At 37.9% G+C, this 490,711-nt stretch overlaps 1 protein-coding gene across 1 annotated transcript; it reads right to left on the bottom strand.

Annotated features, from left to right (window-relative positions):
• Window positions 1-60,293: 60,293 nt before the first annotated feature.
• Window positions 60,294-488,281, bottom strand: OstDelta (oligosaccharide transferase delta subunit). Its single transcript, XM_067152997.2, has 14 exons — window positions 488,126-488,281; window positions 486,461-486,672; window positions 425,217-425,348; window positions 381,810-381,964; window positions 361,807-361,946; window positions 293,849-294,021; window positions 277,476-277,678; window positions 231,977-232,186; window positions 165,149-165,353; window positions 150,379-150,573; window positions 117,067-117,162; window positions 110,622-110,697; window positions 63,633-63,799; window positions 60,294-60,580 (listed from the first exon to the last, which is right to left on the bottom strand). The coding sequence occupies exons 1-13, from the start codon at window positions 488,133-488,135 to the stop codon at window positions 63,657-63,659; spliced, it is 1,950 nt and encodes a 649-aa protein (XP_067009098.1). The 5' UTR covers window positions 488,136-488,281; the 3' UTR covers window positions 60,294-60,580; window positions 63,633-63,656.
• Between the last annotated feature and the right edge of the window lie 2,430 nt (window positions 488,282-490,711).

Below are 490,711 nucleotides of genomic sequence, written 5' to 3'. Positions count from 1 at the left end.
TTTAGCATTTTTTCAACTTATATTATGTAAATTATTTCAAACTCCCCTCATTTTTCACCGAAGATGAGTTAAACGAGCCGAAACATATTTGAATTTGTTACTCCGTCTAATGACGGAATATTGATTGTATTGAATTAGGAGGATACTCTCATTTTTCACCTTTGTAAAGTGAACACCGTGAATACGGAATGATTCTAATATCTTGTAATGTAAAGCAGATTATTAAAAAATACATGAGAGAAAGCATAATACAAAGGGATAATAACTCTGAATAAGTTACTAAAATGGGTTTTGCATTATTTCTTTTTGCAAATAAGTAGTTTCATTAACCCAACCGCTTCATGTTTAATAATACCAATATAATGGTCCATTATTGAACATTATAAATTTTCCAGCTAACTCATTCTTGGTTGCCTGCATTTTTCCCTCGTGTGCTAAGTTGGACTCATCAGTTGGTATATAGCATAACCACCAAGACGCAAGGCTAGTGCATACCGTGTCTCATTACCAAAAGTTGATGCTGCCTGACCATCAGATGATATAGATGTTGATTCCCATAGGGAACATGTCCTGAATGAGTAAATTTATAAATTCATAATATAAATATAATATAAAATACATTATTGTCAAGCACTAAACATTAAATTAACAAGAGAAGAAATTTTTTCTATAATACAATATTATACAATTTACGCTAACAATGTTTTCTATTAAACACACAGCTCATCCGTAATAAATTTATATTGTTTACAAAATTCTACTTGTAATATCTCCTGTACTACTTACAAATATAGTCAACTGATATACAGTATGTGGAATTACTTCAAATGATTCTATACAACTGGTATAAGATTAATATTTACATTGCATTTATTTACTTTTTTTTCTTTCTTTACCCATTCTGGAACCTAAGTAGTATAACGACCTGCTGCGTCTTAACCAGAGTCCCTTTTGCCACCACTTTTCAGAGTTCCTGAAGGGCCTTCACAGCTACCATGCCCGCCTCTGTAGCGTAACGGTTAGAGTGATTAGCTGCCGTCCTCGGGGGCCCGGGTTCTATTCCCGGTACTGCCAGAAATTTAAGAATGGCTGGAGGGCTGGTATGTGATTGAAATAGTACATGCAGCTCACCTCCAATGGGGGTGTGCCTGAAAAGAGCTGCATCGCCTCGGGATGAGGACACGAGTTTACTTTACAGCTACCATAGCGGTCCCAGGGCCCTCGAAGTCCCCACTGTACTTCACCCCTGCAGGCAGTCCCCTACTTTGGCTGTCCAAACTCCTTAGACCAGGGGATGGAATTAATTTATTCATACACACTTTTTTTTGCAATAACCTGCACTGGTCGAATGCCCTCTAACACTTCATTTATTTTCTCTGTTGCTGTTTATTCTCTTCTTGAATATCTGTACAGATTTTGGAAAAGGATCAAACACTACCCCTGGTAAACTGTTCCACTCCTTCACACCCTTCCCAATGAATGAATATTTACCCCAATCACTTCTGCTAAAATTCCTTCTAATTTTATATTTGTGGTCAGTCCTGCCTATATAATTATTTTCCAAATGAAGCCTCTCATGGATATCTCCCCATGCTTCTTCTCTTGTATAGGCTCTATATAATCCTATAAGTCTAGTTTTCTCCCTCCTCTTACTTAAAGTTTCCCACCCAAGTTCCTTTAATATTTCTGATACACTACTATTTCTCCTGAAATCCCCTGTTACAAATCTTGCTGCTTTCCTCTGCACACTATCTATTTCCTTTATTAGGTATTCTTGGTGAGGATCCCAAACACTATTTGCATATTCCAATAATGGACGAACCATACTCAAGTAACCTTTTTCTTTTAATTCTTTGTTGCATCCTTTAAGTAGCCTCATTATGACATGTAATTATCTGTATGCTTTCCTGACAATGTCATCAAAATGACCCTTCCAGTGCAAATTACTTTCAAATCTTACACCTAAGTATTTGCACTTGCCATCTTTTGGGATGACTACCTCATCCAAATTATATTCGAATTCAGTTTTAAAGCTCCTGTTTGTAAAAGTTGTAACAGTTGATTTGCCTGCATTAACCTTCATATTATTTTCTTCAACCCATTGTTGGATACTTTCAAGGTCCCTTTGTAATTCTGAACAATCCTCAATGTTGTTTATTTCCCTTTAAACAATTGTCATCTGCATACAATCTTATTTTTGATGTTGTATTGTTCCCTAAATCATTTGCGTATATTAAGAGAAGTAACGGACTGATTATACTACCCTGTGCAATTCCCTTCCAAACTTTCTCTTCCTGAGATACATTATTTCCTACTTTGACTTTCTGAACCCTTGAGTTTAGAAATGTTTTTATCCAATGTGTGACCCTTACGTCCAATCCTATTCCCTCCAATTTCCTTAATAATATTCCATGTTCCACTCTATCAAAGGCTTTGGAAATATCTATGGCTATGCAATCTAACTGACCTCCTGAATCCAATTGATCTGATATGTCCTGCTGAAATCCCACCAGTTGTGCCTCACAAGAAAATTTCTTTCTAAATCCATACTGGCTCCTCATGAACCAATTTTTATCATCACATATCCCTCTGATGTACTTTGATATTATACTCTCCAGTATTTTATAAATTGGTATTATTATAGATTCCTTCCATTCCTTTGGTATTACACTATTATTTATGACATAGTCAAAGAGAAATTTTAAATAAGGCACTATGTACCACCATATTGTCTTTAATACTTCCCCAGTAATGTGATCACTTCCTGCTGCTTTTCCTTGCTGAAGCAGTTGGATTTCTCTGAAAATGTGAATGAGAAGCTTCTTGTTTCCCTCTGTGTCTTTCCCTCTCTATCTTCTGTTTCGGTTTCCAACTCCTGACAGTCATCTACTGAATCTCTGAATTCCCTACTAAATAAGTTTGCTTTCTCAGTATCTGTTAAATAGTTTTCACCCCCTTCTCCCACCATTGTAGGAATTTGGATTCCTTTTCCTTTTTGATTCCTGATATATGAATACAGCTTTCTCCATTTCCTTTTGTGGTCATTACCCTCTTGAAGTATGCCATTCATATAATTCTCTTTTGCTTCCTTTTTCACTCTATTAAGTTTCCTCATTAGCTGTTTTCTAGTTTCTCTACTCTCCCTACCCTCTTTGATTTTCCTGTTTATTATTCTACATTTTCTTTTTAATTTTCTTATTTCCCTTGTATAATAAACAGGGTCTGAGGTCATTTTACCCTTCTTAACAGGTACAAATCTCTTCTCTCCTTCCCAAATGATTCCTTTAAATTTAGCCCAAAGTGTATCCACGTTACTCCCTTCACTTATCCAACAACTGAATTGTGATTTAAGGTAAGTCCCAAATTCATCAACTTTAGTTTTTCTGTACAATTTCTTGTCTTGTGTATCCCTCTTATTATGCCTTTTTGGTACGAGTCCTACATCCATTATTACAGCCTTATGGTCTCCTATTCCTTCAATTACCTCAGTTTTATCAACAATTTCCCATGGTTTAACCAAGAATACATCTAGTAAGTTATTGAGATGAGTCGGTTCTTGTACTACTTGCGTAAATCCTCCCTCCCAAATTAACTTATTTGCCAGTTTCTGTTCATGGGCTTCACTTGCAGCTCCATTCCATTCAACTTCAGGCAAATTTAAATCTCCCCCAATTATTACCATCGGCAGCCCTGAAAATGGTTTTCCGTGGTTTCCCATTTTCACACCAGGCAAATGCTGGGGCTGTACCTTTAATTAAGCCCACGGCCGCTTCCTTCCCACTCCTGGCCCTTCCCTGTCCCATCGTCGCCATAAGACCTATCTGTGTCGGTGCGACGTAAAGCAACTAGCAAAAAAAAATTATTACCATTATTGTTTCTATGAGTATAATCTATTATTTTCTCAAATATTTCCATGTCTCTTTCCTCTCTTCCAGGCCTGTATGTTCCTATAATTCCCACCTCCTTCATATTATCACAAACTATTTTTGTCCCTAAAATTTCATCCCTTTCATCGGTAAACCATTCATGTGAACAGTAAGTTTCCTTCACCAGAATAAACACCCCCCCCTTCCTTTTTATCTCCTCGGTCTCTACGATAGACTGTGTACCGCTCTGGAAATACTTCTCTATTACCCACCCCTTCTCTCAACCACGATTCCACTCCTATCACCACATCAGTCTCATAAGATTCCATCAATGTACCAAATTGTAATTGTTTATTTACTACACTTTGACAGTTTACCAAGAGCAATCTCAGACCCCCTTCCTCCCTAAAACTTGACTGTTGCAATTGGGTAACTTGAAATTCCTTACTTTCCTGAGTTTCATTTTCTAGTTGACTGAGCCAGCTTGAAGTACAGCTGGCTCTTTCTACTAGTTTTCCTGGTCAGTATTATAACTCAAGGGAGTTGCCTGTTTTACAGTACATATCTTAAGATTAATAAAATCTAGAACAATATTTGCTATCTTTCGTTTACCTGAATTGTTTAGATGGAGGCCATGTTTTGTATAACAGTATCTCTCAAAACTGCTGCATTCAATAAACTGAGTATTCCGAAAATGTTTACAAATTTTAACAATATCTGTATTGACCTTGTCCACTTTAATGTTCACACACGAGTCTCTACTCAGAGATCATGCCTGTGGGGCACGTTCACTACAAAGACGTTAGTGTGGTTCAGCTTCCCTAGTGTATGTTTAAGTTGTGATCTTACATTCTTGGCGTCGTCGTGAGCTATGTCGTTCGTTCCACCGATGATAAGCACCGCATTGCCGCTCCCGAAGTTCCTAGTTGCTTCTTCTACGTTTTCCAGGACACTGCTGATAGAAGCTCCTGGATATATTTCTCCGGTTGCTGCTATATTCTCGTCGTTAATCACTCCCGCAATTCCCCTTCCTTGGCTATCACCAAACACAGTTACCTTTGCTGATTTAGGCCTAACTGGGTCTTGAATCTGAAATCTAGGCCTAAATTTTAACCTCGGCACCACAACGGCAGCGGATCGCGCGATCACTTTCTTCCAGAATTAAATTATTTAGGGCAGAAAACCTATTTCTGATGTTTATTTCCGGAAATTCAGTTGTAGATTTCTTCTTAGCCGGCCATCCACGAACTACTTGACACCACGCGCTCGAGTTTGTTACTGGTACCGGTATATCACTGGAAGAATGGTCAGTCCCAAATTCTAGCGATCGCAGTCTTTATTTTAATTCTTGATTTTCAACTTTAAGAGTCTCATTGTCCTTTTGTAGAATGTTTATAATGTCTAATGCCCTTTTATATTCCTCATCGATTGTTTTCGGTACTTCATCGTCATCGCCAACTACAATGTTCCGAACACACTGCTTACAAATCCAGTCAACATTTTCATTCGTTTTTACGTCTCTACGGCAATTTCGGCACCTATAATGCCACCATCGATCACAAGAATTACACAAGATTCCATTTTTCACTAATCTTCGACTTTTTCCGCACTTTTCTTCACATTTTACGGTTAATTTACTCGGAGGATAAAACGCTATGTCGTCATTATCGGGCGCCATTTTGAAAAAATGGAAGAGCAACCCAAACTTACATGTAGAGTTTAATCAAATAGCTTAATATGATAATAGTGGAAACTCTCCTCACATAGCACGCAGAGCAGCGGCGACAGCACGTAGTGCTGCTATCTACCGGCTCGCAGGGAACACTAACATAACGCGCTATTCAAACACTACACATTTCGACTTCCAACCCAGCAAAATACAGATTTTAAGACGTTTGCGTCGTTCTTGTAACATAATACAGGGAAGGAAAAAGGCTGATGTTGATCTGAATGAACCAGTGATAAGAATAAAACAAATGTATTATCAAATTAAACATTAGATCGTCACGTTATGACTAGGGCCTACAGTCGCCAAGAGCAAATCACACATGTAATATCTTTTTCAACTTGGTATTTTTACAGGCAATATTTTTCACTGTTGAGTCATTGGTTCTATTCACATATGCCTTTATAAGGACTTTGAAGTACTTGTCAGTCAGTAATTTTGCACAGCTGTTACATATGCCTACACTACATTCATTCAATGACAAAAACCTGTCAGTCAATTTTCTTCTAATTCCATCTGTGCTTTCTAACAGAAACTTACAAAAACTATCTTCAAATGTTCTTGATATTTTAGCACCTAACTTTCCCCCACAAATATTCGGAAACATCATTTTAGAATTGTCATACTGTTTCATTTCTATGTGCAAGTTTCCCATGCTATAATCATTATCATAAGATGACAATGCATCCCTACACTCAGCATGGGGAAATTTGCTACATGCCCAGCCCATGACATAATGGTCTGCATTTTCCTGTATTACATCATGGTCATAATCAGTTACCTGATCACTTAACTCACACTGTTGAGTGACGTTAGCATCAAAATTGCACTTCATCACATCATTATGAGTCAGTAGAAAGTCTGCAACATCAGATTCACAATTGCTGTCATCAGAAGCACAGAGCAATTGATTTATCATAACACTCCTTATCGCACTGCAAAATTTTGTTGCAACTGGGGTTACATTGTTACCTCCTCTTGCTCTGATAATGGAAAAAATGTTTTCAATGCAGTCCTGTGTGAGTCTCCTTGTTAGCAAATAATGAAAACCATAATCACTATATAATTCAGACCACAATAGCTTCAGTGCAGAAATATTGTCTATCCAACCCTCAATACAGAGAGGGTTGCCTTTGCGGTTATTTAAAACATTGAGTTGTTTAAGACAATCGCAAATTTCATCCAGCTTTTTCATATGCCCTGAGTCATTGCTTAAGGGTCTTCTGTACTCTTTAGGGCTACTGAGACTTGAAGAATTAAAAATATCATACAAAGTATCACACATTTCTATAAACTCTGCAGTGTTTGCAGCACTTGATTGCAAAGAATTGAACGACACATGAACTAGCATTCCAGAAGCTACAGAATGGCTGTGGACCCTGGTGGCTAAACATACCCTCATATTTGAAAAGGGGGGAAGTGTGATACATTTCTTTGTTAACTTTGGGGCTAACCTTGGAATCATTTTTGAGTCCTTGTTGTAAAATTCTCTTATGTGAGACCAACTACATATTTTACCACTAGAAATAAAGTCATACTTTTTCAGATTGTTTCTCACTGACTTGATTAAGTGAGGTGGATCATGAAAAAAAATAAATTTTCTCATCATTTACCTCAATGAATGGCTTCTCTGCAGTAACACCTAACAGTTTCCTCACATTCATATTATTACTCCCTTGATCACACACAACTGCTTTAGGGACTAACCCTATTGCCTGAAGTTGACTGACAATAAATAGCACCAGCTCTTTGATGTAGTGTCCTGCCATAGCATTGTTTGTTAGGAAGTACCCAATTATTTGTTTGTAATTGAGGTACAAATCTTTAATCATGAATACCATAGCCTGGTTACATTGTTGGCGCATGGGAGCAGTGATCGGCTGTACAGGAGTATCAACATCAAAATCTTCATAGCCCTCCAGCGGATCGTTCTGAGGATCATATGACAGTGATGACTTGATGGAAATGTCATCAAATACCAGTGAAATAACCCTCTCCTCCCTTCTCATTTTCTTAGTTTTTATTTCCAGCAAGCTTAGAACCATTTTATTTACTCCAGGTTCCACTTGAGCATTTTGTAACCAGCTTCTTAATGACCTGGTACTTGGCAAAGAAAAATGCTTTTTCATGAACTTGTATGACTTTGGTGAACAATAATGCAAAGTTAAGGCAAAACTTTTGTCAGTACTTGAATATCTTCGACCCTGAGCTTTACGGTTCCCTTGATTTAGTTGAAAATTTATAAAGTTCTGAGCAACACTGTTATCCACAACACTTTTCACACAGTTACACTTTGATTTTTCTGCAACACACACAATTTTCTTCTCAAACTTTTATTCACTGATCTGTACTTGGATAGCAACTTCTGAGAATTCCTATATTTCAACATTAAGTTTGAACAGCATTTACTCAGTCTCTCTTCTGGGGGCACTTTATCATCTTCCTGGACTGCACTTTCTGTTGGTACCGGTAACTCATCTGAAATTTCTGGGGTAGATTCATGCTCTCGTTTCCTTTTCTTCGGGCTACTCCTCAAGTTTGTCTGTTTGACATTGTGGCATAACAGTGATGACACTGCACCTGGCCAGATTCTGTAACAAACATAAAGATTTAATAATTAGGCATTCACTAGTGATACAAGTTATAATGATGGAAAAATGCAATGTTTGTACTTCAAGAAAGTCCATACGCAAAACTAGAAGAAAATATAATATTATATACCTACCCTTGGCTTAAGAGATTTTTGTTTCTGAAATCCTTTTCTGTGAAGTGGTCCGAGCACACTACATAGCTTTTATTTAAATGTTCTGGTCCTTTGGTCCTCAGAATTTCATCTAAATCTGCTCTTCTGCTCTTCACAACCCACTGAGTACACCTAAAAATCGATTAAATGCATAGGTTTAAACATAACAATACTTTAAAGAAAGTATGTTCTCATAAATAGAAAAACACAGACACGTAAAAACATTAACAGGTAGGCCTATACTCTCAGCACTTTGTTGTTAGGAAATCTGTAAAATGACTTGCGATCACTTTGTCTTCTGTAATTAAAACACGCATACATAGCACAAATAAATCCTCTTCCTGCCATTTCCAAAATCGTGATACATAACAAGCACAAAACTATCTGAAATACGAATAAGACACTTCTGGCATACACAGCTGACAGCAGTAGCAAGAGTAGTTAGCCTCTCAAACCGCTAGATGGCACGCAGAAGCGGTGTCGCCAGTTTCTCGCAGGAGTTTCCACTATTATCATATTAAGCTATTTGGTTTAATTGTACTCAACAGCGATGATGTCAGAACGAAGATTTTGTGTGGTAAATCTCGAAACCAAAATTGTCTTCACCTTCCGTCCATACGACGAACGTATCATTCACATACGCCACCAGATCGTCGGATTACAAGGTGCCGACGACAAAGCTTCCTCTTCGAAGTTTTCCATGAAGAATTTAGCCACAACAGAAGAGAGAGAACTTCCCATGGCCACACCATCCGTCTGTTCATAATATTTCCCATTCCATAGAAAGTAGGAGGAGGTCATGCAGTGATAGAAAAGCCTAGTGATCTCTTCAGTAAAAATATCACTAATGAGAGACATAACAGCATCAGCAGGTACTCTCGTAAACAGACACACCACGTCGAGACTCACCAAGATATCACCTGGCTGAAGTGATATAGTTTTTAACTTCTCAATGAATCCTTAATATAGGAAGGGGTGTTACCCAGGAGTGGTTGAAGATTTCTGCACCGCGTCTGCTGCGAGTCCTCAGCCAAATAGAAAACTACAAAAATATGGTAAGTCAAGTAGATTATTACAGGATGCTGAACAAATTTGGACAGGTGAAGAAATATGGAGAGGATTGGATCTGCAAGGATTTCAAGAAATTTTCCAAGATTGTGTTTAAATCATTACTGCCAATAACATTTTCACAGCTTCGTGTTTTGCGATTCTGTAAAGTATATAAATCCATTGACCGTAGGAATACATATTCATACTCGGCCATATCGAAATGGAACTTAAAACGAGTACCTACCAACCTTCAGAATTGCTCCTACTATCCCCAGTGTTAAGTGTATGTCATGAGAAGTGGCAAGTCTTAAGAAGATTATTGAAGTTTATAGCCCTTAGTGACAGTGAGTGAATTTTCTGTGACGAAGCACTCAGAATTGTCCATTCTGAGAGTCAAGAGGAACCGATATTTGACGGAGATGAAGTGAAACCATTCCTTTAAGACTATATTAAAGAAGGTTAAATTTTACTAACACTGAGAATGATGATCATAGGTGATACAAGTAGACTTATTCTATGTTTGCTCAGTAGGACATTGAGTAAAAGTGTAAAACAGCTAACGAACTGATAATAACAAGGTGGAAAACAATAAAATAAGGGTTTTATACCGTAGTGAAAGTTCATGTGTAAGAACACAGAATGGTTATTTTCCATGTCGGAATGTATTGTAGCGTGCATTATATCTGTTGTATTGCATCTCTCATTGTATATGTAATGACCTGACTGGTTTTTGGAAATAAACGCATTCTTCGGGTGCCATTTAGGCCTGTTTTTGATTGATTGTGAAGTAAAGGAACTTGGTGCCTTAAATACTTTATTGCATTTGATATATTTTTGCAATTCCTGCAAGTATTCTCGCTGCCATTTCTGCCACAACCACTGCCGAATTTTCTGCAAATGCTGCCAACGTGACAAGTGGTTATCGGGGTCTCTCAACAAATCCCTTTGTGCAGGTTGCACGGTCGAGTCACTTAGAAGAAAATGTGCTGGTGTTAGGACTTCTAAATCATTTTGATCATTTGACAAGGGAGTAAGGGGACGTGAATTTAACCCGTAGCTTACACAGTGAAATAAATTTACACAACTTGTACCGATGGGTCCCAGGGACCCGAGGGCAAATTTATATTTTTCTTTTCTCGCAAAGCATAACTTTCCAGATACTTTCTACAATTTCAGGAGTTATAACACTCAACCTGGAATGAAAATATAGATTTTTCATTTCCTTCTCTTTTCACTTTTTTATTTAATCAATTTTTACTTTATATATTCATTTTGAAAACCATGCCCATAAAAAATCACTTCCTGGAGTCATTTGTTGATTGAAATTCATATTATTTACAAACTTTTGTCACAAAATAATGCAAGTTTTAGATCGTCTTTGAAATAACCCAGTAAATCTCACAAACGTTTTCTTCATACTAGAAATTATTACGTTATGCTTGAAGTGTTCTCACAACAGTGCTGATGTACAGACAACCAATGAGAAAAGCAAAACAAATAAACATGAAAGTAGTGACATTGGAATATCAAATAACAAAACCAGTTTGAAAATACCTTCACATTTCAGCGCACTTTGAACAAATCACAGTTCCACAAGACCCACAGATTGGAGTTTCGCACTTGCCACATGCCACAACTATTGGAATCATGTTCACTGAATTCAAACACTCTCTCACAGTCCGAAATGTCACTTATATCCTCCTCTAATAAAACACGAACTTCATCGTTAGTTAGTGCCATTATATGCCCCAAAACACAAGCAAGAATTTAAGACACACATTTACGGAATGTCCCGTAACTTACACAGATGGGTCCCAGGGACCCGAAAACTTTAATTGCGCACACAAGGAAACTGTAAACATGTCAGCAGCTATCAAGATCAGACAGAGGACTGAGAGGGAGAAAAGTACAGAGATGCTAAGCACAGTGCGGCCTACGTATGAAAATTTATTCACGCAAGAAAATAGTCTTTGGTCCCAGGGACCCAACCATGTAAGTTACGGGTTAATACAGCATCTATATCGCAAAGAATAGTGTAGGTTTCTTCCAGAGTTAGCACGTGTCCCTGTGTTTCAGGCATCAAATGTCTTCATCATCTTTATTGCTGCTTCCCACAAGACCGGGGAATGAAACTCTACTGTATCTGCTGCTGAGCGAGTGAGGAGGTAATTCTCATTGACCCCTTTTCCAAAAAAGGACTGGATATCTTGTAGTGCGTTGACTGCTCCAATGAATTTCTTCCCATTATCAGAGAAAAGCTGCTTGCACAAACCTCTTCTCGCTGTAAAGCGTAGCAATGCAGCTAAGAAAGCTTCGCTCGTTAGCTCCGTCACCAACTGCCTTGGTACTGAAGCATGTCACGGAATTCAGACGCGTATTGTAGTGTGCCTGGAGACTTGCCAAGTTGCCTTTTCATCAAGGCTAAATTTGATAATTATTTCGACTCATGGAAATTGATCTTGGAGTGTCTTAAGTCTTGAGATAATAGTTACGCTGTCCGCCACTGTAGCGCCGGCTTTCGGTAGGCATGCTGTGGAGTCTGTGCTGCCACCTAGGAGCAACCACGGAACTAGACTCACTTTTACTCCTTGCACGCACGATAATAGGCGACTGGTTTTGTTTTGAAAAGTGAAGACACGACGGAGCTGCTTCTGTGTTTACTGTTGGATTTTGACCGGTTTTAAGTGAAGAATGAAGAAAGGATGTGGGTTGTAATTGACCCTGGGTGATCACATTGCCAAGGGGCGATGTCCTTGTCGCCGTTCTATTTCCTTTAATTATTTTTTTTTCTCTACGACCTTAGTACAATCTGTAAGTAAGCATCCACTTTTGTTACCAGGAAATCTAACGATGTGAGAAGGGAACCAGATAAACCCAAGTTAAATTCGTTTGCCTTAATGAAGTACTTAAAAGGATAATATTCTACTGTCTAAAACATATTCGTGCACAAGAAAAGTATTCTGCCGTTACCAATGAAAGACTGTGATCTAGATCTTTTTAATTGTAAATTAATTATCAATTATTTGGGGCTTTGTGTAACTGGTTGTAATGTTGTTCAACGTGTTAATTCCTTATAATCTGAAAATCCCCATCAGGGAAGTCATTATGAGTTGGAAATTGTTTCTTGTCACCATTCGGCTGCGTGTTTTTTTTTCCTTTCTGGGTGGGTAGCCATTTTGTGGTCCTTCGTCACGTGACCCCGTTGCCATGACAGCAGTGTTTACATGAGTGTGGGCGTTGCCCCTGTTATTTTGACATTTGCCGTCTCTGCTCTTTGTTACGTGCAGACAGCTGACGGGCGTTTTACGGAGAGATTGTTGAATTCGGCTCTTGGGATGAGACGTGATTCTGTAATGCGTCTATTATTTCTCCGTATGCTTGGCTGTCGTGATTTACTAAAATTTTAATGCGGATAATTTTGGTCCTTGACGACTTGTTTTAACTGTGGATCACTTAAATATTTTATCTGTTTACTCCTTCCTAATGTTTTTGGTGGAATTTATTTATTGTGGATTTCACATGTTACTGCTCGGGTTCTGCAGTTGAAGTGGTTATTAAGGAACATTTTTCACTCTGAAAAATTTTGTTGTGTGAAAACCTGGTTTGGAAAAAGTGATCAATTAAGTACCCCTTTCTTGGGTTCATTTCTTTGGGTTGTTTCCTATTCCCAGTTTACCCTCTCTGAAGATTTCTTGAAAGTACTGGTTTGTGAGCTCAGATTATTTTCATTTTAATTGGTTTCCATGTTTTTAATTTTAAAGAACCAGAAGGTCGTATAATTAATTTAATTCCTTTCAATTTTACTCCATGGAATTTGAAATTAATCTTTAATTACGATTTATTAATTTAATTTCCCTTTATTTTCCTCTCTTAATTTGAGGTTAAGCTTTAATTACCATCTTTTAATTTTATCCCTTTTATTTGCCTGACTGAAATTGAAATTTAATTACTATTATTTAACCTTCTCTCAATAAAGTTGTTGTAATCCGAAAATGAATTATGATTTTAGTCAGTAAGCATTATTTCTCTTTCTATCCACTTGACCTCTGTTTAGCCTAGCTGTTTCCACGCTTGCTACGATCTTCCTTTGGGAAAATTAGTACTGATTTATTTAATTTGTTTCCCTGGATCGTGCAACTACTGTTGTGAAATACCTAGCTTGTAAGTTCGCGACAAGCATGTAAATACATCTTCGTAACTCTTGTAAATATGAATGCGGCCTCTTCTGTGGCTTTCTCTTACAGATATTGGACCTGCATAGTCCACTCCTGTGGTAACAAAGGGTCGAACAACTAACCTGACCCTTTCTTTTGGTAAATCTGTCATGCGTACCTCCAGAACTGTAGAAAGGTAACAAAAACACTTCAGACACCTCTGACAACATTTTTCGCTTCTGTTCTGCCGCTGATAGGCCAATATCGTTGTCGAGTTACATGTAGCAGTTGCTCTGGGGAACAATGCTTTAGACGACGATGTTCATTTTCCACGATCACTCGGTGATGTGATGATTTGCCGGTAGAAGCACAGGATGTCTCTGTTCTGATGTTAGCTCCGGAAAACGAAGCCTGCCTCCAGCCTTCCAACTCTTCTTTGGGAGGTCTTGATTATTAATTTAGCAATGTAGTACTTGAGGGAATGCTTCTAATTGTGTCCATCTGACTACCTGTTTCTCTGTTTTACAAGTTTCTTGTATTTCTAGTGAACCTTTTTTTCTTTCTGGCGATTTGAGTTTGCAATTATAAATGCATCTTTGACAATATGCTACGGTACGGCATAATTTCGGAAATGACGAGAATTTATTCAGTAGAATGCTGGTTGATGTTGCTGTCAACGTAACTGGTGTGACCTTCAGCTCGGGTTGTTCTGTTTCGAATTCTCCTGAATGCTCTGATTGTTGACGTGTGCGAAGCCAAGAAGGTCCACTCCACCAAAGCATTTTATCTTCGAGTTCTGCTGAAGTCATTCCTCTTGAGAGATCAGCTGGATTTTCAGTCGGAACGTGCTTCCAGGAGGTTACATCAGTGGCTTCTTGAATCTTTGCAATCCTGCAATCCTGTTTGCCACAAATGTCTTCAGCAGCCTTGGCTCAGTGTTGATCCATCCCAAAACAATTGTACTGTCAGTCCATAATATGATCTGACCAATTTTTTCATTCAAAGCATTCACTGCTGTTTTGACAAGTTGTGCAAGAACGGGGGCTCCCTCCATTTCGAGTCTTGGCAACGAAATGGTTTTTAAAGGAGCTACTTTCGTCTTCGCACAAAGTAAATTGGAAATTTAGAGACCACTTTGCGTTTGAAATATTGCATAAGGCTCCAACAGCCTTCTCTGAAGTATCAACTCAAAACAACTCAAAAGAGCCTGAGCAATTTCCAGGATTTATGTTTCTCATAATTCTGATGATGTTCAGTCTTTCTAATGACTCATTCAAAATCTGAACGTGCTCTGGGGACAATGGCTGATCCCATTCAAATCCATCTACCAATAAGTGTTGCATCAGCAACTTCCCTTTGATCAGTACTGGACCCACAAGTCCTAGTGGATCAAAAACATGTTCAATTTTGGAGGTGACTTCTCTTTTGGATCTTGGTGACTGCTTTGTCAGCTCAACTCTAAAGTGAAGGCAATCTTGTGCTGAGTCCCAAAGGAGTGCATGAGTCTTACTAGCTTCACATTTGTCTAAAACCAGTGTTACCGAGGAAACGTTTTTAGCCTTTTCTATTTATGTTTTAGGCCCGGCAATTGCTGCGGAAATCAGTGTCGCATCGTGCCTATGTTTCAACTAGTTTTCTACTACTATTTCTAAGTTATTGGAGGTTGTACACCTAACTTATTATATCTAACTTGCTTAAAACACTCATTCTTATTTTAATATGGGAACTGTCTATTGTGTTTCGGTTATTCAGTGCGTGCCAGCGCTGAAAATGTATCTGTCTTGTGCTGCCTTCTGCGCAGGCGAGGGCAACTTTAGCCGTGCCTATATTCCTGGCCAATCAGAGCTAGCGAGGATTGTTACATAACGGACCTCTCCGTCTGACCTGAAGTAGCCGTGAGTCTGTTGGGAGCTATAATGGCGAGTGGAAGCATGTTTCATTGTGACTCTAGGCTAGCCCTCAGTGTAACCATGGATTATGGCTAATTGAGATTGTGCGAGGATGTTGTTCATCCTCAAGAAATCTTTGGTTTCCATTTGACATATTCCGTTTCCTTCTGGTGGATTAAGTACGACTGTGGCAGATACATTTTTGTGAGTATGTAACAACGCTTGATTCCAACATGGAAGCGTCATTGGAACTGTAAGTTATCTTTTCCTGCATCAAAGTTTTCATCATTAAAAGCTCTGTGACTTCATGAAAACCTATCTCTCGGAACGTTTTCTGGACTTTAAGTGGTCCTTTGGAAATCATCTGATTCTTGAAATTAATGTAAAAAAAACATTTTGGTCTGTTTGTAATTCTCCTACAGAAGCATGGGTTTCTCATTTGTCATTTTCAGAACGTTTACTCCTAATTTCGGTTAATTGTTATTATTTAATGTTTAAAGTAAAGTTTTCGTGAGTAACGAGGTGATACTGTCATGTGACTGATGAAAAGTATCAATGATTTATGTAATGCCTAAAAGAGTTCCCAGAAGCGTTTACTTCTAGTTTTCTGTCCCTTATGGATTCTATTTATTTGGTGGTATCCTTCCTTTTAATTTTATCTTATTTACTGGAGATTCGTTATTCCTGATTCTCTTTTGTTCTTTCTTTATTCTGATTATTGCTGGGATTAGTGCTTGCTTGTAAATTTGCCTGCACCGGTAACCATGGTGATATTTATTAATTGAAGATGGTTGATGTTTGAAGAATTTGATGTTGTGGCATATCATTTTTCCCTGGCATGAATTCCGTATCCTCCGCTATAATTCACGTGCACTTTCATTTTTTCAAATGTTTTAAAACAATTTCTCTTAATCTTTGATTATTTTTTGTCCTCCTTTGGAGGTTGTTTTCTTTAGCCTATTTCTGGCTCATGATTGAATTCTTAATTTTTTTTGATGCTTGTGAAAGCTCATGGCATGAAACTTCACCTTACTCAAGTGTATAAAAACTCTGAAGTATGACTGCCAATTTTTTGTGGAAATTAGTTGAGATTGAGGGTCAGTAATTGTACTGAATTAAATGACAGCCATCTATAACATATTTGAGTTACCTTTTAATTTATTTCCTTCCAAGTAAGTTTTATTAAAACTTGATAATGTTGCAGCTCATTGAGCCTTCCCAGTAGTTGTTAAACCAGTTCTAGTACCTTTTGAAACTCAGCATCTGGTTTGTCTTTCTTTCAACTAATATTAACTGGTTAGCACTGTACCAGTTTATAAGCAGTCTTGAGTTTGGGGTGTCTGCTTAATCTCTTCACTAATGATTCTAGCCTGTTTAGTGCGTGTTTTTTTACTCTCTGAGGATGACATCCGGCTTGATAGGGATCATTACGATTAATCTACCTGTTGTATCTCTCAAAACGGTGTCCGTGAACTGTCTTTCACATATTCTTTCTTCTTGTGTGCAATGTTGAATCTCTGGAATTGCTTCTTGTTTCCAGAATTTTTCCATCTGATCTGATAATTGTTGATTGCTAATTTTCATGCATGTTGTTATTGATTTTTCTTCCTTCTCAAGAACTTCATCGCCTATAATCCAGCCTAATTGGGTGTTTTGCAGAGCTGGTTGTCCTTCAGCTTCATTCTTGGGTGCACCTATGACTATTATCCAATAAAGTCCTGCACCAATTAATCTTAATTTTGAGGGCACAATGGGAGTGAGATGCGTCGTTGCAGTCCATCTAGCAACAATAATATAAGAACTCGGCAAGTTTGAGTTCCCTAGCCTCTTTTACTCCAACTCCAAGCACGTAACCTACAAGAGCCGGGCCGAGTGGCTCAGGCGGTTAAGGCGCTGGCCTTCTAACCCCAACTTGGCAGGTTCGATCCTGGCTCAGTCCGGTGGTATTTGAAGGTGCTCAAATACGACAGCCTCGTGTCAGTAGATTTACTGGCATGTAAAAGAACTCCTGCAGGACTAAATTCCGGCACCTCGGCGTCTCCGAAGACCGTAAAAGCAGTTAGCGGGACGTAAAACAAATAACATTATTATTATTAACCTACAAGAGGAGCCCTTGTTAAACTGAGCAACCCAGTGGAAGGTTGGGTATCTAACCCCAGTGGGAAACTGGGTCAGTGAGCAGATCAGTCTGGGAGGATCACCACTATATCATTCCTTAAAGTGTGGTTATTACTATGGCATGTATGGCATCCTGTACTGCTTGTAGCCATAGGAGCGCAGAGATAGTAGACAACTAGAAAGACGCTCCTGGAGGATACCATCTTAATCTCCTAATGTCGAATAAGGTACAACTCCAACTACACCTGATTATGTTCATGAGGTGTAACAACCTCAGAAGTTTTTGGCTCTCCAGTCGTCGTAGACTCTATGCCACTGGGCCAGCGTCCTGAAACTGTTAAGGGCCGTGTGACTGTTGATGTGCACCAGCATTCCCACGTAAACAGATTTCACGCACAGGCGTCATTTGGAAAGCAACACCATCTGCTCAATATCAAAGTCCTGCGGCGATCGGCAAGTTGCGACGGGGGCAGGATAGTGTAATCTGGGAGCTCCTAGTGATGAGTCGGCACGTGTGTGGTCGGAATAATAACAATAAGTTAATTTATTAATTTGACCACCTAATCAATACAATAAGTCTTGTCTTTGTTGATTTACATTGGCATATTAACTAAAATGGTACATGTTTTGCCTTGTATATAGGCATCATCAGCCATTGCCTTAACCTTGAAATAAACTCAGGTACCTGATTTACATATACATGAAATAAAACAAATTTTTAGAAAGCCTTGGAGAGACTTAAACCAAAATTAACATATGGTAAAAGACTTGTAATAATGTTGGTTTTAAAGATATTATAATGAGTGAGGAAATATACAATTGGTGAAAGTATTTGTAATATTGACATAATTAAAATGAACGAAGCTACAGTCTGTTATGAATAAGTGATAAGATTGCTATAAAATTATGTTGGCCAACCAGCGGTTACAACGAAAATGACGATCAAAATCGTATTTAATCAAAAAATTATGTTGAATAAAATAATGTTGAAGGATGGTCAAGTGACCTGTAATTATTTGATTACATGAGATAAGAGTCGAAAGTCAGTGGCATATGGTGAAGTGGTTCACTTTGATCAAAATATACGAAGTTGTAGTTGAAGGTTGAAGAACGATGTTTAAATTGGACCTCTATGGACCATCTCAATTTGATGCAATGCTAAAATGTTAAGAATGTGGTTTGATTGACATTCTAGTCGAAACGGCAGTGTGACAGTTGAATCTGTAAAAGGAAACCAGAAACGTGGTGTTAATTGTGTGAAAAAATCGTAATAAAATGTTAAGTGGAAATCGTGTAGGCGTACACTTAACATTTGACGATGGTGAGGGTAATTTGTTACCTTATAAACTAAACGTTATTGACGATTGTCGACTTCTTACTACGAGTGTTATAGCTGTAGGCTTGAGTTGGAGTGGGATCTGATTGCGAAGGCGTGTCTATGGGCTTGTTTGTAGTACTTGGAGGGTAGCTAATATTGGTGGGAGAGAAAGAAGGAAGTGTATCGCTACGCGAATTGTAACGGTGAGATGCCGTTGGAGGGAGCGATATTACAGTGGGCATGGCTATGGGTCTGTTGGTTGCATTTGAATTAGTGGTACTGGCGGTGAGGGAAAGGAGGGGAGTGTATTAGTTGTAGAGGAGGTAGAAGGGCTTATTAATTTGAGGTTGAAAACTTTAAGGGTATATTGTGTGGGGAATTGATTCTTGTAATAGACATAAAATCTGTTCATACAAGGGGCTTTTTTAATCAATAATGTCGTTTAAGTTCTTATCTTTGTTAAAATGCCGGTCAAGGAAAATGAATACATTTTCGTACTCTGTCATAAGTTTACTTTTTTTACTCTTTTGAGGATATGGAGGTGTTGTACTAATGTAATGAATTTGTCCTGTGTCCTTCATGTGGTTGGCCATTGCGGAAAATTTATTATGTCTTTGTTCATTATAATGCTCTGCGTATCTGGTGGAGAAGCTGCGGCCAGTTTGGCCAACGTATGAAAAATTACATGTAGAGCATTTTAATCTGTATATCCCTGATCCAGAGTAACTATTGTCTGTAATAATAATAATGTTATTTGTTTTACGTCCCACTAACTACTCTTTTACGGTTTTCAACTATTGTCTGTGATGTTAATACAGTTATGATTAAAGAATAAATTATGATTAGTGTTCTTTGTTGTATAGGCTATTTTTACATCGTGCTTCATTAATGAATTGGTTATCGGATAAATACTATGCTTAGTGAACGTGAATTTAGTGTATTTTGGTTTGACGGGTTTCAATGGGGTTAAATTTGTAGCTAGTTTTAATTTGGTATTGTTGATGATTTTATCAATTATATCTGTATTAAATCTGTTCAATTGAGCTATTTCCTTAATGAATTGTAGTTCTTTCTTTAAATTACTAGAGGACAGAGGGATTTTTAATGCCCTATATATTAGGCTGTGATAAGTGGCTTTCTATGTGAGTTGGGATGTATAGAATCATTCTTTATGGTTGTTGGAGAAAAGGTGGGTTATCTGTATATTTGGAAGTCGAACTTGTTTGATACTCGTGTGATTTTGATGTCTAAGAAATTTAAAGAGCTATTGATTTCATCATCTTTAGTGAATTTAATGTTAATATCCAAATTGTCAAGGAAAAAATAATATGTTATCACTGTTATTGATTTGTTTATCTATGATTGCTATGGTATCATCGACATAATGATGCCAAAGACAGAGACCGTTGATGTTATTCAAGATTATGTAAGTATATATCAGCTAATATTCCAGATAACAGGTCTCCCATCGCTAAACCTTCCTGTTTGTAAATTTTCTTATTGAAGGTGAAGTAATTGTTGTTTAAAATGCAACTAAGTAATTTTAACCATTCATCTATTTCGATTTTACTTAATTTGCTATGTTTCGACAGATTGTTCCTTATGATGTTAATAGTATGATTAATAGGGATATTTGTATACATGTTGGTGAAAAAGAGCATAAAACGTGGTTTTGTTGTAGACTGAATTTATTTAGGAAACTGCAAAGTTAGATCAAGTTTTTCATGGAGATGGAGTTGTTGAAGTTGAATTTTTTTTTTTAGAAATTTGTGTAGGAATTGAGAAGTTTTTATGTAGGACTATTCATACTATTAATTATAGGTCGAATGGGGATTTCCTTTTTATGAATTTTGGGTGATGATCTTACTGTAGGTAATTTTGGGTTCGTTATGGTTAATTTCTGATAATATTGATCATTTAAAATGAAAGTAGGATTTTTAAGAAGGTTATTTAAGTTTCGCTGTATTTTGTTTGTTGGATCTTTATTAATTGTGGTATATTTATTTATTCATTTATTTATTGATGTCTTTATTTGTGGCGAAGTTAGGGCTCTTGGCCCTCTCTTACACTTAACCACATTATGCGACTTAATACTGAATCCAAACTTAATATTCAAACTTAACACAGTGTATATAATATAATAGTAATATAACTTAATATAGTTTAATACTAAAAGATTACATCCTAAGTCTAAAATTGGAAAAATAAATTCAATATTAACTACTCTAGGTGGAAATAATAAAATATAACAGTAATTTATGTAAACATTTGGGAACTATTTACTCCAGACATTCACTCACACATTCACACATAACTACATGATATAGCCTACGTATTCAAGAGGAAATCTTTAGACTGTCTTTTGAAGATAATTAATGAGGAACAATTTCTAATTTCAGGGGGTAAAGCATTCCATATTCTAGCGCCCGACACAAGGAAAGAATTACTGAAGGCAGATGTATGATGTGGAGGTATTGCAATTGTTGACCCAGATCGCGTGTCACGGTCATGAAAGGAGGATAGAAAACGGAAATTACTGGAGAGATATTCAGGTATATTTTCAGTCAAGAGTCGATAGATAAGGGTTGATACATGGTGATTCCTCTGCTGCTCTACTTTTAACCAAGAAAGTTGTGCATAAAAAGGGGATACATGCAGGGCAAAATTCAATGGAAAAATAAATCTAATGCAGGAGTTTAAAGCTCTCTGCAATTTCCTATTTTGTTCACTGGTAGCATCCAGCAACACAACATCACAATAGTTAAAATTTAGAAGTATCAGTGTTTGAACCAGTTTTATTTTTAAGTTGAGAGGTAATACGGTCTGGTGAATCTTAAGGGGATGAAGTGATGAGTGAACTTTCCTGCATACGTTAGTGACATGCTCATCCCAGTTTACAGTTTCATTTATAGTGACTCCAAGGCTTTTTACTGATTTACAGAATGGGATAGCAACGCCATTTAGTTGAATGACTGGAATTTGTAGACTGTGTAGATGGGCAAGCAGTTTTCTCTGCCCTAGTACGATAGCTTGTGTTTTCGTTTGGTTGATGGAGAGAGAATTCTCAGCTGCATAACAGCTGATCTGCTCTAAGTTTCGGTTCATATTTTCAATAGCTGCATTTGTGTCATTCACTTTTGTGTGACAGTAAATTTGAATGTCATCGGCATAGAGATGGTAGTTGCAGTTTTTCAACTTAGAAGAGATGTCATTCAAATATAAAATAAACAACAGGAGCCCGAGTATAGAACCTTGTGGCACACCATTAACTTTGTACTTCCACTCCGTTCTCTTATCGTTCATGACAACACACTGTCGTCGGTTATGGAGGCACGAAGCGAACAATTTGAGAGCAGCGTGGCTAAGATGGAAGGAATGCAATTTCGCTATTAATATGTCCGTACTGATAGTGTCAAAAGCACTGCTGAAGTCTAGGAGAATGAGCACGGTCATTTTGCGTTCGTCCATTGCTTTTCTTACGTCATCCGTAACTTTTAGAAGAGCAGTAGATGTATTATGTCCTTTTTTAAAATCCAGATTGCAGGTGATCAAGTAACGAATGATGCATCAAATATTGGAGCAGTTGTTCATGCATGAGTTTTTCTAAGACTTTCGAAAGTGAAGAAAGTATACAGACAGGTCGATAGTCAGATGAAGAATTTGCTAGAGTTTTTTTGTTACTGGGAAAATTAAGGCATCCTTCCAAACAGTTGGGAAGTAGCCTTCCGAAAGACATATGTGGGTTAAAATTGGCAGTACTACATCTATCAAGGTAACGACGAAGGATATTGGGATGTCGTCCACTCCGATTGCTTGTGATTTGATTGATGTTAGTTTTCTTCTTACATCGTTTTCATTTACTTTACGAAATTTGAACAAAGACCGTTGTGGTGATGGAGTAGATTGAAGACAATTTATTGTTTGTATAATATGAGGGTGGGTATTAACTATTTCTCTAGTAAAGCCGGCATTTAATTCATCTGGATTTGTCATGCATATTGGAGTTTGTAGTTTACCTCCCAATACCTACGGATCTGAGCTGTTTCCAGGTACTTTTTGTGTTCAAGTTACTGGCTAATTGTTGGAAGTACGCATATTTTTGGTTTCTGATTATTTGTTTAACTTTATTTCTAAGCACACGGTACTTTTCAAAATCTTCAGTTGATAATGTCTGCTTGTAACATCTGTGTAGTGCATCTCGTTCAGCCATTGCGGACTTAATGTCATTTGATAACCATGGAGCAGCTTGCGAGTCACCCTAGCAGTACGTTTAGGTACGTGTTTGTTATACAATCCCAACAATAATGTGTTATACCTCTTTACTTTTTCGTCATTGTCAGTCAAGTGCAGTATTTCGTCCCACGGGCGGAGGTTAGCATCTTGTATCAATTGTTGAGGATTTAAATTTTTCATGTCTCTATAGGTTATCCACTTCGGCTTTGTTTTGGGAACTTTCGAAGAATAAGCTAAATATATGAGATCGTTGTATGATATACCAGGAACAGAAGTTTGTCCGTGTTTTAGTATTTTCTGAGGATTGTTTGTGATAAGTAAATCTATTAGAGTGTGTGTGGATCCGTTAGCCGTGTGCACGTGGTGAGTGGGGTTAAGTGGCAACACTGACATGTTACAAGAGGTAAATATGTTCCGTAAACGATTTGCTTCAACGGAGTCTATTAACAGGTTTGTGTTAAAGTCGCCAAATATGAGTACATGTTCGTAGATAGGTAGGAGTCTTAGTAAATTTTCTTCGAAGTCTGTGAAGTTTCCTGCTTTTGGTGGTTTGTAAACAACTCCAATCAGTACTTTAGTCTTATCAACAGATAGCTCTACAAACATATATTCAGTTAAGGTATCAGTAGATAATGTCGAAGTTTGTATAATATTCCCCGTTAAATTGTTTTTGTAGTATAGAGCTACTCCTCCTCCACGGCGCTTCGGTCTATTGTGAAAAACTGCATTAAATCCTTCTATATTTACCGAGTTCAGAGGGACCGAGTCCTTCATCCAACTCTCACTAATTGCTACAACATTTACCATGCTTCCTTCAAAAATAGCTTTCAGCTCAGTGTGATGGGCAATTATAGACTGAGCATTGACATGGGCACACAATAATGAGCGGGGAAAGGACGAGAATTCTCTCGCCAGGTGACTGCGGGCGGGGTGAGAGGGGGTCAGGGAAAGAGAAGGGTGGGAGGGTTCAGTATCAAGGTGAAGGTTGTTTACCCTGCCCAGGGAGAAAGCTACGTTATTACCTGTGTTAGCCATAATCAAAAATAAACAGAGGGCAACTTACCATGGTTTCCTCTTGCCTACGTAAGCCACTTGAATCATTTAAACATTCACTCACACTAAACTTATAATAAAACCACTTATAATTAAAACGTAAATCCATGAGTCATGTACTCTAATCACCTAGCCCTGAAATAACAGCATTTAGTTCCGCTGTAGTGGTCACAGTGAATTTGTTTTTTTTTTTGCCCAGAACTACTATTCTTCCTTCCTGGGTCCAACGTTACGCACTCCGAGCTGGTCCCGGGCTCGATTTAACAGATCTTTTCTAGAAGCAGTCAATGACTCTGTAACCAATAGTTTGGTGCCTTTGAAGAGCTTCTTAGCGCGCCAGACACGATCGCGAACATGAAACCGGACGAATTTGACTATAATCGGCCTGTTTCCCGAGGTCACGACTTCCACAGCTGATCTGCGTAGAGGTCCCAATCTATGACAGCGATCGATGTCATCCATCGATAATTCCACTTGTAGGTAAGACTTTACTGTCTCTATCACTTTGGCATAGACATTCTCAGCCGGTTCTTCTTTCACCCCGTATGAGTAGACAGTTCCGTCTACTGTATTGTTCGGCTTCGTCAGCCCTGGCTTCGTGCTGGTCAAGACGCTGTTGAACAACTAGTAACTCCTCCTTTACACAAGAAATTTCCGCCGAGATGTACTGGCGAAAGTCTTTGAACTCGGAACAGAGGGAAGACAGATTTTCATCAGCGCGGTCGTTAGTGTTGGCAGCCCTGATGGCACTGGCTGATGTCAACTGTTCTCGTCCATCCGTTTAACAAACTTTGTTCCAAAGTCCGACACACGCTTATTTACACTTTCTACGGACATGTTTTACTAGAACTAGACGTCAGTTGTCTGGTGTAATTACTGACACACACTCACCGGACCTGTCTGCTAATTATCTTGCTAATTCAGGCTGGTAACACAGAGCTCTCCTACACAACACACATAGCACGCGCCATTGAAAAAAACGCTTTTAATTTTATCTATGTAATCTTGTTTGTTCACTGTTACTATGGTGTTACCTTTATCTGCTTTTGTTATTACTACGTTGCTATTATGGATTTTGGATTTCAAGTTTAGAATTTGTTTTGAGACGTTGTAGTTGTTGTTGGATGTTATTTCAGTAATCAATGTTGGGAGTTTCTTGTTTACTTCATAACGTACGTCATTTTGTTTGTCAATCGGAATTTGTTTATCGATATTAGTTTCGGTTTCAGCAATGTTAGTGATTATGTCCTCTGCGTTTTTGTGATTAGCCCAATTATGTTTAATACCCTTATCCAATATATTCATCTCTTGGTTAGAGAAGGCTGTATTAGATAGGTTAATTTTAGTGGAAATGTTAGTCAAATGGGAAGGGGTCACTTTGTTGGTTGTGTTTTGGCCAGATGTTTTGTATTTGTTTTCTTGTAAACAAATGAATTCATGGTTTAGGGTTTTCTGTTTCCTGTCTAATATGTAAGATAGTTTAAGGTCAGTGTACCTTAAAACTGAACTCCATTCAAGTGGAGAAATTTTTTTAGAGATAGTCAAATGTGTCCTAAATAATTGTAAATTCAATAGAGATTTCTTCTTGTATAATAACTTGATTTCATTTTTTAACCATATGCTGTTTACTTTCCTTTGAGTGACATTAGATTTTGAATGGGGATGATCTTTTCTTTGTAAAGATTTGAGAAACTTAGGTACCAACTCTGATTTCAAGCAATCTTTAAGAAACTTAATATCTCTAGAAATCTTGCTTATTTTAATTCTCAGGTTCAAATACTTGTTAGGTTTTGTCATTGCCTGGTTGGCATTAATATTACATGTGATAAATATCATTTTTGATCTGTATTGATGATATTTGATTGGAATAATAACAATAAGTTAATTTATTAATTTGACCACCTAATCAATACAATAAGTCTTGTCTTTGTTGATTTACATTGACATGTTAACTAAAATGGTACATGTTTCGCCTTGTATATAGGCATCATCAGCCATTGCCGTAACCTTGTGTGATCGCCGTTTTGCTCAAGGACAGACTGTAGAGCAACTCGTGTGCTACACCCGTGACTGAGCAGTCCTATTTAGTATCCCCCCTGCTCACCCTGAATGGGGAGGGGACTATAAAAGGTGCCCTAAACATAGGTAGTCTTAACTTCTCACCTGACTGGATTACCGCATTCAGTGGGTACATCAATTTAGAATATTCGTACTCAGATAGACACTGATGTAGATAACCGGTCAGAATGACATACAGCAATAATAAGTCGTGAGTTGAAGAAATACAACATAGATATCGCTGCCCTTAGTGAAACTAGGCATGCTGGAGAAGAATAACTTAAGGAGCATGGCGGTGGCTGTACATTTTTCTGGAAAGGAAAAGATGAACGCAAATTAAGAATTCATGTAGTAGGTTTTGCAATAAAGAATGAGCTTATTCACAATCTTGATGAGTTCCCACTTGGAATTAATGAAAGACTCATGACACTCCGTCTGGAACTCAAGAACAACCAAAAAACTACGGTAATTAGTGCACATGCCCCAACACTGAAGTCAGAAGATGATCAAAAAGAAGCGCTCTGTAACCAACTTGATGAACTCCTGTCGAATGTACCCAAGTCAGATAAGCTTATTCTGCTGGGAGACATTAATGCCCGGGTTGCCAGAGAATCATCACTTTGGCCTGCAGCTTTTATAGCAGCTGGCAAAGAAGCAGTTGGTGTTAATAAGCGGAAACATCAATACTGGTTTGATGAGAACGACAAAGAAATACGTGACCTAATTGATGAAAAGCGGAAAGCCTACAACGCTTGGAAAAATGATCCAAATTCATTTCCCAAGAAACATAGATATCAACAACTCAAAACGGAAGTGCAGAAGAGATGCAGGATGATCAAGAATAAATGGTGGATAGACAAATCAATGGAAATGGAGAATTTAATCGCCTCCAACAACACTAGTGCCTTCTTCAGTGCTACCAAAGCTATTTATGGTCCCTCCGCCAGAGGTCTTATTTGTCTAAGATCCAAATACGGTACTGAAGTTCTTAAAGACCCTGACTTCATAGCTTTCCGCCGTTGGAAAGAACATTTTCAAGACCTCCTGAACAGAAACTCGCATGTCGAGGAAGATGTGTTTGCTGATATTCCACAACAGTCAATTCAAGATCACTTAGGTGAAGTCCCTTCTATTCAAGAAATTGAGAAGGCCATTCAACAGCTGAAGAATAAACAGGCACCCGGACAAGATGGAATTCCAGCCGAGCTCTTCAAGGATGGTGGGTCCTTTGCTAATTCAGCATACACATATGTTGATTGTGAAAATATGGAACACAGGAACAATCCCTGCTGATCTACGGGATGCTTCCATCATCACTATCTTCAAGAAGGGGCACAAGACTCTGTGCAACAATTATAGAGGAATATCATTACTCTCTGTTGCAAGAAGAATTCAATATCGTCTACTGCCATTGACTGAAATGTATCTACCAGAAACTCAGTGTGGTTTGAGGCTTTTATAGATCTGATCAAGGTGTTTGATTCTGTTAATCGAGCTCTATGGAGAATTCTAGCTCTGATTGGATGTCCAAACAAATACATAGAGATACTCAGACTGCTGCACGACCGCATGTTTGGTACTGTTCTTTCTAATACAAAACCAGGAGACCCTTTCCGTATTTCTACTGGAGTCAAGCAAGGTTGTGTAATTGCTCCAACATTGTTCTCACTATCTGTTGGAGCTATACTACACCTTGTTGATGATAAACTTCCATCAGGTAAAAAACTTCTGTATAGAACCGATGGAAATCTGTTTAATATTAACAGACTGCGAGCTAAGACCAAGGTGTCCTCAGTGTCAGTTATAGAGCTTCAGTACGCAGATGACAATGTTATCTTAGCCAACACAGGGGAAGATCTGCAATCAATCCTCAATGCTTTTAATCAAGCATATGGAAGTATCGGACTGGAAATTAATATTAATAAGACTAAGATCCTTTACCAGCCGGCACCAAATTTTAATAAGAGAACTCCGGCTATTACAATCAATAGCCAGTCTGCAGAACATAAATAATTTTCCTTACCTTGGAAGCCATCTCTCGACATGTGCAAACATTGATGCAGAAATCCAATATTGTTTAAGATGCGCTAGTGCGGCTTTCGGTCGTCTCCTAAGAAGAGTGTTTGACAATCATGATATCAGTGTGAGAACCAAACTGTGCGTTTACAGTGCTGTTGTAATTCCTACTCTAATCTATGGTTGTGAGACCTGGGCAACCTACAGGTGAAACCTAAAATGCCTGGAAAAATACCATCAAGAATGCTTGCGGAGAATACTGAAAGTTAAATGGCAAGATCGTCGAACGAACATTAGCATCCTCGAGGAAGCCAACACTACAAGCATGGAGGCAAAGATAGTCAGGCATCAGCTATGCTGGGCTGGTCATTTTGTCTGCATGCCAGATACACGCCTCCCAAAGAAAATCTTGTACTCCCAACTAAAGAATGGCCAGCGTAACCATGGAGGGCAGCTTAAACGATATAAGGATGTTCTAAAGTATAATCTTAAAAGATGTCATATTGATATGGTTAACTGGGAAACTACAGCCGAGGATAGGCCAAAATGGCGTAGCATTGTATACAATGGAGTTGAACATCTAGAAAAAGATAGAAGATTAGAAGCTGAGAGGAGGAACCGCAGGAAAGAACGAGCGAAATGCGAGGGATGGTATTCTTGCACAACAATCTACTGCAACTACTAGTGTGTGCTGTCACTGCAATAAAACCTGTGCATCCAGAATCGGACTGTTCAGCCATCTGAGACGACACAATTAATACTTCCAAATGACATTTTTATTTATATACTATATATTCGTTGACGAATAAATGCCAATTAACATATCTATGTCTCCAGGCTTGTTGAATGTGGGGTCTGCCAAGTGAATGTCCTTCGGAATAATAATCTTGTCTTTCTTGATCTCCAACTGTGGCAATCGTCCTGTTATAGTTGGCATAACTAGAAATTCTGCTTCCACCTCAAATCCATCATTCCTTGAAGCGAGGTGTACTCTCGTAATCATTTTTGTTTTCTCTTTGGAACAATCTACTCCAATGATCTGTGTGTTTTTCTTGACATTCGGTAAACCAAGCTTCTTATACAGACCTTTTATTAGATTCGTCTGAGATCTTGGATCCAATAACGCTCGGCATGTCATTCTTCTTCCGTCAGCATCTTTCACATCAATTAAAGCTGTTGAGAAAAGTATTTGCGATGTTATTCCTTTTGCCAAGATCACATTGACTGAAGCAGATGAATGCTGAGATTTGACACAGTGGTTTATGGGCACTTGATTTTCTTTAACATTTTGTTTCTGTTTGTCATCTCCCTTAGCATGTAAAAGAGTACGCAAGTATGAAGAATGTATAAGTGTGTTGTGTAGAAGTCCACATTTCTTGCATTTTGATCCTCTGCAATTCTTTACAATATGTCCTGGTTTCAAACAGTTATGACACTGTCCTTTTTCTCGGAGCAGTTTACAAGACCAAACAAACAACTGGGTGCACAACACTGCAGCCCGGGTCTTCGATTGCTAGCACTGCCACAAAAGAGACAAGAGGCAATCCCAGCGCGAAATCGCGCCAATTACTTAGGGAAGGCCTCGATAAAAATACAAGCACAGGACTGCGAAGCGATGGGATCTGGGCACTATCAATAGGTCAAGGACCGTAACAGAGGGTGGAAAAAAAGTCAAAGGATAGAACAACACAACTACAATAACAATTCACCATCACACCCTAAGGGTCAAATTTTAATATAAATTAAGAAGAGAAAAAAATAGGGGTGGGTGAACTGACAATTAAAGTTGAATTAAAAATTGACAATAAATTAAATACCTTTCCACCAAGTAGTTCTCCAATAAACTACTAGACTGTATGACCATTAACATAAATATCCACCTAATTACATTATAGATAATTTGAATGACAACGTTGACTACCAAACCAGAGAATATTTTCCAGCACAAAAAGACCACATCATTAAAAATAACCAAGCTCGAAGCCGAATGTCACTTACAGGTAAATAGTTTCAACATTAAAAACTTCATATCTGGTCCGTATTGAAAGGAGATAACATACAATAAAGGGAAATTTGATTGATCCACCTTTTTTCAATACATAATATGTTGTCAATATAATCACAACATTTTTTATTCAGTACCGGTTTCAATGCCTATGGACACCATCATCAGATGAAACAGGTTGCATGAACAAAGATATACAAGTATGTAGTACGTATAATAGACACTTAGTAATAAGTGACATTAATAGGATGAAGTAAAAATAATGCTTAAAACAATGTAAACAAGTTATGTGCTTGTTGGTCAAAGTATAGAATGAAAGGGAAGATATTAACAAATGTTTAAAGACTTGATCACTTTGGGATGGTTAAAATGTCTCAAGCGTAGCACTGATAAACACTAGGTGAAAATAAAACACGGACATCCAAAAACTGACATAGGATGCAGTCCTTCCACAGAGTATTGACAATAAAGTAACATAAGTAGGTTTGATGGTGGCTTGTAACATCAACTCATAAAAAGAAGCCGTCATTTACGAGGTACTCGAAGAAGTGGATCATATTGGAGGCAAAGAGAAAGTGATAATATGGCCAGAAAGTTCTCGATCCAATTCGGAACCTCAAGTATGAAAAGAAAGTTAAGAGTTAAAACGAGATATTGGAAATAGGGCAAAACACTATCAAGTTAAGTAGGAGACTCACCTCAAACGGCCTGATGTACTCGTGGAGAGTGACAAGGAGCAAGTGCTAGAGTTTGCTAGAAGCATAGAACATCGTTGGGGGGGGGGTGATGGAGTTGGCGGAGTCAGGTGTGCGTGGTGGGGAAGGATAACGTGTGACGTATAATCTGAAAAACAAGCTATTTTAGGGAGTTTAACACTGTTGAGAACTGAAATAAGAGAATCAAATAAAATTCTGGGCTTTTCGGAAATGTCGTTCAAGTTGAGATTAGGATTGAAGTATTGGTCTAGATGTATGTAACAGGCTTCCGTGATACCTAGTAAGGGGACCATTGCTCAACGTGTCTAATATTGTTAAATCTTGATCTAATCCATTATATTTGTGTTTATAATCTTGCATGTACTGACCAACTAGGGAAAACCTATTGTATTTAATTGCATTGAGATGTTCAGCAAATCTAATCTTCAAGCTCCTGTCAGTTTGTCCTATATATGAACTGTTACAGTCTCTGCCCTGAAACCTGTAAACTCCTGACTTAGTAAAAGGGTCTGATTTGTTGCCAAGGTTGGAATTGTGGAGAATATCCATATTTCTGTTGTTGGTGCGGAAAGCAATATTGATGTTATATTTCTTGAATAGGTTGGTAACGCTGTAGATATTTTGATTGAATGTAAAAGTTGAAAATAACTTAGGCCAGGGATTATCTTCTATTTAGATTTAGAGCGATATCTGAATTTGTTGATAATACGTTCTATGAAACTTTTATTATAACCATTAAACCTGGCTATCACACGTATAGTATTAAGTTCTTCATTTAGGTCTGCTTTCGACATTGGAATTTTGAATGCATGATCAACTAAACTATTGTAAATAGCACATTTGTGGGAATGGACATGCATGGAATCTTGTTTTATTGTTGAGGCTGTATGGGTAGGTTTTCTGTATATTTTATAAGAGAATGAAGAAGGGAGTCTGGTGTTCGTTATATCTAAAAAGTTGATGGAAGCGTTAGTTTCTGAATCCAGCATGAATTTGATATCAGGGTCTATGTTCTTGAGGTTTGAGAGGGTATTCAGTGCGTCGACAGAAAGCTCATCGATGATGTCAAACGTGTCATCTACTTATCTGACCCAGAACTTAATATTGCTAAATTTGATCATTGCTTTCAATGGCATTGTGTTCCAGAAAGTCTAAGCATATTTCTGCTAAGATGCCAGAGGCCGGTGATCCCATAGTCAAACCGTTTTGCTTACAAATAACCTTGTCAAATGTAAAATAATTGTTATCTAGTAATAATTTTAAAACAGAAATAAAATCAGAGATTTCAAGTTTACTCAATTGAGGAATATAATTAAGATTATTCTCAATGATGGAAAAAAGTTTGCTCGTTTTTATGCTTGGGTACATGTTAATGATATCCAAAGAATGCAGTGTGTGGTGCGGTTGCAAGTTAAATTTGTCTAGTTTCTTAATAAGCTCTGCAGTATTTTTTTTTTTTTTTGCTAGGGCCTTTACGTCGCACCGACACAGATAGGTCTTATGGCGACGACTGCAGTATTTTAATGGATTTTTGAGCAGCAAAAGTAAAATATTTGTTAAAGAAACTGTTGAATAAACTGAGCAAGTTTGTATAAAGGGCTTGGCCTGTAGTTTATTATAGGGTGTGTGGGAACCCCTGCCTTGTGGATCTTCGGTAGTGCTTTCGCAGTTGGTAAGCTAGGGTTCAAGTTGATTAGCTTCGAATTTTCGTTTTCAATTAGAAGAAATGATGCATTGTTGAGTGTTTGTTTCCTCTGAATTATCAGCGTGTGATGTTTGTTTACAACCGAAAAAGAAATATCTTTTTAAAAAATTGTTTTTTAGTTTACTCTGATCTTTCCACAATAACGGTGGCATTTCCTTTAACCGCCTTAGTGACAATTATTTGATACTCTTTCATTTTCTTCTTAATTTCAATGATGTTGGTCCTTTCCGGAAAATCTGCGTAAGTTCTATTGGATTCGGGAGATGTGAAAATTTTATAAAAATGTCTTTTAGCGTCTAATCTTAATTCATCTTGTAAATCTTTCGGCATTTTGTTTATGGCGACTTCGGTTTCAATAACTAGTTTTGAAGCGATGTTAGGCGTACTTACGTTCCGGCAATTATGCTTTGGGCCTTTAGAAAGTATTGTACTTACTTTCTTATTAATCACCGTGTTCGATAAATTAACGAGTGGGGGATGAAACTGAGAAATAAGATTCTCGTAAGTACTATCATTGGTAGTCTTTTTCGGGAAGTTGTTAAGCGATTTCGATTTGTTCAAAAGCACTTCAAACTTATTCTCCAAGTTTGTTTGTTTGCGAGATAAACATTAAAAAGCCTAATGTAAACCTGATCTTGGAAAATATTCCATTGGTCGTTTGTAAGTTTATGCGTGACCTCGAGATGAGTCTCATACAAACGGGTGTTTAAAAAAGCATTTTCCAAGATCAGATTTACAATAGGCTTTTTAATGTTTTATCTCGTAAACAAACTTGGAGAATACGTTTGAAGTGCTTTTGAACAAATCGAAATCGCTTAACAACTTCCCAAAAAGGCTACCAATGATAGTACTTACGAGAATCTTATTTCTCAGTTTCATCCCCCACCCGTCAATTTATCGAACACGGTGATTAATTTCGAAAGAAAGTACAATACGTTCTAAAGGCCCAACACATAATTGGCCGAACGTAAGTACGCCTAACATCGCTTCAAAACTAGTTATTGAAACCGAAGTCGCCATCAACAAAATGCCGAAATATTTACAAGATGAATTATGATTAGACGGTAAAACACATTTTTATAAAATGTTCACATCTCCCGAATCCAATAGAACTTATGCAGATTTTCCGGAAAGGACCACCACCATTGAACTTAAGAAGAAAATGAAAGAGTATCAAATAATTGTCACTAAGGCGGATAAAAAAATGCCACCGTTATTATGGAAAGATCTGAGTATATTGAAAAAACAAAAAAACTTTTTAAAGATAGTTCTTTTTCGGTTGTCAACAAAGATCCCACGCCGATAATTCAAAGGAAACTTAAACAAACACTCTAGAATGCATCATTTATTCTAACTGAAAAAGAAAAGTCGAAGCAAATCAACATGAACCCTAGCTTACCAACTGCGAAAGCACTACCGAAGATCCACAAGGCCGGTGTTCCAATACGCCCTATAATAAACTATGGGCCAAACACTTTATACAAACTTGCTCAGTTAATTCATCAGTTTCTTAAAAACGATTTTACTTTTGCTGCTCAAAAATCCATTAAAAATACTGCAGACCTTATTAAGAAACTAGATAAATTTAACTTGCAACCGCACTACACACTGCCGGATAATACTGGATTATAATTATTTTACATTTGACAAGGTTATTTATAAGCAAAAGCGTTTGGCTATCGGATCACCGGCCTCTGGCGTCATAGCAGAAATATGCTTAGACTTTCTGGAACACAATGCCATTGAATGCAATGCTCAAGTTTAGCAATATTAAGTTCTGGGCCATATTTGTAGATGACACGTTTGACATCATCGATGAGCGTTCTGTCGATGCACTGAATACCCTCTCAAACCTCAACAACATAGACCCTAATATCAAATTCACGCTGGATTCAGAAACTAACGATTCCATCAACTTTTTACATATAACGAACACCAGACTCCCTTCTTCATTCTATTATAAAATAGAAAACCTACCCATACAGCCTCAACAACAAAACAAGATTCCATGCATGCCTATTCCCACAAATGTGCTACTTACAATAGCTTAGTTGACCGCGCGTTCAAAATTCCAATGTCGAAAGCAGACCTAAATGAAAAACTTAATACTATACATATGATAGCCAGGTTTAATGGTTATAATAAAAGTTTCATAGAACGTATTATCAACAAATTCAGATACCACTCTAAATCTAACTTAATAAAAGATAATCCCAAGCCTAAGTTATTCTCATCTTTTACATTCAATCAAAATATCTACAGCGTTACCAACCTATTCAAGAAATATAACATCAATATTGCTTTCCGCACCAACAACAGAAATATGGATATTCTCAACAAATCCAACCTTGGCAACAAATCAGACCCTTTTACTAAGTCAGGAGTTTACAGGTTTCAGGGCAGCGACTGTAACAGTTCATATATAGGACAAACTGACAGGAGCTTCAAATTTATATATGCTGAACATCTCAATGCAATTAAATATATGTTGGGTATTCAGCACGAAGGCTGGTTTGATCCTCTACAGCTCCACCAACAGCTGTCATAGATAACCTAGGTGTCACTAGAGAGGTATACTAGGGAAATGAGGAGTGAGGTAGTTTCCCGTTGCTTTCCTCACCGAGCCAGGTGTTGCTATTACACTGACTGACAGAGCAAATGCAACACCAAGAAGGAGTGGTCAGAACTTTATGCCAATTGCAGGGTAGACTGACGTCACTGAGGTATGCTCATGATGTGAAATGCGCCGCTGTGCTGCGCACGTAGCGAACGATAAATGGGACACGGCGTTGGCGAATGGCCCACTTCGTACCGTGATTTCTCAGCCGACAGTCATCGTAGAACGTGTTGTCGTGTGCCACAGGACACGTGTATAGCTAAGAATGCCAGGCCGCCGTCAACGGAGGCATTTCCAGCAGACAGACGACTTTACGAGGGGTATGGTGATCAGGCTGAGAAGGGCAGGTTGGTCGCTTCGTCAAATCGCAGCCGATACCCATAGGGATGTGTCCACGGTGCAGCGCCTGTGGCGAAGATGGTTAGCGCAGGGACATGTGGCACGTGCGAGGGGTCCAGGCGCAGCCCGAGTGACGTCAGCACGCGAGGATCGGCGCATCCGCCGCCAAGCGGTGGCAGCCCCGCACGCCACGTCAACCGCCATTCTTCAGCATGTGCAAGACACCCTGGCTGTTCCAGTATCGACCAGAACAATTTCCCGTCGATTGGTTGAAGGAGGCCTGCACTCCCGGCGTCCGCTCAGAAGACTACCATTGACTCCACAGCATAGACGTGCACGCCTGCCATGGTGCCGGGCTAGAGCGACTTGGATGAGGGAATGGCGGAACGTCGTGTTCTCCGATGAGTCACGCTTCTGTTCTGTCAGTGATAGTCACCGCAGACGAGTGTGGCGTCGGCGTGAAGAAAGGTCAAATCCGGCAGTAACTGTGGAGCGTCCTACCGCTAGACAACGCGGCATCATGATTTGGGGCGCTATTGCGTATGATTCCACGTCACCTCTAGTGCGTATTCAAGGCACGTTAAATGCCCACCGCTACGTGCAGCATGTGCTGCGGCCGGTGGCAATCCCGTACCTTCACGGGCTGCCCAATGCTCTGTTTCAGCAGGATAATGCCCGCCCACACACTGCTCGCATCTCCCAACAGGCTCTACGAGGTATACAGATGCTTCCGTGGCCAGCGTACTCTCCGGATCTCTCACCAATCGAACACGTGTGGGATCTCATTGGACGCCGTTTGCAAACTATGCCCCAGCCTCGTACGGACGACCAACTGTGGCAAATGGTTGACAGAGAATGGAGAACCATCCCTCAGGACACCACCCGCACTCTTATTCACTCTGTACCTCGACGTGTTTCTGCGTGCATCGCCGCTCGCGGTGGTCCTACATCCTACTGAGTCGATGCCGTGCGCATTGTGTAACCTGCATATCGGTTTGAAATAAACATCAATTATTCGTCCGTGCCGTCTCTGTTTTTTCTCCAACTTTCATCCCTTTCGAACCACTCCTTCTTGGTGTTGCATTTGCTCTGTCAGTCAGTGTACATATCAGTCTGCCAAGCCCACTGAAATGCATGCACCAACAGACCCTATGAGCGATATTTTCACACCATTCATAACAGGGACTGGTTGCATAAGGAACGGTATTACTAGAATCACTCATACCTCGGTCACTTTCTTATTGCCAAAGCCATGGATGAGACTGAGACAGACAGGTCAATGAAAGTAACAAATTTATTCTAGCGCATACCAGAAGACATAGTGTACGGTAAACACTACATCCTGCCAGCAAAGGCATCCTAATCTCAACCTGAACGGTATTTCCGAAAAGCCCAGAATTTTTAGTTGATTCTCTTATTTCAATTCTCAAGTGTTAAACTCCCTAAAAATAGCTTGTTTCTCCAGATAATACGTCACACGTTATCCTTTCCTACCACGCCCACTCCATCCCCCCCCCCCCCCCCCCACCATAACGATGTTCTATGCTTCTAGCAAACTCTAGCACTTGTTCGTTGTCTCTCTCCAGCATACATCAGGCCGTTTGAGGTGAGTCTCCTACTTAACTTTATAGTGTTTTGCCCTATTTCCAATATCTCATTTTAACTCTTAACTTTCTTTTCATAATTGAGGTTCCGAATTGGATCGAGAACTTTCTGACCATATTATCACTTTCTCTTTGTCTGCAATATGATCCACTTCTTTGAATACCTCATAAATGACGGCTTCTTTTTATGAGTTGATGTTACAAGCTACCATCAAACCTACTTATGTTACTTTATTGTCAATACTCTGTGGAAGGACTGCATCCTATGTCAGTTTTTTCGATGTCCGTGTTTTATTTTCACCTAGTGTTTATCAGTGCTACGCTTGAGACATTTTAACCATCCCAAAGTGATCAAGTCTTTAAACATTTGTTAATATCTTCCCTTTCATTTTATACTTTGACCAACAAGCACGTAACTTGTTTACGTTGTTTTAAGCATTGTATTTTTAGTTCATCCTATTAATGTCACTTATTACCAAGAGTCTATTATACGTACTACATACTTGTATATCTTTGTTCATACAACCTGTTTCAGCTGGTGATGGTGCCCATAGACACCGAAACTGGTCTTGAATAAAAAAATGTTGTGATTATATTAACATATTATGTATTGAAAAAGGTGGATCAATCAAATTTTCCTTTATTGTATGTTCCAGGTAAAATGTAGTGAAAATATTTCGCGTCGTTCCGACATTTTGGATAGCTCAGTACGGGATCTTCAAAGTAGTGATGCACTCTGACATCCATAGATGAGAGGTAATTCATGCAGGATTTGACTTACCAAGGTGATGACGATTCCTAAGGCTGGTTTCACACCAAACACGTCCAGTCATGTCTAGTCCGTCATTAGGAAAATCCAACACGGAAATCTCCCTTTGTTTTAGGCTACCACAGCTATATTTCATTCACACAGACCACGTCGTTGTCAAGTCAAGGTTAAATCAGTCCCATCAAGTGGAAAGGGAACTAAATCGGGCTTGATTCTGATGCGTCAGTCCAGTCCCATTGCTTTAACATGAGTCACATTCTGAGCAGTGTAGTTATTTAGCGTTTTTTCCTTCTTTTGTTTTGTGCATGAATCTGGAAAAAGGGATTCCGAAAAAAGAATTGAACTAGTGAGAGAACGAGAGGAGCTTTACAATGTGACACACCCAAATCACCGCAACAGGGATATGATAGCTGCCCAACTGAAAACTTCTGGTAAATAAAAAAATAATTTTAATAATACCCTTTATTTCAAACATTATTTTTAAAAATACCTTTCATAATTCACGTCAGTGTTTTTAAACTGGAAAAATAAAATGTAGATTAAACAAACGGACACAATTTAGCAACCAATACAATCATTTTGCCAAGGCACAGATCCTGCTGGCGAAATGAAATAGTTTGTCAATGATTCCCTGATTTTCATGGCTTCACGAGTACCCTTCGATCGGAAGTTGCAGGGATAGCGGGAAGCTCGTTCACTTCTGTCATATCTTCAAGAAATCGATTTTCGAACACATTATCCCCTTCATTTTGTCCAATATAGTTATGTAAAACACAAGCACTTCGAATCGATGCCTCTGTCAATTCTACATCAGTTGCAGTTGGTTTCTTTTTTGCCAATATGCCGAAAGCACATTCAACAGTGCGACGTGCAACGGAAAGCCTGTAGTTAAATATGCGTTTAGAAAAATCCAGTTGTCTTCTCGCGTACGGTCTCATTAAATTGGAGCGAAGTGGGGAGGCTTCATCACCAACTAAATAAAATCGGATTGTCACATTTGTTCCAGGTATGTCTTGAGGTCTAGGGATATGTAGTTTGTTGCGTACAAATGCCTTTCCCACAGACGACTCATTGAAAATGCTGCTGTCATTATTTCGGTCATAACCTCCGACATCTATCATTACAAAGTTGCTCTTTGTGTCAGTGATGGCCATTAAAACAAGTGAGTGAAAATGTTTGTAATTGAGAACCTGCTCGTGGAGGACGTTGAATGGCACAATGTTTCCCATGCAGTTAGGAATCTGACACATTTCACTGAATGATTCTGCAACCCTGAGCCAGTCCTGAGACGTTGGTACAGCCATACGTATCGGTTGAAGAATGTTACATATTGCTTCATTCAGATCCGAAACGATGCCATGAACAGTACTCACCCCCGCACCAAAGGTGTAGCTGAGGGATGTAAAACTTTTCCCAGTTGCCAAATATCTGAAGATAACAAATATAAAGCCTTTAAAATATTAAAAAACAACTAAAACGATAACTGAAATTAATACAATACGTAATATAATAAAATAACTAAATAATCGAAAAATATTTTTAGTTTTATTACCTGATGTTTATTTTTATTGATATTGTTCCAGATGTGAAAGCGAAAAACAAATGGCAAAACCTAAGAAGCAGTTTCATGAGGGAGCGACGTAAGCTAAAGACGGCAATTTCAGGGTCTGAGGCAGACGGGGCACAAGTCAGTTGGCCATTCTTCTCTGTGATGTCATTTTTGGATGAAAGCTTTCGAATGAGGAAAACCAAAGGAAACGTTCCAGACGAAAGTGAAAGCGAAGAGAGCGATGATTGGAACTGTCCATGAAATTCGCAAGTAGCAAGCAATAACTGTGTGACTCCTACAGATATCCATGCCAGTGTGTGATACCTCAGTTGACCCACAGCTACAAGTCAGACCAGGAAATTCAATGTCCACTGCTGAAACTACCGCGTCAAGGTGAAAGAAACGGAAGCATACTGCTTCTGAAGATGAGATAGACAGGCGATGTTTAGAACAATTAGAAAAATTATCGTCGGCTGCTGGGGACAATAACGACCCAGATCTATTATTTTTCAAAAGTTTGCTGCCACAAATCAAACAGTTAAACTTAAATGAAAACTTGAGTTTTAAAGTCGAGGTCGCTCAACTTCAAACTCCAGCCAATTGTCCATCTTTCACCTTAATGCGAATCATTCCAATCTTTGAGCTTACACAGATACCGGCAATTTGTAAGATCAACACATAGAGCAATATTGTCCTTTCCTCAACGCTATTTTGAACCACCACCACCTCCTGAGTAATAAAACACTTATTTTTGAACTCAGCAATTAGTAATTATTTTCTTTTTCTTTTATACAATACAATTTTCCTAAATGTCTGTTCGTTGTAATTATGTTAATATCATTGTAATTATAATACGTATGTTAAAATAAAATCATTTGTATTGAAATTAATTTGTGTGGTGTAATAAATACTAATTTGCATTAAAAGTAGTATTTGTGTCAACTTACCTTAAAAATATTGCTAGCTGAAGCTCTGGTTGTATGACCTTTTGGTACTTAGTGTTTTGCTTTTCAACTTCCTTCCGAATCAGGTCATTAATCTTCACAAAACTTTCATATCTCACTTCGGAAAAAATTATAAAATTTGAACGGATCATTCACCAAGTCGTGAAACAAATGAGAGAAAGCACCATAGATATCCCTCCTGAAATTAATTGAATGAACCCACAATCGCGATCTTGTTTTTTTTCTTCGGCGAACTATCCGGCGCAAAACTATAAATTTAACCAGCTCACCTTCAGTTTCCAAGGCAGAAGGAAAACTGAATTCTATACACACCTTGTCCTTTCTTCTGGGGATGTGACTGGACTTGACGTCCTTGTTTTGAAACCACAGAAATTAACTAGACTGGCTTGGCCTTGACGGACCTAGACGTGACTGGATTGACTTGTAAAGACTTGGTGTGAAACCAGCCTAAGGTAAATCCTTCAATAACTTGCAGCTAAAATTAGTAGTAATGCCTTGGGAACAGGCATTCACAGCAGAAGCAGTAACGGTCATACATAAAATAAATTATAACTCATTTTGGTCCCAATCGTAGAAACTACCACCCACTCAACAAGTTTTAAAAACTAAGAAGCACTAAATTATCATGCTAGGGTGGTTCGAAGATACATACGACCCCCTTTGAGGGTATCGTAACAGGAGCTATCTCTACCGGCATCTTGCTTGTCGGAGCATCACATCACAACAACTCGGTTCAGGCGGCAGGCGCAAGAGTCGAGCGGCGAAGCTCACCAATACTCACTTCGTAGACATTAATGTATCACTAACATTCAATAATGAAGTGATTGGCTGCCATTATATTATAATTTAGTCCAGTCAGGTCTTTAAATAGATAACAGTCAACTATTTACGGCCAATTGCTGTGTTGTATTACATGGCGCAAAGTTAAATGATGGTTTCTTTTCTTCTTTTAAATTCCACATGTATTAAGTTCAGGTGTAGCGGTAATTCCACATAGTCCCAATAAATTGTACCGCTACAAACTGATCGCTTAATTAATTCTTCACCTGTAAAAATGGGGTGACTTCCGCCACACAGATTACAGCTTGCCTGAGTCGTCGTCCTTCGATTTGCCTTCGTGTTCAATGCTTTGGTTTTGTTGTGATTTAACAACATATATGATTGGGAACGTTCAGTTGAAAATTTCTAGAAATCATCCAATGTTGGCATCTTCTCTGGAGTGTTCTTTTACTCTTTCCTGCCAGTCTGTTTGCTCAATGAAATCCAGCTGCTTCTTTGCTAGATAAATAGCCAATGTATCCGAATATTGTACCGGTTGCTTCATTGCTTTTAATGAAGCCATGTGAGTTGGAATATGAAATTGTAATTACCTGAGTGATTCAGACTTGTTCTCTTTAAAAACTGTAGGAAACTTGAAAAGTTAATCTAGATGTGTCTCGATTATCATCATTTGATTATCATATGTATCTACAAGCAAGTTCCAACAAAGACTTTAATATTACTTATCTAGACTCACAGAGCGCGCTGATGCTATGCGAAACATTGAACACTTCCGCGCATCGCCATGTTGCGGGCGCTTCAGCTTCGAATGCATGACTAGCACGTGGTAATGTTACAGACCCTTGCATGTTTTCTATCTGAATTATGCCTGTTAGTGGATCTGTTTTAGTATTATATGTGACGGAGTGATACTATATTGTCAAAAATTTTCAAGGAATGTGGGAGCTGATACATTACAGTAGTTTCGGCTATATTAGGCCTAAAGTTAAGCCTTACCTGTGGAATGGAAAGATATTCACGAGGGTAAATTTGTGTGCAGCCTTCATCTGTACAGGTTGCTATCGGAAGGGATCTGGTATTTCTTTTCACATGTGAGTAGAAATTTAACTGTTATAAAATAACTTTCATTTACCATAGGGCCAAATTGAGAACTAAACAGGTTATAGAGTGGTTGATTCAGAGAACGCAAGGACATGAAATTTAGAATATTTAGGCTGCTTCTTTTTTTCAATTCAACGGAAATAATTGTTTAGAACTAAACAGTTGTTCTGAAAAAGACTACATATTTTTCACACAAACTGTGTTGCGGTATTACAAATTTGATAATCCTGGGCCTAGAATCCGTAAAATATGATTGATACAACTTGGTAAAACCTTTTAATATAAGGGTAAGGTATTGCTTCAAATTATCAATCTGAAAAATGGTTTATTAGTATCGTATGTCTTCATTTCTCCATTTCTTTCCATTTGCTTTATTATAAAAGAATACAATTGTTAATACGCTATTCCAGAAAAATCTGACAATATGTCTAAATAAAGCTCGTTACAATCTTGTCAATCCTACTCTGCAGTAGAAAACGCTAATCAAAATAACTGTTCACTATGATATTAATATTTTTGTTTGCAAGTGCTTTACTTTCAGTTACATCTATTTTCTCTCTGGTGTAAATCATGGTGCTCACATTAGAGACAAAGTAGAACGCACTTTCAATTTGTATGTGTTAATGTTAATTCAGAATGAGTTTGTAAAAGCAGTGATATTACGAGGAGGGTTTTACATCTTAAATGATACCATTCTTACTTAAGCCTAACCGGGCGAGTTGGCCGTGCAGTTAGGACCGCGCAGCTGTGAGCTTGCATCCGGGATATAGTGGGTTCGAATCCCACTGTCGGCAGCCCTGAAGATGGTTTCCCATTTTCACACCAGGCAAATGCTGGGACTGACTTTAATTAAGGCCACGGGCTCTTCCTTCCCATTCCTAGGCCTTTCCTATCCCATCGTCGCGATAAGACCTATTTGTGTCGGTGCGACGTAAAGCAAATTCGTAAAAATAAAACATAAGCCTAAACCACGCAGAGAAACTCAAACTAACCCTAGACATTAATTTCATTTTAAGAAATACACAATAGAATACTAGCACTAGTGTAACAAATGTCAGACAGCATTTAACTAAATCCAAATCACAGAATAATGATAACTTAACTTCTGCTCATCCAATTACATTATTTTACATCCAAACCAAACCAAACCCCATGGCGCAACAGACCCGAAAGGCCATGGCCTACCAAGCGACCGCTGCTCAGCCTGAAGGCCTGCAGATTACGAGGTGTCATGTGGTCAGGACGGCGAATCCTCTCGGCCATTATCTCACCGTCAGATAGCTCCGCAATTTTAATCACGTAGGCTGAGCGGACCTCGAACCAGCACTCAGATCCAGGTACAAATCTCTGATCTGGCCGGGGATTGAACCCGGGGCCTCCGGGTAAGAGCCGGCATTTCATATTCAGAAAATGATATAACATGTATCTGATTGTTTTAGAAAGATTTCTGCGGTCATGTACTTTTTAAACGTGTTCAGAGAATTGAGTAAGATTTGCTGTAGGCCTAATGACTTATCAGAGAGGAATCATAAGCTATGCCTTTCATAGAAAGATTGTATTTCACAGGTTTCCTTTTTTGTTGATATTGAAGATTATTGCTATCGGTACAGGAGTTTGTAAATATTTAATTTATGTGTTCTCCAGTCTGCTGAGAGACAGGCAATTTTTATCTCACGATATGTAATCATACTTAAGTTGTAGACTGCGTTTTGAACGTGTCTTCGTATTTTCAAAAAATCTAAATTGTAGATTCTAGGTTTCTCTAGAGACAGATTGTCACGTGATTCTCGTCCTTTGAGTCTGGCATTCTCGCCATAGGTACAATGTTCAAACACATCGGTTACAAACATGACCCTTATATTAAAGTGAGCGACATGATCATTTTCGAGGTACCGCTAGTGTATTTTTGTAGTAGTGTATTTTTCAGTCCAAAGGATTTGTATAGATTGTTCAGTTTTTATACAGAAATATATTTTAATATTACCAGAGTCTTCATATTATGTATATTTATTGCGTGTGTACACGGTAGTCAGTGTAGGCTGTCATTAATTTTGTAGGGCGGGTGTTTTCATGTGTGCGAAATTTAAGTTAAGGCACGAATTCCATACGATCTCCGCGTCAAGCTGAGGAGCTCCCGCAACATGCCGGTACGTGCATGGACATGTCTTCCCCTGTCACACGCTTCTGCGCAGCCAGCGGTGTGGGGCCTTGAGTACCAAGCACTTGTATAGTTTTCTTCTGAAATGGTAAAACCTTGAATGACTTTGCGTGCCTCGCCCTGCAGAAGACCAATCAGATACTGATATTTTTGAATATGTGTTAGTTGAGTATCATTGACTCAAAACTGTGTTTAAAAAGCAACCATTTTGTGAATTCGCCGTTGAATTCCGGTAATTTAATTTCTGTGTTCTTCTGTTATGATTTTGTGGAACTTCCTGTTGAAGAAAGGCGTTGTTTACTGCCGTGTTCATTTGAGCTAGCAAATTATTTTGAACAACCTCTGCTTCATCTATTATCGTTTGCAGTTGTGTAACTGCGCTGCAATAAATACATTCAAATAGCTCTCGCTCTTCCTCACATTCCTCTTGAAAATGTAGTGCAGCTATTTCATCAGTGATCTCTGTTTCCTCTATTTTAATTTGTACTTCTTCAAAAGAATTCCAAAGCTCTTCACATTTTTAAATTCTAACCTTTGCCTCTGATTTTGGCATGTCAGCTATAATCGACTTCATTATTCTTGTCAAGACCGACTCCAATCCTCAGATCGTAATATAAAAAAACATGGCGGCCGAAGTAGCCGGATTGCTGGTATTGGCTACAAGATAATATCACGTACATATTACATAAACGGCGGTAAATTAAAATGATAAATGTAACATCATAGGGAAAATCACTTTTACATGCATGAAAACTCTTCGCCAACGAGAATCACATATATTCTACTAGAAAAGAGACCAACAAGCTGATTATTTAGAAATTTCAATTCGTCAAATACCGCGCTTTTTCTTAGATTTCACTTCGCTGGATAGATGAAAATACATGATAAAACTGTTAAAATGATCCTTCTAAAATAATTTCAAATGTTTCAAATTAAATTTCTTTCTTTCTTAATATTCTTACCCTCCAGAGTTGGTTTTCCGTCGGAGTCAGCAAGGGATCCCACCTCTAACGCTTCAAGGGCAGTGTCCTGGAGCGTGAGACATTGAGTCGTGGTATACAACTGGGGTGGATGACCAGTACCTCGCACAGGCGGCTTCATCTGCTATGCTGAACAGAGGCCGTGGTGAGGGATGGGAAGATTGGAAGGGATAGATAAGGAAGGGAAAGTGGCCGCGGCCTTAAGTTAGGTATCAGCCCGGCATTTGCCTGGAGGGGAAGTGGGAAACCACAGAAAACCACTTCCAGGATGGCTGAGGGGGGAATCGGACCCACCTCTGCTCAGTTGACCTCCCGAGGCTGAGTGGACCCCTTTCCAGCTCTCGTACAACTTTTCAAATTTCGTGGCAGAGCCGGGAATCGAACCCGGGCCTCCGGGGGTGGCAGCTAATCGCACTAACCACTACACCAAAGAGGCCGACAAAATTCCTCGATTTATTCGCTCTCATGAGAACTGTGAAACACAATTTGTTGCCTTAGTTTTGAAGTGGTGGACAATTTCTTAAATTCAGCACCCAATGAATAGGAAGTACACCCAAAATAATAATGTTATTGGATTTATGTCCCACTAACTACATTTGTTACGCTTTTCGGAGACGTCGAAGTGCCGAAACTTAGTCCTGCCGTAGTTCTTTTACATGCCAGTAAATCTATCAACACGAGGCTGACGTATTTGAGCACCTTGAAATTCCACCGGACTGAGCCAGGATCGAATCTGCCTTAACCGTCTGATAATGTTAACATAATACTGTCATATGCCATAACAGCATTTCACACAATGATAGTAACCTTAGTAATGAAACATTCACACACTGAAGATGCAATAGGTTTTTACCCATTAAAGAACATTAGTGCAAACACTTTATTGACTAAACATTGATATTTAACCACATGCACGAGCTTCAGTTTGGCGCAACCTGCTTGATAACAGATAACCACAACATGAATCGGAAGGGGGTTGGCAGTGTAAAACCATACGTTACAAACCCAGCTAATCCCTTTAAGTCGCTATTCCTTCTGTGTAACAGTATACAGATTGCTCCAACTGTCACACTTATAAGTTTTGTTATACTTCAAGATCCAGCCAAACATTTCCGCAGGTAAAGCACAGATTATTGTAAAATAAACTTGCATCTAAATTACTCGACACTTTGAAGCACATAGACACTGACGGAATAACACAATATCAATTATATTTTATCTAAATTAAATTTTTCGAGGAACACAAATAGTTTGGAAGTAGAGAAATGGCTTCCCTCACCTCAGACTTATTCTCAAAATGATGTATGCACGCTACAGTTTTGTCATGGACTTCAAAATAATCACGATGTATATTCCTAAACCATTTCTATCTTAATGTTCTATTCCGTAGGAAAATTAAGAATAGTTGTATGAGAGGCATTGCCATAGTTAGACTAAAACCTGGTCCACCTAGTGCACTCATTTTCTGGGTAAAAACACAATCAAAACAAGCATATTCTTACATTGCTACGTATAATTACAGATCGTATGTGTCCACTGATTCATATAAATACACTCGCACACTTATATTCTCCAAAGAAACTAACATTTATCGTCAACTTTCATAAAATTACACAGACTACATACCATAACAACAAACCAAAACCGTACTTTATTATGGCATGGAACTTTACATCCCTATACGGAATTTTAAGAATCCCAAATTCCCAAAGTGGTTTAATCATAAACTGAAGTCCCTGATTATTGAAAAGAAGAAAGCACACAAGAGATACAAAATATCAGGTCTCAATAGTGATTATCAGCATTTCTCGAAATTAAGAAATGAATGCGAGTCTGAATCTAAATCTTGCTATACAATGTATGTCTCCAACTGTGAATGAAGTATTACCGTACTTCCAATCCACAGAAATTCTGGCAATATCTAAGTTCTAAAAGGTCATGTAATAATATTCCTTCAACAATGCATCTTAATGAAGCAGGGGAAAATATTGTCAGTCTTTTTGCTAACCACTTTTCATCTGTTTATTCTTCTTATCAGAATAGTAGTAGTATGTCATATGATTGTCCTTTCTCTGTCAATCTATCAATTATAAACATTAGTAAGGCAAAAATTTACAACAAACTGATGTTTATGGAATTAAAGAAAACTGTCAGACCTGATGGTGTTTCAACATACCTGCTCAAGTATTGCTCATTTATTTTATGTGAAGCACTCTTATCTGTTCAACTTATCATTAAAGCAAGGCGTTTTTCCAGTGGAATGGAAGAAAGGATTTGTTAGTCCAGTTTTCAAAAATGGTGATAAAACTGACATAAAATTATAATTTCTTCTCATATTTCCAAAATTTTTGCCTCAATATTTCTTAACAAAATCACACCTCCCTTTAGAAACATCATAATTGATGAGCAACATGGATTCTTTTCAGAACGGTCAACCTGTAGCAATCTTCTTTTATTCTATCCTCTTGGATGCAATAGAGAACCACTCCCAAGTGGACTGCATTTGTACAGACTTCTCAAAAGCTTTTGACACTGTCGACCACGCTATCTTGCTGCAAAAACTAACAGGCTATGGAATTAATGGGCCTCTCCTCTCATGGTTTGAATCGTATCTTAAAAATCGCCTGCAGATTGTTAAAATAAGGAATCATTTTTCTGCACCTATTATTGTTACCAGTGGAGTTCCTCAACGGTCTCACCTTGCGCCCTTACTTTTTACTCTCTACATAAATTACATTAAAAATATACTTAAGAATTCTGAATTGCTTTTGTTTGCTGACGATGCAAAAAAAAATGTATGCAAATTTATTGTCCACTTGATTGTTTAAAACTTCAAGAAGATTTACATCATCTGGAAAAGTACTGCATTCAAAATGGGTTGAAGCTTAAACATGAGAAATGTAAAATAATATTTTTTTAAAACAAGAAGAAAATATCATTTCATTACAAATTTAGTAATAACATTCTAACTCCTGTTTCACAAGTTAATGACCTTGGTGTTTTATTCAGTTATAGCCTATCATTTAATGAACATATTGAAAATATTTGTAAGAAAGCATTTCAAAGATTGGGTTGCATTACTAGATATTCTAGAGAATTTTCAAACTTAGGTACCTATCGATTGCTATATGTGTCTATGGTACGCCCTATACTAGAATACTGTACACCTGTTTGGAACCCTTCTCATCAGACCGCTATCCATAGATTAGATTCAGTACAACATAAATTTCTTCGTTTATATTCATTTAGAGCAGGATTCTCATATGATAATGTTGATTATACATCCTTACAACAGTCCTTAAATATGCATAGCCTGTCACAACACCATGAATTATTGGATACACTCTTCATTTTCAAATTGCTTCATTCCTTGGTGAATTGTCCACAACTCCTTGAAAAAATTAACGTACATGTACCAGACAGACGCACAAGGTTCAAGAATACATTGTCTACAAATTGGCATAGAACTAACTACGCATTCAATGGGCCAATTGAACGAATGTCAAGATCTCTAAACTGGATATTGATATATTTAACTGCTCATTGTCAAAATTGAGAAATCACTTACATAATCTCCGAATTTGACTATTACTTTCCTGTGATTACTTGTAATATAACCTGTGTATATATCTGTACATATTTTTCTACTTATACTCCCTTGAACTTTCCTTTTAGTGTGCTTTGTTTTGTTTATTCTTCTCTACTGTTATGTAAAATGGTATTACTGTTAAAAAAGTATTAATTAATTAATTAATTGATTAATTAAACCCAGATTTCCTACAATTCCGGCTACTCGATTCGCCATCTTTGAACAATCGAGAGTAGCATCAAGGTCTGAGGATTGGAGTCGGTCTTGTTCTTGTTAACGTGCCTTTTACTCGAACACGCGATTGTTTCGATTTCGTTAGTTGTAACATACTGGAAGTAAGATTATGCTGTGAAAGTTCGAAGGGATTGCGTGAAGGTTATAAGTTCAAAGGAATCGTGTTGCTGAATTGAGGTTATATGACAAAGGAAACTGGATCTTTTATATCTCTGACAACGGGAGGATCAATGGACTTCAGTTATTATTATGTTGATCAGTGCATGTTTATGTTACAAAAACATACGCTAAAGGAAAGAGGCTAGAATCTAAGAGTAGGCATAGCAAGGATGGTGTATATGTCAAAGAGACTCACGGTCTCACGGAGATTCTTGCATTGAACAGTGAGAAGAATGTAAATCTTGAAATCTTGTCTTTATTTCTTTGTAATGTATGTTATCTCGAATCGTACTTGCTTGATTACTGATCACTGCCTGCTCGATCTGCATCCGATGGCTGCTTATACTGCCTGCTCATTCCATATTCAAACGTGTAACACGACTTACAAACGATCTGCCGCTAGATGGCAGCACCAACTGTGCCCAGTTATCGCGTGAATAAAACTATATAAGCATACAAGCGAAATTTAAAATCTGAAAGTAAAAGAAAAATTAAAGAACTTTACGTATAAAGTGCTGCTCTAGAGTGTTATAGCTTCAAGACTTTTCGAGAAAGAGGTTTCGACGAACAAGAAAACCTTGCAACTTTGTCTGTATGGTACTTCCCTATATTACTAAGTAGAGGTTTCACGAATTTGGCATCCACAGCTTCCGACACAAGTTCCTGGTGCTTATTGTTACTAAAACACTTTAAAATGTTACACTGGCACAAAGAAGGTAGAATATAATTTTTTATAGTCTGGAGCAGACTTGCAGATTTCTTGCAATACGGTAGAGCCGCCTCAACAAATTTCTGTAGCCCTATAATTAGGCCAATAAATTGTTGCTGGAGATAGCGGCCTCCTCTATCCGACTGTATGATTAAGTTCATCAATGGGGAAGCATTAACTGAGGTGGAAACGCTATTCAAGCACGTGCTGCATTCTGTTTTTTCTTCGATTACACGCACTAAATAACCACACACTAATGCCTGGGAAGCAGTTTCCAAAGTGACACACACTGACTCAGGGGGCTCACGAATATCTTCCAGTAAATCAAGTACATACTCAGGGAGCAACACTGGTTCTGTTTCGTCAAGTCCAGGAGAGAATACTGAGGCAGAAAATTTTGAATTTTCCTTGTGGATAATGGATTTCTGAATTCTCTTTATGGAATTCTGAGCAGCCCGGGAGTCAGTCATGTCATTGCACCCTCCTCCCATTCTTATAGCACTAAACATGGCTTCAACTGGGTCTCCTAAAAAGGCCCGTGTCAGCACATAAAAAATCCATTCTGTAGAAGAAGAACAATGCACGAAGAAGTAGATAAAGCAGTAAAAAGAATAGCTTGATGTATTTCTTTGGTAAGTCCCTTTAGATTGAGAGCTTTGGACTCTTCTCGTATCTCTTCAAGATATTGACAGAAATAGTCTTTCAGCCACTGGAGACGCTCGTCTGCTGGAGAAAAGAACATCATTTTCTCCTGATTATTTTGCCTCAAGTGATGTGTTTTACCGCTGATGTCATGAAGAATTTATACACAGATTTCGTAAATCGTATGGTAGGTCCAGCCTCCGAAAAATCGACTCTTGCCGTCAGGCGCGATGAGTTTTCCATTAGGAACTGCAAAGCTGCTGTGACTGGCGGTGAGAACACTTGCACAGCATAGAGTACATTCATCTTTTCAAAAGAACTTGGTTCGACGTGCTTCCTCGTTAAATTCCGGACCGGTTTCACAACGAGATCCTTCTGAAGACGATAAAGCTCCTTTAAGAAAGATAAGTGATAATGCCGTCTTTATCTGCCATATCATGTTCAAGAAACTGAGATCTGATGTTTTTAATAATATGACAATAATCGAAAGACAAATATAGTTGTCTCATGGCGTTGCATGGATGAACTACACACGACTTTAATTCTCTGTCACCAAATTTCTTAAACATTGAAGTATTTTTTCTATGATTGTCAGTCACCAGACGAATAACATAGAAACCACATTCTTCAACAGCTTTCAAAACCTGCTGAACCAGGAGGAAAAGCTCAAGTCCCTGTAATGCCTTCACCATGAAGTAGGCGGCCGGAATCGTAAATTTCTTCGTCAACTCATGAATCACAAAGCACAACCATTTGTTGGCGAGTTGAGGGTTTGTTCCAATTTCTTCATTATAGACTCCCTCTGCTTCGACCAGTCCATGGAATCTGTCCTCTTCTTTATTATATAGCAGCCGCTCTTTAATTGCCATTTCGTCGCAAATAAGGGAGCAAACTTTCCCCAGATCATTCAAATTAGCTGCTTCTGCTTGCAGTCTTTCCTTTATTAGTGGCGAAATACCAGCTCCACACTTCACCGTCCCTAGATACCTGCCTAATGTACTACGTGAAGGCGACAGTATTAAATTTGATCTCCGCCCATAGTCGTAACCTTTCGGAGAAGCAATCCGCCAACAAATGCAATGCCGTATAGTTTCTTCAGACCACACTGGGCGCAGTTTCTGGAAGTTATTCACTTGATCTTGAACAACACCCTCACCTGCAGCTTTCTTTATAATGTTCAGTGGTTTGAGTTGCGTATTATAACCTTCTAGCTGTTTACTTGATCGGTGCAATTTTTCTTCCAGATCTACTATTTTCTTCTTCATTCTGAATAGCGCAACACGAAGCCTTTTATTTGTTCTCTTTAGACTTTCCATGCTGCTGTCATCCAATGTATCAACTTGACAACCAACGTCACACGGTTCGTTGTTACTAGTATTTAGGCCTACCTCTGTACCCGTAAACGAAGAGTCGACTGGAAAAAGAAAGAGAGAGAACCTGACATTAGTTTAGCTATAACTGTAAAACCGAAACAAGTAAATAGGGCCTACCTGCGTAATGAATAATAATAATAATAATAATAATAATAATAATAATAATATAAGAAGATAAAGAACAGTATATTGACACGATTTTATACTACTAACAAACGACTCGTAATGGAATATATGACAGCATATTATTCTGTTTTGTACCTTCATATTAACAGTACAATTGTCCCAAGAAATTATATTACTTAGTATGTAATACTTCAAACCCTATATAACATTTACCATTTCCTGCAATGATGTTTGAAGAGCTCTTGTTAGACGTCTCTGTGCTTGAATCCCTTGTCTTCCTCTTCGCTGAAATTAGCGGTTGTTTATAAGCTGGATAATCAGGGAAAAGGCTGGGTACAGATCCTGTTTTCTAATTTTCGCGTTTTGCTGGTCACTTTGAAATCATCATTTACGAAATGTAGACTGCAAACCACGGAATAGTCAGAAAGAATCCATTTAATTCCCTTGCTGTTTCCTTCCCTGGATATAATACTTAACCACTTTCGACACAATTCCGTACTTGAAGGTATTATGAAATACCACGGCATTCTGGTTTCCCTTTTTTGATTTGCAGAAAGGCACGCAGCAGTATACCATTTTCACTGAAAACAAGTACTGTAGTACCCTATTTCCCGCTATTTCATTCCGACAGGTCTGGAATCGGTTGGTGCTGCCACCTGCTGTTGTAATGTTGTAATGAGCAGGCAGTATTAGCAGCCATCGGATACAGATCGAGCAGGCAGTGTTACTGATTTATGCTGCACTCCACTGAAGTTGTTGGCCTCAGTGATCTGATTTTCATTATGAACGAGAATCTGTGAATAATTCCATGAATTTGAGATGTGTGTTATTTTTACTCCACTGCTTAGCCTCAATTGCGCCGCATTGTTTTCACTTCTGCATTTCACATTTCATGATCTTGCTTGTATTGAATATCTCAGATTATTGAGAGCCGTGCTATAGGGTCCCAATGTTTTTGATTGATTTTGAATTAAAGGCACTTTGGTGCCTACAATACTTAATTGCATTTGATATGTCTTCCTTATGCGATATTACAACTTGATGATTAATATGACTGTCACATGCGTAACAATTTTTAACAATACAAAATCATCCGACCAATCAGAAATAGGCTTGGAAAGTGCCAACTTCTATTAATGAAATAAATTTATAAAAATTAAAAGTCTCTTCATAACAACGCCCTAAACCTAAATCAGACATCCCTATAACTGTTTCCTACTCTTATGCACCCCAGTACCTACTATATGAAGTTAAAATAAAGTACAATTAAAATATAATAAAAGCAGAATTTAAGTTTTGCATTCTTCTTGTAAAACTATTAAAAAATCATTTAGATGGGGTTTGCAAAAAAGCTCCTCAATTTGTCTTATTCCATATAATGCAGAATTAAACAAGGAAAATATTGGTATAACTCATTTTGAAATAGGTCTCTTGGTTCAGCTGTCATTAACGTCTAAACTCGAGTGTCCATAATAATAAATCCGATAGTAGTAGTGTTTTTTAATTGGAATACATCTACATAGAATAATTGTGGGGTAGTTATTTTATCAGTTGGTTTCCTGCTTGCATTATTGATGTGAAATCATTCTGTAGTATAGATTCCTCTGATGTACATACCTCTATACATAGAATCCACTATTTTATTTCTGCTGATATTTCCATACTATTTCACATTTATTTGAAGAGATAAAGGAATGACAGAGAGGCAGGTGTACGGACAGTGGGTGTCTGTTGGAACTAAAGAAAATGAGGGAAGAGATAGCGAGTTTGATTAGACTTGTAATGGAGGACAGGAATTAAGATATGTCTCCCTCGATCAATGTACAAGATATGATAGGTAGGCAAGAGGGAGGGGAAGGGAGACAAATGGGCTAATTAAGGGAAAGAAATAGGAGAGCTACGGGTTTTCCTCAGGCAGTGGGCCCACGTGAGGAATCGGTACAATTCCCTGCAGCTAGATCAGCAGATGAAGGGGCAGGGCAAGAAGAAAGGGAATGATAGGAAGAGGTAGGTGGAACGGGGTAGTGAGAGGGAGAGAAGGGAGAAGGAAGTAGGTCCTGCAGGCATCAGGAAAGTTAAGGGAGATGAGGAATGGATGGGATCAAAAGAAATGGGTGGGATTAAAGCTCTGGTCATGGGTGACTCAATTGTTAGACATGATGTGGAGGAAAAGGAGCCAGGAATTAAGTTAAGGTAGATGTTGAGGAAAATAGAAGGGAAGGAGGAGGATAGGGACAAGGTTATAATTTTCCATATTAGTATCAACATAAGGCAAGCGGGATTAGGCACTAACATAGTCGGGGATGTTTGGGATCTGGTTACAGCAGCATGGAAGAAATTTAAGGAAGCAGAGATTATTGGTGGGATATTGTGAAGGAGGGATACTGAATGGAGGGTGATTTGGGAATTAAATAAGACTGTTGTGTGTTGTTTTGAGTCATCAGTCCATAGACTGGTTTGATACAGTTCTCCATCCCAACCTATCCTGTGCTAACCTTTTCATTTCTTCATAACTACTACATCCTGTATCTGCTCTAATCTGCTTGTCATATTCAACCTTGGTCTACCCCTACCATTCTTACGACCTACACTTCCCTCAAAAACCAACTTCACAACTCCTGGTTGTCTCAAGATGTGTCTTATCATTCTCTCTCTTTTTCTGGTCAAATTTAGGCAAATCGATCTCCTCTCACCAATTTGATTCAGTATCTCTTCATTCGTGATTTGATTTATCCATCTCACCTTCAGCATTCTTATGTAACAACACATTTCAAAAGCTTCTATTCTCTTTCTTTCTGAGCTAGTTATCGTCCGTGTTTTAGCTTCCATACAATGCCACGCTCCAGACGAGTCTTCAAAAACATCTTTCTAATTCCTATATCAATGTTCACAGAAGGCCTTTCAGAATTTAAAAAGAATGGTATTTCTGTATAGGTTGTGTCCACAGTAACAAGGAAATGCCCTTTTTAATTTTCCGTAATTTCTTTCTGTAGGTACGTAGTACGTACGAGCATCACGAGAAAAGGGCTGAAAATAACTTATTGATAATCGGTATGTAGTCGGTGAATAAGTCGCTACAATCTAGGCTATAAATAATTTTATTCACGTTGAGTGAAATGGTAGTTTAGGGGTAGGCCTAAATTGTAATTCTCAAATATTTATGTTATTACTGCTCCTATCGATAAACACTACTAAATAAAGGTATATAGTATTAAATTTCCGATCGTATATGTTTTTTTCATTTTTACCATATCGGCCATGGAATGCCATCTGAAGTTGAAGAAATTTAAGAAAGGAAGGAATGCAAGGAGATGGGATCTAGACAAGTTGAAAGAGAAGAGTGTGAGGGACTGTTTCAAGGAATATGTTGCACAGGGGCTAAAGGAAACACAGTAGCGATAGAATGGAGTCATGAAAAATGAGGTCTCTAGGGCTACTGAAGAAATGACAGGAAGAAAGGAAAGATCACCTTAGGAATCATGGATAACTCAGGAGATACTAGACATGATTGAAGAGGGCAAAAAGGAATACGGGCAATTAAAGAATGAAGTAGACAGAAAGTGCAGGACAGCTAAGGAAGAATGGCGGAAGAAGTGCAAGGATGTTGGAGGCTGTATGGTCCTAGGAAAGGTAGATGCTGCATGCTGGAAAATCAAGGAAATCTGTGGAAAAAGGAGAACTAGGTGTCTGAATTTTAAGAATTCAGATGGAAAACAACTTCTAAGGAAAGAAGACAAAGCAGAAAGATGGGATGAACATATTCAACAGTTGTATCAGGGTAAAGACGTAGATGATATGGTTCTGGAAAAAGAAGAGGCTGTTGATGCCGCTGAAATGGGGGACTCAATTTTGAGGTCAGTATTTGACCGAGCTTTGAGAGACCTGCATAGGAACAAGGCACCTGGAATTGATGACATTCCCTCTGAATTACTGACTGCCTTAGGAGAAATCAGCATGGCGAGGTTATTCCATTTAGTATGTAAGGTGTATGAGACTGGAGAAGTGTCATCTGATTTTGGGCAGAATGTTGTTATACCTAATCCCTAGAAAGCTGGTGCTGACAAGTGTGAAAACTACTGCAACATTAGTTTAGTATCTTACGCCTGCAAAATTTTAACCCATATTATTTACAGAAGAATGGAAAGACAAGTAGAAACTGAGTTGGGAGAAGATCCATTTGGGTTCAGAAGAAATATAGGAACACGTAAAGCAATCCTGACTTAACCCCCGATCTTAGAGGATCGAATTAAGCAGGGCAAGCCCACATACATGATGGTTTTTTTTTTTTTAAGTTTATTTATTGTCGCTTTAACTTAGAAAGTCATATCGCAACATTCATAATTATACGTAAATTAATACAATTAAAAAATAACATTAGTACATATTGATCAGATAGTGGTTACATGCCTTTGAATAGATTTGTTTGTCTAAAGAACTTAATGATGTTTTTACACTGAGTATCTTTGTTCAAGATGTCACATACACTATTATTCTGGTTTAAGTTACACAATTGTCCTTGTTGATCATATAGATGGCATTCTAGTAAAACGTGGTCAACAGTTTTTCCTTTTTGAGGAGTGTCTCATATTGGTGGAGGTTTCTTAGAGAAGATACGTGCAAGAATCATTTGCTATGGCCTATACGTATTCTAGTAATGAGCACTTGTTCTCGATGCTGGAGGAATGAAACATCAAATTTATCTGTAGATCCACACCTGATATCATGGAGTCTTGTGGGTTGTTTCCGTGTCCAGTCAGTTAACCATTGTTTTCGGATCTTTGTAGCAAGAAAAGGAGCAACATCTGTCCTCCTCCAACACTGCGTCCCAGTCCAGGTTTCTTTCTATAATGCTGCGTTGGATGGTATCCTTCCATCTCAATCGTGGTCGTCCAGGCCTCTCCTTCCTTGGATTTGCATTTCCATCATCTTTTTTTGCCATTCTTTCGTCGCTCATTCGCTTTATGTGCCCAAACCATCTTAGTCGGCTCTTCTCTATTCTATCATTCATTTTTTCCACTCCAATTTCTTCCCGGATTTTCTCATTCCTTATTTTGTCCCTTCTACTCTTCTGTATCATACTCCTCAAGAACTTCATTTCGGCTGCCTGTATTCGACTCTCATCCTTCTTTGTCATTGTCAAAGTTTCTGCTTCATAAGTTGTTATGGTTACGTAATACATCTTGTACATAGTATCCTTTGCTTCTGTTGGCACATCTTTGTCCCATAACATGTTTCTTACACTATGATAGAAACAACTTCCAGCTTGAATCCTTTTACTAATCTCAGCATCCAGTCGAGCATTCTCCATTAATTCACTCCCCAGGTATTTGAACATTTCCACTACTTCGAGGGGCTTGTCTGCAAGTCTAATCTGACCTTTCCCTTCTTTCTCCCCTCTAGTCATAACAAGAGTTTTACTCTTTTCTACACTTATTTTCAATCCACATTCTTCGATCTTCCCATTCACCACATTCAACTGTTCTTGAACCTTCCTGTTGTCTTCTCCCCAAATGACAATATCATTTGCATATAACATCATGTTCATTTCTCTTCCTCCCTATGCTGTTTTTGCTGTTCTCATGATGTCATCCATTACTATTGTAAACAGGATTGGTGATAGAACACTTCCCCTGTCTCAGCCCACTAGTTATTTTGAACCAACTTGTCCTGCCAACTTGTGTTTGCACGCAACTACAACATTCCTTATACAATGCCATGATCATTTTTATTAATTCCTGTCCAATTCCTTTTTGCACCAGACTGTCCCAAACTTTCGTCCTGGGGACATTGTCATATGCCTTTTCAATGTCAATGAATGTCATCACCATATCATTCTCGTACTCCCAATGCTTTTCCATTAGTTCTCATAATGAAAGTGGGCTCTATTGTTGACCTTCCACTTCTGAAACCAAACTGATTTCCCTGTATCTGATTCTCAACCCTCAACCTTATTCTACTTTCCAGTATCCTTTCCATTATCTTAGCAACATGGGATATTAGAGTAATTCCACTGTAGTTCTTCAAAACTTTATCATCTTTCTTAAAAATTGGGGTGATTATTCCTTTTTGCCAATCCTCAGGGACCTCCTTATTCTCCCAGACATTCCTGAGAACCCGATATGTCCACTGCAGGCCTACAGCTCCAGCTGCCTTTATCATCTCCACTGAAATTTAATGAAAATACAATTATCAACAAATAATAGACGTCATTGTTGCCATTCACAATGCACCGTATACTCAATGACCTTTCGTTTTGACTACACTAAATTTATACCTAAGCGTCACGACACCCAATGAGTTTCCTTCCATGCCAACCACATTCACCGTGCTTATGGAGCATATTCATGAACCCGGGACTTTAACCAGACAACTTCCAATATGACTACGCCTATAGAAACTCATTTTACATTCTTGAAAAAACGGTGGAATATTTTTCCCAGCCCCAGATGGTTATGAACTGAGGTTAGACCACTCTGCATATTACTATATAGTGTTAATGCTGCAATCGTCAACCAACGGCTGAAACAACGAGACGCACTTGGGACCAGATATTTTGCTGCTCTCTTGTAAATATGTATTATAAGCTTGTAATTTCCCAACTGTTCAATGGAATATTGTAAAATTACTGTATAGTTACCCTGCCAAACTGTGATCGTTCAACCAACGGCAGTAATTAGTGTTATGAACATTGACGCCAGACACTTTATACCCTTTCTCCCCAAACTGCTTCCATGTAAATATATGTATAAACTTTATGATTTCCTGTAATTTTCCAATAGAGTAGCGTCAATTATTCTTTGGACCACCACTGATGGACACTGCGAAAATACCCTGTGATTTTACGCATTGGTGCCGACTACTGAGTCTATAAACATATATTGTTTATCTGTATCGTCACTGAACTTTTTTTTTTTTTTTCTACTGTAGTATGTTAAGTTTGTATCTTAGTATTTACAATTTAATTACTAATCAGGTACCTGATTCATGCCTTGAGGTGGTACTATGACTGATGATGCCCTAAGGGTGAAACATGTCTCAAATGGAAATAATAATAAATTACTAAATGTTTAAAAATTTATAATGTATTGAATAGGTGATACAATAAACCCTTTAGCATCCTGCATATAGTATCTTCAATATGGATTAAAAATTATATTCATCACTTGCAATACCTGTAGGCCTACGACACGCTGATCGCCGCGCAATGCGGAGACAACGCTCTCGAAATCTCTCAAAATTTCTCACGAGAAATAGTGCCTGCGCTAGTCTCGAGAAATCTCGAGATCTAGTCTCAGACTGCCCATCGCTACACAGACCCATCATTTTAAGGAGAAATCTAGTAAAAGTATGCTAACAAGTTACTATTCCACACAATTTAGGTAGCCGCAGTTCATTACTACCGCATACTTCTAATACTGATAAAAGTAGCCTTGTACTAATTCAAGATGGTTTGAAAGCTAATGGTAAGAAATCTAATAGTGTTAGATTTGGACTGAACATCTCATCACTCATGGATATCTCAAAATTTTTCCTTCAATTAAGTCTCTTCTGTTAACCTAAGAAAGGAAATTGTGTATCAGGAAATATATATGCAAATCTCTGAATGCACTTGTTACTCTTAAATAATTTCTTTACTGGCTACAGAAATTTATTATATAACACAAAGCCCCTTTCATTAAAACCCAAACCGGACCAAAATATGCTAGTCATTCTACTCCCTGCAAACCACGAGCCTTATCTGTGATGATGAACACTGGGAAGTTATATTGCACCGCAAGATTTGTGAACAAGAAATTCAGACTATCCGTGACTTAGGAGCCACAATAGTCATGATGGAAGAAGGTGAGCAGAATTGGGATAAATCTAGAGACCAAATCTGGCTTTGAGATAAACAATAGCTTACAATGCTGTAATGTGGTGGTTGGGAATTCATACAGAGCGTACAAGAATGAAGTATGAAAAAGCTTTATTACTAATGTCTTCAGGTCCTTGAATAGCACCCAATATGAATAACCCCCATACATTCAACAAACTCCATCTTTAACACCAAAAGACAAAACTTACATACAAAACAACAAATAATTAAAAGAATCCTGAGTGTGAAACAAAAATGAATATCACAACATGAATAACACACAATACACTTTTTTCTCACACTGACAGATCACAATCTTTTAACTTAAAGTTTCAAACACACACTTTTCCACAACTTCAATTTTCCAAATGGACTTCTTTCCTGAAAAACAGAAAACAGATAATTTAGAAATATCTAATACAGAGCAGAGTAATAATTACTTGAACTTTAACACATAAAAAATTATAATACTTTCAACACAAAAATTAGGGGAGCAGGTTTCTAATGCTGTGTAGAATCTTGACATATGGATTTGTGAAAAGAAACACATGTTGGCGAAGGAACTTCATGCTTTATTTAATTAACGACAAAACCATCGCCACTGCACTTAACCATACATCATAATTCGCAACACAACAAATGAATTACCACAATCACAATGTAAAGTTCTTGCTGAACACTCTGCATACCCGAGCGACAGTTGTCTATTACCGTGTTGCACATCCCCTACCTTCAATCACAGCTGCACACCTGCGTGCCATGCTGTGTATGTCTGTGGAACGGGGTTCCAATCCTCAACAAGTATTTCACTTTGTTTGTGGAGCATTTCTCTGCTGTCTCTGCAATGCATCCCATAAAAGCTCCAGTGGATTTAGGTCAGGGCTCCTTGCAGACCACTCCATCACAGAGATGTGCAATCACTGGAGATGATCTCTGGTGTTTTGTGCAGTATGGGCTGTCGCATTGTCATGCATAAGCAAGAAATCAGGCCCTACACCAAGAGCAGCAGGAGCAATAGGGTCGTTCACAATATCTCTGATGTACACCACAGCATTCACAAGGCCAGGTACTACCACATAATCCGTACGATTATCAATCATGATCCCTCCCTGCACCCTGACCTATCCACCACCATGTCTGTCCCCTTCCTGCATAATTCCTAAAACGAATCGCTGACCTCGTTGTCTCCACACGCGTTGACGGCCATCCAGTCCATTTAAGGTAAACCCGGACTCATCTGTAAACATTACCTGACGCCAGTGTCTCAGCAGCCAGTGACAATGTTCTCAGGCAAATGCAAGACGAGCCCTGCAGTGTTCCCTAGTGAGTGGGGGTTACACGAGCAGGTTTCCTAGAGCGTATGTTATCCTCTTTTAATCGATTGTGTATGGTCTAAACACACTAAACACACAGCTGAGCACCAGAGGAATTCTCTGGCACTACTGGTGGCCCATCTTAGTGCTGATAACCATAGGAATCTGTCTTGTTGAGCAGTAATTTTCTGTTTGCAGTCTTTTCCTCGGCGTCTAACATATCCTCTTGTCTCAGCATAACGATGCCAGAGTCTGTGCACAACAGATGGAGACACTGTGAGGTCGATAGCTACATACCAAATTGTTTTCCCTTCTTGACGTAGGGCAAGAGCTCGGGACACTTCCGCTTTGCTTATATGCCTCATGCTGAACGTCTCATATTCGAATAATGCATATCAATGTCCCCAGTAAAGTGGCAAAAGTGCTTCATGTACTGCTGACTACTTTGTATTGAGACCCGATCGGACTGGAAGCATGTTTATGTTAAATAGAGTAACCTCTATGCAATTAAACCACCGTGACTGTGTTACTATAGTGTGTGGCAATTCGTGTCAACTTGTACGTGTTTCATGCTCCACAACAAACTTTTACAGCACGTCAAACATTTGTTCATTAAGAGATAAGAATTTCATATTGTACCATATTGAAGTGAGTTAAAAGAAGGTATATAAAGGTTCTACCTTTTAATACTATTAAAATAAAAAATGTAACTTTACATTCCTATTTAATTTAAATTGGTACTGGCTTTGACCTGTATTCACAGTCATCATCAGCCAATTACCAATAAGTATAAAACAATGCATAGAAGAATAAAATGCGAAGTTTAAAAAATTCTGCTTGGTTTCTGCTAGTGAAGCACTAAAATCTTCAAGGAGCACTGTGCATTGAAATAGAGCCAAAAAACACAAATAAGATGCAATTTATGGAGTACTATAACACATAAGGGAGCACTGTGCATGGATTTTCAAAGTTATGTAGAAGTCTAAAGTCAAATACGTATTTTTATTTGTAGTTTATGAGGCACTGTATAATTTTTAGTATCAGTAATGCGTGTCTATGAAGAAGTCATAGATCAAATACGTTATTAAGACATGTATCTTCGAGAGCACTGTGTGTGAAGAAGAATCAAATACACACTTAAATGTAGTACGGAATAAGTACTTGAAGAGTTCAGGTGCAGTTATGAAGCACTGTATAATTTTAGAGATTAGCACTGCATATCAACAGATCCAAAAATAATGAAAAAGTCGTAGATCAAATACGTATTTAAAAGTACAGAGTAAGTTTTTGAAGAGTTCAGATGAAGTTTATAAGGCACTGTATAAATTTATAAATTATCACTGCGTGCAAATAGATCCAAAAACTATGTAAAAGTCGTAGATCAAATGTGAACTCGAAGTACGGAGCAAGTTCTTGAAGAGTAGATCGGCACTGCGCTTCCAAAAGTTACGTAAGTTACAGTGACTCAAAAACTACAACTAAAAATACGTATTTGACTTTAGACTTCTACTGTATATACCTTTGAAATCTCAAAACACAGTGCTCCCTTATGTGTTATAGTGCTTCATAAACTGCATCTGACAGCATCATCTAAACTTCACTTTTACCTGTCCATCTTATTTTTGTTTTTTGGCCATATTTCAACACACAGTGCTCCTTAAAGATTTTAGTGCTTCACTAGCAGAAACCAAACAGAATTATTTAAACTTCACATTTTATTTTTCTATTAATTTATTTTAACTTAGTATTGAAAGGTTGAACCATTATATTATACCTTATTTTAACTTAGTAATAAACATCTGTTCCCCTAATTTTTGAGCCGAGTGTATTATCTATGAAGATCCTGCAGAAGAATTTATGCACACTGAATTACTGGTGCAGGTTAGACCTTTCAATGTTTATATGGGATTATAGGTTCAATGGACTTCACTGGAGGTTTACGACCCTCTATCAATGTACATCCTAGTGAAAATTCTTTGAAGGATCAAAACTCTCCTATTTTACCTATGATCAGTCGCCTAAGTACTTCTTTAAACAAAATGAACACCATCAGCCCTTCCTTTCATGACAAATTTATTTCTTATCCTCTGAAGTTAACAAGTTTTTTAATAGTTACTTACACTCTGATAAAGCCCACTCTTTTTCTATCGATTTCTTCTTTCACTGGCTATTTTTGCTAACATTTTGTTACCGCATAAGAACGTAACAATGCCAATACCCAAAAGGTATTTAATAGTTTGGAACATGTTCAGCTGAAGCCAGAATATTCCAAACAGTGCAAAAATACCTGAAACAAATAAGTCAATCTATTAAAATTTTGAAGTAGAGTAGTGAGTTATGACAAGGGTAAATTTATCAAAATATTTGTTGCTGCGAAATGGAACAAACAAATGACAGGTCAGCGCTAGAAGGGGAAACAGGTACATACAGTTCATTACAACAACAATCTCCACGCCTTCACATAGATGAGCTCTCTACTTATCAGTCCCAATCTCCTACCTCAGCCCCTGACAAACATATTTCTACTTCCCAGCTTTGTCAGAAGTGCAGACTTGACAGATCAAGACTGAAGACCTGGCAGGCTAGCGAAAACAGCGGCTTTCAAACCTATTTAGGGTCCACCGAATTTCTTTACTGCTGAAAGAAGCTTAATACTAGTAAACATTCATCCGAGTGACTTGGACGCATAGCTGGGAGCTTGTATCCGAGAGATAAAGGGTTCGAACTCCACTGTCGGCAGCCCAGAAGATGGTTTTCCATGGTTTCCCATTTTCACACAGGGCAAATGCTGGGGCTGTACTTTAAGGCCACGGCCGCTTCCTTCCCACTCCTAAGCCTTTCCTATCCCATCGTCACCATAAGACATATCTATCAGTGCGACGTAAAGCAAATAGCAACAGGAGTAAATATTCAGCAGTTACCAATACTCTGAAGTAAAATGTTCATTTTTTTTAATGCATTCAATTTTCTTATATCTATATTTACAAAATAACAAACCGTTGGTGCACTTCATATTTGCAGAGGTGCCAACCTTTGAAGTGGGTTATCACCTATCAGTAATCCCCCTTTTAACCCCCCTCTGTAAAAACGTTTACGAGTCAAATCCAGCTACTTTTCAGTGTAGGTTTTCTTGAAACATACTTCCCCCTGAGGTGACATTTTCATCTTCAGAACCACAAGCGATTCCAGTGTAGATGTACTTAATGTAGGCCTGAATTCTCTCTGATTTTTCCTAACAACAATGAAAACTCTTTCTGTGGGCGAGTTACTGTGAGGTACACTTAGTACTGCAAATACATTACTTAAGGTTTTATACTTAATTTGTCCACTTTCATTTTTAAGCTCTGCAATGTTGCTCCAATTCACATCAATGTTAGGTCCATGTACAATATATTCAGGGAAAGTATCACACTGGTAAACTGCAAATTCCGCTTCAAGTTTGTCACATTCACTTTCCTTGACCAAACTTAGGAATCTCTGAACAAAATATTAAAGAAAATGAAATGAAATGTCAGGCTCGGCTCGCCAGCTGCAGGTCTTTTTATTTTACGCCTGTAGGTGACCTGTGCATCTTGATGAGGATGAAATGATGATGAAGACAACACATACACCCAGCCCCCGTGCCAGGAAAATTAACCAATGATTGTTAAAATTCCCGACCCTGCCGGAAATCGAACCCGGGACCCCTGTGGCCAAAGACCAGCACGCTAACCATTTAGCCATGGAGCCGGACAATATTCAAGAGATGAATAGGAAACCTTCATTCTGAGAGAGGTGTCTACAACTTCGGCACGATGAAGAAATTTATCATCAAGGGAAAATTTCCTGATAATGTAACTGCAAGCTGCCAGAATTACAGAATTATAAAACATCTCTTCATCACAGTCATCATCTTTGAAGTATGCCCTGGCTTTTGCTCCAATTACCAAGTCCTCACTGGTTTGCTGGTATTTCCTCCACTTGAATTCAACACTCAAACAGGAGGTAAATTCAGAATTTTCGGGCTGTGATCAAACACTACTTGGCCCTCAGAGCCTGTCACAGTTACTTGAAACTCTGGTGAAGAAAAGTAATCTGTCTGCCACGAAAAAAGTGATAAAACAGCTTTTGTACTCACTGTATTTTTTCCTTCGTTTAGAAGGAGGCTCTGTTTCTCTCTCACATACAATATTTTTGGCACTCTCTCTATCACTTTCACCTTCAAAATCGCTTAACAATTCATTAAAATGATCATCTCCATCATCACTTTCCGCTGTGGTTAATAACTGAAAGATTCTGTGATCCGAAATCGCAACTAGATTGTTGTTCCGCCATATTTGGTTACATCACAGATGAACTCCACAGACGTCTACAAAAAGCTCTAAGTTACTTCCCGAAGCTATAATCTCCGATCAATTTATTCTACATAATGCCCAACAGATGGCAGAACATGTCAGAGATCAAATTGGCACACGAAAGTGAACCGGGAAACTCAAAAAATTAAAATTCTAGCGCACCGTCTATAGATGGGCGTGGCAGTGGTGGACAGGCCGCGTCAGCCCGTCTATAGGCAGGCGCAGCACTCATCGGGTTAAAGACAAGAAGTGTACTCTGAAGAACGTAGCAAAACAGTTTTGTGTGTGGGTCTTGCATGAAAGATTTTACAGTTTCAATCTGCTTGGTGCTCTCATTTTTATGGTGGGTCTCACAACCAAACATGTCCGACTCGTTGGCTGAATGGTCAGCGTACTGGCCTTCGGTTCAGAAGGTTCCGGGTTCGATTCCCGGCCGGGTCGGGGATTTTAACCTTCATTGGTTAATTTCAATGGCTCGGGGGCTGGGTGTTTGTGCTGTCCCCAACATCCCTGCAACTCACACACCACACATAACACTATCCTCCACCACAATAACACACAGTTACCTACACATGGCAGATGCCACCCACCCATGTCGGAGGGTCTGCCCTACAAGGGCTGCACTTGGCTAGAAATAGCCACACGAAATTAAAAAAAACTACAAAACATCAGTGTCAAAGCTTCCCACTACTCAAGAATTCTATTTATAGACTGAAGAAACGAGAGCCAACGGGTACTGTACCAGAAAATGTCTATGGCCTGGAACATAGTTTTGATTACATGAATATTACACGATTACATGAATACAGCTCGAACGTATGTGTAGAGTGCACGAAGTAACGGTACGACACGAAGCAGCGAGCGAGATACGTCACCAACTGCAAGTATGCGGATGACGCAACTATCACGTGAACTTCACTCGACACTAGAATATACTAGAAGTATTTTACCAACTTCTAATTCCTCTGAGATATTGAAAAATGACATATCGTGTAGATCATTATCTGAATGTCAACATGCTATAATTTCATGAAAATCGGTCCAGGAATTTGAGTTATTCAGCTAGAAAGAAACTGCATTTTTCACGAAGAGAAACTTCTGACCTCGACAATCCACATAAAATGACAGGGTCCAGCAAGGCATATTCAGTTACAACTTGCAACTCACAGCTGACAGACTATCATGCTGGTCTCCACCTATGGGTCTGCAAGAGTCGAACCCAGTATCTTGTCTTCGATAAATCTTCGTTATACTTGTAAAAATTGTATAGTATTTTGGAACTTAGAAATTTTTCAGTGCTTCGAGACGAACTTAAACATTCTACGATGCCATTTCAGAACTTATAATAATTCTGCGATTCAGAAACTTAGTATTTTTTGTGCTAGAAAGTGAACAACTTCACTTAACTTAGTCTTGTACTAACACTCAAATGTGATTTACTTTGAACTGTTATAGTGAATAACTGACCAAACATTAAGGCTATTTTGTGAAACTTTAGCTGAATACTAACTTTATTTAGTGGAAATAATCCATAATATCTCTTTAATTCATGTGCAACAAATAGTTAGGAAAACTTGAGCTAAACCAGACTTGTGTCGCGAGTGAACTACATTTTACAGTTCGTAGCATAATAGTCATTTGATCTCGTATTCAATTAGAATCCAACATTTGTTATACATTGAACAAACTTTGAATTACGTGTGTAAATAGTATAAATTGTGTTTTGAACTGTGCTTCCAATTAGTCAAGCAATAATTACTTTCTGCTAGTGACTTAACATTTTAAAACTGCACTTACGAGGGAACACGTGCATGTGATACACACGGATTTGGTTGAAATTTGGTAGAAATATTCGTGGGAGGCAGTATCAAATCAAAATCTCTTTATTTGCAAATGAGGTGTCTACCTCAGTGGCAAATGGTACACTAAAATATATTATTGTCAAGCACTAAATATTAAATTAACAAGAGAAGAAAATTTTCCTATAATACAATATTATACAATTTACGCTAACAATTTTTTCTAATAAACACACAGCTCAGCCTTAATAAATTTATATTGTTTACAAAATTCTACTTATAATATCTCCTGTACTACTTACAAATATAGTCAACTGATATACAGTATGTGGAATTACTTCAAATGATACTATACAACTGGTATAAGATTAATATTTACATTGTATTTATATACTTTTTTTTCTTTTTTTTTTCTTTCTTTACCCATTCTGGAACCTAAGTAGCATAACGACCTGCTGCGTCTTAACCAGAGTCCCTTTTGCCACCATTTTTCAGAGTTCCTGAAGGGCCTTCACAGCTACCGTAGCAGTCCCAGGGCCCTCGAAGTCCCCACTGTACTTCACCCCTACAGGCAATCCCCTACTTTGGCTGTCCAAACTCCTTAGACCACGGGATGGAATTAATTTATTCACACATTTTTAAATTTACAATAACCTGCACTGGTCGAATGCCCTCTAACACTTCATTTATTTTCTCTGTTGCTGTTTATTCTCTTCTTGAATATCTGTACAGATTTTGGAAAAGGATCAAACACTACCCCTGGTAAACTGTTCCACTCCTTCACACCCTTCCCAATGAATGAAAATTTACCCCAGTCGCTTCTGCTAAAGTTCCTTCTAATTTTATATATGTGGTCTGTCCTGCCGATACAATTATTTCCCAACTGAAGCCTCGCACGGATATCTCCCCATGCTTTTTCTCTTGTATAGGCTCTATATAATCCTATAAGTCTAGTTTTCTCCCTTCTCTTACTTAAAGTTTCCCACCCAAGTTCCTTTAACATTTCTGATACACTACTCTTTCTCCTGAAATCCCCTGTTACAAATCTTGCTGCTTTCCTCTGCACACTATCTATTTCTTTTATTAGGTACTCTTGGTGAGGATCCCAAACACTGTTCGCATATTCCAATAATGGACGAACCATACTTAAGTAACTTTTTGTTTTAATTCTTTATTGCATCCTTTAAGTAGCCTCATTATGACATGTAAAGATCTGTATGCTTTCCCAACAATGTCATCAACATGACCCTTCCAGTGCAAATTACTTTCAAATCTCACACCTAAGTATTTGCACTTGCCATCTTTTGGGATAACTACCTCATCCAAAGTATATTCGAATTCAGTTTTAAAGCTCCTGTTTGTAAAAGTTGTAACAGTTGATTTGCCTCCATTAACCTTCATATTATTTTCTTCAACCCATTCTTGGATACTCTCAAGGTCCCTTTGTAATTTTGAACAATCGTCAATGTTATTTATTTCCCTATAAACAATTATGTCATCTGCATATAATCTTATTTTTGATGTTATATTGTTCCCTAAATCATTTGCGTATATTAAGAAAAGTAACGGACCGATTATACTACCCTGTGCAATTCCTGGGATACATTATTTCCTACTTTGACTTCTGAACCCTTGAATTTAGAAATGTTTTTATCCAACGTGTAACCCTTACGTCCAATCCTATTCCCTCCAATTTCTTTAATAGTATTTCATGTTCCACTCTATCAAAGGCTTTGGAAATATCTATGGCTATGCAATCTAACTGGCCTCCAGAATCCAATTGATCGGATATGTCTTGCTGAAATCCCACCAGTTGTGCTTCACAAGAAAATTTCTTTCTAAATCCATACTGGCTCCTCATGAACCAATTTTTATCATCACATATCCCTCTGATGTACTTTGATATTAAACTCTCCAGTATTTTATAAACTATACTGGTCAGGCTGATTGGTCTGTAGTTCTCTGGTTTCCTTTTACCACCCTTTCCTTTATAAATTGGTATTAATTTAGATTCCTTCCATTCCTTTGGTATTACACTATTATTTATGACAAAGTCAAAGAGAAATTTTAAATAAGGCACTATGTACCACCATATTGTCTTTAATACCTCCCCAGTAATGTGATCACTTCCTGCTGCTTTTCCTTGCTGAAGCAGTTGGATTTCTCTGAAAATGTGAATGAGAAGCTTCTTGTTTCCCTCTGTGTCTCTCCCTCTCTATCTTCTGTTTCGGTTTCCAACCCCTGACAATCGTCTACTGAATCTCTGAATTCCCTACTAAATAGGTTTGCTTTCTCAGTATCTGTTAAATAGTTTTCACCCCCTTCTCCCGCCACTGTAGGAATTTGGATTCCTTTTCCTTTTTGATTCCTGATATATGAATACAGCTTTTTCCATTTCCCTTTGTGGTTATTACCCTGGAAGTATGCCATTCATATAATTCTCTTTTGCTTCCTTTTTCACTCTATTCAGTTTCCTAATTAGCTGTTTTCTAGTTTCTCTACCCTCCCTACCCTCTTTGATTTTCCTGTTTACTATTCTACATTTTCTTTTTAATTTTCTTATTTCCCTTGTATAATAAACAGGGTCTGAGGGCATTTTACCCTTCTTAACAGGTACAAATCTCTTCTCTCCTTCCCAAATGATTCCTTTAAATTTAGCCCAAAGTGTATCCACATTACTCCCTTCACTTATCCAACAACTGAATTGTGATTTAAGGTAAGTCCCAAATTCATCAACTTTAGTTTTTCTGTACAATTTCTTGTCTTGTATAACCCTCTTATTAAGCCTTTTTGGTATGAGTCCTACATCCATTATTACAGCCTTATGGTCTCCTATTCCTTCAATTACCTCAGTTTTATCAACAATTTCCCATGGTTTAACCAAGAATACATCTAGTAAGTTATTGAGACGAGTTGGTTCTTGTACTACTTGTGTAAATCCTCCCTCCCAAATTAACTTATTTGCCAGTTTCTGTTCATGGGCTTTACTTGCAGCTCCATTCCATTCAACTTCACGCAAATTTGGATCTCCCCCAATTATTACCATATCGTTATTATTGTTTTTATGAGTATAATCTATTATTTTCTCAAATGTTTCCATGCCTCTTTCCTCTCTTCCAGGCCTGTATGTTCCTATAATTCCCACCTCCTTCATATTATCACAAACTAAATTTATCCCTAATATTTCATCCCTTTCATCGGTAAGCCATTCATGTGAACAATAAGTTTCCTTCACCAGAATAAACACCCCCCCCCCCTCCCTTTTTATCTCCTCGGTCTCTACGATAGACTGTGTACCGCTCCGGAAATACTTCTCTATTACCCACCCCTTCTCTCAACCACGATTCCACTCCTCTCACCACATCAGTCTCATAAGATTCCATCAATGTACCAAATTTTAATTGTTTATTTACTACACTTTGACAGTTTACCAAGAGCAACCTCAGACCCCCTTCCTCCCTAAAACTTGACTGTTGCAATTGGGTAACTTGAAATTCCTTACTTTCCTGAGTTTCATTTTCTAGTTGACTGAGCCAGCTTGAAGTACAGCTGGCTCTTTCTACTAGTTTTCCTGGTCAGTATTATAACTCAAGGGAGTTGCCTGTTTTACAGTACATATCTTAAGATTAATAAAATCTAGAACAATATTTGCTATCTTTTGTTTACCTGAATTGTTTAGATGGAGGCCATGTTTTGTATAACAGTATCTCTCAAAACTGCTGCATTCAATAAACTGAGTATTCCGAAAATGTTTACAAATTTTAACAATATCTGTATTGACCTTGTCCACTTTAATGTTCACACACGAGTCTCTACTCAGAGATCATGCCTGTGGGGCACGTTCACTACAAAGACGTTAGTGTGGGTCAGCTTCCCTAGTGTATGTTTAAGTTGTGATCTTACATTCTTGGCGTCGTCGTGAGCTATGTCGTTCGTACCAACGATGATAAGCACTGCATTGCCGCTCCCGAAGTTCCTAGTTGCTTCTTCTACGTTTTCCAGGACACTGCTGATAGAAGCTCCTGGATATATTTCTCCGGTTGCTGCTATATTCTCGTCGTTTATCACTCCCGCAATTCCCCTTCCTTGGCTATCACCAAACACAGCTACCTTTGCTGATTTAGGCCTAACTGGGTCTTGAATCTGAAATCTAGGCCTAAATTTTAAACTCGGCACGACAACGGCAGCGGATCGCGATGATTTGGTTTCACGCGCGCGATCACTTTCTTCCAGAATTAAATTATTATGGCAGAAAACCTATTTCTGATGTTTATTTCCGGAAATTCAGTTGTAGATTTCTTCTTAGCCGGCCATCCATGAACTACTTGACACCACACGCTCGAGTTTGTTACTGGTACCGGTATATTACTTGAAGAACGGTCAGTCCCAAATTCTAGCGATCGCAGTCTTTATTTTAATTCTTGATTTTCAACTCTAAGAGCCTCATTGTCCCTTTGTAGAATGTTTATAATTTCTAATGCACTTTTGTATTCCTCATCAATTGTTTTCGGTGCTTCTTCATCAACGCCGTCGCCAACTACAACATTCCGAACACACTGCTCACAAATCCAGTCAACATTTTCATTCGTTTTTACGTCTCTAGGGCAATTTCCGCACTTATAATGCCACCATCGATCACATGAATCACAAACATTCCATTTTTCACTAATCTTCGACATTTCCCGCACTTTTCGTCACATTTTACGGTTAATTTACTCGGAGGATAACACTACCTCGTCATTTCTAGTTATGGATATGCAAAGTGTTTTGTTTCCAAGAAGACATTTTCGAGTTTATCAGTGTTGTAAATAAGAACTGAAAATCGTTAAAATGTAGTTTTTTTAAAGGATAAATATTTGTCAAGTAAGTCTGAGTACTAATCTCTGCTTTTTTAAAAGTCTGTTTCATTCTTTCCCACAGAATAAAATAAAGAAATAATGATCTGAGAAGTTTGTCTTTTCACGTGATGTTCTTTGTTCTAATTTTACATTAAGAGTGCGGTTTATTTATCATATTGTCTTTATTTCTCAGCTTGTAATATTTTCGTAACTTTCCACAAGCGCTCTGTGTAGGCATCAGTTAGTGCTGCTTTCAGACATACAATACGAGAACCAGTTGTTCATGGTATATATCTCGTTTGAAAGACGATGTCTCGACCTTTTATCTGAAATATATATCGAGTTAGTTTGTTTCATCATAAATGTTATTCCCCTCATTCACTTTCGTCCTGTTGCTTTCGGTCTCACTGCAGCTTCATCAGTCCGTGTGACGCGCCGCACTCAGTCGTCGTTTGACTGACAGTAACGTGTTTCAAATATTGTATAATTCAGATGAAAGTTTAGTCGGAAATTGTACTGACAATATTAGCAGCAGTGATCATGAAATGGATGATCTGGCTGTGGTTGATGCAGTGGTAAATGATGAGAGTGACGATGAGGAGGAACCAGTACTTGGAAATTTCGTGTAGGAGACTATAGATCATGATAGAGGGCAAAGGGAAGTTTTCAACAGTGAATTCTGATTCCTGAATTCTCTAATAATACTCAGACAAGTCACAGACACAAACATTGAGCAGTTGTCTTATCGGGTTCGGCTGGCGGAAAGTTTGTTTACAGAATACGCTTGCTTGGGCGGGGAACGAAATATTCAAGGGCGGCGTACACGAGATAATACAGTTCCAAGGTTGCAGGAAAGACATTTTATTGGGAAATTAGCACCCAAGAGTTAGAAATCCAAACCTCAGAGACGTATCGTGTGTTCAAAACACTCTTATACTTGTAGTAACGCTTTAAGTGAATCAATGTACTGTATTTCAGTCGTGCGTAGTTGAAATCTCATCCGGCCGCGGGGTAGGAAGCTCTTTAAATGGCTCCGACACTGAGGGGTTGAATAAAAAACATCTGTACACACAATAGTCAATGATCTGCATTTAGAGCTGTTACCTAGTCATTTCTTATATGATTTCAAAGAACTTTGAAATTGTATTCAGGGTAAGTACAAAACAAGTAATACTACAGTAAAAAACTCACGTAGTTGTTAATAATAATAATAAAGATGATAATAATTGTCATAACTCAAACTTTAAACACTAACTTATCATTTTCTACAGTTCTCCAAAAGTCACAGCTCTATTATATATACAGACACACTTACTGTCCACATATGATTGAAGTCTTGTGCAACGAAGTGACATATGAACTGAGAGAATACTGAGCCTTTCTTCCCAATATAAAACAGGTACCTTTGAGTGGTCATGAGCACGACTCATAGTCCTAGGGCAGGCTAGAGTCGAGTTTAATTGTCAAATGTCAACTAAATACTAATAATACTACTAAAATTCATTAAACTAATAAATAGTATAACCTAATAGCCTACCTACTTACTAGCTACTTTAGAATTATGTTTTGACTACCTTTTTAACACTGCAAATAAATCCATCTATTATTTAAACCTCTCTGTAAGAAGAGGACAGTGAATGCAAGTGGGTATTATTTTCAAATGAGCTGAGCTCGAGAGTACAATATAGCATTTCAGCGTACCATGGCTCTGTATGTATTGCTTCAGAGGAAGTTCGGCTCTCCCCCAATGACCAGTATAAAAACATTCTAGTGTTATTTAATGTCCAGTGTGCTGATAAGGAGCCGTCTATATCTTGTGTCCTACTGAGCCGTGCTTGCGCAAGATTCTTTCGGTGTGCCATAATTCACTGTCTCCCTGCAACAAAAGCTCGGCTCCCCGCCAACGTCCAGTGTCCCGCTAGCAACCCCTGAGTGTGCCACTCAGCACTGTCTGCTGGGGGTAAGCTGAATCGATACACTGCCTCGAATCATGCATTCAGTAGCCAACACTACTCTGTACCTACTCCTAAGAACTGAACACCCTTTATTAAGTCTCATGCTCCTTTTCTTGGTATATTACTGACATGTTTCAAAATTTTGTGACCCCCTGCGCCACAAACAGCATGATACATTTTCAAAGCGTTTTACCTTTTAGAACTCTAATCAAAAAGATCTCTGCGTTGACTGGTAATTCGGCTGCTGCTTTTTGTGCACAGATATGTATGAGATGACATGAAGAACCCAGGACATCAACAGAAGAATGCCTGCCCTTCACAACAAATTTGCCAACACCTTTATTTACCTCCATCACTGTCAGATGAAAAACAAATGCAATTTTCCCATGGAATGGCTAAAGAGACACTTCACTATTAATAACTGAGAAATTTCCCTCACCTGTATTGTCGGTACCCTCTAACAACGACAATAGAAGAGTTGATATTTGGCCTATCTCAGCATTAAAGAAAGAGACAACTATAGGATAAAGTTTAACTGTATATGAATCCGTACGACCATCAGTAGTCAAAGAAAAAGGCGTTATTTGCAAAAGTACACTTATTTCCTTTTTTGCCTCAGATACTGCATTTTCCAGGGTATCTGTGGAACGCAGAGAGGTGAAAGAAAGTGCGGGCTTGAATGGGTCTAACTACAATATCAAGAATTAAATTAAAACTTTAACAAAGGTTATATTTCTTTCAATATAAAAAAAACTTAACAAATTTCCACTAGGTGAAATCACAATGAAAAATCAGGTACAATGCCAATCTTTTCTTTTTCTAGGGGCTTTACGTCGCACCGACACAGATAGGTCTTATGGCGATGATGGGATAGGAAAGGCCTAGGAGTTGGAAGGAATCGGCCGTGGCCTTAATTAAGGTACAGCCCCAGCATTTGCCTGGTGTGAAAATGGCAAACCACGGAAAACCATCTTCAGGGCTGCCGATAGTGGGATTCGAACCTACTATCTCCCGGATGCAAGCTCACAGCCGCACGCCTCTACGCGCACGGCCAACTCGCCCGGTAATGCCAATCTTGAAACGAGACTTGGAAAAATCCAAATTTCAGAATTTTAACAATTTTGGGCTTCAAGCCTCTAGTTTTAGAGTTTCTGAGCTACCAGCTCAAGTTTACAATTCAAAATGAGGAATAATTTAGTCAAGGGCAGAAATACCCTAATTCAAGAGCACTTGCTCCCTAAATCACAATATCAAGCCTTCCAGAGCCACCTTTCAAAATTACAAAACTTTGAAAAGAGCTAACAGGCTCCCAGTTTCTTCCAGCCTACTCAAGGCAACATTACATCAAAATCTTACAATCTCTAGCCTCTCAAGGCACGACTTACAAAGTGAAATAGTTTAACACAGGGGTATCTAGTACCCAACCTACAGGGCCTTTGCAAGAAAAAAAACTGGTTAAATAAATGGCCTGAACACAAACTGAATGGAGGCGTACACTGCGCTCCCAGATAATAAAATATTAATAATCTACAGGGCTCTAGGCGATAAAACTGGGGCTAGTCCCAAACTACTGAGATGGCTCGCATGGAAATAACTTGCAGAAAAGAAAGGTTGCAAAATCGTAGTCACCTCAAACCAAGATGAAGGGGAGCTCGAGAGGGTAACTCACTCTCTATCCCCGATGTACAGTTAAAGACTTTATGAAATTTTACATCAGCCGAAAGAAGATTTACATTATAGAAAAGTTTGTTACATAGTTAAAAATTCAGGCCTTCCCCTCGGATAAATTCGCGGAGACAGTAAAAAAGATAGAATTTACGTGGCCATTACCTTAATACACACACTCAGAAAGACGACAATCAATAGACAAGGAAACTCGAAAAGCCACAACTTATATACCCTCAGGGAAGGTCAGAGAGAATTCAGGACTAATCTGGACACACCCTCTCAATTTTTATTGGCAAATTCAAAGTAAACAAGAAATGCGGATTTGTTGAAAATTAATTACAAAAATTCATGATTGGCCAGATTCGAAACTGGCGGAAAGAAAAAGAAGTGTTGCTAACCCAAAAATAAATGAACATAGATTCAGTGATGAAAATCTAGAAATACGAAACTTCTTTAAGTTATAAGTTCATCTACCTTGCACCAGAGTGCATGACCATAGTTTTTGGTAGTGTCATCTATAGAAAAATGTCTAAACTTCTTGATGTATAGTGAAACAAAACAAGGAGAAATTCAATCAGTTTAGGAAACTTCACAATAACACAGTTACTTAATATTTCAGTAGTGACATCTTCCAATTAAAGTTCCAACTTCATGTCGTATCTGTTTCACCTTTTGTTCGATAGAAGAGTTCATTAGGGCACTTAGTTTGAATGAGCGGGGTTAAGGTGTACCTCCCGGTACAGACCTCCCCGCCAAATGTCCTTCCTTGGGGTGAGACAGAAGATTTTTCAGAAAACATTTCCAGTTGAAAATTTTTTTTTTCCGAAAGTAGAGTTGTAGAAAAATTAGTAAATCCAGAATTAAAGTGTCCTTGTGTTTATGGAAGTTAAATACATGCTGACATGATTGACGGCAAGACCTGCCGCTGCTGCCGATATTCAAGGACACTTCCTCTAAAGCATTACTTTGTCAATTTTATATTTTTCATCTAAACTGTGTTATGTGGCTGAAGATGTTGATAATATACGAAACATGTACCACTTTTGACCAATAAAAATTGCCTTAGGCAATCATTGTATCGACTAGGTGGAAAATAAATAAATACTTCATTGTGAACTACGAGTTGTAGTCGTGGTGATGGATGCCACAGATCAGATATATACGTGCAGTCCCCAGATGTGTCGGCGGTAGGGTTACCACACTTCAGCCTTTGCCGGGAAGATGGACTCAGGCACACCGTCGAGATGGAGACATCACTGGAGCGAAGTGGGCCCTTTCTCCACTCTGGTATCTCTCGCTAGATGTTGCAGTATGGCGGCTGACAGCTGAGAGGGTAATGAAACAGTAAGATCTAGGTGACAGAGAAGTGTTGTTGGAGCCTTGTGAGTACGATCTTTATTGGCGAGGCAGAGGGGCGGGCAGCGTAGAAAGTGAGTGTGTGTTAAAAGTGCGGGGATGCAGGAGACGGGGGCGTGGTAATGGCCACCAGGAAAATGACCACAGGAAAATTCAGAGGGGATGATCGTACATATCAAGTAAAATACCAAACAGTGCAGAATGCCTTACATCAATTGTTACTCTAATTTTAAAGAACATAACCTTCGACTCCTGCCAAATTTAGTGGCGAAAGTAAACAGAAATGCAATTACACAGGTTTCACCTAGGAGCGATGAACTCTAAAGATCCTCTCTGTGACTGGATTACTGACCAATAATGTAACTGGTGTCAAAAAATCTAAAATGACGCGCGGCACATGGAATCTAGGGGCAAGCTTGCCCGCAGGAACAAAATTCCTAACCACGACTTGATGTCCAACTTAAATTGGTGAGCCTCCATCCACGATCATATCTTTCCCCAACCTTTTCATGTGAAATCCTTAGGTAGTTTTAGCCTTCTTCCATAGATCTCTAATATTATCGGGATCTACTGTCTCTGGTAATACATCATTACGTGACCAAAGGTTAGAGAGCGGCGTGTTAGGAACAAATTTAAACATAAGAGAAGCTGGAGTAAACTTATGGGACTCATGAACCACCGAATTTAAAGCGAAGGCCAACCAATGCAGGGAAGTATCCCACCTGGAGTGATCTTCATGATGAAATGCGATTAGGGCAGATCTAAGATAACGATGGACCCGCTCAGCCAGAGATGGTTGAGGATAAGCCGAAGTAGTTACATGTGATATAGGCAGATCAAAACAGAATTTACGGAATAGGTTGGATGTGAATGCTTTAGAATTATCATAAACTATATATTGATAGGGGCCAAAAGAAGCAAATATGGTATTTAAACTAGAAATAGTGGACTGAGCGGTTGCCAGCTTAGTCAGAAATAACCAGGAAAATCTAGTGAAACAATCTACACACACTAGAATGAATTTATTGGCGTTCCCCATCACTGGGGGGAAGGGTCCGACGTAGTCTATATATAGGCACTCCATGGGGAGTGACGCTTGATGAGATGATATTAAACCTAGCTTAGTGGACAAGGTGGGCTTACTAAGCAAGCAAGATTTACAAGCTTTTACCGATTCACGAATTTTGCCGTCCATATCTTTCCAAATGAACATCTCTCGGATCTTTTCCCGAGTTGCCTAAATGCCACCCTAATGGGGTTTCATGATAGTACTTGAAGATCATAGGCACAAGAACAGCTGGAACCACTACTTTCACTTTTTGATCATGCCTCGATGGGCAACACAAAACCCCGTTTCTCAATACATAAGGGACGACATGTTCCCCAGAAGAAAGGGTTTCCATAATGGGAGCCAGCACCGGATATTCACGTTGGTATTTTTCAATATCCCGAAACAACATGGGGGCATCAGTTAGAATGGCATTAACGCCCGAAGGTATGGGCGTGGGAAGAGAAGAACTATCTTCCCGTTCGGTGGTCTCCACATCATGAGAAAACATGCGGTTTAGTCCATCCGCAACAACATTTTCAGACCCTCTGATATGCCTCACATCAAATTGGAAGGCAGAAATCCTGATGGCCCAGCGGGCTATATGACCAGTACGATGCGGCCTAGTCAAAACCCACCCTAAGGCTTGGTTATCAGTTTCTAGGTCGAACTTGACATGTTCCAGATAGAGTCAGAACTTCTCTACTGCAAATAAAACTGCCAAACCCTCAAGTTCATAGATGGAATATTTGGCCTCTTGACCCGATAAAGTTCTAGAAGCATAGGGGATGGGTCACGTTCCGAGTTCTGTTTCCTGCAGAAGGACGGCAGCAACCGCCGATGATGAGGCGTCGGTTTGGACAATGAATTTCTTTGAGAAATCAGGCATAGCTAAGACAGGGACGTTACAGAGAGCTAATTTCAGATCTTCCTATGCAGTAAGTTCAAGGGTGCGCTCTGTTAGCGAAGTTACGAATAAATTTCCTGAAGAAATTCACCATGCCTATAAAACTGTGGCAATACCTTTGATATCCTTAGGAGGTTTGAAATCACAGATGGCCTGTGTTCTAGAATGATCAATGGAAACACCATCGGGCAACACAATATGCCCTAAGAATGACATGGAAGGCTCAGCAAACGCTACCCTGGATAACTTCACAGTCAACCCAGCCTTACGAAGGCGACCGAGTACGTCCTTTAGATGATTTAGACGGCCTTCAAAGGTCTCAGAAAATAAAACATCATCAAGATAGTGATAGAGGTATTCAAATTTGAAGTCCGAGAAGACCCTACCTAGCAGTCTAGCAGCTGCCCCCATGGGGAGCACGAAAGGCACACGGTTGTACTCATACAAGTTCCAATCCGTGGCAAAAGCGGTTAGATGTTTCGAGTCTTCCGCTAGAGGGATCTGGCCTCATTAAGGTCTACGATGGTAAAAAACTTGGCTTTCCGAAACCATGAAAAACAAGAATGAAGGTCAGGAAGAGGCACAGAATGTAACACTACCTTGCATTTTAAAGCCCTATAATCAATCACAGGCCTGAAGCCATCTTGGGGTTTTGGCACCAGAAAAATGGGTGATGAATACACTGACTTAGCAGGTCGAATAATACCATCTTTTAACATTTGATCGATGATCTCCTTAAGAGCCTTCATTTTAGGAGGAGACAGCCTATAAGGCAGAAATCTAACTGGAATCGAATCCGTAACCTCAATCTTGTATTCGATAAGGTCACTAATGCCAGGAGTATCAGAAAATACATCAGGAAATGACTGACACAATTTATGAATACTTTCAGCCTGCTCCTCAGGTAGATGTCTAAGGTCTAACAACATCTCAAACTGGGTAGGCGAAACAGGTGAACATGACACAGAGTTACATTTTACCAAAAGGAATTTTACAATTATTAGCAAATTTGAAGGTGAACGACTTGCTCTGAATGTCGAGCACCAGACCAGTAAAAGACATGAAGTCAGCCCCCAATATTACACGGCAAGACAAGTGTTTAGCCACAAATAATTTTATTTTCCAGGTGAATTTAGAAATACGAATTTTAGAAAGGATGAAACCTAAAATTTCTAATGGATAAGAGTAAGCTGAAACGCATTTGACAGAAGACGAAATAGGGTCAGGAAGCTTTGGAATACCATTCAGCCGAAATCATAGAACACATTCTCCTTGAGTAATAGAGCAGCGACAGGTTCACTATTCACTTCAATTTTAAGAAAAGGTACAAGTGCGGGGGTCTCCGCCGCAATTCTGAGGCATTCTTTAGGGCCTTCAAATGATAAATTAGAAGAATCTTTACCCTTACCGGAGCTTTCGCTGGGTCTGATAGGGGCTGAGCCTTGGGAAGATGAACATGCTGACTCAGCCGATGACACTAGTCACTTTGTATTATTAGAGTTCGCCGACACTGCACCAGAAGTTGAGCAGGAGCGGGTGCTATTGGCATTAGGGCAAGTCTTGGCTAGGTGAGTAAACGAGCCACATTTGAAACAACCTCATGATGACCCTGCTCCATTATTTGTCCCACATGATTTTACCAATGGGCACTTGTTACGCAGCTGTTCCGTTGACCCACAAGCATAGCACTTGCTAGCACTTGCGGGTGGTGAAAGTTCGGCGAGGTGGGGGCCGAAAAACTATTAGAAGATGGAGTGGGTCCCTTTGCAACTCTTAAGGTGACATGTTACTCCTTCTGCTGACACCGCCATAGCCTCGGCAAACGTTTGGGGACGAGACACAAAACATAAGTAAGATCTATAAGGTGGAGAGATACGTTCAACAATAGTTTGCACTATTTGGTCTTCAGAAAAATGCAGAGCGAAGACTCGGGTATAAAATTTGATATCTTGGATGAAGTCTGCAAGATTTCCATCCAGACGTTGTACCCTAAAATAGAACTTCTGTATTAAAAATGACTTTGCTCTAGCCAGAATGAAATCTGCCAAAAGGTGGGCGTGGAAGTATTCCATGGATGATCGATCAGCAATGGATTTAACTATTTTGTCCGAGAGGACGCCTACTGAATATGGATACATGATTTGAAGAATTTGGGAATGAGAGAGAGAGAACACTAGAGCGTGATCTTGAAATTCAACAAGGAACCTGACAAATGAAATGACATCATTAATGGAATTTACTGAAAATTTAGAAATTGCCCTAAGCAACATAGCCAATGGATGGGGCAAACTACTAAAACAGGGTGACAAAATTGGTGACGGCCAAGAGTGTTGAGAGGCTTGAAACACAGCATTGTTCAAAAAGAAAGGTGGAAATTGTTTTGGATGACCAGACTCAGTTTCCAATGGGGCTGGTGTTTGTTGAGTTGCCCCAGATTTTCTACTTCCTACCATCTTGGAGGAATCCTCCTCACTCGCTATGTTTATCACAGGGGCTTGATTGGTTTTGGAAGCAGGTTACCCAGTCAACAATTGATTAACTCTATTTGACATTTCTGATAGATGGTCAACTAAATCACTAGCCACCTTAGCATGAACATCTTTCAGCTTTAGAGACAATAGCGCCCTAGCCCTATGATAAAAATGGAACAGACTAAGCCTGTACCCTTTCAAGTTGGTTAGCAGACGGGTCGCGTACCTAAAAAAAACTAACTACAGATGCTAGTTTGGTGGTATTGTCAGTGATAGTGGATAAAGTCTCATCAATTTCCTTCTCCCCCAAAACTGGGATACAAATTGGCAATTCTAATGACGAAGTTTGGCAGTATCTGCCGCAACCGTGCCTCCAGATTGAACATTTCTAACGAGTAACTCACAGATCAATTCCTCCTTACGCAAGTACCCAGGAGCGAGGATTACGCGAGGGCCAGACATGATAGAAAACTTATAAATTTAGAAAAATTTCCAGCAACCGAGAAAATTCTTAGAGTTTGGCACGGATTATATTTAGCCGTCAAAAGGGGCTTAATTTAGACCCATTCAACCATGCTCTGCTACCACTTGTTCCAGGGTATCTGTGGAATGCAGAGAGGTGAAAGAAGGTGCGGGCTTGAATGGGTCTAACTACAATACCAAGAATTGAATTAAAATTTTAACAAAGGTTATATTTCTTTCAATATAAAAAGAAAGGAAAAAAACTTAACAAATTTCCACTAGGTGGAATCACAATGAAAAATCAGGTACAATGCCCATCTTGAAGCGAGACTTGGAAAAATCCAAGATTCAGAAGTTTAACAATTTTGGGCTTCAAGCCTCTAGTTCTAGAGTTTCTGAGCTACCAGCTCAAGTTTACAATTCAAAATGAGGAATAATTTAGTCAAGGGCAGAAATCCCCTAATTCAAGAGCACTTGCTCCCTAAATTACAACATCAAGCCTTCCAGAGCCACCTTTCACTATTACAAAACTTTGAAAAGAGCTAACAGGCTCTCAGTTTCTTCCAGCCTACTCAAGGCAACATTACATCAAAGTCTTACAATCTCTAGCCTCTCAAGGCACGACTTACAGATTGAAATAGTTTTACACAGCGGTATCTAGAACCCAACCTACAGGGCCTTTGTGGAGAAAAAAAAAAGTTAAATAAACGGCCCGAACACAAACAAATGGAGGCGTACACTGCGCTCCCAGATAATGAAATATTAAAAACCTACAGGGCTCTCGGCCGATGAAACTGGGGCTAGTCCCAAACTACTGAGGTGGCTCGCAAGGAAACAACTTACAGGAAAGAAAGGTTGTGAAATCGTAGTCACCTCAAACGAACATGAAGGGGAGCTCGAGAGGGTAACTCACTCTCTATCCCTGATGTACAGTTAAAGACTTTATGAAATTTTACATTAGTCAAAAAAAAAAAAAAAAAAGATTTACATTTTAGAAAAGTTTGTTATACAGTTAAAAATTTGGACCTTGCCCTCAGATAAATTCGCGGAGACAGTAAAAAAGACAGAATTTACGTGGCCATTACCTTATTACACACATTCAGAAAGACGATGATCAACAGACAAGGAAACTCGAAAAGCCTCAACTTATATACCCTCAGGGAAGGTTCGAGAGAATTTAGGACTAATCTGGACACTGATGGTTATGAATTTCATGTTTTTGGTCCGTATTGAACTGAGAATAATATATAAGTAATAATAATAATAACGTAAATGTTTCCACCTTTCAATACTACAATATATTCACAAAATTACAAAATTATACGGTACTAGTTTCGACCCATCTAGGGGGTCATCATCAGCCGTATTGGAGCAAAGATCATTTGTGGCAAAATCCTAAGACAATATTATTTTAAAGAATAACAAGTGAAATGAGATGTTATGGTAATAGTTAATAATACAAGGAATATACATACTAAGAGGTTTTTAACAAAGAATAAAGTATAAATGGGGTGTTGTAAAAATTATAATCATGGAAATCAGTAAGTTCTTGTATTGAAATGAAATATGGCTTAGGAAGAGGGCTTAAGGTGGGGCTGAAGGGTGCGGGAGAAAGTGTAATTGTCTTGGAAAAGTACCTTTGATTAAATTTAGGATTGAGTTTAGGTTGGCTGCATTATTGTTTCTGAGGAAAGTGATAAATAGATCGAAGAGTATGTTGGGTTTCTCTGAGATTTCATTGAGATTGTGACTGGCATTAAAGTATTGGTCTAGGTGTATGTAGTAATTTTCCATTATGTTCAATAAAGGGCCCTTGAACTCCGCCATTGTCCGGTCCCAAGTCCGGAATGAGAAAGGAGGAGGGTTTGCTGGTCTGGCACCCAGCTGTAAAATTGCCAACGCCGAGTGTTGGGCGGCGGGAAATAACCTGACTCCCTAAGGGGGCCAACGGCTTCGGGCGAATGAGCCCCTTTGGGTGGGGTGATGGTCCCCACAGTGGAGGAAATGCCACTGGAATCCATTATGCAGCGTCTGTTCTCCAGGTTAGGGGCGGCTGCACAAGGCGTCTGTACTCCAGAGGAGCGGCCTCATTATCACCTCACTGGATCACATCCAGAGTTGTAATTCGGGACCTAGTCCCACACAGGTGACACCTTGACAGTCAACCATGGAAGGTCTTTTAAGGAATACTCCACCGGCTGAACCAAGAGTTCAGAGAAGGCAGCATTCGGATACGGTGGGCTGCCACCTGAAAGATACCGTGAAGTCGGAGGCACGGAAATACCCCAGTACTACATACACGAATGAGACAAAATCAAGAATCAAACCAAAGCAGATAACATACTTCTCTACACACAACATAAACTCACTCATGCAAACCGGTAAACTAAAAGTGATCACCGACATAATGGACCAACACAAAATTCTTATCATGGGATTACAGGAAATTAGAAACACTGACCAGGATGCCTTGGAATCTCAAGGGTACAGACTTTATAAAGGTATACCCGGGAAGAGAGTGATGAAGAATGTCCCACAATTTGGAACAGGATTTTTGGTCAGCCTTAAAATAATAAACTCAGTTCAAGAATTCAGATCACAGTCTCCACGACTCTCAACGCTCACCTTAAAGGCATCTAATAAAATCTATACTATAATAAATGCCCATGCTCCCACTAATGATAAAAACAACTCCTCAAAAGACCAGGAGGAAACAGGAGAATTTTGGGACCTATTGGACCAGACCATAGATAACATCCCCAAACACCATATAAAATTATTAATAGGCGACTTCAACGCTCAACTAGGCAGAGAAAGAAAATACCGTGACATCATCGGAAAATGGCCAGCACACAAGAAAACAAATAAAAATGGAGAGAGACTAGTTGACCTGTGTAGAAACCATAATTTAATCTCAAAATCTACATGTTTTAAGAGGAAACCTCAAAAACTCAAAACATGGAAACACCCTGACTACACTAAAGGAGAATGGCAACTGGACCACGTCTGCATGGACAAATACCACCACAAAGAGATCTATAACGTCAAAGTCCTCCGAGGAATAGACACAGGTTCAGATCATTACGTAGTTAAAATTAAAATTAAACTCACTCCCCAGAGGAGACAACAAAAGCAAGCCCTTAAAACTAAAAGAAAAATAGATCCTACCCAGCTAATCAACAACAAAAATTACCAGAAAGCAACTGAAAAAATAAAAATCACAGACAAACTTGAAGACTTAGTACACAACCTTAAACAAATTGCAGAAGACCTAGCTCCAATTAAACCACGTAAAAAACACCAATGGTGGAACAGTGAATGTGATGAAACAGTGGAGAAAAGACATCAGGCATGGCTATTACATCAGTCCCAAAAGACAGAAATATCCTATCAAAAGCTAGTAAAACAGAGAAAAGAAACTACCCAAGTCTTAAGAAGAATAAAAAGACAACATCATAAGGACACCCTGCAGTTAATTGAAGAACAGTTCAGTAAAACTAAATCAAGGGACTACTACAAAACCTTCAGAAAGCAGCTCCAAAAATATGAACCCCCGACCCTACTGATGAAGGATGAAGATGGTAAGCTGGCCCATAACAATAAAGACAATGCAGAAATTCTGGCTAAACATTTCAACAAGCTTTTAAATTGTGAGGAACCTACAGAACTCCTTCATTTGGACACCAACACCCCGATAAAAACATCACCAGAAAACATCAATCCCCCCACAATAAAGGAAGTCTACCAGGCTCTGAATAAATTAAAAAACTACAAAGCGCCAGGAGAAGATCAGACCTTTGCGGAAATCTGGAAATATGCAGGAAACTCAGCAAAAGTTGCCCTCCATCAACAACTTGTCTCTATCTGGATTAAAGAAGAACTACCAGAACACTGGACAACAGCCCTCATTCATCCTCTGCACAAAAAAGGGGACAAAACCGACCCTAATAACTACAGGGGAATCTCTCTCCTAGATATAACATACAAAATATTTTCAATAATCATCCTTAATAGGATAAGTTTACAACTTGAGAAAGAACTAGGAGAATATCAAGGAGGTTTCAGACCCTGGAGGAGCTGTCCTGATCAGATCATGAGTCTTAAGTTGATAATGGACTATAACAGGAGAAGAAACAGAGATATGGTGATAACATTTGTAGATTTCAAGAAAGCTTATGATTGCATCCATAGAGAATCTCTGTTTAAAATTTTAAGACACCTTGGACTACACCCCAAATTAATAAACATGATAAAATTGACTCTCACCAATACCAAGTCAAAAGTGAAGTTTAGGGGTGAAACATCAGAGACATTTGAAATTAAAACTGGACTACGGCAGGGAGATGGGCTCTCACCACTATTATTTAACTGTGCTCTAGAAATGGTAATGAGGGAATGGTTTAGAAAATGTCCCCCCAAAATAAAGATTGGCCGAAAAATCAAAACAAATTGCCTGGGTTTTGCTGACGATTTAGCATTACTAGCAGTGGACATAAAAGAAGCAAAAACCCAGATATCAGAACTTCAAAACATTGCAAATAAAATTGGCCTCAAAATATCATTTGAAAAAACAGAAATTATGCCCCAAAAACCAACACAGCTAAAAGAAGTCACCATAAATGGTAATAAAATCAAAATAGTAACTCAGTTTAAATATCTTGGAGAAGTAATAACACATAACTTAAATGAAAAAATCTCAATCCAAGTAAGAACAAATAGATTAGCTAAAGCACAAAAATTAACATGGGATATCTACAAAAAGAAATGTCTATCAATAAATACAAAAATAAAACACTACAACACAGTTATAAAACCGGAAGCTACATATGCAGCAGAAACACTCTTTTACCTGAATAAACAATCAAAGACTGACAGACTTCAGAAAATTGAAAGGAGGATTGGAAGAACCTGTATCAACAAAAAATATCAGAAAGATGGACAGTGGCGGTTAATACCTAACAAAGTCGTGTACAAAGAGCTAGAACCCATTACAGATACTATGCGTAAGAGGAGACTGGGATTCTTTGGACATATCATGAGGATGCAGGACTCGAGACTTCTGAAACAACTAGTACAACACAATCTCGTCTCAAAAAATACCACAACAGGATGTAAATGGATCAGAGAAGTAAGAGAGCATCTGAACGAAATAGGCCTTACAACAGAAGACACCAAAAATAAGATAAAATTGAATACAAAACTCAAGAATACAAACCTCCGCTTTACCCTTACACAAAACAAACCAACAACACGCACATTTTCAACTGAGGAAAGGGCACGAAGATCGGAGCGTCTGAAGAAGTACTGGGAGGACCGCAAAGCCCGAACAATCCCTTCAAAGAGACCTGAACGACGGACTGACTAAAGTGATCCTATGTGGTCATAAAAGAAGAAGAAGAAGAAGAAGAAAGGGCCCTTGTTTGCTAATACGAGGATGTCCATGTCTTGTTCAATATTGGTGAAATTATGGTTATAATCTTGCATGTGTTGGCCGATGGCTGAAAACTTGTTGTATTTTATTGCGTTAGTGTGCTCGTGGTATCTGATAATGAAGTTTCTCCCGGTTTGCCCGATGTAGGTTTTTTTACAGGTGGTACATTTGATCCTATAAACTCCTGATTTTAAAAAACTGCTGGTCTTGTTGATGTGTGAAGTATTGTATAATACATTCATGTTCTTATTGTTGGTTTTGAAGGCTATTTTAACGCCTTGTTTCTTAAAGATGTTGGTTAACTTGTAGATATCATTGTTGAACGTGAAGGTGGAAAATGTTAGAGGTTTGGTTATTTCTTTTTTGAGGGTAGTTTTTGGGCGATGTTTGTGTTTATTGATTATCCTTTCTATAAAATGATTGCTGAAGCCGTTGAATTTTGCGATTCCGCGAATTGTGTTGAGTTCGTTTTTTAGATCTTTATTGGACATAGGTATGCTGAAGGCTCGGTGAACTAGGCTGTTGTATGTGGCTCGTTTGTGGGACTGGGGGTGCACTGAATCTTGGCGAATGGTGGAGGCTGTTTGAGTGGGTTTTCTGAAAATTTTATAACTGAAAGAATCTGAGTTTCTAGTGATGGTTAAATCTAGAAAGTTGATTTTTTGATTTGATTCGGATTCTAGTGTGAATTTGATATGAGGATCAATATTGTTGAGTCTTAAGAGGGTGGTGGGTGCGTTAATTGATTTCTCATTCATGATTACAAAGACATTGTCGACATATCTGGCCCAAAAGAGAATGTTTTCGAATTCGTTGTCAATTTTGGTGTATTCGAGGAAGTCCAGGTATATTTCTGCTAAGATACCTGAGGCCGGTGACCCCATTGCCAAACCATTTTGTTGATATATGACATTGTCAAAAGTGAAGAAGTTATTGTCGATGATAAGTTTTAATATTGTGATAAAGTCTTGTATCTCTAGTTTGCTTAAGTGGCTGTTTTTGTTTAAATTGTTTATAATTATCGGAATTAATTTTGATACTTGTATGCTTGGGTACATGTTTACAATATCGAAAGAGTGGATGGAGTGATCCGGTTGCAAATTGAACTTGTTTAGGTTTTCTACTAGCTCAGATGTGTTTTTAATAGACTTTTTGGATAAGAATTGATAATTTTTCTTAAGAAACATTGGATGAATTGTGATATTCTGTATAAGGGGCTCGGTCTATAGTTGATAATTGGCCGGATGGGAATTCTGGTTTTGTGAATTTTGGGAAGAGCTTTAGCAGTGGGGAGTCCTGGGTTCATATGTATGAGTTTGGATTTTTCCTGTTCGGTAAATAAAAATGAAGTGTTTTTAAGAGTTTGTTTAAGTAGTTTTTGAATTTTTTGGGTGGGGTCTTTTTTGATTATGGAAAATGAGCTGTCTGTGAAAAAGTTTTTTGTTTTTTCAATATATACTTTTTTATCCATGATAACTGTTGCATTGCCTTTGTCAGCTTTGGTTACGATGAGTTCGTTGTCTTTAATTGTCTTCTTGAGGGCGTATATGCGCTTTTGTTCAGCAATTTTTTCTTTATTATTGAGGTTATTTGCGGGGTTGGTTAAATTGTGGAGGATATCAGTCAGTTTCCTTTTAACATCGGTTCTAACCTCATTTTGCGTGTCTTCCGGCATTTTGCTGATGGCTAGCTCTGATTCTGTGATCATAGTAGCGGCTATGTTGAGGCTGTTCAAGTTTGGCCAGTTGTGTTTCGGTCCTTTGGATAAAGTTAAGTGTTCACTTTCACTTAAGGGCGTATTAGATTTACAACAGCTGGATGAAACTGCGTACGATCGAACGTGTTACTATTGGAGTTTCTAGTTTGTTGGTTATGTAGTTGGCAGCTTTTTAGCCTGTTGAGTTTATTCTCCAAATTTGACTGTTTTTTGGCTAGTTCGTAGAATAATTTGTTCTCTACACGGTACATAAAAGTATTATGTATTATGTATAAAAATATTTGACCATATGAAATAGTGGATCATACTGTATTGTATTGAACAGGTGGACTTATGATATTGTAATAATACTTGAGACATACGTCAACTTCAATACGGAACCAAAATGAGAATAGTTACTTGTAACATGTTTTTGCAGCCATAAATTTCGCTCATCTGACAACTGGTAAACAGACCCAAGTGAAGACTCTCACTCACACTCTAGTCCATTCATCTACACTTCGTGGTGCCCTCTTAATTATATAATTCCACTGTAATTACCACATGTCTATTCATTCCAGATAGTGCAATATTCAGCACATTATTCTACTTATAACTCAAATACAACTGGCACATTTATTCAAATCCACACTGGTGCTCTTACTGGCACATAGAATTATCAGATTACAACTTAGGCCTTCATATGTCATGCTATTACGGGCCTTATCTCTTGACTCTTGGCCTATCCAACATATTCCTCATTTCCTAAGGGCTTCTAAGTTCATGACCAGCTCAATTTAGTACGCTATTCTGAGTGCATTAAAGAAATATCGAATATCTTATGCTTTTCCTCATCTCACAATAAACACTACAGTCTACCATGCTTCATGCATCTAGCTAGTCCCTAAACATCTTGACCTGCCTATAACTATTCCAGACTGTATGTCTTGGATAGATGACAGTACCAAATAAAATGAGAAATAACAGCATACAAACATTAACTATCCTACAACCATTGAGTCCTGGGCATAAATTCTATATACATGGGCCTTCGGACCTGTTCTATTTACATACAGGTGAAAGGCCTGCGTTCCTTTATTACGATCCTTCCAATATGCTATCTGCTGCATGCTAAGAAATAGAGTGGTCTGACCTGTCTTGTGATAGCATCTGAATAGTTCTCCTGCGGACATGCTAATTTAAGCATCATGTTAACGTTGTAGGCACGCAACAGCAATCGTGGTTTGGTGACTGGTGACATCCTGGTCTGCTGCGACGTTCAACTGCAACTTGTTCAGGTGAGTGGATTGCCGCCTCCTCGATGTGGTCGGCATGTTGACTGGAAGTTGCTGGTGGTCCACGCTCGTAACTCGATGCCGTGAAGGAGGTTCTGTTGGTCCCCTCGAAATTTCTGCCTCAGCATGATGGATGTGCACCGTCTGGTATACACGTGATGTAAGAGAAAAGTTACTAGGACAATGTAGTTTCTAACTGCCATGCTCGTAGACAAACATAATCTTCCCTTCGCTGAGTCGCCGTGCGACAGACACCTTCCTGACAGCGATACACACAGAGAATGACGCTCGCGCACTTGCCGGCTGTATATATTAACAATCGTGAACCCACGCTAAAGAGCTCGTCGTGTGTGGGCCCTTGTAAGCGTGCCTGCGGAGATGAAAATTCTCCCAGGGTACTTAGCATAATTATTAATTTCTTCATTATGATTACAACCAGTATCATGTAGCATATCAAAATTTGCAGAAAAATATGCTCATTCTGATTCTTGTATTCAAATTTCTGTATTCATCTTGTGGGCGGAGATATCGAATAACTTTCTTCCCCTCCAAGTTAGGCGTCTTCGCAGTTTCTCACGCAGTTGCTCGCGTCCCACGCTGTAAGGTCAAATGGTTCGCTGGGGATAATAAATTTTAATGATCATCCTTGAACTTCAGCTCGCTTCTGACACTCAGTTCTCTTGAAAAGCATGCAATGTTAGATACTATTGCACCATAAATTGTCATCTAATGTCCTTTCTTTGTGGTCTCATATGATTACCCTAATTAGCAGTATATCAATGTTCTTCGACCATGAACTGAATGGTTCAGTATATCTATATAGCTGGCCGTGATTTCATAATGCTTTCAGGAAAGAAATGGAAGCGACGGCCAAATATGTTTAGTTGCTAACTTACAAACATTGAAATGAGGAGGGTTGACCAGTAATGCTCTAAGGGATTGAACATTTTTTTACTTCTTTCCCTTTTTCATAGAAATTAATTTTTATCGCAACAATGTTGTGTCTCCGTTATAATTTCCCCTTTGACCGTAATGCCGTAATTGCAAAGTGAAATCCGTAATCATTACCGACAATCCGTAATAGTTGGCACTTCTGTATTAGCCTCTCTCAATGCTAGTGCCAGCAGCAGCAGCAGCAACAGGAACATTTTACCAGAGCTTGAGAGATCTAGTGTGGAATGTAGTTACCCAGACAATGCAAACATATTTTGTCCCAGTTTTCACAAATGGAGGAGAAACACAGGTTACAACTATCAGAGGGGTACACAATTGGAATTGAGGAAAAGTTTAACCTATTCAATTCAGAATATGTTGCAAAAGATGTTTACAACATGTTATATTAGTTTAAGTACCGGTTTCGACGCATGGTAGCGTCATCTTCCGCTTGAAATTACAAGATGGGCAGGACACATACCATATTACTGCGTGCAATACACATGCAATGCAAAGTACAAATGGTTACAATTTTAAATTTAGGACTAAATATACAATAGATAAAATATGATGACTTTTTTTTTCTTTTTTGCTATTTGCTTTGCGTTGCACCGACACAGATATGTCTTGTGGCGACGAGGGGATAGGAAATGACGAGGAAGTGGAAGGAAGCAGCCGTGGCCTTAATTAAGGTACAGCCCCGGCATTTGCCTGGTGTGAAAACGGGAAACCAAGGAAAACCATCTTCAGGGCTGCCGACAGTGGGGCTCAAGTCGAAAATATGATGGGAGTGATGTAACGAATTACAGGCATTATAGTCTAGTGTGGTACATTGATTAAAGTTAGTGAATTAGAGTAAAAATCCTGATGTATATGACAATGAAATTAATTTTAATATTAACTTCTGTTAATATCAATGGCGATATAAATCAAAGTCCAGTATAGTGTATGATTGACAAGGCCATCTGATATTTGTGTTTAGCCGGTACACCTTAAGTTATATGTAGGTGAATGAGAGTATGATGAAGAAATAAAATTAATGTCCACACTTCTGTTAACACATAGTTGTTCCGGCGCGCACTACTCCATTCTTTCCTGTGGACCGGCAACAGAAGCACACCTAGCATGAGAAGTAGGATGAAATATAAATACCTGTAAATAGTTCTAGGACTCTGTTTTCATCCTTATTTGTCCATCCATCAACCTCACTGTCACTACTATCACTGGCATCTTCACTCGCATTATCACCACCATCACCAGACTCGTCTGAACTGAATGACGCACTTCCACGCGTATATTTTGATGTTGACGGACACACATCTTCACAATCACTAAAACTTACTCTTTCGCAACCACTAGGGACATCAGATAAAGTATCAGCATGCAATTCTCCAAATATTTCATCATCGTTCAAGCTGTCTTTGCTACGGCGTGCCATGCTGTCACCTGGCAATATACTCGATCACGCGGTACTGAGTGTTACGAATCCACACTTCCTGTGCCGAAAGCAATGTCAAGGAAAGAGTATATCTATCTAAATTCCGATCAACAAAGACTTTAGTTTGTAAACAACACAAAATATTTCAATTAATAAATGGCGGAGAGGATAAAAACACACAAGAATGTAGCAATGTGATAAAACGTTAATTTACATAGCCGGTCGCCCGCGCAACAATACGAAACTACGTTAATTAACGTAGCCCGTCATTAATGTGTTATATCAGTGGAGATATGTCAAGGTCCAGTATAATGTGTGGTTGAATGAGGTTGAATTTGAATTAAAGTTGTCTCAGCTCAATATAGATAGTGAAGCCTAAAAAAAAACTAAGTAAAGCGGATTACTTGAAATTGGGATAAAGCAAATTCGTGGCCGCATATAACGAAGTATGGGACTCACTTTGTTCAGCGTACTTGTTGTGCGTTGTGAGAAGAGGTGTGGACTAAGTGTGAATGGATGTGAGTTGGGTGTGTGATAGAGGGGAGGTGGGAGGGGCGAGTGTAGGGGAAGGGGTGAAAGGGCAGACTTTAAGGCGGGTCAGGGGGATGGAGTGGTGGTGGTGTGCGGCGTAGGAGAGTGTCGTGCAGAGCGTAAAAGATCGATTTCTTATTTATGGATTTAATGAGTCTAAGCATTTTGATTAAGAAGTCGAAAAGAATGTTCGGTTTTTCTGATATTTCGTTGAGGTTCAGACTGGGATTGAAAAATTGGTCTAAATGAATAAAACAGTTTTCTGTAACGCGAGTAAAGGGCCTTTGTTTGTGTTCTTAAGAATTTCTAGGTCTTGTTCTATGGTACTAAAATTGTGTTTCGAGTCATGAATTTCCTTATAATTTTCTGATCACCTTAACACTTGAAAACCCAAATCAAAGTAAATAAAATTTGCTTTAAGAATGAAATAAGATTCCTGTACAATAAAAAATCTTTCTTGAACAACAAACTATATGAGGGACACCTTGAGACAGCGTATCTACTCTCTAAAGCTCAATGGGACATATTCCACATAAAAGTCGCAGGCAAACTATTTAACGTACTAGCTTAAAAACAATCAACACATGAGAGGAAGCTCAAAAACAACGCAAGTTTCAACAGATCAACCACAGAAACTCAGTAACCAAGATTTTATTTATTTCGTATGGCGTTTAGAGGGTACAGAGAAACTATATATATGCACACTTAAAACTATATACACTTAAAGTAGATAAAAACAACAATCGGACAAAGAATCAATCGATGGTAATTAACTTATAATTTAATGTCCAGAGAATTTAGCCAATTCACTGCCTCTTCACTTGCCGCATTAAGTTCATGGTATCCTCCCAGGAAGCTCCGAAGTGGACACATCATTACAACATGGTGGACTGTCTGAGCCACGTCACCACAATCGCAATGAGGGCTGGAAATTTTTCCCCACTTGTGGAGCCAGAAGTTGTATCTTCCAAGACCGGTCTGCACCCTGTTCAACGAAGCCCAGATACTTCTTGGCAAGTTGAATCCAGCAAGTTTCTTACAAGGGTCAGATATGAATCCTAGCTGGTCAGGGTTTGAAGCAGCCCACTCTTCCCTCCAGGCATTATTCATGTTGTACTGTGATTCAACCAGTCTTGGCAAGAGTGTATTTGCAGAACATTTTAACCATACCTTCTTCAGAGCAGTTAGCCTTCGAAGGTGAGGAGGATGGATGTTAGTTAATACTGGCAGCCATTTAAGTGGTGTGGATTTGAGTGTGCCAGACACTGTTCTCATGATATCATTCAGCTGGACATCAACTTTTCCTGTGTGTGTGTGCTGTTGATCCATACAGGGTTACAACATTCTACAACAGGTATACTAGGGCAAGAGCTGTTGTTCGGAGGACATTGGCATTTGCTCCCCAACTAGTGCCACTGAGTTTGTGAAGGATGTTGTTACGTGTTATAACCTTTGCTGCTGTTCTGCAGAGGTGTTCTTTATACGTCAAAGAGCGATCCAGCACAATACCCAAGTATTTTGGATGAGCACAGTATTTTAACTGTTGGCCTCTGAATTGAACTTGTGGAATGTAATGGGCTCTCCTATTGTCTAGATGGAAGGTACTAATCTCTGTTTTGTTTACATTCTTTAATAGAACAATTTCATTCTCCAATACTTAACTTCACCAAAACAAAACTATCAGGCAAGGAGAATGATATCCTTGAAAAAGGTCCGAAAAACAATTGGCCAAACATAAACAAAGTTAACATCGCTACCACACTAGTCATAGAATCAGAAACAACCATTAAAAAAATGCCTTCAGACTTACAAGACGAGGTCAGATTGGACGTCAAAAGGATACTAAACAAAATCCAGAATCTAAAAAAAAAAACACCTACTAACAGCAACATATACAAAGAAGCTTTCGTTGAACGAGAACATATCACTAAATTCAAGAAGAAAATTAAAGAGCATGACATTACTACAAAAGCCGACAAGGGCAATATGACCGTCGTCATGGATAAAACCTATTTTATCGAAAACTTTTTTTCAATAACGGCTCTTTCTCGGCAGTTAAAAAAGATCCGACCCAGCAAATACAACACCTTTTAAAACAAACTTTAAAAAGCGCATCATTCTTTTTTACAGATGTCCGACTCGTTGGCTAAATGGTCAGCGTACTGGACTTCGGTTCAGAGGGTCCCGGGTTCGATTCCCGGCCAGGTCGGGGATTTTAACCTTCATTGGTTAATTCCAATGGCCCGGGGGCTGGGTGTTTGTACTGTCCCCAACATCTCTGCAACTCACACACCACACACAACACTATCCTCCACTACATTAACACGCAGTTACCTAGACTTGGCAGATGCCGCCCACCCTCATCGGAGGGTCTGCCTTACAAGGGCTGCACTCGGCTAGAAATAGCCACACAAAGTTATTATTATTTTTTACAGATCAAGAAAAACACGATTACTTAATATGAATCCCGGTCTACATACCGCCAAAGCTTTCCCCCAAATCCATAAGACCGACGTCCCCTTACGCCCCATCATTAACTATAGACCTAGCCCATTATACAAATTGGCCCAATTCATTCAGAAATTCTTTAGTAAAAATTATGTATTCCAGTGAAATAAATCTGTAAGAAACACTATCAAATTAATTGAAAAATTGGACAAATTTAAAATACAACATTTTCACACCATTTATTCGATATCAAAAATACGTATCCCAGTATTAACACCAAAAAACCCTCTCCCATTATTCATAATAACCTAAATGCACATAGTGGGCTAAGTAAACTTGAGATCCAAGATTTCATGCAGGTCCTGAAATTAGTAGTTAACAACAACCATTTTACGTTTGACAAATGCATATATCAACAACGTATCCCAGTATTAACACCAAAAAACCCTCTCCCATTATTCATATCTAGAATAACCAGGGTGCCGTCGACATATCTGGATCAAAATAATATGTTTGAGAAGATTTTATTATTATTGATTCACCTTCAACGAAAACATACACAGTGTAACCAACATCTTTAAGAAACATAATATCAAAATTTCATATAGAACCAACAATAGAAATATGGAAATAGTGCACAATTCCAGGTCAATAAACAAATCCGACATTTACACAAAGTCAGGCATCTATCATTTCAAATGCAATAATTGTTCTTCCTCATACATCGGACAGACCGGGAGAAGTTTTAACGTTAGATACCTTGAACACATCAATGCCATCAACTATAATAGGTTTTTGGCAATAGGCCAACACATCCATGACTCAAAACACAATTTTAGTACCATAGAACAAGACCTAGAAATACTTAAGAACAAAAACAAAGACCCTTTGCTCGACGTTACAGAAAACTGTTTTATTCATTTAGACCAACATTTCAATCCCAATCTAAACCTCAACGAAATATCAGAAAAACCGAACATTCTTTTCGACTTCTTAATCGAAGTGTTTAGAGGCATTGAATCCACGAATAAGAAATCGATCTTTTGTGCTCTGCACAACACTCCCCTACGCCGCACACCACCACCACTCACTCCCCCTGACCCGCCTTCACCTCCCCTCCTCCACTTCCCCGCTCTCTGGCCCCTCCCACCACCCCTCTTATCACACACCCAACTCACTCGCTTCCATTCACGCTTAGTCCACACCTCTTCTCACAACACACAACAAATACGCTGAACAAGGTGGGTCCCATACTTCGTCATATGCGGCCACGAATTTGCTTTATCCCAATTTCAAGCAATCCACTTTACTAACTTAGTTTTTCTTTCCTTTTAGGCTTCACTATCTATATTGAGCTGAGACAACTTTAATTTAAATTCAACCTCATTTCAACCACCCAACTTAAGGTGTACCGGCTAAAAACAAATATCAGATGGCCTTGTCAACCACACATTATACTGGACCTTGACTTATATCGCCACTGATATTAACAGAAGTGTAGACAGTAATTATATTTCATTATCATATACATCAGGATTTTTATTCTAATTCATCAACTTTTATTACACATCAATGTACCACACTAGACTATAATGCCTGTAATGCGTTACATCACTCCATCATATTTTATCTATTGTTTTATTTCGTCCTAAATATAAAATTGTAACCATTTGTACTTTGCATTGCATGTATATTGTACGCAGTAATATGGTTTGTATCCTGCCCATCTTGTAACTTCAAGCTGAAGATGACGCTACTCTGTGTCGAAACCAGTACTTTAAACTAATAAATAACATGTTGTAAACCTCTTATATGACATATTTTGAATTTAATAGGTTGATCATTTTCTCAATTCCAATAGGGAACATGCATAATTTTCAAAAATACTTTTTTTGAAAAGTACAGTACACCAATGAAATAGTATGTAAACGTATTATATTGTGGTAAGTTGCTTTGTTTTCTACCATTAAAAACATATTTAAAAGTCCTTTTCACAAGGCGAGTAAAACGTCCTCTGACGTAAGCGGCCCGCTGTGACATCACGATCCAGTACCGTATACTGCTCTACCAGCCATCGTGCATCAGCTGTTACTAAAAGCCAACTGTTTATTATTCATGATCGCAAATAACTTCAAAATGAAATAAGTGTTCAAAACAGCACAGTCAGACAATCTACCACATGTAGATGTCATCATTCTTGAAAAATAGTGACTTTTGTGGCCGCAGAAATTTGTGGATCAAAAGCAAATTGGTAAGCGGCATCTTTTATATACGTGCAATGTACTGTAACTCATGGTATTAGGATAACAACGAACCTGGATAGAAATCATACCACTTTCAACATTTCCTTCTAGACTGATTCCCATATTGGAGAATAACATTAGGTACATTTTCGGGTTTTCAGCATTAGTAAAGTAACAAATCGGATTTCAGCACTAACATAAACATATAGGTAACATTATAGTAGTGGTGTAGTGGTTGAAGATATTAGCTGCTACCCCCCGGAGGTTCTGCCATGAAAGTTGAAAACATATAGTACAAGGGCTGAAATGGGGTCTGGGGTTTACTCAGGTCAACTGAGTAGAAGGGTTTCGATTTCCACCTCGGATATCCTCGAAGTGGTTTTTCTGTAGTTTCACACTTCTCCACCAGGCACCTAACTTAAGGCCACGGCCGTTTCCTTCACTCTTCCTTGCCTATCCCCTCCGATCTTCCCATCCTCCCACAAGGCCCCTGTTGAACATAGAAGGTGAGGCCGCCTGGGCGAGGTATTGGCCCTCCTCACCAGTTGTATCACCATACCCAAAGTCTCATGCTCCAGGACACTGCCCTTGAAGCGGTAGAGGTGGAATCCCTCGCTGAGTCCAAGGGTAAAAACCAACACTGGAGGGTAAACTGGTTAAGAAAGAAAGATCATAGTACTATAGGTCTTATATATATATATTGTACCCGTAAAAAGTGTTCATATTTTTAAGGCGCTTGATATTAAATTAACGAGCATGGATCTTATCCTAGGGAGTGGCTTTATCATTGGAGTTGGTACAGAGAGGGGTATAGTTATCAATTTTAGAGATTCTTTTGATAAATCGAGTTTATTGATCGTCAAAAGCAAGTTCATATCACCTTCGTACAGCAGCATGGAAGTGTCGTGGCTGGTTGATACCTCCGAGTCCTGGGATGGCGCTGGACATCGCCTGGGCAGGGACCACACCTGCTCGGATGAGGAGTTCTGGAATGTCTCGAGGTTCCGGAATGTCTCGAAGATTTGCACACGTTCCAGGGTTTGATGTGAGACGTAATTAACACTTGAATTTTCTGCAAGGCACTCCACACATTCATGGCACTATCTGAACAGATATGATCTTTTAGTGATTGTTACTGCACTCTGGATATTAAATCAAAACGTTCTGGAATAATCACTCTAAGAACAAGATGATTTTGACTTTGTACAGGTAGAAATGCAAGTTTATAACACAAGCTTACTGTAAGTCAGAATGTTCTAGAGGATTACTGTCACTACAGTTCTAAATGCATAGTTCTGAAGATTAAAAACACATTGGAAATGAACTGAATAAATAGCACTCGGAAACTGTCTTGTTCCGTCAATAGGCGAAGTGAATAGCCATTAAAGAAAATGATATTTGAAAAAAAAAAGTCTGACTTCATAAATTATGGATTCACTCAAACTACTGGAAAGTTCTAGGCTTTCTGGGAACGCGACATGCGTATTCCGAATTGTCACAGTCTTTAATGAGGATAAGAATCAAAACACAAGTCCCCGTGCAGCACTTGGTAAATATTGCATATTTCACAATTAAACGTAATACTGAACATCCCCTAAGTTCCACAGTTTTTACAAGACGTAAGTTCAATGAGGCACTTGGGAAAAGTCATATCGCTCACACGAAAGTTTATGTCGGTAGGGCACAAGTTCATCCTACACGCTCGGAAAATTTCAATGTTCCAGAAACTGATTCACAAAATACAAGTTTGAATAAGTTCGAAATGTAAGTTCATTGTGGTACACAACACTCGTGAAAATTCAAAGTCCTTTCAATCGTCGTCGGATAACTAAGTCCCTATGTGGCACTTAAAAAAAATAACAAAGTTCCAATGTGTAGAAATACAAAGTTCCGATGTGTCAAAATATTAAAGTCCCAACACGACACTCGAAGAAAATAAAGTTCCGATGACGATGTTCCAGTATGTCACCTTAAGAAAATAATAAAGTCTTACCGCGACACTTGGCGAAAACAACTAAGTTCCAATGAGACACTTCAGAAAAATAACAAAATTCCAATGTGTCAATATGACAAAGTTCCAACACGATGCTCGCAGAAAACAACAAAGTCCCAATCAGGCACTTCAAGAATATGATAAAGTCCCGACACAACACTTAGAGAAAATACCGAAGTTCCAATACTTGGATTTCGAAGACTGTCAACAAGAAGTTCGACACACACAATACTCCTCCTGTCACCCGTGTCACAGAGACAGCGGAGTGACAGATACTGAATTCGTAGGTCGGGTGGTCCTCCTTTTATACACGTTCGCGTGGAAGTGTCTAGAACCCGGGTATTATCTACCCTTATAACTCCTATGATACTCGGCGGATTTTCTTGAAATCTTGACAGATGACGTCCATTGTAAAGGTTTTTAAGATGGCAGTGTCAAAATAGCGATAAAGTAGCACAAAATGTACTTTTGAGGGTAAGCTGGAACATTACCATATATGGTAGCGGATAGCTGGCTTACGGCGGCCACGTCACTCGCTAGGTACGTCACTGCGTTCAGCGGGCTGCCTACCTTCCAGCTCACGCGAAGTTCAACAAACATACTTCGGACTTCTCTCGTAGCGGCGTTCCCGGTACAAAATATATATATATATTGTACCAGGAAAAGTTTTTGGGTAAAGGGCATGAGTAGGACCTCAGGGAGTGGAACTTGGTTTTGGAGCTGATACAGAGTAGGATAGACTCGCAGAGCGAATAATAGATGGTTAAAAATCTTTTTTTCAAAACAATTTATTAATTCTTCACCCTGCGATATGATTATTGGACTTAAATCTGGCATTGAAATTAAAAGTTTGAACGTAATCTTCCTGAATTCTGTTCATGAAAATGGAGTAAATATCACTGATTCCAAAGTCTTTCATATGTGAGAATATGAGGTATTGAATTTCCACCTAAAGTCTTTCTAAACCTAAGCACACACTTGTAATTGTAAGTTGATATGAGAAATTAAATTTCTGTTAAAAGTTTTCAGTTCTCAGTTTGTAAACCTTGATATATAGCACACTTGAAAAGCCTAAAGTCTTTCTGTGAGATATAAAAATGAAATTTGAAATTAAATTAATCACTTCTGAGAAATTATGAGAACTTTGAAATATTTGTTCACACGCGGCACTGAAGTTTCCACTGTTCAAAATTAATGAAAAATTTTTAGTCAGTTTGTTACTACTCACTTACGGAAAGAAATGTTGCTACAAAATGTCGAAGGATGGACATCTGGAATGTTCCGTGGAGAATCAGGATCGGCGATGTTCCTTTAGCACACCATGTTGACGTTCCCGATAAGGTGATGACGGCTGGAACTGGATCATGTAGAATTGCAGCTTGTTAGGGTGATTTTTCGCACACGAAAAATTCACTTAGTGCGAGTAGTTATCACTGACACTGTCATTTACTGTTGAACACTATTTATGGCGTATGAAGAATCACAGTCCTTCCTGTATGAAATACTATTTAAAGTCGTTACTGACACGTTCATAATTACACAGTTCACACTTGAAAAGGCAAATCAAAGTTTATAATCACAGTCTTTGAACGTCATATTACCTCAGAAAAAGTTCTTAATTTTCAGTCGTATACTGATGCGGCGTGAATAAAGAAATACAGTTCAATACTCGAAAAGAAATGAGTTCTGGTGATTCTACACATTAGTTTCTGTAGAAGTTCAATATCATTTGAAGTAACCTAAGTCTACACGTAATGACATATTCTGTGAACGTTAAATATTTGATATTTGCACTTCAATAAGTTCACTCGTATTACATTCTTAAATGTCTTTAGGATTAGACTGTAGTCGCGACGCGATGTACTAAATACAGTGCGACGTCCTTTATAATTCTGTCACCGATATAACTTCGCGTTCCGGAAATGCGACGGCAAGTACTTTCACCGTGACTGCGCGAACATACTGTACGCGGGTCGGTCTCTCCTCTGTCTCACTCACACACAGCTGTATACTCGTCCTTGTACTGGGCTGCTTGCTGGCTGGCCTTGACATATATAGATACCAGCGCTGGGAGGGGTAGCATCTCTTGGCCATGTGACCGTGAGTGCGTAATTTCGTTGAGACTTTAAATTATTATAACTCAACAACCATGGGATGAATTAATTCGAAATTCACAGGGATTAACTTTTATGACGTCCGCTATAATTCAGCGTTTGTCCCGTTGAAATTGGTTAAGGCGTTGAAAAGCTGACAAAAGAAAATTCTTTTCGAGAAATATCTCTAGGGGAGGTGAGCTTCGAGCGACAGGTGACGTCACTTGACTCTGCCTAGTGCACTCGTGGGGTCTGGCACATACTGGAACATTCTTTACATAGATGTTCGTACGTCGGTCGGATCTTTTATGCTGGAATAACGTTTCTTTCGATTGATATGGACCAGGACCTAGGCTTTCCTGGTACAATATGGTTGGGGCAGCTGGCCTACCCACTTCCGAGGCCCATGAAAGAGAAACATTATATATCTTGGTGGAAGAAAAAAGTTAAACATGATAAAGATAAATACGACTATACAAGCGTACAATTTCCTCTCCGCCGGGCTGAGTAGTTCAGACGGTTGAGGCGCTGGCCTTCTGACCCCAACTTGGCAGGTTTGATCCTGGTTCAGTCCGGTGCTAGTTGAAGGTGCTCAAATACGTCAGCCTCATGTTGGTAGATTTACTGGCATGTAAAAGAACTCCTGCGGGGCTAAATTCCTGCACCTCGGCGTCTCCAAAACCGTAGAAGTATTTAGTGGGGCGTTATGCTAATAACATTTATTACATTTGGCTTTTAACAATCTGAGCATATCAAGCAAGATAAGTGTCTTGATGACATTTTAGTCGTTCAATGTAGGAATGTGTTTGGGTGCTGTGATTTCTACCCTTTGTTTTATTGACTTGGCTTGTACAACCTAAAACTTATGCTAAGTTTGAATAATATTTTAAACACCAACATCAGTTATTTTTAGTATCAGTAATGTTTTTTCACCTGAGTGCAATTAAGTTTATTTCATTAATATTATGACAATTATTATAATTGAGCATAGTTAACTTATAAGACTGAGACCACTCCAACCAACAAGCATTGGTTTTGTGTAGAGATATACATTTGTTAAATTCACGTTGTTTTCTTTCACGCCTAATTTTTGTTATATTATAGAGTATTTAGCTATAGCCTAAATTTGTTTAGAAATGTAAGCTCTTCAATAAAGACATAAATAACTGTTGCATGCCAAGATAAACTGGTATAATTAGAGCTGTCAATATGGTTCATAACCCCTTTGCTTTATTACCTTGACATGGATCACCCAAAACTTAGGTTTGGAGAATACTTTAATAATGAGCATTAATTAATGGACTGTTTATTACTTTCATATTCCAAGATGTAATTGAAGTATTTAATTAAAGCATCATACAGTACAATTTGAAGTTTTACCACTAGAACAGCTGACATGGAAAAGTGATTGAAAATTCAAGCAAATGCAACTTACGTTAAAATGATCTTCAAAGAAATATCCGATATATTACCAGCATTTCTCCGGCTCACCAAAATCCATTTCTCCCTAGCATGTTCCCTATTGTGAATGTCAGTTCAATACAGAAAAATGAAGTTTTTAACTTATAATAATACCAGAGAGGTAAACAAAATAACGAAAATGCAAAGAGGTGTTGACATATCAAACCGAAGCATGGGTTACAACAATACAGAGAATTGAGATGTTTCTGTTAAGCATGTTATAATAAAAAAGGAAAGACGATATATAGAACACAGAGATAGGAAATGAAGAAATTACAGGACTGAATAGAAAGAGAAAGTGAAGAAAGGAGCTGAGTATTGAGGGAGGATAACTAACAATGTCCATACAACTGTGTGCAAGTAATTAAAGTATATATAAGAATATATATAACTTTTCATAAAACTTGCACCATTTCTTGCTTTATCCCAAGCGTATAACTGTTCATGTTATCAAGGAACACGACAGCAAATAATTGGGAAGGAATTATTAGATGTATGACCCTAAAGAAAGAAACTGATGTTAAAAAAATAATGTAATTAATATTACAAACTCTGGTTTCACAAACAATATTTCCACTCACAGGTTAAGAAAACAAACACTTTTTGTGTCCCCAGTACAGATTTGTGCGGGCTAATGTCAAGAACTACTATAGAGTATTCATTGAGGAAGGCTAAGTTGTATGACATAGTAATTTATGATAAAAGATAGTCTAATAGGAGCGATTTAAGAGAAAACCTCTTTCGTGGCTTACGCTACTTAAACCATCGAAATATCTGTTCAAGAATTATTAGGCATTGAAAGCTCTACCTATCTGTGAAAGACAGCCCTAGAGAAAACATAATTTGAGACTAATCATGTAGGGAATATCCATATGCAGTTAAAATCCTCTGTCCGGCTGGGAATCAAACATGGAGCCACCTGAAAAGCCAAGCAGATCGACATTCACCTCAATCTTATCCTGTACAGCGGGATGGCCATGGGGAGAAAGGAGCGAGCTGGCTACGTACAAGCACATACATCAGGAGGAAAACAATGTGGCCCACAAGGATATTTGACAAATTCAAAACTGCTCCTGTGCAATTATAATTTCATGTCATTCATAATTTACTTAGGTATAGCAGTTCAACTTCCGATAGTGTTAGCATGACCACCCCTGCTGACATGAAAGGCCTTCTACTGTTCTTCGAGTGATTGTTCCTTCAGTTTTCCTGTTCATTTTGATAGCCTAATCAACCACATGATTATGCACCTTATAAAAACAACCTCGACACCAACTGTTACTGTTGCCAATTAACTCATTACCAGTATGAGTGATGCTTGGTGTTATAACTTGTGAATATCTCAGTTATAGCTTGTACAGTAAAAATGTAGTGTCATAAAAGAGTGGAAATTGCATTTCCAACAATCTTTGTTATGGATAATATACTGTACTTGTGTAGGTATTTGGAAGTAAATGAAAAATGTAATAATTCTGAATATTTCTATTATTTGTTCTACAGTAAAAATGTAATAAAAACATTATATACATACATCTTCATTATAGATGTTATAACTTTCAGAGTTCAGTCTGGAAAGCCTTCGAATTTACTAACTGCCATCACAATCCTCTATTTGTAACTAGTTCTGTGGCCTCATTTAGTTCCTTTCTCTGATCATTGGAAACTGAGTCTAACCAGGTCTCCATTATTCTCCTCCATTCGCCTCACTTGACCCGACCACCGAAGCTTCATCTATCGAGTTCACTCCTAAGTTGGCCTTTATCTCCTCATTCCGAGTAGCCTCCTGTTTGTAACAGAATCATTGCCCAGGTGTGGTGTACAAGGCCCCTCCAACCACTGTTCTCTCATAACCTTCTCCCAATCTTGTCCTCTCTCTCAGGTCTGCCTACTGGTCTTTCTTTTCCTTCTCTTTGATATTCATTTCTTGGAGTCCTACGTGCATTCATCCTTCTTACTTGGCGAAACCACTTCAGTCTTTCCTTCTGGATACTTTATAATAGGGAGTCTCCTATCCCCACCTCCTTTGTTCCTGATTTTGTCCTTTGAGGTGCATAGGAACTTCATTTCTGCAGCTTGGAGTTTTGAGTTGTCTTGTGTAAATGTGGTCGTTTCCAAGCTATACGTGATGATGCGTGTGTAGTATTATTTATAATGTCATCTTAACTTTCCATGGTACTTGTTCATCCTACAGCAGTTGTCTTACTTGGTGGTAATTTGATTGTCCCCTAATATTTTGCAAGGTGGTACTACCCAAGTACAGTCCTGCAAGTCCTGCTGCTCCTTCCTTTTTAGTGCTCTTATTACAGCAACCATCATGGTGATAAACAGGAGTCCTTCAATTATTCTTAAGAAACTGTACATTAGATTGTTTCAGCAGAATCACCCATTCAGTTGGAGCAAATGAATCTTAACATAACCAATTGTCATCGGATTTTTTCAAAAGCATGCACTATTTGATTGCCTGATTCATTCCAAGAAAATCATTCGAATGGAGTTTCAAATGAATAACTGAATGGAAAGGAAGGAATAATCCAATAATTTAATAAAATTAAATAATCAAATAAGGGATTATCCCATTACTGCTGAAACTTCTCCTAACGCAACTTCAATGTGGAACAGAGCATCCTGTAACACATTTACTGCCATATACGGTGCCCGAGCGGTGGTCGGGCTTGGTTTCTTAACTAAAAACCAATCCTTGCTGGAAATACGTCCAAGTCCCTTCCCGTAAACGTGAATGACTACATTACAGTACAGTACCACATACCACTGCTAAATGGGAGAACTGACCTTCGCTGGATAGAATACGAATGCTTGTTTTGAAGAGTAGCGAGAATGTATTCCGCGCGCTTTGCTTTCCCGCCCATTGGTACAATGGCGTCACGTTGTGTTGACTCGCTCAGCGATAGTGCTATAGAAACCCTAATAAACTGTAATTCAGGATCCAAACTGGATGACAGTGATGATGATGATGATGATGATGATGATGATGGATCCGTCAGTTATTCAGGTAAAGATACATACACAATTATAACGACAATATCAAAATATAAACAGAAATCCACCAGTGGCATATATTCTGTTCATCAGCTAGCTTGTAACTGAATTCCGACTTACGGTTTTGATATATTTTGGTATACTGTACTTGTTATATTTTAGGTAATGAAGATAATGATTATGAGGTTCGCGATTTCACTGAGCAGTTCGTCAGGCCATTTTGCCCTCCGAGGCGATAGTCTGCACCTGCTTACAACTGGACGGAGGAAGATAGAAAACAATCTCTTCCCGATTTTCAAGGACGTAGTGGTGTGAACGCTGATATAAATAGGGAGAGTTCTGTGTTAGATTGCTTTTCTGTGTTTTTCAGTGCAGACTTAATAAAATCTATAAACACTGAAACTAACAGATATGTTGCTGTGAGTACTGCAGAAATGCGGCGAGTTGGAACATTGAAATACCAATATAAATGGTCCGTTATTGGACATTATAAATTTTCCAGCTAACTCATTCTTGGTTGCCAGCGTTTCGCCCTCGTGTGCTAGGGTGGGCTCATCAGTTGGTACCTAGCACACCTACCAATACGCTGGCTAGTGCATACCGTGGAGGCCACTGCGTAGGCTAACTAGAGCCACCGGCAGTGCCAATGCACTAAGAGACTTTGTCTCATTATCAAAAATTGATGCCTGCTTGGCCATCAGATGATATAGATGTTGATTTTCCGGAAAATTTATAATGTCCAATAACGGACCATTTATATTGGTATTATAAATTTACTCACTCAGGACAAATATTTCAGATTCCCTATGGGAATCAACATCTATATCATCTGATGGCCAAGCAGGCATCAATTTTTGATAATGAGACAAAGTCCCTTAGTCCACTGGCACTGCCGGTGGCTCTAGTTAGCCTACGCAGTGGCCTCCACGGTATGCACTAGCCAGCGTATTGGTAGGTGTGCTAGGTACCAACTGATGAGCCCACCCTAGCACACGAGGGCGAAACGCTGGCAACCAAGAATGAGTTAGCTGGAAAATTTATAATGTCCAATAACGGACCATTTATATTGGTATTATAAATTTACTCATTCAGGACAAATATTTCAGATTCCCTATGGGAATCAACATCTATATCATTGGAACATTGAAGCCGAGTTCTACCTGGAGTAAGTGGATCACAGTGAAATTATTTGAACTGTAATATTTTTTTGGCAAAGTGCTTCATATGTGTATTGTGAAAATGCCAAAACTAAGTGATTACTGGAGTAATCATCCTGTAATTCAAACCACTTTCTCTAGGAAGTTACTGAGCAGGGATCGATTCTTTCAAATTCTAAATATGCTGCACACAAACAATAATGACACTTTTATACCCACAAAATACGCCCATTTTATGATATTTTATGAGCTATGGAAGGAAAAACCCTTGCGGTGGGTACCGTAATGAAAAATGGAATGGGACTTCCAAAAGACCTCATGAATTTCCCACTGAAGGAAGGAGAATTTTCATTCCGTAGAAGTGATCACTTGTTTTGCTTGAAGTGGAGGGATACGCGTCATGTGTACATTTTATCAACAGCACAGTGTAAATAGGAAGTATGCTACAAGTGTTATTTTTAATATCCACCTACTGAATAACGTGTAGCACAGTGTTTCGGCCTCGACAGTCAAGGTAAAATCTAGATTTGGTACAACGGAAAAGGTGAAGCCAGACGTTGTCTTAGATTACAATGAAAACAAACCTGGCGTGGACCACAATGACCAGCTACTAGCTTACTATCCATTTGGTAGAAAAACTCTGAAGTGGTGGAAGAAAGTATTTTTTAATCTCTTCACCGAGGCAGTGGTCAATTCCTTCATTCTGTACAAGAAATCGAGAGATAACAATAAGATTTGTCATCCGAATCACTACATGAAAGCTCTTTCAGCTGCATTTCCGGAGAAAAAAAGAGGAATTTCAGAAAGATCTGCCGTTGCCACCATCTTCTATCAACCATCACGCAGCTCGCCATTTTCCAACGAAAATACCATCAATTTTGTTAATTGGGAGTGTGAAAAAGGATTATATTGACAAATATTTTTTTTCTCCTATAAGCACAGTAGTAATGTACTAATGTAAAAAATGTTCAAGTAGCCTAAATATGAAACAATTATTACAAACATGAACTGAAATTTAAAAAGAAAAAAGTTTAAAAACGTCATAAATATTTTGGCCCCCTTTTATATTGCGGTGCAAAAAATTAAAAATTAAATGAGATCAGTGCTGAGATAAGACAATTATAGTTACAAATTCAACAAGAACAATTCATTTATCTCAACAAGTGTTGAAATTATAAAGTCTCAAAGTATGGCTAAAATGCTCAGTATACAGCACAAATATGCCAGTGTTCAATGTGTTAACAGCAAATTGACAACAATCGCCATCAGCAATCGTTTGAGTGTTTTTTCTCTCTTGATGCTGCCTATAATGTGCCAAAGGCTGAAGATATCTAGCTCACTGAGGAGGAAGCAGTTCCACTCTGATGCTGCTTGAATTAGTTGGAATTTTGTGAGTAGGCACATGGTCACACAATATTATGCCACTGCTGAAATCTTTGATTTGACAGTGCTGGTCATCCATCCTATTCTCAACAAGGACCAATAGCTCAACATTTTTGAAAAACTGATGGTTTACTGCTCTTTTATCACTTCCGTCAGCATTGGTACAAAGTACAACAGTTATTCCATATCAATGAAAAATGGTGTGCAATGTTCTGTTCTCACATTCATTCATACTTAAAGTCATTCTTTTATTCATCGTAGAAACTTGCACTCACAAAGACAGGTCAAGGTCTTTATCCTTAAATTTCTTTCCTTGAAAACAGTCCAGTCCAGTGTGGTAAGCAGTTAACTCGGGTCGAACCTATATTGGAGTTAACTTCAGTGACATTCTGCAGAAAAAGGAGTAAAGAAATCACGTGCACATTCGAGCAAGAACTCAGGGATACAAAATGGCCCAAATAGCCCTGAGTTATTTCTATTAATTGATAGAATGATCCCTAACCTGAACAAGAAACAAGTAAATTATACTTTTTTTACAAACTATTGAGACTTTTTCTTTTGCTATAGTAAATATTTTAGAGACCTAGTTTTCTTTACATAGGGTTGAGGCTATTTTGGTGTAAGTTTAGTAAATAAGAAAACAAAAATGTTCTCAAACATTTTTCTACAGCTCGCAGTCAGTGATAACAGCTTTCGAGTTTGTTTGTGAGAGAGACCATCGCTTTCCTGCCTGGTCGACTTGCGTCCAAACTCGAGTTACTCAACATTCAACTGGTTACATCATTCATTAGTAGCGGACACAGAAAGAAGAAGTTTTCAGGTTTTTGTCGATATGAATAGTTGGCGATAAGTAGTGTAAAGCACTTCCGTACCTGTGCCACCTATGGCGCTGGGCAGTAGTGGGGTTACTATACTATACTATTTTCATAACTAATCTATCTTCATTCCTACTCGTCAACAATAACTGAGGGTGGCAGGTGGTTGACCTGTATAGACAAGAATTATCACTCCTGAAAACATAGATTTTGAGCTGTGACTCAATAGGTGAGAGGAATTTTAGTAAACTTTGTCCTGTCCTTCAAACAAATGAACTTCTGGCCAACATTCTGATTTTTAAGTTCCATGAGAGGCATATCACTAACATTATCAATGACAAACTGGATGCCACTTACCTCCCAAACCTAAATGGAATCCAACAGCAGGCAGTGAAAATGGAAAGTTGGAAATGTTAACTCCCAGCTTGGCCCACTACAAGAGAAAGCATAGAACATCTTCAGTACTTGATCTCTGTGACCTGTTTGGTTTTGATGAAATTGCACAACTTGAATAATGTAATATAGCAGAGGACCAAACAAGTGTTAAATTAAATCATATACAATATAGAGTTAGAACAAACACACAGAAAACAGGAACTTAATATTACAAGCATGTTATAAATCACAAATAGCACTACCTACCCTGGTCAAACTCTCAGAGCTTTGTGGTCATCAAATTTGGAATGCTTCAAAATGCTGAATGCAGTTTTCAGTGAAACATTGCAACCATAATTTACGGCCAACAAGCCCAAAAAAGACAGACAGACAGACAGACAGACAGACAGACAGACAGACAGACAGACAGACAGAGGTAAACAGTCAAGCTTTTAAGTTACAACAAACTCAAAAATTTCAGGGATTGTTGAAAAAAGAAACAGCTATTAACAAGGTGTATTTACAGGGCAAAACTAAAGAAATAAAGCCAAATTGCCCAGAAAGAGTAAGCTATAGTTGGCATTCAAGAAATGAACAGAAACTAACAAAGAACTGATGTATGGGAAACTGCATGTTGTTATAATGGAAGGATAGTGTGAATTTAAGGGATGTTGAGGACAGTAGGAAGACCCAATATCCAAGCCAAGGGAATTAACCTTTTAAGGTTAAAATTTTCGACCAAGCCAGGAATTGAGCTCTGGGCCCTCAGAACTAAAGAGCACTATGCTAACCATTCAGGCAAGGGGTCAGAGGTGGTGAACTTGGATTGCAAACGCTCCGTAAAGTTGATTACTGTGATGAGACCCATCTTTTAGAACCTCCTGATGAAGGGAGAAATTGAAAGTGCAAAATCAAGTGGCGAGGGAAATGTTCAATGTAACAAGGTTCAAGATTACAGTACATATAACATAATACTCACAGGCCGCACTGATGCTATCAGGAATATGAACACATTTGCGTATCGCCAGTGTTGAATGCATGGTTAGCATGTCAGTGGATCTGTTGTTGTATTGCATGTGATGGAGTGATAATATATTGCCTAATGTTTTCAGTGAATAAGTGAGAGCTTTTGCAGTAGTTAAACTGATGGGAAATATTAAAGGAGAGTTCAGTTAGGCCTTACGTGTGGAGTGGAAAATTATTCAAGGATGGTGAACCCTTGTGCAGCTTATAATTGTACAAATTGCTGTCAGAAAGGATCTGGTATGTCTTCTCATAAGTGAGTGGAAATTGAACTGTTATGCAATTATTTTAATTTACCACAATCATGAATTGAGCAGACTATAGGGTATGTGCAGGCATGCAATTTTGAATATGTAGGCTTCTTATTCTTGGCCTTTTTTCAATTTATTGAGGGATAATTCTTAAGAAATAAACGGCTATTCTGAAAGAAAAAAATTGCACATTTTTCTTACCGGTACCCATAACTGGAAAAACATGGGCCTAGAATCCAGAAGATGTGGTTGATAAAACCTGTCTACTTTCGGGACAATGTATTGCTTCAAATTATTAAATATTACCTGAAAATTTCATTATAAGTACCTTAGTCGAATTCTCCTTTTTCACATCTGTTTTATAGTAAAAGAATGGTTAAATATGCTATTTTTACTAGGCCCAAGTCTATAAAATACGTGATCTTTTTTAAGGTTATCAACTTCATGTACTGATTTATGTTGTATTTCTGTTTTCGGGGACTGTTCTCTTAACTTAAAACTTGTTAGTGGAGATCGTTCAACCCCATACTGCAGCTCTGTCTCCAAACTACAGGAAATGCACTGGACTACACTTCATCCTCCTTACAGCCCAGACTTATCGCCCTGTGATTTTCATTTGTTTGAACCGCTTACAGAAGCTCTAGGAGACCAAAGATTTGAAGATGACAAAAGTATGGAAGACTTTTCTCTTATGAATTAAATATGTACCTTATGTTTCCAAAGAACTTCTTGTTTTGTTTAGTAGAATTACACAATTTATTACCGTACCAAGGGTTTCTTCGGTCTGTGGATCTCCGGCTAATTATCTGTTTCACTGGAGGTAAGTTTCTTGCTTTTAATTTGTTTATATTTTCTGAGTTTTAATGTTTACGTGTCTATGTTTTACTAGTACCAGCTGATAGCCAGTAATGCTGGTATAAGTGGCATGTTCATCGAAACCAAACATTGTTGACTTTACTGTCCTTTGTTTCACATTCACAAGCTCAGCTGGCAGTCATCTTTTATTCTTTCTAATGGTGCCGACGTAAGATAAACTCTTCTTCTACAAATCAAGTTCAAGTCTGTGGACCAATTATCCGCCGTAATAGTACTGATATGCAACGGCCCATCTGGCTGTATCCCTGAGTTAATTTCCAAATTATGACAATAGAAAGTTTTTGCATTCACTAGGGCGTATATTTTGATCCTGTATATGGCTGGTACTGATGTGATATACATACTGCTTAAACCAGCATCTTCCATGAAAGGCTTCAAGCTTTTCATCTATTGTTAAGAACACCCCAAGGGAATAGTTCTTCTTACAGTCAACAAATGATTGAAATACTTCCTCTCTTGTAACCCTGTCATCAAAACGAGAGCAACGAAGCAAAATTTTAAAACGCCTCAAATTCATAACAAGATAGAATTTTTCCACTCCATCGCCATCCGTGTCCACAAGTCCTCCAGCATTATTTTGCTGGCATGTAAAGTACCAGCCAAATATAAAAGCCTTACGAATGCCTTTATTTCAGTAATATCAGTCACTTTTAAATCTCTTTTCCTTTAAAAATGCCCTTTTATATGTTCTATATACCGATTTGTATATGAAACGACATTATGTAACATTTCGTCAGTTATAAACAATTTCCAACACTCACCTTCACCTTTTACATGACATGCATCAACAATAACTCCTGACAGTTTGGTGAGCAAATTATGTTAGGGTGTTTTCTTCCTAGGATTACATTCAGGGTGCTTACCCCATTCTTCCCTGCAAAATACAGGATGTCCCTGAGAAGAGGTTCATCTTCCTCTCCACTTTCCTCAGTATCGCAGTTGTCTTCTCTGCTCTCAGCCAGAAGATCTTCAGCGTCAGTATCACTGTCCTCTTCATTCTTCGTCAAAATTATCATCAGTCCAATAATTTCAAGTCACTACGATTGTTTAAATTTAAAAAAATGACAGTTACCAACCACACTTAAAAACATGGAAGGTTCAGGTCATGTCGCATGCGGTAAGCGCCAACATTCAGTATTCCAACACTAACAATATCAACAATGACAACTTCTCAACTGTACTGTAAGACACTGGCAGCTATTAAGATACTGTGAGTGCAGATTCACCAGACACATGCGCTGTGAAGTACGGCGAAAAAACTAGCGCTGGCGCCTTCTGGATAAGGCGCGACCAACAGAGGGTTAATGAATAATTTGTTCTGCAGTATCATTCTTGTGAGAACTGATTATTGATGAGAGTGCATTATTAACATCTAGTATAGTTGGTTTCCTGGTTCATTTACAATCTTTAGCCTCCAATAATAAACTTTTCTGATTACTGAGGGATTTTGCATACAATACGATACTAAAACAACGGGTAAAGTAAGCGATATGACCTCTCAAATGATTACAGAGGTAAGATCTCTGATTGGGATCAGTATGTATTCAAATCGGGAGATTTCTCAAAGACTGGGTACATCTGAATCTCCATGAGGTGTCTAAAGAAGAAAATTAACTTTGGTGAACAATTATTCCCTCAAAGGAAGAACAGGTGTGGTAGAAGACCAATACAAGGTCCAAGAACTCCTTAAAGATCATATGCTATGAGAACCAGTTTGTTTCTACTAAAGAAATTAAAATGAAACTGGAACACAGCGACATCATTGCAAACTTTCACACATGAACTTCAAGGCTTGCAGGTCTGCTCCTATGTCAAAATGTCTTGCATGGGCAAAGGAGCACAAGCATTGAGATTTGGACTTCTGGAAATCATTGAGTATCATTAAAATGTACAGTAGTGATAAATGTACTTTCTAAGTTCAAGGCCATTCCTAAACCAAATCTTAATGGCTTTTCCATTTTGTATCATGCTTGCTTTAGTGACATATCCACATTAAAAATTTTGGCAAATAAATCTCACAATTAAATTAGAATCTAGCGGGTTCCACCTTTTCAATACAAAATACAATGTTGTTGGATGGTATTTACAACATTATTTATCACAGAACATGTTTCGGTGAATTTTTGACACCATCATCAGCTGCTCAGAAAGTGCGAAAAAACTTGGCAATCTAAACATTAAACAACATATTGTCATACGTAACTCCTTAATATACATATATACAAACAATAGAATATTGCACTAGTTAAATCCTAAAACATCTAAAGTAAATTATGCTATATTAAAACTCTAATATGTAACAAGAGAATTCTTAAATATTCATAAATATAAAATTTCTCGTCTGTTTGATGAGTTGTCTTCACATGCCTTAATGTTTGTGATTTTGAATTAGATAGTACGATAGTACAAAATCACAGACATTAAGGAGTGTGAAGACAACTCATCAAACAGACAAGAAATTTTATATTTATGACTTAGAAGAATTCTCTTGTTACATATTAGAGTTTTAATATAGCATAATTTACTGTAGATGTTTTAGGATTTAAGCAGTGCAATATTCTATTGTTTGTATATAAGTATATTAAGGAGTTACGTATGACAATATGTTGTTTAATGTTTAGATTGCCAAGTTCTTTCGCACTTTCTGAGCAGCTGATGGTGTCAAAAATTGAACACCGAAACATGTTCTGTAATAAATAATGTTGTAAATACCATCCAACAACATTGTATTTTGTATTGAAAAGGTGGAACCCGCTAGATTCTAATTTAATTGTGATCTCAGTTCAATACGGACCAGAAGATGAAGTTCCTTACGTTTAAAAATAAATTTAGTTTGTACGAAGGCACCCTGGTAAAAAGTGACACCCCGATTGTGTTGTGCAGACTGTGGAACATCCCTCCAAACTTATGGTTTGGTTCGTCATCAGTGGGAAAGGCACTGGACGTCTCCATGTGGTTGAGTGAACAATGCCATAAGTTAGTTCTCCTTGATATGCTAAAGGATGTGATGTCGAATTGTGAAGCCGAAAGTAATGAGATCTGCACATTTACTGTTAGACGTCGATTACCACACAATGATGGTGGGCTATTCAATTAGTGTTATCACTGACAATCTTAGGCAAGAGGATAAGTTCTGTGAGAAAATGTCCTATTACTTCACGTAACTAAATGATCCACAATTTCCCTTTCAAGTGATCTTTTATTGAATGCGGAAGTGGTGAACATCGCCAACATCAGTGATCCATCATTTTCCGAAATGAAGTCTTTTGCAGATATATTGCCTAGCATTCAAGCCGACACTCAATAGGAAATGGATGTAACCTCTATTTATGTAGAAAAAAGAACTGATGTGCAGTTATTTTCCACCGCTCGACACTTTGTGCGCTCTTTCAGCTGCAATTTACATTAAACAGAGCTTAGTCAGTGAGATTACGTACTGATGCTCGGTAATACGACCATGATCTGACGGAAGTTCTGATTAGTTGTGGCAGTGGTTTGAGTTACATGATTACATGTGGTAGCATATTACTGAACAGGCTATTGAGATTCGAAACTTGAATTCAGGTAATGAATGACATGTCACTTCAGGTTGTGCTGTACTGTTAATGAATATATTTGTACATAATTTAATTTTATAGAAATGATGTGATTGACATGCTATTGTTCCCATCAGTTTGTACCAGGAATCATTCTATCTACTTTCATGTTTGTTACTTTCAGCTATCCTCAGTGCCTTTCATACAGCAAAAGTAGACTGAAAACAGACCAATGTAAAACTAGTTTAGTCTGAGAAAGAACTGCGCACCCACTGCAGTGGTTTGGCTGTACCTTGATTCAATTTCGATCCCAGCTCACTCTGGTGCGACCTGAAGAGGCTCAAATACGTCAGCCTTGTGTCGGTAGATCTATGGGCACGCAAAAACACTCATACGGGACAAAATTCCGGCACCCCTCAATGTCTCCAAAAACCGTAAGAGTAGTTAGTGGGGCGTAACACAAATTAACATTAGCATTTTCAATTTCACTCTTTTGAAGCTCCACTGTCATTAAGACCTTGACCTCATCATCTTTCAGCACACTATGAACACCCCTACGACTACTCAACCAAGAACTCATTTTCACTGCAGCGTGATTCTCAATACCCTTTATTCGAAAATCTCTCAATACGGCCAACATGTTTCCCTTGTACTATTAATGAGAATAGCTGCAAGAAGCTTCATAACTCTTAGTTTTGCTTTCCTAGTACCAGAATATTAAAGAAATGAATGAAAACTTACCAAAGCCAGCAGCAACAGAAGAGGTACAGCCACCAAGCCAGTAAAAAGGTTAGAAACAAACACTGGTGGGCGACGTTCAGGCTCGCGGAACAGGTGCTGCAAATAACATGTGGAATAAGATTTTCAAACAAGATGTAGAGTCCATTTCATGCAGCCTTCATTTATGGCAGTCTGGAGAAACAATTCATGACATTTTGTTTACAACTTTCATAGCCTGCCGTATTTACAAGGAAAATACACAAGCTATATCTGTGGCTTGGTTCTAAAAGGGCCAATATCAAAAAACCTGTTTTTGAGCTATGAGCATTTGAAGTTTTGCTTATAGTTTTCCAATTATTCTTTTCAACAACTAATTTTAAATAACTTTATCATTTCTTTGTGGAATTCACCTTATTAAACGCTAATCTTTTCTATCATATTCTTTAAAAATTGCCAGGTCTCTAAACTTTATTGGTAATCTAACATTATTGGCGAGGGCTTATTTAATTAAACGTTAACTGTTCGTTTAGTACTTAACAGAGACACTGGCCCTTTTAACATGTTGCAAGCCAGGATAAAATGTGTTTGTATCAGTTAATATCTCAATTTGGATTAAAAAAATGACATTGGCCCTTTTAGAACCAAGCCACAGATATATGAGCATAAATCACAACAAAAAATAAACTTCTCTATGGATAACATAAGTAAAGATAAATAACATTATATTGTTAATATTCACAGTTCAATAAATTATAGGATGATTATTAGATGTAATTTTGCCTGATGCAGGAATATTGATTACCTTTAATCATGGTAAAGAACTGATATATTGTAACGGGTCGGTGCTTTGCCCTCAGACGGTGGTTGAACTGTCGGGGTAGTGTATTGTGGAAGTTCCCCGCGTTTGAAAGAAGCTAGGGAGTCTTTAAAAGAGCGAGCCGCGGGGAAAGCGCTCTCAGTCGTTCTCATTCGTTTTTCGTCCTCAGTCTATTCTGGTAGGCAGTTGTGGTAGCTTGTGACTGACGCGCCAGTTATTTGCTTTGTACTTTCAAGAGTGACACTTTGTTCAAGTTAGATGTGAGAACAATTTATCGCTAACTATGAGACATTATTTTGAGACTATAATTAATATGCACAACCCCTGTGCGAGTGAATTTATTCAGATTCAGGAGTGAACAGTCCGAATTAGGGTGGCAGTTACCTCTGCCCAGTGTGTAAATGAACGGCTTCGCCAAAGTGCGGGCTTGGCACGGAAACTATTAACAGTTAGAGACGGTATAAGTATTCAATATTATAAAGCCCGCAGACTTTAATTTGCATTTGTGCGGTGTACAAACTATAACATGTAACATGTAAAGTACAAACTATAATCGGTTCGCGTATCGTGGTCGCGGCTGTAGCGAGTGGGTTCCGTGATTTACCGCTCGTGTGTTGCTATGCCTGCGATCCGATCCCTGAACTAACGGTGTGTAAACAGGTCCATTTCATATACCGGCTGCTACCTATAAACAGCCATTCTTTTAGGCATATGTACAAGTACTCGTGTACTTCGAGCAGAGAAGAAATCCTAACATTACCATTATAGGAGCACCACATTTCAAAGACAGTGATGGCAACTACCAGGACCAGCAGTGTGTCTTCTAACATCATACAGTGTGTTGTAATGATGGCCTAAGACGTCGAGCAGAGATCGGCAAAGTTAAGTGCAACATATCTAAATTATAAGCATGTCCTTAGAGAGAAGAATTAGCCTAGTTCGATCCTTTTGTAAATACTAGATGAATGTTGAATATCAACCATTTGGAGCTGAGCTGTGCTATTAGTTTAAAGTAAAGTTGTGTTGATTTCAGGTGCATATGCATGCTGGAGCCCTTGGTTTGTGTTTACTTACTAGATGGGGAAGAGGGAAATTATTAAGTTCTAGTTAGGAGTGTGTTTCTCTTATATTAATTTGTGTCATGTTATGAGACGAGAGATAGATTCCTTAATTGCAGAGGCTATGCGCTATTAAGATCGTTCGGGAATATATTTCAGTATAGTGTAGTTATTGTTTTTATGCACGAGGCACGCTTTTCAGGTTTGTTTCATGGCAGATGAGGACTTTACGTGTGACATTGTTTAGTGAGTATCTTTTATTCATGCAAAGAAGGCAAGTGAAACGGGAAATATTGAGCAAGAGAGCTATAAAGAGGAAGGCAGGAATTGCATAAGAGATATGTATTTGATACACAAGGGTGTTAAGACAGAGCTGAGATGCCTGAGAAAATTTGGTAACAGGGAAATTATATATTGTAGCTGCATATGCAAAGAAGGTTCAAACTCCTGTACCGCGAGGGAAGAAGGCCGGAGGTGCTTTATGTTTAACTTCTTCGTGCACAAATTATTTTAAAGTAACATAAAAATTATTTTTTCAGTTTTTTGGTTACCTTTGACCTTTTGGAACACAAAAATATTAATTTTGAATTTTCCGATGCCTAACTTCTGTAAATACAGATGTGGCGTCATGATACTTCCATGCAATAAGAGGTTATGTATAAAAGAAGACTCTTACATAGGAAACACGTATGTTATTCCAAATAAGACAGTTAAACAATCATGATAATATGTACCTATAGTACATAAAGAAAAATTAAATTTTCCATTTCACTTCTTCTTCTTCTTCTTCTGCTGCTGCTGAAAATTCATGTTTTCGAGTTCCAAAATTATCATTCTTCAGATGCTGCTAATTTCAGTGATACCTGGTGAGTTGGCCGTGCGGTTAGGGACGCACAGCTGTGAGTGTGCATCCGGGAGATAGTTGGTTCGAACCCCACTGTTGGCAGGCCTGAAGACGGTTTTCTGTGGTTTCCCATTTTCATATCACTTCACGCAATATGTGACTGATTCATGTGACATCACAGGTCTATCATCCGTTTCATTTGTATCTATGCTGCTAGCTTCAACACTTTCACTATTGTTACACTGATATTCTTCTATAATGTGCTCCAACTCATCAATAGAAACCAGAATGTGCTCCAACTCATCAATAGAAACCAGAATGTGCTCCAACTCATCAACAGAAACCAGTTCATCACCTGAAAGGCTACATTCATCAGCTTCATATTCTAAGATCTTCGCTCCTCAATTTCCTATGGAGAAAACATTTTAAAGTCAAAGGCACCTAAAATAAACAAATAAAATGTGTTTAGTCACACAACATTAAAAATTAGGTGGGAACTTCTGTTTACCATTGATTGATGCTTGTTGTTTAAAGGGGCCCAACATCGAGGTCATCGGCCCCTTCTGTTTACCATAATTGCATGAAGGTGTCATACGGCACCACATACATTTATAGACATACACTACTTTAGTGTATTACATAAATCACTTATTATTTCTGCTGCCTTTAATTCTCCATATGAATCGTCTAGATTCAAAACCCTCTATGGCAACTTTTTTCAATATTGCATTTATTGCATATCCTGGTTTGTTTTTCTCATGAGATTATGAATTGAGTACCCTTAAGAGCAATATCCACTATTTTTCACTAGTTTTACACATTTAAAAATTGGAGTGAGGTTCAAAACCCACTATTATTATATGCAATTAGGTTCAAAAGCCGCTACAGATAGTTAGCCAATGAGCGAGCATAAAAGTAGTTACAAAGTTTGTGACGGAAGCGATTAGAGCCAATAATGGGCATCTTGTTCATCTACAATGCTGGTTGTGTGTTGATGACAAGATTAAACTGAAGGATTTTAAAGCGAGTTTGTGAGTTTTTTATGTATATAATGTCAGACCACAATCAGTATGCTTCTAAAGTGGTTCCTCATGAATCAAGGAAACAAATTAGGCAGCCAGAAACATGGAAGCAGAACATAAAGAAGAGAGAAAGGTATTCTGCCAAGGGTCTTCCCGAACCGCCAACATGAGGACACAGTTTGACAAAGCTCAAGTGCACTCAGGTAAGAATGCATGACATGAAGAAATTTCACACAGGTAATTTAATATAATGGAATCCATCTATAATATAATACAATATAATATAATATAATAAAAATGTTGTAATATAATTTATGTGCAACAGTTTTGCATGTATTGAGAAGGTGGGTTCACTGATCTCTATACATGGATCGCTGATAGCAGCTCTCCGCTGCAGGAGAAAGTACGCCAAGTTGAGCGCGCGGTTCGCCATGTTGGTGTACCCACTCTAGAGCTCTCCTTATGGCGAAGCAATGAAAATATAATCAATTTTAAATCACAATTAATGGCGCATTTAATAACTAAAAATATACGGACATGTTCACTCAAAGCATAAGGACATTGGGAACACTGACACGTCATTCCGAGGTCAGTAAATCTCCGGGGTAGCAATAAAAACTAGTGTATAATAACGGTCAACAAATATTAACTTAGGTGCTGAATACATGCAGTTGCGATTGGTAACACAATACGAGTGAAAAACGGTTTGTGGAAACATTGCTGTAAATTGTATACATGTATGCTACGAAATTATGCGTTCCTAAGGTGAGGTATGACTGAATGTTTCGTACCTTGAACCGAAAATTCGGTTTTTTTATTCATAAAAAATAGCCCAATTCTTCCTCTTTCAGAAAATGTTTTTATTTTAGTCATTCCGGCTTGTTTGAAGCTTAAAGCCATTTAATATGAGCCCGCAGGACATTTAAAAGCGCAGAACCACACCTTCTCCTGTAATGGCATAATGATAGTTTACTGTGTGTTTTTAGCTGGATTTTCAAGTATTTTGCTGCGTATATGCCGTAGAAGTACACCAGAGCATGCTGACAGTCACTTGTTCACTACGTAATTAATACAATTACGTTAGGTTAGGAAATACTTTAATTTTGAACTGATGGAGAGAATTTTGTAACTCTCCCAGATAGTACTCAATTTATATCTGCCACACATGTATACTTTGATAGTTTATATTATGTGTTTTTATTTACATTTAGGACTTTGTATTTGTGTTAATAGTAGTAGTACAGGCATGGCTCTCTTGTTTGTTTATATTTTACTAACATGCAGAAGTAACATGTGGTTTCAATTCAGCGAGTGATTTTTCATTGATGTGTTTCATCTTAATTCTTTTGTAAATGTGTGATTTATAGCGTAGAGTTCATAGTGCGTCGTTTTAGTGTATAGAAAAGTCGTAATTATAGTGTTTAGGTTAGGCTTATACCAGGTGCACTGATCTCTATACAGATCAGTGATCAGTAGTGATAGCCTATGTCGTGGAAAATCAAAAGGGCCCTAGGTGTACCTATAGGCCAGTGAAGAAACGTCCTTAAAAAAAAAAAAAGGGCCGATGACCTTCGATGTTAGGCCCCTTAAAACAACAAGCATCATCATCATCATCACCTTAAAAAAGTAAGGCTGCCAAATTAGCATTTGCTAAAACAAATTGTCAGAAACCTGGACCAGACATTAGTTCAGTTAGGCCTAATGAAGGTGTGATCAGCATTTCTAGTAGCTCACTACATGCAAATATGTCTGCATCTGAGAGGAAGATAAATTTATTTTCTGTTCCTGCCAGTGCAGAACTAAGTGTTGGGCCTGTAACTTATACCTTGGTCCATAAGGATGTTTTTCAAGAACTTGTGAAGGAACTAGTGTGTGGTGAGTGCAAGAACAAATCTATTTTTATAGAATTTAGGGAAACTCATGGGTTTTCATCTAAAATAGCAGTTAAATGCAGGACTTGTGGTTATGTTTGTGCTAACAAATAAAATTTAACCGAGAATCAGAGATGAGAATTCTCAAAGACATGGCTTTCATGTAAACAGTGCAATGGTTGAGACATTTCATAGTTTAGGTAAAGGTCAGTGTAGGCTGAATACATTTTCAATTGATTTGGGGATGAACTGTTTAGGTCGAAGGCATTTTGCGAAGCACCTAAAAATCCTGATAGAGGATGGAAAATTTATGAGAAATCAAGTCCTCTGTACGGCTGCACAAGTAGTTCACAATGCCTATGGAGCTGATTGTAAACAGATCATTGATATAGGTGTTTCATATGGTGCAACATGGCAAAAGCATGGCCATACATCACATTATGGTGTAGGAGTTTTCATTGATATTCTGACCGGTCTTGTGTTAGACTACCATGTTCTATCAAAGTATTGCCATCAGTGCGTTATTACTGAAAGGGACCTGGGAAGAAACAGTGTAGAATTTGATATATGGTGGGAGGGTCATAAGAGCTCAGGTGAGTGCCAGAAAAATTATGATGGATCCTCTAATGTAATGGAAAAAGACACCGGAGAGGTCCTATGGAAGAGATCCATTGAGAATTGTTTCCATTACACATCACTGTTGTCACATGGGGATGCCAAGACCTATGCCCATTTCAATGAGAACGTAGTGTATGGTCCAGAACAAATGACTGAGAAAGAGGAATGCATAAGTCATATATATCTAAGTACCTTGGTACTGCTCCTCGCAACACTGTAAAGGAATGGATGGCAAAGGGTGCAACACTGGGTGGGCAAAAAGAGGGCAATTTGAAAGAGAACACTGTAACTAAATTAACCCATTATTATAGGTAGAGCTTATGCCATAGTTAATAATATCCCAGATGTAGGGAAAATGAAGAGGGAAATTTTGCAACTCTTAGACACTGTATGTCAACTGACCGCAAACCTCACCATTTGACTTGTCCTAAAGGTGTCGACTCCTGCTGTTTCTACAACAAGCAGAAGGAAAACTGATAGCTACAGTATAACGAGTTGTAAGCTTAGTCCTTCTGTAGTAGAGAAGATAGCACCTGTGTATTTACGACTGGCCTCAAATCAGATATCACTGAAGCAAATTTACACATTTATATAACCTGCAGCTTAATTTTCCACAGTAAAAATTACACAACAATACATGTACATAATTATGAAACATAGAAATGTTACCTGTAAATATTCAGAACTTGTCAAGATACCACATAACCTGTAGCTTAATTTACCACAATGAAAATTACACCAGTAATAAGGAAATTTCATGTCTATAAAACACAACAGTCTTATTTGCAATATTTATCAAGATGGATAATTCAGTTCATTATTGGTGCCTGTGTATCACTAACCTGCTGAGGTCTTTCCTTATCAAAAGATCTAATTTTTGCATAAGATTCACTAATAATCTTAATCAACCTGAAGACATGGTTACTTTCTGCTGAAGTACTCAGCATGTGATTTCTGAGCTGTGCAAATGAATCGCTCCCTACTTCAGAAAGAACACATGAAACTAAAGTTAACACTGATCTACTATTTGCCTTTGCAAGAGGCTGTGAACCATTGGTTGAGAGAAACTTCCTAAAGTGCTTTTCTGTTGTCAAGCATACTCTGATAGTGTCAAGAGATGGCACGATCAAATGTCCCCTAGATTTAATTGTCAAAAGTTTGAGACACTTGTCCACAGCAGCATCAGTAACTAAAGCTGATGTACATTCATCACAATGCACTCTTTTCTTCACCATCTTCACTACATATCCACTGATATATGCCACAGTATTTTCTAAATATTCACTAATGGTAACCTTAGGGATTGGGGCCCTGTCGTAACTGTCAACAGTGCAGCCCATATCAATGTCATTAAGTCCGAAACACAAAACATCTGTGACATCAATGTCAGATGAGAAGGTGTTAATGTAGTCCCTTGTTGTTGTAAGTATTCTAGTGTCATCTTGAGCATTCACATTACCTCCTTCTTCACAGACCTGATAGGGAAGCAACAGCTTCTTATAAGCTGAAATGAACTGGAGCACATTGGGATTGTTATTCCACCCACCCCTTGCCCTAATTCCACACAACAGAAGCTCAAGATGATCCTGTGATAGTTTGTAGGTCAGCAAATATCTTACTTGACTTGTTGGAAGAGCAACAAACACATCAAATATCTTCATCACACTCATTACAGACACACAAAATCCAACAAATGGAACCTTCAGTGGGGTAGTATGCAAAGGTTTCCCAGAGGGGTCTGTTAATATGATAGAGCTTTCAATAAAAATGGCTCCCAGTCATCTTTGTTACTGACAGTCAGGGGAGGATTTCTGGAATTCAACAAATCAAACAGTTTGTTAATTAATTTAATGAACTCTACTGTGGCATGAACATTCTCGAATTGAGGTAACTTCAGTACATCACAACAGAATATGAGTGCATCTGCTACACTGTCACTTAAAGTTTGAGCGGCAAGATTGACTTTCATTTTTTGCTGGTAGAACCTTACATGAGCTAACTTTAATTTATTCCCTGCCCGAAGACCTTCTTGTGCTTGTAGTTCGTGCAGGGCAGTGATGTATCTCCACTCAGTCAATTCCCCATGCTCAGTTTTGTACACTGCCAGTTTTGCCCAAGTGCTCCTCATCAATAGTGCCAATGCTCTATGAGTGACTTTGGCTCCAAGTAGCCTACGCAGTGGCCACCGGCAGTGTCAATGCACTATGAGTGACTTTGGCTCCAAGTAGCCTACACAGTGGCCTGCACTAGCCAGCATCTTGGTAGGTGTGCTAGGTACCAACTGATGAGACCAACCTAGCACACGAGGGCGAAACGCTGAGTTAGCGGGAAAATTTATAATGTCCAATAATGGACCCTTTATATTGGTAATCAATCTTTTATACAATATTAAATAGAAGGAAGGATCCACCTTTCAATACTCCGTTTTTAAGGTGAACCAAATAAGTTGCAACATGTTCATTTGGGACCGGTTTCAACACATTTGAAGTGTCATCATCAGCCAGTTAGCAAAGCAGTGCAAAAATTAAGTCATGAAGATCTGAAAACAACTAACACAATGATCACAGACAAAAAATTAACACTATTTCGTGCCGAAACAAATCCAGTTGAAGTTCATAAGCAAGTCTATTACAATCCTGTTATGGCGCATTCACGTCTGAAGACGTATGAAGGTGTTGTATTTGAGATCGTTAACGAGTTAAAGTACTTGAAGGATAACTCGTTATGAAATTGAACTTGTGATATGCAGTTATGTATAGTTGTTGCTAGGCAGTTCTAGTAGGCCGAAGAGTAAAAGGTGACGTAATTAAAGTCTTAGGAAAACAGTGTAGGACTTAATTTCGAAAATTCGAAGCAGATATATACATTTTAAAATAATTTAAATCGTTAAAAAGAATAAAACCAAATAGAAATATATTTAAAAAAATAGGAAGAAATTTTAAACGGAAATTATGATGTGAGGTTCAACTCAAAACAGCTTGCCATGGTGATTGATGAATGAATGGGAGATCATAAATGGAGAAAAGGGTGAGGAAAAATGAGCACTAATTAGAGGGTGGGAAGGAAAGGAAAAAATGGGGGGTATCTATGGGGGATCATGGTGGTGTTGCGGAAGGGGCAAGTAGCATGAGAGGGTATCGTGTAAATTGTGAAAGATTGATCGCTTGCTTGTTGACTTGAGGTTATTTAAAATGGAGATGAGAAAATCGAAAAGGGCATAGGGCTTCTCAGAAATATCATTCAGGTTAAGATTAGGATTGAAAAACTGGTCGAGGTGTATAAAACAGTTTTCAGTGATGTCTAGGAGAGGGCCTTTATTTAGAGTGCTGAGAATTTCAATCAGGCCTTATCTTGGTTGAGTGCAAATGTAAAATAGTTAGGGAGAGTGGTCCGCTGGATACTTCGCTTGTCATCTTATAAATTTACTGTTGTGCATGTGAGAGGCAAGGACAACATCGTGGCTCACTGTCTGTCGCGCATGTTTGATGGCGTGGAAAAATGGAAAAATGATAACGTTGAATGCAGTTCTGGTTCTAATCTTTCAGTCAACGTTCTTCAAAATTACCCCTGGAGCTTTACGAATTAACGTGAATTCCAAAGGCAAGACGATGAGTGTGTTAAGATAATGGACGGGATTTCCAAGAACGACCACAGCTACGAGTCTTTCAAAATTAAGAAGGGTCTCTTGTGCCATAAGTGTCCTCGAAACAAGTCCTCAAAAGTGTTTTATTCCCCGTGCCTTGAGGACTATGATTCTGAATTACTACCATGACTCATATTTGGGAGTGCACATTGGACAGCTAAAGCATTTCATAAAATCGCTCTAAATTACTATTGGCTGAACCTAAAGAAAGATGTCTGTGAGTATGTCAGAACCTGTGACGTTTGTCAAAAGTGCAAGCCCGCTCAAAATAGTCAAGTCAGATTTCATTCTGCCAATGTGGCTAATGCTCCTGGAGAGAAACTACTTATTGATTTTTTTTGACCTCTAGTAAGATCCCGGAACGGGCATATCGGCATACTATCTGTCATTGATGGTTTTTCTAAGTTTGTTTGGCTGTTCCCTGTCTGTAAAATTAACTCTGCCGTCACCACTAAATTGTTATCCAATCAAACGTTTGCCGTTCTTGGACCTCCCAAGACATTACTGTCAGACAATTCCTCTGCCTTCACCTGTACTATTTTTCAGAATATGCGTTTTTCATGGGGTATTAAGCATATCTGTCTTAGCCCTCACCACCATCAACAGTCTCTAATCAAGAGATTCCATAGTAACCTCAAAACATGCTTATCTGCCTTTCACCATAATAACCAGTCCCGTTGGGACTCCTGTTTGTCATTTTTCAGCCTAGGTTTCAACACCGCTGTACATGAATCCAGCCAATTCACGCGAGCCGAACTGTTTCTGGGCAGAATCCCCAACGATCCGCTTATGTTGCAGTGGAATATCAAATTTCTCTCCGCTCCTTCTCGTCGCCTGAGTGTGGAAAAAAAATGGAAAATAGCTTCCGATCATCTGATGAAAGTGAAGAACAAGGTGGCTCTGAGTTATAACAAGTGGAGGAAACCGGTCCCTTTTGGTGTTGGAGACCTTGTTTTAATCAAGAAATTTCCTGTTAGTTCTGCCTACGACCATGTCAGCGGGAAACTGTATGTCGGAAATGGTCTGAGCCGAAAAAGATCGTTAATTTTCTGAGACCTGTGACGGTCGGAGCTGGAAGAGGTCGCTAGGCATGAATTTCAAAGCCGATGAATCCTTGTTAAAACCATATTACCCAAGGAAACCATAACATACATTTTACTTCATTTTTACTAAGTTATCATATTGTTTTCTGCAACTACCATGTGAACCTGGATAATGTCTTAGCGAGAAAACGATATACTCAGACCCCTTTCTGTTTCAGGAATAGAAAACTGTTCTCTTCTTTAAGAAATCAAATGAATAACATAGATTAATAACGACAAACGGAAAACCAGGAATCGAGTCATAATATATAGGAGAAAATGAAGATCGTATTCGACATGCACATGTTTATACGCTTTACTGGACTGCGACACACTTCAGGTCTTAAAAGACTCTGTTCTTCATCGTTTCCTTGTGCTGACCTTAGTGATAGGACACTCACAACTACACGTGTTTCTGAAGGAAAACGTACATTCTCAAATATGTACCCATCTTTGAATTGTACTCATGTATTACCTTAGCATTAACCCTAGAACTGCTGCAGGTTTACCTGTCAAGTGCTGCAGCAAATTCCCATAAAGCACACACTAAAAGAATTTGGTACCTGTAAGCAGACTGTAATCATAAAATATAATTTATCATACATCAATAGAAAGCTGAAAGACTGTTCTATATTATTTTGATAGAGGTGAATCATTCAGTCACCAGTTTGAAATAATGATAAAAAATATTTTATAAAAAAAATTATAAAAAAATATATTGACTTTTCTGCTCTAGAAAACCATATTGCCAAGTTAAATGTATATCAGAGACATCATAAATGAAAAGTTCACAGTTTTTTGTTACTATTTCAAAAACCAGCTTTAAATTTTTCCTATTAATTACTAAAATAGAAAATTATTTTTAAAATATGACATTTCTCGATTTTGCACATACATGAGAAATACACCTTCTGCCTTTTCCTTATGTCAGTTTCTTTCTGCCTGTATTATGATCAAAGTGTTTGTAACACCCTACACAAATTACAACATTACAACTCAAACATCCACAATTAGATCTTCTTACTTTTTTGCTATCTCCATTATTGCACACCACACACTTTCGCTGACGTTTATTTCCTAACTTTTCAATTGTATGGGAATTCACAGATGAGTTTAGTGGGATATCATCCTTCATTTTCAGCACTACACAGTGATTCTATAAGATGCACCATAAAATCATACTTAGGCATAAGAACATTGTCATCGGTGTTTTTACTGTACAAAACATATGAATTCAACACTGCCATGTCTATCAAGTGAAAAAAAGTTTGTACCAGTTCCTATGACTAGACCGCTCTGAGGACACATGATCAATCTTCTGATCAGATACATCAACTCCCATCATTCCTGTTGTGTATTCACTGACCACTGCTGGCATAGAAATTTCAGCCCCTTCGGATGAACGAGGTTTCACTAAATTATTTATCGCTGGACATGCTGTAGAAATTACTGTCAGGGGTTTCTTCTGTGATTTTTTCTCTCTCCATGCACAAAACAACACAGAGCCACTTCTTTTATACAAAATTTGTCCTGGTTGCAATTTTAAATTCTTTGCCGCACCAGGAAGATTTTTTCTGTTGCTGCGAACTGTACCTGTGAGTGGAGTTTTCTTCTCCCAAAGAGCCAAAGCTAGCTCAATAGATGTGTACCAGTTGTCAACAATTATATGATACCCCTTCCAAAATATATTTCCTAAGGAATTCAGTAAATTCATTACGACATCAAAACTTAAACCTTTTCCACTCGATTTTGGGCCCCCCGATTTGACAGGCGAATATACACCGAACTGCAGAGTGTAATACGAACCAGGCTCACATACCTTGAAGAGTTTTATGCCCCACTGATGATGTTTGTTAGGTAAATATTGTATTAATTTAGACCTATTCTTTGTACCTACTAACGTTTCATCAATACTTAGAACTTTTCCAGGAATGTAGTGTCTTTTGAAACATGCATTGAAATGATCAATTGCAGGCCTAGTTTTGAACAGGGGATCATATCCTGGATCACCTGGTTTCTTGCTACAGCTGTTGTCTGCTAAATGAAAAAATCTATTTATGAGCAAGAACATGTCACGCAGCATTACTTTTCTAAAATACGGCGTGTCCTGACTGGGCTATTGTGTACTCCAATAACGAAAAATATTCTTCTTCTTTAGTAGACCCATATTGAGAACAAGGCCAATAAAACGTTTCAACTGTGCAATATTCACACCACCTTCAGGCCACAAACGAAACCTACTCTTTCGTTGCAGAACACCTAATTTATGTAGATATTGACCAGCATATCTGTTAGTCTCTTCAACGAGAAGTTTCCATAAACCCAGTGTGAGAAACAGATTGAAGTACATAATCGGCGCGGAATTACGGGGAGGCAAGTTCACAGGGCCGGGATGATGAACGACAAATGGTACATTGTTACCTGGAAAATCACTTTCATCGGGTTGTATATCAGCCCAGTTCACACATACGCCTTCACGGCTAACAGTAGGCATGTTTACATTGTCTGTAGGAACATGATCACTATCGCTTGCATTGAGGGGGATTTCAAATCAAATCAAATCAATCAAAATCTCTTTATTTGCAAATGAGGTGTCTACCTCGGTGGCAAATGGTACACAAAAATACATTATTGTCAAGCACTAAATATTAAATTAACAAGAGAAGAAAATTTTCCTATAATACAATATTATACAATTTACGCTAACAATTTTTTCTATTAAACACACAGCTCATCCTTAATAAATTTATATTGTTTACAAAATTCTACTTATAATATCTCCTATACTACTTACAAATATAGTCAACTGATATACAGTATGTGAAATTACTTCAAATGATACTGTACAACGGGTATAAGATTAAGATTTACATTGCATTTATTCACATTTTTTTCTTTCTTTACCCATTTTTTTTTTTTTTTTTTTTTTTTTTTTTTTCTTCCTTTACCCATTCTGGAACCTAAGTAGCATAACGACCTGCTGCGTCTTAACCAGAGCCCCTTTTGCCACCACTTTTCAGAGTTCCTGAAGGGCCTTCACAGCTACCGTAGCAGTCCCAGGGCCCTCGAAGTCCCCACTGTACTTCACCCCTACAGGCAGTCCCCTACTTTGGCTGTCCAACTCCTTAGACCAGGGGATGGAATTAATTTATTCACACACATTTTTTATTTATATTAACCTGCACTGGTCGATTTCCATAACTTGCGGGACATCCTGTTCGCCGGTATCACTGCCACTGCTTTCACCATCTTCATTTTCATACGAATCCACACAATAATCACTGTCATCGTCCGTACTATCACACGAATCGTCAAATATCAAGCGCTCAATTTCTGAGTCGTCCACATAGTTGGCTGCATTTTGCTCAATGCAACCTCAATGTCAACATGAAAGTACTTCCACTTCTGCAGCCAAATAATAGACTGCATATTGTCATTTGTTTGCCAGAGGCTTTCGCTACGAAAGATAAAAGCATCGGGAACCAACATGGCTTGAAATTAGTGCCATGTGTTGGCTAACAGTAGTACTATATTGGAAATCCCAGACCAAACAGCACAGCGTCTTCCTGGAAGACGGTCCGCAGTTCTAGGGTTAAGTTTAGTTGTAGTCGTGTGCGCACATTTAATTTAAGTTTCAGCCTTCAAGAAAAATGAATTCTTCTTGTCTGATCAGCAAGACAGATTTCATTTTCGAGGGGGCACTTAGAATATTTTAACAGCACAATATCATTTTATGATACATTTGCCTTTTATGAAGTCGTCACGTTCCTAGCGAACTCTTGTATCTATTGTGAACTGTGTTGTTACCACTACGTAATCTTTCCTTATTCTGGTAGATGGCATCTCACGTGTTAGCATAGTTCAAAGAGTTTCTTTTCTGCCCCGTCTTGTTGGGTTATCTTTCTGATTGGATGTGTGGGGAGTTTTGACTTGAGAAGATGGAGGGATTGGGTTTCCAAGTTGCCTTTGTAGCATACAAAAGATATTTTAACAGATTCAAGATGCCTTTGTACATATCTCGGCCTTTCCAGAATGTTAATTGCTTATGTAATTGAGGTATTTCTTTTTCTTTAATGTTCTCTTGGTTTTATTATTGCTTCATTCTGTGCTCACCATGTTTGGGTTAGAAAGGCTTCCCTCATTACGTGCGTTTCTAATTTATTTGTGTGTTAACTTTGATTTAACACGCTTCTTTTGGTATTTTCCTTTACCGATTCGCTATGTTTGTTTAGAGAACAGAAGGTGATACGGATTCATGTGTGTGTGAGAGAGAGAGAAAGAGAGATTGTTTGCTGTGTGCCACCCGAGATCTTTTACTCACGTCGCTTCATTAACATTCCGCTTGAACTCATGTTGTATAATTTTATCGCGTGTTCTGTATAATTCATGTCCACTACACAGGCGTGGTATGAATACAAGCTAACAACACGACTGGCCTGTTTCTGTGTGTTTTGGTGTTAGAGACATTGTTTCTTAAGTCATCCCGTGATAGAAGAAAATCACACTAGATTCAATCCATATTTACATATATACATTAACAAACTGTCATCACCAAATCAAAGTTAATCCACGAGTCACTATATTACAACTACACTAGCTCTACAAACAGACCATTCCGTTCTGTCATTGTTATCATAGGTAAATTTTAATTTTAATACTTCTTTAGTATTAGTCACCTCCTCTATTGGCACATTATCCCTATAACCAACAATCTTTACATACCGCTGACTGAATGCTTCTGTCTTTTGAATATCCTCACATACACACTCCCCTTGTTCATTAACGATTCCTGGAATGCCCTTCTTGGAACCTACTTCTGCCTTAACCCTTTCCGGCCCTTAGCGCCCGAAAGCGCCCGACTGTTCATTTAGCCTTCTGGTCCTTAGCGCCCGAAAGCGCCCGGCTGCATTATCTGCATTCGTCTGCGATCTGTGCGATAGTTTTTTATTTTTCTCATCAGTGAAGTGTTTATAAGGCATTTATGAACACGCAGTGCAATCTACAAGTCTTAGGGAATAAAGGAAGAGAGATAATCTGTCTTGACGTTGCCTAGGTAACGGTCTTGAACTTCCGCGAGCGCGGGTCAGCTGTTTCGTCCGTAAACATGGCGGGATTGAATATCGCGTATATTGAAACTGAGCTGAATATGGGCGAAAAAAGTGACGCAGAATCCTTGAGTAGGGGAGCAGATGAATTTTTAATGAGCGAATAATGTATCAACGAAGATAATTTTAGTGATAACAGTGATATGAATGAAAACTAATATCGATAAATCGGACCTGATGGCGATGCCACGGCAATTCAGGTAACACAAATATTACGTTTCGTTGCTCCAAATGATTAAATGGATGATGTTGAACCTGCGCATAATTCGGAAAGAGTATTAGGGGAAAGAGATTGTTTTTACGTATGTTAGGAGGAGAAAACTACCTATTCAGTGACATAGCCTATTGCGCATATAACAATGCAGCCTTCAAACAGTCACATTCCGGTAAGATAAAAACAGAATAAGAAGACCCTTGCCAAGATGAAATAAAATCTTATATGCATGGGCATCATTCCACTTCCAAAATCACGTGATTATTGGTTTTGAGGGATTCAGACAACATGGGAATGTGACAAATGCAGACTGTCTCTGTGTCGAGTATCACGAGGAGTGGGGGAGGGGGGAACATATTATGACTCAATAAACAGAGAAATGGATGTGATGGTATATTTTCTAATGTTATTGAAAATTTGAATTCATTGTGACCAATAGTTTTTACTGTATTTAACTTTTTCTGAAACAATACGGTCTGTTTCAGTTTTTCCTAAATAATAGGCTGAAACCTCGGGATAAGCGGAGTGAAAATGCGGGCGGGAAAGGGTTAAAGTACCTATACATACCCTTCCATTTTTCACTAAAATATGTATGACTAACAATTATTATGCTTGCCATTATGATATCCTTAGCCGACTTCTTTGCTACATTCAATTTCCTAGCAAGTTCCTTCAATTCTCCTTACTTCCACAGCCATTTCTAACTTTCTCCCTTTCCAAACAGGAATTCCTTGTTAGTCTCTTATTCTTTGTTATAATATCGTAGGTCTTTACCACCTATAAAGGTATAAACCTGTTTTCATATTCCTCAAGAATTGCTTTAAACACATCTCAAAGTCAGTTTACATTTTTATTTACCATTTTCCACTGATCATGGTTACTTTTTAAAAATTACCTCATGTCATTTTATCAGCCTAATAGTCCTACTTTTGAAGACATTACTTTCCATAACATTTATTTTTAACTACGACAAAAACAGCTTTGTGATCACTAAAACCATCTATTACTTCAGTTTCTCTATAGAGCTCATCTGGTTTTACCAGCACCACGTCCAGAATATTCTTCCCTCTAGTTGGATCCATCACTTTCTGAATCAGCTGTCCTTCCCATATTAACTTATTTGCCGTTTGTTGTTCATGCTTCCTGTCGTTCGCATTACCTTCCCAATTGACATTTGGTAAATTGAGATCTCCCGCTGCAGTCACATTCCTTTCTATGTCGTTTCCCACATCTCTGATTATCTTATCAAATAATTCTGAATCAGTGTCAGCACTACCTTTTCCCGGTCTGTACACTCCAAAGACATCAAGTTGCCAATTAGCTTTAGAAATGAGTCTTATACCTAGAATTTCATGTTTGTCATCTTTAACTTTTTCATAGCTTACAAATTCTTCTTTCACCAGAACTTACACCAGAATGAATACTCCCCCTCCTACCATTCTTATCCTATCTCTGCGATACACACTCCAGTTCCTTGAGAAAACTTCTGCATTCATTATATCATTTCTCAGCCATGATTTAACTCCTATTACAATATCTGGTAAGTATATCTATTAAATTACTTAATTCTATTCCTTTCTTTACAATACTTCTACAGTTAAACACTAACATTTTTATGTCATCCCTACTGGAGTTCCAGATCCCTGTACCCTGATCACCGCTCCCTAGGTCACCCTTCCCTAAATGTATCTCTCTATAACCATTCTAAATAAATTTCCTAACTTATACGTACCACTGCAGTTTAAGTGGAGGCCATCTGAGTGCAGATCCCTATCTCCTACTCACCCATCATGATCTAGAAATTTCACTCCCAGTTTCCCCACATACCCACTCCATAGTCTCATTTAAATCCCTGATCACCTTCCAGTTAGTATCTCTCCTATACAGTATTCTACTGATAATATCCGATTCCTTAAACTTCACCCGTGCTGCATTTACCAGATCCCACATATCCCCAACCATGTTGGTACTTATACCTGCTTGCCTTACGTTGTTTGTACCAGTGTGAAACACTACCACCTTTTTCTTTCCTTCCTCTTCTACTTTCCTCAATATCTGCCTTAAACTAATTCTTGGATAACACACTACTCTGATTCCCTTTCCTCCACACCTTTCCCCTCATATCTAATAATCGAATCCCCTATATCCCCCCCAACCCTACCCACCTCATATGGTCCCCTTCCTGCTGGTCAGCTTTATCTTTCCTGTCAGCTGCAGAAGCTACTTCCTCCTCCCTTTTCTTCCATAAAGAACTTTTCACTTTTATTTCATAAAAAGACAGGTTTGGAGGTAATACTTCAGGAAGTATTAGTAAAACGACATTAATGATACTTCTCTGTTCATTTAATATTGCAGCTTCTTGTTTGCCAGAAATGTTATATTGTAGGAAACTTTCAGGTAAGTTTCACATCAGTTAAATGTAACATGTCATATTTCAATAAATATACACACACAGTTAAGTTTTAATATGGATTACTTATACCACATGCATAAATTTCTCATTAATACTTAAATTTAAAACGAATAGAAAGCAAAAGCTTATTACTGCACTACAAGGAATTATAGTGCCAAAAGGAAAGATGTAGCGTTATTAACAAAACGCTACCTGTGATGCATATATATATGTGTGAACTATCTACTATCTACGACATTTAATTATATGGTGTCTCTCATCGGAACTGGTAAATTAGCTAATTCCTCTACGGACATTATGTTCACGGGCTAAGTACTGTACTGAGCCGTGGTTTTCCCGTTCATATGGAACTATTATTCTACTCTATGGAAAGACTAAAACCTTGGGTCTGGTAGACTTGGTGATTTTAAAGCATGAGCGCTGTGAACTGTTGGAATATTGGTCATATTTCCTGTCTAAACGTGGCTATTGTGACTTTGCGGAACACTGATTATTGCTTGGTAATACTTCTGCATGATATGATTACATAGTGGAACGATACATGAACGCCTACGCCATCTGTGAGAGTGGCTAGGAACTTATCTTGGTGGTTCAGCGGTCTCCGCCAGAGCGTGTAGCGGAGTTGAGACTGTGTCGCGCCTAGTGACGGTGTGTGAAGGTCGCCTTTTAACTGTTGGACTCGCTCGTGGCTGGAAGCGAAGCCATGTTTAACGGCTGCTCTGTTACTAAAAGTATTCTCATGGATACTGTTGGTATCGGGTGATAAGGGGAGTACACCTCGCCTAACAAGCAAGTTAATATATAGAATTTAGTATTTAATCATATTAGTTTTAGAATGTAAGTCTTTCGTAAATTTTCCTTATTTGTGAAGTGCAGTGGCAGTGGGTTGTAGCACGAAAATGTTACCTGTGCATTTCTGATCACCACAAAGGTTCGCCTTTTGGTCTTATTACTGTATATTTATATATTTATATATATATATATAGTTTGGGTGTAGTTTTCTGTATTTTATAAGTGTATTTATTGTAAGTGAAGTAAGCTACGGCTTGGTGATGGAGTTCATATTTGAAGTGTGTGCTGGGTAACGGCAAGGTGCAGTGTGCTCTAGGTAATGCTCAAAATTTCGTTCCTGCCTTTTCTAAATTTGTGATTCTCGTTGTTTATTCTTGTTTCTGATGTATCTACGTGTGTTTTCGTGTATTATGTGATTCGTGTGCCGTTTCCCTTATAAATTGCATCTTCATTCGGCAGTGTTTATTATGGTGTACACTATCTTCTGTTCTATCTGATATTTTGTTCCTATATTTTTGTTTGTGACTCGGTTCGTGTGATTCGGCCTTCCGTTACTCGTGTTACGACCTAACTACTACCATTGCACTGAACACCACCCATTTCTCTTAAAGGGCATCATTATTATTATCATTATTTTATTATTATTATTAGTTGGATTTCCCATAGATTTTTATTTAATTCATACGTATGACTAGGGAATAGGATTGTATATTTCTTGCATTTCTGCGGGTGGTTTTATTTTTTTATTGCCCTATAATATTAGGATAACTACATTTATTACTACGATGAAATTCTTTAACATGTAAAAATTTGAAGATTTAATTGAGGGTTTTGGGCACCCCTAGTGTGGAGTGATTGTTGCTTGGGGCTTATCTTCTCTTCTCTGTATTGTTGCTTATCTTATCTTATCGCCGTGTGGCAGTTACGCAACTGTCATTATTATTATTGTTTGGTGGGGATTAGCATTGGCGGTCGCATGCCGCTGTCATTAGTATGATGTTTTGTTTTGCGGTATTGAGGCAGAATCGTGTGTTTTTCTATCTTGTAATGTGGGTTCCGGCTCGTTAAATTGTGCTTTTCTGGTCGAGTTGTTACCGATTACCACATCTACTATGTGGAGTGATTTTAATTATTCTATATTAGTGTTTATTTTATTTTAACTATTGTACGACACGTGTTTGGATATTGATCGGGTGTAGTGTAATGTCCCGTTATTTTTTTGCAGTGTTTGTTTACGTTATGTGAGTTTGTGTGGAATTATCCTTCAGCTGGGACATGTCGAAGCCCTCTATTAAATAATTCATTGTAAATTTTATTAATATTTCATGTTTGTTCACGAACACTTATAGTATTTATTTAGTTAGTTGACTGGTGCACCAGAAGTTTATTTTACAAAGAAGACTTATTTTAAAGTATATTAATTTTATTTATATCTAGATTTGTTACCTGTTTTATTTTCGTGGATGCCAGAAGGAATATAACCTTATTTTTTTTTAAATTCATTACGTTAATTTGGGTCTAATGATTTTTCTTTTTTTAAAATAATATGTAAGAATGAATTTTCTTTTAAGTATACATTAATTTAAAATTTAATGTTGGTGTTTTTTGGGCGATGCCTGTCGCAATTCCTAATGATCCCATCCTCTAATCTTATTTTTTTGGGGGGTTTGGTCCTGCACACTTCCATCTTTGGCTTTGTTGATGTTGTTTTCTGTTTATTTTGTATGCGCACGTCCCTATGACGTTTGTCATTTTCTCCTATTTTTTGAGGGCGTTGCAAAGAATATTTGCAAATATTCACTAATCTTTCTTCTCTGCATGCTATTGTTTGAGTGCAGAGTTCATAGGCTGGTTTGATACAGATTTTCATGCTATCCTATTCTGTGCTAATCTTTTCATTTCTACATCTGCTCTAATATGCATGTCATATTTATACTTTGGTCGACTCCTACAGTTCTTACCACACCTACACTTCCCTTAAAAACCAACTGAACAAATCCTGGGTGTCTTCAGATGTGTCCTACCATTCTATCTCCTATTCTTGTCAAATTTAGACAAATCGATCTCCTCTCACCAATTCGATTTGGTTTCTCTTTGTTCATGATTCGACCTAACCATCTCACTTTCACCATTCTTCTGTAACACCACATTCCAAATGCTTTTATTCTAGCCAGTTATTATCCATGTTTCACTTCCATACAATGCCACACTCTAGAGGGAAGTCTTGAAAAACATTTTTGTAATTCCTATATCAGTGTTCAAAGTGAGCAAATTTCTTTTCTTAAGAAAGGCCTTCCTTGCTCCTGCCATCGTTAGTTATTTTACTACCAAAGTAACAATATTCATCTACTTCCTTTGAGAATTCATATCCTGCATTACCTGACTTCATTCGACTGCACTCCATTACTTTTGTTTTGGACTTTTTGTTCTCCTTCCCCAAGACTCTGTCCATTCTTCAGACTCACATAAAATAGCAATATCATCTCAGGGGTTTTATTTCCTCTCCTTGGATTGCAATTCCTCTTTTTGCAACGAGGTTATCATTTCTCTCCATGCTTTTGAAATATGTTTTTATAATACATATACGGTTAGGTTAGGTGATGCTGATTGAAGAAGAAATTCAAATGTTTGCCACAGAAGCCTCTGGAGTGATACCATATTTCTCCGAATCCAAGACGACGTTTCTTTTCACAGAATCTCATGTGAAAAATGAAGGGTCGTCTTGCATTCACGGCCTAACAGTAATGAACCCCACTGACAACTACCGCAGTAACCACGATGCTTCTTTTCACACACACACATCCACCCCCCAACGCGCGCGCACAAAAAAAAAACTCGTTGACAATAGACGACCGCCACTTTATTATACATTGCTAGCTGCGGCAACCGATTGTACAGTGCCTACGTGTAACGTTACTGGATCTCGGGAAATAGTGAAGAAAGAATGGTGCTCTGCCAAAACGTTTCTCAAACCTGCAGAATGGCATCAAAACATGCGAGCCTTAGAATTCCTAAAAAGGCCACGGCTACTCAGTAGCAGAGTTATAAGGTGTCTACTGTACCTAACGCTTAGTAATTTTAAGTTTTGTAGACAGCAGAAATTTTTTCGTGATTGAATGTTGGCATAACTAAAGCCAATGTTCGGCGTCTAAAAATAGTCTAAAATGCGTACTGTATAAGAAAGGCATTCATATGATTTTACAAAGCACTTTTTAAGCCTGATTTAATTTTTTTGACAGAAAAATTGGGATCGCCTTGGATACCAAGAAATAGGGTACAATAATTTTTTGAGAATGAAAACACACATACACTTTCACATAGTATCGGATTTCGAAAAATAACAAATAAGTAAGCTGTAGTGTGGACATCATCCACGAAAACTGAAGTTTTGAACCAATTAATTCCCGTATCATACAGAATTTAATGTGTATGTGGGTTTTCCTGAATTTTACAAAAAATTGGATATAACGACAATCTGCTATAGCGAGTAAATTTTTCGCTGTTACGATTTCTCGCTATAACAGACTTCTACTGTATATTAGAAATACAGGATTTCATGTCTATGCCTAAATTTATTTCTATCTTTTTTTTTTCTTTTTTTTTTTTTTTTGCTAGGGGCTTTACGTCGCACCGACACAGATAGGTCTTATGGCGACGATGGGATAGGAAAGGCCTAGGAGTTGGAAGGAAGCGGCCGTGACCTTAATTAAGGTACAGCCCCAGCATTTGCCTGGTGTGAAAATGGGAAACCACGGAAACCCATCCTCAGGGCTGCCGATAGTGGGACTCGAACCTACCATCTCCCGTATGCAAGCTCAAAGCTGCGCGCCTCTACGCGCACGGCCAACTCACCCGGTATATGCTTAAATTAGTTGTAAGCAACAATTATTTCACTTTCCATAATGTTATTTATCAAGAAGCAGGACTGGGCAATGGGATCGCCGGCCTTGGGTATCTTAGCCGATATTTACTTAGATTTTTTTGAAAACACCAAAATTGATGATAATAATAATAACTTTGACAACATCCTTCTCTGGGCAAGATATGTAGATGACACCATAGTAATTATGGATGAGAGCATCACAGACGCTGCTACCACCCTCATTAATCTAAATAACATTGACGTGCATACAAAACTCACAATTTCATCCGAAACTGAACGGAAAATTAGTTTCTTAGACTTAACTTTTATCATGCACCCAAGCTACTTAAGATGTAAGATTTTCAGAAAACCCACCCAAACAGTCGCTACAATCTGTCCAGATTCTTCACACCCTCAAATTCACAAACAAGCAGCGTACAACAGCATGGTGTACCGAGCCTTCAGTGTTCCAATGTCTAAGACAGACCTCAAAAATGAGTTGAACACCATTCGTAACACAGTGGAACCTCTATTCTCCGTTTTTCGAGGGTCCATGCATGAAAATAAAATGTACAACACGGGAAAATGGAAAATCCGGGAATGAATGAAAACCAACAACAATCTGGCTAAACATCACAAAAATGAAATATTTGTAATTATAATCATACAAAAAACCCTAAACCAAACCAAACTACAGCCCCAATAGGACTTTGCCTGCCAAGCAACCGCTGCTCGGCCCAAAGGCCTGCAGATTAAGAGGTGACACATGGTCAGTGTGACGAACCCTGTCGGCCGATATTCCTGGCTCTCTAGATCGGGGTCGCCATGTCACCATTAGAAGCTCCTCAATTAAAGGTAATCATGTAGGCTGAGTGGACCTGGAACAGCCCTTATATCCAGGTAAAACTGCCTGACCTGATCAGAATTGAACCCAGTTGCTCAGGATGAGAGGCAGGCATGTTAGTCCGTGAAACCACATTAATTACCGGAATGCGAGTTCAAAATCTCGATACCGCTACTTGATATTCAATCTTACAGGGGAATCTTCGTCAGTTTCCCGTGAAAAATACAGACTTTGATTAGCCAAACTCTTCAAAAAATCAAATAACGCCAAGACAAATGACAATCGACCACAAGCAATTTTTAATTCTCTCATCTATAAAAAAAATAAGGCCACGGCCGCTTCCTTCCCATTCCTAGGCCTTTCCTATCCCGTCGTCGCCATAAGACATATCTGTGTCGGTGCGACGTAAAGCAAATAGCAAAAAAAAAGCATCTATAAAATAACTGATCACATACTTGTCACAAATAGTAGTAAAAAATGTCATGCATTCAATATAACAAATAACTTAAGTGATCACTACCTACTGGTATGTGAAATTTCTAGTGAAAAATCAGTTCCAGTAGTACCGATAATCAAAGATAGTGGTAAGCAAATTGTAAATTACAACAAATTAAATCAGTATATCCTACAAAATAAATTTAAATGTGAGGAAATGGATATAAACACTTATTATAATAAATTTATTGAGTATATTAGCACAGGAATTGAAACCAGCTAAATTTCAATAAAAAGAAAGAACCACACAGACATTCCCCTAAAACCTTGGGTTACCCAAGAATTACTAACACTGATTCACATCAAAGACTCACTGTTTTCAAAAACTAAAGTAAAAAAACCCTCTGCAGAAGTAATTGAAGAATACAAAAGAATCAGTAATAAAATAACCAAATTGAAGAGAGAGTTACAAAAAAGGTATTATGAACACAGATTACAGAATTGCAAAAACCAAAAAGAAACATGGTATGTAGTCAATGAAGTGTTAAATAGGAAGCTTGGACCTAAACATGAAATCAGCCACCTGGTGGTAAATGATGTCAGCATTACAAACACAGAGGACATATGCAATAATCTAAATGAACTATACGTTAATGTAGCTGAAAATATAAGAAAAGGTCTTCCTGAAGATGAGCAAGTTCATGGCAGCACAACAGCTGAAAGTCAAACTAATAGTATTTTCATGTCTCCTACTGATGAATGTGAAGTGCTCAAAATTATCACTTCTCCAAAAAAATAAAAATAATTTAACAGAAGATAAAATAACCAATGTCATGTTAAAAACCTGTGTTGAAAGTTTAGTGCCATATATTGTGGAAATTATTAACCGTTCAATTCTCAGTGGAGAAATACCCCAATTACTCAAATGTGCCAGAATTGTACCTATCTTTAAATCAGGAGATAACACAGATCCATCCAATTACAGACCAATTAGTATATTATCTGCAATTGGAAAACTCATAGAAATGGTAGTAAAAATTAGATTGGTAAATTTTCTGTGTAAAACTAATTACTTTTCCAATAATCAATATGGGTTTCTCCCAAATAGAGGAACTGATAATGCTGTATTTGATACAGTAATAGATGTTCAAAAGACCTTAGATGAAAATAAATTAGCAGCAGGGCTACTCATAGATCTTAAAAAAGCATTTGACCTGGTTGACCACAAAATACTTCTGAACAAGTTAAAATTAGCAGGAATTAGGGGTTTAGAACACAAATGGTTCCAAAATTATTTATCAAATCGAACACAATGTGTGATGATTAACGATACTAAAAGTTTTAAGCAGCAGACAAAAACGGGAATACCGCAGGGCTCAGTACTAGATCCTATTCTATTTCTGATTTATATTAATGACATACAATCTCTAACACTAAAGAGGAAATGTAAAGTATTTGCTGATGATATCTTAATAACTTACAAAGGACTATGTGAAACGCAAATTATGGAAGACATAAATTGTGACTTGGACAAGTTATCGGACTGGGCTGTATCTAAGAAAATGATCATAAATGTGACTAAAACAAAATACTTAATCTTTCATAAAACAGCCCATAAGATAACAGCGGCTAACACTGTTATCCTAAAAGACCAAGTAATAGAGCGAGTCAACTCAGCTAAGTATCTTGGTATAATATTAGACTCAACACTTTCCTGGAAAAGCCATATTGATTATGTAATCAGCAAAATTACCCCTTTGATAGGAATAATGCACAGATTAAGATACAGTCATTTTTCTCATCAACAATTGAAGTGTATATATTATGCAATGATCCACCCACATCTAACATACGCAAGCTTCATTTGGGGAAGATGTAGGAAAGATGACATTAATAATTTGGAAATCCTACAAAAAAGAGCCATCAAAATCATGTATGGATTCCCCTTCCTCAAACCGTCACATGAAGTTTTTTCAGAGTCAAATATTCTGCCATTCCATAAACAAATTGCATTTTCATCAGCAGTCTTTATGTATAAGCTAGACAGGAAATTAACCCATTCTACTGTTAACTTCTCCCATTTTAGTGAAATTCATGGATATGAAACTAGAGGATCATTAAGGATATATCCCTCTCACTCTAATTCAGTAAAGTACGGAGTGAAAGGCATAGAATCATCAATGTTTAGGGAATATAATGTGTTGCCTCCTGTTATAAAGAACTCTAAATCGGTTATATGTTTTAAGAAAAAACTGAAGGAATATTACTCTTTTACAGATATCTTAATATAATCCCTATATAACTTGCTTTAATTAATACAATAATATATATATTGTCCATATTTAGTATATTACAGCCATGCAATATCTGAATATACTTCTGAAAAACTATGATCCTAACATTTAAAAAAAAAAAAAAAAATGTACTTGTCACTTTACAGAAAAGCCATTGTATATGAAATGTAATTATTGTGTTGCCTTAAAAAAGTATGTACTGTATTGTCCCTATCACGAGCCAGAGGCTCATGGGACCTTTTGTCACCAATAAATAAATAACCAAAAAAAGCATAATATATACAAAAGCACCCAACATGATGGCAAAATCCCTCCTTTTCTTAATCCTTCATTGTAATTTGGTCTCCGGTATACTGTTCGTAGTCAGTATCTGGGAATCTTGTATCACGTAAATTAGGCCAACATCAACTTTTACAGGTTATGTTGAACTCTAAAACATGGTTTCGAATGTAAGTGTCCATTCTCAAAAGTTCTCGAATGCATTATATTCAATTCTGCAGTCACTAATCCAATCCAACTGGAAAGAGAAAAAATCATCAAAACTTACGGTTATTCGCGACCTTGAGGCCATCTGGAAAGCGTGCTCGCTGCACGTCAGTACGAGCGAGTTGGAAATGATACAAACCACTTTTTTTTTGCTAGTGGCTTTACGTCGCACCGACACAGATAGGTCTTATGGCGACGATGGGATAGGAAAGGCCTAGGAGTTGGAAGGAAGCGGCCGTGGCCTTAATTAAGGTACAGCCCCAGCATTTGCCTGGTGTGAAAATGGGAAACCACGGAAAACCATTTTCAGGGCTGCCGATAGTGGGATTCGAACCTACTATCTCCCGGATGCAAGCTCACAGCCGCGCGCCTCTACGCGCACGGCCAACTCGCCCGGTATACAAACCATTTAAATGTCCCGTTCGCAAATAAAACAACTGTATTTTTTTTTTTGGCATTTTAACATGAAAACGTAAAATTCCCAGGCTTACGTTAGGACCAAAACAGTAATAGGCAATCCCAAGACCTCCCATGGTTTTCATTTTCAATGTAAGGTGCAACATCTGTTCTGGTTTCACTAACAATCGTGTACGATAATATTAAAATACTAAATTTGTGTTAAGAAGGAGCAGTTTCAATTCCTGTTTGAAAGCCCAGTAACTCTGTAGTGCCCTGAGGAAACTGGCGAAAAACTCTTCGGCAGTACGATCGCAAAAAAGTAAATATAAACATCCAACCCTGGACATAATATGGACGTTATATACTGTAAGTGCGAACATTTGACGAAACTTAATCCGTCTTCAGGCAGAGCTGTCGAAATCCGCCATGTCTCCTTACAATTGTTGTAGCCACTCTCTGCTTTACGATTCCCGAGATTCTCTAAACAATTCACCCGAATGCGATACTAAGATGGTTCCTTATGCAAGCTCACCACTGATCGCTTTTCCAGTACAGTACTTGCTCCAATTATTGCAATGACGGGGCGTTAACGCCAAGATCCAAAAGTATGCCATAGCCGTCCTTTCGTGAGATATAGTTTATTACAAAACTATTGATCGAGGATTTAGCATTGGTGAGACTGAAATTTCAGGACGGTTGATCCGGGAAATCGTTTCTTCGAGGAACAGATAATGCAGAATTTTTTCATGATTTAATTACGATGCTCACGGGACCCCGTAATTAAACGCATATTCCGGGAAAACGTAGTTTCTGGGAACGGATAATCGAGGCTTGAAGCATGCTTGTTTAGCATGTTCATAATAATTAACTTTTCCCGTAATTACTAAGAGTTTGTATCAGCTCTTGGTTGACTGACTAAACTATTTCCCTAATTGTATCACAGAGGGCAGCACCCTGCTCTGAACACGGATGGTCCTTCTTTCGGCCAGTCTTTGACTTTATCTCCTTGACTTGATATATTTGTTGTGGTTATGACATGAGGAATACCAAGATGGAGTCATCTCTGATTGGAGTGGCATTTCTCAATTACAGATGGATATTCATTAAGTTTAAACTCTGCCTGTACTCCCATTCGGGTTTTTAATTAATCGGCTTATACTGCAGGTACTGTGAGCTGTGTTTTCACTTTATATTTTCTCGTGACCATTTCTTGTGCCTTAAATCGTAACTGATTGGTATATGCCTTTTTGCTCCGTGATATGAATGGGCGGTGTGCTTGATTGCAGTATTGTGATGATGGTGATGTGGTAACTGGGTCTCTACGAAAATTCTGATTATGTGCACGGTATTGTGGGTATTACATATGTTTGGGATGTGCTTTTGAATGGGTTATTGACCCTATTGTTGCCTGATACTGGTAATGGCTGAATGGTTGTGTGTGTGTGTGTGTGTAGGCATGAGCGGGGAGTGAAAAGATGTCTTATTGGTCAGTTAATTGATATTTCTTTTCCTTAATCCTTCCGTACTTGGTTTTCGCTTCGAGTACGATGTTTATTATCTTGCCCTGGTCTATGATTGACCGTTTCTGCTTACTTACGTGGCCGCCATTATCGTTTATTTTAAATACGGGTGATGCGCACACCTGATTTTTTTTTTGCTAGGGGCTTTACGTTGCACCGACACAGATAGGTCTTATGGCGACGATGGGATAGGAAAGGTCTAGGAGTTGGAAGGAAGCGGCCGTGGCCTTAATTAAGGTACAGCCCCAGCATTTGCCTGGTGTGAAAATGGGAAACCACGGAAAACCATCTTCAGGGCTGCCGATAGTGGGATTCGAACCTACTATCTCCCGGATGCAAGCTCACAGCCGCGCGCCTCTATGCGCACGGCCAACTCGCCCGGTCCTGATTCTCTTTGCCTTACGTATTATTCTTTGGTACAGAGATGTTCCATTCTCGGCCAACCCGATACCTGCATACTTTCCATTATATCTGGTTTCGCTCTACTCCATGATGCTTTGTTATCCTTTATCTTTGGAATAGCTATTGTTGTCATGATGATGGTGGACCCTCGATTAATGCTTGGAAATAAAAATGTAATTTACCTCGTAGAAAGAAACGACCAAACGATAATTCAAAATCGGTTAATTCAAAATCCCGCCTAATTCGAAGAAGCTCTCGTTCCCGGAAACATGAGATACAGTTTTGCATGTTATTTAAATTGTTTAATTCGAATACGGATAATTCGTAATTCGAAGTACAATGTCTGCCCCATTACCGAAATTCAGACTTTTAACTCGAAACTGCCTTTACATCGTAAAACAATAGTATGTTACAGAGTAATTTCTACTCGAAATTTATCCACTCCGCGTCATAATAGAACGCGTGATCCGGAACGAGGAAGGGTAGCTTTCCGCACTTACACTCACTTCGGTGAGGTCTACAGTGCGCTTCACGATTGCTAAATCGAATGAAATCGGAATTTTTTTGTATTCAACCTTCTAAGGAACGCTGTAATATCACGGAACAGGCAGTGTGCAGAAAAACAGAATCCGCAAACACTGGTGGTGCTGACAGTTGACGAAAAAGCGTAGCTCAGATAATAAATTCATAGGCACCGAACAATATTGTCACTGCCGGTGAAACTGTTTTGCTTTATTTTAATGCAAGCCCAAATGGTCTTATGATTTTAAATGGGTCATAGTAGTACGTTGCAATGCACATGGGATGGAAGCGAGAAACTTTATCCCCTTGCCATATGAAAGTTCGATAAACCACAATGTTTTAAGGGCATCGGGCACTTAAAAATGCAAACAGTACAGAAATCTAAAAAATAATGCATTTACACAGGGAGACCGGCATAATTTATCCTCATCTTTGAATTGTGTGATTTTTTTCTTTCGTTGCGTGAGGTTATGTTTGTCAGTGATTTATCCAAGAGTATTATTTGAACATTGTAAATGCACCTTGTTGGATACATTTCGGAAATAGTTTTTTCCATGGCATTTGAAAGGTTTCAACTGTGAATCGAGGTGATTGCATGTATTAATGGGTCTTAGAATACTTTGTGACGTGGCAAGTGTTTACATTTCTGAAGTACGAGAGAAGTACCATGGGGGGGAAATCGTACAAGGATAGAGTCATAGAAAAGTTTGATTTTAAGGGCATTGGGTATTTTCTTTGTAAATACAAGGCATCTAAAATGCATGAAGTGTAGTAATCCAATTAATAAAGCACTTGCACATGGGAGCCAGCATAGATTTCTCGTCTTTGAATCGTGCTTTTTTTTTTCTTTCGTTGCGTGAGGTTATGTTTGCCAGTGAGATATCCAAGTGCATTACTTAAATACTGTAAATGCACCTTCTTGGATACATTTTGGGAATAGTTCTTTTTTCGTGGCATTTGAAGGGTATAAACTGTATTAACTGCATGAGTAACGGGCCATAGAATATTTTGTAACGCGGCAAGAGTCGGTACTTCTAAATTGCGAATTGGCGGTTAATTCGAAATCACGTAATTCGAAGTCCGATTTTTGAGTCCCAACGACTTCGAATTAACGAGGTTTTACTGTAGTATGAATAGGAGTCGGTGAAGTTAGTTGTACTTGTAATATCAACGTACAAACTTTTTAAGTGAAAATGAGCGGAACTCAGAGGAAAGAGATCAAGCGAAAGGCACTAACAATAAAAGACAAAGTGGAGATTATAAGGAAAGTGGAGTCACCTACACTTTCCCGTGTTGCTTTGGCAAAGGAGGTGGGGATGCCGCCGTCTACTTTGAACGGTATTATAGCGAAGAAAGAAGAGATCTCTGCTTCTGCAAATTGTAAGGAAGTTAAATCTGAAAAGTAAGATGAAATAGAACAAGCTCTGCTCATATGGTTTAAACAGCAGTAAAGTTTAAACATACCTTTCAGTGGGACTACTGTGCAGGAGAAAGCCGCATGCAAATTAAGGGTACCTTTTACCGCGTCGAACTGGTGGCTGGACCGCTTTAAAAATTGAGCCGGCATCGTTTACAAAACAATTTGTTGCGAAGCAGAGACTGTAAGTGCGGAGGAAAGGGAAGTGTGGAAGGCCATGGTTCTGCCTGCTAAAATAATCAAACCTTGTAACGTTTTTATATAACTTAATATGTTCCCTTCTCTTATCAAATATCTTTATAATATGGTATGTTCAATTATTTTACTTTATCTCTAAAAATATTGTCATGATAATCAAATTTTTATATTGTGGCTTTCTATGAGCAGCTCTTATATATCAGCCTCTTTCGGTATTGTTCACAAACAAGGAAATCTGTTGGCTGTGTGTTTCACATGTATTTCAAAGTACAGAAGAAGTTTCCTGCTTAAGAAGTTTTTTTTGCAGTCCCTTGAAAAACTTTTTAACAGGCTTTCACTGTATAATTTTACTCCTTTTCATAACTCCGTTGTTGCACGCGCTTGTGTCATCTTTTTATCGTAATGGCTAGGCTATATTCAAGGCCGAATGAGTCCGATATCCTTGAATTTTCAGATGATTTAGACAGTAATAATGACCTCCTTTATGTGGAAAATGACACAGTCACAGCTACTCGCTGTGCATCGGACCGCGAGGACCTGAGATCGATGACCGTTACATGTACAGTGAATAACTTTGTGCCATGCTTCATGAATTAATTGCAGCACACACATCATATTGATATCAAATTATTCAGAATTAAATGTTCTTTCTTTCACGCCTAAGAGCAAGGAAGGAAGACACGATAATGTCTGATTTTTCTGTCATTGAAAACCATAATTTAATTTTTTAAATTTATTTTCAAAACTTCATAATTTTTTTTCGGCTTTACCAATAAAAATACGCCCTAGGTATATTCATTTCTGAAATGCTCATAGTTTCCTATATTAGTGTGATTTATTTTATTTTAATGTGTGTTAAACTGTTTACGTGTTGATTTTTTGTACTTTGGTTTGGAAAAATCACAGAAATTAGTTTAAGTGTCTTCAAGCAAACCCCTGAATATAGGCTGAGTGCCAAAGGGTTAAAATATAATAATGAAAATTGTATTTCATTACGTACAGTGCAAAAATATTTCAGGTAGTATCCCCTCAAAATACACACACTGCAATGAACATAAATAACATTTCCTACAGCGTAAATTGAAACTGACGTGGATTTGTAACTTCTTTCTTTCATTATTTTCTGCCTCCATTTCAAATTCGGGTATTGCCGCAGTGAGCACCTCTGCTCTAGTTCTATGACAGAGTGGAGAGAAGTAGGGAAGTTCCAAATTTCAAGTTTTTAAACAAACATTTACTAAAAGCAACCATTGTCTTCAATCCTCACTTCAAGTTTTCTACGTCCTCCAAGTATGTCTTCCCCTTCCTTTCCTCCCTACTATTTTCCTTTCAATGATATTTACTAGGAAGTCAGTGCAATTTGATGAAATCTGACAATGTACGAATAAGTACAACTTTATTTTCGAGAAATAAACTGCCAACTATGATTACCAGCCTAAAAGACAATCAAAGAACATGTACACATGTATACTTACTTGAATCTCAGGTTTGAGGGTATACAAGTATGGATCCTTCACAGAGCTGGCTGACGGAGCTTGATCTGCAAACTTCAAATTCACTGTAGCTACTTGCCATGAGAATGAATTGGACAGAACAGCATCTCCAACTATCAGTTCCAGGGAATATGGGCCAGACAGATGCCCAAATTCAGCAGCTTTACTTCCAACATCCTGGAGAAAAATATCAATAATTATGGCTATAAGGCAAACAGGTTAATTTAGAACTGAACAATTTAACACAATGGGCCAAGTGTAACAATGTAGTTTTGGCACCTTACTAAAAAAACGAAACGTGGACAACATATCGTAACAAATGCGAGCAGGAAGTATTCCATTCAGTGGGTAGGGCCAGCTGCTCAAGGTTAGTGCTCTTCCACTCTCACTACGCTGGAATGAAAAACTCACGTAACTACTAGACATAGTAAGCAGTGCCTAATATCTGGTGGAGAGTTTGAAGGCCACTGGCAACGCTATTATCAGCTTAAGCACATCAAAATGGGGAGTGATGATTCACATCAGTACTGAGAACATGCGTATAACGTTTCATGACATTACTTGCAACGATGCCGAAGCAGACTGACCCTTAATAAGAGGGCTACATAACAGCCTTTTCCGATGCTAAATAAAGCTATTCTGCAATCCAAGGAATGTGCACAAAATGTGATTTCCTGATGTCAAGGAACAGGATTTAATAAAAAAGGCAAAGGCCGACTAGGCTTAATTCCAGAGGGGGGGAAGGCAAATACACAACCAGCCATACACCAGAAATGGTGAGGAAAGTGAAGGCTGTTTTAACAGCACCTACAATTAGAAAAGTGGCATAAGCACAGAGTTCAAGAGCTGTCATTTCAGAAAGCTGCTTGAGGGCTCTCTGGCAGGGGACAGATGGAAACATGTGGTGACATTAGACGAAGCACATTTGCTTGCTTGCTTGCTTGCTTGAATAAATAAATAAATAAATAAATAAATAAATAAATAAATAAATAAATAAATAAATAAATAAATAAATAAATAAATGAACGAATAGATAAATAAATAAATGAATGAATACGGTCCCAGGAATCAACCTGGGAAGAGTCCTTGTGACTCTGGGCAAATGGTAGTGAAATGTGCCGTTGCCAAACTCTTGTAACAATAATATATTGGGTTCAGCAAGAGAACCCAACTAGCCTCTTTCACTACAACTCCAGCACGTAACCTACACGAGGTGCCCCCTGTTAAGCTGAGCAACCCAGTGGAAGGTTGGGTAACCAATCCCAGCGGGAAGCTGGGTCAGTGAACCGATCAGTGCTGGGGGCTTCAAGGCTTACAACCTTGATAGTTAAACACCATGTTACCTTCGGGTAACCCCTCTAAACTTTTTCGTAACTCTGGAAACATGGAGCAAATGACTAATTGGAAATCTACCCCAGGTGGTAACAAATCCACCCCCACTCACAGTGGGGCATGCAGGCCATCGGATTCTGGGGAACCTGCATCTTCATGTAAGAGGAAGAAACACATCAACTATCTGGCAACAATAAACATTAATTCCCTCCTACAAACGGGAAAACTGAAACATACATTGGACGTCCTAACAAAACACAACATCCTTATAACGGCTTTACAGGAGACAAGATTTACGGACGAAGAACCTTTTGAGTCACAAGGCTTCAGGATATACAAGGGACAGCCAGGTCAGAGAGTGATGAAGAATATGCCTCACCTGGGTACAGGCTTCATAGTCAACAACAAAATGATCAACTCTATTATCTCCTTCTCATCACCAAATGGGAGAACGTCCACTATAGCCTTCAGAAGTCTCAACAAAGCCTACACGATTGTTAGCTTCCATGCACCTACCAATGTTACTAATAAGAGTAATATTGAAAGTGTTGAATACTTTTGGGAAGAACTGGAAGAGACAATCGATAAAATTCCAGAACATCATGTGATCATTTTAATGGGGGACTTTAATGCCCAGATTGGTAAGGAGTGGAGGTTTAAGAACCTAGTCGGAGAATACCCAGCCCACAAGAGAACCAATTGTAATGGTGAGAGGTTGATCAATCTGTGTAAAAATCACAACCTTGTTCTACAGCATTCAGACACCTCCCCCGAAAAGCCAAGACCTGGAGATGTCCCAATCCCTTGCTAGGAGAGTACCAGTTAGATCACATTGCCATCAGTACAAGGAATAGCAAGGAAATAATGAACGTCAAGGTATTGAGAGGTGCCAATATTGATTCAGACCGCTACCTATCTTTGGTCAAAGCAAATTTCATTCCACTCACGAAGTACAGAGGTAACAATTACACCAGGTCCAGAATCCCAAAATTTAATCCAGCCCAGCTGAAAGAGAACAACAACTTTACTAAGGTACTAAGCAATAATCAGAATAAAACAGATTGGCCTAACCTACAGAAGGCACTGATAGATGCAGCAAGAGAAACCATCCTTGCAACCAGAAGGAGTAAACACCCATGGTGGACACCAACATGTGATAACGCAATACAGTGAAACCTCGATTCTCCGTTTTTCGAGGGACCATGAAAATAAAACTTACAACACGGGAAAACGGAAAATCCGGGATTGAATGAAAAAAATCAACAATTTGGCTAAACATCACAAAAATGAAATATGTATAATTATAATCTTACAAAAACTCCTAAACCAAACCAAACCAAACTACAGCCCCAATGGGACTTTGCCTGCCAAGCGACCGCTGCTCAGCCCGAAGGCCCGCAGATTACGAGGGCGCATGGTCAGTGCGACGAATCCTCTCGGCCGATATTCCTGGCTCTGTAGATCGGGGTCGCCATCTCACCATTAGATAGCTCCACAACTAAAGGTAATCACGTAGGCTGAGTGGACCTGGAACCAGACGTATATCCAGATAAAATTGCCTGACCTGGTCGCAATCGAACCCGTGCCCTCTGGATGAGAGGCAGGCATGTTAGACCGCGAAACCGCATTAATTACCGGTACGAGAGTTCAAAATCTCGATACTTTATATTCAATTTTACAGGGGAATCTTCGTCAGTTTCCCGTGAAAACTTCTTTCAGTTCAGCAACTTTGATTAGGCTAGCCAAACTCTTCGAAAAATCTAATAACGCCAAGCCAAACGACAATCGACCACAAGTACCGTAGCTTTTTAATTCTCTCATCTAATAAAATAATGCACATTAGATACAAAAGCTCCCAAAATACCTTAATTTCTTAATCTTTCATTGTAATTTGGTCTCCGGTATGCAGTTCGTAGTCAGTTTCTGGAAATCTCGTACCGCGCAAATTAGGCCTACATCGACTTTTAAAGGTTATGTTGAGCTCGAAAACATGGTTTCGAATGTAAGTATCGATTCTTAAAAGTTCTCGAATGCATTATATTCAGTTCTGCGCGTCACAAATCCAGTCAAATTGGAAAGATAAAAGAAATATCATCAAAACTTTAGAAATTACGGTTATTCGTGACCTTGAGGTAATCTGGAAAGCGCGCCGCTGCACGTGTCAGTACGAGTTGGAAATGATACCAACCATTTAAAATGTAACGTGCGCAAATAAAACGACTGCGGTTTTTGGTATTTTAACACGAAAACGTAGAATTCTCAGTCTACATTAGGACCTAAACAGTAATAGGCAATCCCAAGACCGCCCATGGCTTTCTTTTTTTTTTTAATGTAAGGTGCAGCATCTGTTCTGGTCTCGCTACCATAATCGTGTACGATAATATAAAAAATACAGGATTTGTGTTAAGAAGGAGCAGTTTCGATTCCTGCCTGAAAGCCCAGTTACTCTACAATGCCCTGAGCAAAGTGCCGAAAACCTGTTTGGCAGTGCGATCGAAAAAAATGTAAACATATAAACATCTAACCCTGGACATATTATGGACGTTTTATAAGTGCGAACAGTTGATGAAACTCGTTCCGTCTTCAAACAGAGCTCTCGAAATGCGCCGTGTCTCCTTGCAATTGTTGTGGCCAGTCTCTGCTTTATGATTTTCCGACATTCTCTAAACAATACCACCCGAATGCTATGCTAAGATTGTCCCTTATGCAAGTTCCCCGCCGATCGCTTTTCCAGTAGGTACCGGTACAGTACCGGTACTTGCTTTAATTATCGCAAACACGGGGCGTTAACGCCAAGATCTATAAATACCGGCATGCCATAGCCGTCCTTTCGAGAGACACAGTTTATTAAAAAATGATTGATCGAGGATTTAGCGTTGATGGGACTGGGATTTCTGGACGGTTGATCCGGGAAATCGTTTCTTCGAGGAACGGATAATGCGGGACTTTTACAACGTGATTTAATTACGATGCTCGCGGGACCACGTAATTTGAACGCATATTCCGGGAAAACGTATTTTCCGGGAACGGATAATCGAGGTTCCACTGTAGAGGAGAGAAGACAGGCATGGGTGAAATGGAACTGCAACAAAAACACGGAAAATCATACAGCCTTCCTAATAGTCGGAAAGAACTGTCAAGACCATTAGAAATGCTAAGAGGCAATATAACAACATCATAGATCAGGCAGAGAAAGACTTTCAAAGGAACAACACCAGTAACTTGTACAAAACTCTAAAACCTCAGGCAAACGCTTACTCAGCCCCTACACTCCACCTTCGAGGACCAGACGGAGAACTGAAAATGAACAATGAAGATTGTACTACAGCCCTTGCAAAATATTTTGATGGCCTCCTCAATGCAGAAGAACCACAGGAAAAACTACAATTTCAACCTAAGAATGTTATTAACCCTGACTCCCTTCCTCCTACCACAGAAGAAATCAAACAGATCATATCTGAACTGAAATCTAACAGAGCAGCAGGCAAAGATGGCATCATTGCAGAATTATGGAAACATGCAGATGAAGAGTCAATTGACAGTATCCATAGAATCATAACTGACATCTGGACAACAGAAACACTACCAAGGGATTGGACTTCAGCTATCATCCACCCGCCGCACAAGAAAGGAGACAAGTTAGACCCTAACAACTATAGAGGGGTCTCTCTCCTATCAGTGACATACAAAATCTTCTCCAAAGCATTGCTTAAAAGAGTGGAGGCACAATTAGATTCCTGCATAGGAGAGTACCAAGCTTGATTTAGGAAGTCAAGATCATGCACAGGGCAGATTCTGAACCTCAAAACTATCTTTACCCACAAAAACCTCAGCACCTCACCCTATGTAGCAATTTTCGTTGACTTCCAGAAGGCTTACGACTCGGTAGACAGACAGTCCCTCTTTGGGACGTTGACTGAAATGGGACTGGATAAGAAGACTTTGAATCTTGTGAAGGCTACTCTGACAAACACCATGTCCAAAGTCAAATTCAGAGGGGTATTATCAAAAAGCTTCGAGATCAAAACAGGTGTTAGACAGGGAGATGGTTTGTCCCCTATCCTATTTAACTGTCTGCTGGAGAAGGTCATTCGGGAATGGACGAAAACATTAGCTGACAACTCTGGATTAAAAATCGGCTACAAAAAAGACAAGTTAACAGTTACTTGCTTAGCCTTCGCAGATGACCTCACACTCTTAGCTTCAAGTATGGAAGAAGCTACGTTCCAGCTATCCTCCCTAGAATGCATAGCAGCTAAAGCAGGGCTAAAGATCGCTGTCAATAAAACAGAATTTCTGACAAACATCAGAGAAGCACCCAACTTCATTTCTTTGGGGGACAAAATAATACACAAGGCCAACTCATTCAAATATCTTGGAGAGTGGATAACCCCAAATGTTAATGAGGATCTTGCAATGACGAGTAGATGCACTAAATTAGAAAGAGCTTATCATCTTTGTAAGAACATATACAAGTCTAAATCCCTCTCCTTGAATCTTAAACTTAGACACTACAACACCGTAGTAAGACCATCTGTACTGTACGCCTCAGAATGCCTAGACATGACCCGGAAAGGACAACTCAGAAAACTAGAAATGAAAGAGCGAAAGATCCTCAGAAGGATTATGGGTCCCATTAAAGAAGGAGATAGCTACAGAATCAGGCACAACAAGGAACTGTACAGTAAAATAGAGAGCATTACAACAGCTATGAGGAAGAGAAGACTAATCTTCTATGGTCATGTAGTCAGGATGGACAGCCAGAGACTCACTTCAATAATCTTCAACACTGTATCTAGAGGGAAAGCAACAAATGCCAAATGGACGAATTTAGTACGGAAAGACCTACAATACCTAAACATTGATCACATTGACATTTACCGAGATAAATTCAGAGAGTTAGTCAAGACATCTGACTCTCTCCAGTCACTAACAACTAAATCACTGCGTCCAGGAGTAGGAGTGAAATGGACTCAAGAAAGAAAAGATATCCAAAGCGCTAGAATGAAAGAATACTGGGCTAAGAGGAAGAAAAGAGCTCACCAGAGTTAAGAACCACGTAGTCCATCGTAGGCTAAAAGAAGAAGACGAAGAAATAAATGAATGTATAAATAAATAAATAAATAAATAAATAAATAAATAAATAAATAAATAAATAAATAAATAAATAAATAAATAAATAAACAAACAAATGAATAAATAAATATCAAACATTGTACAAAGATTGCCAAGGGATTTCATAATCATCGCCAGATACCGCTACAATGGCAAGTTAACCATTCGTCATGTCGTTAATAATGTGAAGGTGAACTTTATATTTTAACACCTATTTACAATACAGATATCCCAGCAATGTAAGGGAGGGCGAAAAATCAGGTATGGGTACATCAAGATAAAGCATCCAGCCACACCTCTCCTTCGACTCATCTGTTTTTAGAGAGAATGGAGATGGAAACTGGAATCCGTGCAATTCCTTTTACTGACATTCCAGTGAAGGCACCCGATGGGTCACCTGTGGACTTCTGTGCATCTGGACTTCTTAAGAGGGTCTTAGGAAATAGATGTCCATGAATTATCAATGTCCTCTGGAAAGCCTGTCAGGAGTGAAAAAGTCTGTTGCAATGGTAATTACGTTGGGGTATAGCTAGAACTGAGCATGATCGTTGATGGAGACACAGCTTTTCATAAGCTAATTACCGTTCAAATATCATCCCCAGAGATCCCAAATGAACTTCTGTACTGATGGATGCTTCTAAGCATAAAATGTACTGGTTATGAGCACAAATCGAGAGCTCTTCTTTCAAGGTATTGATAACACAGCCACATTCCTACATAATCTGTGGCCGAATCTTCACTGAAGTACATTGAGCAAGAAAGTACATGTATGGGGGCAGGAAGAGAATGTGTTCAAGAGGCAGGCTTATGTATGTCGTATCTAATTTCTAATTCAAGTCCAAGAAATTTAGACAAATCAGGTTCTAAAATTGAGGACCAGAAGAACATCACAACTCTAATGCTTCAGGCAATAAACATAAAACTGAGCCAATTTCAAATAGGTATCAAGAGTGTTCTGTAATACAGTGGACTCAGTTTACTTCAAACTCCAAGCGGAATCAGAAAAAATTTTGAATTATCCAAAATTCAAGTTAAGAATGCCTATTTTAACAAAAATGTGGTATAGCAATGTATAAATACATAAATTAATTGTAATGAGTAATTATTATAAGTATTATACATTATACCGTACCTTAACAGCTGCCATGTTGTCCTGTACTGTACACTGTATGAACACTAGTAAAATGCACATGTTCACATGTTTGAGTTTGTTAAGTTTTACATGATGAACAAAATCTTCAAATTCATTTAAAGTTTGAAATGTGTCACCATAAACATTTGACTGAGCTTCAACAATCCCCTTAAACTTCCTATCATTTTGAAAGCTTCAGACGTGGTTGGTACATCTTCATTATCAGATGGCTTGCAATTTTGTAGCACTTCTTGCAGAATCTCATTTCCTGTCAGATCTCCACATATTGCAGGTTCAGTACCAACAGTTAACTCTCACTACTTCTTGCCATTACGTATTTGATCTTCCCAGTTGAAGTTATTTGGGCACAGCTACCCTCGCAAGTCGAGGATAGAAATCTTTTACAGGCGCGATGTTCAAAGGGTTGTATTGTACACAAGTGTTCTACTATGACAGACTGTCTTATAGCATTTTCTGTGGAGGATGAAAGATTAACATTCTTGACGAACCTGATGTGTTCTTTCACCCAGTGCTAACAAGCTTTATCATGCCTATAATGAGCAACCACAACCACATAGTCAGCAAATGAAGGAGTATTGGAAGAACAAGAAGAAAGCAACAACTTTACCGAAGAGTAGATACGAGTCCCGTGATCCTCAGTAGGCCTAAACGACAAAGAAGAAGAATAAAACGCATTACTAACACACCTGTAAATATCCATAAATGCAGTATATTTTTCTGTTATTTATTTTTATTCTTTCCGTCGAGGAACTTTTGGCACTATCAGGGCGATAATATACCTAACCTAAACAATGTGGTCTGTCTCATCTTATGGACAGCTGTTTACTAAAATCCTGATGTGATAAATGTAGAGAACAAGCATGAAATGTACTTAAAAATAAGGGTCTGTGTTTCAACAGCCACAGTTATCAAAAGAATGTTTCCAGTTACTATGTATTACATGAAGTACAACTCGTAACATAAGCTAGCTATCAGCTGATGGTTTAGAATGCCATCTACAGCAGGATAAACAGTATCCTAATAGCGCCTCACACAGCTTGTTAAATGGGCCTACAACGCCATAGAACCATTCTATAACAACAATAATTCAACAGCTTCATCAAACTTCCATAATACTCTTCAATAGTGTAAATTATTTACAATCAACGTTTTATAAATATATTGTCATCGAAGAAGAACACAACAGCTCTCCAACCTTCACGTCAGAAAACCATACCAACGTTGAGAATTTCCACCCATCATCATCTCTACATCTTTCTTTTTACAAATTAGGCCAACTATAAACAGCTGGTGAACTTCTTGTCAACGCAATCTTGCCGAAGAAATCTAAAATAACCTACGAAATGTTGACCAATAAATATCACGGACAAACGCATGCCAACGTCAAGTAACTTTTGTCAAGCAATTGGAATGTTTTTCCTTCATATTTTTTATACTAAGCTGTATATATTGACTTATATCTTTTTACCATATATTTAGCAGTTATTTGACCTACATTTCAAACTTTGACTACGGCTTTAAGCCATCAACTGTCTTTTATAGTCACATGACGCCTTCATTTTTAAATGTACCTCTTATGAATCTACCAGTTTTTATGTACAAATTGTTTGTATTATATATTCTCATTGAACTGATTTCATATGCCTTCCACTATGTATTAGACATCTATTAATGACTATGGCTTTAAGCCGTACAATCTTACAACGTCCTTATTAACAAAGAACTACATATGTGTTTATCTTTTTATTAGATCATAGTTATTTCATTGAACATTTTATATGTACTATCTTTGAATCCACTAGTTTTTAGTATCATTTGAATGTAATGTATATTCTCATAGAACTGATATTTTATGCCTTCCACTATGTATTAGACATCTAATAATGACTACGGCTTCAAGCCACCTTCTTTTACTATATAGTACAATCAAACAAGTCCTATTCAACAAAGAACTACTTATTGTTTTTATCAATATATTAGATTTTTAGTTACTTCATGAACATGTTTATAACTAACGTAAATCTTAACTCTCTTATAATCTTCAAACACATTTTTGAATATCTTTAACCAGATGCCTGGTAAAATAAGGTTTTTGATAATGACTGAAATAATGTGGCGACTGAGAACAGTGAGGTTAGTGAGGCATGATTTTCCTGAAGTGAATCCATGTTGTTATTCAGATAGGTACAGCTGTGTGAAAAAGAGGAGTCGGCAGTGGATTATTCTTTCAAGGACAGAGGATAGTATTGGAACGATAGATATTGAGTGGTATGATATGAGATGATATGTTCGTTGCCAGATTTGAAAATAGGTGTGATATCAGCTTGTTATGCCTTTGCTGGCGAGATGTAGTGTTTACAGGGCACTATGTCTTCTGGTATGGGCTATATAAAATTTGTTACTTTCATTGACCTGTCTCAGTCTCATCCTTAGCTTTGACAATATGAAAGTGACTGAGGTATGAGTGATGCTAGTAATAACATTCCTTACGCAGCCAGTCCCTGTTATGAATGGTGTGAAAATATTGCTCATAGGGTCGGTTGGTGCATGCACTTCAGTGGGCTTGGCAGACTGATATGTAATAGCAACGGCTGGCTCGGTGAGGAAAGCAACGGGAAACTACCTCACTCCTCATTTCCCTAGTACGCCTCTTCAGTGATGCCTAGGCTATTTATGACAGCTGTTGGCGGAGCTACAGAGGATCAAACCAGCCTTCGGGCTGAATACCCAACATACACAACATACTGTACATACAGCAGCTTGTTTCCAGCTGTCGGGGAATGTACCAGTAGCCATACACAGGTTTAAAATGGTAGATAACGGTGCACAGACAGATGCACAAGTATTTTTGAGGAATATAGGGCTAACATCATTGCTCCCGGTGGAACGGTTTGTTGGAAGACTATTGAGAATATTTTGAACTTCATTAGGGGTCGTTGATATGTGTGACAGTGAGCAACTGCAAACACTATTGATCTTTGGTAGTTCTGTGATGAAAGTACTCATTGAATTTTTGAGACCATAATTCAGCTGGGACATCATCACTATGTAGTTTAAGATTCAGTGGTATCTGGGGTGACTTTGTACGTGATGAAATAAGGGTCCAAAATTGTTTAGGGTTGTTTTTAAGGTTTCCAGTTATAGAAGTGATGTGCCGGTTAAAGCCATTCTTAAGATGCGATTTTGACATTTTTCTACAGGTGTTTAAAAGTATTATACGTGTGTGAATTGGAGACTGACTTCCAGAGTGACCACGCACGGGTTTTGTTCATTAGTAGCAATTTAGTTTCGGCACTCAGCCAGGGGGGATATTTGTGTGTTCTGGGTTTGGAGAAAGGTACATGTTTAATAGTGGTAAATATTAAATCCTCAAACAGGGAAACCACATTGTTGATGTCGCGCTCAGCTGATAACCAGCACCAAGGGAGGGATGACAAGTCCTGATTGACAACTAGCCAGTCGACTTTACTCCACAGAGGAAATGCTTGCCTCGCAGCGGGGGGAGTCTTTATGTCGATAAGCAGGTAGACTGAGGGTAGCTTCAATTGAGTAATGGTCAGCGCTAAGAATGTTTCTGCCAACAGATACACTAACACTAGTTACTGTCGAGAAGAGGAGGTCCAATATTGCCAGATTTCTGGTGGGTTTTAAGCAGAACTGATGTACATGAAGATCGTTTATGAAATGAGACAAATTAAATGAGTCCACAGGGTCGGTTTCAGTTCCAGTGGTTTTAGATTGCCAGGATGTGTGTGAAATGAAATCACCGATTAGCACAATATCATTGGACTTATTCACAGCCAAAAGCGTTGAATTAAAGCAATCTTCTAATGCTGTGATATCACCGGACAGTGGGCGGTAGAAGCAGCCAGCTAACAAGTTTTTACTTCTGGAGGTCGTAATTTCGACCCAGGTTATCTCACATTCGGTTTCTATGTTAGGTCTGTGACGGGATTTAAGTTTATTACTTACTGCAATCATAACACCACCCCCACGCTTACCGGTACCTCTGTTTTTACGGAACACTGAAAAGTTAGACGAGAATGGAAGTTCACTGTCCGAGACAAAATCGGTTAACCAAGTTTCAGTGAAACATAAGATATCAAACTCACTAAATTCAGGTTCACTGAGTACATAATCAGTTAATTTGTTTTTCAGACTCTGGGTTATGATAAACATTAAGGCCCGGTTTCATCAACACATGTTAGTACTTAACACGGTGTTAAATCATTTTAACATACGATTTAAGAAAATTTGCGTTTCATCAACAAATGTTAACATTAACAAATGTTAAACTGCGTATTAAAGTTAACATCAGCCATTTCCAATGTTAAATGGCTAACATTAGCATTTAGCAACCTGTTCCAAAATGGCTGATGTGAATCTCGCTTTCGAGGCGGAATTGCTCTATTTAGATCTTTTACAAAACAATCCTGATCGAAGAAGAGTTCAGCGACGTAATGACTTTGAAAATTTGACTGATACGAAATTTCTTCATAGATACAGGTTATCGAAAACAGTCGTTGCTAAGGTTGTTGACGAAATTCAAGTGAGGTTAGAATATCATACGAAGAGAAACTTACCTCTTTCTCCAATGTTGCAGGCACTGATAACATTACGAGTTTTTGCTACTGGTTATTTTCACATAATGGCCGGAGACAATGCTGGAATTTCTAAAGCCACTGTTAATAAAGTTGTTTGTCGAGTGTCTGCAGCAATAGCATCCATGAGAAGGAGGTATATAACATTCCCTTCAGTACAAGAGCATCAGCAAATTATCCGCGACTTCTATGAAATAAGCCGTTTTCCTGGTGTTTGTTCTACGTGCAATAGATTGAACACATGTAAGAATCCAATCACCTGGAGGCAACTGGGCCGAAATGTATCGTAATCGAAAGGGATATTTCTCTGTTAATGTTAATGTTCAGGTGATTAGTGAGCCTAACCTCCAAATCAAGGATATACTTGCTAGGTGGTCTGGTTCTGCACACGACAATACAGTATTTAATAACTCCCATATCCGAGCACAGTTTGAAGTGGGACAATTAACGAAGTGATTTTGTTAAGTGACAGCGGATTCCCGCTAAAAAAAGTATCTGTTTACCCCCATTGAAACCCTCGGACTTTTCCCACGCCTCGTCCTTTTCTTTTATCGTCAAGCCATCTGTGCGCTTGCACTCAATAACTTATATATATTTACTAACTAATTCAATTAACAACTCTTTTTCGAAGGAGGAAAAATTAGAACTACGATTCTGTTTCACTTCACGCGCCATATTTTACAGCTGTGCTCAAACAAAAGCGCACCGGAGCGCGTTGTAAAGCAGCATGTTCGTACCACTGCCTCCTTGATTCACACCAGTTCGCAATATTGGGAGAGTTAACAGTCGATTAGTTAACATTTCACAAGAAAAGTTTGATGAAACGCAAGAAACCTAACAAGATGTTAAATTTCTAACTCCGTATTAACTAACTACTTGTTAGTATATATTTAACATGTGTTGATGAAACCGGGCCTAAGTGGTCCTGGATTTAAATGAACATCGCCAGAAAGAAGAAGTAAGAGAACGAATACAGCACGTGAGGAAGCATGGCAACCTTTCGTACTTTCACTGGAAGAGACAGGGGCATGGCGAAGCACAGGGAGATCAGAGACGGTCGAAGCGGAGAAAATATAACGCCGTTCCGCGAAGCACTTCACTTGCTTCAGGGATGGTTGTAGCACAGTACGACACACTTCTATACACAAGAAAGACTAAGAAAAGAAAGTAATATATCAGAGGTACAAAAACACGACTGTTCCCAGTTGCCGCCATCCAAATACACCAACTGGGAATATCAGAGACCATCTCCAGAAACCATTTGGGAATAGATTCACACTGTTTAGACTCTATAGTCAGGAACAAAATTATTTTTAAAAGGTTCAAAAAGACAGGAACTTGTATGCTCTCAATTGCAGTGCATGGCTCAACGAGAATGAAGCATGGCTGACGCGACTGGCGAGAGATAGCAGTAAAGATGACGTCACTTGGAATGCTGACACGCCCGTAGCAGGGCAGGGAAGTTGGCGGCGTAAGGCGATAATTCAAATGAAAGCAGTGATCGGGTTTACTGTGTGGTAAGCCTACTGTTGAACTGACAGAGACAAATGACTGGCCATTAAGTTCTTTTGTATCAATATTTAATTATATGATAACACGAAATCCTTATCCCTTTTTTCTACGGGGTCGAGTATGAAGTGAGATGAATCTTCGTAGTGAGTTTTTACGGCTGTATACCCTTCCTGACGTCAACCTCACCAGAGGAATTAATGAGGTGTAACGAATGACGTGATATGAGTAACTAAAACGGACTTTAATATGTACCGTAGGCCTAAAAGTCGTGTTCACAATTTGTCTTTTTACGTTTAGAAATACTGCTTTCCGACACAAATAGCCAGTATAACTTAAATACATTCTAAGTTTGTTAATAAATATTATAGAATATTTACCCGTACAAGTTATAGCTCTTTATAGCCTAGAAGTCATGTGTTCACTGCACAAAATTTTGAGGTTATCGCATATTGGTCCCCCTTTACTATTTTTGGCTGTAAAAGTGGGAGAAAAGGATTCTAATACGCGAGTAAATATGGTATAACTGCATTAATTAATTAAGAAGTTTTACTGTATTTAATTTTATACATTCTCAAAACACAGCCGGTAGCCTACCACTTGCACAATATGTTAATCCTATTTCAAACATGAGGATTAATCTCTGCAACAGACTATTTTTGTGCAGTTTAGTTCCTTGTCACAAGTGGGAACCAAGCTCCTCACTTCTATCGACCTCTCTAGTTCTCTTCTGATCCCAATGGTATTAGGTTTGCGACACCTATAGACGTGCCTAGTCAATGTATCGTATTGACTAATCTCTCTATTTGCTGTGATTAAGTCAATACTGGCCATTATGGTCAAGATTCTTAATAATGCCTATGGACTTGTGACCTGGATGCTAATATGATAACGCAAGAAGAGTGATCGAGGAGCTGTCTGATATGAGAATACCACTGATACCCTCATTCTAGTATTTCATACAGTTATATTCATGCTCTTATCAGACACACTGACACTAAGTAAATTCTCCCCTCTCTACTTCACCAAGACAGGAACTCACCATATCAAACTTGTATGTTCTGGAGGAATCTGGCTCTGCAACAAAGATTATTTCTTGCTTAGTTTTTTCATTCTGCAGCTTTACAAATGCCTGGTGGACAGTCATTGGCTTGCCAGTGTTCTTATCCTTGAGAGAAAATTTCATTATCAACTTCTGAAGAGAGTCAGCTTCTATTGTTGTAGCCAGTTTCTTTGGATATGCAACCCTACAAGAAAAAGACATCACTGTATTATCACAATTTGTAAGGAATTAAGAAAAAACCAAAGGAATACAGGAAGCAATAAAATATGATAAATAAATTATGAGCTGTTATGATTTTATTCTGACGAGTTTTAACATTCTTAAAACTTCAATTTTCCAATAACATCAAAGTCTGAGACTCAGCATTTTAATAACTTGAATTTTCCTGCAACTAACTCAATTTCAAGCTAATGAAACAAGTTCCAGTGGTGATGGATAACCTGAGACCTATATTATATTTGAACTTTCACACCCAACTAGGTAACAAATAATTGAGGGGTTCAGAGCTAAAATTTAGAGAAAAACTCAGATAAAGTTAAAATGTAGTTAATACTAGGTATAAAAGTATAAACGATTTTTTTTAAAACCATTACAAAGAAGATTACAGACATAATCTTGGATAACTACGCATTGAATTCACTATTTATAACAAATGTTTTTACAGTTTATTTTCAAATTATGGGATATGGATCACAAATGCATTGTAAATTTTCCCTTTTGAGTTGAACACTTATTTCTTCTATTTCTTTTCAAAATGTCTGTCGTATCTCTTCAACGTCTTCTTCTTTTGAAGAGCCTACACCGTATTTTCCCCACCAGCACTTCAATATTCTTTCTCCTTCACACAAACACAAATTCATCCCTTGTTGAATTATCCTGTTTGTGCAAATAATCTTGCTGGTGGTTTTGTGATCATCTTGTGGCAATATCTGCTGCTGTTCGAAGTTGTCTGTAGTAGGCATGAGTAACAGTGGAATGCAAATAGTAAATGAAACACATTCACCTTTTTGTAAGTAATCAGCCTTTGATTCTTGTAAGGCAGTACTTGGGGGATATTTGCTAGCCTTTCTCTTCTTTATAAAATTTACCTCACTGAATTAGACCATTTCATCTAGAATTTCAAACCTCGCTGTCAATGGCATCTCTTTGATACCTCATCCTATGAATATTTCAACCAGAGTACCTCTCTAACACTGCAGCCAAGATAAAAACAAGGAACAACATATTATACAAGCTCAGTGGAACAGGATGGGGAGCAAACGCGACAGTACTACGAACATCAGCTCTTGCCTTGATCTATCCAGTTGCAGAATACAGCTGCCCTGTGTGGCTTAACAGTGTATATACTTCAAAAGTTGACACACAACTGAATGATACCATGAGGACAATATCAGGCACCATCAAATCGACACCCCTAAAATGGTTACCCGTTTTATCCAACATCCATCCCCCTCACATACGAAGAGAACTGGCTCTAGTAAGAGAATGGCAGAAATGTCGCAGTAACCCTCAACTGCCCTTACATCAGGACTGCATCCCTCAGAAACCGAAGAGATTAAAGTCCAGAAACCCATCATGGAAGTTAAGCGAGAAGCTCCTGGAAACACCTTTTGATGCTGATGCGATCTGGCACGAAGAATGGACCTCTTCAAATCCTGACCACCTGGGTTTAATCCACCATCCTTGTAGAGCTCCTCCTGGTTTCAACTTACGAGAAGGGAATGGACATCTCTAAACAGAATCAGAACAAACCATGGAAGGTGTAAATTCTGGCTTCACAAGTGGGGAAAATCTGAAGACCCATTCTGCGACTGTGATAATGTGCCTCAGACCATCCAGCACGTTGTTATGGACTGCCCAAAAAGAAGATTCAATGGATCCATTAAAGAATTACATAGTGCCTCTATAGAAGCAGTGGACTGGCTGAAAAGTCTGGACATTAAGTTTTGAATGCTGACTTGTAAATCACATACTTATTTAAGAAATATGTATTTATATGTACTTATAATATATCCTTGTTTTGCCATACAAAATAATAACCTCATGACCATTAAGTTTCTTTTCTGTTTGTGGTGTCTTTTCGTTACAAAGACTTCAAATTTTAGTTCTTTGCGACCTGCTGATTTTACAATAATGAACCAATCATTTGGGCCATACATAACCTGTGCCTTGCTAGCAACTTTCTCTATTAGGCCGTAGTAAATGTACGTAATATGACCTAACAGGTTGAAGGTTGGTTTCGATTACATTGCGGTCGTGAAAGTTCAATATTTATTGACTTGGCCCTCAACGGGCGACTTAAACACACTCTACAATGAGATGGCAGTAGTGACAGACATGTAGCTTAGATCCTTTCCAACAGAACAAAGGTGGCCTAGGCCACCATAGCTCAATTGGTAGAGCAACCAACGCGAAATTGGGACGTTGTGCATTCGGATCCCACTGGTGTCCAGTTCTGTACTTTAACATCTCTTCAACACGTACTAAATGTACGTAACATGACCTAATAGGTTGAAAGTTTGTTTCAATCATCATCTCTGTCTCCCTCTTTCTACTCTTTCTGGAATGAAAGAACTATTTCGATAAGGCTGTCTGACAGTCATAGGTGTTTATGCCCCAGTAGAGGAAGGATTAGAAGACAATGATAGTTTCTATAACAAATTACAGAAAGTAATTAATACCAGAGTAGGCAATTGCAAAATTCAGAACAATATAGGAACAAATGGGGAGAAAACTTGCAATAGAAACGGAAGGTTACTTATTATGTTTTCCTCAATGTTAAAAATAATGAACACTATGTTTCCACATAAAGACAATCATAAGTTCACATGGTCAGCTAGGAATTAGCGATCTATCATTGATTATATCATCTGCAACCAAAAGCTAGCAGAATTAATTTTGGATATTAGAGTATATCGAGGTCCTGAAATGGAAACAGACCCTTTCTTAGTAGTTTCACCAGTCTGCATAAAGCCAAGATGGATGACGAAAAATACAACTTGCATGGAATAAAAAATTATTATAAAATTGGTCTTTTAAGAGATCCATGCATGGCTATACCAAAAAGGACATATTAATATACTTTGAGCAAAACCAGTGAGTATCAATGTAGAGGAAGAATGGTAAAATATCAGCTTAGCTTTGAAAAGCAGCTTTTGAAAGTTTAGGAATAAAAAGAAAATGGAAGAGAAAAAAGGAACTGAGAATATGGGATGAAGAGATAAGAATGGTCATATCAGAAAAAAGGGATGCTTATAAGAAATTTCTGTCAACTGGTAAAATAGGAGAATAAAGTACAATTATAAGAGAGCAGTTGCTAAGCGAGAAGTTAGATGAAAACATAGAGAAAGTTGTTAAAATTTTGTATCTACATAAGATTCTTGAAACAATACCACCAAATGGTTGGCTTAATTATTTTCAAACACTCTGGACAAGTTCAAAAAATGAACTGTTAACTTCGCCAATATCTAACAATACATTGGAATCTATAACATTAGAAGAGCTAGACCAAACTCTGAAGAAACTAAGGAATGGTAAAGCACCTCGAGAGATGCAATACATGCTGAACTGTTCAAATATTCAAGTAAAACTTTTGAACAAAGATTCCTCAGCTTTCTAAATCAAATTTGGAATGGAGACAATCCACCAGAAAGTTGGCACAAAGCAATAGGCATCCCTCTTCATAAAAAAAAAAAGTGACATAAAAATCTGTTAAAATTACAGAAGAATTAGCATTGTTAACTCAGATTATAAAATATATGCAAATATCATTAAAGATAAGTTGCAGCAACATTATGAAGATAAATTGGGGATTGAACAACAAGGTTTCCATAAAGGGCGCTCCTGCACTGATGCATATTTCACTATGATGATATTAATAGAAAAACGTACAGAATTCAATTTGGAAACACACATTGCATTTGTGGACTTGATCGAGTAAACAGAAACAAATTGCTTGAAATTTTAAAACAAGACAATGTCTCTCAACAGATTTTTAACAATATCTACATCATCTACAAATCCAATCTCATTTCTGTAAAACTCAACAAGAACCAGACCGAGTAAAAATCAATAAATAGTGGTGTAAGACAAGACTGCGGACTCTCCCCTCTACTTTTTATAACATACCGTATTTACTGACATATTAGACCCCTTTTTTCCCCCCACATTTATAGCCACAAAAAGTGAAGGGGGTCCAATAAGCAATGACCTCAAATTTTGTGCAGTGAACGCATGACTTCTAGGCTTTAATTAAGAGCTAAAAATTGTACATTGTGCACTGTTCTTGAACAAACTTATGAATGTATTTAAGTTGTCTGTCTGTCTGGTTGGATCCTAAAATAGCACCACCAAAGGTTATGCGGTTATAAGGAAACCGCAAAAACCAATGGCAGCACCAAAATGAAGCGTACTAGGCAAGACGCCATTGCTTTCCTCACTGGGTCAGAAAGTGCTATTGCAGCAGGACTGGCCCTATGAGCAACACCTTTCATAACACTCAGATGCACTACTCGTGCTATGAATGCCATTACTCAGCACCACCCATACCCCAGCAGCTTCCATATTGTCACAGCCATGGATGAGACTGGGACTTCAGTGAAAGCTACACTTTACTCTAGCCTGTGCCAAGAGATGGATACAAAAGTACTGTATCCATCAAGAAATGGACGCAGGCAAGTATTTAAGTTATACTGGCTATATTCATTGAAAGGCAGAATTTCAAAATGCAAAAAGTCAATGAATGGTGAACATGACTTTTAGGCCTACATATAAAGTAAATACAATCCTTTTTCGTTACTCACATCAGCACGTCAATCGTTTCATCTCATTAATTCCTCTGATGAGGTCGATGTCAGGAAAAGCATACGATCATAAAAACTTGCTATGAAGATTCGTCTCACTTCATACTCAACCCCGTAGAGAAAAGGGATAAGGGTATCATATCCTATTGCGCAATATTGAAGCAAAATAACTCAATGGGCAGTCATTTGTCTCCGTCAGTTGAGCTGTAAGCCTACTATACAGTAAACCTGATCACTACTTTCATTCTCATTGTCTTGTGCCGCTAACTTCCCTGCTACTGGCGTGTCGTCATTCCAAGTGACGTCATCCTCAATGCCATCTCGTCAGCTATGCACTGCAATTGAGACCGAGAGCATTCGAGGACCCGTCTTTTTGAACCTTTTAAGAATAGTTTCATTCCCGACTATAGAATCCAAACTGTGTGCAGCTATTCCCAAATAGTTTCTGGAGATGGTCTCTGATATTCTCAGCTGGTGTACGTGTGGCAGAAGCCAATCCTTCTGAATAACACTGTTGTTGAAAGCGTGCCAAACCATAAGCTGATTACTAGCGTATGTTGCAAGTTGTATTTCCAAAGATAATACATAGTGACTGGAAGCATTCTTTCGATAACTGCGGCTGTTGAAAGCCACACCCTTATTTTAAAGTATATTTCATGCTTGTTCTCTACATTTATCACATCAGGATTTACCAACACAACTGTAAATGAGATAAGAGAAACCACATTGTTTAGGTTAGGTATGTTATCATCCGGATAGTGCCAAAAGTTCCACGATGGGAAGAATTAAAAAAAAAAAAAAAAAAGACAACAGGAATGTTTGCAGCATTTATGGGTATCTACAGGTGTGGCGGTAATGCATTTCATTATCCTTATGTTTATTATCGTACGTTCATTGTCTCCCATTTTTTATTAACGCATACCCTAATATGTTTTGTTTGGCATCTCCGAAAATCATTGAAAGTGGGGACCAAAAAAAATCAATATTATTATTATTATTTGTTAGGCAGGTTGTCAAGCAAAACAATTGTGATTGGATTGTTTTTATCACATTTTAAGCCTATCTCTCTCCCAAAAAACCCTATATTGGCCTGAGTTACGAGATATCAAATACAGTAGAGACTATACGCGACACTTACGAATTTAGCCTTGTTAAAATGGGAGACAATTCAATGGTGACGCTCCTAGTGACTTGAGCTGAAAATTCACGCTAAATTCAAATATCAATGGAAATGCATATACGATAATGGTTAAATAAATTACGTCTAGAAAGAGAGTATTATTGAGATATTTACTTCGAAGTTGCTAAAGCAATTCTGGATAAATGAATGAAGAATTATTTAAAGACTGAAATTAGACATATAAACTGCTGTGAAATGGATTGATCTTTCATTTACGCATTACTTTTTTTGCTTTAGCATTCCTGCCTGAACTTTTACAGGTAGATTTGTCTTTTTTCTCATTTAGAAAACATTGTATCATCACTTGTCAATAAAAATATCGTCACATTCCTTACACACATGATGCAATGATTTAACATTTAAAAGCTGAACAATTTTCCTCTTAACATGAAGCCTATTAACAGAAAGAAAATCTATAAAATCCCGGCTTTAATCTGAGAAGAGGGATAAAAGAAAGAAAATGTGAAAATGTCGATAGTGATGCTTTGAGAAATATTTACGTACGATTAGAGTAAAAATGTAACATACCCTTGGCTGTATAGTCGAGGATTTTTAAAGTCGCTGGCCTGGAAATGATCTGAACAGATCTTATAATTCTTATATAAGCGTAACGTCCCTTCTTTCTGGTACACATTATCCAAATCACTACTGTGAAATTTCAAAACCCACAGATCACACCTACAACAACACATCTGTATTGAAGGTTAACTGCTGCACTATACAATAAAATATGCGTATTATATTTTAAGCCAGTTAAAATATGGGTCGAGCAGGTCAGAAGATTATGAAGTACTATAAAAAATCTCGTCACTGGAAGAATATATGCGCAAACACAATATTACTTACATTTTCTTGTTACGAGTGAAGTGAAAGAAAGACCGTGCTTTCTTCTCTACTTCATAGTTACTGCAGCCAAACACAGCGCATACCTTTCCCCGCATGTTGAGAGGAGATACCAAGGAATGACACACGCTACTATTTAATTATGTCAACTCACTGAAAACGCATAACTAACACCAAAATCCTCACACACAAATACATGTGCTCTTAAGACAGTATCAGTAGTTCTCAGGTCTACCCGCTAGAGAGAGCTCTAGTAGCTGTCTCTCAATATCTCGCTGAGTGTTGCGTATTGTCTCTACTGTATTTGTATTATCTCCCTCCCAAAAACCCTATATTGGCCCGAGTTACGAGATATTAAACGATCACTTATCTCTCTCCCAAAAAACCCTATATTGGCCCGAGTTAAGAGATATAAAACGATCACTTTATTATTGATCTCACCTGCTTATATTAATAAACCTAGCAACAACCGTGAACATTTCTTAACTAAAGTAAACTTGTTTCATCATCCCGAGGTGGTGCAGCTCTTTTTTCAGACAGGCCCCCAATGGAAGGGAGTTGCACGTACCATTTTTACTGCAAATCAAACTTCCTGCCATTCGTAAATCTCTGGCAATACAGTACCGGGAATCAAACTCAGGTTCCCGAGAACGGCAGCTAATTGTGCTAACTATACACTAGCGGACATTCTTAACTACAAACCACAGACATGTATACATGACTGATGCGAGCTTGCAATGCGCAGGTCAGACACAAACTAAATACCTATTTGTGTGACATCATCAGAGCTGCAGTAGACCTACACTACGGAGGCAGACATTTCTTAACTACGAAACGCAGATGTACCGCATGACTTTGACACGTTTTCCTTGTGCGGGTCATACGGACAAAACTATTCACAAATTTGTGTGATGTCATCAGAGCTGCATAAGGATTGTACCCGCTTCAAAGTGTGATCATTGTTCTTCTCTGACAAATTACATAGGAGGGTCTTGTATGCAAGAATTTTTTTTTTCACTTTTTTCGTCTCGAAAAGCCAAGGGGGGTCTAATACATGAGGTGTCTAATCCACGAGTAAATACGGTATATGAATGCAATAATGGAAACTTGGAAATAAGGGTGTCACAGATCAGTATCAATAAACAGCGCCTTGAACACCTAGACACCATATTATATGCTGATGATATTGCATTGCTGGCTACAACAGAAGATGACATACAAAGATCACTTTTCAATCCAAAAAAATGTTTCCTCAGATTTTAATATGATTATTTGAACAGAAAAGACAAAAATAATGGCCGTCAAGGGAAGAGAACCAATTCCTAGTAAAATATGTTTCGATAATACAACATTCAAAAGAGTAAATGTGTTCAATTATCTCGGGTACAATTTATCATATCGATTAGAATTAATTTATGCTCCCACTTCAAACCATTCAGATGAAGAAGTTGAGTCCTTTTATGGGAGCCTTGAAAAAATCTGTGAAAAAGGAGGAGACTGTCATTTCCAACTGATTATTGGTGATTTTAATGCAAAAGTCAGCACCTATAAACTCGGCAACTCAGTGGTGGGCAACTACGGGGTTGATGACAGGAACGGCCGAGGAGAGAGACTACTCCAATATGCAGAATATACCAACTTGCCAATAATGAACACATTCTTCTTCTTCTTTTTTTTTGCTATTGGCTTTATGTCACACCGACACAGATAGGTCTTATGGTGACGATGGGACAGGAAAGGGCTAGGACTGGGAAGGAAGCAGACGTGGCCTTAATTAAGGTACAGCCCCAGCATTTACCTGGTGTGAAAATGGGAAACCATGGAAAACCATCTTCAGGGCTGCCAACAGTGGGATTCGAACCCACTATCTCCCGAATACTGGATACTGGCCGCACTTAAGTGACTGCAGCTATCGAGTTCGGTGAACACATTCTTCAAAAAGCATCCATGGACATGAAACAAGATAGACTTTATTCTGTCAAATACACCTAATATTGTGTAAGACGTCTCGGTTTTAAACAAATTCGATACTGACATTGATCACTGACTTGTAAGAGCAAGAATTGAAATCAATGTGAGATGAAAGAAAAAACTCTTAAAAAAGGAAGAGAAATGTAATCAATCTCAAAAATTTAGAAGAAAACAATCAAGAATTCCAAAAAGCCATCCAAAGAAAGTTTCAGGTAACAAAGGAAGAAGACCTAGCACAAATGTTAGTTGTATGTGCACAAGAAGTAGGTGGCTTATGTAAGAATAACGACCAACCAAATAAATTCAGTGACAAAACCAAAGACCTGCTACAGAGGAGAAGAGAAATGAAAATTCAAACTGATCGGGACACAATAGAATATTCTAAGCTATGTAAGACCTTAAGAAGAGAAATGAAAGCTTATATACAGAGGTTCAATGAAGAAACCTTAAGAACAAGTGTAGAGAACAAGACAAGTTTAAAGGCAGCTAAACGTAAGCTCACAATTGGTAAAAAAACAGATCATAGCAATTGATGGAGACAATGGTTGAATTACTGATAAGGAGATTTTGAATTTTATTAGAGACCTTTATAGCAGTCTGTATAGTAAAACAAAAGGAAATTTCAATAGGACCTGACCTAAAAAGTGTAACTAAAGTTTGAGATATACTTCCTTCGAAAGTCAGATATGCTATAGACAACATGAAGAAAGGAACTGTTGCCGGTGATGATGATCTTTCTGTTGATATTCTGAAGCTTACAGTGATGAAACAGTAAACCAATTGGCTAAAATCTTCACTTCTTGTTTACACAATGCTTCAATCCCAGCATCATGGAATAAAGCAATGATAGCATTATTGCATAAAAAAGGAAGTATTCACAATATCCAAAACTATCGCCCTATAAGCTTGCTCTCTGTTTTGTACAAACTTTTTATGAAGATCTTGTTACACAGAATCAGTTCTACCCTTGACTCAGCCCAGCCAGTTGAACAAGCAGGACTCCGCAGCAGCTTCAGCACAATGGACCACATTTAGTTTCTGCGCGAAGTGATTAGCGGAGCAAATGAATACTAGATGCCTCTGTGCATAGCCTTTGTTGATTTTGGAAAGGCATTTGATACAATCAGCCATTCGGCTATCTTACAAGCCTTAGATGAGCAGCGAGTTGAAGTGGCTTATATTAGAGTTCTCAATAACATCTACAAGACCTCTTCAGCCTTTGTTAATGTCGGTGGAGCAACTTCAGAATTCCCTATCGGAAAAGATGTTAAACAAGGTGATCCAATCTCTCCAAAGCTATTCTCAGCTGCTTTGGAGATGGCAATGTCGAAGTTAAATTGGGAGGAAAGGGTATAAGGATCAATGGCAGAAGGCTTAACAACTTGAGATTTGCTGATGACATTGTATTACTGGCAAACAACAATGACGAACTCCAGACATTAGTTACTGATCTTGCCATGGAATGTGAGTCAGTCGGCTTGAAGATGAACCTTTCCAGAACAAAAGTCATGTCAAACAAGTGAGTCACAGCAGGAATTGTGAACATCAACAACATGCCGCTAGAGAAGGACAGTGAATATATCTATCTGGGCCAGTTGATGAATATGAAAGGTGATATAAAACCAGAAATTTTTCAACGCAATAAGCTAGGATGGTAGGCATATGGAAGAAACTCCACTGTCTTCAGATCAAATATGCCAGTAAATCTGGTTTATGATCAGTGCATTCTACCTGTACATACTTATGGCTGTGAGCCCTGGACATTGAACGAATTAACGAAAGGGAAACTTAGGACAGCGCAGAGAGGGATGGAAAGGTCAATGCTGGGTTTTACAAGCAAAGATAAGAAGAGACCAGATGACATCAGATCAATCACTAAAGTTAATGACATTCTTGAGAGAATAGCCATCTTAAAATGGTAATGGGCTGGAAATATTGCTCGAAGGGAAGATGACAGATGGACGAAGCTAGTGTTAGAATGGAGTCCAAGAGATCATCAGAGGCCTAGAGCAGACAGATGGGACAAAGACATCAAGAGAATAACTGGTGGTACCTGACCGAGAACTGCTCGAGACCGTTCTACCTGGAGAGTTCTGCTAAAGACTTACCTGAGTTCACGACTTAAAGAGGCCGCATCATGCACTGATAGAACTGGCTGATGATATTGATGATACCAGCAAAAATTAATAAATTCACAAAAACTACAAGAATAATAAACATCATGAAACCATCACTTATTCAGAAACACACTCAATTGCGCCTTTATAATACCCTAGCTAAACCAACACTTTGCTATGGATGTGAGGCATGGACGTTAAGATCTCAAGACTTGCCCAAACTAAAGCACGAGAAATGACAATCATGAGTCGTAAAATAGGGTATGCAAAATGGGACCATAAAAGGAATGAAGAGCTGCTAAAAGAACTGAAAATGCAACCGATAACTGACTATATTTATAGATATCAGGAAAGCTGGAAACGTCATATACAAAGAATGGAACCTGGCAGATTGCCAAATTATTCTTCGATACCAACCCAGGGGAAAAACATCTGTAGGACGTCGGATGAAAAGATGGAGGGAAAATGCAAGACCGTAACGGGACACATGGCCCAATACTTGGAAGGAAGATAATTGAATAGTGTTTCACTGGCATAGGTTGTTTCAGGTTTAATAATAGAGTTGTAGTGTTTGAATTTTGCATTTATCGAGACAGATATATTTTTGAAGGTTGGCCAAGTGATACGTTGTACTTCTTTCAATTTAGTTGTTCTATTTTCTACTGATACTATCACATTTAAGTTCCAAGTAATAATTCCCCAAGATACTTGAATTTATTTACAATCACAATTTGTTTGTTACTACTCAGTGTGATAGTTGGATTTTCAACCTTGAAGGATGGCATTATTTCTGTCTTTTCAAATGGAATTCGAAGTCTGAATCGCCGCTATTTTTTTTTTCGAGTTCTTCAATTCGGTGTTTAGCCTCTTCCACACACTATTTGCGAGAAGCGCAAGGTCATCTGCAAATGCCAGGCAATTGAGTTTGATATTTTTTGCCAATCTTGATGTTTGGCTGGAATTTCTTAGTCCACTCTCGCATGATTTTCTCCAGTGTGCAGTTAAATAGTATTGGTGAGAAACAGTCACCCTATCGAAGTCCAGTCCGGACTTCAAATGATTCAGACAACTCCTCTCTGAATTTAACTTTTGATTTAGTGTTCTTAATGGTAATTCGAGCAGTTGTATCAAGGTAAAGACGTAGATGATTTGGTTCTGGAACAAGAAGAGGCTACTGATGTTGATGAAATGGGAGACCCAATTTTGAGGTCAGAGTTTGACAGAGCTGTGAGAGACCTAAATAGGAACAAGGCACCTGGAATTGATGAAATACCCTCTGAATTACTGACTGCCTTAGGAGAAACCAGCATGTCAAGGTTATTCCATCCAGTGTGTAAGATGTATGAGAGAGAAGAAGTACCATCCGATTTTCGGCAGAATGTTGTTATACCTATACCCAAGAAACCCGGTACTGACAAGTGTGAAAACTACTGCACCATTAGTTTAGTATCTCATGCCTGCAAAATTTTATCACGTATTATTTACAGAAGAATTGGGGGACACGAGAGAAACCTCCCAGTAGGGTGTACTTGCATGTGATATTGTTATACATCCGGGTGTCTCCTGGGCAACGGACTAGGACTCTTCCTAGATGGCTAATTCTCTCACACCAGAAGCAGAACTAATCAATCTTAAAATGTATTTTAAGAAACAGCTCTTTTCAGAGCCATCCATGACAATAATATCCATAAATACTGAAGGCTTGTCAGCTGCCAAAGAGGAACTCATGCAAAAACTATCCCAAGATCAGAAATGTGACATTTTGTGCATTCAGGAAATGCATAGGGATGAACATCAGAAACGTCCAAAGATTTCAGGAATGATTATAGTTGCAGAAAGGCCACATGCGAAATATGGCAGTGCTGTATTTGTAAGCCAGACCTCCAGATCAGCAGTACTCATCATACTGAAGATAACGGCATAGAAATAATCACCATGGAGCTAAGCAACATGACCATTACATCTGTGTACAGGCCTCCAAATGAAAAGTTCTCTTTCTCACCACCTGCAAATTTTGGTAATCAAGCAAAGTCAATAGTAATCGGTGACTTTAACAGCCGTAGTCACGTCTGGGGATATGCTCAAGAAGATGAGAATGGAGAGATCGTCATTTCATGGGCTGAAACTCAGGAGCTTTCCCTTATTCATGACAATAAGCTTCCCTCCTCCTTTAACAGTGGAAGATGGCACCGAGGGTATAACCCAGATCTTCTCTTTGTGAGCAACCGCTTTGTGCAGCAATGTTCTAAAGAAATGGGTTCGCCAATCCCAAGAACACAACACCAGTCACTAGTATGTCACCTCTCTTCATCCATAAGACCACACGAAGTTCGGTTCAGACAGAGATATAACTTTCGAAAGGCTGACTGGAAAAAGTTTTCCAGTATGTTGGGTGAGAGGATAAAAACTCTCTCTTGCCTATACCCCAAAATTATGACAAATTCATTGATATCGTGAAATTCTGTTCATGGGCATCAATTTCCAGAGGCTGCAGGACACGCTACCTTCAAGGTATAACCCGTGAAACAACTGCTCTGCTGCACAATTACTACACGCTTCATGAAGAAGACCCATTTAGTGAGCAAACGATTCAAGCAGCACAAAGTGTTCTTTCCTGTATCTCCCAGGCAAAGAAAGAGACATGGATGAAGTTGATGTCTGAAGTCAATATGGGTAGGAGCAGTCAAGAAGCTTGGAGACTTTTAAAACGCTTGAGCAATGATCCTACGCAAGCTAACACACATGCCAATGTGAGTGCAGATCAAATAGCACACCAACTTTTGCTTAATGGAAAACCAAAACTTTCCATGAAAGTAGGTAAGAATCCAGACGAAAGCGATGAGTTATCTAAGCATTTCACACTAACTGAACTGGAATTAGCTCTCAGTAAGTGTAAGATTGGGAAGTCAGCAGGACTCTATGACCTTCGAATGGAACAAATTAAGAACTTTGGTCCTACTGCGAAGTGCTGGTTGGTAGAACTCATGAACAACTGCGTTCAGTCTTCCATGATACCTAAAATATGGAGGAAGGCTAGGGTCATAGCCATTCTAAAACCAGGCAAAGATAAAAATGACCCTAGGAGCTACAGACCAATCTCTTTATTATGCCATCTTTTTAAGATTCTGGACAGACTAATCCTCAATAGGTTGACTGAAAATCGAGCCACTTCTGATTCCACAGCAAGCTGGTTTCAGGAGAGGGAAAAGCTGCACATCGCAGGTGTTGATATCAGTCAACACATAGAAGATGGTTTTGACAGCCGGAAAATAATAGGAGCTGCATTTATAGATCTCTCGCCAGCATATGATACTGTTAATCACCGAATTCTCCTAGGAAAGGTATGTAGCATGACAAAGGACTTCCATCTGACTTGTGCCATTAGAAACCTACTTCAAAATCGAAGTTTCTTCATTGAGTTCCAGGGGAAAAGAAACAGGTGGAGGATACAGAACGGACTACCTCAGGGAAGCGTGTTGGCACCAATGCTTTTCAATATTTACACAAATGATCAGCCTCTTCCTGCCGGGACGAATAGTTGCATCTATGCTGATGATTGTGTCAACACCTCTCAGGGGATAACTTCAAGGCGATTGAACAAATATTGTCCAAAGCTCTAGACACTCTTGCTGGCTATTACAAGAAGAATCAATTAACACCAAACCCAACTAAGACGCAAACCTGTGTTTTCCATCTAAACATCAGAGAAGCTTCCCGAACTCTGAAGGTCACTTGGCAAGGCATAGCATTACAACACAATCCTACCCTGAAGTACCTCGGAGTCACTCTGGATCGTGCCTTAACCTACAGAAAACATTGTTTGAACATCAAGCAGAAAGTGGCTGCTAGAAACAATATTGTGCGGAAGCTAACTAGAACATCTTGGGGAGCACAACCAGACACAGTGAGGACATCTGCCCTTTCGCTCTGCTATTCCGCAGCTGAATACGCATGCCCGGTGTGGTACAAATCTTGCCATGCCAGAGCAGTTGATGTAGCGCTCAACGAAACCTGCCGCATTATTACTGGATGTTTGAGACCTACACCTTTGGAAAAAGAGTATTGCCTTGCAGAGATAGCACCTCCCGATATCCGCCGTGAAGTGGCAGCCAAGAAAGAAAAGAGAAAGGTTACTAATTAACGAACGTAAGTTTTCGTGGCTCATTGTATTAACATAAAGAAATAAATGAACTGGATTAAAGCCAATATATATATATATTAATAATATAAAGCCAAGCTTTCTGCCAAATTGCATTGGCCTTCATCAGGGCATGTGAAGTTTTGCCTCCAACAGCGAGCAAATAAATTATCTGAAGGAACATGGAAGTCAAGCCCATACCATCCACGGCCTACCCCACTAACTGGACTCAAGGATCGTGGCGCTGTGCTGTGGTGGTTGGGAGGGAAATTACTGATGCACCGCCCTCTGTCGACAGTTTGAGTGCGTCCCGCTGTGCCATGGTGGTGTTATGCATGTATTTCTGCAGTACAGGTCTCCATGTATTTGATAACTTGAAGCCGTCTTCCCTGTTGATGTTATTTGGGCGCAGCTCTATCTGTATGGCTTCCCTCACAAGATGAGCATAGAAGTCTTTTACAGGCGCGATGACCTTCGCCTGGTCAAAGAGGATTTCATGGTCTGTATTGTAGAAATGTTCTGCTATGGCAGACTGGCGGTCATCGCGCCTGTAAAAGATTTCTATGCTTGTCTTGTGAGGGAAGCCATAGAGATAGAGCTGCGCCCAAATAACATCAACAGGGAAGACGGCTTCAAGTTATCAAATACATGGAGACCTGTACTGCAGAAATACATGCATAACACCACCATGGCACAGCGGGACGCACTCAAACTGTCGACAGAGGGCGGTGCACCAGTAATTTCCCTCCCAACCACCACAGCACAGCGCCACGATCCTTGAGTCCAGTTAGTGGGGTAGGCCGTGGATGGTATGGGCTTGACTTCCATGTTCCTTCAGATAATTTCTTTGCTCACTGTCGGAGGCAAAACTTCACATGCCCTGATGAAGGCCAATGCAATTTGGCAGAAAGCTTGGCTTTATTATTAATAAATATATATATATATAGTGGCTTTAATCCAGTTCATTTATTTCTTTATGTTAAAAGAGAAAGGTGTTGACATTGGAAGCCCACCCTTTGTTTGGATATGAGCCACCACACCAGCGGCTTAAGTCTAGGAAAAGCTTCTTGAGAGTAACCGAAACACTTGCAGGAACAGCACAGCAAGCAAGAATTCAAGAATGGCGCATCAGGAGTCAACATACGAGGATCAGTCAATGGATGACCCCAAAAGAGGAACTTCCTCCTGGCCATGTCACAGATTGGGTGAATTGGAGAGCACTGAATAGACTGTGCTCTGGTGTTACGCAGTGCAGGGTAAACCAGAAGATATGGGGTTTCGAAGTGGACAGTACCTTGTGTGTATGTGGAGAAGAGCAGACCACAGCCAATTTGCTGCAATATAGTGCATGCCCATTCAGCTGCACAACAGAAGACCTGGTTAAAGCGAAGCCAAACGCACTTGATGTTGCAAGATTTTGGGCTTACATAGTTTTTTTTGCTAGGGGCTTTACATTACAAGATATTAGAATCATTCCGTATTGACGGTTTTCACTTTACAATGGCGAAAAATGAAAGTATCCTCCTATTCAATACATCATATATTCCGTCATTAGACGGAGTAAACAAGTTCAGACATGTTTCGGCTCGTTTGAGCCATCTTCAGTGAAAAAAAATTAGGGGGGTTGGAATAATTATTTACATAATATGAGTTGAAAAAATGCTAAAAAACATAATGAAAGCGTAAATGAAAAAACAAACAAAAGAGAGCCTAGACGGAAACAAAATAGCACAAATATACAATATTTACATCAATATGCAGAGCAAAACAACTTACTGCGACAAAAATTCAGTGAAACAGGTGTTAATTTGAAATAATAATTGATACTAAAAACTGCGTTAACCTAAGAAACAAGGGAATGAGAAAACAAATGATGCAGATGGAAATGAATAATGGTAGCACATGGTGGGGTTGTGGACCTCATAGTTCACAAATTATTAGTTTATAAAAACGACAAAACAGTTTGAAATCGCTGTCAAAATCCTAGTGGAAACCCATCACATCAAAATGGTCAGGAGGAGAGCGGGAGCAAACATTTTGAGAGAAACCAAGCCTGAATTAACCTGCAGGCGAAAAGCCTGTGATAAGGAGAAAAAACACCTTAAATTTAAGGCTTCAGAAATAGCAGCATTCTTAACATCTTCTCAATCTAGCGGTCCCTCTCTTCATTATTGTTTCAAAATGTTGGCTGGTGTTTTGCCTTATTATAGAGGGGTCGGAAGGGCCGCATATGAAGATGGCTCAAACGAGCCGAAACATGTCTGAACTTGTTTACTCCGTCTAATGACGGAATATATGATGTATTGAATAGGAGGATACTTTCATTTTTCGCCATTGTAAAGTAGGGGCTTTACGTCGCGCCGACACAGATAGGTCTTATGGCGACGATGGGATAGGAAAGGCCTAGGAGTTGGAAGGAAGCGGCCGTGGCCTTAATTAAGGTACAGCCCCAGCATTTGCCTGGTGTGAAAATGGGAAACCACGGAAAACCATTTTCAGGGCTGCCGATAGTGGGATTCGAACCTACTATCTCCCGGATGCAAGCTCACAGCCGCGCGCCTCTACGCGCACGGCCAACTCGCCCGGTCTTACATAGTTTAATGTGGCTCTTCGCCATTGAAGTATTTATATTATGTTTATGTTTTTTCCTTATCTTTAATTTTAAACTTATGTATGCTTCTGAGACGATATAAATAAATACAGAAGAATTGAAAGACAAGTTGAAGCTGAGTTGGGAAAAGATCAATTTGGGTTCAGAAGAAATGTAGGAACGCGTGAAACAATCCTTATTTTTACGTCTGATCTTAGAGGATAAAGATGTTTGTTGTGATTATTGGGATTCTATTATTTGGACTCGGAAAATGGCGATGATATTGTATATATGTAATGTATTTGTTCATTTGTTTTCCCTTTTGTCTCTTATCAGGTATGTGAATTTTGGAATTGTTTAATTTGTTTGATGTTAATATGATTTTAAAATTATTCAATCGTCATGGTAATTCTGGTGCATACGGTACCACACGTGCCACTTCGGCGTGGGAGATTTTCGGTTTCGTAAAGTTGCATCAATTTCGTAATTTCTCAAGGATTCCTAAATGTTCTTGGTCAGCACTAATTTCTGTGCTCCAATTGGAGAAAATAAAAGTGAATGCGATTGGTAGGTGAAGGAAAGATCAGACGCTCATTGGCTGTATAAGATTTCCTAATTTCCGGAGGGAAGCGTTGTCGCTAGAGCTTGGCTCTGCGAAGGCGTCTTTTCTGTTTGACCAGTGAAGGGAACGGTCGCCTCCTAAGGTATGGGTCTTCTTGGCCCCGCCATCTGGTAAGCACTTTATTATTTTTCAGTTTCTAATGTAGTGTTTCGTTTAATTTTCTTTGCCGGAGCGTACCCGTGTTTCCTTTAGCTACCGAATTTAATTAATATGACTTTGCTATTTCGGTAAGTCGCCTCATCTTTGCAAAGAGACAGTTCCCGTTTTGTTGTTCTGGTAAATTAAATTTTATACGCCGTTCTATGTAACCACTAAATGTAATTTCTCCTCGGGACTGTCTCGTTCTTTCTGCTTCATCGTGGAGTATTCCCCTTTAGGTCAGGTACCCTTTCTCAGAAGTGTTTTTGAGGGGGCTACCCGCTGAAGGCGCTCTGCTCCATGATTAGATTTTAAATGCTATTTCCTTAGATGTACGTTTTCACTTTAGTGTAAATTTACCCTGCTCTTTCTTCTTTCTAACTGCTTTGGTTGTTAAAAGTATCGGCACAAACAGTGGAACATCATGTGCAGTGTTCCGGTGGAAATTTACATAACTTATATCTAAACTCATGGTAGACTGTAATAACAGCTGTAATAATTTAAAGTTAAGAACTTCATTTTGGTCCGTATTGAATCTAGATTTACACTATAAATTGAGGATAGTTATGTCCACCTTTTCAATACAAAAACAATGTGACGTCATTAACACAGCACATATTTATTACCTTTAAAACATTGGGACCGGTTTCGGCATTATTTGTATGCCATCATCAGCCATAGGAAACTTAGTGACAAGGCCTAAGTACAGTATTAACATAACTTACAACATACATATATATATAAAAATGAACATATTCTTACAATGACTATTAAAATTTTTGGTGTACACCATAAAACCTTAGATTAAAATTGGTAGCATATTTTATGCAACATATTATGATTTTATACAATTATTTAACTAAAGTTAAAGCTTTTTGTCAGTTTTTCTAAATATTACAAAATGTTAAAAGAGCATCCAGATAACAATTTTCAATCTTTAAAAAACTTTTATAACTACTAGGCGTTAAAGATAATAGTGCATTTGTTTGGTTGATAGTACTAAATTGACATGCATTAAAATGAAATCGCCTACTGTCAGATTGGAAAACAGTGACCTATTTGTACTAGGTATGGGGATAAGTTACATTACAAGTCTGTAGTAATTCTATAACTTGCGTTAATATAGTTTGGTTATTTAATAAGAAGTCGAATAAAATGATAAATTTGGCTGATATTTTAAACGTTAAAACATTAATTGTCCATTGTAGAGGTCCCTTTTTCAGTGAAGATATATAGTGAGCAAAGCAGTTCCTCTTAGAATTGATTGCAGGTTCACTCTATTTTAGGTGGATTTTGGATTGAATAAATAAATTTCTTATTTCGTAATGTAATGTCGTTGAGCAATGTTCGTAATGTAATATTCTGTCATTTATGCTAATGTTCATAAAATATAGATCGACTTGATAGAAGTGGACTGGTGAACCAAAATTTCTTGGACCATAACATTCAAGGTCTTTGAGGTTCTAGAAATATCTCGATCCAAGACGGACCTAAGAAGAAAGATATATATACTATGTATTAGCGTAAGAATAACTAAGTTTAATAGGCATTATTTTCATTTAAGTGGAAACTCACCCTAAGCACTATGTTGTCGAGAATAAAGCTGATAAGGAACTGTCTACCGGAAAGGCAGAAAGCAGACTACGAGTATTAGAAGAGGGGCGGAGCATGTTATGTAGGGGAAGGGGGATCGCGATAATGCGAGGTTATTGGTCGGGAGGGCGTGGATTACGGAGGGGATGGTAGATGAGCATATTGCGCACCATTTTGTGTACTGGTTGATTTATTGGTCTTTTTAGATTGTTGATCACTGAAATGAGCGTATCAAACAATATCGTGGGTTTTTCGGATACCTCATTCAGATTATAATTCGGGTTAAAATACTGATCTAATGATATGAAACATTGTTCCGTTATGTCAAGTAAGGGCCCTTTTTCCATAATTTCTACGACGTCAATATCATGGTTGATGTCATGAAAACTGTGTTTATAGTCATTGATGTGTTGTCCTATAGCTGAAAATCTCCTGTATTTAATGGCGTTGACGTGCTCATTGTACCTAACCTTAAAGGATCTCCCTGTTTGTCCAATGTATGTACTATTACAGCTGTTACAGTGAAATCTGTATACGCCCGATTTATCATATGGGTTTGGTGCGTTGACCAGTTTAGCGTTATGAAATATGTCAAGATTTCTGTTGTTGGTTTTAAAAGAGATGCTGATCTTATTCTTCAAAATGTTTGTGATTCTATAGACATTAGGGTTAAATGTGAATGTTGAGTAGACTTTTGGTCTAATTATTTCTTTTTGTAGGTTTGATTTCAGTCTGTGCTTGAACTTATAAATTATTCGTTCTATGAAACTACGATTATAGCTGTTATGGGCTGCAACTACGTATTGTTTTTAGTTCTCTATTTAAGTCTGATTTTGACATGGGAATGCTAAAAGCCCGGTGTATCATGCTATTATAGGTTGCTCGCTTATGGCTGGGTGGGTGTATGGAGTCCTTATGAATGGTTGTAGCGGTGTGTGTTTTCTATAGATCTTATATTTAAAGGAATGCGGAAGCCGAGTGATTGTTAGATCTAAGAAGTTAAGGGCTCTGTTGTCCTCGGATTCTATTGTAAACTTAATATCTGGATCAATATTATTAAGGTGTGCCAGGGTGGTAGGTGCGTCTGAAATGTGCTGGTCCATAACTATAAACGTATCATCAACAAATCTGGTCCACAAGAGAATGTTATTAAATTTCTTATCATTTTCTATTCTAGTATGTTCAAGGAAGTCAAGATATATATCAGCCAAAATACCAGACGTTGGTGACCCCATGGCCAGCCCATCTTGTTTGTATATCACTTTGTCGAATGTAAAGTAATTGCTATTAACCGACAGTTTAAGGATGGTCATAAAATCTGCTATTTCTAATTGACTGAGTTTGCTGTGAGTACGTAAGTTTTTTGAAATTATTGGTAGTAATTTTTCTGGTTTTATGTTTGCATACATATTGATAATATCAAATGAATGCATCGTATAATGGGGTTGCATTTTAAAGTTTGCATCGAAATTGTTAAGTAAAGTTTAGGATTACATTGACTTCGCTTCTTCACTATTACCAATACCTTCCACTCCCTGGATATGGTTCCCAGCCGCTTCCCTGTTATCCTTTCATAGTTGTCATGTTGGTTATCCTGTTCGTTTTGTTTCTGTGACTTAAAGTGCTTATAATTTAATTTCGTACATGTTGAGATGCCTCGTGTAGAGTACATATTTGGTAAATGCACAACGGTAGCAAATATTTTCTTTTTATTATCTCTGTAACTTGTAACTCCAAGGGGAGGTTGCAATGTTGATTCCCATAGATAACCTGAAATATTTGTTCCGAATGAGTAAATTTATAATATCAATATAGTACCAACTTAGCACACTGGGGCGATACGCTGACAACCAGGAATGAGTTAGCTGGAAAATTTATAATGTCCAATAACAGACCAACTATATTGGTATTATGATCTTAAAGGATCAAATTAAGAAGGACAAGCCCACGTATATGGTGTTTGTAGATCTGCAAAAGGCAGTCGATAATGTTGATTGGACCAAGCTATTTGAGATTTTGAAGGTGATTGGGATCAGATACCAAGAACGAAGAATTATCTACAATCTGTATTAAAATCAGTTCGCAATGATAAAGAGTTGAGGGCTTTGAAAAAGAAGCAGCAATCCAGAAAGGAGTGAGGCAAGGCTGCAGTTTGTCCCCCCTCTTTTTTAATGTTTGCCTAGAACAGGCAGTAAAGGAAATCAAAGAGGAATTTGGAAAGGCAATCACAATCCAAGGAGAGGAAATCAAAACCTTCAGATTTGCTGATGATATTGTTACTTTATCTGAGACTGCAGAAGATCTCAGGAAGTTGCTGAATGGTATAGACAAAGTCTTGGATAAGGAGTACAAGATGAAAATAAGTAAGTCCAAAACAAAAGTAATGGAGTGCAGACGAACGAAGAGAGGTGATGCAGGTAATATTAGATCAGGAAATTTAGTCTTAAAGGAAGTAGATGAATATTGTCACTTGGGTAGTAAAATGACTAACAATGGCAGAAGTAAGGAGGACATAAAATGTAAACTAGCAAAAGCAACCAAGAGCTTTTTTAAGAAAAGAAATTTGCTCGCTTCAAACATTGATATAGGAATTAAAAAAATGTTTCTGAAGACTTTCATCTGGAGTGTGGCATTGTATGGAAGGGAAACATGGATGATAACCAGCTCAGAAAGAAAGAGAAAAGAAGCTTTTGAAATGTGGTGTTACAGAAGAATGCTGAAGGTGAGATGGATAGATCGAATCACAAATGAAGATATACTGAATCGAACTGGTGAGGAGAGATTGAATTGGCTAAATTTGACAAGAAGAAGAGATAGAATGATAGGACACATCTTAAGAAACCCAGGGATTGTTCAGTTGGTTTTGGAAGGAAGTGTAAGTGGTAAGAACGGTAGCGGTAGACCAAGATATGAATATGACAAGCAGATAAGAGCAGATGTGAAATGCAATAGTTATGTAGAAATGGAAAGGTTAGCACAGGATAGGGTAGCATGGAGAGCTGCATCAAACAAGTCTATGGACTGATGACTCAAACAGCAGCAGCAACAACAACAACGGTAATGGCAATTCTAATACAGATGATAAGTTTCTGGTGTAATCCAAAATTCCTTGAGGATTTTAAGTAATGACTCATGATGGATACTGTCACACGCTTTCTTGAAGTCAACAAAAGTGATTAACTTTTTGTTTCTCATTCTTTAATGTTTCATGATCCACTTCAGATCGATGATTTGATCGGGACAACTTCTTCAGGGTCAAAATCCTCCCTGACACTCCAAGTTCTTGGTTGAGTTGTTCCTGAATTCTTCTTAGGATAATTCTAGACGGGATCTTATATGTGATATCAAGTAACGAAATCCCCCGGTAATTATTTGGGTCCAATCTATCACCCTTTTTGTGTATTGGATTAATTACAGCTGTGTTCCATTCTTCAAGCAGTTTTGTGTTTGTAGATGTTTTGAAGTGTGTGTTGGTTTGCATTCTTCCACAGCTCTGCAACCACTTGATTCTCTCCTGCTGCTTTGTAGTTCTTGAGCCAACCAATCGCTTTGATTACTTCACTGAAATCTGGTGGTATAACCTTTTCTAGACATGTTTATTTTTTGGATAAAACTCAAATTCTAAGTATTCTTTTGGTTCCTCAGCATTTAGTAATTCTTTGAAATGATCGGCTAGAATTTCAGCATTCTCTTGATTATTGTGTGCTAGTTTCCCTTGTTTATTTTTCATAATGAGTGTGGGTGGAGTATACTCTGATTGATATTGTCTAAATGTCCTGTAATAGTCCCTTGTCTTATGTTATTTGAATGGCTCGTCTATGACGTTTAGATTTTCTTTTTGATCTCATTCATTTGGCCGCCTGTCTTCTAGCAATGGTTAGTTCTTCGAGATTTTTCGGTTTTCTGTTGTTGGTCATTTAGCCATTCTTTGTACCCTTTCTGTATTGCCATATCATATTCATCATTCCACTAGGTGTGTTTCTACTTCGAATTGGAGCAATTTTTTCGGTAACGTTTTTCAGTTTATCAATAATGGTTTCCAGTTTGGCGCTTAGATTTGTTTTGAATCTCTCTAAATACAGTGCATTATTTATTAAGTGGCTGGGGTCATATTTCCTCCTCCTAGTGGATTTTGGTGGTTTGTATTTCTTTATTGGGGTTAACTTGATTTATACCTTTGAAATATAGTGGTCTGAATCGATGTCCACCCCACGAAGGACTTTGACATTATAGATTTCTTTGTGGTACACCACTGCTACATGGTCTATTTGAAACTCACCCATTTTAACATTAGGGCATTTCCAGGACATTAACTTGAGTGTTTTTCTCTTAAATCTGGTGGTTTCAAGAATAAGCCCACGGTCGATGCAAAGTTCAATTAGTCTTTGACCATTCTTGTTCAATTTATGAGCTGGCCATTTACCTACCACTGTATGATACTTTCCTTCTCGTCCAATTTTCGCGTTGAAATCTCCAAGCAACACAGTTGTCAGGGATATTTGGTATCAGTTGGTCAAGCTCTTCCTAAAATATTTCAGTTTCTTCTTTATTTTTCATGTTTTTGTCATTTGTTGGAGCATGGACAATAATCAATGTATATATTTTGCTCTCTACTTTAATCCCTAAGGTTGCAATTTCGATGAGAAGTCCTCCACTGGATCTAATATGCTGGCAGACCCTTCCCAATTGGGGGACATTCTTCATTACTCTTTTTCCTGGAGGTCCTTTGTAAAGACGATATCCTCCAGATTCAAGCGAGTCCTGATCTGTGTTCTGAAGTTCCCGAAAGGCTGTTATTGAAATCCTGTCTTGATCCATTACATCTGTTAATTGTTTCAACTTTCCAAATTTCATTATCGAGTTTATGTTTAATGTTGCAAAGAAAGAGAATTTCCCTGGTTTACTGAATTTAAGTCTGTATCTGCAGTTTGTCTGTTGGGCATCCAGGCTCACCATGAAGCGGTGTCTTTTTTTGGGCCTACGATGTTGTATGCCCATGCCGGTGAATTCTCACATTAACAGACTCTCCATGTTTCGTTGATTGTCTGATCATCAATTAATGTTCTGACCATGCTCAGGATTTACAATTTCAGATGTGATCTGGAAAGGTGATTAATGAAATATGGTATGATGATGAAGGAAATTATCCGCCACTAGGGACGCACAGTGTCGGAGTATCACCTCTCCGCCTGCTACAACAGCGTAGTAGGTTCGTGTATCTTACCAATTTATCAATGTAACTTTTGTATCTGATATATTGTAGGATTTACTTTAGCTGATGATGTCCCTTAGGGGAAGAAACATGCATTAGATTTAATAAATTATATGTGTATTAAATAAGCAGACTAGTTAAATATTATATTTCAGTTGTTCTTGAATATTTGCTACTTGATTTTATAGTCAATACAGGTTTTTATCTAAAATGAAGCAGATAAAGCTTGTTACGTGTGGAGTATTTCTAATGCTATGGATGGCAGGTAAGACGACGTGTGGGAAAGTGATACTCAAAGTGATAGTGAAAGCTCCGAAGATGGTACTTCTGATCATGAATGAAGTGTTGACTATTGTTCTGCAATTGATGACTTTTTCTGTGCGTTTTCAATAATTTTAAATTTGTGCTCTGCAGCAAATATTGTAAATAAATTTGAGTACTAATAATATTTGACTGAAACTTTCTTTTTAAATCTTGTCCTTTAAAATATAGGATACGGGTCTTATTAAGGGGTGGGTGGTACTTGGGATTATACAGTATATGAGCTGCCAGAAACTCCTGAATCTGATGAGTCTAGAACAAGGCTTAAGATGAGACAGTAGTTTCATGGAGTAAACGCCTGAAAAATCTTTTAAAAACATGATCTATTGGTCTGAAAAATTTAATTCTCCCATCAGGGACATAGACTTTCCATTAGGAATTACTAGTGTCCCCTGAAAATTTGGCCTACAATGAACATTTTGTAGTGTGTGAAAATAAGAAGCTATCACTCCTTTATTATGGGTGATATATTTCAAGTTCAGTCTTATAAAGTCTTGTTCGCATGCATAGAACCGGTTTTTACCAGCAGGGATAGAAGTATTGATTTTTCAATCGACCAGTCAGCTGTACCATGTGAGCAAGGCCAATGAAATGTGCAGTGTGTGTGGAATATTCTGGAGAATGTAATATCCAGAATTGTAACAACCTATCAGGTGTAAGTACGACGTCCAATTACGAGACGATATTGTGACACACCCACCTGGTAAAGGCTTATATACTGGTATTGAACAAAGAAACACTCTCTTATACTCTGGTATTTGGATGCTGTAATATGCTGATTCTACGATATTCTAACTCTGATACCTTCTGACATTATAGTATTCAACGAGAAAAGCAGATTTTTGAGGGCTGAGTTACGTACTGTTCTTTAATAAATTCAACGTGGTTGTGTGTGGAACACAAGACTAAAATTTCGTGTTAGTTTCAGCTTTCACCTCACGAAGACAGAAGAGGACCGCAACATGTTCACTGAATTTCGCCAGGATGTTTCAACTGCCATCTGAAGGAGAAACCTACAAGATTTCAAATCTGGACTTGGCTGTCATCATGATGAATTAAGATGTAGGCATCATCTAACATGGGGAGATAACGACTAGAGCAGATTACCAGCAACATGTGAACGAGAAGTTCCAGAACATCAATGGAGATCCACGCCCATCAGACATTTAAGTACCAATTTATAATGTTATTCTTGTTCATCTTCGTAGAAAGAATACTTATTCATTAGTGGTAGTATTTCTATTAGATTTGTAAATTTGGATGATATTTTCATTCTTCTTTCACATGGGTAATGGTAGAGTTGTTACGTTCAGAGTGTATGAGTTATTGGATTAGTTATTGGATTCTATTAGAGTAGTTAGATCATGTGTGTCTTCTAATATGACTAAATGTCCCAACCAACAGTTTAGTGTACTATTTAAAAATCATTGTCCCAACCGATAAATGATAATAAATTTTGAAAGGATTTTCAAATGTTTAACTCCTGTGGGACAGATTTATGGCATATTTAATATGTTAAATTTCATCTCACGTATTTAGTTGGATTTCACGCGTGTTAGTATCATCTGATCTATCGTCAAACTCAGATTTACGTGGAAATAATATCCTGCATTAATAATAATAATAATAATAATAATAATAATAATAATAATAATAATAATAATAATAATAAAAGGCCAACACATCAGCTAAGCAAGTTTAACCGTGCTCCTGAGTACGGCATAACGATGTAAAAAAAAAAGTTATAGCTCAGGTCAAACAAAAGATTAAGGGTCATTAGTAGGGCTCAGATGTTTAAGACCTAAAAATATCCCAAATAAGCAAGCAAATATGACCTCAAAAGTGACGAAATATGACGTAAAAATTGCAAAATATGACCCGAAAGCGATTAACCTAAATATGTCCATTTTAAAAGAAATTCTAAACTGAAACGGCAATCCCTTTGATTCATATTTATTAACTAAATTCTTTAGTCTTACTTTCATATTAATTTTTTGAATATACATGTTTAGCGGTTATTCACAGTCAATTGTGCTTGATTCACTTATCAAACATTCGTGAATACACACTTATAAAGTACTAATTTCGCTAAGATTATCAGTTCACACAACATTTTAAAAGTCAAAACATGTGGTGGTTTGAAATACAAGAAAACTAGAAATCAATCTGTTTCTTTAAAATATTTTGGAACGTTTAAGCCCAGATTACAATATTACTTAAATGCGTTAAAGTTTAAACTGAACACCAATAAACGAATTAAGTAGATGTCTTTCAATATATTATGGTAGGACAGCAGAGAAAACAGTGCAAACTCACATACCTTTTTCGGTTTTCTCCGCGGGTGGAACCGAAATGTATGACAAGATTAGTCTTCAAAGCATCAGGCGGAAAAGACCTCCAATTTTCACTTAACACATTCTTGTAAGAAGAGGCTCCTTTGTACGTCACAAGACATTACCGGTGCATATTTAAATAATGTTAGACCACTGCTGTCGAGTATGCAGTCATCTTAAACTGTACTGGTACCTTCTCCTCTAAGAACATCATTTATCTTGCACGCACAGCAAAAACCGTGATTTAGACAAAGCAGGTTTTGAAGTTTCCATTTTACACTGTTGCCAGATATTCCATGTAATTGCTGTACTGAAAGTTCAACACTTCTCACAATTTCAATATTTGCAAGAATTTCTAAGCTAGCAGCTTCTAAACGAGTAATTGAACTCGATATAATTCCAAAGTTCTACTTAATATATGCCGGATGTGAAAATGGGAAACCACGAAAAATCATTTTCAGGGCTGCCGACAGTGGGGTTCGAACCTACTATCTCCCGAATACTGGATACTGGCCGCACTTACGCGACTGCAGCTATAGAGCTTGGTAATCCTGATAGAAGAGGCAGAGTATTCCACTTGTATTAACTGCAGACATGATACCGAGAAACAGTTTTGTGAATATTAGTTCGCAATCGGTAAGTTGAAGATGATTTTGCAGAGCTACAGCTGTCGTCAAACCGCCGAAATATGACCGGAATATAATGTTTCTACGAAAATAGCTCAAAATATGACTTTATGACAAAAACAGCCAAAATATGCATTTATATGACCAATAAAAATCACTTAATTGTGACGATAATCGCCTGATTTGCATCAAAATCCAATCAGGCAATTAAATAGAGACAAAGAAAAAAATATGACTTTTCCTAAACATCCGAACCCTAGTCATGAGTTTAAAAGTTACTTGTTCTTATTCTGAAATGTTGATATGTGCTCAATTAAGTAGAATATGGGCCTGGAATATGGCGGAATCCTGACGGATCATATTTGAATTTATTTGGAAAGTATGTGTTCGGTGAACCATGACTTCTGCAAATGTTGGAGCATGTGTTAAATGATGTTTGTAAGATTTAAAGTAATAATAACTTTATTGTAACTCATGAACCACAGGTTCGAGGTGTTAATGTTTGACCTGTATTATGTGCATGTTTGTAGTCGGCAATTCTTCTAAATATTAAACCGCTGATATTCTTTTAACCAACGGTGAGAAATTTGTTATCTTTGAATAAGTGATCGCCCATATTTTATCACATTTCTGTGAGGGTCGTGAACTGATATTTGACCGATACAGTCATCTTAAGATTCCATGAGCAGATGATAATAATCAAGATTTAATATTCAAATTCTAGAATCCGCTTGTAATATATGTAAATAATATTCGTGTGTCTCTTGTGTGAATGTGGAGTGAGTGTTGCAGTGATTTACATTGTTCTTTGATTTATTGAAATGTGGTTCTGACCTGGCCACATGTTCACCATGTGGGGCCCCAGGTTATTGCCAGCGTTGTTTAGGATGATTTAATTTATGTGGATTTAAACCTTCAGTGAATTTTATTTAAAATTTATGTTGACGCAACATTAAGGTACCCGACACAAATGAATAAGTGCATACTATTTCAAAAGTGAGGGCAAAGATTCCCATATTTGTAAAGGTGGTAAATTTCATTTTTTAAGGCATCAGAAAAGAAGAATTAACTAATATTACGCGTTATTCAGTGAAATATTGAAGGAGTTTTATGTAAATAATAAACATGAGAATGTAATTTAATGATAAGTCTGGAATAGACATGCTTTAATTAATATTTTTATAATAAATATTTTTGAAGCATAGTTCAGTGGAACTCACTCTAGATAGAGGTAATATTGTAAATTAAACTTATCCATGAGAAGTACGACTATATTATAGGATTTCTGACAGATTTTTGTAAAGTCAATCATGCCATAGTTAATTAATTAATTTAGAGAATATAAAGTTTTTTGTGAGAGTGTAGATGTTATCACAAAAGCACATGATAATCTAGGATTGCTAGGATGGCAGATGATCGTTTAAGAGCCATGAAAGCTAATTGACATTTATTTTTCTTATAACTTGTAAATATTTTCACCATTATTAAGAGAAGATTCTCCCAACCTAATTTATTTTCTTTATACAAGCCAGATGTAGGCTAATAACAATTTCTTATACTTTTCCGTTAAAAATTCAGCTTCGAAAGGGTTGGAGAACGATGGTGTTAATTCTCAGGCAACTCGCAGAGAAAAATTTTGAGTAAAAAGCCATCAAGATTTGGTTGTAAAAATTTGTTAATTTTCTGTTTCAGTGCTAGTTTATAAATAAATGTCTAACCTTTTGTTTTAAAAGTGTTTTTAGATTGTCGTCAGTCCTTGTATCTTTCCTGCCTTTTAAAAGCAAGCAAAGCCAGACAGCGAACTGTCCACACCAGGGACTTTCGCTCTCCAGCTGAGCCTACCAGGAATAAAGGGGGCAGGTAAAGAAATTTGACTTACCCTACTTGTGGGGTTCAATTGGTTTTCCCATCTTGTATGGCTTATTAGCTTTCCCAGTTGTGGAGTTTGACAGCTTGATTTTGAGCTATTTGCCGAACAAGGACTCGATCTTGTAGTGTCCAGTGTTTGACACGAACAAGGTGTGGCGACAACTTAATTTTTAAAGATTGATTTCATGACATTTGCCTGAATTTTTGTGGCTAACATACTACATATGTTAAGGTTAGAGTAGGGCTGTGTTGTTATTGTCTTGAAACAAAATCTTGAGGAATAGGGAAATTTTATTTGCAGGCGATATTGCGCTTAAATGAATTTAGATAGACAATGATCATTGTATTTAATTAACTCTTCTCCTAAGGTTGCGTATTTTGCCCACACTTTTCTGACGGACATGGATCTCCGTCGATGTTCTGGAACTGCTCGTTCACATGTTGCTGGTAATCTGCTCCAGTCGTTATCTCCCCATGTTAGATGTTCCCTACATCTTAATTCATCATGATGACAGCCAAGTCCAGATTTGAAATCTTGTAGGTTTCTCCTTCAGATGGTAGTTGAAACATCCTGGCGAAATTCAGTGAACATGTTGCGGTCCTCTTCTCTCTTCATGAGGTGAAAGCTGAAACTAACACGAAATTTTAGTCTGTCTTCCACACACAACCACATTGAATTTATTGCTTTTCTCATCGAATACTATAATGTCAGAGGCTATCAGAGTTATGATATCGTAGAATCAGCATATTACAGCATCCAAATATCAGAGTATAAGAGAGCGTTTCTTCGTAAAACACCAGTATATAAGCCTTTACCAGGTGGGTGTGTCACAATATCGTCTCGTAATTGGTCGTTGTTCTTACACCTGATAGGTTGTTACAATTCTAGATATTACATTCTCCACAATATTCCACAAGCGCTGCACATTTCCTTGGCCTTGCTCACATGGTACAGCTGACTGGTCAATTGAAAAATCAATACTTCTCCTCCGGCTGGTAAAAACCTGTTCTATGCATGCGAGCATGACTTTGTAACACAACTTGAAATATATCACCCATAATAAAGGAATGATAGCCTCTTGTTTTCACACACTATAAACTGTTCATTGTAGGCCAAATTTGAAAGGGGCATCATCTCCCTTGGCTGGAAATGATTTAGCTGGTAAATTAAATCATAAGCACACAGAATATAACATAAGAATGTTCCCTGAAAATTTGTATTTCACAGACGTGGAGTCACACTATTCTTCTCTTTACATCAGACAAGATCGCTCTGCACACAGCCTACTAATGTCAGCCTCAAGAGCAGCACCTAATAAACGAAGTTGTCCCAGTAAAGTGGCCTGTAGATTTTGACATTCCATGCATATTTCTGCTGGCATATTCACCTGCGTTGCTACCTGATAGTGGGTTGGATCCTCATTTTCTTCCCTCGACACATCTTCTTCTGTAATGACGTTAATTTGAACAGCTGTAGCCTGTCTTAGAAAATAATAACTCCTCGAATAAGAGGCGTTATGGGTGCCTTCATAAGTCTTACCCAAACTTCGAATTCTATATGCGTTGTTCCCACAGACCGGGCTGGATCTCAACCGTGGGCTCTTCTGAGTGTGGTTTTCCATTCTCCTGCACTAAGGCGAATCCCGGAACAATTCCATCCTCCCCACCTTCTCTAAGCATCTCCGTCACCGTCTAGGAGTTTAGTATTTTACAAAGTGCCTAAAGATATAAAATTTTAAAGGAATGCTTTTTACTCTTTAAGGCCAATCGTATATACTGTATAACTGTATGAGTTTTGCCCTACAAGAAAGATATTATCAAAACCGGGTGTTACAATTAGTTTTATAATAGTTATATCAAGTCGATAACGCAAAGAGCTCTAAATTTTAAAAAATATATATAAGTGTGAAACCGTCTAGGAGGCCTGCCTTCCCCTTCAGGGGAGAAATGAAAATATTCTAGTAGTAGTTACAATTTGCTTCACATCGCACTGGCGATAATGGGATAGGAAAGGGCTAGGGGTGGGAAGGAAGTGATTGTGGCCTGGCGTGAAAATGGGAAACCACGGAAAACAATCTGCCAACAGTGTGGTTCAAACCCGTTATCTCCCGAATGCAAGTACTTCTACTAATTAGCTTCTGATAAATTTTTACCTGCATACACCCCAGCATCAGTGGGTAGGACCTGACACATTCCATCTGATGAGTTTATTGTGTGGCCTCAGATGAAACACTGGTTTTATACAAACATTTGAAAATCCTTACACGTTATCGATTCTGATATACGTGTTTGCAGAAGAAATTATTTCACAATAAATGTCACTAATCCAATCCAGAGTTGTAATTGTACACATTCAGTAAAAGTAAATATATAAGACTATATTCACTACTCATTCAACAACGAATGATTTTTGCTCTATCCCAAGCGTATAACTGCACGTGCTATCGAAGAACAAGGTAGCAAATAATTGGGAATATACTACATTCAGGATGCAAACAATAACAATTAGTACCACCTTCGCCTAAGAGAAAACTAAATCAAGCCATTTTCCTACCATTATCATCCACATATACTTTATTTTTCTTTTATTATGCTACATTGTAAAATCACCTTGCACTGAGAAACTTCAAGTCAATCATGAACTTTTTGATCTCTTCCCTTCTGTCGCACACATCCCTGCTTTCAGTAAAAGCATTTGAAAGTCTTTTAGGGCTGGTTTACACGGGTAGAGTAGCGAGGCGAGTAGAGTGGATAGTAGAGCTACTAGCATCGTGTAAACGACTGGGATAGTAGCAAGTAGAGTAGAGTAGCTAGTACGCAGTAGAGTGGGTTTCCGCTGTGGTAAAGTAACTCTACCACTATCCTACCCCCTCACTGGAACCGAGCTCCGAGAGCTGGCGGAGAAGGCCGAGGACGCTCGATTTTTCAGTTGGCGCGTCATTCGCCTATTTCCATGTGTGTACTGACGATATTCCGCTGAGTAAACTGAGCATTTTTGTGCGTTTATTTGGTGGCAAAATCAAGTGTACGGAAGAAGAAACATGTAAATTTGTAGAACCGACAGTGAAAAAAAAGAATGTTTGTGGAACATAAACAGCATTATTTACAGAAACTAAAATATGAGACGGGCGGCGGAAGAGGACTTGATTACGAAAATGGGTAAGGAGGGTTTTGGTTTTATGGAACTTAAACAGAATTTTTCTTAAATACGATGTACCTACAACCAAGAACTGATGAAAATTCGTAAATCCAAGAAGTCTGGAGGTGGTGCTGCCGACATCTACACTCCCTCTCTTAAGTGGTTTAGTAAAGTATAATTTGCAAGGTAATACTGAAAGCCGTCCGCCTCTGTGGTGTGGTTAGTGTGATTAGCTGCCACCCCCGGAGGCCCGGGTTCAATTCCCGACGCTGCCATGAAATTTGAAAAGTAGTACGAGGGCTGGAACGGGGTCCACTCAGCCTCGGGAGGTCAACTCAGTAAAGGTGGGTTCGATTCCCACCTCAGCCTTCCTGGAAGTGGTTTTCTGTAGTTTCCCGCTTCTCTCCAGGCAAATGCTGAGATGGTACCTAACTTAAGGCCAAGGTCTCTTCCTTCCCTCTTCCTTGTCTATCCCTTCCAATCTTCCCATCCCCCACTAGGGCCCCAGTCAGAATAGCAGGTGACACCGCCTGGGCGAGTTACTGGTCATCCTCACCAGTTGTATCCCCCGATCCAATGTCTCATGCTCCAGGACACTGCCCTTGAGGCGGTAGAGATGGGTCCCTCGCTGTATTCCGAGGGAAAAATCAACCCTGGAGGGTGAGCAGATTAATAAAGAAAGAAGAATATTAAAAGGCACAACGTAACATGATAGCTCAGTGATATTAAGGGGAGGTACACCTTTGGAGGTCAAACAAATGCAGATGTATTGTCCTATAATGGAGAACAGACCTCCCTCTTTTCAATGGAAGAAGGATTTAAAAATACCTAAACCTATAATAGTTTCGAAGATGCAACAACAAATATAAACAAGTGTCAGCTGGATTGTCCCTTTAGATGAAGATTTCTCAAGTTTCAATGTTACACAGCGTGTTCATCATGTGTCTCGACGTGTTTAAGTTAGACAATGATGCAGGACTGTGTACTTTAATCATATTAATAACATACATAGGGATCTTCTACCACGTATCACTTGACAATGCCATCAATTTTAAGCAATAACAGGTAGAATAATTTTCATATTTTGTTTGAAACATCCAAAATAATAATTGTTTACAGTACAATGTCAGGTCTTGAAACTTAATCTCTACACCTGAGCCGTACAAGCAACGAACAAACGAATTATATAAATAGATCAGTAATTGGGGTATTTATGGCAAAGAAGCTACTACAAATTAGGCCTACGCCAGCGTGATTTACAGTGTACTGATGGCTATTATCATTGGCCAAGAACTTCAGTCACCTCAAGCTTAAATCTCGGTGTTATTGCATTTCTCATCACTGTGTTGTGTCTTTGAATTTGCGGTGTTATAGCATCTAACAGTGTGTGAAAGTTATCAGGCTTCGATCTCATACACTTTCTGTATTCTTCTTTATACTCTGTCGCAAGTTCTCTCAGAATTAATGTTGATGCCCCGAGTGTTTCTCTCCTAAGCCAGCCTCTTACCCATTCCCTTCTTTCCTCATTTGCTTCTTCTAATGCTTCACTAACCTCTTGCATTAATACGTTTGCAAATGTCTTTAAACTCTTCGTTACGATGTGCTTGCGTCTTGACATGGTGCTCCTACTCTACTCCCGTATGAACGATACAAGTGTCAACTTTACCAGACAGTGGTAGAGTAACGTGGCTACTCTACTATCTACTCTACTCGCCTTGCTACTCTACCCGTGTAAACCAGCCCTTAAAGCCACTTCACACTACTTCTTCCTTTTTTTTGTTCATACCAGATTTCCTTATTCACGACTTAATTTTAAAATAGAGAAATATGTAAATTAAAAGTCAACCTTAGTCAAAACACAAATGTTAATTAGAAAAAACAATTAGCGATACATGTTTTGGGCCTTCTGCAGTCTTGAAAAGAACGTAAAGTTTGTAGAAAAGGATCATCAAGAAACAGGAATCTCAGAATTTATTTATTTATCCGAGTCCAAAAGCACTAGAATATATTTACAACTCATAGGATATAAACTTCATGGTCTTGATCCGTACCGAATTGTGATCACAATAACAATTATTAAATTAATGTCGTATGATCCACCATTTTCAATACTACAGTATATTATGCAATATTATTGAATTACATTACTACTCTAGGGACTAGTTTCGGCTCTGGCTGGCCATCTTCAGCCTTAATGTAATTCATCTAAATTAGATGTACCGAGGATGTATTCAACAACCAGAGACTATCCACTGACAGTTTATTCAATGTCTGCTCCAGAACAAGGCTTTTTTGTCACTCGGACAAGAAAAGCCGATGGATATGTCAAAAGATGGCCTGCCCCAAGGAAGTGTGTTGGCTCCAATATTATATATAATATCTATACCAACTACATCTGCCCTTGCACTGTATTTCTCTGCTGCGGAGTATGCTGCTCCAATCTGGAGGAATTCTGCTCATAAAACCAAGTTCATGTTGCCATCCACGACACAGGTCGCACTGTTACAGGCTGCTTACGACCAACTCCTGTTAATAAGATCTTTCCACTTATGGAAGTAGCACCTCCAGATGTTAGGAGACAAGCTGCAGCAGAGATTGAGAAGAAGAAGCGAGAAACAGATCCAAGAATTCTATCTCTCTCTTCTTGTCATTTTAACCGATGTTCTTAGAAATTTCATTTCTACTGCTTGGATCTTACTATCTTGTCTCTTATTAGTTACCAGCGTTTCAAGTCTGTATGTTAGAACTGGTATGGAATACTGTTATCCATCCCTTGGCACAGGCCAGAGTAAAGTGTAGCTTTCACCGAAGTCCCTGTCTCATCCATGGCTGTGACAATATGGAAGCTGCTGGGGTATGGGTGGTCCTGAGTAATGACATTCAGAACACGACTAGTGCATCTGAGTGTTATGAAAGGTGTTGCTCATAGGGTCAGTCGTGCTGCAATAGCACTTTCTGACCCAGTGAGGAAAGCAATGGCAAACTACCTCACTCCTCGTCTTGCCTAGTACGCCTCATTTTAGTGCTGCCATTGGTTTTTGCAGTTTCCTTATAACCACATAACCTTTGGTGGTGCTATTTGGGGATCCAACCAGCCTCTGGGCTGATGACCTGACCTAACAGACATAATGTTAATTTTGTTCTCTTCGGTACTTTGTCATCCCATAAAAGCTCTCTGTCTTGATGATAAAGTGTACTTTTACCCCTTTCAGGCCGTGTACGCACAATTGTGCGGGTTCGTATTTTATTTATGTCTGAGCTTATTTGACAATTTCTTGGCGCTAGACCGGACTGCAGTGCTTGTGCGGGGCACGTAGCATGTACTTCAGCTGTTTTTATTTAGTACTTGACCACCAGGGGCCAGAAAGAAGAGTTTAAAAATACAGTTTGTTAGGAATATGGCAGGAAGCAGTAATGCCTAAAGTAAGCATTTATTTATTGCTTTCACATTAATCTAGAAGCTTTACTGAATATCAGAATATAATCATTGAAGTGTGTAGATTGTTTAGCAAACGTAAATTGTGAACTTACAACATCGTACGTAATACCATGAGGTTTTGAATGTTGATGCGCACAAATGTGCGGGCTAGGTTTCCTTACAGCCAATGAATGCAGGAGTGCTGGGTGCTGTCACAAAAAGGACTGTGAAAGAAAAACTCGCACTCTACATGATAAATGTAATGTATAAGATTTTAATTGTTTAAAATCATTCCACACTGTAAAATAGAACATTTGATCATGTACATGGGCATATTCACATGTACTGAGTTGAATTTTTGTAATTTTTTATTGTTTGCAACTAGTGAATGAAGTCCTGACACGCACAATTGTGTGGATTCTATTTTTCAGCCGATAGTTCTTATTTTGTAAAATAAACTGTAAAAACATGCATTTAAGAGCATTTTAGTAAGTTTTTGACGTTTAGACACCTCCAGATTTCCTTCAGGTCTGACGACAAGCTGCTGTTGCCAAAAGGGCAGTAATAGCAAAACTCCTCCTCAATGTGGAAAATGTAACTTTTACTTGTGTTTGAACGAAGATTTAATTGTTTTAAATTATTCCCCAGTGTAAAATAGAACATTTGATCATGTACATATGTATATTCACATGCATTGAGGTAATTTTTCTTTTTTATAAGTAGTGAAGTAAGTCCTGACACGCACAATTGTGCGGGTGCTTTTTTTTCAGATGTTAATTTTTATTTTGTAGAATAAACTAAAAATATATGTATTTAAGAGCATTTTAGTCAGTTTTTGACATACAAACAAAAATTCACACCGCCAGTTTTCTTTCAGGTCTGAAAGGGTTACTTAGAATGTTATTAATTTCAGGGTTGATTTCATTACTTCTATTAATAATGCTACCCAGATATGTAAACTGTTCTACATTCTCTAACCCTTCTCCATTTATGTTCTCTTGGCTTCTCTTTTTCTCTTTTCCACAGTGCATGACTACAGTTTTCTTTTTACTGATTACCATTCCAAACTCCTTCAGATTTTCATTCCAAATGTCCAGTCTCCTTTGCACTTCCTTTTCTCCTTTTCCCCAAATCATCACATCATCTGCAAATACCAAAGCATTCACTTCATCACTACTGATACTCTGTTTTACAAGTTTTATGATTTCATCCATCAATATAATAAACAATGGCGACAGTGCACTTCCTTGCTTGAGACTTTTTTTTTTGTATAAGATGTTTCAGAGTCACCACTCCCCACTTGTACACTGCTTTTACTCTCATGATACATTTTTATCTTGTTAGTTAATGATTTTAGTACATTCCTTTTCAGTAGGCATTCCATACATGTTTTCTCTTAATTGTATCATAAGCTTTTTCCAAATCCAAAAATACTAATATGATTTCCTTGTTCCTTTCCAGATGTTTTTCCATTATCGTTCGCACTGCAAATATCAAGTCTATTGCTGATCTATTTGGTCTAAAGCCATATTGTTGTTCTTATAATTTTATAATTTTGTCCAAAATCTTTAAGAACCGAGTTACAGGCGCGCAACTGTAGTGGGAATATCAATCCTTCTTCTTCTTCTTGAGGCGCCTTCTCCTAGCGGAGGTTGGCGGTCCACATTGCCAGCTCCGTACGTGATGTTGCAGCATGGAAAGCATCTCCTGAAGTGCAGTTGTGCCATCTTCGGACGTCCTTCAGCCATGAATTCCTCCTCCTGCCTACAGACCTGTTCCCCTGTATCTTACCTTCAATGAGTTGTAATAGCTGGTACTTCTTGCCTCTCATAATGTGCCCTAGATATTGGGTTTTCCTTTTTTTTACAGTAAGTAATAGTTCTTTTTGTTTCTTCATGCGATGAAGGACTTCGTCATTTGAAATTTTCAGCACCCAAGGTATTCGGAGTAGGCGGCGATATAGATACATTTCAAAAGCATCAATTCGTTTTTCTAGATTTTGGTCAAAAGTCCAGCTTTCACATCCAAAGAGAAAAATGGAGAACACATAGCACCGAATCATTCGCATTCTCAATTGCAGACTTAGATCCGATCTTGTAAATAGCTGTTTCATGCTAAAAAAATTGTCTCCTGGCCTGTTCTAGATTTCATCTCGCTCTTGGAAATGCATTCCTCATCTAGCACAGTGCCCAAGTATTTGAAGGAGGATACTTGTTCAATCTTATTGCCTTTTTTTTTTTTTTTTTTTTTGACAGGGTTGCTTGGATTTTTCTTTTAGAGAAGACTACAACTTTGGTCTTGGAAGCATTGACAAACAGGCCAAAATCTTCAGCGCTGTACTAATTTGTCTAATTTGCTATGACAACAGTATCATCTGCGTACCTGATGTTGTTAATTGCCTGTCCATTTATAACTATCGCGCAGTTTTCTTCCAGCAACACTTCCTAAATATTGCTTCAGAATAAATGTTGAACAAGAGAAGTGATAGTACATATCCCTGATGAACACCTTTTCTGATTGTAGTCGCTTCTGATGTTCTTCAATCGATTTTGACATCTGTGATTTGATTCCAGTACAGTGCCCTGATAATGCGTAGATCGCTTTGGTCAATACCAGTCGATCTTAATTTCTCTACCATCTTTTCATGTTTCACACAGTTGAAGGCTTTTTTGTAGTCAATGAAACAAGTATATACATCAACATTCATGTCCCTGCACCTCTGTACTAGTACATTTAAGGAGAAGAGTGTTTCAAGTGTGCCAACACCTTTTAGGAAAACCAAACTGGGTCAGATCCATATGAGATTCACATTTCTTGTAAATCTGGGTGTGTACGATACGCAGAAATATTTTTAGTACGTGGGACATCAAACTAATCATACGGTAATCATCACACTGGGAGGAGTTCTGCTTCTTTGGTATTAGCATGAAACTTTATCTCAGCCAGTCAGACGGTATGCTTCCTGATGTATAGATAATGTTGAACAATGATGTTAGTAGACTGAGGCTGATTGAGTCCTGTTCAGCTATAACTTTAACAACTTCAGTGTAAATTCTGCGTGAACCAGTGGCTTTACCATTCTTCTGAAGTTTAATGGCACTCAGTACTTCACTCTGTTATTTCCCGACTGCCTTCATTGATTCTTTCGTCAAGTGGTAGACCTTCGTTTTGGATTATTATATGTTTTATGATCGTATTTATGATTTCTTTGCAGCTTTCTAGTTTTAAAGTACCTGACTGCAGTGTGTTGAGGACCAAGCAGTTTGGTCGGCAAAGAACTGTAAAATGTTAGAAGCGAGAGATTCTCAAAGCAATGGTACTATGTCAATATATGAATTTTTCATCTAAACAGTGTTATGTGGCTGAAGATGTTAATAATATAGGAAACACGTACCACTTTTAACGAATAAGTTGCCTTAAGCAACTAATGCATCGACAAGGTGGAAAATAAAAAATACTTACTTGTGAATCTATTTAAAGATAAAAATTTCATAATGTTCCATATTGAAATGTATCGCAATTAAATTGAAATAATAAATAAGGTAGTTCAACCTATTCAATACAAATAAATACGAAATGTAGTGTTACATTCCTATTTAATTATAAGCGGAAGCGGGTACCGGTTTCGACCCCAATCCGGGTCATCAGCCGAATAAAACGCAAAAAACAATGCATAGGTAAGAAAGAAATTAAAGATCCAAGTCCCCACAAAAACAGCTGAAGAGGCAATAAAAAACAACGGGGATGGGCACTATAAAATTCAGAAGAAGTAGAAGGTAAGTCACTTAAAAGAAGCAAGGCGCAATCTTCTGAACAGCAGCATAGCACACGCATTGTTCAGCATTGTCTCATAATGTTTGCAAGAAGCGGAGAACAGTTAAATGAGCCAGTTTAGATACACTATCAGGTGCGAAGTCACAACACAATCCAACAAATATGAAGATCCAAAATCGTGCAGAAGCCGGAGACGAGAGGCTCAATTGAAGTAAATTGCCAGCTCCCGAAGATCAGCGCGACATATTCAACGTCAGGCACTGTGCTTTCAAACCCCAACGGAACTCGATGAATAGTTTAATGATCCAGTATTTGCTTCGGTCGCGAAAATGTACATAGATATATATAATACAATTAAATATAACTGAAATATGTAACTAGGATCTTGTAGATTTTTTAGAACAGTTGACGTAAAAAACAATTGTGAAGAGAAAAATGGTAAAAAGCACAATACCGGAAACAAATGAAAAACATATATGCACAGTGCGCTATTTCTTGAAGATAAAAATTCAGGTCGTAATTGAAGTCGTCACCGAGCTCGATAGCTTAATTGTGGCCAGTATCCAGTACTCGGGAGATAGTAGGTTCGAACCCCACTATCGGCAGCCCTGAAAATGGTTTTCCGTGGTTCCCATTTTCACACCAGGCAAATGCTGGGGCTGTACCTTAATTAAGGCCACGGCCGCTTCCTTCCTACTCCTAGCCATTTCCTGTCCCATCGTCGCCATAAGACCTACCTGTGTCGGTGCGACGTCAAGCAACTAGCAAAAAAAAAAAAAAAAAAAAAATTGAAGTCGTCAAAGTCAGCGCAAGGCACGAGTTTAAATTTTTAGAGGAGAGGTGAAAAGATAGGATAAGTTAATAAAGGAAGAGGATTAGTAGATAAGATTAAAAGGATTTGAAGTTAAAAGATGATGGGAAAGGATAAGATAGGGAAATAAAGGAGCGGTAGTTTAGTGTGGGTCAGGAGGGTGGGTTATTGGAGGCAGAAAATTTGGGTAGGAACTTTGTAAGGCATAGAAAATTGAATTTGGGTTTAGAAATTTAGAACTTTTGAGAAGAAGAATTAGGAAGTCAAAGAGGATATTGGGTTTTTCAGAAATGATGTTTAAATTGAAATTAGGGAAGTATTGGTCAAGGTGAATAAAACAATTTTCAGTAGTGTTTAGGAGGGGGCCTTTGTTAATGATTTTAAGTATTTTTATACTTTTTCAATATTGGTGAAATTATGCTTGGAGTCTTGTATGTGTGGTCCTATAGCAGAGAATCTGTTGTATTTAATGGCGTTGATATGTTCGGAGTATCTGATGTTGAAGTTGCGGCCAGTTTGTCGGATGAACGAGGAGCGGCAGTTGTTACATTTGAATCTGTACACTCCAGATCTAGAAAAAGCATTAGATTTATTTAGTGATTTAGAGTTGTGTAATATATCAAGATTTCTGTTATTGGTTCTAAAAGAAATTTTCATGTTGGGTTTTTAAGAACATTAGTTATTTTATAAGCATCTTGAGTGAAAGTGAAAGTGGAAAATGCAGTGGGTTTTTGTTTTGTCTTTTGATAACCTAGCTTTAGGACAGTGTTTGAATTTGTTGATGATACAGTTTATGAAAGAATTGTTAAAGCCATTAAATTTAGCGATATTACGGATGGTTACTTAATTGTGAATTACGGATGGTGTTCAATTCGTTATTTAATTTTTATTTTTTTTAAAACCTACTTTCCGAATTGAACTGTATACTAATATACTATATTGCCACCTGCATTTTGGGTCTTCACATTCAAATTTAAACTCATGCCTTGCGCTGACTTTGACTATTTCAATTACGACCTGAATTTTTATCTTCAAGAAATAGCGCACTGTGCATATACGTTTTTCATTTGTTTCCTATCTTCCATTCTCAGTTCAATACGGACAAAAATGAAATTCTTAGATTTAAATGATGTTGAATATGTCGCGCTGATCTTCGGGAGCTGGCAATTTACTTCAATTGGGCTACTCGTCTTCGGCTTCTGTACGATTTTGGATCTTCATATTTGTTGGATTGTGTTGTGACTTCGCGCCTGATAGTGTATGCATTTAACTGTTCTCCACTTCTCGTAAACATTATGAGACATTGCCGAACTTTGCGTGTGCTATGCTGCTGTTCAGAAGATTGCGCCTTGCTTCTTTTAAGTGACTTACCTTCTACTTCTTCTGAATTTTACAGTGCCTATCCCTGTTGTTTTATATTGCCTCTTCAACTGTTTTTGTGGGGACTTGATCTTTAATTTCTTTCTTACCTATGCATTGTTTTTTACATTTTATTCGGCTGATGATGACCTGGATTGGGGTCGAAACCGGTACCGCTTCCGCTTATAATTAAATAGGAATGTAACACTACATTTTGTATTTATTTGTATTTAATAGGTTGAACTACCTTATATATTATTTCAATTTAATTGTCGTTGTGAGTCTGTTGAAGTGCAATACGGACCATGAAATTGATTTTTATGGATTCTAACTAATTGACATTCCCAGTCTACATAATACTAGAGATTTTCTTTTCCCACTCCTGCATTAAAATAGCATTTTAGTTTGGGATATCTTTTGACTACTGGATTACTCTACATTGGTTCTACATGTCCGTCATCGTTTCTATTCTCAGTGGTTTGGATTATGGAATTAGAATTACAAGGGGCTTGTTGTTTATGGCATAGTGCATAGATATTTTATTTCTCCTGCTTTCGTGGTGAGCTTTATCGATGTGAATGTTAACGTCCAAAGATGATTTATATAGCTTAGGACAAATAGGGCATGGTAATTCTGTCAGACTGTGTATCGGTAGTACTGGACATTTATTATCAAATCTATACCCAACGATGAAATGAAATGAAATTTATGACCAAATGTAGCCCCACTAATTGGTTTAGAATGGTCGTAGTTGTATTCAGATCTGATTATAATTTTAGTGCTGGAGTGATAAAACGGTTTATGAACATTAAATGAAGCATTCAAAGAAGAGAAAGACCACAAGGAAGAAGGGAACGCAATAATAACAATATGTTTAATTCTCTACAACTGATATTCTCTGGAAGCCAACAACAGACAATGCATTCCAATATCCTCAAACAAAATGAAGCTCAGCAGAGATTGAACACGTTATCTTAGAATACAAGGACGCATTAGTTAACTGTGCCACCTAATTCATATTATTTAAATAGAACAAAGAGCATAAACCAGGAACCACATACAGGGAGCCATTTACTCCATAAACAAGTAGGAATATTATTAGCTGGACTGGTCCAATGTGTCCATTCTAGAAAGTTCAAGATTTCATCAGTTCAATGAGAAATTCCAACAAGAGGGAATACCGTATTGACTTGCATATAACTCACACTTTAACAAAATATAAGTGTGAACATTTTCAGTGCATGATATATGGCAATGTGTGTGCAAAAGATCGTATTAAAAAAAAAAAAAAAAAAAGGAACGTAAAATTTCCACTAGGCTAATGAAACAAGACAACTGGCATACTTACCCTATTCGTTATCAGTGCCTTCAGTCTCCGAGCTATTCTCGTGAGCATCATTTTGGTCACCATCCCATACTGCATCATCCTGACTTCTGTCCAACGCATTTGTGATGCCCGTCTTCAAGAAAGTTTTCACAATAACGTCTGTCGACACCATAACCCAATCACACACAAGTTCGACTGACGGCTTCTTTATTTTGCCTGCTGGCGTAAGCTCATGCTCCCTTCTTGCCATCCATTTGGCGTACAATTTACGTATGTTGTCCTTGAAGAGGTTGTTGACAGAATCATCTACGGGCTGTAGACAATGTGGACAACTTGCAAAGTGGACAACTTGCAATCCACCAGGAATGACGAGATCAAATTTCATTTCCTGAAGACATTTCTTCATGTCTTCCACCAAGTGTCCGTGGAACCTGTCCCACACTAGCATTGCTGGGCATCGAAGCAGTGCCCCTGGCCATGCTCCCAACACTGTACGGACCCAGTCGTGGACAAGAGCTGTATCCATCCATCCTTTCTCTTGAACCTGTACATGTATGCCTTTGGTAAAATTCGCTTTAGGCACTGTCTTGCTTTTGAAAATAACGTGTGGTGGCAATTTTCTTCCGCCTGTGGTTATTGCTAGCATGGCAGTGCAACGCTGTTTTTCACACCCAGCTGTATGTACAAGCACACTAGATTCTCCCTTCTTGCTGATGGTGGTGCTGCATAGTATGTCAAAGTTTATATATATGGATAAGAAAGAAATTCCACCTTATCAATACTGTTTATTGTAAATGACATAACAGTACCGGTTTCAACCCTATTTGGTCATCATCAGCTGACATATCATGGTTTTACATCTCTTAGGCCTTGGTTTGTGTTACTTGTCTGAAAAGATGTTGTCATCCATTAGCACATCCGGATGTCTAATGGGGGTATGAGTTGGATGTATGTTGTCATTCCATTTGTAAGTTCGTGAAAGTAAAATTGTTTTTGAGGTTTAAATATGATTGTAGAAACTTAACCTAAGCTTAAAAACTAATTGTACATACACATTAAATACATTAAAAACACAAAAAACTCAAATAACAATGTCAAAGTTCATCAAGGTTTGACTTGAACTGCCAATTTGAGATAAGAGGTAATTGTTTTTCTTCCACATTGCTATCACATGGCAATGAAAAGGCATTGAGAGGGCCGAAAACTGGTTTCCTGAACAGGAAGACGAGTTGCTTCATTACGTTACAGAGTTGCAAAATGATGGCTTTAGTATCTCGCACGAGATGCTACATTTCAAAGCACGCAATGTCCATTTTTCCTTTAGAGTTCCTGTTACCTATGGTGATATTAAAGGTGTTATATCATATATTGGTCAAAGACATTAATATTACTTACCTAGACTCACAGAACGCGCTGGTGCTATGCGGAAATTTAATATCTTCGCGCATCACCACGTTGCGGGCACTTCAGTTTTGAATGCATGGTTAACACGTGGTGATATTTACAGTTTCTTGTGTGTTTTTCATGGCGATTCCTATCGGTTAGCGGATCTGTGGTTGTGTTATTTGATAAAGTGATAACTTACAGTATTGGCAACTATTTTTAGTGATAAGTGCGAGCTTACATTGATCATTCAACATTAAAAACTTCATATCTGGTCCGTATTGAAAGGAGATAACATACAATAAAGGGAAATTTGATTGATCCACCTTTTTTCAATACATCATATGTTGTTAATATAATCGCAACATTTTTTTAATTCAGTACCGCTTTCAGTGTCTATGGACACCATCATCAGCTGAACAGGTTGTATGAACCAAGATATACAAGTATGTAGTACATATAATAGACCCTTAGTAATAAGTGACATTAATAGGATGAAGTAAAAACACAATGCATAAAAGAATATAAACAAGTCATGTGTTTGTTGGTCAAAGTATAAAATGAAAGTGAAGATATTAACAAATGTTTAAAGACTTGGATCACTTTGGAATGATTAAAAAGTCTCATGCCTTTGCTGGCAGGACCTAGTGTTTACAGTGCACCATGTCTTCTGGTATAGGCTAGAGCAATTTTGTTACTTTCATAGATCTCTCTGTCTCTGTCTTATCCTTGGCTTTGACAATATGAAAGTGACTGAGGTATGAACGATGCTAGTAATGCCAATCCCTATGCAGCCAGTCCCTGCTATGTATGGTGTGAAAATGTTGCTCATAGGGTCGGTTGGTGTATGCATTTCAGTGGGCTTGGCAGACTGACATTTAATAGCAACTCTGGCTCGGTGAGGAAAGCAATGGGAAATTACCTCACTCCTCATTTCCCTAGTACGCCTCTTCAGTGATGCCTAGGTCATCTATGACAGCTGATGGCAGAGCTGTTCAGGATCCTACCAATGGTATCGCGAATGGACTGAACATACACATACATAAAAAGTCTCAAGCGTAGCACTGCTAAACACTAGGTGAAAATAAAACACGGACATCCAAAACCTGACATGGGATGCAGTCCTTCCACAGACTACTGACAAAGTAACATAAGCAACCGACGCGAAATCGGTTGTGGATTCGGATCCCACTGGTGTTGGGCTGGCCATTTTTGTTCTGTACTTAACATCTTTTCAACACGTACTACATGTACGTAACACGACCTAATACGTTGAAAGTCTGTTTCGATAACATAAGTAGGTTTGATGGTGGCTTGTAACATCAACTCATGAAAAGAAGCCCTTCAATTATAAGGTACACAAAGAAGTGGATCATACTGCAGTCAAAGAGAAAGTGATAATATGGACAGAAAGTTCTTGATCCAATTCAGAACCTGAAGTATGAAAAGAAAGTTAAGAGTTAAAATGATATAGTGGAAATAGGGCAAAACACTATAAAGTTAAGTAGGAGACTCACCTCAAACGGCCTGATGGATGCGTGGAGAGTGGCAAGGAGCTAGTGCTAGAGTTTGCTAGAAGCATAGAACATTGTTAAGGGAGGGAAAGGGTTGGGTCAGGAAGGGGGAGAGGAGGGGTGATGCAGGGGGCGGAGTCAGGTGAGCGTGGTAGGGAAGGATAACATGATAACGTGTAACATATAATCTGAAAAAAACAAGCTATTTTTAGGGAGTTTAACCCGTTAAGTGGGGAGCGAACTCTTCCTCGTTACCCACTATGGTGGGGAGGTGTTTTCATCATTTTTTTAAATACTTGGAATTACGCAACCCGACATGTATCTGTCTAATATTACTTGTATACTGTGGCAATAAGACACATTAATTTCAATACTGCACCGCATATTATTCACGATAAAGAACGATTTCTAAGCAAGACGTTTTTTAGTGCAACAAACGCATAAGTCTCATATTTCCATTTTTTTTCCTCTTATGGGCATTGTAATAGTTACTTTCCAAAACTTGTACATAAGCAGTAAACAATTACGAATCAAACTACCATTGTAGTCCCACAAGCTGTACTATTACTGTACTGTACTGTACTATTATTACACTAGTGAAGAATATACAAATGATCAAAGAAAAATGTACTAACCGAATATGTACTTTCTTCTCTTGTTCTGGATATGAAACTGCCGAGTCATTAATTTCACTCAGAGACTTTCACTATATATCCACACGCAGTGACGGCGACAATGGGGGGGGCCTCAGGGGTAGTGCTCCTCCACATTTTGGGAAAAATAAAATTTTTATTGTATTTTAGCTGCCTAAAAGATCAATAAAAAAAAAAAATCGCTGTTCAAACGTAGGCCCTACCATTTAGTTGCGACTTTCTTTATTCCCCAGTCACCGTCACTGTCTATACGCATGCACGCACACACGAATTTGCACAACTATGAACACTATTCACAATACACGTGCTATAGATGCCTCTCAGTTCACATTTTAGCGGTGTGGTACACTCCAAAGCAAGGAGCCTGGCACAGTGCAACATCGCAGATTTTGCAGCAGTGCTGTCTCTCCTTTCTTTTATTATTTTCATTGCAGACAACACATCTCTTACTTGCAATGGGTTTCGTCTTTGAGGGGGAATTGAAATCCGGGAAGTGCCTTCCCGAGAATCGATCCGAAGTGTCATTTGACAGTGACACCACTGATCTGACTGGCTGGGCTTCAGCGGGGGTTGATTTATCATACTTGTCAAAAAGCTTCTGGATAACGTGCATACGAAATTGTAAGTGAATGAATTTTCCTCCATGTTTTTGATATATAACGAAGGAATTGAACATTGTTATGTCCAGCAAGTGCCTGAAAATCTTTTGGTATAACTTCTTTATTTGCTTTCGGGCTGTACTGTAAGGGACCATACACTGATCAGATAAATTGACCCCACAAATTGAGTCATTGTAATCTATACACATGACAGGCTTTTCTACTGTGCCCCCTTTCCTGTTTTTCACAGTGTGCATTTCGGCATCATGTATGCTACTTAGCATACACACATCCCTCTTGTCTCTCCACTTGAGAGCAATGAGTTTGTTACGATAAGCAAACGCAATTTCCCCCTTTTTTAGTATTTTCCCCATTACATCTTTCGGAGGATTTTTTCTGTTCGGTCTTACGGTGCCTACAGCATCTGTCTGAAGGTCATTGAGCAGGTCAAATAGCTCCGGACTAGTGTAGTAATTATCCGCAGCTATTAGATAGCCCTTATTCAGGAGACCTTCGGCCAGTGTAAATACAACTTTGGAAGGCTTAGTGTACTCAGAAATATCTATTCCACAAACTTCGTTTACCAGATCAGATTCCTTCCCCGTATACCATAGGAGGTTCCACACATACCCAGATTTAGCTTCACATAACTTATAAGATTCTATACCAAAGCGCGACCTTTTCTTCGGTATGTATACCTTCCATCCCAGTCTACCTTTCCACAATAACAGGCTCTCATCGATAGATAGGCGATAGTCTGGAGTATATGCGGTTCTGAATTTTGATAATAGATCGTCTAGAACTGGCTTCACTATATACAATTTGGGATGAACCTGTCTATTATAAGCTTCATTGTCCGCAAAATGCAAAACTTTCAGTAAAAGGAAAAATTGTTTCTCAGACATAATTTCATAAAATACAGGAGTAGCCAACAGTTTATTACGAGAAAAGTAATGGACTAATTTTGGCTTATGAACAATATTACAAGTAATGGTAAATATTATCAGCAGACAGGCCTAGCTATGGGCGACCCTCTTTCTGGCATTCTAGCAGATATTTACATGGACTATATAGAACATACAAAAATTTCACAAATAAAGGGCATTAGTTTGTGGCTAAGGTTTGTTGACGATACTTTCGTGATCATCAATAAGGACATTACTAACAATCATGATATATTAGTCTCACTGAACAAAATAGATCCTAACGTCAAATTCACCAAAGAAGATGAGGTCAACAATTCTTTAATTTTTTTAGATTTAACAATTACACACTTGAATAACACTTTTGAATTTCAAATTTTCAGAAAACCTACTCGTTCACCCATAACTATTAAAGATTCGTCGTTACATCCTAAGACCCAAAAACTAGCTGCCTATCATAGTCTAATATATAGGGCGCTAAAAGTTCCTCTTTCGCCAAAAAGTTTGGAAACAGAACTAAATTAAATAAGACAGCTCGGTACAATGGCTTTAAAGTAAATGTTATCAATCGGTTAACTAATAAGATCAAAATTAAGTTATCGTCCAACCTAGTCCCATAGAAACCAAAGTCAAACAGCTACACCACCCTTACGTATAATAGCCATCATATATCACTAATATTTTTTAAAAACACAGCGTCAACATAGCCTTCAAGACAATAAATAATAATCAGAACATTTTCCTCAACCACAGTAGAGCCAATATTAACAACGTTTACTCAAGGTCAGGTGTTTATAGGTTAAAATGTGCCCAATGTGAGTTCACATATTTTGGACAAACTGGGAGGAGCTTTTACACGAGGTATCTGGAACATTACAATGTTTCCAAGCATAATAAGTATTCAGCCATGAGCCAGCACATGACTGAAACCGGCCATAAGTTCACCTCAATAGACGGAATTCTAGCAAAGTTAATGCACATACTGTACATATTGTAAACTATTGTAAACTATGTAAATAGCATAAGACAATTGTATTTAGTATTTAGTTTACTATAAGTTCCAATGTTATAGTTTTAATTCTTGACCTTAAGTTTAATATAGGCTGAAGATGCCCATAACTAGGGTGAAACATGTCCCTAACTGGTGTGTTTAATTCATGTAGAATTTAACCACTAAAAATATATATTTGTATTGAATAGGTGGACACAATATTTTTAATCTTGAAAGATTTTACTTTCTGAACAATACCCTGCAGTAATAAGATTCCTAGAAAAAAGTTTATTTCATTTTTGTTAGTGGATACCCAGTCTCTCTCACGACTTCTTCTTTTCACTTTTGCCATCAAAGAATTTGAGGTAATTGTTTGCTGAGCATACAGATTCGTTTGTTGTGCAATAAGCTCACAAAGTACGTAATCTATAAAAAATTCGTAAATTTCTTCGGACTGTTTCTTATCTAAAAGTTCACCCTGGATTCCAGCATTGTAATTTGTTGGAAACCTTGCTCACTTACAACCCCGCACATCCCGTTCACCCTGTACAGCAGCAGGATTACCATCATTCGCAGTTCCAGTTTCACTGCTTTCACTGGAACTCTAACTCCGTACCGATTGAACGTGTCTTGGAATCCTACTAGAAAAGCTAGTTCCCGGAATATTTACTAATAACGGAGACTCATCGTCACTTTCCAAACTGAAATCACTACAACTTTCATCTTCGCTATTTTCAAGGAAATCACGAATAGTACAGTCACTTGGAATATCTCTCGTCCTTTTAAACATACTGTAATACACTATAAAATAAAATAAAACTCTAACACATTTCAAAAATACAAAAGGAACAGATTGAAGCTTCTATTTATCGCAAACTTAGTACAGCGCAGGACCAGTCATGTGGCCCACTGATGAACGCAGCAATGCACGGGCTGAATGTGATGCAGCGCTTAAGCGATTTTTGCATTGAACAAAACGAACGAAATAGAAAGGGTATTCCTTGTCGCAATACCGTTCTTACTAAGTAGTTAAAAAAATCGTAGAGATGGCAGCACCTTCCAAAGCATGTGAGGAAAGTTTCAAGGCTCGCGCATAATATTGAAGATAAGAAAAAAATTAAAACAGTCGCGCGTCTGGAGCCACGAGCCTCGCTCTACGGGTTAACACTGTTGAGAACTGAAATAAGAGAATCGAATAAAATTCTGGGCTTTTCAGAAATGTCATTCAAGTTGAGATTAGGATTGAAGTATTGGTCTAGATGTATGTAACAGGCTTCCGTGATATCTAGTAGGGGGCCTTTGCCCAACGTATCTAACATTGTTAAATCTTGATCTAATCCATTAAATTTGCATTTAGAATCTTGTATGTGCTGACCAACTGCGGAAAACCTATTGTATTTAATTGCATTGAGATGTTCGGCATATCTAATCTTGAAGCTCTTGTCAGTTTGTCCTAGATATGAACTGTTACAGTCGCTGCACTGAAACCTGTAAACTCCTGACTTAGTAAAAGGGTCCGATTTTTTCACCAGGTTGGAATTGTGAAGAATATCCATATTTCTGTTGTTGGTGCGGAAAGCAATACTGACGTTATGTTTCATAATAGGTTGGTAACGCTGTAGATATTTTGATTGAATGTAATAGTTGAGAATAACTTAGGCCTGGGTTTATCTTTTATTAAGTTAGATTTAGGGCGATGTCTGAATTTGTTGATAATACGTTCGATAAAACTTATTATAACCATTAAACCTGACTATCACACGTATAGTATTAAGTTCTTCATTTAGGTCTGCTTTCGACATTGGAATTTTGAACGCATGATCAACTAAACTATTGTAAGTAGCACATTTGTGGGAATAGGCATGCATGGAATCTTGTGTTATTGTTGAGGCTGTATGGGTAGGTTTTCTATATATTTTATAAGAGAATGAAGAAGGGAGTCTGGTGTTCATTATATCTAAAAAGTTGATGGAAGCATTAGTTTCTGAATCCAGTGTGAATTTGATATCGGGGTCTATGTTGTTGAGGTTTGAGAGGGTATTCAGTGCATCTTAGCAGAAATATACTTTGACTTTTTGGAACACAATGCCATTGAAAGGAATGATAAGTTTAGCAATATTAAGTTCTGGGCCAGATTTGTAGAGGACACGTTTGTCATCATCGACGAGTGTTCTGTCGTTGCAATGAATACCCTCTCAAACGTCAACAACATAGACCCTCATATCAAATTCACGCTGGATTCAGAAACTAACGCTTCCATCAACTTTTTAGATATAACGAACACCAGACTCCCTTCTTCATTTTCTTATAAAACATACAGAAAACCTACCCATACAGCCTCAACAATAAAACAAGATACCATGCATCCCTACTCCCACAAATGTGCTACTTGCAATAGCTTAGTTGATCGCACGTTCAAAACTCCAATGTCGAAAGCAGACCTAAATGAAGAACTTAATACTATACGTGTGATAGTCAGGTTTAATGGTTGTAATAAAAGTTTTATCGAACGTATTATCAACAAATTCAGACATCGCTCTAAATCTAACTTAATAAAAGATAATCCCAAGCCTCACTTATTCTCAACTTTTACATTCAGTCAAAATATCTACAGCGTTACCAACCTATTCAAGAAACACAATATCAATATTGCTTTCCGCACCAACAACAGAAATGTAGATATTCTCCACAATTCCAACCTGGTCAACAAATCGGACCCTTTTACTAAATCAGGAGTTTACAGGTTTCAGTGCAGCACCTGTAACAGTTCATACGTAGTACAGTCAATAAGTTCTGAGACTTACCGTATGATGGTGCTGTGGTGCACTATAGCGCATAGGTGGCGCCGTGGCAGGGTACTATGTAATTTAGTCTCCCGTCCCTGCAAGAGACAACTGAGTGCATGCAATGGAAGCTGACGTATGGTTGTTGATGTGGCGGTGATTTGAATGCGCCCGTCAGACCTTGACATGTCACAGTTTGAGCAGCGGGCAAATAGCAAGTTCTGTCAGAAATTAGGCAAAACCGCTGCCGAAACATTTGAGATGATGCAGCAGGTTTACGGTGAGGACGTACTGAGTCGGCGTATTGCGTTTAGGTGGCACCGACGTTTTGAGCAAGGACAGGACATTTTGGAAGATCATGTGCGTACTGGTCGGCCACAAACAGTTTGAATGGAACGCAAGATCCAAGAAGTAGCAACGTTGTGCGTGCTAACCGCTCGCGATCGGTAGACAATCTCGCAGCAACAACTGGGGTCAGCCATGGGTACTTGCCACACAATTCTGCCAGATGACCTCAACATATCATATTACACACCACAGTGCGCCACGAATCGTGCGACAAGACCAACGTCATGATCGTTACTTCACCAGGTCGCGCTCAAAGACAGACCCTCTAGACAGCGCAGAATAAACATCTTTTCCAAACAAGAACGAAAGGCAAGATGACCTATTCTGACGACCTCCATTTTTATCAAAGGAGTCTCCAAAGAACTTTTATTTGTGCTTATTGTCAATGTTTTTCTTTTCAGTTCTTTATTTATACAGCTGAAGAGGACCACTAAGTGGTCGAAACATGTCCTGTAAGTTTTAATTTTATTCAATTTTGCCTGAGGCATTAATAAAGTATCGATTAGGTGGTTATTTATACTTACTTCTTTACTTTTCATACTTCAGGTTCCAAATTGGATCGAGAACTTTCTGGCCATATCATCACGTTCTCTTTGCCTGCAATATGATCCACTTCTTCGAGTGCCTCATAAATGATGGCTTTTTTATGAGTTGATGTTGCCACCATGAAACCTACTTATGTTACTTTATTGTCAATACTCTGTGGAAGGACTGCATCCTATGTCAGTTTTTGGATGCCCGTGTTTTATTTTCACCTAGTGTTTAGCAGTGCTACGCTTGAGACTTTTTAACCATTCCAAAGTGATCAAGTCTTTAAACATTTGTTAATATCTTCACTTTCATTTTATACTTTGACCAACAAGCACATAACTTTTTTATATTCTTTTAAGCATTGTATTTTTACTTCATCCTATTAATGTCACTGATTACTAAGGGTCTATTATATGTACTACATACTTGTATATCTTTGTTCCTACAACCTGTTTCAGCTGAAGATGGTGTCCAGAGACACCTAAACCGGTACTGAATAAAAAATGTTGTGATTATATTAACAACATATTACGTATTAAAAAAAGGTGGATCAATCAAATTTCCCTCTATTGTATGCTTACATTGATCGGCGATATTAAAGGAGAGTAGGCCTAAGTTGAGCCGTAAGTGCGGAGTGGGGAACTATTCACGATGGTGACCTCTTGTGCAGCTTTCAATTGCACAAATCGGTTTCAGAAAGGCTCTGGTATTTCTTATCACAAGAGAGTAGAAATTGAAATATTATAAAATTACCATAATTGAGAATGGCTACCGAGTGGTGGATTCAGGGATATATAGGCGTGGCATTGTCAATGTTTAGGCTTTTTCTTCTTGGCGTTTTTCATTTCATTACGGACAATGCTTAAGAACAAAACAGCTATTGGAAAAGGCGCACATTTTGTTCTTACAGACTGTGTACCGTATTAAAATGTCAATAAACACGGGCCTAGAATTTGAAAAACATGAGTGATAAAACTGGGTAAACCCATCTATTTTTTGGTCGAATTATGGCTTCAGTTTATTAACAATTATCAGAAAAATGATTTACTGATACCATTATCCATTTGTTCATATCTCCTTTATAATAAAAGAACTGTTAAATATGCTGTTCCACAGAAGTTTTACTAGGTTGACTCCTACTTTGCACAAGAAAACACTAATCAAACTACCTGTTTAACTGTTATATTCATATTTGATTAATATTCATGCTCCTTTACCTTCTTCCCTATGTGAATCATAATGTTCCTGTAATAGAAAAGTTAGAACACATTTTCAATTTTAATTTGTGCTCAGAAAATCTTTCAGTTTGAGTTTATAAAATCAGTAGGCCTAATATTGGTATTTTAGATGAGAATAGTATGGGAGGGAATTTTGCATCCTAAATGATTTTTTCTCTTAAATTTAACCAAACTGGTAAAAATATATTTAATTCAGACAAACTTAAACTAAGATAGGTATTCTTTTCATTGTTAGAAACATTCAGAATTATGAGGTAGAGTAGCACTAGTGTAATGAGCTATTCCAGGAAGAATATTTTCAAAATGTTAAATAATGTAGGGAAAGATGAATGATTGCTGGCTCCACCACATGCGGTTCTATTTATGAAGCAGAAGAATATTTTGTGATAAATCAATGAGAGAATGTTCTGTCATTGTACCAGGAATGGTTGAGAAAAAAGGAGATAGAATGAAATACATTTCTTTGATTTTGAACACATGGCTATTAATTTTAGACATATTGCTTACAGGTTTCCATTGAATAAGCCTCAACTTCTGTCGAAGTGGCTTGTTGCTGTTAAAAGAGACAAGTTGGCTCCAACTTATTCCCACAGACTAGTTCAATTCACTTCACAGAAGCAAGTTTCTGGCAATCTGAAGAGAACAAAATTCTGAAAGATGATGCAGTGCCAACACTGTTTGACTTTCCAGATCATCTAAAAAAGGTACCTGTAGGCCAAGTAATTTGGATTAGATATTGTATTACTTCATTTTATTTATTTTTTTTTTCAGACTGAAAAGGTTCCCCGTAGGATTTTAAATAGGAAGTTAGATTTTGGAGGGACAAATTAACAGAATAATACGATAGATCCCAGTCCATGTAGCAGTACAGTCAGTGTTGTTACACAGTGCATTCCATCTGAGCATAATTATTTTAGTGCAGAAAGCCCCACAAAACATATAAAGATCTCAGTATATCTCAGTAGATTTTAGATATCAATTTTCCAAACCATACAGAAATCATAACTGGAGGTATACTCATCCTGATATAGTATATCATATCCTGGAAATTATTAAAAAAAAAAATGTTATTCAGATGGCAATTAGTAAAGTAAGTAAAGTTACTTGTGGTGAACACTGGGCACAGATCTTTTTTTTTTTTTTTTTTTTTTTTTTTCCTTTCTCTGATTTCTGCAGTCGTGTACCTTTACAACAATCTGTTCATAGTACTGAATAATACCTGGTGTGATTACTCATCAGATCTGCCTTTTAACTTTCATAGAAACCATTCTATTTCACAGGTTTTCTTTTTGCCAATATTAGAGATTCTTGCTTTTGATACAACTGTTTTGTAAATACCATAAATATTGAAAGAATTGATGGATTATTGATGTTCTCCAGTCTCCTAAGTCACAGGTAAAATATGTTTTCCTCATCATGATCTGTAATTCATACTGAAGTTGTAAACTGTTTTGATTTGAAAATGTCTTGGTATTATAATGGTCACACGTACGACATCATAACTGGTGTAAAACCTTCAATTATTATGTTAAATGTACTTTCATTGTAGTTTATACAATTGTCGTAGGTACGACATCATAAGTTGTGTAAAACATTCAATTATTATGTTTAATATTAATTATAGTTTATTTAAATCTAAATTATCTTTTACTAAATGTTAAATATGACTAGTACATGGTTTCCCTGTAAATATGTCGTATAAATTTGTATAACCTCAAATATGTAGTGTGTATAAGTTTAACCTCAAAATCTATATAGTCAATGGCAGTAGAAAACTCCATAATGTTTGTATGTTAAGACTTATTGTAATATAATTTGGTATATATGAAGGGTTCTGGAAACTTACTGTAAGGTTTTATTATCCAGATACATGTAGAGACATGAGGAATGTTGTAGAGATTTCCACGTGTATTGGTAAACAGTAAACGAAAGTTAGAGTACGCATTCGACTAGCTGGTCGATCGATGTTTCAAGTGTGTTCCATGAGAGTGTTGTAAGAACTCTTCCAGAAATCGATAATTCTAGAGGGTTGATCGAATAGTATATATATCGAGCTGTCAGTCAGTGAGACAGTCACATCAGGACAGTGAGTAAGTGTTGGACTCGGAGTCAGGTTGGAGTCCAAGACAGGCGATGTTATCTCCGAGGTTGAGTCTGTGACTTCAAGAGAGTGTATGTTATAGTGCGCGAGTCAGTGTTGTTGATATCTGTACTTGCAGAATCGACTTCAGGGTACTCCGCTATTAAGAGTCGCAGTGTCACTTGCTAGTATGTATAATTGTGTGTTGTGACTTACCGTGTAAATAAAGTAATTTATACAAGGAAGTGAACGTGTTCTCGTATGATATTTATTTACGTAAAATAAAATCGTATGACAGAACGATAAAATGGCAACCGTGACAGTAAACGACAAGACACTTCAAGACTCGGCAATGAAGATCGAACAAATGACCAGTGCGATGGTATGGAAAGCGCTGGCATCCCGAAGCTTACCGACGGCTGGAAGCAAAGCGGACCTACAGAGGAGGCTGCACTAGGATTTGATAGACAACACGGAGGACCCAGGCAGTTTCGACTTCGCAGTCACCTCATAGGAAGAAACCAACGACCGGGTAAGCGTTATGTTCGCACAACCAACTGCATTGATACAGGCCCAGTCCGAAAAACTCGAGTGAAAAAATCGAGGCCCAGTCTGGAAAATTCGAGGCACAATCCAAAAAACTCCGATGTAAAATTGAGGCCTAGCCTCAAGAAATAAAGGGCCAAATCAAGTCTTTGAGCAACGAAGTACGAGCCTCAGTGGAGTCCGTAGTTCAAGGCCAGGCGGAAAAAGCAAGTGACACAGCTCTGGAGACACGGGTGAAGCCTGCAAGCAGTGACCGCGGCTCCGGCGTCGTGAAGATTGCAACTCCACGGGACGACGGGATCATTGTAGCGATAGTGGAGTCCGTAGTTCAAGGCCCAGTGGAAAAACCGAGTTCCCTGTGTGAAAGCACAACAGCTGCAGAGACACGGGTGAAGCCTGCAAGCACCGATGGTGGCTCTGGTGTCGTGAAGATGGCAACTCCACGGGGCGATGGGATCATTGCAGCGACGACAACCAACAAACGAGGGTGCCACCTGACCAGGACACTAGTTCCGGCACGAAACCATATTCTGGTAGGAACACTGAATTCAGCACCCCAGAAAAAGAGAAGACTCAACAGGGCCAAGTCCACGACGTGGGAGCCTCTCCTGTGCATCACCCCGGTGGACTACGAAGACACGTGGGTCCTGGCAGAACACAAAGGTACAAGCGAGGGGAAAGTCAGTGGAGTGTCGACTGCCACGCGAGGACATGTGGATCATTGCTACCAAAGAACAGGGACACCGTCAGCAAGACTCTGCTAATCCCCCATGGAAAGGTGGTGGCTACCGATCGAACTATCTGGCTGCGAAATGTGTACTGCAACAGCGCCTACAAGAAGACAGTGTGACTGAGTAGTCTAAGTGTAATTAAACAGTGAGGACTAAGAGAGACCAAGACATAGATATAAGGACACGCAATTATAATTTAAGACCTAGATTAAGGAATGTACAGAGTAGATATTGAAGGTTTTAGGGAGGATAATTGTCGTGGGTATGACATAACTGGCGTAAAACCTTCAATTATTATGTTTAATATATTTTAATTATAGTTTATTTAATGCTAAATTATCTTTTATTAAATGTTAAACATGACTAGTACAGGGTTTCCCTGTAAATATGTAGTATAAATTTGTATAATCTCAAATACATATTGTGTACAAGTTTAACCTCAAAATCTATATATAGAGCTTTTTCTTTTTTTTTTTTTTTTGCTAGTTGTTTTACGTCGCACCGAGACAGATAGGTCTTACGGCGACGATGGGATAGGAAAGGGCTAGGAGTGGGAAAGAAGCGGCTGTGGCCTTAATTAAGTTACAGCCCCAGGAAACCATGGAAAACCATTTTCAGGGCTGCCGACAGTGGGGTTCGAACCTACTATCTCCCGAATATAGTCAAAAGCAGTAGAAAATTCCGTAATGTTCATATGTTAGACTTATTAAACTATAATTTGGTATATATGAAGGTTTCTGGAAACTTACTATAAAGTTTTATTATCCAGATACATGTAGACACATTAGGAATGTTGTAGAGATTTCCATGTGTATTGGTAAACAGTAAACGAAAGTTCGAGTTCCCATTCAACTAGCTGGTCGATCGATGTTTCGAGTGTGTTCCATTAGAGTGTTGTACGAACTCTTCCAGAAATTGATAATTCTAGATGGTTGATTGAATATTATATACAGAAGACCCTCGATTATACGTTCCCGGAAGCTACGTTTTCTCGTATTATCAGTTCAAATTACGTGGTCCCGCGAGCATCCTAATTAAATCACGTTGCAAAAATCCTGCGTTATCCGTTCCTCGAAGAAACGATTTCCCGCATCAACCGTTCAGAAATTTCAGTCCCGTCAACGCTAAATCCTCGATCACGCGTTTTTCAAGAGACTGTATCTCAATAAATGATGGCAACGAATACTTGCGGATCTTGGTGTTAACGTCCAGTCATTGCAGTAATTTGAGGAAGCGGAAAAGTGATCGGCGGTGAACTTGCATAAGGGACCATCTTGGCATCGCATTCGGGTGGTATTGTTTAGAGAATCAAAATCACAAAGCAGAGAGTGTCCACAACAATTGGAAGGCGGAACGAGTTTCGTCAAATGTTCGTATTTGCAAAGCGTCTACATTATGTCCAGGGTCAGATGATTTTTTGTTTCCCGAGTGTATCGCCGAGCAGGTTTTCGGCACTTCTCTCAGGGCACTGTATAGTCACTGAGCTTTCAGGCAGGAATCTAAACTTCTCCTACTTAAGTAACACAAATTTAGTATTTTAATATTACCGTATACGATTACGTTATCGAGTTTTAGTATTAAAAACTTCATTTTTTGTCCGTATTGACTCAAGATTTTACAATGCTTAGTAAAGCTAAAGGTTCCACCTATTCAATACGTTATCGTAATGGTCTATTTAGAACATCACATATTTATTTAACTTATCATAAAATACATCTTTGGTACCGGTTTCGGCAATCCACTATGCCATCATCAGCCATTGAGTTTTTTATAGCAAGGAACATTCAAAAATTTAAAAATATGCAATAGCAAGTCCTATTCTTACATGAAAAACATTAAAAATATAGCCAAATAGCATAGGCCCATTGTACTATACAAATTAACATGTCTTTTTTGAAAAATACAATATTATTTAGTGCATCTAAAATTATTTTATATATAATTGGCAAAGTCTATGATTTGGTATACCTTATGTACAGTAGTAACTAGCCAAGTTTTAATATTTTCCATGTAAAATAGGACTTGTTGTTTTAAAAACTGGTTAAATGGCAAAAAGTAGATTCTTTTATCAATTTTACATGATTCTATTGTACATAAGGTATACCAAATCATAGACTTTGCCAATTATATATAAAATAATTTTAGATGCACTAAATAATATTGTATTTTTCAAAAAAGACATGTTAATTTGTATAGTACAATGGGCCTATGCTATTTGGCTATATTTTTAATGTTTTTCATGTAAGAATAGGACTTGCTATTGCATATTTTTAAATTTTTGAATGTTCCTTGCTATAAAAAACTCAATGGCTGATGATGGCATAGTGGATTGCCGAAACCGGTACCAAAGATGTATTTTATGATAAGTTAAATAAATATGTGATGTTCTAAATAGACCATTACGATAACGTATTGAATAGGTGGAACCTTTAGCTTTACTAAGCATTGTAAAATACGTTATCGAGACCAGAACAGATGTTGCACCTTACATACATAAAACCATGGGAGGTTTTGGGATCGCCTATTACAGTTTTGGTCTTAATGTGAGACTGGGAATTTCATGTTCTTGTGTTAAAATGTTAAAACCACAGTCGTTTTATTTGCGCACGTTACATGTAAAAACCTTTGCGTAATTTCGCACTCGTACCGACTTAGACAGCGAGCGTGTTTTCCAGCTGAGCTCAAGGTCGCAAATAACCGTAAATTTGGAAGTTTTGATGATATTTTTTCTCTTTCCAATTTAATCATGATTAGTGACGGACATAATTGAATACAATGCATTTGAAAACTTGAGAATACTTACATTCGAAACAATATTCTTGAGTTCAACATAACCTTTAAAAGTCAATGTCGGCCTAATTTTTGTGGTACAAGATTTCCACAAACTGAGTACGAACAGTATACCGGTGACCAAATTACAATGGATGATTTAAAGAAAATGGGATTTCGCCATCATGTTGGGTGCTTTTGTATCCAATATGCTTTATTTTATTAGATTAGAGAATTAAAAAATACTTGCAGTCGATAGTTTGGTTTGATGTTAGATTTTCCGAACAGTTTGACCAATCAAAGTTGCTGAACTGAAAGAAGTTTTCAGAGGAAACCGGCGAAGTTTCCCCGGTAAAACTCAATGTGAAGTTTCGAGACTTAAGTCGCGTACCGGTAATTAATCTTTGAAGCCGGCCCTGCGGTCGAACTTGCCTGCCTCTCACCCGGAGAACCCAGGTTCGAATCCCGGCCAGGTCAGGCGTTTTTACCTGGATATGAGGGATGGTTCCAGGTTCACTCATTCTACGATTACCTTTAATTGAGGCGCTATTTAATGGTGAGATGGTGACCCCGGTCTAGAGAGCCAGGAATAATGGCCGAGAGGATTCGTCATACCGACCATGCATCACCTCGAAATCTGCAGGCGTTCGGACCGAGCAGCGGTCACTTGGTTGGCGGAAGGCCCATTGGGGCTGTAGTATGGTTTGGTTTAGGGGTGTTTGTAAGATTTCAAGTATACATATTTCTTTTTTGTGATGTTTAGCCAAATTGTTCATGGTTCATTCATTCCCGGATTTTCCGTTTTCCCGTGTTGTACGTTGTTTTTTTTTCGGTGGTCCCTCCAAAAACGGAGAATCGAGGTTCCACTGTATACTGAGCTGTCAGTCAGTGAGACAGTCACGTCAGGACTGCAAGTAAGAGTTGGACTCCACGACAAGTGATGTTGGGCTCGAGGTGGAGTCGGTGAGTTCAAGAGAGTGTATGTTATAGTGCGCAAGTCAGTGTTGTTGATATCTGTATTTGTCAGAATCGACTTCAGGGTACTCCGCTATTAAAGAGTTGCAGTGTTACTTGTTAGTATGTATATATGTGTGTTGCGACTTACCATGTAAATAAAGCAATTCATCCAAGGAAGTGAACGTGTTTTCATGTGATATTTATTTCCGACAAATAAAATCGCAGTGCAGAATGATAAAATGGTGACCGTGACAGGATAGGACAGGACACTTCAAGTCTCGGCAATGAAGATCAAACAAATGACCGTGGCGATGTTACGGAAAGCGCTGGCATCCCGAGGTTTACTGATGGCTGGAAGCAAAGCGGACCAACAGGAGAGGCTGCGCCAGGATTTGACAGGTAAAAAACGAGGAGGACCCAGGCAGTTTTGACTTCAAAGTCACCTTGGAAGAAGAAGCCAACAACCGGGTAAGCATTATTTTCACACAACTAACTGCTTTGATTCAGGCCCTGTCTCAAGAAATAAAGGACCAAATCCAGTCTTTGGGCAACGAAGTACGAGCCTCGGTGGAGTCCAAAGTTCAAGGCCCAGCAGAAAAAGCGAGTGCGCTGTGTGAAAGTAAGACAGCTCCGGAGACATGGGTAAAGCCTGCAAGCAGTGACGGCAGCTCCGGCGTCGTCAAGATGGCAACTCCACGGGACAACGGGATCATTGTAGCGACGACAACCAACAAACGAGGGTGCCACCTGACCAGGACACTAGTTCCGTCATGAAACCATATGCCCATAGGAACATTGAATTAAGCATTCAGCACCCCGGAAAAAGAGGAGACACAACAGGGCCAAGTCCACGACGTGCAAACCTCTTCTGTGCATCACACCGGTGGACTACAAAGATGCGTGGGCCCGGGAGAACACAAACGTATGAGCGAGGGGAAAGTCAGTGGAGTGTCGACTGCCACGCGAGGACCTGCGGATCATTGCTACAGAGAATAGGGACACCGTCACCCAGACCCAGTGGATCCCCCATGGAAAGGTGATGGCCACCGATCGAACTATCTGGCTGCGAAATGTGTACTGCAACAGCAGCAACGAAAAAACAGTGTGATTAGGGTAGTCTAGGTGTAATTAAATAGTGAGGACTAAGAGAGATGAAGAAATAGATATAAGGACACCTAGATGTAATTTAAGACCTAGATTAAGGAATGTACAGGGTAGATATTGAAGGTTTTAGGGGGGCTAATTGTCACAGGTACGACATCGTAACTGGTGTAAAACCTCCAATTATTATGTTTAATATATATTAAATTATAGGTTATTTATTGCTAAATTATCTTTTATTAAATGTTAAACATGACTAGTACATGGTTTAAAGATAAAAATTTCATTGTTCCGTATTGAAATTATTAACATTAAAAATTAAATAATTGAAGTTCAATTATTTAATTTTTAATAGTACATGGTTTCCCTGTAAATATGTAGTATAAATTTGAATAATCTCAAATATGTATTGTGTATAAGTTTAACCTCAAAATCTATATATTCGAAAGCAGTAGAAAATTCCATAATGTTCATATGTTAGACTTATTGTACTATAATATGGTATATATGAAGGGTTCTGGAAACTTACTGTAAGGTTTTATTATCCATATACATGTAGAGACATGAGGAATATTGCAGAGATTTCCATGTGTACTGGTAAACAGTAAATGAAAGTTCGAGTACCAATTCGACTAGCTGGTCGATCAATGTTTCAAGTGTGTTCCCTCAGAGTGTTGTGAGAACCCTTCCAGAAATCGATAATTCAAGATGGTTGATTGAACAGTATATATATCGAGCTGTCAGTCAATGAGACAGACACGTCAGGACTGCGAGTAAGTGTTGAATTCGGAGTCAGGTTAGACTCGAAGACAAGTGATATTGGGCTCCGAGGTGGAGTCTGTGAATTCAAGAGAGTGCATGTTATAGTGCGCGAGTCAGTGTTGTTGATATCTGTACTTGTCAGAGACTTCGAGGTACTCCACTATCAAGTGTTGCAGTGTCATTTGCTACTGTGTATAATTGTGTGTTGTGACACAGTGACAAAGTAATTAATATAAGAAAGTGAATGTGTTCTCGTGTGATATTTATTTCCGACAAAATCACAGTGCAGAATGATAAAATGCCGAGTCTAGGATTTTAACTGCATGTGTCTATTCCAAATATGCAAACAAATCAGTTACAAACATCATCATTACAGTAGGCCTAATGTGAGCTACATATTCTTTCTTGAAGATTATTAATTTAATGCACTGGTATACAATGTTTTTCTGTTTTTGGAGTGTGTTCTCTAAATGTAAGACATGTGTGTATACACGTAGGTATATATTTACTATCAATAGTAGTGTATTTTGAAGCCTTCTTATCCACTTTTCTAAATGTTGTTTTATTATGTCTGCTACTTATAGGCTAGCTATCCAAATGATTTGTGAAGATTTGTTCAATAACAATGCAAATGTGTTCAGTTTGTATGTACAAGTATCATTTTCGTGTTATTACCATCTTGATTCTTATATATTTATTGCGTGTATTCACATTAGTCTGTGTAGGTTGTGCCATTTATTATTAATGAATTAGGACCTGGGAATAGCTAAGTTCCCTGATGCTTGGAATGAAACACCTCGGTACGGATCTTCTGCTTTTGCTTTCTAAAGCGGCACCTTTTTAATATTTTATTTTGGATGTATCTAATGAACATCTTTTCATACTGTGTTATCCTCTATCACAGGAATAAAAATAACCTGTCGACAGGTGTTTTCATTTGTGCGTAATTCAAGTTGATGCATGAATTCCATACTACGGTCTCCTCGGCGAGCTGGGGAGTGCCCGCAACATGGCAATAGGCGCATGGACAGCTCTTCTCCAGTCACGCACTATTGCGCAACCAGCAGTGTAGAGCCTTGCATTTGGTCATAGTGCTTTTATGAGCACAGCAGAGCGAATACGTAGCTGTCAGGAAAAGGTGAAGCACTCTGAATGTCAATAATTGGCTCATGTTTCACAAGTAGCGCGAATCAAACAGGTCAGTCCCCAGCTGGCAAATGAAGCACATTTGAATACATTACATTTTCTTGAGGAGTACTTGGATCGATTTTCAGAATAATCACAGTTCTCAACTTGTAACATTTGTAGATTTAAGGCTAGGTGTAGAAAACAGTGTAGTTCCATTTTAAAAACAAAGCTAACAGCATTACCTCATAGGAATTGACGCCATTCTATCTTGAACGGCCCATATCTTATTTGAGATGCATGAATTCCATACTACGATATCCTCAGCGAGCTGTGGAGTGCCCGCAACATGGCAATAGGTGAATAACCCTCTAAATCCAACTAATCAGACATCTATAAAACATGAGTGAGATAATGTAATATTGTAAGCATTCATAGAGGTTATGTTGTAGAATTACGTTTCACTGCATTATAAGAAGTGTAAATAGCTTATATATGGACAACAACTACAGCTAACAATGTATTAGGTTAGTCTTTTGTGCATTTTCTTATGATTTATCGTAACACCACAGGTAATATTTTGTTCATAATCAGCTGTTCTTCTATCTCGAACAGAAAACAACTCCTTGAACTGAGATCAAAGAGTTTGATCAGAGAAATTTCTTCAGTCAAAGTTAATCCTAGTTCAGTGGGAATTGAACTCAGATTGACGTTCATACAATTAAAAAATCAGAGTTTAGCATGAACTGAGATAAATTTTGTTGCTGATCTTAACATCAAACGGATGCAACCAGCCATATAACGTCAGAAATTAATGCGAGTTATGTGAAGGGATCCCCCCCCCCCCCCTTCAATTTCAAATGTTAAAAATGGGTTGCAAGATATATGCGGTCGCAAGTTATATGCAAGCAAATATGGTACTTTCTTTTAAATCTTGGGCATACACAATTTAAAATACTGATATCTGCAGTTTCTGTTCAGCATCCAGTCAGTGCAGACAAGTTGCGGCCTTCAGTTAAGCCCCTACAAGCAAATACGAATGCAATTTTATGATCTGGTCTTCACTTAGGCTGTCCTCTCATCAATTGCCTTCAAAAAGCTCTTTCGTGCTTCCCAGGACATTGTGAAATTGATATGGGATATGAAGAAAAGCCAAATAACAAGAAAAGGGAAAGATGAATAGAGTAGGTAAAGACACAGAACAAGGGAAAGAGAAAGGCAACTCAATGGGTCATTTTACGTAATGGAAAGAAACAAGTGACAAATGAAGCCTTGGGTAGAAAGACAGGAACAGATATGATAATACATTAGTGTCCTCCTACTACACTACTATACGTTCCTTTCGACATATGACAAACTTTACATTATACATGATATTTAAAAAAACTGTAATAAGGCCATAAGAAGAGTTCTATGATGAGAAATAATCCCTTAACAGCTATCTGGAACTGATGAGGATTATACAGCAACTGCAATTTTTATCTGTTTTGAGCAAATGATTTGCAGAAATTTCACAAGGTTTTCTGTTGTACTAAATAAAGCGTATACAAACACCAGAATCCAGCCTAAAACAGAGTGGTTTTCACTTACTTTGACATTTTCGCTTGAGTGGTTTGATCTGCATCGACTGTGCCAACTTCTACATTCTCCACACCTACTGCACACATCACTTTGACAGTGAGAGAGGCTCCCACATTACCCACCAGCCGTGGGTCCGGTTTGGCTAAAGCAGCACTGACTGTCAGCTTATACAAGCCACGCTCAGGTTTCAGTTCCATGAGATTTACAGAATAGACAGTCCTGGAAAATAGAAAACACGTAATAAAAACTAAATATTTCAAAGTTTTTGAAATCATTGTGTAAGTACGTATTTAATACAGTAAGTTAGAAAATGGTCTCTATTATTTGGTGAAGAAATAGGATTAGAAGATGTAATGGTGTTAGAAGAAAATGTTGAACATAACGTACTGAAAAGTGACTTAGAGAAATCCATAAAGAAGATTAAAAAAGGGAAAGCAACAGGAAGAGTTGAAGTACAAATTGAACTAAAGGCCTTAAAAATGGGTGGAAAATAAAAACTGTTAAGGCTATGTAATGATATACATGATAAGAAATAACAAAATACCTATTAAGAAGAATGTGAAGAACACAGAGCATTAAAAGTGATAAAAACGACTCTAAAGAAAAGATTGTACGAGAAACTAAACAAGTGTATTAGAGAAGAACAGTAGTTTTTAAAAAGAAGTAGAAACGAGGGTTGTTACTGGATTACAGAGACTTGACCATGATGGCCACAAATGGTCCGTATTGACTTAGATAGATTATAGTTGACTTAATTATTACAGTTGATTGTGTCCAGATTCTGCCATGTCAATACAATTTAAAATATATTATATATCCAAAGTATTATTTTCACACACGCGCGCGCGCACGTGCAAGGTTGCATAAAACCAATTTCATGTTTTTACCCATATTGAACTTACTATTAGTATTTACAATTCTTGTATTTATTATCCACACCAATTCAATACATAAAATGTTTATTGTCCTAAAGGGACTTTACAATACAAACATTAATTGGTACATGTTTCGCTCACTGTATGGAGCATATTCAGCCATCTTTTATACGATCGTCTCAAGGTTAAGTCATTTATTGAGTCCTATTTACAAATAAAGTTGCACATTATAAATGTTTTACATTATAAAATGTCATCACACTTAAAGAGAAAACAAGAAAAACTGACAATTAAAATGTGTCATTAATGGACTAGATGTTAATAACATAATATTAATGTCCAAGTCATAGTAAATATGCCAATTAAATTGGAAGATTTGGCTGATTCTCGTTTGATTCTTGATTTTTCCAAACACTGTTAGTGTATTTATCGAAGTTTCAATGTTCATACAAAAATAGTTAAAGTTAAAAGGTTAAACTTGCAGTGTTTTTCCATTGTGTTTTCGTTAGTTGAGATGAAATGAAAATGAAATGGTGTATGGTTTTTAGTGCCGGGAGTGTCCAAGGACAAGTTCGGCTCGCCAGATGCAGGTCTTTGGATTTGACTGCCGTAGGCGACCTGCGCATCGTGATGAGGATGAAATTATGGTAAAGACGACACATACACCCAGCCCCCTTGCCAGCGAAATTAACCAATTAGAGTTAAATTTCCGACCCTGCCGGGAATCTAACCCGGGGCCCCTGTGACCAAAGGCCAGCATGCTAACCATTTAGCCACGGAGCCGGACGTTAGTTGAGATCTACGCCTATATTAAGGGATGGTTCATTGGATATTTATACTCTGTTGTATGGATCATACTGAAACCGTACAGTGCCCTGTACAGTTCGTTGACAGCATCTGTGTCTTTCTTTCCGATTAAAATAGTTTCAAAAGTCGAGTCATTGGTAGCGCAACATGTCCTGTTCTGATGAACTCCATTTTTTAACAAAGGAGTCTCCAAAGAACTTTTATTATTTGTGCTTATTGTCCTAATGTTTTTTCTTCTCAATTCTTTCTTTATACAGCTGAAGAGGACCACTAAGTGGTCGAAACGTGTCCTGTAAGTGCTAATTTATACTCAATTTTGCCTGAGGCAGTAATAAAGTATCGATTAGGTGGTTATTTTACTAACTTCTTGATCATTCTGTGAATGCGTGCCGCTTGTGATTAGAATGACCTGCCTGCATAAGGAAACATCTTGTGTAAATTCTGTGTGTGTGTCGCTGTAAACAGAGGAACGTGTGACGAGTTCTGGAGTTGACACCCCTTTTGGATTTCTTTAAGATTGTAGCAGTGAACGAGCCAGCGCCAAGGTGATGGAGCAGTAAACTCAACCAGGGGTTCCCCGTGGAAGGAAAATCGGCCACCAGACAGGTGAGTTGATGTCATTTCTAATTTTCTTAGCATGATAAAGCATAACTGGGGTCATAGGATACGATTTTTCTTTTGTAATACATAAATGTTGTAAATAATGCATGACCTAAAGACGAAATTTTATTGTTCTTTGTCATAACATAAATTCAAGGGAGCTAACTCTCTCGATAACCATTTCTTTCTTAGTGATTAGTTTTTTGTGAGGAGTAGTTATTATTAATATGAAAAATATCCTAGCAAGTATGAGAAACAAGGATAGAAGAGTATTTGGAATTCCCCTAAGGGTGGGCTATCGCATATGCTGGTGGAGCTCACGGGTCAGTTAGACAATGCATGCTTAACTGATACGTACAATTAAAGCATGAACATCAAGAAAGAAGTCCTGACTGAGAGAGGTACAGAACTGTGTTATTTAGGTAAATTATGTGAAGGACAATATGCAACTTCCCTTGATTATTGATTATTTGACCAGAATTTTTTCTGGAGTGTTTTTATGTCCATAACCAGTGTGAGATATGGAGAAGCCGGAAGCTCTAGGGAATTGTCTGAATATATATCTATTTTTTTGCGATGAGCAAAGAGAAATAAGAAGGGTCAAGAGAGGAATCATGAGAGCCCTATGCCCCGAGGAATTATGATACGCGATATGAGATGTAATGAGAGGGTAGAGAATAAATGAAAATTTCTTGGGAATTCTGCAGCAAGATGAAGTAAATGGAATAAACAAATGAACTAGGCAAGAAATATGTGTATCCGTAAAAGGGGAACTGGCTGTTATAATTGTGAACGGTCAGGAACCTCGCACAGCTATTGAATGGGTGACCTAGTCGCGCACAATGACCTTCCCTTCGCTTTTTCTCTCCCCTAGTAGCAAAGCGGCCGACCATGTTATTGAAGTTAAAGGTGGACTCAGGATTTCACACTGTGTCTTGTTTTTTTAATGGTTCGGCTAAGAACACTTCTGTAAGTGATACCACGATGATTTAGAGGCTAGTTAGTAAATAATTACAGATCCCCCCAATAACCGGTAGTATGAGGCCGCGGATAGTCCAGACATGATAGTTCAGACATGTACCTCTCAGTCGGAAGGCGCCCAGTTCGAGCCCAGGTCAGAATGGGCCGCCTTGTGCGAGTTTCCATTAAGCTTGCGCCGGGGCAGAAGAAATTGATAACCATGTTTTTCTTTCAGGAATGACCCCATTTATACATGATGTGAACATATGATTGTGTTTAGTGTTTAGTGCGTATTTCTTTGAGTTCAAACAGAACCGATGTCTAACGTTGTTCCTCTTGGTGTCAGATTAGGGAGTCCGGGGAGTCGAGCTCAGTGGTGTGTGTTTCTTTGTGTATTATGTGAATATCTTTCTAATGTGTCAATTATGTAGCGTAGGGACCGGTAAATTACATGCTAAGAATAGAATGTATTATGTACGGGGACATCATCTTATATTACACGGTGTGATCAACAGAAGAATGAAATTAACGACAGAGGTACGAAATTAATGAGGGAAAGATAGACGATATTAGTCGCCAGACCTCAATTATACCTTTGTGAAAAATGAAGCTTATGCTGAATGAGGTCAAGGAACGCCCTCAGGCGAGTCAATTTGAAGTGCTTATTTCTTTTTTCTTTTCTTTTTCCCTCCATATACGGAGAAATTATTGTGTACTGTGTTTTCTTTTATGTCACAATTCAGGATAAATTAGTCTTCGTAACCCCATTACATGATTCCTGTCATTTCCAGCAGTGCTAAGCAATATCCAGTAGACAGTTGAACCCAGAAATCCTACTTCCATATTAGATAAGACTCCATCTTAAGTTTTTTTTCTACTTTCGAACGTAACCACTCCCCAAGTGTTCGAGTTGCCGAGGCTTGCACAGCAAGTAGGAGGGGAGTGGTTCGAAGCTCGTGTAGGCAATTCGGGCCGCTCTTCACTATAGTCTCATCCGTGGTTGTTTACCAGTTTACAATGAGGCATTATTATGCATGGATCTTCCATTCGAAGCCTGTTAGAGTACAATACTTGTAGTCATCACAATCTTCAACTTTTTGAGTCAGGCTGTATTTACTGGTCAGTTTGTTATTAAGACTCATATTATACTAGTCTTAGTACTGCAACAAGCGTAACTAAATGAAAAAGCGTGATACAAAGGGACACATTCATCCTTAACGTTGCAGTATACAACACATCACGTCTATGTAATAATTTTGACGTTCCTTTAAACCAAGCTTAATAACAAACTGACCAGTAAATACAGGCTGACTCAAATCAGTTGAATGACTACAAATATGATGCATACAACAGAGTATAAACATCCAACGAACCATCCCTTAATAACAGCGTAGATCTCAACTAACGAAAACACAACGGGGAAAAACACCGCAAGTTTAACCTTTTAACTTTTACTATTTTCGTATGAACATTGAAATACACTAACAGTGATTGAAAAAATCAAGAATCAAACGAGAATTAGCCAAATCTTCCAATTTAATAATTTAATTTAACTGGCATAGTTACTATGACTTGGACATTAATATTACGTTACTGACGTCTAGTCCATTAATGATACATTACAAATGTCAAATTCTCTTGTTTACTTTTTAAGTAGTGACGACATTTCATCAATATTATTAATGTCTAGTCCATTAGCCTTTTCACTGCAGAGTTTTGATGACCAGCCGAGCCCTGTGGGCCAAGTTTTTTTTAAGGAAGAAGTACTTTGACAGATACATATTTACTGATACTATTAATGGAATGCATATCGTCCCCTTAGCCCTGCAGCTCAATACGATATCGGGGAGGAAGTGAGATTATATTTTACACCATATTTTTACGACCAGATGCCCTTCACGAAGCAAACCTCAGTTGAGAAAGTAATGAATATGAAATGAATGATGATGAATGAAACTGGGTACAGAAGTGGAAGGAATCAGCTGCGGCATATGAATAGGCACTTTCCTGGCATTTGCTTGAGAGTACGAAAGGGGAAACCGCAAAGAAATGAAAAGAAATTCTCAGGACAGCTGACTAATGGAAACAAGAGAGGTCCACCTATTCAATACCATACAATGTTATAAGAAAAATTATAACATTTTATTATACTCGGTACCGGTTTCGATGCTGGTGTGCATCATCATCAGCCAAAAATAAGAAAAATATACATAAACAAGGTTACATTAAACAATGCATAAAGTACATACAAATTTTACAGATGTTTCTTCATTTACTATCCAATTAAGATGTGGTAGATTGTAGTCACAAACAATGAGCAATAAATGGTTGTCAAGAGATGACATAATTTTTTCAACAGCACTGCAATGTTCGAAATAGTTTTGGACAGGAGACTTGGGTGGATTGTATACAGCACCAATGATTAATTTTGTGGTGTTAAAAGTCAGGGACACAAACAACTGTTCAACTGTGTTAATGCACGGTATCAGAGTAGGTTTAAATCTCTTGTTAATACAGATAATTACCCCCCCCCCCCCATGGGATGCCTTCGTACTCGTTAAAGAAGACCTATCACATATGAAAATGGAATACGTTTCGAGTCAGAGTTCCACATCACTAATTTCATCATGTAACTTTGTTTCGGTTAATACCATGAAGTCATAGTCAGCTAAACATGAAGAAATTTTGAGTTCAGTTAGTTTGCTTCGAAGTCCATTTACATTTTGATAGTATCCTCTAAAGTGTGGTGCTTTCTTAGTATCTTGGATGTCATTTCCACAATAGGCCTACTAGTAGATATTTTTGTTTCTACAGGTTCATTGATTTTAGTGATCTGATAAGAATCTAACCTAGTCTGTGTACCTTGCACATTAACACTATTCCCCAATACAGTTTTAAAAGAACCTAACCTATATAGACTACCATGAGTATTAATACCATTCCTCGATTCTAGCATGACAGACCGACCTATATCGGTCACTTTATCTAGATTTTTAGAGGAATGGGATCAGGTACACATTCCACATCTTGAATTGAATTAGCAAACTCTATTATACTATTTACAACATACCTTTTTCCCAACCTATTTAGGTGCAGACCATGCCAGGTATAAAATCTTCTTCCCAAATTACTTATATCTACGTATTTTACATTCTTGAAGTGCCTACATATTTTCAAAAGTTCTTCATTAACCTTGTTTACCTCCTTGTTAACACAAGACCATGTCGGAAGATCATGTCTGTGAGGAACAGAAAATACCACAGCATTGGTGTGATGTAACTCCTGTAGTCTCGATCTGAGGGAAGAGATCATTCCTCTTACATTATTTCTTCCCACGTCGTTAGTCCCTGCTAAATAAACTGCAACAAAAGTAAGCCCCTAAAACTAAAAGAAAGATAGATCCTACCCAGCTAATCAACAATGAAAATTACCAAAAAGCAACTGAAAAAATAAAAATCACAGATAAACTTGAAGACTTAGTACACAACCTTAAGCAAATTGCAGAAGACCAGGCTCCAATTAAACCACGTAAAAGACACCAACCGTGGAACAGTGAATGTGATGAAACAGTGAAGAAAAAACATCAGGCATGGCTATTACATCAGTCCCAAATATCAGAAATATCCTATCAAAATCCAATAAAACAGAGAAAAGAAACTACCCAAGTCTTAAGAAGAATAAAAAGGTCAGGGGGCACTACGTGTAGGGAGGCTTGTCCTTCTCCCCTGGCCTTCCATAGATACTGTAATGGTTTATGGTAAATGAATGAATGAATGACAGAATCATAAGAACACACTGCAATTAATTGAATAATTCAATAAAACTCAATCAAGGGACTACTACAAAACCTTCAGAAAACAGCTCCAAAAATATGAACCCCCAACCCTAGTGATGAAGGACGAAAATGGAAAGCTGTCTCATAACAATAAAGACACCTGCGGAAATTCTGGCTAAATATTTCAACAAGCTTCTAAATTGTGTGGAACCTACAGGACTCCTTCAATTGGACACCAACACCCCAACAAAAACACCACCAGAAAACATCAATTCCCCCCACAATAAAGGAAGTCTACCAAGCACTGAATAAATTTACAAACTACAAAGCGCCAGGAGAAGATCAGACCTTTGCGGCAATCTGGAAATATACAGGAAGATTAGCAAAAGTTGCCCTCCAGCAACAACTTGTCCCTATCTAGCGTGCCCTTCAATTTTGGTTATATTTTATTCAGAAGTAATATTTTATTATATCAGTGGGTAGAGGCATTATTGCAACAGTCAGGATGGGAATTTTATCATTTCCGTGTTGTCGAGAGGCGAGCTACTTGGAGCTGGATTTCCCGGTCGAGCAGGTAAGGTGTGAGTTGGGAATTATTTGTGTCTCCTTCAGTCAGCTGTGTACCACGTGACCAGTGGGGGTAGAGCAGGAATGCCGATCGATAAACCCAAGGCCGATTCACGTCTAACTGTATCAGCCAATAAAAAGATAACGCCCGCCTGAATGCAGGTGATCAACCAATCAAAAATTATTAAGAAGGCACACCTCTGTCTCAAGACAATTATATTGCGGTATTTCCAAAATAATTGATTATTCTGAACTTGGACTCTGACTGCTTCGTTTGCTGCTTTTTAACGTCTTCCCTTCACTGGGGAACTTTACTTTGCCGACCTCCTTGAATATTAAATACTTGGCAGTTCAGACATGTTATAAAATCTGTCTACAAATTTTAGAAGAATATCAAAAAGTTACGTATTCCAACCAACTCATTAATCATCGAGTGTGGGTTCTGAACATATTCTAAGATAGATAGATAGATAGATAGATAAGAAATGGGTGAGCCCTGGCTTGTTTATCAGTTTCAGCTCATTTTACTGGAGAAATAGAAGAGGAAGACTACTTGGAGTTCGACAATATTTCGAGATGCCAGTACACCTGCAAGCTGAAATCCGCCGCTGTTTCCTGTACGTCCTCGCAGCTCCAATGAGTTTCTAAACATGTGAGGCATCTTCAGACATGGAAAGGGACGCAGTTCGATGGTAGGTGACTTGACCAAGTCCTAGGTCATCTGCCAAAATCTAGTTTTCAACATTCACTGGAGTACCATATTTAAAAATTACTTTCTATCTATTCATGTACACTTACTGTAAACATAGTCCTTTCTTATTCATTTAAAGTAACTTCTCGTAGTATTTCAGTAGTTAAGAGATTTCATTCCTTCTTTCCGTGGTGCAAGGTAGCTTGTGATGTTGTGTAAATGTGTATTGGATTCTATTAGTTAGTTTGAGTGAATGTCTTCGAGATTATTCATGACTGTCCCAATTCAGCATAATGGGAGCATTAAAATTAATTTGACCGCTCCGATAATCTATATTTAATTTTAAATGATATTATAATTAATTTGAAGTCAGATGGGACAGTATACAAGTGCATTTCGTTACGTTAGATTTCCCTCAGTGGTACTGCGATATTTTGATGGGTTTATGAAATGCTAGAGTCATCTAAATATTTATCGTACAGTAGCCTACACGGATGTGACCATGCATGGTCAATAATAATAATAATAATAATAATAATAATAATAATAATAATAATAATAATAATAATAATAATAATAAGGTTCCAAGAAAGGCCAAAGTTGAAAACAGGCAAGAAGTGGACTGATGAAAGGAAGGAGGCTCACAGAACGAGAATGCGTGAGTACTGGGGAAGAATTAAAGCTCAAGGATGCAAACGGTTGAAATAACGTGGTCCACAGCAGGCCGAAACGAAGAAAGAAGAACAATAATAATAATAATTCAACCTTCATTACGGTTAAAAATATTAGTAAAGTCATGAGTGTAAATATTATTTATTCTTGTATAAGATTAATGTGTGCTCAGATTATGTAAATGTGAACCTGGAACATGGCTGTATCTTGACGGATCGTTATTACATTTACTGCACTGTGATATTATTTTGGACTTGGAAATGGATCTATTATTTGAGGATTATTTTGTAAATCCATTAATTGAGTCTAGTGGGAAGAGAGTATGTTGCCCAACATAATTTTTAGGAAGTAATAATAGTGTCGCAACTCATGGACCGTAAGCGCGTATGCTTAATTTTGACCTGTGTTATAGGTGTTTTTGGAGGATATTCTTCTGATGATATCTATCATCAACATTCTCTTGGACATCATTGTGAACTCAATCTCATCTTTGAAGTTATAATCCTGACTCTATCACATTCTGATTTGTCGCAATGAAATTTAGCCGATACCGTCATCATAAAATTTTTCTCGACATAGATTAAAATCAAAAATAAAAATCAAGGACTAGTATTCGTGATAAATATTTGTTTAACCCTCTCCCGCCCATAGCGTAGTAATGCGTAGCGCGAAAGCTTAGGGCCTCCCGCCCATAGCGTAGTAAAGCGTACTTGTATTTCTAGTCGCATGTATGAGCCATCTATCGGCCGATAGACAAATATAAGAAGATGTACAATATTATAGGGAAGGATCCACCTTTCAATACTCCATAGTAAAAAGTAGTTACAACCTGTTTATTGGGACCGGTTTCAACACATTTAGAGTGTCATCATCAGCCAATTAGCAAAGATCTTAAAATAACTAACATATTGAACACAGGCAAAATATTAACATTGTATCACATCGTAGCAATTCAGTTAATGTTCAAAACACAATAATCACAGTCAAGAGAGTAAACAGAACATCACTATCTTGCGCCGAAAACAAATATATTTGAAGTTCATAAGCAGATCAAGTATGCACTTATGTAAAGTCGTTGCTAGGCAGGTCTTGTAGGCATTTGTTTCTCCGGCAGAAGAGTAAAAGGTGACGTGAATGAAGTCTTAGGAAAACAGTGTAGGATTTAATTTCGTCAAAATCAAAGTGGATATATAGGTTTTAAAATAATTTAAAACGTTAAAAAAGAATAAAGCCAAATAAAAATATATTAAAAATGGGAAGAAATAATGAAAGAAATACGAGGTTCAACTCGAAACAACTTGCCGTAGTAATTGATAAAGAAATGATAAATAGAGAAAGGGGGTGGGGAACGTTTATTAGAGGGTGGTGATGGTGGTTATTGTTATTAGAGGAAATACAATTGGGCAACAATCCTTTATATAACACTAATTCGAGGAAAAAAAAAGAGGAAGAGAACCGACACTTCGAAAAATGAAGATATCGGTTAAAGGAAGACAAGGGCCACGAAGGGCGTGAAAATGAAAGACTCCCTAGCCCTCGCAAACCTAATAGCATCGGGGTCGGAAAAAAACAAGAGTTGACCAAGGGAGGTCGGACAGGATAGATGAAAGTGAGGAGCCTGGCACAAGTAAGTGGAAGCAATGCCAGGACTCAGCTAAGGGCCCCGTGGTCGCCAACCCACGCTCCGAAGATCAGAGCCCCTGGGGGGCCCTTAGCTGAGTCCTGGCATTGCTTCCACTTACTTGTGCCAGGCTCCTCACTTTCATCTATCCTGTCCGACCTCCCTTGGTCAACTCTTGTTCCTTTCCGACCCCGACGCTATTAGGTTTCCGAGGGCTAGGGAGTCTTTCATTTTCATGCCCTTCGTGGCCCTTGTCTTCCTTTGGCTGATATCTTCATTTTTCGAAGTATCGGATCCCTTCCATTTTTCTTTCCTTCCCACCCTCCGTCCCCCAGGGGCTCTGAACTTCGGAGCGTGGGTTGGCGACCATGGGGCCCTTAGCTGAGTCCTGGCATTGCTTCCACTTACTTGTGCCAGGCTCCTCACTTTCATCTATCCTGTCCGACCTCCCTTGGTCAACTCTTGTTCTTTTCCGACCCCGATGCTATTAGGTTTGCGAGGGCTAGGGAGTCTTTCATTTTCACGCCCTTCGTGGCCCTTGTCTTCCTTTAACCGATATCTTCATTTTTCGAAGTGTCGGTTCTCTTCCTCTTTTTTTTCCCTCGAATTAGTGTTATGTAAAGGATTGTTGCCCAATTGTATTTCCTCTAATAACAATAACCACCATCACCACCCTCTAATAAACGTTCCCCACCCCCTTTCTCTATTTATCATTTCTTTATCAATTACTACGGCAAGTTGTTTCGAGTTGAACCTCGTATTTCTTTCATTATTTCTTCCCATTTTTAATATATTTTTATTTGGCTTTATTCTTTTTTAACGTTTTAAATTATTTTAAAACCTATATATCCACTTTGATTTTGACGAAATTAAATCCTACACTGTTTTCCTAAGACTTCATTCACGTCACCTTTTACTCTTCGGCCGGAGAAACAAATGCCTACAAGACCTGCCTAGCAACAACTTTACATAAGTGCATACTTGATCTGCTTATGAACTTCAAATATATTTGTTTGCGGCGCAAGATAGTGATGTTCTGTTTACTCTCTTGACTGTGATTATTGTGTTTTGAACATTAACTGAATTGCTACGATGTGATACAATGTTAATATTTTGCCTGTGTTCAATATGTTAGTTATTTTAAGATCTTCGCTAATTGGCTGATGATGACACTCTAAATGTGTTGAAACCGGTCCCAATAAACAGGTTGTAACTACTTTTTACTACGGAGTATTGAAAGGTGGATCCTTCCCTATAATATTGTACATCTTCTTATTTTCTCTATTCAATACGGAACAATCATGAAGTTTTTAACTTTAAAAGACAAATATAACTTACTATTACTAGCATGTGCACTTCCTAGAGACCAAAAATATTAGTTTTCTTCTTTTAAAACCTTAGCAGGCGTATTAGAACACAAAATACGGAAGGCAGTGACTTATTGTAAACAAACATGTCGACACTTAATTCGCGTGAAAATATTTTATGTGATAACGACCTTGAATGTTTGGTGAATGATAATTCTGACCGTTAAACTGTTAGTAGTGGCTTAAGTGAACTCAGTGAAGTGGAAAGTGAAAACGAAAGTGACGATATTTCAGGAAATGACGATGTAGATTGTAGGCCTAACTTTCAGTGGACAAATACATTGCCTTACGTCGAACCGGCGGACTTTACTGAAGAGGTAGGACCTTGCCATTCTCATCCTGTGGGTAGTACAGCATTAGAGTATTTCTTCCTTAAATTTGATGAAAACATTTTCGATTTCATTCCCCAGAAAACGAATGAGCATGCTGCTTACATGTCTGCATTATCATAATGATGGCTGAAAAGAATTGCTTTAATTCAGGGGAAAACATGCATTTTAATATGGGCGGGAAAGGGTTAATATTACCGTGTATCCTTGTGTGAGTGTTGGGTGTGAGATTTATCCATATTTTGTGAATTGTAATATTTTTCTTGTCGTCATTTGACGTGATATCCTTTCCGCTGCATGCGTATTTTTGATCGATTTTGTGTCATTTTGTTGTGGTCATAATTTATTCAGTTATGAACCTTTAGTGAATTTTATTGAAAAATAAGCTAGAATAGGATCTTATTTCTTAGAAAAAATGAATAAGTAAGGTCCATGTCCGTGGATGGGAATCACTAACTGAGTATTGTTAACCTTACACAACCATTAATTTTGGAGTCAATGAGCAACATTGTGATTGACGCGGCATCAAATTACGCAAATATTGAGGAGAATTATTACAATTGTAAAAATATTTTTGTTAATAATTTTAAAATATGAAAAAGATGATTTGAAAATAATTTCATCGGTAAAATTTTATTTTTATTTTTCAATTACTGATAGAAAGTGATAATTCAATTATTAATAATAAATAAATTACAGAGGAAGCTAATTTAATTTTCAAAATAATTTTATTTAATTTGAGAAAGGTATTCTCAAAAATTTATTTGATTATTCTACCTAGAAAAAGTAGGCTAATACTTGTTCATGTATTTGCAGATTCGCATATCTGCTGTTCTTTCTGAAGAAAGGAAATTCCATTTAATGAGACCAAGGGAGAAGACAATGATCGAAAAAGAGAAACCCCGAGATTTTGTAAAATTTTAATTTATTTGTGGAGAGTGTTAGTTGTAATAAATGTTAAAAACCTACTTTTAGTGTTTCTTTCATTTGTCGCTAGTCCTTAAGCTATTCGTGCTCTTAAAAATCTTTGCACAGCCTGAAAGCGAACGGTCTACCTCTGAGACTTTCGCTCTCCGGCTGAGCTGCCCGGCAAAAAGGGGGCACTAGATTAAAGAACTGCCAGAACACTGGACAACAGCCCTCATTCACCCACTGCACAAAAAAAAAGGAGCCAAAACCGACCCTAATAACTACAGGGGAATCTCACTCCTAGACATAACATGCAAAATTTTTTCAATAATCATCCTTAATAGGATAAGTTTACAACATGAGAAAGAACTAGGAGAATGTCAAGGAGGTTTCAGACCCTGGAGGAGCTGTCCTTATCAGATCATGAGTCTCAAGTTGATAACGGGCTATAACAGGAGAAGGAACAGAGATATGTAGGTAACATTTGTAAATTTCAAGAAAGCTCACGACTGCATACATAGAGAATCTCTTGTTTAAAATTTTAAGACACCTTGGACTATACCCCAAATTAATAAACATGATAAAATTGACACTCACTAACACCAAATGAAAAGTGAGGTTTAGGGGTGAAACATCAAGAGTCATTTGAAATTAAAACTGGACTATGGCAGGGAGATGGGCTCTCACCACTATTATTTAACTGTGCTCTAGAAATGGTAATGAGGGAATGGTTTAGGAAATGTCCCCCAAATATATAGATTAGCCGAAAAATCAAAACAAATTGCCTGGGTTTCGCTGACGATTTAGCATTACTAGCAGTGGACATAAAAGAAGCAAAAACTCAGAAATCAGAACTTCAATATATTGCAAATAAAATTGGCCTCAAATTTTCATTTGAAAAAACAAAAATTATGCCCCAAAAACCAACACAACTAAAAGAAGTTACCATAAATGATAAGCTACATATGCAGCAGAAACACTTTTTCACCTGAATAAACAATCCAAGACTTCAGAAAATTGAGGAGGAGGATTGGAAGAACCTGCATTAAAAAAATATATATATATATATATATATATATATACCAGAAAGATGGGCAGTGGCGATTAATACCTAACAAAATTGTGTACAAAGAGCTAGAACCCATTACAGATACTATGCATAAGAGGAGACTGGGATTCTTTGGACCTATCATGACGATGCAGGACTCGAGACTTCTGAAACAACTAGTACAACACAATCTTATCTCATAAAATACCACAACAGAATATAAATGATTCAGAGAAGTAAGAGAGGATCTGAAGGAAATAGGCTTTACAACAGAAGACACCACATACATACATACATACATACATACATACATACATACATACATACATAATCATTATAGACTGTTATGCCTTTTCAGCGTTCAGTCTGCAAGTTTCAGTGAATATACTAAACGTCGCCACAATCCTAGAACTGCAACTAGTGGTGTGGCCTCATTTAGTTCTATACCTCTTATCTTTAAATCCTTAGAAACTGAGTCTAACCATCGTCATCTTGGTCTACCGCTACTTCTCTTACCCTCTATAACAGAGTCCATTAATTCTCCTAAGTAACCTAATCCTCATCCATTTACCTCACATGACCCCAACACCGAAACCAGTTTATGCGTACAGCTTCATCCATCGAGTTCATTCCTAAATTAGCCTCTAGCTCCTCATTCCGAGTTCCCTCCTGCCATTGTTCCCACCTGTTTGTACCAGCATTCATTCTTGCTACTTTCATGTCGGTTACTTCTAAATTATGAATAAGATATCCTGAGTCCACCCAGCTTTCGCTTCCGTAAAGCAAAGTTGGCCCAAAAACAGACCGATGTAAAGATAGTTTCGTCTGGGAGCTGACTTCCTTCTTACAGAACATTGTTGATGGCACCTGCGAGCTCACTGCATTAGCTTTACGACACCTTGATTCAATCTCACTTACTATATTACCATCCTGGGAGAACACACAACCTAAATACTTGAAATTATCGACTTGTTCTAGCTTTGTATCCCCAATAAGACATTCAATACTGTTGAATTACCTACGTACTGACATCAATTTAGTCTTCCAGGGGCTAATTTTCATACCATACTCCTTGCACCTATTTTCAAGTTCTAAGATATTAGACTGCAGGCTTTCGGCACAATCTGCCATTAAGACCAAGTCGTCAGCATAGGCCAGACTGCTTGCTACATTTCCACCTAACTGAATCCCTCCCTGCCATTTTATACCTTTTAGCAGATGATCCATGTAAACTACAAACAGCAAAGGCGAAAGATTACAGCCTTATCTAACCCCTGTAAGTACCCTGAACCAAGAACTCATTCTACTATCAATTCTCACTGAAGCCCAATTGTCAACATAAATGCCTTTGATTGATTTTAATAATCTACCTTAATCCCATACTCCCCCAGTATAGCGAACATCTTTTCCCTCGGTACCCAGTGATATGCATTATCTAGATCTACGAAACATAAACAACTGCCTATTCCTCTCGTAGCATTTTTTCCAAATACCTGGCGCATACTGAAAATCTGATCCTGACAGCCTCTCTGTGGTCTGAAACCACACAGGTTTTCAACCAACTTACTCCCAACGACTGATCGCACCCTCCCTGCCAAGATGCCAGTGAATACTTTACCTGGTATATTAATCAATGATATACCTCGATAGTTGTTGCAATCCTTCCTGTTCCCTTGCTTATAGATAGGTGCAATTACTGCTTTTGTCCAATCTGAAGGTACCTTACCAACACTCCATGCTAATCTTACTACTCTATGAAGCCATTTCATCCCTCCCTCCCCTCTATACTTCACCATTTCATGTCTAATTTCATCTATTCCTGCTGCTTTATGACAATGGAGTTTATTTACCATCCTTTCCACTTCCTCAAGCATAATTTCACCAACATCATTTTCCTCCTCCCCCATGAGCTTGGCTGTTCGCAACACCACCAGGATGATTTCCTTTTACATTGAGACGATGTTCAAAATATTCCCTCCACCTCTCCAGTGATTCCCTGGGATCTATTATGAGTTCACCTGAATTACTCAAAACACTGTTCATTTCCTTTTTCACTCCCTTCCTAAGATTCTTTATTACTATTACTATTATTATTTTCCAGAAAGGTTTCCCCTGCTGCTTGACCTAGCTTTTCCAGGTTATTACCAAAACCTTCCCAAGACTTCTTTTAGGATGCAACGACTATTTGTTTCGCTCTGTTTCTTTCATCTACTTAATAATCCCAGTCTGCCTCGGCCCTTGTTTGGAGCCATTTCTGATAAGCCTTCTTTTTACGTTTACAAGCTGCTCTCACTTCATCATTCCACCAAGATGTTCGTCTTTTCCCATCTTTACACACAGCCGTTCGTATGCATTCCCTTGCTGTTTCTACTACAGCATCCCTGTATGCCACCCATTCTCTTTCTATATCCTGAGCCTGTTTACTGTCCACTGACCAAAACTTCTCACTAATCATATCCATGTACTTCTGTCTAATTTCCTCGTCCTGGAGATTTTCTACCCTTATTCATTTGTAGACAGATTTCACTTTCTCTACCCTAGGCCTAGAGATACTTAGTTCACTACAGATCAGATTGGTCTGTATCATCGAAAAATCCCCGGAAAACTCATACATTCCTAACAGATTTCCTGAATTCGAAGTCAGTTAAGATATAGTCTATTATGGATCTGGTCATGCTACCCACCATCAGGTTGAGGAGAATGAGAGAGGATCTGGTACCCCTAGCCTCCCATATGTAGCGGTGAATAGCCTCATGCTTGAAGAATGTATTCGTAACAGCTAAATCCATACTAGCACAAAAGTCCAGCAAACGCTTCCCACTCCCATTAGCTTCCATATCTTCCCCACATTAACCAATCACCCTTTCGTATCCTTCAGTTCTATTCCCAACTCTCGCTTTGAAATCACCCATTAGCACTATTCTAACCTTGCTGTTGACCCTGACCACGATGTCACTCAATGCTTCATAAATCTTGTAAACTTCATCCTCATCTGCAGCCTCACATGGTGAATACATGGAGACAATTCTAGCCCTAATTCCTCCAACTGACAAATCTACCCATATCATTTGCTCATTTACGTGCCTAACAGAAACTATGTTGTGTGCAATGGTATTCCTGATGAAGAGCCCTACCCCACACTCTGCCCATCCCTTTCTAACACCAGTCAAGTACATTTTATAATCTCCTATCTCTTCCTCATTATTTCCCTTACCCGAATATCACTTACTCCTAGCACATCCAGATGCATCCTCTTTGCTGACTTAGCCAGTTCTACTTTCTTCCTTCCTTCCTTCCTTCCATAAGCCCCTAATACTGATAGCTACCCATCAAATTCCATTTCGTTTGTCAAGTTGTTTCCAAGGAGTCCCTCGCCTGTCAAATTGGAGTGGGACTCTGTTACTCCCATAGGTCCGAGGCTTGCTTAAAATGTTCTGAGCTCGGTAAATTCATGAAGCAGGATGCTACCCTACTTGAACATAGTCCGAGTGAGGATCTCTCCTCTAACGGGTTATGGACCACCGGTGAATTGTATAGTCCTAGTCGCCTGAGCACAAGGAGGGCCACGACTCAGAATATGTCCGAGATACCCACTCCCATTCCATAACAATTGGTATCCCGACTCTCAGGACCACTTTCTAGGCCACTCAGTTGTTGCCCATGGTTCACGAACTAGGACGTGACTACAGTAACCCACACCGTGAAACATGAAGACACCACAAAGAAGATAAAATTGAATTCAAACTCAAGAATACAAACCTCCGCTTTACCCTTACACGAAACAAACCAACAATAACATGTAATAATGAAATGAATTTTAAAATCTTGAAGAGATTTGAAGTAAAATAACATTAAAAATAACAATGTTGGTTTAAAAAATATAATGTGATAAGATATAATAGTGGAAGTATTAACAAAATTAACATTAGAAGAAAATTAACATCGCGATCGTCTAATTATAACCGCCAGACTATCAACTTTATTTTTATGCAATCTTACTACTTGTTGTAGAACAATCTGTTGTTTTATCCATTGCACTTATTTTAGCAGCCTTCTAATGTTAATTTTGTTAATACTTCCACTATTATATCTCATCACATTATATTTTTTAAACCATCATTGTTATTTTTAATGTTATTTTACTTCAAATCTCTTCAAGATTTTAAAATTCATTTCATTATTACATGTAATTTAGACGCTTATTTTTAATTTAAGGTTAAGACTATGGCTGATGATGCCTTCAGGGAAGGCGAAACATGTACCACTATTAGTTAACAAATTTATGTAAATCATCCAAGACTAGATTTTGTATTGATAAGGTGGTCTAATAAATAACTTAATGTTATTATTTCAATAACCTCCAAAAGTCGAAAATACTGTGAAAATCTAGGGGCTACGGGGGTTGCAGTTTATTTAGCAGGGACTAACGACGTGGGAAGAAATAATGTAAGAGGAATGATCTCTTCCCTCAGATCGAGACTACAGGAGTTACATCACACCAATGCTGTGGTATTTTCTGTTCCTCACAGACATGATCTTCCGACATGGTCTTGTGTTAACAAGGAGGTAAACAAGGTTAATGAAGAACTTTTGAAAATATGTAGGCACTTCAAGAATGTAAAATACGTAGATATAAGTAATTTGGGAAGAAGATTTTATACCTGGCATGGTCTGCACCTAAATAGGTTGGGAAAAAGGTATGTTGTAAATAGTATAATAGAGTTTGCTAATTCAATTCAAGATGTGGAATGTGTACCTGATCCCATTCCTCTAAAAATCTAGATAAAGTGACCGATATAGGTCGGTCTGTCATGCTAGAATCGAGGAATGGTATTAATACTCATGGTAGTCTATATAGGTTAGGTTCTTTTAAAACTGTATTGGGGAATAGTGTTAATGTGCAAGGTACACAGACTAGGTTAGATTCTTATCAGATCACTAAAATCAATGAACCTGTAGAAACAAAAATATCTACTAGTAGGCCTATTGTGGAAATGACATCCAAGATACTAAGAAAGCACCACACTTTAGAGGATACTATCAAAATGTAAATGGACTTCGAAGCAAACTAACTGAACTCAAAATTTCTTCATGTTTAGCTGACTATGACTTCATGGTATTAACCGAAACAAAGTTACATGATGAAATTAGTGATGTGGAACTCTGACTCGAAACGTATTCCATTTTCATATGTGATAGGTCTTCTTTAACGAGTACGAAGGCATCCCATGGGGGGGGGGGGGTAATTATCTGTATTAACAAGAGATTTAAACCTACTCTGATACCGTGCATTAACACAGTTGAACAGTTGTTTGTGTCCCTGACTTTTAACACCACAAAATTAATCATTGGTGCTGTATACAATCCACCCAAGTCTCCTGTCCAATACTATTTTGAACATTGCAGTGCTGTTGAAAAAATTATGTCATCTCTTGACAACCATTTATTGCTCATTGTTTGTGACTACAATCTACCACATCTTAATTGGATAGTAAATGAAGAAACATCTTCTGGCCTTATGTCAGTAGGTAACCACACTATGCAGTCCAGTTTATTTATAGACACTTTTTCTTATCTCTGTTTAAATCAGTTTAATGCTATCCCAAATTTTTCTAAATCACTTTCTTGCTTTGGTTTTCAGTAACTCCAGTTCCATTGAAGTAAAATCTAGTAATGAAAGCATTGTGTCCCCTCCGATGTTAAATAATTGAAAGAGGTTCAACCTATTTAATACATAGGAAAGAAATGTAGTGATTACATTTTTATTTAATAGTAAAAATAAATGGGACTGGTTTCGACCCTAGTCCAGGTCATCGTCAGCCGTAAAAACATATAAAACAATGCATATGAAAAAGAAAAAGAAAAAGATTAATTAAACTCTGGATCGGTATAAGATGAAACAGTACGTAATATTAAGAAGGGTAGTATGGCACACGCAATGATAGGCGAAGTCTCACAATGTTTATGAATATTGGAGAACAGTCAAAAGGGTCAGTTTCCACACTCTGTCAGGCACAAAGTCACAACACTATCAAATAATATATGAAGATCATAAATAACTTGAAGTCGCAGACGAATAGATTTGTAGAAGCAAACCGCCAGCTCCCGGTGATCAGCGCGGCACATTCAACCGCAACGCATGACCAAGAATATCTGGAATATAGAAAGTACGTCAGCGATAGGATGATGATGACGATGAGACTCCAGTTTGAAAATGGCGTGAAAGATCTATTTCAGTTGTATGCCCCACAAACTGGTTGCATAGATGAACATCTAGAGGACTTCTTAGAGGAAGTGGAGAGACAGATAGAAGATAAGGAAGTACTATTGATGGGAGATCTAAATGAACAAGTTGGAATGGAAAGACAAGGAAAGGAAGATGTTGTAGGGCCCTTTGGATATGGAAATGTAAATCCAGAAGGCGAGTTGTTGGTGGATTTTTGCATGAGGAATCAAATGATTGTTGGAAACACCTGGTTTAGGAAGAAGAACAGTCAGAAGATTACAAGGTACGGTTGGGGAGACAGACGAACAAAGACCATGATTGATTATATAATAATAGAGAAAGAACGCGGAAGAACCTTGTAGATGTAACACCCATGCCTGAAGAACCCTTTGGTGGAGATCATAGAGTTGTGATAGGAAAATTGAAAGTTGGAAAGATTGAAAAACCCCAATTAAGAAGAGAGAAAAAATTAAAGTATGGAAGTTGAAGGAGAAAAGCATACAAGAAGAATTTCAAAGGGAAATAATACCCTTGGTACCCAGGACAGAGGTGGGGAATGCTGAAGAGGAATGGAAAAGATTTAAGGAAGCACTGGTTGGATGTGCAGAAAAGGTGTGTGGTAGAACATCAGGAAATGTGAAAGACAAAGAAACACACTGGTGGAATGATAGGGTAAAGATTAAAGTGAAGGAAAAGAAAGTGACATGAAAAGCATGGAAAACATCTAAGACTGAAGAAAGTAGAAGAAAATATGTGGAGGCAAACAATTTGGCCAAGAAAGTAGTGGAGGAAGAAAAGAGGAAAAGCTGGGCCTTATGTACACAGACATTGAGAGATGATACGCAGGGCAGCAAGAAATTACTGTATGGTATCTTAAGAAACAAAAAGAGAGGTGAAGTAAACACCAGATTTGTGAAGGATGAAGGTGGCATAATTTTAACAAAGCCAGAAGAAATAAGAAATAGATGGAGACAATATTTTCAGAAGCTGCTGAACATAAGAACGGATGACAGTCATTCAATGGACGACCAGGAAAGGCAATTAGTTGACGAAGAAATGGATAAAGAAATTACAATGAATGAAATTGAAATGGCAGTAAGAAAGATGAAGAATGGAAAAACTGCTGTAATAGATGAAATTTCGGTGGAGATGATAAAGGCAGCTGGAGCTGTAGAGGCCTGCAGTGGACATATTGGGTTCTCAGGAATGTCTGGGAGATTAAGGAGGTCCCTGAGGATTGGCAAAAAGGAATAATCATCCCAATTTTCAAGAAAGGTGATAAAGTTTTGAAGAACTACAGGGGAATTACTCTAATATCCCATGTTGCTAAGATAATGAAAAGGATACTGGAAAGTAGAATAAGGTTGAGGGTTGAGAATCAGATACAGGAAAATCAGTTTGGTTTCAGAAGTGGAAGGTCAACAATAGAGCCCATTTTCATTATGAGAACGAATGGAAAAGCATTGGGAGTACGGGATTGATATGGTGATGACATTCATTGACATTGAAAAGGCATATGACAGTGTCCCCAGGACGAAAGTTTGGGACAGTCTGGTGCAAAAAGGAATTGGACAGGAATTAATAAAAATGATCACGGCATTGTAGAAGGAATGTAGTAGTTGCGTGCTAACACAAGTTGGCAGGACAAGTTGGTTCAAAATCACTATTGGGCTGAGACAGGAAAGTGTTCTATCACCAATCCTGTTTACAATAGTCATGGATGACATCATGAGAACAGCAAAAGCAGCATATGGAGGAAGGGAAATGAACATGATGTTATTTACAGATAATATTGTCATTTGGGGAGAAGACAACAGGAAGGTTCAAGAACAGTTGATGTGGTGAATGGGAAGATCGAAGAATGTGGATTGAAAATAAGTGTAGAAAAGAGTAAAACTCTTATTATGACTAGAGGGGAGAAAGAACGGAAAGGTCAGATTAGACTTGCAGACAAGCACCTGGAAGTAGTGGAAACATTTAAATACCTGGGGAGTGAATTAATGGAGAATGCTCGACTGGATGCTGAGATTAGTAAAAGGATTCAAGCTGGAAGTTGTTTCTATCATAGTGTAAGAAACATGTTATGGGACAAAGATGTGCCAACGGAAGCAAAGGTTACTATGTACAAGATGTATTATATAACCATAACAACTTACGAAGCAGAAACTTCGACAATGACAAAGAAGGATGAGAGTCGAATACAGGCAGCCGAAATGAATTTCTTGAGGAGTATGATACAGAAGAGTAGAAGGGACAAAATAAGGAAGGACAAAATCCGGGAAGAAATTGGAGTGGAAAAAATGAATGATAGAATAGAGAAGAGCCAACTAAGATGGTTTGGGCACATAAAGCGAATGAGCAACGAAGGAATGGCAAAAAAGGATGGAAATGCAAATCCAAGGAAGGAGAGCCCGTGGACGACCACGATTGAGATGGAAGGATACCATCCAACGCAGCATTATAGAAAGAAACCTGGACTGGGACACAGTGTTGGAGGAGGGGTGGTGGAAAGATCGAAGAAAGTGGAGAGCAACCATATTTGCCCCTCCCCGGCTACAGCTGGATAAAGGGAAATGATGATGATGATGATGATGAATTCCTTGCCTGCTAACAGTTTTCATTTTGACTTTTTAAATGGTGACTATAATGGACTAAATTATTATCTGTCACAGTTCAGCTGGGAGGAGATGTTTCAAAATGTATCAATTGATAAAGCAGTAGAAATCTTCTATTCAGTACTACATTATGGCATGGAACTTTACGTCCGTATACGGAATTTTAAGACTCCCAAATTCCCAAAATGGTTTAATCATAAATTGAAGTCCCTGATTATTGAAAAGAAGAAAGCACACAAGCGATACAAAATATCAGGTCTCAGTAGTGATCAGCATTTCTCGAAATTAAGAAATGAATGCAAGTCTGAATCTAAATCTTGCTATACAATGTATGTCTCCAACTGTGAACGAAGTATTACTTCCAATCCACAGAAATTCTGGCAATATCTAAGTTCTAAAAGGTCATATAATAATATTTCTTCTACAATGCATCTTAATGAAGTTACAGCCGATACTGGAGAAAATATTGTAAGTCTTTTTGCTAACCACTTTTCATCCGTTTATTCTTCTGATCAGAATAGTAGTAGTATGTCATATGATTATCCTTTCTCTGTCAATCTAACAGTTATAAACATTAGTAAGGCAGAAATTTACAACAAACTGATATCTCTGGAATTAAAGAAAACTGTCGGACCTGATGGTGTTTCAACGTACCTGCTCAAGTACTGCTCATTTATTTTATGTGAAGCACTCTTATCTGTTCAACTTATCATTAAACCCAGGCGTTTTTCCAGTGGAATGGAAGAAAGGATTTGTTAGTCCAGTTTTCAAAAATGGTGATAAAACTGACATAAAATTATAATTTCTTCTCATATTTCCAAAATTTTTGACTCAATAATTCTTGACAAAATCACACCTCTCTTCAGAAACATCATCACTGATACGCAACATGGATTCTTTTCAGGACGGTCAACCTGTAGCAATCTTCTTTTATTTTGTCAGTTCCTCTTGGATGCAACAGAGAACCACTCCCAAGTGGACTGCATTTATACAGACTTCTCAAAAGCTTTTGACATTGTCGACCACGATTTCTTGCTGCAAAAACTAACAGGCTACGGAATTAATGGGCCTCTCCTCTCGTGGTTTGAATCGTATCTTAAAAATCACCTGCAGATTGTTAAAATAAGGAATCATTTTTCTGCACCTATTATTGTTACCAGTGGAGTTCCTCAACGGTCTCACCTTGCGCCCTTACTTTTTACTCTCTACATAAATGACATTAAAAATATACTTAAGAATTCTGAATTGCTTTTGTTTGCTGACGATGCAAAAAATTTTATGCAAATTAATTGTCCACTTGATTGTTTAAAACTTCAAGAAGATTTACATCATCTGGAAAAGTATTGCATTCAAAATGGGTTGAAACTTAATCATGAGAAATGTAAAATAATACCGTTTTTTTAAAAACAAGAAGAAAATATCATTTCAGTACAAATTTAGTAATAACATTCTAATTCCTGTTTCACAAGTTAATGACCTTGGTGTTTTATTCAGTTATAGCCTATCGTTTAATGAACATATTGAAAATATTTGTAAGAAAGCATTTCAAAGATTGGGTTGCATTACTAGATATTCTAGAGAATTTTTAAACTTAGCTACCTATCAATTGCTGTACCTATGTATCTACGGTACGCCCTATATTAGAATACTGTACACCTGTTTGGAACCCTTCTCATCGACCTCTATCCATGGATTAGATTCAGTACAACATAAATTTCTTCGTTTATACTTATTTAGAGCAGGATTCTCATATGATAATGTTGATTATACATCCTTACAACAGTCCTTAAATATGCATAGCCTGTCACAACGCCGTGAATTATTGGATACACTCTTCATTTTCAAGCTGCTTCATTCCTTGGTGAATTGTCCACAACTCCTTGCAAAAATTAATGTACATGTACCAGACAGACGCACAAGGTTCAAGAATACATTGTCTACAAATTGGCATAGAACTAACTACGCATTCAATGGGCCAATTGAACGAATGTCAAGATCTCTAAACAAACTGGATATTGATATATTTAACTGCTCGTTGTCAAAATTGAGAAATCACTTACACAATCTCCAAATTTGACTATTACTTTCCTGTGATTTCTTGTAATATAACCTGTGTATATAATTATCTGTACATATTTTTCTACTTATACTCCACTGAATTTTCTTTCTAGTGTGTTTTGTTTTGTTTATTCTTCTCTACTGTTATGTAAAATGGTATTACCGTTAATAAAGTATTAATTAACTAAGACTGCGAGGAGTATTGATAATTGTTGGACAGATCACAAACTTCTGATCTGTCGACTCAGAATATCCTTCCATAGGAGAATACATTGTCTACAAATTCCAAGCAAGCCCCGACGCAAGTTTGCCAGTTTCAAACTCTCAGATAAATCCACATCGTCAAACTTCCAATATGCGATCATGAACTGATTGGCAAGCAATCCAGTAAGCACAAATGACATGGAGCAAGAATGGTCAACACTCCAAAGGGCTATCATTGAGTCAGCTGAGGAAATCGTCAGTTACGAGAAAAGTAAGAGGCAAGGCTGGTTCGAGAACAACAATGAAGAAATTCTGAGCCTTATCAGTGCCAAACGGGAAGCCCACCTATCCCTTCTTCAGATCCATTATCCAGTGTGAAGAAAGCTGTTTCAAAATCTGAAACAGAAGTGTCCTACTCAAATAAGAGAAATGATGAACAACTGGTGGCAGGAGAAGGCTCTAGAACTCCAAAGACTATCTGATGCCAGAGACCTGCTGAACTTCTATGCGGGAATAAAAGAGATCTGCGGTCCATCTCACTCTTCGATTGGACCTCTAAAAACAGTTGATGGTGCTAACACCCAGGAGCGCTGGAAGGAGCACTTCTACACTCTTTTAAACCGAAGCTCTATTGCTGTCGATGACTTTCTACGGCATGTGCCCCAACTAACCCCCTCAACCATGGACGGCAATCCCACGAATTCTGTGTGGCACCTAAAAGGCTGAAACCTGGACCAGATAACATCCCTCTGGAACTAATTCAAGGTGGGGGCTTACTCCTAAAAAACTTGGCTCTCCACCCTCATCCTCTCAATTTGGGAAACCCAAAAAGTACCAGGCGTTCTCAAAAATCCCAACATCATCACTATTTTCAAGAAAGGTGACCGTAGTATATGTGACAACTATCGCGGAATTTCTCTGTTATCCACTGTAGGTAGACTTCTTGCAAGGATCCTGCTTAGCCGCCTGCAAGTCATCTCCGAGAGGACTCAACCAGAGTCTCAATGTAGTTTCCGAGCCTCCAGAGGTACTATTGACATGATCTTTGGTGCAAGGCAACCGCAAAAGAAATGCAGAGAATAGAAGCCTCCCTAGTTTGTGTTTTATGACCTGAAAAAGGCCTTCAATAGTTTTCCGAAGACTTGCTATGTGGGCAGTTCTGAGACGCTTTGGCTGTCCTGAGCATTTTGTGGGCCTTGTGCAAGCACTTCATGATGGTTTGACTGGACAGATTCTCCATCAAAACAACTTCTCCAAACCATTGCCAACCACACATGGAAAGCAGGGTTGCGTACTTGCTCCAACTCTGTTTGCCTTGTATTTGGTGGCCATGCTTTATGAAACATCAGACAACCCAGGTGTAGAGATTAAATACCGCTTTGATGGTGGCCTCTTCAACTTGGCCATATTTCATTCGAAGACTCTAGAGCAACTGAAATGCAGTATGCTGATGATAATGCATCACTGGCTCTTACACTTCAGGAATTGCAAGTCAGTCAACAATTGCAAGGCTGCATGTGACGTTTTAGGCCTCACCATCAATGCCAAAAAAATCAAGGTACTTGCTCAGCCTGCACCAGGGACTAACATCCCATAATTTAACATTACCATCTTAAACACCAAACTAGAACAAGTAGACCACTTCACTTATCTTGAGAGTATTTTGTTAAAGGGCTGTGCTTCAGAATAGGATGTGGAAAACAGGCTTCGTGCTGCCCATGTGGCCTTTGGCCAACTATCACACAGTGTCGTCAGGAACAAAAACCTTACAATTCACATAAAACTAATGGTGTACCAGGCTGTAGTCATCTCTACACTTCTCTATGGCTGTGAAATGTGGGCCACGCCATGACATCAAAAAGCTGGAGCGCTTTCACCAGCAAAAACTACGCTCCATCATGAACATCAAGTGGGAAAACTTCATGTCTAATGTTGTTCTCGAGAAAGCATGAGCTAAGAGTTTAGAAGTAATGGTCGCTGGCCATCACCTCAGATGGGCAGGACATGTGTGCCGTATGAATGACACCAGACTACCACGCCAGATCCTCTATGGTGAACTGGTCTCCGATTCAAGACCATGGGGTGCCCCCCCCCCCCTGAGACGTTTCAAAGACCAACTGAAACAAACTTTAAAAATGGCAGAAATAAACCCACAAACCTGGGAAACACTTGCCAAGGACCGTTTACTTTGGCGGAAAAGTGTCTGTGCCTCAGTTCAACACTTCGAACAAGAACGCCACGGACATGAAGATATTAAGCGACAGGAGTGCAAACTTCGCCAAACCCACGCAACCCTGTCCCTCAGCTGCACGATGTGGGGACGTATGTTCTACGCACGAACTGGCCTATACAGTCACCGGAAGTTTAGACACAAACTGCTGTGAACTGAAGTGAGCTATTAGTCAGGAAATCTGTAAACTCGGAAACGAGAAACTGCTGACGACATTGTTGGAACATAGTCTCTGAACATGGACAATCCACCATTTAAAAAAAAAAAATAATAAGATGCCATACACGCTCTGAACAGATCAGATGACAAAATCTGATTGGATTATTCTGACATGCTACAGGAGATAAATCATCGGATGAGAGTGATCCAACATTCAAATTGTCAGTTTAAACATTTCTGTACTTTGTAAATCACATGAAGTAAAGATTAGGAAAAACAGTGCACACTGTAATAACAAACTATTATTCTTCCAGCCAGATGACAAAGAGTGACATGAGCAAATGTGATGTTGAAGCACAAAATTACGCATTAAATTGTGATTTATAGATAAGTTTAACGGGGTCACAGAGGACAATATGAATGTACAGTGTTCAGCCTGAAAGCCTCTTTGAATTTTCTACATGCCTCCACAATTCTCTATTTGTAACTGGTTCTGACGGTTCATTTAGTTCCATACCTCTTTAAATCATTAGAAACTGAGTCTAATCATTGCTATCTTGGTCTCCCAGTACTTCTCTTAACCTCCATGACAGAGTCCATTGTGCTCTTGGGTAACCTATACTCCTCATTAATGTGTCTAAAAAAACTGATCATTTTGCAATATCGCAAACTTCACGGACCTCTAATGATATATCTTGCCAACAAATCAATACTCAATGTATTTGCCTTCACACTATCACCATAGGAGACATTTTCCAATTTAAGTAAGGTAATGTTTAAGAGAATGGAATTCCAAGTTTCAATGTAAAAACAAAGAACGAAAATTCAAATAGGCATTTTAAAATCAAATTTTTGTATATCTCATGACGAGAGGCACCTGTTTGTGTTGAAAATTTTTTGCCTAATTTTGTCATTAAAAAAAAATTAATTTGGTATATTTTACTTTGTCAATAACTTCACTAAATTTTTATTTCCACTTTTCAGCAATAAAAGGTAAACCAATAATTTAGTTGATAGCATATTTGCAGTATACCAAAGTGGTATTTTTAAAAAATACACGAGTCATGTTTCTGCTTAAAACACATACATATATCAAAGCACGGAAGTTCGAGAAAATTGTACTGGCTGTCACTCTAACAAGTAGAGCCAAGCTTAAGTATACAATCTACATATCAGTCCGAATAAGACAGAGATATGGTGGAGTTTCATATTACTGGGTGTCAGAGCCGTTCTCCTGTCAGACATTACATTAAAATACATTGAGAATGCAGTCTCACTATCAACATTACTGACCGAGATACATAGGTTCACTGCAGCTTCCACAAAATGCTCATATTTTGGTTTCAGGGAAAGAAGAATGGCAATCAATCTCTACCTGCTCTATAGGAACTAGTAACTAGATCGCTAAACACTGTGTATGGTTCAAGGTATTCTGACACTGAAAGTTCTCGTAGGAGAAGTTCATTTTCTAAATCACCTTCCATTATACTTCTTGGATCAAAAGTTTACCAAGAGAAGAAATGATAAAATTTCCCGTGTCAAACTCTATTAATTAGTTCAGCTTTTCAAGGCTTGTTCTACCTACAAACTGAAATGAAGATGTTTAATACGTCTGCATTTGTTTTGGTAGTTTGGAAAGTTTATCCGAGGTTGTCTTAAAAAAAAGAGCCTCGTCTAGTAATTTAAAGCCCGTTGATAGGTCACTAAGCTTAGATTTAAGTTCATGAATTAACGGTGTGTTGGAACTTTCTAATGTGAGAAGCAAGTTACAACATTTTGAGCAATGCTCAACAAGACAAATAGCTAGGTAATGAATTTTTGCTACTTCATTTGGGGTCAAGGCTTTAAAACAGTTCACAGCAACACTCTTGTCTTCAATAGTTTCAACAAAGTCTACTACGTCATGACGATATTCTCCCAAGGTACTCAACACTTTTAAACCATGAGTTCCAGCTGGTGAACACAGGAATAGCTGTGTTTACTTTCGTTATCAACATGGCGTCCACCAGCCACGGCATGGAGCCTGATGATATTTACGAACAGTTATGCGACAGTGGCGATATTGACGATTTGTTGACGGATTCTGATGGCGACATTAGTATTCCTGAATCTGAGTATGATATTCCGAGTGAGGAGGAGAATGACATGGAAGATAGTGGCGAAAGCGCTGATGTAGTGGGTGACGAATGGAAAGTTTATGAAGAAGGTGACTGTGTGTGGTTTTTTTTTTCCTCACAACAGTGCTATGGGATACATACCTCCTACTACAGGAAAGAAGCCAGTAGCTCCTTTGGATTTATTTTTGTTGCTGTTCCCGGTTTCACTGTTCTCCGAAATATGTAAGGAAACTAACAGGTATTTAAGAGAATGTATTACCAAACGTATGCCGTTGCAGCAACATTCCATATGGTGGAACTGGGTCAATGTTACCATCGATGAAATGATGGCATTTCATGGTGTTGTTCTGAATATGGCATGTACAAACAGGAAAACTCTAAAAGAACATTTTTCAGACTTGTGGCTCTATTCATCAACCTTCTGTAAAGACATTTTTTCTCGGAAACGATTTCTTCAGATATTCTGGGGCTTTCATGTTTCACCCCCTCCACAATCAAGTGCATCAACAATGGTAACAAGAACGAGTAAAGTTAGAAGTGTCTTAGAATGTGTAGGGAAGTCATTCTTGGAATTTTATAGGCCAAGTCAGTATCTGTCAGCTGACAAATCGACTGTAAGCTTCAACGGGCGTGTCCTTTTCAAAATGTATAATCCACAAAAATCAACAAAGTGGGGGATTAGGATATATGTTATTGTTGATGCATTGAATGGGTATGTTTTGTCCACGATTCCTTACTTTGGCTCGTTTACTACGCTAAATTTACTTTTCTCTGGTTTGACATTTGGCAGTAGAATAGTTTTACAGCTGGTGAGAGACGTACTTCAAGTTACTCAAGCTGTAGGTTTACTGATTGATTTTACACTAGTATGGAACTGGCAAGAGAACTGTTGAAAAGGAAAATTCACCTAACTGGGACTGTGCTATTGAATCGGAAGGGACTACCACCTCAGCTGAAAGATAGGAGACTAAATCTGAAGAAGCACAAAATTCGTGCTCTGTGGAAGGAAGAAAAGTTCATGTTATTTTCGTGGAAAGACAAGCGCACTGTGTCAGTTCTTAGTACATGGCACAACCCATCAACGGTGGAGGTAGTCAGACACAACCGTAATGGGCACGTAGAAGAAAGAATTTTAACCCGATTAGTGCTACGCCCGCCTATAGACAGGCTGACGTGGCCGGTCCACCAGTGCTATGCCCGTCTATAGACAGTGCGCGAGAATTTTAATTTTTTTTTTTGAGTTTCCCGGTTCACTTTTGAGTGCGAATTTGATCTCTGACATGTTCTGCAATCTGTTAAGGCATTTTGTAGAGCTAATTGATCAGAGATTATAGCTTCAGGAAGCAACTTACAGAGCTTTTTGTAGACATCTGTGGAGTTCATCTGTGATGTAAACCAATATGGCGTATCAACAATATATTTGCTCTTGTAGTGATGTTGTTTCCGATCACAGAATCTTTCAGTTATCAACCACAGCAGAAAGTTATTATGGAAATGATCATTTTAAGGAATTGTTAAGCGATTTTGAAAGTGAGAGTGCTAGAGAGTGTGCCACAAATATTGTATCTAAGAGAGAAACAGAGCGTCCTTATAAACGAAAGAAGAAAAACACGGTGAGTACAAAAGCTACTTTATCACTATTTTCGTGGTGGACGGATTACTTTTCTTCACCAGTTTCAAGTAACTGTGACAGGCTCTGAGGGCCAAGTAGTGTTTGATGACGACCAGAAAATTATTGAATTTTAAGAACTCTTTTTACCAGTGGAGTTGGTGTAGATAGTTGAACAAATCGGCATCACAAAAAGCCAGTAGAAAACATTTAACTATTACCTTATTCCAGGTTTGGAAAGTATTTTAAAATATCAACCTATATACTTCTAAGAAGTTACACGTATTAGCTGCCTTCAGAGTTTAGGAAATAATAATATTTTGGGCTCTTTACTTTGTATAAAGATAATGCTCACAGAGGCACATAAGTGTAATTTTGTTTTCTCTCAAAATATTATTGAACATAAGTGTAGGATTTCCCATTTGCATTTAGATTTATAATCAACCAACATTTAAAAACATTTTAAGCTAATCACCCCACTGATAAGTTAAGAATTGAGGCTTCTACAAATGTTTTTACATACGAATGAAAAAAACTCAGCACTGAGGTACCAAACAGTCAACTTGTAACTCAGCACTTAAAAGGTTAAAGCCTGTTGCCATTATAGATTACACAGGCAAAATGGGAGGGGTCGATCATGCTGATCACTACTGCTCATCTTATGGTTTTGTAGTGAAAAGTCCGAAGGGGTGGAGGAAATTGTACTTCTGGGTGTTGGAGGTAGCTTTAGTGAACAGTTTTCACCTATATAACTTGCAACAAACAGCAGAAAATAAGCCCGAGGTGAATCACAAGACTTTCAGGGACCGAGTTATTATGGGGCTTGTTGGGGACGTTAGGAACAGAAATGCCCGTAAGCGCGCCCGACGGAGCAGCTGCGACGAAGCACTTCGGCTGAATGGGAAGCTACACATCATAGAGGCTCGTCAGGACAAAAAAGCCAAGGACTGTGCCGTGTGTTCCGACAAAAAGTGAAAGGGGGCAGAAAGGAGACATCATTTTTCTTTTTTGTGAGACCTGTCCAGGGAACCCAGGACTACACCCGAACAAATGCTTCCGGAAGTACCATACCTTGAAAAAATATCGCAGATAATGTGGTTAACTCGACTGATAATAAAGAAATTTGCAGTTCGTATTATAAATGTAAAAATTCAGTTTTTTACTTATGTGAGTACTTCCTTCCTATATTTGCCTAATGTCAAATTGGACCTGTGCAGGATGCAGGTGGAAAATCAATTGGACCTCAAAAGGGTTAAGAGTTGAATGTATGCATGCTTTCTCTTCCGTGTATTAAGGAAGATGTGTTTTGCCTGTACAACACATTAGTTCAAAGCACTAAGTTCCACGGACCACACACTGCCCACCAAATTTAGTTTATGAGCCCAGCACTGCGTGTGTACCAACCCTTCTGAAACTAGAACCCTAATTGCGTTTATACACTTGCCCATGTAACGTGCTGAATCTGACGTTACAGAAACTACATTCTGATACCGAATTTCAAGTTTGTGAATTACACTCATAATTGCTTGTGGTGGTGGTGCAGTGTAATACCAACCCAAAATATCTTGGTGTAACTTTAGACAGGTCCTTAACCTGATGGAAAATTCTAAATTCCCAGGGAGGGAATTAGATATTTTGCACCAATTGACACCATCTTGAGAAACTGGCTGCTAAGCTTAAAAGCCATAACACTACGAACAACTGCTCTAGCAATAGTATGTCCACCAGCTGAATATTGCTCCTCTGTATGGCTCAATAGCTCCCACACTAGTCTGGCTGATGTCCAACTGCACCACACAATGAGAATCATATCTGGTACATTGCGCTCTACTCCTACTCAATGGTTACCATTCCTGAGCAACATTCAGCCTCCTCACATCAGAAGGCAAAGCGCCCTTGTTAGACTGTGGACCAGGATAGCGAAGAACAGTTACCTCCCCATACATCAGGATACAGATGAAAATGCCGTTATGAGACTCAAGTCACGGAAACCTGCCTGGAAGACGGCAAAGGAATTAGTTAAGTCACATTTCAAGCCTGTTGAAATATGGGAACACGAATGGTCTCAATCACACCCTCTGGCACAGTCAACATCAGGGATCCAACTACAAAGTTGCCTGGGTTTAACCTTCCTCGCTCCACTGGATCACACTCAACAGGATACGCTGCGGAGTAGGAAGAAGTGCTTCCGCTCTGCATCAGTGGGGCTGAAAAGACTCTCAAACTTGTGTCTGTGGTGCAAAAGTGCAAAGTATCCTGCACATACTGGAGGACTGCCCTCTGCGAGCGTTTGCTGGTTCCATCGTGAACATTCACCGAGTGACCCCTGAGCCACTCTCTTGGCTGGAAGAGCTGAATATTTCTCTCTAAGAGACTGAAAGACCCCCATATTAACCTTTCTAATGTGGAGTTTGCATATATACTGTATTTACTTGTGTATTAGACCCCCCCCCTGGCTTTTTGATACGAAAAAAATGAAAAAATGAAATCTTGCATATAAGACCCCCCGCGTAATTCATCAGAGAAGAACAACGATTCTGCTTCGAAGCAGGTACAAGTCTTATTGCAGCTCTGATGACATCGCAAAAATTTGTGAATAGTTTTGTCCGTACGACCTACGCAATGGAAACGCGTGCGGTACATCTGTGTTTCGTAGTTAAGAAATGTCCACCTCTGTAGCGTAGGTCTACTGGCTAGCTTCGTGTCCAACCCGCGCACTGCAAGCGTGCATCAGTCGTGCTATATGTCTGTGTCTTGTAGTTAAAATAATGTCCGCCAGCGTAATGGTTAGCACAATTAGTTGCTGTTCTCAGGAGACTGACTTCGATTCCCGGTATCGTACTGCCAGAGATAGATTTACGAATGGCAGGAAGGTTGATATGCGATAAAAGCAGTACACGCAACTTCCTTCCACTGGGGGTGAGTCTAAAAAGAGCTGTATCACCTCGGGATGAGGAAATGAGTTTACTTTAGTTGATAAATACTCCAGGTTGTTGCTGTTTATACAGCAGGCAAGATCATTAATATTATTATTATTATTATTATTATTATTATTATTATTATTATTATTATTATTATTATTAGTTTATGTCCCCACGTACCTTAACGATTTTCGGAGACGCCAAACAAAACATACTAGGGTATGGGTTAATAAAAAAAGAGACAATGAACGTACAAAATTTAACATTATGATAATAAAACGCATTAGCACCACACCTGTAGATATCCATAAATGCAGTATATTTTCCAGTTATTTATTTTTATTCTTTCTGTCGAGGAACCTTTGGGCACTATCAGGGCGATAATATACTTAACCTATGGACAGCTGTTTATGTAAATCCTGATGTGATAAATGTAGAGAAGAAGCATGAAATGTAGGCTACTTAAAAATAGGGTCTGTGTTTCAACAGCCACAGTTATCAAAAGAATGTTTCCAGATACTACCCATTACATTAGGAAGTACAACACAACTCGTAACATACGCTAGTTATCATCTGATGGTTTGGCATGCCGGCATGCCTTCTACAGCAGGGCTTTATTCGGAAGGAGTGGCTTCTGCTACACATACACCAACTGGGAATATCAGAGACCATCTCCAGAAACCATTTGGGAATAGATTCACACTGTTTAGACTCTATAGCCGGGAACAAAATTATTTTTATTTATTATTTATTATGCTCTCGATTGCAGTGCATGGCTCAAAGAGAATGAAGTATGGCTGACGTGACTGACAAGATGGCAGTGAAGATGACGTCACTTGCCAACACGCCGGTAGCAGGGCAGGGTAGTTGGCGGCGCACGGCGATTTTTCAAATTAAAGCCGTGATCAGGTTTACTGTGTGGTAGGCCTACTGCTGAACAGACAGAGACAAATGACTGTCCATTAAGTTCTTTTGTATCAATATTTAATTATATAACATGATACCCTTATCCCATTTTTTTACGGGGTCGAGTATGAAGCGAGACGAATCTTCGTAGCGAGTTTTTACGGCCGTGTGTCCTTCCTGACGTCGACCTCACCAGAGGAATTAATGAGATGTAACGAATGACGTGATATGAGTAACTAAAACAGACTTTTATACGTACTGTAGGCCAAGTCGTGTTCACCCTTTGTCTTTTTAAGTTTAGAAATACTGCCTACTGACAAAAATAGCCAGTATAACTTAAATACATTCTAAGTTTGTTAAATAACAGTATAGAATGTTTACACGTACTAGTTAGAGCTCTTTATAGCCTAGAAGGTCATGTGTTCACTGCACAAAATTTAGAGGTTATGGCATACTGGACCCACTTTACTATTTTTGGCTGTAAAAGTGAGGAAAAAAGAGGTCTAATACGCAAGTAAATATGGTATACTTTATGTCTATAGAGACCTTTTTTTTGTGCCTGTTAATAATTTGTACATAGTTGATTGTCAACTGTAGCATCATATGCTAAATAATAAATAAATAATTGCTTGTGAACATTCTCTAGCATTAAAATTTGCAATAACTTTCACTCCCACTACAAATAACTTCTGAACTGTACTATCGCCACAAGTAAGCACTTTTATTAGTCATTTCATCACAAGGAATTGAAACTGTCATCTTTCACAGCTTCTTTTAATCTTTCCTCCTCCTCTCTCATGATTGGAGGCACAGAACCTTCCCTCAGTCTTCCAGCTGTGGGCAAGTCTTCAGCACCTTAAAAAAATCAAAACGCATAATATTAGAGGGCTATTTAACATCATTTGAATGAATTAAATTATTTATAATTGTAAGTAAATGAGGGATCCAGCATGTATTATCTAGGCCTAAATGTCATTAAACAAGAAAATTAGCATAACCGCACAAAGTTATCTGAAAAACATAACCTCACATCCCTTCCTCAAAAAAAAAAAAAAAAAATATATATATATATATATATATATATATATATAGTATTGCACAAACCTGAAATATATTTCTGCATCCACTCTCTCAGCTTCGGATGATCAACTTTTTCCAGTGGAATATTTGCCTCCATGACAGCTTAAGCTGTAGATAAAATGAATGAGCCCTTATCGTATTTCACTCATTCTGCCGCTGAACTAGTGCCTGTGAGACTAGCTTGTCCTCTGATGCCTGTCGTCGTTAGCACCTTTTCCTTGTGAAACTCTGTTATTAATATGTTTCAGGCACATGTCCTTTCTCTGAAACTAATTCCCACAATGCAGTATTTGCACAGCAATATCTTTCTAGTTTTGTCAAACACATAAAATCCTTCTGATGCAAATTCTTTTTCTCCATCAAGAACTGCCTCAATCATTTTAATAAACTGAGGAAATTAAACACACTGATCAGCAGCAATTTTCAACAAGCAAGAGGAAATGCACAGTCACGTTACACGTAATCATGAATGCGATAAATTTCTCGCTTCACAGGAAGCTAATTCAGTGATAATCGATATACTATATCTTAGATTTCGATATATATCGTAAGGATGTAAAGTCAATTGTGGCACTGATTATCGGACTTTACTGCCACAAGTCGCCTCAAATCTCCGTCATAAACCACTGTGCCCTACAGACTCCAATATCCATCAAGCGAATTCTGAGATTGTATTGAAAGTACTGAAGAAACATTAAATGCGTGGGTCGCTAAACACAGGCACATCTTACCAATTATTCCTGTCCTCTTCTGCCTTCGGCTGCATAGCAGCGAGCTTGCGTCGTTGGTTCGGTTGTTAATCACGTAAAATTCAAAGGACAGGACTTGCTGTTGTGCGAGTGAAAGTAGGATCACATTTTAACAATAACCTTTAATAACAAAAACATAAGGTTGGATATTAAACAAAATAAAATCCCTGAATTTCACATGTAGTAATAACAAACATCTTACAGCCATGAAATGGCAACTTTAATCTTCACACTGTGGATACCGTGAGTTGCTTCATACACACTGGTGCTGGTAATTAAGTTGAGCAGGCTCGCTTCTACTATCGTTGACTGAAACGTCCACTAGAAAAACGCATGTAATTAGGGAGGGAGTACTTCGCACATAATAACTACACTATACTGTTCCCACACATAGGGAAATACACACAAATACACTGCAGGACCAATGATTTCCCCCAGAAGAGAAAGAAAAAGAAAACACACTGAGGTAAATGACACGCGCATATGAGATGTGAACTTATGACCTTACATCGCATGCATGCGACACCTCTAAAGCTTTACACGTAATAAATATCATTTTTGGTCCGTATTGATATTTGATTGAAATAATAACATTAAGTTATTTATTAGACCACCTAATCAATACAAAATCGTCTTGGATGATTTACATAAATTTGTTAACTAATAGTGGTACATGTTTTGTCTTCCCTGAAGGCATCATCAGCCATAGTCTTAACCTTAAATTAAAAATAAGCGTCTAAATAACATGTAATAATGAAATGAATTTTAAAATCTTGAAGAGATTTGAAGTAAAATAACATTAAAAATAACAATGATGGTTTAAAAATACAATGTGATGAGATATAATAGTGGAAGTATTAACAAAATTAACATTAGAAGGCTGATAAAATAAGTGCAATGGATAAAACAACAGATTGTTCTACAACAAGTAGTAAGATTGCATAAAAATAAAGTTGATAGTTTTCACACAATGAACTCCACGTTCCTTGCTTCCTTTTACAGATTCCACTATTATATGCTTTTTCAACTAGAATATCTACAAACTCACAATTTACAACATTTGAGCATTACTTCAAATTTTGAGATGGTCCATAGAGATCCTATTTGAAACTGTTCTTCAACTTCTATTCTACAACTTCATATCCTCAACGTGTTCTACAACTTCACCATATGCCACTGACTTTCGTCTTTTATCTTCAAGATCATAATTAACTTCGGATCTCTCCACTAACTTTGACTTTTATTCTCTCTTCTTTACTTTGATTATATACGATTTTTCGCCATCGTCTAATTATAACCGCCAGACTATCAACTTTATTTTTATGCAATCTTACTACTTGTTGTAGAACAATCTGTTGTTTTATCCATTGCACTTATTTTAGCAGCCTTCTAATGTTAATTTTGTTAATACCTCCACTATTATATCTCATCACATTGTATTTTTAAACCATCATTGTTATTTTTAATGTTATTTTACTTCAAATCTCTTCAAGATTTTAAAATTCATTTCATTATTACATGTCATTTAGACGCTTACTTTTAATTTAAGGTTAAGACTATGGCTGATGATGCCTTCAGGGAAGGCAAAACATGTACCACTATTAGTTAACAAATTTATGTAAATCAACCAAGTCGATTTTGTATTGATAAGGTGGTCTAATAAATAACTTAATGTTATTACTTCAACCTCTAAAGCTCTAACAACAAAAGACAAGGACAATAAAACACAGTCCAAAACAAACGGAATACATATGCCTTCATCAGGACCTGAAATATAATACACAAATAAATGTGGTCATCTTGCGGCTTTGGAAAGGGAACACTCCTCCTTGAAACTCGGAACAGTATATATCCTCGACCTTGCTGGGAGGGATAGCTTTCGAAGCTGTCTCACACGCCGGGACAACAAAACATTACGTCATCAGAGGTTCCCCTTAGTCGAGTCTCCCAGCATATGGCATTTGTCACACCCTCACTCTCCCCAACAGCTGAGTGGACCATCTTTCGTAAATAGACAACTTACAGGCGTGTATCTGCCTTCTTAAATCGCAAACACTTTTTCACTTATTTCATTACATTCCCATTCAAATATGATGAAGTTATGTCTGTAACTCTCTCTCTTGACTCTACAGTCCAGGGTTCTCACCATGCCTATGCCCAAGAGAAACTCAATACAACTTTCAAATGATCCTCAATATCACAACGTTGACGACATCTGCCCCTATCAGAACTGCATCTGAAATTCATGCAATAAAATTAACATGCAAACCTACCCTTATGCTGCCCCACTATTCCAGAAAGGTCTCCCATTTGATTTTATAGACCACTTTGGTCTCTTCCTTTTAAAGATCCTATTACCGTAAGACACTATACTTGATTAATCGAGAAATAACATGATCTAATAAACATTAAACAACAACACATCTAACCTAACTCCCTCGTAACCCACAAATAAAATCTAATACAGGAAACTATACACTTCCTACGCATGCAAAGTCCTGAGTGAAAAATCACACTTGTCTTAAGGGCTAAAAATGACTATATACAAATATATGCGAAGCTAATCCTATCCCCAATCCATGCAATAACAGTCTGCCCAAATTTATCTGGTTAAGTTGACCTCAACGTCCTCCATTGTAGACGCACTGATGAGTTTAGCCAGCCATCACTCCAGCGCCGCCACTGGCAAACAGCCCCTGGTTCTGCTCCTGGCGTCGTTCCATGGATCTGCACCTGCTTGACCCAAGCATCGTCAGTGGCCAACAGTCCCTGGTTCTGCTCCTGGCGTCGTTCCATGGTTCTGCTCCTGCTTGACCGTGATGAGTCCGTAGATCGTAGATCCGCTGCTGCTGGCTGCATCTGTTGTCTTCTTTACGCCTAATACTGCACCCGGATAGGCAGTTAAATGTCTGTTTGCTTCCGTCGATCACCCCTATGCGGATATCGCACTAATAGAAAGGAGATACATAATCAAATGTTTGCTCTTCGCCTGTAACTTTCTCTCCTCACTTAAATACAGCATTAGGGCTCCTAAGTTTCCTAACCCTTGAAAGTTATGTAGCTACGTTCAATGTTCAACTGCACACGATCTCCTAGTGACTGCCTATATTTCTATTCTAGTCTTAGTTCAAATGACCTAGCCTCTTCGGCTATACTTAGAAATTAAGTAGATAAATTTCATAATTCGTCCGTATTGAACCAAGATTACAATTTATTAAAATTCGTATCCACCTTATTCAATACATTAAAATGTTAAGATGAAATTACAACATATATTTTATCAGAACTAGTTTCAACGCCTTATTTTGCGTCATCATCAGCTGAAATACATTCTAGGAAATATTTGGCAAACATATAAGTTTATCTACGTCACATAAAACAAATTTTAAAAAACATATTGATGATTTAAAAACATGTAATTAAACTATTTCCAAGTCCGTATTATCTAAGACTTGCAAGTATTAAACTCTGAATTGATAAAATCCGATGTAAGATAGTTTATATTATCGTGGGTTTAACAAAAACAACCACTGAAAACACAATCTTCTTAAAAAACATTAGCTCTGTTTGACACTTTAAAAACAAATTTTTACATGTATAACCGTATTAAAACTAATTCAATAAAATCTTCAAGCTGTTATATTGTAGCAATCGTAGTGAGGTGGAAAATGAGAAGCCGGTGCTTTAAGTTAACAATTATCTCATTCCCAGTTCAATGCGGACCTGAAATAATAGGAAACTAGTAAGCTATCACTTAACCGAAAACGTAAAATTTACGTCTTATAACATAAACATTTATGTGACTCACCTCATATGATCGCTGTCCTTGCGAAGCACCAAGTAGCTAAGCGAGCCTTGTTGTGTTAGCAATCAAGTGTCCAAGGTTAGTTTGGGTCAGAGAGGGGAACTAGGGGAAGAAGGAAGGAGCAAATGAGGGGCGGCAACCTGTTGGAGCTCCGGAGGGCGTGATCGTGAAAGGTAGCATGTAAAGCTATTGCGCACAATATGAAATACTGTCCTATTGTCCGGTATATGTACATTTTTAAAAACTCAACAAGAAAATCAAAAAGAATATTTGATTTTTCAGAAATTTCATTCAAATTAAAGTTTGGATTAAATTCCTGATCCAGGTGTATATAACAGCCCTCCATAACTTGTTAATTTGAAAAGAAAAAAAAAGAACTCAATATAATACGTTCAATAGCTAGGGCTAATGGTTTTAGTGAATGCTTTATTGAACATATTATTAACAAGTTTAGATTTCGCTTACAAACCACTTTGGTCAAGGACAAACCAAATCATAAGTCATTCGCAACTTTTACTTATAACAAGGTTATTTATAAGTTTACTAATATTTTCAAGAAACATAACATGAAAGTTTCATTTCGTACTGATAATAATAATAATATTAATAATAATAATAATAATAATAATAATAATAATAATAATAATAATAATAATAATAATAATAATAATACAGTTGTATTGCACAATGCAACTTCAGTTAATAGATCGAACCCTTATACCAAATTGGGAGTATATAGATTTAAATGCAATGACTGTAGTTGCACATATCTAGGACAAACAGGACGAAGTTTTAAAATTAGATACACTGACATATTAATGCAATAAAATATAACAGATTTTCAGCGGTTGGCCAGCATGTACATGATCTAAAACATAAATTCACATCCATAGAACAGAACATTGAGATTTTGGAGAGCTTAGGGAAAGGTAGTTTGCTGGGTGTTACGGAGGGCTGTTATATACACTTGGATCAGTATTTTAATCCAAACTTTAATTTAAATGAAATTTCCGAAAAATCAAATATTCTTTCTGATTTTCTTGTTGAGTTTTTTAAAAATGTACATATACCGGAGAATAGGACAGTATTTCATATTATGCGTAATAGCTTTACATGCTACCTTTCACGATCACGCCCTCCGGAGCTCCAACAGGTTGCCGCCCCTCATTTGCTCCTTCCTTCTTCCCCTAGTTCCCCTAGTTCCCCTCTTTGACCCAAACTAACCTTGGACACTTGATTGCTAACACAACAAGGCTCGCTTAGCTACTCGGTGCTTCGCAAGGACAGCGATCATATGAGGTGAGTCACATAAATGTTTATGTTATAAGACGTAAATTTTACGTTTTCGGTTAAGCGATAGCTTACTAGTTTCCTATTATTTCAGGTCTGCATTGAACTGGGAATGAGATAATTGTTAACATCTTAAAGCACTGGCTTCTCATTTTCCACCTCACTACGATTGCTACAATATAACAGCTGAAGATTTTATTGAATTAGTTTTAATACGGTTCTACATGTAAAAAAAAATTTTTAAAGTGTCAAACAGAGCTAATGTTTTTTAAGAAGATTGTGTTTTCAGTGGTTGTTTTTGTTAAACGCACGATAATATAAACTATCTTACATCGGATTTTATCAATTCAAAGTTTAATACTTGCAAGTCTTAGATAATATGGAATTGGAAATAGTTTAATTACAACATGTTTTTAAATCATCAATATGTTTTTTAAAATTTGTTTTATGTGACGTAGATAAACTTATATGTTTGCCAAATATTTCCTAGAATGTATTTCAGCTGATGACGCAAAATAAGGCGTTGAAACTAGTTCTGATAAAATATATGTTGTAATTTCACCTTAACAACATTTTAAAGTATTGAATAAGGTGGATACGAATTTTAATAAATTGTATACTTAGAAATTGCAAGTAATCAGCTTTATCTTCCGTATCAAATTCTAATTATAGAGAGTTACAGTAATTGAAAATCTTCCACATTTTTGATACTTTTTATTTGCTTTTTAGCAAATTATTATTTGTAAACAGTACCTGTTTTGTTCTCATGTACTGTACGAAACATGTACTGTTTACAAATAATAATTTGCTAAAAAGCAAATAAAAAGTATCAAAAAGGTGGAAGATTTTCAATTATTGTAACTCTCTATGCTTAGAAATACTGGTATTGACTACCTGACACATTCCCAGCTACTGTCCTAGTTCACAGCCCCAAATTCGGCATACTAATTCCTATCCCACACAAGATAGAATTATGAATAAGAATTGTTTACTGCTTTCTCTAGCACTGATCACAGGTCTGAGTAATTATACCGTTTGCAATCTAGCTCCAACGCGATAGATTTTTCTTTACAGCACACGACTTAGACCAAATAGAGAATGAGTTTTACATTTCAATTTACTGTTTATAGTTACTCTTCACCTCATGTTCCAGCCTCTCTGCAGCTGATATGTGTCCCGCACTTTCAAAGTATACAATGAAACTCACTTATCAAACACTGTTCATGAGATAATGGTCGTTTCGCGATCCAGCCTAACCGTGGCTGACGTGCATACTGCACCTTCAAAGGAGTAGAATAGATTGCTCTTCACGCGAAGCTCGCTATTTATTAGGCCATCCAGACAAATCACGCCACGAAAACCCCCGAGATACACAGTTGAAATCCACTTGAATTCTTTGTGTGTAGCAGAGTTGGTTCCCACGGCTTTGCCACGAATTGTGTACTACTGAAGGCAATGATAAGTGGAGTTAAAAATCATATCATGGCATTCAGAAAATTATGCTTGATTTTTCTATCATTTTACATTTCCAGAATTTTATTTGTGGGTGAAGATACAGTCAATTTTTCCAGCTTGTCAACGCTGCATTCTCCCACGTTTCTTATTAGTGAATTGGTATGGGTGATTCCCCAGACAGAATCCGAGTAGCTTTATCTCTTTCTAGATTTCTTGACTCTCCCTAACAGAGCACCACGCCCTATCTGAAGCTCCAGATCTCCCTCGCGAACTTTCACTGCATTTGGCACCTTTATCCTATCACCTCCCAGATTTTATATTTGATGCATTAAATGTTGAGCTTCTTTGACCATGAACGATACGGTTTACCCAAATGATGCAGTCCCAAATAATTTCGTAAATTATTTCACGATTTTGCTTAAGGGACAGTGGGACTGAAATTTTGGCGAAATATATGTAAAATATTGATTTTCGGCTTTTTCCATATTAATACACCCCTAACCCCCGCGGATCAGATAACAGTGTTTTCATCCAAATTCCTCCATTTTTAAAGCTCTAGCGTAGCTTTTAAATGCCTGGCGTGCAGTCCTTTAAACGCCCACTTTCGTTCGACTCACGATCAGCACACATTAGTGGTGTATTCAAGCAGATTTCACGATTTCATTTCATAAGAATAATTCAAAAAGGCCTCCTACATCTGTCGGTCTGCATTTTGCTGCTTTCTAGTGGAGGAAGTAGGCACTTTTACTACGTAAACTATATAAGAACTACAAAAGTTTGAAAAATCTGAATGAAAATTACAGGTGGTGGTGTGGCCTTGCATAATATATTGAGTAAATTTTTATGCCTATTTTCAAAGACAGTGATTACTTATTAAAGAAATATTTATTAGTTTCAGCATTATTTATGACTATTTCCGTACATACCATGTGCAAATCCTGTTTGTTTACAAACAAGTTGTTTTCCAGTTTGATTGTGTTGAGGTATGTGAGTATTTTCTACCATGGTTTGGTGTTGTTCTGTGGTGAAATGCATACAATAAGTTCTCGGTGGCATAAGCCAAAATCCAAAAATAGGAGAAAACAAGAAATTTCTTTGAGATTCTCAGCTGGCAATACAGGTTATGAGCATTGTCCATTATTTTAAAAAATTGCTTTTTTCTGTTTCACTTTTTCAGGCATTCAAAATGTTACACGCATCATAAATCTTATGATATTGCTTTCAAAATTTGCATGTATTATCTTCATTGCATTGACTATAAACCTGCGGATCGATTTTTGGATTGCACTTTTGGTCTGGCTGCAAAAAAATTTCAAACTTAAAAAATTGAAGATTTTTTGTAGATTAAAAACATGGATATGAAAAAAATTTATTTCTTCATACTCATTAATGCAATTCAAAAAAAAAATCCGTAGGTTTCTTCCAATTGTATTAATGCAATAGATATTACCTAAAAGTTACACTATCTTGATTGGTTTAATGCGGCAGACCTTTATAAATATTGAATAATTTGCACATGAAAATGTATAAAATAATTAATATCTCAAGAACTAATCAACTTGCAATGCTCAAATTTACCACAGTGGTTTATGTTATGACTATTCATAAGCATACAAAATTTCAAAACTGTACCTCAGTTTATATAGAATTTGGAAATTTCAGTCCCAGTGTCCCTTAAAAGTAAATAATTTCGTGTTTTTGAGCCAAATTCCTAAAATTTTGCAAAAAATGAGAGATTTCGTGTTTTGCGAAAAATAGGTGCCTCTACTCATGACATCAGAAAATAAAAATGCAGTATATAATTAGAAACTCCCTCTTAATCTTATTGATGTTTATGGTGCAGGTAAGGAAAATGCCACATACTTGTCTTCAGTACTTGGCTCAAATTTCTTTTTGGACAAGACCACCACTTCATCCCCCAATCTGGTGGCACTCTCAGCAGTTACGGTTAGAGGAACTGGACTCAAAGGCTTTCCCAATAAGTTGCTCACTCGTACAGAGACACGGGGTTGCTCTAAGGACACTGCCGCAGGGCTGGCTAGTGTGATGGCCACTGGTAGATGGAACTGGACATAATAAAGAAAACATCACTTATATCCAAAACAAACAATAGGCACAAGGAATGGAGTGACCGACTAAAACAAATGATTATGGAACAAAGGTGTCAACACAATCAACGCTACATTCACACTCGCTTTCATACTTACGGATTATTATCATGCAAGTATCATCATAATTATGTGCTTATTCTGCTTATGTTGTTCATCAAACAAACTCAACAAAGAAAAACATTGGAAACTTATATGACTGTTTCCCGAAGTTCCATTTTCCTGAATACATCATTTAGATCTTGATCCGAAGGATATTTTCATCAGAAAGACAGGAACACTGAAAGAAACATAAGACTGGATAAATCATAGTTTATTATTTTCATATCCAAGTTGATGAATGACTTTTTGTATAGGAACTGTTCGATGGATGTTCCACCAATCAACACTCCAAACGGTAATTTACACCAATTTCATAAATAAGTACTGGTTTAGATTCACTTGGAACCATCCTCAGCTCACACAATATATAAATTAAGGAGGTCTGTTGTGGACTGCACTGCAAATGAAGGAGTCGATAGCAATAAAGTACAAGAAGAGCAATGGTAGAAATATCGAGTAAGAAAGAATCTGGAAAAGGGAATGGATGATGATGAAGAAGAAGAAGATATTCAATTAACCCTCTCTTGCACGCATTTTCAGTTTGAAGTGAAAAAAATATTTTGTCTTTATTTTTTATTCATTGGAAAGTTACAAAATACAATCACGCTAAAGAAAAAGAAATAATAGTTCATATTCCTTGAAAATTCCATGGACCTCATAAGGCCTATGTGCATTAAGGGAGTCCACACACACCACAACACAAATGAACTGAGGAATAATTTTCTTGGGAGATACTGTGCGCTGGATGTCAGTTTTACACGCACATTTTACCAAACTAATTTTGCATTAAGGAGTGGCTGTTTTTGTTATTTCCTGCTATGGAATTCCTCAAAACACTGTGGACAAAAGGCATATTGGTAGTGAAGGCAGACATACCTGGTTTTCCTTGAACAACTTTCTCTCCTTTCTCAGCTTATTGGTAGCCTTCACTTTCAACCATTTTTTGGTTGCTGGTGGCGTCTGTGAAGCGGGTCTTCCTTTCATGGGTTGATGATTGCTTCCCACGTAAATGAGAGAATTAGTTACTGAGGACTTGAATTCTAACAGATCCAGCTTCTCATAATCTGGTTTCATTCTCCAGAGGATCCAGCAGTTTACAATGGTTGCATTCAGTAGATAATGGAATACTCTGAAGTACTCCATTTTGTGCCTTATGGTGTGCCAATAAAGACCTACAAGCGAGTCCATTAGATGTACGCCACCCATGTGGAAAGTGTAAATGCTGATGGAAATTGGTCATGGAATTTCAATGATTGCGCACAGTTTTTGACAACATCTCTTAGCAACACCTACAGGTTCTGCTCCAGCAAATGTAGATGCTACGTGTAAAAATGAATTATCATGCCAGCAGGTTATTGTGATGTTGGGCTACGACGTAACAGAATACAACCCCCTCGGTTCCTTCTTCATGGTTTTCACAGACCGCAGCTTGAAATCAGCACCACAAAGCCTGTTAGCTCTGACAGTCCTGGAAGCATAAATGCCATTTTCAAGAAGTTTCTAGAGAAGATTAATCAACGTAAACAGATTAACAAAAGCTTATGGCTTTTGAACTTCACGTCTTCACACACAGCCTAAGAACATCACCAACTGCTCCAAATTCAGAATGACCTTCACCATTTTGCACTTTTCCTTGATAGATCTCAAAGCTATGGATGAATCCTGAGGAACTGGTTAAGACCCAAATTTTGAAGCCCCATTTTTAGGGTTTACTCTTCATACATTGTTTCAGCTTTGATCGGCCTTGGGACCATCTCATCAACTGATGAAAATTCTTCTGGCTGGGAAGAACATCTAAAGATGTGCTTGAAATGGTCAACCTCTTAGAACACACAATAGCATGATATCTATCACATGTCTTTTTACATAATTTACAAATGCACTGTGGTTTGGGCACATGGAACACCTCTGTTTCACAAATCCTATGGTGAAAACCGTGCACCGCAAAACGGGTCACTGTGTGTCTCAGTTCGTAGGCAGTGCCCTTCCATTCTGTTGACGTCATGGCCGTTGTGGAGTAGAAATCAATTGGGATCATCTCCTTTATTGCTAGTAGGTCTTGTAGTAGCTTGCTGTACTGTCTTGTGGATGTTAGTTGGTGATCCAGTTGAAGTTCTTCGATAAAGAAAAATTTTCCTGGTAGTTCATATGTCAACCTCGAAGGGGTGTATTTCGATAGGCAAAGCAGTTTCCTTAAAAATATAGCTTTCACTTTCTCTCTCTCAGATTACTTTTGCTTAAATTATTCCATATTATATCCAACCCATACATTGTGATAGGTGTAATTTTCGCTTTAAAGAGTCTCATTGCCGATTGCAGACATCTCCCTGAGGTGACTAATGTCATTCATTGATCTGACAGCACATACTACCTTATCTTTCACATGACGTGTGAATATTTTCCCTTGCGTCTGAAGAGTAATTCCTAGGTATTTGAAGTGACAGGTTTGAATCAATGGCTCATCTCTGGGACAAAGAATGTCATCCTTGGCTGTTCTTCCGTCCTTTTGAATCAATGGGTCATCTCTGGGATAAAGAATGTCATCCTTGGCTGTTCTTCCGTCCTTTCTAAAGATCATTGTCATTGTTTTCTTAAGGTTTACTTCAAGATCATTGTTTTGGGCCCATATTGCTAATTGATTAAAGTTTTCCTGGAGATCCTCGTTTGATTTTGAGGTCAAGACCATGTTGTTTGAGTGATCAGTCCATAGACGGGATTGATGCAGCCCTCCATGCCACCCTATCCTGTGCTAACCTTTTCATTTCTACGCAACTACTGCATCCTACAGTCAAAACCATATCATCAGGATATAGAACGACTTTAACTTTCAGAGGATGTAAGAAATGTACTACATCTGCAGTAGCGACATTAAATAGAAGAGGGCTTAGAGGGTCACATAGGAGTACTCCGTTTGTTTGATCAATGAAATATTACTAATTCCTAGTTGTCAATTCTTTTTAAACCTGCTTTCCTCTGGAACAGTATCTCCTGTCATTTTTTATGGTCTTGTGTCTGGTGTAGTAGTGATGATGCATTCTCTCTTGTTCACGTACTTGAGGAGGTGGAGGAGCGGGGGATATTGGTGTGTCACGAACTTCCTTGTTGTTATCTTCAGCTTCAAAGGAGGAGGAATACGTCATAGGGCTATCTGGAGGTGGATAGATTCCAATTCTTTTCTTGTGATCTTTTTCAAGCATTTTCAAATATACCAAAATTGTATCATATAATGGGTTCTTATATTCTATAGCCTCATTAATGTTCTCAGTTTTCTTTATAAGTTGGTCCAGATGAATGTATAGATCTTCATATGTATTCATTAAGTTGCCCTTTTTAAATTTTTTTATGATGATCAGGTCTTGTTCTATGTTGGTAAATTTATGACCTGCGGTAGTCATGTGTGTTGACAACCAACAGATTGCACACAAATGTACATCTAAGACGTCGCTAGCCTGGTCTATACAGGTACCGTATTTACTCGTGTATTAGACCCCCTCACCTATTATACCACCCCGGCTTTTTGAGACCAAGAGAATGGAAAAAAATAAATCTCGCATATTAGACCCCGTAATGAAATTCAGCTGAGACCAACAACAAACGATTCCACTTCGTAGTGGGTACTACAAGCCATACTGCAGCTCTGATGACGTTGTACAAATGTGTGTACAAGTTTGCGCACATTTTTTCAGCCCTCAGCTGCCTTGTGCCAGATCGGCACAATCGGAGCTGACAGCTTTATCTGCGACAGCCACTACAGCAGTACGGTACAAGCATCACAGAATACTGTCCGAGTTCGTAGGTGGATTAGCGTAAACGGAGAAATAGGCCTACTACTTTTTTATTCTCAACTTTCCAACTACAGACTATCACAGTACGTGTCTCTGTGTCTTGGAAAATTGCCAACATGTCAGAAAATACGGTGGCGAGTATTCCTCCGTAGACTCGCAATCGGCCATCAGTGAATGAATTGAGACTTAAAATGTCCCGTAAAAGCTGATATAATCAGTACTTGTGACACAAATGGGGGTTTATGAAAATATGCTTTGAATTCTTAACCTTATATATGTCAATATGACGAACTTTGTTACTGTTGGTTCCATTGCCGGCTGGTTGGCCTCCCTGCAGGAAGAGAGGGAGAAGTGAAACTCTCCACTCACCGCAGCTTTCTACACTGAGAGAGCTCAAGTTTGTCCATCCGACCCGCCCGATTTAAGCCCACACCAAAGTTGTGTGATACGTCTGTCTTACAGTTAAGAGATGTCTATCTCTGTAGCTTTAGCTCTATTAGCTGCCGTTCCCGGGGCCCCGAGTTCAATTTCTTATTTAAGTTAATAACAACAGTGCTTTTCAAATTTCCAAGTAACCCACGAGGTGAACTATCAAGTGAAATAGAATGTACTCTCTCACTCGTGTCTAGAGAACAACGAGACCAACATAGGAATAACTGAAATATATGAATTACACTATCATAAGAGATTCTGTGGCTATTAAACTGATTACCGGTACCTAATTCTAAAAAGTAACAGCTGTTCGTATTCATGCTACTGGCCATTGTGAGTGCTGCTGGCTGCACTGCACTGAAATGCTTGGTGGGACGGGCTATATGCCGAGATTACCCGAGCAGGTCCGGGTACAGCCGATTATGGCTGCACGTCATTGCCTAGACAGAAGTGAGCACGCACGGACGCCTACAGTAGTACAGCTTGCTTACATCACGAAGGTAGTGGTATCGGTACAATAACGGCGTGAAAACGTACTATTAACAACTTTCTTTTGATAGTAGTGTGTGTCTAGTTAAGTTGCCTGTTGTTAAGCGAGTTTTGCTTCAAATCATGGAGGTAAATAGTACGAAACATAAGAAATGTAGTTTCACCGCAGCTTTCAAACTAAACGCTGTGAATTTTGCGGAAAAATAAGGGGTGAAGTCAGCGGCCAGGACATTTAATGTGCAACCAAACATGATCAGATATTGGCGCAAGCAAAAAGAGAAACTGGAAGCAGCAAATAAAAGTTTGCGAACTTTTCGTGGGACCAAAACGGGCAAATATCCCGAGATCGATATCAAAGTGCTAGAATATATAACAGAGTTGAGAAATGATGGTTTTGCTGTAACTTATGATATGATACAGCTTAAAGCACTTGAAGTGGCAAGAACATTGAATCTCAGTCGGCAACAGTTCAAAGCCAGCAGGGGTTGGCCTACACGTTTCATGAGGAGAAATGGTCTGAGTTTGAGAAGACAAACAACTATTTGCCAGAGACTACCTCACGATTATACAGATAAAGTCATCGCTTTTCATCATTACATCATTCAGCAAAGGAAATTAAACAAGTACTTGCTTTCTCAGATTGGCAACGCAGATCAAACTCCGATCTATTTCGACATGCCCCGAAACACTACTATTCATGAAAAAGGTGTTTCTAGTGTCATAATGCATACAAGTGGTGCTGAGAAAATGAGATGTACAGTCATGCTTTGCGTAACTGCCGATGGTAGGAAAGCTTCCTCCATACATAATATTTAAACTGAAGACTCTACCAAAGGGAAAATTTCCGAGCGGTATTCATGTTCGAGTACATGAGAAAGATTGGATGACAGCAGACCTGGTTCAAGACTGGCTGAAAACAGTGTGGACGAGTCGTCCTGGAGCACTACTGCAGCAGAAAGCCTTAATTGTGTTAGATAGCTTTAGGTGTCATTTGTTAGATGCCATTAAGGACGAACTGAAATCCCTAAAGACGGATCTCGCAATCATCCCTGGAGGACTAACATCAATACTCCAGCCTCTAGATGTGTCCATTAACAAGCCATTTAAGGGTCACATGAAAAGGCTTTATTCGGAATGGATGGCTTCTGCTACACATACATTCACACCAACTGGGAGAATACAGAGACCATCTCTAGAAACCATATGTGAATGGGTTCTCACTGCGTGGACCCTTATCAAGAACGAAACTATTGTGAAAAGTTTCAAAAAAAACGGGATCTCAAATGCTCTCGATGGGAGTGAAGACGACGTCACGTAGGATGGTAACGCCGGCAGCGGGGAAGATGACGACACAGACGATGGTTCAGATGAAAGCAGTGGTTAGGATTGCTATAACCTGAACATTATAGCTTGTAAATAGACTTTTTGCCTACCAATACGGTTTGCGATCTTGAACATTTTCATCAGTAATTTGTGTTTTTTAAATTGTTATATTACTTCTAGTCTTCATCTCTCTAGGATAGTGTAGTTCACAGCATAGGTTAGTGCAATAACGTATAGTTTTTTATGCGTTTAATAGTTTATTGTAGCTGTAGTTTTATTGATATTTGTGTGTTGGTTAGTGTATCCAGTTCTGTGTGTACCATGTCTCGTTTATTCCGGGAAATACACGTGGCAAGAAAGTTACTTGAGTCTCAGATCAGTGGAGTGTTTCCTTTGTACACCATAACCTCCCTTAACTGTAAGTATCGTAATTTGTTATTTCCTCACTCTCTTTTATTCTTGTACTGTCATTTTAGTGCCGGGTGTTGTTAGTAAGTGTATATTTCGTGAATTTCTCACAGAACATTGTTTGCACATATATCTTGTTTCACTGCGCTTACCCTTGCTCGAACACACACGACACACTCTAGTTGGGTTTTTCTTCGCCAAAGTTGCTGGAATTTTCTCAAGGATATGATCCCTTATTTGTCCAGATAGTCTGCTTGGGGGTCCTGATTGGGGGCTCTTCATAGAGCCAGAAGGCGAGGAAGTTTGGGGATCCATGGGTGCTACAGTTTCAGCCAACCATTCCCTAGGAACTCCCATCAGAAACTGCTTGTAGCTCAATTTTCTTGGAGGATTTAGGAAACAGAACAGCCTAAAAGCACTGAATAAAGCACAATTCACTAAATAGAATGCTACCCTCTTATTCCGTTTTACTGTCTTAGAAGAAGTGTAAAATATGACAGGTATTGGTTTGCCCGATCTACTCCCTTCATAAATCGGTTATAAAAAAGGATGCAAATGGCCTTGAATATAATGGTCCCTGTCTTCCTATCTAGCTTGCATGTTGACCGCATAGATGCATCATGAATCGTAATCATTCTAACAACTCGCTTATCCTTCCAAACAACAAGCAAAATTTCGTCTTTGCGCATAAAAGTCATTTCCCCCTTTTGTAGAAGCCTAGAATAGTCTTTCAGCTCACATGGCAAACCACGATTTTCTCTAATGGTTCCACAAACCCGTGTATGTTGGAGGAGATTTTCGGCAGTAGTCACACTATTATAGTAGTTATCTTGATAAATGTGGTGCCACATACCAAGATAAGGCTTCATGACAGATAATATTGTCTGTTCAAGTTTTTTTCCTTTCCCTGTATAAATCTCTAAGTTACAGATGTATCCTGTTTCACTCTCGCATACCATTCGAACTAAAATACCATATTTTACTAATTTCCCTGGATTATATGTCCTGAACTTCAACCATCCACGCAATGGGATCATCCCTTCATCTAATGACAGCTGCTGCTTCGGTTTGTAAACAGACTGAAACTTGGGTAAAAAGTAATCTAACAGAGGCTGAACTTTCTGTATTCTATTGCTCACATCTGTTGTCTGACTATTATCATTGAAATGCAGGTAGGTAAGTATTTGTTGAAATCTATTTCAGCTCATTGTTTTCAGAAATATGGAGGTTTCTGTTAGGGGATCGGTTGACCAGTAATCCTTCAGACAGGATTTTTTCACCTGCCCCATCAATATACACAAAGCAAAAAATTGTTTAATTTTCCTGCTAGTGACATTTGTCCACTTTAGTGTTTTAGGGGGATACGTTATGAGAATGTGAATTCTGCTCATAGTATAAGTTTGTCTGCTCAGCTACATACTGAAAGAAATCCTCACCAAACATAAGTCCTGTTACTTGTCCTATGTTTGCAGATTCATTAGGCCATACCTCTATACCTGGATCACCTTCAAAATCTTCTAGCTCAGGTTCATTGTTATCCATAACCCAGATGTCAGGAAACACTACATTATTTACAATATTTAGAATATTTACACCTGTAACACGATTATCAAACTCGTTTTGCACCACGTGATTTCCACATCTTGAAGATAAGGCTATATCCTCGTCATCACTTGAAACATTTCCGTTAGAAGATATTTCATCATCGAACTCTAAATATTCAGTGTCACTTGGACATTTGGAGCCTGTATCAGCACACAATTCACGAATAATTTCATCCCTGTCTAAACACGTGCGATCGGTGGGCGCCGCCATCTTGCACACTGCATGGCTCTTTAAACTTCGTAAACATGTTGTCAGGAAATGCAAAGAATAGCTACGATATGAAGAAAAATCGAAAAGAAATGCGACTATCGACTGTGTAGAACCATACATAACAGAGTTCTATCACCCTTGACCGCCAAATAGTTCGGGCATATCTCAGAAGATAGTACTAAACTTCAGTCTGCTGCTAACACGAGATAACTCGGGACCGGTCCGCAACGCTCGGCCAGGCAAACACGAGTTTTCTCGTCACCGGTCCGCAATGTGTTAACTAGATACAATGATGAGTAGAAAGTGCAAAAACTTTGCACTATAGTAACAATAATTTACCGGGCGAGTTGGCCGTGCACGTAGAGGCACGCGGCTGTGAGCTTGCATCCATGAGATCGTGGGTTCGAGCCCCACTGCTGGCAGCCCTGAAGATGGTTTTCCATGGTTCCCCATTTTCACACCAGGCAAATACTGGGGCTGCACCTTTATTAAGGCCACGGCCGCTTCCTTCCAACTCCTAGGCCTTTCCTACCCCATCGTAGCCAGAAGTAAGGCAGTATGGCAGAAGTAAGGAGGACATAAAATGCAGACTAGCACAAGCAAGGAAGAGCTTTCTTAAGAAAAGAAATTTGCTCACTTCAAACATTGATATCGGAATTAGAAAGATGTTTTTGAAGACTTTTGTGTGGAGCGTGGCATTGTATGGAAGTGAAACATGGACGATAACTAGCTCAGAAAGAAAGAGAATAGAAGCTTTTGAAATGTGGTGTTACAGAAGAATGCTGAAGGTGAGATGGATAGATCGAATCACGAATGAAGAGATACTGAATCGACTTGGTGAGAGGAGATCGATTTGGCTAAATTTGACGAGAAGAAGAGATAGAATGATAGGACACATCTTAAGACACCCAGGACTTGTTCAGTTGGTTTTTGAAGGAAGTGTAGGTGGCAAGAACGGTAGGGGTAGACCAAGGTATGAATATGACAAACAGATTAGAGCAGATGTAGGATGCAATAGTTACGTAGAAATGAAAAGGTTAGCACAGGATAGGGTGGCATGGAAGCTGCATCAAACCAGTCTATGGACTGATGACTCAAACACACACATTTTACCTCATGAACAATTATCTTTTGGATTACAGTATTACATTTTATGCGGGCTGTGCGCCGCAGTCGTATTGCATCAGCTGTATTTAATAGACAAGAAAAATGTTCCACCAATCAATACATTTATTGTGAATGAATTATTGCACTAGTACCGGTTTCGGCCTATCTTGGCCATCATCAGCTAGCACACAAATTTACAGTCATTAGACAAAATTACAAAGATGTTACGTTAGAGCATCCGGATATCTAATGAAAAATGGAAGTAAAATATATTGCAGTATGTTGCGTTAAAATATCTCTGATTAAAAGTGGCGATAGTTATAATAAACTAAAACCTATTGATTGAGCATGGACATGAGTACATAAACGCATTAAAATATATGCCACATCATAAGACACTAAAAAATATAGCACATTAAACACATTAAAACATGGTATATTTAAAAACGTCTATTCAAATTTGAGTTCATGTTGCGTTGCATTCATTCTTCAATCCTCTTGTAGTTCTTGTGTTGATTAAGTTGTATTAGGTGATCATCGAGAATGTTCTATGGCTGATATACTTTGTATTGGTATGTTATAAGAACTCTTGTCATTAAAATTTGAAAATTGAGTACTGTGCAGTTCAACTGTTGATGTAGTCCAGTAAGATTTATATATATGGCGAGATAGGGTTTAATTTTAGAGCAGTTGGTGGTGACACCTCTCTCGTCTATGCACGTTATATGGTTGTTATCTGTAAAGAAAAACTAATGTGAGTATAGCGTATGTATGAAGGAATGCCTGGATGTATGTGTGAAATGAAAAGAGTACTTACTGTTATTGCTGTGGAGGTTGTGTACCGTTATGTTTGGAGATTTGTTGTGTTCTGCTACGAGTACGTCTGGGGCTCATGTTAGCTGTGTGGAGGGATGTTGGTGGAGGGGATGGAGGAGTGGCTATTGTGAAGGTAGGGGCGGGGTTAGGTTTGTGATTCGTCGGTTTGTTATGACGTGTGTTTACTAATTTGAGATAGTCATTTTTTATTGCAGGAATTACTTTGTCAAAGATGATACTGGTTTTCTCTGTAATGTCGTTAATGTTATGATTGGGGTTAGCGTATTGATCCAAAGAAATATGGAAATCTTCGGTTATGTTGAGCAGTTTAATATCATCATGTCATTATTGATGCCTGTGAAGTTGTGCTTAGATTCTTCTACATGTTGGCCTATTGATGAGAAATGGTTGTGCTTTACTGCATTTATATGTTCATTATAACGGACGGTGTTTCTGCCTGTACATCCAATGTAGCTTGTGTCACAGTTGTTACATTTGATGCGGTAGACACCTGATTGGTTGCGTTTATTATTATTATTATTATTATTATTATTATATTTTTTTATTTTTATTTTTTTTGCTAGGGAATTTACGTCGCACCGACACAGATAGGTCTTATGGCGACGATGGGATAGGAAAGGCCTAGGAGTGGGAAGGAAGCGGCCGTGGCCTTAATTAAGGTACAGCCCCAGCATTTGCCTGGTGTGAAAATGGGAAACCACGGAAAACCATTTTCAGGGCTGCCGATAGTGGGATTCGAACCTACTATCTCCCGGATGCAAGCTCACAGCCGCGCGCCTCTACACGCACGGCCAACTCGCCCGGTATTATTATTATTATTATTATTAATATTATTATTATTATTATTATTATTATTGACTGTTTTGGTGTTGTGTATAGTGTTGGTGCTGTTGTGTGTGGTTTTGAATGCTTTTTTTAGGTTGTGCTTCTTAAAGTTAGACACGAAATCAGTAGAAAGATCCCACAATATATCAATAATGTTCACGATAATAACCTAAACATGAATACCACCAATAAATCGAACCTAAACAAACTCAAAAACAAAATAAAACAGAACAATCTACTAATAACAAAAGCCGACAAAGGCAACACTACGGTCATTATGGATTAGAATGAATACATAACAAAGACTAAAGAATGTTTCCAGGACAACACTTTTTCAATTAAACGCCGAGATCCAACCAATAATATACAAAGGAATTTAAAAAATCTACTCAAGAACACACACTTTATTCTCACCGAAACAGAATCTGCTAAACTTATAACTATGAACTCCCAATTACCATCCGCAAGGGCCTACCCTAAAATACACAAAGAAAATGTACCCATGAGACCGATTATAAACTATAAAGCCAGTCCAACCTATAAGTTATCACAATTCATTCAGAAATTTTTGAAAAAGCATTATTCATTTTTAGCAAACAAAACAATACAAAACTCAATAGATTTTTGCAACAGAACCAAAGAACTAAAGATCGAAAAACATCATACCCTTACTTCATTTGATATAACAAACATGTACCCTAACATCCCTATTAAACAAACAGTCAAAATAACTGAATCTAACCTAAAAAACCATAGTAACTTGAGCACCTTAGAAATAGAAGAATTCGTGATTCTGCTTAAATTCGCCTAAAACAATAACTTCTTCAGATTTCATGATACCATATATCAGCAACAAGGATTACCTATGGGATCTCCTGCTTCCGGAATATTAGCAGAAATATATATCGACTACCTAGAACACACGTCAATTAATAAAATAGATAATATATATTTTTTGTGTAGATTTGTCGACGATATCTTCGTAATTATAGATAATAGATTCACTGATGCAGATACTATACTAGACAAATTTAACAATTTAGACCCCCAAATTAAATTCACTAAAGAAACAGAAAATAACCGTACCTTAAATTACTTGGACTTAACAATAACCAGGCATGACACTCACTTATCTTACAAGATCTATAGGAAACCCACACACACTTTAAATACCATAAAAAATGACTCCGTTCATCCTAACACACATAAAAGAACAGCCTATTATAGTATGATACATAGAGCCTTCAATATCCCAATGACCGAGCTCGATAGCTGCAGTCGCTTAAGTGCGGCCAGTATCCAGTATTCGGGAGATAGTAGGTTCGAACCCCACTGTCGGCACCCCTGAAAATGGTTTTCCGTGGTTTCCCATTTTCACACCAGGCAAATGCTGGGGCTGTACCTTAATTAAGGCCACGGCCGCTTCCTTCCCACTCCTAGCCATTTCCTGTCCCATCGTCGCCGTAAGACCTATCTGTGTCGGTGCGACGTAAAACAACTAGCAAAAAAAAAAAAATATCCCAATGACAATAGAAGATCGAAATAATGAATTAAAATTAATCCACGACATAGCCAAATACAATGGATACAGCAAAGAAATGGTCAACAAAATCATTCACAAAATAAAATCCCAACCTAAAACTAAATTAATCAAAACAGCCAAACCGAAAAAAGATTATGTCCTTCAACAACACCAATATATATACTATAATATATTTACGAAGCACAACCTGAAAATAGCATTCAAAACCACACACAACAGCACCAACACTATACACAACAACAAAACAGTCAATAATAATAATAATAAGAATAATAATAATAATAATAATAATAATAGTAATAATAAATACAACCAATCAGGTGTCTACCGCATCAAATGTAACAACTGTGACACAAGCTACATTGGACGCACAGGCAGAAACACCGTCCGTTATAATGAACATATAAATGCAGTAAAGCACAACCATTTCTCATCAATAGGCCAACATGTAGAAGAATCTAAGCACAACTTCACAGGCATCAATAATGACATGATGATATTAAACTGCTCAACATAACCGAAGATGTCTATATTTCTTTGGATCAATACGCTAACCCCAATCATAACATTAACGACATTACAGAGAAAACCAGTATCATCTTTGACAAAGTAATTCCTGCAATAAAAAATGACTATCTCAAATTAGTAAACACACGTCATAACAAACCGACGAATCACAAACCTAACCCCGCCCCTACCTTCACAATAGCCACTCCTCCATCCCCTCCACCAACTTCCCTCCACACAGCTAACATGAGCCCCAGACGTACTCGTAGCAGAACACAACAAATCTCCAAACATAACGGTACACAACCTCCACAGCAACAACAGTAAGTACTCTTTTCATTTCACACATACATCCAGGCATTCCTTCATACATACACTATACTCATATTAGTTTTTCTTTACAGATAACAACCATATAACGTGCATAGACGAGAGAGGTGTCACCACCAACTGCTCTAAAATTAAACCCTATCTCGCCATATATATAAATCTTACTGGACTACATCAACAGTTGAATTGCACAGTACTCAATTTTCAAATTTTAATGACAAGAGTTCTTACAACATACCAATACAAAGTGTATCAGCCATAGAACATTCTCGATGATCACCTAATACAACTTAATCAACACAAGAACTACAAGAGGATTGAAGAATGAATGCAGGATTGAAGAATGAATGCAATGCAACATGAACTCAAATTTTAATAGACGTTTTTAAAATATACCATGTTTAAATGTGTTTAATGTGCTATATTTTTTAGTGTCTTATGATGTGGCATATATATTTTAATGTGTTTATGTACTCATGTCCATGCTCAATCAATAGGTTTTAGTTTATTATAACCATCACCACTTTTAATCAGATATATTTTAACGCAACATACTGCAATATATTTTACTTCCATTTTTCATTAAACATCCGGATGCTCTAACGTAACATCTTTGTAATTTTGTCTAATGACTGTAAATTTGTGTGCTAGCTGATGATGGCCAAGATAGGCCGAAACCGGTACTAGTGCAATAATTCATTCACAATAAATGTATTGATCAGTGGAACATTTTTCTTATCTATTACACTGAATCCAATCAATACGGAATATGAAACTTATAAATAATAATTGCATCAGCTGAGCGCTGGTAACGTAGGTACGACGATGCTCGCGTGTTTCCCGAACTATCAAATACAACTGACAGTGACAAATGACTGGCCGTTAAGTTCTTTTTCATTATTTTGTGTTAACATTGCTTAATACGGTAAATAAAAGTGATTGATTATATTTAAAATATATGTAGGCCTAAGTCATGTTCACCATTAACTGTCTTTAAATTTATAAATTTTCAAACGAAAATAGCCAGTAAAATGCAGAATACATTCATAAGTTTATTAAAGAATAGTGTAGAATGTTTACATGTACAATTTATAGCCTAGAAGTCATGTGTTCACTGCACGAAATTTGACGTTATCGCATATTGGACCCCCCTTTGCATATTTTGGCAGTAAAAGTGGAAAAAAAAGGGGTCTAATACGCGAGTAAATACGGTATACGTCAAACCTGGACCAAGACAGGGAATTGTATTGTCTCCACTCATATTTACAATGGTTATGAATGTAATTCTAAAGGAAAAATAGGCAACATATAAAGGGATATGATAAGATTGTTGTTTGTAGATGAGATAGTGATATGGGGAGTCAACAACACAGAAATGCAAATCCAACCAGAGGTTTTAGCCTCTTAACTGGGTGTTTTTTATATGCTTTGTATAACCTGCCCTGTGTACTTTTTCAGCAGTTTGTTGTTACACAGCAGGATAGGCAGAGATGTTAGTAATATGTGATACAGAAGGTAAAATAAAGGAAATTTAATTAATTAAATTTAATCTTCAGAGACATTTTTTAAATCAGTTTTACATTAACTGCAAGGTTATCTGGTTGGAATTTACAGTATTTTGTCTGTATTTTATAGCTGGAAGTTGAAACAAATATCAGCAAGGAATATTTATGATTTACACATCAAATGCATTTGACATTACCAACCATTTTTCATTAACAAATTTACGACGTGCTAAGCGGGAAAAAGTGTTAATGAGGAACGCACAAACGAGGTTTCACTGTATTGAGAAACACGGCATGAAAATCAGTGTGGAGAAGAGCAAAATAATGGTGATGATAAAAGTAGAAAGAGAAGGAATCGTCAGCATCAGCTTCAAATATTTAGGAAGAGAAATAATGCAGGATGCAAGGTTGGATAAGGAGATAAGCAGAAGAGTGCAAATGGGAAATACATTCTACCAGAATGTAAGGAACCTGGTGTGGAACAGAGAAGTTCCTATGAAATGTAAAGATGTCCTATACCCCTATATTAATGTATGCTTCAGAGACTTGGACTTTGACAGCAAGAAACGAGAGTGAGATTCAGGCCAGTGAGGAGGAGTATGGGAGGGAAGACAAGAAGAGTCAGAGTAAGAAATGTTGAGCTCAGAGGGGTAGAAAAACTGATAAGATCGAGAAGAATAAATTGAGATGGTTTGGACATATTATGAGGATGGAAGGATACCAAAACAAATGTTGGAGGCTAAGTTAGAGCGAAAGAGGAGGCCCAGAGCAAGATGGATGGAGTCTGTTAAAGAACACTAACAGAAAAGAAGACTGGACTGGAATACAATTGCTGAAGAGGAATGGTGGAAGGAGAGGCAACACACTGACCAGGCAGGAGCTAGACAAGGGGAAATGAAAATGATGGCATTGTTTATTTTGTATATTTAGTACTTAAGTATTCAAGTGATGATTTGTAATGTATTCTCTTACCTTATGAAATATACCAGGGGTCTTCAAACTTTCCGAACATGCAACAGACCACACTAAAAAATGCAATGGCCAACAAACCATGCGTTGAAGACTCCTTATTAAACCACGTCATTCAACAACACCAATCTTTCCCCCATTTTGTACTTACCTTATTGTTTGTAAGTGTCTGCAACACTTCCAACAAGCTGTATGCACCTTTAGGAGTCTGCACTGAACGACGACTGAGGAAGTAATTGGCAAACTTCACAGCCTGGTCACCAGTAATGGGAGGAGGCTTGTTCACAGTATCAGCAAGCTTATACGCTCCACTAACCAAGAGAGCTGGAAATAAACAAACATACAGTTTAAGTTCCCTTCATAAGACGACACAAAAGAATCAGCTCTTTAACCGCTCAAGCCAGTTCGACGCGTACATGTACGGACCTACAAAACGTAAGCCAGAAGTGGTTTGATGTATACCTGTATAGACTAGGCTAGCGACGTCTTAGATGTACATCTGCGTGCCATCTGTTGGTTGTCAACAGCAGGGTGAGCATCTCCTACCATAATGCAACTTTGTGTTAGTATCAGTGTAAACAACATGGCAGCATCCTCACATTGTCTGTATTTATCTAATACAGCTCTCGAACCCTTACTGGGTGAAAGTAGTACTGACAAGGATTTAAAAACTTCATGTTTATTCCGTATTGAACCGAGAATCTAATGGAAACGAGAGAGGTCCACCTATTCAATACCATACAATGTTATAAGAAAAATTATAACATTTTATTATACTCGGTACAGGTTTCGATGCTAGTGTGCATCATCAGCCAAAAATAAGAAAAATATACATAAACAAAGTTACAATAAACAATGCATAAAGTACATACAAATTTTACAGAACTGGCAAGACCTGATTAAAAATGGGATCCATAAACATTAACCTATGACTTAAACTTAAAAAATTGCACCGACTGTCTTAAAACTATGAATATACGTCCTCTTGATAAAAGTCCTCTGAATCTAAAAACACTGAACCATGTGCGAACAAAAACCAATGTTTCACTATCATAGAAGTCCAAGAGCATAATTTTTAATTTTGTAAGAACATATGTGTAAAATGTTTACTTGCTAAACATTCTCTGAGTATTAGAGTAACCAGTGCAAGAATTAAGAGACCTGTAAAACTGTGAGATCCTGATCAATGCTAGTAAAATTATGTTGAAAATGTTTCATATGCTGCCCATTGCTGAAAACTTATTGTACCTAACGGCATTAATGTGTTCCGCGTATCTAATTTTAAAGTTACGCCCTGTCTGTCCAAGATAAGAACTTCTGCAGTCATGGCAGCATAATCTGTATACTCCAGAACTATGAAAAACATTATTTCTATTTAATGAAGTGGAGTTATACAGGATGTCAATACTTCTATTATTAGTTCTGTAAGAAATCTTAGTGTTGTGTTTTTTGAAGACGTTGGTGATGCTGTGTATTTCATTTGTAAAGGTAAAAGTCGAAAAATTATTAACTTTGAGTTTTTCTCTCGAAAGGGTGGTATTAGGACGGTACTTAAACTTGTTAACAATTCTATCAATGAAAGCATTCTTAAAACCAATGTTTCTAGCTATCGCCCGGATTAAATTTAATTCTTTATTCAGATTCTTTTTCGACATAGGAACTCTAAAGGCTCTGTCAACCAGACTATTATATGTGGCATTTTTATGGGCCTGAGGATGGGAAGAATCGTTCCTGATGGTGATAGCAGTCTGAGTAGGCTTTCTATAGATGTTATATGAAAAGGAAGAAGGTGAACGACTAACCGTTAGGTCCAAAAAATTTAAACGATTATTATTCTCGGATTCTAAGGTAAACTTTATATTCTGATCTAAACTGGTTATTAATAAAAGTACTTTACTTGACATCACTGAGAGCTGTTTTATTCACCTGGACCAATACTTTAATGCAGGTTTGAATCTTAATGACATTTCTGAGAAACCAAGAGCATTGTTTGACTTTTTGAGAGCGTTTTTCAGACTTAGAAAAGCGTCCAATAGTAAATTAGTTTTTCATAACATACAAAAAACATTATCACGCCACGCCCTCTCGCCGCATTGCCCTGCATAATTTCCCTCCCTCTTCCCTCCTTCCTTCATTGCCATTGGCTCCGGGCCCCTCTTACTCCTTCTCAGTGCCTCCCGTTTTGCTTCCCCCTCCCTTCCCCTCCAACGCGGGTGCATTGGTCACGGTGTCTTGTGGCTCTCAGCGTCTTCCCTAACGTCTAATAACACATAATAATTACGCTCCCAGAGGTGAATCTCTTATTCATGTAAAATTTTTACGACAAGATTTTTTAAAAAAAGCCTTTCTTGATATTATTTTCTTTTTTACTTGCTTCAGATCCTAGTTTGAACCGAGAACAGTACCCTGGAAACACGGCGTCCGCCAATATTTTTCATCAAAAAGATCTTGTTATCTAATACTTAAAGACAGCGGCTATGTTAGAGAAGACATATGCTTTATCACGTAAAATAGGAATCTACGTCTTTTGACTGGTTGTGTTATTTTAATAACAGCCATTTTTAACCAATAGAAAAATTGTCTCTTAATTCTTGCACTGGTTACTCTAATAAGAGAATGTTTAGCAAGTAAACATTTTACACATATGTTCTTACAAAATTAAAAATTATGCTCTTGGACTTTTATGATAGTGAAACGTTGGCTTTTGTTTGCACATGGTTCAATGTTTTTAGATTCAGAGGACTTTTATCAAGAGGACGTATATTCATAGTTTTAAGACAGTTGGTGCTATTTTTTAAGTAGTAATAATAATAATAATAATAATAATAATAATAATAATAATCGTATGGCCTCAGCTACCGTTTGCAGGCATTTCGAAATTTTTTAAGTCATAGGTTAATGTTTATGGATCCCATTTTTAATCAGGTCTTGCCAGTTCTGTAAAATTTGTATGTACTTTACGCATTGTTTATTGTAACTTTGTTTATGTATATTTTTCTTATTTTTGGCTGATGATGATGCACACCAGCATCGAAACCGGTACCGAGTATAATAAAATGTTATAATTTTTCTTATAACATTGTATGGTATTGAATAGGTGGACCTCTCTCGTTTCCATTAGTAATGACAAGGATCCCAGTGATAATCGAAGTGTTGGTGATGACGATTATGTATAGCAGCAAATTACGTGTGATGTAAAGTGAATGCTCACCCGAGAGGCAATGGACACCTCTTGATTCTAATTTTATTCCAATAAAAATCCCTTTCACGTGTATGTGTGGCCCAACTAGTGAAACTACGAGTGTTTTGGGATGTTTTTTGATGATTAGTGGACATTATTATTAGACAGACTAACAGATTCTTCTCCTCCTCCCGCTTCAAGCAAGGTCAATGTTACTGGCAAGTCTTTTCCACCTTATCCTACCCCTAATTTCTTCTCCTTCAGATCTTCTCGTACATCTCCTTGGTGTAGTCTAGTCCCATCCACAGTCACTCTCCCCCCTACATAGCTTTCGTCCCTTCGCATAATGTGCCTCTTGTATGTTCTTAGATACTTCTGTCACCTTAACCGTTCCTCTGACTTTCTCATTTTTGATGCGGTCCATTCTAGTGATACCACTCATCCTTCTTAGCATCTTCATCTCTGCAACATCTAATTGATTACATTGTGCCTCTGTTGTTGACCAAGTAAAAAAATAAAATAAAAAAATGGCGTATGGCATTTAGTGTCGTTTGGCTCACCAAATGCAGGTCTTGATTTGACGCCCGAAGGCGACATGCGCGTCGTGACGATGATGAAATGGTGATGAAGACGACACATACACCCAGCACCCATGTCAACAAAATTAACCAATTAGGGCTAAAATTCCCGACCCTGCCGGAAATCGAACCCGGGACCCCTGTGATCAAAGGCCAGCAAGCTAACCATTTAGCCATGGAGCCAGTTGCCCAAATCTCTACACCATACAACATAGCTGGCCTCATTGCTATCTTGTAGGTTTTTCCTTTCACCCTTATGCCAAGTCTTTCGACACACAGGGTGCCAGACATTTTTTTCCAGTTCATCCAGACGGACTGCACTCTGTGGTTAATCACCGTGTTTAGATTGCCATCCTTAGACACAAAAGATCCTTAATACTTGAAATCATTCACTGTTTTTAAGCATGTACAATCCATCTCTTAGCAATCCATTCCCCTCACCTCCGAGGTACAGGTATTCGGTTTTCTTTCTATTAATTTTTAGGCCTCTATCTTCCAAGGATTTTCTCAAGCTTTCCAGCCTCTCTTCTAATTCTATCCTACTGGTGCTACACAAAACAATATAATCATCAGCAAACATCATGCACCATGATGCTTTAGTTCGTACACCATCAGATAAAACATCCACCACAAGGCTGAATATGTACGGACTCAGTGAAGACCCCTGATGCAACGCAACTTGAACTGGTTAACCCTACACTGCTTCTTATTCCCGTTCTAGCTCCTTCGTACATATCCTGGAAAATTCTCACAAACTTTTGCCAGTACCGCTCTGGTCCTCAAATATCTCCAGACTTCCTGACGTGGGACTCTATCATAGTCCTTCTCTAAGTTTACAAAGACCATGTGTAACCTTTTATTTTTCTTCCTATGCCTCTCTATGGTTTGTCAAAGCACAAAAACTGCAGCAGTGGTACTTCTCCCAGGCATGAAACTGAACTGTTGATCCCCGACTGCTGTTTCTTCTCGGAGCCTCTTCACAACAATCTTCTCCCAGATTTTCATCGTATGGGACATTAGTAATATAATAGAGTTTGAGGGATGGTCCACCATTCAACACAATGTAAAATATTTGAAATTTATTAAGCGAAGACTGGTTTCGACTCACCTGGAGTCATTCTTGTAGATAATTAAATTGTAATATGTGATGAGACGGAGAACTACTACTATGGGAAATATAATTTTGAAGTTTTTCTATTTAACGTGTCTGAAGGATTTCACTTTTGTTTGTAACTTCAAGATGTATTGAACTGGAAATGAACATTCCAAGATACGAGAATTGTTTTGAAGTGATTTTTTTAATGTAAATTTTATGTAATTGATAATTTAATGTCAGCAAGCATGAGGAAAAGACACCTGGGATGTTTTAACTTGAAGAATTTCTTGAAGAATTATTTGAAAATTAATTTTTTAAATTCTGTATGTCAAAATTGTAATCTGATGAAAATGTAAAGGTGCTTTAGTTGTGAAACATCCTATACCGCATGTGCGGTTATTGCTGTAGAAATAGGTGTCACAATAGGAAATCTCGAGAAGTTGCTACCTATCTTAAAATGACCATATATGCTCATGCAATTTCATTCATTAGAATAACTAGATTTCCTATTGGCGAAAAGATAGAGAACCTAGTGGAATTTGTTTCTTATTGGTTAACTGTGATCGGGCTATTTCCGGGCTTCTGCCGGCTTCGAAAAAATGATGCGTGTGCTCGGCATCATTTACATCCAACCGCCCTACGAGCGCGTGCGCTCGGGGCCTCCCCTTGGGAACTCCAGTTTTTATTGGTAAGTGTTATTTCAATGTTATTCTTAATGTTTTCTGGTTTCGTTTGATTCAATTTAATTACTTTGGTATTTCGGTATTTTCTTGCTTGAGGTCATTTTCAAAGTTTTAAATTTAACGTGTCCGAGTTTGCCCTAGGTTCCCGTTGCCGTAATTTCAGTTCTATCACTTACTTGCGTTTTAAAATATACTTTGTAATGTAGCATCACCCTTCTATGGTTAAATCAAATTTTCTCTAAGTTACTTAAGTACGTCTTGATTCCGTGTCGTGGAGCTGTATTTTGTTAAAGTCTTTTAAACACCCTTCATTTGTGCATAAGTATCAGTTGCTATGTCATGATCTTGTTTCTTGTAATATTGGTTTTGATTATGTTAATATGATGAGTTTCAAGGTGATGACTAAGTCTTTTCTCCCCATAATGCCATACCTTCCCATGGACCTCATAGGACCCTCGCACCTTCCACTCTCCTTAGTTGTCATTTTTAGGCCTGTAAGTGTTCCCTTGTATTTGATTTAATTTGGCGTATGGAAAGTTATCAGTCACGTTTCCATGCCCTGTTGTGTATTCATCGCCACTGTGTCATTTTATTATTTCTTGATTCATATTTTATGTCAACATTTATTATTATTATTTATTATTCGTGTTTGTGTACTTTTGAAATACGGTTACATAAATCAAAGGGAATCTGGTAACAATTATCATGAAGATTGCCTACATACATCTCAATAGGTTGACATAAAACATCACAAAATTATACACACAATGGTAATTGCCTAAATACTGAACCCATGACCTTTGTGCCCTAAGAACATTATGCATAAATCAACAATCATTTAAAAGATGGATTCTTGATAGCATGGATTTGACACGTGACGAGGGGATGATTACCTTCGGTCCCACGCTCTGGGGTACGCGACGTCAGCCACACGTGTCAACAGCGGAAGAATCTCAAGTCATTTTTGTGAACTATTTCAAAGCGCGTGTACATGGCGTGAACCAAGCCAAGTTAAGAAAAATACAGTACCTATCAAAGGAGGTCAATCATCTCACAAATCGAACCCGTAAAAGTTTTAAATGTCCATGAACACTACCACCAGAAATGTAGCAAGCATGTAGTCACTTTCAAAACTCTTGAAATTACAGTTTAGGTAAGTCAGAAAATTTATAGAAATTTTCTTGGCGGCAAAGGGAGATATCCGAAGAGAGGGGGTAACTACTATAAATACGAAGGGACGCCATGACGAAGTCTCCTTCTCCGGCATTTGTGATACAAAGCGGACGAAAAATTGTTGAGCTGCTCTGCGAAATCAAACAACGAAAGTAGACTGAGTTCAACTGCAGATTTCAGCCAGTGTGGCTAGGTCTTGACTCCGTGAGGAGATAGTTTTCTTGAGTGAAATAACTGTACCAGATAGGACGGTCAAAGTACTGAATAAATTCTAATGTGATTAAGTAATTCGCGTGCGGAAATAATTATAATCCATCGTGTGCACTCAGCAAACAAGTGAAGGGTATTTTCTTTTTTTTTATGCTTTATTCCAGGAAACCTGAAGAAACATAATGGTTTGTAAAGCCATGAATGTAAAAATGGCTAAATAAAATGCCAGGGTTGCAGGTAAGCCCTATGACTACATGAGGTAGGTGACTTTCCATCTTACTACCTCTTATATTGTCTCATGATCTCAAAAAGTATATTTGAATGGGGATATACGACACAGTGGTCACCCCTACTAAGTTTTGTAAATGTGAGAGTACGACTAAAAGAGTCATTTGTTTTATTTTCCACTTGGATAAATTTTTGAAGTCTTGCAAGTGCCGTATAATGTTGTAAAAAGTTATTGAATAGGGTTTCGAAGTGATATCACGTCCAATGTGGATCGTCATCCGCGTGAAGTGTACTGCCTATATTTTGTGATGCTATATTAAGATGTTCAGTCGACGTAAATTTTTCCTGTCTGCAATTTGACGTTAATAATAATAATCCATGGTTACTCATTTTCAATCGAGTGGAAGCGCGCTGTCGGGTGAGAACCTAGGGTGATGAATTTGGTCACGGAGAGAAACGTTTTTCTAGGCTCATTTTAAACTGTGTCTGACTGGCAATAAAAAGATCTAGTAGAATGTTTCAGTCATTTTGTTCATAAAAATCAAGTTATTAAATACGATCTCATTTATGCGAAGTTATTCATGAGTAATGCATTGTGCCATATTAGACGTCGAGATTTCTAGTAAGGATTTTATTCCAGTTCTTTGTCGATGATAATTGTGGAGTTGGGAACCAGAGGTTAGTTTTGTTGATATGAGATTTGTGAATCAGGTTGGACCTGTCATTGAAGCTGGGACATTGAGGCCCGAGGAATGTTTTATACGAGTTGAGATGAGATGTGCGAATCAGGTTAGAGTCCTGTCATTGAAGCCGGGACATGATAGCCCGAGGAATATTTTATAATGTTGAGAATGGAAAGAAATTCATAGAAATCCATAGCGGTATTAACTGGCGACGCGTATAATTAGTGTGGGCATCTTGAAGCTTAATCTGTGCATTTTGTTGGTTAGAATATCGTATTTGTTTAATTATGTCGGCAGAGTTTAAAGGGAGCATTTTGAGAAGTCAGTCAGGTAGAACGAACCGGGTGTTTCATGTAACTGCCAAGCGAACTTAGGGGGTGAGAGGCCTCAACTGTGATAACGGGACAGGCGTGGAATTGAGATTGTACTGTATTCTCGGCCAGGGAAAACGTTAAAATGCTGGATTTAGTTGAAATTCATAGCCGGTAATGATCTGAGTATTGTGAAATACTGTAATTGGGGACGTAATGAACATTTGAAATCACGAACTTTGAGTATAAGGAACAGAGTAACCAAATTCAGGGTTGTCCAAAATATAGAGCGATGGTTTGTCTGTGAGGGGTGTGCAAAATTCATAAATGGTAATGACGAGATATGACATCGTAATTATATGGCGGGTTGTTTGGTTTGTACGTCGATTATTAGGATATCCAAGTGTTAATAACGGTTAGGACTAGATTAGATTTTAAAAGTGTGAGATCACGAGACAAGATATATAACTGGACATGAATTATGTAACAATTCTTTTCCAGCCAGATAAACATCGCAATATTGAATTCACATCACAGCTGCACAGAAATTTGTGAAGAAACCGGAGTCCGCGGAGATAAAATTTGTTGTTCGTTAACATTTCGTCAAATCATTCAAAATTTATTTAATTATTAAATCCAGTGAAACCGCATTTTGAAATAACTTTAATCAAGCGAATAACTTGGAGATGCATTCTGGAAATTTTAGATTGTTTTTCTGGGGGAATATTAAAATATGAAGTAACGTTTAAGGGGACATATCCGAAGGAAATGGATTGTACTGCCACAAAGTTTGTGTATGCATTGCTATTGTTGTAATTATTGAACTCTGATTGATTGAGCAGTAAATGTGCTGGGGATAGTAAAGTGGAACTTTGGTCATCAACCGATTTAACTTAATTGTGTTTAGCCTTCAGCCTAGAAACTTGGATGGTCAGGGGGTCATCAACCTCAGTGACTTAGATTAAGGCCATATGCCATTGTAGCATCATTTCCTTGCGGTCATCATCCACAATGACTTTAAAGTAACTTAGAAGATTAGATGTCGGTCCATGACATAGACACAGGTCACATCGATTCAATTAAGGGTCCATGCCGTAGAACCACTGTGTGGCACACACCGATTGGACGGCCTTAACCTTTATCACTCGTCTGTCGGGTGAGGCCCGACATTACGATATTCCCGTTCCGGTCGCATGTCGGGGGAGACCCGACATGGCATTTTATCGCCCACCGCTCGTCTGCCGTCCCTTAGCCGACAAAATACACGATGGTATACTGTACTGCCATCTTTTGGTTCCACGTGGAACTTTGTAGAATACAGATACTATTCGACAATCAGTCAAAAATCCATTATTTAGATGGCAGTGTAGCCGTCAGCTGTCAAGTCACGCACATAGTAAACAAACATGGCCGCCATGTGCTCTTCTAGCCATATATATGTTGTATATGTCAGGCAACACACAAAACCTCAGTATTTTCGCACCTCTGCTCATAATGAATATATCTAATAGCATTTCACGATGCCTAAAAGTGAACTGACGATGGTCGGTTTGTGTATCGTAACCCAACATGTACCTGATGCTGACGGCTGGCACAATTGTAAATCAACAGACTCAGATTTCAAGAAATTGCCGTTTACAGTGGTTTCAGCCTACAAACTACCGCGAGGTATGTAAACAGAGACTGAATATAGTTTTTCAATTGCTTTTTAGCGATAATTTGTACACTAAATTATTAACCAAACCAATCGGTATGCGATAACGCTAATAATAATAATAATAATAATATAAATGCAAAATAATTCGTCTTAAATTCCACATATTGCTTTTATTTGCTCCAGTATAGCTTGCTGTAAACATGGATAGCCTAACTACATCACTTAAAACCAAGTGCTATCTCCAAAATCGTGAAAGATTGATACAGGTCATATAAGATAAAAATGTACATTTAAAATACGAGTAGTAGAGGCAACACAGAGAACTTTAATTCGAGGGGTAAGGGTTAATTATACCCAGAGTCCAGAGTTCGTGTTACGAGGGCTGGACCATAACGAATCACTATGATGGTACATGTGGTCTCACATGGAAGCCGAATTTAAGGATTTCCAGACTTTCCTTTCTTAAATGATTAATAATTGAGACAATGGTTTCTAGTATGAATGCCCGTCAGGCAGTTACGTTAAAGTCTCACACCAGTGTTCTGACGTTTATGTAAAAATGATTGTGGTGTCCAGTGGACACAATTGACTTCTATGATACCAGTGACATATCAAATGCTTCAAAATTTCCTGAATAAATAGGAATCTTATAAACAGACCTTTCATTCCAGTAGATAGATTAGAATTACTGAACCCTACCTTTACCTCAGCAAGTGACGAAGAACCCGATACGACCCAAGAGACAGATCTCATGAGCTTTGCTGATAGGTAAGAAAGGTAGGTATCCCTCATTATGGACCTAAAGGGTTCAATACATATCAACAGGTTGTCATAAAACAATGATAAATTATGTACATAATGACATGAAACACTTGGCACTTTAAGAAATTTGGAACATTAGTTTTATCCCCCTATGGTTAGAGCAGTCCTGGAGGTCTCCCTTCTCTTTGTAAATATGCACTATTTTTGTCTGCCTCCACTCCTTGGGCATTTTCTCTTCCTCATAAATCTGCTGCATTAGATCCCAGAGCATATCCGTTCCTGTCTCTCCAAGGCACTTCCAGACTTTCACTGGAATTTTGTCAGGAATTTCATTTTCCTAAGAGCAACCATCACTTCTCTAGTAAATTCAGTTGTTAAACCCTGATTGGGGACACCATCTTAAAAAAACAGTCTTTCATTTTCCTCATTAAGCAGATGGTTGAAATACTCTCCCCATCTTTTTTTGATCTGGTTGTCATCTTCAAGAACAACTCCTCCTCAATTCTTCATCTACTTGATATGTATGTGAAATCTTTCGATGCCTTGCCCCTTGCCTTTGCTATCCTGAAAAGCTTCTTTACGCCTTTAGTAGTTTCCAGCTCCTCGCAGACATCATCCCATACGGTTAACCTTGCCTTTCCTACAGCTTGTTTAGCAGTTTTATTTGCCTGTCAGACCCAGGTTGATCCCAGCTCTTCTTCCTTTAATTCATTATTCCACCACATGTTTCTTGGTGCAGCTTTACTGGAGGTTTCGCCTTGAACATTTGATCACTCCACTGTTCACTTCGCACCACTTCTGTACTCCTCGTATTTGTTGATATCTCTGCAAGACTTCGGTTTAGCAGGATCTTCCGATCTCCACCACGTAATTTTAGGCACCGTTTTCTTTTCTAGCACTAACAACCTGTGTTCTCCTGCAATCACTTTACAGTTCTGTAGATGTCTCCTACACATGAGATAATCTATTTGGCTTTCCTTTCCTCCACTTTCATAGGTTACATACCAGTTAATGGTCAAATTTCTTGAAAAAGGTGTTGCATATAGAATTACTCTCTCTTCAGCTGGTAAGCTACTAATTTCCTCTTACAAATCGCTCCGGAAAGTATCTTTCTCTTCCTCCTCACAACCTATCTGGGGAGCATAGGCACATATGATGTTACCTGTAATCATTCCATCAAGGCACAATCTAGTACTCATTATTTTGTCGCTTTTCCCATTTACATTCACCACACAAGACTTCAAATCGTTTGATAGAATGATTCCTACACCATTCTTCCGAGACTGTTTGCCCCGCTATACAGTAGTTAGTAGCCATTACCAAGCTCTTTAGCTTTGTTCCCTTTCTACCTAGTTTCCTGTACACAAAAAATTTCAATCTTCCTCCTCTCCATTAAATCAGCAACTTCTCTTCCTCGTCCAGTCATTGACCCATTCATTAACGGAGCCCGCCCTTGACTCGGTAGCCTTCGCATACTTTTCACAAGGGGCCTGTCGCCTGTGAGGAATGCTCTAGCTGTTTCTGAGGCCGAACTTAACTTGGTTTTGGCTGGCTTTTACAGCCGGATGCCCTTCCCGACACCAACCCATAATCCGTTTAGGAAAACGGAATTAACTGAGAATAGAAACTCTCAGCCCTCCAAACACTAGTCTGTTCACCGACCCAGCTTCCTGCTGGGGACGGATACCCAACCTTCCACTGGGTTGCTCAGCTTAGCAAGGGACACCCCAGGCAAGTCAGTGCTTGGAGTTGGTGTGGAGAGGCTAAGAGGATTCTCTTCTTCTGAATCGTGATGTTATTGATACTGTTAGCCCGCATTGCCGCATCTAGCATGCCGGCCTTTGGTCACAAGGGTTCCGGATTGGATTCATGGCAGGGTCAGAAATTTTAACCACCATTGGTTAATTTCATCCTCATCACGATGTGCAGGTCACCTATGGACGTCAAATTAAAAGACCTGCAGCAGGAGAGCCGAACATGTCCTCGAACACTCCCGGCAGTAAAAACCATATGCCATTTCATTTTTTCATCGCATCACGCTCCCATTTGTCCAGATCTCCAGATTTGCAAGACCCCCTCGCAGGTTGTTTCCCAGAGAGACTAACAGATACACAGAACAAAAGATTCAGGAATGTAGTGCCTTGAATAAAAGACTGCAAATGAGACAATGGAAAGAAGTGACTAGGGAAAAAAAGTACATAGTTCTCGGCTTGTTTATGCTTATGGGTATAATTCAGAAGCCCACGCTCAAATCATATTTCAGTAGGGATCGCTTTCTTGAAACCTCAATTTTCCCTCAGACTGTGACACTGGATAGATCTGAACTAATCTTGGAAATTCTTCATTTTGTCAACAATAGTGCAAAAGCCACACTCACAGGGCCACCCAAACTTTTCAAAATTGCAGTAATCATTGACATGCTAAATTTACGATTTCAAAATTGGTACCTGCCAGGAGAGTATATTTGTATCGATGAATCCCTTATGTTGTGGAAAGGTAGATTACATTTCAAGCAGTACATTCCTTGGAAAGCAGCAAAATCTGGCTTCAAAATGTTTGAGCTCTGTGAGTCAAACACTGGCTATTTATGGAATTTCATTGTGTACACTGGTTCTGGCAGTGATGTAGAAACATCAATTTCTGTGGAAGACAATTTGAAGAGCACAAAAATTGTTGTAAAACTAGTCCCTCCCCTTCTGAGCAGAAGGTATATCTTGTTCATGGACAACTAGTACAATTCTGCATATTTAGCATTGAAAAATGAAAACCTACAACCTGTTTTCCAGTCATTGACCGGGTCAGGGATGTAATGAATCAAACATATATAGGCTGTTATTACAATGGGGTCGCCACTCCCAAGGTGATTTATTAATGAGTGATAAATGCTATGAAATGATAATGGAGAGTGTTGCTGGAATGAAATACGACAGGGAAAACTGGAGTACCCAGAGAAAAACCTGTCCCGCCTCCACTTTGTCCAGCACAAATCTCACATGGAGTGACCGGGATTTGAACCACGGTATCCAGCGGTGAGAGGCCGACGCGCTGCCGTCTGAGCCACGGAGGCTCTTTCATATTTAGCATTATTGCTGCTAAATCATGGTCACTAATGTTGGAGGAACCTTGAGGTTAAACAGGAAAAAAAAGCATGCTAAACTGCTGCGCATGCCAACAATATTCTGGTGCTGAAATGGAAAGACAAAAGGGATGTAGCCATGATTTTCCAAGTACATGGCATTGACTTTGAACCAACTGCAACAAGAGCAGTCGAAAAAAGGATTGTAAAATTGAAGCCAAAGTCTGTTGTTGTTTACAACAAGGCAATGGAAGGTATAGATTTTAAAGATCAGAAATTACAGCCGTACTTACTAGAGAGAAAGAGACACACTAAGTGGTAAGTAAAATATTCCAAGCGACTCCTAAACGTAGCAGTGCACAATGCCTACATAATTTATAATTCACAGAATTCCCATGTAGACCATAGAATGTACAGGCTAGATTTAGTGAAGGCCCTCATTCTGACCTACCAGCTACAAACTCCCATAACTCCATCTCCTGGCACACCTTCAATCAATCCTCCACCAAGAAGACTTCTCGAGAGACACTTCACTGAGAAAATCCCTCCAATGGAGAAGGCAAAACCCCAGAGGAGGTGTGTGGTTTGTACTAGGAACAACAAGAGAAACGAAAGCATCTACTGGTGTCCTGATTGTCAAGTTGGACTGTATTTTGAAACATGCTTCAAAATATTCCACACCCAACTGGATTTCTAAGAAGGTAATTAGGCAATTTTTTTTTTACTTTGCATACCTTTTTGTATGTAGATACATCTGAATGATATGAACTGGATATCCACTTAATTCGAACACAATCAGACACGTCGTTCAGAAGTCATAGCAATGTTTGTGACAGCATGAAAAATTGTGATATTTTTCTAAAATTTATTACCGCTGCAGGGTTAAGACACCCAACTGCCCTGACCATGTGTAAGTGTGTGTAGGTTATGCGTGTTAAGTTCCACATGGGTGTCAGGAGTTTTTCAGCGAATCCCTTGATTGTTACAAGTCAGTACAGCCCAGCACACAACTAATAAATTTCATCTTTGGTTCCATACTGACTTGACAATATTTATACAAAATTCTTGAAAAGAATGTGATTTTTTTTTACCGGGTAAGTTGGCCATGCGGTTAGGGGCGCGCGGCTGTGAGCTTGCATCTGGGAGATAGTGGGTTCGAATCCCACTGTCGGCAGCCCTGAAGATTTTCCGTGGTTTTCCATTTTGACACCAGGCAAATGTTGGGGCTGTACCTTAATTAAGGCCACGGCAATTCCTTACAATTCCTAGGCCTTTCCTATCCCTTTGTCGCCATAAGACCTATCTGTGTCGGTGCGACGTAAAGCCACTAGCAAAATATACATATATATATATATATATTTTTTTTTAGAGGTCCACCTGTTCAATACAAGAATCAGACTATTTGCTAAAAATAAATAGCGATGTTGAAAACTAGAACATGTTTTGATCCTTATTTGGGCCATTTTCAGCTAGTAATCTGGTAATCATTAACTGAAATATACTGAACACAAACATCACATCTAACCTCTCAGCAGTAATACTCCTGCCTGATGTATTTCACAGCCCCTTTCTTGTCAAACAACACTGTCTTATGAAGGGAAAATCATGCCCAACAAATATGTCTTCAATCAATACACTACCTCCGCCATTGTTAATAAGATGTAATCTGAAGGAATTTACATTGACCTGGCAAAAACACTCGACTCCGTAAACATATACAAACTGTCCCACAGGTGTAATATTCATGGCAATCTCAATTGTCAACAGCAAGTTACTCCTCGTCTGGTGTCCCACAAAGAGGAATTCTATCATCTCTACTCTTTGTAGATGACATATTACTATACTGACGATTCTAAAAGTTTCAAGAAAATAGTGAACTCCAGTGATTCAAAGTGCTTTGGACTTATGCTATGAGTGGAACAAAAATTAATGCTGAAATATGTGTTAAAATGTTGATGTGCCTAACTGAATGTGACCTTACCCACAAGTATGAAATAAACAGGATTCCACTGAAGGCTGTTACTCAGGTAAAAGATCTTGAAATAATTCATTATGGTGTTCCCTTTTTATACAGACCCAGTTAAATCCCATGCCATGAGGTCTGTTGGACTTTTGTTAACATTTATTCAAATTCATGACTTACACGCTCTTAAATTATACCTCTGTACTTATGCTGTTACTATCGTTGATTTCTGCTCCCCGCCTGGTCATCAGCTGCCCCCACAAATGTCAACCAACAATTGGTAGGTGTTCTTCCCAATCAATACAATAACCATGGATATCTTAAAGACTAAGCATTAAAATGTTTTTCAACGTGTGCACTTAAATTGTCAGTCTCTCTTGGTAAAATGAGCCTATGCTTATGATGAATATACTTGAAATGGTTTTGAACGCTCTTGCACTGTAGGTCACTTATGATTTTGACATCCATATGTTAAGAAGATAAAAAAACACATTGTGGTGCAAATACATATATAGGTATTGACAAATAATTCACATTTTCAGCTAGCTCATTTAGATTATAATTCAGAATGGCATGCTAATCAACTGAATGAAGAATTCCTCAGAAATGTTGAGCAGAGGACCATTTAGTAAAATTTTAAGATGTGTAAATCTTTTTTTATCTCGCCGAAATTGTGTTTTGGGTCTGTCGTATGCTGGCCCATAGCCAAAAATCTATTGTGTTTGATAGCACTGGTACATTCAACTTGGCGTGTACCCACGTAACTTACTTTGCATTCTTTAGATTCCATTATGCATATTTCATGGTTATAAAATTTATTAGTGGGATTAATCACATTAGAATTATGAATAAGTTGGGTATTATTGGTAGTTTTAAATGATATTTTAACTTTATGTTTCTTAAACACATTAGTTATGCAGTGGATATGGCAGTGGTTGAAGGTGAAAATTGAAAATACAGTACTTTTTTTTTTTTTATTTGATTCCTTGACTAATATAGATTTAGGTTTATTTTTGATGTTAGATATTAACTTGTTCAAGTATTTGTTGAAGCCATTTTGTTTAGCTATATTTCTAATAGTGTATTTCTCTGCACAGATTGTCTTATGGTAATGGTATGCTGTAACAAGCTCCTCTTTCTTGAGATATAGGATGTGTAGAATTTTGTCTCACAATGTTTGCTGTTTGTGAGGGTTTCCTGCAGATATTGTATTCTAAATGGTCATTTATACTGAAAACTGTTAAATCTTAGTCGTTAAGTGATTAATGTCTGTCTCTACTGTAAACTTCATGTGTAGATCTATTACGTTTTAGCTTCTCCAATACCCGAATGCTATTAGTGCGACACATCACCTTTTTATCTCGCCCAGAAACAGATGTTATCAATTCTGCTAATCTTGGTATACTCCAGAAGGTCTAGGTATATTTCGGCCAATATGCCAGCTAGTGGTGAACCCATTGGCAATCTTTTTTGAAGATAGATATAACTTTCTCTTGACAACAAGCAAGGCAAAATGTGTCAACGTCAGGCTGGAAGAGAGAACATTTATTCTCATCAACCAAGACGAAACACATTAATAAAATTACTGAATATTAATTTCAACGTTCCATATTGACTATCATATAAATACTCTGTCAGACTATAAGGCCCACTGTAAAACTTAAGAGAAAGTTATTTCCAGCCTCATTTGATCCATAATCAAAATTGGTCTTCTTTCCTTAACCAGTATTTTTCAAACCACATATTTTTAACTGTTCATTCAACAAAGAACAATTTCTACTGTACCTGATGCTTAGTAAAAGTAACCATTTTATAGACAGAAGAAATATTTTCATAATGGATCATCATATTCTACGGACACGTGGACCAACAATTGCCGGCATAACTTAGAGAATCTGAAGCGATGCATTCGTTAAGAGGTCCAGGCAATTCCACCTGAAATGCTGGCGAAGATAATCGACAGCTTCATTAGTCGAATCCATGGGTGCATCACAAGGGATGGTGGTTGTCATTTTCAAAACATAATAAACATGACTTGTGATATTGTAACTAAAAATGGCATTATGTTACCGATCAATTTCCACTCTAGTCGTTTAAATTCCCTATTTAGTGTTACAATAAGGCCTATACTAAAGTAGTAGATTTTTCTGCTGGAACCTGTACTTGTATCAAACACAGACGGCTGTATACGTGCACAAGACCTGGAGACGCCGGAAGGTATTAAACAGGCTTCAATATGATTAGGCAGATTCAGAAACCAGGTGTTGGATTGACAGACCTTCCCTGGAGCAGAAGTGTACACTGACCACAACTTGGTGGCCATAAAATGTCATCTGAAGTTGAAGAAATTGAAAAACAGGATTTCAAGAAGCCAGGATCCATACAAATTGAAAGAAAAGCATGTGAGATAACAGTCATAAACGATGACATCAGTGGGGCTGTTGAAGAAAGGTTAGGAAGAAAGTACAAATGAGTGGATAACTTGGGAGGTACTGGACCTGACTGACAAACAGCAAAGTACAACAATGAAAAATATGAAGAGGGCAGACAAGAATACAGGCAATTAAAGAATGAAGTAGATATAAAGAAGACATATAAGGAAGAATGGATAAAAAAGAAGTGCAAGGATGTTCAAGGTAGATGCTACATACGGGAAAATCAAGAAAACCTTTGGAGAAAGGAAAACTAGGTGTGCGAATATTAAGAGCTCAGATAGAAAACTGCTTCTAAGGGAAGAAGACAAGGCAGAAAATAGCAGGAACATATCCAACAATTGTAGGAAGGGAAAGAAGCAGATGATAAGGTTCTAGAACAAGATGTGGCTGTGGACGCTGATGAAATGGGAGACACAATTTGGAGATCAGAATTTGACAGCAGGGATACCATGGGTGTTATTCTACTGCTCCCACCCACAGGGGATAGAGCTTTGAGAGACCTAAATAGGAACAAGACACCTGGAATTGATGACATACCCTCAGAATTACCGAGTACCTTAGGAGAAATCAGCATTACAATTAAATTAATAATATATTATGGTTCCACCTATTCAATACAATAACACTTAGTAATGCAAGGTTACATCACAAATCGATCACAAATGGTACAGGTTTCGACCCAGATCCGGGTCATCAGCCGATCGTTCAAAACAACTGAGAATCACAGTTGACAAAGGAAGGTATCTTTAAGACAAATGCTCGAGTAGTTCTTGAGGTATAATATAACTATTTATAATAGTTTATTTAAATCCGCCTTGATCAATACACTCATTAAATGAAAGAAACATTATTAATTAAACCATACATGTTTCAGGAAATCTCAACCATTCCCTTCATCAGTGGTTAGATCAAAGAATAACACAATATGACACAATCTTTTGTTTTACAATTTGAAGGAGTATTGTGTCCCAATACATCATATCAAAGAGTAAAGAGAACTTATGAAATATTATAAAAATGATCAATACATACAATTTACCTTACACAAAACTGTAATTCTGAATCAAGTTTAAATGAGAAAAGTACAGAAGATAACCCACTGTTTAGGCTAGCATATAATCATTTAAGGAACAAAAAGAAGAAGAAAACTTGAAGATCCTAAATTTGTATAGTGTTCTCATTCAGTTCAACCAAAATTGTATGTATTGATCATTTTTATAATATTTCATAAGTTCTCTTTACTCTTTGATATGATGTATTGGGACACAATACTCCTTCAAATTGTAAAACAAAAGATTGTGTCATATTGTGTTATTCTTTGATCCAACCACTGATGAAGGGAATGGTTGAGATTTCCCGAAACATGTATGGTTTAATTAATAATGTTTCTTTCATTTAATGAGTGTATTGATCAAGGCGGATTTAAATAAACTATTATAAATAGTTATATTATACATTCAGACCAGTCAATACGGACCAAACACAATATTAACCTATCATGGTTAAGTTTATTAATAGTTCTTGAGGTGGCGAAGAGATCAATTTGAAGGTCATATTGTTCTGAACCATGGTTGATTTTAATTCCCAGTTCCATGTGGAAACAGAAAGACAGAATGAGAGTAATAAGAGCCAATTTAGGTGTGGGAAAGATTTTAAAGGCAATGAATTGATCGAGAAAAATATAATATGTAACTCACTTTGCACAGTGTGATACAGTGAGGGGCTTATATTCTCTCCCGTTTCCTCCTTTTCCTCTTCCCCACTCCCTTTCCCCTCTTTCCCTTTCCGCGCTCTTACACATTTCCAAATTCAGCTGACATATTCGAGCGTATTCAAATACCACCGGACTGAGCCAGGATAGAACCTGCCAAGTTTGGGTCAAAAGACCAATGCCTCAACCGTCTGAGCCACTCAGCTCGGCTTGAAAGTATTTTGCACTACCTGCATTTCAATGACAATGACAACATTGACCCGAAAGATCGTCTGTATAAGCTGAGACCTATCATCGATATAGTGAACGAAATTTCAGGAGCCTTGGTGGACTTGAAGAGCACTTGTCTATAGATGAAAGTATGATTCCATACTATGGGAAACATTATGCTAAGCAATATATGAGGTAAACAATCTGATTTGGATTCAAGAACTGGCACTTTGTTCTTCACCTGGTTATATAGTGTCCTTCAAAATTTACACAGGAAAGGAAGAAAATGATGAGAAGCAGTTTGCCTTAGGTGGTGATATAGTTATCTCACTAGTAAGATCTGATGACGTACTCCCACACAAAGGGTTCAAGCTATACTTTGCTAACTATTTCACGTGAATAAAATTGCTCAAACGCCTGTCTGATGAAGGTTACTGTGCAAAAGGAACTATTCAAGAAGGTCGTACTGAAAAATGACCTCTCATTAGCACGGCAGAAATGAAGAAACTGCCACGTGGATCCAGCGATTTCCGCTCTTTGGGTGAAATACTTGCTGTCAGGTGGAAGGATAATGTTGTTACCATAGCAACAAACCACGCTGAAAAGAGAGAGTGAACCTGCTCTAGATGATCCAAGGAAAAGAAAGGAAAGGTGACAATCAAGCAGCCTACACTTTTTGGCTCCTGTAATAAAGGAATGGGAGGTGTAAATCTAATGGATCATTTAGTGGCAACACACAGAACCGGAATATGTCAAAACAAATGGTACTGGCCGGTCTTTGTTTATTTATTGGATGTTTGTATTGTTAATGCATGGCTGATAATGCATAAAGTCTTGCTGGATGATGATAAATCGCAAAGTCTCCTCAAGTATCGAAGAGATGCATGCGTTAGTTTGCTGAAGACACATGGAACTGTTTCTAGAAGGGGAAAACAACCGTGTGATCTCAACATAGATATTCGCTTTAGCGGAAGGAACCACTGGATTATTTCCATGAGCACGGAAAAGAAATGTCGCTAGTGGTCAGGTAAAGCAAAATTCATGTGCGACAAATATGACGACGGCCTGCACCCAAAATGTTTCAAGGCCTACCATTCATACTAAAAAACAGTGGCGGTTGTGTTGTACTGGTCTTCTATTATTGAGTCTTCTCTTCCTCTCCCGTTTCCCCAGTGTATTTTATCCTTGCATGTGATCCGATTTTTGGATCACACCTCCCTCCCAAAGTACGCAATATCCCGTGTTCTATGCATAATATATATTTAATGTACGTATATATGGTTAGGAAAACAAAAAAATAAACAAAAATGCGACCAAGAAACTTCATGCACTAATGGGTTAATATATCAAACATACGATTATACATCGAGCTATTTATTCATCTTCATATCAAGATTTAAAACCTAGTGCTTTATACTCAAGTGTTATAATAGCTCCACACGAACTTTCGTCTTGAAAAAATAGTTATTTCTTCTACGTTACTTGTTATTCACCTGAGCATTATTGCTTTTTTTTTCCCCCTGAGACAAAGAAAATGTAATTCATCAGAGAAGAACAATGATTCCGCTTCGAAGCGGGTATGAACCTTATGCAGCTCTGATGACATCACACAAATTTGTAAATAATTTTGTCCGTACGACCCACGCTATGAAAACACGCGTTGAAGTCGTGCGGTACATCCGTGTGTGGTAGTTAAGAAACATCCGCCTTTGTAGCGTAGGCCTATTGCAGCTCTGACGACCCTGCACAAATATGTGAATAGTTTCGTGTCTGACCCACACATTGCAAGCACACATCAGTCATGTACCGGTATATACAGCTGTGTTTTGTAGCTAAGAATGTCTGCCAGAAAAATGGTTAGCACAATTAGGTGCCGTTCTCAGGAGCCTGAGTTCAATCCCCAGTACCGTATTGCCAGAGATTTACGAATGGCAGGAAGCTTGAGTTACGGTAAAAATGGTACATCCAACTCCCTGGGGGCCTGTCTAAAGAAGAGCTGCACCACCTCAGGATAAGGAAACAAGTTTACTTTAGTTAAGAAATATTCACGGTTGTTGCTAGGTTTATTAATATAGGAAGCGATATCATTAACAAAGTGATCTTTAGTATCTCGTAGCTCGGGCCAATATAGGGTTTTTTGGAAGAGAAGTAGGTTTAAAACGAGATAAAAACAATCCAATCACAATTGTTTTACTTGTCAATGTACCTAACAAATATTGATTTTTTTATGTCTCCACTTACTATCAACAATTTTCGGAGACACCAAACAAAACATACTAGGGTATGCATTAATAAAAAATGAGACAACGAACGTACAAAATCAAACATCATGATAATAAAATGCATTACCGCCACACCTGTAGATATCCATAAATGCAGCAAACTTTCCAGTTATTTTTTTTTTCTTTCCATCGTGGAACTTTTGGCACTATCCAGGCGACAGCATACCTAACCTAAACAATGTGTTCTTTCTTATCTCATTTACAGCTGTTTTGGTAAATCCTGATGTGACAAATGTAGAGAACAAGCATGAAACATAGTTAAAAATAAGGGTCTAGCTTTCAACAGCCGCAGTTTTCAAAAGAATGCTTCCAGTCACATGTATTACTGGTACATTCGGAAGTACAACTCGCAACATACACTAGTCATCAGCTGGTAGTCTGGCACGCTTTCAAGAACACAGCTTTATTCAGAAGGAGTGGCTTCTGCTACACATACACCAGCTGGGAGTATCAGAGAACATCTCCAGAATCCACTTGGGAATAGCTTCACACAGTTTGGACTCCACAGTCGGGAACAAGTCTATTTTTAAAAGGTTCATAAAGACGGGACTTGAATGCTCTCAGTCTCTATTGCAGTGCATGGCAGATGAGATGGCAGTGAAGATGATATCACTTGGAATGACAACACGTCGGTAGCAGGGAAGTTAGCAGCGCAAGACAATTAAAATGAAAGCAGTGATCAGGTTTACTGTGTGGTAGGCCTATTGATCAATTCACAGAGACAAATGTCTGGCCAATGAGTTATTTATATCAATATTGCATAATATGATAATACGATACCCTTATCCCTTTTCTCTACGGGGTAGAGTATGAAATGAGACAAAGTTTCGTAGAGAGTTTTTACAACCGTATTCCCTTCCTGATGTTGACCTCATCAGAGGAATTAATGAGATGAAACGAATGACGTGATATTATGAGTAAACCGGATTATATTTACTTTATATATAGGCCTAAAAGTCATGTTCACCATTTATTGACCTTTACATTTAGAAATACTTCCTTCCAACGAAAATAACCAGTATAACTCAAATGCATTCATAAGTTTGTTAAAGAACTGTATAGAATGTACAATTTATAGCTCTTTATAGCCTAGAAGTCAAGTATTCACTGCAAAAAATCTGAGGTTATTGCATACTGGACTCCCCTTTACATTTTTTCGCTGTAATAAAAGTGGGGGAAAAAGGGATCTAATACGCAAGTAAATAGAGTATATCATAGAATAATAGCTGGAAACAGGGCGTTTTGCACAAATGTGACATTATTTATGTCTCTTATTAGACAGACGGACAAAACTTAAAATATGTAAGACTGATTAGACCTGTAGTGACATATGGCTCATAAGCCTGGAATCTTTTAGCTAATGACACAAACAAATTAAGAATATTTTAAAGAAAGATTATTAGCCGAATATATGGCCCAACTCAAGACCAGAATGGTTGGAGCATAAGGACAAATGCTGAGATACAGAATATATTAGATCAGGAGTGTATAACTAGATTTATTAAGGCACAGAGACTGCTTGGACATATGGAAAGGAAAGAAAAGTAGTTAAATCCCAAACAGATAAAAAAATATAAAAAAGGCGACAGGGGAGGCCCCGCAATAGATGGAGTGATGGAGTGAAAGCTGACCCGAGGGCAATGAAGATCCGTCCATGGAGACCAGCCGCTCAGGATCGAAGTAGATGGAGAAATATTTGGAAGAGGCCAAGATTCACACAGGGCTGTAGTGCTGGATAAGTAAGTAAGTAGTCACAAAGTCAGCTGAGAAAACCATTGGTTTTGTAAAGCAGAAGAGGCAAGACCAAGTCAGATCAGAATATATTCTGCTACCACATGCGGCAGTAGACGGTACTACCTGCGACTGTCTGGCCGAGGGTCTGGCGACCCTGCAAGCTGAGGAGTTTTCCCTTAGAAGCTTGAATAAGATGAGACCTTTGTGTGGGAAAAAACACAAATTCATTAGCTACTGCCTTGCAGTAAGGCAGGGGACTGCCAAAGGCTAAGGGAGACCACCCTGAAAGAAAATTCTCTGTACGTTAGGCCTAGCACGTCAGTACAGGAGTACAATGCAGTTACTTTCAAAACAAAACTGAGCATCAGAAAGAAACAAACTGAATGTTAACAATACTTCAAGTACTCTTGGAACTAATGACGTCATGTCCGATGTTCATTCAAGATGAACAAGAAGAAACGATCATAGAAGCAATCTTCGGATTGGAACCTTAAACGTTATGACTAACAGGAAAATGAAACGAAATCACGGATTTAATGAACCGTAGACATATTCACATCCTAGGGTTAAGTGAAACCAAATGGAAAGGTTGCAACACAAGAATGTTAGAGGATGGATACAAATTATACTGAAGTGGTAATCCTGCAGTGGCGAGGAATGGAATTTGTTTTATACTTCATAAAGACATTGATAGTGTAACAGACATCTCACTCATCAATGAGAGATTAAATGGGGAAACCCAAACTTTGATCCAAGTTTATGCTCCCCAGCAAGGTTGTAGTGACGACCAAAAAGCAAGCCTAGAAAAACTAGAGGACATCCTTGATGAAGAGAACATAATGATAATTGGGGATTTTAATGCCCAGGTAGGAACTGATAGGTCAGGTTATGAAGGAATTATTGGTCATATGGATTTGGTAATAGAAATAAGGAGGGTGAACTTCTGCTTGATCTATGTACACAAAACCAACTTCTGGTGAAGAACTTGTTTCAGAAACAGGATAGCCACAAGAGAACGAGATACCGCTGGGATGGTCAGTATAGATCACTATAGATCAGATAGGCCAAGTGGAGAAAAGGTGCATGATATACAAGTGATACCTAGTGAGAGCCTTGATAGTGACCATAGACTCCTCACTGCAGACCTAAGAGTCATCAAACCTATCAGTAAGGTAAACAAGAAGGAAAAAACCACAAATTAAAGACTGGAAATTGAAAGATTTGGAAGTCAAACAGCAGTGTCAAGAGGAATTCAGAGCTAAAGTACCAATAACAGACACAAAGAAAGGTAATGAAGAATGGGATGATTTTAAGGCAAGTCTGGTTGGTTGCGCGGATAAAATATGCGAAAGAACAAGCAGAAGAGTTAGAGAGAAAAGAACATATTGGTGGAATGATAAGGTGAGAGAAGCCATAATGACAAGGAATAAAGCCAAAAAAACTCTTGATGTGGGTAAGCCTGACAGAAGAATCAACAGCAACCGAATAGACAACAATAAATTAGAAGAGATGACAAAAGAATATAGATACAGGAAGTTGGAAGTCAAGAGAATTGTATGGGAAGGAAAAATTAAAGTTGGGATTTACAACTAAACTGGAAGAAGACAGTAAAGGGAATATGGAAATGATATATGGAATAGTAAAAAGTAAATCAGATAAAGAAGCAATTACAGCTCTGGAGACAGTAGATGGAAATATAGTCCGCAATATGAAAGATATCAAGGGGATACAATGGGACAGTATTTTGACAAGCTCCTAAATGGCTGAGGATGTAGGACAGAAAATAATAAAGGAAGATATCCCAATTACATGGACAGAAGTAGAGCAAGCTCTCCATAAGATAAGTGGTAAGTCAGCAGGAGCTGATGATGTTACAGATAACATGATTAAAGCTGCTGGTCCACCAGGAATACAGTGGCTGTATAGAGTTCTCAGAACAATATGGAAGTATAACAAAATACCTGAAGATTGGACAAAGGGTATGACAGTTCCTATTTTAAGAAAGAGAGTAAACGGAAAAGTGAAAATTACAGAGGCATTACCCTCCTATCACATGGCTTTAAAATTATGAAGAAGATCACTGAAGCCCAAGTAGGGGATATACTAGAGCCATCTTAGAAGAGGAACAACATGGCTTTAGGCTGGAAGAAGCACAACAGATCTGATATTTTCTTTGGGATGTTGGCAGAGAAACACTGGGAAAGAGGAAAAGCCCTAATTATTGGAGACAGTTTACTGCAAATGTGGTACTAAGCAGACTAACGAACATCTTCTACTGTGTCCATCTTCTCCAGCCACTTGTACCATTAAAGATCTAATGAGGGCAACTCCAAATGCGCTTGTCGTGGCCAATTTTTGGTCAACCAATGTTTAAAATTTCTTTGTTTAATTTTTGTCTCCCTTACTTTGTATTTCTGACACGATAAATAAATAAATAAATATTGTGTTTATGGACCTTGAAAAGGCGTATGATAATGTTCCTAGATCAACTATTTGGTGTACCAGAGTATCTTATTAGGAAGATCCAAATGCTATATACTAATTGCAAAATCTGTGTCAGTATTAGAGATGGTCACTCTGAATGGTTCAATAGAACCAAAGGAGTACAATGGGGAAATGCCTTATCATCTATTCTATTCATAGCAGTTATGGATACCATAGTGAATAGAAAGAGGAAGTGAGAGCACTTTGGCTCGCTTCTCATTACAACAATGGAGAAACTAGTGGTAACAGTGCAGAGATTTGCCACTGCAGCGCAATGATCACTTTGGGTGAACAGATGGCATTGTTTATAAGGGTGCGCACGTTTTTACTTGTAGCGGGAGCGATTTTGTCAGTGTAATAACTATATTTTGGAACAGTGAGTGTGAAAATGCCGTCGTACTTTGTGCCGCGGTGTTGATCTGCTTACAGGTCAGGTGAAGGTAAACATTTCTTCTCTCCACCTGAAAATGAGGAACATTTCTCTCAGTGGGCTAAAGCGATCCCAAGAAAAGACATGCAGCTTACGCGGAGGTCTAGGATTTGCGAGTGTCATTTTTTGGAAGATCTTATTATAAAGGTAGACTCGTTTATTATTAATGGGGAAAAAGTTGAAATTCCAAGAATAAGGTGGAGCTTAAAGCCAGGAGTTGTCCCTCACATTTTTCCTTACTTACTGTCCTATTTAAGCAAGTACTTGAAAATTCGAAAATCCCCATTAAAACGACTTACTCAAAGAACATGCTGGCAATGATAATATTAATAGTACAGTAGTAGAACCCCGCTTAAATGAACTTCGCTTAACCGAAACCCGGCTTAACCGAAATGCTCTGGCAAAATTGTATTTTAATATTTTATTTTCACCCCCTTTTTTAGCCATTGATATCAGTACTTCTCCTCCTATGTGTGCTGAGAGCTACTAGGCAAACCCTATTATGACTATAGCAGTTCTGAGAATCGAGTTACAGCAGATGATGGATTTAATGCATTGGAACTAGGATTAATTTCAAATTTTTATTTACATTACTGTAATAAGATTACTGTATACAGTATTCAGTTCAGTAGTACCAAAATAAACTGTTTCATTATTTCACATTGCTTTGCGCTTTGTTGAACAAAGAAATGAATCTACATCAGCTGATGTACTGTTGATTCAACGGTGGCGCGACATAGCTGCACGACAGTGCTGCACCAAGAAAATGCAGCAGAAAATAACTGATTTTATACAATGAGTGACATTATGTAAACATTTTTATGTTAATATACAGTATGCACCTTTGCTTAACAGAGTTTATGCAATTTTATTTTGACATTTTATTTCTGAAAATATTTACCGTGTGTCATCCGAAAAAATGCATCAACCGAAATGGCTCCGACCCCCTTTATTTCGGATAAATGGGGTTCTACTGTAACTTAGAATGCAATGAACTAAATTTTCCCTCGACATCTAAAATACTTAATAGTGACGATAGTGTAAAAATAAAAGAACCTGTTCTCAGATTGCTGATAGTGACGTTTATGCTTCTAGAACTATTCTCAATTTGAGGAAACAAGTTAAAAAACTTGGTAAAAATTTAATTAGAACCAAAAAGAAATTAGTTGCATGCAGAGCTAGTAGATTGCAAATGAAGTCAATGTGTCAAGTGAAGCTGAAGACAGTCTAAGTTCCTTAGCAAGATACAAAAAATAATTGTAAACACAATGCTCAAAAAATGTAGCACCAGCCCAAAAGGTATACGCTATTCTATGAATTTATATTAGATAGTTTGCTTTTGAAAATCAAATCCCATGAGGGTTTACAGACATTGTTTGAAGCACGAGTTACTTCCTCTCCCTACCTCATTTAAGACAACTATGCAAAGGGTTCAAATGTAATTATGGTATTAATGGAAATGCCATGAATGCAATTGAAGATTTTTATTTAAATGAACAAGACAAAAACAAGCGATTAGGTATAGTAATTTTTGATAAAGTGAAAATGAGAGAAGACATTAGATTTAATACAAGTACACTGAAAGTTAACAGATTTGATGATTGAGGAGATGAAACTCCCTACGACAAAAAGAACGTCCTCGCCAATCACGTGCTGGTATTTACGATGTCCCTTTGTTGCACAGTTGGACCCAGCCTGTAGCAGTGCATGCTAGCAAGAATGAAACTCCTGGAGAACTATTGTCAAAAATAATAATTCAGGTCATAATTCAATTGGAACAAGTTGGGGTGAAAGTAATTGGTTTTACGTGTAATGAAAGTCAGTGTAATACACTTAAGAAAATGGAAATTGCAACACCATGAAGGCATTGGTCGTTGGTGTTGATTTTCAAGATATGGAATGATGCCATGTAGGTATGTAAACGATCAAAGTTTCAGACCCATTGGATTGTTGCTACAGGTCTCGCCATGTCATTGGTCGCGGAGTAATCAACTCCAGTATACGGACTCTGATGTAGCATAGCTGACTTGCAGTCTGTGCAGTGAAGTGTTCCCCATCAAACATGCCTCGATGACAGAGATGAGCACGCTATCAACAACTGTCGCCGTTTGAGAGGGCTTGGATAATTGGGCTGTGTGAGGCTGGATTATCGCTAAGGAATCTCGCTGCACATGTTGGCCGACAGGCATCTACGGTACAACGTATATGGCAGCAGTGGTCAAAAGAAGATACCCACTCATAGACCTGGCATAGGCCCAGTGCGACAGACAACTGTGAGAGAGGATCACCGCATCATTCGGATGGCCCGGATGGAACCCCATGCAACAGCAGCGCAAATTCCAGCAGCTGTGGCACCCCACGTTACACAACAAACAGTTGGTAATCGCCTGTGTGCAGCTGGCTTACGAGCCCGTGTCCCTGCAGAAGGTGTTCCATTGACCCTATAACAGCGATGTGTAAGGCTGGCCTGGTGTCGAGAAAGATCAACGTGGGTCGACGATAGCAAAGGGTCGTCTTTAGTGATAAATCGCGCTTCTGTCTTGCCAGCAGTGATCACCGGAATCGTGTGTGCCGACATACCGGGGAGAGGGGCCGCCCAGGTCTTATTGTCGAGGGGCACACAGGGCCAACACCAAGCATTATGATCTGGGGACCTATTGGCTTTAATGTGAAATCACAATTAGTGCTTGTTGAGGGCACTATGACTGCTCGACAGTACGTTGATAGGGTACTCATTCCAGTGGTTGTCCCTATGATGGCGAACATTGCTAATGGAATGTTTCAGCAGGACAATGTCCGGGTTCACAATGCACACATCTCCAGAGAAGCTCTCCACAACATCACAACCTTAGAATGGCCCGCCAGATCCCCGGACCTCAGTCCTATTGAGCATATGTGAGACATGATGGGTCGACAACTGGCCAACCGTCCTCAGCCACCCACAACTCTGGAACAACTGACCCATGCAGGGTAGCAAGCATGGGCCACAATTCCTCAGGAAGCGATCCAGGGCCTTATTGACTCCATGCCTCGACGAATTCATCAATGTATTGCAGCTCGTGGTGGGCACATTCTGTATTGATTGTTGTCCAAATTTGCGGTCAGAGGGACCTGAAAGTGTAATCATCGAATCACAACCGAACACTCGTCCTGCATGTTCAATTGCAGCAATGTAGCACCACTCCTTCTGGGTGTTGCAATTTCCAGTTTCTTCAGTGTAAAAGGGTGTGGATGAATTTGGGAATTTCAAGGAAGAATGATAAAGTGCTCCATTGAAGACCCAGCAGATCATTAAAGGCAGAATGATAAAATGCTCCATTGAAAACCCAGCAGATCATCAAAGGCAAGTGTGGGCATTTTCTGATTCTGTGCATATTTTGAAGTGCATACGTAATTATTTCCACGATAATGTTCTTTTGCTGTAAAAGGCAAAGCGGTGAATTACAACTTTTATAAACAGTTATTTCATACTGACACTTCTCCTGAGTTCGCTGGTCTTCGAAGTTGTCCTAAGATAACATCCTATCACAGACCCAACCTCATTTCAGAGGATGAACACCAGGTTAGCTTTTCAGTTATTCAGTAATAGTGTAGCCGACGCAATTAAGATGTTTAGAGAAATCAAGCCTAATGCAGTGATAGTGAGCACACAAATTTTCACATGAGAAATCAATCTTGCAGATGCCCTAACCGCATTGTCCATAAAAGGGCTTTATAAAGGTTCTCCGTCACACAAAATATTGCTTTATATCTCCTGTCAATATGCGTGGAGAGATATGTGCTGCGTTTGGCTGCAATAACTATGAAGTGCAGAAGGATTCGCAGTCTTTCTTCCGTTTCCCTCGTTACAAGAAAATATGAGTATATACCCTGTTTGCACATATATTCATCCGGTTACAAAGATATTTTTATAGAAGGCCTACTTCCTAAACTTCTGACCTGCACCACCCACATTTTAACTGGCTTAAAATATAATAAGCTTATTTTATTGTATTAGTGCAGCAGTTAACCTTCAATACCTATGTGTTGTTGTAGGTGTGATCTGTGGGTTTTGATTTAATTCAGGAAAATGCATATAAATATGTGTGTGGCTGGATGTGTTCCAAGTTACCCCACCTGGAATGCCGTAATGCGTTGTCAAGCACTGAAGAAAATATGGCTGATTTAAGAAATGTGATGATGATGCAAATTAGCTTTACCCTAATGTAATGACAAGTATTGCTTATTTGTCCTGAATGAGTAAATTTATATACCAATATAATGGTCCGTTATTGGACATTATAAAATTTTCCAGCTAACTCATTCTTGGTGCACTCGCACTCGCCTTGCGTCTTGGGAGGTGTGTTAAGTCCCAACCGACGAGCCCAACTTAGCACACGAGGGCGAAACGCAGGCAACCAAGAATGAATTAGCTGGAAAATTTTATAATGTCCAATAACGGACCATTATATTGGTATTAAGTATTGCTTATACGGAAATTTTGAATGTTTTCGCGGCTAAATTGTTTGATTTTCTTTCTGTTAGTATGCTTCATGTTAAAAAGAAAATTGTCCAGCTCTTAAATTTAAATTCATTGAATCATGTGTGTAAGGAATGTGCCGATACTTTTATTGACAATTGTCCTAATGTGATATACAATGCTTTTAAATGAGAAAAAAACACAAATCTAGCTGTGTCAGGCAGGTATGCTAAAGCTTAAAAAGTAATGCATAAATGAAAGATCAAGCCACAACTGCAGTTACAAGGCACAACGAAGTGGAGAAGGAGACAATGCAACAAACCATGGCAGAGGATAAAGTGGTGCACCACCAGATGGAGGATATGAACAACAAGGGCCAGGAGGACAACAGACACAACAATGCGAATAGTGCAAAAGAAATAAATAACATCTTGCCAGCGGAACAGATAATAATGAACTCGTTCGTAACAGCGGCCAAAGTGAACACGAATGGAGAGAAAGGGAATGGCGATCACGATAACAAGTGGAAGAATGGTGGGAAAAGAAGAATGCAGAAAATGGACGAAGATAGTCTTGTGCACAAAACCTCAGACAACAACGGGATAGACAAGTATAATATTCAGATGACACGGAAGCCTAGACCAACGCCTCCACAAAGGAGTAATACGCAAATCCACCATCCTAACAAAGCACAAGCAGAAACACCACCGAGAAAGGAATATGAGTTGGTGCAGGTAAATACTCCAGACCTGGAATATGCCAATTTTCCAGAGCAAGTTGCCAGCAAATCAGTTAGAAAGCAAACTAGACAGCAATACGCAACGATAAGCACAGGTCCAAGAGTTGAAGAATTGCAAGCGGCAAAGAAGAAAACTTGGCTCTTTATGGGGTGTTTGAGCCCGCACACAACCTCCGATGTCATAAAGAAATACCTAGAAAACAGAGGAATCAAAGACGACGTGACGTGTGAAGAAATAGTAACCAATTACGACACGAAAGCTTTCAAAGTGGGGATTCCATTTGATCTAATGGACAGGGCATATGAAGAGGAATTCTGGCCGAAAGGGATTACTATCAGGTGTTTTTGATTTTGATCCTTTCGCCCCATACGAGACAATGGGCGCTCCTTCGAATAATTCGGAAAAGAAATTAGTAGAAAGAAGGAACCAAAACGCTTCAAGAAGACTAAGAATCATGATGTGGAATATAAAAGGGCTAAAAGGTGCAATGAATATGGGCCCGGAAAACCTTCTATTAGGGTACTAGTTTTGACCTAAGGTCAAGGTCATCATCAGCCAACAACACAAATTGCACAATATATCAAATAGTCCATAAACAATGTACATATGCCGCAGAAACATTGTGGTTTGACACTATCAAGTTAAAAGTTGAAGATGAAACTGTCACAATGGTGATAAAAGTTTTGAATTATGCACAAATGACATTAAAATAAGGCACTTAGCTACCACTGAGGGATGATTCCAGTTGATCAATCTGGATGCCGAAGATTCTTGAAACTTCTGTATCCTATTACCGAACTATTTAAAATAGTTTTACTTGAGTCCGCATTGTCAATACACCTTATAATGAAAGAAAACTATTTCTTTTACCATACATGTTTCGGGAAGTCATCCATTCCCTTCCTCAGTGATGTCAGTTCCATACCTGCCAACTTTTAGAACCCAAAAATAGGAAGATTTTTTAATTCTTGGATTTCATCACGCATATTTTACCACAGTCTACGTGAAAACAGCTCAGGATAAAAGGCATACATACCTACAGTTACAATGCAAATTGATCATTAAAATTAAAATCTTAAACTAAGAAAACATAAAAATGGTTACAAGAAAATGTACCTAATCACTCTCATTTATGACACTTACATACGAATAATAATATTTATATCACACCGACACACGCAACAAAATCCATAATACAATATTTTCTCGCGTAATTAACGCACTTTTTTGACGAAAAATACAGGCGAAAACTGCGGATGCGTAAATTATTCACGGAATTCAGATCTTTACAAATTATTTATAATTCATTTACGTTTAAAAGATACATCAAATATAATATAAAGACAATTGGTTCAACTCATTTGCGATTATCGTCATACAGCGTAAAATTCCGGCGTGAGATTTTTTCTGAAAAGTCAAATAGGGTACATCAGGTAAGTTAGACACGTGGGTTTCAAGTACCGACACTAGAAAATATTCTTCTCATTACGAGCTGAAAATAAGACCTGAATGGCATACCGAAAAAAAAAACTATCCAACACGAGAAGGGCCGGGCATCGAAGAAGGGACCCTGCTACATTACCCCAAACCGTTCATATCTAATCTTGTACGAGTGACGTGTCCATCCATCCTTTCTGTTGAATACGAACGTGGATCACTCGCGGAAATTTTGCTTTAGGCATTGTTTTTCGTTTTAGAACAATGTAAAGTGTAACCTTTCTGCCATCAGCAAGCATTGCTGTACATCGTTGTTTTTGGCTTTCGATAGCGCGTACGATAACACTATATGTTCCTTTCTCATCGATTCTTCGACTTTGTGGCGTACGGAAACTGATTGGCGTCTGACGTGCGGTTCCTATAAAGGGAGATCAAATATTCCTTCATTTCACGCTTCTCAATCACAAAGCGATGACAATGGTTGAAATCATTCATCATTTTTTGGCATAATGTTGTTCTTCGTCGAAGAGAAAGTTCATTTCTCTTCAGAAAATTAATCAAGCCTCGGCTAACCTTCAAATCCGAGACACTGATTCCATGTGCCGCGGCTATTTCTCATTCTTTAAAATACAGCATTTCGTGAAAAACGGCTTATCCAACATTGCCCAACATATACTTAAGCAGATAATCCTCTACTTGCAGAAACTTGCCGCTTTTTGGTCCGCGAAATGCTTTGGGAGACTTGTTGGCCGCTTGAAGTGCACTTCTGTTACCGCGGTAGCGTACGTTTCATTTGGACACTGAATACTTGCTGCCCGCTGCTCTATTCCCGTATGTTTCGACGTAAATGATCACCGCGAGTTTGTATGATGCAGTATTACTGAAATACTGTGTACTGACAAACAATTTTGAGATCACAGAAGGTCCCGTACCCGAAACACTCGTAAACTAGTGCAGTGGGATTTCCTGACGGCTAATAACAGCACGTTGCCCTGTGTGTGGAATGCCTGCTTCGCGATAGGAAGCCTGCTACTTGAGTAGTTGACATCTTTATTTCGAAACGCATCCGGAGCTGAGTGATGGATGTTCGAAGTTGTGGGTACGTCAAATACGTGAACATTTCTTTTTCTCCACTTTGGACCCAAAATTATTGGGATGCGTAAATTATGCAAGGGCGTTAATTACGCGAAAAATACGGTAGTTTCCCTTAGACGGTAAAATGAACGGAAATTTATAGGTATCTCTGAACACTTGGAGATAACGTTTGTTATATTTTTTGGCCATAACGAGAAAAGAAAATGCCAGAAACTGTCACCGACAAGAACCCCCTTAAAAATATTAAATTCATTAAAATTATGCACTTAAATACGCGAAACTACCACATGCAAAACAATTCAATATGTCCCATACATTATTAACAAACGACTTTGACAGAGAGGGGGGAAAAACACGTGGCCTACCACTCCGACGAAACTGTGCACAGAAAAGATGTCAACAGCGCGCGAACAGCACAATAAACTCGTTCTTTCGTCCCGATTAACTGAGTCGCTAGCGCGCGCTAGCCTCTTGCTTGCAGGACGATTGTCGCCCCGAATCCCCAGCTGCATAAAGCGCGCACGCTGTTGTGGTGTGCGGGAAACACGATACACGGAGGCGACGGACGAAACACTCACGAAATAAAGCAACAAATAAATACGCTTGAAAATAAGGTTTCGTAAATTACACAAGTACGTAAGAATTTATCCTTTATCGCCGGGGAAGAGTATTGGCGGTACTAGAGGTTATATTAGTCAAAAATCGGATGAAGTAAAAATAAATCGGAAAATCGGAAGACGAGTTAAAAACCGGAAAGTTTCCGGGTAAATCGGAAGGGTTGGCAGGTATGCAGTTCAATGGTAAAATAAATAGTTTTCTTTCATTATAAGGTGTATTGACAAGGCGGACTCAACTAAAACTATTTTAAATAGCTTTGTAATAGATTCAGACAAGTCAATACGGCTCAGACAACCATATTAACCTATCATGGTTAACTTTATCAACACCTGTGTATCCCTTGCTACAAAGTTCTGACAGCTGTAAGTCATCATATGGCAGCAGTGGCATTTAGAAAACAATTTATGTACACTTCTATGAAGTAGGTGGAGAACATTCGCAGTTCAATGCGGAAACACATGAACTAATAAATAATAATAATAATAAAAGCCAAATTAGTACAAGGCCTGTTGAAAAAGGGGGCCGATTGAATAGTAATAATAAATAGAAATATTAAAAATAATATGCGACTCACCTTGCACTGCGAAGTGTTGGACATATTGCATAACTGATACGAAGGGAAGCATGAGTAAAGAAGATCAGGAAGGGAGGGCAGATCGAAGAGAACGGGGAAGGGAGGGGGAAGTGAAGAGGGACTATTTTATGGCGGGGCTGAGGGGTGTGCGAATAGAGGTAAATGCTGCGGAAAGGTACCATGAATTGAACGGAAAATCAACTTACGATTTGTTAAATTAAAATTTCTAAAAATTTTAATGAGAAGGTCAAATAGAATGTTGGATTTCTCTGAAATGTCATTAAGGTTGTAGTTTGAATTGAAATACTGATCAAAATGTATAAAAGTTTTCCATTATATCAAGTAGGGGTCCTTTGTTAAACATCTTAAGGATTTCCATATCTTGCTCTATGTTAGTAAAATTATGATTGTAACCTTGCATGTGTTGACCTACTGCTGAGAATTTGTTATACCTTAGGGCATTAATATGTTCTGAATATCTTGCGTAGAAACTTCTCCCAGTCTGCCCAACATACGAAAAATTGCAATTATTACACTGATTCTGTATACTCCTGATTTTGAAAAGCTATTAATTCTGTTAACTGATGTGGAATTGTATACGATATCTGTATTCCCATTCAATAAAGAGATCTATTTTTAAGAAACAATGTAAAAAAAAAGCCTTTAAAACAAATGAAAATGCTGATTATGACCTTGACCTTGGGTCGAAAATAGTATCAAATCTTTCATTTGTAATGTAAACCACAATACAAAAATTTTGTATGAAAAGGTGGAACTGTTAAACTAAAACTTTTAAATGACAGATCCCACATTAAAAATCCTCTTCAGTGTCGACGACTTCAATTCCCTCCATCCTTTTATTCTTCACTGCCTCACGTAAATCCGTTATGTTTAGATGTCCCAATTCAATGTGCCAGTCCATAATAGACCCTTCTCACGTATCTTCAGCTTGGGCAATTTTTCCCTGTTCTTCTGCGTACGACCCGTTAACGTAATATAGTCCGTCTTTATATGTGTGACGAATAAGGTAGAATCATTCGCATCTGTAACTCGAGTGGATGTTCTGTCAAACACTACGTAGTGACCCCAGTCTACGATCTTCCCGACCGAGAGTAGATTAGTATGGAAAAATTCTAAATTCCCATGGAGGGAATTAGATATTTTTCACCAATAGAGCATGTCAAAAATGTCAAAAACATATCAGATGTAAGGCTTTTCAGGCGTTTGCTCTATTAACCAGCGTTTCATCTTTGTTTTTGATATTTTTGACATGCTCTATTGGTGAAAAATATCTAATTCCCTCCATGGGAATTCAGAATTTTCCGTTCAGAATTGCTAGGCGGGCAAAAATTCCATTGTGGAGATTTATCTCCCGTATGCAGTTATCAGACTGTGCCTCTTATAAGGGCTTCTGATAAGTTCACCTGCATACACCCCGGCGTCGGTGGGTAGGGTCTGACACATCCCACTCTGATGAGTCTAGTGTCAGACCTAAGTAGAAACGCTAGTTAATAGAGCAAACGCCTGAAAAGCCTTACATCTGATATGTTTTTGACAGTAGATCAGTACGCAGATCAGGTAGTATAATGTATCGCGTAGGTTGAAACTTTTGGTATCATCAGCCAATCTGTAATCTCAAAGGTGGGTTTATGTTCGTAACTAATGACTTAAAAACTATCTGTACATTTTACAATAAACTATTGTATTAAAAGATCATAGAAGGCAGAATCATTGTTACAAGACCTTTTGTACTTATTTTCGTCGTAGAACTGTTTGCTAATTTTAAATTGTCAGAAACATAGGATTTCACTTGTGAAAAATAGTCCAGATTTTTACACATGTGCGATGTACAGCTGCTGTCGAGGCACCACACTTTACTTGCGTCCCGATCCGTCATGAACTTGCACGAGTTCAGTTCTGATGTATATAGCGTGGTACTTCCTTCATGCCTTGTGAGCACTGTCATGGTCATTTTTACTCTATTTGCACTCCTTCACCTTATGACCTATCTTTTCACAACGATAGCAACGAAGAGATGTGGATCCTCCCTTTTCGCCTTTATCAATTTTGCTTATGGGCTTTCTATAATTCTTGTTCTTGTATTTTTGTTCAACACTCGTATAGTTTTGCAGCATGTTGCTTCGGTCACTGCTCCTCACACCACTTTCTTCGACAATTTTAGTGCATAATACCTCGGACTTTGGAAGTTCAATTACAACAAACAATGTTTTATTATAAACCACCTATTCAATACATCAAAATGTTATTACATTTAGAGTTTATTCACTAATATGAAGTTATATGTGGGACAGAGCATCATCAGCCAATCTAGAATCTCAAAGGTAGGTTATGTTCGTAACTAATGACTCAAAAACTATTTGTACATTTTACAATCTTAATCTTCTTCTACTAAAATATCATAGAAGGCAGAAACATTGGTAGCGTGCCTATTAACAAGGATTTAATAGTGGAAAGGTTGATAAAAATACATTCATTTAAAATTATGGTAGAATAAGTTTGCTCTCAAATACAACCTGTGACTGAAAAGTTTGGTGAATGGTCGCCTAGGTTGTACACCATGCTAGTTTGGACAATGCGCTTGCACATACGCATTGTAAGGCATGACACCAAGTGCCCCTATCGGTCAACTCAACACAGTTAAACGGAGCTGAACGCTGCAACACATCACACGGAGTCCGTGTGAGGACTCGTGTCATTGCACAATGGAGTGGAAAATGGAGCAACGCATTAACATGAAGCTTTGCTTCCACCTAGGCAAAACGGCAACGGAAACACACGCAATGTTAGTGCAAGTATACCACGCTCAAGCAGTGAGTAAAAAGTGCGTTTTTGACCGGTTTAAACACTTTCGAGCTGGAAAAGAAGGTGTTGAGGACAAGGCGCATTCGGGTCGACCAACCACAACCACATCTCCAGACAGCATCAAACGAGTTCGACAGATGCTTGCGAATGATCGGCGACTGTCCTTACGGATGATAGCAGATGAAGTGGGTGTAGGCAAGGACAGTGTAAGGACCACTGTTCACAAACATCTGAAAAAGCGGAAGATCTGTGCCCGGTTTGCTCCGCACAACCTGACAGATGAGCAGAAGCAAACTCTGATGAAAACGTCGGGAGATTTCATTGATGTTTGTGAAGAAAATCCGGAGGTGTTGAAAACCATCATTACAGCAGACGAGTCCTGGTGCTACCAGTATTATCCGGAGACCACGAGACAGTCAATGGCGTGGTGTTCAGCGCCTTCTTCGCGTCCCAAGTAAAGTCGGTGCACAAAATCCAAGATTAAAACAATGCGGATCACCTTTTTCAACAGCAATGGTGTCATGCATCATGAATTTGTACCACAGGGTACACCTGTCAATGCGGAATTCAAAGAGGGAGGTTTGAAACGGCTACTGCAACGCATCAGAATGGTTCGGCCTGAACTGTACCGGAGTGAACAGTGGAAGCTCCTCCACGACAATACCCGTCTGCACACCGTAATCCGCGTGACCCAGTTTCTCGCTGAACGCCAGGTGACTGTTCTTCCACACCCTCGGTATTCTCCGGATTTCGTGCCGACAGATTTTTTTTAGTCCCTCGTCTTAAATTAGCCCTGAAAGGTCACCGGTTCGACAGTATAGCAGCATAGCTGTCAACTTTTTGAAATAAAAATAGGAAGATATATGATATAACATATATAGCGCCACAGTCTAAGTGAAAAAAGAATAGGAAAGGCATACATACCTACAGTTACAATGTGAATTGACCATTAAATTTAAAATCTTAAACTAAAAAACATTAAAATGGTTACAAGAAAATGTACCTAAACATTCCCATTTTATGACATACATACGAATAATAATACAGCCGAACCTCGATATCTCCAACTTCCATTACTCGAATTTTCAGTATCTCGAACTAACTTAGATTTTCCGGCCGTTTGTCCTATTCTTCAGGTGTATTTATTTCTCTATTCTCGAAATTCGGTTATACGAATTTCTCGATTTCTCGAAGCAAACATTTCCTCCCTTGAAGCAAAGAATACTCTGTAACTCTAATTTTGTGCAACATTAACTGTGCAATACGGCATTTGTGATTTGTGAGCAACAGTTAACAAGTAAAGAAAGGGTTACAGTGAAGCTGGAAACTAATATGACGGGAACCGAAAAACTTCATTTTCCCGTATTGAACTGAGATTCACAATTAGAATTTCCTTTCTTTTAAGATTCACCACCCTTGTTCAGCTGAGACTAATTTGAAGATCAACCTTATTCAAACGCTTAACATCAGGTGTCCCGGTCTTGACAAAATCCTTTTGTTGGTCTTGCCAACCTCATATAAGATGTACAATATTATAGGTTAGGATCCACCTTTCAATACTCCGTAATAAGATGGTAAAAAGTAGTTACAACCTGTTTAATGGGACCGGTTTCAACACATTTTAAGTGTCATCATCAGCCAATTTGCGAAGATCTTAAAACAACTAGCACATTGAATACAGGCAAAAAATTAACATTGCTACGTTATGATACAATGTTAATTTTTTGCCTGTATTCAATGTGCTAGTTGTTTTAAGATCTTCGCAAATTGGCTGATGATGACACTTAAAATGTGTTGAAACCGGTCCCATTAAACAGGTTGTAACTACTTTTTACCATCTTATTACGGAGTATTGAAAGGTGGATCCTAACCTATAATATTGTACATCTTATTTCTCTATTCAATACGGAACAATAATGAAGTTTTTAACTTTAAACCTCATATAACATCGGACCTGAAGTTATGTGTCTTAATTGAACAACAACAGAAGAGTGGACAATTTTACAACATCGTTTTTATTACATCGTTTTATTATCACATTCAGACTTTTATGTTCAAAGCATCAGACCAATTTTATGCGCAATACTCACTCATCAAACTACTACGCTTTTATGTGTCACATCACATCATATTTTACTCATTTTCTTCTAGCCTTTAAGGAGAAAAGCAGTCCATCATTTGTATTCAGCCATGCAAGAGTTATTTATGCAATTTTTATGATATGTACTTTGCCCATTTGCGATTCTTGTAGCTGATGATGACGCAATAAGCGTCGAAACCGGTTCTAATAATATAATAAATAATTTGTTGTGAACATCTTATACAACACGTTTTGTATTGAAAAGGTTGAACCTTCCTTAATTTTAATTGTGTGATTACAATAGTATTTATATAATTATATTATTATTAAAGTCCACCTTTTCAATACAAACTGTACGTTTTACATTACATTTACTTTCAGGGACTAGTATCGACCTAACTGTAAGTCATCCACAGCCTTTAGCAAATCAACACACAAAAAAAAAAATAAAAAAAAATAAAAAAATAAACAATGTATAGACACAAAGGTCTTAAAAACTGTATGTGCAACTCATATATTTGAAGTTAATACTGGTTACATAAAATAAAATTCCATTGAAAGTTCAAGCAATTATAGACAGTGCAGTGTCAATAACATAAAAATGAAATATACATACCATGTAAAAATCTAAGGTAAGGTTCAAGAGATGCACTGCACTAAGTTAAAAAGTTGCTCTTTGACAGAGATTCATAAAAATCCGCTGCGCCGCACCACATTAAAAAGTTGTTTACGATAAAGATGCTTAAATTGCTGGTCAAGGATGATGCGTAGAAGTTCAATAAATGCTGCTTTGTATTCAAAGTTCAACTGAGCCAAAGTCACGCTGTCCTCTTAAGATATTAATTTATTCAGTATACATGAATGCGATGCATGATGTTAGAAAGGCTCTTCTGTTTTTAAGAATCTTGACAGATGACGACTGTTGGGCATTGAGGTCTAAATACACAATAGTAATTAAAGGCGGTTGCATTTCGCAGTTCAATGCGGACTGTACAGTTGACCTGGATAAATGACAGCTAAGATAGAAAGAGTTATGTTAGGGGGAAGAATATACTTAAATGACATATGTTGTATGGGAATCACCTCGTGTTGCAACAAGTTGAGCGAAGCTGGAAATGAAGCGTGAATGAGGAGTGGAGTGGGTGAGGTTTAAACGAAGCCTTGAGAAGGAGGTGTGGGGAGGCAGAGAGGAGATAAGGAAGTGAAGCAGAAAGAAGTGGGAGGGGGGGGGGGTCAAGGCGGGGCTGAGGGATTCAGGAATACAGATGATTGCCTAAGTACTGTAAATAGAACGAAAAATCGGACCTTGACTATTTGATTTTGTGTTTCTGAAAATATCAATAAGCAGGTCAAACAGAATATTCAGTTTTTCAAAAAAATGTCATTAAGATTTTAATTTGAATTAAAATATTGGTTCAAATATATAAAGCAGTTTTTTGCTGTTAAGAAGGGGTCCTTTATTCATAACTTTGAGGATTTCCATATCCTGCTTAATATCAGTAAACTTGTGATTGTAATTGTGCATGTGTTGTCCTACTGCTAAAAATGTATTGTATTTTAGGGCACTGACATGTTTCCAAGTATCTTATGTTAAAGCTCCGTCCAGTCTGTCAGACATAAGAAAAATTACAGCCATTTTATCCTATATACTCCTGATTTTGAAAAACTATTAGTTTTATTAATAGAAGTAGATTTGACGGTTATGAAAAGCTCTTTCTTCTTGTTCAAGATGTTGAGGACTTCATTTGTCTTCTTTTCTACCCAAGATATTCGGAGTATTCTTCTGTACAAGTACATTTCAAAAGATTCAATCCACTTCTCCAATAAAAGGCTGAGCGTCCACCCTTCGAAACCATACAGAAGGACAGGAAAGACATAACGTAGCATTCGAACTCTGAGCTGGAGGTTGAGTTCTCGGCTGGTGAATAAGTCCTCATTGTATGGAACATAGTTTTTGCTAGTCCAATCCTGGATAAGATTTCACATTTTGAATCACAATCCTGGTTCACTAGAGTTCCTAGATATCTGATGGAAGATACTTGTTGGACTATGCTGTTGTTGTTGTTGTTGTTGATGTGACGGGAGGCCTGTTTTGGTGTTTTCGAGAATAAAATCAGCTTGGTCTTGTTAATATTCAAGGATAAACTGTAGGTTTCACTGGTCCACACGATGTTGTTTATAATGATTTGAAGATCACTAGGGTTGCTGGCTAACACAATCGTGTCATCAGCAAGTCGGATGTTATTAATGACTTAGACATTGATCTTGATACCTAGATTAATATCTTCCATAGCCTATCTGAACACACCTTCAGAACAGATGTTGAAAAGGAGTGGGGACAAAAGACATCCCTGGCAGACACCTCTTCATATAGCTATGTCCTCAATACTAGTTCCTTCTATTTTGACCTCAGCCGTTTGATTCCAGTACAAAATCACCAACATCTACACCAGTAGATTTTAAAATCTCAACAAGTTTTGCATCAGATACGCAATCAAAAGTCATATGGGCGTTTTCAAAACGAGAGAGAAAATTCATAAACGCTTCATTTGGAAATCCATGGATAGTGAGATCCGTACCCTTGTCAAGTCCTGTAAGACTTGTAACATCAGTAAACCCGCCCCGAATACTCATCTAGGTCTCTTATCTTCCGAGCAAGATTCTCACCCAATGGAAGGACTGTTCATAGATTACATCGGCCCTTCCCGAGATCTCGGAAAGGTCATCGTTTCATACTTGTGTGTGTTGATGCCTTTTTGCATTTTACATGGCTGTTCCCCACTCGTACGGCTAACGCCAACACCACCATCTCGTGCTTGAAACAGATATTTGCCTCATTTGGACCCTGTCAATTTTTGGTAAGTGATAAACGCAAGAGCCTTTACTTCTGTCCAGTTCCGGAATTTCTGTTTTGATCTATCCATTGCTCACGTAACCACTGCCCCGTATTACCCGAGGCCAAATTATGCTGAGAGAGATCTGCCCTCATCCCTTATCACTCCACTAAGCACTCCAAATGGCATTCAGCACTAAATTGGTTGTCGTTTGCATTTAACACTGCTGTCCATGAAAGCCACAAGCAAACCCCTGCTTCGTTAATGTTGGCTTTTACTCCAAATTCTCCTCTATCTAATCTGTGGTCAATTAATGATCTTCTGCCCGACGATGCCAGCCCAGAAAAGATCCGAGCTAATTGGCACCGTGCACGAAAGAACTTGAAGGTCTATTAATAATAATGTTATTTGCTTTACGTCCCACTAACTACTTTTACGATCTTCGGAGACGCCGAGGTGCCGGAATTTAGCCTCACAGGAGTTCTTTTACGTGCCAGTAAATCTACCGACATGAGGCTGTCGTATTTGAGCACCTTCAAATACCACCGGACTGAGCCAGGATTGAACCTGCCAAGTTGGGTTTAGAAGGCCAGCACCTTAACCGTCTGAGCCACTCAGCCCGGCGAAGGTGTATCACGCTAAGGTCCAGCGTAATTACAACGACGGGCGAAGACCGCACAATCTGTCTGTGGGTGACCATGTGTTTATTAAAATGCACCCAGTCAGTAGCGCGGCGGACCATGTTATCAGTAAGTTGGCCCCCATATTTCGAGGTTCCTGCACCATTTTAAAGTTCCTTACCCCAGTGACATTATTGGTGAGCGATCCCGAAAGGAAAAGGATCAGCAGAGTCCACCTCTCCCAAGTGAAGGTACCTTAAGTCATGTAAGGAGGGGTAAATACCATTGTTGGTGACCATGTAGATTTAGTTGTAACATATTTGTAAGAGTTTGTTATAAGGTAATAATAAGTAGAGACAGGAATTTGCCTATTTGCCTATTTTATTCCTGTGTTCAGAAACTTAGGCTTTTGAGATATAAATTCGTTGTAGGGTTCTTTAAGCTAGATTCTGTTGGTTTTATTGTGCCTATAAATGCCTATTTCAGGGTTTTGTGCCTATTTGGTGTATAATTGCCTATTTGATGCCTTTTTAATCTATTTTAAAGAAGGCGATTTCCTTCTGATGTGCTCGACAGAATTTTCTCATTTCTCAAGATCTGTTTACCCCACGAACAAAAATGGGAATTCTCCGAAATCACCAGAAATAGTTCTTGGAAATTTTCCGTCAGGAGAAACAAGGAACCATTTGACCCGAAGCCTTCAACCTCTCCAACCTTCTAAGACATATGCAAGAAAAAATCAACGTCGAACTACGTTGCACAACCTATATCCCTTATACCTCCTCCTCGATGTGAACTGTTGTACGCATACGCTTTATCTTCAGAATGTGTTGTGATTTGTTGTGAAGAAGAAGTGTGCCTGTGGCAATGCCCAAAGAAAAATAACCGGGCGAGTTGGCTGTACGCTTAGGGGCGTGCAGTTGTGAGCTTGCATCCGGCAGATAGTGGGTTCGAGCCCCACTGTCGGCAACCCTGAAGATGGTTTTCCGTGGTTTCCCACTTTCACATGACGCAAATGCTGGGGCTGTATCTTAATTAAGGTCATGGTCGCTTCCTTCTCACTCCTACGCCTTTCATATACCATCGTCACCATAAGACCTATCTGTGTCAGCGTGACGTGAAAAAATGCAATTGCAAAGAAAAATCGTCGCCCTACTGGCTGAAGCGGTGGATCACAGGTGATTCCAATTTTACTACGGATGGAAGGGTAGTCTTCTGCCAAACTTGCTGTAAGCAGGTAAGTGCGTTTGTTCATTTTATCCATTTTTGTGACTGAACTACGATCGCATTTTCATTGCAGCATTTATAGGCCTATTAATTTACATATTGTGGAGAGTTGTTTTGTTGCAATGCTGTATTAGTCATGAACTTTCAATAATTTATATTACTAAAATGTAAATAATCATTTAATTACTGAACGAGGAGTTAGAACGCCGGTGGTCTCTTGTCACACAGTGGATGAAAATTAAAAATCGCTATTTTGAACTCTGGTTCATTTCCTGTGAAAATAGAGATTTACAACAGAAATAATATTTTTTTTCTTTCTTTCTTAATCTGTTTACCCTTCAGGGTAGGATTTTCCCTCGGACTCAGCAAAGGATACCACATCTACCGTCTCGAGGGCAGTGTCCTGGAGCGTGAGACTTTGGGTCGGGGGATACAACTGGGGAGGAAGACTAGTACCTCGCCCAAACAGCCTCACCTTCTATGCTGAACAGGGGCCTTGTGAAGGCATGGGGAGATTGGGAGGGACAGGCAAAGAAGAGGGAAGGAAGTGACCGCGTCCTTAAGTTAGGTACCGTCCCAGCATTTTCCTGGAGGAGAAGTGGGAAGCCACGGAAAACCACTTCGAGGATGACTGAGGCGGGAATCGAACCCACCTCTACTCAGTTGACCTACCAAGGCATGGGGTAGTGGACCCCGTTCCAGCCCTCGTACCACTTTTCAAATTTCGTGGCAGAGCTAGGAATCGAACCCGGGCCTCCTTGGGTGGCGGCTAATCACGCTAACTACTATACCACAGAAGCGGGCTACAACTGAAAGTATTTTTTTTAAATCGTGAGTAACTTTCACCTGCGCTATATGTAGGCTCTAGTGAACTCTATTACGCTTCCGCTAAGACTTCGCGAAACATAGGTTGAAGATCGAATATGGTGCAGCTAGGACGATGTCACAGAGGCTAGACATACAAGACGGCACGGCTTGGACGATGTCACAGCGTGTTTTAAAAGGCTGCAAAGACTACCTTTGACAAGACCAGGCCAGTGAAAAGACCGTTGGTCTGGATTGGTGAGGTCTGGTTAGTAACCGTTGTGCAGGGGGTGGGCAGGGGGGAGCGGGAAGGAGGGGGGGTGGGAAGCAATGAGAGTCTTGAGTGCGTAAGCTGTAGCTTCCCTTCTAGAGTTTTGCTAAACTGTGACAAAAAGTAAGGTTATGGGCGAATGCCACGACAATTTAAAATCACGCGGTTTTCTAATTTTCAAGGAGAGTAACAGCCTTGTGGGCACACATGATGCAGGATCTATTTCAGGCAACAGAAGATAGTCTTCATGACAGCTGACCCGGCTGACCAAAGCCGGCGAATAGCAACATAAAAAATGTTCACAAATCTGAGATTTTATAGTGCCTCCGTTTTAATTCTTCTATATAATAAGAATACTGCTAAGGGCAACTTGGTGAGTCCCTGGCAAGCATATAGGAAGGATCTCTCCTCTACGGTACTCAGGTATCATTTCACGTCATTTTTATTATTTTTTCACCCGGTGAACTCTGCAGGAAACTGCCAGATTATAACTGAACTTTTTTTTTTTTTTTTTTTTTTTTTTTTTTGCTAGGGGCTTTACGTCGCACCGACACAGATAGGTCTTATGGCGACGATGGGACAGGAAAGGCCTAGGATTGGAAGGAAGCGGCCGTGGCCTTGATTAAGGTACAGCCCCAGCATTTGCCTGATGTGAAAATGGGAAACCACGGAAAACCATTTTCAGGGCTGCCGATAGTGGGATTCGAACCTACTATCTCCCGGATGCAAGCTCAGAGCCGCGCGCACTGAACATTTTTAGGACATATTTCCATGTATATACGAATTCTCTTGTTCCTACTTTAAGTTTTGTACTTCTGGCAACATCACCTCGAATAGTCTTTTTCGTTTTTTATGAAACAGATGCATGTTTATACTAAGCATTATTGCCAATTAGCCCAACCGCAGAAATTGAAGATATAGGAACATTGTAATTTAAGTTAATGTTTAGTTTAGTTTAGTAATGTTTTATTTTACCTGGCAAGATTAAGGCCTTCAGGCCTTCTCTTCCATCTAACCAGGAACTGAAATATACATATATTGCATTGTATTACTTACAATAACTAGATCTAATACAAATTAAATTAATAATAATAATACAAGAATGGTGAGATTACATTTAGATGAAATAAATTAAGATTAAATTAAGATGAAATAAATCAGATATAAAAAGGGATAAATTCTTAAAACTAATATCCTACATGTAAAAAAAAAAGGCAGTACATAAAATTTGATTTTAAAGACAAATCGGATAAGAATTTTAGACTCTCTACCAGGACATCCATAACAGAATGGTTGTAAGTAGCAGGATCAAGTTTACAGATGATCCTTACTGGTGCATAAAATGTCTCCAAAGTGCTTTCTTGAAAGTGCGAATAGCACTTAACCCCCTAATATTTTCGGGAAGGAGGTTCCACTCACGGCAAGCAATTACTGTGAATGATTTATCATAGATGGCAGTTCTATGAGTAGGTAAAGCAAGGATGGAGTTATTAGTGGATCTGGTGTTAAGACTGTGATAAGAGGATAAGTATTTGAAATATGAAGTAAGGTAAAATGGTTGTGAAGAATGAAGGATTTTATGGAGATGGCATAGGGAATGCACAGTGCGACGGATTTCTAGTCAGGGCCAAGATAGATGGTTATATGAAGGAGTTACGTGGTCATAGTACCGTAGGTTACAGACGTATCTCACACAAGCATTTTGACCACGTTGTAATCTGCTCAATAACTTGCCTCGAGCGTCTCTATAAATCGCGTCACAATAATACCAATATAATGGTCCGTTATTGGACATTATAAATTTTCCAGCCAACTCATTCTTGGCTGCCTGCGTTTTGCCCTCGTGTGCTAAGTTAGGCTCGTCAGTTGGGACTTAGCACACCACCCAAGACGCAAGGCTAGTGCACACCGCGGAGGCCACTGCATAGGCCACTTGAAGCCACCAGCAGTGCCAATGCACTATGAGAGCTATGTCTCATTTTCAAAAATTGATGCCTGCCTGGCCATCAAATGATGTAGATATTGATTCCCATAGGGAACCTAAAATATTTGTCCCGAATGAGTAAATTTATAATACCAATATAATGGTCCGTTATTGGAAATTATAAATTTTCCAGCGAACTCATTCTTGGCTGCCTGCGTTTCGCCCTCGTGTGCTAAGTTAGGCTCGTCAGTTGGGACTTAGCACACCACCCAAGACGCAAGGCTAGTGCGTCACAATAGTCGAAATGAGGGAAAACCAGACTTTCAACCAGCATTTTTTTGAGTTTTTCAGGAAATAAGTATTTATACCCGCGCAGCATGTGCAATGCAGAGAATGTTTTCTGGGTGATGTTCGTGATATGCGTTTTCCATGACATGTCATCATCGAAAGTAATGCCTAGGACTTTTACTGATGACATGAATGGTATGTTAGTATTACACAACCTTATAGATGGAATCTCTGGTCGACTGACCTTCGCGAGTAGTTTTGGGTATCCAAGGATGATGGCTTGCGTTTTTGCTGGGTTTAACCTAAGCCCACATCTCAAAGACCAAGAAGAAAACGATGTTAGATCCTGATTGATTTTGTCTATGGCCGAAAGTATTAGATTTGGAGATGTATGGAGGTACATTTGTACATCATCAGCATAAATATGGTATTTGCAGTGCGTTAGGTTTTGGGAGACATCATTAATGTAAATAGAAAAAAGGAGTCCTAACACTGACCCTTTGGGCACACCACACTGCACAGACCGCCAAGTTGATTTGTTTATTCTATCTGTAACACACTGCCGACGGCCATGCAGGTAGGAATGCAACCAACGGAGGGCGCTGTCCGAGAAATGGAGGGAATACAATTTCGAGAGCAAAATGTCAATGTCAACAGAGTCAAAAGCTTTGCTCAAATCTAGGAGTATTAATACTGTCACTTCCTTGTTGTCCATAGCTTCTCGGATGTCTTCTGTGACCTTCAGTAGTGCCGTTGTAGTACTGTGTGCTTGACAAAAACCAGATTGTAGTGGGTCAAATAAGTTGTAAGTCGTCATGTAGTCTGTTATTTGTCTATGAGGGATGAACTCTAGCGCTTTGGATAAAGCAGGAAGTATGCAGACGGCTCTGTAGTCAGATGGTTCTGAAGGGGAAGCTACTTTTTTTTAGAGGACATATAATGCCCGCTTTCCATATTTCGGGAAATGTGCTGTCTACAAGGGAAGAGTTAAATATGTTAATTAGTGCAGGTAATATCACATCCAGAATAATTTTTATCATCTCTATTCCTATACTGTCATTTCCTTTTGCCGTTGATGTTATCCGATTTATAGCAAACCTGACTTGTGAGTGGTTGCTGGACAGAAGTAAAAGTTTTCTCTATCTGTTCGCATCTTTGCATAATTCCCGTCTAGAACTTCCTGTTTCAGGGCTGCATTTAATGTGCAGTTAGATGAAAAATGATCGTTCAGTTTTTCCAAGGGTATATTTATTTCGCCATCGTCTCGTCCTTTGGTAATTCCAAAGCTCTTTATGGATTTCCACAAGACAGCTGTTGAAACATTTGGTTGAATTAAACTGTGAGCATGTCGTAGTTTCACATTTCTAATCTGTTGGGTCGTAGCGTTTCTCAGTCTCTTATAGTTCAGTAGATTGTCAGGAGTGCAATGTTTCTTAACTCGCCTATAAGCAGCATCGCGTTCAGCCATTAGTGCTCTAATCTCATTTGAGAGCCAGGGAGCTGGCTTCCGCATAACTTGAGCCTTCTTTTCAGGGGCGTGTCTATCGTACAGTTCAGTCATATGTTGATTGAAGAGAATCACTTTGTCATTTATGTCTTTAAGTTTAAATATGTCATGCCATGGGACTGCAACTGCGTCTTGTAAAAGTTTAATCTTATCAATTCTTCGTAGATCTCTATATGAAATTATTTTCGATTTGAACTTGGGACGTTTAATAGAATAGGCCATAAATATAGCACCATGTCGCGATATACCTGGAACACTAATTTGACCGTGATGAAGAACTAATTCAGGTTGGTTAGTGGCAATGAGATCAATTAAGGTGTGTGATGTGTCTGTGCGATGTGTAGCGTTGAGAGGGAGAAACGTTAAATTGCAAGCTTTAAATGAAATTAAAAGTTGGGTTGTCTGAGGAGAGTTCGGTTCAAGAAGGTTCATGTTGAAGTCGCCTATTATATTTCAGTCTCTAGATCGCATAAAAAACCCACTTTCGGTGGCTTATATACTACACCCAGAAGACATTTTACTTCACTCACAGTTATTTCCAGGAACATAAACTCAGGTTTTCAATCGTACGGACCTGGAGACCTACAGATTATTTTAGGGCGTAAGCTGGTCATAACATATGTGGCAGTACCCCCGAAGGGCTTATTTAATCTGTCGGATCTAAGAAATGTATAACCCGCCAGCCGCAGTCTTTCTATTGCGTGATGTGGTTTTAACCAAGATTCAGAGATTAATATTGCCTGGAAACTGGGAGGCATAAATAGGGCTTTTATTTCGTCCATTCGCGCCTCCGCAAGGAGGCTTTGAGCGTTTATATGGCAAATCTTTAAAGCATTACTGTACGGAGAAAGCTGGTGGTTAATGATGTCCTTTGTCGACTGGGAATGGCAAGAAAGCTCAGATGACAATAGGTGTTTGTTGCCTGCGCAGCTGGTTCCAGCGACATTAGGGGAGGGTGGAGTAAGTGAAAGGTTTTGAGGAATGTTTGCAAGGAAGAGGGGAGCCTGTTCGTTTGTCTCAAGTTCGTTATCAGGGGGACTGTAACTTACATTGTTCTCCGTTATGTTGGAGATGATTATGACAATAATGGGAATGGAAATAACAATTTACAGCGATCAATACGATAATGGCAATGTGTCAATAATGTAAGTGGAAATAAACACGACAAAAATAAGGCACTGAACCCAGTCTACTGCTACTAACACCAATCTACCACTACAGCAAGCAAAAGTAAACTATATTACAATTACGTTCTAATAGAGAGTTAAAGTTAAGAATTATGATATACTACAAGGATAACTCTAAAATTAAACAATAGAAAGTAACAAAATATTGTGATCATTTCTCCCGCATATCACTTTAGTTCATTTAACTGTTCCATAGTGCACATTTTATACTTATTTGATCCTATTTTTATATTGATTACTCCATCAATGCTCCATACCTGGCATACACCGAACCTCGAAATTGCCTCCTTAAGGACTGCGAGTCTTGTTGCAGTCAGATCCTCTATTATTGTGACCGCCGTTCCCTTAAGGCCTCTTTTCTTGTGGAAGATTTCACTCCGCTTATGGTAGGAAACGAATTTCACTATCAGAGGTCGTGGCTTCGCACCCAGTCGTCTTCCAATGCGATGGCTCCTGTCAATGTCTCGAGGGTCAAGGTCGACACCAAGATCTCTAAATTTTACACTATTGAGATTCTTCCGTCGTTTTGAGATTTATAACTTGTAATGTTTTGATACTTTATTTTGCCTTTTGGCAAATTTTTTTTTATTTCTTAACAGTACATGTTTCGTTCCTTGTTTAGGAACATCCTCGGCTGTTATAGTGGCTTAGGTGAATGGTTAAGATTTTAAATACATAGATTTACAAATACATTGATTCACTTAAAAACTAAATACGAATTAAGATAGATGATATTAAAAACAATGTGGGGTTAGTGTGTTACTGGTATGAGAGCAGATGATTACATGGTTGATTGACTTAAAACTATGTCTATTCATTAAGAATAGTTGTTCAAAAAAATTTTCACTTTGTTACATAAAAAGTCTGTATGCAATTAAAATTCTTTAAAAAAATGTTTAACTTCATAACATTGTTCGAATTGTTGAAAGTTTTTTCTTTTCCTTCCAGGTAAGTTGTTGTATGTTGTGTGCTTGCTTATAGTGCTTTTGACTGAGTCTAATGTGGAAACTTTTGGAGCTGATTGCAGATCTATTAATATGAAGGGAGCCTCGTTTCAAATTTCTGAAATGAAATAAAATATTGTAGTGAGAATTTGTTCGAAAGCATGTGTCTTTGCATAATATAGAATGTATAAAAAAGTTCCTTTACCTTGCTATAGCTGAATTCCGATTCTACTGTGACCCTGGAGGGACGTTTGATGCTGCTTTGCGTCTAGTGAAGTAATGGTGTGTGTATTCCGTTGTATGCTCCTCCCTACGGGGAGGTGGGGTTGCGGAAAGGGGAGGGGGCGTGTCGGTTACAGTGACGGCATCAACTTTGGGAGGGCTGGGTAGAGGGGATGTACAAAATGGCGGAGGCTCTGTCGTGTTTATTCTTCTATTTGTATTGTGTTTTTTGCCTAATGCTTCGAGACTTGATAATGTCCCTTCAAATAAAGAGTTTCTATTATCAATAGTTTCATTGATTACTTTTTTGTTCTAAATAAATATATAGGTTTTCTAAAGTATTAAGGAGAGCTCCTTCGTTTATTTTATGTAATATAGTTAAGTCCTGCTCTATGGTTGTAAATTGATGTCCCGTTAAACTCGTGTGCTGGCCCATCACGGAAATTTTTTTATGTCTTTTGGCATTGACATGTTCTTGGTATCTTACAGTAAAACTGCACCCAGTTTGTCCGACATTACTTTTTTTACATTGAGGGCACTTTAATTTATAAACCCCTGATTCAGAGCATTTGTTTTTACCTAGGGAATTGACAATGTTGTGATTAAAAAATTTTTGCTTCGTGTTGTTGCTGGTTGAAATGCGATCTTATAATTATGTTTTCTGAATAAATTGGTTACTGTGTATAGGTTGGGGTTGTTGAATGTGAACTTAGCGTATTTGTCTTTCTTTTTTGTTTCGGGTGTTAGATTGGTTTGTAATTTTTGTTTGAATTTACCGATTATTTTGTTTATTATCTTTGGTTCGAAACCGTTATATTGGGCTTGTTTGCGAATAAAGAGCAGTTCTTTTTCTCTTTCTGTGTGTGTAAGGGGTATGTTAAACGCCCTGTATATGCAACTGTAATAAGCTGACTTTTTTTGCGATTCTGGGTGCAATGAATAGTTTTTTATTGTGATGGGAGTGAAAGTAGGTTTTCTATGTATCTTGAAGAAGAACTCTTTTTTTCGTGTTAAATTTATGTCTAAAAAATTTATTGAGTTTTCTTTTTCTAGCGTGAACTTTATTCTGGAATCAAGTGTATTTAATTTATTGAGGATATCGTCACTGTTATTCTCTTTTTGATCTATTATGGCAAAAATGTCATCTACGAAGCGTATCCATAAATTAAGACCTTCAATTTGTCCTATTATTTTGGTATGTTCTAGGTAGTCGAGATAAATATTGGCTAAAATGCCCGAAGCAGGAGCACCCATTGGGAGGCCTTCTTGTTTATATATTTTGTTACTGAAAGTGAAGTAGTTGTGTTTCGTAATGAATTTGAGTATGTTAATGAAATCCTCTACTTCTGGAATGCCAAGTTGATTATGTTCTATGAGATTCTTTCTGATAATTTTTATTGTTTCGTCCACTGGAATGTTTGATATCGAAGGAACATGTTACTTGATGTGGTGTTAACTTAAAGTTTTTGAGTACATTGCAAAAATCTATGGAATTTTTTATTGGTGTCTTGTTGTGAAAAACGTAATGTTTGGTTAGGAAAGTGTGTACGTATTGCGATGTTTTATAAGTAGGACTGTTGCGGAAGTTTATTATTGGTCTTATGGGGATTCCTTCTTTATGTAACTTGGGTAAAGCTTTTGCTGTTGGAATGCCGGGATTCATGTTTATCAATTTTTGGACGTCCTGTTCATTCAAAATAAAAGTTGCGTTTCTTAATAGTGTTTTTAACTCTTTCTTAGTTTTAGTTGTAGGATTAAAACAATTTAAAATAGGAGAGGATTTCCACCAATCAATACTTATTTATTGTATATATTAAACTACAGGACCGGTTTCGACCTCATATTCAAGGTCATCTTCAGCTGAACCATACATACATATTAATATAATGAAGCTTTGATTAAGATTGTGGTGTTGAAGGAATGTCATATGATGATTATGTACATTTAGTCACATACAAATGGGGCACATCTTAGCGTGAACTGGCGTATATGTCATTCAGTACAATATTGCAACTGTATGTCTAAAATGTTGAAGGTCTTAAAACTAGTGTATAAAACACGTCTTTTCCTAAACTAACTTATATATATGTACAAGATAAAAACAATATATAAAAACACTTCATGCATATGAACATTCGTTCTTGCTTGGTGGTCAATACATCGACTAACTTCTGTATTTAAGTCTTATTCATAGTTGTACACTTGGCCTTTGAATTGCAAGTAATCAGCTTCATTTTCCGTATCAAAATTTAATCACTAAATTTTACACTATTGAGATTCTTCCATCGTTTTGATATTTTATTTTGCCATTTGGCAAATTTTTTATTTATATGTTAACAGTACATGTTTCGTTCCTTGTTTAGGAACATCCTCAGCTGTTACAGTGGCTTAGGTGAATGGTTAAGATTTTAAATACATAGATTTACAAATACATTGATTCACTTAAAAACTAAATACGAATTAAGATAGATGATATTAAAAACAACTGCTCTTTATTCGCAAACAAGCCCAATATAACGGTTTCGAACCAAAGATAATAAAAAAAATAATCGGTAAATTCAAACAAAAATTACAAACCAATCTAACACCCGAAACAAAAAAGAAAGACAAATACACTAAGTTCACATTCAACAACCCCAACCTACACACAGTAACCAATTTATTCAGAAAACATAATTATAAGATCGCATTTTCAACCAGCAACAACACAAAGCAAAAATTTTTTAATCACAACATTGTCAATTCCCTAGGTAAAAACAAACACTCTGAATCAGGGGTTTATAAATTAAAGTGCCATCAATGTAAAAAAAAGTTATGTTGGACAAACTGGGTGCAGTTTTACTGTAAGATACCAAGAACATGTCAATGCCGAAAGACATAAAAAAAATTCCGCGATGGGCCAGCACATGAGTTTAACGGGACATCAATTTACAACCATAGAGCAGGACTTAACTATATTACATAAAATAAACGAAGGAGCTCTCCTTAATACTTTACAAAACCCATATATTTATTTAGAACAAAAAAGTAATCAATGAAACTATTGATAATAGAAACCCTTTATTTGAAGGGACATTATCAAGTCTCGAAGCATTAGGCAAAAAACACAATACAAATAGTAGAAGAATAAACAAGATAGAGCTTCCGCCATTTTGTACATCCCCTCTACCCAGCCCTCCCAAAGTTGATGCCGTCACTGTAACCGACACGCCCCCTCCCCTCTCCGCAACCCCACTTCCCCGTAGGGAGGAGCATACAACGGAATACACACACCATTACTTCACCAGACGCAAAGTAGCATCAAACGTCCCTCCAGGGTCACAGTAGAATCGGAATTCAGCTATAGCAAGGTAAAGGAACTTTTTTATACATTCTATATTATGCAAAGACACATGCTTTCGAACAAATTCTCACTACAATATTTTATTTCATTTCAGAAATTTGAAACGAGGCTCCCTTCATATTAATAGATCAGCAATCAGCTCCAAAAGTTTCCACATTAGACTCAGTCAAAAGCACTATAAGCAAGCACACAACATACAACAACTTACCTGGAAGGAAAAGAAAAAACTTTCAACAATTCGAACAATGTTATGAAGTTAAACATTTTTTAAAGAATTTTAATTGCATGCAGACTTTTTATGTAACAGTGAAAAATTTTTTGAACAACTATTCTAGTGATGGTTCATGTTTGTGGGTTACTGTAGTCACGTCCTAGTTCGTGAACCATGGGCAACGGCTGAGTGGCCTAGTAAGTGGTCCTGAGAGTCGGGATACCAGTTGCTATGGAATGGGAGTGGGCATCTCGGACATATTCTGAGTCGTGGCCCTCCTTGTGCTCAGGCGGCTAGGACTACACAATTCACCGGTGGTCCATAACCCGTTAGAGGAGAGATCCTCACTTGGACTATGTGCAAGTAGGGCAGCATCGTGCTTCATGAATTTACCGAGCTCAGAACACTTTAAGTAAGCCTCGGACCTATGGGAGTAATGGAGTCCCACTCCCATTTGACAGGCGAGGGACTCCTTGGAAACAACTTGGCGAACGAAATGGAATTCGATGGGGAGCTATCAATATGAATGCGGCCTATGGAAGAAAGAAAGCAGAACTTGCTGAGTCAGCAAAGAGGATGCATCTGGATGTGCTAGGAGTAAGTGATATTCGGGTAAGGGGAGATAAGGAGGAAGAGATAGGAGATTATAAAGTGTACTTGACGGGTGTTAGAAAGGGAAGGGCAGAGTCTGGGGTAGGGCTCTTTATCAGGAATACCATTGCACGCAACATAGTTTCTGTTAGGCACGTAAATGAACAAATGATGTGGGTAGATTTGTCAGTGGGAGGAATTAGGACAAGAATTGTGTCCGTGAATTCACCATGTGAGGGTGCAGATGAGGATGAAGTTGACAAGTTTTATGAAGCATTGAGTGACATCGTGGTCAGGGTCAACAGCAAGGATAGAATAGTGCTAATGGGCGATTTCAATTCGAGAGTTGGGAATAGAATTGAAGGATACGAAAGGGTGATTGGTAAATGTGGGGAAGATATGGAAGCTAATGGGAATGGGAAGCGTTTGCTGGACTTCTGTGCTAGTATGGGTTTAGCTGTTACGAATACATTCTTCAAGCATAAGGCTATTCACCGCTACACATGGGAGGCTAGGGGTACCAGATCCATAATAGACTATATCTCAACAGACTTTGAATTCAGGAAATCTTTTAGGAATGTACGAGTTTTTCGGGGATTTTTCGATGATACAGACCATTATCTGATCTGTAGTGAACTAAGTATCTCCAGGCCTAGGGTAGAGAAAGTGAAATCTGTCTGCAAACGAATAAGGGTAGAAAATCTCCAGGACGAGGAAATTAGACAGAAGTACATGGATACGATTAGTGAGAAGTTTCGAACAGCAGACACTAAGCAGGTTCAGGATATAGAAAGTGAATGGGTGGCATACAGGGATGCTGTAGTAGAAACAGCAAGGGAATGCCTAGGAACAACTGTGTGTAAAGATGGGAAAAGGCGAACATCTTGGTGGAATGATGAAGTGAGAGCAGCTTGTAAACGTAAAAAGAAGGCTTATCAGAAATGGCTCCAAACAAGGGCCGAGGCAGACAGGGATTTGTACGTAGATGAAAGAAACAGAGCGAAACAAATGGTTGTTGAATCCAAAAAGAAGTTATGGGAAGATTTTGGTAATAACCTGGAAAGGCTAGGTCAAGCAGCAGGGAAACCTTTCTGGACAGTAATAAAGAATCTTAGGAAGGGAGGGAAAAAAGAAATGAACAGTGTTTTGAGTAATTCAGGTGAACTCATAACAGATCCCAGGGAATCACTGGAGAGGTGGAGGGAATATTTTGAACATCTTCTCAATGTAAAAGGAAATCATCATGGTGGTGTTGCAAACAGTCAAGCTCATGGGGAGGAGGAAAATGATGTTGGTGAAATTATGCTTGAGGAAGTGGAAAGGATAGTAAATAAACTCCATTGTCATAAGGCAGCAGGAATAGATGAAATTAGACCTGAAATGGTGAAGTATAGTGGGAAGGCAGGGATGAAATGGCTTCATAGAGTAGTCAAATTAGCGTGGAGTGTTGGTAAGGTACCTTCAGATTGGACAAAAGCAGTAATTGCACCTATCTATAAGCAAGGGAACAGGAAGGATTGCAACAACTATCAAGGTATCTCATTGATTAGTATACCAGGCAAAGTATTCACAGGCATCTTGGAAGGGAGGGTGCGATCAGTCGTTGAGAGGAAGTTGGATGAAAACCAGTGTGGTTTCAGACCACAGAGAGGCTGTCAGGATCAGATTTTCAGTATGCGCCAGGTAATTGAAAAATGCTACGAGAGGAATAGGCAGTTGTGTTTATGTTTCGTAGATCTAGAGAAAGCATATTACAGGGTACCGAGGGAAAAGATGTTCGCTATACTGGGGGACTATGGAATTAAAGGTAGATTATTAAAATCAATCAAAGGCATTTATGTTGACAATTGGGCTTCAGTGAGAATTGATGGTAGAATGAGTTCTTGGTTCAGGGTACTTACAGGAGTTAGACAAGGCTGTATTCTTTCACCTTTGCTGTTTGTAGTTTACATGGATCATATGCTGAAAGGTATAAAATGGCAGGGAGGGATTCAGTTAGGTGGAAATGTAGTAAGCAGCCTGGCCTATGCTGACGACTTGGTCTTAATGGCAGACTGTGCCGAAAGCCTGCACTCTAACATCTTGGAACTTGAAAATAGGTGCAATGAGTATGGTATGAAAATTAGCCTCTCAAAGACTAAATTGATGTCAGTAGGTAAGAAATCCAACAGAATTGAATGTCAGATTGGTGATACAAAGCTAGAACAGGTCGATAATTTCAAGCATTTAGGTTGTGTGTTTTCCCGGGATGGTAATATAGTAAGTGAGATTGAATCAAGGTGTAGTAAAGCTAATGCAGTGAGCTCGCAGTTGCGATCAGCAGTATTCTGTAAGAAGGAAGTCAGCTCCCAGACGAAACTATCTTTACATCGGTCTGTTTTCAGACCAACTTTGCTTTATGGGAGCGAAAGCTGGGTGGACTCAGGATATCTTATTCATAAGTTAGAAGTAACAGACATGAAAGTAGCAAGAATGATTGCTGGTACAAACAGGTGGGAACAATGGCAGGAGGGAACTCGGAATGAGGAGATAAAGGCTAATTTGGGAATGAACTCGATGGATGAAGCTGAACGCATAAACCAGCTTCGGTGGTGGGGTCATGTGAGGCGAATGGAGGAGGATAGGTTACCTAGGAGAATAATGGACTCTGTTATGGAGGGTAAGAGAAGTAGAGGGAGACCAAGACGACGATGGTTAGACTCTGTTTCTAACGATTTAAAGATAAGAGGTATAGAACTAAATGAAGCCACAATACTAGTTGCAAATCGAGGATTGTGGCGACGTTTAGTAAATTCTCAGAGGCTTGCAGACTGAACGCTGAAAGGCATAACAGTCTATAATGATAATGTATGTATGTTTGTATGTATGTACTATTCTAATGAATAGACATAGTTTTAAGTCAATCAACCATGTAATCATCTGCTCTCATACCAGTAACACACTAACCCCACATTGTTTTCAATATCATCTATCTTAATTCGTATTTAGTTTTTAAGTGAATCAATGTATTTGTAAATCTATGTATTTAAAATCTTAACCATTCACCTAAGCCACTATAACAGCTGAAGATGTTCCTAAACAAGGAACGAAACATGTACTGTTAACGTATAAATAAAAAATTTGCCAAAAGGCAAAATAAAGTATCAAAACGATGGAAGAATCTCAATAGTGTAAAATTTAGTGATTAAATTTTGATACGGAAAATGAAGCTGATTACTTGCAAACCAAGACCTCTTGCGATGCTTATTGCGATGACATCGGGATCTTCTCCTTCCTTTTCCGTAATGCCGAAAATACGGATACTTTGCTGCCGCTGGTATTGCTCCAGTTCATCTTGCTTGTTTTTAAAGTCACTTTTGATTTTTCACAAGTTCCCTGTCCTTAGCCTGAAGATGAGCGACTGTAAAAGTAGCCAGGGTGCTACGAGGTGAGGTCGATGAAGAGTTGAACTAAAACCAGATGAAGTGGCTTCATTGAAGTTTTGTGCAACCAGTTCCTGTGATGTTGAGAGATCTTTCTCTCAGTACAAAACATTCTGTCCGACAGAAGAAGATTGTTACCGGAAAACATTGAAAAGTTGCTTGTTATAAATTCCTTTTATAGTAATTGAGTGTGTTATTAAATTGTAATTTTTCATGCCTATTCAATTGCATATTTTACACGTTAGTGCCTATTTACATGCCTATTTTGGCTAATTTATGTGCCTATATGCCTGCCTATTTTAACTGTTTTTAGTGCCTATAATTCCTGTCTCTAATAATAAGTTTTATGGTAAGGTAGTTGTAAATAGTTGTGTAGGTAAATACTTTAGGTATCCTCTAATGTAATGGATTTAGTATTATAAGTTAGGTAGGTTTTAGTTTAGGTCACTGCTTGGAATTTATTCCCCTTATTTTCAGGCTTAGGGTAAACTCCTGTAGTTTCCTTTCCCCCCCCCGTAAACTTGTCGAAAGAATTGTAGATGGTGCTTACCCCAGGGCTAGGTGCCCTAATATCCCTGGTGTGTGAGGGAGAGCCCCTACTGCATACTCATTAAGCCACCCATTGGGTGACTCTACGCAAGATCTTTGAGCCCAGCAGCATAATTTTGCCTCAAGTATTCCCCTGTCTGCTGCGGTTTGTTTATGTTACAGTGGCTGCAGTGACCAACTGCTTCTCACGGCAACCCAAAGTGCCAAGTTGGGAGGCACACTGTGTGCCTTCAGCGCTACCATCCGGCACCACAAACCTGTGACGAACGTCCTAATGGAGGCAGTCTGACTGGACGGTGTCCCACTCATCTGCTTATTTGGTGCAAGATACCACAGGACTGCAACTTACCTAGCTACCTGGTTTGGACTGAAATTGAATGGAGACTGGCAGCAAACGGCATTCTTCTGGAGTTTGATTGCATACAGTACTTCGCTCTTGGGTTTTATTTGGACTTGTTTCACTGCCTTTGCCAATAAAAGGTGGTTTGTCTGGCCTTACATCGCTAAACAGGTTTTCAACATATTCTTTCCATCACTTCAACTTGTCTTCGACTCCTACTAAAATGGTGCCATTGGCATCCCTCAGTATAGCTTTATATGGCCTGTAATATTTCACCTACAAGTTCCTTGATCTTCTTGTGGAGATTAACCAAGTCATGTTTCACTTGGAAAAGATCTATTTCTCTGCATTTCTCCATGAGCCATAGTTCTTTTGCTTCCTTACACTTCCTCCTCACTGTGCTGTTTAGTTCTTGGTATTGGACTTTACTTACATTTTTCACCTTCCATATTTGGTCCATAAGCTGTAGAATATCTTCTGTCATCCATGGCTGTTTTTTTTTAATTGTTTGAATGTCCTATGTCATTCTCTTGAGCATCAGTGAGTATGTTCTTCAGTGTAGTCCATTGCGATTCAATATCCTCTGTTTCCAAGTTGTTTATTGTACTCATACGTTCAAGCTTCAAGGTTGTTTGAGCTCGAAATACGGGGTTGTCAAGGCTCTTTGTATCGATGCGCTTAGGTCTGTCAGAGCGTAACTCTTGACGAAACGATGAAGTGTTAAGTCCATGCCGACGGGATTATGGTCGCTGTTAACATCCGCCCCAGGGTAGGTTTTGACAGCTTTCACATATCTTTTCAGGTGACTTTTGATGAGAATGAAGTCTGTCTGATTCCTGACAATATGACCTTCACAATCTGCAGGAGATGTCCATCGTACAATAGCGCCGGGGATGTAGCTTGAAAAAGGTATTAATAACAGAGAGCTGTTGTTCTCAACAACAACTGCACTAGACAATCACCTCTGGCATTTCTCTCACCAGGCCATATTGTCAACAATTTCATCCTCTGCACTGAGACCTATCTTAGCATTGAAATCACGAAGGACAAGAGTTACATCCCCTTTCTTTGTAAGGGACATTGCCTCCTCTAGAATGGAATAGAATTCTTCGACTAATTCGTCTTCCTTATCACCGATCGGAGCATAAGCCTGGATAATATTCATGGGACGATGGGAAGTTTGCAGTTTAAGAAATATGACGCTCTCCAAAGGGAATGAAATCAATGACAGACTTCACCAGATCAGATGAGAGGAACACAGCCACTCCATACTGATGTTGAGGATTGTTACCACCAGAGTAATACAGAACTCCATGATTAGTTTGTTGTGTTCCTGACCCAGGCCATCAAACTTCACTAAGGCCCAAAATCTTGATTTCCAAGCGTTGCATTTCTGGTTCAACATTTGCAAGTTTCCCAGCCATATATAGACTTCGCACATTCCATGTGGCAATTCTTATTCTTTTGTTATAAATTTGAAACTTATCACTACTTGACCTTGGGGGGGATTCTTCACACCATCTCCCCATATCCCCACTTAAGGGGTGCCCCAGACTGAGGGCCGTTTCTTTAGTATCTGTAACCACAATCATATTGAAGATTTGGAAAGGTAGCTCAGTAGGACTTCGTTTCCTTTCTGTGCCGCAGTGTGAGAACCGTGGAGGCTGTTAATACAGCTGTGCTTCTCACATCAAATGTAGAACCACTAATGAAGTCCTTCTTCGTGTGCTACTACATGGTACTGTTGGAGCCGCTGCCCTCCAACAGGAAATGTCCATTTGGCCCTGGAAAATTAGGTCGCCTCTTCCACCATCTATGCTGTACCGAAGGCTATTTTCTCCACCATAGCTGCCGTTGAACTCTTCATCACAACCCTGACAAGGTACCCTTACCAGATGCAGCACACCGAGTCAGTGTGCTCTGGGACTCGCATAGGCAGGGGCGCCACTCCCTGGGTAAGGCTGCCTCCTAGTCAATAGATAGGGGTTATTGCTTGAATTTGTGCTGTTGTGGTTGGAAAAAATGTTTCGGTTTGTGTTTTGTGTCTTGAATGCTATATTAACATAGCAACGCAAAGTCATCTCCGTACAGGCCATGAAGGCCCTTGGAGGAGTGGAAGGTAAAGGCTTCTACCATTGTTAACCTCGGCACGCGATGGGGTAGAGTGGTCAGCTCTACGCTCGGCCGCCTCTGCCCCCAGGAATTAACCTGGTACTCTATTTTGGTGTAGGCTGAGTAAACCTCAGGGCCATGTGCACCTCCGGAATTGGAAACCTCGTTTCTCAAATTTTACGACTTCCTAACGGAGATTCGAACCCACGTCCTTCTGGGCGAACCGAGCACCCCTTTACCGCCTCAGCCAGGCAGCCCCTGCTATATTAACATATTGTTTCTTAATAGAACATATCTGATAAACGGCTGGATTAGTGAATGTAAATGTTGCAATTTTGGATTCCTTAGATTTGTCAGGAGTAAGATTAGTTGCTAACTTGTGTTTTACTTTATTGATGATATGATTGACCATATCCTTTTTGTAGCCATTAATTGAAGCCAGATCTTTTATGAGTTTTCCTTTTTTTTTAAAAAGCCACTATCTGAAAGGGAGATTTTGAAGCTCTATAATTTAAAATAAAATAAAAAAAGCCGCCTGCTTAAGTGATTTTGCGTGGAGTGAATCTTTTCTTATCATTAACGGAGTGTATAATAAGTTTTCTAAATATTTGAAAGTCAAATTTGTCTCCTATTTGTGTTATACTAATGTCTAGGAAGTTTACTGAGTTGTTAGATTCGTCCTCTTTGGTGAATTTTATATTTTGGTCAATATTATTTAAGAAATCTAGGATTTTTTCACTATCGTTTTGTTGACTATCTATTATGACAAAGGTGTGCTGTACAAATCTAAGCCAAAGGCAAAGCCCTAAGCCCTATTATGCCTGTTTTTATTCATGGTCCATATATGCCAGTATGCCCGACGTGGAGTCACTCATTGCTAAGCACGTTTGATGGTAAATCTTTTTATTAAAGGTGAAATAATCATCAAGGCAAATTTCCATAAGTTAATGAATTCTTCTATTTTGCATTTGTTGAATCTACTATGTTTGGAAAGATTGAGTTTGATGATTTTAATAGTTTCATTGACCGGAATATTTGGATACATGTTGATTACGACAAATGAAACCATTTTATGATGTGGTTGTCAGTTGAATTTGTTTAGTTTATCACAAAATTCTATTGAATTTTTGATCGACGATTCGTTATTAAACCTATAGTGTCTTTTGAGGAAGTAATGTATAAATTTAGTTTTATACGTGGGGCTGTTTCTGCTGTTAATTATAGGACGTATGGGTACATTAGTTTTATGTAACTTGGGCAATGCCCTTGCAGTTGGTATCTTAAGGTTCATACTTACTATCTTTAGGTATTCTTGCTCATTAAACAAAAAAGTAGAATTCTTAAGGATAATTTATAGATTCCGCTGAATCTTATTTATGGGATCTTTGTTTACTACAGTGTAGGTGTTGTCCGAAAATATTTCCTCTGTGTTTTAATATAGTCATCTTTATTGAAAAAGGACTGTGGTTTCACCTTCGTGTGCTTTAGTAACAATTATGTTGTTATTGTGTAACTTGGTTTTTAGTGTCAATTTGTTTTGTGAGAGTAGGATTAGAACTTTCTTTCATTTCTCTTACAAAAATTGGAAGTTACTTTTTGACTTCAAAACTGATATCATTTCGTAAATCTGGCGTCAATTTACTTAAGTTAGATTCGACTTCTGCTACGGTGAACACATCTTCTATTTTTTGTGAGTTAGGCCAATTAAATTTTGAACCTTTATCGAATAGGTTCATCTTATTATCTGCAAAGTCTTTGGCCCGGTTTATTAACAAATGTTAAGTGTTAACTCTGCTGTTAAAGAGACTTAACAGATAATTTAACAAAATGGTCGTCGCATCAATAATATTGTTAACTCTAACAAATTGTTAATACTTGTGTTAAATTAACCTGACAGCACCCCTGTGTTAAACATTTTAACAGCTGTTAAAATTTCAAAATGGAGGCATGTAGAAGACGTAAGTTTGAAGCTATACTGCTGTATGAAGACTATTTATAAACTGAAGAAGGCAAAGGACGACCCATACTAGGAAATGACTTTTTAGAGTTGACAGAAGAAAGATTTCTAATTACCAAAGCCATAATGAACAAGGTACTAGACAATATTGAAAATAGGTTAGATTTCCAACAGATTGAAACTTATCATTTTCTCCAGTGCAACAGTTGCTTATATATTTTACAAGGAGTCAGACCCTGCGTCCAATCGATTTCGACGAGTTAAATGTACCTGTTGGGGGACACTCGACACTAACTCGTGTATAAGGGTTTAGGTCAATACGCTTTCGTTTTCAAAAAAAAAATTAGGACAAATGTCATGAGGCAGGATCTGCTTCGGACCAAATGGAGGTGATAGAACACTAAATTGCGAACACATTTAACTTAAAAACTTGTCAGGTCCGCAACCAGTTTCCGAAAAAATTATGAATACCCCGATTCTAATGCAATGCATATATAATTGAAAATCTGCAAACCAGACAAGTAGAGCGGTGGCCGAGTGGTTCTCGTACTTGACTATGAACCGCGACGAGAGTTCGAGTCCCGTGATAGTCATATTTTTTTAATACAAATTATATTATTATTTCAGGGAATGTGAAAATATAATCAAATTGCAGTGGAACTATATTTTCTACCTCAAATTAATATAATATAGAGAGAAAGATATCCAGAGAACGTTTAGGCCTATATTAATTTCAGGTAGAGTGTACTGCAATTTGCGTAATATTTTTGTTCCAATTTTTAAATAACGTTCCCCTACGTATTGATTTATTTTCTATAACAATTATAGCTGTGACGAGACTCGAACTCACGTCCACAAGATTCGCAAACAAGTACGATGACCACTATGCCACCACTCCGTTTGACTGTAATTTAACTCCCAAGTATATGCCTTGCATTGGAATTGGGGATTCATCAATTTCTCATAAGTTCTTAGGTTGCGGACCTGACATGATTAAGTAAAATTTGTTCGCCTTTTAGTGTTCTATCAATTCTGAGTAATGATATCCGACCTTACTTCATAAATACTAAGCTTGAGACACTTTTCATGTACTTGTAGGCGACTATGTCCACGAGTGCAAGAAAAGAGTGTGTAGAATCGGCAAAGAATTCCTGCTGCCATTGCAACATTAACTAGGCATTACATTATTTTCTCTGCAATAAAAGAACGCCCAAAAATAATTCAAAACATATCAATTATCATATTTTCCCGGTGATGTAGGAGCCTTAGATTGCACACCTACGAGAATAGGCTATAACGAATGTTGTGATATAACAGTCCATTATTTCATTTTTTAAGCACACTCGCATAATTTAAAATTAAAAATATAATAACATTTGTTTCGCATTCACCATAATAATGCTCCTGTTGCCTCTTACTTGACATGCGGTCTTAGCGGCCTCCACTAACCATAACCTATAATGATGTCAACCCTGTGTCTGTGTGACAAAATACTATTTCAACAGACCACGAGAAGCGCTATATGTAAAGAAACAAAAGACGCTCTCTGCCAAATGCATTCAGAAATCTTACGGAAATGTGTTAATTTGTCTTTAACAATTGTTTCGTAACAAATGTTGGAAATGTGTTTGTGAAACAGGGCACTTTTAAGCGAAGTGTTAAATTAATAACAATTGTTAGTTAACATTTGTTAAGTAATATTTAACACAGAGTTGAAGAAACCGGGCCTGTATCTGATAGATTGATGTGGTGGGAATGTTTCTTAGATCAGAATTAGGATTATTTGCCCTATTGTTAAGTTTGTTTGAATTTAATTGGTTTTCTTTTAAGTGTATGAGTTTGTTATCCAGGGTTTTCTGTTTCTTGTCCAAAATGTCAACAAGCTTTTCTGTTATGTAATTTTGGATTGATCTCCATTCTAGAGGAGATAATGGGAAATTTCCAAGTGTGTACGGTATAATTGCAAGTTCAGAAATGATTTCTTCCTATAGAGGAATTTATTTTCACTTTTCAGCCAGATCTCATTTATTTTGTTTCGAGTATCAGCTACCTTTGAATTAGATTTGTTCTTTCTTTGTATACATTTTAAACATTCTTTCAAGAACCAAACATCTTTGGATATTTTGCTAATTTTAACTTTGAGATTCAGATATCTATTCCTTTTGTATGTAACAGTCTGGTTGGCCATTTCATTGCAAGTAACTAATCTCATCTTTTAATCCGTATTGAAAGTCTGTTTAATTACAATAAACAATGTTTTATTATAAACCACCTATTCAATACGTCAAAATGTTAGTACATTTAGAGTTTCCTCATTCATATGAAGTAATATGTGGAACATGTTTCGCTCCTTTATAGGGCATCATCAGCCAATCTATAATCTCAAAGTTTGGTTTATGTTCTTAACTAATGATTTCCAAGACATTAAAGTGCCAAGTGTTTCGCATTGGTGTATAAACTTTTAATCAATTAATTCCAACTGTGTTAATGCATTAGTTTCCAGTAGACAGAAGCAGGGCCAGAAGTTCCGTTCTGTGTTCCACGAACACATGACAATTTTTGAAACCAAAAACAAGAACTTTCAAATACTAAGTGGTTTATCTTTGTACATTCAATGTATATATATTTCACTAGTTTAGTCAGGGAAAGCAGGACAGTCAAACCCATAAACGTTCTTGTAACGTTCATCATTTGTAGTTTGCCATGCAAGAATTATTTATACAACTTTTGTGATATGTACTTTGCCCACTTGTGATTTTTTAGCTGATGATGACGCAATAAGCGTCGAAACCGGTACTAATAATATAATAAATAATATATTGTGAACACCTTGTACAAAACATTTTGTATTGAAAAGGTTGAACCTTCCTTAATTCTAATTGTGAATCTCAGTTCAATACGGGAAAATGAAGTTTTTAACTTATAATATGAAAAACTGATCATAATAGAAATTTAGAACACAATGTATATAGAATGTAATTTCCTGAAAGCTACATCATATTTTAGACACACAATAGAAGAAAGACCAATTGTTAAACCATACCTGTAATACTTAATCCTCCTTCAAACTGAAGGAATCTACTGTCGACTTCATCAGCCTGAACAATAGCATCTTCAATGCGATCAAATGCAAATGTACCATCAGTTCCCAACTGAGCGGCGATATGAAATGAATATCCAAGACTGGAAAAACAAAAACAACATGTTCACTATAATAACATTTCGAGTAAAGAATTTATCAAAGAAAGAAGCCATACTTCCAAGTCTTGACTTAGTTAAATGTAACTTAAGAGCTTTTCAGTCTGTCGGAACACACAACGTCCCTCTAACTACTTCCAACGGTTTTCAGAGGAATATTGGAGACTTTATTAAGATAAGTTCTAAATTTCAAATTCCTAAGTGTTTAGACACATCTCAAATATTGAGTGAGACATGACAGAATCTGATGTTCTTTTAAGAAAGAAACATGTTAATCTTTGTTTAATAGTGTGCTTTTTACAGGGTAATAAATATTTATATTGAATGTGTGCAGACTGAAAAGATTTTAACTTATATTTATCCAAGACTAGTTGTTAGAAATATCAGGTTTAATTCTAGCCGTGACCTCAAAAACCACCCTGGGATGCTTATCACAAAACATCTACAGTAAAATGCCATTGTAATGAATGCCAGTTTAACAAAATGTTCAGAATAGTGAAATTATTTTTAGGGCCCTTCCTTTTTCCCTATTTAATGTATATGAAAATATTTCATTGTAACAAATTTCGAACTTTCAGTATAACAAAATAAAATGTAGCTTTTTTGCTTATATTTAACATTGTTTCCTTAAAAATATAATTGAAATTCATCCTGTTTTAATTGCCGCGTATTTCGCACATGTCTCTATACAGCTAATACCAGGCAGCACACACTATAGCCTCCGTGCGTATAGCACTGTGCTGCTGTGGGTGGATATTATGAGAACTACTCAGAGGTTGATGTTTATAAAGTTGGAGTATGTGTGTTTACATGTATTTATTCAATTCTTTTACAGTGTTATCTTGGCATTACTATTTTTTAAATGTCAAAACGTTAGAGAAATATTATGTGCTGTGTTGTTGGCTGTAATAATAGATACTGCACTACAGAACAAAGTGAGAAATTTTATATTTTTCCATCACAACCTCACAAAATAGATTTGAAAAGACAGTGGATCTTAGTAGTAAATAGCAAGAAGTAATTGGGGATTTACATATTTTAATTAATACTAAATTACACTGTACAAAACCTATATTAACCATAAATTTTACAAAAAGGTTACAATCAAATAATTAGGCCTATAGTAATGCTATACTTGAAAAGTAATTTCCGTACACCTTATATTTGAAGCACACATATCATAATTGTAGAGATATTATATTACACAATAGTTTTAATGAAAGCCAGGATGATAATAATTAGGCCTCGGATGTATAAGACCTAAAAATAGCCCAAATAAGCAAGCAAATATGACCTCAAAAGTGGCGAAATATGACCTCAAGTGACAAAATATGATGTAAAATGACAAAATATGACCCGAAAATGATTAATCTAAATATCGCCATTTTAAAATAAGTTATCTACCAAATGGCAATTCCTTTGATACACATTTGTTAACTAAATTCTTTATTCTTACTTTCATATTAATTTTCTGAGTCGCCATAAGACCTATCTGTGTTGGTGCGACGTAAAGCCACTAGCAAAAAAAAAATTCTGAGTATACATCTTTAGCAGTTATTCACTTGATTCACTTATCAAACATTCGTGAATACATACCTATAAAGTACTAAGTTTTCTAAGATTATCAGATCACACAATAATTTAAAAGTCAAAACATGTTTGCACCCTACACTGGTGGTTTGAAATACTAGAAAGATAGAAATCAATCTATTTTTAAATATTTTGGAACGTATAAGTCCAGATTTCATTAATATTACTCAAATGCGTTAACGTTTAAATTGAGCACCACGAAATGAATTAAGTATATAGATGTCTTTCAGTACATTATGGTAGGGCGGCAGGGCACATAGTGCAAATTCGCATACCTTTTTCATTCTTCTCCACATGTGGAATTGAGTGTATGACAAGATTCATATTCGAAGCATAAGGCGCGAAAGACCTCCGATTATCACTTAACACATTATTGTAAGAAGAGAAGCTCCTTTCTACATCACAAGACGTTATTGGTGCATCTTTAAATAATGTTTAATCACTGCTGTCGAGTATTCACTCATCTTGAAGTGTACTGGTACCTTCTCCTCTAAGAACATCATTCATATTGCACACAAAGCAAAAAGTGACATTTCGATTAAGCACGTTTTAAAGTTACCATTTTACACTGTCACCAACTATTCCATGTGAATGATGTACTGAAAGTTAAACACTTCTCACAATTTCAATACTTGCATGAATTTCTAAGCTAGCAGCCTCTAAACGAGGAATTGCACTCGATATAATTCTAAAGTTCGACTTAATATATGCCAGACTTTCTGACAAACTGTTGGAACACAATTCCTGCACAATCTTGATAGAAGAGGCAGAGTATTCTACTTGTATTAACTGCAGACGTGATACCGAGAAACAGTTTTGAGAATACTAGTTCTGTTACCTCTACTACAGTGGAAACACCAAACAAGGCACAAACACAGTTAAAAGGGGAAGGTAAGAGTACAATACACAATATAAGAAAACACTACACACTTGGAAAAACAGTAACTAGCCTTTACGCGGATCTCCAACAAAACAAGTACGTAACTATCAGTAGGGCCAACTAGTGAACGACAAAACGGGAAGATGGAAGGGCTGGGAACCTACCAAAGGCATGGACATGGCTTAGATAGCGGATTCCGAAATGAATTACCGTGATCCTTAGTTTTAAAAATATTATTTACAAGATAATTCTACATATACATTTCAAGTTATGAGCTATAAGTTCAGTGATATACATAGGTTATTCGTAGCAGTGTAAATTCAAATTATAAATGAACTGTACATCTAGTTACCAATGCAGTAGCACAATGCAATTTACAGGTTATCCTAAATCTAGCGTACCTAAAGTGATACAGAACTATCAGAGGCAAACCCCAAGGGAAATACTATTAAACTACAATATACATATTTTAGTGAAACAAAACGGGAATGCCTTGGAAACGAACAGGTAAGTCTAGCTGAAAAACTAAGGCGTCATAAGTAGCTAATTTGGTGAATCTAGGCGAGGTTAGGGCAGACTCCTGTATGAAAAGCAAATCGGAACATTACGGAAATTTTAGCAGGAACGGAATTCAAGAGTGCTTACCCGAGGAGAGTGCCATCCCGAAAACCGGGGGACGTCAACCAGATAGGCTGCTCGCAGACGGGTAGACCAAGACCGACAGATATCAGGATATTTTACATTACAAATATTCAAGACTAGTTTCGACCCCTATGGGGTCATCCTCAGTTGACAATTGTAAATTGTTCATAAAAACATCACATAGTAAAAATTAGACTAGTTTAGGCTGATCATTAATGTTTGGTGTGTCTAGTACATGACTAGTGTGCATTGTTCATAGAGACACATATTACCTTACTGCTACTACTATCCAATTTTAAGTTATATAGTATGGAACACAGATATGTTTGTGTAACTCTACAGTGACAAGTTCAAATATTTACAGAATTGGCTGTTGATTAGTCACAATGATATAATAGAACACAGGCTTGAACATTTTTGATTTAAGTATCAGTGCAATATCTTGCTTTTGTACATACTAGAAGCTAAATTCATTTTGTAAAGTCATTACATACTGATTGAAACTTAGTGTGAGGTTAAAATTGAATAAAAATATATGCTAATGTGGATATTAAAATATTGTTAAAATGGGCATATAATCAAAAACAGTGGTATGTATGCCACACATGTCTAGTATAAAAACTCATTACACTGGTGCTGTTAGTGTGCAGTACAGCATATACACTGATTTGGAATAAATGGATTTGTATATATATCGTTCCAACAAAGTGGATCCATAAAAATATAAGATGTATAGGTAATTAGTATTATAATGATCCACTGCAAATTAGGTAATGCTGTTGTTTATCTGAAGATCTATTGGCAGCTACAGATGTTAAAGTTATTAAAAATGTTAATGGAGCATGTTTTCTTCCGTAGACGCGATGTTTAAGATTGGTGGCATTAGTCAAATATGATGAAAGTTATGCGTCTTGGTGCGTTCTGGAAGCTGGTATGTTATGAGAAACCAAGGTGGAGTGTCTGGAAATAGAAATAAAAGTGTGATAATGTTGTGGATAGAAAGTGTGATAGTGAAACGTATGTCGTTTACTTACGTAAAGTGCTGGAGCCGTGCGTTCTTAGTAGCTGCCTGTTGGGATCTGGTGCGCGTAGCTCTGAGATTGTAGTTAGCGGCGGTAGAGGGGAGGTTTGGGGGGATGGGTGGAGTGTTAGTAATAGGAGTGGGGTTGGAGGGGAGAGGGTTTTGAGGCGGTTGATTTGAACATATCGATTTTTGCTTGTTTATTCTTTTGATATAGAAATCTTTTAATAAGGGAATTACTGCATGAAAAAGAATGTTGTTTCTGTCTATACTTTCATTTAGGTTGGAGTTTGGATTCACATATTTGTCTAAATTTATATAAAATTCTTCTATTATACTGAGTAAGGGACTTTTTGGGTTTATGTTAAGGATTTGCATGTCGTTCTTAATGTCTGTGAAATTATGTTTTTGATCGTCAATATGCTGACCCATAGCTGAAAAATGTCTGTGTTTGACGGCGTTTACATGTTCATTATATCGTATTAAAAAACTTCTACCGGTAAGTCCTATATAGCTGGCTTGGCAGTCGTTACATTTTAGGCGATAGACTCCTGAATGATTGTATTTGTTTGTGTTATTAACTAATTTGGAATTGTATAGTATGTTGGTGTTGTTGCGTGCTGTTTTGTATGCTATTTTTAGGCCTTGTTTTTTGAACGCACGGCTCCAGCACTTTACGTAAGTAAACGACATACGTTTCACTATCACACTTTCTATCCACAACATTATCACACTTTTATTTCTATTTCCAGACACTCCACCTTGGTTTCTCATAACATACCAGCTTCCAGAACGCACCAAGACGCATAACTTTCATCATATTTGACTAATGCCACCAATCTTAAACATCGCGTCTACGGAAGAAAACATGCTCCATTAACATTTTTAATAACTTTAACATCTGTAGCTGCCAATAGATCTTCAGATAAACAACAGCATTACCTAATTTGCAGTGGATCATTATAATACTAATTACCTATACATCTTATATTTTTATGGATCCACTTTGTTGGAACGATATATATACAAATCCATTTATTCCAAATCAGTGTATATGCTGTACTGCACACTAACAGCACCAGTGTAATGAGTTTTTATACTAGACATGTGTGGCATACATACCACTGTTTTTGATTATATGCCCATTTTAACAATATTTTAATATCCACATTAGCATATATTTTTATTCAATTTTAACCTCACACTAAGTTTCAATCAGTATGTAATGACTTTACAAAATGAATTTAGCTTCTAGTATGTACAAAAGCAAGATATTGCACTGATACTTAAATCAAAAATGTTCAAGCCTGTGTTCTATTATATCATTGTGACTAATCAACAGCCAATTCTGTAAATATTTGAACTTGTCACTGTAGAGTTACACAAACATATCTGTGTTCCATACTATATAACTTAAAATTGGATAGTAGTAGCAGTAAGGTAATATGTGTCTCTATGAACAATGCACACTAGTCATGTACTAGACACACCAAACATTAATGATCAGCCTAAACTAGTCTAATTTTTACTATGTGATGTTTTTATGAACAATTTACAATTGTCAACTGAGGATGACCCCATAGGGGTCGAAACTAGTCTTGAATATTTGTAATGTAAAATAAACTCGTATTGATAAGGTGGAGAATTGTATATATATTGTTTTTATGTAAAGTAATATCCATCAATACGGAAATGAAACTTATAAACAACAGTGGAAAAGCCAACCAGGCAAGAAGAATAGCACACAGATATCAAAATCTGAAGATTAAGATCACAAATATTGTCAAAAACATCACTTTCTTAAAACAATGCCTACTTAATAATCTAACTCCTAAATTTCTTAGGAAATATAATAATAAACATAGAAGCACATATCAAACCCAAAACACCCAAAACAAAACCAATCGAATATGGCTGAAAGAAGAAATTAAATTCATGTATAGGAAAAAACAACACCTAAACACACAAATGTATGAAGCGCACCTTAAAGCCTCACATGAGCTACCACACACATACTGGAGCAATTTCCAACAAATAACTAACGAAAAGATAGAAAACATAGCCATACAGAAGCAGAATACCTTAAACAAGAAACTTAACGCACTCAAGACATCACTAAACCAAACCAACCATACACAACATAGACAACATATTACTGTTTCTATTGATAACAACCAACATACTTTCCATCCCCCACTCCAAAACCTAACTAACACAACATTCAATGAAAAAGAAACAATTATACTGAGCAAGGGACCAAAACATAACTGGAAAAACTATTCAGTATTTGAAAACATAGCCACCATTATTACTGAAACAGAAGATGCTCTAAATAAAATACCCCAAGAAAAACAAAATGAAATTAGATATGAAATCAAAAAAACACTACCACAATATGTTGATAAGATCACTCAAAAACCTCAGAATCAAGATATCACAAACCAAACACAAATTAAGGTACTCAAAAATAAAATACAGCAAAATAACTTAATAGTAACAAAGGCAGATAAAGGAAACACTACAGTTATTATGGATAAAGAGGAATATATAACAAAAACAAAAACCTGCTTTCAAGATGAAACCTTTCAAATTAAGACTAAAGATCCCACTAACAGTATCCAGAAAAACTTAAAAATTCTCCTAAAAAACACCAATTTTCTTATGAACGAACAGGAAACTGCAAAATTAACCACTATGAATCCAGGGATACCTACAGCTAAAGCTTATCCTAAGATCCATAAAAACAACATTCCTATGAGACCCATAATAAATTATAGACCAAGCCCTATTTATAAATTATCCAAATACATACAAAAATTCCTCAAAAAACATTATGTTTTTCAAGCAAACAAAACCATAAAAAACTCAATAGATTTTTGCAACATTACTAAGAATATTAGAATAGAACATTTTTACAAGCTAGCTACATATGATATAACAAACATGTATCCTAATATACCCACACAAAAAACTATCACTATCATAGAATCCAACCTTTATAACCACAGTAAGCTAAGCAAATTGGAAATAGATGAATTTATTAAACTTCTACAATTTGCTATCAATAACAACTATTTCAAGTTCCATGACACTATTTATCAACAAAAAGGATTACCCATGGGATCACCAATATCAGGCATAATAGCTGATATATATATGGATCACTTAGAACATCAAGAAATTAAAAAAATAGAAAATATAATCTATTGGTGCAGGTTTGTCGATGATGCATTTATAATCATGGACAACAGACATACTAATGAAAACATAATCCTAGAACAACTAAATAAAATAGATCCCCACATTAAATTTACCATGGACACTGAACACAACAACACCATAAACTACTTAGATATATCCATAACTAGACATAACAACCACCTAACATACAATATATATAGGAAACCTACCCATACATCAAATACAATAAAGATAGACTCCACCCACCCACATGCCCATAAAAGAGCTGCATACTATAGTATGATTCATAGAGCATACAACATTCCACTTTCAAAAGAAAATCTAAATAAAGAACTAAACACAATCCATGAAATAGCAAAACAAAATGGATACAAAAGAGAAATGATAAACCGGATCATCAATAAAGTCAAAAATCAACCTAAAACCAAGTTAACCAGAATCACTAAAAATAAAAAAGAATATGCACTGTTTACTTATAACAATAACCATATACATCCCATAACAAACATCTTCAAAAAACAAGGCCTAAAAATAGCATACAAAACAGCACGCAACAACACCAACATACTATACAATTCCAAATTAGTTAATAACACAAACAAATACAATCATTCAGGAGTCTATCGCCTAAAATGTAACGACTGCCAAGCCAGCTATATAGGACTTACCGGTAGAAGTTTTTTAATACGATATAATGAACATGTAAACGCCGTCAAACACAGACATTTTTCAGCTATGGGTCAGCATATTGACGATCAAAAACATAATTTCACAGACATTAAGAACGACATGCAAATCCTTAACATAAACCCAAAAAGTCCCTTACTCAGTATAATAGAAGAATTTTATATAAATTTAGACAAATATGTGAATCCAAACTCCAACCTAAATGAAAGTATAGACAGAAACAACATTCTTTTTCATGCAGTAATTCCCTTATTAAAAGATTTCTATATCAAAAGAATAAACAAGCAAAAATCGATATGTTCAAATCAACCGCCTCAAAACCCTCTCCCCTCCAACCCCACTCCTATTACTAACACTCCACCCATCCCCCCAAACCTCCCCTCTACCGCCGCTAACTACAATCTCAGAGCTACGCGCACCAGATCCCAACAGGCAGCTACTAAGAACGCACGGCTCCAGCACTTTACGTAAGTAAACGACATACGTTTCACTATCACACTTTCTATCCACAACATTATCACACTTTTATTTCTATTTCCAGACACTCCACCTTGGTTTCTCATAACATACCAGCTTCCAGAACGCACCAAGACGCATAACTTTCATCATATTTGACTAATGCCACCAATCTTAAACATCGCGTCTACGGAAGAAAACATGCTCCATTAACATTTTTAATAACTTTAACATCTGTAGCTGCCAATAGATCTTCAGATAAACAACAGCATTACCTAATTTGAAGTGGATCATTATAATACTAATTACCTATACATCTTATATTTTTATGGATCCACTTTGTTGGAACGATATATATACAAATCCATTTATTCCAAATCAGTGTATATGCTGTACTGCACACTAACAGCACCAGTGTAATGAGTTTTTATACTAGACATGTGTGGCATACATACCACTGTTTTTGATTATATGCCCATTTTAACAATATTTTAATATCCACATTAGCATATATTTTTATTCAATTTTAACCTCACACTAAGTTTCAATCAGTATGTAATGACTTTACAAAATGAATTTAGCTTCTAGTATGTACAAAAGCAAGATATTGCACTGATACTTAAATCAAAAATGTTCAAGCCTGTGTTCTATTATATCATTGTGACTAATCAACAGCCAATTCTGTAAATATTTGAACTTGTCACTGTAGAGTTACACAAACATATCTGTGTTCCATACTATATAACTTAAAATTGGATAGTAGTAGCAGTAAGGTAATATGTGTCTCTATGAACAATGCACACTAGTCATGTACTAGACACACCAAACATTAATGATCAGCCTAAACTAGTCTAATTTTTACTATGTGATGTTTTTATGAACAATTTACAATTGTCAACTGAGGATGACCCCATAGGGGTCGAAACTAGTCTTGAATATTTGTAATGTAAAATAAACTCGTATTGATAAGGTGGAGAATTGTATATATATTGTTTTTATGTAAAGTAATATCCATCAATACGGAAATGAAACTTATAAACAACAGATATCAGGATACCGAATTCATTCGAACACTGCCTCGCTCGCTATATATAGGAATTACTGGCCTTGGAGGCAACCAATCAGCGTGCATGTGTTCCCTATCGCCACCTAGACTCACCAATCACAACCTTACTTTCGATCGAGAACTTTGACTAACATTCTAGAATACGCATGATCGCGAAAGTCGTATTTTTCCAGAATAGACAGAACACGCTTTCTAGAACACATACCAACAAAGTAACACACCCTGTACAAAAGTTATGTAACTCTCTAGATCTTTCCAGGAACTATAGACAGAATTCTACTATTTACAAATGCCTATGTTACAACATTATACAGTACAGGTTAGGTCAATAAAAATAAAACATCATATTGCATTTTACAAACAAAGACTTCAAAAAAAATACATTCCACTCGCATTACATATTTCACTTGTAACAAGTTCATATTTGGTAAGATGAAGAAAATTTTGCACAGCTACAGTTGTCGCCGAAATATGACTGAAATATGACGTTTCTACGAAAATAGCTCAAAATTTGACCTTATGACAAAAAATAGCCAAAATATGTTGAATGACACATAAAAATCACTTAATTGCGACGATAACCAGCTGATTTGTACCTAAATCTAATCATTAGGAAAACAGAGACAAAGAAAAAATATGACTTTTCCTAAACATCTGAGCCCTAATAATAATAATAATAATAATAATAATAATAATAATAATAATAAATACCTTAATACTAAGCAAATTGTGAATTTTTTTTAGTTTTCCTAAACCAGTGGATAAATATATTTACAGAAATAGGCCTATATGGCAAGAAATAGGAACACCATCTTAATAGCCTACAGAAATATTTTACTAATGTGTAATTATATATAAACATTAAATAAAGAAACATTACAGTATTTTAAATCGTCCTATGAAAGTAATATTATGAAACCAGATACTCACAAAATAATTTAAATTCATTAGAATAGAAAATCAAATAAGCGTAATTTTACAATATGTGTTCAGAATAATAATTGCATTTAGGCCTACAGATTGCTCAAACTTTATCACCATATGTACACAATTCATTTTTCAGGGCAGATGGTACTTTGTGGACACCTTCAAAATCCTTCATAGGAGGATGTAAATCTCAACATCCTTCTAGTCCAGCATATGTACCAAGTATCTTTCCAGAATGTTACAGAAGAAAGTCGACAGGAACAGGCTCTCTCAGCAGATTTGTAACACTGGAGAAGAGAAGTGTAAATAGAAATTTAATCATTTCAACACCTCATATACCAGATCTGCAAGATAGTGAGCTTGTTCTAGTGACCATTAAAGCCGATGCCCAAACTCAAATAAAAATTATGGTGTAGAATGTAATTTTGAATTCAGTTGTGTTTTGGTTTGAAATAGTGTCAGCACACAACCAAGTATATCAGCCATTCACACATTACATGCTAAACCTAGACATGATAGTAAACTGTCTGGGCCTGACTCCCCATATGAAGAAAGAGTATTTTTTGGTTATAGTTCAGTTTCTTGCCTGCTGCCATTTCTTGATGGATACAGTACTTTTGTATCCATCTCTTGGCACAGGCCAGAGTAAAGTGTAGCTTTCATCGAAGTCCCAGTCTCATCCATGGCTGTGACAATATGGAAGTTGCTGGGGTATGGGTGGCACTGAGTAATGACATTCAGAGCACGAGTAGTGCATCTGAGTGTTATGAAAGGTGTTGCTCATAGGGTCAGTCGTGCTGCAATAGCACTTTCTGACCCAGTGAGGAAAGCAATGGCGTCTTGCCTAGTACGCCTCATTTTGGTGCTGCCATTGGTTTTTGCGGTTTCCTTATAACCGCATAACCTTTGGTGGTGCTATTTGAGGATCCAACCAGCCTCTGGGCTGATGACCTAATAGACAGACAGTTCAGTTTCTGATGAATCAGAATTAAATGTTCTCACTGGTGTAAACAAAGAAATTTTAAATATATTTTTAAACGTACTGCCAGACACTACTACACGCAAAATTAGTAAAGAAAATAGACTCTTGGTATTCCTAATGAAAATCAAGTTAGCCTTGCCATTTGCTGACCTTGCTGTTATTTTCAATATTCACCGTAGTACTATTTCTAGGATATTTCAATCGGTTTTACCTGTACTGGAACACGCAACAAAAAAGTGGGTTTTCTGGCTTAGCAAGGATACTGTTAATGCTACACTGCCTTCTGTTTTTAAAGGGAACTATCCAAATTGTAGAGCTATTATAGACTGCACTGAAATTAAAACAGAACAGCCTCCTGAAATCAGCCAGTGTGTGTATATATACTTTAATTGCACCTTGTGGTATGGTGACATTTATTTCCAAATGTTATGATGGTAGAGCTAGTGACAGTTTTATCACAAATGACTGTGGAATTATGAAATTGGTAGGACCACGAGATCAAACCATGGCTGATAAAGGATTCCCTGGCATAAAAACTGTATTGGAGCACAGCAATGCAATTTTAGTCATGCCTCTCTTCATGCATGAAGAAGTAGACAACACTTACAATATTGCTAGTGTGCGAGTCCATGTTGAACGCTGCATTCAGAGAGTGAAAGTATAAAACTTGCTTCAAAAAATTCCAAGTGAGCTGTTGTGTTGTGTTGTTGACATTGTGCATATGTGTTGTGTTATGACAAATGCACAACTTCCCTTACAGATTCCCTGTAATCTTTCAAAGTTTTGAGATACAGATACACTCGTTTCAAAAATTCACCCTCCCCTTTTCACCCTCATTAATTGGATTTTCCAAAAACAAAAACAAATACATTTTTTTATTTTTAAAGGAAATCCCAAATACCAATGTAATGTCTTCAGTTTCTGAAATATAAGTATCCTCATTAAAGATATTCAACCTCTTTTTCACCCCTCCTATTGGGATTTTCCGAAAACAAAAAAATACGTGTGTTTCTTTATTTTTAAAGGAGATTCTAAATACCAATTTTTACATCTGCAAACTTTTAAAGTTTTGAGATATAGATACACTCATTTTAAAACTTCACCCCCCTTTTCACCCCCTTAACGACGGAATATCCAAAAATCCTCTCTTAGCGAGCACTTACATGTTAATACGTATGTATCCCCAAAATTTCATTTCTTTATGTCCAGTAGTTTTGGCTCGGCGATGATGAATCAGTCAGTCAGTCAGTCAGTCAGTCAGTCAGTCAGTCAGTCAGTCAGGACAAGTTACTTCATATATATACCGTCTTATACTCCGCACGGCCTTACTTCTAAATTGAAGTTTCGCAAAACAAATGAGCATCGCCTTCCCCCTCTTGCCAGCGCGCTACGCCTGCAAGAACAGCTGATGCAATATGACCGCGGTAAACAGCCCTTTTAAATTGTAATACAGTATCAGAAAAACGAATGAATATGGATTGAAAACAAATTCACAAGAACTACACTTTCTAACAATATCTGGCACTATAAGAGAATATATTATTAACAATAAAAGAGAATGAGGAAATAACACATCATTAACGGCTAATGGCTGGCACAGAAAGGAGGTTATGGCCTACAAAGGGAACACTCTACTGATCTCAGAGTCACTGGAACCCTCCAACAATATGAAAAACATACTAAATAATGAAGGAAAATGCAAAAGATCGCGAACCGTACCGAATACCAAACACGCTGAGCGAGATAGGTTAACCACGTGGCAAATGTAAATATTAGAGTTGGCAACTAAGTTTCGAGATCGTGCTCTGCCGATATAAATCAATATGAATGGCAGCTTGGGATTGGTTGGATGTCTATGCTTCAGCGCATAACCACCAGACAGAGCCAAAATCTGCTAAAACGTCAATTTAGAAGTAGAGCCGTACGGAGTATACTAATAAACGGTGTACAACATTTATACAAGGTTTATACACTGTTTATGTGAAATTCGTTACTAATAAACCGCGTATAATCCTCCTGTGTATACATCTGTTATAGTTATTCATCGAATTGCTTATACAGACCAGGACCCTTGTATAAGCGCTGTATAGCTGCGAGTAGCGGAAAAAGAAACGAGTGAGCAGTTTATTTTCCTGGTGTCTTCAGTAATATAATCGTGGTGAAATATTCGACTTATCCATATAACATCGAACACACATTGAAAGAATGGACGATAACGTTGATGATCTTCACGGTATTTTAAACATAGAAGACATATACCATTCGTAAAGTAAAACACAAGAGATGGAATGACAAAGAATGACTATAAATGAAATGATGGTTGAGCGTATTTTTGTGTAATAATGTGTTATTGCTTAATAGACTTTTGAAATTGCGAGTTTATTATACATTATCTGAATCTACTAAGATCTTTATCAAATTTGAGTACCCTAAAAAGGGACATATTCGACATAAAAAATGGTATAACTTGAAAACCGTACGTTATATGATTTCCATACTTTGTAGTTGAATACGCAGAAATATGATGTATAATTGGCTAATAAAAACTTTTTTGATCAAACCTTTCTTTTAACCCTGACAGTAACAGCATACGTTTTTCTGACGTGTTGTGTGAATGAATGCCATCTATTCCTCTTAAGGAGGGGAGAGTTATCCCCTCCACCACCTCTATTCCTTGTTCATTCCATCTGGTAACTTTAATGTAACTTTAAATAATAGGCTTTGAGTAACACGTCTTCGAAACATGTGGTGAAACTAAAGCGATATTTATAGACGTGTTACTGTCAGGGTTAAGCTACAAAACAGTTTTTCCATTCTCCTGAAAAGTAAGGATTTTGGAATGTGTAGACTTTTCAACTCGCCAATTCAATTACAATTGCTGACATTTTCCGTACTATCCCAGATAGGAGCTATTGATCTTTTTTTTAAGCTTTTCCATTTCTTTTTTGGCGTTCATTACACAAGCAAGCCGAAGAAATGTTGATATTAATATAAGCCCATTTCCAGCTGTCTCACGGAATGACAATGAATAACGATAAAAGAAATGGTGGTTGGGCGTATTTTTGTGTAGGGCTAATAATATTTTACTGCTTAATAGACTGTTGAAATTGCGAGTTTACTGTATTATACATTATCTGCCTCTACAAAGATCTTTCCCAAAATTGAGTTTAAAAAGGGATTCCTTGACATAAAAAAATGGTATAACTTGAAAACTGTACGTAATATGATTTCCATACTTTGTACTTGAATACGCAGAAATATGATGTACAAATGCCTAATAGAATCTTTTTTTATCAAACCTTTCTTTTAACTACAAAACAAGTTTTCCTTTCTCCTGAAAGTAAGGATTTTGGAATGTGTACACTTTTCAACTCGCCGATTCAATTACAATTGGCTACGTTTTCCGTACTATCCCACTTAGGAGCTATTGATCTTTTCTTAAGCTTTTCCATTTATTTTTTGGCTTTCATTACACAAGCAAGCTGAAGAAATGTTGATATCAGTATAAGCCAATTTCCAGCTCTCACTGTGTGTTGCCACTGCCTTTTCGATATGCCGTGCTACTGTGCGACTTTCCGGAACGTTTTCCTCGTAGATAACAAACAGAAGCGATCATAAAGGTGGTAAACGTGCGAAAAACACCAGTGAACTACAGGAAGGGATTCCTACGCCTTGGAACGAGTGTATACGTGCTGTATAGTAATACGATGCGTATACTACGTTTATTAGTAAGAAAAATATAAAACACTTATACAGGGTTTATTCCCTGTATAACTACTGTATACAAGTGTTAGACAACTGTATAAGGACTTTTTAAAAGTAAGACGGATAGATTACAGGGCTTTGACTTGTTGGAGTTCTATTCAAAAATCTGTACGGTTGCCAACATTACGTCAAACAAGATACATATATACATATGGTACAATGAAGGGCTTTGGTATGCTGGAGTCCCTTGAATGCCACATATTCCAAAAATTGTACAGCTGAGGTTGAAAATGTAGTTTTTATAGAATAAAAGATCACTGAGGTTTTGGTGTCAAGTTCAAATATCTATGCAGTATGCCAACATTATGAAACTGTTGTATAGATACAATCAAAGTTCATTGTTGGGCCGCAATTGTGCAGGGAACGTAGTAGACCGAGGTTCTGTAACTTGTTTAACAGGTAGTATGTTCATTCTTAGTGTATGCTGTTGCTGATACATGCTAGCTGATACATGATACATGAACCCCACAGGCCCATTTGCTCAATATAATGGAAAATTTTTATATCAATATGCACCAATATGCTAATCCCAACCTCAACTTAAATGAAGACACATATTTAAAAAAAATCAACAGACACAAACCCACACACAACCCAAAGGACACACCAGAGGCTGCTTCCCCCTCCCCACCACCTCTCAATCTGAACACTACAACAGCCACACGACGTACACGCAACAGTGTGCTGCACACTCCCGACTATACTTGAAGACATATCCAACCCACACGTAAGTAACACACACACACTATAGCACACTAACCATTTAGCAGGCACTCTCTATCAGTTATTCTAATTCCTACTTCCTTTTTCTTTCTCAGATTTTTTAATTTACCTGAGCATAAATGCAAGTATGAAGAGCTCCCCTCTTCATACTTGCATTTATGCAACCTACTTTCTTTAATTTCAAAATTTCATCCGTAGCATGATATGCCTTAAGCTGAATATTGGAGTGAATTGTATAATATAAATTTAATTACAATAATGATAAATTTAGTATATAAAAGTGTAAGATATTTAATATATGTTAATTTATATGAAGGAACAGTAGTATTATATTAGAATAAGGCATTCTTGTTAAATTAGTTTTTAGTAATGTTGTATGTACAATCGCTATTAAGCAGGTTCACCAACAGCTGATGACCTATTTACGAGTCGAAACTGTTTTTATTATTTATTTACATATTTTACGCCCACATTGGAGCACTGAAATCAATACATTTGAGTTAATTTCTTCTTCTTCTTCTCCCAGAACTTTTTCATCCTCTCCGACCTGGAAGCCCTTTGTGTGTCCGATATAGTATATTGTTTCCGTTCAACTGTTTTAATGTAGATAATTTTAAACATTTTGTAAATAAAGTATAGATTAGGTGGAAAACTCATCCTTCGTACTTGTGTAGTTTTCTAAAGTCAACATTGCTTAATGTGTACATGATCATTAATCCCATTATCACCTTAACTGGTAAGGTTTCTGGCGAACCGATGTCTCTCTTATCACATCAGCAGTTATTACACTTGGTATTTCCTGCAAACTGTTTTTCTAGTAAATTTATTACGTGTCCACGTTCTGCAAGTAGACGGCCTTTCTTCATAAATATCAGTAACGGAAAAAATCATGCACGCTTAATCGCTCATAATAACGGATGTGTCGGTGATAGGGCTCTCGCTGTAACCTAAGGACGATACACAGTTTAATATAGGAATTTTGAAGGGGCAGAAAAAAAAAAAGTCGCTATAACGGAGTTCTTGTATGCCGTACTCGCTATAGCGGACTTTTACTTTATTTTTATCCATTGTGCATGCGATATCTTGCGAATGTGACTGTGATGCTAAACTGCTGATAAGCCATATACCTATTTAAATTGCACATTCATATGAAATTTACATTGCAGTTCTGCTCACCTTTTAAGCAGCTTGATGAAAAAATTTGAACATGTGACAATTATGCAATGAAATTTTAAAATCCAATTTTTTAATTGAAAATCATGGATGCAACGATTACGTGATGGCGACAATTATGCAGTAAAATACGGTACCTTATGCCATGGCATCGAAAGAGGGTCATCCAATAATTTTTAGTTTTGAATACGACTATAGTCTCTGTAAGTCACGTACGTGGATTTCTGCTTAGGCCATTGTAATGTGTAGTCTGATCATGTTTTACAAAGACACACATCTTTTCAACTCTGTGAGAAAAGAGGTATACGTTCTTCTTCTTCTTCTTCTTCTTCTTTTATGACCACATAGGATCACTTTAGTCAGTCCGTCGTTCAGGTCTCTTTGAAGGGATTGTTCGGGCTTTGCGGTCCTCCCAGTACTTCTTCAGACGCTCCAATCTTCGTGCCCTTTCCTCAGTTGAAAATGTGCGTGTTGTTGGTTTGTTTTGTGTAAGGGTAAAGCGGAGGTTTGTATTCTTGAGTTTTGTATTCAATTTTATCTTATTTTTGGTGTCTTCTGTTGTAAGGCCTATTTCGTTCAGATGCTCTCTTACTTCTCTGATCCATTTACATCCTGTTGTGGTATTTTTTGAGACGAGATTGTGTTGTACTAGTTGTTTCAGAAGTCTCGAGTCCTGCATCCTCATGATATGTCCAAAGAATCCCAGTCTCCTCTTACGCATAGTATCTGTAATGGGTTCTAGCTCTTTGTACACGACTTTGTTAGGTATTAACCGCCACTGTCCATCTTTCTGATATTTTTTGTTGATACAGGTTCTTCCAATCCTCCTTTCAATTTTCTGAAGTCTGTCAGTCTTTGATTGTTTATTCAGGTAAAAGAGTGTTTCTGCTGCATATGTAGCTTCCGGTTTTATAACTGTGTTGTAGTGTTTTATTTTTTATTTATTTATTATTTATTTACATATTTTACGCCCACATTGGAGCACTGAAATCAATACATTTGAGTTAATTTCTTCTTCTTCTTCTTCTCCCAGAACTTTTTCATCCTCTCCGACCTGGAAGCCCTTTGTGTGTCCGATATAGTATATTGTTTCCGTTCAACTGCTTTTAGTTTGAGACTTATGCTTTTGTTCTTCAAAATCCTCTTCTCTTTTCTGTCTTTGATTTGTTGCCGAGTTATACCCAATTCTTCCAAATCGTCCTGAACTTCTTTGAACCAATTATTATTGATTTTATTCTTCAAAAAGTAATCGAATAGTTGTTTCAATATCCTGGTGTCTGCTAATCTTGATATGTGACAGAAAAAGGAAATTCTTCTTTTACGCATTGTAGATATTATTGATTCACATTCACGATAGACAATGTTGTTAGGCAACAATCTCCACTGTCCATCAACTTGGTGTTTTTTATTAATAATTGTTCTAAGAATTCTTCTCTCAGTTTTCTGTAATTTGTCTGTTGTAGATTTTACATTTAATTTGAATAAAGTTTCACTAGCATAGGTTGCCTCTGGTTTAACTATGGAATTATAGTGTTTCAGCTTAGCGTTTATCGAAAGAGATTTTTTTTTATAGGTTGGCCAGGTAAGTCTTTGTGCTTGTTTAAATTTAGTTGTTCTGTGTTCTATTGCTTCTTTTTCATTTGTGTTCCATGTTATTATTTCCCCAAGATATTTGAATTTCTGAACAATTTTAATCTCTTTATTACTGTTCAGCTGAATAACTGGTAAATCAACTTTAAAAGTTGGCATCATTTCTGTTTTTTCAAATGAAATTTGTAATCCCATTTTTTTAGCTATAATTTCTAGTTGTTCAATTTGAAATTTAGCCTCTTCTATTGTATTTGCAAGTAATGCTAAATCGTCCGCAAAAGCAAGGCAGTTGAGTTTAATATTTCTACCGATCTTGATAGTTGGTTGGCATTTCTTGTTCCATTCACGCATAACCTTCTCCAATGCACAATTAAATAACAATGGTGAAAGTCCGTCTCCTTGTCGAAGTCCAGTTCTTATAGTGAATGATTCTGATAATTCACCTCTAAATTTAACTTTTGCCTTCGTATTTTTAAAAGTCATATTAATGAGGTTAACAAGTTTTTGATGTAAGCCAAATTCTTTAAGGCTTTTTAATAATGAGTCACGATGAATACTGTCGTATGCTTTTTTAAAATCTACAAACGTGATGACCAGACCCTTACTTCGAACTCTTTGGTGCTTCATTATCCATTTTAAACTAATGATTTGATCTGGACAGCTTCTACCTGGTCGAAATCCTCCCTGATATTCTCCAAGTTCTTGGTCGAGTTGTTCTTGGATTCTTGTGTATATAATCTTGGATAAAATCTTGTATGTAATATCAAGTAAGGATATCCCCCGATAATTATTTTATTTATTGATAGACATTTCTTTTTGTAGATATCCCATGTTAATTTTTGTGCTTTAGCTAATCTATTTGTTCTTAAAATACGTTCATAAAATACAAAATAATTACCATGGCACATAATGTGGGAATATTTGTAATCTATGCACCAATCCCTTCCGTGCATATAACAACTCCAATCGCCATTGTTACTTGCACTCTCTCGCTAGTCCCCAAGCCATAGAGATAATTTTTCAAGGAATTTCTGTGTTTCACCAAGTTTTAAAAATAGGATATTGCAGAACAGTAGCCAAATGGAAACCTATTGTTATTTACATGCAAGATGTGAAAAGATAATAGATATCTAAATTTTACTTACTTCAATAAACTGTCATCTTTCTTCAGAGCTGCCTGTAAAATCTTGATCAATTTTCCAGCATCAACTTTCTTCTGCCCTACATTGGTCAGAGCTTGTACTGCATAAAATAACTCTGGGACAGTTGAAGTATCTTTCTCGACTACAGATGTAAGAGTCTATAAATAAAAATTAAAAAAGAAAGAAAGGGTAAACATATGTTGATACACTCTACAATAGCAACTAGAGGTATGCCTTGAGTATGTTCCGGACATGAAAAAAAAGGGGGGGGAAGTAGAATATATCTTAACTTCAATGAAGGTATTTTAAACCCTTCTACCCAGATTTCATTTTCAATTGCTTGTATCTGAAAAAATATGGACTGTATATCCACAAAACCAGAGGTGCCAACCTTTGAAGTGGATTATCAGTAATCGCCCTCCGCCCCCGAGAAGAATTTCGAGTCAAGTCCAAAGCATGCTCCTTGCTTGTCGATAATGACACCCCCTTTGCCCTTCCTTCTAGCAATCTATTCGAAAGTATACCATATTACACAATAACATTTGCACACAACCTGTCAGTTCTGTGATAAAACATTAATTGTAGCTTGTTTCTCACGCAGCAGCTGCTTTTCACTGTAGTTTTTCTTGAAGCATCCTTCCCACTGCGATGGCATTTTCGTCCTCTGAACCATATAAAATCAGCTTCATGGTCCGTATCGCACTTCAATAGATTCACAATTAAGTATTTATTTTCCACCTAGTCGATACAATGATTGCTTAAGGCAATTTTTAATGGTCAAAAGTGGTACATGTTTCGTATATTATCAACATCTTCAGCCACATAACACTGTTTAGATGAAAAATGTATAAAATTGACAAAGTAATGCTTTAGAGGAAGTGTCCTCTAAAGCATACTTAATACTTAATACTTAATTGTGAATCTCTGAACCATAAGCGATTCCAGTGCTAATGTGCTTAATGTAGGCCTTACTTCTTTCCAGGTACACTTAACACAGCAAATACGACATTACTGAAGGATTTATAGTGGAGAAGGGCAGCGCCTGAGCTCCTTCATTCACAATGAATTTTACAGCGCTTGTGGGTAGCAAAGGAAGTCACGATCGAATAAGTATGTTGCCAACTCACAAGCATTGAAACAAGGACGATTTAGAAGAAAGACTCGAAAGTATTGAAAATTTTTCCTTTTATTTTTACCGTTCAAAATTATTTTTTTGTGATGTCTGCTTTTCCGTAATAATTTCCCCTTTGACCGTAATTCCGTAATCGTGAGGTGAAATCCGTAATTATTACGGACAATCCGTAATAGTTGGCACCTCTGCAAAACCATGTGTATTTGTTCATCTCGTTTAGTAGTTATTGACATGTTTTTAAAATATTTTTTGGTTGCTGAACTCTATCCATTAATTTCAATGCAGCACTACCTGCCAGTCATTATAGAAACAATGTTTGACTACCTCCACCACTAGGGAGTGCTGCAGTAAAGAATCTGTTCATTGTTTCCATGTTCAAATATGGCTGGCCATCAATGGTTATGTGAGAATTATACACGAAATATATTGTATTAAATTAGTGAGAGTGAACATGAAGAGGAAGCTGATGACGAAGATCACGTTTCTCTTGGAGGAGAAGAAAATGATGAGTTCCAAGTATCTGATAATGAGCTACAAGATGAGGTCTGTACAACAAGAAGTGAACATATCTCGAAATGGGGCAGAATAAAGAAAACAACCCTATTCACAATCACGTGTAAGGTACGTTCAGCATATAATATGAACTATGTTACTGCTTCATTTACATTATGTAATACCTATATCTATAGGCCTATAACCTATAACCTCATCAAGCTTTCAGTAAGTTATATTTATAATACATAGAGAAACGTAAATTTCAATTATGTGTATTTTGGATTGGGTAACATAATGAGTATTGCACATGGACCCACGAGATATGCTCTTCAGAGGATAGATGATTCCCAGATGTCGGCAATGAAGTTATTCATCACTGATAAAATGGTAGAAGTAATTTTATGGGAAACAAATTGTGAAATGGAGAGGGTTTTTATAGATAAAGGGAAAACCTACATGCCCATTTCTCCTATAGGGCTTGAAACATTTTTAGGTATGTACGATTTACACATTTTAGTAACAATAGCAGTTTCTGTCTTTATTGTTGACTGCTAATGATCACAACAAACAATGACATGCAGTTATCTATATTTACAGGCTTGGTTCTGTTGGCCAGGGTCTACAAATCAGCGGGCGAATCACTTCAAGAATTATGGAAGGAAGCAGATGGTCGCCCTACCTTTCGAGCTACGATGTCTCTTCAACGGTTCCAAACGATAACCCAGATGACAAGTTAGCTGCAATAAGGGATGTGTTTGACATGTTCATATCACAACTACCTAAAATGTTTGTTCCATTCAAAAATACTACTGTGGATGAACAGCTGGTCCCCTTTAGGGGAAAATGTCCCTTTAGGCAGTATTTACCTACTAAACCAAGATGAAAATACGGAATAAAAGTATGGTTCCTCTCAGATTTCAACACAACTTATGTGTGTGCCGCTGAAGTTGACACCGGTAAACCAGTAAACGGACAGAGAGAAGTGAACCAGGGAAGGAATATGATATTGAGACTAGTCAAAGGTATTGAGGAAACTGGGAGAAACATCACTACAGACAATTTCTTCACCGACTTTACCCTGGCTAGCAAGCTTCTGAAAAAGAAACCAACACTGGTTGGTACACTCTACAGGAACATGCCTGAAATTCCTTGCAAATTTATGCCATCACTATCTCGGGATCCGTTGTCATCAACTTTTGGATTCCAGCAAGACATTACCATAGTGTCTTATGTGCCTAAGAAGAACAAGGCTGTAATACTTCAGTCTACTATGCACCATGACAACAGTATCTCTAATGCACCCCACAAGAAACCAAACATGATATTGGATTATAACACCACGAAAGGTGGTGTGGACATGACAGACAAATTTGCTAGCAAGTACACTTGCAAGAGGGGAACTAGAAGGTGGCCTGTTGCCTTATTTTACAATATAATCGACCTTGCAGCAATAAATGCTTATGTGCTCTACATGTGAAAACAAATTACAATGCAAAGAAACCTTATAAAAGGAGTTTGTTCCTGAAAAGGAAAATCAATGACGGAACAACTACGCAGAGAAAGAATCCAAAGAGATGTTCCATGAGCAGTGAAGGTGAAACTCCTTCAAGCTGCGGGTACCAGTTCTCGAGATGTAACCAACAAAAAAGAGTGGTCATTGCACTGTATGTGGACCAAAGAAGAACCAAAAAAAAAAATGTGCTGTTTGTAAAGCTTTTCTTGTGTCAATATGACACAACTAACAAAAATAAGCTTCCCTCATAGACATTTTTGGAACTGGATTTTATTCCCGTAGAAATTCATTTTCGGACACCTTTCATCAAGATGTGGACTAATGTTATTTTTAATGTGATTTGAAGTCACAAACTAGTCACATTTTCTACGCTTGTGTATATGGTTCAGCTCGTTTGAATTTTACTTATGCAACAGCTGGAAAGAATGTTTTGGCTGTGAGCCTATGTCTGCTGGTGCTCTCTCCTGAAGGGAGCTTGAACTTCCTTGCCCTTCATCTAACCTTCTGCGCAGCTTGCTGGCGCACCTTTCTGGCAAGTGTATCCAGCCTGTTGTTGAAGCGAGCGTGTGGCTGTCTACTATGAGCATGGAGGCCAGATGGACGCTTTACTCACACCTCGCTGTGAATCCTGCCGAACCGGTGGATTCTGGTTGACTTCAAAGATACAACGGGGTTAATTCCTCGTGAAAATTCATGTTCTTTTGGATTTGGTCCAGAAACACCTTCACGTTTGTGTTTGTTTTAATTATGTGATTTTCTACTAGCCTCATCGTCGTAAGTATGGCGAGTGCCTTGGAATTTCAACTACATCGTCGAGAGTAAGTTTTAATAAAAATTCCAATTTAAGTTTGCAAATTCTTCAGCTTCACAACTGTTAGCATTTCGACGAAGTGTTATCAAGCATGTAATGTGTGTTGTGCGAAAGATATTTAGGAATTTTAAAACTGTTTATTATACGCTCTGGGAACTTGGGTTCGTGAATTATTATTATTATTATTATTATTATTTTGGATGTAAGGAAATCTTTGTGAATCAGTTCTCATTGATAAATATGATTGTCTGGCTATATGTTGATAATGGTATTCTAAAACATAATTTTGTTATTAATATTATTATTATTAATTGGTAAAACCTCGAGTCTTTGTTTGTGGGCCTGTTTGAATAACGGAAAGGTTACTAAGCGAGGCAGTGTTCACAAGATTTATGCGTTTGTAGTTTCATTCCCCCTCTTTAATTTTATTCTGCTTTATTAATTCTTTGTCCTTTTCTTAAATTCTGCTGGGACTTGCTTTTCTGATTTTATTTGGATCCCTAACTTTTGTATTGTTGCGTCCCTGCTTGGGATTGGCTCAATCCTTGCTATGGTGGGCGTGTTTGTTGTTGTTGCCATGGTAATGGTAGATGATTTTGCTGGTGGTATGGAGTTAATGCTGGTTGCGCATCTTGCTTTAGTTTATTACCTGAAGATAATTTGTGTATGATTGTGTTATTATCGCCCATTCCTATTGCTTTCCTGGATTTTATTCTACTGTATTACGCCTGATTCCCTTTGTGTAATTTATTTATTTATTTTACTTCAATCTATTAGGGAATGTGACTAAAAAACCAATGAAGGCATTTATTAATTCACTTGTTCAATACTTTTTGTTCACTTATATGTGGATACAAATACATTCTAACACTTAACACTTTCGGGACATGTTTCGCCCTTCCATATAGGGCATCTTCAGCCTTAATACAATCTTAAAAATATTACATATAATGTTAAAAAAGAAGTTAGAATATTAGCCTTGGTACACATAATGTGAAAATGGAATGTATTTGATAAAATAATGATAAAATGTCAATGGAGCACCGTCTATGGTCAGGGTCATAATAAAATCATTTGGTCTGAGACTAAAACTTCTTATATAAATTTTGAAGTTCTAATAAAATGGTTCAATTCAATTTGTCTTCCTATTTCTCCTAATGCGATAGTAGATATTTTTTTTCCTCTAACTAGATAAAAGTGATATCACAAACACAGAAAGGTATGTCTTGCAAAAGACGTGGTCAAGGTCGCTGCTTTTGTCATAAATGTGAAGGTAGTATAACACTCGAAGGGTAGTTGTAAATAATGTGGAAACTGAAGCCTCGGTATACGATCGTGAGAAATGTGGAACGTCATGCAGGCATAATTTAGTAGAGCAACCTTGCCGAGAGCTTTCAATTGTCTACTGGAATAACTGTTTTCTGTAGGGAGAAGGAATGAGTCTTAAAAAAATTGGTAAGCAAAAAGAGAGAGAATTCTTCTATTTGACTAAATTAGAGTGAGAACTTAACGTGTTTGTTATAAACAGTCATCCACTACCTTCCGTTATATCAGTAAACACTCTTCTGTTGGCTCTGTTTCTCGTATTGTATCTGTGTTGCAGAGGCGGTGGTGAATGCGGGGGGGGGGGGGGGGGGGGGGGGGAAGGGGTTGAGGAGTGTGGAAGGGTGGAGAGGATGGGTGGAGCTATCTGTGTCGAGGCTGACGAAGGGAGTTTGATGGAAGCGGGGTCTACTACTCGGAGAGATGGAAGGAGCCTTAGAGCGTAAAGTATTATATATATTAGGGATCCTAAGTTTATATGAACTAACCGTGTTTAATAATCTATTGTCGCGGCCACCAAATTAGGCGGGTGAGGAAAACTGCGCTGTCGTCAGAAATGGGAATGGCAAAGCGACAGATGGGAATTAGATATTTTTCCACCAATAGAGCCTATCAAAATCAGATCAAAAATTAGATGTATGGCTTTTCAGGCGTTTGCTCTATAAATCCAGCATTTCGTCTTAGGTCTGACACTAGACTCTTCAGAGTGGGATGTGTCAGACCCTACCCACTGATGCTGGGGTGTATGCAGGTGAACTTATCAGAAGCCTTTTATTAGGCACAGTCTGATAACTGTATACGGGAGATAAGACTCCACAATGGAATTAATGCCCGCCTAGCAATTCCAAATGGAAATTTTAAGTTCCCATGGAGGGAATTAGATATTTTTCCACCAATAGAGCATATCTGATTTTGAACCTCCCCAGTTGTATCCCCGACCCAAAGCATGAAGTTCCAGGACACTGCCCTTGGAGCGGTAGAGGTGGGATCCCTCGCTGAGTCCGAGGGAAAAACCGACTCTGGAGGATAAACAGATAAAGAGGAAGAACAACAGTGTCCTTTTCTATTCATGTAAGAATCGGGATCATTCACAGGCTTATTAATTTCAATATGACAGTCATCTATGGCACCAATGACACCTGGAAATCCACTTTCCCTGAAATGTTGCTCAATATTTACTTTCTCATCTTCTGTAGGCCAAGTGATCACTTGTGGAGGTAAGTTGCTAATGAAGACAGTCAATCGTTTGACAATTCTATGTAGAGAGCTCAAAGAAATGTCAGACCGATCTGCAACATCCCGGAAACTTGCAGTCGGATGCCCAAAAACCACAGGAAAATTTGAACCTATATTGGAAAAGCAACACTTAACGATTATTATAATTATTATTACTGCAGCTGCAGGAAAAGCTGACTCAGTGCAGAAAGTTTTCCATATTGGCCAGACTGATGTTTGTACTGGTCACTTTTCCTTCATACCGTTCTGCAATATTTTCCATTATCTCCCTACTGACGCGAAAATGCTCCTTGAACGTTTCATTGTCATAGCGAGGTACTGTTTCTTCTGCAGATGGAGCGAGAGAGAGAGAGAGAGAGAATTTTGGTTACTAAATTATGAGTTACAGGTAGTGAAAATAAATGTGAAAATGATAGCAAACAAATAAAATTATATCATCTTGCCTAAATAAAATTTCATTATTTGCTTTTGGGATATTGTAATATATCCCTAGATCATCTTCACTGGAGTCTGAATTCATAAGATCATCAGAATCGCCTTCAAAATTGTCATGCATCATTCTTGTCTTTATCTCGTATCTCTTACTTTATTAGTGTGTAGTCAAATATGACTTTTTAACTGTATAACTTTAACTTTTACTATATATTTGTATAACAATACCGTACTTCTACAGTATTTAATTGCACATGTAACATGTCTTCTGCTCGCGCCAGATGATACTGATCAGCTGTTCACGCTTCACCAAGTGACAGCTATGGACCACAATGCACAGCTCACACTTATTTTGTAGTACTGCGCATGTCACTGATGAACAGTTCTTGTTCTGGAGCACGAACTGCTTTGCCAGTCAGCAAACTGGTTCATGAACGGACCACAGTCTGTTGGAACAACCAACTCCGAGTCCGCATTTGAGTTTGAAGTTTGTTTGAATGCTCTTTCCTTACTGCGCATGCGTCAAGACAGTTTGCAAACTGTTCTCGTTCTTGTTGGAACAAATCTATTAAAATTATGTTTCTTGAATACATTAGCAATGTGGTGAATAGTTGTGTTGTTGTAAATGAATGTTGCATACTCCGCCCTTTTGCTTTTTTCTGCTATCAGATTCGTAGACATCCTGTTCTTAATTTTGTTGATCAGTCGATCGACCATTTCTACTTTGAAGCCACTAAGTCTAGCGCGGTTCTTAATATAATTTAATTCTGTCTAAGTTCTTGGGGGACAGAGGAATACTAAGTGCTCTGTATATTAGACTATGGAAAGTTGCCTGTTTCTGTGAACTAGGGTTTAATGAAGAATTGTTTATAGTTGTACAGGATTGTATTGGCTTCCTAAAGATTTGGAAATCGAAACTGTTATCTCTGTGGCCGTTATATCTAGAAAATTCAATGAACTATTGACCCGTCCTCCGTAGTAAATTTCAAATTAGGTTAGATTTCATTTAACTTATCCAAAACTTCTTTGCTATTGGTGATTCCTTTGTTTATAATTATAAATCTTAACTATAAATCAATTCCTTTAATTTTTGCTTTTATTTCATTGCGCTCGATTGAATCCATGAATGTGTCAGCAAAGATGCCCGAAATTGGATCACCCATTGCTAATCCAATTTGTTTATAAAAGGAGAAATAATTGTCCAATACAAATATTAATATCATAACGAGTTCTTCAACATCTAATTTACTAAGGCCACTGTGTCTACAAATCTTGTCATAAATAATAACCGTTTTTTCTGTCGGAATATTCGGGTACATATTCACTACATCAAACTAGCACATCACCTCATTTGGACGCAAACTAAATTTATTCAAAATGTCACACAAATCAATGAAGTTTCTTAGGGGTTGTTTATTATTAAAAGTGTAATGCTTTTTCAAAAAGTTATGGATATATTTGGAGGCCTTATAAGTGGGACTATTTCGACAATTGATTATCAGATCTTAAGAACTTAAAGACAGAATTAAATTATATTAAGAACCTTTCTAGACTTAATGGCTTCAAAGTAGAAATGGTCAATCGACTGATCAACAAAATTAAGAACAGGCTGTCCACGAATCTGATACCAGAAAAAACAAAAAAGATGGAGTATGCTACATTCACTTATAACAACCCAGCTATTCACCAGATCGCTAACATATTCAAGAAACATAATTTTAATATAGCATTTAGAAGCACTAACACAAATCACTCCACATTCTGTAACCATAATAAAGTTAATTACGACAAAAACCGTTATTTGGGATCGGGAGTATATAGACTAAAATGTTCACAGTGTAATTATTCATATGTTGGACAGAATGGAAGGAGCTTTATAACAAGATATATGGAACATGTTAACGGGGAAAAGCATAGGAAGTACTCAGCGATGAGCTTGCATATGAGGGAGACTGGTCACCGATTTGAATCTATAGAAAAGGATCTAGCAATAATTAGGAATATAGAAAAAGGAAGAATGTTAAATGAGCTAGAAAGTCTATATATCTATTTAGATCAGAATCTTAATAATGTCACAGACATTAAAAGTATATTACATGAATTAACACCTAGGTTATTAAACACGGTTAGTTCAGATACCCCTAATATATATAATTCTTTACACTCTAAGGTTCCTTCCATCCATAAAACTCCCTTCATCAGCCTCAACACAGATAGCTCCACCCATCCCCTCCGTCCCTTCCACACTCCTCAACCCCTCCCCCCCCCCCCCCCCCGCATTCACCACTGCCTCTGCAACACAGATACAATACGAGAAACAGAGCCAACAGAAGAGTGTTTACTGATATAATGGAAGGTAATGGGTAACTGTTTATAACAAACACGTTAAGTCCTCACTCTAATTTAGTCAAATAGAAGAATTCTCTCTCTTTTTGCTTACCAATTTTTTTAAGACTCATTCCTTCTCCTTACAGAAAACAATTATTCCAGTAGACTATTGAAAGCTCTCGGCAAGGTTGCTCTACTAAATTATGCCTGCATGACGTTCCACATTTCTCACGATCGTATACCGAGGCTTCAGTTTCCACATTATTTACAACTACCCTTCGAGTGTTTTACTACCTTCACATTTATGACAAAAGCAGCGACCTTGACCACGTCTTTTGCAAGACATATCTTTCTGTGTTTGTGATATCACTTATCTTGTTAGAGAAAAAAATGTATCTACTATCGCATTAGGAGAAATAGGAAGACAAATTGAATTGAACCATTTTATTAGAACTTCAAAATTTATATAAGAAGTTTTAGTCTCAGACCAAATGATTTTATTATGACCCTGACCATAGACGGTGCTCCATTGACATTTTATCAAATATATTCCATTTTCATATTATGTGTACCAAGGCTAATATTCTAACTTCTTTTTTAATATTATATGTAATATTTTTAAGATTGTATTAAGGCTGAAGATGCCCTATATGAAAGGGCGAAACATGTCTCGAAAGTGTTAAGTGTTTAATATGTATTTGTAACCACATAAGTGGACAAAAAATATTGAACAGGTGGATTAATAAATACCGAAATTGGTTTTTAAGTCATAACTTTCAATACGGATTAATCATGAGGTTTATAACACTGTCGTAAATTTTCTTGTGGGAGCTCCTCGTTTAGCATCCTACTTAAATTTTAATCCTGGTATGCCAAAAACTGGTGAAAAGTGTAAATTAAATTGGAATCTAAGGCACTGAAGTTGTTAACTTTCTTTTAAGATTTACTAAACAAGTTTAGCTATTTGAACCAGTGTAATAATAGATTTTAGGTCTCAATTTTATTAATTAGGATCGATTGAACATTAACACTAATTGTTAGTTTGCTTAATATTTTATTTTGTTGTTTTCTTGAAGGTGTTCTGCATTTTATAGCCCAAAGAAAATTTTAAATTAAGATTGGAGGGGACAGACAAGGAAGAGGGATGGAAGCGGCCGTGGCCTTAAGTTACGTACCATCCCATCCTGGCATTTGCCTGGAGAAGTGGGAAACCACGGAAAACCACTTCCAGGATGCTATTTGTTTAACGTCGCACCAACAAAGAAAGGTCTTATGGCAACGATGGAATAGGAAAGGCCTAGGGACGGAAAGGAAGCGACCGTGACCTTAATTAAGGTTCAGCCCCAGCATTTGCCTGGTGTGAAAGTGGGAAACCACGGAAAACCATCTTCAGGGTTGCCGACAGTGGGGTTCGAACCCACTATCTCCCGATTACTGGATACTGACCGCACTTAAGCGACTGCAGCTATCGAGCTCGGTACTTCCAGGATGGCTGAGGTGGGAATCGAACCCACCTCTACTCAGTTGACCTCTTGAGGCTCAGTGGACGCCGTTCCAGGCCTTGTACCACTTTTCAAATTTTGTGGCACAGCCGGGAATCGAACCCGGGCCTCCGGGGGTGGCAGCTGATCACACTAACCACTACACCACAGAGGTGGACTTGTTGCTGTTTAGGATTAACTCATGTTTGACTCCACTTGGCTATCTCACTGAAATCAACAGACTTGTAAGACTGTAGTGAAATGTACCAACACAATTGTAGAAATTTTGTTAATGAAACAAAAATTTCCTATAAGTGTAGAAACATCCACTTGTAACTACAACTTGTACACTTGTAGACTTGCAGCTTTATGAAACAGGCCCCTGTTCTTGTCATGTCTCATTATGTCATTTGTTGTTTTTAAATTATGGTGCCCACCAAATCAGAGTAACATAACTAATTGCATATCTCTTAATATCAAGATTCTAATTAATTTAAATAAAACATAATCAATAATGTGCTTGTTTGTCCATTATTACCACATAAAATCCCCATGGGTTTTTTCGACCCATTCATGAAATATGTGATTTTAAAGACACAGAGTAGGAAGGTTAAAGTTACCTTAAAGTCTTTTCTTTTAACCCATGACAACACAGCCCAGAGAGGCCTTAGCTTACCAAGTGACTGTTCTGCAGACCAAAGACCTGTAGACTGGGAGGTTATGCATGATCAGTGCGACAAATTCTCACACCCATTATCCTTGACATTTTGGACCAGGGCTATCTTACACTCAGACAGTGGCTCACGAAAGATGAGTGGACCTCGAACTAGCCCTTATATCTGCATAAAAATCTTTGACCTGGGCTGGAAAAGAACTTGGAAACTTTGGGAGAGAAGCAGGCTCACAACCTGTAGACCATAGGACCAGTATGAAATCTCATAACATACAATAATTTAGAGTTAAGCTAGTTCGAAATATTCACTCCACTGATCTTGCAATATTGCAATTGCATTTATCATACCTTCATTACAAAGTCAACTATCCAACAACAATGGCAATCAGTTTGTTCAATGTTGTTGTCTCAGTCTGTTTAACTCGCTGCAGTCCTTTTTCTGTTTCCGGCCATGCTTCAATTGTAACACTATTTAAAATGACAAACTGTGTAACTTAACTTTCTCAAGAAAATCACTACCACAATAAAAATAAATATACTACACTAACGCTCACGACTGACTAACAGAGTGAGTGTGTGCCTCAAAAACCTCCCCTCCCCTCGCAATCCTCCTTACATTCCCTCAGGGTGTCTGAGTTCCATTTTCAGTATATTTAGTGTAACTATCAACAACATTCCAGTACCTAATGCAATGAATTTTTTTAAAGTTCTTACGAAGAATTACACCCTTGATGATTTCAGGTTTATAATTTTTTTGCCAACAAATGCACATTTTATTTTTAGTAAATTCAGTTAGCCTTGATTTGTTAAATACAAACATTATTAACATTTCTTTACAGGGCCTCCCTGCTTCCCTCACAGCCCTCCACCCCACCCACTGCTTTTAAATCTCTTAAATTAGAAAATTTATACAACTGTTGCTTTGGAAAAAAATTACAATCCCAATGAATAAAAAATTGTTTGTAAGACTATTAAAACAATTACAAGACAAAAAGTTGACAAATTGCCAATTTTTACAAATGAAAAAAATCATTGTATTTATAGCTACATACTATATAACTGCTCATTTTAATTCAAAATGCTGTGAGACACACACACGCACACACACGCAAATATACTTGAAAAGTCTCACCTTACATCACTGGTTATAAGTGGCAATGCACTTTTGGCTGTTTGGATCACTTCGTTAACATTTACATCCAAACAACACAGCCAAAGAAACACACACTGTGGAAGTAAACCGTTCTTGAATAGATTCTGTACCAGGCTTATTCTAAATAAAAACTTGTTCTAGATAATAAGTCACAAGAAAGACGTATATCACTTTTATATGCATCACAGAAAAAACATAAAATATGTTACTCTATATACAGTAGTTTTTATGTTTTATAATATATGTAATGTACAAAAAAGTTGTGTGCTATTCTATACACAGTAGTTCATACATTTTATAACAAATTTGTGAGTTATTATCATATGTAATTATCAATTCACAATGACTGTAGCTTATACTTTAAAAAAAAAACACACACACTCACAATTGTATTTGGGGAACATGCATGATCCGGAGTTTTAATTAAAAAGTGCTAATCCGATTCAAAATTTTATGCAGAATTCAAAAATGTGGTTGGAATGTAGAAATAACTCCAAATATGATAAAAATACAAATTAAAGTACGAAAATGTCACGAGACGCAAGTACGCAATCTCATTGGTCTAACGTCATCGTACAGGTTGGCCGTATTAGAAGACGAAATAACACATAGTGTGCTGTGAGAAACAGGATACACTTTACGTATTTCTACTTTATGTTTAGTGTCTGGTATAGTTGAATTCAATGTCTATGCATTGTATAATAATCTGAATGTTGTAATTTGGACTTCAAACGAATCCTGCGCAGAGAGTAAGGTAGAAAATTTATTAAGGTGTATAGTTCCAATGTGCACTAATACATCACATACCACCGCGAAAATGTATATTAATGTGACAAAGGGCCATAAAACATGGAAGAATGGATTTTGCCGAGCCGGAGAAATGCCGGTGATATATCGGAAAAGTATAAAGTGTATTGCTGTGAAAATCCTTTTAATGTACAGTGAATGTGTTTGAACTTTTATTCACGTTTCCATGAGTGCTATTCCAATGGTAAAACTTTAAAGTTAAATCTATGGTGCTTTAAATAAATGCGTCAATTACATCTTAGAATCTGCAGATTATTAAAGTATTCTCCAAACCTAACCCAAGTTTTGGGTGATCCATATCAAAGTAATAAATCAAAGGGTTTATGAACCAAATTGACAGCTCTAATTATACACATTTATCTTGGCATACAACAGTTATTATTTTATTTCTGTATTGAAGAACTTACATTTGTAAACAAATTTAGGCTACAGCTAAATACTCCATAACAAAACAAAAAGTTGGTGTGTACATCATGAAAGAAAACAACGTGAATTTAAAAATATCTCTACAAAACCAATTCTTGTCGGCTGGGGTGGTCTTAATATTGTAAGTAATCTATGCTCAATTATAATAATTATCATAATATTAATGAAATAAATAACATAATTACACACTGCAGTGAAAATACATTACTGGTGCTAAAAATAAATAGTGATGTTGATGTTTAAAATTTGTCCAAACTTAGCCTAAGTTTTAGGTTATACATGCCAAATCAGCAAACCGAAGGGTAAAAATCACAGCACCCAATGACATTCCTATGCGGAGTGACTAAAATGTCACCAAGACACTGTTTTTGCTTGATATGCTCAGCTTGTGGAAAACTAAATGTAATTAATGATATTGGCTTTACGTCCCACTAACTACTTTTACGCTATTCGGAGATGCCGAGGTGCCGGAATGTAGTCCCGCAGGGCTATCGACATGAGACTGATGTATTTGAATCTTCAAATACCACTGGAATGAGCCAGAATCGAATCTGCCAAGTTGGGGTCAGAAGGCCAGCACCTTAACCGTCTGAGCCACTCAGCCCAGCTTGTGAAAAACTGGATAAAGTCATATTAATCCTTATCATATTTAACTTTTTCCTCCAAAGGGTCTATTCATTAGCAAAAGACTTCAAAAGATTTTATGCCTAGATGTAGTTTTCGCTAAGTTTATTTAATCACCAGAAGATACAGCACTGTTCTTCATCCAGAATTAGTGTGACTATATATTTTTTTGGATCTGACCTTGTGCTCAGGACATGTTTTGATTTTTACTATGCATTTCGCACTTCATCGCTTCACTTGAACATAACCTAAAGCACTGTCACCATCATTTTATCTGCCAGCACTCTAACATGAATATCGACTGTATTGTTGAATATATGTGTAAAAAAAATGAACTAGACATTTAATGTTTCTTTCTCATGGGTCTTGGAAGTGGAAGGCCAGTTGCCCCAACCATAATACTGTAATGCTAGCTATATTTTTATGTTAGTGCTGAAGTCCGATTTGTTACTTTAGTAATGGCGAAAGCCCGAAAATGTAATGTTATTCTCTAATATGAGAATCAATCTAGAAGCAGATGGCAAAGGTGATTTAAGTGATTTCTATCCATGTTCATTGTTATCCTAATACTATGAGTTACAGTACATTGCATGTATATAAAAAATGCCACTTACCAACTTGCTTATGATCCGCGTATTTCTGGAGCCACAAAACAGTCACTATTTTTCAAGAATGATGGCATCTACACATGGTAGATTGTCTGACTGTACTGTTTTGAACCCTTCTTATGCCATTTTGAAGTTATTTGTGATCACGAATAATAAACATTTGGATTTTAGTAACAGCTGATACACAATGGCTGGTAGAGCTAGATGCGGTACTGGATCGTGACGTCACAGCCAGCCACTTACGTCAGAGGACGTTTAACTCTCCTTGCGGAAAGAGACTTTTAGATATTTTTTTACTGGTAGAAAACAAGGCAACTTACCACAATGTAATATGTTCACATACTATTTTATTGGTGTACTTTTCAAAAATGAATATTTTGAAAATTATGCATGTTCCCTATTGTATTTTTTCCAGCCTTTTCACTTCTTTCTCCAGTTCTTTTGTCTTTCCTTAGCGCTCTGCATAATGCATCGTGTCTTCAATTCTATATGTTTTATTTCTTCGACTGCTAACTTTCTTTTGGCTGCAATGTTATCTTCTTTGTTTATTGAAAAACCTCTTTCTACAGTAGCGTTGCTGTAAAACAAAACAAGCACTTTTTCTGTGAAGTGGATCAGTTCTTTTGAAACATTGTGTTGAAAATAGGCAGTGTTAAGAAAATTGTCCAATCGATCAATTTTGGGATTAAACTTCTTGAGATACTTAACTACTTCTTCCTTTGATGAAAAACCTAAGTAGTCTCATTTTGCAATATTAGCTTCCATAGGAGATAATTGTTTTGTCTCAACAAGAACTTCTAATGCAGCACCGGTTCTAATAGACTAATTGGTCATAATTGCAGGATTGAAGCAGCTGGCACCTCTAACAAACTTGAAAGCATGAGGGCTTTTGACAAAAATCTAAATATCAACAAGAAATTTTCTGTAGTTTCCATAGAACTGAAGAACTTTCAAATGTTTTATTCCCTTACCTTTTAAAGATGCTGAGGCTGCAAATCCAATGTCAACAGCATGGAAGAGCCTGAGATTTCTGTTTTCTTCAAATCAATTAAGAAAATTTTCTTACTAGTATTTGCTGACTCTAAAATCTGGTTCTTTACACTTCTTCCACTGATACTTAAGAGAGATACTGTTCCAGTTCAAGGGAAACAGAACGCATGAATCCCAACTGTGCTGGGAGCAGATCATTTCTTACAAAACTTTTTATAATTCCAAAGTTTTCTGATGCAGGAGGTTTTTCCTCAAAAGCATCAATATACTTGCTTAATATGTGGTAGCATTTCCACAGCTCTTTCAATAACTTTTGAGTTTTCGACCCACCTGATAGAGCAGAATTTCAGAGGGAAGAGATGTGATCCTGTTGTGTGTTTGTAATCTGCACGTCTACTTAGAAAGTCCTTGAAGAAGTTATATAGAGAGCGCAAAAATCTGTGAATGTTTCATTCAGAGTTGTGTGCCGTTTCATATGCACCATGAATAGTATGCAAGGATTAAGTACCAAAAACCAACAGCTCCCGATATGGTGAATTACCTAAGTACTTCTTTAGATCTTTCTAAACCTTCAGGTTCTTTACACTTATTCCAATAGGTGTTCAAGCATAGTACTCAGATCAGAGAATATATAAGGCAAAAGATCATTACTCTGATACTTAGAAAGATACCATTCCAGTCCAAGGGAAACAGAACTCATAAATCCCAACTGTGATATTCGCAGCATCTTTTTCGCATCCTAACCAGTGTCTTTCAAGTTTTACAAAAATGTCATCTGAAGGTCTTCAGCAATAGCCTCTCTTTTTTTTTTTTTTTTTTTGCTAGTGGCTTTATGTCGCACCAACACAGACAGGTCTTATGCAGATGATGGGATAGGAAAAGGCTAGGAGTGGGAAGAAGGCGGCCATGGCCTTAATTAAGGTACAACCTAAGCATTTGCCCGGTGTGAAAATGGGAAACCACGGTAAACCATCTTCAGGACTGCCAACAGTGGGGTTTGAACCCACTATCTCCCAAATACTGGATACTGGTCGCACTTAAGTGACTGCAGCTATCGAGCTCAGTAGTAAGTAAATAAATAAATAAATAAATAAATAAATAAATAAATAAATAAATAAATAAATAAATAAATAAATAAATAAATAAATAAATAAATATATAACAATGGATGACATATTATAAGCATAATATAGGCTACTTGAAGTACAGCATATAACATAATGACTCCATTGTTAATATAGCTGAAGTATTGCAAAATGTAGACGTACCGAAGGAAGCTGAAGATACCTTGGATAGGTAAAATGACCAATATAGACGTTTTGCACCATATGAACAAAGAACCAGGAATTCTCACTACCATCAAGAGAAGGAAGCTAGAATATTTTGTCATATGATGCGGAACAGTAAATGCCACCTTCTGCAAGTAATGCTCCAATGGAAAATTAATGGAAAACGTAGTCCGGGGAGAAGTAGGACATCATGGCTCGGACTTGAGCCAGTAGTTTGGGGTGACAAAGCTTACTCTGTTCAGAACAGCTATGAACAAACAACAGATCATGCTACTGAACTCCAACGTTCTGTGAGGACATGGCACATGAAGAAAAAGAAGATTGCAAAAAAAGAGGAACGAAGGAAAAGGGAGCGGAAACTGAAAACAGTATTAGTAGAAAAGGGGAAGTTAGTGACTGTCTAACAACACCAAGACAGATGCTGGATGACGAGAGCGTCACGTCCCGATGCCGGGTTATTAGAGAAAATCACAAGTTGTTATTCTAATAACTGTACTGTTACTGCTGTACTGCGTAAGTATTACTTTTCAATAAAATCACAAGTTATAATGCCAACCTAAACAAATGTTCTTATTACCTGGACTTTTGGAGTGCAAATATGCAGGGTAGATTATAAAGAATGATTATATTTGTTCCGGTATACTTTATCACTTTTCCAGTATGTTTTTGTTTGAGTCATCAGTCCATAGACTGGTTTGATACAACTCTCCATGCCACCTTATCTTGTGCTAACCTTTTCATTTCTACGTAACTACTGCATCCTACATCTGCTCTAATCTGCTTGTCATATTCATACCTTGGTCTACCCCTACCGTTCTTACCACCTACACTTCCTTCAAAAAAACCTGAAAAAGTCTTGGGTGTTTTAAGATGTGTCCTACCATTCTATCTCTTCTTCTTTTCAAATTTCACCAAATCGATCTCTTCTCGCCACTTCCATTCAGTATCTCTTCATTTGTGATTTGATCTATCCATCTCACCTTCAGCATTCTTCTGTAACACCACATTTCAAAAGCTTCTATTCTCTTTCTTTCTGAGCTAGTTATCGTCCATGTTTCACTTCCATACAATGCCACGCTCCACACGAAAGTCTTCAAAAACATCTTTGTTATTCCTATATCAGAGGTGCCAAACTTTGAAGTCGATTATCAGTAATCGCCCTCCTCCCCCCCGAGAAAAATTTCGAGTCAAGTCCAAAGCATGCTCCTTCCTTTTCGATAATGACACCCCTTTTGCCCTTCCCTCTACGGATCTATCCGAAAGTATATCATATTTCACAACAACATTTGCACGCAACCTGTTGGTTCTGTGATAAATCATTCCTTGCAACTTGTTTCTCACGCAGCAGCTGCTTTTCTTGAAGCATCCTTCCCACTCTGATGACATTTCGGTTTCTGAACCAAAAGCGATTCCAATGCAGATGTGCTTAATGTAGGCCTCACTTCTTTCTCAATGTATCTGTCAACTGTCAGGTACACTTAACACAGCAAATACAACATTATTAAAGCATCCTAATACAATAACAACTTGTTAATTGTCTAATGGCTAAAACAAATCTTGTACTAGCTGATGATGGCCGTTAAAGAGCCGAAACCGGTACTAGTTTAATCTATTAAAATAAATTGTGTACTGAATTGTGGAAAAACACATTTCTTATCTATACTTTGAATCTGTCACTACGGAAAATGAAATTTATAAATAATAATACGTAAAAAGCTCTCGTGGGACAAAATTCCGTACGAGTTGTTAGTGGGACGTAAAAGCAATATATTTTATTATTATTAATATTATTATTATTATTGACACACACGTCATTTATAATATAACAATTGCATTAGCATAAGGAATGGTTGAATCTATTCAAGAGGCTCACAATGGTTCAAAAAAGGTCAACGAAAGCCGTTAGAGAAAATTCACTTTACAATCTGGATCAAAGGACTACACCACTGACGAGGGGAACCCGCCAAGTGCAACAACCTGGTTTGCCAGAAACTTCGTTTCGGCTTATCCGTAGACACTCCGAACGTTTCCGAGAAACTGACTGTTGAAGTTTCCGACGTGCTTTACGTACCTCTTAGAGCGTAGCAAGTCCAACCGACACGGTGGCGCAGCGGCTTTCGTTACAACCTCTCACTTTCACGCCCCGTGCTCAAATCCCAATGGCTTTTTTTTTTTTTCCATTTATTTACCGCCAATCATTGACGATTACTACATGAATGGTTTTGTTCAATGTATTTTGAAATATCGTTGTCCTTTTTCTTCTATTTATGTTCTGTCTGGTATACGAATTTTAAAACATCAATTCTTCTACGCCCATTGCACAGCAAAGGGATATCACAACTAGAGGCGATGCAATAAAAATTAACACATAGAATTCATAATCAATTGCAAGCGCCAATTTTTGGGAAAATGATCCATTATGCGTGGTTTGTCACAAACTTACTGCCAACACATGAAATCTTCAGTAATGTTAACGACGTTTGTTTCCCGAGTGACATTCCCACCCAGAAAGGTAACTGTGGCAAACCTGATTTTGCGTGATGCTCCTGGTGTGCGAAATTTCTGTTTTGAACGTTTCCACGATCGGCACCATCCAAGGTACATGGTTCAAAATTCCAGTATATTTCCAGTATCTATATTAAATTCCAGTACTTCAAGTATTTCCAGTATCAGTAGACACCCTGTCCCTCTTACGCTACTGTTCATAGTTCACGACATCATGGCCCAAAAATATTAACTTGTCACATGCATTAACCAGGCTGGATATCAATTTGCTTGTTTCATAAATTTGTGTACATAGTACGGTTGCTGAGGAGTGTTATATAGGTTTGTGACGTCGTGTGAAATCGAGTGCTCGTATGCGATTCCATGGAAATCCAGACACCGCACGCGCACGACACTACGCAATAGTCAAGCTGAACCTTTAAACACTGATGTAATTGATACAATTATGCTGATAATAATGAAGATTTATCATTTAAATAAACAGTTTTACAGTATTTACATTTAAATTTGGAGCACTCAACGACTCATATGTATTATATGTAACCAGCATATATCTAGGTTATGACAGCTGGGCGGAATTCGGAATTGCTCGGCGGGCAATAATTCCATTGTGGAGATTTATCTCCCGTTTGCAGATATCAGACTATGCCTCTTATAAGGGCTTCTGATACGTTCACCTGCATACACCCCAGCGTCAGTGGGTAGGGTCTGATGAGTCTAGAGTCAGACCTATGACGAAACGCTGGTTAATAGAGCAAACGCCTGAAAAGCCTTACATCTGATATGTTTTTGACATTTACTCCCTTAGCCTTCGAGGATCCCTCCTCTTCCCACAAGGCAGTGGGTTCCTTCTGTACTATCCCCAGATGGACAGGTTGCCTCCTCCACCAGTTCAGCCATACTGAAAACTTCTATTTTGCAACTTACTGCCGGATTCCTGTGCACGGGACACATGTTATACCCATGCGAATTGGTCCTCACCAGAACTTGGCTGCTACCGTAGCTGTTATTTATTACACTATACAGTATATCATCTGCAAAAAGCCTTAGTTGTGATCCCTGTTCCTTACTCATATATATTCAGACATGCCAACTTTCAAAAGTGAAAAATCAGGAAAAATTTGGTAGTGAATTGTGACGTATTATGACACATCACTGATGGCAGATCATATACTAATTCATTATAATTCAATATATTAACAATTCTATTTGGCTTACATATATATATATATTTTTTTTTTTTTTTTTTTTTTTCATCATTTATATGTCAATACTAAGTACTGGGCATACCTGAACCGTAGGAACATGTAACTTCTCATCCTTCAACATGGTGATCACATTACGACTAATTGTTGTACTCTCATTCAGTTCAACAAAATTTTATGTATTAATCACTTTCATAATATTTCATAAGTTTTCTTTATTCATTGATATGGAGAATTAGGACACAATACTTCTTTGAATTGTAAAAACAGAAGATAGTGTTATATTATTTTTATTCTTTGCACTGACCACTGATGAAGGGAATGGTTGGCTTCCCGAAACATGTATGGTTAAGTAAATAGTCCTCTTTCATCAATAAGTGTATTGACAAGGCAGATTCAAATATAACTATTTTAAATAGTTATGTAATACATTTCAGACTAGTCAATACGGATCAATCTTCCATATTAACCTATCATGGTTAAGTTTATCAACAGCAATTGTTGCCCAACACACCAGTAGCTGACAGCCCTCTTCAGAAACTCGGAACTAAATTTTTGCTCAAAGCACATGCCTTGCTGAACTGATTTCAAGGTTAAAAGTTTCTCCAAAGTTTGTTCAGACAGCAAGGATATGAACTGTGTTTTTTGTCTTTGTGACTCTGCCAAAAATTCTTTCACATTCTGCATTGCTATGTGGAACTGATAAAATAGCAAGCATCACCTTAGAGAGTCTGTCATATTTAAGTACACCATCACCTGATAACATCTGACCTACCAATGCCCATTGAAAATCAATTCTTCCTTTTGCCAGGTCTGTTTCTTCAAGCTGAAAGTTACAGAACTGGGAGTGCAGACTATCAGTTTCTTTATTCAAATGTTCCGTTTAACAAGTCAAAATGTCTGGACACCTGTTAATGAAAAATCTAAGGCTAGAAAATGATGCCTTACTTATAGCAGAAATATTTGCAACTTCTGCATGAATTAAAACTTCATCTCTGAATGGAAATTTGTGTACCATGTAGTCACACGAAGAGAAACACTTTCTAACAGACTTAAAGAATATGCGCTTCTCCTAAGACTTCAAAGTGTTCACTAAAACAAATGCAGAGTTCCCTATCATCAGATCACAATCATCCTTTTGATTTTCTGGAGTATGATAATGTACATCAAGGAGAGAGGAGCTTTTAATAACGCGTGGTTTCACAAACCTTGCCATCACATTCTTCAATAGTTCCTCCAAAACTGACCTCAATAAGTGGGTGTGCGGCATACTTGACTGAAGAGCTACGTTTGGATTCTCAAAGATATCCATAAAACTTGAAAGAAAAAGGCAAAAAGATTTATGTAAATTTGATGAAAGGAACATAAACAGTCCTTCACGTGACAATGCATGGCTCTTAGTGTCATCAGTTTTGGGTTTTCCTTTTAACTGAGGAGTGAGGTGAAATGTTATGACAATCCTTCACCTTTTGAGACAAACAAAACACATCTGCACTTAAACTGTGTTTAGGAATTTTGTAAGTCTTCAAAGTTCCCATCTTAGAATCCTTACAAATTTTGCTCCTGAACAAAGTAACCAAAGGATCCCACTGCAGCAAAATCCTATCTAAACACCTTCTTAGCGATAACCATCGAGTAGGCACATGCTTCAGAATTTTCCCGATCTCTGTGTTGTGTAAAGTCTGAAATTCTCTGAACTTTTCTTTCCTCTTTGCACTCCTTTCCAGATAATAAAACATATCAATTATACTTTCATCTACATTTATGGGCAATCATGCCGCACCCTTCTCGGCAGTAAGATTAATTAGGTGACAAGAGCAGCCTACGATGATTATGTTACTATTTTCCCGCTTCAAACATCCTGCCACACCATTCTTTAATCCTACCATTACTGGAGCATTATCAGCACCATAGCTAGGCAGTTTTTTAATGGAATGAGGAATTTCCGAAAAGTTGACAGCAAACCACGCGTTATTAAAAGCTCCTCCTCTCTCCTTGATGTACATTATCATACTCCAGAAAATCAAAAGGATGATTGTGATCTGATGATAGGGAACTCTGCATTTGTTTTAGTGAACACTTTGAAGTCTTAGGAGAAGCGCATATTCTTTAAGTCTGTTAGAAAGTTGGCAATGTTAGCTCCAGTAGCACCCCCCTCTAAATTAGACAAAGAGAGTAGACAACTCTGAATTTCACTGAGTTCAGGCCTAAAAAATGTTACAACAATGGGATATATTTTCAAGTCACTTTTATTGCTACCATCAGTAGCAACAGAAAATGCATTCACCTGCAAATGTGATACAATTTTCGCCCTTTCTTCCATGCACATTTCTGTAATGATAGTCGCTGTTTTCGTTCTAGCACACCCATATAGTTTAGCTTTTTCCGAATCAGGAAACATTTTGGAAACAAAGGTCCCGCGTGATCGGCACAATTTACAGGCAGGTTATGTTTTACTATAAATGACGTAAATAACGCCTCGGCATTCGTCACAGGATTTACATCTTGGTTTTTACATGAAAAGTTCAGTTTTAGGTTTCTTTCTACATACTGGACACTCTCCTTATGTTTTTCGTTTGCATATGCTTGAGTATATTGCACTTCCAACCAATGCAACTGAAAAATCACACCTACGTATAGTACAAAATGTGAACGTTGGTCCCTTTCTGGATTCACTCAAACACTGAAACTCTTCCCTATAAGCACTTTTAAACACTGCATCATATTTCTTTTGTGTCATTTTGGCCAAAACAAATATTAAGACACAACACGAGCACTTCTGCAGGTCTTGGCCTACGTAGAACGACTATGGTGTGCTACTTCTGAGGTTAGGTTACTCCAAAGAGTATGTTACTAGCTTGCTAAGAGAATGACTGTATCATAGACCAAAGAGGAACACATGACTGGCCACCATGCCCCGTACTGCCATCTGGTACCATTATTATAACTACTATCAACCAGCCATACATCTATAGAACGAGGAAATTTACAATAACCTTTTTATTGTAATCCACCTGTACAATAAAACTTTGTTATTGCAAATAACAGATTTCAATACGTAAAAAACACGAGTTTAGTCACTTGCAAAGAACGAGGAAATCCACGGGAGTTTAAAATAATACGAAAATTGCGGGTATTGCTCTGAAAATCGGGAGATTGATCCCGGCGATCGGGAGGAACGATGAAAACTCAGCAGTCTCCCGCTCAAATCGGGAGACTTGGTACATCTGTATATTTATAAAAGCATTAAGGTCCAATAATATTGCCTTGTGGAACACCACTCTAAGCCAATAATCCTTATTTTCATCAGTAGCCTCCAACGATTGCCTTGGGCAGGTCAACAGTGCTACAGTCCATTTGACCTCTTGAATTTAAAATATCTGCTTTGTCTTGCTGGAATCCTAAAAGTTGATACTCATTGCAATAATCTTTCACAAACCCAAAATGCCTCCTATAAATCCAGCCTCAGATAGAAAGACCAAGACATGACAACCCTTCTTGTAACTGATGTGGCTAACAGCACAAAGCTCCGTGCACAAAAGACAACTCTGAAAGGGACCTCTTAACGTTTTCACTCTAAGGGGTATGAAGAACTCACGGACAGATGTATGGTATGGATATTCAGGCTGAGCTAGCCCATGCAGAGGGCAATGGGGAATAATGTCTGAAGACTGAGTAAGTATTGGACAAAGGTTGTGTGTATAGGATGCATTTCCTCTCCACAAAAAACATAGATACAGATATCAGTATTTTTTTAACTGACTGGATCATCAAAAAATGGGATTAATATAATAGAGTTTAAGGAACATTCAACCATTCAACACATTGTAAAATATTTCAAATTTATTAAATGAAGACCAGTTTCGACTCCCTTGGAGTCATCATCAGTGTCACAAGTGAACTATGTAGTAGTGCAAGTGGAAAGTGGTTTTTTTTTTTTTTTTTTTTTGAAGACTTTATTTGTAAAGTACGATATGATGTTTCATTTATTGTGACCTAACCTGTACTGTTATGTGTAAAGTATGGTATAATGTAATGACCTAACCTGTACTGTGTAAGATTTGTGACATATGCATTTGTAAATAGTAGAATTCTGTTCTATATTTCCTGGAAGAATCCAGAAAGTTACATGAATTGTTGAACAGGGTGTGTTGTTTTGTAGGTAATGTATTCTAGAAAATATTTCCGACTGTTCTGGAAATACGACGTTTGCGATCAGGCGTATTCTAGAATGTTTGTCAAATTTCGCGAATGAAAGTAGGGTTGTGATTGGTGAGTCTAGGTGGCAATAGGGAACTCATGCACGCTGATTGCTTGCTCCAAGACCGGAGTTTACCTATATATTGAGAGAGAGGCAGTGTTCATAATAATTCGGTATTCTGAATTCTGTCAGTCTTGGTCTATCTGTCTGTGAGCAGCCTATCTGGTTGTCGTCACCTTGTTTCCGGGATGGCACACCTTTGGGTAAGCACTCCTACTTTCCGTTCCGGTTAGAATTTCCGTAATGTTCGTTTGCAATTTCGTATAGGAGTCTGCCCTAGCCTAACTTAGATTCGCCAAATTAATTATTTAGGACGCCCTAGCTTTTCAGCTGGGCTTGCCTGTTTGTTTTCGAGTCATTCCCTTTTCTTATTTCACAAAATATGTAGATTGTAATTTAATATATTTAGCTTGGGCTTTGCCTCTGGTAGTTCTGTATCACTTGAGGTACGCTAGATTTTGGAGAACCTGTTTACTTCACTGTAAATTGCATTGTACGACTGCATTGGTAACTAGATGTACAGTTGATTTGAAATTTGAATTTATACTGCTTCGAAGGTATTATTAAAGAACCTCTAAGTTATGTATATCACAGAACTTATAGTTTGTAAGTTGGAATTGTATTTAGAATGTATTTGTAAAATTCTTTTGTAAATAATGTTTTTCAAATCTAAGGATCACGCCGATTTATTTCGGAATCCGCAATCCAAGCCATGTCCATGCCTTTGGTAGGTTCCCAGCCTTTTCCACCTTCCCAGTTTGTTGTCCAGTAGTTGGCCGTACTGATATTTACGTACATGTTGTTGTTTGGAGATCCGCGTAATACCAGCTAATGTTTTTCTGAGTGTGTAGAGTTCTCTGATGTTGTGTAGTTGCTCTTACCTTCCCCCTTTACTGAGTTTACGCCTTGTTTTGTGTAACCACTGTAGTTAAGGTTACATTTGGTAGCAGAGGCAAGCGCTAGGTTGCGGAGGAAGAAAAGTGAACCGTGATCATACCTAACCTAAAACCTCGTAAGATTTGTGGTTCGTATACCGTTTGAAATCTCGTTTCTACCTGTCAGGATGGCTCGTGCTGTTCCTAATCCTTTCCATTTGAGAAAGGAAGAACTGATTTAAGAGTTAAAAATTCGCAAGATTAGTTCAACAGGCAATGTCAGAGATGATACTAACCTGTTAAAAAAGTCGCTTAACCTACCTATAACCATAACTGACTTAACTACAGACGAGTTGCGTGAGTCTTTGACCATGATTAAAGATAAGTTACCTGAATTTAACGCCATTCTTGTGTCATTTGGTGCTTCTAAGCCCTCGCATGGCCAATTAGCCCGGGTTAAGGGGCAGTTATTACATTGTTGTTTGAGTCATCAGTCCATAGACTGGTTTGATGCAGCCCTCCATGCCACCCTATCCTGTGCTAACCTTTTCATTTCTACGTAACTATTGCATCCTACATCTGCTCTAATCTGTCTATCATATTCATACCTTGGTCTACCCCTACCGTTCTTGCCACCTACACTTCCTTCAAAAACCAACTGAACAAGTCCTGGGTGTCTTAAGATGTGTCCTATCATTCTATCTCTTCTTCTCGTCAAATTTAGCCAAATCGATCTCCTCTCACCAATTCGATTCAGTATCTCTTCATTCGTGATTCGATCTATCCATCTCACCTTCAGCATTCTTCTATAACACCACATTTCAAAAGCTTCTATTCTCTTTCTTTCTGAGCTAGTTATCGTCCATGTTTCACTTCCATACAATGCCACGCTCCACACAAAAGTCTTCAAAAACATCTTTCTAATTCCGATATCAATGTTTGAAGTGAGCAAATTTCTTTTCTTAAGAAAGCTCTTCCTTGCTTGTGCTAGTCTGCATTTTATGTCCTCCTTACTTCTGCCATCGTTGGTTATTTTACTACCCAAGTAACAATATTCATCTACTTCCTTTAAGACTTCGTTTCCTAATCTAATATTTCCTATATCACCTGCCTTCGTTCGACTGCACTCCATTACTTTTGTTTTGGACTTATTTATTTTCATCTTGTACTCCTTACCTAAGACTTCATCCATACCATTCAGCAACTTCTCGAGATCTTCTGCAGTCTCAGATAAAATAACAATATCATCGGCAAATCTCAAGGTTTTGATTTCCTCTCCTTGGACTGTGATTCCCTTTCCAAATTTCTCTTTGATTTCCTTTACTGCCTGTTCTATGTAAACATTGAAAAGGAGAGGGGACAAACTGCAGCCTTGCCTCACTCCTTTCTGGATTGCTGCTTCTTTTTCAAAGCCCTCGATTCTTATCACTGCAGACTGATTTTTATACAGGTTGTAGATAATTCTTCGTTCTCGGTATCTGATCCCTATCATCTTCAGAATCATAAATAGCCTGGTCCAATCAACATTATCGAATGCCTTTTCTAGATCTACGAATGCCATGTACGTGGGCTTGTCCTTCTTGATTCGATCCTCTAAGATCAGACGTAAAGTCAGGATTGCTTCACGTGTTCCTACATTTCTTCTGAAGCCAAATTGATCTTCCCCCAACTCAGCTTCAACTTGTTCTTCCATTCTTCTGTAAATAATACGTGTTAAAATTTTGCAGGCATGAGATACTAAACTAATACTGCGGTAGTTTTCACACCTGTCAGCACCGGCTTTCTTGGGAATAGGTATAACAACATTCTGCCGAAAATCGGATGGGACTTCTCCTGTCTCATACATCTTGCACACTAAGTGAAATAACCTTACCATGCTGGTTTCTCTTAAGGCAGTCAGTAATTCAGAGGGAATATCATCAATTCCAGGTGCCTTGTTCCTATTTAGGTCACTCACAGCTCTGTCAAACTCTGACCTCAAAATTGGGTCTCCCATTTCATCAGCATCAACAGCCTCTTCATGTTCCAGAACATGTGCAACATGTTCCTTGAAACGATCCATCACACTCTTTTCTTTCAACTTGTCTAGATCCAATCTTTTTGCATTCTTTCCTTTCTTCAATTTCTTCAACTTCAGATGGCATGTCATGACCAACAAGTTGTGGTCAGAGTCCACGTCTGCTCCTGGGAAAGTTTTGCAATCCAACACCTGGTTTCTGAATCTCTGCCTAATCATAATGAAGTCTATTTGATACCTTCCAGTGTCTCCAGGTCTCGTCCACGTATACAGCCGTCGTTTGTGGTGTTTGAACCAAGTATTGGCGAGGACTAAATTATAGTCAGTGCAGAATTCAACCAGCCGACTTCTTCTTTCGTTCCTTTGTCCCAATCCAAATTCTCCTACTGTGCTACCTTCTCTTCCTTGGCCTACCACTGCGTTCCAGTCTCCCATCACAATTAGATTCTCGTCACCTTTGACATATTGTATTAAAGCTTCTATCTCCTCATATATTCTTTCAATTTCTTCATCATCCGCTGAACTAGTAGGCATATAGACCTGCACTATTGTGGTGGGCATTGGTTTGGTGTCTATCTTGGCGACAATAATTCTTTCACTATGCTGGTCGTAGTAGCTTATCCGCTGCCCTATTTTCTTATTCATTATTAAACCAACTCCTGCATTGCCCCTGTTTGATTTCGTGTTGATAATTCGGTAGTCGCCTGACCAAAAATCCTGTTCTTCCTGCCAACGTACTTCACTTATACCAACTACATCTAACTTTAGCCTATCCATCTCCCTTTTCAGATTCTCTAACCTACCACAACGATTCAAACTCCTAACATTCCACGCTCCGACTCGCAGAATGTCAGTATCCATCTTCCTGATGATCGCCCCCTCTCGTGTAGTCCCCACCCGGAGATCCGAATGGGGGACTAGTTTACCTCCGGAATATTTTACCCGGGAGGAAGCCATCATCAGTACATCTTTCATACAGAGAGAGCTGCATGTCCTCGGGAGGTGGTTACGGCTGTAGTTTCCCGTTGCTTTCAGCCGTGTAGCAGTATCAACACAGCTAAGCCATGTTGAGTATTATTACAAGGCCGTATCAGTCAATCATCTAGACTGCCGCCCTTGCAACAACCGAAAGGCTGCTACCCCCCTTTCGATGAACCATTCGTTAGTCTGGTCTCTCAACAGATACCCATCCGATATGGTTGCACCTGCATCATTGGGACACGCAAGCCTCCCCGCCGCGGCAAGGTCACATGGTTCGCAGAGGAGGGTTATTACATTATTTAGACAGAATTAAGGATTTGCTGTCTCTCGAATTGCCGCAAGTTGAGCAGAGGAAATGTCAAGCCTTACTAGAACAGTTTTCCACAGTTTTCAACAGAATCAGTGGTTTGCTTGAAGGCAATAAGTTAAATAACACGGTTTCTCAAATTCAAGTGTCGATCCCATCTGGAATGAGTGACAGTGTTAATTTTGGTGAGGCACCTGTTCCTGCTCAAGTGTGCAATCTGTCACCTAGTGCTGGTGTTAGGCCTATTCAGGAGTCTGAGGTGAATAATGCTGCCCTGGGATCTTCTGGTTCATTTTCTGGAACTAGGACACCTGGAAGTCATTCTAATGATATATCTCTTTTGCATGTTGGTACCCTTACAAGTTTTCCTGTGGTTCCTGATAATTCTGTTGTAGCTCAGGATTTGCCCTCTGTTCCTAATCAACCCGGTCCTGATTCAATGGTGCAAAACCACCCCCGTCTTAGCACCACCGGTATCAAGTTACATAACCTCTACACAACCGGTTAATGCCCAAATGGTCTCTCAGCTTAGTGAGAAACTTTGACAAACGTGTTTGTCTGAGCCCGTAACGTTGCACGCTAATGTTAGTCCTAGGCATAGATTCAAGGATAATTTAATAAAAAACCACCTATTCAATATTGAATAGGTGGTTTTCGGTGGTTTTTTATTAAATTATCCTGAATAGGTGGTTTTTTATTAAATTATCCTTGAATCTATGCCTAACGTCATCTTCAATACGGAACAATAATGAGAGTTGTTACTTGTAAATGTTAGTCCTAACCTAACCGGTAATCCATCCTTTTCACAAGGGCACCCAAATCAAAGGAACGATGCCTCAGTAAACCCTCTAGACTATTCTAAGCCTTCCCAAGCACCTCCTACTCTGGTTTTTCCCCAGATTTTCTCCAATCTGCCTCACCCACTGACCACGGTGATTAAGGGAGTCTCGAAATTTTCAGCTAACTCCGTTGATGAAGTTATTTCCTTCCTTCGGTTCCTAACTGAATTCAAGGATCGGGCAATAGTGTATTATCTCAGTAACGACAACGTATTTCAAATTCTATACCCACGTCTCTGGAGCTCTTTCTGAGCACATTGTCAGGGCCATTGCTGAAAGATGGCCAGCAGATCAATTTCATTCCCATGTACTTAAATATTTCATTCCTGCTCATGCCTTGTCGGCATTAGTTCAGAAGCACTATTTTAGAGTACAACATCTTAACGAGTCACTATCCGAATATGTTCAAGACATTAAGCTCCAAGCTAAGATTTTCCAGTTCCACTATTCAGAGGCCCAGATGGTTGCCAACATAATTGAAGGTCTCACCCCGAACTATAGATCATATCTGGCTCTTTCACCCCGACCAGCAACGTTCGCCCAGTTAGAAACCGTTACATTGTCTGCTGAAAGCATTCGATATGCTGACCAGTTACGCCTTGCATTAGCCCCACCTCCTATAACCATACCCCATACTCAGGATTCTAAAACCACCCCGTCACCTGCTTCCAACTCGCGTAATCCCCGTTCATGTTTCAATTGTGGCTCCATGGCTCATCTCAAGCGGGATTGTCCCAAGGCCGGGACATTAGGCAATAGGAAACCTGCGATGGTTGGAGGCTCTTCCACCAATACTTCTTGCCGTAACTGTGGGTCAACTAGGCATTTCTCTAGGCAGTGCCCACGTAACACTTCTGGCTCTGGACCCCCAGGCCATAGTAGTGCTAGAAGACTAACCGCCGGTTCTGATGACAAATCCCAAAGCATGGCTTCTTGTCTTGTCGATCATGACTGTACCTTGGTTAATCTACTTAATTCTGAGGCTAATGATTGCTCCCAGTCTGACTCTGGTCTTCATTTCTTACAATCTTGTAGGATTTCTGCCATACCTTCTTGTAAACTACCACATTTATGCATAGAGGTAACTAATGAATCTGTCTGTGCGTTGCTAGACTCTGGGAGTAGTGTCACCTTGATGAGTGAGACCTGGTATGATTCTATGAAAACTGTTTGCAAGCTACCTACATTACAACCCGTGTCCTTAACCTGCCATACTGCTAATTCCAATTCATTGAATATTGTAGGATCACTAGAGGTCAGGATTAGAGTCCGTGATTTCACCTGGAAAGTGCCAGTACTAGTGGCAAAAGATTTATTCTGCCAATTCATATTGGGTGCAAATTTTATTGCTAAAACAGGCATGATTTTGGACCTCCAGTTCAACAGATTCCATTTTAAATTTTGTGCAAGAACCTTTGTGCTGTGTGATCACTCCCCTATTCTGCCTAGTCACGTTAACGCTGTTCCTGAAGATTCTGATGAACCCATGGCTTTTGATTTTAATCACTTGCCCGAAGAGCAGGCCAATCAACTTAGGAAACTCTGCGATAAGTTCCCTGATGTCTTCACCGACAGGTTAGGTTTCACCAATGTATTAGAATACAAAAATGAGGTTATGAATAACATACCTGTTCGCTCTCCTCCATACCGGTTGTCACCTCCCACAATAAAAGCCCTCAAGGCCATCATTGATCAAATGCTTGCTGACGGAGTGATACGCCCATCCAAGTCAGCCTATTCTTCTCCCATGTTTCTGGTCCCTAAACCGCAAGGTGGTTATCGGCCTGTAGTAGACTATCGGATGTTGAACCGTAAGGTAGTCCTCCAATCTGTCCCCCTTCCTGATTTGCACTCTTGTTTTTCTTGGTTCGCTAATGCAAAAATTTTCACCACCTTGAATTTAAATCAGGCTTATTACCAGATACCCTTTGCCGAAGAATCCAAGCATCTCACTGCATTTGCAACTGATTGGAACCTATATGAATTCGAACTCATCCTTTTGGTCTGGCAACTGGAGCGGCCGTCCTTACACGGTTACTAGATTATGTCTTATCGGACATTAAATACAAGTTCGTTTATAATTACCTCGATGATCTGGTACTTTTTAGCAAAACCTTCGAGGAACACCTGCTCCATCTCAACGAAGTGCTTGAAAGACTGCGTAAAGCAGGTCTAACCCTCAAGGCATCCAAGGTTTCCTTTGCACAACCCCAGATGTCCTTCTTAGGACATATCGTGTTGGGGAGGGGTGTCTCAATCAATCAGTCTCGTACTGCCGCCATCCAGAATTTTCCCCCTCCAAACGACATCAAGGCTGTAGCCAGATTCATTGGCATGGTGAATTTCTTTCGCAAATTCATTCCTAATTTTGCTGAACGTGCAGCTCCATTAAATGATTTGAGAAGAAAGGAAGCCAAATTTGTGTGGGGTGATGCCCAACGTGAAGCCTTGATGGACTTGAAATCTGCCTTATGTAACGCCCCTGTACTGGATATGCCAGACTTTTCTAAACGCTTCATCCTTCAGACTGACGCCTCTTCCTCAGGCATATCCGGAGTTCTTCTACAGGAATTTCAAGAAGAGCGTCGTCATATTTCTTATGCTTCCCGTGCCCTGAATCCTGTTGAGCGCAATTATTCCATTTATGAGTTGGAAGCCCTGGCTGTTGTCTTCTCCTTACAACGCTTCAGAATGTACCTGGAACATCTTCCTTTCGATCTGGAAGCTGACAACCAGGCGTTGAGTTAGGTACTGGCCAAGCCGCGAAAGACCGGTCGTCTAGCACGTTGGGCAGTGCGCATCTCAGCCTTCCAATTCGAAGCCCGCCACATTCGTGGCACGGAAAACGTTGTGGCTGATGGCCTCAGTAGGATGTTCCATCCAGACAGCTCTCCCCCTCAATCCGAGCCAGTAGACTCATCTCCCGAACAAATATCAGCTTTTGTCAATGTAGTTCTCACTGACTGCCCCTTCCTTTTCAAGGATATTGCCAAACATCAAGAGGACGATGCTGAGTAAAAGGGATTATCGACAGGATTAAATCCGGTGAGCATGTTAAGCCCTATATTCTGAAGAATGGTGTCTTGTGTTGTCCTGCTCGTGGTCGCAGAGACCCCAAAATTGTAGTCCCAACTAACCTGACTGCGCAGGAGCTTTGAGCCCAGCAGCATACTTTCCTTAAGTATTCTGCTGTCTGCTGCGGTTTGTTTGTATTACAGTGGCTGCAGTAACCAGCTTCTTCAGACAGCAACCTGAAGTGCCAAATTGGGAGGCACATGCTGTGCCTTGGGCGCTACCATGCCGTACCACGGTCCTGTGACGTATGTCCTAGTAGTGGCAGTCTGCCTGGACGGTGTCTCACCTGGCTGCTTATCTGGTGCGAGATACCACTGGACTGCAATTACATGGCTACCTGGATCGGACTGAAGTTGAATGAAGGCTGGCGGCAACCGGCCGTGTCGGCAGCCGCATCATCAGCGAGAACCTATGGCCTAGCTGTGCTGTGACCGGTGTGGAAAAGTAGTGCAAAATACAAAGTCCATGACTCACCTAATAGCAGGTTTTGAACACTGTTTACCAACAAGTGAGAAGTTTCTGTATTTCTAACATTTGGCAGAAAGAATGGTGTATCTGATTTGGTGGACAGAATACAAATTGTCTAATCATCTGTGAAAGAAGGCATATTGAAGTATAATGTGACTATCCATGTAAATTTGGTGATATTTATTGAAGAAGTGGATCTATATTATTTTTGAAAATTATGTGACAGTTTGTGTTGTTTGTTATGAGAAAGTCTACTTCAAGAAATCGTGTCTGTTAGAGTAAGATATCTTTATTATGTGAGAACGTTTTATCGCTTGCTCCCTAGTGAGGTTATATTAATGGTCGAGCATGGTTCGACTTTCGGGGGGAGGAAGATGTCACAAGTGAACTATGTAGTGCAAGTGGAAAGTGTTTTCTTTGAAGACTTTACTTGTAAAGTACGATATGATGTTTCATTTATTGTGACCTAACCTGTACTGTTATGTGTAAAGTATGGTATAATGTAATGACCTAACCTGTACTGTGTAAGATTTGTGACATATGCATTTGTAAATAGTAGAATTCTGTTCTATATTTCCTGGAAGGATCCAGAAAGTTACATGAATTGTTGAACAGGGTGTGTTGTTTTGTAGGTAATGCATTCTAGAAAATATTTCTGACTGTTCTGGAAATACGACGTTTGCGATCAGGCGTATTCTAGAATGTTTGTCAAATTTCGCGAATGAAAGTAGGGTTGTGATTGGTGAGTCTAGGTGGCAATAGGGAACTCATGCACACTGATTGCTTGCTCCAAGACCGGAGTTTACCTATATATTGAGAGAGAGGCAGTGTTCATAATAATTCGGTATTCTGAATTCTGTCAGTCTTGGTCTATCTGTCTGTGAGCAGCCTATCTGGTTGTCGTCACCTTGTTTCCGGGATGGCACACCTTTGGGTAAGCACTCCTACTTTCCGTTCCGGTTAGAATTTCCATAATGTTCGTTTGCAATTTCGTATAGGAGTCTGCCCTAGCCTAACTTAGATACGCCAAATTAATTATTTAGGACGCCCTAGCTTTTCAGCTGGGCTTGCCTGTTTGTTTTTGAGCCATTCCCTTTTCTTATTTCACAAAATATGTAGATTGTAATTTAATATATTTAGCTTGGGCTTTGCCTCTGGTAGTTCTGTATCACTTGAGGTACACTAGATTTTGGAGAACCTGTTTACTTCACTGTAAATTGCATTGTACGACTGCATTGGTAACTAGATGTATAGTTGATTTGAAATTTGAATTTATACTGCTTCGAAGGTATTATCAAAGAACCTCTAAGTTATGTATATCACAGAACTTATAGTTTGTAAGTTGGAATTGTATTTAGAATGTATTTGTAAAATTCTTTTGTAAATAATATTTTTCAAATCTAAGGATCACGCCGATTTATTTCGGAATCCGCAATCTAAGCCATGTCCATGCCTTTGGTAGGTTCCCAGCCTTTTCCACCTTCCCGGTTTGTTGTCCAGTAGTTGGCCGTACTGATATTTACGTACATGTTGTTGTTTGGAGATCCGCGTAATACCAGCTAATGTTTTTCTGAGTGTGTAGTGTTCTCTGATATTGTGTAGTTGCTCTTACCTTCCCCCTTTACTGTGTTTGCGCCTTGTTTTGTGTAACCACTGTAGTTAAGTTTACAATCAGTTCTAGTTGAATATCAAATCAAGGGGAATCTGATAACAATCATTAGGGTAGCCTACAACCAACCCAACCCCATGGCACCGCAGCCCTTGAAGGGCCTTGGCCTACCAAGCGACCGCTGCTCAGCCCGAAGGCCTGCAGATTACGAGGTGTCATGTGGTCAGCACGACGAATCCTCTCGGCCATTATTCTTGGCTTTCTAGACCGGAGGGTAGCCTACATTCATCTCAATTGGTTGGCATAAGACGTCATAATAAAATTATACACTTAATGGCGATTGCCTAAAAACAACTCAATGGGTTGCAAAACATACACCTTGAATTGTAACGTACACATTGTCACAACTGTGTCTCTTCAACGTTACATTCTTTACCCGATACCTCCATTTCAACTCGTCGTTGGGCAGCCTAGTCAGACGAAATGGGGTCGCTCAGCGGATACCTCAGGGTTTTCTAATGGCAAGTAAGACATGTAATCTTACTACAGGATACGCTTAACGTGAGTACGAAGAGATTAGCAACTCACGGGTGACGCCTATAGAAACTCACGACGTAATAGTAGTAACCGTCGACAAATTTTATCTGAATATTTGACTACGTGAGAACTGGTCATGATTAAATGAAATACTTAATTACTCAATACTTCTCTTAGCTAGCAACTAACTTATAAACTAGGCTATGATGAAAGAATTCATGACACATACAATTGTAGAAAATAAATAAGATATTTATTGATAAAATATTGGATTATTAAATTGGCATTTTATGCAAGGCATTATTTGGAATTGCGTAAAAACAAGTATGGATTATGAGTCAGCGCTGGCTCGTAGAAAGGAAAACAATATCCAGTATTAAACTATGAAGATCAGTTCCTTCGTGAAGTAAAAATTGAGTATGTACATATTTACAATAGATCACTGGACATCTAAGGTCCATACTGCAGTTGAGACATAGGTGTAATACCAACACAATCAACTTGTTACGATAGCTCATTTGCTTTAAGACTAATTAAACAAGTCTCACTTAGACACAATCTTAAGCCGAAGTGTATCTCAAGTCCACTAATAAGTTCAACCTTAAATTGAACCCAAACATCATTTTTAAATCGGAGGACTGAACTGTATTACGGATATATTTACTCGCCGATCCAATTAGGATTGAGCGTTGAAAAACATCACATGGTAAATTGTAGCTAATACTCAGTCAATGACGAGTCACTAATAAGTTAATTCATATAAGCAAACTGAAATAAGTAAATCTAGATGCGTAAATTTAACTGGATGAATCCATATGAGTGAACTTAAATGCATAATTCCATGTGAATAAATCTGAATAAATCTGAGTAAATCCGAACTCATGTTTTATTGCTACGTTCTCGTTGTGCATGGATAACTTCTTACGAACTAAGGCATTCGTTCCTAGTGCCTGTTAAATACGGCTCCTATTCTAGCCTTTCCCTAGCTGTAGTTCGTTGAGAAAATGTAAGTTCAAACATAGAATATGTTAATCTATTTAGCTATCTAACTAATTTCAACATAATCTTTGGCTGTCATACACATGTCCTTTTAGGTTCAATGTCCCTTTCCTTCGTTATATTCCATAACATTCTACTTCAATGCAAGCTACTTTATTCATACGGAGTTACTATGCAAGCGCTATGCCGCGGTGTTCAGAAACATACTCTCATATATATCGGTGTCGTGAATGCATTTGGTCAAATACAGCTATCAAACGTATCGTTGTATTCAGATATTCATTACAACACATCTAAAGTTGACATACGATTCCGTCACAAGCATACTTCTACAATAGTAAATTCTGTTCATACCTTGGCTTAGGTCGCTCCAGCGGTGTGGGCAATCTCACGTATACGAATCTAAAAAAATGTAGTGTGGGATATCTTAAACTGCAGGCACTCGATGGCCCCTGCGTAGTGCGAATAAAACTTCTCATATCACTATATAACTCATACCTTTCCTCCAGTTAGCACAATCGTAACCTTATTTCAACATCCATATAATATCTTAACATCGTAGCCTCAATAATAACTCGTCGCGTTCCCAAACACACGACCATGTCAAAGTACCACACTGTTTCTTAAAACAACATTTAAAAGTTGCTATATCTCATAACCTATGATTGAGTTCAATGCCCTTATTGCGAAGCAAAACAATGCGTGATTCCATCTGTTTATTTTTACACCGCGCGCAACCAATCGTGACGTCAACTTGTAACATTACCTCTATGAAATCTCTGTAATCTGCCAGTATGTCATTATAATCAGCTGTTTCCAAACTTATCTTTCAAACCTCACGCTACATACGAGTATTTTGACAGATATACGTTGATGTATATATCCATTACATCAGAAACTACTGCTATATTGCTAGATCATGTAACTACGGACTTAAATATCTCACACTTCGTTGGTAACATTCACTTGCATTTCTTATGTATCGGTCTATAATTGGCCCATCGGCACATACCTAAGGTACATGTGTAGGCAAACCAAAAATTATGCGATTAAATATTGTAAATGACTTAGCTCGCTCATGGTTGTCCCTGGTCCAGCTGTTCTGCTCCCAAATGGATGTAGTTGGGTCTTTGGTTAGGTCATGGGTTGGACATCTGGTACATCATCCGCTTCTTCATCACGGAAGTGCTGTCTGGTTTCCCGTCGTCTTCCTCATCATGGCTTGGTCGTATAGCAAAATGTACTGGTCCCCAGCTTGGTCCATCATGTGTATTTAGCACATCATCCTCATGGTCTTCTTGTCAGCATCTAAGTTAACGATTATAGTGCAGTGTACAGCCATTATACAATTCTTTTTTGACGTCTGTAATCCGTAATTTTATTATTTCTTTCGTGGCTCTCCGACGTATCTTAGATTTCGTTGGTAATGATTTCAGTGCATCTATTCTCTGTCTGCCCTTCTTGTAGATCTTGAGGAAAACTTATTTTTATTCTGATTCAATCATTGGAGATGTTTCTCTTCTTGTGTGTGATCCTTTTTATGTTGGCTTGGTCTCCCTTTGCAGACTATAGATCACTGCGCTGAGTATCCACCCATGCGTATCTCGTAGCTCTTGTAGGTGATTCCTTCTTAATATCTCGAGTCAACTATGCTATTTTTCGGTGATCTGACTTGTTTCTTCTCGTTTCCGATGCTTTTTCCTTTAATATATCTTTAGATCCTTTGTTATTCCTAAAAGAATTATACCGCGGTCGGTAATTCCGTCCTCACCCTCCGTTGAGAAAATTTAAGATGGAGTTTTCTTAACAATCAAGTTTTCTACTTTCTTTTGTAAAACAATACAGTAGACAGTCCACTGTCCGTTTCACCCTCAACACTTGACCGTTCCATGACGTGTATGGCCTTCTGTGTCATCGCAACTGGTGTCTATTCTTTGCTTCCTATAGATTACATGGCCCATACCTTCAGTCGGCGCCATTTTGAAAGCTGTCGCGGACGTGTGAACGGGCATAACATGATATGCAATACTTGAACTTAAAATAGTTTTTACTTCTGGTTTAAACTGCTGTGTGTTCTTGGAACACGGAACACTGGAAACATGCACTGGTTGAAAATATACACTCAACATGAAACACATAGTGCTTTAAGAATGTTCCTGGACTTGTTGGTCTTGTTTCAGTCATATTAAAGATGAAATATATACACATTGAAATGAAATTCACACAGACAAACTACTTGACACTTAAAAAGTTCTGGTTCTGATTTAAAAAACTGTTGTGTGTTCGTAGAACACAGAATAGACTTGTTGGTCTTGTTACAATCTACTGGAAACACATGCGCTAGTTGAAAATATACACACTGACTTGAAAGTTTATACATTGGCATGAAACACATGAGGCTGATTGCAGAAACAATGACTAATTTTAAGCCTTAGACAACGTCTAGCTAAACAACTTCTGAATCGAGCACGATCTTCCATTACATAAACAATGTTTAGCCGATGTTTAACTACACATCACTGAAAGTTTCAATATTGGTTTGAAAATGGAGATACAAGTATCTTTCATACAACTCACTGCTTGTCACAACCAATGAAATTTGTCAGTGTGCGCGCCGAACGCCAGTCAGCTGTTTGTCATCCTACACATTACTCAAACATGGCCAAGCATGAGCATGACTTGCCCACAGATAAGAGTATCACTTTCGGTGGAAACTAAATCTCATAATATTATCGACACTAAAGCGACATGCCACCGTACGGGGAAGTGTAGCTTTGATCATGGCGTTGTTACAGTGAGTGTAATCTACTCATAAATGCAGTAGCTTCGACGAAGGGAAGATGAAGCAATAGTAATGTGTATCCGAGTGTGTTGTACGGGCCATATAGATGTAGCTTGCATTCTGGAGATCGTAGGTTCGAAACGCATCATTGGCAACCCTGAAGATTGTTTTCCGTAGTTTCATTTTTTACACCAGGCAAATACTAGGACTGTTATTATGGCCACGAATCTTCTTCCCCAGTCCTCTTTAAACAATAATCACTAACATCACCACTACTTGCCTTCTCCTATCTGATAATTGCTGAAAACTTATACAATTATATATATAAAAACAACATACAACCTACTTTTTAGTTTTCACCACCGGCATTATGTGTGTTTACTTGACAATAAATATAAGTGAATCCCTCCCAGCTGATGTGACAGCCCTCTGACGATTGGGACACGTGTATGTAGTCGAAGTGACCTATAACTCCATGGAAATTACCCCATGTATATAATAAAATATATCAGTTGCCAATAAATGTATTCAAGTTGACAGTTACCGGATTGTCCCTTTGTCAGTCTCAAGAAACAAGTCTCTTGAAAAGCAAAACTGTATTTTAAGATTTATATCCCCGTACATGCCAAATGAATTGCAGCGATTTAGCAGCGGGCGACTAAGCTTCTTCCCGAAATCGTCTCAACATGATAATACAAATTACATGTTTCATAGTACCTAACCTCTGATTGTGATTCACTCCTCTCATTTGTGGTTAAACAGTGCCCTCAGCAGTGTTTACACATGACCGGTTGAATATCGGTTTTAAACAGTGTCTAAGTGATAAATCACGTCTCTGCAATGCGGCAGCCATACTTAAGCATTGTTTAACCGTAGACATCATCGAAACACCATTTCTGCAATCGGCCCATGGACTTTAAGAATGTTCCTGGATTTGGGTTAAAAAATACTGTTGTATGTATGTTTGTATAACTCGGAACAGACTTACTTACCAGTCTTGCCACAATCATCTTGAAAACATGTGAACCTTTGAAACAAAACTTAATGACTAATTATACCACACAATCACATGAAATGTTTGGTAATTTACGGAAGTTCTTGAATCTGGGCTAAAACACTGCACGTGTGTTTGAAGAACACGTAAAAGATGTGTTGGACTTGTTTCACCTACTTGGATAAATGAATAAGTTGAAATATGAATATTGCCCGTTTCCTGTTGGTTGATTGAAACTGGACCGACAGTCATGTCCCATGTTCCACAAACACACTGCAATAATTTTAAATCAGATCCAAGGACTTTCTCAAAAAACCAAGCATTTCAAGTCAATGTACATATTTCAACTGATTCATTTATCCAAGTATATGAAACAAGTCCAACAAGTATATTACGTGTGCTTAAAACACAGATCCAAGAACTTTCGTAAATTACCAAACGTTTCATGTCATTGTGTGGTATAATTAGTCATTAAGCTTCATTTCAAAGGTTTACATGTTTTCAAGATGGTTGTGGCAAGACTAATAAGCCTGTTCAGAGTTATACAAACAACCCAAATCCAAGAACATTCTTAAAGTCCATGTGTTTCATGCCAATGTATAAATTTTCAAGTCAATATGTATATTTTCAACTAGCGCATTTGTTTCCAGTAGATTGTAGCAAGACCAACAAGTCTATTCTGTGTTCCACGAACACACAACAGTTTTTTAAACCAGAACCAGAACTTTTTAAGTGCCAAGTAGTTTATGTCTGTGTGCATTTCATTTCAATGTGTATATATTTCATCTAGTTTAATATGACTGTAACAAGACCAACAAGTCCAGGAACATTCTTAAAGCACTGTGTGTTTCATATCATATGTTTCATGTCGAGTGTATATTTTCAAGCAGCGCATATGTTTCCAGTGTTCTGTGTTTCAAGAGCACACGACACTTTAAACCAGAACTAAAACCTTTTTTTTAAAGTTCAAGTATTGCATATCATGTGTACGTTACAATTCAAGGTGTATGTTTTGCAACCCATTGAGTTGTTTTTAGGCAATCGCCATTATGTGTATAATTTTATTATGACGTCTTATGCCAACCAATTGAGATGAATGTAGGCTACCCTAATGATTGTTATCAGATTCCCCTTGATTTGATATTCAACTAGAACTGATGACTCCAAAGGAGTCAAAACCGGTCTTCGTTTAATATATTACAAATATTTTACATGTTGAATGGTGGAACGTCCCTCAAGCTCTATTAAATTAGTTATACGTCAGCACGGAAATGAAAATCATAATCTATGAAAAATGGGATTGTTCTAGAGAGAACAGTCTCTTACAGACCTACAAGAACAAATTTCAGAGCATAGTACTATTATAGCCTAAATGCTCAAGACAGCAAATAAAGGCAAAGCTGTGAGGTGGTTATGAGTCCTATGATTATGGGAATAGGAAGCTTGAAAAAGAACATATGACTGACTTTTGTGTGCACAACATGGTTTTAAGTTTCTACAGTTGGGATGGAAAGTTTAGATCAGTCCTAGTCATCCTAGTCTAGATAGTGATCTTCATTTCAAAGGTGCCCAAGATCAAGACATGGCTATAAATGACGAGAAAGATCCTATGGAAGTGACCCATGAAAAGGCAGGAATAAAAAGAAGAATGGACAAAGCATTTTAACAAAAGTTCATGAAAATGTCAAAAAATTAAGAGCTAGAAACATCACAGTGTAATGAAACAATGAAAAATGCAATGAAAGAAAGAGGAAATCAGACCATGTAAAACAGAAAGCAGATATGACCCACGACTGTGGAATAGAATACCTGGCACGGAAATGGAGGAAGAATAAGCTTGTAAAACAACATATACAGTTTACTTCCAAACTAAAGGAAAAAAATAATAATGGAAGGAGTGAATATCTTGACAACAGAAACAGATAATGGAAAGATGGTGAGAGCAGATGAAGAAATTATGTATTTCAATTTGCCACTAAATTGAGATCAGGCAAAGAGTAGAGCAACACCTTACATCACAGGAAGGGAAAACAGAACTAAAGAATATGAAAAACAGCAAATCACTGAGGTCTAAACAAATTCAGTACAGATTTCATAAAGGCAGCCTGAACTGGCTATACAAAGTGATTTCTGTCATCTGGCATGAGAACAAGATCCCCCAAAAACTAGAAAAATAGTTATAGTCCCTTTGAGTAACAGACAAAAATGTGGGATTTACAGAGATAATACTCCTATTGTCACACACACTGAAAGCAACTGACAAAAATCACAGGTAGAAGAACAGTGCAAATTCAGGCAAAAGTTGTCTGGTGTCAAGGGACTTTTCAGGTCAAAATTCCACCCTTCATCTCCAAGGAAATCCAACAGCTAAGCTACTCATGTATCCCTTGTTAACCAATGAAGTACTTTGATTAAACAATTAATCAATAATCAAGTAGTAGCAGAGAACCAAGAAGGAAAACAAAAAGCAAGACATTTGTACATTGTCTTCTTTAACAGCAGCCTATTTTGGTAAAAAAACACTTTGGGATATTTCAACATACAGTGTAGAGCATACATTTTAACTTCTCTAAATATTTCCATTTGAATGGTCTTTAAATTATCAGCTCCTGTTATGATTACACATGAAACCTACCTTCGCAATACTTGCAGCTGGCAAGTTTCCAGCACATGTACCAACCGAACGCCAGGCATTTGTTACATAATACAATGTCTCTGGTGTTGCAGATGTAGATGATGCTGCTGCCAATAAGGTCTTGCATATATCCTGAAAACAAAAAGTAAATAATTACCCAAAGAAATACTGAAGCTCTCAACTTTGTTAGGTCCATATTGAACACCATTTATCTTTCTGAAAGAATGTTCCTTGAGGGCCCACCTTTTCAATACATTGTATGCTTTTTATTGATTTACATAAATAATATTACATCATTACTATGCCTCTGCCTATTTTTTAGGCTGTTCCTCATATGTAAGATAAAAAATTGTTTGCTAGGATCCTAGGCTTTCTTTACGATAGAATACTTAAAATAGTTAGGCTAACACAAATATCTCTGTCTAAAAAGTTATTCTTACACATACTGTAGATCTTATAAAAACATCCCTGACACGACTATTACACTTCAAAAAATGTAATTATATACTAGTTAGTAGGTAACTTTGGATGGATCCAGATCACCTCAGCCTCTGCGCAAGCATGGGCGCCAGTGCCCCCTACGGGCACCCCTTACTGGCAAGGCTATCAGGGGGCGGAATGTAACTCCCTGGCAAGGCCAAAGATGTGTGGAATGTTGCTCCTTGCGGCGGCTTCCTACTGACAAGGCGCACACGCGCATGTGTGCTGAAGGTTAACTACACCTGTTATGTTGCTTGTTTTGGCATCCTTTACTGAAGACTAATGTGAGAGCGAGCAGGCTAACAATGTTCTACTAACCCTGCCCTCCCAGTAGGGATAAACTCTATTGAGTGTAAATAAGTGTTCAGTTCATTCAATTCTTTATTTACAAAAATTGTTTATTTCCCAACCTACTTACCTATAATCATTTATGATCTTGATTAGCTCTCAAATTGTTCATGTTGGTGTCAGGAAGGGCATCCAGCTCTAAATCTTTATCTTGGATAATTGCATTGTACACGAACAACAATGCAGATGTTTTTTCCTACTAACTTACCTATGAATCATTTTATGTCAATGATTGTGATCTACAAAATATCATTGTAATACTTGTCACAAATGGAAGATAATCAATGATTTTACTCAAAGACTAAAATCGGAAGTTGATTAAGAAATACCACTGTTACTAGCGCGAAATATGTATACGTACTTACGGGCTGTAAACAGCACACCATTATGTTACATTCCGCTGCTTGCGCCGTCTTTTGTTTGAAGTCCAAGGCCGACACCCATAAATGGGAGTGCTATGTCTGTGAATTCTTATTATCTTTGTCCATATGTCCAGCGCGGGTATTTTGTTGAAAGAAAAATAGCATGATCTCTGGACCAATAAATCGTTTAATGAATTAGTTACGGCACATGAAGAGACAGCCCTTCAAATTACATCGAATTTATATGTCCGCGCGGGAAGAAAAATAGCATGATCCCTGGACCAATAAATCGTTTAATGAATCAGTTAGGGCACATGAAGTGATTGCCAGTCAAATTACATCGAATGAGAAAAATCAAAACGACACCAAAGAACCTTAATGAGCTAAGACATCACACACGACAGTGTTTGACAAACAAAACACTATCGTAATCTATAATTTTCATTTCCGTATTGACAATTGCACAATTAAAAATAGGAGAGGATTTCCACCAATCAATACTTATTTATTGTATATATTAAATTACAGGACCGGTTTCGACCTCATATTCAAGGTCATCTTCAGCTGAACCATACATCTATATGCGCTCCATTTTGCCTGGTTGGCTACGATATCGTAATCTATAATTTTCATTTCCGTATTGACAATTGCACAATTAAAAATAGGAGAGGATTTCCACCAATCAATACTTATTTATTGTATATATTAAATTACAGGACCGGTTTCGACCTCATATTCAAGGTCATCTTCAGCTGAACCATACATCTATATGCGCTCCATTTTGCCTGGTTGGCTGGTTATGAGGTCGAAACCGGTCCTGTAATTTAATATATACAATAAATAAGTATTGATTGGTGGAAATCCTCTCCTATTTTTAATTGTGCAATTGTCAATACGGAAATGAAAATTATAGATTACGATATCGTAGCCAACCAGGCAAAATGGAGCGCATATAGATGTATGGTTCAGCTGAAGATGACCTTGAATATGAGGTCGAAACCGGTCCTGTAATTTAATATATACAATAAATAAGTATTGATTGGTGGAAATCCTCTCCTATTTTTAATTGTGCAATTGTCAATACGGAAATGAAAATTATAGATTACGATATCGTAGCCAACCAGGCAAAATGGAGCGCATATAGATGTATGGTTCAGCTGAAGATGACCTTGAATATGAGGTCGAAACCGGTCCTGTAATTTAATATATACAATAAATAAGTATTGATTGGTGGAAATCCTCTCCTATTTTTAATTAAACAAAACACTGTTAATAAACTTAACCATGATAAGTTAATATTGTGCTTGGTCCGTATTGACTGGTCTGAATGTATAATATAACTATTTATAATAGTTTATTTAAATCCGCCTTGATCAATACACTCATTAAATGAAAGAAACATTATTAATTAAACCATACATATTTCGGGAAATCTCAACCATTCCCTTCATCAGTGGTTAGATCAAAGAATAACACAATATGACACAATCTTTTGTTTTACAATTTGAAGGAGTATTGTGTCCCAATACATCATATCAAAGAGTAAAGAGAACTTATGAAATATTATAAAAATGATCAATACATACAATTTTGGTTGAACTGAATGAGAACACTATACAAATTTAGGATCTTCAAGTTTTGCTTCTTTTCTTCTTTTTGTTCCTTAAATGATTATATGCTAGCCTAAACAGTGGGTTATCTTCTGTACTTTTCTCATTTTAACTTGATTCAGAATTACATTTTTGTGTAAGGTAAATTTCTAAATTTTCCAAAACATTCATCAGTTTTCCCTTTTTGGTCGAATGTAATAATTTCATGTCATTGGAAATGTCTGTCAAACATAAAAGATATTCGGCAATGGGAGAACATATGGTTGAAATGAATCATAAATTTACAGACATTTCCAATGACATGAAATTATTACATTCGACCAAAAAGGGAAAACTGATGAATGTTTTGGAAAATTTAGAAATTTACCTTACACAAAAATGTAATTCTGAATCAAGTTTAAATGAGAAAAGTACAGAAGATAACCCACTGTTTAGGCTAGCATATAATCATTTAAGGAACAAAAAGAAGAAGAAAAGAAGAAAAACTTGAAGATCCTAAATTTGTATAGTGTTCTCATTCAGTTCAACCAAAATTGTATGTATTGATCATTTTTATAATATTTCATAAGTTCTCTTTACTCTTTGATATGATGTATTGGGACACAATACTCCTTCAAATTGTAAAACAAAAGATTGTGTCATATTGTGTTATTCTTTGATCTAACCACTGATGAAGGGAATGGTTGAGATTTCCCCGAAACATGTATGGTTTAATTAATAATGTTTCTTTCATTTAATGAGTGTATTGATCAAGGCGGATTTAAATAAACTATTATAAATAGTTATATTACACATTCAGACCAGTCAATACGGACCAAACACAATATTAACCTATCATGGTTAAGTTTATTAACAGTGAGTATGCCAGCCAGGCAAAGAAATTGTTTAACAGATTTAAGAACTTAAAAATTAAAATTTCCAAAATCTCTAAAGACATACCTTTCATTAAAAAATGTTTATCTTATAAACTGGTGCCTAAACATTTGATATCTTTGCAAAAAAGAGGTAGGTTACATCCTAATGAGAGAAAAACGCAGAATAAGGTTAATCAAGTATGGCTCAGGAATGAAATTAAGTTTCTATTCCTTAAAAAATCCAGACTTAATAATGAATTATATGAGTTACATCTAAGGATAACCAAAACAGCATCAAATATAGAATGGGACTGGTTACAGAAGAACATAGAAAATTCAATGTATAATATTTTGAGCAAGAAGCAAGTGATATTGGATAAGAAGTTCCAAACATTACTTGATAATAAAGTAAAACACTTTAAATGTAATAATAAAGTAAATATTCTGAGTGATAATGAACACAAGTTTTTTGAACCTCTTAGAAATCTAACTCAAGTTCAATTTGATAGTAATGAAATTAACATTTTAAGTAAGGGGCCTAAATTCAATTGGGAAAAGGAGAATTATAGTAATAGAAAAGATCATGTTAAATTAATAGCTGAAACTGAAGTGGCCATAGCTAACCTACCAGTTGATGAACAAGTTCCTCTTAGATACGAAGTTAGTAGAACATTATCCAATATGATAGAACATACGGTAGAGAACCATGAGGAGTTGAATAAGAATTTCAAATTATTGAAGAATAAGATAGATAATAACATTGTTGTGACAAAAGCTGATAAAGGTAATACTATTGTACTGATAGGAAGACAGGATTATATTGAAAAGACTAAGAATTTTCTAACTAACAATAATTTTGAATTGATTAAAAAAGATCCCACGTCTTCTATGCAGAAAAAACTTAAACAAATTCTCAATACCATAAATTTTTTATTAGACTCCAAAGATACTAACTGTTTAATTAACATGAACCCAGAAATACCTACTTTAAAGGCACTACCGAAAATTCATAAACAAGAAATTCCTATTAGACCAATAGTTAATTTCAGAAATAGTCCAGTATATAATACGGCCAAATTCATACAAATATTTTTAAAAGAACACCAAGTTTTATAGCCAGACTTTTGTAACAGAATTAAAAACATTGAGCTAACAGACTACTACACGATACATAGTTTGGATATCAAAGATATGTACTCCAACATTCCTATTGTAGATACTATAAAAATAGTTAGAAAGAATTTAATGCAACACAGCAAATTAAGCAAGGTGGAAATTGAAGAATTTTTAACATTACTAGAATTTACTTTGGAAAATAACTATTTTGTTTTTGACAACAAAATTTACAAACAGTCTAAAGGCCTAGCAATGGGTTCGCCGGCTTCAGGTATTTTAGCTAACATATTCATGGATTACATGGAATATAATAAAATAGTGGATAAAATAGATGGATTGATTACATGGTTGAGATACGTGGATGATATATTTGTTATTATCGATGAACGAAAGGTTAAACCTGATGGTATATTACAGTATTTAAATACTTTGGATAGACAAGTGCATTTTACGATGGAATCTGAAAATGATAGGACTTTAAATTATTTAGATTTGACAGTTACTAGAAATTCTGGTCATTTTGATTTTCAAATTTTCAGAAAAGCTACTCAAACAGATACTATTATCAGAAATGACTCCAATCATCCAGGTCAACATAAAAAGGCAACATTTTACAGTTTAATTAATAGAGCTATGAACATACCTATGTCTAAGAAGAATCATACTAGAGAGATAAATATAATCCATCAAATCGCTCGTAGCAACGGATATTCCAACAGATTTATTAATAGAATGATAAATAAAGTGAAAAATGAACCTAAAACAATTTTAATTAAAGAGCGAAAAGAGAAAAAGAAATTCGTAGTTCTAACTTTTCGAAATAAGCAATCTTATCAACTGGCTAAAATTTTCAGGAAAAAGAACATCAATGTCACATACAAAATGGACAATAATACTAATAAGATAATTTTCAATTCAGATAAAATAGAGAATAAATGTATATTTAATAAATCAGGAATTTACAAATTAACATGCCAAACTTGTAAACAACGATACATAGGACAGTCCGGAAGAGGTTTGGCTGCAAGGTACAAAGAACACGTTAATGCGGTCAAACATAAAAGATATTCGGCAATGGGAGAACATATGGTTGAAATGAATCATAAATTTACAGACATTTCCAATGACATGAAATTATTACATTCGACCAAAAAGGGAAAACTGATGAATGTTTTGGAAAATTTAGAAATTTACCTTACACAAAAATGTAATTCTGAATCAAGTTTAAATGAGAAAAGTACAGAAGATAACCCACTGTTTAGGCTAGCATATAATCATTTAAGGAACAAAAAGAAGAAAAGAAGCAAAACTTGAAGATCCTAAATTTGTATAGTGTTCTCATTCAGTTCAACCAAAATTGTATGTATTGATCATTTTTATAATATTTCATAAGTTCTCTTTACTCTTTGATATGATGTACTGGGACACAATACTCCTTCAAATTGTAAAACAAAAGATTGTGTCATATTGTGTTATTCTTTGATCTAACCACTGATGAAGGGAATGGTTGAGATTTCCCGAAACATGTATGGTTTAATTAATAATGTTTCCTTCATTTAATGAGTGTATTGATCAAGGCGGATTTAAATAAACTATTATAGTTATATTATACAAACAAAACGCTTACGAAAGCACTGCAACGTAGCAGAAAAATAGTTTTAAGGCAGTAAAGTATGTATTCTCTAAAATCAAATATTTCATATTATTTCTTTATCAACTTCTGATTTGAGTAAAAGCTACAATTTGTTTTTTTACATTGCACCGACACAGGTAGGTCTCATGATGATAGGAAAAACACAGAAAGCGAGGCTACAGCATTTGCCAGGTGAAATTTTTTTTTACATGTATGCATTAAGGGTAGGAAGAATTATTCAAGCTAGTCGAATAATATGTAGGCTAGAACATCACATTGTTTTATTTACTAGTTGGTTCAAAATACATTTCTAAATTCCTCCTTACATGCTTCAAATTCCTTAATCAATGGATTCGGACCGTCAAAATAAACTTCACCATCTCCACAATGCTTATAGTGACGTATGCAAAGGCGGCATAAGGCAACTTTGAGTAAAGCCTTTATGTAGAACGGCAGTTTCTCCCATGCGAAATCCACATCGTGAGCAGCATATGTTGAGAGAAACCCAGATGGCAAATAGTTAATTAGATGTTGTGGTATTCAAAGTAAACTGCCATGTGTGTGGTATGCTGAGATGCCATCACTTACCAGTGAGAAATATATAGTACGCAACACGTCAGGTTTAATATTTGGCGTACAAACTTCACATTTACAGTGGTGTTTAGTGTTAGGTTCTGCATTTTTTTCTCGCCAAACTCATTCCTTACTTGTCGATCCATGATCTTCAACAGTTTCTAAACATGCACTGATGGCAACAGCGACGATACTTTCCTATTTATTCACACACTTTGTTTAATAGTAGGCTACAAATGGCTTTACGTCACACCGACAAGTCTTATGGTGCGGATAGAAGAGGAAATGCGATTGTAGCCTTAAGGTACACCTCCTAGCAATTGCCTGGTGTGAAAATAGGGAACTACAGAGAACTCTTTTAGGACCAGCAACAGTGGGGGGATCGAACTTGCTCTCTTCTGGATGTCTAACTAAAGATGCTAGCGAATTCGCTTGTTTTATGTATATTTTTTTTAATGCTAGGTGTGAGATAATTTTACTTAATATTACCAGACACAAGCTTATTGTGTGTAAAAATATTATTTAGTACACATATGTTCAAATAGAATGCCCAGACAGTTCGCTTCGTTGTAAATATTAAGCCGGATGTTATCTGCGAACAGCTTTCTCAGAAACCTGTTGAAGGTCTACCTCTTCCACGGGCACTGCTGGTCAGGGTCGAGTCTTTATCATGGTTCTATCCCCTCAGACTACGAAAAATGAAATGTTGGCAGAGGCAGTGAACTGAAGTTGACGCGAGATGCAGGTTATGATACAATTCCTTAGTTTTGCTAATTGCCACCTTTTCAATACAATAAAAATATAGTACAAACTTACATATTCATTATGATGTTTATATGGTACATGTTTCGCTCCTTTTCGTGAGCATCATCAGCCCAACTATCATTAATCTAAGATTGTATAAGATCATAAAACAATTCTTTGGGTTCAATATTGCTCCTATAAAACTAATTGATAATCTTATAACATTTTAAAAGTCACACAACAATAAAACTATGTCTTAAGCTAACACTTTTTGTCTAAAATCTTCTTCAGTCAAACATTTTATTGCCGAAACTCATCTGGTGAACATCTTTTAAAATTGTTTAAAAATAAGAATAAAATAAAAAACTTTTGAAATCTGGCTAGTTGAGTTGATTCCTGTTGCTTGTATAATTGTCATTAAAACTTCATGTGTTGTTTGAGTCATCAGTCCATAGACTGGTTTGATGCAGCTCTCCATGCCACCCTATCCTGTGCTAACCTTTTCATTTCTACGTAACTATTGCATCCTACATCTGCTCTAATCTGCTTGTCATATTCATACCGTGGTCTACCCCTACCGTTCTTGCCACCTACACTTCCTTCAAAAACCAACTGAACAAGTCCTGGGTGTCTTAAGATGTGCCCTATCATTCTATCTCTTCTCGTCAAATTTAGCCAAATCGATCTCCTCTCACCATATGTCTGTTAGGTCATCAGCCCAGAGGCTGGTTGGATCCTCAAATAGCACCACCAAAGGTTATGCGGTTATCAGGAAACCGCAAAAACCAATGGCAGCACCAAAATGAGGCATACTAGGCAAGACGAGGAGTGAGTTAGTTTGCCATTGCTTTCCTCACTGGGTCAGAAAGTGCTATTGCAGCACGACTGACCCTATGAGCAACACCTTTCATAACACTCAGATGCACTAGTCGTGCTCTGAATGTCATTACTCAGCACCACCCATACCCCAGCAGCTTCCATATTGTCACAGCCATGGATGAGACTGGGACTTCGGTGGAAGCTACACTTTGCTCTGGCCTGTGCCAAGAGATGGATACAAAAGTACTGTATCCATCAAGAAATGGCATGAAATATTTTCTGCAGTTGATAATTGTCATTATGGTCGATAGACTTGTTCTCGTTGCTGGAGTAACATTTATAAAATGTATTGGCATTGCTTTATATTATCAATGGGGTAAAATTGTTCGTGAACAAACTTGTTGATGAAACACTTTCTGATGTGATATTGGATTTAAAATGTTCTCGAACGTTCCATAATGGGTCGTTGGTATATCTTGCTAACATACTCATGGGTTCTTTTGTAGTTAAAGTACTCCTTGATGTAGTGAAGTACTTTCCTCCTACATTTAATGTAACCCATTCAGAATTCAGTTTACTGCAAGTTTGTACAGCAGCAACAGTACTGACTCCACTCGATACTGGAGGAGGTTGTTGAGAGGTAGCAGGGGCAGCTGTCATAGAATGAAGAGGTATGAAGTCTTCTCCTTCTGACACATACAGGATATCATCATCTCGAATAAGCTTCAAGTCATCAATCTCTCCCCATTGTTTTGTAAAGAGTCGCTTTGCAACCACAGAAAATTTTGCACCTGCTGAAGTAAGCAATTCCTCAGTTACTAGGACCACCTTTCCGTTTACTTCTGTACCATTTTTGAATAATATCACTCTCTTCATGCTTTAGTTCTCACACCGACGAAACAGTTTATAACCAGCAATGGGATGCAGGTTAATCGCAAATGTTGAACTCAAGCAGGTTTTTTGGAAACTAGTTTTTCAAATTACATGTCCCCATTAGAACGGGTATATATATATAGTGCGATTCGCTTGTTGAAAGTACGAGAAAATTTGATCGCAGCACACAACGCACGACACACCTCTGCAGAGATCTTTTCGAGAAACTCGTAGTGTTACAGGAGATTTTAAGATTGAAAGAAGAAGTGCGAACTCCAAAATATTAGTAAAGTAGAGGGCGCGTTTGAAGGCGCTGTTGTAAATAAAGTAAATAAAATAAAAAACTTCTATTATTTCTCCTGCAACGCTATTCTGATGAAACTCGGAGAGAGCATCGATGATTTTGAGGAGAAGACATAATTGGTGAGTGTTAATTTTTTTGTTATTTCAAGAAAACGTCTATTGTAGGATCGGGAAAGATATGCGTATTTAATTCTACATTACATTTTCCTTTCAATATAATGGAAGAAGAAGAAGAAGAAGCAGAAAGAGGAGAATTTAATTTATTCCTAACCTTATAGGTGGGTGTATATATCTTTTGTTTACCTTTATTTTATTCTTTCTTTTTCTCCTCTTAGGAAGGCAAACTAATCTAGGAGAAATGTCTTTACGTCGCAATAACACAGATACGTAAAGGAGTAAGAAGAAAGCGAGCATAGCCATATGTATATCTTTCTTTCTTGTCTTTCATTTTCTTTCTTTCTTTCTTTCTTTCTTCTTAGGAAAGAAAGAAGTTTAATTTAGTAGAAGAAAATATAAGGTTATCTTTAGTCAATTTGTTTAATATAATTTATTAAGATACATGTTACACAAATGTTTTGAATGAATTATGTATAGTTGAGACGTAAATATTTCCTTGCTTGAGGTAATGTCCTACGTCGACATCAACAAAACTAACACCACTGTTTCTTGAGAGGGAAGTCTGCAGTAATAGAGAGAGGTCACTATAAGAAGGTAAATCTACTAGACATTAGAGTAGAAGTTGAAAAAATAATAAATATTATACTAGCGTACTTACCGCCGATTTTAGAATACATATTCCTTCGGAATCCAAGAATCATGAATGGCGTCGAAACCCAGCCAGGACACCAACACTTCGTTGCCCTCTCTGCATAAAATTTTATTAATGACGTATATTCAACATTTTGTCTTCTTCAGTTCTTGTTCATAGAACGCTCCACATTTTGGTTTATTCTGATAGTCGTGAAGCAAGTAAGTTCTCGGTAATGTTTCTTTTACTTTTCTTACAGTACCTAATTAATTACTCCAATTAGGAGTGTTCATACTATTTCACCTACTTTAAATTTTGGTGGTTAAGAAGACTTCTTTTTCTTCATTTCTCGTAATTTGTACACAGTTGCAAGTTGTGGATCATTTGTGACTTCTATAGGTTTCATACCAATCATACAATGTTTTCGATTATTATATTTGTCGAATAGTTTTGGTAGCATACGAAGCCAATGGTAAGAACCACATTCAGCGAATTTCTGCCACATCAACTGCTTCAGTTTTCGATTGAAGCGTTCAACTACGCTTGCCTTCAAGCTGCTCCCTGTCGAATAGTGTTTAATTTTTCTTTTTTTAATCCACTGTTGAAAAATCTTATTACAAAATTATTTTCCTCTGTCAGTTTGAACATGTTTCGGATAGCATTTACATTTTTAATAAATACGTTCCAGATTTTCTACTAATTCCTTTCCTGTTTTTGTTTTAAGTGGAACTGCCCATGCATACTTTGAATAAACATCAATTACAGTCAACATGTATTTATATCCACTATTAACTTTCGAAAACAGAGACATAACAAGATCAGCCTGGTGAAGCTCATCTTTTCCCCTGCTAATTACACTCCGTCTTTCAAAATTATTTCGCAGTGGAGCAAGGAGTTCGTTTGCTATTTCTTCTCTGATTGTGTTCATAAAGTATAGGTAAAAGAATTTGTTCTGCGTTGTCTATTAGTTTCTTAAATCGGAGTCCGTCTATAGCTAGTTGTTGCCAGTTGCTCCTTCTGTCTTCACATTCAATTTCATAGATTACTGCTACAGTATATCCTTAGAGAATCTAACTAATTTAAATCTATTTGCGAATGGAAGTTCGTCCCACCACGCAGTGTTCATTTATTCAATAAAACCCGAATTTCAAAGTTCTTCAATAGACAAGATTTCGTTTTTGTGTGACGAATGACCTGCACTTCTAGATGCTATAAACTTTTTCAGTCTCTCCGCTAGATTGTTTGGATCATTCCAATGAACTAATTCTATCTTATTACTTTGTTCATTTTTCCACTTAGCTACTTTTGTTCCTCTTTTGGTACGTTTGTATTTGGGTACACTTACAAATTTTGGTGTGTTCCTTCCTTTTCTCACTCTTGCATCTTCTAATAATGGCTTGATAATTTTTTGAAATTTGAGCAATTTTGTCCCTCCCATTTGCTTGCCTGTGTCATACTGTTTCCTGTGCACGTTAGTGTAATTTAATATATTACTATAAGCTGACAATTATCATCATACAAGTTTGCATCTGGATCTTTCTGAAATAGTAATTCAAGGAGACCTTCGGTTAAAGGACAGTTGCAATTGTCGATTAGGAGATTGTTATCGTGAAAATGTACTTTTTTACTCAATAAATTGTGTTCATGAACTACTCATATCCAAAATATTCTATCAACTTTGTGTCTTAATTGTGGGTTAAAATAATTTTGCATAAGAGTTGTTTCCTTTCCAGAGCTGCTTCTTCAGATTCTTCTTCACGACTTATATAACTATTTAATTTTCGATTTTTCTTTGCATTTAATTCATTCAAGTTAAATGAAAGCAGCTGCAGTTTATTTAATGGTTCAGTTATTGGTTTAAATGTTTCTTCTACTGTAACTTAATTGGTTTAATGCCATATCTGCTTTACGAGAGTTATACTATTTTACATTTTTTCTTAATTTAGCTGATTTATTCTTTACGCGACTTTTTGCCTTAATGTTCGCCTGCATTTTTCTAACTGAAGTTAAACATCCATTGTTTTACTCATATATAGTAAATTCAAAGAGTATATGGAGCAGAAGATCGTTAGTATTCCATTGCTCTAGATTTTTTTTAGGCAGAACCGAATTCATCACCTTCCTTTATAGCAGTTGGTGCACCTTTTCTAATTCGATTGGCTTGTTCACATGATTAATCATCGCATACACCAGAGAACTACGTGAAACTGTTAATGGTGTTAGTGTACCCTTGTAGGCAAGCTGATACATAAGACAATTTTGTAGCATATATATTGGTGACTGATTTGATGGTAGACTATTCATTTTTACATCCATTTGGACCAATACTTCAACGCTAATTACAATCTCAATGAAATAACCGAGAAACCTAATATTTTGTTTGACCTTTTGATCACTTATTTCAGAAAAAAAAACAAGTCAGTAGACCAAAATTCTTTCAAGTCTATTAAGGGTCCCTCGCCGACACAAACACCGCCATTTTCCTTCCCAAGCACCTCACTTTAGTCACCTCCCATTTCTCCGCCTTTCCCACTCAAGTCTCTCTACTCCCCTCCCATTATCTATCTCCTCCCCTCCGCCTCTGTCACTTCCCTTCTGCTTCATGCCGTTCTCACTCTGGTAGTTGCACTCAACCAGCAAGCTCGCTTTATATTGCTCAAGGTGAGTTCTCAATGTTTGTTCCTTTTCCGCTATTCTCGTTCCTTCACTTTACTTTTTCTCGCATTAATTCAAACTCTCTTTTCTTCAGGTTCATTTTGGTTCCCTTTTGGATTGGGATTACTCATTTGCACCACAACAAGATTCAGGTTACCTCAAGATACATTCTACAGCTCTGACATCTTTTAACCTCCGCTCTGGTCTTTTTGAACAAAAATTCCCTGTGCGCAACGTTGATCCACATCTTCTAGAACGTAATGGAAACTCTGGACTTTGTTTATATCTGATTCAACCAATTCAAATTTGTAACTCCGTCAACTAGAGCTGTTTATTCTATTTGAGATAATAGTTGATACTACTGTTTTTTAAAGATTTTATTGTCACTTCTTTAAATAATTTTGTCGCATACTACTGTTCTCATTTATATGTTCTGTTAAGAACCATCTTCAGCCAAGCCAAGACAAGTGTAAATTACATTGCTAAAAACAGATTAATACAGTGAAATGAAATATGAAGTGATGGTCTAAAAATGGGGTGAAAATGATATACAGTTTTTAAAACAATTTTTATTACAAGCATCTTCCATGTTTATAGGATTGCTAACGTTCTTCAGCCGTTTACCTTGAATACTTAAGTTTCCGTCAGCTGTTTATGTTACATAATTTGTATTAATTAACATCTTTCATCCACATATGATTTAGTGGCAATATCATGTCATGATGATGGTCGCGATACACATTACTAGCTCTGTTGTTTGACGCCATCGTGATGTTCTTTCTCTACTCAACAACTCTATGAGTTTGTTTATGCATCGTAAGTTATGATCTTCATATCTGTGTTGACGTTTAACTAATAATGTAGAGTTTGAAGGATGTTCCACCATTCAACACATTGCAAAAATATACTTATTTCAGAAAGAAAAAAACAAGTCAGTAGACCAAAATTCCTTCAAGTCAATTAAGGATCCCCCGCCAACACAAACACCGCCATTTTCCTTCCCAACCACCTCACCTCAGTCACCTCCCATTTCCCCGCCTTTCCCACTCAAGTCTCTCTACTCCCCTCCCATTATCTATCTCCTCCCCTCCGCCTCTGTCACTTCCTGCCAGAGAATATTTCTTTGAATATAACTCAAGCCTGATTCCCTGTTGAATGTCAACTTCTCAAAATTTATCTAAGAAAGCCTGTTTGAAGCACTCTCGTGTAATGATGACAAAAGGTACATCAGAGAACAAAATTAATACATTACCATTTGGACATTAGTCTTGCAGAGAACGAATAGGCAAAATGAAGGAGAAAATCTTATATTAACAAATTATAACCAAAGTATAGCAGACATTTTTGCCTCGGGAGCTATCTTACATAGTAGGCTCCCTTTTGTGTACCTTTTTTTTTGTAAGCACCCCCTCTTCCTCAACGGTTTACCCTTCCGTATGTAAAAAGAATGTAATTTACTTTGTAGGTAATAGTAGCAAAATGTGCACCTTCATTATTTCTAATTTGTCAAGTAATAGCTCTTTAAGAGAATTGCAAACTAGATAAAAACTTATTTTTGTTTCTTCTGTATTCAATTTACCAATCTTTTCATTTTAGAGAGAATTGTAATCTTATAGAATTACAAACTAGATAAACATTAAACTTATTTTTTGTTTTTTCCTAAATTCAGAACTGTACTGTATTTGTACTTTCTATTTTAAAGTGCACTGTAAACCTTAATTTTTTTCTTTATTTAAAATATTATACTGTATTTCTACTTTCTTTATTAAAGTACGTTGTAAACCTTTCTTTTTTTCTTTAAAAAAAATAAAAGCCAAACTACATGATCAAAAGTTGTTAATTTTTAAAAATCAACTATCGTACTCTATTAGTTACTCTGCCACCTCTCTCTTATTCCTTTTACTCTGCCTAAAGTAGGAGTAGGAGAATAAAAAAACATATTTTTTTTAAAATACACTAATTTATTTTAACTATAAATCTATGGAATTAACTACAGAATGTTTTTTGGAAATACATTTTTGGACAATCTTTGCACTTTTTGCACTACGAGGAGACCTGCAGAGGAGAAAAGAAAATTAGTTGATAGCAGAATAAAAGGCCTTTGCTGGCAAGATGTAATGTTTACAGTGCACTATGTCTTCTGGTATGGACTAGAATAAAATTGTTACTTTCATTGACCCGTCTCAGTCTTATACTTGGCTTTGACAATATGAAAGTGGCTGAGGTATGAGTGACGCTAGAAATGCCATTCCTTATACAGCCAGTCCCTGCTATGAATGGTGTGAAAATGTCGCTCATAGGGTCGATTGGTGCACGCATTTCAGTGGGCTTGGCAGACTGATGTGCAATAGCAACTTCTTGCTCAGTGAGGAAAGCAACGGGAAACTACCTCACTCCTCAAATCCCCTAGTACGCCTCTTCAGCGACACTCAGGCCATCTATGACAGCTAATGGTGAACCTGTTGAGGATACAACCAGCCTTCGGGCTGAATACCCAACAGCAGAATAAAGTAGAAAAGGCAAGCAAGAAAAAGGAAACCATTATCTATTTGTTTCACCTTAATTGTTGAATTAGTAGCCGATATCAAGCTCGGACATTAATAGTAGTAGTTTTGGTTTTTTCTTATGAATCCTGACAGGGATGGTGTAAGTTTGCCTTAAGATGATCTGGTAGATACTGCCAGAGAGCACTTAACTGATGTTGTACGTAAATAGTTAATATGTTTTCAGGGAAGAAAGCCCACTCAAATTTATTGAATCTACTCGCCTTTTTCTGGAATTTGTTTATTACTGAACACACTATTCTCATTACACCATCTGATGATTTTAACCAACTATGAACTACGTGAACGTTGAACATAGCTCAGCTGCCTGAAGGTCTTGCGACGTGGTAAATGATGCGGAGAGTCAACAGGGAAACACCCCTTTAGCATTGTCTTAAGGGTCTGTACTACGACTTTCGGGTAAACATCCAGATACATAGGCTGCAGTTTTGCAAACTAGAAGTTAAATGTTTTCTTGCGTACTACCAATGGATTTTAACAACGCTATTATAATGCGGAAGATGTAGTAACATTTTTATTGGGTTGGTAATAAGGTTACTGAAAATAGTGAAATTTAACGTGGTGGTATAAGTGTTCCCTGGTGTTTTCATTTGTTTAACGCTATTCCTTTTGAAATTGTATTACTAGAATCCAATATAAGACTCTTATTAAGCTATAATATGGAAATTCAGGTCACAAACAGAATTAGGACTAAAATCTACACACACGAAGAAATGTTAAAATTAATTAACTACAGGGTGGCGGACGAATAGTTGACACATTTAATTTTAGAATAACAACTTCATTTTTCACAGAACAATAATGAAATTTTAGACACAGGCAGCTTCTTCTTATGACGCCGTCATCCTTCGAAGGTTGGCGATCCAATTGATTATGATTACACGCGAAACAGCAGCGTGGAAGATTTCTATTGACGCATGTCCATACCACCGCCGCAAGTCTTTCAGCCAGGAATTTCTCCGTCTTCCCACAGATCTTTTCCCATCAATCTTCCCTTGAATGATCAGTCGGAGAAGTTCGTATCGTTCACCTCTCATGATGTGCCTGAGGTAGCTGAGCTTACGCTCCTTGATGGTTATGAAAAGCTCTTTCTTCTTCAAGATGTTGAGGACTTGTTCATTTGTCTTCTTTTCTACCCAAGATATTCGGAGTATTCTTCTGTATAAGTACATTTCAAAAGATTCAATACGCTTCTCCAGTAAAGGGCTAAGCGTCCACCCTTCGAAACCATACAGAAGGACAGGAAAGACATAACACCGTAGCATTCGAACTCTTGAGCTGGAGGTTGAGTTCTCTGCTGGTGAATAAGTTCCTCATGGTATTGAACATATTTTTTGCTTGTCCATTCCTGGATAAGATTTCGCATTTTGAATCACAATGCTGGTTAACTAGAGTTCCAAGATATTTGATAGAAGATACTTGTTGGACGATGTTGATGTAAAGGGAGGCCTGTTTTGGTGTTTTTGAGAATACAATCAGCTTGGCCTTGTTAATATTCAGGGATAAACCGTACGTTTCACTGGTCCTCACGATGTTATTTATAATGATTTGAAGATCACTAGGGTTGCTGGCTAACACAATCATGTCATCAGCAAATCGGATGTTATTAATGACAAAGCCATTGATCTTGATACCTAGATTAACATCTTCCATAGCCTCTCTGAACACAGCCTCAGAGTAGATGTTGAAGAGGAGTGGGGACAGGACACATCCCTGGCGGACACCTCTTCGAATAGCTATGTCCTCAGTAGTAGTTCCTTCTATTTTGACCTCTGCCGTTTGATTCCAGTACAGATGGGTAATGATACGAAGATCACCAACATCTACACCAGTAGATTTTAAAATCTCAACAAGTTTTGCATGAGATACGCAATCAAATGCTTTTCGGTAGTCGATGGAACAAGCGTGCACATCTACATTCATATCTAGGCATCTCTGGGTCAAAACATTCAAGGAGAAAAGAGCCTCACGAGTACCCAGTCCGTTCCTAAAGCCAAACTGAGTATGTCCAACTTGGTGTTCGCATTTGAGGTAGATTCGAGTGTGGGCCCTGGAAATACATTTCACTATATCACAGGTTGAACGTGCCCTCCACTGCGGCGGATAACCTCTTCGAGGCGAGTACGCATGTTCCTGACGACTTTGCGGCACAGGCCTTCATGAATTTCACTGCAGAGCTGCACAATCTGAGCACGCATTTCCATGCGGTTTTGAGGTCTTTTTTTCTTTCAAATAGCCCCGTAAAAATAAATCACAAGGATTTAAATCAGGGCTTTAAGGAGGCCATGGGAGTTGGCCATTATTTTTGTACTCTGGGTAAGAAGAGACATTACACGATCACCAAATACTCCCCTCAAAAATTCAAGAACATCGTTAGCTGTGTGAGGTGTTGCAATATCTTGCGTAAACCACTGCGTATGAATAGGGATAGCGAGAATTTGAGGCATGAATTTATTCCCCAGCATGTCCTTCTATCGCTGTGCATTAACTGTCTGACTGGAAAAAAAAAATGGTCCAATTAACCCATGACTTAACAGGACTACCCATATACTTTTTCTCCATACGTGTTTTTTCATGAATAATGTCTGGTTTTCTGTAGCCCAAAACCGCACATTTTGTTTATTTACTGCTCCGTTGAGATGAAAATAGACTTCATCAGAGAACCAAGTGTTAAACAACACATCATCTTTATCTTGAGTCCATAAGGCGCCGTGCAATCTCTTCTCCCTGTTAAGATCTGTGAGCTTGTGTAGTACAGTCATTTTGTACGGGCACAACTGAAGGTCATCGTGTAACATTCTTTGAACTGAATGGCGCGATATTCCACTTCCTCTTGAAACTCCCTGTGTTGACTTGTGTGGGCTGTGCTGCATGGCGACCCACAGGAGACCGAGCTGCTGGTGCACGTGGTTGCGGGGTTTTTTTTCAGCCTGCTTTGTTCTTCACATTTTCTGCATAAGCGAAGGATAATATTCCTTGCTGGTGCCCACCTAATCTGAAATACAGCTCGAAATTTCCTTTGTGTCGCCATAATAATTTTGGATTCGCAATAAAAGATAACTGTTTTGGCGCGCTGCTGAACGGAGAGTCGGCCGTGGTTGGTCATGGCAGAAAGCTCACTGGAATGCAAGCATTTGGAGACAAAGCAGCATTGTCACCTGTACAGATATAAATATATACATAGATTACATTGTAACAACTTAATTTCGTACAGCATCATGCAGATGTAAATTCATCTTGATGTGTAGCCGCCTTGATTCTTACAGTAGCGTGCCTGATAGGAGCGAAATCCCAGATAAGAGCGTTAACTGCCTCTACAACTTTGGTATAGCTAACCTGGAGAATATTCTCCTAGATTGCACATAAACGAAAGTCGTAGTATGCATTTCCAACCGAACTTCCAGATAAATGTGCAAACTGCCACATAAATTTAAACCGCACTTTTATCTGGCTGTCGTAGTACAGGCCCTAAATACGGCACACCTTCTGTAGTGTTAAATTCAATTATGCATGAACAAGGATACTGTCACAGTGCCACTAGACGTAATTCATTAACAGTTGCACACAACCAGATACTGGTATTGTTGATCACTGAGAAGATTGAAGAATGGCATAAGCGTGAAATCTAAATTAGGTAGACTCATACCTAATATTGGTGTAGATGAAACATTTGTAGACGAATCTATATTACAAGCTACAGAGGTGCCAACTGTTACGGATTATCCGTAATTATTACGGATTTCCCCTCGCGATTACGGCCAAAGGGTAAATTATTACGGAAAAGCGACATTATAACGACATTATAATTTCTACGGAAAAAATAAGGAAAGAAGGAAAAATTAATCTTTTCGAGCATTAGTACTCGACTCTCTTCGTTTCAATGCTTGTGAGTTGGCAACGATATTTATTCAATCGTCGCTTCCTTTTCATACCCGTGAGCGTCGTGAAATTCATTGTGAGGAACTCTACTCTGCTATCTTTCACTATAAAATGTGATTTTCTATTATTGCAGTATTAAGTATACCTTCCAGTAACTCTCCCACAGAAAGATTTCTCACTGTTAATAGGAAAAAACAGAAGGACTTCTGGCCTACAATAATCACATCTACACTGGAATCGCTTATTGTTCATAAGCGGGAAATGTCCTCACAGGAGGAAGGATGCTGCAAGAAAAATCCCCCACAAAAGCATCTGTTGCGTGTGAAACAAGCTACAAAGAATATTTTATGACAGAACAGGTAATGTGCAAACGTATTGTGTAATAGGATATATTTTAGAACAGATTGTTGTTGGGAAAGGCAAAGAGGGTGTCCAGAAGGGATGAGTGTGCTTTGGATTTGACTCCAACATTTTTCCGAGGGTAGGGAAGGGGAATTACGGAAAAGCCATTCCAAAGGTTGGCAGCTCTGCAAGCTATCTTGTAACCTCCAGTGGGTAATTTTTTAATGTCAACAATCACTCCTCTAGTTTTGCACTCATGGTGTGTCCGATATCAGAGAACTGAAGGAAAGAATCTTCTCTTTCTCTTTTATATATATATATAGTTAGGACTAGAAAAGGGAAGAAACAACTGCAAGATTATTGGAAGAAAAATACTTCATTCGTTTAGAGGTTTATAATTTATTATGTGATCATGAATAATGATGCAATGTAGAGTAGTGTTGGCTGGAATAGGTTTGTTTGTTTCAATTTCAATGCGAACATCTACAGAGGAAGATTTTATCAATTCTAGCTGTTCCATGCAATTAATAACAACAATAGGACAATGCGATTGAAATTCATTTTGTGATATATTTGGTTCAGAACGATTATTGTCAAGCTGATAATACGCATTATGAATCTTGATGAACATATACAATTCACTGCAATCGCCATTGTTAAAATTAGCTACAGCTTTTTCATAGGGATAAAAGTTTGAATTTAAGAATACAGCAATGGATTCAATATTGCAGTGATCAAACTGAGAAGAAACGTTAATTTTCTTTCTATGGGTTTGGAAACCAAGCATGAAAACTCTCGTTTTTTCTATTTGTGACGTCATAACCATCCAATTAATTTTCATTGAATTTGGAATAGTGGGCAACTCATGATAACTCCACGATCAAAATGCTACAGGAATAGGATTTTTTGTATCAACTTTATGCGTTTAACTTCTTCCTCGTCGGAGAGTATTAGAGCTGGTAGCTTTATACACATTTTGCGAACTTTAACCGTAGATGTATCTTCCGCGTTGGCCGTAAACAGTCATCTCTAGAACGAATAAAGATAAATTCAAGTTTGCAGTTTATAAATGGTTTCCTGTAGTCCTCAAATAAACATCAAAGGACACACAATGGGGTGATTGTATGAAACAGCTTTGTAGTTGCGTGAGCAATATTTGTTTCGTTTGGTGGTGTAGAAAGTGAGGGAAAATAACTGGCATTTTGCAGCGCTAACATTTCATTTTTAGAATAAGAGAATAAGAGTCGTACCTACACGCTGAGTTCTTTCAATTTCCTTCCCATTTAATTCAGTATGAATTTCATTGAAGAGATTTGCTGCAAAGATTTGATCAGGGACGGCTGTAGTTTAAGGTGGATTCTCTGTGCTTGATCTAACTATATCACCTTCTATGTGAACATTGGTTTCAGAAGGTAAAAGGACTTGCTCTTGGTTGTGTACAGGAACTCTAATTTCATCATTGTTTTCATATTTCGTGCCCGCATTTGGATGATAGCTCCTTACTTCCTGTCTGGCTCCTCCGTTGTCAAATACAACTTTGTCTGTTACGTTGAACATATGGTAGTCGGTAGCATTGTAAAAAATCTTCCAGAGTTCATTCAGTTTCCTTTGCATTTAATTTAATACGAACTTCATCGGAGAGATTTGCTGAAAAGTTTTTGATCGGGGACAGCTGAAGTTGAAGGTGTATCCTCTGTGCTTGATTTAACAATACCACCTTCTATGTGAACATCGGCTTCAGAAGGTATAGCAACTCGAATTTCATAGTTTTCATATTTCATACCAGCATATGAAAGATAGTTCCTTACTTCCTGCCTGGCTACTCCATCATCAAATACAACTTTGTTACGTTAAACATATTACTTCTTGATGTTACTTTGATTACACACTAAAAGAGAATAAAGTAGTTTCTGAAGGAGAAATAGAATTTATAGTAGTTGGTAGCCTAGCGACTGCAAAAAATCTTTGTTTGCAGTTAATCTTTTTTTGTAGTGTACACGATGAGATCTTTTTTTAAAACTTGACTCTGTATTTTACTACTCTGTCTGCTTTCTATCTTAATCCTCGCTTTATTGATCGGTTGTTATAAATTACTACCATGATGTTGTTCAACTGTTCCTTACTTGAATGATAGCACATAACTGTACGCTTTGTTATATGTGACTATTGTATTTTCACTGGACGAATAATTGTCTCTACTGTTACATCCTCATTTTGTAAGTCGATTGGGTTTTCAAACTGATCTTCGAGTACGACAGATATATGTTGAATAACACTAGTGTTTACTGGTAAGAAGCTTATAGTTGACGGTTGAACGACAGTAGGATAGCCTGCTGGAACAAGTAGTTTAAAATTGTATAACGAATGTGTTTGTTTACCGTTAAGATAGGAACCTGAACCTAACACGAGATTACAACATACGCGAATCAAGTTTACGTTATTAATTTTTATAATTTGTGAAATATGTAATTTATTAGCTTCAAATTTTTGACGTGAAAATCCTAACAAATCTGCAATTGAGTTGGAAACATCAAAGTCTATGTCTAGGTTTGAAGACATTTTACAGCGAAGATAGGTCTTTTGATAAGTAATAGTAATAAGTTTAGTATCTCCCTCTAGAGGGTCATTTTCCTCTTCGAGAACAGGGAAGTTGTTAATTATTGCTTCTTGAACTAGAGCTACTATTTCTGATAAGTGTAACTACCTTCGGGTAATGTGATTACAGGATTTTTGTGTCCATTTTAATACCAATCTGGTTATCTGTGCTATTAACGCTCACGTTACCTATTTCATTCAGCTGAGATTCATGGTTAGCATAATTCTCATATACATTTAACAGATAACCTAAGCTAGTACCAACACTGTTAGGTACATTAAAATCAATGTCAAACGGAGAATGCATAGTAGGTTTGTTGTTAATAGTTGAGATAAAAAAACTAAGTTTTGGAGTGTACTCTTGCAGAAATAGTTTCACATTTTTAATAGCAAACTTTCTATTTTTACAACGAGATCTCCAAATTCATAAATACCTTCTGCTACACTCAAAATAATTTTTTTATAATTGAAATATATAGCAGATTTATTATTTTTACTAGTGACATTTTGAATACTCATCATCATCATTATCATCATCATCATCATCATTTCCCTTTATCCAGCTGTAGCCAGGTAGCGGCAAATATGGTTCCTCTCCACTTTCTTCGGTCTTTCCACCACTCCTCCTCCAACACTGTGTCCCAGTCCAGGTTTCTTTCTATAATGCTGCGTTGGATGGTATCCTTCCATCTCAATCGTAGTCGTCCACGGCTTCTCCTTCCTTAGATTTGCATTTCCATCACCTTTTTTGGCATTCTTTCGTCGCTCATTCGCTTTATGTGCCCAAACCATCTTAGTCGGCTCTTCTCTATTCTATCATTCATTTTTTCCACTCCAATTTCTTCCCGGATTTTCTCATTCCTTATTTTGTCTCTTCTTCTCTTCTGTATCATACTTCTCAAGAACTACATTTCGGCTGCCTGTATTGGACTCTCATCCTTCTTTGTCATTGTCCAAGTTTCTGCCCCGTAAGTTGTTATGGGTATGTAATACATCTTGTACATAGTATCCTTTGCTTCCGTTGGCACATCTTTGTCCCATGACATGTTTCTTACACTATGATAGAAACAACTTCCAGCTTGAATTCTTTTACTAATCTCTTTGAATACTATTAGATTTAAATAGTGCGGCAAGTCCTATTTCATAGAAAGAAGCTCTATTCAAGTGAATTGGGGTTTCTAATACTACATCAATCTTCGGGCCTCTACCCTCGAGTGTAATCCATCTTTCATAAGGCATCGTGAACACTGAAAACAAATCCTATGTGCGTGCTTTATTTATACAGTATAAAAATAGTAAACACAGATGTCCACAAATTGATGAATTAAAAGTTTGATAAAAACAAAAATTATACCGAATGTAACAGTTTAAAAAAATATTCTATTACCTCTTTAAGGGGACGTAAATTACCAAAACTATTGAAGTAGTACACATATGCACCTCGTTTACTGAATGCAACCCAGTGTGAACCAGATATACTTATCGGATCTAAATTCAAAATACAACTCATTTTTACGAGAAATGTTTGGTAACATCTCGCATAAACGCCTCTGATGTAGGGAAATTTTAGACGAAATGTGTAATGATATATATATATATAATGTATGTTAGTTAAAGCTCTATTCGGCAAGTCTTCCATTATCTTTTGTATGCTGGAGAATTTAAGTAAATGCCCCTTTCTTTGTTTCGAGTAGAAAGCCCTTTCCCACGCATTGCTTCTAGCATTCGATTGTGTCGGTTCATTTCCTTTAATTCCTGTGCGGCTTTCTCCCTTTTTACAGCCGATGCTATGCCTGCAGCTCCACTTGCTAAACTGCCCGAGCCCGACAAGGCTGCAGTCATTGGAAGCAGTGGAAGAAAATCACCTTTCTTTTTTACAGCATGCTGTCTATTTCAGTTTTAAATGTTCTCTTCGATGTTTTAATTTTTTCCTTCGTCTACCCCCACCTACTTTAGTTTTCACTTTCATAATACCCGTTACTGCTAGGGCAGCTGCTCTTTCTCCTAATGATGTGTCCTGAGAGTTTGCACGAGACCAAGCCTTAGAGACTAAGATTTCATCTGCTTCTTTTTTCCTGTTCAGATCTTTGTATGCAGCATAAGCAATATCATTTTCTTTACATGCCTTATCTAATAGGTTTATTCCTTGATCATCACGCTTAAGTCATTTTTCTAACTTTGTCCCAGGTCTGCAAAATTCATACCCTGGTATATCCAATTTTACTGTCAAATTATTTTGGCTTTATTAAGAACTTTGCCTATTATTCCTCCTATCCCTACTCATCTAAATCAGCATACTCAAATGAGAGCCCCTGCTTGCAAGTGCGTTGTTATTATTAGGGAGCGGATTTTTATGTAATTACATATTCTTTTTGCGTAAGTTTTAACGCAAGTTACGAAGTTCATTATTCCTATTGTGCATCCCCAAGTGTAAAAACTGAATCTTATTTTACATAAAAACACATATTTTCACATTTTTAAAATGTAAATACATATTTTAAGAAAATCTATAATAAGCACATAAATCGGCAATATTTGTTGATCAATAAAATTGAAAATGCTTCTGTGTTATAAAATAATGCTCATATTTTCATTTTAAGATTACGGTATTGTTTTTAACAGTGTATTTAACATAATGTACCTGAATGTTTTGGCTATTTATGGACTTCCCTCCATAAGTTCTAAAACTTGCTGGTCACTAGAGGGCTGCCTAGTTAAGTATTGGGCTAATGCGGGGTCGGTGTTTCATCCTCCTAATCGGATACCCTTCCAAACTGCGTTGTCTATTAGTTTCTTAAATCGGAGTCCGTCTATAGCTAGTTGTTGCCAGTTGCTCCTTCTGTCTTCACATTCAATTTCATAGATTACTGCTACAGTATATCCTTAGAGAATCTAACTAATTTAAATCTATTTGCGAATGGAAGTTCGTCCCACCACGCAGTTCTTCCTAAGATACATAAAGCCGGTGTTCCCATTCGACCAATCATTAACTTTAGACCGAGCCCTTTGTACAAAACTTCACAATTCATCCAAACGTTTCCAAGAAAAAAACTACCTTATCTAAGAAGTCCATAAAAAACACACATGAATTAACACATTGAAGACCGGGTGCCCTTCACCCCATGCACAGCCCTGTTCCCGACCCCTTTCTAAGTACCTCCAAATTGAGAGTGCATGCATTCAAATAAACTGCCAGAACTTCACTAGCCTTTGAAGGACTATGGTGCTTTATTCTGGAGGCCTTTGTGAATAGTAGTTGAAATGCAGGTAGGTAAGTATTTGCTGAAATCTATTTCGGCTCATAGTTTTCCGAAATACGGGGTTTTCTATTAGGAGATCAGTTGGCCAGTAATCTTTCAGACACGATTTCCTCACCTGCTCTATCAATACACACAAAGCAATTTTTTAATTTTCCTGCTAGGGACATTACTCCACTTTGGTGTTTCACGGGATGCGTTATGAGAATATGAATTCTGTTCATAGTATAAGTTTGTCTGCTCAGCTACATAATGAAAAAATCCTCACCAAACATAAGTCCTGCTACTTGTCCTATGTTTCCAGATTCATTAGGCCATACTTTTGTACCAGGAGCACCTTCGAAGTTCTCTAACCTAGATCCCTGCTGTCCATATCCCCGTTGTTAGAAACCACTATATTATTTACAATATTTATACCCGTAACACAATTATCAGACTCGTTCTGCGCCACGTGAGTTCCACACCTCGAAGATAAGGCTATCTCCCCGTCATCACTTGAAACATTTCTGTTAGAATATATTTCATCATCGAACTCTAAATATTCAGCATCACTTGGGCATTCGGAGCCTGTATCAGCACATAATTCGCGAATAATTTCATCCCTGTCTAAACACGTGCGATCCGTGAGCACTGCCATCTTGTATGGCTCTTCAAACTTTGTAAATATGTTGTCAAGAAATGCAAAGAAAAGCTATGATATGAAGAATAATCAAAAAGAAATGTGACTATCGATTTTGTAGAACCATACACAAGGGTTCTAGCACCATTGACCTCCAAATAGTTCCGGTATATCTGAAGAGATAGCACTAAACTTCAGTCTGCTGCAAACACGAGATAACACGGGACAGGTCCGCAATGTGTTAATAGATAAAGTAAACACTTTCAGCATGCAAACTGACTACTCACTTCACTCCTCTGATATCGTAAATATGTACCCCAGCATTCAAATTTCCAAATTAATTTCTATTATTGAAGATAACCTAAATAAAAATAGTCATTCGAGTAAATTAGAAATTCAAGACTTTACAAAATTACTAAAATTGGTAGCAAACAATAACTTTTTCACGTTTAATAACACCATCTACCAACAGAACGGTCTGGCAATGGGTTCACCGGCTTCAGGCATTCTCGCAGAAATTTACCTGGACTTCCTTGAAAACACCAAAATTAACAACAATTTTGATAACATCCTTTTTTAGGCCAGGTACGTTGATGATGTCTTGGTAATTATTAACGAGAGCTTAAATGATGCGCACGCCACACTTCTAGCATTAAACAGTATCGACTCTCATGTTAAATTTACCTTGGAATCAGAAACAGATCAAAAGATTAACTTTCTAGACCTTACCATCACTAGACACCCGGATTCTTTAACCTATAAAACTTATAGAAAACCCACCCAATCAGCTGTTACAATTCGACAAGATTCATATCACCCTCACCATCACAAGAAAGCAGAGCATTCAATGTGCCCATGACTAAAAAAAGACCTTCATATTGAACTGAATACTATCCGCAGCTTAGCAAGATTCAATGGCTTCAGCAACCACTTCATTGAAGGTATTATCAATAAACAAATTCCGTCCCAAAACCACCCTTTAAAAAGAAGTACCTAAACACGAGTCTTTTTCTACTTTCATCTACACTAACGAAATTCACAAGGTTACTAATATCTTGAAGAAAAAAAAGGCGTTAAAATAGCTTTTAAAACTAACAACAACAGTTCACACATTCTACATAATACGTCACACATTAACAAGGTCAATACGTACACAAAATCAGGCGTATACAGGCTTAAATGCAACTCCTGTTCTAATATTTCTTATGTAGGGCAGACTGGTAGAAGCTTTAATATAAGATACTTGGAACACTTTAATGCAGTCAAATACAACAAATTTTCCGCTATCGGCCAACATATGGTCGACTATAATCATAAATTTACAAACATAGCACTTTTTACATCCATTTGGACCAATACTTCAACGCTAATTACAATCTCAATGAAATAACCGAGAAACCTAATATTTTGTTTGACCTTTTGATTACTTATTTCAGAAAGAAAAAAAACAAGTCAGTAGACCAAAATTCCTTCAAGTCAATTAAGGATCCCCCGCCAACACAAACACCGCCATTTTCCTTCCCAACCACCTCACCTCAGTCACCTCCCATTTCCCCGCCTTTCCCACTCAAGTCTCTCTACTCCCCTCCCATTATCTATCTCCTCCCCTCCGCCTCTGTCACTTCCCTTCTGCTTCATGCCGTTCTCACTCTGGTAGTTGCACTCAACCAGCAAGCTCGCTTTATATTGCTCAAGGTGAGTTCTCAATGTTTGTTCCTTTTTCCGCTATTCTCGTTCCTTCACTTTACTTTTTCTCGCATTAATTCAAACTCTCTTTTCTTCACGTTCATTTTGGTTCCCTTTTGGATTGGGATTACTCATTTGCACCACAACAAGATTCAGGTTACCTCAAGATACATTCTACAGCTCTGACATCTTTTAACCTCCGCTCTGGACTTTTTGAACAAAAATTCCCTGTGCGCAACGTTGATCCACATCTTCTAGAACGTAATGGAAACTCTGGACTTTGTTTATATCTGATTCAACCAATTCAAATTTGTAACTCCGTCAACTAGAGCTGTTTATTCTATTTGAGATAATAGTTGATACTACTGTTTTTTAAAGATTTTATTGTCACTTCTTTAAATAATTTTGTCGCATACTACTGTTCTCATTTATATGTATATCATTTTCACCCCATTTTTAGGCCATCACTTCATATTTCATTTCACTGTATTAATCTGTTTTTAGCAATGTAATTTACACTTGTCTTGGCTTGGCTGAAGATGGTTCTTAACAGAACCGAAACTAGTACCTAATAATACTATAATGTTATTGTAAACATTGCAGGATTGATATGTATTGAGAAGGTGGAAATAATAAGTTTTTGTATTTCCTTTAAGTGTAATCTCAACTCAATACGGAACCAATTCTGAAGTTTATAACCTTAAAAAAGGGAGGATTGGAGGCCCTTTAAAATGAAACCATACCCGATACCGGACAAATTTATGCCTGATGCTAGAAAAGTGATACAGGAAATGATATATAATGGCATAATCTCTAAGGCACATTCTCCCTACATTAGCCCATTGGTGGTGGTAAAGAAAAGTAACGGTTCTATTCACGTATGTCTTGATGCGAGGCAGCTAAACACTAAACTAATTCCAGAGTATGATAAAGCTCCAATAATAAAAGAGATCATTAGGAGATTTAGGAACATGAAGTTTTTCATGATACTAGATCTGACTTCCTCATATTTTCACACAGTTTTGGAAAGTAAATCTAAACTATTTACCAGTTTCATGTTTGATAACCAAACATATATTTTTGAAAGACTTCCGTTCGGAATTTTCAATACAGGTGCTGCACTTATACGAGTTCTAGACAGAAATTTGAGACCCGAAGTCAAGGAATTCATAACTATATGTTGATGATATTGTACTAGCAACGGCTACTTTCGAAGAACATCTGGTTAAATTGGAGCAGCTGTTAAGTAATTTAGATGAGACTGGATTCAAAATCAACCGATCCAAGTCAAAATTCTGCCAATCCGAGATCTTATGCGTCAGACATGTGATTGACGGAAGTGGCATAAGACCTAACACAGTTAAGATCCCGGCTATACTGTATGTAATTTTCCGAAGCCCATAAGGATTAAACATGTACGACAGTTCCTGGGAATGACGCAATTCTTTGCTAGCCATTGTCCGAGATACACAGAAGTACTAGCTCCCCTGCAAGACTTATTAAAGACTAATAATCGGTGGCGATGGAATAAAAGTTATGACCGAACTTTTATCAATGCTAAGAAGTAGCTAGCCAATAACATCAAACTTGGATATCCGGACTTTGATCATGAATTCATTATCCAATCTGACGCATCATCAGTTGGAGTCGGAGCTGTCTTGTACCAAGAGTATGGACATGGAGAGAATAGAATTTATTTGGCTTTCGTGAGCAGGAAACTGAGGAATCATGAGCTCAAATACACCACTACTAAGCTTGAAATATTAGCGATTATCTACGCCTTACAACAGTGGAGAAAGATAGCATACGGGTATCTAGTGGTCATTAGGACCGATCATAAGGCGTTAACATTCGCGCTAAATACCACGTTATCTAGCGAGAGGGTATCACGATGGGATCTATGCACAACAGTTCAACTTGAAAATCGAGTTTTGCCCAGGTAAAAGTAATGTGCTAGCGGACAGCTCGAGTCGAAATCCTATGGAAGAAATTCAGGAAGTCAATGTAATCGAAATGACTCAAGAAGATGAGGAATGTCTGGAAAATTTAAAACAATTGCCGGAATTACAGTTCGAAGATTCGTCCTTAAGAGAGATTGAGCACTGTCGGAGATCAGTTAATGGTGATCCTGGAGATCAAATAGACGATTACCTACTCGCAAATGACATCCTATACAAATATATAGACAAAGATAGGAAGAAATTAAGAGCGGTCGTACCACGTAAATTAAGATGTGGACTTATCTGGTATATTCACAGAATGACTGGTCATGGTGCATTAGACAAATTAATAGCCACAATAGGAGAAACATTTACAAGGACTGGATTCCTGAAGATTATAAGCAGGATAGTTAAGACTTGCGATACATGTCAGAGGGTGAAATACAATTCTATTTTATTGTATCAACCACCAATACCTGTAATACCAGATCGCCCTAAAGACGTGTACACAATGGACTTTTATGGAGGTTTACCCGTAGGTAAACGCGGAAACCGTTTTGTGTTGGTTGTCCTGGACGTGATGTCAAAATTCGTTCAGCCCATTAGGAAGGCCAATTCCAAGTCAATTATTAGGAGTTTGGACGAAGTAATAATACCAAAAATGGGTAAGCCGAAGTGTATAATAACATGGGACACAATTTACATCAGCTAAGTTTTCGGAAGTCTTAAAAAAAATTGAATATCCACAGATTTAGCTCCATAAGATATCCAGAGTCTAATGCGGCTGAGAGAGGCATGAGAGAAATAGCAAAATATTGCCGGATTTTCTGTCATGAACGTCTCTGGACGTGGACCTTATGTTTACCAACGATAGCTGATTGTATGAATTTCACGTGGCACAAATCCATTGGCAACATTCCAAGTGTTATTCACATTAATGAACGTCCATGGAATGACATCATCGGTAGACTAATTGAGGAGAGACCTGACGTTGAGGAAAACAAAACAAGCCCATGCGTGCATGAGAAAGCAGGCCGATAGACGACTCAAGAAGCTAAGGCACAAGAGATTCCGAAAACCTTTGGAGGTTGGAACTTACGTTCTCGTGAGGAAACCGGCTATATCATGTCCTACAGTGAGATTTTATTCCAAGTTCACTCATCTTTACATCGGGCTGTTCAAAATTATTGAAGTACTAGATAATAACTCATACAAGATATAGAGCTTAGACTCCAGTAACGTTTCTATTTTCAATGCTTTTAATCTGAAACAGTATAATATTCCTATTGTCAATGTGGAGGAGATCAATCTCATAATGAATGAAGGAGAGGATGATTTATGGGATGATCACATGTCAACGGATGAACTAGATAGCAAGTAATGTAAAAATCTACATAAGATCAGAAGGCAAGACAGCAGACTATATTTCAAGATAACTGTGCACATGATAGTAAGACGTGCTGATGATTAACCGAGAGTTATTTTCAATTATGCGAGACATGGTAAAAGTCTATTTCATAGAAAGAAAAGGTTATGACTAGCCTATGCGTAAGTATGAAATTTCTCCGGTCATACGAAATTTCATTTTTGAGTAAGGGGGGAATACAATCTTCCAGTGAATGTTGGACTGGAGTCGGTGAAGATATTGGAAGCTTATGGTGACAATAAAAACCAATGAAATCATATGTCCGATCACTATTCCTCCAAGGGTATCTGAAACCCAAGTAACTCGCTCGATTAAATGAACAACAGGCAACGGATTGAAGGAATCGACAAAAATGATAGGATCTGAACCCCGTGGTATCTCGTTAAGTTACGATGAATAATAATAATAATGTTTTGGCAAGTAATACAGTTTCCTCAAGTCAAAGTTTAATACATGTAAATACACGGCAAGAATATCAATGATAGAAATGTATGGGAGGCCATTGAATGACTTGAATTAAATGGGCTAAGTTCAATCTGCATATGATGGCCATACCTTGCCTATCTAGTCCGATACGATTTGATAATCGAGATTGGTGATGAAATTGTTGATTGATAACCGAAATATTATATGACAGATTATTGAATGAATTCATTTGCTGATGTAAACGATTATGTAAGAGCACTCCAGATTCAGAAGTCAGGTGTTTGTCAAAATTATGGAACAGGAAACTGGAAATCAAGTGGGGATGACATAAAATTGTTAGTGTTGAACTGTTGAAGTATTGTAAAGAAAGGAATAGAATTAAGTAATTTAAGAGATATATATTTACCAGATATTGTAATAGGAGTTGAATCATGGCTGAGAAATGATATAATGGATGCAGAAATTTTCTCACGGCACTGGAGTGTGTTATAGATGTTGATTCCCATAGGGAATCTGAAATATTTGTCCTGAATGAGCAAATTTATAATACCAATATAACTGGTCCGTTATTGGACATTATAAATTTTCCAGCTAGCTCATTCTTGGTTGCCAGCGTTTCGCCCTCGTGTGCTAGGGTGGGTGGGAAGTCTCTTAGTGCATTGGCACTGCCGGTGGCTCCAGTTAGCCTACGCAGTGGCCTCCACGGTATGCACTAGCCAGCGTATTGGTAGGTGTGCTAGGTACCAACTGATGAGCCCACCCTAGCACACGAGGGCGAAACGCTGGCAACCAAGAATGAGCTAGCTGAAAAATTAATAATGTCCAATAACGGACCAGTTATATTGGTACTGGAGTGTGTATCGAAGAGATAGAATAGGAATGGTGGGAGGGGGAGTATTCATTCTGGTGAAAGGAAAATTTGTAAGCTACGAAAAAGTTAAAGATGAGACACATGAAATTCTTAGCGTAAGGCTCATTTCTAAAGATAATAGGCAACTTGATATATTTGGAGTGTACAGACCGGGAAAGGGTAGCACTGACGCGGATTCAGAATTATTTGATAGGATAGTCGGCTATGTGGGAAACGACATGGAAATAAATGGGATTGTAGCGGGAGATCTGAATTTGCCAGATGTCAATTGGGAAGGAAATACGAACGACAGGAAGCATGACCAACAAATGGCAAATAAGTTAATATGGGAAGGACAGCTGATTCAGAAAGTGATGGAACCAACCAAAGGGAAAAATATCCTGGATGTGGTGCTGATAAAACCAGATGAGCTCTATAGGGAAACTGAAATAATAGATGGTATTAGTGATCATGAAGCTGTTCTTGTCGTAGTCAAAAATAAATGTGATAGAAAGGAAGGTCTTAAAAGTAGGACTATTAGGCACTACCATATGGCTGATAAAGCAGGCATGAGGCAGTTTCTAGAAAGTAACTATGATTGGTGGAAAACGGTAAATAAAAATGTATATAGACTCTGGGATGGGTTTAAAGAAATTGTTGAGGAATGCAAAAACAGGTTTGTACCTTTAAGGGAGGTAAGGAATGGTAAAGACCCACCTTATTATAATAATAGAAGAATAAAGAGACTAAGAAGGAGGTGCAAACGGGAAAGAAATAGTTAGAAATGGCTGTGGAAGTAAGGAGAATTTGAAGGAACTTACTAGAAAATTGAATCTAGCAAAGAAGGCAGCTAAGGATAACATAATGGCAGTCATACAAATTTTAGTAAAAAATGGAAGGGTATGTATAGGTATTTTAAGGCAGAAACAGGTTCCAAAAAGGACATTCCAGGAATAATTAATGAACAAGGAGAGTGTGTATGTGAGGATCTTCAAAAGGCAGAAGTATTCAGTCAGCAGTATGTAAAGATTGTTGGTTCAAAGGAAAATGTCGAGATAGAGGAGACTAAGGCCAATGAAGTATTAAAATTTACATATAACAATGACATTTACAATAGGATACAAAAGTTGAAAACTAGAAAAGCGGATGGAATTGATCACATTTCTGGGGATACACTAAAGACAATGGGTTGGGATATAGTACCATATCTGAGGTACTTATTTGATTATTGTTTCGTCAGAGAAGCTATACCAGATGAATGGAGAGTTGCTATTGTAGCCCCTGTGTATAAAGGAAAGGGTGATAGACATAAAGCTGAAAATTACAGGCCAGTAAGTTTGACATTCATTGTATGTAAGCTTTGGGAAGGCATTCTTTCTGATTATATTAGACATGTTTGTGAAATTAATAACTGGTTCGATAGAAGGCAGTTTGGTTTTAGGAAAGGTTATTCCACTGAAGCTCAACTTGTAGGATTCCAGCAAGATATAGCAGATATCATGGATTCTGGAGGTCAAATGGACTGTATCGCGATTGACCTGCCTAAAGCATTTGATAGGGTGGATCATGGGAGACTACTGGCAAAAATGAGTGCAATTTGACTAGACAAAAAAGTGACTGAATGGGTTGCTATATTTCTAGAAAATAGATCTCAGAGAATAAGCTTTATCTGACCCTGTAATAATTAAAAGGGGAATTGCTCAATGCAGTATTATCGGACCTTTATGTTTTCTTATACATATAAATGATATGAGTAAAGGAGTGGAATCGGAGGTAAAGCTTTTTGCGGATTATATTATTCTGTATAGAGTAATAAATAATTTACAAGATTCTGAGCAACTGCAACGTGACCTCGATAATGTTGTGAGTAGGACAGCAGGCAATGGTATGTTGATAAACGGGGTTAAAAGTCAGGTTGTAAGTTTCACAAATCGAAAAAGCCTTCTCAGTTTTAATGACTGCGTTGATGGGGTGAAAGTTCCTGTTGGGGATCATTGTAAGTATCTAGGTGTTAATATAAGGAAAGACCTTCATTGGGGTAATCACATAAATGGGATTGTAAATAAAGGGTACAGATCTCTGCACATGGTTATGACGGTGTTTAGGGGTTGTAGTACGGATATAAAGGAGAGGGCATATAAGTCCCTGGTAAGACCCCAACTGGAGTATGGTTCCAGTGTATGGGACCCTCACCAGGATTACCTGATTCAAGAATTGGAAAAAATCCAAAGAAAAGCAGCTTGATTTGTTCTGGGCGATTTCCGACAAAAGAGTAGCGTTACAAAAATGTTGCAAAGTGTGGGTTGGGAAGAATTGAGAGAAAGAAGAAGAGCTGCTCGACTAAGTGGTATGTGATATACTAACAATTTGTTGGTTGTTTTGATCCACCTTTTCAATACAAATTAGTTTGTGTTGCTAGGTCGTAATGTTACAACACTAATTTACCGGGACATGTTTCGCTTTATTCACAAGCATCATCAGCCTATACAATTGTCTCAAGGTTTGTCATATTTGGATTGTTGTTACAAATTTCATTACATTGAATGTAAATCTAATTTCAGTGATAATATTTTAACATAGGAATGATATACACATTCTTGTTTGTAGCGACCAGACTCTCCGTTGGAAGTTGATTGTTTTAATGTAAGTTATGGTCAAAACGGGCTTCAATCCAAATTTTGAGTATCTGATTTTGTTTCTTTCGAGATATAGAATGGAAGGAGCATCTGGAACAAATGGAAATTTTTTTAAGAAATATTGTGTGTGTATTGTGCTTGTAATGTGAGTGTTGATGTTAAATTATCACTTACCCCTTTGTCTGCTGCTACAGAATCTTGTGGACCTTATTGCGTTACTGTGACTATTGTCTGTTGTGGTTCTACTTGTGTTGTACGTGTGAAAGAGCTGTTGTGAAGGGCAGGTAGGGAGTTGAGGGGAAGAGATGTTGGGCGGGGCATTTGCTATTGACGTACTATGTGGCAGGGAATTCTTATCTGTTGTCGAGGTAGGGGTAGAGGACGATCCTGCAGGCGGGGCGTTAAGTTTTAGCGTGTTATGTGGAGGGGGATTTTTTTGCGTTGCCGAAATGGTTACAGTTGTGAGTGTATTTAGATTGAATATTTTAAAGAATTTGCTTTTATCTGATTGAAAGATTTCGTAATAATGTTGGCAACTGCTCTATTAACGGACTTTTTATTTCGACCGCGTCATTCAAGTTTTTTCCTTTATTAAAGTATTGATGCAAATAAATATATATGTTTTCAAACTCTGTCATTAGCTTCCCCTTTTCGATTCTTTTGATTATTGTAAGGTCTTTGCCTACTGAGGTGTAATGATGGCCGGTTTCTTTCATATGATTACTCATTGCGGAGTATTTATTGTGTTTTAAGGCGTTTAAGTGTTCCATGTATCTGGTTAGAAAACTGCGTCCAGTTTGGCCAACATATGAAGATTTACACTGTGCGCATGTTAGTCTGTATATTCCAGAGCCTTGAAATTTGTTATTATAAGCATTTACTGTGTTATGGTTAAAAAATAAGTTTTTGTTAGTGTTATATGTTTTAAAGGCTATTTGCATATCCCGTTTTTTGAGTGGGTTTGCTATTTGGTGAATCTTTGAACTGGTGTAAGTGAAGATTGCGTATTTTGATTATTTAGTCTTTTCCGGTGCGAGGTTTGTGGCTATTTTGAGCTTTACTTTGTTGATTCGATTTACTATATCTGCTTTATATCCATTGGCTAGTGCTAGTTCTTTTATAAAGTTTATTTCTTTTGTATAATTCGCGGGTGATAAGGGTAATTTGCAGGCTCTTGTAGACCATACTAAAAAAGGTTGCTTGTTTGTGGGATTTAGGTTGGAGTGAGTCATTTCTTATTGTTATTGGCGTGTGTGTTGGTTTTCTGTATATCTGATAATCAAATTTGTATTTTAAGCGTGTTACAGTAACATCGAGATAATTCAATGAATTGGGTTTTTTTTGTCTTCTTTGGTAAATTTTACGTATCTATCGATGTTGTTTAAAAATTCAAGGATTTTTTCGCTGTTATTTTTTCGGTTGTCTATTATTACAAATGTATCTTCAACAAATCTCAGCCAAAGACAGATTCCTTCTATGTTTGGTTTAATTATGCTATGTAGTATGTTATCCATATAAATATCTGCTAATATTCCTGAGCTGGGGTCACCCAAAGCTAAACTTAATTGGTGTTAAATTTTATTGTTAAAGGTGAAATAGTTGTTATTTAATACGAATTCAAGTAGTGTAATAAATTCATCTACTTCTAGCCTACTTAAGTTGCTATATTTGGATCAAAACAACCAACAAATTGTTAGTATATCATAGCATAGTTCAATACAGGTCTAATCATGAGATTAGTTACATGTAATGTGATAGCCAACCAGGCAAAAACTAAGACAAACAGGTATATTAACCTCAAGGTTAAAGTCAGTAAGATTGCTAAAGATATCTGGTTTTTGAAAGAACGTTTAAGGTGCGGTGTAATACCGAAATTCTTAAGTCTACCCAAAGAAAGAACATATAAAGTTCAAAATCTCCAAAATCTCTTGACACCCAAAACAGAGTAAACAAAATATGGCTAAAAAACGAATTAAAGTTACTGTACAGAAAAAAATCGCTACTAAACTTACAGCTCTACAAAGCACACATACGTACATCCCATTTTACATCGCCTTTAGACTGGAGCTCTATTCAACGACATACTATTGAAAAACTCTCCAACATCTTAGACAGAAAGCAAAAAACTCTAGAAAACAAACTAAAACACCTAACAGAAGATCAAAAAAAGTTAACCGTTAATGGCAAAAAAGATCCAATTCCTTTAAAGATAAACAACCCCGCGACAATTAATTTATCAGACACCAATTTTTCTGAAAATGAAATGAACATACGCAACAAAGGAACTAAGTTCAATTGGCCTAACCCGTACAAAATGGAAGAATTAACTATCACAATAGCGGAATCCGAAGCAAATATAGGAAAACTGCCGGCAGAAATACGAAATGATATTAAATATGAAGTAAAAAGGAAACTCCCAAGTTTAGTAAAAGAAATGAAAACTAATTCCGACCAGACCCTCCTAAAACAAATAAAAGATTTAAAGACAAAAATAAAAGATAACGACATTATTGTGACTAAGGCAGATAAAGGCGAAACAATAGTCCTAGTAAATAAAAGTGACTACATCAAAAAAACTGAAGAATTCTTTTCTAATGAATCTTACACTATAGTAAATAAGGACCCGGTCTCTGGAATTCAAAGGAATCTAAAAACAATCCTTAAAAATTCAATCTGTTTATTTAATGAGCAAGAACAACAAAAAATGGTCAACATGAACCCAACATTACCCAAGGCAAAGGCACTACCTAAGGTACACAAAAAAATACATCCATTCGACCAATTATAAACAACAGAAATAGCTCAACATATAAAATATCAAAATTTATACATCAGTTCCTCAAAAAGCATTATAAGTTCCAAAGTAACTCCTCAATTAAAAACTCAATTGAATTTTGCGAAAGATTAAGAAACTTCAACTTACAACCCCACCATAGAATGAGCTCGTTTGACATTTCCAATATGTATTCAAATATTCCCATTAAAGAAACGATCGAAATTATTAACTCAAACCTTTCCAAATATAGCAACCTAAGTAAGCTAGAAGTAGATGAATTTATTACATTACTTAAATTCGTATTAAATAACAACTATTTCACCTTTAACAATAAAATTTAACACCAATTAAGTTTAGCTATGGGTGACCCCAGCTCAGGAATATTAGCAGATATTTATATGGATAACATACAACATAGCATAATTAAACCAAACATAGAAGGAATCTGTCTTTGGCTGAGATTTGTTGAAGATACATTTGTAATAACAGACAACCAAAAAAATAACAGCGAAAAAATCCTTGAATTTTTAAACAACATCGATAGATACGTAAAATTTACCAAAGAAGACGAAAAAAAAAAACTCATTGAATTATCTCGATGTTACTGTAACACGCTTAAAATACAAATTTGATTATCAGATATACAGAAAACCAACACACACGCCAATAACAATAAGAAATGACTCACTCCAACCTAAATCCCACAAACAAGCAACCTTTTTTAGTATGGTCTACAAGAGCCTGCAAATTACCCTAATCACCCGCGAATTATACAAAAGAAATAAACTTTATAAAAGAACTAGCACTAGCCAATGGATATAAAGCAGATATAGTAAATCGAATCAACAAAGTAAAGCTCAAAATAGCCACAAACCTCGCACCGGAAAAGACTAAATAATCAAAATACGCAATCTTCACTTACACCAGTTCAAAGATTCACCAAATAGCAAACCCACTCAAAAAACGGGATATGCAAATAGCCTTTAAAACATATAACACTAACAAAAACTTATTTTTTAACCATAACACAGTAAATGCTTATAATAACAAATTTCAAGGCTCCGGAATATACAGACTAACATGCGCACAGTGTAAATCTTCATATGTTGGCCAAACTGGACGCAGTTTTCTAACCAGATACATGGAACACTTAAACGCCTTAAAACACAATAAATACTCCGCAATGAGTAATCATATGAAAGAAACCGGCCATCATTACACCTCAGTAGGCAAAGACCTTACAATAATCAAAAGAATCGAAAAGGGGAAGCCAATGACAGAGTTTGAAAACATATATATTTATTTGCATCAATACTTTAATAAAGGAAAAAACTTGAATGACGCGATCGAAATAAAAAGTCCGTTAATAGAGCAGTTGCCAAAATTATTACGAAATCTCAAATCAGATAAAAGCAAATTCTTTAAAATATTCAATCTAAATACACTCACAACTGTAACCATTTCGGCAACGCAAAAAAATCCCCCTCCACATAACACGCCAAAGCTTAACGCCCCGCCTGCAGGATCGTCCTCTACCCCCACCTCGACAACAGATAAGAATTCCCTGCCACATAGTACGTCAATAGCAAACGCCCCGCCCAACACCTCTTCCCCTCAACCTCCTACCCGCCCTTCACAACAGCTCTTTCATACGTACAACAGAAGGAGTAGAACCACAACAGACAATAGTCACAGTAACGCAATAAGGTCCACAAGATTCTGTAGCAACAGACAAAGGGGTAAGTGATAATGCAACATCAACACTCACATTACAAGCACAACACACACACAGTATTACTTAAGTTAATTTCCATTTGTTCCAGATGCTCCTTCCATTCTATATCTCGAAAGAAACAAAATCAGATGCTCAAAATTTGGATTGAAGCCCCTTTTAACCATAACTTACATTAAAACAATCAATTTCCAACGGAGAGTCTGGTCGCTACAAACAAGAAGTAAATATGTCAATACTTCCTCTGATCAAATTGCCAAACTGCAGCTGCAAGCCTCATCAAATCTAGAAGCCATTCTCCAACGAACCCAAGACTTCAATTCTAGATTATCATCATGACTCTAATCACGCATGATGCAAAATTACAGTCTTTTTAAATAACATTATTTAGAGAGAACAATTCTTAACTAAAATTCTCAATACTGAAATATTACAGTATTCTAGAAACCAACTCGCTTTTGAAACTATGGCTCCTATATATTAACATCCAATATTTATATTTATGACTCAAATTTTAATGCCAAATTATAGTTTAATCAACTTTATTTTAACATTGCAAACAATTTTTAGCCAAATTTTCAAATTGTAAAAACTGTGTTTTGGACGTCAATGTGTTTTGGAATTAAGAGTTACTCCATTTTAACATTGCAAATCATATTGTCATAATTTTTAATGGGTATATTATTCCTATGTTTTAAATATTGTTATCACTGAAATTAGATTTATATTCAATGTAATGAAATTTGTAACAACAATCCAAATATGACAAACCTTGAGACAATTGTATAGGCTGATGATGCTTGTGAATAAAGCGAAACATGTTCCGGTAAATTAGTGTTGTAACATTACGACCTAGCAACACAAACTAATTTGTATTGAAAAGGTGGATCAAAACAACCAACAAATTGTTAGTATACCATAGCATAGTTCAATACGGGTCTAATCATGAGATTAGTTACATGTAATAAGTGGTATGTTCCGAACTGTCAGCGGAGAGATGGAGTGGAATGACATTTGTAGACGAATAAGTTTGAGTGGCGTTTATAAAAGTAGGAAAGATCACAATATGAAGATAAAGTTGGAATTCAAGAGGACAAACTGGGGCAAATATTCATTTATAGGAAGGGGAGGTAGGGATTGGAGTAACTTACCAAGGGAGAAGTTTAATAAATTTCCAATTTCTTTGAAATAATTTAGGAAAAGGCTAGGAAAACAACAGATAGGGAATCTGCCACCTGGGCTACTGCCCTAAATGCAGATCAGTATTTATTGATTGATTAGATGGAAAGCTAGGAAATATGGAGAAGTCTTTTAAAAGCAAACCGTCCGTTATTATTGTAACCTGGTACTAGATTTTGCTTCAAAGTAAGAGAGAAGTTTACAGTTCCTTTGGAAACTTACAGGGTATCAGAAATGTTGCACACACATCGGAAAGATATTAGACGAGAAGCTAGATTGTAATACAAAATTACCAATTGTTAACTGTAACGAGAAATAACTTTTGTAAAAAGAAACAAGAGATGTATCCAGTTCTCTTGAATAATAAGGCAACTGTTGTACAAGAATATTTAATATTCTAATAATTTATAACGACTTCCAGGTATCATGAGATCAAGGAACATTGGAGACGATTACGAAATGATTACAAATCCCAGCATGTCGTGCTAAAATGATATGATATCTCAAAAGACCCGAGGAGAGCTGGGATGGACACCAATGGTTGAAGTCTCAATACTGGAAGATGAGGTGTCTTCATCATGAAGCCAACGAATGATAAGTTCTCTAAGTCAATGTTTCATTATCCCGCTATGTAGCTGCTCTTAAGTAGAGTAATATGTTGTTTTAAATGTGAGAATTGTGACATGCTAAATTACACAACTTGAAGGCAACCGTTTTATTCATCAATCATTGCCTTACTATAGATAGGAATATTGTAAGTTGTAACGTGAATGATCCTGAATTATGACACATCATACGTTATGTTGAGTGAATCTAAGCGGTCGCAGGCAAATGTTTTGCAGATAGATTTAGGCATGGATTATACCAGTGTTAATATAGTGTCATTTTGAAGAAAGTTCAGTTTAATTCATGGTTTCGAAAACATGTTAGAAGGAGTTGGTAATCACAGGTGCGTGATTTAGAATCGTCTATGATCGTATTCTTATGTTAAACGTAGTGTTCGCGAATGAAATTGCAATGATATGGTGTTAATGATGTTAAGATGTATAGTCTTCGTAATGAAATGAGAATTCGTGAGCATGACTTGTGAGTAATATGATGAAGGGTTTATTCTGATAGGGTCGTCAAAATATATAAACGATTATTGTTCTATGGATCGTCGTGAATGCGTCTTTGGAATTATGCATTTTATAGAGTGATGCGATGTAGAGGTCCTGATGAGATTTATTGTAGTGGATATTGAATTAGTCGTGCGTACAGATTTGATTTTACTGATATGAATGGTAATCAGTTGGGCATAAGGCGATAGTCGCAATGATATTTCGAGGCATTTCGAGGACACTGGTAGTATGATCATCTAAAATGTATTAATTAAATACAGTGCAGGTGACTGCACACAATATTAGAAAGACACAAGATCTTCACGAATTAATGATACCATGTCACAAAATGGAATGTGTGATCTTCATTTATATATGGTGAGTAGATTAATTTTTCTTGCTAGCTGAATTTCTTCTTATAAACTATTGAGTTGCCACTTAGAGCTGATGTAGTTTTTACAGCTTGATTTCACGGAAGACACCAGAGCTGCAGAGTCATCATAGTTTTGAAACCGTTGTAGTTGATTATGTTTTCAAATGTCCATTATTCAGGTGCAGATGCCGACGGAGCTCAGAAGAAATCAATTTCATTTCCTATTTGTTCTGTGTTATTCTTTGAAGAATTTCGATGTTGTCTTATGTTATTCAATCATTTTCTTGACCTAAACGGTAATGATGTGCAGAGGTTACCGGTGTGTTGCTAGATAGTTTTTTTAACAAAATAAGCGGTGATTTAAACATAATAACGGGATGTTGAGACATTTATTTGAGTCAGTGAATAGGTGTGCCAAGCCAACAAGAATCAATGATATTTTAACCATCAGTTTGAAGATAAATGTGGTGAATGATGGACTTATTTTAAATTTTAAGTCTTCAGCATTGTGATATTGACTTACTTTGATTTTTCTGATTAATTTGAAGTTATCATTGATGTTGTGAACGAAATATTAACAAGGGTCAGAAGATTATTTCCTTTTAATTAACGTAACTTTCAATTATTTCCAACATCCATTTGTGTTGCTTTTTATTTTCTTAGCATTGTAGTTGATATTTTAAACATTTTTTAGTCATTAAATGGGAAATCCTTCCATGAAAAGTTATATTTTCGGTGTCCTCATTTGATAGTGTAAGGTACGTCAAGATGATAGCCTAGATTATGATATTAATTAGCTATCGTCTTCTCACGACAATCGAATCAACTTAAATCGAACCATACGATTCAGTGACCCAATTCAATGAACTTTCATGTCCCTTGAGTGGAACCTCTTGTATCTCCACGTGACACCGGCCGAGGCATAACTTTAATATCAAGAACCCTGAACTTAGAGATGCATGAAAGGTCACAGTACGTACCCTACAGTTTGAATGCAAGTTTGATCAGGAAAAAATATAAAATTAAAATATATATATAAAATATAAAAATAAAAAACAATTTATGTTCATTCTGCTTCTGGTATAGACTCATCAAAATACCATTTCCCATGAGTACAACGAGGCACCGGTAATTTTCTTTCGATTTCACTTTCATTCAAAAAGCATTCGTCTTTTGTCGGTGGTTCACAAAAAACAGTTTAGCTTCATCGTTGCACTTGCAAAAATTGGTTACAAAATAAACATCACCATCACTTTCAGTTATGATACAAACATAATACTTGGAATATTTCTTTCTGCTGTATTTTCCAAGGACGAAGTCTCCCACTCAAAAGTCGTATCACAGGGTAGATTTTTGCCATCTGCTTCGATCATGTAGTCTGGATGTAGAGAGTGTATGGTAGTTGTTTCTGAATAATATTTTCTTGCCTGAAATATGTATTTTTTTAATGGCTCCACATAGTGAATATCATGTGTTCCTGGGTACTGCACAGACATCGGCGAAGCGGCTTTTCAGAAGGGGTTTACTCCTTTCAACATCTTCAGAAGGAACAAATATAACATTTGTGTTTGCTGAATTTCTTTTCGCTACTTCCACGATATCGTGCACGTTTATAAGGTATCTTTTTGCACTTAGAGCAATAGTCAAGTTATGTTTTAGTGTTCCGCCAGCACCGTCAACAGCACCTTTCTCGCGACCAGATGCAAAAAAATTCCAATTTACGTTCATTCCAAAAGTTTCCTTAAAAAACTTTAGGTTTGCGAACATAAACCTTTGCTTGAACTGGCTCGCCGCCCCGTCCGAGAAGATAAACACTCTTGTGATTTCCGGTCGTTTTTCCTTTATGTCTGTTAATACTCTGCCTAAAAATGAGTGCGTGGCATATTTGTCATGCTCCATATGGTCAGACATAATCACATGTGAAGCATGATTTCCACCCGCAAACCACGCAACAGCAGTAAATGGAATGGAATATCGTAATTTGTCGGTGATGCCAACAACTACTCTGAATTTCATCTTGTGGAAGAATAGTGAAATTCTCCGTGAAATCTACTTTCAAAACCACTGAATTTTCAGTCGCTTGTTTTTTCTGCACTTCGAATATTTTGCTTTGCATTATTTAATGAATGTGTGTTTCATAAACAAGGGACACGATTTTACTAGTGTATCAGAACACACTTGAACTGTGCCAGATTCTTGAATTTGAGATACATGATTTTCATCATCACTTTGCCACTGGTACCACTCAATTTCATCTCCAGCATTCCTGTACGCACGGCTCCATGTGACGGGGAACTCCCCGGCCGCCCACTCGCGATAACGCTGTACACACGCGACATATTTTACTATCAGCTTTGTATGAATCCATTTGATATTTTAAACTAATGATATTGCAGTTTGAAAGGGTGTCCAGTATTGGCTTTGCATACCAAATTTTATGCAAATTGAGAGACGCACTTTTCATCTACAGAAACTTGTATACCTTTTTCGTCGCGTGTTTACTCGGCCTGCTGCAATAAATTCGTCGCCATATTATACCTTATATAAACTGTTAATAACCTAAATAAGTACTTTACTACGAAGAGAAAGAGCATTAGAATTAACATTTACCATAATTATTTTGATGCCTTTTCATTATAATAAACAGTAATTCCTAAAACATTGATAAATATCAAATGAATTTAGACTGCACATAAAGGTTCAATTAACCACACAATTAAAAACTGAAAGACATCAATAAATGAATACATATGATAAAATTAATAAAATTTAATGTTTTTATCTATCATAAAAACCAATTGTTGAGATTTATTTTAAACTTTACTTTTTTCCTTCTTGGCTTGACAATTCTCTAGAATCAGCCTTTACAAAATAGAGAAGATACAAAATTTGTTAAAACTGAAACAGGACAGATATTGATGCAAAGGGATGACACACTAAAAACATGGGAAGAATACTTCTCAGAATTGCTAAATATTATATACAGTGAACTGGTAGATGAGAGGGAGCAATAAGAAACAATGGGGAAAGAAGAACAAGGAAAGGAGATATTGATGTTAGAAAAAGAGGAAGCCGTACAAAAGAAGAAGAGCGGTAAAGCAGCAGGAGTGGATGAGGTAACTACGGAAATGATAAAAGCAGCAGGATCAATAGGGCTACAGTGGCTGTATAGATTATTTAGAATAATCTGGAGGAAGAAAGAAATCCCTGAAGAGTGGGGAAAGGGTTTAATTATCCTGATATTTAATAAAGGTGATAAAAAGGAATGCAGTAAGTACAGTGGGATCACCCTAATTGCCCGTGTAGCTAAGATATTTGAGAGAGTATTGGAAGGAAGACTGAGGAGGAAGCTAGGAGAAATGGAAAATGAACAGTAATGGTTTTAGGAAAGACAGATCAACATTTGACCTGATCTTTACATTAAGACATATGATGGAGAAAAGATGTGAGTTTGGAAAAGACATAGTGATGACATTTACTGACACTGAGAAAGCTTATGACAGTGTGCCCAGAGAGTTGGTATGGAACACGTTAAGGAAAAAAACAAGTTAACAGAGTGGAAGTGCAGATGATAAAAGCTATGTACAAAAATTGTGTGAGTAGTGTGAAGACTAGTATAGAAAAAACAAAATGGTTTAAAGTTGAAACTGGTCTCCGACAGGCAAGTGTACTATCCCCCATACTATTCATCATAGTCATGGGTGAAATTCATAAGAACATTAAACAGAGTTTGGGAAGACAGGTAACAAAAGCCATGTTTGCAGATGATATAGTGATATGGGCGAGGATGAAACAGAAGTGCAAAAACAAGTAGATGTCTGGCATCAAGAGAGAGAAAAATTTGGGATAAAAGTAAGCAAGAGAAAAGTAAAACAACAGTGATGGCAAGGGGAAGGAAGGAAGGAAGGAAGGAAGGAAGGAAGGAAGGAAGAAAGGAAGGAAGGAAGGAAGAGGAAAGATAAAACTGAATGGTAAAAGTCTGGAAGTGGTTAAAAGTTTCAAGTACTTGGGAAGTGTGATCACAGAAGATAGAAAGATAACAGAGGAAATTGGGAAAAGAATACAACAAACAAACCAAACAGCTTCTACCAGAGTGTAAGGGGAAATTCTAAGTTCCTCTGCGAACCATGTGACCTTGCCGCGGTGGGGAGGCTTGCGTGTCCCAATGATGCAGATAGCCGAGCCGCAGGTGCAACCATATCGGATGGGTATCTGTTGAGAGACCAGACTAACGAATGGTTCATCGAAAGGGGGGTAGCAGCCTTTCGGTAGTTGCAGGGGCGGCAGTCTAGATGATTGACTGATACGGCCTTGTAATAATATTCAACATGGCTTAGCTGTGTTGATACTGCTACACGGCTGAAAGCAACGGGAAACTACAGCCGTAACCACCTCCCGAGGACATGCAGCTCTCTCTGTATGAATGATGTACTGATGATGGCTTCCTCCCGGGTAAAATATTCCGGAGGTAAACTAGTCCCCCATTCGGATCTCCGGGTGGGGACTACACGAGAGGGGGCGATCATCAGGAAGATGGATACTGACATTCTGCAAGTCGGAGCGTGGAATGTTAGAAGTTTGAATCGTTGTGGTAGGTTAGAGAATCTGAAAAGGGAGATGGATAGGCTAAAGTTAGATGTAGTTGGTATAAGTGAAGTACGTTGGCAGGAAGAACAGGATTTTTGGTCAGGCGACTACCGAATTATCAACACGAAATCAAACAGGGGTAATGCAGGAGTTGGTTTAATAATGAATAAGAAAATAGGGCAGCGGATAAGCTACTACGACCAGCATAGTGAAAGAATTATTGTCGCCAAGATAGACACCAAACCAATGCCCACCACAATAGTGCAGGTCTATATGCCTACTAGTTCAGCGGATGATGAAGAAATTGAAAGAATATATGAGGAGATAGAAGATTTAATACAATATGTCAAAGGTGACGAGAATCTAATTGTGATGGGAGACTGGAACGCAGTGGTAGGCCAAGGAAGAGAAGGTAGCACAGTAGGAGAATTTGGATTGGGACAAAGGAACGAAAGAGGAAGTTGGCTGGTTGAATTCTGCACTGACCATAATTTAGTCCTCGCCAATACTTGGTTCAAACACCACAAACGACGGCTGTATACGTGGACGAGACCTGGAGACACTGGAAGGTATCAAATAGACTTCATTATGATTAGGCAGAGATTCAGAAACCAGGTGTTGGATTGCAAAACTTTCCCAGGAGCAGACGTGGACTCTACCACAACTTGTTGGTCATGAAATGCCATCTGAAATTGAAGAAATTGAAGAAAGGAAAGAATGCAAAAAGATGGGATCTAGACAAGTTGAAAGAAAAGAGTGTGATGGATTGTTTCAAGGAACATGTTGCACAAGGACTAAATGAAAAGGCCGAAGGAAACACAGTAGAGGAAGAGTGGAGAGTCATGAAAAATGAAGTCAGTAGGGCTGCTGAAGAAATGTTAGGAAGGAAGAAAAGATCAACTAAGAATCAGTGGATAACTCAGGAGATACTAGACCCGATTGATGAACGACGAAAATACAAGAATGCTAGAAATGAAGAGGTCAGAAAAGAATACAGGCGATTAAAGAATGAAGTGGATAGAAAGTGCAAGGTAGCTAAGGAAGAATGGCTGAAGGAGAAGTGCAAGGATGTCGAAGGCTGTATGGTCCTGGGAAAGGTAGATGCTGCATACAGGAAAATCAAGGAAACCTTTGGAGAAAGGAAATCTAGGTGCATGAATATTAAGAGCTCAGATGGAAAGCCACTTCTAGGGAAAGAAGACAAAGCAGAAAGATGGCAGGAGCATATCCAACAGTTGTATCAAGGTAACGATGTAGATAATTTCGTTTTGGAACATGAAGAGGCTGTTGATGCTGATGAAATGGGAGACCCAATTTTGAGGTCAGAGTTTGACAGAGCTGTGAGTGACCTAAATAGGAACAAGGCACCTGGAATTGATGATATTCCCGCTGAATTACTGACTGCCTTAGGAGAAACCAGCATGATAAGGTTATTTCATTTAGTGTGCAAGATGTATGAGACAGGAGAAGTTCCATCCGATTTTCAGCAGAATGTTGTTATACCTATTCCCAAGAAAGCCGGTGCTGACAGGTGTGAAAACTACCGCACTATTAGTTTAGTATCTCATGCCTGCAAAATTTTAACACGTATTATTTACAGAAGAATGGAAAAACAAGTTGAAGCTGAGTTGGGGGAAGATCAATTTGGCTTCAGAAGAAATGTAGGAACACGTGAAGCAATCCTGACTTTACGTCTGATCTTAGAGGATCGAATCAAGAAGGACAAACCCACGTACATGGCATTCGTAGATCTAGAAAAGGCATTCGATAATGTTGATTGGACCAGGCTATTTATGATTCTGAAGATGATAGGGATCAGATACCGAGAATGAAGAATTATCTACAACCTGTATAAAAATCAGTCTGCAGTGATAAGAATCGAGGGCTTTGAAAAAGAAGCAGCAATCCAGAAAGGAGTGAGGCAAGGCTGCAGTTTGTCCCCTCTGCTTTTCAGTGTTTAAATAGAACAGGCAGTAAAGGAAATCAAAGAGAAATTTGGAAAGGGAATCACAGTCCAAGGAGAGGAAATCAAAACCTTGAGATTTGCCGATGATATTGTTATTTTATCTGAGACTGCAGAAGATCTCGTGAAGTTGCTGAATGGTATGGATGAAGTCTTAGGTAAGGAGTACAAGATGAAAATAAATAAGTCCAAAACAAAAGTAATGGAGTGCAGTCGAACGAAGGCAGGTGATGTAGGGAATATTAGATTAGGAAACGAAGTCTTAAAGGAAGTAGATGAATATTGTTACTTGGGTAGTAAAATAACCAACGATGGCAGAAGTAAGGAGGACATAAAATGCAGACTAGCACAAGCAAGGAAGAGCTTTCTTAAGAAAAGAAATTTGCTCACTTCAAACATTGATATCGGAATTAGAAAGATGTTTTTGAAGACTTTTGTGTGGAGCGTGGCATTGTATGGAAGTGAAACATGGACGATAACTAGCTCAGAAAGAAAGAGAATAGAAGCTTTTGAAATGTGGTGTTACAGAAGAATGCTGAAGGTGAGATGGATAGATCGAATCACGAATGAAGAGATACTGAATCAAATTGGTGAGAGGAGATCGATTTGGCTAAATTTGACGAGAAGAAGAGATAGAATGATAGGACACATCTTAAGACACCCAGGACTTGTTCAGTTGGTTTTTGAAGGAAGTGTAGGTGGCAAGAACGGTAGGGGTAGACCAAGGTATGAATATGACAAACAGATTAGAGCAGATGTAGGATGCAATAGCTACGTAGAAATGAAAAGGTTAGCACAGGATAGGGTGGCATGGAGAGCTGCATCAAACCAGTCTATGGACTGATGACTCAAACAACAACAACAAAGTTCCCATCGAGGGAACTAGATATATTTCCACCAATAGAACATATCAAAAATCAGAACAAAAATTAGATGTAGGGTTTTTCTGGCATTTGCTCTATAAAGCTTGGATCATGTGTGGCCCACTGTTACCATATTCCGTGACAATAAAGAAAACAAGGAGTTTGGAAGTGGCGTGCCATGGCATGTGCCAGATACAGTTGGACTGTGTTATGCATCACTTGACCAAGCGCCAATTCTCAATTTTCTAGATATCTACGCCACCTGGTACCCAGGGCCTCAAACTACATGGACTCTCGAACATTCTTTATATCGAAAATAAATCTATTAGGACCATGCACCAATCTAAATATCGCCTGAAGATATTTCTGCATCAACTGACCAAAGAAACTCGCTTGCGGTTGAATTTTGCATCACCTGACTAAACGATATTTGGCGGTCGCTTAGTCATGTTATGCGTACTGCTCTTTCCCGCCTTTTATTCCTGTGATAACAGAGAAGTTTCTCCGTGATTGTCTACCGCCTTCATATCGAAAAAATTATTTAGTGGTGCTTATTAAACCATTCACTTCTGTTTTGGCATGGATCACTTTAGGTCTTCCTCAAGAACCCAACGAATCATCGTTTTAGCAAGGAAGGAAATCTACTTGCAAACATTATTACAGGTTAGTTCTTCAGCCTATATCACAGTACCACTAGCATATATGACAAATACATGTTACTGCTGATGATTTACTTATGGATTGTTTTTCAAATAGTTTCACCATTCTATATTCTCTTCTCATCACGCAGGAAGATGAGCCGGATTTACATTCGCAGACACAGGCTATTGCTACACCCGTTCACGAATCCCCAAAAGATGTCATTTTCTCCAGCAGTCTGACAGAGCTGAGTTTAATGAAATGCTGTCATGCTACCCAAAGTACTGTTCTGAGGTGTAATACAGCCACAACTGGCAATCTTCAGAATGATTATTCAGATTTAGAACTGAGATGCTCTAGTGATTCAAACTTTGTTGAGGGCAGAATGGACGCAACAACATTGTTGAAGGTAAGTACGATTTAGTTAATGGAAAAGAAACACCATCATATCTTATAGCATTGCCAGACAGATACTGTAGATCAGAGTCGGGTAAGGTTTTTCTAGGAAGAAATACATACTCCACAATATAGTATTTCTGTTTTACAGGAAAATACACAGTCTGAAGATCAGCAGCAGTCCGTTCCTGTATTACTGGACGAACATCACTTCTCTCATTCCCACACAGATGTTAGTTCCGATGATGATAATGCTACTAATGAACATGTTTTAGGCTCCAGCATCTCTAATCATGCGGCTAGCCAGACCCATTGTTCAACTTCTCAGCCGATGAATGAAGCATCTCGGATACTAGAAGCTCAAAACAATTCTTCTCTTGGAGAAGGGAGACCAAGAAAAGGTCGGAAAAGAAAATTTCCATTTCAGAATCGAAGAATTAGGAAGATAAGATGTGTTCAAAATGAAACCTATATCACACAGCGGGGAATCTTAAAGAACCCAAAGAATTTAGAGAACACATTTGTTCATGTAAATTTCTGAACAAGATAGGAATTGATGCATTGAAAGAAGAGTTTAAAAACTTCTATAGTACTACATCACACAATGCACAAACAGCTCTTATTTGTGCCATGGTAACAACAAAAGATGTCAAACGGAGGAGAGTGAAGGACTCCAACAAAAGAGCAGCCACAAGAACTTACACCATCCGCGGAGTCCAAGTATTCAAAAGTTTCTTCTTGCAAACATTTAGGATCTTCAGTGGAAAGGTTCATCTGGCAATTAAGAAGATACAATCACCAAGGGGCATTGTGGATCGTCATGGATTGGCTGGTGGAAGGAATAGACTCCCTGAAAATAAACTGAAAGAAGTCATAGACCACATAAAGAAGTTTCCATGTTACAAATCTCAATATAGGAGAAGCGAGATGAGCAGAATTTTTTGCCCCTGAAATAACGGTCAATGTCATGTACGATATGTACATGGACGTGGTTTCAAATCCTGCATCGAAAGCAAGTTATAAGAAGATATTCCTCACGAAGTTCAACATCTAAAGGAAACCACTGAAAAAGGACACATGTAATATCTGTGACACCATAGAAGTTCAGATACAAAACACAACCGGATGCGAAGCCGAGAATTTAAAAAAAAAATGAAAATCACCTTAAACAACCCAAAATTGCGCAGGATATGAGATCATCGGACATGTCGAAGGCAAAACAAGATGGTACCATGGAAGTTCTTTGCTTTGACCTGGATAAACCTTGCCATTGCATAGAAATCCTACAAATACAGTCTTTTATAAAAGCCAGTTATGGATTTATAACTTAGGAATACACAGTGGTAAGGATGAAAGAGGACACTGCTATGTCTGGTTAGAGGGTGAGGCAGGCCAAGGGTCACAGGAGGTATCCTCATGCCTGATGAAATATTTAATGGAACAGCTACCAGCTGTTGAAGAAGTAATCTTGGTCAGATTCCTGTGGAGGACAGAACTGAAACATTAAAATGCTATCTTAGAACAGCATCGCACAGTGAAAAAATTTACTCAACATTCCCTTGTTCCAGGACACAGCTTTCTCCCCATGACAGTGATTTTGGGGACAGAGTGTGCACTGAAACTTCAGCAAAGGTTGTATACAACAGAAGACTACATCAGTGTGAAGAAATTGTGTAGGAAGAGGATTCCCTTAGTTGTTCACAGAATGATGTCTGAGGATTTTAAAAGAACAGATTTACTTGAGAAACAAATCGTGAATCGGAAGACAAATAATTTGAGAGAGAAGATAAACTGGCTGAAAGTAAAAGAGATAGAGCTACATAAAGAAACATTTAGCATCATCTTCAAGCAGGAATATAAAGGACAGGCAGTTGAAATAAACATTCAGAAGAAGAAAGCTATTGGTCGTCCTTCACAAAATGGCGTGACCCACTATTTTAGCAATGTGTTAACACATCTGTGGCTGAATGGGAAACCCGTTTCAGAAGCGAAGCTCAGCAACATACGCTCTTTGATGTCACTTATTCCAAAAGATGCCACTGATTTTTATCGTAAACTCTGCAGTCATCCGGGTATTGAAGACTATATTGATGGATTCGATTGCCAGCAACTTGACTTCATTGTTGACGATGAAACTTAGATGAAGCTGATGATACTTCCCATTCCTGTGTCAGATTGAACATTCTGAAGTTTATTTCAATTTCTGTTATTAGTGATATCAAGTAGATACACCGGCATAAGTGAAACCCATCAGTAAAATGTCAGTATGTAATAGTATGGATAATACGTTTCTTTGTATGTATTGTAATGGAATTGTAGAATAATAAACAGAAGTTTTGTTCAACATTACTTATAAAACTGTTTATACGTCTGTTTACCTAGATTATTACCCTTTCCTAGTAACAATCCCCAATGTAAAACATAGGTACAAGCATAACATTAATATGAAAGAATGAATGAATTACTTCAGAAAGTTAAAATTGACTAAGCAACATTTTATGGATAATCAGATACTTAATGACTTGCTACGCAGTTTGTGATTGGTCTGTAAATAGAACTGACCTTAGTCCTCCTTATGGTGAAAGAAATCTGCCAATTCATTCAAAACTCGAATTTATATGCTAACAAACGCGTTAACATCAATACCTCGAAATGACAATTTGGCGCTTGGTCAAGTCATGCATAACAAAGTTCAGTTGTACTATCCACAATATTACTATACGGAAAGATCTTCATTGTAAATGAAGGGTACAGATCTCTCTGCACATGGTTATGAGGGTGTTTACGGGTTGTAGTAAGGATGTAAAGGAGAGGGCATGTAAGTCTCTGGTAAGACCCCCAAATAGAGTATGGTTCCAGTTTATGTGATCCTCACCAAAGTTACTTGCTTCGAGAACTGGAAAAAATAAAGTGGCTTGATTTGTTCTGGGAGATTTCCGGCTAAATAATAGTGTTACGAAAATGTTGCAAAGTTTGGGCTGGAAAGGCTTGGGAGAAAGGAGGCGAGCTGCTCGACTGAGTGGTATGTTCCTAGCTGTCAGTGGAGAGATGGCATGGAATGACATCAGTAGACGAATAAGTTTGAGTGGTATTTTTAAAAGTAGGAAAGATCACAATATGAAGATAAAGCAGGAATTCAAGAGGGCAAATTGGGGCAAATATTTCTTTATAAGAAGGAGAGAGAGATTGGAATAATTTTCCAAGGCAGATGTTCAATAAATTTCCAAATTCTTTGCAATTATTTAAGAAAAGGCTAGGTAAACAACAGACAGGAAATCTGCCACCTAAACGACTGCCCTAAATGCTTGATCCAATAGTCCTGTACCTAGCCAATAGGGGATATTAGAGACCTGTCTGCTGCTTCGTGCCTCTAACCTGGGGGACGGTCTAGTCACTAGTTGGACCGAACCAATCCAGAGCAATGGTCTTGTCACTAGCCAGGCATATCTAATCGTGGTGCCGCTTCCATTGGTGAGCAGACTTAGGGATGATGATGATCATTTAAAAATGATGTGCAACGATACCTTAAGTAGTAGGAAGAGAGGTCCTTCCTTTATGCTTGCCGGAAACCCACCATCCCGCCCCCAGAAGTAGAAGATTTAAAACCGAGACTCTGTAAATCAGCTGAATATGACCATGTGATGTGTTCCTATTGGTCGGCCAACGTTCGTGCTGTGTTCCTGTTCGCCGACCAAGCTTCATGTAGTCTCCAGCAGAGTCCTGCAGCCAGACCCACCGCGCAGCACTTCAAACCCACGGGCTCCGGCAGCCCAGCCCGTGCAGTGCCGTTCTCTTCTGACGCGGCAGCGTACCGGCCCACAGCACTGGGCTCATACAGCCCACCGCACTGAGCGGGCTCAGTAGAATAACCTTGAATACTTCTCCACAATAACATGCGCCGTGCACAACGAAATGCTCACGTTACACTACTATTCGGATCAATCACTCTACGAATTCCCGTACGCTAATAACATACTTTAAAGTAGGCTAATCGCATTTGGAAATTAAACAGTAGAGATTTCTCCTGCACTGTAATAATAATAATAATAATAATAATAATAATAATAATAATAATAATAATTGAAAACAAACAGAAACTTTGTTATAAACTAATATTCGTTTGCAATTGACATCAAGTTAACTGAAAATGAATCCAAATAACACGAAGCATATTCATAGGACTTCATTCACGTTTACCTCAAATAAAATACAAACAGAAACGACATGCAATATGCCAACAACAAAAACAAACCTGAACATAGCTTTTACTTAGTGTGCGTAGTTTACTGGTCATTGTTAATGGTGGTGGAATGGAATTACTGTGAATGAAAAGAAGAGCATCAGCAATTGTCTGGTTGTAGAAGAGAATGAAGCCCGCTAAATTGAAATTTCTCTCTGAAGCTGAACTTGATGCTTGCATACATATTACTTTCTTAGCGATCTGGTAAAATTTTGAATAGTTTTGTCCATTTGTTCTCCAATAGGACGCTATATCTATTTTCTTCCATTCCACAATTTTGCTTTAAATATCTTTCCAGCTCATCTGTTGGAATAGGAGCATCATGAACGTCAGTCCACAAAGAGAACTTTGGCAGGTTGTGGCATAGTCGTGGAGTCTGATGACACGGAAATATTAGAATGCTCGTCATTCAAGCACACCTCGTTCATCGTCAGATTTTATCAAATCATAAAAAGACAAAATCAGTCCGACTCCTTTAAACTACAGTATACCACTATAATAGAGAGCGTGAATTGCGTTAGTTTGTGTATATCTGGAGGGTAATCTCAGAAACTACTGGACCGATTCTAAAAATCCTTTTACTAATGTAAACATACATTATCCCTGAGACACGTGGGCTGTATTTTATTTTCAAAACAATTCGAGGTGGAGGGGCGACGGGGGAGATATAAAAATAATAGGCTAATATAGGCGAAATATCAAATTTGTCGTGCAAGGACGAGACTAAGCTCATTTTAAGCCCCTTGACCCAAAGAACAAATCTCTGTAAGCCCTATGGGTCTGAAAACCATGTTTTAAGGCCCTAAAACCGACCGTTATGGAGATATTGGCGCCACACTACCCTTTCCCTCGGAATCGGATATGGAAATTAACTGCCGTAACCATGGCAACGCCAGCTCCAGGATTCTACAGCAGCGAGATTATGCGTGTACATTTGAGCACAGCTGCCAAACAAAATTTGTACACATAATCCCAGAGCATATGTACAATATATCTCGAAAACTTAACATGTTACAGACGTGAAGTGGTATTTATAATCTCTTTTAAAAATAAACAGAGATGTATTATTTTGTTTTTGGAAAAGACACTTAAGGGGGGTGGGGGAGGAGGACTGAAATGTGGGTTCGCGTGAATTCTTAAGATGAGCCTATCTACAGTATATCTCAAACACTAAACACGTTACAGATGAGAAAATTGATATTTTTAATATTTTAAAAATAAAAAAACGGGTATTATTTTGTTTTTTGAAAAACCAATTAACGTCGGGGGGGGAAGGGGGGGTTAAAAGGAACTGAAAAGGGGGGTGAATTAATTTTATTAGGGTACTGATGTCTCAAAAACTGAAGTTGTTACAGGCGTAAAAATTGGTATTTAGAGTCTCCTTTAAGAAGAAAGAAATACGTTTTCTTTTGGTTTTGGAAAATTCACTTAAGGGGGGATGAAAGGAATGAAATTTTAGTTGAATTATTGGTATGAGGATACTTACATCTAAAAAACCTAAAGATGTTGCAGGCATGAAAATGGGTATTTGAAATCACATTTAAAAATTAAAAACACTCATTTTTGGGGGTAAAATTAACTTCGGAAGGGGGGTGGGGGGGTCGTCATTGAAATAGGTGTTGAATTCTTTTCATGTGAATACAAATATCTCAAGAACTGAAGATGTTACAGTTGTGATAATTGGTATTTGGCAGCTCCTGTATCAATAAACACGTATTTTTTTGTTTTCGGAAAAAACGCTTAAGGGACTGAAAAGAATTGAAAAAGCAGGTGAATTTTTTAAAATGAGTACTGGTATATCTACGGTGTATGTCAAAAACTTTACATATTACAAACATTGAACTTGGTACTTGGAATGTCCTTTAAAAATAAATAAACATGTCAATTTTTTTTCGGAAAATCCACGTAGGTGGGGGTGGAGGAAGGGCTGATAAAGGGGTTGAATTCTTTTTATGCGGATACTTATATATCAAAACCTGAAGACGTTACAGATGTGAAAATATGTATTTGTAATCTCCTTTAAAAATAATTTTTTTTTTTTACTTGAGAGAAGACGTTCTCACGTGAACAGTTCTATGTCGCATGGTCATCTCAGCCCCAGAAGGCAATACCACACACTTGGTTTACAAAGAGTTTTTAGGGTAAATGAAACTCAATTTTTCAGTGAGGTTTTATACTTCAGGGATTTTTAGATAATGTCTTAGTACAGTACCGAGGAACGATTACTTTTATCAAATTACGAAATCCATGCAAGAAGCCGCGGGTAACTGCTAGCGTGTACATAAAGTTCACTGCAGATCGTACAGCACACAAAATTAACGTCTTTCCCCTCACCGTCAACTGCAGGCTTGAATACCAACCAAATACGACTTAAGTTTAGGATCCGGTTCAAAAGTCTTGTATTGTGCGGTTTTTAGTTCATTTGTTCCTTTTTTTTTTACTTCACGATTTTTTGCCAAGGTTTCCTTTCTTTTGGAACCACAGTTCACATTCGCTTCCGATAACAGGATAGACCGAGAAGTCAAACTGAAAACCACAGCAAATTTGATCACCTCCACTCGACCGTAATGCAACGCACTCAGCTGACACGCAGTACACTGTACACATTGAAGCAGTCAGCCCATAGAACTAACACAGCGTTGTCCTTGGCTCACCGCGTACGAATGACAGAGTGCTGGCCCAGACCGGCCCTGCGATGTCATGGGCTTCATATGTTCGAGCCTTTCAAAGCCCATTGCACCCTACTGCTGAAGCAGCTCATGGGCTGGGCCTCTTGCAGGACTCTGGTCTCCAGTATTGCAAGTATAGGGCTGCCATATTTGCTAAAAGTAAGAGAACCACCAATTTCAAAGTTGGCCTGTGCTGGATGTGTGTTTTCTATCCATGACATAATAACCTTGTGTACTGATGAAGTAAAATTCACAGATTTTTTTTAGTAAGTCACAGCATCATAAAGAGTTATTCCCTGTGAAGTCTGTGATAGGGTTCGAGAACTGCACTTGTAGTTTTAAACAGTCGGTGAAGACTGGTACCTTTTCACACCATCCTCCACACAAAGTACTGTAATATCCGTTGCAAACTAGGAAATAGGCTCCAATATCCACTAATCGAGTCCGAGCTGAAAGAGAGTTCGGAAGCAATGTGCGACTGGTCCTCATATTGTCAGGAAGTTTGTGAAGAATGGGCCATTCACAATTCTACACGACTTGGAGGAGTAGGCGTAGTAGTCAAAAAGATTAGGTGAAGTTTGGGAAGAGAAACATTACTGCAGCCATCGTCTGGAGGTCAGTGGGGTTGAACGTGAGAATAACAAGAAATTCTTTGTTGTAACAGTAGAATCTCGGGACAGTGGTACATTACTGGCCATTATTACAGAGTACATTTCTGCCCGGGACTACAATAATCTCCGATTGCTGGAAGGCCTACAACTGCCTCCAGAACGAGGGATTTTTCCACTTAAAAGTGGAATATGTGGACACCGAAAAGGATGAACACATCCACAAACTGAATGAAGAGAACATCTCTCAGGGGAAGAACTCGTACACACAACCACAATTGAGACAAAGTGGAGAAACATTAGGGAATCCCTACCCGTAACCAGATGAGAAAAAAAGGAGCATTTCCCCTTGGATATCTATCAGAACATGTATTCAAATACTCCTCCCCCCACAGAGAACAGATCCACCCCCGTGTTAAAGTAAGTTACTGTTCATTAATTCAAGTGTTGAACACTGTGTTGCACAGAATGCACTGCTGTCACTTTGTCTAACATATCCAGACCAATGGCTTTTGACACTAACCAACCCTAAGCTAGGTTACGTCGCGTATTCCTATCTACGAAATGTCACTGTAAAATTTGTCACAAATGGAACATAATTGCTTTTACACAGTTGAAGTCTAAAATCTGCGGTAAATTAAGAAATATTTTATTTTCGGAGAATATTATGTATACCTGCTTTACAAGTACTTTTGGTGCTACACTCACAGTACCACAAGTATGTCTTTTGTTTGTCTTACACTTTGAACAATTTCATGTGTGATGTTTGTGTTCACTAAAGTTCTTTGCCTTCGTTTCATTGCTTCAGTTGTCAATGACATTTCCTGAAATGTATCGCGATATGCAATATTTAATAGGCGACAAAAGGCTATGGCCAATGTACATAAGAAGAACTCTTTGGACTAGTGATTTATAGGTCCAGGTATCATGCTATTTTCGTTCGAACAAAAATAAAAAATATTTACTGGTCCAAGGATCATGCTATTTTTCTTTCAACAAAAATCATTTTTGTGGTACTTATGATATTTCTCTGTAATGTGTAGCACCAAGTTGTTGAATGCGTCCTTAAGTTGTTTTTCCGTAGAGTTCCAGCCACATCACTATAACATGGTCATTTGCCTCATTGAAAAAGGAAATAACATCGTGAATGCTGTTGACCTCCATTTTGCTGTTTCAAATGGCCGCTCTAGTCATATGGACAAAGATAATGAGAATCCACAGACATAGCACTCCCATTCCTCGGTGCTAGCCCTGGGCCTCAAGAAATAAACAAAAGACGGCACTAGCAGTGGCATATGACATAAAGGAGTCCTGTCTGCAGGCCTTAAGTATGTATTCATATTTCTCTAATAATGACTGTATTTCTTAATTTACCGCAGATTTTTCACTTCATTTAAGTAAAAGCAATTATTATGTTCCATTTGTGACAAATTTTACAGTGACACTTCTTAGATAGGAATGTGTGATGTAACCCCTAAGCTATCCTGATGGTGATGGTGGTGTCAAGCGGAATACTAGAGGCCTAAGGACCATTTTGCGGCTCTAACCTGGGGGCTTACTCCCCCAGACCCCGTTTGCTTGCCCCCAGGCCAATGGACTAGCCGGACCTAACCAATCCTGATAAATGGTCTTGTCATTCGCCGGACCTCATGCACCCATCCAGCCCAATGGTCTTGTCACTCCCTGGACCTGATCAATCCAGCCCAATGGTCTTGTCACTAAGAATGCATAAGTTGGCAAGCCTGCCAAGTGTTACATGGCATCATCCAAGCCATGCCAGTTGGCTCTCTAACCTCACTTTAGCCCACCGGGTACGGAAGTTTTATCCTAATGGTCTTGTCACTAGCCTGACCTAAGTTTCTAAGTTGGCAGTCTTGTGTAGTACACTGTGACTACATGTAAACCACGCCACATTAGATTCTTACCATCTCTTTTGTGAAATAGCTAGTAGAGTTTTATTTAACAAATCTTGAAAATCACTCATTCTTCAAGGATATAGCCTATAATGATTTCATTCTATCCAAATTAATTCAAAGTGCATTAAAATATTTCGTGAACGAATCGTATCCATGAAATTTCATTATAATTTTTGTCCTAAATGGAAGATAATTGCTTTTACGTAAATTTAAGAGTAAAATAAGTGGCAAATTAATAAATAACATTATTACTAGAGATATACATACATACTTTGCTACATTACGACTACAAATTCTACTACGTCACAGCACTTCAGTATGTCTTTTGTTCATGGAACACTTTTGTGTGTGAGGTCTTTGCTCACTTACCTTCTTTGAACTTCTTTGCTTGGTTTGCTAACTCATTAATTAATATAAGTCCAGGGATCATGCTATTTTTCTTTCAACAAAATTCACTTTTATATTTTTCACCTCCAATTTCCCGTTTGAACAGCCCGCGCTAGTCATATTGAGAATTCACAGTCATGGCACTTAGAAGAGTCGATGCTAGCCCTGGACCTCACAAAGGAAACAAAAGATGGCAGGATGAAGCAGAATGCCACAGAAGAGTCGTGACTACAGCAAAATAGTCGCCGTAGTTACGTATCTATATTTCTCTAGTAATAATGGTATTTATTAATTTACCGCTAATTTTGCTGTTGATTTGCGTGAAAGCAATTACTGTCCTCCATTTAGGACAAAATGTGCAATGGAACTTTATGCATACGATTCGTTCACGTAACCGAAATTAGAATCTACAATGTCACACATTAAACGATAGAAACTTCACATAAAAATTACAAGATTATATTGGACTTTGACTAACCTGCTGTTTTGGAACTGCTTCACCTAGAAGCTTGTATCCTAAAACAGAATAGTGAACAGACAATAAATCTTTGTAATCCAAAGCTCCAGCAAACACTTTCTTTAAGCGACTCCTATCTGCATCTGATAAATATGACGATGTTGTAGTTGCCGTAGCAGAATCACTTGGACAAACAGTTGACACAAGTAGAACGAAGAATACCAGTCCATTAGCTGGAATTATAAGAAAAATGAGCGTCAGAATACTGCACACATACAGTCTGAAACAAAAGTCTACATACAACTTCTTATTCCACAATTGCTTGGGCAACTGCTAATGTATGTTGATTGTTTTGATACTTGCACTTATGATGACCTCCGAAACAATGAATACTTCAGTCCTTTATTTCAGTGTGAGAGAAAGCTAGAAAGTATGGAGAAAATTTATTGAATGCTTTCAAAAGTAAAATCTTATTCCATCAGTGAAATATGGAGGCAGGAACCTTCTTGTCAGGCATAGGCAATTTATTTTTTAACAGAAAACAAAATGGATAAATGGAAGTACCGGTATCTGTACATATTAAAGGACAATCGGAAATAAGTCTGCTGGATAATTGCAACTAGAAAATGACTTGGTCTTTCAGCAAGGCAACATGGTTGCTTTACAATGAAATGAAAATGAAAACCTACAACCTGTTTTCCAGTCATTGACCGGGTCAGGAATGAAAATGAATGAATCATATATACCGTAGGCTATTAGTACGATGGGGTCGCCATTCCCAAAGTGATTTTATTAATGACTGATAGATGCTATGAAATGAGAATGGAGAGTGTTGCTGGAATGAAAGATGACAGGGAAAACCGGAGTACCCGGAGAAAAACCTGTCCCGCCTCCGCTTTGTCCAGCACAAATCTCACGTGGAGTGACCGGGATTTGAACCACGGTATCCAGAGGTGAGAGGCCGACGCGCTGCCGTCTGAGCCACAGAGGCCCTTGCTTTACAACATTCCCAAGTAATTTCATTCACCTCCCAACTTCCCCGACAACAACCCTATTGGAACACCTTTAAGAAGAACTCCATAGGAGGATTAGGAAATATTCCATCAAGATAATTTGAAACTTGAAATAAAAACAGAATAGAACAAAATTTCACCAGTTACCAGAAACCTAGTGAATCGACGCCCCGGTGCTTGGAAGCTGCAATAGCTGCAAAAGTACTGACGCTCATATGACGAAAAATGTTCTATTTTGTTCCTGAACAATTGTTTCCTTTCAGTAATGAACAATACATTGCCCTTAGTGATACACGTAGTTAATGTCACACTGTATCTACAGTCTACCATCTTAATTTGTAGATACAGATAAATAAATTTCCGTGAAATGCTGAGATGTATTATACAGACTGATGTTTCAGACTGAATGTAATATATTCTACTAGTACAGAAATAAAGTACATAGAACTGCAATGAAAATTAAAGTGAACATGTAGTCATGCTTATCATACACATAGCACAGAATAAGATATTAATTTGTCCCAAAAAAGAAAGAAATACAGGACTTGTAAAACATGTCATGTTTTCATAGTAGCATACGTTTTGTAGGAGAAAAATCTATAATATATTATTAGAACGTCAATTTAAATCGACTGCGATTCACTGGTTTAAAATATCAAAATGAAATCACTACCTGACTTCATTTTCAACTCAATTACTCATGAACGTCTATAAAGCCGGGCCACGTTGACTTACGACGCGAACACGAGCATGGAACACGGCAAGGAATAATAAGGCAAGGAGCATGCAAGATTTGATCTGTTCTGCTCGCGAAGTTGATTTGCGCTCGTTATTTCACCCAGACACAATACTGTATCATATTTGTACTAGTTCTACACGCGCACACAATTTCAATAAAATAGTACACCAATGCAGTTTACAATGTTTTCTGAGTACGAAGTACTTGAAGATTGAGGGAAGTAGACCTCGCTGCGGACTCACAAAATGGGTTCAAAGCACTTGAAGTAGTTCAGGAAAAGACGTATCACCTAGACAACTGAGAGTGAGGAAATACGTACACAAGACTAAGAATTAAGGGAAAAGCACAGGGATACAAGGTATACTAATCTTCACGCTAGAGTGGCCGTCTCAGCGACTTCTACAAAACATACACACCGGGCCAACATATAAGGGATAAGCAGGAGAGGGCAGTGGAACGACGGAGGGGTGGATATATGTGAGAGGGTAGGACTGGACAGATGGAAAGAAATATCTGAGCAACGTATATAGGGGATGTAGAGAGCGCAAAGTGTCAGTGAAATCGTAAACAAAAGATGAAGAGGGGCGACAGTGTGTTGATATGAACATCAATGAAAATGTACACGCGATCGGTGGAGGGGGATATGAGAATAAGCGGTAGCTATGTGTCTTGGTTGAAGAGGAGGCGTTAGGGAGGACGAGAGGCAAATGAGAATATGATGAAATATGTAAGTAGTGTCAATGTATTGTGGGAAAGTGGGGTTAGAGTTGTAAATTAGAGTGATCTAAGAACTGATTTAAGATACGTATGATTGTGGGATAGGGCTTGTATACGAGTCATGCAATTGACGAGGGGAGTGGATAATTGTATTGTATTAAGCTGGAGTACAGGCATCGGCGAGGAGAGTTGTACAATGGGCATTGAAAAGAGAGATGATTGATATCAGCACCTACAGATCCACAATGACATAGGGGATGCGGTTGTAAGCGAAATCGAAATTTATATAGAGGTGTAAGGGAATGATTAAAGCGAAGACGTATGATATTGATGATATGACGACGACTGTAGGTGGCGTGTTGATACCAGAAAGTAGTAGGTATTATGGGTTGGAGACTATGATAGAATTTGCCCTTCTGACATGCAGATGTTGTCCATGTGTTTCGCCATATTTGTCGTTGTTGTGATTTGAGGAGAGATATGAAATCTGTGGCTGGAACAGAAAATGTAGGTGGGGTTGTAGATAAGAGGGAAGCCTCTTTCGCTAAGCGATCGGCTCGTTCATTGCCTGGTATGTTCTTATGAGAGCATGCAAGATAAATATCAAACTACGGTGTATCAAACATATTTTTGGCAGAGTTGCCAACAAAAAAGACAAAATTTCTTGAAGAGTTAAGGCAATTTCTTTAGGATTATTTAACTTTAATAATCACAATCTGTTAAGCTGTAAGGACACGGAGTCTTGAACTACTTCTCTTTACTATTTAACGTTTTTAGTTTGTTAAAGTAAGAGTAGCTGTGTGTGGTTCGTGTATAAAATCAATTACTGCCGAGGACGACTACATCATCTGTGACGGTAAGTGTCATAGAAAACATCACAGAGCGTGTGTTAAATTAAATAAACGGGAATTCAAGACACTAATCAAAGAAGTGGTACTGCGGCAAGTGTGATAGTGTGAATGGTGATCTGGCTGCAGGGCCGAGTGTCCATAAGCTTGGGGATATGGAATCCGTAGTTAGGGACATCCACAAAAGGCTATGTAAACTAGAAGGAATCGAAGCTGAACAAGCGGAAATTAGAAAGTCGGTAACCTTCTGTGCTGAGAGTTTCGACGATATTAAGCGTCAGATGCACAAAATAACTGATGACTTTTAAAACGTTATGGCAGAAAATGCGGCATTGAAGTCTAAGGTTGCTGTCCTCGAAAGGGAAAAGACAATAGCAGACGAAGAAGTCTCTAAGCTTAGAGAGGAAAATCAAGACCTCTAACAGTACGTCCGGAGGAACAACGTAGAAATTCATGGAATGCCTCAGCTTGGTGACGAGAATCCAGTCAGAGTTGTGAAAGCACTTGGCAATGCGCTCGGTGTCGAATTGACCGACAGTGATATTGATGCGTGTCATCGTCTACCCCAAAAGAAGCAGGAACTCCCTCCTCCTCTCCTTGTAAAATTTTGCAGCCGGTTAAAAAAGGATCAGCTGCTCGCAGCAAGGAAGAATAAATCAACACTAAGCTCAAAAGATTTAGGTATCCAAGCAGCTAACCGAGCTGTATATATCAACGAACATCTGACATCGGGGAATAAATATCTTCACAAGATGGCCAGGGATCTACGGCAACATGGATATAAATATATTTGGACAAGGGACTGCAAAATTTCGTAAGAAGGACTGAAAACCATCGATCAGTGCGAATTAGGAGCATTGATGATATTAGAAAGTTGCAGAGCGAAGACACAAGTGTAACGGCACAGCCAAGATATCATACCAATACCTAAGTGTTACAACAAATATTCCATTTT

The sequence above is a fragment of the Anabrus simplex genome, chromosome 8, assembly GCF_040414725.1.
Source record: "Anabrus simplex isolate iqAnaSimp1 chromosome 8, ASM4041472v1, whole genome shotgun sequence".
Lineage (NCBI taxonomy): Eukaryota > Metazoa > Arthropoda > Insecta > Orthoptera > Tettigoniidae > Anabrus > Anabrus simplex.
This window is presented reverse-complemented; position numbering and strand designations above follow the sequence as displayed.

Excerpts from the sequence above, each read along its gene's own strand:
- OstDelta (XM_067152997.2), bottom strand. Across the intron at positions 294,022-361,806 it reads AGGAGGATTAAGTATTACAG|CTCTCTTGGTTAGTGGAGCG; the intron begins GTATGGTTTAAC and ends GTTTATTTCCAG. Across the intron at positions 232,187-277,475 it reads GAGCCAAGTACTGAAGACAA|GACTGTCTATTCTGTAAATC; the intron begins GTATGTGGCATT and ends TCTATTTTCCAG.